The 576716-nt window shown below is 39.5% G+C and overlaps 2 protein-coding genes and 1 pseudogene across 6 annotated transcripts; 2 read left to right on the top strand and 1 right to left on the bottom strand.

Moving 5' to 3' along the window:
* The first annotated feature begins 121949 nt into the window (after positions 1-121949).
* INPP4B (inositol polyphosphate-4-phosphatase type II B) lies at positions 121950-436339 on the top strand. Of its 3 annotated transcripts, none has more exons than XM_060778904.2 (27): positions 121950-122230; positions 182732-182936; positions 186908-186972; positions 253321-253405; positions 261492-261716; positions 262976-263020; positions 283292-283410; positions 287167-287283; positions 326686-326739; positions 328565-328644; positions 337931-338042; positions 340382-340454; positions 347479-347626; positions 353640-353770; positions 357388-357492; positions 358931-359039; positions 369670-369847; positions 371100-371312; positions 382746-382890; positions 393695-393867; positions 395070-395193; positions 397600-397717; positions 401680-401820; positions 402632-402729; positions 404852-404964; positions 414402-414556; positions 436015-436339. In XM_060778904.2, exons 2-27 carry the CDS (start codon positions 182813-182815, stop codon positions 436145-436147), a joined length of 3183 nt encoding a protein of 1060 aa, XP_060634887.2. In that variant the 5' UTR covers positions 121950-122230; positions 182732-182812; the 3' UTR covers positions 436148-436339. The 3 variants fall into 3 exon arrangements, with proteins under 3 accessions (XP_060634887.2, XP_067324785.1, XP_060634886.2); XM_067468684.1 differs by lacking the exon at positions 436015-436339 and adding an exon at positions 434341-435972; XM_060778903.2 differs by lacking the exons at positions 182732-182936; positions 436015-436339 and adding an exon at positions 434341-435972 and having other exon boundaries at positions 121951-122230.
* LOC137097220 (U2 spliceosomal RNA) lies at positions 161858-161966 on the top strand (annotated as a pseudogene).
* Positions 436340-508767: 72428 nt separating the features above from the next.
* Positions 508768-549957, bottom strand: IL15 (interleukin 15). 3 transcript variants are annotated; one of them, XM_067468683.1, is made up of 8 exons: positions 549745-549957; positions 547879-548031; positions 536474-536533; positions 519630-519729; positions 517194-517284; positions 514326-514358; positions 512281-512427; positions 508768-509600 (listed from the first exon to the last, which is right to left on the bottom strand). In XM_067468683.1, exons 4-8 carry the CDS (start codon positions 519680-519682, stop codon positions 509487-509489), a joined length of 438 nt encoding a protein of 145 aa, XP_067324784.1. In that variant the 5' UTR covers positions 519683-519729; positions 536474-536533; positions 547879-548031; positions 549745-549957; the 3' UTR covers positions 508768-509486. The 3 variants fall into 3 exon arrangements, with proteins under 3 accessions (XP_067324784.1, XP_060634889.2, XP_060634890.2); XM_060778906.2 differs by lacking the exon at positions 547879-548031 and having other exon boundaries at positions 549741-549957; XM_060778907.2 differs by lacking the exon at positions 547879-548031.
* Positions 549958-576716: the final 26759 nt, after the last annotated feature.

Here is a 576716-nt window from a genome sequence, read left to right as displayed (position 1 = left end):
AAAGAGTGTCACTGTGTCATAGACATTGTTCCATCCACAAGTGCAGAGCTATTTACTAGTACACACCACAGGAAAAACTTCGGTATACTGAGAAGCTTGTAACTGTGGACACATCTGTATGAGGAGTTAAATAAAATATGCCAGGCTTATTTTGTGGCTGAAATCTGGTGTTTGTTGTGAGTAGGGGCAGATAAGTCAAAATACAGAGGTTTCTGGGTTGCTGTCAGTTTTTTTGGGCTGCATGGCCATGTTCCAGAAGCGTTCTCTCCTGATGTTTTGCCCACATCTATGGCAGACATTCTCAGAGGTTGGGAGTCTGTTGGAAACTAGGAAAATGGGGATTATATATCTGTGGAATGTCCACGGTGAGAGAAAGAACTCTTGTCTGTTTGAGGCAAGTGTGAATGTTTGCAATTGGCTAGCTTGATTAGCATTAAATAGCCTTGCAGGATCAAAGTCTGGCTGTTATATATCTGTTCCACAGATATATAAACCCTACTTGCCTAGTTTCCAACAGGCTTCCCAACTTCTGAGGATGCCTGCCATAGTTGTGGGTGAAACATCAGGAGAGAATGCTTCTGGAACATGCCATACAGCCCGGAAAACTCACAGCAACCCAGTGATTCTGGCCATGTATATAGGACAAGTGTTCCCCAGTGTAAACTGGACTTGATGAAGGTTCTTTTAGGGGCAGAATGGAACTCCTCCATTAACCACTTCTACTTCATATTAGGTTAGTTCAAGCTACATTTCCTCATAAATGGTGCTGTTGTCAGTATTTCAGTAAAGCAGATGCTCAAAGGAGAGAAAACACTGCCAAGCTTATAGAATGCTGCATTGAACAGAACAGAACAAAAACAGAGTTTTAATATTGTTATATCTCAGCTTCTGTCATTCTTCTATAATAATGCCTCTCTAGCAAGTACACATTCCTAAATACTATCTACAGGCAAATATGTTGTTTTCTGACAATAAAGTAAACATTCTTATGTTCGGTATGTGGACTTTTAGCCTATAGCTATGTGATACAAACCAGTATCATATTCACTTGTTAGTTTCCATGTGAACAATTTTAACTTAAAATTTGCAACTACGTGGTTGGCTCATATATGTACAGGAGCTGTCCAGAAATTTCAAGCAACAAGTTCTACAGTCCCAGAATAATGGCTATCTTGGATGCAGTTTCTGGGAGTTGTCGTCCAAAACATTTTGAAGATGCCAAGTTGCCTACCTCTTCCATACCAAGATTTCATCAACTTGAGATTCACTAAGCTGAATACAGCTGGGCACCCTTGTATCCTGACTTGCCAGATGCTTAGAAACATATATGTATTTAGTCTTGGATCACTGAACTCATAGTAGGTTGCCAAAATTGATATTAGTCAGGCTGTTATTGGCTTTCTGGATTTGAAGACATACAAGCCAAGCCTCTTTATAATGATCTTTTGAATGTTGTGCAATAGGGTGATTTAGAATGGCTAAATCGTGTAATAGATGCCCCATTACACGATTCTACTTGCAGACCTCTTCTAGGTATGTCAGGATGCATTTAGAGAATTGTGTTTAGCTGTAGATGCCACATTTTTAGAAGGGCATTGACAAAATAGAGCAGGTGCAGAGAAGAGCAACCAGAATAGCAATGGAAATTGGAAGAAGCTGAGAGAAATCCATTAAGATTTTTTTGTGCATTTTTCTCCATTAACATCCTTCCCTGAGTCACCCAACTTTCAGAACTGGGGTGATTGATGACCAAAAAATGGGCCTTGCCACAGGACAATTTTACCCTTAAGAAAAGTGAGACAACTGCTTCAAGCATCTGGCTCTTGGAAATGCAAATGACATATGTCTTGGAGGACAGAGTTTTGTCTGTTTTGTAGTATATCCTACATATTGTAAATGGAGAACAATTTCAGCAAGTTACACTGGTTGGATGGAAGATTTTCTACCTTTCAAGGATATAGGTAGCTCAACTACCATTCTCTAGAAAAAAAGAGATGGGGAACTTGTGGGCTTCTTGGATATGTGCCACTTCAGCTACAGTGTTTTCTCACTTATCGCGGAGGTTCTGTTCCAGGGCCACCCGCAATAAATGAAAATCTGCGAAATAGGAATGCTATATTATTTAAAATATTTATACATTATTTTATATATTTTATATATTATTTTCTTACCCGCACTTCCTTACCCGCCTCCCAGCCCATCCCGAAAGCACCTGCCTGCCTCCCTGGCCTCTGCAGACCCTGGCAGAGCCTCCGGAGTCACGCAGGCAGCAGCAGGCCAGGGAGGCAGGCCTTCCCTTCTGTGCCTCAGGCTACTACACTTCTGGGGCCCCTGGCCTCCACTGGATGTAAATATTTTATATTTTATATTAATATTTTCAAAAACCCACAAAACAGAGAGTCTGCATAAAACGAACCGCGAAGTAGCAAGGGAACACTGTATTCTGCTCACTCAGGGATTCTGATATCAGTGGAGTGACATTATAAGTGTGAGGGAATATGCTTTGCACAAGGTAAAGAGGCTGACTGGTGTAGCTCAGAAGCAGAGCAGGTACTGATCCATATTCTTGGCTGAAATTCAGGACAATGGCTAGCAATTCTGCAGGTAAAGTCAGAGGCAAATTACACCAGCACTGGCCTGAATTTTTTTTCTGGGAGTTCCTTACTCGCAAATGCTCCAAGTGGTTTTCTTGAAGTGTATGACTGCCTAGTTTTTTCCTGCAGTTGTTGCCTTGTCCTAGGTTATGAGGGTCCAAAGATTAAAGATCTGCATGTGGAAGGGTTCCCCTCCAGAACCCACTTCATGGGTAATGATACCCAGGATTTAGTGAACAGTGTAGGATTCAAAAGGAACTGCCGTACATGAGAAGAGCCAGGAACTGGGACTGACTACTTTTTGAAGCTGCTACTGCTTTGACAACACATTCTCCCAAAGGTCCCTCTTAATGGCATCACACAAAACCTCTAGGAATTCTGGGCATCACATGAGACTGTTAATTATGTTGATCCTCTGGTGTACTGATCATGGATATAATTGATAACTTATGATGACTTAATAGGATCATTGCCTCTTCTTGCTCATCCACATGAGATTTAAAGAAACCATTAGGCACACCTATAAACATTTCACATCTCACTATGAAGCTCTTTGAGGAAAATGAAGGGCTAGGCAGTCTGATGTCAATGCCAAGGAAGACATTGCCATAGAAGTCTGTTTGTAAGCATTTTGACAACCAAACAGTGATTAGCAACAATGAGCATGAATACATCAAAGAGAAATCAGCCAGACTAACTTTCCTAACCAAACAAAGACTTTACGTTCAAATTTTGTTACGGGAAGAACAGACTAGTGATTAAATTTAGGAAAATTATTTGACTTTAAAAAGAATGAAGAGACCAACAATGCCCAATAGGAATGTTGTTCCTTAATTTCTTTCCTTGAAAATCAGTGACAAAACTTTTGTCATATGGAAAAGCAGTATGTAAATTGTATATTGGACCACATTAATCTTCCACTGAAATGTAACCATTAGTGGTTTAGAGAGATACAATTTTATAATGCATGCTACAATTGCATTACAAAAAATCTAAGTAGGAAACACTTTAGTCAATAGTAGCATTTTGTTTTTACTAATTATGGCAGTAAACCAAAATGAATGAACTCATATCAGATTTTCGGATATAAGAGCCTGACAGGCATTTCTTTGATGTAATTTATATACGGCCACATTATTCATAAATGAAACTGTTTATGTATATTTCATATTCAGAAATGCTAAGTCCTGCAATACAAGCCTAAGAATGTTTACTCAGAAGTAATTTTGGCTGAGGCTGAAGAGTTTAGGGTTGTAGCCTTAATTTAGATCTCAAGATCTACCACCAGCTTATCCTGCATTTATCTAGCAAAGCAGATTTGGAAGTCAACCATAGAGTGTGCTCTATGAATAAGCAGCCTGGAGTCAAGCTGTGCAAAAGCCAATCACAGGAAGGCATTACTCACTTTCATTGTTTTTAACCAAGAGAAGATGGGATTGTAGGATGACCCAACTTTATACTCTTATAATTGCTTGTATGAATTATACATTTTTGAATTCTGAGAGTGGGCATAATGCTGATTTTTTTTAAAAAAAAATAATGCTAATGAGATTAAGATTTCAATAATTTATAACACAGACCTGACTGTCTCCACTTTAATCTGCTGAAACTAAATAGTTTCATCTTAATTAAGTACTATTGTTACAGAGATGACCTAGTTGCTCTAAATGGCAGGTGAGGATAAGTGCCTGGTGTGCTCAGCTACTTTGAATTCAAGATCAAGGAGACATACTGAGTGAAGGCAGCAGAAACAGAGGTTTATTCAACTGACCAGATGGATGTCAGAACAGCTGAACCACTCAAAAGAACTGACATAACCTATACAGAAAAGCACAGCACATTTTATATAGTTTGACAGCAATTCAAACCTCCTGTTCCCTCCCCTGGATGGTCAGGAGATGTGCCTCTTAGGATCTGCCTTCTCATTGGACAAGGCTCTCTCCTGACATCACAGACAGAGGAAGAGAGAACAGCTCAGCTGGGATTTGTGGGGTTCAAAATTAAAGGACTCTTGCTGTGCCCCCTTTTGAGCAGTGCAGGCTCTATGGGTACATGGCACTTATGGACTTTGGATGCTTGATATAATCCCTTCACAAAAAGTGAGGCTTGGGAAACTGGAAAGTCAATCAAGTGGGTAAACAAGGTCTGTGATGAGTCCGGAAGAATCTCTGTTCTTTCCCACGACAGGTATGTAATCCAAATTCACATAAGCACTACATAATATAAGTAATGATATTTGGTCCACTGTAGGGGCTCAGCTGCAGAAACAGAATGGCAACATATTGGAGCTGGCAGTTTGATTCTGCAAAGTTCCACAACAGTGAAGAAGTCAGGCAGGGGAAAAAAGGAAAGAGACAGTCCCAGTGGACCCAGTGGAGAAAAAGAGATGAGTCTGTTTTGTTAATTTTTTTTTAAAAAAAATATGCTTTCATATTTATATACTTGTATGTGTAGGTTTTCTTAGGGTGACAGGATTAAGAGAATTTCATCTTTTATTTTTTTATTTATCTTGAAGCTGAGAGGGTGGGGTTCATGAGATGACGGAAAGGTCAGTCCTGAGGTGTTGGAGTCACAGCCTAATCTTGGCTCCAGGGCTTTCCTCAGAATCACAAAAGAAGAGTTCATTAAATTAAGGTGTTATGGCTTCCTGTGAAGGGTGTGGACAGGGTTTCCCACCAAACGGAGGACAAAACTTAACATCTGAGGTGGATTTTATATAATTAATTATGTAATTAATTATATAACATGATTAATATTTCCAGTTAATATGGGTTAAATGGGGGTTTTGCTTTGGGGAGACATGACTTTGGCTAGGGAACCTCTGGAAAGAAAGAGTCAAGACTCAATAACCATGGAAACTAAATATCTAGAAAAATGACGTTTTTATTGCATTGCACCTGGTCTGGGGCAGGCCCATAGCCAAGATTTTGATTCAAGGGGGATTGGGGCTGAGTCTGAGTGAAAGAGGGTCTAACCTAGCAAACCTTTTGTATAATTACCCCAATACCCCCATGCATATGGGATATATTGAGCATGGTGATCAGATAATGATATGAATAAACATAACAGTTTAAATAATGTACCAGTAAGGCCTACTCACGAACCACCGTGAGAATTTGGGGGGGGGGGAAGCCCCCCCCCCGGCTACATGCCTGGTCTGGGGAGATATAATGAAATATAAAAAAGTGGGGGGCAGTTTTTGATAACACTGTGAATGAATAGGATGCTGTCATAGAAACATCATGAAAAGCTGCCTTACAAAAAGTTACATTTTGGGGCCATTTAGCGCAATAATATTTATATTAACTGGCAATAGTTCTTCATTTGATTCTCCTGATACGTAACCTGTACTCAGAACAAGAGGCTACCATCAGAACAGAACATGGAGAAATGGAATGGTTAGGAAAGACTCATTTTCTAATCCTATTTAACTTTAATACTGAAATTATCATACACAACGCAAATTGAAACTTGCAGGGAGATGGTATGAAAATTGGAGGAAGCAACATCAACTGTTTAAGACCTGCAAATGGCACCAGATTGCAAGCAAAAAATTGCAAAGACTTGGAAAGAAAATCAAAGGAGAAAGTGCAAAAGCAGGTTTTTAGCTGAACATCAAGAAAACAAAAATAATGACCATAGATGATTTACATAATTTTAAAATAGGCAACAAAGACATTGAAACAGTTTAAGATCTTACTTACTTTAGCTCTGCCATTAATCAGAATTGAGACTGCAGAGATACTGGGGACTGAACCGGGGAACTTCTCTATTAAAAGCAAAATGTGCTTCAGCAGTGAATTGTAATCCTTCTCTGTTTGATATACAGTAGAATCTCACTTATCCAACATAAACAGGCCAGCAGAATGTTGGATAAACAAAAATGTGGGATAATAAGGAGGGATTAAGGAAAAGCCTATTAAATGTCAAATTATGTTATGAATACTTTGTGATTTTATAAATTAAGCACCAAAGCATAATATTTTACAACAAATCCACAGAAAAAGTAGTTCAATACACAGTAATATTATGTAGTAATTACTGTATTTATGAATTTAGCACCAAAACAGACAAGGGTTCTTTTTTTCTCTCACTCATTTAGCGCAATAATATTTATATATATCATTTGGATAAGCGAAGGTTGGATAAGAGAGAATCTACTGTATATAAAAGTGCACGTATATGTAATGGTTTCCTCAACATCCACAAGTCATGGCAGATACACAGTGAAGCAGAGAAAGGTAATACAAGTATATCAGAAATGTAGATGGAAATTGATAACAGAAAATATATTTAAATAAAACTCAGACCATTCGGCTCTGAAGCAAATGGCTCAAGGTCAACTCAGACCAATCTAGACAGGATGATGTAGGTTTCTACCCAACAACCTCTGGATAGAGTCAGACTGCCCACTCCTGAGCAGATATTATGAGGAAAAATCTGGAAAGTAAGGTTAGAATTTTTTAAATATAAAGAATAAATGTATTTTAATAAAACTAACATAGATTATAGCATAGGTATTGCATTATTTTTTCCCCACATATTCACTATTTGGTTCAATACATTTTGTCATCTGTGTGACAAGTTTTTTTATGCCTGTGTCATAGAAGTCTCCCTCCACCTTTTCTTGCGAATTCGTCACTTTGTTTTCACCTTCTCGTCATTGGAAAAGTGTTTTCCACCCAGGTGTTTCTTCAATTTTGTGAACAGATGATAGTCACTGGGTGTGAGAGGAACATCCCAATCAAATGAAGTCAACAACTCTTGTGTTGCATGAGCGGTGTGCAGCTACACATTGTTATGAAGGAGACAAACAGAAGGGAAATGGAATGAGGATGCTAATCTCTAACCTTCACCACATCAGTCGATGAGCTGGCACTGCTTGTTCACTTCCTCTGGCTTCCCACTACACTGAAGTAATACCAACTTACCCTGCAAAAATTCCCCAAGAGAGCTACGTGCCTTATAACTTTACTTTCCAGATAACTCTCATACTTCATTCTCAGTGACCCATATTTTTCTTTGGAAAAATATCTAATGGTTGCCTGTTGTAAGCTGCCCTGAGTCTCTCTTCGGGGGTGAGAAGGACGGGATATAAATGCTCGAAATAAATCAATAAATAAAATAAACTGTATCAAATGCACAGTCCTTAATGCAGAGTGGCCATTTAAAAAAATATTTTTTAGAATATGGGGTTATGTATATAAGTACATTCATTAGCTTTATAGTACAATTTCTTAATGGACACATTTACACTGTTAAATACAGGTGGTGGCAGATCCTGTTCTTTTCCTTCCTGGACCTCATTGCTCAACTGCTATGTGGGATGGAGATGTAAGGCTCATTTTAGCATGTGAAGTACAGCAACAGGATGCTGAAAGAACAGGCAGGAAATGTAACTTATAACACCACATCTGTAGTGTTAAATGTAAATGTACACCCACATCCTGGAAGAGGTATTCTGTTGGACTACACCTTCCAGAATCTTCCAGCCAGTATGTGGTCTTGCTGCCTGACAGATTATGGATCCTGCAGTTTAAAATAAACAAACACTGATGTTTCCAAGTTCTGGTTAAAACCAATAATCATTGGCTTGGGTGGTATTAAAAAAATAAATAACCCTCTTTCTTTCCCTTCCTCTGCCCTTCTCACCTTGTCCTTCTGAACACAGACCTGGGAATTGCCCTCTGTCCAAATGTCCCCTTCAAATCTATATTTGATTGTTGTAAGTTACGTGCCCTATTAATTATTTGTGAAGGATACTGCAAGACTCTGTTTATTCAAAGAGTGGGTTCACCAGGGGGACATTGCTCTTAAAGTATGATGAGGACTTTTTTTAAAAAAAGAAAGAAAATAAAGAAAGGCATTTGCAAAAGCAGAATGAAGAAATGACAATGTGGGATTCTGAATACAGTTCTATTTGGACAGATCAGTATCTTTGTCTTTCCAGGCCACAGAATGCACCAAGCTGACTTTTGACAGAGCTGACAACTGCACCAGAGGTGACTGGGCAGTTCCTTAGAGTTCAGAACCTTTTAAGAATCTAGCAGCACTTGACGTGGCCCTCTCATATGCCCCTGGGTTCTAACATCCTCAGCAGCTGAATTGGGTCACAAGAAGCCATTGTTTTGACATTGTTGCAATATATGTTGGGAATGTCAAAATGGCAGATGGTTCACAAATACAGATTAGAGTTGTGTTGCTATTACCAGTGATAGTATAGCCATCTGCTAAGTACATTAAGTGGATTTGTTGTTGTCATTCAGGTCATTTCCAACATATGGCAACCCTAACACAAGATTTTCCAAGACTGAAAATGTGTAACTCAGTCAGGCTCACCAGTGGGAAATTGAACTCTGGTCTTCACAGTGTGATCAAACTACTATGCGACATTGGGTCTCTTCACAGGATAAGCTCTGCCAATATGTGAGATATGTGGTCTGTCCCAAAAGCAATGAAAATGATTTTAAAAACTTTTAAAATTAATAGACATGCAATTACAGTATATGACCTTCAACGTCGGTTCCTTGTAATCAAATATAGTAATTCCAGTGTTGCTACCATTCTTCATGTCAGTGGAGGAAGGGTTCACTTGAGATGTTGTTCAAAGCCATTGTCACAACTGCCTGGACGTTTTTCAACTGTCCCCAAATGATGACCTTTGAGGTGGGTTTTCAGCTTGGGGAAAGAAATTGCACAGAGTCAAATCAAGGCTGTACAGTGGGTGAGAAGGATAAAGAACAGCCTTCTCATGAACAACCAAATTGTTCTCAGGTTTTCAAGTTGTAGGACACTGCTCCACTCCTCTGAGTTTTTCCCCACGACAAGACACAGAAACTACTACACACTTTGCTTACATATAAACTGTTCTGAATTGAGGAAGATCAAACTGTATGCACTGGTTTTCCTTCCACCTGCCTTTTCCTTCCACGTTTCCTGGTCCTTCTGCACTGTGGAAAATTATGATTGTTATTATTATTATTATTATCATCATCATCATCATTATTATTCTCATTACTTTTGGGACAGACCACATACATATATTGAGTAATATTTTGTTCTTTGTTCTGTTGCTCAGCAAATCCAGGACAGAAAAGAAGTAGAAATCTCAAACACTCAGGTAGCTAGTCCAACTCTGGCTCTGATCACCATGCATGCGATACTCCTCTAGCCACCTCTCATCACAATTAGAGGAACAGATATGAAGTTCTCTCTTTGGATATCAAGCAATTTTCCTGCCCTTTCAGTGAACAAAGTCCTTGGGATTTTAATCCAACCATTTGCAATTAGTATTGAAACAATCAAATTATCTTCGCATTTTGCTTGTCAGTTTGGTTTTCTGTGGCTTCTCAAGTGTGAGTCAAAGCATCTTCCCAAAGTTAAGAGGACAGTTAAAGGGGCTGAAACAAAGCAGTCACATAGCCTCAGAGTAGTTCTATGCTTTGATGATTTATAGTGAATTATTGATAGAATGCTGTAGGCGACACACAGGATTGTATTTAGTAAGAAGGATGTGCCAAGGCAGTTACAGGTCTTTGCTGTCCCAAAGGAAGAAAGTAAGAGGACAGCACAATGTACCAAAGCTCAATGCAGAAATGATGGAACAATAACAAGATATCATTCGAAGAGACAAAGTAGTCTTAGGGAAGAAATATGGGTATCACCATGCTCTTTGGAGAAAGGAAAAAATGTTATATTTTTCCTTTGAGGTTCATTGTCTTTTATGATGCTGATATTGAAGATGATGGCATTCTTGCTTGCAATGCAAGCCTTATAATGTAATATTATGTATGTTATTTGAAAGTAAGTCCCACTGCATGCATATGGATTTCCTGCCCAGGAGAAGGTTTGGGAGGATGGCAACAGTGGTAATACATGCTTGGTCCATGCCAATGTGGCAGTGAATCCATGACAAAATAGCAAACATCTTTGGGGTATGATTTCATCATTCTGAAAAATGCCTGGATTGGGTTCACTGTTTCACTAACATGGAGCCCACCGGATTCCACTGGATGGCAGCATAAGATGGACATTTTGCTATTTATTTTGTTTATATTCCACCTTTCTCACAGGACTGACACGCATGCCATCTTAGTTACATAGAAAAATGCAATTGAATAAAATGAATACACTTGTTTTAAAAAACATGCCTTTTTCAAATAGAGGAATAGATAGCACCCAGTGGGTAAAAGTTATTGCCACAGCTAACAAAATCCATTTCTAAAGTCCGCCTTTGCCTGTCAGCAGAAAGACAAGAGAGGGGGAACCAGTCTAGCTTGCTATAACAAGGAGTTCCAAAACCTGGGAAAAGTCACCAAGAATGTCCACTCCCCTATGCTCACCAGACATGCATCAGAAGATGGTAGGACTTTGAGAAGAGTTTCCCCAATTCTTAAAGCCTTGTATAGGAGAGTGCAGTTCCCATTATTCCATTACAACTCAAGACCCATCATACACAATCCAGATTATCTGCTTGGAACTGGATTATATGGTAGCGTAGAATCATATAACCCAGTTCAAAGCAGATAACGTGGATTACCTGCTGTGATAATTTGGATTTTATGGAAGTGTAGAAGGGGTCTCAGTAGCACACTTTAGAACAAGGAAGTGCAGGGTTTGGTCCCCAATGCCATGATTTCTCCAGACTCTCCGGACTAGCCTTTCTTCCACTCTAAGGGTTTGGATTCCCGCTTCAGAACAGAAACTCACCTTTTCAATATGTTGCATTTTTCCACTGTTCTACCCTATTCAACATTAAGATATTGATTTCTTGCTACTTCCAGGTTTGCTTTGTTTTTGTTTTCATCTTGGCAATCCATGTGATTCCCAACATCAGTAGTACACTCACCTCCATAACTGCAACAGATGCCCACCCTTGTTTTACAGGCATATCAAAATGTAGTGATTTCAGCTAGGACCATGGATAGAAAGATCCATCCCAGTGAGCTTTTGCTAAACAGATCAGCCAGGACAGAGTCCAGGCACTCTAGGCAGAAGGCAAAGCTACAGAGGTGTATTACACTTTGGCCAAATAGGATGCAAATACAAAAAATACACTTCAAAGATACAAGTAAAAAACTCTCCAAAAATACATGACAACTTAAACAGTTCTAACAGCTATTCAAACTTGCCACTCCCTCCCTTGATTGGCTGAAAAGAGAGGCAGGCTAGGATCTGTGCTGGGATTGGCTGGGGGTATCTTTGATGTCACAGCCTGCAGGAGGAGATTTCCATGGCAGGAAGAAAGACAGGGGACAGTTATTCAGTTTAATGAGCCAGTCCATTGCAGAAACACCCTTTGGGAGCGTACAATCCAGAAGGAAATGGTGACATGGATATGTTGATGAATCTCTCTCTGTCCAGTTCCATGTGAAACAAAGGGTGCAAGACCCAAATGACAAAGGTGATGATTCTGAAAAATCAAAGGCTTTGCTGCCCCTATAGATAGTTAATTAATTCATTTTCGCTGAGCCCCCTCTTTCACAAGAGCAGCAGACTCTCAGCCTCAAGTTAAATTAATAAACATCCCAAGCCCATCTTGGTGACAAAGAGAGCCATCTTTCTGCACACACACACACATGGTTTTGATATTCATCTGTCTTGGAAAATAGCTGGAGGGACCCTGGCTATAAGCCTTGTTCCCAAAGGATTGTGCTAACTGAGGGCATGGAAAGCTAGCTGCCTTATAGATACATTTTAATAGATTCATTTGATACAGCAGTGGTTCTCAACCTGCGGGTCCCCAGGTTTTGGCCTACAACTCCTAGATATCCCAGCAAGTTTACCAGCTGTTAGGATTTCTAGGACTTGACTGCCAAAACATCTGGGGACCCACATGTTGAGAACCACTGTGATACAGTTAATACATTTAAGAATTGACACAATACATAAAAGATACAAGTTACACATAAAATTGCAAGTTTATACATTTATTGAAGGGTTAGATTTGATAGAGTCTATAGGGTAGCACTGTTGCTAGGTCCATCCTGGAACCTCTAGCTGTTTTGACATTTCACAGTTTTGGAGACATGGAAAATGTTTGGAAAATAAAGAAAAGTCATATATCTTGCTTGGAGTCTCTTGGTGATCTACAAATATTTGGGGTAGGGTGGGTGGGGGATGCTGTGGTTCGACATCAAAAACAGTAAATCCCTGGACGATGTCAGAATAACACTATAGCTTTTCAAATCTAATTGGAATAAAATCAGCTCATTTGAAATCAGATAGAGGTGAGTTCTACAGATGCTATGGACTGCTAAAAAGAAAGATGAATGAACAACCTGTTCAGTTATGTCGTAGACAAAGAAATATTCATTCAGATGAGAAGGTAGACTTTGAGGTGTGTTTGTGGTAGTTAGAGTCTTCCTCTTATAATCCATAGTTTAACCATAATCTTTAACTTTTCAGGCATTGCCACCTGTAAGTCTGTGCAGAAACTATACATTTAACATAAAAGTTTAAATGGAATGCTACTCAGTCTGCATGTATTTTGAACATAAGAAGGCAGAACGAAGCAGCAACTGCAAGGGGCTAACCTCTCATTCACAATGATTACTAGTTGTTTCTGTTTGTACTGTGAGGTCAAACTGGCAATATAGGCAAGTAGGCTGACTTTAAATTTATTCTTTGATTCCTATTTCCTGTGACATCAGTTAAATAACATGTCAAGGGAAATTACATACTAGGAACCAAATCCTGCTTTTCTTCATCACACCAATAAAGCTACTGAGGTATATTCTGATCCACTATGCAACTGTGTAAGAAAAATAGCCCAGAGGTTTATTCTAGGTTAATCTTTTGGGGATAATTCTGGCTTCACTGCAGTTCTGGTAGTAACAAAACAAAACACTAAAGAAAAGCTAAGCTATAAATCTCATTGTGCTCATCTAGGATTATTGGAAAAAACAGGTCTTCTGCCAAAAGCAAGAAAAATAGCGTCCTCATATTGGGTTTTCTATCTCAGTAACATTAAATATTCTTACATATATGTATGTACATATTTATTAAATAAATTGCTCCGAACTCAAGAATGGAAAATGGAATGTTGGAGGATAGGAGAAGAGATTTAAAGATGGGCTCAAAGCCAACCTTAAAAACTGTGGCATAGACACTGAGAACTCAGAAGCCCTAGCCTTTGAGCGCTCCAGCTGGAGGTTAGCTGTGACCATTAGTGATATAGAATTTGAAGAGGCATGAATGGAGGGTAAAAGAGAGAAGCATGCCAAGGGGCCGCCTTCCACTTGGAAACCGATGCCCTCACTGTGAGAGGACATGCAGGTCAAGAATAGGGCTCCAGAGTCACCTACGTACCCACCACCAGGACACCTAACTTGGAGGACAATCTTACTCGGACAACGAGGGATCGCCTAAGTAAGTAAAGTAAGTAAGTTAAATAACTATACAGAAGAGTCTCACTTATCCAACCTTCACTCATCCAAGTTGTCTGTTATCCAACACAGTCTGCCTCCCACCCGGATCCACAGCTGTGTCACTACATTGCGATGTTTTGGTGTTAAATTCATAAATACAGTAATTACTACATAACGTTACCGTGTATTGAACTGCTTTTTCTGTCTACTTGTTGTAAAACATGATATGTTGGTGCTTAATTTGTAAAAATCATAACGTAATTTGACGTTTAATAGGCTTTTCCTTAATCCTTCCTTATTATCCAACATTTTCACTTATCCAACATTCTGCTGGTTTATGTTGGATAAGCGAGACTCTACTGTATACCCACCTTTCAAAGTATACTTTCTCTAGGTGTCTTATAGTTAACAAAACTACCCCTTAAATATCAATTTCTCATGCAGTTTAGTTCAAGTTGGTGAGCAAGCCAAAAGAACAAGGAAATAGAAACTGAGTCCAAGTCTGAACAGTATTATATGGGTACAGGTGGTTCTTCCATTAGCCTGGGGCTAGTCATAGTACTATGGTTCCAGTTTACATTCCATCATTCTATCCTATGGAATTTTGGAACTTGTAGTTCACATAGGGGCATTTAGAATTATCTGCTTTGAATTGGAATATATGGCAGTGTGGACTCAGATAACCCAGTTCAAAGCAGATATTCTGGGATTTTCTGCCTTGTTATTCTGGGTTATATTATTATGTGGAAGGGCCCTAAGACCCCTACTACACAGTCATATAATCCAGATTGTCAAAGCAGATAATCCACATTATCTGCTTTGAATTGGATTATTTGAGTCTACATTGACATATAATCCAATTCAAAACAGATAATCTGGATTTTATATGGCAGTGTAGAAGGGGCCCGATTGTCAATCTGAGGGTCTTTCTAAACATCAATACTCTTCTGCGGTCTGTGCAATCACCAGTTGGGTCTCAAACTGGTTCCAGGACTTCCTATGTAATTTTATTCACTGTGAAACTACTTTCTTCAATACCAGTTTGAAATTGGCTTAAGAAGTCAGTGTAGATGTTCTTGAATTAGTATCCCAGCAGTTTTAGCCAGCATAGGCAATGATGATGAAAATTGTCTGTTTAAGAATGGATAGATCAGTGGAGATGCATCCCACTATTTTCCTGTATCTGGAAGCTCTATATCAGTGCTTCTCAACCTGGGGGTCGGGACCCCTGGGGGGGTCACGAGGGGGTTTCAGAGGGGTCGCCAAAGACCATCAGAAAACACAGTATTTTCTATTAGTCATGGGGGTTCTGTGTGGGAAGTTTGGTCCAATTCTCTTGTTGGTGGGGTTCAGAATGCTTTCATTGTAGGTGAACTATAAATCCCAGCAACTACAAATCCCAAATGTCAAAGTCTATTTTCCCCAAACTCCACCAGTGTTCACATTTGGACCTATTGAGTATCCGTGTCAAGTTTGGTCCAAATCCATCATTGTTTGAGTCCAGAGGGCTCTCTGGATGTAGGTGAAGTAGGTGAACTACAACTTCTAAATGCAAGTTCAATGGCCATCAAACCCTTCCAGGATTTTCTGTTGGTCATTGGAGTTCTGTGTGTGAAGTTTGGTTCAATTCCATCATTGGCGGAGTTCAGAATGCTCTTTGCTTGTCAGTTAACTATAAATCCCAGCTACTACAACTCCCAAATGACAAAATCAATCCCCCCCCCCAACCCCACCAGTAGTCAGATGTGGGTGTATTGGGTATTTGTGCCCAATTTGGTCCAGTGAATGAAATACATCCTGCAGATGAAATATTTATATTATGATTCATAACAGTAGCAAAGTTATCATTATGAAGTAGCTATGAAAATAATGTTATGGTTGGCAGTCACCACAACATGATGAACTGTGTTAAGGGGTCACGACATTAGAAAGTTTGAAAACCACTGCTCTATATGAATGACACTGGACTTGACTGAAAAGGCATGCAGGCTGAGGGGTCTGATGCATGTTTTACTACGGCAGCTGTGACTTCTGTGTTTGTAGGTTACCCAGCTCTTTCAAATATTCCATAAGGAGTTATTAGGGAAAGCGTAGATTGTACTCACAGAAGAACAAAGTTCTTGGAATGAGTTCTGCTACTGGGATGTCATTTTCTGGGGTTCCTGCCAGAATATACTAATCCTTCTTCAGATCCTGCTGCAGCATGCCCTACATTCAGTGGATTCATGTGGGGGTGGGATTGTCATACAGTTCTCTACTCTTCCACCTTGTGCATGTTGGTCTGCAATGTACTTGCAATGTACAGACACATTAAAATGTGTAAATAAGGGGGCAGGGTAGAACCTGTCCTTTTGCCCTGTAGACACAAAAGGCTCTTGGGAGTTTCTGAAGGTAAAAAGGTCAAACTGTGTGTCTTGAACACCAAGCGTCTTCTTTCCAGCCCGAAGACATAGCCTCCAAGTGTTCCGATTTGGCAGAGACAGTTCCAATTAAGACATATTGCTGCTATGAATCCAAGCAAGAAAAACAGCAAAAAATAGTGGTAGAATTTCAGTTTTTCTCATAGACAGCAAAGATCACACAACCAACATAGCTAAGAAAGAGAGAAAAAAAAATCATAGCAGGAATGAGACAACACTAAAGAAAGCAGATAATGTGAATTCAAAGCAGATAATGTGAATTATCTGCTTTGATAATCTGGATTATATGGCAGTGTAAGAAGGGGCCTGAGAAGGTGAGAAAAGGTAAAGTTGGGAAAAGAAAAACAGGATTACCTCAAGCCTTCTCTTTACCTTGCCTTCGTTGTTGATCTGTGCCTTCAGCCATTTGCAACTAAAGGCAACCCTAAAATGAACCCATTACAAGGTTTTATTGGCAAGTTTTGTTCTACAACGTTGATGCACCAATTTCCAGTGTTCAAACAACTATAGTCTGACTCTGTCCTTCCCTTCTGAAGTGGGATTATATACCCTTTCCACTCTGACAGCCAGGAAAGGCTTTTGATAAATTGCTACACAGATCCTGGAGGACAGGCCTTCATTCTATTACACTTCAAGATAAAAAGGAGATCCTCCAACTCCAGTCTTGTTTACTCTCCCTCTTTTAGAGCCAGTTGTGGTCTTTTATTGCCTTTTTGCTCCCCAACACCTTCTTGGGTTTCAATTAGACCAGGGAGATGGCAACTGGCAATGTGGTGTTTCTGGTGAAGCAATAATAGCATTGAATCTTTAGCCCGTTTTAAGGTATTGCCTTCTCACTTGTTACATGTTGGCAGTCTTTTTTTTCTGCATACATGACAACCGTGTGGTGGAGTTGTTGATACATGTTTTTTAAAAAACAAAAACAATTTAGCATGTATAATGGAGTTTACTAATATAATGGAGTTTGCTCCAGACACTCAAATAGCCAAAATCTGTCCAGTACTATTCATGATCACTTAGAAACCTAGCAGGTCCAGAACTGTTGGCCATCTTTATATTCATTGCGGGAAGATCAAGAGGACAAATGGCTGCTGCATGTGGATAGAGATTCTCTATATATCAGATTTTCTTCTGGTCTTTTACTGTGATAAACTATGAAACATCTGAATACTGCAAGCCCAGGTGGCCTTGCCTGTAAAGAACTGTACAATATTAATAGCACAAAATAAGAATAATGCAATCCATGTTTACTTCATGGCACTTCTTTCCAGGTAACTATGCATGGGATTGCATGTTTTGTTTTATAATGAAATATTTTGTTTTCAAATGATATTTGTCACCGTTTTATGATCTCTTGATTTTGCTGACCATTAGTAGCAACTGTTTTATAACAGAAGTTAGATACGTTGAAGAAATAGCCAAGCATTTCTTCTGTTCAGTCACCCAGTTTTATAAAGAAACAACAGAGTTTGCTGGCTCATTTGTCTATTTATTACTACTCTAGGTGTCACAAAAATAATTGCAGATTTGATAAATGTGAATTTAATGATGTGTGGGAATGAATGGAAGAATGGAAGGATGTATTGACTGAGTTAATAATTTTGGAAACGCCAGTAAAAAACCAAGGCCTGCAATGACTAACTACCTGCTTGCTGGACTGTAATTAAAAGTTACTAATGACAGCGGAAAAGGTAAACTTTGATAAGAACAATTGTTGTGACAATTGTTCTTTTAAGTTAAGGAACTGTTTGCAACATTCCTTATGTTAAGAAGGAAGTCAACACAAGCCTTGTGTTTGTCAATACCAATCAAGAAGAGTCAACATCTGGCTAGGAAACTAAGATGGAACCAGGATGGAAGATGTCTATCATTCATTTACAACTTTGGGACTACATCAGCAGAATATTCCTATCAAAGACTCAATCTAATAATGCTCAAATTGTGACAGACCTGAGGAGTCTGGTCCACTCTGCTCCATTGGAAGGACAGAGATAGTGTATTCGGAGAGTGTCAGATATGCTATGGGAAAGCATGATTCTGTACATTTTGGGCTTCTTTCTCAAGGGAAGAAGAAGAAGTGCGCTTTGGAGTATTGGATTTTGTGCAGGGAGTCAGGTTCTGCTCCTATGGAAAACAGAGACCTGGACCTTGACATTGTGCTTAGGAAAAGGATGCAGCTGGCCATTATGGAAGTTATGAACTATGCGTTGGCAGGCTGCAGAAAAGCAGGGTCTGGCCTAACAGGTGCTTCTCCAAAGAGGGAGAAAAGGATATGGTAATATTTGGGTGCATGAGGATGAATGGTGAATGGTGTGAATAGTGATTGAAAATTCTCCTTTGTTTGTTTGTTAGCCATGTAATTGTAAATCCAATGTAGTTGCATAGCATCTATGTCTGTGTGTCTAAATGTTATTCTGTAATCTGATGTGCCCTCTCATACTGGATAATAAAAAGAACCTATGCTTTAAATTTATTGAAAATTTATTCATGACAAATTGGTGTCAGAAGTGGGATATTTTTTCCAATGTGGGAAAGTTATTTATAACATAGGTGGCAAAATATTCTATAAAATTATAACTTTGGGGAACTCTGTAGTCCTACATCGCTTTGGGTCCAACTTATCTTTGAGACTGTATCTCTTTCAATGAACTGATGGGCTCTGAGATCTGCCAGAGAGGCGCTCCTCTCGATCCCACCACCGTCCCAAGTACATGGCTTTTAAAATGGGCCTTGACCTTGAATAGTATGCAATGGCTACATGTGAGAACTAATTGTTCACTCTGGCACTTCAGCTCGTTAACTGAAGACAGCCAAGTTTTATTCTCAGGCACTACTGCATTTTATACATTTTAAAATTTTATTATGTGATGTTATGTGCGGTTGATGTGTTTGCGGAGGTAATTTTAAGTTGTTATTGTTTTTATGCTTATGTATTGTTTATTTTTATGTGTGGCACTCTGGAGTGCTTTTGTGAACCATCCTGAGCCCCTTTGGGGAGATGGTGGTGGGGTAAATAAAGTTTATTATTATTAAGTTTATTATTAGACTGTCAAAATAGTTACATGTATTCTTGATATAAAAGCACACATAACTATAAGATATAAAACTCGGATTCCTCCCTATAAAGGAAATAAGCTGGAATAGGTTGCATAATATGAGTCAGGAGGGTACAGTGTCCTCACAGTGATAGATTTAATATTTCAATAAATTGATACTGGAGGATGAAAGAGAATTCCCTCTCAGAAAATAAATGTGAACCAAGGTACAGCAATATTTGATTGAATCTATCATTGCTAACAGATGATGCTTGCATTGCTACTGTATACTAAGAAAAACATGACTTTACAAAAGAAAGCTTTCAGAATGGTTTCATTTGAATTTTATTTGCTATAGAAATATTTACATTTGGTATGTAAATGTTTATAATAAATTCAAACACTGTAGAATAGGGAAATAGATATAGATATATAGTATAACAATAAACTACTGAACATGCTTGTCTGTGATTTCAGTACAGTTTCTAATTTGGCAGTTTCAGTGCAAATGTAAACAGAGATGGTTCTTCATATCCATGGATTTTGCATACACATATCATCATAATCATCACTATGTCTATGTTTATGTTTATTTATACCCTGCTTTTCTCTCCAACAAGAAGACTTGAAGCTGTCTTTCACTACAGTTTAAAATCTACAAATCTACAAATCTACAAACACTAAAACAGAATTAGATACAAATGGTATTTAAAAATTCACTGAAAATCCATACATTGATTCTACTACCCATGGCTTGAAAATATACCACCCCAAAAATTCCAAAAAAGCAAATATTAATTTTACCATTTTATGCAAGGGTCACCATTTTACAATACCTGGTTGTATAAAGGGACTTGTACATATATGGATTTGCTATCCACAGTGAATCTTGGAACAAACTATGCACGCTTCTTAGAACTGCTGCTATTAATATGACCTTTTAAATATTATTTGTGTTCTAAGTTTCCCTATGTATGAGTAAATGTTTACTGTTCCTTTATTTATTTATTTTTATTTACTATATTTGTATCCCGACTTTCTCACCCTGGAGGGGACTCAAGGCAGCCTTACAACAGGCAGCATTTTGATGCCATACTTACATTTATTAAATAAACAATTACAATTAAAACCTAACAATTAAAACATCAATTATTAAAACATCACTTAAAATAATGCCATCCAAAACATAATCTATGGCCATTCCATTTGTCAATCACATTGATTCGTGGACACTTATTACACTGCTCCAATTTCTTGTCAAAAGCTTGGTCCCAAAGCCACGTCTTAATTTTTTTTCCCTGAAGGTCAGGAGAGAAGAGGCTGTTTTGATGTTGTTGGGGAAGAAGTTCCACAGTAGCGCCTCCACAGACAATCTTAATCTCCAAGATGGTTCATAAAGGGAGATATATTCAGACAGGTAAGCTGAGCCAGAACCATTTAGGATTTTATAGGCTAAAGCCAGCACTTTGAAATGTGCTTGGTAGTAGACTGGCAGCCAGTAGAGTTGTTGTAACAGCAGTGTTGTGTGCTCCCTGTACCCCACGCCAGTGAGCAATCTGGCTGCCACCCATTGGACCACTTGAAGTTTCTGAACAGTCTTCAAAGGCAACCCCATGTAGAGTGTATTGCAGTAGTCTATTCGGGATGTAACCATAGCATGGACTAATGCAGTGGTTCTCAACCTTTGGTCCCCCAGGTGTTTTGAACTTCAACTCCCAGAAGTCCTAGCCAGCTTACCAGCTGTTAAGAATTATGGGAGTTGAAGTCCAAAACACCGAGAGGGCCAAAGATTGAGAACCACTGCTAATGGTTGTGTAGAATTCCTGTTTCAGTGTTGCTTGTTACCTAGTTGTATAGCAGGTAACACCTGCTGAAATTCTCTCTTCTACATAATCCTTAAAGGAACAAGAGCACTCTGTAGTTTTCACTCAGGCAACTCAAGTTGCTCCTTCATCAAGGGTGGGCAACTGTGGAATGGTAGGGGCCACATTAGCCTTATATCTTCTTTTCAGAAAACAGCCTCTGTATGAAAGGTTGTCAGAAGATAGTTGTCTAATGAAAATTATTTCTGTTTGAAAGATTCCCAGTCTATGCTTGATTTAAAGAAAAAGAATCCCAAGAAGGAAAGGCAGCCATAGTCTTGAAGTTGCAAGTGGGCAATAGACGGAGAAAGTTCACAAGTTCTCCATCTAGTAAGACGTATTGCCTCTTTCCTTGAATTATAATGATTATGTCTAAATTTGCACACAGAATCATAGAGCTGGAAGGGGCCTTATCAGGCCATCAGGTCCAACTCCCTGCTCATTTGCAGGACCCCCAACTACAGCATCCCCAGCAAGTTGACTTAAATCTGCATATGCAAATTTTATGCAAACTTACATCTTACTTTTGGGGTAACATAAAAATGGCCACTTTACCTATGCTTTGTGTATATGAAGTCCCTTGAGAACATGATAGAAGCATTTGTTCTGGCAAAATGAGACAATCTTGTGGCTTCTCAAGCCAATGACAGAACTACCAGTTATATTTGGTGTATGAAACCTGGGCTGCACACTGTCTTCATCCTGCAGTTACACTATAATTTATAGTGTATTTGTTTATTATTACACAATCTATACATTTTAATTTACAAAATCACCAAACTTGATATGTTATTTAATGAAACCAAAGTAAAAACTACAGTAAGATTTTGGACCAGATCCACCAACTATTTCAGATGCTTTCCTAGCAAACATTTTGTATTGATCACAAAAGCTCATTTTAATCACAAATGATATGTAGATGTAGGTTGACATAATAAAGATTTTGGTGCCAATTCAGGGATGATTGGCAAACTTTGTCTTCATATTGTGTGGCTCCACTTCATTTTGCATGGAAATAAGTTGGAAACAAATTTGAATTATTTATTTTGTGTTATTTTGAGAATTTCTCTACATTGTTTTCATTTTTTTAAAATCTTAAAGCAGTTCAAAACACAAATATGTATAATTAAACAGTAGCTGAATGGCTGCAATTATTGAATGAGGAAAAGTAGAAAATCCATAAACCTATATGTTAGAAACATGGGTTAACTGGTAGAATTAATGATTAGGAAAATGAAAAGAAAATGTTTGGCTAAACTGTAGACATGTGCATTTGGAGAAAACTGTGACCCATTCCATGTTCTAGCTTTCGTTGGGGACCCCGATCTGCTTTTTGTAAGCCTCCCGAAATTGGGAGGGTTGTTTTCATTTCTTTTGTTTTGGGGCCTGAAAATCGGACCATTATTGGGGGGGGGGGGGGTCCATCCACTGGCTCCCTTTCCCAGTGTGCATTCTTCTTACCTGGCACCTACTGTTTCTACTATAGAGTAAGATGTGCTCGGCTGAAGGCACTGGCAGGCACACATTCTTTCTGGGCCTTCCTGCCTGCCTTGGGAAGAGAGTGCGTGTGTGGTGGGGCATGCAGGCAGGCCCAGAAAGCACGCACACTTGCCAGTGCCCGCAACTGAGCACCTCTTACTCTAGAATAAGAGGCAGTCAACTGCAGGTGTGCTCTGGGCCAGCCTGCACACCCCACCACACATGCCCCACCACACCCTCTGAGAGGTGTGTGTGGTGGGGTGTGAAGGCAGGCCCAGAGCGCATCTGCAGCTGAGTTCCAGGTATGCCTGCCTGCATGCCTCACCACACATGCATTCTCTTTCCAAGGCAAGGAGGGAAGTTCCGATACACATGTCAAGCAGATTTTCATTTGGGCAGGGGGCTTCCTATTTCGTGCTTCCGAATAAATGGAAGACACAAAAGAAATGGTAGAAATGGTAGAAACAAATTTCACGCACATGTCTAGGAAACAGAAAGATCTTCCGATGATGGTGGGAACACTTAGCCCTGGAATTTCAGTACAGAGGCCATTCCACATGGTGGGAACCTTAATAAAGGAAGCCCTCTTTCTTGCCACAACAAAAGGCTGCAGGAGGCACTGTTGGGAATCAGCCGGTGTTTGAGCCTGAATCAGTGATTGTGTTTTCCCCTCCTAATGTTTCTGGGTCTGATTTGGCTAGTGAGCCTGATGTGATCAACGAGGATGATGTGCAAAATGGAGACACTTTGAACAATAATGTTACTGCAGACACTGATCAAGAAGGGTCAGGGGAAAGGCTAAGTTCTCATGAGAAAGTTTCTGTCAGAGCAAGGGAAGAAAGTTTACTCCCTTCTCCAGGCTCGAGTTTGCAAGATAGCTTGATACCTGGTGGAGTTAATGAAGAGATAGATAAGATCAGTCACCGTCTGGAAATCAGCCAGAACTGTCAAGAGGCCCAATGTTTATGCAGGTCAGAAAGAATTCAGCAGTTAAGGCCAAAAACTGGGGGGGAGTAGAAACCAGTTTTTGGGACTTAAATTGGGCCTTTAGAGAATCTTCTTCAGATCAGGCACCGTTTGGAATCAAGTTCAAGTTTCCTGGAAATTCCTGTTCCAAGTGGCCTCATCTCTAAGGTTATATCTAGCTTTTCAAATGGATTAGCAGTAGCTAGTCTAATGTATTGTCGAGGGCTTTCATGGCTGGAATCACTAGGTTCTTGTAGGTTTTTTCGGGCTATAGGGCCATGTTCTAGAGGCATTTCTCCTGACATTTCGCCTGCATCTATGGCAAGATGCAGGCAAAACGTCAGGAGAAATGCCTCTAGAACATGGCCCTATAGCCCGAAAAAACCTACAAGAACCTAGTAGCTAGTCTGTTCATCGTTTTCTTTTGAAGGCTTTTGGTTATTCACTGCATTTGGATTATTTCTGCAATCTTTTTGGACATGGTTATTTCTATGTTTCGACACTGCTTATATTGCTGCTCTATTTGGCTTTTTTACTTTTGGAATTCTACCCATTTTATAATCATCTCTTTTATTGACTCCAGTTATTCAATAAAAAGGACTCTTCCTACATCCAAGGTGTGATTAATGATTAGAGGGCTCTGTTCCTGCTCTAGGGTGCAACAGGCACTTATAATAAGCTAAACTTGCCTACAGAGCACCAAAGTGGTCTGTAAGACAAAAGCATGGCCCTATGTTGTACAGGGCCTAATATTAGGTTGGAATGTTGTACATCCAGAAGAAAGACCAGGGTTCAGCCATGGAAACACCATTGGGCTATACAACCTGAATACATAATCAGAGCACTCTTGAAATATGGCCTTCCAACAAGAACTGTCTGCCAAATTGGAACAGTTGGAGGATATGCTGTACATTTAAAACTGACCTCCTGCTTGATCACCTTCATAGAGTGACAGAGAACAGGAAAGTCAGACACCATTGTGTGATTTCACTTTTAGGTTATAGTCATAAGTGTTTCGTAGTTAGGGCGGCAGACCTAATTGACAGGAAGTATGTGTAATATTGGTAAAGGGAAGAAGAACAGACAGGCAAGAGCTCTCCAAATACTTAAAGTTGAAGAATGCTTGGCAAATGCACAAAACACATACATCCTTCCAGAATTGCTAAATTGTTCTGTCTCTGATAGCGATGGAAGAAGCATGGTTAGCGATGAGAAAAGCTTTTTGAAATTGAAAACAGTAAAATTATATCGTACTCTTGAATGGGTCACAAGAAGTCGAACAGATGAGATTCTTAAGCACAGCCGAAAGTTGTCTTTTGTTACATGACAAATTGCTTTGCAGCAGCAGATATGATTCTGATGCCCTATTTTCTTAAAATATGTGATTAGTTTTATGATCATTTGACTCAATTTTATCACTTTCCCTAAGGAGAATGGTAATAAATTTTCAGCATGGTTCTTTCAGAGTTGAACAATGGGGCTAGATAATGGAGTAATGTCAAGACAGAATAATTTTAGGTTTGTATATGTACAAGCAAAACAGCCTTCCTCTTTTGCCATAAAATGTCACCATGAGCCTTTTAACTCAATATTGATTTTTAAGAGAAATTAAATGCGATTCTAATGGTATCCTTACCGTCAGCTATTTCAGAGATAACTTGCCCTTGGACACAGGGTGAGATGTATATAAGAATTTAAGGGAGGAGGATTCATGTGACAGGTTTGTTTGCTTGCTTTGTGGCTGGACTGTCTTTTTCTAATAGTATGACATTATTTCAGGATTCTGACTTGGGCTCTACCTATCCACAATAAATCTCCATCCACAGACCTGCCTAGAAGCAACTCTGCACTACTGTTAAGTGATGTCCACTGGAACTGCAGGAACAGAAGGTCTAGTCACCACCGGCAAAATTGTCACTGGAGGTGAAGCCAAATATATCTGGTTTGAGAGGTCAAAAACCTTGTTTACTCCATTATTAGTTAGGAGGCGTATTGGGAATTAGGTAGGTAGTGTGCAATTTGCATAGGTGTTCTGTTCTCCACAAGTTTGGATAGGGCAAGCTTCCACCTAAGTCTCCTTTTGTGTTGTGAAATCTAAATATTCAGGGTTCAAACAAAATGTGAGCTTGAGAATAAGTCAAACAAGTTTTTAAAAGAGCAGATATAACTTAAAAGTAATCTTTAATATAGGAACGGAGAAGGTAGGACCTCCAAATGCTGAATACTTACTATTTCCATTGTCCCTCACATTTGGTTGGAATAGCTGTGGCCTGATGGAAATTAGGTGTCTAAAAGTATCTAAAAGGGCACAGGTTCCTCCACCCTGCTGTAAACTCATCATCTTGTTGTTCATTTACATAACTATTTTACCCATATGATTCCCATATAAATCCAATAACCCTCAGAAATCCTAAAACCTATGAATTAAGGTGACCACTGATACCCCAAAACACTTCAGAACATTGAATACCTGGAGAAAATATCACAAAATTCTCTTTGATCTATTATTTTTCTTGACTGGACATTTTTTCTGATTACCAGGAAATCTGTTACTGGACATTGGAAAATGGGATATCATGGATATAATGATATTATCCAGTATAGTTAAATGAAACTAGATGATGTGCAGTGCTGTTGAAGACATTGTTAACATGTCCACCAGGAGAATAAATATGTATGCAGGCAGAAAAAGTACCTATAGTATGGCATCAATGACCAGTTAATTCTTGCTTTAGTAGAGGAAAAAGACGCATATTTGGACTGCATAGGTCATCATGGATTCTCTGCATCCATAGGCTACAGACATATCCTTATACCATATTTCACTAAATCTAGGGCAATGTTGAATGTAAGGTGCATTTTTGAAGCTTCGGTTTCAGGGAAAAAAAAGTGTTTGAATATTTTTTAGATTTTCCTCTGCATGAGTCTGTTTTACTAAGTCTATGGACCCATGGGGGGGGGGGGGGCGCAGTGGAAGCGGGAAGTGGAAATAGGTGCTTAGGTCAGCCAAATGGTAAACAGCCATCTGGAGTAGGAAAATGACAAAATAATGAAGGCTGGCATTTGGAGCTGAGTCCCTTAATAATCATCATCATAATCAGGGGCGGCCCTAGATAATTTTCAATGGTAAGCAAACATTATTTTGGCGCCCCCCCCCCCCCAAAAAAACCCCCCAATCACTGAAAAATAAAAGGTAGAAGGTAGAGGTGAATAAAGAGTTACCTTACAAACCAGAAGTTTACTTACAACATTATGTTCATGTAGTTACATTACATAGAATTAAAAAATGCAAATATTTTATTAAACTTGGCAACAATTTTAAGTTTTTGTTGTTATTTTTGGTCTACAAGTACTACACAAAGGTTTCACAGACAATACAAGATCTTTGCATCACGACAATTCCGCTGAGACAACTGAAGACAGAACAGCCCTTAATACATACATACATATACATACACATACATACAAACATACATGCACACACACATACATATATTATTTTATTTGGAATTGCAAATGGCAATGCATTCCATCACACACACCCTTAAATAAATATTGTGTGTTTCTTTTCTGCAAGGACTTCTTCTGGAATGCATGGCAATTCCAAAGAAAATAAAATATATTTGGACCATGACAAGTAAGTCCACTGTGACGACTAACGACAGAATAACCTTATCTATATAAATAAAAATATAATGTTCATTTGTGGGATTAACATAACTCCAAAGCCCCTGGACGAATTAGCACCAAATCTGGCAGCAAAACACATACTAATCCAATCTATGTCTGTCAAACAAAAAAAAATCTTTAAAAATGAAGGGGAAATAACTTTTAAACCCACCCACCCACCCCCCACGCAAATACCTTACAGAGCATGCACAAAAGGCCCCTCCCCAACGCAGCAGAAGACTGACGCACCAACCATTGTGAGGGAAGAGAAGCCTAGCCATGGAATCCCTTTCCAAGCAGGAAGTCAGGGTCCTCTTTCTTTTGGGGAGGAGAGGGACTGAGGAAAGGAAAGAGGGAAGGAAGGAGAGATGGAGAGTGTGGAGTCTTGGCGAGGCAAGCCCTGGCAGCAGCTGGAGCCAAGTGGTCCCCTGGCAACCCTCCCCCCAAAACCAGATGGGAGGGATGGGAGAGGAAAGTAATGGAAAAGAAAGGGAAGGAACAAGGAAAGAAAGGAGGAACTGGTGAAGGGATAAAGAATCAGAGAGCCCTAGAATTGGGAGAGACCTGGTGGGCCATCCAGACCAACCCCATTCTGTCAAGAAGCAGGAAAATCACAAAGCACCCCAGAGAGATGGCCACCCAGTCTGTTTCAAAAAGGTTTTTTTAAAGTGTTTCGGTCAGCATGACTATCACTGAAAAGCCTTGCAGCGTCAAACCCTGGCTGCTTCTCATTACTTTATTTTCCATACCACCACACTACCCCAGAGTGCTGCTATTATTATTATTATTATTGAGAGTCTAAATGGCCCTCTATCAGGAGTGTTTTGATTGTGCTTTTCCCTTATGCCAGAAGGAGGTTGGACAGGATGGACCTTGGAGGTCTCCCTACTCTATTATTCTATTACTATTATTAATAATAGTATTATTATTAAGCAGAGTCTCTATGGCCATCTGTAAGGAGTGCTTGGATTGTGTTTTTCCCTTATGGCAGAAAGAGGTTGAACTGGATGGCCCTTGGAGGTCTCTTGCAACACTTTTTTTTATCGTGTCAGGAGCAACTTGAGAAACTGCAAGTCGCTTCTGGTGTGAGAGAATTGGCCGTCTGCAAGGATGTTGCCCAGGGGACACTCGGATGAATTTATATTTTTATCATCCTTGTGGGAGGCTTCTCTCATGTCCCCACATGAGGAGCTGGAGCTGATAGAGGGAGCTCATCTGCCTCTCCTATTACTGTAGGATCCTATTACTGTGAATTCCTCCCAAAACCCTCCAGTGTTTTCTGCTGGTCATGGAGGTTCTGTTTGCCAAGTTTGGTTCAGATCTGTCATTCATGGGAGTCTTAGTGGTCTGTGGAAGTCTGAGCTGAATTAGTTGAAGGCACTCCAAATCCCATCAGCTTCATTAGCATTCAATGGCCTTGCAGACAAGAGTCAATGAAGGCCAGCTAATACCTCTCAACAAATCATTCCCCTGGGCAGGAAGCAGCCAGGCTTTGAAGCTGCAAGGTTATTTGCTGCATCAGAAGCAAACCAAGGGTAAATTTGTAATGTATATAGAAAACACAAACTTTAAAAACTTGATATTCAGGTGCAAGGTCATTCAGTGCTAATCAAGGTGGCCAATGGCAACATTCACACTTGCCTCAAGCAGGCAAGAGCTCTTCTTCTCACCCTGGACATAATTCCACAGGGATATATATATATATATATATAAACCCCACTTGCCTAGTTTCCAACAGACGTCCCAACCTCTGAGGATGCCTGCCATTTATAATAGATAACTATCTAATAAATATAAATAATTCATGATCAAAATAATAACATAATAAATAATAATTGTAAATATAATAATAAAGATAATAAAACATAATAATAATAGTAATAATTCCAAATCTGAGAATGCAATGGGGACGAGGCAGTTTCCAACAGACCACCCAACCTCTGTGGATGCCTGCCATTGATGTGGGCAAAACATCAGAATGCTGCTAGGATATGGCCAGGCAGCCTGGAAATCTCAAAGCAACCCAATAATTATAAAACTACTAATAATTTATAATATGATAGATAATAACCTAATAAATATAAATAATTTATAATGAAAATAATAACCTAATAAACAGTAATAATTAGTGAATATAAATATAATAATAAATATAATAAATTATAATAAATAAATAAATAATTTGTGATCAAAATAATAATGGAATAAATAGTAATAATTGATCAAGACAGTTTTACACAGTGTATTTTAATATTGAGACAAATGTTGATTTCATGTCCCAGTATTGAAAGTTTGCCGTATATATGTTGTGCTCCGCCCTGAGTCCCCTGAGTCGGGGTGAGAAGGGCGGAATGTAAATATGTCAAAATAAATAAATAAATAAATGGTAAATATAATAACAAATATAATATAATAATAAAATATATAATTATAATAATAAATCCAAAGCCAAGAATTCAATGGAGGCGAGGGAGCAGCAGCCTTAGTTCTTCCTTGGCCGGCTTCCAATTGAGGCCTAATCATAATACATAATATAATATAAATAGCTTATATTAATTATAAATAATTTCCCAATCAGGTCTAATAATAAATATATTAATATAAATAATTTCTCAATCAGGCCAGGCAGGAAGATAGAATTACTATTACATTAGTATGCATTATTATTGTTGTTGTTATAAGACTCAGGCAGTAGGAAGGGAGCCCCAAAGATCATCTAATCCATGAACAAACATTTTCTCATGATTCTGAAATCCATCAACCATGAAACTGAATTAAACTTGGCATACAGAACGCCCATGATCAAGAAAAAAATGTTGGGAAGGTTTGGGGAAAATAGACCTTGACATTTGGGTGTTGCTGGGCTGTATAATTCCTCCGCCATTAAAAATAATTCCAAACTGCAACAATCACTGAATTGAACTAAACTTGGCATATAGAACTTACATGCCAAGTGTGAGAGCCAGGAGACCCAAACACTGACACAGGCCTGGGCCCTGCAGGGAGCCTGCTTCTCGGTTTGCGCCACCTCCAAGCGCAGCGGACGGCGAGAGCCACGTGACCCAGGCTCCCAGGCAGTTCCTGGCCATGCAAGGAGCCCGTCGCCTCGGCTCGCGCCATCCCCAAGCACAGCGGGCGAGAGAGGAGGAGGCGGCGACAGAGGAGGAGGAAGGCCCAGCCCAGGCTTTTCTGTAGCCTTGCTCTGCTTCTCCCTTGTCCCATGTGCAGCCTCTCTCGCCCTGCGCGCGCCTTCCTCGGTGGCAGAGGCAATAAAGGTGCACGAGGGAGAAGAGAAAGGTGAGCGCCTTTCCCTCCTCCCATGCCCCGTGCGTGCCTTTACTGCCACACGGGGCATGGGAGGAGGGAAAGGTGCGCACCTTTCTCTGCTCCCTCGTGCGCCTTTCCTGCCTCTCTGCCGCCGAGGAGGGTGCGCGCAGGGCGAGAGAGGAAGGGTAGAGACGCGCGCCTTTCCCTTTCCCTTCGCCCCCTGTGCGGCTTTTATGCCTCCTCCCGTCGCTGCCTCCGCCACGGCGGCTGCCTATGGGACGAGGGAGGCCCAATTGGAGGGGCATCTACCCAGGCGCCTCAAGACTAAATGCGCCCCTGGGCAAAACAAACTGTTCCGCAAAGGCTTACCTGGCGTAACGCATGAACCGCCCCTGATCATAATCATCATCATCTTTATTTGTACCCTGCCACCATCTCCCCAAAGGGACTCGGGGCAGCTCACAGAAACACTCCAAGTGCCACATGTAGACAAAAATACATAACTACAAATTCCCCTCCCTCCCTTCTTTCAGAGGTAAGACAGTTTTAATGAAAACCTCAAACCAGCAAATCTAAGACACCATCAAATCTAAGGCATATCTCATTTTTGCAACCCCTTAAATGGGAAAAAGTGCATCTTAGAGTTGATGAAATATGGTATGTATCTAGAGCCCTTTTCTTCTTATCACTCATGCCAGTGATTGGGCCAAGGGATGCAAATTGTTTAGCCTTACCTGGGGATCTTTATAATTCTGAAGTCAGCTGATGCTGATTGAAGCCCAGTCCAGTGCAACTGACATAAAGATTTACAGACATGATTTCTACTGATTCCTGGAGGAAATGACTTCACCCGCCCACCCTCTCTAGATGGCTGGCTTTGATTGAGCCCCTCCCTGCCTGGCCTCCTACTTCTAGCCTGCAGTCTGACTCTCAAGTTCCTGAATCTACCCTTGGACTGAAAGTCAGGAGCTTCCAGAGGCAGAATAAATATGTTAATAAACAGCATGAATCTCTATGTATGCAGTACTTGCTGGCAAGCAGGAAAATCTCCTTCAGTGATCAGAGCCAAGTGGGTCCTGAGAGCAGGGCTCCCCATGGTTTTTAACAAAGACTTGCATTTCATTTTTAATACTTTATTGGACCGGTATTCTCTGCGCACTTCTACTCTAATTTTACAAGGCTAGGAATCAACAACACCCCTATTAATGACAAGGGGAAAATCCAATTATGCAGATACCAGCATACAAATTAAGAAAAATGCAAAAAAGACAAAAAATCAGCAATCTTTTTGTGCTGATTTTGATACAACATTGTTGCTACCCAGCAAATTGGATACATTGACTCCAGTTTATTTGTTTGCATATGAGAGACTTGTTCTTATTATTGCACCTGAGTGAACACTGGGATAAGATGCTAGCGAAAGTAGGCTCGATAGGTTTGCACTCCCCCTGAAGACACAGGTCCGCAGCTTGTGGGGTCCTCCTGGATTCAACGCTGACGCTTGATGCTCAGGTGTTGGCGGTGGCCGGGAGATCCTTAGCACAACTAAAACTCGTGTGCCAGCTTGAGAAGTCTGACCTGGCATTGGTGATCCATGCCTTAGTTACCTCTAGATTGGACTATTGCAACACACTCTATGCGGGGCTGCCCTTGAAGACAGCCCAGAAACTTCAATTGTTCCAGCGTTCAGCTGCCAGACTTCTAACTGGAGCGAATTACAGGGAGCGGTCTACTCCCTGTTTAAGGAGCTCCATTGGCTGCTGTCCCAATTCAAGGGGCAGGTTATCACCTACAAAGACCTGAACGGTTTGGGACCCACCTACCTTCATGACCTCATTTCTGTCTATGCACCTGCCCCATCCCTTCGATCATCGGGAGAGGCCCTCCTTTCACTCCCACCACTGTCGCAAATGCGACTTGTGGGGATGAGGGAGAGGGCCTTCTCTGTGGTGGCCCCTAGACTTTGGAACTCGCCCACTTTGGCAACCTTCAGAAGGAGCCTAAAAACTTGGGTGTTCTGATGTGCCTTTGAGGATTGAACAACAAGTCCCTTACATAATGTCTTTCGATGCACTTTAGTTCACCCTTTTGTGAATTAAATCCCATTATTTGTCCCCTCCAAACTTCCCATGAGATACATTACCCTACTTGTCCATCTCACCCAGGGTTTTAAAATCCTATCTGTTGTATTTGGCCCTGCCCACTTGGTTCAATGTTTTGTTATTTTGTTTATACTCTGTGTTTATTTTGTATTATCTTTTTATTGATTTATTTTAATGTATTTATTTGATGTATTATCTTTGATCTATTGTTGTAGTTTTTGTAATTTGTTGGGCTTGGCCTCATGTTAGCCACCCTGAGTCCCCTTGGGGAGATGGAGGTGGGGTATAATAATAATAATAATAATTATAATTATTATTATTATTATTATTATTATTATTATTATTATTATTAAGTTGCCATAGACCTTTGCTATGGACCTCACTCCAAATGTGTACTATGCTATCTTCATAGATTTGGCAATCTCTGAATATATTTTAGCATCCACACTCAGTTATATGGCCCATCATTTGCTTGCCTGACACACCTGGACTGCTTCCTTAAAGCTCTTCCATATGGTATACTGGAACTGTGCCTTTCTATGCATGCTGCTATCACAGAGGGGATTTAACACATAAACTCTTGATGAAGCTATGATGTGCTAAGGGTATGATTCATGCACAATGGATCTTGATTTTGGGCAAAACATTTGGATGAAATTTATTTGAGGTCATTCCCAACTTTATGATTGTATAATTCTGATCACACTGAATACATAACAATGAAAATTATGGGCCAAGCTTTTGTGGTGCATCTATGATGAAAGGAACCTAACATTCATTGTATGGTTGTGTGTTGTTAATAAGTACAGTGTTTGTATTTAGGATGCTTTTCCTTCCTAGTTTCTACTCTCTAGTTTTGTACCTTGCTGAAAATTGTCAGTTACACTCTCAAATAATCCTATGGCATACAATGAAACCCAACTCTTCAAACATCGCAAGGGCTGGTGCCAGATTTGATGAATTCAGGCTAACTGGTTGAATGCATGAGAATTGTGAAGTGTGCATTAATGTGGTATAAAGTGAAAGCCTGCCTCAATGTCTAGCTCTCTGTAAAGAAATCACAACCTTACAACTAAGCTAAACATTTTTTCCCCATTCTCATTCAGTGTGGTGGAAAATAAAGGCTCTGAGGTGGTGATATTAAAAGGAGACACTGTCTTATGTAGTATTTGCTGGGTGCACCATTATCTTACTTAGTAGGTGTCCAAAGTTGGCGTGGGTGTCCTGTCTTTTATTGCATAACAAGTCTTCCTGGTTTTCCACTTTTCAAATAATATAAAGTGCAAATTGCCATGAAATCAAACTTCTACCACACTGCTCTTCATATCAAGAAGGGCAGACAGGCTGGGAGTTTACAGAGTAATTTAAATATTTATTTATTTATTTATGACATTTATATCCCACCCTTCTCACCCTGAAGGAGACTCAGAGTGGCTTACAAGTTATATGTACATAGGTAAAGGTAAAGGTAGTCCCCTGACATTAAGTCCAGTCATGTCTGACTCTGGGGTGTGGTGCTCATCTCCATTTCTAAGCCGAAGAGCCAGCGTTGTCCGTAGACACCTCCAAGGTCATGTGGCCGGCATGACTGCATGGAGCGCCGTTACCTTCCCACCGGAGCGGTACCTATTGATCTACTCACATTTGCATGTTTTCGAACTGCTAGGTTGGCAGAAGCTGGGGCTGACAGCGGAAGCTCACGCCGCTCCCCAGAATCGAACCTGCGACCTTTCGATCAACAAGCTCAGTAGCTCAGTGCTTTAACCCACTGTGCCACCAGGGGATTATATGTACATACAATATGTTATATTGTTGGCATAGCACAATATTAGTGTTACATATTACTATATGTAATATGTAATACTACATATATACTGCAATATTATTAGTAATATTCCATGTAATATAAAATATATAACTATTATATTATTATATTGTATTATTATTACTGTTATATTGTATTAAAATATTATGATCAATATTATATGTTCATATAACATATTATAATTGTTAGCATAGCACAATATTAGTATTATATATAACTATATTGTACTATACCACTATACTGTAATATTATTAGTAATATTACATGTAAAATATAATAACTAATAATTATATTGTATTATTTTAGTAGTATTATATTATATTACATTAAAATATTATTATCAATATTATATGTATCTACAAGATATTATATTATTAGCACAGCACAATATTAACATTATATATTACTATATTGTTGCTGGGGGGAGGGGCTCCCAACTAATGACCCTATACGTATAACATGACACCACATGAACCTGGTGGCGCAACAGGTTAAACTGCTGAGCTGTTGAACGTGCTAACTGAAAGATTGGCAGTTTGAATCTGAGGAGTGGGGTGAGCTCCTGCTGTTAGCCCCAGCTTCTGCCAACCTAGCAGTTCAAAAACATGCAAATGTGAGTAGATCAATAGGTACCACTTCAGCGAGAAGGTAACGGTGTTCCATGCAGTCATGCTGACCACATGACCTTGGCGGTGTCTACGAAGAACGCCAGCTCTTTGGTGTAGAAATGGAGATGAACACCACCCCCCAGAGTTAGACACAACTAGACTTAATGTCAGGGGAAATCTTTTCCTTTACTGACATTACATTTGGGTGGCTTATAATGATAAAGAAAGCTCAAAAACAATGCTGCCAGAAATTTTAAAGCATCCAGAGCACGAGGCACAAAAAACCCCAGAGGCTTCTTTTAGAGGGGAAGAACTTAGGATATTGGGGAAAAGATAGATATTAGCACAGCAGTAAACTATACTATCATCAGTTTGTTTGTTATCCCTTTAGGTCATGAAGCTTGTTTTCTAACAGACTACTGTTAGTCTGACATTTTATAGGCAGCTGGAGTCAAAAATGTAGAAGGGACATAATTAGCTTGCTTCTTATTCCATGCTAATTTTAGTTTTGCTCCAGTGTGATTCCACATGACATCACTAAGTACAGTCAAGCCACTTTCTGATTTCTGCTGCTCAGTATGGGAACACAATCAGCCTCAGGATTCTCACAGCAGAACAAGCCAGTGAACCAACATGTTACGCGAATGCTAAATAATTGACAGCTGATGAAAGGGGATGTACTGGGAGCTTTCTTGTATAGGTTGACATGAGTGCTTGTGTTGCTTTTATAAGCTGCAGATAAAGTTGTCAGGCACTGTGTTGATCTTTGACCCTTAATGCTTGTTCACACAGGAAGCGGTAAAGGCATGTACAAGGCACAAGCAGGAGCCTCCCAGCCCCAGGGCTCTTCTATGCTCACTGGCAAATGCTGTTAACTTTTAGAATTTCAATTCTACTGGAAAGGAGTGTCACACGAATCCACTGTATTTGCCTTTATACATCCAAACCTAGTTCACACGATCGACAGCTAAGGCAAAAAATGTTTCCTCTCTCCACTACTCTCTAGGTATTAAATAAATCTAACATCCCAATATGTGTTATCCTTGACACTATAGCAGAGACCCAGGCCCGTAGCCAGGATTTTGATTCGGGGGGGGGGGGGGGTGAGTTTGGTTCGGGGGGGGGGGCTGAGTCTGAATGAAAGAGGGTCTACCCTAGCAAACCTTTTGTATCGTTACCCCAATACCCCCATGCATATGGGATATATTGAGCATGGTGATCAGATCATGATATGAATAAATATAACAGTTTAAATAATGTACCAGTAAGGTCTTCTCGCGGACCACCATGAGAATTTGGGGGGGGGGGGGGACAGACGACTGAAGCCCCTCAAGCCCCCCCCCCATCTACATGCCTGCAGAGACCATATTACTATTAAGCAAGGTAAGATGTCTTTCTTGGGCAGTGAGTTTAATGTAACCTCCCTGCTCCCACAACAATCCCTGCTGTTTTGGCTCCAAATGCCCTCATCCAAGGGGTCCTCGGGTCAAGAAATTAAGACAGTGTTTCTCAACCTGGGGGTCAGGAACCCTGGGGGGCAGTTGCGAGGGGGTGTCAGAGGGGTTGCCAAAGACCATCAGAAAACACAGTATTTTCTGGTGGTCATGAGAGTTCTGTATGGGAAGTTTGGCCCAATTCTCTCATTCATGGAGTTCAGAATGCTATTTGGTTGTAGGTGAGCTATAAATCCCAGCAACTACAACTTCCAAATGTCAAGGTCTATTTCCCCCAAATTTCACCAATGTTCAGTTTTGGGCATATTGAGTTTTCGTGCCAAGTTTGGTCCAGATCCATCATTGTTTGGGTCCACAGTGCTCTCTGGATGTAGATGAACTACAACTCCAAAACTCAAGGTCAATTACCCCAGACCCTTTCAGTATTTTCTGTTAGGTCATGGGAGTTCTGTGTGCCAAGTTTGGTTCAGTGCCATCATTGGTGGAGTTCAGAATGCTCTTTGATTGTAGGCTAACTATAAATCCCAGCAACTACAACTCCCAAATAACAAAATCAATCCCCCCAACCCCACCACTATTCAAATTTGGGTGTATCAGGTATTTGTGCCAAATTTGGTCCAGTCCAGTGAATAAAATACATCCTGCATATCACAGATTTACATGATGATTCATAACAGTAGAAAAATTACAGTTATGAAGTAGCAACAAAAGTAATATTATGAGTCGTCCTAAAGGGCTGAGAATGGCGGTTAATAAATGCATCAAATAAATAAATAAATAAATAAATATTATGGTTGAGGGTCACCACAACATGAGGAACTGTATTGAGGAGTTACAACATTAGGAAGATTGAGAAACACCCGTCTAAGAGTTTAACTCTGATAAAGACAATCTCCAGATCACCTGGACAAGCATATTGGCTCAACATGGCACTAGACCAGTGGTTCCCAACCTTTTTTGACCAGGGACCACTTGACCAGGGACCACTTTGACCAGGGACCACTCTCCAACATTAGTACCAAAGGGGTTACGAATCAGATTTTGGTCAACTTTAGATTTAGATTGGTTGTTTGGAGTGCTGATTCAGAAAATTGGATAGACCACATCAGCTCTAGTTTCTGATACAGAATATATGCCATCCAGTAGTCACCATCTGCTTGCCCACAGAAAACCATATTTAATAAATCTTGTCACTATAAGAGGCTTTTGCGAGACTAGTTGCTCTTGTTGCAACGGTGTAGTAACAGTTGAGGCCGCGAACCATATTTTAGTTCTTGCGGATCACTGGTCAAGTGGTCCCTGGTCAAAAAAGGAACCACTGCACTAGACTGTGAGTGGTGGCAATAGTAGAGTTTGGGCTAAAACTGCATGCCAGTTTTGCATATGTATCATTCAGTTTTGTGATTCTTAAGGAAGTGCAGTAGACTTCCCTACAGCAAAATCCACTGTAATTTAACAATCTATAGATTCCAGGATTCCATAACCTAAAGCTATGGCAAGTAAAGTGGAATCAAATGGCTATGACTGCGCAGGATATATATGTTCCGAAAACCCCACAATTACTTTTTTCCTACCTGGAAGTAAAAAATAAAATGACAATAAATGCATTATTACTGACCTTTCCCCAAACAGTTGCTTGACTGAATGGAAGGGCTTTTCCAACAATCAGCCTCTTGGATGATAAAATAACTTTCTCGCTCTGGGGTGATAAAATAACATGCTTGAAGTACTTTTCAGCTTGATGGGGCTGGAAGCAATGGGGTGATAAGAAGGAGGGGTTGATGTTCTGCCTCGGGTAGCAAAGTGTCAGACCTGGGCTCTTAAAGGAAAATGTCAAAAAAGGAGACTTGGCACCAGGGAGGATCCCCCACTACTACCTTTTGCAAAGCTTTCTCATCCTGTGAATGTCTAAAAGCAGTAAACAGATTAATTTTCTCTGTGGATGCCTTCTAGACCCCATGCTAACCAATCGAGTGCATTTTCTTTTCTTATGCATTTCCCACAGTTAATACTTCACTAGGCTGAGCTTAAGCAGACGATTTGGCACCTGTCTAACATATATAACCTTGGACATCATTTCTCCATTATTTTTTAGTTAAAAAATGCAAACAGCAACATTGTATAGAATCTGGATCCGGGCAAAATACAATTAAGTTTGAAAATTACTTAATTTTTTGAAAAACGATTGAAAATAGATGTTATAAAAACATAAAAGCATTTCCACTTCCTTGTTTCTATGTGATGTTCATTGGAAGAGATAGCTAGCACCTCTCACTTCTGCAGGAGTCCACCGTATACCATGCAGCTGTGGACAAGTCTACATAGGGACCACCAAATGCAGCATTGCCCAAACACGAATCAAGGAACATGAAAGGCACTGCAGACTACTTCAACCAGAGAAGTCAGCCATAGCAAAGCACCTGATGAACCAATCTGGCCACAGCATATTATTTGAGAACACAGAAATGCTGGACTACTCTAACAAGTACCATGTCAGGCTACACAGAGAAGCTACTAAATTCCACAAGCATGTGGACAATTTCAACAAAAAGGAGAAAACAATGAAAATGAACAAAATCTGGCTACCAGCATTTAAAACTCTAAAATCATAACAATAAAAAAAGAACAACACTCAAAAACTGGGGAACTCCAGACAAGAAACAATCAGGGCCAGTTAATCACCTCTAAACAAAGGATTCCCCCAGGCAGTAAGAAGCCAGACCTTGAAACTGCCAGGCCATTAAATGCTAATCAAGTTGACCAATTGAAATATTCACACCTATCTTCAACAGACAAAGAGTTTGTTCTCCCACCCTGGACACTCCACTGAAATATAAACCCCATTTTCCTAGTTTCCAACAGAGTTCACAACCTCTGAGGATGCCTGCCATAGATGCAGGCAAAACGTCAGGAAAAATGCTTCTGACTATACAGTCCAAAAAAACTTCCAACAACTCTTAGCTATCATCCTTTGGCAGCTATAGATTTCCCAGATGTAGGCTTGGGATTCAGAAGGATGGCCCTGGAAGCAAGTGGTATTGTCCTCTAAATTAAAACCTTTTGGGTTCAAGGTATCAGGTCTGTAAATCTAAACTTTTTTTTCCTTTCTGAAGCACAGCTGGATCAAGGATGTTTTCTACTGGAAATAAAGCCATGCAGTAAAGACTTTTAGCAACAGATTTTTCCAACTATTTTGTAGTGATTGCTGACCTGTGGTTGCTTAATCTTATGCACAGATTGGTAGTGTTTTCCCCACACATTACATATTGCATTTAAAGAGCTAACAGCTAATAATATATATGTCATAGGTAGAATTGGAAGTCATATTTTGTTTAATGTGATAGCTTTTGCCTGTGCTTCTGCTTGTAGAAGTTGCTATTTTATGCAGAGAATTACAAACTATGCCTTCGCATGTCCACACACAAACACATATTCATTTCATAGCACTTGGGTGATTTGTAATTCCATTCAGGAAGAACACTGAAGAGGCCCAAAGAGCACAGATATCTTGTTGAATAGCTAATTTCACTGCTGGAATTGAGGTCAAGTCATTGCAGAAATGGAACAAGTTTAAGGGCGTGTCTACATGGAATGGAAAAACCGCACACACCTCAGAGATGCTGCAATCCTGACATACAATATTCTTGATAAATTACTTGCAATCTAATTCTTTGGGTATAAATCTGGTTTAGTTAACCTTGCCTTTTACCTCATTGCTTTAGAGAAGATCCAAATTTATGGCATGTGACCAAACTAGGTTCAATAGGAGGAATGGGTTCAAATTGGAGGAAGAGAGATACCACGTTAGAAAGAACTTCCAGAGCTGTTCAATAATGGAACTCGCCAGCTTGTAGTGTGGTGGGACTCCTTCTTTGGAGGTTTTTAAACAGAGGCCGAATAGCTATTGATTGTGCTTTTTTGGACTGGATGGCCCTTGTGGTCTCTTTTAACTATGATTCTATGTTCTATGACTCCAGGCAGCATTGCTGTGCTGTTGAAGGGACATATTAGCGCTGGGCAGAACTGGTTGGTGTGAGGTGAGCCTTCTCACCAAGAAGTGGAGATGTTGACAGTCTGGAATGTGTCCAGAGGAGGGTGAATAAAATGATCAAGGGTCTGGAGAACAAACCCTATGATGAGCAGCTTAAAGAGCTGGGCATATTTAGTCTGCAAAAGAGAAGTCTGAGGGGAGACATGATGGCCATGTATAAATATGTGAGGGGAAGTCATATGGAAAAGGGAGCAAGCTTGTTTTCTGCTGCCATGGAGACTAGGACATGGAACAATGGCTTCAAACTACAGGAAAAGAGATTCCACCTGAACATTAGGAAGAACTTCCTCATTGTGAGAGCTGTTCAGCAGTGGAACTCTATGTCCTGGAGTGTGGTGGAGGCTCTTTCTTTGGAGGCTTTTAAACGGAGGCTGGATGGCCATCTGTCAGGGGTGCTTTGAATGTGATTTTCTTGTTTTTTGGCAGGGAGTTGGACTGGATGGTCCATGAGGTCTCTTCCAACTCTATGATTCTATGACTATAGGTGGTCCTTTCCCAAGGTTTTTAAAAAAGTTTTTAAGAAGGTGCATGTGTGTGGATATACTTCCCTATTAGTATGTGAATAAGGTCACTGCAGATTCACTGCAGTCTGGGGAAATGCAATGCCAAAGAGCATTTTTGGTGTATCAGTGTAGACAAGCCCTAAGAGATAATTAATAAAGCACTTTCTAATGCTAATTACTTCAAGGCATTGCTAAGGGAAACAGGATACTTTAGCTAATGCCTGCAGCCTAGGGTGAAGGAGCTTGCAGACCTGTAGCCAGAAAGTGTAAATATTTACTTGAAGGCAATCACGGCTGTGTTCCTTGTTTGATCTCTCCCGGCTTTTAACACTCATTCACTTCATTTGCAAAGAGCCTCCTCTCTTACTGAGGCACTTCACTTAAACATTTCCCAGGCTGAGTGTAAATGGAAACCTTGGTTCTTGGAGGCAAATGGGCATGCCTATGCCCAAAGACAATCAATTTCGCAGATCCAGGCTGGTTCTGATCTGCAGCAAACTCTTAACTTTGGAAGCAAAGGCTGTATAACTTGTGTTTTCCTTTTTCCTCCCAGATAGTAATCCATACAAGAGATACTGTATGTGTAGTGTGTTTAGTTCCTTACTATGTATGGATGCCCATACTAGCTTTAACTGGAAATTCAAAAGTTGGATCTTCCTTTATGGGTTATAAATTCCCAAATCAGCAAAGCCATGCAACTGCTTTGAAGATTTTGAAGTAGCACAATACCGTATATACTCATGTATAAGTTAGATCTCATGTATAAGTTGAATGCAGGTTTTTGGGTCAAATTATGGGATTTGATATGACCCATGGGTTATTCTAAGGAGACCTCAGTCAGACAGATGGAAAGCTATTTAACCTCAGCAGACTGAAAGCCCAAACCAAGGTCACAACAATATCTGTTCTAAAACTTCAATATGCTGATGACAATATAGTCTGTGCGCATTTAGAAGAAGACCTACAGGCTACTCTAAACACCCTTGCAGAAGCATACAAGAAGCTCGGCTTGTCACTGAACATCGAGAAAACCAAAGTGCTTTTCCAGCCGTCACCAGCCAATCCCACTGCAATGCCAAAAATACAGCTCAATGGTGTAACATTAGAAAATGTCGACCATTTCTGATACCTTAGTAGCCACTTCTCCACAAGTCAACATTGACACTGCAATACAACACTGCCTAAGCTCTGCAAGTGCAGTATTTTTCCGAATGAAGCAGAGTTTGGGGACCAAGTCATCTGTAGAGATACCAAGGTGCTTGTTTATAACACTATTGTCCTCCCAACCATCCTATATGCCTGTGAAACATGGACTGTCTACAGATGTCACACTCAATTCCTACAGATGTCACACTTTTTCAGAGGCAGCACTGAAAATTTCCATCAGTGCTGCCTCTGAAAAATCCATCAAATCACTTGGGAAGACAGGCGGACAAATGTCAGCATGCTGGAAGAAGAAAAGACCACCAGCATTGAAGCAATGCTGCTGCGCCATCAACTCTGGTGGACTAGCCACATTGTCTGAATACCTGATCACCATCTCCCAAAGCAGTTACTCTCTTCCCGACTCAAGAATGGGACAGGAAAGGAGATTTAAAGATGGGCTTTAAGCCAAACTTAAAACTGTGGCATAGACACCGAGAATTGGGAAGCCCTGGCCCTTGAGCACTCTAACTGGAGGTCAGCTGTGACCAGCAGTTCTGCAAAATTCGAAGAGGCATGAATGGAGGGCGAAAGAGAGAAATGTGCCAAGAGGAAGGTGCATCAAGCCAACCCTGACCGGGACCGCCTTTCATCTGGAAACTGATGTTCTCACTGCGGGAGAACATGCAGATCTAGAATAGGGCTCCATAGCCACCTACGAACCCACTGCCAAGACACCAGACTTGGAGGACCATCATCCTTGGGCTACGAGGGATCACTTGAGTAAGTAAGTCTAAGGAGAGGGGAAAGCTCTAGTGATGCCGAATGGAGCCAGTGGCCCAGCAGCCCACTCACTCAGACATTCAAAAAGACCAGAAGTGGTGCCATAGCAGAGAGATTAGTGGCTCAGTGCTTTTTAAGGTTGTCCTAGGGTGGAATAAGATTTTGCCTTTTGCCAGAGAAGAAAACAGTTCATTTTCTTTTTCAAGAAAGAGTTAGGTACAATACTCATATTGACCCATGAATAAGTCAAACTGGGCTCTGGGGGTTGATTTTCTTTCTAAAATTTCTAGACTTATCTATGAGTACATAGTTTCCAAGAGAAGAAATAATTAGGAAACAGCTATGTCTGGAGGAGAAAGTACAGGAACAGCAAAAATAAAAAGGGCATTCTTAAGTAGTGATTTATAACTCAAAAGTATAAATTTCATGGCAGATGTTTCATCAGGTTAGGAGCTACTCCTGCAAAGTTTTCTTTCTGGATCTCCCTCACCTGACACAACACAGATTTTAGGCAGAAAATATTATGCACAATATATATTTTCTACAAGGCGTGCTAATATAAAGGCACTTATACAGATTTGTCTAAACAAAAATGTGGTTATTCTCTCTTCTCTTTCATTTGCATCCCTTTCATCATTGAACACGTTCAAAAGTTATGTAAATATCTTTGCAAATGTTGAGGGCCACAGATCCTTCCTTTCCAGATGGCACAGATGCCATGCAGATAATGTAGTCTGGCATCATGAGAATCACTCCGCTTTGGAAGAGAGAAAATTCCAAGGTGGAGTTTGCAGCCATCTCTATTCTCAACTTATCATCTACCATCTTTAAGGATAGTGCTTTCAGTTGTCTATCTATCCATATTTAAAAATAAATTGTGCTGCTGTTCTTCTCTTTCCTCATTTTAATTGATTTAACAACAGCAGCAGCAGCAGCAGCAACAACAACAACAACAACAAAGATGGAAAAATCCGGGAGTGAACATGGGAGGGTTACAAATGGATGGTGATACCACCTGGAACACCCATAAAATGGTATAGACAGAAGGACTAAGCCTTTTCTGGAAACACCATTTGTTCCATATGCCAATTAAAGTATAGTTCAGTACCATCCTGCAGCTGTTTTTGGCTAATTCTCTCAGGCAAAGCTCTTGCTGATTTCCTATGTTTGTTTGTGCAGAATTCTTCTCATTTAACTACCTAGAGGCTACTTTAAAATCTAATACTTATAGGTATAATTAAAAGATATTTAGATGTTTAATTGTCAAATTTTTTGGTTTCCACTAAACTCTTGACCTTGCTACTGAAGAAATAAGAAAACTGGAGAATTTAAATTGTGAATAACCAATGTTGTTCTCGCAATTCCCAATGGAACCATTATTCTAGTGAACTTTCCAGTTACTTTGTGACAAAACCTCCCCCCCCCCCCTTTGACTATTCTTCAGTCACCTAAGGTTTCTTCTTTTCTTCTTTCCCAAGGGAAAGCTGAAGTACTTCAAAACATTATTATAGAATCCATTTCCAGTATTTTAGATATTGCTGAGGGTCATCTTATACTGGCTGCTTTAGCTAAGTGGCATTTTCTACCAGACAATGCATCCTCTGTAGAAAAGCACAAACAATGATTACAACCACTGTGGCATAGGACACAAATTGATGCATTAGGATGTTTAGGAAGAAGACACACCAAACAGGAACCTGCAGATAGATAGAGAACAAGGCTTGTGTTAGACAAGATAAATGATCCTGTTGAGATTTTGATTGAGCCCCAACTCCAAATCAGCAGTATCCTTCACTTGAGTCTTCTGTCTACTCTAAAAGACCCCTCTTCACATTGTATTATCAACTGATGACAGCTTCCAGTAGAAGAAAACATAATGGAATATATGAGTGGTTGGGAGTAATTTCATACATTTCTATGCAATCTAATGGGAACAAGCTAGTAATTACCATGTGTGGATGACAGCTGGTGATGTAATCATATAGAACAGCCCTATATCATAGCTTATAGCGCATTAAAGCCAAGAAAAATGCCCAGTACTTTGTTGCAATATAATTTAATAATGGTAATTTATCTTAAATTGCAACTCACATACAAATTGATGAGTTTAAGTGAAGGACATTTGAATGCTAGCTAGCCTCTTAGTGATTAAAAAAAAACCCACCCAGTTAAGAATACCCTTCTCCGCTTGTGTACTGTCATTAATGCATCAAGTCCCAGTAATGAAATATGTTCAATGGAAGGGGAGGGAAAAGTTTATTTGTTACTTCTTAGTGTCGTATGCATTCAAAAATATTTCGCAAAGGAAATTAAAAAAAAAATTGAAAGGTAAAAATACTATAAGGCATAGCCTGACTGAGATATGTGTTGCTATGTTTAATAATGTATAATAATGCAGCAGGGAGGACTCAGGCACAAAGTTATAAGAAATTTAGAAATTCAATAAAACTTTTAAAGCAGATTATCTAAAATAGCTTTGGTGTTATCATTCATCATGAGGGGTGGCATGACAATTATCCAAAAGGTTCCCATGGCATTCAAGTGCAGCCTTAACACCATAGTTAAAGGACTGTTCTGAGAAAGGCCGCATAGTTCATTAGTTAAAAGTGTTGGACTTGGAAGCAGAGACTCAGGATCAAATTTGATCTCAAAACTGATAGTGTGACCTTGAATCACCCACTACCCTTCAGCAGTAAGGTAAAGGTTTTCCCTTGACATTAAGTCTAGTTGTGTCTGACTCTGGAGGGTGGTTTTCATCTCTATTTCTAAGCTGAACAGCCAGTGATGTCCATAGACTCCTCCAAGTTCATGCGGCCAGCATGAGTACATGGAGTACTGTTACCTTCCTGCTGGACCGGTACGTATAGATCTACTTACATTTGCATGTTTTCAAACTGTAAGGTTGGCAGAAGCTGGGGCTAACATTAGGAGCTCACCCTGTTCCCCGGATTTGAACCACTGATTTTTTGGTCAGCCTGTTCAGCAGTTTAGCAGTTTAACCCGCTGCGCCACCGGGGGCGCCACTCTTCGGCAATGCATGCCTCATTTTAGCTTTTGCTTTCAGGATTTGAAGTGTGTTGAAGACTGTTTGGAAATTTCAAATTGTCTAATGAGAGGCAGCCAGGTTAATAACTGGGGAAGAATACAACTTCCATGTTACATCAGCTCCACTGGCTGCCAGTTTGCTACTGGGCACAATTCAAAGTGCTGGCTTTGGCCTATAAAGCCCTAAACAGCCCCGGCCCAGTTTACCTGTCTGAACGCATCTCCCTTTACAAACCACCACGAAGATCTTCTGGAAAGGCCTGCTCTCAGTCCCTCCACTGTCACAGGCATGTTTGGCAGGGACAAGAGAGAGGGCCTTCTCAGTGATTGCCCCCACAGCTATGGAACTCCCTTCCTGGCAATATTAGATCAGCCTTCTCCCTCCTGTCCTTCAGAAGGATGGTGAAGACTTGACTGTGGGACCAAATCTTTGGGGCAGTGAAATGAGGCAATAATAGAATGGTGTCCTGAGATGGTTTTTAAGCAACTGATTTTAAAGTGGATATAAGTTATTTTAATGCCTGTGTATTTTTATGGTTCTATGTCCTGGCATTGAAAGTTTGCTGTATATATGTTGTGCTCTGCCCTGAGTCCCCTGCGGGGTGAAAAGGGCAGAATATACATGTTTCATATTATTATTATTATTATTATTATTATTATTACTACTAGACCTGGTAATGGCTCACGAATGGAACACTGAAGAAGGAGACAGAAGGCCTGATTCTTGTAGCCCAAGAGCAAGCGATCAGAATAAATGCAATTAAGGCCAGGATTGAAAAATCAGCTGATGACCCAAAATGCAGACTGTGCAAGGAAGCTGATGAAACCATGGATCATATCCTCAGCTGGTGCAAGAAAATCCCACATACGGACTACAAACAAAGGCACAATTCTGTGGCCCAAATGATTCATTGGAACTTAGGTCACAAGTACCACCTGCCAGCAGTAAAGAATTAGTGGGATCATAAACCTGCAAAGGTAGTGGAAAATGAACACGCAAAAATACCGTGGGACTTTCAAATCCAGACTGACAAAGTTTTGGAACAAAATACACCAGACATCATGATTGTGGAAAAGAAAAAAGTTTGGATTATTGATGTTGCCATACCAAGTGACAGTTGCATTGAGGAAAAACAACAGGAAAAACTCAGCTGTTATCAGGACCTCAAAATCGAATTACAAAGGCTCTGGCATAAACCAGTGCAGGTGGTCCCAGTGGTTACTGGCACACTGGGTGCCATGCCAAAAGATATCAGCCGGCATTTGGAAACAATAAACATTGACAAAATCACAATCTGTCAATTGCAAAAGGCCACCTTGCTTGGATCTGCACACATCATTTGAAAATACATCACACAGTCCTAGAGGATTGGGAAGTGTTCGACTTAAGATTTTGTGATACAAAATCCAGCATATATATCTCATTTGCTGTAACATACTGTGTTTTTGTGTCATAATAATAATAATAATAATAATAATAGGCAGAGTCCCTTCTCTTCCTTTTCCTTGATGCCTTCTCCACTGCTCTTCTGTCATTCTCTGGTCCTCCATCTTCTGCCCCCCGGTCCCCACATTTTCAAGCCACAGCTTCTAATTTGCATGCATGCCATACACATGAAAAATGGGAGCAGCTTCTCTTCTCCCTTGCTTTTTGGGCATTCTGACACCCCTTCTGGGTGAGCAGGGTCTCTATCTGACTAATGCTGTCTATTCAGAGCTCAGAGCTGGCAGGATCAGGACTAGATTTAGTAAAAGTATTGTGTCAGACAGGCAGTTTGAAGATGGAGACAGCAATGGCGCTTCTCACACCCCAGGCAGTGAAATAGCTTGAGTTGCTGCTATCCATCAATGTTTTTGCCCCCTTTCTTAAGTTTTTAAAATCCCACAAGACTTTGTTGCAATATACTAAGATGGCTACCTTCCCAGAAAGCACAAAATCTGCTTTTTTGTGAGAGAAAGAACATGCTTTGCAAAACAAATAACAGTCATATGTAGAAGATCTACTGTTCCCTTTAAAACCAATCTCCTGTATTTTTGTTCAGTTGTTATTGAAAAATTGACCTCCCCTGCTGATTAAACACAATTGAGCAGAGATGAACTAAATATGAATTTATTTTATTTCCCTCTTTCTCCAACTTTGCAATTCCAAAATGCCAGTCCGCCTCAACGGTGGAAAAGTCAGTCCAGCTATATTTCCTCCTGTGTATGGAATCCACTTTTATAAAATTATATAAACCATATTAAAAATAGAATCAAATGAAAGCAAACCCTTAAAGTGTAACTGGAACATCAGACAGCAAATGTATACATCTGTCTTGCTTAATCTTGTGCCTTGGGACAGGAAACGTTCTAAGCTGGCTAATGTATGCAAGACTGGAGCCCAAGCGTCATTGATGGAATTTCTACTGTGTTTATGCAAACCAAAACTCTTTCCCATTGACACACTACATCCAAGAGTATTGGAGGAACTAGCAAAAGCCATTTCATAACCACCGGCAATAATATTTGAGAATTCTTGGATAAAAGAATTTCCAGCAGACTGGAGGAGGGCGAATGCTGTTCCTACCTTCACGAAGGGAAAAAAGAGCACCTATAAAGTCCTAAACAACTCCGGCCCAGTTTACCTGTCCGAACGTATTCTCCCCTATGAACCATCTAGATTGTTAAGATCGTCTGGAGGGGGCCTGCTCTCGGTCCCACCGACCTCCCAGGCGCGTCTGGTGGGGACGAGGGACAGGGCCTTCTCGGTGGTGGCCCCTCGGCTCTGGAACTCTCTCCCATTGGAGATCAGAACTGCCCCTTCTATCTTGACGTTCAGAAAACAGGTGAAAACTTGGCTCTGGAAATTGGCATTTGACGAGTGAGTCAATACTCTGGGATATGGATGGATGATGACGAATGACGAACAACGATTTTATTGTGACGACTGACCATTGTAATTATTTGACTGCATTGTGCTATTTTAATGTTTTAGTTTAATATGTAATATGATGTTTTTAAATGACTGTTTGTGATATTACTGTTGGAAACCGGCCTGAGTCCTTCGACAGAGGTGAGAAGACCGGTATACAAAACTGCTAAATAAACAATTACTATCCAGTCAGCCTGACATCAGTACCAAGGAAGATTCTGGAACAGATAATTAAGGAGACAGTTTGCAATCACTTAGAAAAGAATGCTGTGATCACGACAAGTCAACATGGATTTCTCAAAAATAAGTCATGCCAGATTAATCTTATCTTTTTTCAATAGAGTTACAAGCTTGGTAGATTCAGGGAATGCTGTGGATGTAGCATATCTTGATTTCAGTAAGACCTTTGACAAGGTCCCCCATGACCTTCTGGCAAAGAAACTAGTCAAATGTGGGTTAGGTGGATCTGTAATTGGTTAAGTGACTGAACCCAAAGAGTGCTCACCAATAGTTCCTCTTCATCCTAGAAAGAAGTGACTAGTGGAGTGCCGCAGGGTTTGGTCCTGAGCCCAGTACTGTTAAACATCTTCATTAAAAGTTTAGAGGGCATGCTTATCAAGTTTACAAATGACACCAAATTAGGAGGAATAGCTAATATTCCAGAGGACAGGATCAGAATTCAAAATGATTTAACAGATTAGAGAGCTGGGCCAAAACTATCAAAATGAATTTCCCTTAGGACAAATGTAATGTTCTACACTTAGGTAGAAAAAATGAAATGCAAGATAAAGAATGGGCAATGCCAGGCTGGACAACAGTACATGTGAAAAAGATCTTGGCCTCTTCGTAGACAACAATTAAACCTCCCTACCCACATGATTTGCTCTGTTTTCCTTCTGTGGGTTAGAGTACAATAGGAGATGGGAAGGATTCCTAATACAAACAAATCTAAAAATCTTGTGTGTGTATGTGTTTACTAAGTATAAGACTCATTTGTCTTAATAGAACTGTTTCAGTAAACAGCTCAAGGGGCTATGCTATATACACAAGATGAATAATGTGGACAATAACCTTTTAATGCTTTATTATATGAAAATATTTTCCATAAAACCTGAGAAATACAGCAGTTTATCTTTTGTCTCCCAATAAATACAAATCTACAAATCCACTATCTGCTATCTCCTCTTGTCTTCTTCAAATTCCTCATTTTCTCACATGTGGCTCAGCTTCCAAAGAGATAGCAAAAAACCAAAATGGAACTTACATTTTCCTTGAAACTGAGGAATGATGAATAATATTGCCATGTCAAATCTGTTGCAGAAAAAACAACTGAGACCATGGCATCATAAATATTACTCACTTTTTCATGGGATTACAGCATTTTATATTCTCCCCCTAGTTACTTTGTTCTGTTATTTTTCTCTCCTTATTCACTGCCATCAGTTCGCTTAGTTCCTTTCTACATAGTGCTCTCAAGTAGCTCTGTAAAAATGGATCTCACCCCTCTGCAAACAGACTAGACTTGCTCCTTAAATTGCAACATTTATTCAGGGAATTGAGGGAGCTGCTTTGTGATTTATGTCTTTTTGTAGGTGTGAGTCTTCACTCATTGGCTTAATTCTTGAAGGTATTTGAAAGTGCATTTATCATAAAAGAATAGAACATTTGCCTCATATTTCCCTTTCAAAAGGCTAAAAACATATATTAAAAATGGGTTGTGAGTTTTCCAAGCTACATGGCCATGTTCCAGAAGCATTCTCTCCTGCCATTTCACCTGCATCTATGGTAGGCATCCTCAGAGGTTGTGAGGTCTGTTGGAAACTACGCAAGTGGGGTTTATATATCTGTGGAGTGTCCAGGGTGGGTGGGAGAAAGAACTCTTGTCTGTTTGAGGCAAGTGTGAATGTTGCAAACTTGATTAGCATTTAATGGGTTGCAGTTTCAAGGGCTGACTTGAATAGCTGGCCCTGATTGTTTCTTGTCTGTCATTCCCGTTTTTGAGTGTTGTTCTTTATCTACTGTTCTGATTTTAGAGTTTAGAGTTAATACTGGTAGCCAGATTTTGTTCATTTTCATGGTTTCTTCCTTTCTGTTGAAATTGTCCATATGCTTGTGGATTTCAATGGCTTCTCTGTGTAGTCTGTGACATAGTGGTTGTTACAGTGGTCCAGCATTTCTCAGATAATATGCTGTGTCCAGATTGGTTCATCAAGTGCTCATCATAGCAATGGCTGACTTCTCTGGTTGAAGTAGTCTGCAGTGCCTTTCATGTTCCTTGATTTGTGTTCGGGCAATGCTGCGTTTGGTGGTCCCTATGTAGACTTGTCCACAACTGCATGGTATAGGGTAGGCTCCTGTAGAGGATAAAATATTAATGGTGAAATCTGATTCCTATCAATGCCCCAGAGGGGCACTGATTAGAGCATTTAAAAACTGGATAAAACCAGAAAGCCAGATAATATGACAGCCTTACATTTACCATGACTTTTCACAAAGCAACAGCTATCTGAGTAGAGGAGTTAGATACAGGAGAGACTGTTTTAGTACTGATATCTTAAATTGCTGATTCTTTATAGAAACAAGTATGGTTTCTCTAGAACTGGTAAATGCCAGCCAATATTTCATTTTCAAAACTCAGAAAACACTGGTGGTGGGAGTTGGGGTGTTGTGAGTTGCAGTCCAAAATCATCTAGAAGGATGCTCTTTGGCACCTTCAGTGCTATTTCAAGACAGCAATGCTATTTTGACTTCTTTTTTCTTTTCATAGGGAACAAATACCATCTTTTTGATTTAAAGACACACTTTTAGGAATTCCAAGTAATATGCTGGTTTCTTTCTTTGTTGCCTCTCATATTATATTAGTTTTGCCTGTTTCCTCTTGTACTATTGGTTATTCATATTTTAATTTATTAATAATATAATTCATAATATATTAATATAATACTTCATTTTTTATGAAATAAAATGAATATTTATAATAACCTCCCATCTCTGTTGTTTTGTTGTTTAAATTAAAAGCATAACACCAATACAGACATTTACTGGGCCTACAATAAAGACATGCAAATGGTTCTTTCTACCAGAGGATTACACAATGTTGTCAAATTGTCAGTGGTATTCACTATTCTTCTTGGGGAGCAAAATTTTCAAAAAGTGTTCTGTAATATTTGAAGTTGAAATTTAGACCACAATTAAAATTTTGAAAATTTTGCTCCCCAAGAAGAATAGTGAATACCACTAACAATGTTTGTGCAACTGACTGGACTGTTTGAAAAAATGAAAAACTATGTTAAATAGGATTCAGTTTATGCTGGCTAAATCCAGTTGCTTGTCCCAACAGCAAAGGACACTCCTGAATCGGTTCCTGAATAGAATAAACCCATTGACTCAATTGCCAATACTTATATGCTATCTATCTGTTCAGTAGGTATATTCTTGATGGAATTGGCAATTAGATTAGTTTTTAAAATGTAATAATGTATTCTCACCCACACAGGTACAAACTGCTAAAATGTGTCTAGTATGGGGGGGGTGGGGGAATGTATAAAATACAATGGAGAATTGTCACCAGATTCCGCCCTTCCAGACATATGAAAAACAAACCTAATCAAGAAAGGTTTATAGCAATGGTAGCTGGAGGCCTGCATGTTAATGGAGTGGTAAATCCAACTGGGATTTTAGTTCCAACTTTAAAAGAGATATTGACGCTAGGATTATTATCTCTGGGCTGGGATGATAATACCTTGAACTGGATTTAGTTTTTCTAGTCTGGCAGCACTGATTTAGGGCTAGTATTATATATTACTTGCACAAGATATGATTCTACCAGTGCAAGACCAATACTTGCACTGGTAAGAAGATAATGGGGTGCATAAGAACAGAAAGTGGTGAATCTTAATCGTTGTTTGCCTAGCATCAGTTTATGCTCCTGCCAAATACTTTAAGAAGTTATCAGAGTTCAAAATACAACAATAATAACTCCCGTGAAAAAGTCCAAACTTATGTAAGAGACATAGGCATTAAAACGGCAAACATATTCTTCTGCAGTAATTTTCTGAAATTCAATGCATCTATAAGAGGAATATTTATGTTGATCTGATTCACTGGATGACACCAATGTTTGCAAATTTGGGGAACCCAGTTGACCAGTTTGGTGAATCTCATAAACTTTAGTTAGACACAAATTGGCAGCTGTAAAGCTGAGACTTTTCAAACTTCAGCAAAATGTCTGGGTGATTGGACAATGCTTGTATAAGCAAACATCCTTTTCCTTTTTCCTGCCATTTAAATTGATTGCTCTGTGTCCTAGGACATCATTCCATAAGGGTAGAAAAGCATCATATTACTATGGTGTTTAATTCCATTGCATCAAAAAAAAAAAAAAAGCAAATATATCATTTATCAGTACCCATTACATGGTGTTGTTTCTTGCCTTTTCTCCCCAAATGATCCATTATCAGATTTATCACACGAGTGAGTGCTCTTAAGGCAGACCCAATTTCTCCCCATGGGCTCTTTTTCTTTCCCTTTAAATGCCACTACTCCCAAGGAGATACGTAGGAGGCTTGGTTCTCAAGGTAGACCCAATTTCTCCCCATGGGCTCTTCTGCTACCCCTCTCAATGGGTTTTTTTAATGGATTGCTAACTCTAGTTTTTAAACATGGAAAAGTTAAGTCAGAAAAAAGTGCAATTTCAAAAGGTTAGAATCGAGCGAAAGCAAAGCAGCAATCTCCTGAAGTAGTCAAATTTCTACTAAATGCATTTAATTGCTAGGATCAACTGGCTGCATTTTGAGAGGTTACTGGGGCATCACTGCTTTGTAGGACACTGCCCATAGGAACACCCATTTCCCCACATCATCTAATCGATTCAATGGAGATGAATCTGACTGATCCTGTAGTAGCTCAGCAGTCACAACAGCCAGGGGCAAATGTGTTTGCTGATGATTTGGATTCAGAAGGGATTGTGGGCTTTCCCAGGATTCAAAGTGATACAGGCCAAGGGAATCAAATTGTTTCAGATAGCAATGCAGACCAAGAGAATGTAGGGCTGATGGGCTCCAAGGTCAGTCACAGGAGTCAGAAGCAATGTTCTTAGATAAGGAGTTATGTGAAGATGAATTAACAGAAAGTTCTCATGAGAAAACACTTGGTGGTACGGGGCTGAGGAAGGATCTTCAGTTGCAGGTTAGGGCAGAGAGCAAGCTCTGTAGATCAACATGGTTGTATGGGAAACAGATAGAGAAGGTCTGTGGGAGATGCCATGATTTCATATCTCTTTATTAGCAGCCAATTGTTTACCCTACTTCAGTTCAGGCAACGTTGGTGTTCGAGAAAGAACCTAGGCCTGAGTTCCTGTGACAAGTCAAGCCCTGTTCTTGGATTTAAGTATCTTTGAAGGTTTTTGTAATATTGTTTCATGATTCTTGCTCAAGTTTTCTAGGAGTTCTGTTGCTTATGGATTTATGCTACATTTGAGACTTTTTGCTATTCCTGGACTGTGTGATCCTGAGATTTTCATGAGACATTTTAGTTCCTCTGTGGCTATCACCTGCTACTGAACCTGCTTTGGATTATTCCTCTCCTTTCTTTTTTACTGCTCTTTCTCATATATTTTTGTTTGTTTTTACAATAAATGGTTTGCTTATATTTGGACTCCTGTGTGGTGCTGTGGTCATAGGTGGCTCCTGGCCTAGGGTGCAACAGATCACATCCCATGTGGGCTTTTTTTTTTTTTTTTTTACAATTTTCTCATCTTTTAAAGCAATTCCTGAGCTTAGAAGGTGGTTTCTCCACATCTCCTCTCCCCCTCTTTCTTCACACTTTTAAAACAGTTGACTAACTAAGCATCATGGACAACAGAACGGAGTCTCCCTGCATCATGTGGTGGGGTCTGTTGTGCTTCATTTCCTTAATGTTTTACAATTTATTTATTTATTTCCAACAATTCTACCCTGCCCTTCTCAACCTCCAAGGGGGAACTCAGAGCGGCTTGCACTGGCAACAATTCAACACCGCAATGTACAAACAGATATAACAATATAACAGCAATTTAAAAAATCAAAATATTATCATCAACCCAAATTGTCAATTCCAGTCCAGTTCAACATTCAAAATGCTGTCATGCCTGCTGTCCAAAGGCCTGGTTCCAGAACCAAGATTTCAGTTTCTTCCTGAAAGAAAGGAGGGATGAAGCCGACAAGTGTTTAGAAATAGGGAGGGGGGGGGGGGGTCTGCGTGAGATAATGTCCCTAGTTTCCAGGGCTGCAGAAACCAAACTCACCCTCCTTCTCCCCTGTGACATCTATTCAAATATTTAAACATCGCTCTCATGCACCTCTCAACATTCTGAGCTGCTCCTCACAGGGCTTTGCTTCCAAATCTTTTGATCATTTTGATCACCTTTCTCTGAACATGCTCCAGCTTGTCAATATCCCTCTTGAATTGTGGTGCCCAGAACTGGATACCTTATTCCATGCAAGGTCTCACCTGTTGGATAGTTTTCTTGCCTTTAAATACTTTACAGTGTTCCCTCACTTATTGTAGGGGTTCTGTTCCAGGACCACCCGTGATAAGTAAAAATCCATGAAGTAGGGATGCCATATTAATTTTAATATTTATACATTATTTTTATATATTTTATATTTTTATATATTATTTTTTTACCTGCACTCCCAGCCCATCCCAAGGGCACCTGCCTGCCTCTCTGGCCTCTGCAGAGCCTCTGGAGCAGTGGTTCTCAACCTGGGGTCCCCAGATGTTTTTGGCCTAGAACTCCCTGAAATCCCAGCCAGTTTACCAGCTGTCAGGATTTCTGGGAGTTGAAGGCCAAAAACATATGGGGATCCCAGGTTGAGAACCACTGCTCTGGAGCCACACAGGCAGCAGCAGGTCAGGGAGACAGGCCTTCCCCACTGTGCCTCAGGCCGCCACACTTCCGGGGTCCCTGTCCTCTCTGGCTTCCACTGGATGTAAATATTTAATATTTAATATTTTTATTAATGTTTTCAAAAACCCACAAAACAGCAAGTCTACTAAAAGCGAACCGCGAAGTAGTGAGGGAACACTGTATTAATCTTCGGGCCATGCAGCAGAAGTTAGTGCTGATAATCTTAGTAACTCTGGAGTATAAACATTAAACAAACAGCAGACATTGTCTTCCTTCCAACCAGGAAGGATTTTTATTTTTACAGTTCCGCAATCCAAAATATACACAGTTTGAACAGTAGACACACAATTCTCCTCCTTCTTCTTATAGTATTCTCTGTCACTGTAATATTTGATTCACAAGTTCACAGAATCACACCAAAATCTGTTCTATAGGGAAGTCCACATTTTGTGGTTGCTTAATTTATATTCCCTTTTACCAAGCACCAGCTGCATTACATCAGCCACACTGCAGCCTATTCTTTATTGCTTACAGGCTCATTCATTTACTCAGAACTTATATATGCTTAGGCACTCCTGACTTTACAGTTAACCACAAATCTGCCAGATACTTTACCAAATTCTAACATTACCAAAAGCACTATAGAGTGGGACTATGACCTTCCATGATTTAGACACTATACTTTGATTGATGCAGTCTAAAATTGCCATTATAGCTTCTACATGACATTTGTAATTCATTTATTTCTCCAATAATGAATGCCTGGTTATGTTACGTTATGATTGTAATGTTACATTTTTATCATGTCAGAAGTGACTTGAGAATATACTGCAAGTTGGTTCTTTTGTAAGTGAATTGGCCGTCTGCAAGGATGTTACCCAGGGGACACCCAGATGTGTTACCATCCTGTGGGAGGCTTCCCTCACATTCCTGCATGGGAAGCTGGGGCTGAGAGATGGGAGCTTACCCCGTCTCACAGATTTCAACCACCGACCTTCAGGATTTCAGGTCAGCAGTTAAGCTGACGCAAGGGTTTAACCAATTGTGCTACCGAGGCTCCCAATGTTACATTAATTAGGATTAAGTTCACAATAGTATACTTTAATTCACTGGATCTCAACCTGTGGGCTGCAAGAACAAAAATCCAGTCTGCAGACCTCCTTCCTCTTTATTTATTTAATTTATTTTATTTCTGTTCCTTTCCACACAGCTCACCAGCCCCACTTCTTTTGGTATGAATTTTGGAGAGTGGCCCTTGGTCAAAGTGGTTCCTGCTCAATTAGTCCCTGGTCAAAGTAGCCTCTGTTCAAATGGGCCCTGGTCAAAAAATGCTTGGGAACCACTCAGGCATGTAGCGGGGGGGGGGGGGGGGGGGGGGGAAGGGGCTTGAGGGGCTTCAGCCCCCCCCCCCCCGAAATTCTCATGGTGGTTTGTGAAAAGGCCTTACTGGTGCATTATTTCAACTGTTATGTTTATTCATATCATGATCTGATCACCATACTCAATATATCCCATATGCATGGGGGTATTGGGGTAACGATACAAAAGGTTTGCTAGGCTAGACCCACTTTCACTCAGACTCAGCCCCCCCGAAACTCAGCCACCCTGAAACCCCCCCTGAAAAATATCCCCCCCCCCCGAAACGAAATCCTGGCTACCACTGCTTTAGTTACTGTTATAATTATAGGGGTTTGGTCTTGCCAAAGGTGGAGGAAGAAACTTACAATTTTCAATTATTGTTTTATGTTATGCCTCACACTCTGTGGAAAATGTTGAGATGGCGATGAAATAGAAAAAAAAATAAGAATATGTTGTTCATCACCAGTTAGTAGCCTAAAAAATCAAATTTATTTATAATTAACAAAAGTAACAATTTTAAGTCACCTTTCAGAAACGTATAAATGAAGAGTTCTTTAAAAAGCACAATTATAATAGTTACCCAAGAGGATCTTCCTTGGAAACTATAATTGTAACTAAATCCTTTAAATACAGAATATTTTTTAAATGTAACTTGTCAAATTCTGCCAGGGTAGCATTACAAAAGACAATATATTTCCATTGTTCTTCAAAAATCTCTGTGCTAACCAAATGAATCCCTCTGACACACTTAGAACTGGCATATTTTAGAGCAGACTTTTGTCTGTTTAAACTGCTTGCCTTTTTATTGTTTTCCAGTTTCAGCTGTTTCCCCTCCTCAAAACTCTAATTTACATTTTACGAATTAGAATTTTTCTGCAAACACCAAGAAGATGGATAATCTTGTTATGATATTTAATAACTCTAAGACATTAGGGAGTAACAAATGCTTTTAAAATAAAGTGTTAAAAGCAAATAAAGTTTAGACTGGAAAATGTGATTTTTGTGAAACAAGACATCTGCAGCACTGTGATATGCATATTATTGTGTCATTCCCCAGGAAAAAGCAGAATTACATTCCTTTTGCCAAGTTCAGATGCATGAACAGGTTTTTATCTATGTTGCTCAAAAGAGCTTCAGCAAATATTTTCGTTAAAAATAAAAAATGCTGAAGGATATCTGAGGTGTTAAAGGCTGCCATCAGATCCGAAGATTGCCTGATAAAAGGATAAATGAGATAGCTTGTAATGGGATTTAAAACTCCAAGGAAGTTTTTTTTAGATGCTCTCCTTCTTTCAGCTATGTAAAATTAACCTCTGGAAATAAGTTTTCCCTTTAATATATCAGCTAAATCGTGGATTCTTAGAAACAAAATCCTGAATATTCCATCTCTGAACTGTTTTGTTGTTTATTCATTCAGTCACTTCTGACTTTTCGTGACTTCATGCTCAAGCCAGTCTCTTCAAGGATACCACCCATCCACCCATATTGTCCTTGCTCAGCCCCTCTTCTCTTCTTCTTCTTCTTCTTCTTCTTCTTCTTCTTCTTCTTCTTTTTCTCAGCATTTATATTCCACCCTTCTCACCCTGCAGGGGACTCAGGATGGATCACAATGCACATATACATGACAAACATTCAATGCCATAGACACACAACATATATAGACAGAGACACAGAGGCTATTTAACCTTCCAGCTTCATGAGGGAATGCTTTTTTAATTCCAGCTACCACTTGTGACACTGAAGGAATACTTCCTCATTCTTTCTGCATGCTGCTGGAGAGTTTTATGGCATCGTAAATTAGTTAAATTAGCCTCCCCGCATAAATGGTACCTAAATTTCCTACTTGATAGATGCAACTGTCTTTTGGGCTGCAAAGGTTGACAACAGGCTAGACAAATGGCTGGAAGCTCACTCCAACCCAGGCTGGCTTCGAACTCATGACCTCTCAGTCAGTAGTGATTTTAATGCAGCTGACTCCCAACCTGCTGCACCTCAACCTGGTCCACAGTATCATTCTCTTCTCCAAGCTTTCCTGTCTTCTCATGATGTGGCCAAAGTACTTCATCTTTGCCTCTAACATTCTTCCCTCCAGTGAGCAGTCAGGCTTTATTTCCTAGAGTATGGACTGGTTTGATCTTCTTGCAGTCCAAGGCACTCTCAAAATTTTCCTCCAACACCACAGTTCAAAAACTTCTATCTTCCTTCACACAGCTTTCCTGATGGTGCAGCTCTCACATACAATGTTTGCTAGGGGGATCCGTTTTAACTATGCAGATCTTTGTTGCCAGTGTGATGTATCTATTTTCAACTATTTCACTGAGATTGGTCATTGCTCTGAACTGTGGCTGTTCAAATTCAAACCTGAGATTAAATGCATTGTTTACTCTTCGTCTTCTGCCACCCACTGCACACACAGAAGTATGATCAGGAACAGTTTTCCCCACCCAGTACCTGTGACATGTTTTGGATAACAAATTCCTTGAGCCCCAGGTTGGTCAGGGATGATAGAAGCTGGAGAACACAAAGTTGGCGAAGGTCCATCTGGGCATCCTGTGAAGGAACAAAATAAGAAATGATACTGAAATGGGAAACCACCAAGGGTTTCCATAAAAAGTATATTATGTGTCATTGCATTGTCATTTCAACATTGTCCTTTCTCCAAACTATCATTCAGTCTTTATTGTAGGTGTGTGTGTGTGGGGGGGGGGGGGGGGGGGGATGTCCTTTGAGTTGTACTTCCAGAAAAAAATGTCCTGAAGTGTGGCTACCTGTCAGCAACTGAGATAGAAGTCCTTAGAGACTCATTAAATGGAGGGATTTTATTAGTTCCTGTGTCACCATGTTTTCCAGAATCTATTCGTTCTCTTCAGTTTCTAGTCATTATTTCTTCATTGTTAATAATAATAATAATAATAATAATAATAATAATAAATTGTCCTATGGATGAATGTGACAGGTTTAATTTATCATGGTGTATATCCTATTCTTAGATATTTCCAACTTGGGTATATCAATCAAATCGAAGGGATTTATCTTTGTGTTGATCCGTTATTTAATCTTTGATTTAGTTAGTCAACTCTTGTTAGGAATTGTTATACTCCAGACCTGGAAACACCTATGACCACGGCACCGCACAAGAGTCCAAGAAAACAAACAGTGTATTGTAAAGCACATAATAAGCATAACAAAAAGCAGGAATAAGAAAGGTAAATATATAATCCAAATATGTTTAGCAACAGGTGATAACCAAGCAATTACCAAAATATCTCATAAAGTTCAAGAGGTGATAAAGCCAGGAACAGCAAGAAATCACAGGTACAGGATAAGTCCACAAGCAAGAAGGTATAACTAGTAAAACATGAACAGGGTTACATGAAAAGAAAAAGGGAAAACTTCCAGGATATTAAAATCCAAAACCAAGGCTTGACTTGAACCAATAACAAAAGAACTCAAGTTTAGTTTCTCAGTCTAACGCAGCATTGCCTGAACTGCCCTAGTAGTTACTTTTCTAGCACAACAGAGATTTTATTGTATCCAAAGGCCAGACTGATCAGTATTGCAGATCTGGCAAGCAGACAAAAATATTGGTATTAATGTGTGTGAGAGAGACAGAAAAACTGAGAGAGCGTGAGAAAGAATTTTGTGTACTGTCATCTGTTTCTGTGTAAAATAGAAAAGGCCATCTTTACTGGATTCAGAAATTACCCCAGTTCTTGCTTTCACTTCTCTTTCTCTAAGCAGTCTTCCATGAACATGCAGTTTTCCAGTTTCTGAAAACAATCAATAGTTCTCTATTCACTTTAAGCAAAAGACACTTGGTGAAAAGCCCTGCTTTCCGCTATATGGGCAGGCAGGTTCAGACGGAGTCAGGAGCACATGCCAGCACAAAAGAAACAGCTTTGGAGTCCTTAAAAGAAAAAAAACATTGTGAGGAACCAAATTGCAAAGATGCTCCCTCCCCTACAAAAAAACCCAACAAAAACAAACCCCTGTCCTCTGTGCTTGAAAACTGGCTCCTTCATATAGGATAATGTTGAGTGCTAGGTGTTCACAGTTCTAGATTTTTTTTCTGCTTAGAGTCACTCAGCAAAGCTTGTCTAAATGTAAAGAATGAAGTTTGTGAAATTTTTCATCTTACATCAGCTCATAATCTGGCTGAACGCTCCACCGGTTTTCATGGGGATGGGGGATTGAAATCTCTTCTCAGCTATATGAGTGTTAGAGATGATTTTGCAGACTGAAGGAACACAGTAATCATGATGGATTGAATTGGAACGTTCTTAGGAAGAGAGTTACTTTGATGTCAAGATTTTCATGCAGAAGAACTACTGAAATCAGTAGAATTAATCAGGTGCCAGCTTTAAATCCTTCTCATGAAGAGTCTTTGGCTTGCCAGATGAGGTTATACAAGCATGTACTCCTCCCTGTTATTCCAGATATGATGGGTGAGGGAATTGAAATGCATCACAAGTGGAGGTGCAGAGATGAAGTAGATGAAAAGCAGGGCAAGTCCATGGTATTTTGCTGTCTGACGCAGGGGCAGTGTATGGCTCTACCACCTGCCTTCTAATTCCATGGTGCTCAGGGTGCTATTGTTTTCTGGCACTGTAGGCAGGAAATACCACAAGCATCCTTCTTCAACTCTGACATTAAAAGGACAACTAAGAACACAGCTAAGCAGCAGCACATCCTACTCATTTAGGATACCAGAATCTTCTGTCTGAGAAGATTCAACTCTGTCAACTCTGCCTAATGTCCCTGTTGTGGACAAAATTTGGAAAGGCAATGTGGTCATTCCCTGCAACCTCATCTCTGATGTCTATAGGTTTCTTCTTTCTTGACAAAGACAATAAACTGGAACAGGAAGACTATAAGTGAATATAACTGATAATTTGCTTACTACATAATAAATATGGGCCTACTTGCATCTTTCTGAATTGTATTCCAATGTCTATGACAAGAGTTTGGAGCAGGTACTTTTTTTCTTCCATCATCAAATTTTTTTCCATCACCATGTACTGTTGTTGGAAATAGCAATCTTCCAAGCAAATATATGTAATTGTTAACCCTCATTCTATGTGTATGCTGATTTGCCAGTTTGGCTTACTTCTTTGGTGTGGGAGGAGTTATAGACATGATTGTACTGAGCATGTGCAGACTCAAGACTTCATTTTATGTTCAATGTACTCATGGACTTCAATGTTATAAGTCTGCCGGAGGTTTGGCACAGCTGGTAAATCATCAGCAACTACAAGATCTATCAACTGAAAGGTTGCAAGTTAAAAGTCCTGGGTTGGTGTGAGCAGCCAACCATCAGCCCTGCTCACTGTACCTAACCAGTACAAAAACAGCTTTAGCTGTAATTAGAGAAATTAGGTACCACTAAAAGTGGGGAAGGTGTTTTACAATGCCATAAAGAAAAAGAAGATCAGAAAATGATGGAATGAGGAAGTCCTGGTGGCTCTTTGTCATAGAGCAGGGGTCCTCAAACTAAGGCCCGGGAGCCGGATGCAGCCCTCCAAGGTCTTTTACCCGGCCCTCGCTCAGGGTCAACCTAAGTCTGAAATGACTTGTAAGCACACAACAACAACAACAACAATCCTATCTCATCAGCCAAAAGCAGCCCCACACTTCCCACTGAAATACTAATAAGTTTATATTTGCTAAAATTGTTCTTCATTTTAATTATTGTATTGTTTTTAAGTGGCTTTGCACCACAAATAAGATATGTGCAGTGTGCATAGGAATTAATTCATTTTTTCCAAATTATAATCCGGCCTTCCAACAGTTTGAGGGACTGTGATCTGGCCCTCTGTTTAAAAAGTTTGAGGACCCCTGTTTGAGGATGAGGATGGAGCGACAGCACCCACTGTGGAATCGAGCCCAACCATCCATGGCATCGAAACAACACCTCTTTCTGTGCTGTCTGTCTGTGCATGGTCTATACAAATGGCATTGAATGTTTCCCGTGTATGTGTACTTGTGATCTGCCCTGAGTCCCCTTCAGGGTGAGAAGGGCAAAATACAAATAAAGTGTTGTTGTTGTTGTTGCTACTGTTGTTGTTGCTGTTGCTGCTGCTGCTGTTGTTATCTTTGGAGGTGGATGTGTCTGCTTACCACTTCATTGGAGGTGGATGTGTGCTTATGGACTTAAGTGAGTACAGAAATGCTTAAAGACATTTAAAGACTATGTGTCTGTATGGTGAATATGAACCAACAAGTTTGTTGGTAAATCTGATATATTATTTTTCTAAGAAGACTACTTTGTTTTGTCTCTTGAGTACATGTTTTAACTAAGAGGTTTTCTTTTAAGACAGTGTATATCTTTTGGGCAACAGCAATTACAACTGCAAATTCTACTTCAAACAACCGTCCTTTGCTAACCAAGTATATTTTTGTAGTGGCCTGTCTTTATCCTTGACTGTTTAAAGACATGGTTCTTCAGTTTAACAGCTGAGCTTCCTTTGTGCTATTACATTTATACTTTATGAATATCACTTGTCTTAAGGGTTGCCTTCTAACAAGGTCATATTTTTCTTGACTAGAGGTTTTCAGGTGGTGTCCATGTTTATGAAGATTCACATTTGTCAAATAGATGTGACATCATTATTACCTTTTCAGTAAGTTTATGGTGCATTGGAATTTCCAATAGCTGTGGCTATGCTTGCTGAGTCTTTCTGGAAACGGTAGTCCAGAAAAGTAATTTTTCCAAGCTCTGACTCTGATTGTGAGTCCCTGCTGTTACAGACTCTTCTCTGTCTTGTAGAGCTGATCCTTTCACCCATCACCCCATGAATTGCTGCACTACTTTGTTTATGACAATAAGCAATTTACCAGTCCTAGAAAGCAACTTCAGTTACAAAATAGGCACTTTACAATGTATATAGTCCACTCTCCTCATGCTATCTTCTCAAAAATGACCTGATAACAAGTCTACGTGCTTTCTCTTGTCCATGGTTGCATTCCGTCTGCTGGTGCTGCTAGAATTTCAGTAATTAGTTGCATTCATGTCAACTTCATTGCGGGTCAGTGCTGTAGCCCCTGGGATGTTGACTTGAAACTGCTAATCCAAGATGTATTCTCAAAACACCAAAGGCTCGACTGTAGTTGCTTTTTGCAGCATTCCTCAAGCATAAGATTCTTGCTCTGAAAATCACAGCAATTCCTCTTGCTTATGCATCCTGGGATGAACTCACACATCCATTATTCAGTTTTGCTTCAACTGTTATTGTTTTACTCCCTGAAACAGCTTCTTGGAAAGAAAAGTTGAAGTTACAAAACTGTTGTATGATATTGGACAAGGTAACCCTGTTGAGTGACTTGAAAGCCTTGATGGAAGAAATGGCTGGTGTTCTGAATGTGCTGCTGTGCGTTTTGTTTCCAATAAATAATTATCATACTGTGTTTCCTAAAAAAGAAAAACACTGACATTGAAAAATGATTTTTTAAAAATAATAATAAAAATACTTGATTGTTCTGGATGTTTCAATTACTAAGCAAGGGTGAGGCCTGAGCTAAGTAGATATCAGAGCTTGAAAGAGTTATAGTTGCCAACTTGCTCTTTGAGGAATCTTTTGAATTTCCCCCCTCTATTTATGCTCTATTTACATAGTTATTAATAAAACATAGAACACAATTCTAGCATTTTCATACTACTTTAACTTCCTTGGCTGCATCCTATGGAATGTTGGAATTTGTAGTGGGTTCAGGTAGAGCTCTCCTGACAGAGAAGTCTGAATTCTGCACAAAACTCCAAGTTCCCAAGATTCCATGTGAAGCAGCCAGACAGTAAAGTGGTCTGAAAGTGCTATAATTGTGTGGTGTGAAAGATACATTTGCTAGGAAAACTCTTTCAGCTCAGCAGAAATATACGAGGGTTGAATGATAAGTAATGCATCCACCTTCGTTACTTGAGTTTGGATGGGAATATTTTAATAAATCAAACACAGAAATAATCCTTAGAACGTGCTCTTTAATTACCACTATTCACTTTTCCGCATAATCACCAGACAATTGGATACATTTCTGCCAACAATTAACAACTTTTCTGAAGCATTCATGGAAGAAGTTGACACTTTGTTTCTGCAACTTGTTGTGCACAGATCTTGCAATAGCCAAGCAAAGCAATAATGTGACCCACACATTCTTGTGAAATGCCGATTATGCTTGAAATTTCTCTCTGAGTGATACGACAATCGTCCTGAATCAATCTGTCAACCTTTTGCTTCTGAAACTTGGTGGTTGCTGTCACAGGACGTCGAACTTTGTTTGTCACGCAAGTTAGATGTTCCCACCTCAACATCTTTAAACTTACTCGCCCAACGACGCACAGTACTCACATCAACACAATCACCATAAACAGCTTGCATTCTCTGATGAATCTCCTTTGGGCTGACACCTGCTGTCAATGACTGCACGTTGCATTGACTGACCGTCTGCATAGGGTTCCATACTTTGCACTTTAACAACACAACCATTCAATGCTAAGGCTTACTGCCAAAATGGAACAGTAGAGGAGAGTCTACTGAAGAAGCCAGTACCTGCCGCATACCAGTACTACCATCTGTTGAGGAGTTACAAAGGGTTTCATTCAACCCTCATAGTTAGCATGCAACACTGACAAAAGAGTTTGGAAAGATTACACACAAACCCCAGAATCTCGAAACCAGACTGACTTGGGTTTTGTTGGCTTGGGCTTTGAGGAATTTCAGTCCAATAAAATAAACATTCCCAAATAACAGATGGAACAACAAAATGATAGAATTATAGAATCTGAAAGGAATGCAACATCATGTAGTCCTAATGTTGACCACTACTAAATCCACTGGCATGGGATCCCTGGCAGGTAGCCATCCACTTTCTCCTTAAACACTTCTAATGAAAGAGTACTTTTTGTGGTATCCATGTTACTGGTATGTTGTTCACTTCACTTCTGAAAACAGTGAAGCATTTTAAGGCTGCAGTGCCTCTTTTGTTTTCAGGCAATACTGTTAATGGACATGATGCAGAGTTGATGTGGTTAGGGTTTTACAGTATTTGTTTGGAATTCAAAGCCATAACTGCGTTAGCTGGAATATCAGTAGGCAAAGGGAGCTTGTAGCTCCTTTGAGACTACCTGAGAGAAAGAAGTTTGTACCATAAACTTTTGTAGACTTAGTCTACTTTGTTGGATGCATGAATTGCCTAGAAACAGACCTTTATGAGCAGACTGTATGTGTGAATAGCCACAGAAACACAACCCTTGTGGGTATTGTGATGTTTACTTTTAGTGATGGTTACTGGGGGCACAAAGGCAGGAGGAAAGATGTTACCTAAAGCCAAAATGAATGTTAGAGGGGATTAGTGCAATGTAGGGGGAAGCTGACTGGGAAACAGAAAGGAATTGAGATAAACTAGTCGAGAGAACTGGGGTATTATTAAGTAGTGTTATGATACATGTATGTGCTAAGAAACCATTGTCTCTGTTCAGTTCATTGTTGATGGACTAGTATTTGTGAATATATTCCACAAATAGTATTTGAATTTATCTAGAAATAGATCTTCAAATGTTCTTCAGGTAAAAGCACACCTGAACCATGCAGAGAGTCAACAACTGCTCATCCACTTAGGGATGATCATAGAATTCGAAGTCAGGTCTCTCTGTCTCCCCTTTGGCATAATTAAATGTATTGCCTCTTCTTTATACTTACACATGCACACTCATAAATACAGATTTAGAACATGTTGTAGTGGGAAGGGTGAAGGCCTGCTTTTCTTCCCTTTCAGCATTTTCTAGTCATTCAAGAAAAAATGGTTTAACAATTAGCTCCCATGGAAACACTTTATTAGGCGAACATCACTCTTTTGTCAAGTTAATGAAGTATTTCAAAGCAACCCATAACTGATACACAATTCAAAGAAATCAGAAACATTTTTTTAAAAGACTGAGTGGCTGTTTTCTATATAAAACTCAATTCTGGAGACTGAAATATAGAAGGAGATGAAAGATAATTTTATCCTCATAGAAATGACAGCAGCAACAACAGCAATTATAGATTTTTATTTGTTACATGCCTCTCCTCGTGGCTCAACGCCAGTGACAACATGGTTAAAACACATAGATAAAATATGATACTATTAAAATGCACTTCTTAAAATATACAGAACAAGGATTGACAACAATACTAATAAAATACAGAGTGAAAATTCAGAATTTGAAACAGAGTGGATAGGCCTGTCAAAACAAATAGGCCCTTAATTGTATCTTGAATTCTGACAGTTCATTTAGCTGTTGGAGCTCATCCAGCAGGTCATTTCACAGTTGTGGGGTGGCTGATAAAAAGGTCCTCTGGGTGACAGTTGTCAGTTGGGTTCTGGCTGGCTGGAGTAAATGTCTCCCAAAGGTCCTCAGTGTTAGGGGTGGAGTATATGGGAGAAGATGATCCTGTAGGTGACATGGAACCAAACTATGTAGGGCTTTAAGGTGAAAACCAAAAATTCGTACTCTGCCAGGATACTAATTAGCAACTAGTGGAGTGTCTTTAGTATGGGTGTAATGTGCTCAGTCCTGGATATTCTCATGACCAATCTGGCTGTCATGTTTTTAACTAACTGGAGTTTCTAAACTTGGTACAGAGGAAGCCCAATGTACAGCACATTGAACAATAAAAATTCCCTCCCCGAGAGAAGCATTAATAATTTATTGTATTTGGGATAAAATTGCATCTCCTCCCTGGATGACCAACCAAGAGGGACAAGGATCAAGAAAACAGGTTGTCCTCCTTACCATTCCCAGCAGCTTGTCCACATCCATAGCAGTCTCCAATTGAAATTGATCCAGAATAATCCCACTCGCAGAATGACTGGACACCTTGTTGCAAACCTCTGCTCCAATGACAGCATCTAAGTTGGCTCTTATGCAAGAGATTTTATCTGCAAAGTGGTTGTTAAAAGCATCACAGTTTGCTACCCAATGTTCTAGCAATGAGTTCGGAGAGGAGAACATCTGGGTTAAGCCTCTCACCACTTTGAATAGTTCAGCTGGATGTGAATCTGCAGATGCAATGTGTGCAGAGAAGAAAGCTTTCTTTGCTGCGTGTATTGTCACTTTATAGGAGTGAAAGTGCCCGCTATATCATAAAAAGTCAGGTTTTCAGCCATATGTCATCCTTCCCATTCATTTCCCTGAGCATCTCCTTATACCAGGAAGCCTGTTTTGTCATGGGTCGGAGAGGATGTGTGGGAGCAATCGTGGTAATAGCTCTGGTTAGATTTTGATGCCACTTATTGACCAGAGATTCAACAGGATTGTGGGTGGTACCAGCTTTAGAACCCACTAAGGCTTTTTGGAATCTCAAGGAATCCATTAGCCTTCAAGGATGGATCATTTTAATAGCTCCTCTACCCCTGCAGGGGTAGGTTGTAGCTGTGATACTAGCCCTGACCAGAAAGTGATCTGTCCATGACAACTCAGAGGTATTGATAACCTCCACCCACAGATACATATGTTCTGAGCTGAAAATCACATCAAGGGTATGACCTGCCAAATGAGGTACAATCTGCATACACATCAATATGAAACCATGCAGTGTGCATGCACATCAGCATACAATGTGCATCCATGTGCAACTCTGCTTCTTCGACCTTAAACTAAATATGGCTCATCCATATAAAAAAACATGCAATTGGAAACTCCATTTGCTTTCTCAAGAAGGACACATAAAGCTTGAGATAGTTAAAGTGTGCTAATATGTATGTATAAAATAGATCATCTCTTTATGTCACATAATGCAACCTTTTTATTCTCTTCTATTGCTGTGGATAAAATGAAGGTCATTTAGAAGTAGAATTATTCTACAGTATATAATCAGCCATACTCCGTAATCTATATCAACAACACTATATTGATCAGTTTTTGTACCTCTCTGGATGCTCTCCAACTGAGTTCTAATCTGCCATGGCCAACCTTTGTTGCTTCAACTACAGCTATTTTTAAAAGTTTTAAGACACACAGGTCATTGAAACATAGAACAGCAATAATAGGTATGGGGTGCAATGTTGTTTTTAGATCCTAACACCCATATTGTCTTAGATACTAACACACAGGAGGCTACTTTTACTTTTTCTAAGATCAGCTTCAGATATTTTTACTTCCTGGGGAGCAGCAGCAAATGGTAACTGTCTTACCCATACACACACAAACTGTAATAAAAGTACATCCAAGGCTCTTTGATTTACCCAAGGGCCATCAAGTTATTTTGGCGCTGAGGCAGAAAAATCAGTGACTCTGTACTTGTTTCCTCATTGTCAAACCTCAAGTGCCCTTTGAGTTCACAAAATCTCTCCTGGCTCATTGCTCCTCTGAAGTGGCAGCACTATGAGAGTAGATACCACAATTCCTCCAGGGCTTTATGTTTATGCCAGAAGCAGTAGTTCAATGTATGTCTTCAGTGCAGTGATGCCCACTTTGGAAGCATTTTCTCCTGCTCTGTGCCCTGAATACACAATATTACCTCTCTATTTGTTTCACAGATTATATGGTTAAAGCAGCACCGGTCTGCAGCTGTGGTCAGCCCTAACAAATAGAGCAGAAGTGTCAAACTCATTTTCACTGAGGGCCACAACAGCCTTATGGTTGCCTTCAAAGAGCTGATTGTAATTGTAAGACTGTATAAATGTAATTACAGTGTGCTGCCCTGACACTGAAAGCCTCGTGAACCACATAGCAGGCTGGATTTGGCCTGCGAGCCTTCTGTTTGATACATGTGCAATAGAGGGAACACTGTTGGTGCAGGTACACTATGGTAAAGAGTCCGTTAAGGGCACCAGCCTGTTGTCTCATAGTAATTGCATTATGGAAGCAAATGGGAACATATTAATGACATTCCAGTTTGAAATCACTATCACACTGGTCTGTAATTGTGCTTTTGTGTTCCACTCTTTGCTTCTTGTCTGCTCTATCAGTCCTCTCTTTTGATATCCTGCCTCTTATCTCCCCTACTCACTACTCCCTTTCCATAGGCTTTACAAAATGGGTCTTTCCTCCTGAAAATGTGTGTGTGTGTGTGTAAAGGTAAAGGTTTCCCCTGACATTAAGTCCAGTCATATCCGACTCTGGGAGTGCTGCTCATCTCCATTTCTAGGCCAAAAAGCCAGTGTTGTTCGTAGACACCTTCAAGGTCATGTGGCCAGCCTGACTGTATGGAGTGCTGTTACCTTTCTGAAGAAGTGGTACCTATTGGTCTACTCACACTTGCATGTTTTTGAACTGTTAGGTTGGCAGAAACTGAGCCTAATAGTGGGAGCTCACCCCAATCCCCGGATTTGAACTGCCAACCTTTCGACCAGCAAGTTCAGAGGTTCAGTGTTTTAACCCGCTTTGTCACCAGAGAGCCTGTGTATGTGTATATGTGTACACACAAACACGTGTGCGCGCGCACACACACACACATCAGCATCAGAAAAATGGACATATGTATCTTTCTATCTCTTTTCTCTATTTGAATACATATTGCTTTTTTGGAGGCAACAACTCTGCTGGTGATTGAGAGAGAGCAAGGTAGGAGAGCAATTGGTCTAAAGAGAGAATGTGCTGGATTAAGAGAGATTGGGAGAGAACCGAAATTGGAACTAACCTTGCCAGGCCTCCATCTTCCTTACTTAGGGCTCACTCTACCATATGTAAAACAAATGTGAGCCTGCTTAGAAGTAGCACGGGGGAGAGGGGAGTGAGGGGAAGAAGAGGAGAATCATGTCCACTCACTCAAAAAGAAATACCAGGAGCCATTGGTAGATTTTTCCTGTCAATGAGAAGATATGTGCTATGAATTATTTAAATGCAAAGCAGCAACAGGAGAGACACAATGACATGGGATAAGTACCAGCTACAGGCACTGTTATCCTGCTTCAATTGCAATTTCCCAATCTTGTGTGTTAGTCCTAAAAAAGTATTCTAGCACAGTCTCTTCATATGACTCTTTCTTTCATCTTGGTCCTTCCTAAATGATGCCCGTTGCTTCTTTATGGTGAAAACTATATTTGGATATATGCAGCAGGTCTGTGCCTTTCGTGACAATAAGTATTTCCAGCTAGTCCTAAACACTTGGTGTCTTTCCAACTCAAGGTCTTTTGCCCATTGGACAACTATGCTCAGAGGAACCATCTCCTTTTTGTGTATCTGGAGGCACATTTTGGAGATTGCTCTTCAATTTGGCTTCGATCTGCTGCACTGAGAGGAAGTTACCTTCATATTCTGATCATTTTTCAGCAGGCAGTGTCTTCATCTTCAGATGTATAGTCACTCTTTTTTTTTAAAAAAAAAAACTGTTTCAAAGATTTCTCTGAAGTACAAATTTTAGTTTTATGGCACTTCCAGGCTGCAGAACTGGAACTACAAAACTAGCTATGACCAAGTGTATTAAGTTGTTACCTTCCTTCATCCCTAGCCCACAGGATGGCAACTATAACTTAGCCCAAAGGTAACTTGATGAAAGAAGGCACATCACCAGAGGTTTTTTTTTGTTTGTTTGTTTTTGTCGTGTCAGGAGCAACCGCTCCTGTTGTGAGAGAATTGGCCGTCTGCAAGGACGTTGCCCAGGGGATGCCTGGATGATTTTTGATGTTTTATCATCCTTATGGGAGGCTTCTCTCATGTCCCCACATGAGGAGCTGGAGCTAATAGAGGGAGCTCATCCGCCTCTCCCCGGACTCGAACCTGCGACCTGTCAGTCTTTCAGTCCTGCCGGCACAGTGCTTTAACCCACTACGCCACCGGGGGCTCCTTACCAGAGGTTGGTGATGTGCAGCATCAGCCACATATGTTGCAGCCACATATGTTGGGTCAAGTAAGGTCTACTCCTCTTTTAAAAATCTTTTCTCCCATCATTCTCCCTGCTACTGAACCTAACATTGCTCCTTAGCACTTGAGCCTTTTCTCCCTTGCTTGCTTCTTTTCCTCTTTGCTCTACTTCAGAATACTATGCTGCTATTGGACATCTTCTGGCTACATGTGCATTACATACTGTAGGTGAGGTATTTAGAATTCTCAGTGTGGGAGTTTGAGTGCTTCATCAAAGATGTTGTCAGTCATGGTAGTGCAGGTATTGGCAAACCCAGGCCCGGGGCCCAGGTGTGACCCCTTGGGCTTTTTTCTCAGGATTTCCTCTCTCACACCATCCTATTCTCCCTTTCCTTCTCCCTTTCCTTCCATCATCCTCCCTTCCCTCCCTTAATTCCCTACCTCTCTTTCTCCATCATTTCCTCCCTTCCACCCTTTTGTCCTTCCTTCCCTCTTTCCTCCCTCCTTTCCTCTCTCTAGCCCCTTCCACACAGCTGAATAAAATCCCACATTATCTGCTTTGAACTGGAATATATGGCAGTGTGGACTCAGATAACCTAGTTCAAAGCAGATATTGTGGGATTTTCTGCCTAGATATTCTGGGGTATTTGGCTATGCGGAAGGGCCCTCTCTTTCCTCCCTCTGTTCCCTTCCACCCTTACATCTTTCTTTTCCTCCCTTCCTCCCTTCCTTCCTTCTCTCCTCCTGGGGGGTATTTAGCTGGGAGAAGGCAGAGAGGGAACACGAGAACCATGTTTCAAGATTTAAAAGAGTGTCCCATTGAGGAGGAGGGGAGAAACTAACTTTCTGCTGCCCTAGAGACCAGGGCACAAGAAAGCAATGGTTTCAAATGGCAGGGAAAGGGGTTCAAATGAAAAGATTAGGAAGAACTTCCTGGGAGTAAGAGCTGTTGGAGAGTGGCATAGGTTGCCTGGGAGTGTGGTGGGGTCTCCTTCTCTGGAGGCTTTTCTGCAGAGGCTGTTCATCGGGAGTGCTTTGATTGTGCCTTCTTGCATGACAGGGAGTTGGACTGGATAGACCACGGGGGTCTCTTCCATCTCTAGGATTCTAGGATTATATATCAGGAGTAGGCAATACTGGGTCTAGTAAATATACTTTTTCTCTCCCGTCCACCATCTAATCCTGACCAAGGCCAACCCCTTTGGGATCCAAACGTTTCCCGTCTTTTCTTCACTTTCTGCCTCCAAAAGAGAAGAGGAGGGGGAGGAAAGGGCAGGGAGGGGACTTGGGGAGAACCCCCTTCCTCCTGGTCCACCCACCCTGCTTTGGCTCACCATGCGGCCCCCAAGTTAGAAAGTTTGCCCATGCATGTGGTAGTGGAATCATAATCTTATAAGTCTTTTGTGTGAAAGGGCCTTCAGTCTAGGTAAGGAAGAGACAGATTTTGCAAGATAGAGGACCACACATCAGCTAATCCTAATGTCTCTTAGCATTATTGCTCCTACGTGGGCCTTTAAAAAATCTTTGATTATATTCACATCCAGTGCTGCCTAGCCTGGTTAAAAATTCTGGATAACATGAAAACAATTTTAGTTTTGGTTTTTTTATGGACTGGAATGGCTGCCCTCCCTTTTTTAATGAGTAGGTACAAGTTACTCATTGAAACTTGTGGTGTATTTTACCCTCATAATATAAAATTTAATTCCCCATAATGAATCACTTTGAAGATTTCCTTAGCCACATTTTTCATCTTGAAACTGAAGAAGAGATTTTCTTTCTTTTTATTCTGAGAACAAAACCAGTCTCTCAGACAGACAGCATTCACAGAATTAGCTGCTGATGCATAAGGCTCTTATGTAAATCAGGACGAGAACTCAGGATTGTGCTTAGATTCAAAATAAACCTATGGCCTTTGAATTTCATGCAACTGGAGCAAAAAAAAAAAAGAGAGAGAGAGCGCGTTATCTTAAGTGTATAAATATTAAAAAGATTCAAGCAAAATAAATGTAGTGGAACATTTGTTAAATAAAAAGCAGTCATGGAAATCAGAGCCATCTCTTACTTTGTTAAGACACATACAGCCAACCTACATCTAGAGCTGAGCTTTAAGTGTGTGTCTTTAAAATAAAGGTCAGCAGCAGTGCATAGAAATGGCTCATCTTATTGTGTCTCCTTAAAAGTGGCTTTGCAGACTGTCCTTAATTGGAGTGAAAGTAAAATACTGTAGAATGCAATGCCATCTCAGACTGCTTGTCTTACACATTCTCCCTTCTTGTTGTCAGCATTTGTTTTTAGACACTGGAGTAGATGGAACTCTTGAAAGAAAGGAGAACTGATAAGGCCCTAAAGACAACTAGAGTGTGAAGTGGGAACTGTGATATATATCACAAAACAGCAAGAAGCAGACAGAAAGGCTCACCTTAACACACAACATTAAACTATTGTTGAACTTGGAGAAGTTTTTGTTTCAACTACGGCTTTCCAATCCAAACGGCATCGAGGGGCACTGGTGCTTCTTGTCCAAAAAGTTTCTGAATAAGCATGCAAAGGGAAATGTTAGCCAATTTTGGAATCTAGAGCAGGGATAGAGCTCAAAGGTGGCAAAAAAGAGAGCTGTTAGATCAGTGTTTCTCAACCTGGGGTCAGGTCATGAGGGGGTTTCAGAGGTGTCACCAAAGACCATGAGAAAACATATTTCTGATGGTCTTAGGAACCCCTTTGGCAGAAAAGGCTGAAGATTTTTCCACTTGTCCTTCTCTTCCTTTTTGGAAACAGACAGTGAATCCTCCCACCAAAAGCCCTCTTCCACTGTGGTTGGCAGGTGCACTCTCCCCTAAATCACTGTCAATTCTTCTCAAATCCCTCCAGTATTTTCTGTTGGTCATGGGGGTTCTGTGTGGGAAGTTTGGGCCAATTCTATCACTGATGGAGTTCAAAGGGCTCTCTGGTTGTAGGTGAATTATAAATCCCAACAACTACAACTTCCAAATGTCAAGTTTATGTTCCCGAAACTCCACCAGTGTTCACATTTAGGCATATTGGGTATTTGTTCCAAGTTTGGTCCAGATCCATCATTGTTTGAGTCCATGGTGTTCTCTGAATGTACGAGTGCTCTCTGGATGTAGGTGAACTACAACTCCCAAGACTCAAAGGTCAATGCTCACCAAACCCTTCCAGTATTTTCTGTTGGTCATGGGAGCTCTGTGTGCCAAGATTAGTTCAATTCCATCGTTGGTGTAGTTCAGAATGTTCTTTGATTGTAGGCTAACTATAAATCCCAGCAACTACAAGTCCCTAATGACAAAATCAGTCCCGTCCCCCCCCCCCCCCCAATAGTGTTCAAATTTTGGCATATCAGGTATTTGTGCCATATTTGGCCCAGTGAATGAGAACACATCCTGCATATCAGATATTTACATTAGAATCCATAACAGTAGGACAATTACAGTTATGAAGTAGCAACAGAAATAATGGTTGGGGGTCACCACAATACATGAGGAACTGTATTAAGGGGTTGCGGCATTAGGAAGGTTGAGAACCATTGTGTTAAATCCTTCCCTTCCAAAAGGAGAAGAATAGCACTCTACATTATCATTCTTCAAGCCTTTATGGTCCTGGAGGACAGCCTGGCAGCCCATGATGGTTTTATTGGTTTTAATGATGTATTTTTCATATTCCTATATTTAATTCTATTTAAATGTTTATATCTTTTAAAATAATAATAATAATAATCCATTTTATTTGTTACCTGCCTCTCCTAAAATCTCGAGGCAGAGTACAACAGAGTCAAACAAATCAACATAAAGCACATACAACAAAATATATAACCGTATTCACTCGAGTATAGCATGCCTCAGAGCTAGCATTCCACACCCTGTACTGAAATTGATCCCCCATTCACAGCAAGACTGTTCAGTACATACAGTACTAAAAGCATAACCATTTCCCAAACAAGGAAAACAGATGTGTCAGCAGGATTTCCAAATCTGGCCAGTTGCTATGAAACTATAACTTTACAGATATATGGAGTTTTAAATAGAAAAAAAATAGACAAAAGTTGTCAAAACTATCAGGGTTTAAGATTATATAAATAGGAGTTACTGGCTTTGAACACTTCCTAATGCTCACCACTCCATCCTACTGACCTCAGCATTTAAAAGATAAGTAAATCCGAATTGCTTTTTCCAGAACAAATGTCTGGTGGTAATCAAATATCAATTCAGAAAAGAGGGTTGTGAAAAATCTTTGAGGAAAAAAAGCTTTGAGAAGTAATTATATGTTTGGCACAAATTGGAACGCTTTTATCTTTCACCATTTATTTTCTGCAGAGTGAAAGTTTAAAGAAAACAACACTTCAGTTTCAGATTCAGAAAAGATTTTAAGCTTTCTCAGCTGCTAGACTCTAGAATTAATTATTAATAGCAGCATTGTTTGCTGACCCTGATTTTCAGCAGTCTGTGAAAGAAGATGTGTAGTTAGTTACTGTAGTCCTGTTGACACTTATAGGGTAGAACAGTGGTTCTCAAGTGAGCTTCACGGAGCCCTTGGCCCCCTTGCTGCCCAGATCCTTTACCCCTTCCAAAACCGTATTTCCTTCTCACCACTCAGGGGGTACTTTGACTTTGCTTTTCCTGTATGGCGGAAAAGGGTTGGACTGGATGGCCTCTGGGGTTTCTGCTATTGTTACTACTACTACTACTACTACTACTACTAAGGCTGGGCAGCCATCAGTTGGGAGTGCTTTGATTGCGCTTTTCCTGCATGGTAAAAATGGGTTGGACTGGATGGCCTCTGGGGTTTCTATTATTATTATTATTATTATTATTATTATTACTGTTACAAAGGCTGGGTGGCCATCTGTTGGGATTGCTATGATTAATGTATTGTCAAAGGCTTTCATGGCTGGAATCACTGGGTTGTTGTAGGTTTTTCAGGCTGTATGGCCATGTTCTAGAAGAATGCTTCTAGAACATAGCCATACAGCCCGAAAAACCTACAACAACCCAGTGGTATGATTGCGCATAACAAAAAGGAGTTGGACTGGATGACCTCTGAGGTGTCTGATTATTATTATTATTATTATTATTATTATTATTATTATTATTATTATTATTACAACAAATGGCCATCTGTTAGGAGTGCTTTCACTGTGCTTTTCCTGCATGGCAGAAAGAGGTTGTACTAAATGGCCTTTGGAGTTATTATTATTATTATTATTATTATTATTATTATTATTATTATTACAAGGGATGAATAGGCATCTGTTGGAGGTGCTTTGACTGTACTTTTCCTGCATGGCAAAAGAAAGTTGCAATGGATGATCCTGGGGTCTTCCACTGAAATACTGTTTATGTTCCTCAAAAGTTTGCCCATGCCTGATATATATACATTATATAATATATAATATAATATAAAAACATTTCTTGGGACTCCATGAGATACTTTTGCTTCAAAGAGGGCTTCAAGGCTGGAAAAAACTTGAGAACCCCTGGGTTAGAGCATAGGTGCACAGGATTGGATAGGATAGTCTTAGGAAGAATCATTTCAAATGGCATGGTATGGCATGATGTAGATATTCTGAATAATTCTCAGTGCTGTCAATTAATCATTGCTTTCAGCATCTGGAGAGAGGACCTTAAAGCCAGGCTGGTGTTGAGGTGTAATTCTGACTATGTTACACTCACAGTGCTATGATCCTAGATTTGTAATCTACTTGGGCAGTTCTACATCTCTCTCATCCCTGGAAAAAGATAAATATAGTCAATTACTTCTCTTACAGCTATGAAATGACAGATCCTTTAACATTTCACCTGTGAAAACCAGGACATATGTGGACAGCAACATCAGAGTGTGGTCAGGATAACAAAAGTTAATATTTAGGAAGACTACAAGCTAGTAGAGACTGCAGCAGTTTGCTTTTGACAAAGGGAAAGGCAGAATTCTTCTCTCCTTCCTGCCTTGCTGTGTTAATTTGAGGCAAGCTCCTTTTTCCACTTTGAAGTCATTTTGCAGTATTTGAAGTAAGCCAAAGAGAATCAGAGAAAGTGGCAAGAGGAGGGAGAAACGGGAGCGTTCTAAAAGCAGTTTAAGAAATGGGATGATGTTATTTCACCTACTTCTAATCCACCTCCAGTATTGCTCCAGTTAATGGAGCATAGCTCTATAATACAGGATATGTAGAATAGATATGTATTTGAAAACTCAAGAGCTGCTAAGTAGAGATAGTCAAAATAGTAGCTTAGTGTCTAGATCCTCTACCTCTCTATTCTGCTTTGGTCAGACCACACCAGGAATACTGGAGATGTTGACAAGCTGGAATGTGTCCAGAAGAGGGTGACTAAAATGATCAAGGGTCTGGAGAACAAGCCCTATGAGGAGCGGCTTAAAGAGCTGGGCATGTTTAGCCTGCAGAAGAGAAAGCTGAGAGGGGACATGATGAGGGCTGTTGATCAAGATGTGAGGGGAAGTCATAGGGAGGAGGGAGCAAGCTTGTTTTCTGCTGCCATGGGGACTAGGTCACGGAACAATGGCTTCAAATTACAGGAAAGGAGATTCCACCTGAACATGAGGAAGAACTTCCTGTGAGAGCTGTTCAGCAGTGGAATTCTCTGCTCCTGAGTGTGGTGGAGGCTCCATCTTTGGAAGCTTTTAAGCAGAGGCTGGATGGCCATCTGTCTGAGGGGAGGGGGGATTGAATGCAATTTTCCTGCTTCTTGGCAGGGGGTTGGACTGGATGGTCCACGAAGTCTCTTCCAACTCTATGATTCTATGAATATAATTTGCATTCCTCCCTATGTCCATGTACCTTTGCCTCATAAGATCAGGAGTTTTGGTTCCTCTTATTTTCAATTACAGTTTACCAGAATTTTGGAAAGTATGAATGTGAGAGAAATTAAAACTGATGGTTTCCTCATTCCTAGTTTCCTCAAGAAATGGCAGTATTTTTCAGGCTTGAATTCTTAACTTTAGAAAGCCATGACATGTATCAGTTACCCACACAGCTATATTCATTGGTGATGGTGTGGTTTTTGTGATTCTGACAACCTACGGTTCACCATATGTACTGACTGAGGTGATGACATGGTGTTACTCAATCATCGGTGTGTTCTGACTTATGTTTTCCATGCCTGAGCAATATGGGGACATTTTTTAAAGCAAATAGTGCTCAATTCGCTTGTGTCGATAGTGTTACCACTGAAGTGTCTGCTTCTAATGTTTTGTTGACCTCTTGCTTAAATTAGCATCATTTGAACTGTTGCTTGTTTTGTTGAAAATTCATACAATTCTGACAATGTTTGCCAAGGACCTGCAATGATATGGCTTTATACTCATGGAGTTATGTTGCGATGGTGTGTTACTCAATTGCAACTTTGCACAACTGAGTGAAATTCATGATTGCAGTGTGCAGTGCACATCTCTGATACATAGTGATACCACATGCACAACTTTGTTTCAGTTGCTTTCATATGCACATGAGGCAAAATTGTCCAGCCACTTGAAAAGGAGAATTTATGCATGCATACGTCACTACAAGGATGCTAGTCTTTAATTTATTTTCTTGTATCAAAAAAATCTCAGTGTCTGCCCTACAACAACAACAAAAAAATACGTAACAGTTCAAAATAATTTTTAAAAGTCTTGAAATTCAACTGATTAAAAATAATTTAATAATATGTGCACTTAAATATCAGCCAGGCCATGATTTCTAGCTCTTGAAAACTTTGGTAGTCATCTCCAATTTGTGTTGAACAGAATACAACCATGGCAGCAATCAGGCTGCTAGACATTACATTGTTTTGGATCTCATTTTTGGGAAAAGGTGGGCTATAAATCAAATAAATAATTAAATAAATATACCAATATTTTGATTGTGTTAGCAAGTGCTCCCATCATTGCTTCTGTGAGCATACGTTAATTTGAAGCACAGATTGTAAAATTCTATAATGTTATTTATTAATTATATATTAGTCGTTATTGTTGACATAATAAAAATCATGCATACTTCATGTTTCGCTAGTCCACACGCTGTCTTGCCAGAGAAAGAAAGTATGCCACGCAAATGATCAATAAAGAACAAGAAGTTTACTCTTTCTAATGCAGAGCAACATATTTACAATCATGAGATCAGTTGTATTGACTCACACAGTGTCCTTTGAGAGAGATATAAATGGTATTTCAGTGTCCATGTGGAAAATCTCCTTCCAGCAGCTTATGAACCAAGAATAGTCTCTCTCTCTCTGCAAGCACCTGCACAGCTCAAGCCTGAAATAGGAAACTATTGCCAAAACTCCCAGGCTCAGCTAGCCGTCCAGGTCTGGCCCAACAAATCAACTTTGTGCTTTGTATTTTACAGTTAACACACTCACTAACTGATTTCTTACAGGCTCTAACAATTATAACACACACTCATTTGCTTAATTGTATTTTTTTAAAAAATACTTCAAAGCAACCAAATGGCTAAGTTCCAGAACGCATACACTGGTTGAGTAGGATCATCTTACCAAACAATATAAACAAATCAAACAGGAAAGTGGAATTTCATGTGGAATTTCTTTCAACAGAATGTTACCCTTTCAATTTTCCATGCTAGCTCTACTTTCAAGTTGATATGCCTAGAGAGCAATATCCATTAAATGAGGCTATTGGGAGACAATCTATAAAGGTCACAAGTTTCCATTGTCTCCAGTGCAGTAATAGGTAGTTCCAACATCAAAGAACGGTATGGAATCTGGTGACATGTACAATATCTGTACCGTTAAAAAGGTTGAAAGGTATGACCTTTTTGGCCAATTTTCTTATCTCTATAAGTATGCGGAAAAGTGTGGCTTGTAATTGCTTAACAGTCATATTTTCCAATTTACTTCTTGACTCTATGACTGGGAAGTGAAGAGGCTGTTTTTGCCTGCCCACCTGCCTCTCTATCTATCTATTGATCGATCGATCTATCGCTCTGTCTTATATTACAACTACATTAGAAGGAGTAGGCATATTTCACAAAAAACAACAAAGAATCCCAAGGCACTTTAAGAAAAGGGTTGGGATCCTTAGGGTGGATTCAGACAAGCCTTTATTCCAGGAGAATCTGAGTTTTAAAAACACAGATTTTCCTGGGGGCCTGTCCACATCTATCCCAGAAAATGCACGCTTTCTGGGGTGAGTGTCCAGATGCTCTCGTGGGACTTGCTTGCAAGAACATCTGGAGGCCCTACCTCCCTCCCCTGAAGCCCCCAGACACCAGAAAAGTAAAATTAACTTATGTAAATATGACATGCCAGGAGAGCAGGGCGGGGGGATTTTCCTCCTCCCTCCCCCACCCGCTCTCCTGGTGCGTCATTTCTACGCGTGGGGAGAGCTGTTCCAAAAGTGTACTGGAGGCCTGGTAAGTTTATTTCACTTTTCAAAAGGGTTTGGGGACTTTGGGGGAGGGGTGAGTATCTGCAGTCCAGACACCGGAAATAGTGGATTTATCCTATGCTTTCCAAGAAGGCGCAAAATAAATCAACTCTATAATTAATTCGCTACAAACCAAGGTTTTCCTGGTTTGTAGCAAATTAATTCGGGACTGTCCATAATGTTGTCTAGACAGCCCCTTCTTTATTGTGGGAGGTACCCGCAATAAAGAATGAAAAAAGGAAGTGCTCCCAGGAAGGCTGCTTTCTTAACTCTGTTGCTGACACCAGGTTCCCTTAAAGGAAAAAAGTAAAGGCTCCCAGGAACAGAAAGTGAAGTTCCACATTGCTGCCAATGGGCCAGATCTAGCCGTATTTTTTTTTACTACAGACCAAAAACAGCTATCCAACTACCCGCTCATTTTTGGGAGTCATGCAAAAATGGATATTGGGGTATACCGGCATCTGGTCAGGAGAAACCAAAATGCACAAGCCTAGTCTCTATAGTGCTTTATAATGAAGTGTTTGCATGTCTTCACCATATTCTTTGATTTCCGCCTCTGATGACATTAGAATCCTAGCAAAACTATCCTTCTGCAGAAGAAGGGGTCATTTCTCACTCAGGCACTGACACCAATCTCATGTTTCAACCACACTTTTTGTTCTGTTGTTATTTTTGTTGTTGTTGTTATCATTATTATTATTATTATTATTATTATTATTATTATTATGTTTATTTATACCCCACTTTTTCTCTCCACAAGAAGACTCAAAGCGGCTTACGTTAAAAGCATCTCAATACAATTTAAGATATACAAATACACAAACATCAAAACAGAATTAAATATCAATGATATCTAAAAATTCGCAGTGAATATGTAACACAGTTCTGGAACACACAAGTGTCCTGATGGCAAAATGAAATAGGTCAGTTGGGACACATTTTGTCCCAACTTTTCTTTGTCCATCAGAATAAAATGTGTACACGGCAAGAAACCGAAATTTAGAGATGTTGTTTAAAACTCTCAAGGTGACAATGTCCTAAAATGTTGTTGGAAAACTAGACTTACTGGGTAGGTATAGTTACAAGTAATTTTCCAATAAAACATGGCTCTGTGGCTATAAAATGCCCCATCTGGTAGGATGAAGGTAGGGATTCTTGTCACAGGTTTCGCCAATTACTATAAAATGCCTTTCAATTGATCAATAACTGGGATATTAGCATTCTGAGTGGGAATATTTTAAAAGGATAGTGGGCGCCTGTCCAAGAAATCCAAGTTGCAATAATAATAGATGAGTGGTAGAAGAAACTTGCCCTTTCAAGAGGTAAGCTGCAGAGGTCTGCTTGAGAATTTCTTCCTTGATTGTAGGTGACAAATAAGAACACGCCAGAACAAGTGACACAGAAAAGTGCTGCCCCAATTTGAGCTGTTGAGGCAATAATTTGTTGTCTGTCAGACTCATGAGGCTTAACTAATCCTTTGTGAACTATATCAACTAGGATATCCTTTTTCTTCAAATCTCTTTTCCAGCTGATTAGCTTGCAACAAAAAAATAAAATAAAAGTATTTTTGGAGTCAGGTAAGAACTGTGGAAGCTTTAATAAACTGACTTGCTAGCAATTCCTTCTGTCAGGTTTGCTAGTGATGAGTTCTATAATTCAGGATGTTGTTTCTTGTCAGTTTCATTTTGCAGTGAAAAGGAACAATTGTTTCTCACTTCCAGAATTTCCCTCCTTGTCTTTCTAAACAGACATGCCAAACCCAAATCTAGTGCTAAACGTATCATCATGAAAGTTTTAGTTTCAATAGTGGCCTGGATAGTGATGGTTGTACTTTGTTGATTTCCTCGAACACAATGTCTTCATTGAGAATTTCACAAACAAGTACAGCACTTTGAGGAGATAATTTATTTATTATTTCCCAGATTTGTACCCCGTCCTTCTCATCCCTGGAGGGGGACTCAGGGCAGCTTTACAACAGGCAACCATTAGATGCCAAACAAATACATTAAAATACACAGTTACAGTTAAAACAGAAATTAAAAACAGTTATAAACATTCCATTTTTAAAAGTTCCACCAGTTTAGAATCAAAGTCCAAGGTCAGTTCATTGCCTGTCACATAAAATCACTCTCTTCCTAGTTGCTACATCTACTACCCAAATGCTTTATCCCACAGCCAGGTTTTAAGTTTTTTACAAAAGGCCAAGAGGGAAGGGGCAGACTTGATTTCATTGGAGAGGGAGTTCCACAGCCAAGGAGCCACTACTGAGAAGGCCCTGTCTCTCATCCCCATCAGTCGCACTTGCGAAGATGGTGGGACTGAGAGCAGGGCCTCCCTGGATGATCTTACTGTCCTTGATAGTTTGTAGAGGGAGATATGTTCGGGCAGGTAAACTGGGCTGGAACTGTTTAGGGCTTTATAGGCTAAAGCCAGGACTTTGAATTGTGCTTGGTAGCAGACTGGTAGCCACTGGAGCTGGTGTAATGGGGGAGAGGAGGTTGTATGTTCCCTATACTTCTCTCCGGTGAGCAACCTGGCTGCCGTCCATTGGACTAACTGAAGCTTCCAAGCAGTCTTCAGAGACAATCACACATAGAGCGTGTTGCAGTAATCTATTTGGGATGTAACAAGAGCATGGACTACCGTGGCCAAGTCAGACTTCCTAAGGTATGGGCGCAGCTGGCGCACAAGTTTTAATTGTGCAAAAGCTCCCCTAGCCACTGCTGAGACCTGGGTTTCCAAACTCAGTGATGAATCTAGGATCACTCTCTAGCTGCGAACCTGTGTCTTTAGGGGGAGTGTAACCCTATGCCCTGTTTGGCCTTACGACTAACCAGGAGTACCTCTGTCTTATCTGGATTCAGTTTCAATTTGTTAGCCCTCATCCAGACTGTTATAGCTGCCAAGCACCAGTTCAGGACCTGAACAGCCTCCTTAGTAGCAGGTGGGAAGGAATGATAAGTAGAGTTAAGCACTAAGCCGTACATTTCATTCAAATTTCTATATAATTTTAATAGTTTTAAAGAAAGGTAAAAACAAACAGTGGTCAGATTGCTGTCGTCTCCAGTGAGTCAGTGTTGCAGTGCTTCATTTTGCCTGTCTAATTTGGAAAGGAGAGGTACACGAATTTACTTTTCACCACAACTGCCTAGCAACACTGAGATTGGGATGTTACATTAAAGTCTGTTCATCACGGCATGGACTGTAATCATATGCAAAGCTTTTGCTCCACAGAGTCCAATCAAAATAATTATTCTAATGTATAAAACATAGGGGCAAATTTTCATTTTCATGCTTGGTAGATTACACATGAAATTCCTATTTAGGAATATATGCAGATATTTGCCACTATTATGACTGAGTATGAGGGCAGCATTTCACATTTCTTGTGTTTAATCAAGCTTTTTATTAACACTACTAACATCTTCAACCACGATTGCCCGTTTGAGGACTGTCTATAACATCTTATTAAATGGCATCTCGTGGTAGTAATGATGTCATTTATTGCAAAGCCATCTGTAGATTAACCTAGCTAAGTAAGTCCCTTTTTGAAGGTGATTATGTTATATAAGAAGATTAGAAGAAAAAGATTAGGCTGCAACCCATCAATAAATTATCACAAAGTCTTAAGTTTGGTCTGGTTCACACTACTACACACACACAATTACCACTGATCAAACACTACAGTTACCACTTCTGTGTCACCTGTCAGAGCTTGGGGAAAGATATTTTTGGAATACAATTTGTAGAATTTATAATCAACAATTTTTTGGGGGCTGTATGGCCATGTTCTAGAGCAGTGGTTCTCAACCTGGGGTCCCCAGATGTTTTTGGCCTTCAACTCCCAGAACTCCTAACAGCTGGTAAACTGGGTGGGATTTCTGGGAGTTGTAGGCCAAAAACATCTGGGGACCCCAGGTGAGAACCACTGTTCTAGAGGCAGGCGAAACGTCAGGAGAGAATGCCTCTAGAACAGTGGTTCTCAACCTGTGGGCCCCCAGGTGTTTAGGCCTATAACTCCCAGAAATCCCAGCCAATTTACCAGCTGTTAGGATTTCTGTGAATTGGAGACCAAAAACATCTGGGGGCCCCAGGTTGAGAACCACTGCTCTAGAACATGGCCATAAAGCCCGAAAAAACCTACAACAACCAAGTAAAAAAAACATTTTTGTCAAAAATTGTTATAATTCCCTAAAATTCAGTAGATGTATGAATATTTCTAAAAGTTGGACCGAAAGATCCCCTGTTATCTTATGTCACTGTATAGGAAAATTCAAGGAGATAGCTCTTATAGTTTTATATATGAAAATTCCCCAAAAATCTGTGAATAAGTTAAACGTTTTGAAACTTGATGGGCTAACTGTGGTAAATGTGTCCTATCATTGTGGCATGTTTTACCCCAATCGCTGTAAAAATGAGGGAGAAAGGAGCCCCTGAAATTTCTCCAATTATATTAAATATGTGCAATTACTATAATCAAAAAGTAACAAAATTATTCTCGTTACAGTAATGAAATTTTCACTAACGGTACTTTAGAAACAAAACGCCAGTGCTTCCTAATTTTGAATTTTTTAAAAATCTATCGCACATGCCTACATCTTCTTTTCTTGCTCCAAGATGGAAGGAGAACATTTCAGCTGCTGCTGGGCTTAGGCATGATGAAACTGTGTCTGCCTTTTCTTCTCTCCATCCAAAGCCAGGGCAGTTGCAGTTGGGAAAAACTGAAGGCCATCCCTCTGCTTCTAGACATGATTGAGTTGTGCCTGCCTCATTTTTTTTCTCCAACTGAGGACACAGCAGTGGCTGTTGGGATGGAGGAAGTGCCATTCATATGTTTCTGGGCCTAGAATGATGCCACTGAGTAAAATCAAGAGAGTTTCTTCATTTATGTACAGGAGCTCAGAAGTGTACTTAGATTCAGGCTAGCAGCATGAGGGTGGTGAGCATAGCTGCAGCAGCTCACACATCACAGCGGCATAGCAGACAGCTCTTAATTCCATCTTTCCTTTGAATAATTAGGCTGTTTCTGAGCACGCTGGTCCTTTTCAACCATGCAAAGGAGAGGGCTCTTTATTTTCTGAAGCCAATTATTTTAGGGTTTTGTTTTATTCCCAATAGCAACTATTGTGTGTGTGTGTGTTTGCGCGTGTGTGCTTTTGGAAGAGAATGAATTGAATTAATCATAAATCTCTTATGTTTATAATAAGCCAATATACTCTTTCTGCCATCAGACCATTTATGTGATTTTTTTTTTTTTAAAGTGGCAGGATGCTTAAAAGAGACTGAATATTCTGAATTCTTGGCATCTGGTCAGAATCTATATTGAATTTAGAAATCCAAGTTTGGTATAAACATATTGCTAATACCATAGAATTATAGAATCTAGAGTTGGAAGAGACCTCATGGGCCATCCAGTCCAACCCCCTGCCAAGAAGCAGGAAAATTGCATTCAAAGCACCCCCGACAGCCTCTGTTTAAAAGCTTCCAAAGGAGGAGCCTCTACCACACTCTGGTGCAGAGAGTTTCACTGCTCAACAGCTCTCACAGTTAGGAAGTTCTTCCTAATATTTAGATAGAATCTCTTTTCTTGTAGTTTGAAGCTATTGTTCCGCATCCTAGTCTCCAAGGCAGCAGAAAACAAGTTCGCTCCCTCCTCCCTATGACTTCCTCTCACATTTTTATACATGGCTATCATGTCTCCTCTCAACCTTCTCTTCTTCAGGCTAAATATGCCCAGCTCTTTAAGCCGCTCCTCATAGGGCTTGTTCTCCAGACCCTTGATCATTTTGGTTGCCCTCCTCTGGACACATTCCAGCTTGTCAATATCTCTCTTCAGTTGTAGTGCCCAGAACTGGACACAACATTCCAGGTGTGGTCTAACCAAGGCAGAATAGAGGGGTACCCAATCCTATTCAATTTTATTTCAAAGTACAGTCTACTGAGTTTGATAAGTTTACTATGAGGTAAATGTGCAAAGAATGCAAGCTTTGATGTACTTCATGTCAGATTAGTCCATAATTCTGCTTAATATTACTTTCCACTATGCTATATTTGTACATTGCTATACATGACCCACACAGTTCTCTTGCTTAATTACTTCTTTGTGAGAAAAAAACCTTCTAATATATCTTCATAGAGGTATTGCGTGCTAAGCAGAATTAATGAAATCAGGTTAGACCCCAGGGTGCTAACTTTGTATAAATATTATCAAGTACTACATTAATTATCCAAATCTGGATGTTTGTTATCTCCTTTAGTCTGCCATGCACCTGTGAATTAACTGTAAATAATTAAAATTCACCCACACATTCACCTCTTTTTTGGTAAACGATGTGACATGATTAATACTTTTAATATTTGTGTTTCACATAAAATGATAAATACTTGCACTCTGGCCAGTGTCGCTCACGTCTGTTTTATGCCACCTATGTGTTCATAGTTCCTGTGGCTAATTTGTCTTTTGGTAACTAATTCTATGGTACAACAATTTTACTTACAGCTCTTTGTACTTTTGCTAGGCTTATTCTTGGAAGGCAGACATTTAGACTGCCATCAGGGTCATGATCTAAAGTCTTTCTAGTGTAGCGGAACTTGCAATGTATTGGCAGAGTCTTCATTGTCCTGGGAATGGCTTCAACATTATGATAAGATGGCAAAGTAGGACTTTCTGGAAGAATTCAAGAGAAATAATAAGAAAAAAATTATTCAAATGGGAATCTTTTAGACTTTTATATGTACATCAGAGCCCCCAGTGGAGCAGTAGGTTAAAGTGCTGAGTTGCTGAACTTGCTGACCGAAAGGTTGCAGGTTCGAATCCAAGAAGTCGTGTGAGCTCTCGTTGTTAGCTCCAGCTTCTGCCAACCTAGCAGTTCAAAAACATGCAAATGTGAGTTGATCAATAGGTACTGCCCCAGTGGGAAGGTAATGGCGCTCCATGCAGTCATGCCGGCCTCATAACCTTGGAGGTGTCTATGGAAAATGTCAGCTCTTCGACCTAGAAATGGAGATGAGCACCAACCCCCAGAGTCGGACTTGATGTAAACCTTTACCTATATACATCAGATTATAATTTTGGATTTCATTACATGCAGCAAATTTGGTGTTTTTGCACATTTAAGAAACAGCAACTGACAGAGCCCATCACATGACACAAGCTCGTACAGTGGGTTCCAGGTATTTTGTTGTTTCTAAAGTGGAAGTTTTTTCCCCCCTACACTGCCTAAGTCAATTCATAATAGACTTATTTTTCAATTCCCTATCTAGAGACGTGTAAAAAATCTCCAATTTACCATGTGATGGGAATTCCCCCTTGCCTGCTTGTAAAGATAATGATGTCATCATCATGGAGGGGGGAGCTTAGATGGACAACATTAATCCCTTTCTTCTACCATTATTGTTTTGGGACTAAGGAGGAAGGAACAGTAATTTACATCTTTTTTAAATCTAAAATAAATAGACTTACATTTTGAATTTAGAACTATTGTAATATCAAAAGAAAACCAGAGAGGAGACAGTGGGATCAAAAATATGTCTCCTTTGTGATGGGAAGGTGAACAGACAATTAGAAAAGAAAATAGAAAGACAGAAACCATGTGATGGGGGTAGGAAAATCATCCATTTAATTTCAAAACAAGGCCTAGTGAAGCTTAAGGGAAAAACAATGATCCAAAATGCTTTATTTACCTCATGGGATGAAGTCCTTTATTTCTTGCTACACTTAAATAGTCACATTTGAGAATGACTATTGTTAAACTTTGTATCTGTTATAAAAGTAAATTGTCGTAACTAAATCTCTGTCTTGGCTCAAGTTTTGTACCTTGAGAGGAAAAAGGCAATTCATTCTGTGGTCTTGAGACAACAGCAGCTAAGGCAGGGGTCATAAATCAACAAAGCTTAATGACTGTAAATGGCTTTTTTCAGAAGCATGGTCAAGCCATTTCAGGTTTTGGACTTAAGCACGGTGCAACCGGTTCAAGAGACCAAGAAACAAGCAGGTCATCAGGCGGTCTGAGAAGCAAGTCACACAAGTCATGAACAATTCAACAGGTATGCTAACCAGAAAGTATAGAATTGCTTTCAGCATGAAATATGACCAAGACTGCCCTGTGTTTTGGTAAGAAGCTCCATTGACCACCTCTATTTTGCTGACTTTATGCCTCCAACAGGGAAAGTTGCAGGACTCTCATCAGCCTCAAGATTCTGAGTTCTGGCTCATGATAATCTCCTGACCATAAACTATCCATAACTCCCTCACTATTTACAGCCACAATGTATTGGGGAATTACAAATATCTCCTTGTCTCTTGATCCTGCCACCAACATCCATTAATTGAGTGGAGGGAGGATTGCTGCACAAACACATCTGTATGTATTTTGGTCTTAAAGAGGGACTGGGATTTAAGATTCTGATGCCTAACATGAGTATAATTGTTATGTCAGTAGGCACCCCTGGAGAAAGGAGAAAAAGTTTACATTGTTGTGAGGAGGTGCCAAGTTAGCTGGAATAATGGTTTGATATTGAGAGTGCTACAGGATTCAACCAGAGGACCTTATATTTCAAGCATGGACAAACTTTGGCCTTCCAGGTGTTTTGGACCTCAACTCCCACAATTCCTAACAGCTGGTAAGATGGCTGGGATTTCTGGGAACTGAAGTCCAAAACACCTCGAAGGCTGAACTTTGTCCAGACCTGATATATATAGTCCTCCATATTATAATCTCCTTTGCAACCAACACCTTATCTGAATGCTGCCACAGCAACACACAGCTGCTACAGCAATTGCAATTGAGGAAGGGAGGAAGGAAAATCCCCCTCCTGCTCGTTGGCAGTTTAGGTGATTGCAGATGTAGTTTTTATCACATCATTCTACCTCTTTCACAGATTTTTATGAGGGCTCCAGACAACAATGCCATCCATTCACTACTTTCTCTTGTTTTTCTATCAGATCTTTCATTTTTCCCTTAACATGGGCAGACTGTTAAAGATAAAAAGATGGAATAGCTTCATGGTACACTGTAATGTTGAGGGTCCTCTATGTGCAAACATTTCCAAAATGTTCTGTTTTTCCTAGAACAAGATGGAAAACCTGATTTGTTTTTAAGAGACGGCAAGGCAGGGATATTCTTCTCCTTTGTTTCGCCAAGGGAAACAACTCCATCTGTGGAACTATCATAGTGGATACTACATTTGATAAAGGTATGGTGTTCTTCAGATGTTTATATGGGTAATGTAGGCATGTACAAAGCAATTATCAGGGATGGGACATGGACACTAAATCCCACTGGTTCATCAATGAACCAGTCTTTATTTTCCTTTTTAATTAGATTGGCATGTCAGTATTCTAGTTTCATTACAGATAATTGCATCCATAGCATTCATGACACCAACAGGTGAAACAAACATGGTTCTTCACCCCAATCTCTTTAGACAGATGACCCTTCCACACAACACTATATACCAGAATATCAAGGCAAAAAATCCTGCAAAAACTCCTGCAAAAAATCCTGCTTATAACTGGGTTATCTGGGGGTGCTTCCAGGCAGCCCTTTATCTCAGGACCATCCACATTTAAAAAACTTGGATGTTCCTGGGAGGCTGTTCACACCCACCCCAGAAAGTGCGCGCTTTCTGGGGTGGGTGTCCAGATGTTGTACTGGGACTTTCCAGTACAACATCAAGACACTGTAACCCCCACCCCAAAAGCCCTAAAACCCCATTTTAAAGTAATGAAAACTTACCCAGCCTCCATTACAGTCTTGAAGGAGCTCTTCCAGCCCCTAGTAATGATGCGCCAGGAGAGCGGAGGGTGGGGGAAGCAATCCCCCCCCCCCCCGGCTCCTGGCATGTAATTTCTACATGCCGGGAGAGCTCCTTCCAGACTGTAATGGAGGCCGGGTAAATTTTCATTATTTTTAAAAGGGGGTTGGGAGTTTTTTTTTGGGGGGGGGGTGTTCCACAGTTTTCTGGACTAATTTAGTCCAGAAAACTGTGGGAATTGTGTCTGGACTGCAGCCTAGACACCGGAAGTAGTGGGCTTATCCCGCACCTTCCAATAAACACACTATCTAATTAATTCAGGTTGTCCAGAACGTTATTTGAACAGCCCCCCTTTTATTGTGAAAGTTTTCACAGTAAAAGGGCTGTCTAGATCTGACCTGTGTCCACAAGTAGATAATGTGACATTTTCCGCCTTGATATTCTGGGATATAGGACTGTGTAGAAGGACCCCGAGGGATTGAAGGTCATTTGTCTTTGATCAGTTGTTCTGTTTTTGTGTGGGATCCTTTTATCATTAGTGGTTCTCAATCTGTGGGTCCCCAGATGTTTTGGCCTTCAACTCCTGGTAAACTAGCTGGTAACCTAGCTTGGATTTCTGGGAGTTATAGGCCAAAACACCTGGGGAACCACAGGTTGAGAACCACTGACTTAGGTGTTCTTAATTATTGGATTCTCTGACTATTTCTATGGGAGAATGAGAAGGCACGCCATTAATCACTGCTATTTATTGCAGACAAACATAGATATTCGTGTGTGTGTGAACATACATTCCCCATAGGGAGAACATGTCAATATCTGGGCACATTATTTTTATTATACTGCATTGCTGTAAGGCATCAAACATTCCTTACATTCCAGTATATCTCAGTTAAGATGTTGCTCTTTCAAGAGGACTGAACTCTTGACCGTGTCTCTTCAAAGACCGTGTCTCTATCACCGTGTCTCTTCAAAGGATTCTCTATAGTTGAAATGCATAAACCGTACACTCTTAAACAATGTAGCTCAGACATATTTCCATCAAAGAAGTTATTATGTTGAGGGATTACACATCTCTAAATAGGCACCTGTGAAAACACAGGCATCCAAGGGTTTGAAACTCTTGGGCATTGCTTTATCTAGCAGCATCCATTATTATATCTCACAGAAAAGGCAATATATTTATTTAATATATCTTAGTTATTGCTAAGTATGATCTCTCTTCATCAGCATGTCTTGAAATGATACAGTCCTCCATTGTGCATGTGGCAGGGCTCAGACAGCATTGTAATAAGAGGTCTGTGGTTTGCTCACCCGCATGTTGTGGACTCAGTATTGGACTTAAAAAATAGGCAAGAGCAACTGCATTGTCTGTAGCTTTAAACAATTCTTCCTCAGGGCATTGTGGGCAAGCATATAGATGCGGAGTTGTTTGTTCTGCTCCATAGTCAAACAAGGTGGAGGATTCTTCTGGGCAGTGCCACTAGGCCAAGCAAACTTTTTGATATTTGAAAGAAAAATATGACCAAAAAGGAACAAGAGAGACAATACAGGTAGTTGTGAAAGTTGTGACTAGATTCAGTAATCACACTGCTTAAAATGGCTGAAAATTCTGTTCCAAAACCAGAATAGTCTACTTTTCAAAAAAATTTAATCTTTAATTGTGAAAATTTACTTCAAGCATTAATGCTTTAGGTAACAAAACATCTTACAGTGCAAGAGTTGTTTTTATGCACAGACACAAGTAAGATCTTGTGAGTGATTCAGAGAAATCAACCTTAATTTGGATGTGACTGTCACTGCCAATGAAACCTTGACACTAGCAATCTTGTTATAGCTGGAAAAATGGAAATGCAAATCAACAGATGGATATATAGAAATTAGAAAATTTTTAAAAGGTATTTTGTAATTGAATAAAGATATTCAACCGAAGCTGTTTCTACAAACATTAACATTTGCATTCTACAAATGAATTCTGGCATCAACAAAGATTACATTGATAGTCCCTTCTGAAATCCATATCAGATCTTTTCCCCTATGTTAGGAATATTTAAAACCATTGTAATCAGAAGGGAAAGGCTGCTGCTTATAGGGCAAACTTCAAAATCCTCAAACCTATCAGCAAAACAATCAAGGACACATATCCATATATATCAGCTGGTTTCAGCTACCAAGATGAAGCTAAAATCCTCATATTTATTTTGCTACCGAGAGATTGAAAACTAGATTTAAAGATAGTCTTAGTAAACTGAAACCCAAATTGTCATTCCCACATTAATCTTCTGAATTACCAGAGAAAGAGGAAGATATTTCATATTCTTCAATCTCTGTCAAACCAGCTAATACCTTTTTGTCTTAATCTTACATCAAAAACTGTCCAGAATGATAATCAAATTGGGACAGCAATGATATGGCACTCCAAATAGCCATAGTGAAGTACTGTGAATACATAGAAATAATATATAAATTATTGTCAAAGGCTTTCATGGCTGGAATCGCTGGGTTGCTGTGAATTTCTGGGCTGTATGGCCATGTTCCAGAAGCATGCTCTCCTGATGTTTCACCTGCATTTATGGCAGGCATCCTCAGAAGTTGTGAGGTCACAACCTCTGAGGATGCCTGCAATAGATGCAGGTGAAACGTCAGGAGAGAATGCTTCTGGAACATGGCCATACAGCCTGGAAAACTCACAACAACCCAATATATAATTTTGCAATTATTAGGAGAAAGATTCTTTCAAGACATGCATATTGGCAATAACAGAGGGAGGGAGGGAGGGAAAGAGACAAACACAGAGAGAGGTTAGATTATATTTGAATTTCAAACCTGTTGACAATGGAACAACTGCAGACCTGTTTTTAACATTTGGGGGGAGGGGGATGATGGCAGTAAGCAAACTTTAAAATAAAGTAATACAACTTTAATCAAATTTAAAACATAGTTCTCGAAAGGAAAACGTATCCAGCTTTTCCTACACCAACACAGATGGTAAACACATGGAATAAATGTTGCTATATGCTGTATTTGTTATTCTTGGATTCCTCCCAACCCCAATAAAATCCAGTACAGATCTCTCTCTCTCTTTCTCTCTCTCTCTCTCTCTCTCTCTCTCACACACACACACACACACACACACACACACACTCCAAAGGCTGTATGGCTCTATATTAATAGTTCATGTGTGTCCCCCAGCCATTTCTCTTCTTTGCTCTTTGGAGGACAGGTGTAAAACAGAATTCCTTGCACTTTCATTAAGATGTTCAAAACTCTTTTTGTTTTAAATAAAGAAGACTGGGGATCAGTGAAAACATACAGAAGGGACCAGCATTCTGAGGAGAGATATTGCCGAATTTCATGGGAAGCGAATTATGATTGCAGCTTTTTACAGTAACTAAAAACTATTTGGATCTGAAGGTGACAAGAAGATGTACCAATGGCTAACAAGTGAGGCTCTTGTTAGCGATCGATGTTGCTTCTTTGTTACAACCTGCAAAAGGCTATTGCTTCACAGACAGGCCACTGGTTTTATATGCCTCCAATCACCCTACATGGCTTCTCTCCCAGAAATCCATGAGCTGTAGCTGGGTTACCCAGCTTCCCATTTCAAAGTCTGTTTTGAAAGAGAAATGTGTTCACACTCTTCCTAGAAGCAGTGTGAATGACAACTGATCACTTTTCTTGAGGGGGCACATCCCACAATCAGCAGCACAAGGAAAGCCTTCTTCCCATGAACACGCCCACTGCTTGGGTCTTTACAAGTGACAGTATTTACCAGATGTTTTCTCCTGAAGTTTTAACATACAAATTTATAACCAGAAGAAGGTTGCTATTCCTGGTGGCAACCCTGCTTTTGCAGCTTTCTACTGGATGGGCACAGTCACTAGCTGCTACAACAGCATTTCTCAACCTGGGGGTTGGGACCCTTGAGGGGTCATGAGAGGGAGTGATAGAGGGGTCTTCAAAGACTACCAGAAAACACAGTATTTTCTGTTGGTCTTGGGAGTTTTGTGTGGGAAGTTTGGCCCAATTCTATTGTTGGTGGAGTTCAGAATGCTCTTTGACTGTAGGTGAACTATAAATCCCAGCAGCTACAACTCCCAAATATCAAGGTCTATTTTCCACAAACTCCACCAGTGCTCATATTTGGGCATATGGAGTATTCATGCCAACTTTGGCCCAGATCCATCATTATTTGAGTACACCGTGCTCTCTGAATGTAGGTGAATTACAACTCCAATATTCAAGGTCAAAGCCCACCAAACCCTTCCAGTATTTTCTGTTGCTCATGGGGGTTCTGTGTGGGAAGTATGGCCCAATTCTAAGACTGGTGGAGTTAGGAATGCTCTTTGATTGTAGGTGAACTATAAATCCCAGCAACTACAACTCCCACATCATAAAATCAATTCTCTCCCAACCCCACTAGTATTCAAATTTGGGCTTATCAGATATTTGTGCCAATATGTCCAGTGAATGAAAAGTTATTTATTATTTATTTACAGTATTTATATACTGCTTTTCTCACCCCTATATCAGATATTTAAATTACAATTCATAACAGTAGCAAAATGACAGTTATGCAGTAGAACGGGGATGCTTTTTTGGTTGAGGTCACCACAACCTGAGAAACTTTGGTTGAGGTCACCACAACATGAGAAACTATTCTCTAAAGAATGATACAAACTTTTTTTTTCATTCTTTGCTGTGGTGTAGGATTATTTTTAATCATTTGTTCATAATCTCCAGAATTAAAATGCTACTTTCCTTTATCCTGTTTTCTCTCTATCTTATTTAAGAATATTTTATGTGATACCTTTTCTATGAAATCTGGCTCCCTATAGTTAGAGTCATCTATCAAAAAAACAATTTCTTAGTGATTTAAATTATTTCCATTTTTTAAAACAATCTTAACACTAGAAGATACTGGGATCAAGTTTGGATTCCAGAAATCATTATTACACTGAGCAGCTCATGACTTCACAGTCTATTGGTATGCTAGATGTGCCTATAACTAGACGACATTACTTTTCAGGCAAAACCGAAATTGACTATCTTTTGAAACAGGCAAATTACTTGGCCCAAAAGGGAATAAACTACAGAATGCTGCAGAATGTTAACTATACCAGAATTGTCAGAAATATGGCAACAATGAGTAAGATATTTAAAGGCTGGCCTGTAACATTGTTTTGTGACTTAAAATTCTTGATTTTAAGAAGAACAATGTTAAGACAAATGTTAGACAACAAGTTATTTGTTTACTACTAGTAATATTTCCCCCTTTTCTTTCTTATGATACATTGATGGTTAAGAGTGTTGATAATATAATGTGTTGAGTGATAATACCCTGGGGTAGAATCAGGAAGTTTTCTCCAAAATATGATATGTTGTCCGTCCGTCCCTGTCCCCCCCTCTATATTTATGCTCTGTTTGTTTTGAGTGACATCATAACTCAAAAACCGCTGAACGAATGGCCACCAAATTTGGCCACAAGACACCTACTAACCCAAGAAGTGACCATCACTCAAAAAAGATGATTTCGTCATTTGGGAGTTGTAGTTGCTGGGGTTTATATTTAACCTACAATCAAAGAGCATTCTGAATTCCACTGATGATGGAATTGAACCAAACTTGGTACACAGAACTCCCATGAACAATAGAAAACACTAGAACAATTTGGTGGACATTGATCTTCAGTTTTGGAGTTGTAGTTCACCTACATCCAGAGAGCACTGTGGACTTAAACAATGAAGGATCTAGACCAAACTTGTAATGAATACTCCATATGCCCAAATATGAACACAGTTAGAGTTTGGAGAAAATAGACCTTGACATTTGGGAGTTGTTGTTACTGGGATTTATAGTTCATCCACAATCAAAGAGCATTCTGAACGCCACCAACGATAGAATTGGGCCAAACTTCCCACACTGAACCCCCAAGACCAACAAAAAATACTGTGTTTTCAATGGTCTTTGGTGACCCTTCTGACACCCCCTAGTGACACCCCCCCCCCCCCGAGGTCTCGACCCCCAGGATGAGAAATGCTGCCTTAGGGCCATCCAGTGCAACTCCCTTCACCAGGGCAAGAAAACATAATCAAGAAGGACAATTATATGTTGTATGTTCCAGAGTAGGCAAACCAGACAATCTCTACATCAACACTGACAAAGAAACAACAAGAAATACTGTTTACCCACAAGCATAAAGAAATTCCATATATTAGAAACCAACACTTTCTCATTACTTTATTTTCCAGATCACCAGACTGAGCCACAGCGACGTGTGGCAGGGAATGGCTAGTTATTACTAAAAATATTACATTTACAAATGTTAGAAAACTACTTTCTATGAAGGAGGCAGTATCTGAAAGTTTGAAGATAATTGTAATTTAGTAATAGTGGGCATGACACAGCTTTTCGTAGTTTTACATATCACTTGTGTGTTCTATTTTGTCTTTTCCTTGAATATTTTTTTAAACGGAATGCTGCTACTATCCGTCCTTTTTGACTCATGCTGATAGATCTTTGAGAAGCAATTAACTGGAAATGAGTTAAACATTGCACATACTATCAATTTTACCAACATTTTCTAAAGTTCTAGGGACTTGCAAAGACTGTTTATAAAAAGGGAAATGTCAGTAAATTTTGCAACATCCTTTGTGGATGGATTCAAAGTTTTCTTATAAATATATGTATAGATTTTATATATGTGGCTTCCCAACAGTTATTATTATTATTATGATTTATTTATATAGCACCATTAAGTATACATGAAGTCTTACGATAAAACAAGCAAAACTCATAGCGTCTACAAAGACACATACAATGGGAAGGTAGAAGAACAAATTACAAAACTATACAATACAATCACAAAATAAATCATGAAGATAAAATGCAAATAAAAAACACAAGTATCATGCAAAACAAATTGATAATACATGCAATTAAAATATACAAAACTACAGAGTATCAAATTGAAATCTCAAAAGTTTTTTGGAAATTAAAAAAAAAGAGGTTTTAAAATAGCAAGGGAAGCAACAGTCTGCAAATGCCCAAGATGACAGTTCCAAGAATATGGAGCAGTGAGTGAGAAAAGACAAACAAATTATAGAAATTTTTGCTTGTTTAGTCCCAAAACTTAACTGCTGTAGAAGGGCTCCATCCCGCACTATATATACTAAACTAAAGACAGTCCGGAGCAGTGGTTCCCAATCCTTTTTTGATCAGAGACCACTTTGAACAGGGACCACTTTGACCAGGGACTATCCTCCAATATTAGTACCAAAAGGGCTACGAATCAATTTCTGGTCAACTTTAGATTTGGTTTGGTTATTTGGGGTGCTGAGTCAGATAATTGCATTGGATAGACCACATCCGCTCTAGTTTCTAATACAGAACATATGCCATCTAGTAGTCGCCATCTGCTCACTCACAGAAAACCACATTTAATAATCTAGAGCTGATGTGGTAGTAGTAATATTTTGTGGGAAGTTAGCTTTTTCCCTCCCGACATCCCAGTTGCCTCGGCATTATAGGAGGGTTTTGCAAGACCAGTCGCTCTTGCTGCCTCAGTAAGGCAGTCTGTAGTCAGAGAACTACAGGGAAAGGCTGGTTCTACTATGTTGAGAATCAAGAAGGTTTAGGCTTTTAGCCTGTGAGGTTTAGATAGGTCAAGTTGACTTATTTAGATTAGTAGTTAGTGTATGGGGGGAAAAAGGAGAGAAAGCCAGTAAACACCTTTACTGCAACAGAAATAACATAGGGAAAGAATAAGCTAGTACCTGAAGTGATTTGTTAAGGAAAGAAACACATTTGGAAGGAAAATAACTTTAAAACCTGTTTAGTGGAAGGAATAGTCCTCTCAAGAGTTGTTTTATGAAATGTTATCAATGTAACCTCTAAAGAAATGTGCCTCTAAGAGTTAAGAAACATTGAAACCATCAAGCTTCTATAATTCGATAAACTTGTTACAGTTTCTCTTAAAGCCAAGTCTCTGTTTCAAATACTTTCAAGACAAGCTGCGCTACACATTGAAGAAAGACCAACAAAGTATTACAAGCTATTAGATGTGTTATCAATTTTGTAAATCCATTACAACTAGCAGGAGACCCTGATAAATCGGTGACGTCCCTACTACTGCTTCTGGTGTCATCCTTACAAAGTGGTGACGTCTTTACGAAGTGATGGCTTTGTTACAGGCCCTTTCAACTCTTTGATTCTATGAATCTAGTCACTAGCTTTGGCCTTGCCCACAACAAGCTTATGTGCCCCAAATAATTATCCCTAAAGAAATATGACAGAAAAATACATGGCTCCTATATTTGCTGAAAATTAATGCTTGGCTATCTTTAGAATTAAATGGAAATTGTATATTATGGAATATATGTCCAAATGAGAAGTATAATTTGGGAGCTCTTAACCACAAGCTGTTTGGTTCAAATTGCCATCACTTAATATTGATAAGTAAATCAATTATTTGTTCAGAAAATTCAATGCCTGCAAACTAAGTTTAGATTCATTGGTTTAATGGTCATTTATGTTTGCAATTACTTGCTAAGAACGCTTTCATTTAATAATCTTTAAAGGTCTTTTCAATCTAGAATAAATAAACACAAACTTTTTTAGAAATGCACACCAGCATGCCAACAGAGTTGATAAATTGCATTTAGTTAGTTCAATATTTATATCTGTCTCTATATCTCAAGATCCCAGGGTGACAAACAAATAATAATACAGAAAGTGACTAAGCTAAGCAGTTGTTGAATAACTGCCAAAGACAAAATGACCTTTGGTACTGTGCTTTGGCAGCTGTGTTTGTCTGGAACCTTTTCATAACCTTAAAATTTAAAGGAAGGAGTTGTAAATCTATCACTTCCTCTCTTTGAAATATAGGTGAGGAAATCCATATAGCATTTACTTTTCTGCTTATCTGTTCGAACATTCATGAATAAGTTATATAACAAGGGTTACAATACACTTTTTGTCTAATCCAAATTGTCCAAGTACATTTTGCTTTCTATTTGACCACTTTCTGATTTATATACTTGTGGTCTTATTTGATGATTACCATGTCTATTCTGGAGTCTTTGGTAACTTGAAAGATTCTGGGCCCAATTACAAATTATGTGGGACATCTCTAACAACCCGTCAATGTGTCATGAAATACAGTAAATTTATTACATACTGTTGTCAAGGCTTGCAGAATTCAATAAAGAAGTGCCTGATTTATAAAGGGCACAGGTCCTCTTTTCAAAACCACAGATGGAATGTTTGTGAGGGCAAAGGAGACACATAATGTGTTAGGATAAAAACAAATTTCATGCATACTTAAATGTTTTGGTTGTCTTGCGAATCCTATACACTGTCATACACTATGTATTTCACACAGAATAAAATATTATTTTATTCAGTTCTTGTGGGTTTTTTCGGGCTATATGGCCATGTTCTAGAGGCATTTCTCCTGACGTTTCGCCTGCATCTATGGCAAGCTTCCTCAGAGGGTGAGGTCTGCTGGAGCTGGGAAAAAAGGGGGTTTATATATCTGTGGAATGACCAGGGTGAGACAAAAGGCTTTTGTAAGTTGGGCTAGGTGTGAATCTTTTCAACTGACCACCTTGATTAGCATACAATGGGCTGACTGTGCCTGGAGCAAACTCTTCTTAAAAGGTGATTAGATGTCCCTGCCTGTTTTTCTCTCTGCTGTTTTAATTTTAGAATTTTTTAATACTGGTACTTTTTAATACTTAAAACAGCAGAGAGAAAAACAGGCAGGGACATCTAATCACCTTTCAAGAAGAGTTTGCTCCAGGCACAGTCAGCCCATTGTATGCTAATCAAGGTGGTCAGTTGAAAAGATTCACACCTAGCCCAACTTACAAAAGCCTTTTGTCTCACCCTGGTCATTCCACAGATATATAAACCCCCTTTTTCCCAGCTCCAGCAGACCTCACCCTCTGAGGAAGCTTGCCATAGATGCAGGCGAAACGTCAGGAGAAATGCCTCTAGAACATGGCCATATAGCCCGAAAAAACCCACAAGAACTGAGTGATTCCGGCCATGAAAGCCTTCGACAATATATTATTTTATTTATTTACAGTATTTCTATTTCACCCTTCTCACCCCCGAAGGGGACTAGGGGAAGATCACAGAATACATACATGGCAAACATTCAATGGCATTAAACAGACAGGACAGACAACCAATAAAGGGATTTCCCCCCAACTTTGGTGTCCTGGAGGTTGTGCTCGATTCTGGCCACGGGTGGGTGGGTGGGGGACTATCGCTCCATCCTCTATGACAAAGAACGATTACAAACTTCTTCTTTCCTTTGATCGCCGTATTTTTCTGGTATTTCCTTTATGGTGCCATAAAATACCTTCCCACTTAAACAGTGCCGAATTTCTCTAATCACTGCTCACAGCTGTTTTCGAATTGCTTAGGTGGACAGTCAGCTGGGCTGAAGGTCGGGTGCTCACTTCGACCTGGGCTTCGAACTGGCAGCCTTTTGATTGGTAGGATCTATTGCTGCTGGTGATTAATCAGCTGTGCAAAAGCCCGGAATGTAAGAGACCAGAGTTTGAATCCCTAGTGAGATATGGTAGAAATTAGGCAACCTGTGAGTCCCCAGATGTTTTGGCCTTCAACTCTCAGAAATCTTAACAGCTGGTAAACTGGTTGGGATTTCTGGTGTTGTATGTCAAAAAACCTGGGGACCCACAGGCTGAAACCACTGCCTTAGATGAAGGCAATAGTAAACCTCCCTCTGTATAAATCTTGTCAAGAAAAGCCTATGATGATGTTCCCATAAAGTGGATTCCATTTGAAAGCGCATAGCAACAACAACAGAACCTTCATTGAACACAGTCCCCATATGTGCATGGCATGCCAGGGACAATGGGTTCTTCCATACAGCCCTATATCCCAGAATATCAAGGCAGAAAATCCCACATTATCTGAATGTCCAGATAATCCAGTTCAAAGCTGATATTGTGGGATTTTTTGCCTTGATATTCTGGGATACAGAGCTGTGTTGAAGGGCCCTATGATAGTTAAGACATGCAAGTTCATCTCTTGCTGCAACTTTTATCCAGAGTTTAGAAAAAAATATATATTGAGATGCAGCTTCCAAAATGGCTAGCTGGGTGACTGCTGGCTATCCCAGCTGGGGAATTCTTGGACCTGTACTCCAAAAACCCTCAACCTGTCCCAGTTCTGCTCCCATCAACAATGTAACCAAGCTCAGTTGTGCTTTAGCTTCAGCAAAGTGACTTCTCAGTCACTCCCATGTTGAAGGAAACTGTAGGTCATTTGACATTTTATCCAACACTGTGCTGAAAACTCATCTATTGCCTTTATGTTTTGCAATTTTGCTCCTTGGAATTCAAATCCCATTGCTGCATTCTTATGCAGTTTTATATATAACACTTAAACTGTTGGAAAACTGGCAACGCTTATCTGTGTAACACTCAACAGGACAGGAAGTGGTTGCAAATAACACATACCCAATGCAGATATTTGCCACTTGCCCTTTGAGCTTCTGTACTTTTTTGCTTCTGTAATTTCCTTTGGTATCATAAGCTAATAATAAAGCATTAATTAGAAACACTATATTGCCTAAGAAACTGCAAAAATGGCAATATAAAAGGTCTGAGTGTTGAACAAATGAACACCAAATATTATTTGCTAAAATAATGGTATGGCCTCGTTGGCTAGTCAGTATTAAAGCAATCCATTTTGAATAACTTGGCTTTATTAGGAATTAATTCGAATTTAATTTCTTCTTCAGGAGTCATGTATTGCACACTGAATAGCATTGTATTCATCTAGTGATTTTCCCATGATTGCAAAGAAACATGGCTCTGTTTATTATGGTGTGTGCTACGTAAAGTTGGATTATCCCTGCCACGTGTGATTTCACTTCAGGATACAAGATCACAGTGTGCTTTCCTTATGCCCTGAAATATGGAGATAATATTATAACATTACTGCTCTTGCTTTGACATAGTCCTTCTGAATTGCAGAAGAAACTGGGAGCTAGATCCCATAACTCATCACTTAAACATTCCACTGGAGTTCACAGGGATTAATTTCATGAGTATGGAGCAAGGCCTTCAGGAGTTCCTTTTAGGATTTGCTTGCTCTAAGAAAGACTCTGTGAGGGAAGACTATAAGGAGAGACAGAGGATGATTGCCAATAAGGAGAAGAGAAAATGAAGATGGTGATCAAGCCACTATGTTGGTAGTGGAAGAGAGAAGAGAAAAGTAGTGGGAGATAGACGAATGTTGGCAGTTTTGAGGTTCATCTGAAACAGTGGTTCAGCAAATAGCATTCAGTTAGTAGAATACTAGTCTGTTTCAAACTTGCCTCCAGATTTTATTTTTGAGGGGAAGTGATAGGTTAGCTATCTTCAGTGCCTCTCTAAACCAATACTCCTTCAATCACTTACTGATCCTTAGGATCATTAAATGCTGGCCTCCCTCTTAGCCTCATCCCCCCTTTCTTTCTGTTTGAAATGAAATGTATTAGCTTTTGTTCTATGTTGTGGTTAGAGTTTGGTAGGACCCCAAAAGAAGACTAGTTTTTCTCCACAACCCACTAAATTGGACAACATCTGGCCTTCCAGATGCTATTGAATTTTACCTTCAAGTGCAGCCAGCTTGGACAATGGCTAGAGATGTTAAAAATTGTTAAGGTCACTGATTACTCATTCTTGCTTCAAAATAATATATCTCAGTTATCTTGTCCAGTACTACTAATTTTGTATCAGTGATTTAAAATATTTCAAATAGCTTCCTGAAGTCTGTGAGAAGGCACAAGTCTTAAGTGTCTTAGTGTTACCTGGGATCATAAGATGATGATGATAATAATAACTTTATTTTTATACCCCACCTCCTCTCCAAAGGGACTCGGGGCAGCTTACATGGGGCCAGGCCCTACAGAACAAAGCATAACGTATTAAAATGCATATCAACAAAATAATAACAAAAAGCAATATAACAAAATAAAAACAACAACATTAAGCAGTATATAAAATAAATATCAGAACCAACAACCAATAGAAAAGTTCAGTGTCTTGTCGTGGGTGGGCGGACTGGTGCCACAACATTAGAAGATAGAGCAGGTGAGTAAAATGCAAATATCATGTAGCAGGATAAGAACCATGGTCAAGTCAGATTTCTCAAGGTATAGTTACAGCTGGCGCACAAGTTTTAACTGTGTGAAAGCCCTCCCAGCCACTGCCAACACCTGAACATCAAGTGTCAGCACTGAGTCAAGGAGGACCCCTAGATTGTGGACCTGTGTCTTCGGAGGGAGTGTAACCCCGTTGAGCACAGATTGCCACCCTATACCATGATTGTTCAAATGACTGACCTGGAGGACATCTGTCTTGTCAGGATTTAGCTTCAGCTTGTTGGCCCTCATCCAGCCCATCACAGCAGCCAGGCACTAGTCCAGGATCTGAGGGGATTAGGTGGAAAGAAGTAATAGAGTTGTGTGTCATCTGAATAGAGATGGCACCAAACTCCAAAACTCTGGATGACCTTGCCCAACAGTTTCATGTAGATGTTAAAAAGCATGGGGGAAAGAACAGAACCTTATGGAACCCCACAGGTCAAAGGCCAGGGATCCAAGCAGGTGTCCCCCAACTTCACCAACTGGGTGTGGCCCTCCAGGAAGGAGTGGAGCCACTGCAAAGCAGTGCCTCCAAGACCCATTCCAGACAGCTGCCCCAGAAGTGTACCATGATTGATGGTATCAAAAGCCGCTGAGATATCTAGGAGAACCAACAAGAACACACTCTCCTTGTTGAGTTCTCTGTGGTCATCCACCAAGGCAACCAAAGCCATCTTGGTACCATGACCAGGCTTGAACCCAGGCTGTGATGAGTCCAGATAATCGGTTTCATCCAAGAACCCCTGGAGCTGGGAAGCAATCACTCGCTTCAGAACCTTGCCCAAAAAAGGAAAATGTGAAATTGGCCGATAGTTGTTCAATATTGAAGAATCAAGGGATGCCATTTTCAGGACTGGTCTTCCTATTGCCTGTTTTAGAATTAGGCTTTTATCATACTGGAGCACCACTGTCAACTTTTCAAAAAACTTTCTTCCTACTTCTTGGAAGCAAACAGAAACTGGTTTGTTGCAGTTAACCTTTAGGAATTACCTTTACTCTTCTGGGTTTGATTTTGACAACTATTTTCCATTCTATTTTTAACTCTTGTAAACTGCTGTTATGAAGTTAATTCTTATAGTGGTCCAGAACTGTTTTAAAATTAAATTGATTCATGGACATGTTTCCTGTTTGAACTGTACATTGTGCTCCCATTTCTCACCGCTACTTGCCTTTGGTTTGGATCTTAGCCCCTTACCTTCATGTCTACTTTGCCCCCACTATTTTAGCTTGACTGCTTGGCTCTGACCCAGCATGGTGATCGGCTATTGACTTTGGACCCTGCTTTATGATTGCCTTTTCTTCAAACCAGCCTACTGCATTTTAAAGGCATTTTATAGAGGCATTTACAGTCTTAATCTGACTGAATATTGGAAGGAAGGAAGCACAGAGGTACCCAATCAGCAATAAAATCTTTGAAATTGTTTGGATATGTTTCCTATTATTGCTGTAATATCAAAGTTTCCAGTAATAACACAACAGCTTATGTTACATTTTTACCAAAAGATACTAGTGCAATATAATGGCATGACTGAAATTTGTAGTTTTATCACCCACTAAATCAGATTGTCATAAAAAAGTGCAACAAGAGACCACAGATTTCACAAAGGACTACATGTCTGGATAATGCAGTAAGGAATATGTGTCAAACTCAAGGCCCACAGGCCGAATCCAGCCTGCCATGTCATTTCATGTGGTCCTCCTCCAAATGCTTGACTACAACTCATCATTAGACATCATGACGAGAGCTGATGGGCGTTGTGATACTGTAACATCTGTAACATCTGAAACTTTGAATGCTGCCGTTTCTTCTGTTTAGTCATGATAAAAGGTAAATGTAAAGGTTTGACATTAAGTCTAGCCGTTTCTGACTCTCGGGGATGGTGCTCATTTCCATTTCATAGACACCTCCAAGATCATGTGGCCAGCATGACTGCATGAAGTGCAATTACCTTTCCGTCAAAGGGGGATGTATTGATCTACTCACATTTGCATGTTTTTGAACTGCTAGGTTGGCAGAAGCAGGGGCTAACAGTGGGAGCTCACCCTGCTCCCCGGATTCAAACTGTCAACCTTTTGGTCAGCAAGTTCAGCACCTCAGCAGTCAGAGGCAGCCCTAGGCAATTTTCAACGGTAAGCAAACAGTATTTTGGCGCACCTCCCCCCCCCCAACCAATCATTGATATATATTTTCTGTTCATCATGGGAGTTCTGTGTGCCATCTTTGGTTCAATTCCATCATTGGTGGAGTTCAGAATGCTCTTTGATTGTAGGTGAACTATATATCCCAGTAACTACAACTTGCATATGTCAAGGCAGGCCCGTAGCCAGGATTTCGTTTCGGGGGGGGGGGGGGGCTAAAAAAATTTCAGGGGGGGTTTCGGGGGGGGCTGAGTTTTGGGGGGGGGCTGAGTCTGAGTGAAAGAGGGTCTAGCCTAGCAAACCTTTTGTATGATTACCCAAATACCCCCATGCATATGGGATATATTGAGTATGGTGATCAGATCATGATATGAATAAACATAACAGTTTAAATAATGCACCAGTAAGGCCTTTTCGCGAACCACCATGAGAATTTCGGGGGGGGGGGGGCTGAAGCCCCCCAAGCCCCCCCCCCCCCCCCCCCCGGCTACATGCCTGTGTCAAGGTCTATTTTCCCCCAAGAGCGCCTCAAGAGCGCCCCTGGGCAAAATCAACTATACTGCAAATACTTACTTTGCGTAATGGGTTGAGCCGCCCCTGTCAGCAGTTTAACCCACTGTGCCACCGAGGGCTCCTTACTAGTGATAGTGTGTTTTGAATTAAGATACAAGATTGTAGCTATGATGTCTGACTGTAAAATGTCCTTTAACCTTTCTCCATTCTCAGAACCACAAGTGCAGTTGGGTTGCAATTTCCATTATCCCCAGCCTGCATGGCAGATAATCAAAAGTGATGGGAGTTGTTCAATAATATCTGGGGACCCAAATCAGGTGAGATCTAATAAGGATCAACCACTGTGACATAGATTGTGTGATGGCACGCCCGAGCCTTTGGGGAAAACTATATTGTCTGGCTTTACTCGGAGGCTATCTGATACCTTCTGTTAAGATTAAGACCCTTAGCAGACAGAGGCACTTTGAGGCAAGTTGAAAAGATAACCAAATGAGTTTACTGAAACAGAATGGATAAAGGGTTAACTCCACCTGGGACTATAATGTGAACAATACATTACAAAAGGAGAACTTGCTGGTTGCAGGCATTTTTCTGGGTTCTCTGAAAGTCTCTTTTGCCTCTGGTGTCAAAGATATGGTTATGAACTTTCTTAATCTTCTGTCCCATGAAGCTTGGCTGGCCAAAAGCTTATTTTTGTTCATTGGACCGTTGGTATAAAGTTCTGCTAAATGCAGCAGCATGAGAAAGTGCTACGAATGCCTGTTTGGACTGCTAGGCCTAAGACTCCAGACAATATCAAGCCCTCTAAGGCTCTATTACAGAAAGAAGGAGGATTCCAGATAAAGAGCTCTGGGGAAATGGAATAAACCAACTGAGGCAGGCCTCTGAGGGGTGTTTTAAGCTCCACCCAAAAAGCTAATACAGAGGAAAGTCTCTACACTATTGGGAAGGCCTATAAACGGGGGAACTGAAGCAGAGGAGAAGGCAGCAAAGCCAAGGCTTCACAGGCAGACAGACAGACAGACAGATGGCACACTGTATCCATAGATTCTCTGTCCATTAATTTAGCTGCTCTTTGGGGGAAACCCTAAGACTGTTTTGGCTCTTGGTGAAAATGAGTTTGTTACCCCTGCAGTAAAGTGTTCTTAAAAGCTTCTCTGCAGTTTGCTTTGCCCCCTCTCCTATCTCCATCTCCTGTGCTGAATTAGAGTGCAAATTACTTTCTTTTTGCAGAAAAAGGAGAATAATTTATTAACTATGATGCAGAGCATCTTCCCCCCCCAAGTATTTGTAGTTCGCCAAGGGCCGGACAATGGATTCTGCTGCTTCCTGACCCAGCACACATAACTGGGTTCCTGTTTCCTCTCTGTGAATTCTCTGGCTTGTGCACTGGACCCTGGCCCCTGATCAGGGAAATGTAGTTCTCCAAAGGACATTGCCCCACTCTCCACCATTTGCGGATTCCTTGCGGACCTTTCTGCCCTCCCTGATTGACTTGATGCCCTATTATCATGAACTTCCTCCACGAACTCAAAAGCCAAGCCGCTTGGGAAGCATGGCCCCCGCCTGTGGGTGCATGCCCTTGTTGCAAAGGATCATACCTCAGGAACTCTGCTGATTGCCTTTATTAATTGCTGTGGGTTTTCTAATAAACTTTATTGGGATGGGGATCTTTCCTATGAAATCTATGAGCTTATGAAGGTTTATGAAGAATGTATATGAAATATATGACATGAAATGAGATGTACCCTCACCCTCTTTCCCTACTCTTTCCCTTTGAACTTTACCCTACTAAAGAATGTGACCTGAGGGTACTGCCAAAGGAGGAAATCCCATTTCCTCCAAAGTAAATCCATATTTGCATCTGCATGGCTGCAGTTGCTCTTATCTTGAAAGATCCATTTTCAGAGCAGACAATGGACTTTTCAGATAAGTCAACAGAAGTTCCGGTAGAAAGATGATTAACTCAACCCATGGTATTTGTGTACGCTCCTTTGTGACTAAGGACCCCCTTTGTCCACAAGGTTGAGATCCAGATACCACCCATAGCCCTTCCTTTATGCCTATACACATCTGCTATCAGAACTCAGGAAATCCCTTTGTTTCCCCTGTCTGCCACCCTGCCGGGCCAGCAGCAAAGGCTTTCAGTCAGCTGGCAAGATGCCTCCTGGGCATCCTGCCCCCTCTGAGCTGTCTAGCCATGTCCCGCCTCCGGACTGCTGATTGGACCATCTTCGGAGGCGCTAGGGAGGCTCCGATTGGCCCCCTGGAGGCAGCAGCGCCCGCTGGTTGGCTGAGAGGCGGGACATGCGGCCAAGCCTCCTCCTAGCTGTTCCAGGGCCAGCCAATCAGGGCAAAGCCAGCTGAAGGAAGGCGGGCGGAAGTTTCAAACTGGGTTTCCTTTGTTCTGTCTGTATAAATATGCCAAAAATCACTGTAATGTTATGCTTATAGTGGAAATATCCCTGTAACGCATCCTTTTCAGCTGAATCGCAGAAATAAACGCTTCGGTCACTGGATACCTCTTCAGCCTCTGGTGGGATTAATTCTTAATATTTTGCGCTTTGGATTGGCGTTCGCTGGCTGCCCACCAAGGTTAAGGACCCCATTCGCGGTCTTCCGGGACCTCCCTCGCTGGGAGGACCCTCCAAAAGAGCTCGATATCAACTATAGGTTTTGATAATAGGTTTGGTTAAGCTGAAGATGAATATGAAAAATACTTATAGTTGAAGGAGTTATTTTACATATTTTATTTCGGAAGTCATTATAACTTAAGAGTCTAAAACAGCTAATTTTGTTTGGTAAGCAGTCCATGGACTATGACATAATGAGTGACAATTATTACCTATATTTCATATTAAGAACAAAACCATCACTGTTAACACAGAAAACTAGAATTGGGGAGCATAATTCTTAGAGACATGCCTGTTTGCTATATTTGGAATATGTCTTTCTCCCCAGTAAAGCGCCTACAGAATCCATCTGGGTCAACCGAGCACAGCACTTCTTGGAGCTTCAAGAAGAGAAGGGGAAACACTTGCAGGCAGACTGGTCTTGAAAGTCTCTGCATAGATGACGCCTTCTTTCTTTCTGCTCTATATTCAGTATATTCAGTTAATGTTTTCACAGTTAACCTGATTGTTTACATTAAGCCAGGCATTTTCCCCTGCCCTTTTGAATACATTGTTCGTAAGGAATGGGACAAGTCTGCACAATGAATTCATGTTTGGAAGTAGCTGAACTGAGTGGGATCTAGCAAACTACAGTCCTCCCCCCTCCCCCCCCCAATATAACAGGTAGAGCAACTTTGTTATCATTGTTGCACTGATTTAATCAAAACATATGCAGCACCGTACAAATCCATGGCAAGGTCTCATAAGCAGCTAGCACTCCTTCTAAGGTCCCGTACAAACTGCTAAATAATGCGGTGTCATAATGCAGTTTAACTGCATTGAACTGCATTATATGGCAGTGTAGATGTAACCTTAGACGGCCAAAGCAGAAATACTCATTTTTAAGTCCTTTCCGTGGTCAAAGAATTTTATTGGCAGAAGGACACTATCTCATTTACCAGTAATGAATTGTTGTGGGAAACTAGATTATTTTTGGCTCCTTCTAAACTGCAATATAATCCAGATTATAAAAATAGGTAATCCACATTATCTGATTTGAACTGCATTATCTGAGTCTACACTGCCATATAATCCAGATTATCAAAGTAGAAAATCTACATGATTTGCTTTGAACTGGATTATCTGAGTCTACACTGCCATATAATCCAGTTCAAATTAGATAATCTGGATTTTATATGGCAGTGTAGAAGGGTCCTAGATCTCACTTTTCCAAAACATGATAGGATCTGTACTTCACGAGAGCGAATATGTATGCAGTTAGAATGGTTTTCCCAAATGAATGGGGCAATGTTTTTGAAAAGGTCAATAGAATAGCACTGCATTGAATTCCACTTTGAGAGAAAGGTAGGATATCATATAAATAAACAAATAAATGAGCATACCATGGCAATGGCAAAACACCTAAGCCCCCCAGTGCTCGCATTGACTACAGAACACAATATTGTTCTCCATTTCCCCATTTTGTTTAGTTAAGTTAACAAAAACATTTAAACCAAACATCAGTATTTGTTGTCCATTAAATTGCTTGCTTTGTTTAATTTAGGGTTTTAAGGATAATCTTCACATAGGAAAAATTAATTATGAGATCAAATCATATATAGAATTCTAATCCTACAAGTGATTAAAGGAATTTTGAAGATCTCAATAACTATCTATCTGTTTTTATTGCATACTTTCTTTCAATTATGCTTATAATTATACATACATAACATTAACAGAAAGAGAGAGTAGTTCCTTTGATCCTTTTTTAAAAATCACATATTAATACAGTAGTACAGATGGCTAGTCAGGCCATTTCCACACAGCTGTATACAATCCACATTGAACTGGATTATATGGCAGTGTGGACTCAGATAACCCAGTTCAAAGCAGGTATTGTGGATTCTCTTCCTTGATATTCTGGGTTTTTTTAATCATGTCAGAAGATACTTGAGAAACTGCAAATAACTTCTGGTGTGAGAGAATTGGCTGTCTGCAGGGACGTTGCCCAGGGGACGCCCAGATGTGCTATCATCCTGTGGGAGGCTTCTTTCATGTCCCCACATGGGAAGCTGGCGCTGACAGATGGGAGCTCACCCTGACTCACATATTCGGACCGCGGACCTTCAGGTCAGCAGTTCAACCGACACAAGGGTTTAACCCATTGCACCACTGCGGCTCCATATATTCTGGGTAATATGGCTGAGTTGGGACTTACTTGGAGATAGGAAATATGTAGAGCCTTGAGTGCATTCCACTGGATTTTATAGTACTTGGTTTTGAAGAAGCACATATTTCCATCAGTGAGGGTGGGGATAATGCAGCCTTTGGGTTTTGGGCTCTTTCTACACTGCCAGATAGAATCCAGATTATCTGCTTTGAACCGAATTATATGGCAGTGTAGGCTCATATAATCAAGTTCAAAGCAGATAATGTTAATCATCTGCTTTGATAATCTGGATGATATGGCAGTGTAGAAAGGGACTACAATCATCTAGTTTACCACAACATCGCGCCAATCCATTATTTGTAAATGAGATAGTGTCCTTCTGCCAGTAAAATGAGGAAAGCCATACTTTGACCACAGAAAGGACTTAAAAATGAATATTTCTGCTTTGGCGATCTAAGGTCCCATCTGCACTGCCATATAATGTAGTTCTATGCCATTCAACTGCATTATGACACTCAATTATTTAGCAGTTTATATGGGACCTTAGAAGGAGTGTTAACTGCTTATGAGACTTTGCCATGGATTTTTATGGTGCTGCATATGTTTTGATGAAATAAGTGTTCACATCAGTGCAACAGTGATAACAAAGTTGCTCTACCTGTTATGTTAGAAAAAATTGTAGTTTTTTCTGCCAGATCCCACTCAGTTCAGCTACTTCTAGACATGAATTCGTTGCACAGACTTGTGCCATTCCTTATGAACAATACAGTGTTCCCTCACTTATTGCGGGTGTTACATTCCAAAACCACGTGTGAAAAGTTAAAATCCGCGATGTAGGGACGCTATATATATATCTCGCATTCTGAGGGTGAGGCAGAAGTGAGAGATTTAAAGGCACTGTACACCTTTTTTTGCTAGCTATAAGGAATGGGCTATAAGGCTGTGATTTGCATACTGCTTTGTATCTCCTCTCTCTCTCTTTTTATGATTGGCTGTCTCTCTCCTGAGAGGGAGGGCGAAACCCTCTTCCACACTCCATCGTTGTCAGGAGGCAAAAGCCTGCAAAACAACGAGTCTGTGAAAAGCGAACCACGAAGTAGTGAGGGAACATTGTAGTGAGGGGAAAGGGCAGCTCCGGCTCCCCATGTGGGGACACGAGAGAAGCCTCCCACAAGGATGGTAAAACATCAAAACATCCAGGCGCCACCTGGGCAATGTCCTTACAGACGACCAATTCTCTCACACCAGAAGCGACTTACAGTTTCTCAAGTCGCTCCTGACACACACAAAAAAACATGAAATTTAACAGCAGAGGCTTTACCATTCTATGTTCTAAGTTACTGCTAAAGGCTAAAGGAAAAAGGAAAAAGTTGGAAGCCCACAGCTGGCAAAATTGTTGGAGAGGATAAAGCTGACTTTTGACATTGTGTGGCTTAAACTCAGCTGAAAGGCATTCCTTTGCACTGTGTGTGTGTGCATGTGTACTCCATTTCAACAGTTTTTAAGACCTCTCCTTTAACCTTCACCCATCACAATGACAGACATTTCTCTAGTTATATATTAACTACTGTCAACTGCATGAAGCAGATAAGCAGCCAGTTTAATTATCCATTCTAATAACTTCCCCAACTGTCAATATCCCATATTGAAACCTAGTTCATGATGCTGTAAGCAGTAATTTGGTGAAATTATAGTTGTAGCAAGGATAAAGAAGATTTCAGAGAAGGCAAGGCTGAAGTTCCCAGCCATACACGAGGCACACCCAAATCTTAAGAGAGTCATAGAGGATGCATCTCACAGAATTACGTACCACTAGCTGCTCCTCCCAGGGCCAGCTTGAAATGCAGTGTGAGTGTTGAACTACAACTTTGGAGAGTATCTAATCACACAAACTCAGCTACAGAAAATTCTGTGATAAGTGGGCCACTATGCCGGGAAATGACTTGAAGGTACACAACAATGAAGTGTCCTGCAATCAATTAAGGCAAAGTATATAATGCCCAAAGTTGCTCACATCATTCAGGTACATGAGGCAGAAAATCCCACAAGTATTGGGAGTATTGGGAAAATCCCACAATACTTTACCTAGTATTGAAAACATAATAGGAAAAGATTAAATAATTTATGATTTGCTGATTTCAGGTGACACGTCTAAAATCTGCTATTTGATATGGTTGCCTCACTTGGCCAAATAGCAGGACTATCTCTGTTACTTCTCTGTCCCATCTCTTTTTCTTACTATTCAGATACTTTTTTCTCACTCCATGAAATATATAGATCATGTTATCCCACAGATGTTGTTGAACTGCAGTTTCCAGTATTTCTCATAATTGGTTATGCTGTTAGACTGTCTGATGAACCATACTCACTGGGTGTGCTGGGGATAAAATGTAAAGCCCTAAACATCTTGGGACTTGTTGTAGTGCCTCTCCTTATATTGTCTGCCAGAGGATTGAGCTGGAGGGTCTCTGCTCTGTGAGCATTGAATTGGAGTAATAGGTTGTGTGAGGAAGTTGCAAAAGACTCTCCCCTTAGGGCTGGTTTGATGTAGATTCCACATAAATGTAAGCACCAAATTAGATCACAGCTTTTTATTAGAGATTAATAATAATAATAATAATAATAATAATAATAATAATAATATAACAACAACAACAACAATTTATTTGTATTCTGCCCTATCTCACTGAAGGGACTCAGGGTCAATTCCAGCATTTACAGACACCAAGGCAAACATTCAGTGCCTAGAAACAACGACACACAGATACACAGATAAAGGTAAAGGCTTTCCCTTTCATCTCTGGCTCCAGAAGTGGTGCTCATTTCCATTTCTAAGCCTGCATTGTCTCTAGACATCTCCTAGGTCATGTGGCTGGCATGTTTACCTTCCTGCCGAAGCAGTATCTATTGATCTACTCACATTTGCATGTTTTCCAATTGCTAGATTGGCAGAAGCTGGGCCTAACAGTGGGAGTTCACCGCATCCCATGGATTCGCACTGCCAACTTTCTGATCAAGTTCAGCAGTTCAGCAGTTTAACGTGTTGTGCCACCATGGCCTCTTTTGTACATTATTTAAATTGTTAAATAATTTTAACATGTTTTAGAATGTATATTATTTTTACTGGTGTGTGTGTATTTATATAAGATCAACTCTATTGTACGATTCTTTGGAACTCTTTGGATATAGAGTGGGATATAAAATATTTAATTGCCATCCTCTGTAAAGCTACAAACAGTCTCATCCTTGCCCATACCATTGGGAGTTGGAAGAACTCCTGCTTTTCTACTTTGAGGATTCAGTGCTCAAGGTGTCACTTCTTTCAAGTAGAGTTCCTTGCTTGTTCTTTTCCCTTTTGGCAATGTCAGGATTTAAAAATTTAGAGTAGGGTTGCCTAGAGTGCTTTAAACACTTCTGAGCTTATCCCAGATTTCATACAACTTCTTTGTTCTGTGCAGATATCAAAACCAGAGCATGGAAACATTACTTTTTTGGACTACAGCTCTGAGAGTCTGACAGCTAACATGTCTACGACATCATAATTAAACTTTAATTGCTTTGCTTGCATCCTATAAAAGTTTGTGACTTGCATTTTGAACCGTGGTCCAATGTCTAGAAGGTCAAACATCCCCCCACCACTAATGGGTATACAGTGTGTGGTATATGTAACATGATAAACATATTAATTCCCTGTCCTCTTCTTTTGAAATAAAGCAGTATTTTGCAGAAACATCTATTGCTTGAGAACAGTATAAAACATTGAAACTAAAGACCACTTTGCATATTACAAAAAGTTTCCATATAACAAGCCCCATTTTTTCACAGTGACACGTTTGCATGGAGAGCCCTGCCACATGCACAATGAAGGACCTTCTTATAGCAACACCAGAGGCAGTCCAAGTGGCCAGCTTCTGGTCATAGGACATTTAATATAATGCCAAGTTTTCAAACTTTGGGGGGGGGGGGGCTGTTTGTTTTTTAAATACATTACAATTGTATCCTTGGTTTGCTCCTGATATGATAAATAAATAAAGGAGAGCCACAGTACAGCAAATAGGATACTCCCCCCCCCCCGCCAGTATCTGTTTTCTGTGGTGTAATGTAAAATAAACCATGTGCAGTTCATATTTTATCAGTCCACGCACTGTTTTACTAGAGAAAGAAAATATGCCAAACAGGTGAACAGTAAAGAACAAATAGTTTACTCTTCATAATTCAGAACAGCACATGTACAATGTGATCAGTTGCATCAACTCACATAATGTCCTTTTTATGAGAGATTTAAAATTGTCTTTCTTTGTCCATGTGGGTAAACTCCTTCAGCAGCTCATGAAGTGAGAGCACACTCCAAACTTTGTCTCTCTCTGCTTCTCTCGCTTTCTCACTGCTGAATACCTGCTTAGCTCAAGCCTGAACAAAAATGTATCACTATTCAAAAGTCCCAGGCTCAGCCATCTCCCTGGGTATTGCCCGACCAATCAGTTTCGTGCATCTTATTTTACAGTTGACACACACACACATACACTGATTCCTTGCATGCTCCAGCATGTTCTCCATAATAATAGGGCTTTCGCTGCACAAACAGCAGCTGTTGTGAGAACAGGCATAACATTTGTGAAAGCTGCAAGTTTTTCTCTGTAGAAGGAACAGTGTGCACTAGCAATGTTTCACTATGGGAGTGCCTCTCCAAGAAATGTCCAAGAAGTATGGTATTGATACAAGCCCACCTTAAAGTAATGCTGACTACCATAGGAAAAAAAATTACATCTGTAATAATCCTCAGTGGAATATTTCCTTTTGGAAATTTTGGTCTGGCAACATCTCCTACAAGATCATTAAATTCTGGAAACATTAGTCAGTCCCTCGGTGCAGATTCATATGTGCAGAGCATGTGTTTGAGGTATTTTTGTTTCCAAGGCAGCACACTGAGAACCTTTGCTCATTTGCTGTACACAATCTTACCTCAAGGAAAATTTTCTGTGACAGGGCTTACCAACTGGTAGACAGGGTGAGGTGGATCCCCCGGGCAGCAAAATGTACGTGTCACAAGAGGGTGCTGTTATTTTATAAAACAGGTTGAGTACTCCTTATCTGAAATGCTTGAGAGCAGAAATGCTTTTCTGGATTTTATTTTAGAATACGTATAAGCATATAAGGAGGGCTCTTGAAGATGGGACCCAAGTCTAAACATGAAAATCCTTTAGGCTTTATATACACCTTAGGCAAAGCCTGAAAGTAATTTCATACAATAATTTAAATAATGTTGTGCTTGCAACAGAATTTGTGTACACTGAAGCATTAGAAGTAAAGGCGTCATTATCTCAACCACTCGTGGGCAATTTTGGCTTTTATAATACTTCAAATGTTGGGATTCTGGAAAAAGGATTCTGTGTATCAAAATATCACACAGATCAGTGTTTCTCAACCTTCCTAATGCCATGACCATTTAGTACAGTTCCTCATGTTGCGGTGACCTCCAACAATAAAATTATTTTCTTTGCTACTTATTAACTGCAATTTTGCTCCTGTTATGAATTGTAATGTAAATATCTGTTATGCAGGGTGCATTTTAATCTACTGAACAAATTTGGCACAAATACCCAATACTGCCAAATTTGAATACTGGTGGGGTTGGTTGGGTTGATTTTGCCATCTGGGATTTGTAGTTGCTGGGATTTATAGTTCACCTACAATCAAAGAGCATTCTGAACTCCCCCAATGATGGAATTGAACCAAACTTAGCACACAGAACTCCCATGAAGGGTTTGGTGGGCACTGACCTTGCGTTTGAGAGTTGTAGTTCACCTATATCCAGAGAGCACTGTGGAATCAAACAATGATGGATTTGGACCAAACTTGGCACGAATACTCAATATGCCCAAATGTGAACACTGGTGGAATTTGGGGGGAAATAGACATTGACATTTGGGAGTTCCAGTTGCTGGGATTTATAATTCACCTACAATCAAAGAACATTCTGAACCCAACCAATGGTTCCCACACAGACCCCTCATGACCAACAGAAAATACTGTGTTTTCTGATGGTCTTTGGTGACCCTGCCGACACCCCCTCGTGACCCCCTAGGGGTCCTGTCCCCCAGGTTGAGAAACACTGAAATAGATGTTCACCTTCACTCAGATAAGATGTCCTAATGGCTGCCACATTGTACAGCTTTAAAGGGGGGTTGGACAGATTCAAGGAGGATGCTTAGGTTGGTGATGAGAAATCTAGCAAGTAATATGATAACCATTATTACAAGAAATGAGCCCTGCCACATGCTCTACACCAGAGGCACTCCAAGTGGCCAGCTTCTGGTCAAAGGACATTTAGTATAATGCCAAGTTCTTTTAAAACTTTGTGTTTTTAAATACATTATAACTGTACCCTCAATTTGCTTCTGACACGATTCTAACATAGATTCCTTCTAAACTTTTGTAAGAATGCTGCAATTGAATAGTGGAATAGATTACCAAAGAGGATGGAAAATTACTTCATTGGGGGTTTTTAAACAGTTTGGATGACCATCTTTCCGGATAGCAGGGGGTGGGTTAGATGACTATTCTGATTCCAACTCTATTTTTTATCATTGCCAGGCATTACCTGCAAACATCCCAGGCAAAATAGGGGGTGTGAATATGAGGACTTTGCGGCACTTAGGCACTTTTTCTGAATTTTTATATGGTTATCTATGGAAACATAGATAACATAGATAGGCTCAACCTTTAATCTGACCCAAGTTTTCTTCTGAGGTTTTCTTAAAATATAAGGATTGACTGTGATTTATAAACAACAGGCCTTTCCAATGGTCTTTTACTAATGGGTAAGGCATCTATGAAGGAACTCGACAAGGTCTTGAAGTTAGGATTGTTAGTGCCCACTGTAATTTCCTATTTTTATGTATGGTCGTGTTATCAAGAAATCGGACCCCCCTCCCAAATTATGAAATGTATAAAATCATATGAAATTGTAACTGTGGGCTGCACTTTTTGTTTTTCCTTAACTCTTGCTATGAATTCTCCTTTGGAATATTGTCCAGATGCACCCAGGACCCCTGCCTCAGCCCCCATCATCTCTTTACAATGAGCTGGGAGATGGAGGGGAAATTACTTGATGCATGTACGTCTCAAAAAAGGGAAATGCTAAAGAATGCTCAAACTTTCGTACAGTGGCACTTATTTCACATGCCAGTATAGTAATGCTCAAGGTCCTGCAAGGAAGACTCCAGCAATACATGGAGAGAGAGTTGCCAGATGTACAAGCTGGGTTTAGAAAAGGCAGAGGAACGAGAGACCAAATTGCCAATATCCGCTGGATAATGGAGAAAGGCAGGGAGTTTCAGGAAAACATCTCTTTCTGCTTCATTGACTATTCTAAAGCCTTTGACTGTGTGGATCATAATAAATTGTGGCAAGTTCTTGGTGGGATGGGCATACTAAGCCATCTTGTCTCTCTCCTGAGGAATCTGTATAAGGACCAAGTAGCAACAGTAAGAACTGACCACGGAACAACAGACTGGTTCAAGATTGGGAAAGGCGTATGGCAGGGTTGTATACTCTCACCCAACCTATTCATCTTGTATGCAGAACACATCATGCGATGTGCGGGACCTGATGAATTCAAGGCTGGAGTTAAAATTGCTAGAAGAAACATTGACAACCTTAGATATGCAGATGATACCACTTTGATGACCAAAAGCGAGGAGGAGCTGAGGGGCCTTCTTATCAAGGTGAAAGAAGAAAGCGCAAAAGATGGGTTACAGTTAAACATTTTTTAAAAAAAACAAGATGATGGCAACCAGACTGATGGATAACTGGCAAACAGAGAGAGAAAACGTGGATTCAGTGACAGACTTTGTATTTCTAAGTGCAAAGATTACTGCAGATGCAGATTGCAGTCAGGGAAGACATTTTCTTCTTGGGAGGAGAGCAATGACCAATCTCAACAAAATAGTGAAGAGTAGAGACATCACACTGGCATAGTTAAAACAGTGGTATTCCCCATAGTAACCTATGGATGTGAGAGCTGGAGCACAAGGAAAACTGAGCAAAGGAAGATAGATGCTTTTGAACTGTGGTGTTGGAGGAAAATTCTGTGAGTGCCTCGGACTGTGAGAAGATCCAACCAGTCCATACATCAGGAAATAAAACTCGACTGCTCATTGGAAGGAAGGATAGTAGAGGCAAAAATGAAGTACTTTGGCTACATCATGAGAAAACAGGAAAGCTTAGAAAAGACAATGATGCTAAGAAAAATGGAAAGAAAAAGGAAGAGAGGCCGACGAAGAGCAAAATGGATGGGTGGTATCCTGGCTTGACTCTGAAGGAACTGTGGTGGTGATGGCCAACAGGAAGCTCTGGCATGAGCTGGTCCAGGAGGTCACGAAGAGTCAGAAATGACTGAACAAATAAACAATGACAATGTATGTCATTGCTCCCATTAAGAAATCTCTTGCTTTCATTGAGAAATCTCATCTCCAATTGACAAGTTTCCTGCTTTCATTGAGAAAAATAAAACTATCTCTGCACAGGACCCATGCCTCAGGTCGGTGATCCACAAGAACTAAAATATGGTCCGTGGCCTCACCATTACTACACTGTTGACTCGAAATCACGCAGCAACAAGAGTGACTGGTCTCACGAAACCCTCTTATAGTACTGAGGTAACGGGGATGTCCAGAGGTGAGAGGCTGACTTCCCATGAAAGATTACTACTACCACATCAGCTCTAGATTATTAAATATGGTTTTCTGTGGGCAAGCAGATGGTAACTACTGGATGGCAAATGTTCTGTATCAGAAACTAGCGCTGATGTCATCTACCTAACAGTTTTCTGAATCAGCACTCCAGATAACCAAACCAAATCTAAAGTTGACCAAAAACTGATTTGTAACCCTTTTGGTACTAATGTTAAAGACTGTCCCTGGTCAAGTGGTCTCTGGTCAAAGGGTTTCCTGGTCCAGTGGTGCCTGGTCAAAGTGGTCCCTGGTGAATAGATCCCGGTGAACTGATCCCTGGACAAGTGGCCCTTGGTCAAACTGCTCCCAGGTCAAGTGGTCCCTGATCAAAGTGATCCCTGGTCAAAGTGGTCCCTGGTGAATTGGCCCTGGTGAAGTGATCCCTGGTCGTGGCCCCTGGTCAAAGTGGCCCCTGGTCAAAGTGGTCCCTGGTCAAGTGATTCCTGGTCAAAGTGGTCCCTATACAAGTGGTCCCTGGTCAAAGTAGTCCCTGGTGAATTGGTCCCGGTGAAGTGATCCCTGGTCAAGTGGCCCCTGGTCAAAGTGATCCCTGGTCAAGTGATTCCTGGTCAAAGTGATCCCTGGTCAAAGTGATCCCTGGTCAAAGTGGTCCCTGGTGAAGTGGTTCCTAGTCAAAGTGGTCCCTATTCAAGTGGACCCTGGTCAAAGTGGTTCCTGGTGAAGTGATCCCTAGTCAAAGTGGTCCCTGGTCAAAAAGAAAAAGGCTGGGAACCACTATTCTAGAGGGATAGAAGACTCACTCAAGGAAGCGACAGCATTGAGTCTGTAAGACTTGTAAGGTCTACATAGGGAGACGTGGAGGTCTCTCTTTCATTCTCAATTCAAAGTTGGATTGATGGCAGTCAACAATCGTTAGCGTTTTCTCCAGCATAGCTTTCCAAAGGAGGGGGAAAAAACTCTCAAGGACCCAACCTCTCGTGAGTCCAGCAGCAGGGACTTTGCTATTCCTCCTCGGCCTGTGGTATGTCTGCCTTTGCAAGGGAGATGGTCTCCCCGCCCCCAGCCCCCCGGGAGGCGGACTGCACGCGGCGCTTCCTGCCCTGCCTGAGTGTGTGTGTGTGTGTGTTTATGTTTGTCTCTGCGCGTGCCTCGCCTGGCCATTGTGGGTCACCTCTGAGTGGTGCGAGCGAGCGAGGGGCGGGGAGGCGAGGCAGCGCGCGGGGCTCCTGGAGCGCGTGCGCCCTTTGACTCGCGCTGTCGCTCCGGGAGTGCGCGCGCTTTCCTTTTCCTCCTCCTCCTGCTGCTGCTTCTGCTGCTGCGCTCGGGAGCCTCCCGGGATCTGCGGTGACATTGTCAGAAGTAGCGGGAGGGGAGGGGGGGCGAGGAGGCGGGGACTGGGCGCGGAGGGAACGCGCCTGCCTCTTTCCCCGGCGCCCCGCTGCCTTGGGGCGAGGCGAGGCGAGGCGGGCCACTTGTCCCCGCGCGGAGGGGCGAAGGACGGGCTGGCGAAGGCGCCTCGCCTCAGCTGCGCCTCTTTCCCCTCCAGAAGCGGCGGACTATAAATAGCCCCGGAGAGCGCGAGGCAGCGGCGGCGGCGGCGGAGTCATTGCGGGGTCCAGCCACCGGGAAGGCAGCACTCTTCTTCCTCTTCCTCCAAGCAAGCCAAAGGCAGCCAGGTGAGGACGCGCCCCAAACCTTTTCCGGGTCTTGCCTGCTTCCTGGAGTTTCTGGGAAGGAAGCAGGAGGCAGAGAAGGAAGCAAAGGCGCGAGGGGGTGTTGTTGTTGTTGTTGCTCCTGCTGCGCTCCTCGCCGCCGCCTGAAGCTCAAGCCAGCTCCTCTTTTCCTCCTCTTCTCTCTTCACCGCTTCTCTTTCAAGTTTTCCCCCTGTTGCAACTCGGCGGGAAGAGGCAGGCATTGCGGCAGGTGCGACTTCGGCGGAGGCTTGGCTGGAAGGTGCGGGGTCCTCCATTTGCCGCACTCTGCAATGGGACGGGGGAGCTCCTGGCGTCCTTAATTCGGACCTCGGTGTTGTTTGTGTTCCCCTTCTTCCCTGCGCTGTGCCTGGCCAAAGGGTTGGGGTTGTTTTCTCTAGATTGGTGGGGAGGGAGGCGGTGGGAAAAGGGAAGGAAAGGAGGCAATCCCGGGGCGCGCCTTTCCCTTCCTCCCTTCCTTTCCGAGGGACCCCTCTCCTTGCAGGGTCCCCCCTTTCTGCTCCAGAGAGGTTTCTCTGCGCCTGGATTGCGGCGGATGGCAGGCGCCTGCCCTTGCTGGCTTTCCTCCTGCGGACGCTTTGGCAGAGACTAGCGCAAACCAGGCAGGATTACTGGGTGGCTGTGAGTTTTCCGGGCTGTCTGGCCGTGTTCCAGAGGTATTTCTCCTGCCGTTTTGCCCACATCTATGGCAGGCATCCTCAGAGGTTGAGGGGTCTGTTAGAAACTAGGCAAGTGCCAGAAGCATTCTCTCCCGACATTTCGCCCACATCTATGGCAGGCATCCTCAGAGGTTGAGGGGTCTGTTAGAAACTAGGCAAGTGCCAGAAGCATTCTCTCCTGATATTTCGCCCACATCTATGGCAGGCATCCTCAGAGGTTGAGGGGTCTGTTGAAAACTAGACAAGTGCCAGAAGCATTCTCTTCTGACGTTTTGCCCACATCTGTGACAGGCATCCTCAGAGGTTAAGGGATCTGTTAGAAACTAGGCAAGTGCCAGAAGCATTTTCTCCTGAGGTTTTACCCACATCTGTGGCAGGCATCCTCAGAAGTTGAGGGGTCTGTTAGAAACTAGGCAAGTACCAGAAGCATTTTCTCCTGACGTTTCGCCCACATCTATGGCAGGCATCCACAGAGGTTGAGGGGGTCTGTTAAAAACTAGGCAAGTGCCAGAAACATTCTCTCTTGACTTATCATCCACATCTATAGCACACATCCTCAGAGGTCGTGAGGTCTACTGGAAACTAGGAAGTGAGATTTATATATCTGTGGAATGTCCAGGGTGGGAGAAAGAACTCTTGTCTGTTGGAGGCAAGTGTGAATGTTGCATTTAGCCACCTTGATTAGCATTGAATGGCCTTGCAGCTTCAAAGATTGGCTGTTTCCTGCAAGGGAGAATCCTTTGTTGGGGGTGTTAGCTGGCCCTGATCATTTCCTGTCTGCAATTCCATTGTTTTCTGAGCATTGTTCTTTATTTACTGTCCAGTTTTTAGAGTTTTTGTAATACTGGTAGCCAGATTTTGTTCATTTTCATGGTTTCCTCCTTTCTGCTGAAATTGTCCACATGCTTCCAGACATGAAACAGTCAGGGCCAGCTAACACCTCCCAACAAAAGAGTCTGCGAGGAAGAATTCAGCCAAGCCTTGAAGCTGCAAGACTTTTCAATGCTGATCAACACTTCCTCCTGCGGATGCCTAAGCAGAGACTAGCGCAAACCAGGCGGGATTACTGGGTTGCTGTGAGTTTTCCAGGCTGCCTGGCTATTGAAAAGTAGGCAAGTGGGGTTTATATATCTTTGGAAGCACCAGGATAGGAGAAATCCACAAGCATGTGGACAGTTTGAACAGAAAGGAGGAAACCATGAAAATGACCAAAATCTGGCAACCAGTATTTAAAAACTCTAAAGCTGTATGGCCATGTTCTAGAAGCATTCTCTCCTGACTTTTCACCTACATCTATGGCAGGCATCCTCAGAGGTTGTGAGGTATGTTGGAAGGTGTTAGCTGGGCTTGATTGACTCTTGAATCTGGGTTGCTGTGAGTTTTCTGGGCAGTATGGCCATGTTCCAGAAGCGTTCTCTCCTTACGTTTTACCTGCATCTATGGCAGGCATCCTTGATTTTTGATTCATTCACACGTGCCCCAAATGGACAAGAGTTCTTTCTCCCACCCTGGACATTCCACAAATATATTACTACTACTTGCCTAGTTTCCTACAGACCCCTCAACCTCTGAGGCTGCAGGTGATATATCAAGAGAGAATGCTTCTGGAACGTGGTCATACAATCCAGAAAACTCACAGCAACCCAGTGATTCTCACCATGAAAGCCTTTGGTAATACATACAACCCTAAGATTATAGTTTGATTCCAGACATGAATCTTTCAGGGCCAGCTAACACCTTCCAACAAAGGATTCCCCCAAACAGCACCCAGCCAGTCTTTGAAGCTGCAAGACCATTAAATGAGGATGCCTGCCATAGATGTGGGAAAAACATCAAGAGAGAATGCTTCTCAAACATGGCCATACAGCCCAGAAAACTCACAGCAACCCAAACAAACCAACCTCTCAACCAGTCCCAAAGACAAGAATTTGATGCTGATTATTCCTTACTCTTCCTTCTTGCGGAACGTCTTAGAGTCCTGTTTAGTTCTTTGGAGAAGCACAGCAGGTTTTCCCCAAAACACCTACTAGACTTTACCTGGCATGCCCCTGACTGTCTGTGACATCTTGAATGAATGTGAACGTTGTGATCTGAAGCAGTGGTCTGTTGGAAAAGTAAGTTGGGGAGATGGCATTTGCTGTACCCAAATAAGGGAGCTCCACATTTCCCGTTAAGTAGGTTACAATGATGGTGCATTTAACAGATGCTTTCAAATGCCATCAAAGCTCACATGCATTGTCTGGAGCACGCACATAGTAGGAGATAATTTTGTGAGCGCTTTTGGGGGGAAAGCTGTTATGTGTCATTCCGTATGTCGCAACCCTTTTGTAAGTTTCCTTCTTTGGAAAAAAAAAGCATGCATATTTGTTCATGATACAGCTAAAGATGCAAACTAAGGTCTGACTCAATGTAGATTGCTATGCAGTATATTAAACGTGCTGTTAATGAGCTTGGTATTCATAGAATTTTGACAGTACATATGGAAATAGTGATTTTTTTGTGTTGTCAAAGGCTTTCATGGCCAGATTCATTGGGTTGCCATGAGTTTTCCAGACTCTATGGCCATGTTCCAGGAGCATTCTGTCCTGACGTTTCACCCACATCTATGACAGGCATCCTCAGAGGTTGTGAGGTCTGTTGGAAGCTAGGCAAACGAGGTTTATATATCTGTGGAATAATGTCTAGACTGGGAGAAAGAACTCTTGTCTGTTGCAGGCAAGTGTGAATGCTGCAATTAATCACCTTGATTAGCATTGAAAAGCATTGCAGCTTCAAGGCCTGGCTGATTCCTGACTGTGGGAATCTTTTGTTGGGAGGTGTTAGCTGGCGCTGATTGTTTCATGTCTGGAAGCATGTGGACAATTTCAACTGAAAGGAGGAAACCATGAAAATGAACAAAATCTGGCTACTAGTATTACAAAAACTCTAAAATCAGAACAGTAAATAAAGAACAATGCTTAGAAAACAGGGGAGTTCCAGACAGAAAATGATCAGGGCCAGCTAACACATCCCAACAAAGGATTCCCCAGGCAGGAATCAGCCAGGCCTTGAAGCTGCAAGGCTTTTTAATGCTAATCAAGGTGATTAATAACAGCATTCATACTTGCCTCCAACAGACAAAAGTTCCTTCCTTCACCCTGGACCTTCCACGGATATATAAACCTCCGTTGTCTAGTTCCCAATGTACCTCACAACCTCTGAGGATGCCTGCCATAGATGTGGGCGAAACGTCAGGAGAGAATATGGCCATACAGCCCGGAAACTTTACAGCAACCCAGTGATTTGTGTGTGTGTGCCTTCATGTGAATCTTGTCTCTAAATTGTCATAAGGAAAGGAAAAATTCCCCAGTCATATTGAGCTAATGTTCTTAATCTTGGTGACAGCCAGTGGGAGGGATCACAAATGTGTCTTTCTCCCCCCCCCATTAATTAGTAAAGGGAACAAATTGTTAATGGGAATTAATTGTTAGAAAGAACAAGGGTGGAAACAAAACCCATTTCAGGATTTTCCTGAATTTGTTCGGTTACACTTAATTGAGCTTCCTTCACATAGGAGGTTATATAATGGATTTCTTATAGGTATATTTGTTTGCAAGCATGGGAGGCCAAATCAGTACAGCTAGATGAAAACAAATGTGTGTAGGATTGGAGCCAATGTCATCTTGCACTGAATTCCAGAGTGGAGGGATTACTCACAGTGCATCAAATTAAGCATGCATGGAAGTCTTTATAGGATTGGGGTTTTTACATTATAGATGAGCTTCTGCGCTCGCTTCTGGAATCCAAGGAAGCACATGTGATTTATGCATAGGGTTCCTGCTATAATATGGTTAGTCATTATCTAGATACAAGAATTCTCCTTGTGCATTAGCCCTGTGGGAAGATGTTGCAATATCGGCGAGAGAAGAAAGCAGGATTTCTTGGTTCAGAATGTGCGGTGATGGTTGATGTCTCTGAGCAGAACTGTACTCATTAGTACAGTTCTATAAGAGCAGTTTAATCTAGAGGTAGGTAACTGGATATATTTGGAGGTTCACAGTAATGATGGTTATCCAGTTCATCATCAAACTTGTCTCTGCAACCATAAAGACTCTTAAGAGAAAGTGGTGAGTGAGTGAGGGGAGTTAAGATTCTTAAGATCGTTTGCATGAACTAGACCTTATGAATATGTGTACATATTTATTTATTTAGTTATTGTGTCAGAAGCGAATTGAGAATACACTTATAATGTATTTTAAAACATAAACAACTTGACATTATAATAATTGTCCTTTGACCAGAAGCAGGCCACTTGGAGTGCCTCTAGTGTCACTTGTCCATTGTGCATGTGGCAGGGCTCAGACTGCATTGTAGTAGGTGGTCTGTAGTTTGCTCTTCCCCGCACTTGCATGTCGTGGACTCCATTTTGTAACCCCATTTTTAAAGATTGGCTTTGCATCTTGTGGTGCCAGAGCACAGTCTGTTCAGAACCTTCCAAGTCACCCAGTCTTCTCCGTGCCCAGGAGGGAGTTTCTCATCTGGTATCGGCCACTGATTGAGGTTTTGAGTTTTAACCTGCCACCTTTGGACTCTTGCTTGCTGCGGCATTTCTGCAAGCATCTCTGTAGACCTTAGAAAGCTATTTCTTGATTTAAGACTTTGGTGAGCTGGCTGATATCTGGACAGAGTATGAACCAGAGATGTCACTGCCTTGGTCCTTTCATTACTGGCTGCTACTTCCTGATGGATGTCACGTGGTGCGATACCGGCTAAACAGTATAGTTTCTCTAGAGCCAATATTATGGTTAGAATGTGGGGCTCAAGGGTGATCAAGGTTCAAGCCCTCACCATGCCATAAAATTCACTGGATGACTGCAGGTCAATGCTCTTCTTTAACCAGACCTACTTTACAGAATTGTTGTAAAACTAGCATAGCTAACAAGGTAGCCATGTAGACCTCCTTGATCTTATTTGACAAAAAGTGGGATATAATGCTTTCCATCCACTCCAGAATGGGCTATTTCTATATTATACGCTATTGCAGAGTTTAGTTTGTTCTAGAGATAGATTTTGGACTGCTTGAAGGAATATTCCATTACATTTTTTTTTACTTCTAGCCTTTAGCGTAGGGTGCTTTTGAAAAGTGCTCTATGATAGGTTATGCAGTTTGGCTCAGAGTTGCCTGTTCCTGACTGTGAAACATTTTACAAAAAAATCCAAATCTGAAATCCTGATAATTGGATATAGATTTTTAATGTTTTATATTGCATGGATTGCGGGGGAGGTCATGTCTATATATTTCTATCAATTGACAACTTACATTTTTTCTTATGTCAGTATGGAAAGACTTTAAATTACTTATTTTGCCACTGCATATGCAGAAGCGTGTTGAGCCGTATTTTATCTGCATATAAAACCCACTTCCATCATATTACCTTAAGTAAATTTAGTGTAGACCAGAGGAGCTAGCACATCAGTGGCTTAGGAATGGTTTTGCTATTGTTTCTTGCAACTTCCAACAAGGAGAACAGAAATATGTGACGTGCTTTAGATCAGTGGTTCTCAACCTGTGGTCCCCAGATATTTTGGCCTTCAACTCTCAGAAATCCCAACAGCTGGTAAACTGACTGGGATTTCTGGGAGTTGTAAACCAAAACACCTGGGGACCCACAGATTGGGAACCACTGCTTTAGATGGAGTACTTACATTAGACAGAAGATTTTTCTATCAAATATACACTTGTGCCTGTTAATAAATCTCTTGACCCTTCCAGCCAGTAGCATGTTTGTTGTTTCCAGATCCAAGTGTCACCAAGGGAATACATCAAATAGAAGTTTTAACTATAGCGTTGTTGGTCTTGTACAATCTCCTTTGAGAAAACAACCATTATCCAGTCCTTGCTAAATAACCCAAGTGTCACAGAAAATAAGAGATACAACATACTCTTTTAAGTGTCAAGTTCTTTTGAGGAACTTCTTAATGTCTTCTTTTATGTTGGAGGACAAATATGGGCATTTACTAGGCTGACAGGATCGTTGAAATGCCACCCCTCACTCCTAGCACATAACTGGTATTGGCTGTCCAGGTCTTGGAAGTGGTAGAAGGATGTATGCTTCACTTTCCCCATCACACAGACCTAGGATTTATCAGGTCACTTTAATGTTTTATTTTTGGATTTGTTTCAAAATAAATAATTTGTCATGCATGCTCACACTAGATAAGCACAGCACTTAGATGGTTTCACATTGTTGCCCCATAACAGAATACCTCCTGTCTTTGGTGGGTGGTAGATTGTCAATATGTAAGAATTCTTTCAATTTCCCAGATTTAACATTTTATAATATTAAATGTTCCAATATGGTATATATGCATCTAATCACATATATTGTGGGTCTGCTTGTCCAACCAGCAGCCCTAGCTTCCACTGCTTCCGGGCATTCAGACTCTGTGTTCGTTGGTGGTCACAGTAGTAGGGATAATAATTTCAGTGAAAAGAAATATCTTTATCGACATTTATTGCACAGTAAGTATTCCCTTTCTTCTCAAATACAGGGAGCTACGTTTGAAATTCTAAGATTTGTTTTCTCATTGAAGAATGGCAGGCCTAATGATAAAATGGTTCAGAAGAAGAGTAGCTGTTCACAAATACAGGAGGCACAGCTATTTCTGCCTTCTCCTGTTCTTCTGTAGCATTAACAGTGCATTATTAGAACCATACAAGCTGGTTCTCTAGTTAATCTTCTGTTTGCTTATGGAAAGCCTTTTTGTTCTGCAGAATATGACCTCTGTATCTGCAGGGAATACATTATGGAACATACTGTAGAAACAGAAAACTGGATACTGGCAAATCCTATTGAAATGAAATGAAGTTAACATAGAGTTGCACTAGAGGACCCAGAAAATTCCTAGAGTGTTGTTGTTGTTTGTATCCTACTTATCTCCCAGCACTAGGACCATCTCGCAATCTTTAAAACTATACCATTTAACAGCCTATAAAATATTAAAATATAGCTAAATATTCTAAGTATTAAAACAAGTGAAAAAAATATTTAAAACAATTCCTAATACCATACAGCACACAATGGTCACTTCTTAAAAAGTTTCTTCCTTAAAAGCTTTAAAACGCTTTATCTGCATATAAAACCCACTTCCATCATATTGCCTTAAGTAAATTTAGTGTAGACCTGGAAGACAACAAGGATGGAGCTGTTCTGGGGTCTCTCAGAAGGGAGTTCTAGAGTCAAGGGGCAGCCACCAAGAAGACTCTCTTGTGTGTCCCCAACAACTATATTTGCGATGCTGGTGGGACTAACAGAAGGGCCCCTCTTAAGGATCTCAGGGCCTGAACAGGTTTGTTCAAAGAGATGTGATCTGTCAAATATCTTGGATCTGAGCTATATAGTGTTTTATAGGTCATGACTAGCACTTTGAATAGTGCCTGCAAACAAACTGGCAGGCAGTAGAGCTGTTGCAACAAGGGAGTTGCATGCTTCCTGTAGCCAACCCCAGTTACCAATCTGGCCAACATATTTAGTAAGATGCAAATAGGTGAAACCTTAGGTTGTTGTCCCACAGGTACGTAGGTTGTAATGAATCTGGTCACAGACTCTAGGTCTTTGATTTAGGCCAATCAAGGTGTTAAGCAGAGTGAGCTATCTGCACTGAAACAACAGGATGTTTGGGATGGGAGTCAGCACAAGCAGTTGCTTTATCTACTAAGTACAATTCAAAGTGCTGACTTTATCCTATAAAGCCATAAATGGCTACGGCCCAGCTTACCTGTCCAAACATATCTCCTTCTATGAACTATTGCAGAGGTTAAGATCTTCTGGGGAGGCCCTCCTCTCAGTCCCACCCCCTTCGCAGACACGGTTGGTGAGGACGAGAGACAGGGCCTTCTCAGTGGTGACCCCTTGACTGTGGAACCCTCTCCCCAGTGATAGTAGATCAGTCCCCTCCCTCTTGGTCTTCAGAAAGAAAGTGAAAACATGGTTTTGCAACCAAGCCTTCAGAAAATAATTATCATGCAATAAATTGATATGGAATATGTGCAATGACTACTGGAATGGCCCCGGATTACGATTGTGGATGGCATGGTTTTAATAGTTGAAGTAATGTTTAAATGTTTTAATCTGTGATTTTAATTTAAATGTTCATTTTAATTGTATGTTGTTTTTTATGGCATTTAATTGTTGCCTATATATAAAGCCACCCTGCATCCCCTTAGGGGTGGGAAGGGCAGGATACAAATATGGTAAACAAACAAACAAACAAACAAATAATCTGTTTCTGATCTCCTGCTTTTTCTCCTGTTGTCAGGACTATGTATTCCTAGTCCTATCCTAGGCAGCTGATCCATGTATTCCTAGTCCTATCCTAGGCAGCTGATCCAGCCTTCTACCTTATGTATGGTGGTATTCTGTCATTGGTGTTAAATATTCAGTGGTTGGTCCAGTTGGTTTTTGTAAATGGAATGAGGGGGTACTAATGTATCATCTTCCATTGGACATTAAATGTTTTGGGCTCACCATAAATATGAAAGGGGTTCTGTCATGGAGATCTAGTGCAGATTGCCAATGTAGGAATTTCTGAATGTCATCAGAGGTTTTAAATTCAAGAGCTGAGGCAAGAATTATGTGGCCCTCCAGATATTATATGACTGCATGTACCTGCAGATGTATTCTGCATGGGAATTGGACCTGTAGTTCAGAACAGGTACTATACAATTCCCACATACAGGTTGTGGCACCTATAAATTTTTCTGTAGATTCATTTCAGGTATAGGCAGATAATCTTTCTGCAGTCATCAGATTCAGCCAGAGAGGAAGATGCTGATGCTGGCAAGGGAAATGCAGAGTAGTGTAGATCTAGGAGACTGAGTTATGATGTCATATATTCAGATTATTTCTTCTCCCCGAACTGGATAGAACATCTACAGAAGCTGCACAATTTCTACCTGTAGGCTGCATTAGAATAGACAGTCTTAGTGAATGACATTGGAATACAATAGCACTGGTTGGAGTCTAGACTCAGGTTTGGAGGAAGAACAAATCTGAGGGCCTAGTTTTGGGGAGCTGCTGTATGTTCCAGCCTTAGTGTTGACCTTCACATTTCCATTACAACCCAGTTGGCTCTTATTAGAAACCCTGACTGATGAGAATCTTTGAAATTCAAGACTTATTCTATACTAAAATTGCACGTGGTTCTTTTGCGTAGAAGATAGCATTTTCTGTGGAGTAATAGTATTTCCTACTGTCTCTCGCACAGAAACATCTGTAACTGAGTACTAATTTTGTGCTAAATTCACATGGGTGATTTACACAGAAAACAGCATTTTCTCCTCAGGAAATAACCACATATGAATTTTGTGCAGTTTAAGTCTTGAACTGTGAACAAACTTTGAAAGAATTCTACTTTTTGAAGAGTTTCTTGCAGTGCAAAGAAAATGGCTAAAATTGTTATTGCTTCCTTTGAGCGGAAACTTAGTGAAGAATTATTGGTTATTGAGGGCTGGGGAAGAATGCAAATGTAGATTAACCTGAGCATCAGTTCATCAGGACTTTATAATTAGTTGCTCTGGTTCTAGATTATCGTTGTTGTTGCCGCCACTGCTTCTTCTGTTGCTGTTTTTGTTGTTGTGTACCTTCAAGGCATTTCTAACCTAAGCCACAATCTATTGCAGGGGTTTTTTGGCAAGATTCCCCCCCCCCCCCCCCAGAAGTTTGCCATTGCCTTCTGTTGAAGACGAAAGTGTGTGACCTGCCCAAAGTCACTCAATGGGTTTTATGGCCAAGCAAGAATTCAAACTCTCTCCTCCAGAACTGTAGTCTAGTACTCAAACTAGGATACTACACTGGAATTCTACTATGTCAGAAATCCAATTGAATTGTTGCAGATCCATCTTCAACATTCAGTTCTTGAAAATCCATTAAATTAATATACTGTTACCAGGTTGTCACTTTCCCCAAAACTGTTCATCAGATTCTCCTTATGGTTTCTATTTTTTGTTTACATGATGCAACTTTATTGCCTGCCATTCTGGGTAATGGACTGATATATTTCTACAAGCAAGCTTTGTAGATTTAAGAGTTCTGCCTTTTGGACAGCTCTTAATCGATCTTGCAGGTTAAGCATCCAGGCATTTTATTGGCTTGTGGACTGCTGTACCTGCCTCTCTCCTCAAAACAGAAAGAACTAATATGATCAGTTCACATTCATCTCTTGTCATGAATTGTGTCTTGCTTATTGGTGGGATCTCTTTACTTTGTAGCACCAGTATACTGTAAAGCAATAATAAATTAAAGTTCAAGCCTGAGTTTGTGGTTAATGTCTGTTGTTGTTCATTCGTTCAGTCATTTCCGACTCTTTGTGACCTCATGGACCAGCCCACGCCAGAGCTCCCTATCAGCTGTCATCACCCACAGCTCCTTCAAGGTCAATCCAGTCACTTCAAGGATCCCATCCATCCAGCTTGCCCTTGGTCGGCCCCTCTTCATTTTTCCTTCCATTTTCCCTCCAATGAGCAGTCAGACTTTATTTCCTGAAGTATGGACTGGTTGTATCTTCTGGCGGTCCAAGGCACTCCCAGAACTTTCCTCCAACACCATAGTTCAAAACCATCTCTCTTCCTTCGCTCAGCCTTCCCTAATGTCTACTCTTCTCATATTTCCCAGCTTTCCAGACTTAATTAAATCTTTTTGTTTGGACAGGATTTTTCTAGTTTTGTGTTCTCTGTCCTATCTGGGATTTTCTGTTATCCTGGGGTTTTATTTGTTTTCATTACATTTTTTTGCATCATTTGTTAAAAATTTCAGTCATCTCCCATTGATCCTAAAGACAGGTGGAATGTAAGCCCGAATACATAAAATCTGAAATATATGTGAAGTTACCTATGTAACAAATTCAAGCAGTTCATCTTGTTTCTTCTTTCTTACAAGCACAGTCCTAGGAATAAACATTTGCTGTTGCTGCTATGGCATTTTAAAAGAATAGTAATACAGAATGTGATTATTAGGCTTCAAGAAATCTCCAGAAGATTAAATAAGAAGGAAAACATATGGGAGCCTTATTAAAAACACACACAACTCTCTGCATTCTGAATTTTCTCAGCTTCCTTCCTTTCTCTTATTTGATAAGGCAGCATGACAGATTAATAGTTTAACAAGAAGTGAAATAACTTATAATTTAGAAAGAATCAAGTTGTGAATAATACATGTCTCCGTTTTTAAACATACCTGTTATTTAATAATATTTTGAATGCAGTGCATTAGCTGCTTTCCATTGTAGGCAGTTTTGTTGTCAGTAATCCCCTTTATGAATATTTGGTGAATGAAATAAAAAATAGATTAGAACTGGTATCTCATAATCCTGTATCTAATCCTGATAGTGAAGTAATTCAAATGGTCTTCATGTTAAATAATTAAAAAGAGATAGTTAGAACAAAGTGTCTGGTGCTGTGATGTGCAATCTAAAAGTCAAGTGTTGGTCTGCTTACAATAAAACTGCACACTAGATGGTAGTATATAGTGCTGAGAACCTTATGTAAAGGAAAATGTTGTTTAGGTATGTTTATTACAGGTAATTACAATAAAAAATATTAATGCACTTGCATTCTCCCTGTTATTCAAGGACTGAGGTATATCTGCAGGGTGCAGTTGTATGTGTAATGTGACAGGTCCATGAATACTGTCTGATAAACTAATGTCACATAAGGGAAAGAAGTATCTCTGTAAATGAATGAAATGATCAGAGCCTGGACAGTGTTTCTCACGTGAGAGACATGTTGGGTAAGAAAGAATTTGAGTAATATGTACAAATATAATAAACCCCTAAACTTCATGATATTAAACAGTAATGCTTTTGTGTTCAAAAGCTATTATAGTGGGCAGTGTGGAGATGCAAGCTATGAAGTGCCAAGGGCTTTTATTTTCCTAGTCTTTAGCTGCATAAGTAACACAGCTTCAGGCTTTCAGGTTTGATCATTGTGGGCTGTTGTTGACCAGGTAATTGCTCTGTGTGTACTTCCCAGTGCCACCTTCCCATCTAAACATAAAGAATCATGGAGTTGGTCATAGTTCCATTTCCCTGACCATCAGTCAGCTGCAAGAGTGAATCTAGGATCATAGTGGTTTCTCCTAGAACACAAATGGAAAGAAACAGCACGTTTATGCTGAGGTCGAAAGACCGCTTCTCCTTTCACCCATTCTCAAGGGTGCCTATGATGTGCACAGGCAAACTCATGCAATAGAGAGACAGTGCTGCTCATGGCAACCTTTCAGCTGTTGTTACACAGCTGTGGAGAAGGAAGCTACTGTTCCAGAGGAGGCACCGTGATTGCCCTTAATGCTTCCAGTAAGTATGTGGGTGGAGACTTTTACTCCACCAGTGTAATCTAACATATGGCCATTTTATATAAGGCAGACCTTCCACAGCCTGTGACCAGCCAGGTATTTTGGACTTCAGATCACAGAATTCCTGACCATTGGACAAGCTAGCTAGGGCTTCTGAGATTTGAAGGCTCAAACACCTGGAGGGCTATAGGTTGTGCAGACCTGCTATAAAGGGGACCATTTTACTATGCCACTGCCATATAATGGGACTTGGGCATCCATGGCATTTGGTATTCGGGATGGAGGGGTGGTCCTAGAATCAAATCACAGTGGACACCAAGAGCCCATTGCACCTAGCAATTGTAAACAAATTCTTTGTTAGTTATGAGCAATGTATTGTCTCTGTATTGTCTCTATAGGGCCCCCTGGTGGCACAGTGGGTTAAACCGCTGAGCAGATGAACTTTTTATTGTTAAATTTGGATAATGTTTTAAATGGATTTTATTGTTTTAATTGTATTTTATTGGTATATGTGGACTGCATCATTGGATGCTTATGTAAGGCCACCCTGAGTCCCCTTGTGGGGAGAAGGGCGGGATAGAAATATATGTAATAATAAATAAATAAACAAACTTGCTGACCTAAAGGTTGGTGGTTTTAAACTGGGGAGCGGGGTAAGCTCCGACTGTTAGCCCCTCGTTCTGCCAATCTAGCAGCTTGAAAACATGCAAATGTCAGTAGATCAATAGGTACTACTTCTGCGGGAAAGTAATGGCACTCCATGCAAACATGCCGGCCACATGGCCTTGGAGGCGTCTATGGACAATGCCGGCTCTTTGGCTTAGAAATGGAGATGAACACCACCCCCCAGAGTAAGACATGACTAGACTTAATGTCATGGGAAATACTTACCTTTTTACTTATTGCCTCTATATTGATATTGAATATAGTGGTGTTCAGATCAGATGACCATCTTGGAAATCTATCTGGTTGTTAGTTTTTATGGGGCTGCTGAATGTTCAGGCAAAGCTAACAAACTGTAGTAGTTGTCTAGTTTTTATTCTGAGTAGTTTTGTAGCACTGGATGCTTCTAATGCCAATAGATGACCACCATGGTACAGATCCATGTATCCAGCATTGTTTGTGTTGGCCTGAATAAAATATTAGCCTCTTTCTCTCCCCCTATTCTCCAAATGTAAGAAAAGCAACACAGATTAAGTTTTTTGCAAGCACTGTTGTGTTTTCAAATTGGAATTACTTAAATAAATTTGTTTTTGTATTTACAAATAAATTACATTAGGAAACTACAGCAATTCATTATAAATGTTTAATTCAGCATTGGTTCAACATGTTTAACAGCTCGCTAATGAGGTGTCATGGAGCTACTCATGAATATTTATTAAGGTTTGTGAAAACAAAAGAACAAATTACTGGACTGTTTGGAAACAGGAAAAACAATGCTTGCTCATTTTTTAAATATGATAAAATCACCTCCAACATAATCAATTTTGGCACATTATGTTAGAATGACATAGTTGGGCATCTCGCCTCAAGCAGTGTTCTGGTTTTTCTTTCTCTACTGTCTTCTACAGTTAATCAAAACAACATTGGGCAGGTAAAAATCAAAGAGAATTTCATTTCATCTTGATCATGTACATCCTCTGTAATATGAAGATCATTATAGGATTGTGGTAGGGGTTTCCCACCATGGCGCAAGGTAAATTTCAGGAGCATCTAGACTCATTAAAAAGACCAGGAAGTTTCAGATTCTGTTTCTGTTCCTTTCAGTTTTATTTTGACAATCCATACACAGTTTGGTTATTCCAGAATATTTTCTGTCAGGTCCCAGTACAAACAAAGATATCTTAAACCGGTTTCCTGTGTCAGTTTATGTTTGCACAGTGTGAAATTGGAAGAAAATTAACAAAATCAGAGATTTTTCATTCCATCTGTATGCACCCTTAAAGTACATACAAATGGACTGAAAAACAACAATGCCCAAACAAATTTTGTTCTGTAATTAAACCAGATCTTTTACTTAAATTTTGAAGAAAGGTAAGATGTGGTTGAGGTGGCTGAAGTTTCTGTTCTGAATTGTTTATTATTAGGTCATCAGTTGTGTTTAGTGCTGCTACAAGGGCCTCAAATGGAAATATGGTCACCCATATTCTGTTGTAGATCAACAATGGCAGCTTGTATTGGCCAATAAAATCAAATAAAAATTTATCAATAAATGCTTTTGTTATAAAAGACGTTTGATACTTGAATGGATTTATTGCCTTCATGTGTACATTTGGTGGGAATACAGGATAACGTTTTCTCCAAGGATGCTCCTGATATTGGTGCTCTCTTCCTAGGGGAGCTAGAATTGCTGTTTCTTTACTATTCCAACAAGTTGTTAGAAAGTAATTAAGTAAGTAAGTAAGCAAGCAAGCAAAACTTATATTTCACAGGAAACTCCCAAAAAGGTGGAGTTACATTCTGAGATTAATTATAAGTTCATGGGAAGGGAATGTATAGTGTAAAACATAATAATTAGGGACATTAGGGGTTGGAAGTGGCAAAAGCAATGGCTCAGGATTAGTCACTTTAAAAATCTTCTTGTGTTTGTATTAGCTGTGTATTGTTGTTTTTTTTTTTAAAAAAAGAACTCTTTGTGACGGACATTTGCTTATGCCTGTGTATTGTGACCTTCAGTAACTCAATTTTCTTGCCATATTTTGGCATAAGAACATAATCCAATCTGGAAGAAAAAATGTGTGTGTGTCTGTGTGTAAGCAAGTGAGAGATATAGGCTGAAAATTCTAATATAATGATGGCTTGCCACTTATGCCATTGGCAACGGGAACCTCAGGGATATTGCTGGCTTGCATCTGAATGCCATTTGTTTGGCACCAGATAATTTACTTGAGTCATAAAGAGATGAATCTAGCTGCAAGCAGTTTTATAATACTCTGGATATGTTTGGCCCTGAGCTGCTGCTATAAGTACTGTGAATGGGAAATAGGTTGGCTAGTGAACCATTTCAAGGGAGTAGTGATATGTGCCAGAAGGAGAAACATTGAGGCCTCCATTTGCCCTTCACTGTTTTCTTCCAATTTCTCATTAATACACGTTACTCTAAACCCCTTAGCACTGGGCAGTGTTTCCATCTGGCACGAGGTAGAGGAAGAAGGGGAAGTGTCCCTTTCCCTCATCCATCTAAAGTACTGTCCATCCTGAATCATTCTCTATCAAGACAAAAAGGAGATGGATCACACCAGATTCTTTTGTCCTCATCTGTTTTATTTAAGCACAATCCTTTCAGAAACCACATGAAAGTATTTCTTGGGCGAATGTAGCATGAAGGTGGCATTTCTATTTGAAGACTATTACCACAAAAAGTGTTGTTTCTGTCTCATTGACTTCTGGGGAATCTGGAACAGATGTGAGGGTTGTGTGGCCTTCAAAATGTTATTGAACATTATTGAGCACTGTTGACTATGCTAGGTAGAGTTGATGAAATTTGCAGTGCAATGGTATCTCATGGTCACATGTTCCCTACTTCTGTCTGAGATCCTAGGTGTAGATATCATTCCATATAAGGTCGCCTGAACTTAAGGAGAAGTGTTTCTCTCTAACCCATTGCCTTCATGTGTACATTTGGTGGGAATACAGGAGAAGGTCTTCTCCAAGAGAAGGTGTGGTGGAGGGTCCTTCTTTAGAAGCTTTTAAACAGAGGCTGGATGGTCATCTGTCAGGGGTGATTTAAATGCAGTATTCCTGTTTCTTGGCAGGGGGTTGGATGGCCCATGAGGTTTCTTCCAACCCTTTGATTCTATGATTCAAGGCTGCTCCTGATATTGGTGCTCCCCTCCTAGGGGAGCTAGAATTGTTGTTATATTCCAACAAGTTGTTAGAAAGTAAGTAAGTAAGTGAAACTTTATTTCTATCCCATCCTATCTCCCCGTGGGGACTCAGGGCGGTTCAAACATAAAAGGCAAACATTCAATGCCATAAAATACAAAAGTAGTCTAAACAATTCAAATATACAGTACAGAATATTTGACAAAAACTTATCACATAAAAGCAATAAGGACAAGTTATACAATACTAATAAAAACAAAGTTAAAACAGCTTAAAAGCCAAAGTAAATTGTTTTACAAGAAAATAACTTTTAATGATTCTGAGCTTCTTTTATTCTTTGTTTCAAAGTAACTTATAATAAAAACTATAGAAGTTTTTAACCTAATAAATCTGGTATTTAGTGTCTTTTGTAAGTCACCCTGAATCCTGGCCTGGGGAAAAGGTAAACTGATGAATGGATGGATGACTCAGCTATTAGAAGCAGAGGTTCTTCTCTCTTTTACAAAAGGCAAATGTCTCAACAAATCATTGGAAAGGAAAAGAGACAAAAGAGAGAATATTCATAATTGTTGGAGATGTACTATATGCACAGAAGGTTGAACTTCCTAATTAGGACAAGGCATTTTTATGTAATTCTTCTCCATAGTTAGTTCAGTTTGATTCAGGTTTTTCTTTGGACAGTGGAAAAGTTATCAGATTCAGATCACACAGGAAGGCAGAAGTCTCCAAGGAGGCTTTTCTCTCAGGTTGTTTTGGAAAAGATGATTGACAAGGTTGCAAAGACTCTGGAGAGCTCCCTCACTAAACAGGACTGTGCCTTTTCCTCAAGCAGTTCACAAATATATGCTTTCAATCTCTGAACCAGAGGCAACTGTGTCTTTGAAGAATTGAACAACTTGCATCCAATTTTCTTACTTTGCAAAGTTTTTCCTGGTTGTTTTTAATTTTTCGTGGGTTTACTTTACTAAATGGACCATTCCAGGTGTAGCTTCCATAGCTAGGGGCATTATAGATACATGGCTCTACTAGTGAGGGCCAGACTCATGAAATGTATTTGCCATTAGAAACTGTATTTTCATTTTCATGAAAGCAATGTGGCTGAATGTGAAAAGAAAATATGCAATACACATCAGGAGCTGGACTTCTGAAAGATTGGTTCCAAAGGATTTTATGAACACATACACACATCTGTGTATGTGTTTTTTTAAAACTAGCTCTACTACATTGGACTGAACTTTTGTCTTGATGCAGGAGAGTTTGCATAGATCCGGTTGACGATAGGCAGAAGGTCTTAAAAGAGCTGACAGCAGTATCATATTAATCAGAATATGTATATTTGCGGTCTCTGGCCCAGTCCTGTTCTTTTGTCAACTACTTTCCCAGGGGTTTGAAGTGCTACAGAAACATGAAAAGTATTTCTAAAGCAGTGGTTCTCAACCTATGGACCCCCAGGTGTTTTCAACTCCCAAAAATCCTAATAGCTGGTAAACTGACTGCAATCTCTGGGAGTTGTAAGCCAAAACACCCAGGGACCCATAGATTGAGAACCACTGTTCTAAAGGAAGAAAATAGTAGGGCAACAGAATTTAGTCTGTAAGTATTTAGTATTCTGGCTCTACTTTGTTCCCATCTATGAAGTTGCGTTGTTCATTGCTGAGATCTGATCTATTTAGCTTCAATTTGTACCCATTACTTTTCACTAACTTTGCTTGCTGAAAACACTTCATTTCCCACAGAATAGTGCTTTTGTTGGCTTCCTAGAAATGTTGCACTCAGCGACGATGAAATAGCTGACTAGGCTGCCAACTCTGTTCTCGTTTGACATGTATATGTCCCATCTTATGATTTTACCTTGCCTTCAAACTGAGACTGATGACACAAGGTCAAGAACTATAGGGTATGGTTTGTTTGTTTGTTTACTATATTTATATACTGCTTTTCTCACCCCTGGGGGGGCAGGCGGGACTCAAGGCCGTTTACAACATACTAATGGCAAAAATTCAATGCCAACATACATGTAAAAAGAAAAAAAAATCAAATAACTAAACACTAACAAATAACTATAAATTAAAATAATTAAAACCATTGTTGTTGGATAGTTTTTTCTAGAGCAGGCATGGGCAAACTTTGGCATTGGCAAACAGTTCCTAACAGCTATTAAGTTGACTGGGATTTCTGGAAGTTGGAGTCCAAAACACATGAAGTGCAAAGGTTTGCCCATGCCTGTTCTAGAGCATAGGTAGGAAATTATTTTTGCTTGCCTGAGGATTAGTATGTTGTTAGCGTCTTCTTAAGTAATCTTGCATTACTCTTGTGAATGTTAAAACTAATATTCTAGTATTCACATTTTCTAACTAGTGGGAGTTGTATGTAAAACTCTTCACTTTAGATATAAGTGTCAAGGTACAGCAGCTAGAACCAGGAGGTCACTGAATAGCTTTGTGGTCTTTTCTAATTGGCACACATCAGTATTTCTTGTTGCTCGTATTAAACCACTGGAGAGCAGGAATCATCGGAAATCGACAGAAACTTACCCAGAAAATTACCAATAGGTCCTGACTTACCTACTAATTTATCCTCTGCTCACATTATATATGCCATGTAGTTCTAGTTTTAACTCTGGATGATGCCTTAACTACTGTATCTTGCATGTTTGTAATAAAGGCTTCATGGTCCCCAAACTCTTAAGACTTTGGGAACTGGTGATAGCTGGCTATTGCAAGAAGCAAGTTTCATGTACAACCTAAACAGAAATGTAAAGGCATTCTTGGATTTCAGTTCCCAACATCTCCATCCTGCATGGCTCATGGTTTGAATACTGGGGAGCTGTAGGTCCCCAAATTTGTATGGCATTGGTTTGGGAAAGGTGCATTAAGAATAACAGTGTTCAACCAACCATGGAGGAAGCCATTGACTGAATGAGACCCCAGATATGCAGCACTTGAATAGTATTGTTCTTCTGTTTGACTGTTTGTCTTCTGCTATTATATTCCAGTTTTGTATGACACCGTCTGATTATTCAGGCAGGGCAAAATAATCAGCTTGAAATTTTCCCTCCAGCTTTCCACCTGCATACTATTTCATAACCTACAACCAAAGAAGCTAACCTGAATACATTTGCACTCATAAAACTATAAATAGGGCATTTTCTTTCTTGCAGGTTGCTCTTTGCAATAGTCTTTAAAAATGTATATGCATGGAAAATGTATTATTCAGCAGATTAGGGTTACCTTCTTATTAGTTTTCCTAACTCTTCTTCACCTCTAAGGAAATCTTGAATTTAAAAGGCATACCTTTTAGTATAATACATTTTGATCACTTCCATTCTCTATTGTTTTGTATTTCCTTGTTCCAGCCTCAATTTGTTGCAGTAGATGAACAAACAATCCCTTTTTCTAAACATCCACATAGCCTTGGTCATATAGCTACTGTGATTTTAAAACTGTTTGAAGGCAAAAATTACTACAAGTGTACACACTGACAATGGGTATTTATGGTAGTGGTATAAAAATGTTATGCATTCTGTTGCATAGGTTTCAAATTGCTATTAAATTAGATATTACTTGTTCTAATTCATTTATCTTCATTAGCTTTTAGACTAGATTTTATTTATTATTTATCTGAAACATTTAAATTTGGACTCAAGGTGGAGCACAATATATACATGGCAAGCATTCCATGCCGGAACATAAAATAACTTAAAATCCACTCAAACACTAAAATCAGATTATATCTACTTCAGAAATCAATTGTTTAAAACTATCTCAAAACACCATGCCAGCTCTGGTCAGCAAAGTGGTTTTCCTGTTATTTTCTTGGTCACACAGCCAGGTTTTTACCATCTTTTTGAAGGACAAGAGGGAGAGGGGTAATCTAATTTCACCAGAAGGGAGTTCCATAGCTGGGAGACAATAAGTGAGAAGGCCCTATCTCTCGTTCCTGCCAAACACCCCTGTGACGGTGGCGGAACTGAGAGCAGGGCCTCCACAGAAGATCTTAGTCTTCATGGTGGTTCATAAAGGGAAATGCGTTCACCCAGGTAAACTGGGCCAAGGCCGTTTAGGGCTTTATAGGCCAAAGCCAGGACTTTGAATTGTGCCAATGGAGCTGATGTAACATGGGAGTTGTGTGCTCCCTGTATGCCACTCCAGTTATTAACCTGGCTGCCTCTTGTTGGACTATTTGAAGTTTACAAACAGTATTCAAAGGCAACCCTACATAGAGCTCGTTGGAGTAGTCTATCCTGGATGAAACGAGAGCATGGACCACTGTGGCCAAGTCTGACTTCCCAAGGTACGGGCACAGCTGACACACAAGTTTTAATTGTGCAAAAGCTCCCCTAGCCACCGCCACATCCCGAGGTTCCAGGCTCAGCAATGAGTCCAGGAGGACTCCCAAGCTGAAAACCTACGCCTTCAAGGGGAGTGTAACCCCATCCAGCTCAGGTTGCAACCCTATACCCTGTTCGGCCTTGTGACTGACTAGGAAGACCTCTGTCTTGTTATCTCTGTACAACTTTAAAGTACTGTAAAGTTGTTCTTTCTTGTTTTTTGTTCCTAAAAGATTTTTAAAATAATAATAGTTGAAAAATGTTAAGAGTGACAGAACCTAATGAAGCCTCAAAAATCTAAAGCGTAGAGAGACTTCCTGAAATTTAGTCCACTACTCTGGATTAGAATACACAGCATTTAGATGCAATCAACCCCAGTAATCACTTTGTGAGTACTTGTAAAAATTATCATATGAAGCATTTGAGTGACATCTAAGGCACTTGAGAAGTGGCGAGAGAACTGCACTGTGATGTCAGTATCACTGCTCCCTATTTATGCCTGTTAATATTACAAAATCCATTATGCTTCACAGTCTGAACTAAAAAATTGATATATACCATAGCACCAAAAGTTGTTTTGGACTACAGCTTTCAGAATCTCTCAGTCGGCACAGGCAATTCTAGTAAAAATATTTTTTTAAAAACTTTCTAAACTCTAGATGATAAAGGATTGGATTTCCGGTCAGTTCTGGAATGAGAGCCACTGTTGTCTTAGACAATAGTGTATAGATGTATTATACTTAACACTATTGACTTGTTAACAAATATGTTGTGTCAATGTACAAAAAGGGGAGTATGCTAAGTCAGCCCCCTTTCTGTCTAATTTACACTCTCACTATGTTTCCATTTCCATTAGCACTTTCTATGTGATTGAACCCCTCCCCCGCCCCCCATGATTTCTCTCTTTGCACGGAAAGCTCTTTTCTTCAGATGTCACTCTCCTTGTAAGAAGATTGATAGAACTGGGGACAGGAGAAATGGTAGTGGGATGTTTCTCCTTTTGCCTGCCAATTTAATGCAGGTGAGTCTTGCCTCTTGTGTAGAACAGCCAGCTGCATTATTAATGGCTATTGATTTGAGAGAGGTCCCCATGAGCTGGAGTGGTTCTCTGTACATGATATGTAAGTTCACCATTACTGCTTTTCATAAAGATTACAGTAATTGGCCTTTAACAGAATACTGAGCAGTATGTCCTGACATATTTAGTTGCAGCATGCACCATTCTAATGTTAGAAAGTGAGATTCTCAGCCGCATCAGTTGTATGCTGGATTCTATTGGTGCATTGTTGTTTCAGTCCAGTCTATATGCATTTTATGCTGGAAAAAGAAGATTTGATGTTCTAGTGTTTTCCTTTATAATTGTTTTTGGGTATGGATTTTCATAATGTTGTGCTAAATATTTTTAATTGTATTTTATGACTGTTGTGGCATCAAATTGCTGCCAATTTGTAAGCTGCCTTGAGTTGCCTTTGGGCTGAGAAAGGCGGGATAGAAATACCATAAATAAATAAATAAATATAACAGTCATTTTAGCTTCCGGTTGATGGGCCGGATTTCTTGAAGCATTGATCTTTATCTGGATCATTCTAGCAGTAGAATGGGAGGAAACTTTAGAGTTGGAAGGGATCTCAATGGTCACCTAGTTCTCTGCCACATTCAGTTGTTCTGGGATCCACAGCTAAGTCATCCCCTAAAGATGACCAACTAGTCTTTGCTTTAAAATGTCAGTGGAGAAAGCTACCTTCTTAGCTAGTCCATTCCACAGTTAAATAGCTGTAACTCAGCATTAGGTTGGGTTTCAGTTGAGAAAAACTTATAATATCACAAAGGACTACCACCTTACCTTCTTCATAGGAAACCTGCTACAAAACAGGAGCTTTTTTGTTGAGTTCCAGGGCCAGAGAAGCAGATGGCGAAAACAGAAGAACAGCCTGCCTCAGGGGAGCATGATCACTCCATCAATGTTTAACATCTACACAAATGTCCAGTCACTGCCAGAAGGGACAGAAAGTTTCATCTATGCTGATGATCACACCATCACCAGTCAAGCAGCGGGCTTTGAATGGTTAAACAGAAAGAAGCATTACGCTGATTGCATCCAGTTCCACATTAGCTTTGCTGCATCCACTTCTCTATCACCCACCATCTCACTTACTCCCACTGCACTCATTTCAATCAGTTCTCCAAAATGCTTTCATCTCTAAAGATCATGAAGGGCATTAAGCCCAGAGAGGTTATTTTAACAACAGGAAGTGAGCAAAGTCACTTATTGTTTACTTTCTACTTTAAAAAATCCTTTATTAGACTAAATTGACCTCCCAAACATGACGGAAATGCTCCTCCACACTTAAAAGGACATTTTAGACAAAAGAGTTTTGGATGATTTAGCATTATTTTGTACCTGAAAACCTCCAAATGGGATTCCACACACCCTTTTGCAAAAATATTGTGACATTGGAGGTCCTGTCTGGGGGCACATATGGGTCACATTTTGTCCACCTCTCCTCTACTATTTAGTAAAAAATGTCCTAAACATCCTTTATTAAATGTTGATACATTGTTTCAGCCCTATTATTTGTCGCAACACAAGATAGGCTTTCTCCATCTTTTATATCACAGATGCCCAGTTATTTAAAAATGGCTATTATATCATTTCTCCTTGTTAGTTCTTTAGGGGAATCATAACTAATCCTCCCAGTTGTTACTTATAAGACATCATTTCCATACCCCTTTTCAGTTTTATTATCCTCCTCTGGGTACATTCCAGAAAATATTCCATATTTCCCTTGATTTGGACATTTACGTTGCCATAGACTAGAACTGGATTAGAGTTGTCTATATCCAATGTACATGTATTTATGTTGAGCCACATGCCCTCTATCCTCTAGTTGTGCATATTTATTTCTTCACTTCTCTGTTGTTTCTCTTCCTTTCTTCTTTTCTTTGTTTCCATGTAGACAGCCAACATAGATCCATATTTTTATCCCAGCTAAAATTTTTAAAGAAAAGTTTGCCCAGTATCCCAATCCATTACGTTTATCTTTAATTGTGATTCTGTTTTCTGATATATTAGCTACTAACACCGGATGTGATTATAGTTTTAAGGCTTAAAAACTGTGTTGAAGTCAATTTAACTAGCTCTTAATCTAATGATGGCTTTCAGATGTTGCTGACTACAGTTCTCACCAGCCTGTGACAACATAATTGGAACTAGAATCATAGAATCAAAGAGTTGGAAGAGACCTCATGGGCCATTGAGTACAACCCCCTGCCAAGAAGCAGGAATATTGCATTCAAATCACCCCTATAGTCTAACATAATCTGGGGGAAACCAGAGTTGGGAAGACCTATAGAAAACTAGTGAATTGAATGCTTCTGGTAAAATACCTCATATTTCCTCAGTAAAACCTGTCTATTAAAACTGTGCCTGCTTAGTTTGGGGCAAGTCAGAGCTCAGAAAGGAGTCAGGAATCCACTTTTCTTCTTTTTCCCCTTACTTTCTTTTAGCACCTCTGCTTGCCTCCTATCAGTCACTGATCATGTAGCTGAAGCAGCCCTTGCTAGAGAATAAAAAACAGATCTATCTGCTGAATCAATATATAGAGCAAAATGAAGAAACTTGAGAGAGCATGTGTTTGCTGAGTTAGGCATCTGACCTAGGTAATCCAGTGGAGGTGGAGGCAAGACAGAATCTCAAGATCATAATTGCTATTGCTGTTGTGCAGAACTCTTTTTCTCTCTTCTTCATCCTGCTGAGAAAGGAGCGCTCACATCCACCATTTCAAACAGCAGTAGTTGGTTTTTCTCTGTTAACATCAGCAGAAATCCATTTCACTTCTCTCTTGTTCCTATTCCTAGTTTCTTTCCCCTGCTGCCATGCTGACAATAAAATGTGTTTGTCCTATATTCCCTTGCATCAAATAAGGGGGTGCATTTACTCCAAAAAAGCGTTCCCTACCAGTTGTACTAGCCCAAGTGGTAGACAGTAAAATCTTTTCCAGAGTTGTTCGTGTTTGCTTTGAGAGTCCAGGGAAAGTACATTTAACTATGATTTGGTCAAGGACAAAATTCTAAAGTGCAAAAGATTCATTCAGTGGTAAGGTGTGCATCTTTATTTGACTTTTTAAAACCCGCTTTGGCATGGGTTTATTTGTTTATTTATTTACAGTACTTATATTCCTCCCTTCTCACTCCGAAAGGGAATCAGGGCAGATCACAGAACAAATCTACGGCAAACATTCAATGCCAATTATACAATGACAAGACAGATATCAGATAGAAGTATATATAGGCTTTTTGTCATAATTTGGCATCTTTTGAAGGCTGTGCTCAGTTCCAGCCACAGGGGGTGCTGTCACTCCATCTCTTTGCCAAAGAGCTTTCTTTGTTCGTAAACTTTCCTCTGAAATGCCGTACCTAAAATACCTCCCCATTTAATGCAGTTCCTATTCATCTACTCACATTGCTTTTTTCAATCCACTAGGTGGGTGGAGAGTTGGGCTGAAGGTCAGGAACTCACCCTGACTTGGCTTCGAACTGTCAGCCTTTCAATTGGCAAGATTAACCTGCTGAGCTAAAGCCAGCCCTGGAAGCACCCACAAAAGCTTTTACCTTGTATTTTGAACTCACATCTATTCTTACTTAAGATATTTTTGTCTATTGCATCTGTCAGTTCTTCCCTCTTGCCATAGTTTGGATTGTTTCTTCTGTTACACATTTATTTATTCATTCTACATCACCATTTTTTGTCTGAATTGTGCTGCATCTCTCTTCCCTTTCAGCTATTTGAACAGCATCTAAAATTGTCTCTTGAACCATGGGCCTGTCCTTTCTGCCTCTCCATCTCCTTTCCTCTTATTTTTGTTTACTACCTGTGGCAAAGCAGCAGGCCAAAGTTTGTTCTTGTAAATTTAATTGTATAGTATTTGGTCTTTTAGATGTATGATGACAGTGGTGATAGTGGTGATGCCATCTAAGACAAGGAAAAGAATCAAAGAATAGACAAGTTATAAAACATCAAATTGAGTTTCAGCATATTTGGAAAAAGAACATAATTGTAGTTATTCTGAGAGCAATTTCAAATGGGGTGACAAGAATGAGTGAAACCACCAAAGATAGGATTACAATTCCGTAATTATAAGAAATGACCCTACTTGGAACATCTCACATTATTCAATGATGCCTCACAGATTCTTAGGGCCTGTCCAGACATTACCTTTATCCCAGGAGCTTCTTCAGCAAACAGGAGGGTGGCCAGATGCCATTCCCTGTAAACATGGAAGCAATTGCTACAAAAGGCAAAAAATGCGAGATTTCCAAGTGCGGAAATATTGCGATTTTGAGCCAAATATCCACATCTTTGAATGTCTATATGTCCCTGCAATAAAAAATCACAGGATTTTTAATTTAGGTTTGTTCCCGGGTTTTAGATGTTTGATCCTGATTCATCAGTTCCTAAAAAGAAGGTGACACTTAAGTAGAAGGTGAAAACTTTGTTTGTGTGCCAGAAACTTCATGAAGCATCTGGAGGGCACAGTTTCTCTGGCCAGGACAAAGAATTGAACTTTTACAGTGATTCGATGCAGTAATTCTCCACATATCTGCCTCTTGAGGGTTTAAAAAATGCCAAAGTTTCCAGTGGAAGTCCCACAGTGGCCATTTTGGGAGCTTCTACATCTTGCAACAAGTCTGGACAACATTGTCAAGTCTGGACAACGGAGGCAGAAATCCCAGGACTAACAGGTCTTTGTGTGGACCTCTTCTGAAGTTCCAGGATTTTTAGTCCCTGTTTAAAACTTGTGATGTAGTGCTGTGTGGAACCTCCCTTAGATACTGTTTGGATCATCCATAGTAGAAAACTCAGTAATAATAATAAATAATTTAACAATCAAATAAAACAGCAAAAGTGCCAATATGGGTGTGTGTTTGTAGGTAGCTTTCCTTGGTTTTATATCTGAGAACAAAGCTTTGTTTTTTTGTCCCAGGTTTCTAAACCTCCAAATCTCCTTAGAAACTGGGATATAACTTTTGGTTTCCCCCTGGCAACTGCGTTTCATGGTGATTAGAAACCTGCATAGATGTGTTTGTAGATGTTTGATTCCTCTAGGGCTGTGTGCCAGATGTGGAATTTTTTGCCTAAAGACATCAAATCCAATATCAAGGCTCTTTGCTAGTTTTCATATAAAGGATTAAACAGGAATGGTTACTAAGCATGAAGAAAAACAGTTTGTGCCAAGAAATGAAAAAAGGTAAAACATGGTAAGAGTGTTGGTAGATTTTAACACATAGACAGTATAAGAGTCTGGGTTTCTTTGTTTTTAATCAATCTTTTAAAAAAATCGCCTCTAATATTTCATTATGTATATAAATATGACGTCAGCCCTTTGTCTTGTTGAAAGTAGAGAAAGTCTGCTTCTGTATAATGCAATACTTCAGTATAATTTGTACAATGCCTACAACGCCTAAGAGCAGGAAAGGAGAGAAAATGAATGAAGAGAAATGGGGAAAAGCTCCAAGGAACATAATTAGCTATTTAAATGGATTATATACAGTCTCCCCCAGCTTTCTAAGTTTCCAAGACTACATGTACTGGGTTATGCTGGCTGGAGGATTATGGGGGCTGCAGTCTGAAGGTCAACAGGTTGTGGGAGACAGTTTTAAATTATCTAAATGTATTTTAATTTGCATAGTTTGTATCAATGTTAAGATTTACACAAATGATCAGTCACTGCCAGAAGGGACAGAGAGTTTAATCTATGCTGGTGATCGTGCCATCACTGCCCAATCAGAGAGTTTTGAAGTGGTTGAACAGAAGCTCTTCAAAGCTTTAGGCGCTCTTACTGCTTATTACAGGGAAAACCAGCTGATTCCTAATCAATCTAAAACTTAGATGTGTGCTTTTCATCTGAAGAACAGACAAGCATCCCAAGTTCTGAGGACTAGCTGGGAAGAAATCCCACTGGAGCATTGCAGCACACCCAAATACCTGGGAGTTGCCCTGGACCATACTCTGACCTACAAGGAGCACTGCTTGAACATCAAGCAAAAAGTGGGTGCTAGAAACAATATCATACGAAAGCTGACCAGTACAACCTGGGATGACAACCAGATACAGTGAAGACACCTGTCCTTGCACTTTGGTACTCTGTTACTGAGTACACATGCCCAGTGTGGAATACATCTCACCACGGTAAAACAGTGGATGTGGCTTTTAATGAGACATGCCGCATTATCACAGAATGTCTACACCACACTGGAGAAATTATACTGTTTAGCCGGTATTGCACCATCTGACATCTATCGGGAAGGAGCAGCCAATAATGAAAGGACCAAGGCAGTGACATCTCCAGCCCATCCCCTGTTTGGATATCGGCTGGCACGCCAATGCCTTAAATCAAGAAATAGTTTTCTAAGATCTACAGAGATACTCACAGGAACATCTCAGCAAGTGAGAGTCCAAAAGTGGCAGGCTAAAACCTGGAATCTCAAGCCATGGCTGATACTGAATGAGAGACTCCCCCCTGGGCACACAGAAGACTGGGTGACTTGAAAGGTTCTCTGGTACCACGAGATGCAGAGTCAATCTTAAGAAATGGGGTCACAAAGTGGAATCCACGACATGCGAGTGTGGAAAAGAGCAAACCACAGACTACCTACAACACAGTCTGAGCCCTGCCACATGCACAATGGAGGACTTTCTTACAGGAACACCAGAGGCACGCCAAGTGGCCAGCTACTGGTCAAAGGACATTTCGTGTAATGCCAAGTTTTTAAACTTTGTGTTTTTTAAAAATACATTACAACTGTACTCTTGGTTTGTTTCTGATACAATTAATAAAATTAGTTTGCACAGTGTAAACACAATAAATGAAAAAAGAGAGAAGGGAACGAAGGGAAGGCTTCACAAAAACATAGGCTATGCAACAGTTTATTGATGTTTTGTTGCAGCTGTATCTTCTGTCTGTTCTTTATGTTTCATTGTATCCCCAGTGGCTCTATTTATATTGAAAAGCAAAGGTTTACAAAGTTGCTCAGTCCTTCCATGTTTCTTGGTTGCAAGGCCCACTGAGTTTAATCAATAAGCCTTGTTCCTAGACTTAAGATTGTACAGGCCTTTTAGTTACCTCTGTGCCTCCAGGTTAATGCCATAAACAGGATAAATTATTCACTACTGAATGTAGCAGAATGCAGACTAAACAAAAAGTGTAAAACTTGTTTGTTTCTAGTGACCTCCAGAGGGAAAACTACCGGTACGTTAATTTGTAAGTACCCAGTGGAGCTCCCCCCCTACCCCAAAGCATATTTGTTGTATTGGTGGAAATAGGAAAAGCCAAAAGGTCAGATTTGATCCAGAGGTGCCATAGATTAAATTTGGCCTTCAGTTTGGTGGTCCTTTGTTAGCATGATATGAATGAAACCCAAGTCATTCTTGGGCTTCTCTTCCTTTTCCCTCTTTTTTCAATTCTGGGTAGAGATGGCACAGCAAACAGTGGTTATGGAAAAGTGAAAACAGAGGAAAAGCTTGAAGAGTTTTCACTCTGTTTTTTATTTATTTATTTATTATTTAAAGCATTTATATTTCTCCCTTCTCACCCCTTAGGGGATTCTGGGTCCAGCACAACATATAAACAGCAAACATTCAGTGCTGAAACATATTAGATAATACACATTTAAATCACTTATTTGGCTGTGTCTTGTTCATGTTGTCTGTCTGATTAATGGCTGTTAGTTTAAACAGATCTTGAAATTAACAAGTAACATTTTGTTGGTGATGATTATGCCTGTTCATGTACCTTCTTATTGAATCTAGTTTATGGCAACTGCATGATAAGCTTTCTTGGCAAGGTTTATTGAGAAGAGGCTTGCTGTTGCCCACCTCTTGGGCTGAGACACTGTGACTTGCCCAAAGTCACCCAGTGTGTTTCCATGGCTAAGAGAAAATAAAAACTAATGTCATTACTAGTGTGGTGCAGGGTTTGACACCATCAGAGGAGGTGATACCAAAATGACTGTTTATAACATTTCTGAGCAGTGTTTCATCAGACATTTATTAATTTTTTAATAAAAATATTTATGAAGTTAGATATAACCACAAAAATATTCCTCATCAGCTCAGTGTACTTGTAAAGTATCAACATATCTACAAGGCTTGAACCTTCACACATGTTCCAGTCAGAGCTGCCATTATTACCCAATTACGATATTACTTTGAATAACATGGTTTCATCTGTACCTGTAATAATAATAATATTTATTTATTTATTTACATCCCACTTTTTTCCCAGATTGGGACTCAAAGTGGCGAACAACATGTAAACATGACGTTGCATAACGTAAAAATAAACATAACCATCAGAACAAAATATATCTGATAAAAATGATAAAACCCACAACACACATAGTACAAAACTAGCAAAAATACAATTTAAACATTTAATAGATTAAAAGCCCCAACTTATGTCCATTCCTTTAGGCTGTTGTAAGGTCCATTACCAGAGGTCCACTATAATTCATACATTGTGCACATTAATCTGGTGTTTGCAATACTACCCTTCACCTTCAGGGAAGGCCTGTTTCCATAGGAAAGCTTTAACTTGGTTCCTAAATGTTAGCAAGGAGGGAGCTATTCTAACCTCTTTAGGAAGGGAGTTCCAGAGCCGCAGGGCAACCACCGAAAAGGCATTCTCTCTCATTTCCACCAATCACACTTGAGACTTGTGAAGGCATAATCTTTAAGAGATCATAACCTTTTGGAAAACCAGGAATCTCCATAGCCTTTTGGAAGCATGCCCCTTTTGGAGATTAATTGGCATTCACACTATTTGGAATAATCATAACCTTTTGGAAAGTATGATCTTTCTGAGAAGAGTTAAATACTCATTTGAATCTTCTCCTTAGTGGTAAATATCCACTAGCATTCATGCAAGGCAAATTAGACTTCTTAGTTGTTAGGCTGATATACCTGGTACTTTCTGTGAATTGTTAGCAACAAAGATATGCCAATGCATAAAATATATAGCAGATCTTCAGAAGTGTTATTTCAGTTGCTCAAAAACATCTACTCTCTCATATAATACATTGCTTTTAAATCAGGCTCTCAAGAAACCTGAAATAAGTAGTCTTCATTAAAAGTAGCAACATCGATTTACTTACAAACTTCATGTATTCAGCGTACAAATATATTTCTTATTTGTTGACAGTTTAAACAATCTGTTCTCTAAAGCATTCTGTTTGTCTTAATTGTTTAGAAATGGATTGAAGTTAACTGGATCTCTTTCTTTTGTGACTTAATGGTTCTCTCAAGGAAAAGAAAAAAATGCATTTATATAAGGAGACCTTTAAGCCAAAGTGATGCTGGACTTGAACTATGTCTGAGGCCCAATCCACACAGGTGTGTAAAATCCACATTGAACTGGATTATATGGCAGTGTGGACTCCGATAATCTAGTTCAAAGCAGATATTGTGGATTATCTGCCTTGATATTCTGGGTTATATGGCTGTGTGGAAGGGCTCTGAGGTTATTATGTACTCATAAAATCTGTACACTCCCTTCACCTTTGTAACCAATGTAAAGCATTACAGGATAGTCACAAAATCTTAATAGAACTGAGCTGGCATTCACCATTTACTGGAATAATGTATTTTTGAATAGCTAAAAAAGAAGGACACCTTATTCACCAACTGTCATTTTTACTGGTCTCTCAATGAAAAAAGGGTATGAATCTCAAGAAAGAAAGCAGTTTCCTGTTTAAAACCAAACCATGCAGCTTATTTGCACCCAATGTATCATGAAGCAAAGAGAGTAAGAGAGAATACACTGAGAAAAAATTGCAAAAGGTTCATAACATTTTTCATGATTGCACATACTGTCGCTTCTTCATTTGAGGATCATACTTAACTTTCAGCTTAAAGCAATTTCAATTTTAATTTGATTTTGCATGTGTTACATACCTCACAAGGGTATAGCAAAGCTTAATTATTGTCTGAAACTGCTATGGGAACCTTGGAAAAAGGTTATGTGTGCAGTAAGTAAGTATTGGGTTTTTAAAAGTTAATTGTGCATTTGCTTAATTGTGCAGTCAAATGCTTTTTTAAAAACCCATACTTTTTCATTACAGAGATAGGTTCTTCTCAGAGATATTCCTATTTAAAGTTCCAAACTATGTCAATCTTTATGCCATTACCTGGGAAGCTATTCATAAAGAAGGGGATGCCTCAAAGGTGTGTTTAAAATGTCAGTCGGTACATTCAAGACATTAGAAGCAAGTTGTTTTGCAGCGGCTGCATCACAAGAGACACATCTGGTTGATCACCCTGAAGATAAATAGAAGTAGGGAAGCATGACTGGTAATCAAACTCATCAAGGCAGTGGTGAGCAATTTTATTTCATTTCTTTTAAGTTTTTTAAACAGCCAGACCCTAAAAGGTTTGTATGATTTTTTTTAAAAAAAATGAAACTAAATTTTATAAAGCAACCCCTGAAAAGCTGTATCACCTAATAAAAGCATATTAAATGTGCTGACCTGCTAGATAGGCCAACAGCAGTGAATGAACTATTTTGTGTATGAAACAAAGGCAAGAAAATTGCATTTTTGGACTGGCCAAGGAATTCTCGGGGCTATAGTTTTAAAAGATGCTCCCCAAATCTTATCCTTGCACTTTACTACTGCTCTGTACCCAAAGTAATAATTTTTCATTTTATACTGCTCACCATCCCTAATGTTGTTATTTGACTTACACACTTTACCCACCAGCCCTGTCCTTATAATTGAGTTGCAACAATTTTGCACCAAGCGGCAGTAAGGGGCCCCGGTGGTGGAAAGGAGGAAGAGGAAGGTAAAGAGGGAAAGGAGGGAAGAAGAGCCATCTTCCTTGTCGCCGCCCTCTTGCTGCGGAGGCGGCACGGGGCCCAGGCATGAACGAGGAGGAAGAAGAGGAAGGTAAAGAGGGCGAGGGGGCAACTCTTATTCCCTCCTTGCTACAGTGTTCCCTTGCTACGTAAAATGTTTATATATGTGTATATATAAAACCACGAAACGAGTCTGTGATAAGTGAACCACAAAGTAGCAAGAAAACACTCTGTGTGTGTGTGTGTGTGTGTGTGAGTGAATGATAAGAAACATGGAATAAAAGCAACATCACACTGCTTGGGAATAGCAAGGGGTAGAGGAGGACAATATGCCCACTCATGACACATGACTGTTGGAATATTAGAACTGATGCGGAAGGAATAAATTACACCAAAGGCAGTTTTGAAACAGCAGTGATATTAGGAATCATTTATGGTTTTTCCATCAATGAAAAGCTACATTCCACTAATGATTGAAATGCAAAGTAGTAATTGGAGAGACAGGACATCATGCGAAAAGCACCAACCAAGGACAGCATTATCCTGTTGTAATTGTGATATAACTGCCTCGTATGATGACGCCCTATGAGGAGCTTTCAATTTATAGTTTCCATACTTTGGTGTACATGACTTTATAAATGTTGTAACTCCATGTCATAAAACAAAGGAGTGTGGATCCTAGAACATATTTTTTATTACAGATGGGAAAGGGCTGATTCATCATTTTTTGAAATGTATATATATGCCTCTTGAAGCTCTCCAAGTCACTCTTCTGATGTGTAAGCACTTGGGTACATGACATGAAAAATTCTGTGGGGCATCATCGTGGATGTTTGCACTGTGTGTATTCAAGGTTCTGCTACTGCTTGGAGCAATAAAGAGGTCAAAAGCAGTAATAATATTTCATCACTTGTTATAAAGTACTGGGAGTCTTCCATCAAATCCAAAGATTGCATTAACTTTTTCAGGTTCAAAAGAACAAATATTACGAAACATGGAGTAATTGTGGCTTTCCCTTCCTTCCTTCCTTCCTTCCTTCCTTCCTTCCTTCCTTCCTTCCTTCCTTCCTTCCTTCCTTCCTTCTGTAAAACTGTAGCTATCCGATATTCTTTGCAATTATGAAAAGACAGTGTTAAGTGCAATTTAGAGAAATTTTGTTTCTAAAATATAAATTCATCAGTTGGTACAGCAGCAAGTTGTTTTGTTGTTATTCTGCTTTTTGGGGTTTTTTATTTTCTTAGTTTCTCACAAATGGTATCATTTGATTTACAGTTATGTTTGCTGTGGGATAGTTTGGGTTGTTTTCAGTAAGATCATATTGGATGGCCACACCATACCCCAGTTGTCATTTACTTTTAATTCAGAACACCCCATGCCCTCTCTAGAACTACAAAGGCTTTTTCAACTCGTGACCACTTTGTACCCAAGTATTTTTTTGCAACTCAAAATATATAAAGGATGGAGGGGGTAAAGGGAGAGAGACATACATGAATGGGAAAGAAGGATAACTGGGGAGATGCACATGAGAGAGAGAAGGGAAGGGGATCCAAAAATACAGTAATGATTACCCTTTTTGGGGTCTCAACCCACAGTTTAAGGATCTGTGCCCTGGAGCACATAGGGGTAGCTTAGCTATATCTCCCTCCAGATTTTTAACCCTAGAGCCACGTTTTCCCCCAAGCAGGAAGAGAATGAGAAGACATATCATTCAGAAACAACCTTCCTGGTGGTGGAAGCTGGCTGATTTCTCCCTTTTGTATACATTTTAGAGTGTATGTGCATGTATATATTTATTTAGGGTGTATGTGCTTGTATATATTTAGCTTGGAAAGAAAAAACAATTCTCCCAAACCTTTTCTGAGAATGGGAACCCTTAGTACTTTAAAAAAAAGTTAATGTTTAAAATTTTATACTTTCTCACAACACTAATTAAACTTCAGTCCCCATATGCCAAATATATTGAAAACAATATCTATTATTATTATTATTATTATTATTATTATTATTACTATTATTATGTTTATTTATACCCAACTTTTTCTCTCCACAGTAGACTCATATATGTAGTACTTGACAGAATTTAGAATTTCAAGAGCATTCACTCAAAACAATAATGAGGTATTTTCAATTACAAGGAAATTAAATACACCAAAAGGTTAGGAAGAATTTCCTGATGTTAGAGATGCTTGAATAGACTATCTTGAAGTGTGATGGTGTCTCCTTTTTTGGAGATATTTAAATATGGGCCCTTCCAGGCAGGGCCCATATTCTAGACCCTGTCAGACTTTTACCACGGGTAAAAGAGGATCAATTTGTGACAAAGTATGAAAACCCTGCTTTGTCCTGAATTATTTAGATACCCCATTAGATCCAGGCCTTCCAGAAAGGCCCGGTTCTAATGTGGTCTGTTCCCACAGCCCAGTTTGCTCCTTCGGACTCCATGAGCCTGGGGAAGCAAAGAGGGTAGCCAACCCCTTCCCAAATCCCCCCCAAAGCCCTGAAAACAACAAGAAACTTGCTGGGCTGCCATGTTGCTTCCCTGGAGGCCCTCTAGAACCCACCAATGACACACCAATCACTCTTGCCCCCAGGAGGCCTTCAGAGAGGCATTATGGTGGCATGGTAAGTTTTTATTCATTTTAAGGATTTTTTGGGGGGAGGGGGGTTGGGGAGGTTCCATTCCAGCATGGTAGTAACCACACTGGATTGGGGACAGTGCCTGGGAAAGCCTGCTTCTTTTGGGCACTTGTGGGGATTTAACCCGCTCCGAATGCTGGTTTTAGTCAAGTCTGGAAGCCCCCCCCCCCCAGAAACAATAGCTATCTCTTAGGAATGCTTTAATGGTGAGAGATGGATTGAGTGGTACTTGTAATTCCTTCCAGCTCCATGTCTTGTATTTATTCACAGATTGAAAAGTATATCATGTTAACTTTATGCCTTGTGCTGATTTTCCCCCCCAGTAGTCAAAAGTAGTTGAACTGAAAGATGTGACTGGGAACAGAAATTCAAGAAACGCTGCTTAATGTTTTTTAAATGTTTAAATTCACATAAAACCAAAGCTTTACAAGGGAATTATTATTTTTTATTAGAGCACATAAAATACAAGGCGTGACAGCACATTCTTCTTGGACATTTTAAAATTGTCATTGGAGGCCCATGTAGCTATTGTGTCACAGAATACTTTTAAGAAATGTGACTTCTTCGGGATGGTAGTGGCACGTCTTCCATTATCCATGCTCTGGTGAGATCCAGGATTGGTCACTATAGTGTTCTATAAAGGCATCTGCTTTTGAAAGATTGCTTAGAAACTACTGTTAGCTCAGTAGCTGCCAGACTGCTTTCTGGCTCTGGATCTTAGGATAATGTGCCAGAACTTTAAAATAAGAAGAAAAAAGAACTGAAAACTTCAAAAAAACAAAACAAAAACAAAAACCAGAAGATTTTAAGTATGGCCCCTATCAACGCACATTTTGATACCCAGATGTTTAGTGCAACTGGAAAGTAGTCCCCAATTTAGTTTGCATTGTATCCATTCACTGTGTTGTTGTTGTTGTTTATTCATTCAGTCGCTTCCGACTCTTCGTGACCATTCCACACCAGCCCACACCAGAGCTGCCCACAGCGGAGCTGTCTGTCAGCCGTCGCTACTCCCAGCTCCTTCAGAGTCGAGCCAATCACTTCAAGGATACCATCCATTTATCTTGCCCTTGGTCGGCCCCTCTTCCTTTTTCCTTCCATTTTCCCCAGCATCATTGTCTTCCCTAAGCTTTCCTGTCTTCTCATGATGTGTCCAAAGTACTTCAACTTTGCCTCTAATATCCTTCACTCCAATGAGCAGTCGGGCTTTATTTCCTGAACTATGGACTACTTGGATCTTCTCGCGATCCAAGGCACTCATTGTATTAAAATCTATTTTTGAGAACCTAACTTTTCAGAACTGGTAATTTTCTGTGAAAAACTTTTCTGTGGAAAACAGATCACATGTTGCTATCTGCAATAGCTTAATATAATTTGGATTACAATTTCCAGCTAGTTGTTACTTTCCCCAAAATATATATTAAAACTTTCATTCAGATGTTGTATTCCCAAGAATGCTAGATACTAGAAGCACATTTGCTATGGCTTACTTGTGAAACTAGTACAGTATAATCAGATAAGGAGCTTCCTATTATGTTTAACAAATTCTTGACTATTAAAATTCTGCTCAATGGAATATATTTGGAAGTCAACGTGTGCCAGCCTAACCACATTTGGGAGAGCCTTAGGCCAACTGGAGCCCAATAGAGATCTGATTAATTTGCCCGCCAAATTAATTAATGCATGCATTTGTTTATTTCTAACAGGTGCTCTCTCAGTCTGTTGTGCTAATTTCTTTTAAAAAGAAGCTTCAGCCCCAGTGCACTATTCCCTTGGTGCTAGAAAACAGTAAATAAGCATCTTAATTATTGTATTATGGGTGGCTGTGTCTTGTAATCCCAAAAGCTAGTGTTCGTCCATAGTAGTGTTCAGACAGTTCTCTTGGTACATTTTTTTCTTGAGATTTCACTTGGCTTGCCTAAATGTGATCTTATGTTCCCTTCCCACAACTGTGTGTTTGTTTGTGTGCTCATTTCAATTATATTTGAATGAGAGGTCCCTTACCATTCCTTGCATTTTGTGTGTATAATATTGTGTATTCTGTTTGTCCTTCCACCAGTGTTGCCTGATTTCCAATCTATGTTACTGTGTTTATGCATGTCATTTTGGAAAAAAATGTGGTCTAAAGCAGTGTTTCTCAACCTTCCTAATGCCGTGACCCCTTAATACAGTTCCTCATGTTGTGGTGACTCTTAACCATAATATTATTTTGTTGCTTCTTCATAACTGTAATTTTGCTATTGTTCTGAATTGTAATGTAAATATCTGATATGCGGGGTGTATTTTCATTCACTGGATCAAATTTGGCACAAATACTCAATTTGCCCAAATTTGAATACTGGTGGGGTGGGTTGATTTTGTCATTTGGGAGTTGTAGTTGATAGGATTTATAGTTCACCTACAATCAGTGAGCATTCTGAACTCCACCAACGATGGAATAGAACCAAACATGGCACACAGAACTCCCTTGACCAACAGAAAATAGTGGAACGGTTTGGTGGGCAATGACCTTGAGTTTTGGATTTGTAGTTCACCTACATCCAGAGAGCACTGTGGACTCAAACAATGATGGATCTGGACCAAACTTGGCATGAGTACTCAATATGCCCAATGCAAACACTGATGGAGTTTGGGAAAAATAGACTTTGTCCTGTGGGAGTTGTAGTTGCTGGGATGTATAGTTCACCTACAATCAAAGAGCATTCTGAACCCCATCAATGATAGAATTGAGTCAGACTTCCCACACAGAACCCCCATGTCCAACAGAAAATACAGGTTGATAAACGCTGGTTTAAAGCCACTTTTTTTTTGCTGACTTAATGTTACTTTCTTGTACTCTCTTCTCCCCTATTTCACTTTGTACAACAAATAGGAATATAAATATTTGTAGACTTTGTTACCACAGACAAAAATGAACGCTTGTATGTTTTCCTCATTGCTGTGAGAGAGTTGTGACTGTGAAATTTTTTGAAGACAATTTACAGTTCAGGCTTTATTCTGTGCCAAAAATACATATAGTGTTTTTGAACAAAACATTATGTACAAATGTGTTACCCATTGCCTAGATAGTGCAGTTGTTTGTATTTAAACACACACACACACAAATGCATTTTCAGTTCAAAATAAGTGCCAAACTGCAAAGATTCTTTCTTGTCTAAGATTCTCTTTATCATGGTTTGTCGACACTAAGAAACCCATTTTTTATTTTTACTATTTGCAAATATTTCCATCCCTGGCCCCTCATTACTGGCTCTGGGAATTGCCACCCGTATGGACTGGCCACTTTGGATCCTGCATAAGGAAAAAGACAAAACTATAAATATAAACAACAACAACAACAACAATAGCTATTTTAATTATAATATGTTTGTGGTAGTACAGAGAGGACTGTGAGGGCACCCTCCTAGTCCCACTGCTGGAAATAGATCCATTAGCAGAATTTGTGAGACAATGGCCAATGAATTGTGATGACCCAAGTTCTTCTGCAACCTGAAGATGGAGGAGAGATAGCACTGAAGCCCCCATAATTATTGTGGCCTCTTCTTTACTCTGTTGTTAGAGAAGCTATTTTTAAATGATCATGCAAATTTTTGTTGAAATGAGGCCAAAATGTGCATGTATAATTTTTTGATTTTATGCATGCTGTGCTAGGGTAGCGGGAAAACAGCAGCTATGTTTTAAAACAGTTCCAAAACAGTTGTCCTTTATTGATTGATGGCATCTGCGGAAATAAAGTCTTTCCTTTAGTTAAGTGGCATACAAACTACACAAATCTGTAGGCACATTATTGCAAATTATAGGAAAGAACAAATTTGTTGGAAATTACAAACTTTCAAATTGAGTGGTATGACTAGGGTTGGTGTCACCCAGTGCAGTAATCCAGGTAGTATAGCTTGGGTTGTTGCACTAAACCTGCAATATTGTACTAAAATATGAAAAAGTGATAAAATTGGTGACTATTAAAAGCTTCTTGGCCTTTTGGCTAAGATCAAGTGTAGTATCTGATGACTTAAAAACCACCATCAACTAAAACAATAATATGTGCTTGTAGTGCAAGCAGATAAAACCATAAGATTTGAAATGTTCTCGTAACTGAGTAATAATAATGACAGCTATGACCAGAGGTCAAGCACCCTAGAAGGTTCAAAATATAAATTATCAAACTTCCAACTTACAAATAACACATAGTTAAGAAGGCCGGGGGGTGGGGGGGAGAAGGGTGTGACAACTGAAAGTTAGGGACATCAACCCCTAGGAAGGGAAAATCACCCCTGTGAGGGTTATCATGGGGAAAAGGAGTCTCCACTGAAGCTTTCTCACCAATCCTTGCTTCCATAACAAGCCTAATTTTTCAAAATCCAATCATCACAAGGACAAAAAGTGAGGTGAAATCTTCTGGAAAGGGGCATAGACAGCAAATAAACACCGCAGGGGTGTTAACCTTTCCCTATGCTATCCAAAATTTATATATGTGTTTTTGTGTGAGTGGCTGGAGTTACACTTAAAACTGTACCTGTTTAGACTTATATACAAATTCCATTTAAGAACAAACCTACATAATCTAACTTGTTCATAACTTGGAGACTGCCTGTACATGTAAGTGAAAGTTGGGCTTACAAAAATATATTTTTGGCTATTTGTTTAAAAAATGTGCTAAAGCACTACACAAAACTTTGATAGTCATTTTGATGTCACCCCTCCTTCCAATGGTGGCACCTTTTGCTGTTTGCACCTACCACATTTTTGCGAATTGCAGGGTTTGGTGCTAAAGTCAAGAAATCCCACATATAGTATCCATGACACACAGCACCCTCCGGCATATGCAAGGGTGAGTTACACTTTTTCTTGTTTGGATTGAAGAATGCTAACAAGAGCCTTGCTTGGCCTGGTGCCCATCAAATTTCTTGGATGACAGCACCCATTATCTTGAGTCATTATAGACATTACAATTATGGCAGACTAGAACTGTAGTTGAAAATATTTGAAGGTGAAAGTTTGCAGAAGCTGCTAACAATTAATTTCCAAAAGGATATGCAGGCCATCTCCAAGTTATGAACAAGATCGGTTCTCTAGGTTTATTTTTAAGTTGATTTTTTTTGTAAGTTGGAACTTGTACATTTTAAGTATAACTCCAGCCAAAAATATATATGTTTTAGTTTTGGGTAGTATAGGGAAGAGTTAACATCCCTGTAACATTTATTTTTCTGCCTGTGCCCCTGTTTGGAAGATTTCATCTCACTTTCGGTCCCTGTGATAATTGGATTTTGTCTATAATGAGGAAGCCTAGATACCCTGAAGGGACCAGATCCTATATGATCTTGGAAACTGAGCAGGGTCAACCCTAGCTAGTACAGATGAGGGGGGCACCAAGGAGTACTAGGTGCTCAAGGAGATATCCGCAATGCAGAATTATAATAGTTCAACACCACTTTGACTGTTGTGGCACCATTCTTTGGAATTCTATGATTTGTCATTTGTTTTGGCACAAGACTTCTCTGACAGTGAATGATAAATATCTCATGAAACTACAAATTCCAGAATTCGATAGTATTCCATAATCATGGTGGTTAATGTGTGGATACAGCTTACAATATATTTTAGAGGAAAGCAATGGCAAACTATTCCTGACTATCCTTTGCCTAGGAAACACCTATGAAATTTATAGGATCACCATTATTTGAGAGGTGATCTCTAGGCATGCATGCAAGTGCACAGGCACGCACACACACACACTTATATTTAGAAAAAATATTATAGTAGTTTGAACTCAAGGCAAAACATCTTGACAAGAAGATAATCTCAGAGGTTAACAGAGTATTGGTCTTTTTGTTTTGTTCAGATCTCTTTTTAAAGCTGAAACTCTTTTGTGGTCTCTTAACTCTGTTGCCAATGAACAAAAATGCCATTTTTCCTCCCACTAACAGGTTTTAAAAAAATCTTAGCTGTCAAATTCAAACATGTTTCCACAATTAAAGAGTCAGTCTTGAGATTCAAATCTATTTAGTGGCTCTTGTTTCACCTTGACTTCTTTCTTTTCTTCTTCCATCTGCTCCATTTCATTGGGATATTCTTTTTCTTCCTCTGTCCCTGTGGTAAGCCTAGCATCCCCTCACAGTCAGTGGTGTGTGTAAAAGAAGTGTTATTTAGCCTGACTGGTTTCTCCCCTGCTTTCCAGAAAGAGTGCTTTCACCCTCCGCACTGATTGCTGGCATGCTACAGAAATGTAGACTGGAGCGACAGGGGAGCTTTCTTGCAAAACAACACGTTCAGGAAATTTAGTCACTGTTAACCCTGTGTTGTGTCAAATGGAACAACTGAGCTGGGAGTTAGGCAGCTGGCAGCATTAAGTGCAGTTACTGAATGTGTATTCAGTACAGAAAGAAATAGCTCCTTAAAAGTATGATGGGCCAGTGGGAGGGATGAAAAATATGTGGCCCTTCAGTTGGCTTGTGACTCCCACCATTGGCTTTGTGGACATCTTAATATCTGGTTCATTCCAACCCTGGCCTAAGAGGTGGGGTGGGGGGTGGGGAGAGCTAACAGTGCAGGATCTGGTCGTATTAGTAGGACCAAAGGACTAAAAACAATGTATTCATGGTCTAGTCACAGTGCATAGTTGTTTGTCTAGGTATAGTTCTCCAGGTGATACTGCACTGCAATTCTGAGCATTTTTCACCATTGATTGTCCTGCCTAGGACTACTGGGAGCAACAGTCTAGCAATTTCTGGAGGTTAAAAAACTCCAATCATAGTATAGTTGGAATAGGCCACTATGCTAGTGAAACATGGCCACAAAGTGTCTGCAGCATTTTGAAATATCTTTTTAAAACTATCAATTCATGAGGTACAAAACATTGTATGCATGTTCATGCCTTCTGTTGATGATGTATGTCTCCTCTCAACTATCTAATGATATTGCATCTACTCTTAATACTTTTTTCTTCCATACTGCTCTATCTTTTAAATATTTATTCTATTAAGTTTCCCTGCACCCATACTGCTGTCATTTTGGCTTTGGATTTCAACTTTCAGCTCTCCCAGGCTTTCAAAGGTTTTATTTAAAATATACTCTTTCCTTACTCTGAACTGTGATTTTTAGCAGTTATATAGTGATGGTACTTTTTGCATCTGCTTACACTGTGTTGGTCAATATCTTGGTTTAATTTTGTTTTTTTTCTTTTGCATGTATTGCAGTTATGGTGTTTTCAACTTGTTTACAACATTTTTAAAAATATTTGGCATTCACAATGTATTAAGAAATATCGTTATAGAGAACAGAATGGGAGATAGAATAAAAACCAATAGGAAATTCCTGTGCTGCAATGTATGTCCTTGTCAACCTGTACTGCTTTTGCACAAAACCTGGAGAAATAACTAGAACCCATTATTTGGAATCCTAGGGTAAAGTTACATTTGACATGATTATTTTGACTTTTCCCTTGCTTCCTATGCAATTTGAAGAAAGGACTTATCTTGAGGAGAGAAGGCTTTTAAACTCTCTTCCTACAACTTGTTTTTCTCCGGAAAATTGCACATGCCCCAGTAATTTTTACCTCTCTTTAGGAAAAAACATGTACAATTGTGAATACCTTGAAACAGAATGATAGAACCATGTACAGCACTTTTTTTTTTTTTTTTTTGCTTTGAGGGATCTGTTGAGAGGGATGTACGTGTCCTCATACTTTTGGAAATCATTTCACAGTATGCAGGGAGAAGTGGCAGTATTCCAGCAAGAAGTCTAGTTAAACGTAAAGAACATTAAAATGCTCATTATTTTCACTGTACTGCATCACAGTAGGAAGGGATAAGATACCTGTGAATCAGACTGACCTTTACATATTCTTATATAGCTTTGACTTTGAGATATTTATTTCTAGAGTGGGTCTTATTATGGATAATCACATTTCAGAAATAATAAGGAGCCACTGAGGTTTCTTTAGCCCCAAGGCTTTCAAAAATAATTTGGTCTAGGAATAAAGACGTATATTTGAGACATGTTTTTTTAATTGATGCCATCTGAAAATAAAGGTTTATAAGAAGGAGCAAGAGGGGATGTTTGCGAAGTGAGTTGGCACTTAACATTGACCTTGGTTGTGTTAAAGAAATGAAGACTCATACATTAGGAATGCAGAAAACCTAGTTGTTATCATTTATAGTCAATATTTATTACAAAGGTAATTATCCACATTTATTGCTAAAGTACTCACATAATATTATAAAATCTTTCATGGTGATTCTTTCTGTACTTCTGATGTCTCTTCATTACTTCAAGTTAATGAAAACTCATACAGTATGGAACAGAATAAGGAATGTGTTTTTTTCAAGCACAACAAAACAGGACAGCATTTTCATACAGCATTAGGACTTTCTGTTGTATGTTGGAAAGAGGTAAGACCTGCAAAGAAACCTTCACCATTCTTTCTGCTTCAGAAGAGTGGTGCTGTTTAGCTAATATAGTGAGATGCACAGGATAGAGAGAGGGTACCTTGTTATTCGCTTGGAGACTACCTTGGAGGTATCATTTCCCATACGGAACTGCTTGTTCAAGGAGGATGCAGTCCTATTGAGACAATATTGCCAGCATGAATCCAGGGTATGGCAGTATATGTACTTTTTGCGCACTTGCATGCACAGGTATCAGGTGTCAACTGACCCCCTTTTCAAACAGTCCTCCATTGACCAGCAGTGACCCCGTGGTGTGAAGTCATGGGGCTGATCTGACTTCACACTAAGCTACATGGTCACTGTTGATGTGCCCTTAATTTTATCAATGTGGATACACCATACATTTGCCGAAGGGTGCATCTACACTATAGAATGAATTCAGTGTGACACCATTTTAACTGTCATGGCACAGTGCTATGGAATCCTGTGAGTTGTAGTTTGGAGAGGCACTCTTTGGCAGAGAAGTTAACACTACAGCTCCATATCATTGAGCCATGGCAGTTAAATTGGTATAAAAGTATATAATTCTACAGTGCAGATGCACCTTGAGAATTCTAATTGGCATTTGCTTTATTATTTCACTTCTTCGGGCTTCCAAAGCCCAGATAAGCAAGGAAGGTGCCCATTCTCTTCCCAAAAATCCAAAAACGCCCTTAAAATAAGAGAAAACTTACCAGACTACCATTAGGCCTCCAGAGAGGCATCATTTAGGCCCAGTAAGTGTTCTTTTAATATTTAGGTTTGGGAGGGGGGGGGAGTTGGGTGGCCCCATGTCATCTCAGAAGTTACTGGGAGGGCATGGGAACATTCAAATGGGAAAGTCCAGTTTGCCAGGCGGGGACAGAAATGCGTGCCAAAGCAAGTTCTTCAAACCCATTTTGGTGTGCATTTCTGTAATATCTGGAAGCACCCTTAGTTAAGAATCACTTCTGTATGTTAAATAGATATGTGTGTTTTGTATAATATTAACAAGTTTGTATTTGTAAAAAATTTTGCTAACATGCTCCAATTTTTCTTTCCCCCCTCCCAGCTCACCACTCCCCTTTTTATGCTCCCTTCTCGTGATAAGGATTCCTTGTTAAATTGAGACTTTCATTGCCTGTTAACATTGTATCTTTTATTGCAGCAATGCAGTTAAAATGATTTATTACTCTCCCTTAATATAATGATGCAGAGACACTTTTTCAGATTTATTTGCTTGCTGGTTGCATCCTCAAGAGTGAGTATCATTTTAATTAGAAAGCAGGTAGGTAGATACAGTATTCTGAAGTTTGCATAGTTTAGTTATAGCTATTTCAGGTTCTCAGTATAGTTTAAAAATGGCACTTGGATACCTAGTTATGGATTTTTGTTTCCTCCCTTCTTTCTCAGGTAAGGCATCTAAGAGATGTGGAACTAGTATTTTGGAATATGTCACATTATTTTGAAGTCAGCTTATTTTCAGTTTGCTTCCCCCCACCCCACCCCAGGTTTCTTGATTTCTTAGATCTTGTGGTTATACAGTGACATAATTTTAGACTTTAGTCTGGGTCTTTGGGTGTTCCTTTTTTGTTATAAAAGTCCTTTTATGTATTACTTTGCTGAATCTGACATATGATAGGCCAGTTATATTGCACTTGACGCCTTAGTTACAGATTTCATCCTGATCTGATTGCACTTTACTTAGCAAGCATACCCGTAAGTCAGGTGTGGAAAGCTGTACTGCTTATCAGAGGGTGCTTTTGTCAGTTGAGGATAGCATGAGTACAATCGGCAAGAATTACCATCTGTATTAAAGTACAAACTCATGAAAGACCAAAACAGAAAGAGATTGCACAATGCAAAACATGAAAATGTTTGTTTTATTGTTGATTGGTTGAAATCAAACTATTTATTAATAGTTTGAGTCTGCCTTGAGTCTCTAATTCCAAAATTGTTCACATGGGTGGCTGAAATGGAAACCTTTTGTTTCTGATGGTTGAAACTTTGTTTCATGCACAGAATTATTAAAAACATGTTATGTAAAGTTATTGTATCAAGTGTATATGGAATATAAATGAATGTTGTGTTTAGACCTGAGTCCTATCTCCAAGATACAGCATTAAGTATATATGTATAAATATAGGTATTTCAAAATCCGAACTCCAAAACACATCTAGTCTCAACCATTTTGGGTAAGGATTACCCAACCTGTATTTAAACATTAAAATAACAGGGTTGTTGTAGGTTTTTTGGGTTATATAGCCATGTTCTAGAGGCATTCTCTCCTGACATTTCGCCTGCATCTATGGCAAGCATCCTCAGAGGTAGTGAGATCCTCACTACCTCTGAAGATGCTTGCCATAGATGCAGGCGAAACGTCAGGAGAGAATTCCTGTAGAACATGGCCATATAGCCCAAAAAACTCTACAACAACCCAGTGATTCCAGCCATGAATGCCTTCGACAATACATTAAAATAACAGTTTAATCCTGAGTTCTACTTATGCCACACCTGGACTTTTTGGACGACATCAACTACCTAGATCAGTCACAGTCTGGTTTCAGGCCTGGTCACGGCACCGAGACAGCCTTGGTCACCTTGGTGGATGACCTCCGTAGAGAGCTGGACAGGGGGAGTGTGACTCTGTTGGTTCTCTTGGACAAGGCAAGGTTCTCTTGGACAAGGCAAAGAGACTTCCAACAACAATAACAGGAGCACTTGTCTTACTTTCTAGGACAGCTGGAAATGAAACTTTTTAGTGTCTTCAGATGATTGCAGAGTGTAACCATTCCAAAAGGCCCTAGCTTTAGGTGTTTCTTTTATTACTGTTGATATAAATGCTCTCTTCTCTCCACTAAAATTTATAGCAGCTCCTCTGTTGCAAGGGCAAAAATAAAAACAAATCCCCATATTCCCACCACCACATCCCAAAGCTATTTGTCTTAAGAATCAAAGTATACCTCACAGCAAATATGCTACTCTTGAAATCCTATAAACGGTAGGTGTACATTTCTCTTTCTCCTGCAAAGGAGTTATTTTCAGAAGATGCAATTAAAGCAGAAACACAGTTGAGGGACAGGTACTTGGCCATTTCCCTGTCCACAGTTACACAGCTCTTCATCACCACTTTATAAAGAAGGCTTCTTGAACAAAAGAAGAAAAATGTAATGTTGGGATGCTGCTATATACAATTGCTACTGTTACTGGTGTTGTCGTTAACTTTATTTACATCATGTTTTCCCCAAAAATACTCAAAACAGATACACTGGCCTTCTGGGCACATCTGGATGTTCCCATTTCAGATGTTGTTGGTTTTTTTAAAAAAAAGCTTTGTTTTATTCATAGAATCTTTCATTTACTACAGCACTGATAACAGGTTTGAGTAGACAGGGACCTAGAAGCTTGGACTTGGGGAATATTGTTCAAAGCAGAGATGAATGGCTTTTACTTTCCCACAATGCCTCTGGATAATGCTAGATGCAGCCACATAGTGAAGTTTAAGAGCAATGTGCCGTAAGTAGAAAATAAAATGGTCTACAGAGCAGTCAGGACTGGGCCCTGGCAAGTTGCCGGGGTACTTATGGTTCTTCAAGTATACCAGGAGCTAATCCAAGCCCAGGTGTATTTACTTTTCTGTCAAACTAAAATACTCATAGGAGATATACTCTGAGGAAAGCTGAAGAATTTGCAGTATTCCAGCCCCTGTCCATGATAATCCTCTGTTCTAAAAAGGCTTCATGTGCAGGTTTGTTCCCTGTCTACCCTGCCTACTCTGATAGTACATTTGTTGAACAATGTTTGCCTTTCTATACAAGCTTCCTGTGGCCATACACTTCAGCAAAACCTGGCTTTGAAAAGCTGCCTCTTGAAATTATAAAAGAAGCATTATCCAGCCCAGTCAGGAGAACTTTATGGAACATAATAACTACTTTGTTTCCTGCTCCCAAAATTTAGGATACGAGGGGATGCTATGTTGCCCTCCCTGGAACTGGTTGTTGCATTAGAAGTCAAGCAACATTCAACTACTCAATTGTTCTACACCTATTTTATGTAAACTTGCCCATTTGAAAATTACAATAAAAATTATAATTAAAAAAAAGTCAAGCAACATTCCCAAGACATTTATTATTATTATTATTATTATTATTATTATTATTATTACTTTATTTGTACCCCGCTAGCATCTCCCGAAGGATTCGATGCAGCTTACACAGGCCGAAGCCTCAGAACACAATACAACAATACAATACATAAAGCAAATTAAAAACAGTTAAGCAAAGTAAACAATAAACAGTAACAATACAACGAGACACTATTAAAACTGGGCCGGCCATAGTAGTGGGTACAGGACTAAAAGTGCTGATGTGGCGGGAGGAATGTAGGATTATAAAATAAGTGCAGTGTGCGGTGTGCAGTGATCTTGGTTCTACTAAAGTGCTTCTAGGACTTAGTATTGGAGGTTCCTAATCTGGAAAGGCACATCGGAACAGCCAGGTTTTCAAATTCTTTCTGAAGACTGCCAATGTAGGGGCCTGTCTGAGATCTTTTGGGAGGGCGTTCCAAAGTCGGGGGGCCACCACAGAAAAGGCCCTGTCTCGCGTCCCCACCAAGCCCGCTTGCGACACGGGCGGGATCACGAGCAGGGCCTCTTCAGATGACCGAAGTGCACGTGTGGGTTCGTAGACGGAGATGCGGTCACGCAGGTAGGGTGGTCCCAAACCGTTCAGGGCTTTGTAGGTAAGCACCTGCACCTTGAATTGGGCTCGGAAAATAAACGGCAGCCAGTGGAGCTCCTTAAACAGGAGGGTTGACCTCTCTCTGTAATGAGCCCCGGTTAACATCCTGGCTGCTGCCCATTGGACCAGTTGGAATTTCCGAGCCGTTTTCAAGGGCAGCCCTACGTAGAACGCACTGCAGTAATCCAATCTAGAGGTGACCAAGGCATGGACCACCCCGGCCAGATCAGCCTTCGCGAGGTACGGTCGCAGCTGGCACACAAGTCTCAGTTGTGCAAAAGCCCTCCCGGACACCACCGACGCCTGAGCCTCAAGCGTAAGCGATGAATCCAAGAGGACTCCCAAACTGCGGACCTGTGGCTTCAGGGGGAGTGTAACCTTGTCCAACACAGGTTGCCACCCTATACCCCAATCCGGTTTACGATCGACCAGGAGGACCTCTGTCTTGTCGGGATTGATCTTCAGCTTGCTCCTCCTCATCCAGATAGACACAGCGGCCAGGCATTCGTCCAGCACCCGAGAGGCCTCCTTGGAATTGGGTGGAAATGAGTAATAGAGTTGTGTGTCATCTGCATAGAGGTAGCACCTAACTCCAAAACTCCGGATGACCTCTCCCAGCGGTTTCATGTAGATGTTAAAGAGCATGGGAGACAGAATAGAGCCTTGCGGGATCCCACAGGTCAAGGGCCAGGGGTCCGAGCAGGCGTCTCCCAGCTTCACCAACTGGGATCGACCCTCCAGGAAGGACCGAAGCCATGACAGAACCGTGCCCCCAAGACCCATCCCAGAGAGACGACCCAGAAGGACACCATGATCGATGGTATCGAAAGCCACTGAGCCACTGGGCAGCTTTTTTCAATCTTTTTACCATGGAGGACATCTTGACATAATTTTCAGGTCTCAGGGAAATCCCTACATAAAATTAGTTTTATATACAACTCAAAAAATATTTGTTCCACAGAACCCTAAAAATTTCTAAGGCACACATCTCTAATGAAAGGTCTGTGGGCTAAATCTGCCCCACCATGCTATTTTAATGTGCCCCTCAAGGCATGCAAAGCCAGGGCAACATAGTTATATTTTATTTATTTATTTATTGGCAGCACCTTTATCCTGCCTTTCTCAGCTCAAAGGCGACTCAGGGCGGTGTGCAGATTGGCAACAATTAGATGCCACAACATACATACATATCAGTTAAAAACATTAAATATCACATAATAACAAATCCATATAAAACCATTAAAACTATAATCATCAATGTCTTCCAGTTCAACTTCTTATCCATTGACATCATTTCAGCCATTCTGCATTCGTTATTTCATCGTTCTGTGTTTATCTGTTACACTGCGTTTCCAAAAGCTTGTTCAAAGAGCCAGATTTTTACTCTTTTCCAAAAGGTCAGGAGGAAGGGGGCCAATCTACTATACCCAGGAAGGGAGTTCCACAACTGAGGGGCCACCACTGAGAAGGCCATTATTACTTCCCACAACCTGAATACTATACTTCTTTTGATGCAGGCCAAATCCCGTTGGATGTTTTAGCTGCTGCATCACACTTGTTGGCTCGTGTTCAGTTTGTTGTCCACAAGGACTCCAAGATCTTTCTCACATGGACTGATAGTCTTACGATTATAAGTGGCCGTTTTAAGGCAACCATAAGGCTGATATGGCCTTTGGTGAAAATGGGTTTAACACCTCTGCTCTAAGAAAAACTTCATGTTTCTTACTTACGTACTTAGGTGATCCCTCGTAGTCCGAGGATGATGGTCCACCAAGTGTAGTGTCTTGGTGATAGATCCGTAGGTGGCTATGGAGTCCTATTCTTGATCCTCATATTTTTCCGCAGTGAGGACATTGGTTTCCAGGTGGAAGGCGGTCCTGGTCAAGGATGGCTTAATGCACCTTCTTCTTGGAACCTTTCTCTGCCCTCCATTCATGCCTCTTTGAATTCTGCAGCACTGCTGGTCACAGCTGACTTCGAGTTACAGCGCTCAGCTTTCCAGTTCTTTGTGTCCATGCCACAGTTTTAAGGTTGGCTTTAAGCTCATCTTTAAATCTCTAAGACAAGCTTCATGTTCCAGATAACCCTGGTTAAGAAACCCTGACCTGGATCCCTTCCACACAAGGCATAAAATCCCACAATATCTGAATTGAACTCATTTATCTGAGTACACACTCCCATATATTCAAGTTCAAGGCAGATAATGTGGGATTTTATTCAGTCATTTGGAAGCACTCTAGAGTGAGACCGGATAATATTGAAGTGTTAGATATAGGGAATTTCCATTGGAGACCTTAGCTGTAGAAAATTGGTTTTGGGAAAAGACTTTATCACAGTGATCTATTTTTTTTAAAAAGAAATACCCTTCATTATGGGCATTTTCCCAGTAATTTCCTGAAACTGCTGCCTCATCACTGTTCAAAGCTACACTGTTTCTAGATTAATACCGTGGCTCTTATTTAAGAAGAAAAATTGCAACCAGAGCACCATGAAAATCCATAATTTTGCATAAGATTGCTGTTACCTCACAGGATTCTTTTCCCTTGGAGCGAATGCTCTGACTGTTTGTCAGAGCATTAGCTGCTTCACCCACAAAAGAACACATTAGTAAAATTGTCTTCAAGAACAGCATGAGTCATTTTACTCATTCAGACTAAAGGCAGAGCAAGTCTAAAATAGAAACTTTGCTCTATGCTAATAATCCTTTTTGTAAATTTCATGCAAGAGAAATTAAATCAATGTGAGGCATATGGAAAGAGCAAGAGCTATGGCTGATAAACATCCTTCTTGTCCTCCTTTCTCCCTGCACTGCCCTTCTTCCCTACACCCTGCGACACCATTGTTACTTCAGATGCTCTTGCAGTTCTATTTTTAGCTTTCTTTTTATTTATTTGGACAACTAAATTAAAAATGACAAGCAGATGGAATATACACAGGAGGGATGCAAGAGTGAGAGAACAGCATGTAATGTTCATCAGACAGGTAAAAGGGCTATTAATGCCACTTTTAACAAAAAGATGTACAAAAATAGAGGATTAATAAAGCAGTGCTGATGTCAGATACATAGCTTTTGACATTCTGTTAACAGTTCAGGTAAGGGTTGTTATGCTTTACTTGGAAGCTTCCTTCTATAACTGGTTTATAAAGTAGTAACTGGAAGTCTTGTGTCATTATTATTATTCAAAGTATCCTTGATTGATTCCTATTTTTGCATGTTGCGATTTGGATTCCATAGGTGTTAGTAGTTGACTGGTTTCTGGCAACTTAACTCAGGGTTAATGAAAGGTATCTCAAATAAAAGGTTATTCTCAAATGTAAAACTTTCAAAATCAAGAACATAGAACTTTAAATTGAAGAAAATCTTAGTTTTGGTTATCTTATTTGAACCTGCTGGAAATTCCATAACCCAATGGAAAAAAGTGCACCATAACCTTATTTAAAAAGTTTAAAATGATGTCACATCCATTTGGCAAATGTGAATTTCCTTGAATATGTGAAGACCACTTTTTGAAAACCACTAGTCAAGGAAAGCATAACCTTGTTAGAAGCCAACCCTTTGAACAAATGATATTCACAAGCATTAATGTAATGGCACACAGGTAACTCAGCTATAAAACTGAAGAACCATGTCTTTAAACTTCCAAGGATAAAGACATGCCACTTCAAAAAAAAATATTTGGTTAGCAGAAGATGGTTGTTTCTTTGAAGTTGGTGTCTGCAGTTGCCCCAAAAGATATACACTCCCTTGAAATCTCTTAGTTAAAAAAATGCACTCAGGGATAAGAACAAAGTCTTCTTTGAAAAAATAACATATCTTGTTTACTCGTAAACAACTTTTATCAGTTCATCATATAGACACATTTCTTATTAGAGTTCAGTTAGATAAGATGTAGTTTCTTCTGTGTTGAGTACATAGAGTATGATACTTAATTGTCCATAGTCTTTAAGTATAGCTGTACTCACTGAAGTCCGTAAGTCATACTTCTCTATTAAAGTCTAAACAGCATCAACTTCCACTGAGTTCTGATGTCAACTGAATACAAAATGGAGTCCTGTGTCTGAAGCTCCTCCCACACCAAAGAAGTACAGTCAATCTGGCAAACCAAAATGTGCATATAATAGAGTTTAACAATTATACACATTTCCAAACAGTTAGTGAAGGCTTGGAAGGTTGCTATTTCCAACAGAACCTAATTTGGATTCTGGTTGGATCTCTTAAAAGATGTCAATTAAGAAATCTAGATATTAATTCTTGCTATTTAGATAGATCCTAATGGATATGTAAAGTGCAGGATATCCAGTATTGTAAATTACGATAGATGTCTAATATTGTATGTATGATTTTCTATTTAAAACAATTCAATATGCAACTGAAAATAGTTTTCCTCACTGACGTACACACATATAAACATATATTTTGCGAAACCGGTGTTTTAGAAATGCAGATACTATAAAAGATTCAGTATTTTAGCATTTCTTTTCTCCTGCATGGCTTAGCTGAAAAGCACTACAGAGCATTGTCGGGACATTAACAATTACAACCATACCACTTTGAAGAAAGGAATGATATTCCCTGCAGTCTCTGCTGCCAGGTTGGCTTTGCATACAATATCTTGTCAATTATAATTTTGTCTAATGTGCTCATGCTGAGATAACTCTATGGGATAATCCTAATTTGAAAATTGTTAAAAATGTTTTTGGTGAAAGAAATGGATTGACTGTGGGATTTATTTTATCATTGGTTGATTGGCCCAGATAAGATCCCCCCCCCCCCCCATTTTCAACATATCTTGTTATCAAATGAACTGTGGCAATATGGACAATTACAACACATTTTGCGGTGTTTTCCCTATATACTTCCCTATATATTCGTGTATAACTCAATAAATTTTATTTTGAAATCCAACCCAAAAATCCTGGGTTGACTAATCATAGAATCATAGAATCAAAGAATCAAAGAGTTGGAAGAGACCTCATGGGCCATCCAGTCCAACCCCCTGCCAAGAAGCAGGAATATTGCATTCAAATCACCCCTGACAGATGGCCATCCAGCCTCTGTTTAAAAGCTTCCAAAGAAGGAGCCTCCACAACACTCCGGGGCAGAGAGTTCCACTGCTGAACGGCTCTCACAGTCAGGAAGTTCTTCCTCATGTTCAGATGGAATCTCCTCTCTTGTAGTTTGAAGCCATTGTTCCGCGTCCTAGTCTCCAGGGAAGCAGAAAACAAGCTTGCTCCCTCCTCCCTGTGGCTTCCTCTCACATATTTATACATGGCTATCATATCCCCTCTCAGCCTTCTCTTATTCAGGCTAAACATGCCCAGCTCATTAAGCCGCTCCTCATAGGGCTTGTTCTCCAGACCTTTTATCATTTTAGTCGCTCTTCTCTGGACACATTCCAGCTTGTCAATATCTCTCTTGAATTGTGGTGCCCAGAACTGGACACAATATTCCAGATGTGGTCTAACCAAAACAGAATAGAGAGGTAGCATTATTTCCCTAGATCTAGGTACTATGCTCCTATTGATGCAGGCCAAAATCCCATTGGCTTTTTTTGCCGCCACATCACATTGTTGGCTCATGTTTAACTTGTTGTCCACGGGGACTCCAAGATCCATGGATCACTGTGAGTGTTGTACTCTTATATAAACAAGGAACAATTCTCTTCTCTTTGTAGAACAGCAAAGCGTGAAAGTTTAGGTTATCCTGAAAGAACCTAAAATAAGCACCAGCAGCTTCTAGTCTCTCTGCTTCTAGCTTTTTTGAATGCCTGGGTATCTTTATTGGCTTCCTTTGGAATCTAATCCTTCTTTCCTTCCTCACTCCTTCCCAAAATGAAAATGGGATTTAAAAAGAGATTGAAAATCAGAACCTAGTTGCCAATAGGCTGAGGCTAGGGAATGGAGTATTTCTGCAAAATAAGGAACACAGAGAAGAAGCTAGCTGTGATTACTATTCTTTATTTACATGTTCAGTTTTATTTGTTCCTTGAATGAGAAGGTGGTTTACTACTAATCAGAACAATGACAAACACATTGAAAAATTATAAACATAATGCAACACCTCACCAATAGAAGAAACTGCAGAAATACTCACTCCCATCTGCAGCAAGATCAGTTGCCAAAGGTTTTACTAAACAAAAAGATCTTTAAGAGCCAGTGGAAATATGGAGAGAACCACACTAAGATGTCTTCATTTGTGCATTCATGACTACCAAGAAAACCTTATTCATATATAGTCTTAGGATCTCTTCATACAGGGCATTTTTGCACCACTTTGCTGCTTTTATTTGCGGCAAGGATGGGGCCTGCCATGCACCATCATATGATGCATGGCAGGCCCCATCCACATTCCTACCAAAGTGGAGGAGTGATGCCAAAAGGTGTTTCTTCTCCATTATGGGGAGGAAAGTGTGGTTTGGGTAGCTCCAGCGGAGCTAACTGCACTTTCCTCCCTTTTTTGCTGTGTGATGGCAGAAAGGGTTGGCAGGGCAACATGCTTTCTGCTCTTTCTGCCATCTGATGTGGGGAGAGAAAGGGTGCCAAATCATCCTCTTCTATTCCCTCTGTGTGATGAGGAAAGGAGGGAGGGTGCACAGGGTGTCACAAGCATGTCTTCCCTTTCATTGTCGACGTACCAGCAAAGAGCCATGGAAGAGGTCCTAAGTGACCTCCATACTATTTCTTAGGGAACATGATTGAAGTGGCACTTTCCCATTCATGTTTTTCTTCGGAATCTCTCACAGGCATCTGGGAAGCCTTTGTGGGAACATAATTCCAGATCCAGGCTATTAGTCTGACCGAGTGCTCCTCTTCTTAGGTTCTTCAGAGATTTAAAATTGTCCCCCGTCTTCTCCAGTCCAGTCATTCAGTCAAATTGCAAAGAAAAAAATATATTCTGATTCACAGGAATGCCTTATTTTAGAAAAAGGTCCCATTATTGACATTTTTGTGTTTAGTAGACTATAGCAGATTAATAGAGGGATAAGATTCATGACTGCAAATCTCTAGCGCATATTAAATTATGAAGGATGCATCTAGAATATGATGAGGATAAGGGCTCTGTTTCTGTGTGACATTTTTCACTAGTTTGAACATCTCACCTCCTGACAATGCTGATGTTATTACTCTGTGTCTGCTCAGGAGTAAATGATCCTGCAGCAAATTTCAAGAAAGCAAAGTGCTTCTCAGAGTTTTCATTGGGTTTTTTTTTTTACATTTAAGGTTTAACTACCTTTCTCCTTAAATGCATTCAAAATAATTAAAGCTTGGTTGCCTTCAGATAACTCATTGACAAATTTTCCTAGCAATTGCAGAAGAGGTAAATTTGGTGGTATTGTAGACTAAATGGTTTCTTGGGAGTCTAGTGTTTTCGTCTCCAAACTTGGGAAGTTGGTCACTCTACTTCAAAGGCTTGCCAATTCCCAGCCCTGTGGCTTCCATGTCAGTATAGTGTTGATTTGCTTTGGGTTTTAATTTGAACTGTAGACAATTGATCTGACATGATTAAATCTATCACCCAAGATTGGTTTAATACCTTGGAAAGTTCATTTACAGCTGAGTTGCAACCCTGTACATTAACCATCTCACTCACATGGAAGCCACTAGCAACCACTTCACCCAAATGAATGGCCTTCTAAGCAAATGACCAATGGCACTTACATAAAATAGCATTTACATTCTTATAACATTGAATATAATCTATATATATAAATCTGTTAGGTTGGTTCAACCGGACAGCAAAACTCCACAACCCCCCAACGAAACTGTACCAAAATTGCCATGCCCATAACACAACCCACAAGGTACAAACATATCAACTCAAAATGAAAAACAACACAACAACACACTCACAAAACGGCAAAACAACAAAACTCAAAAAACCCCAACGAAACTTAACTAAAATCCCCGTGCCCATAACACAACCCACAAGGTACAAACATATCTACTCAAAATGAAAAACAACACAACAACATACTCACAAAACGGCAAAACAACAAAACTCAAAAAACCCCAACGAAACTTAACCAAAATCCCCATGCCCATAACACAACCCACAAGGTACAAACATATCTACTCAAAATGAAAAACAACACAACAACACACTCACAAAACGGCAAAACAACAAAACTCAAAAAACCCCAACAAAACTTAACCAAAATTCCCATGCCCATAACACAACCCACAAGGTACAAACATATCTACTCAAAATGAAAAACAACACAACAACACACTCACAAAACGGCAAAACAACAAAACTCACAAACCCCCCAACGAAACTTAACCAAAATTCCCATGCCCATAACACAACCCATAAGGTACAAACATATCTACTCAAAATGAAAAGCAACACAACAACACACTCACAAAACGGCAAAACAACTGAGCATGCACATTGGTGCCCAGCCGCAAGTTCCCTGGCGCGCGCACACAGTCTTCTGGCCAACGTTCCCTCTGCGGAAGCCATGCCCACTCCAAGCCCTGCCGCGCCGCTTCCCACACACACACACCCCCTGCCGCACGCACACACACAACCCCACGCTCCATCACTCCCCCCGCCGCACACACACAAGCAACCCCACGCTCCATCACTCCCCCCACCGCCACACACACACGCGCAACCCCACTCCCCCCCACTGCCGCACACACACACGGAACCCCATGCTCCATCACTCCCCCCGCCGCCGCACACACACACACAACCCCACGCTCCATCACTCCCCTGCCCCAATCTTACCTCCTTTTACTTCACGCCACCTCCAAACCCCACCCCGCCCCTTCCCACCCTGTCAAAATCCAGGAAAGACAGGAAGGAAGGAAAGAAGGAAGAAAGAGAAAGGGAGATAAAGAAAAAGGGGAAGGAAGGAAAGTTAGAGAAAGAAGAAGAAAAGGAAAGAAAAGGAAAGATGGAAGGAAAGAAAAGAGAGACAGCAGAAGAGAAAGAAAAAGGGGGAAGGAAGGAAAGAGGTAGAGAAGGAAGAAATGAGAGACAGAGGGAGGGAAAGAAAAAGGGAGAAGGAAGGAAGGAGAGAAGGAAAGGAAAAAGGGAATAAAGGAAGGAAAGAGGGAGTGAAGGAAGGGCAAAGATGTAGAGAAAGAGGGAGGGAAGGAAAGAAGGAAAGAGAGAAGGAAGAAAAGAGACCAGAAGAGAAAGAAAAAGGGGGAAGGAAGGAAAGAGATAGAGAAGGAAGAGGAGAAGGAAAGATGAGAGGGAAGGAAGGAAGGGGGGAAAGAAGGAGAGAAAGAGGGAAGGTTGGCCACAGCAACGCGTGGCGGGTAAAGGTTGTTATTTCTATTATTATTATTATTATGCTATTATTCCTATGAGACCCTTTTAGGGGGAATGGGAGAGGTGTCAGGTCCCAGAGGCAATGCATTGCATTATTGTTATTGTTATGATGGTGGTGAAATAAAAGGAAATAAAAAGAGAAAGAAGGAAGCAAACAGGGAGGGAAGAAAGGCAAAGGAAGAAAGGGGGAGGGAATGAAGGAAAGAGAGAAGGATGAAACCAAGTAGTGAAAGGAAAGAAAGAAAGAGGTAGAGAAGGAAGAAAGGAGAGAAAGGGGGAGGAAAAGGGGGAAGGAATAGGTAGGTACCTCTCTTTCATAATAGTCCAGATATCTACCTCAACTTTGATAAGTTTTACTATAGGCCACAGCAACGCGTGGCAGGGCACAGCTAGTCCAGTATAAAGATCATATAAATTAGCAGTAGCAACAGCAAAGCCCTGCAGATCTTCTCAGTATTCCCCAAAAAAGTGTGTTTCCTAGATGTCTAGAGCAATAATATTGGTTGGCCTATTTGGAAGGACATTCCAAAGACAGGCCCTTCTAAGTAGTTGCAGCTTATCTCCTGTAACTTCCCCACCTCACTCTCTGAAGGGAAACAGGTGCTTAAAAGGGTGTAGTGAATTGGGAGATTGGTTTAGGAGAAGACTCTGATTCAGATGACCTGGTCCAAGCCAAATAATTGTGTCTTCTTTCCACTTGGTTTGTAACCATTGAAACATGTTAAGAGCACTACTATTTTGAGTCCCCTCAGGGAGAAGGGCGGAATACAAATAAAGTCTTCTTCTTCATCATCATCGTTGTCTTCTTCTTCTTCGTCTTATTGTTATTATGTTGAAGGACTGAGAATTGTGCAATTTATTGTTGAAGGCTTTCATGGCTGGAATCACTGGGATGCTGTAGGTTTTTCGCGCTATATGGCCATGTTCTATAAGCATTTTCTCCTGACGTTTCGCCTGCATCTATGACAAGCATCCTTGGTGGTTGTGAGGTTACAACCTCTGAGGATGCTTGACATAGATGCAGGCGAAACATCAGGAGAAAATGCTTCTAGAACATGGCCATATAGCCCAAAACACCTAAAACAACCCAATAGTGTAATTCTTTTCACCCTCTATAGGAACTATTAGAATTATACAAGAGTGTAGCTAGTTTAGCAGACTGGTTATGTGTGAAATATTGAACTTCGTTCAGCTTAGGTTTTCCATCTCTCCTTCTTTCTTTCATATTTAGGAAGTACAATTTTAAGAGAAAGAAGAACCCTAGAAGTATTAAATTAATCAGTATAGTCTAATAGACATTTCCCTAGAAGCAAGTCTGAATCTGTTCAGTTGTGCTTATTCCCATGTATGTGACTGTTAGACTGTACCTAAAAACAGTTTGATAGCATTTTAAAAAGTTGATTACAGCATAGGTTTACAAAGTTGATTATTTCTATAAACAGGAACTTACAGAACCGCAGGTGGTGCAAATGACTGTGCAAAAGGCATTTCTCTTTCTCTCACAGAAGGTGCAGGCTCATTTATGTTGGCGCCATCTGTGATGCATCCATACATTACGTAAGAGAAAGAAATGAGCCTCTTTATTTGAATTCTAGTACCATAGGCAGTGAATCTCTGGCAAATTCTAAAGTGCAGGCTATCATCAGGATAGTGTCTATAGGAATGCCTTCACAGAGCTGTGTTGATTTAAAATATTTTCTAGCAGGTTTTATTTCTACCAGTAATATTTTTAGAGAGCCACCTCTAAATAATTATGACAGGGTCAACTGATGACAATATCTCATTGCTGGGAAGTCAGACCTCTTTCCAGAACTGTGGGAATACGGTTGAAGAAGGTTGGCAGATGGTATCAATCAAAAGGTTCAAGGGCTTTGATCCTTGTGAGCCCCGCTCCACTAAACTGCAAGTTGTGGAATTTCTCTTCAGAATTTTATGCAACTTGAATCAATAACTGGATCCATAAAACCTCATAAGATGAATTGACATCAACAGAGGCAGTTCAACCCATTATGCAAACTAAGCATTTGCAGTATAGTTGATTTTGCCCAGGGGCGCTCTTGAGGCGCTCTTTGGGGAAAATAGACCTTGACATATGTGAGTTGTAGTTACTGGGATGTATAGTTCACCTGCAATCAAAGAGCATTCTGAACTCCACCAATGATGGAACTGAACCAAATATGGCACACAGAACTCCCACGACAAACAGAAAATATATATCAGTGATTAGTTGTTGGGGGGGTGCACCAAAATACTGTTTGCTTACCATTGAAAATTACCTAGGACCGCCTCTGGACATCAATATTGTTAGTTGGTTGATAGTCCACAGAAAAAAATCAGAAATAAGATAGCCAGTTGTGACTGTGCACTACTACACTGTCTTTTTTTTTTTGTTTTGTTTTAATGTTGCAGCTGATCTTATTTGGTGACTAGAAGTTGCACACTTACGACCAATTCATTAACATCCCTATTATCATCCACTTCCTCATCTTCATGAACAGCCAGATGCGATACAATGCTAAGGAACTGGCTTCATTGGCTAGAAGTCCATCATCTTGTTTTGACAAGGAAGGAGATCTGAAGATATGCAGAGTGTTCAGGGATGGTAAATTTATAGGTAAAAGTAATTCACATTGGCAGTTGCCTGTGCATGAATATTGGCAGCGATTGTCAGCTTACTGCTTTAGTATTCACAGATTTTCCGGTATAATCTGTTTTCTTCTTTGCTAATGGTTGAGTGCTACTAAACACCTTTCTAAGTAATTGCTTTTCTGCCAGAGCTCTGGTGGATTAGACTCTTGCTGGTGTATAAACACAGATGAAAGTAATATTCTTGCTGTTGAATGCTAACTTGACTAATTTACATTGGGCAATTGGAGAAGTTATCTTTCTACTTCTGTTCTAGGGCCAAACTACTTAAAATGTGGCATGCTTCCTGATTTCAGGACAGAAGCAGGGTTTTGCTGAGGCTGCAAAAATCCTTCATCTCTGGGATCTATGCATGTTTGTTTCTTGTTTTTACAGCCAGTTTTCCTTTTGTTTGATACCTATTTAGCATTGCTAAGGAATGGAGAAAATCAGAATTTTTCATGGAGACAACAAATTATCTGCCATGGAAACTGTTGCTTTGGTAAATTCAGCCAATTTCAATTTATTTGTTTATTTTACACAGTGTATCTTTGTCCTATCACTCATAAGCAAGTGAAAAAAAATCAAAACCCTGAACTACTAAACAATCTTAAGAACATGCCTCTTTTTTTTGAAACTTCAATTGACACTTGAATCCAGTCTATATTGCAGTTTATACATTTTAGAAATTCCATTCACCATTTCAGAAATGGAAGCAAGATCTGTTTGTAAATATCTGGATATTATGCAAAGGATAACTGTGATTTTCCACAACATTTAATATTAATTTTGTTGAAGGCTTTCACACATGGTGTATTGATTGAATTGTGCACATCCTGTCGCTTGCTTAGAATTGCAAGCAAGAGGGTGATGGTTCCTTTAATGAACATGAGATAGAATAACATGTATTTCAAATTGCTTTTAACAACTACACTGTGCAATGTGACATAGTATAATGTTTGTTATATAATGCCTTAGCATTCAGCTATAGTCAAATTTATATGGAAGATCTACTAGAGCTCATGTGTCAAATTCAAGGCCCACAGGTTGAGTCTGGCCACCATGTCATTTTATGTGACCTTCCAGATGCTGGACTACAATTCCTATATTCCGCATCATTAGACATTGTGACTAGAACTGATGGGTTGGAATACAGTAATATCTGGAAGGCTGTAGTTTGTTGTGTTTAGTCATGATAGTGGGGTTTGAATTTTGACACAAAGTTTGCAGATACAATGTATGACTTTAAAATGTCCTTTAACCTTTCCCCAACCTAAGAACCACAAGTTCTGTTGGATTGCAGATTCCATTATCCCCAGACCACATAGCAGTTAATCAAGGGCACTTCCAAACAGCGGCAAAATTCATGTTTTAAAAGCAGGTTTAGAAATCCTGGGACTTGCCAACAGGTCAACACAAAGACCCGTTATTTCCACAATATGCTGATGGGAGTTGTTGTTCAATGACATCTGTGAATGCAAATGCAAACTGGTAGTGTCAAGATGCTGCATCCAAAACTTGGCAAGCAGAGGCAAGGCAGTTCACATTCAACACAGAAGTATCCTTAACAGAATCCAGTCTGAGGATCAAACCACACCAACAGCTCACCAAATCTATGATCCGCAATACAAGGTCCAAGGGTCAAAGTCACCAGCTGAAATATCCAACACAGCTATCACTTTCAGCAATGCCCTGTTCCCCACCCCTTCTTTTATGCTGCCTCTATACACACCTACTGCTGGTCTTTTCTCTGTTGAGCCAATCTCTTTGACCAGCATAGCTGAATTGTGTCCACTCTCAGCTGTAACCAGGTGGTGAGCTTTAAGTTCTGGCCTTCCTCTGGAAGGGCTTCATCCTACTCAAACTCTGTTGTTAGGTCCAGCTCCTGCACAGCAGTATCATTTTCAGGCATGTCCAGCTGTTCCTCACCCATGGGCTCCGACTAAGCTGCTGAGAGACAAATCCCCCTCCTTTTCATCCTCCTCTTGCTCCATAGTCCTGACAGGTAGATACTAAAGAAAGCAGAACATTTATCTAAAAAGATTATAGTTGACCCTCCATGGATACAAAGGCTATTGAAACCACGATGCTGATGTGTCCTGCAATGAAAATAAGTTTTACACCCCTGCAGTAGAGAGGAGATCCACTCCTTCCCGTAATCAAAGCTTTAACTTCTAGAAAGCAAGTTGAGAAAACTAACATTGTAGAAAGAGGGAACCTATGGCTCTCTGGATGGTGGTGGTGAATTCCCATCATCCCTAACTATTGACCACCTGACTAAGGCTACTGTGAACTGGAGCCCAATAGTTTCTGTAGGGCTAGTGTGGTAGGCTGACAATTCAAACTAGCATATTTTAAAATGGCATCCTCAAAAAGAATATACATATTCATAGAGAGAGAGGTGGGGGGGGGGGGGGAGATTGGCACAATTGTTTACAGGATACAGTGACTGGTAAACTGGAACTATCCTTATCAACAGGATACAGAGTACTGTCATACAGTTAAAGATACTAGTTTTAGACCCTGGACTGGGGAGATCATCTTTGGATGGTACATATCATTTCAGTTAAAAATGTAATAAGTCATCCCTAATGCATTTGGGAGTATTTTGTTTATTTTGTAGAGAGAAGCTCTGTACTTCCTAAATGTTTGCCTCCAGGAAGCATATGAAAATTTGAGAGATTTATTTTATTTACTTATATGAAAGCAGAATATTCTGGATGTGACTTGTGTTTCCACAGAGCTGTAGAATATTTGCAGCCACGAAGCACAGATTTCTGCAAATTACCTTTCCCTCTTGAGAAATTAAATACACTTCATATAGTGCAATTGAGTTTTGTTCGATTAGTGGGCTTTTCTTTCTTCTAAAAAAAATTATACTGAACATAATAATACATGGAAAATCAGTTTTAATAAATCTTGTGTGTGGCATGCTGTGTGTTTTTTTTAACAAACTGTGTTATTACAACAGTAGTCACCCACTTTATCATGCAGTGCACCCCATACCATATTTGCGTTCAAGCTATTTCCGAAGTGGTAAAGATAACCCAACCAGCAGTCAGTATTGCGTGCACGTTTTCTTGTGTGTATTTACAATAGAACTATAATCTGATGCAACAATAAACATTGTCATTTTCCAAGGAAATTTTTGTTTACCTGTTGAAGCTGCATTTGTCTCAAATTTCCCTTTGCAAAATGAAAAGAAAGAAAACCTAGTGGAGTACCTGCATCAAACTCCAATTTTGTCAGTTACAGGATAAACGGTTCCGGCCCAAAATACCTCGCAGACCGCATCTCGGCCTATGAGCCCACGAGGGCCTTGAGATCATCCGGGGAGGCCCTTCTCTCGGTCCCGCCTGCCTCACAGGCACGTCTGGCGGGGACGAGAGAGCGGGCCTTCTCAGTGGTGGCCCCCCGGCTGTGGAACACCCTCCCTGCTGAAGTTAGGCAGGCGCCCTCTTTGATGGCCTTTCGTAGGGGCCTGAAAACATGGCTCTTCGAGCAGGCCTTCAACTGAGTGTATCTTGAACGACTCTGGAATGGACTAGGACTATGAATTTTGACTATGACCCCAGGACTAGACGAGCGGATTTTTAGAATAAGTATATGTTATGTTTGTATTGTCTGGTTTGTGTTGTCTTAACTTATTGTACACTGTTTCTTTCTGTTGTTGTTCACCGCCCCGAGTCGCCCTCGGGCTGAGAGGGGCGGTCAATAAATGCAAATAATAAATAAATAAATAAATAAATAAACCTTCCGGAAAGTTTATCTGGCATTTAGCAGCATGCTATACATCAGCTGCCAAGTGAAGCTGACTTTTCATTAATGATCCCCCACTACCTGGCATCTACCAACTACACTGATTCTGGAAGAACCAGTAGATGAAAGGCAAAGCGTATTACTATTTTATTGTTATTTTGTTTAAGCAATAAATTAATGCTTCTTTTCTTCTGCATGCAGAGCCAAGAGAGACATGGTGTCGTCTGAAAGGAAATTTACTCTTTCTAATGAAAAATAAGACAAAGGTAATTAATTTTATATCATTCTTTTCCCTATGTATTGTGCCTTTCCTTCACATTTAGGGTTTGTTTATTTTTGCTTTGTTGGCATGGTTTTATAGATGCTATTGTTTGAATTAGCCCAAATGTTGTTTTCCATTTGTCTTTATAGCTGTTTTATAAAATGTGAGACATTCTTCAGTAGCATCAGCAATGTTTGATTGGCTGCACCAGAAATGACTTGAGGCCAAATGGTGTCCTAATTTGATGTATAAAAGATGTCAGTTCAGATACTCTGGTAGACTTCTGTTACATAGTTGAAAGGATCTACATTTCAATTTCTATTGTTATTATGTAAAGATGGAATTTCAGCTCTCTGTAAGGCCTTTCTGGGACAGTTTATCCTGAATATGCTGTTTAAAGTATTCCCAACAAGAAAGCAATGGTATATATCAGTTTTCACTTATCAACAAATGTAAAAGAAGGTACATTTTTGGAAATAGTTTTTACTGCACATTTAATTTTAATTTAATTGTGAGTTTGGGAGGGGGTATTTTAAGTGAGAAATCTTATTGGTTGTGTTTGTACATTAAAAGTTTAAATATTCCAGAGTTTGGATAAATTGCCTTTTCAGATTTCAGTTCCCAGAATTTTTCTAGCCAGAAGAGCAACTGGGAGAACTAACTCAGAAATCCTGAGAATTGTAGTTCTAAAATGCCACTTTCCAAATTCTGACACTATTCAGACACATTTGTTTTTTTACAAGATACCCCATTGGGACCTTTGGTGAGTCATATATTCTCAGCCCCAGATTTCCCTTATTGGCCCTATGGTGAGAGATCAGTAAACTTGTTTGAATGAAAGGCTCTAATTACAATTAATTATGTAGATAGTGAGAGTCAGCATGGGGGGATGGTTTGAGGGATAGACTACAACATGAATTCTCCCTCTGGCAAAAAAAACCCAAAACCCCACTGACCTTGGGCAAGTCATATTCCCTTAGCCTTAGGAAGGCAAACACACAAAATAAAAAGAACCGAACCCCAAACCCTCTCTGAATAAATCTTTCCAAGAAAATCCCATGATAGGTTTGCTTTAGGATTGCCATACACTGGAAATGACTTGAAGGCACACAAGAACAGTATAGATCAGTTCTTCCCAACCATTTTTTGACCAGGGACCTTTAGATTCAGAAAATTGCATTGGATAGACCACTCAGAAAGTTGCATTGGATAGACCACATCAGCTCTAGTTTCTGATACAGAACATACACCATCCAGTAATCACCATCTGCTCACCCTCAGAAAACCATATTTAAAAATCTAGAGCTGATGTGGTCTATCCAATGCAATTTTCTTAGTCAGCACCAAAAATAACCAAACCGAATCTTTGATTGGGCTATCCATGGATTCTGAAATTGCTCGTGTTAAAAAAAGAAAAAAAAAGGGGGCTGAACTTGAAAAAAAAAATACAAAACTCAGAATGCGAGACACAAGCAATTGTCCCTACTGGTTTTAACCAACAACGACAACAACAACTTTGGGGGACTTATTGGGGTATTTCAAAGAGCTGCTTTCCCATTACAATTCTTTTGTTTGGCAATGGGAGCTAACAGCAACAGCAGCAGCAGCAACAACTTTGCAGGACTAAACAGGGTTTTTGCAAAGGGCTGTCTTCCCATTACAACTGATGCGTGGCAATGGGAGATAATAATAATAATAACAACAACAACTACTACTGTGGGGGATGAAACAGGGTTTTACAAAGGGCTGCTTTCCCATTACAATTGGTGTGTGGCAATGAGAGCTAACAACAACTTTGGGAGACTCTCCTTCTCTCTCACACTGTCCTCCAAAGATGTCAGGGAAGCTGCAAGAGGGTAAGAGCAACAGCGCTGGCCTATTTCCTTCCTTTATTTTCCTCTCCTCCTCTTTCTCTCCTCCAATGACATCAGGGAGGCCATGAGAGGGCGAGGGCAACTGCCCTCCTTCCTTCCTTCTCTCCCTCTCCTCCTCTCTCTCAATCTCCTCCAACAGAACTGGGGAAGCCACGAGAAGATGAGGGCAATGGCCCTTCCTTCCTTCCTTCCTTCCTTCCTTCCTTCCTTCCTTCCTTCCTTCCTTCCTTCCGGCCTTCCGGCCTTCCGGCCTTCCTTCTCTCACTCTCCTTCTCTCGTTTGCTCTTTTCCAACCGTGCCAGGGAAGCCACGAGAGGACATGGGCGACTGCGATAGCTTCCTTCCTTCCTTCCTTCCTTCTCTCTCTCTCCTCCAATGGTAGCATGCACCCCCGGCCACAGACCTTACTTTAGGTTTTGCAGCCCACCAGTGGGCCACAGCCCACGAGTTGGGAACTATTGATAGAAATAGTCATATTTCCATAAATGCTTCGCACATTTTTACTCATTCCATATATGCTTTGCACATTTTTACTATCTCCTAGGGGAGATGGTTGGCGGGATATAAAAATAAAGTTGCTGCTGCTGCTGCTGTTGTTGTTGTTGTTGTTGTTGTTATGTCTTTCCATATAGCAGTTTTCTTCATGGTATCAAGAAATGCTATTACACAGTAAGTATTTTGAGGTTTTCGATTTTGTCTATATAGCTGGACCTGTGGTTTTCCCCTCATAAAAAACATTCACCTTTGAATATTTGATCTCACAGAAAATCTTATCTCATAACATTTCTATTTCATGTATCTTTAGTTTGAAAAATACATATATATTGTACATATATTTACTTTCCTTCTCCAAACCAACATTTCATATGCAAGAGAAATATGAAGCCTAATTATGGCCTTGGTATGGAGTAATAGTTCCATGGGGCCCATTTTAATCAGGATAAATGGAAGTGCGTATTTGAAAACCTGCTTTTTAGACTTTTATTTATAAAGGGGTTTGTGATCAATAGGCTGCAGTAATTTCTTTAAAGTAATCATTAGTGTCTGTTATAGTATATCTTTCTTAGTTTGCAGCTTAATGATGCAGCAGTGCAAACTGTTCTCATCTATTAGGTCAATTTGTCCCTGCGCATGCATGATACATTTATATTGCTTAAAAACTTCAGACTATTTGTGTAAGAATAAAAAACATGCATTATGAGATTGCTGCAAGTTAATTTGTGTGTTTTATGTAAATTAACTTGTTAAAAAGAGAAAATGAGAAATTATGCTATGTAGATGGCTATAATTTTTCGTTTACATTAGGTAATGTTGAATTCTGTTTCACTTGGCATTCAGATCAGGTTCCCAGTATGCACATGGAGCTGCCAAACGTTGCTTTAACCAACAACCATTAAAATTGCACTCTCTGAAAGCGAGTTTTGTGTGACATATTCAGGCTGCTGTGAATTTATATGGTAAAATGTTAAGCCTCCTAGAATTATGAAATTTGACTGAAACTGTATTGGAAAGCTCTTGGCTTTGCAAACATGAAGGTGAATGTTATAGTATACTTAATGATCAGGTATATTTCGTAAAAGCCCCCAGTGGTGCAGTGAGTTAAACTGCTGAGCTGCTGAACATGCTGACCAAAAAGTTGGCAGTTTGAATTTGAGGAGTGGGGTGAGCTTCCACTGTTAGCCCCAGCTTCTGTCAACCTAGCAGTTAAAAAAAAGCAAATGTGAGTAGAACAATAGGTACCACTTCAGCAGAAAGGTAATGGTGCTCCATGCAGTTATGCTGGACTTGGAGGCATCTACAGACAACATCAGCTCTTTGGCTTAGAAATGGACAGAAACTGACACGACTAGACTTAATATCAGGGGAAAACTTTTACCTTTACTATATTTAATTAAAACAAGAGGCAATGTAGCACTCTATCACTTCTTGTGTAAGAGATTGTCTTTCTGTAAAACAGTGGTTACTTTAGGTTGTAGAAATGCTTGTAGCAAGGTGAATGATGAATGGAAATGTCTGCATTGCCGGTAATCTCAGGCTTCTGGCAGAGTTTGTAAAAGCTTAACATAAACTACAGCATATATCACAAGTTTTAATGTACTATTAGCAGTTGACAGAAAAGCATAGAAGTAAAATAGTTGATTGGTTTGTAGATCAATAACTACAGATTATGTGCAGGAGAAAAATGTGAGTATAATGCTTTATTTTAAGTGTCATGCCATGATTTGCTTAGTAGTCATCAATAGAGTTGTGAAATTGTTATGCAGGCTTTCATGGTATGTCAAGGAAAAAGTGCCGCCTGAATTTCACAGGCGATACTCTTTCTGCAGTTAAGCCTAGGTGCATCATACCTTCAGGTTCCACCCACTGAAATTCTCTCTTCTATGAAGCTATTAAAGGTACAGGGGCCCTTTTTCATTTGCCACCCTAATATGCTTATCTAAGAAACTATGGCTCCATCTACACTGCCATATAAGGCAGTTTGAAATTGCCTTATACAGTCAGTGTAGACTCATATAATGCAGTTTAACTGTATTCAACTGCATTGTATGGGTCTATACTGACTGTATTAGTCAGTTTAACTGCATTATACAGCTATGTAGATGGATCTTATCATGGTGCACAGTGGATGAAGTTGAGGTACAAACTCTTTAGCTAAGAGGGAAGAAAGGAGCTGATGTAACTCCATACCATTTTTAAAGGCTTGATAATACCTCAGTTAAGTTAGTGTCTAAAGTGAAATGGGGTAGTGTTGGTTTGTCTAAGAACTTTGAAATATAATTGAGAAAACATTACATCAAACATAGGCCATCAAAGAATACACTACATTCCTTAATATTTATTTATTTATTTATTTATTTATTATTTCAAACATTTGTGCCTTCTCAGCCCCTGAGGGGGACTCAGGACGGCTTACATTGGCAACAATTTGATACCATCACATACAAAACACAGTATAACATGATATCACACATTAAGTAAAAACATTAGGTTAAACGTCCATTTAAAACATTATTATCAGCCATATAGCCATATTCAAGTCCAATTCAGAGTCCAAAGTCTTAATCCAGAGCCTGTCCATTGTCAGTTCACGTAAACATTGCAATTGCTATTGAGACTGCTACCTGAATGCCTGGTCCCAGCACCATGACTTGAGCTTCTTCCTAAAGGAACGGAGGGATGGAGCTGACCTAACTTCACTGGGGAGCTTGTTCCACAAATGGGGGCCACCACCGAGAAGGCCCTGTCTCTTGTCCCCACAAAATACATTTGCGATAAAGGCGTGATCGAGAGCAGGGCCTCTCCGGATGATCTTAGACTCCGAGGCAGGACATGGAGAGAGATATGTTCGGACAAGTAAGCTGGGCCGGAACAATATAGGACTTTATAGGCCAAGACCATTACTTTTAATTGTGCTCGGAAGTGGACCTGCAGCCTGTGGAGCTGACGCAACGGGTGTGTGTGTGGGGGGGGGGGTATGTTCCCTTTATGTTGCTCTAGTTAGTAATCTGGCTGCCGCCCATTGGACTATTTGGAGTTTCCAGTCTTCAAAGGCAACCCCACGTGGAGTGCATTGCAGTAATCTATTCTGGATGAAACAAGGGCGTGGCCACCATGGTCCATGCCCTTGTTACATCCAGAATAGACTGCTGCAACTATCCCATTCTAATACAGTTAACTTCTCAGTGGAACCAAAAGGGAGAGTATATATAATCCAAGCCAGTTAGTCAGTTGGTATTTTAGCTGGTATCTCAGAGGAGGAAACTTTTTCTGAGCTGCTCACTCCTGAAAATGTGTAAAAGCCATTGCTCATTTGAAAACATTACTTGCATATAATTAGATTGATAGCTATGAAGCTAGTGTTGTCTAATGGAACTGTCGTACGTACGTGATCCATTAAGTAATTTTGAGTGTCAGACTTTGGCCTACAGCATAAGGTTGCATTTGCCAAGGGGAGGGCACTGATAATTGCATCCCTCTTCATAGTTTTCTCTGTGCCGTAATGTTGACAAGTACTTACTGCATGGACACTCTCAATCTGTAGTGAGTTTCTAGGCTCACCTCCATATAGTTCAATAGCTTTTATGAGAGGACACACAGATTCTGTGTTGGAAAAGCATAAATTCTGGAGTGGAAGCATCATGTGATAGAGCATTGAAGCAGCAAATTGCATGTATAAACTTTCAAACCTCTCTCCCTTTCTCTCTGTGTGTGTTGGCCTTGCATTCCAATTTGTCAAACGCTTGAAGACCTCTCTTTTGGAAAGATCATGATATGAGTAGCGAAAGAGGATTTGGCTGTGCTTCTTTTAAAATCTCAATTTTTAAATGAGTTCAGTTCTAGTGCCATCACATTTTTAGAAATCCCTAGACTTGAAGAGCCTCTGTGCTCATAGCTAATCTGTAAGGAGCTGCCTTGCTGTGCCTTGGACCTTGATAGTTTATTGTACGCTCCTTTATAGCATTGTAAAAACTTTTGAACTGTGCAAGCCAGTCTCATTTCAGACAGACGTATAATATGCTTTACCAGAAGGAAGCACTTCCTGCAGGTGGAGTGGCATTCCCGATGCAGAAGCTAAGCTGTGGCACTGAAGGGTGTTACACAGATTATTTTCTCAGAACTTTGAAGTGCAAATGCCCACTTTGACCTGAGTAGCCAGCAGATGCTGCACTGCAGAGGATGCTTTGAAAGGCATTCAGATTGCAAGTCCCTGAAAAGAAGCCCAAATAGCAAATTAATTTAACCTGTTTCAGTTCAAAAACCTGCTGTTCTCCAGAGATTTAAAGAGCATCAGAAAAACATGACTCTTTCTGTCATTACTCCAGTCAGAGAGGCCTCTTGCCTGTCTTCTCTCTGCCATTTAGTTACTAAAGAAGCTCCTGCAAGGGATAGCCCTCTTAAGAGACCATTCTATTGCTGGCAAATGTTCACAGAATGTTGTGGGAGAGTTGATTTTTACACTTGTTTTTGCATTGTGGCTTGTCCTGTGCTCTCTACTTACTTGTTGCCCCAAGTAATAGCAGAAATGAGATTCCACTATTCTGTATGGGAAATAAGATGTTTGTTTTTCTGGTTTATTTTAATTTTTTTGTTTTGCTGTCTGCATAAGGAAGTAAATTATCTTGGGCTTGCTAAGTAGACCTGACACAGAAAGGTGTGTTAAATAAGGGCCAATGTATTACTGGAATGTAAACGTAAGACACTTCCTGTGATGGCCTGCGGAGCCTTTGGGAAAACTATATTGTCTGGCTTTACTTGGGAGCTATCTGATACCTTCTGTTAAGATTAAAACCCATAGCAGACAGAGGCACTTTAGGCAAGGTGAAAAGATAACCAAAATGAGTTTACTGAAATAAGATAAATAAAGGGCTAACTCCACCCAGGACTATCATAAGGTAACTTAAAACAATATATTACAAAAGGAGAATTTGCTGGTTGCAATCATCTTTCTGGAATCTTTTGCCTCTTCTGCCAAGCGATGGTTTTAAACTGTCTTAATCTTCTTTCCTGTGAAGCTTAGGCTGGTTATAAGCGTCTGTTGTCTTTGGACTGGTAGAATAAAACTGCTAAATGCAGCAGGTGCTAAGAATGCTTGTTTGAATTGCTTGGACCTAGGATTACCAGACAATCCCAAGACTAAGTCACAGTAGCTCTGCTGTAGAAATAAGGGAGGAGTCAAGCAAGAGAGCTCTATACAGGGAAATGGAATAAACCAACAAAGATCGGCCTCTGGGAGGATTTTAAGCTCCACCCAAAATCTAATGCAAAGGAAATTATCTACACTATTGGGAAGGCCTATAAACAGGGGGAACTGAAGCAAAGGAGAGAAACTTTACCAGGCCAATTAGATTTGATGCAGATGACCAAGATGGTTTTAAACAGTGTATTTTAATATTGAGATAAAAGTTTTTAATGTTTGTGCATATAATGAATTCTTGTTCCGGCATTGAATGTTTGCCATATATATGCTGTGCTCCACCTTTAGTCCACTTTGGGATGAGAATGGTGGAATATAAATGTTTTAAATATAAAAAAAGGCAGAGCCAAAACTTCATACTTCCATACAAGTCCTATGACTCTATGTGACAGTAAGCCTCCAGGTGAGCCTCAAGGATAGACTCCTTCCCCATTCCCTGGGTCCAAGGACCTAAAAATATGGTTCCAGAGCCAAAGATGGTGAAGTCTTCTTCTGGATTTTTTTAAGCAGAGTCTTGATTGCCATCTGTCAGGGGTACTTTGTGTGTTCTTGCATAGCTGGTGGTTGGATTGCATGGCCTTTTTGGTTTCTTCCAACTTCATGATGAAAAGAGTGACAGTGTATATACTGAAGTCATATCCCCCCCCCCCCCACTACCTACCATGGATACAGGACAAGCATCTGCTTCATCCCTTTCCCCCACCAAGCCAGCCGACATGGCTTTCACTCCTTTTAACAAGTTTCTCAGTAGTAACATGTTGCCCAGAGATGGTGGCATTTCAGAGATAAATGCAACTGTCCCTGTAGAGCTTAGGCTGAGAGTATCAAACTCATTTTCACCAAGGGTTACATCAGCCATGATTGTCTTCAAAGGGCCATTTGCAATAGTAAGACAGTATAAATGTTGCTATGTTGCCCTGGCATTGAAAGCCTTGTGGGTCACATAAAACGGTGTGGCAGGCTGGATTCGGCCTATGAGCCTTGTGTTTGACATGTGTGGCTTAGGCCATTGGAAAACTATGATAGAATATGGGGGAAAGTATAACACCACTCCCATCAGGGGCATGCAAAATCAAGATGACCTACGAGCTCATGCAGCTCTTGTAGAGTGACTCTCCTTCGATTTGTCATTTGTGATATGTCAACATTGTTAAATGATACCATTCTGTATACCTAAGCAAGAAAGGTAAGTGGACAGTGCACTGAACTCCCCCCCCCCTAAAAAAAACAGAACATGAAGCCAAACACCCCATAGGTATGCCTTACTTGTGTAGAAGCCACCATCCAGTGAGAAGCCCAGTCCAATTTAATGTATTAATCCAAGAGTTCTGCTTCTAAGCCACAGTGTGTGATAATCTCTTTCCCAGTGATCCTCCTGCTATCTAGCAATCAATTCCAGATGCTTAACTGATTTTGAATTACCATAAACAAAAAGGGAGAATGCAGAAAATCTGCAAAGAAATACCAAAGCCAGTATTATGAATGTCTGAAACTTCCTAAAAGTCATGTACCACACACCTAGCATCTCCCCCCCTCCCGCCCCCAAACACCAGCCCCTTTAGTGCCATTCACCATGTTGGTACAGTTATGTGTTCTAAGTGAACAGTTTTCCAATAGAACAGTTACTTCAGAACCTTCCATTTTTTTATTTCCTGTAGAACAGTCTTTTCCTATCTGGAGTTCCCAGATAGGAAAAGATGTGTAAGAGTGCAACTATCATCATCCCAAGACACAATGGCTGCTGCCTGAGGAAAATAGTATATTATCTATAAGACATATCCCTATACCTGGTTGGGAAATGTTCTTCTACTGCTGCAGAATTGCAAAGTTGCTATCATACTTATCCTTGTACATGGGAAGAATATCCATTGTGTTGTATGTGGAGGTGTGCCCATGTATGCAAAGTTGTGGGTTTTTTTTCTGTGTCAGGAGTGACTTGAGAAACTGAAAGTTGCTTCTGGTGTGAGAGAATTGGCCATCTGCAAGGACGTTGCCCAGGGGACGCCCGCAGGGCCGTAGCCAGAAACATTTTTTTGGGAGGGTTGAAAATTTCAGGGGGGGGGGGTTGAAACCTGCCTCTTAGCTCACACTGAAGCAAAGAGCACAGCAGGGGCAGAGCAGCCTTCAGTAGCCTGTAGCTCTGCCCCTGTCAACCACATCCACCAAGTCTGGCCTCCTTAATGAGAGCATTCAACACCCCTCCCCCCCCCAACTTGGTTGCTTCGCTACATCAGCTATTGCTGCAAGTAATGACAATTGAATAAATTGTCAATATTTGCTTGAGATAGTGCTTGCACTTCTGGAGGGACTCTTAATTTTTTGCATCTCATAGACTTAGCATGGGGATTTGGTTAACCACTTAAAATTCATGAGTAAACCAGGTTTTTTTTAACCTGAAAAATTTGGGGGGGGGGGGGTTGAACCCCTAAACCCCCTCGCTACAGGCCTGGACACCCGGATGATTTGATGTTTTTATCATCCTTGTGGGAGGCTTCTCTCATGAGGAGCTGGAGTTGATAGAGGGAGCTCATCCGCCTCTCTCTGGATTCGAACCTGTGACCTGTCGGTCTTTAGTCCTGCCGGTACAGGGGTTTAACCCACTGTGCCACCGGGTGCTCCATGCAAAGTTGTGTGAAAATGACCTTAGTATGTGTTTTGCAGCATTTTGATATCTGTGAGCATCAATATGTAGTGGCATCCAAATACATTACTTTGCTGCTGTAATTGCAAGTGTTGTATTTTTGGATGTGATGGTAAACACCTTACACAAATTATTGCTGAAAAAGAAAAATGTCAGACTTGCAGCAGCCCTTGCGATTGGAGGTTTCAGTTATTTCATAATGAAAGTTGACACTAGAGGGCAGCAGTAAATGGTTTAGTAGTTGAAGACCCTTCTGGTTTTGGTGTTGGCTTTTAGGAATATTAAGGCATTTTGCTAACAATTGTATTTGAGAAGGCTGAAGTAGTCAAAAGCAGAAGGGAAAAGGGTTGAGTATTTAGAGAAATATCTGCTGAGTAATAGGACTTCTTTACACCTTGTGAGGTACAATGAGCTAATAATTACAAAAAAGAAAGTAAGATGCTTGCAATGTGTTGATTACAGTGAGCTAGATTTACCTGTAAGATGGCTCACTTTTGAATAAGTTCTTGTGTTCACAGTATCCTTTATCCTTTTTTTACATGATGAATTGTAGTATGCAATGACTTATGGGCAATTTTAGAGAGAGTAATACTGCCATACATGCCAAAGAAATTCCAGGAAAAGTCAGATGGGTCACTTAAAAATATCGGTTTCTGTACTGTTTTGGATTTATGTTTCATATTCCTACCTTTTTATATCATAGTACTTCATTCTGCCTTTCATCTTTCTACTGCCTCCTCAGAATGTTTCCCTTGCTTCCATTATTTACTTCTATCAACAATCTATACCTTCTGCCCTTCTAATGCCCTTGTTTTTGCTGCTGTTGTTGAAAGAACATCTTTGCCTGCTCTAACAACTTACTCACTTTCCTGATCACTAGATACTCACAGATCCACATGCTCAGTACCACTACTGTTTCCACATCCATAACTATAATAGATTGGGGTTGGATTCCATTGTACTCCTCAAAAAAGGCCCTTCAGAATAATCTTATTACTTCTTTCTTGTTTTCTCTACTTTTTCCCAAATGTATTAAAAACTTTATAAAAAAATCCTTTGTAACCTTTTAAGGCAATTGCCAGACAGCATCGACATTGTGTTGTTTTGTGTGAGTTCAAATCATTTCTGACCTTAAGGCAAAAACCTATCATGGGGTTTTCTTGGCAATGTTTTTTCATAAGGTGTTTGCCTTTGTCTTCCTCTGAGGCAGAAAGGGGACTTGCCCAAGGTCACCCAGTAGGTTTCCAGGACTGGACAGGGTTTCAAAGACAGGTTTCCAGAGTCATAGTCCAATGCTCAAATTACTACACCACCACTTGTAAACAAACATGGATTCAGTGTCTGCAATGCAATATCAATGGGAGCAAGTAGTGGTTCAGAAGACCATGGTTTTCAGTCTACCTGAGCAGATTCTAGCCTATCATGAGACAAATCCATCCTGTGTTGGTGTGTGCAAGTTGCTACCGCAGCAGACTGACCCATTTTTAAAAAGTATTAGATTCAATCCAGTCCCATACAACACTGAACTAGGGGATAGCAACCACACATATCTAAGGGATTGTTTCTCCTTGGTTTCAACCTATCACAAGGACCTCTGACATGGAAAAGCGGAGTTCCTGCTGCTTCTGATATACCCATAGAATCTTTGATTGTGTGCTAGATCACTACATATGGGAGTGGAAGGATTGAGAGGGAGAAACAATCCCTTAAATATGTGTGGTTGCTATCCCCTAGTTCAGTAAGATTTTTATTATTAGCCCCTGAATTGTCAATGGGTATCTTTGAAGTGGAAGTTTGTGTAACTTAAATATGTTTGCGTGTGTTTGTGTGTGAGAGAAATTATCAGTTACTAGTATTAACATGAGACCAATTTGAACAATGCCAGAATGTAAGTAGTGATTAAAATAAGAGAGGCTGGCAGCAGTGCTGTAAACTATGTTGGTAAAACGGATGGAACTGTTCTCTCTAGTATAAAATTTAATTTTTCTCTAAAGAATGTTGTCGAGTTCTTTGTTCAAAATCTCCAGATACTCTTATTTTTGTCAGTTCTTAAATTATGGGGTGCAGTAATGTGAAGCAAATATTCTCATGCTTATGAAATATTTACAGCTGTTTTCATCTCTGTCTCTTAGCTGTAAGTAAATAAGCACTGCTACAATAAAATATTTCTGTTTGTCGGATGGGTAAAGCAACATAGTGGGCAAGAAACATTTTCCCCCCAGATCAAGTTCTAAAGACTGGTTTATAGCTGTCCTTATAAAATAGAATGTTATAAACCTGGCATTCTTATGAATTTCAGAGTAGGACACACTTTAGTGTGTATTTTAAAGCTTGATTTGGTGATGTACTGGTGATAATCAGTTTCTTGAAGAAACATAATGTAGTATAATGCTATAGGTCACAGAGGAATTTAGTCAATAGGGCAGGTGAAACTGCCAAAATGCCAGGTGGCTATGGGCAGTTCCAGACAGTGGTAAAGTCTGTGTCGACCTGAGTTTTAAAAACCTGGGTCAGAGCTGACTGTAGTCCACACACCAGCCTGGAAAATGTGTGCTTTTGGGGCTGGGTGTCTAAATGCCCTCCTGGAACCTTCTGGGAGGATAGTGAGACACTCAGACTCCCCTCTTCAACCCCTTAAAAATAAAAGAACTTACTGAGCCACCATTAGCATGGTTCCTGAGCTCTCCTGACGTTTAGGAATGACGCATCAGAAGAAGGGGGGCCCAGGAGCGATGTTACTCCTCCCACTTTCTCCTGGCGCATCATTCTTACATGCCAGAAGCACTCAGGCACCATTCTAATGGTGGCTGGGCAAGTGCTTTTTATTTTTAAAATGTTTTTCTGGGTGGTTTGGGGATGGTTTTACAACTCTCACTGATATTCCAAAATCATGGAGGCTGGAAAATGTGAGAGGGCTGTGTGGACAGCCCCCTCAGAAGTCCCAGGACTTTTGAGGGGACAGTCCAGACTCTGCCATAGCAGGAAAGATGTGGGTCTTTCAAAAAGACCCACACCTTTCCTGCTAACAAATTACCTCAGCATAAAACGGTTTTCCTGCTTTTGCCGAATGCAGTTGTGTTTACCTGAGGTGTCATCTGTATGCCCCAAGTAAATATCCGGGAGGGCGTGAATTTTGTCCTCTGTCTGGATGGGCCTTTTGATACAGGTTTTCTGGATCTATCTACCATTGTATCTCTTCAGGATGCATTATGCTTCCCTATTTATGCCATCTTCTCAGGAATTTATTGTTGAAAAACCATTACCACATAGTGCACCAATTAGTGATGATAAAAGAGATTTCTTTTCTTTGTAGAGATTTAACAAGTAGCGTGTTAATTCTGTTCAGTTGTATCTGAAAACCATAGTCCCTTGCTACAAAACGGATTCTGCCTGACTCTCATGCTCCCATCTCTTCTCTCTTTTGTGTGTCAGGAAACCGATCAGAAGCTCTACGTCTTCTTTTAAACAAATTGCTTTCCTGTGGTGGCCACTGGGAACTGTGCCTAGTTTAAACAGTGGTTAGTGAGAACAATCTTGGATTTGAAATCAATTAAATTGTTTAAAGCTGAAACAGAAGGCCTGTGCAGGTTCATTTGCTTAGCTAGGAACTGTGTTTCCCTAAGTCACCGGAGCAGGTGCTAGAGACAGGTTTTCCTGTCATTGGAGAAAAGAAGTGCAAATATACAGTATTTGCATAGTAATGAAGGCATTCAGGTTTAAGTAAATATTTATTATGTATTCCCTGCCACATCATTCTGCCACCTCTTCAGGGTACCTAATAGATTTATACAGTTTTATCATAAAGTTACTTGATAAGAAACTGAAACTATTTTACAGTATACACTGGTCCCTTGATGTTTGCTGGGATTTGGTTCCAGGGGCCCCATTGATACCAAAATCTGTGAATGCTCATTCCCATTATGTACAGTGGAATAGTAAAATGGTGTCCCCAGTATAAAATTGTAAAATCTGAGTATTTTATTTCCAAGCCATGGATGGTTGAATATATGGATGCAGAATCTGTGGATACAAAAGGCCAATATAATATTTCAGCTAGGTTATTATTGTTCCATGCAAATCTGTTTGCAGATTCTTGAAACAAATCTGTCTAAACAAAAGTTTTTTTGGTCTATTAATAATAATAATAATAATAATAATAATAATTTGAAACACAACAAGATGAGTCTACAGGAGACAAGATCACTCTGCTGGCTGTTGTATTGGATCACATGTCAGACACTTCCCAAGTGTCTAGGACTGTGTGATGTATCAGCAAATAATGCATACAGATCCCAGTAAGGTGGCCTTTTGCAGCTGGCAGATGGTAATTTTGTCAGTTTTGATTGTGTTTAAGTGCAGTCCAAGGTCTTTAGGCACTGCACCCAGTGTGTCGATCACCACTGAGACCACCTTTACTGGCTTGTGCCAGAGTCTTTGCAGTTCGATCTTTAAATCCTCATATTGTGTCAGCTTTTCCAGTTGTTTCTCTTCAATCCTGCTATCACTCGGGATTACAACATCGACGATCCATACTTTGTTTTTTAACACGATTGTAAGGTCAGGAGTATTGTGCTCCAAAACTCTGTCAGTCTAAATTCGGAAGTCCCAGAGTAGTTTGACATGTTCATTTTTCAGGCTTATTATTATTATTATTATTATTATTTCTATTACTATTACTATCTCTGTCATCATTACCATTACCATCATCCTCATTATTCCACCTCTTTCCAGTTCAGGGCCAAAGTTGCTAACAATAGTTAAAATGAACATATGACACAAACACATGAAAATACAGTTTGCTCTGTTATTCTAAATAATTAATAGGAATAATTAATTTGGGGTCAGCAGGACATCACTTCTGCATAATGCATTTGCAATCCTGAATCTAAATCCAAATACAATTCCTAAATCAATCAGCTGCACTAACTCAAATTCAAACTATTTTTGTTATTCAGGTTAACAGTTGTGTGTACAGTGCGACAAAACATTTGATTTTGAATTTAAAATAAATGTTAAAAAGGGTGTAGTTCAGTGTTCAAAGTGAAAATAGGGAGAGGAGGTAGTCATGTGAAATCTCATGATAATAGTAAAAATATCCTCTGCTATATGAAATAATAATTGCACGTTTAAAAAAGAAAGAATGAGTAAAAAGAGATTTGTCTATAATGAGAAAGCTATACTGACTGTTCCTAATCGCATTTCTTAGTATTTAATAGTATTGCTTTAGAACAGGGGTCTGCAGACTGTAGCTCTCTAAGCCTTTGGAGTGCCTCCTTGCAAAAGCAAAGAGACGCTCACTACTTGAAATAGGAAACATCACTTACTGAGCATCTTATAAGGGCAATGCCTCAGTTTACTGGTTTGAGGAGAAATCTCCTGGGCACTAACTTTCTGCATGACCTTGCAGGCTAAAGGTGTTAAAGTGGACAGTTAATTGAAGTGGCTCCAAGAAAGGGAAAATGTCATATTGAGGAGGAGCTGGTTTTAAAGCAAAAACATTTTTTTCTTTATTACATAGAGAGAAACATATAGTAGTAGAAACCCAACAGAACAGTCTTTAATATAAGTTGTTCCTCAAAATAAAATGATAGGCTCTAAAAACTACTCCTGAATAATCTAAGGAGACTACGAGTGAGGCAGCAAAGCTTAAAGGGACTTCATGCATACACAGATTTTCTCATTCAAGATAAGTCCAAATAAGACAGAAGCAGATTCTGGATAAAGAGGACTTTGGAGATTTCTGCTTCTCTAGCTTGGGAAAACTTCCTTTTTCTGTCTGTGCAAATTCCCTGCCTTGCTAGTGAGCTGGAAAGTCTTTGCTTTGCCCCTGTGCCTTTATTTAACTAGTCCCTAACTTGGGGTTGTCACATGGGATGAAAGAAACTCCTCTGGATGGGGCAAAACATGGTCTTAATATTATCCTACAGAAAGTTCAAAATAAAAGGCTCCATCTGCAAGGTCTCCCATTTATTACAAGTAAACAAGATAGGGTCCTTTTACACAAGCCCAATAACCCATGATAGGTAACGGGTTTATGTGAGGTGTCCAAGCAATGCCATGGATAAACTTGGATTAATGAGGAGTAAAGCAGGATTTCCCACTTTGCTTCACATTAATTTGACACCTGGAAAGATTCAGACTTTAAGCTAAATCTCAGGGTCAATTCCCAGACCCATCCCAGTTCTTCAAGCTCCTGGAGCCTCAAGGAGCAGAAGGGCAGCCACCCTCTCCCCCCAGCCCCCCCATCTCACCCCAAAATAATTTACAGAGGGGGTCTGCCAGCAGTGCAGACCCCTCTGCAGAGTATTTCTGATGTATGAAAATGATGCATCAGAAGGTTTGTGTGTGCGGGGGGGGGGGGGGGGGGGGGCGGCGGACGACCTCCTGGCACACCTTTTTTGTGTGTCAAGTGTACTCTACAGAGGGGCTTACATTGCTGGCAAGCTCTTCTGGTAAGTTTTTTTGGAGGGAAATGGAGGGCTGGAGGGGGGCTGGGTGCCTTCCCAGGTCAACCTTTGGTTAACCAGGGATGGCATCTTACCACACCTCAGGGTTTGGGTTGGAGGTGAAGACAGTAACCTAGGAGGAAGTGGGTTGAAATAACCCACTTCCTCCTGGGTTTCTTCTCTGTCTGAAAGGGGCCCTAGTTAATCTCTTAGTTAACTCCTTTCAGCTGGAGGGAGGTGGTTTTACTGGAAAATTCCAGTTTGTACTTTTGAAATTAGCTCCAGGTGCTAACATGGCCAGGGATCCAGGGAATCATTTCCTACCCAACATATTGTTATGCCAAAAATTTGCATGCAGACCATAATTTGTAACTAATCCTTTGATTGCTTCAGCACCTTAACCTTCCTTGCACCTTCTCGCAATAGTTCCTACTTTGCTACTTTTTCTTCCTCAGTCCCTGGCAATTTTCTTGTCTGTCCTTCCAAACACTCCCACCCCTTCTTCCATTCCCTTTTGATTTAATCTCTGCTTTAAATCTTTATTTCTCAACTGTTTGCAGTAGATCCTTGCTTTAAATCAATGCTTCTTGAACTGTGAGTCCAAACCCAAATGGGGTTACCGTAACTGGAAAAATGGGTCATGAAAAATTTGGCAACTTTAAAAAAAATTTAAATGTCATCTGTTAAAGACATTTACATAAACCTATTATCAGCAATCTCTAATGTTTACAATGAACTGTGCAGAAAATACATCAACTGTACTTCAGCCTGTTTCATAAGCCTTGCAAATGCTGATTTATTATCTGTAAATGCTTAGTTTTTATACCTGTGTTAATATACCTATAAACCAGGTTTTTCATAAAAAATTCTCTGGAAGAAAGGGGTCATGACCGGTGAAAGATGTTTAAGAAATCCTACTTTAAATCCTCATTGTTTAATGCCTGTAAACAAAAATCCACCAACACTCCCAATTTTCTTTCTCTAAATACAATAGGTTTTTAAAAGATTGACCTTCAAGTAGTCCCACATACAAGAACATGAGTGTTAGCCCTGCTCCAGTTGCCCACCTCCTCTTTCCAATTATGGTTTATATTAGAATAAGATAAAGTTAGATTTACAGATTCATACAATCTTAATAGCTGAATGTTTTGCAGCTTTGCATTGATTCATAACTTTGCGTTACACATCCTCCATTCCTGCTAGCAAATCATCACCTCTAATGGTACTTTCAGCCAAGATAATTTGACCTATAAACAGGTGTCAAAAACTTTGAGAAGCACATTTTATTACATGGTATAGCTTTGTCCAATTATTTATCAAGTGATTTGTACATTGATAGAGCAAATGGGCCTTTCATGGGATGATCAAAATAAGACAGCCGGGGGGGAGGACACAATAATTTCATCATCAAAGTATATAGTGTTATATAGTACACTCTGCCTCTCACCTGTTAAATCGTGATCTTCCTGCTCTCTTTTGTCCTCCAGAACAAATACCTGAATGACTTTATTGAATTTGTTAAAAAGTGAATGTCTGACATGAAATAGGCAAATGTGAGCAGATGAAGCATTTGGAATGCACTCCCATTTTCTCCTAGATCTCCTGCTGATAGAATAATTAAAAGGTGTGTTGACATGATGAGGATGAATGTGTTTACAAGATTTGTTGGAGGAGGAGAATCTTTTTTGAAAAGAATGTCAATTTTAACCAAATTTCAAAAGATCCATTTGTAAAAGAAGAAAGCAGGTGATTTGAATCAAAGGAATATGTAAGTAGCAGAACCAGTGTGAGGTATGAACTAATTTTCAGTAATGAATCCTCATTATGGCCTGTTTAAAAAGTTCAGAGTTGGTCAATAGTAACATGTAAGGATTACACAGAATAATAGGTAAAAGTTGTGACAAAGCCTGGCTTTCTGTGAACTAGACACATGTTGGTGAAACCTACTTACTTTTTCATGGAGCCTGTTGGTTGCTCCATGAATTTGACATAAGCATGAACTTGAAATCATATTTTACTGTGACCTTGACAAGTGCAGGCATGCATCACATTTATTTATTTATTTATTTATTTGGTACACTTGTATACCGCTAATATCTCAGCCTGTGCGGCGACTCATTGCGGTTTACAACATATTTAAAATACAATATTCACTTTAAAAATATAAAATAGAATATCAAAATACATACATATACATACATAGTATTGGGCCACCAATACAGACCGGAACATCTCATAGTTAAAGTCGTAATCCAATTCGTTATCCTTGATTGCTAGTCCATGGTCAAAACAACATCACATCGGAAATTAGTTGAAAACTTGCTCGAACATCCAAGTTTTCAGTTTTTTCCGAAATGCCATTAGCGAGGTGGCTGATCTTATTTCAGTAGGGAGGGCATTCCAAAGCCGGGGGGGCACCACAGAAAAGGCCCTATCTCTCGTTCCCGCAAGCCGCACTTGTGAAGCAGGCGGGATGGAGAGAAGGGCTTCTCCTGAAGATCTTAGGGTCCTGGTGGGCTGATAGGCCGAGATACGTTCGGATAGGTATGTAGGGCCAGAACCGTTTAGGGCTTTAAAGGTCAGAACCAGCACTTTGAATTGGGCTCGGTAGCTAATCGGTAGCCAGTGGAGCTGGTACAGCAGAGGAGTTGTATGCTCCCTGCGCCCTGCTCCTGTTAATACCATGGCTGCCGCCCGTTGGACTAATTGGAGCTTCCGGGCCGTCTTCAAAGGCAACCCCACGTAGAGAGCGTTGCAGTAGTCAAGGCGGGATGTAACCAGAGCGTGGACTACCGTGGCCAAGTCAGACTTCCCAAGGTACGGTCGCAGTTGGCGCACGAGTCTTAACTGTGCGAATGCTCCCCTGGTCACCGCCGAAACCTGGGGATCCAGGCTCAGCGATGAGTCCAGGATCACACCCAAACTGCGAACCTGTGTCTTCAGGGGGAGTGCGACCCCGTCTAACACAGGCTGTAACCCTATACCCTGTTCGGCCCTGCGACTGACCAGGAGTACCTCTGTCTTGTCTGGATTCAATTTCAATTTGTTCGCCCCCATCCAGACCGTCACAGCGGCCAAGCACCGGTTCAGGACCTCGACAGCCTCCTTAGTAGCAGGTGGGAAGGAGTGACAGAGCTGGACATCATCTGCGTACAGATGACACCGCACCCCGAAACTCCGGATGATCTCGCCCAGCGGCTTCATGTAGATGTTAAACAACATGGGGGACAGTATTGAACCCTGAGGAACCCCACAAAACAAAGGTTGTGGGGTAGAACAGGAGTCCCCCAGTGACACCTTCTGAGACCGACCCTCGAGGAATGACCGGAGCCACTGCAGAACAGTACCTCCGAGACCCATTCCCGCGAGGCGTCCCAGAAGGATACCGTGGTCGACGGTATCGAAGGCCGCTGAGAGGTCGAGTAGCACCAACAGGGACACACTCCCCCTGTCGAGCTCCCGACGCAGATCATCCACTAAGGCGACCAATGCTGTCTCGGTACCATGTCCCGGCCTAAAGCCAGACTGTGCCGGGTCTAGATAATCCGTGTCTACCAAGAAAGCCTGGAGTTGTGAGGCCACCACACGTTCCATGACTTTGCCCAAAAAGGGAAGATTGGAAACAGGCCGATAGTTTACCAATTGAGTGGGGTCCAGTGATGGTTTCTTCAACAGCGGTTTTATCACAGCTTGCTTTAAGCTGGCTGGAAAAATGCCTTCCCGAAGGGAGGCATTAACCACCACCTTAACCCACTCGGCCAATCCCCCTCTGGCCTCCTTTAGAAGCCAGGATGGGCAGGGGTCTAGGATGCATGTGGTAGCTCTCATTCCTCCAAGCACCTTGTCCACATCCTCGGTTTGAACCAATTGAAATGAATCCATCGAAATCGGACAAGCAGATGCTCGTGTTACATCCTCAGAGACTGCCGTTAATGTGGTGTCCAGTCCAGAGCGGATCAAAGCGACTTTGTCTGTAAAGAACCAAGCAAAAGCTTCACAGCGAGCTGCCGGGTCATCAGGGCACCCATCCTGAATGGTGGGTTTTAAAAGGCCTCTGACAACTCGGAACAGTTCAGCCGGACGGTTCTTTGCAGACGCAATAGTGGCTGCAAAGAAAGTTTTCTTTGCGGCTCTTATTGCCGCGGCATATGACCTTAAAAAGGACACAAACCGTGTTCGGTTTGGCTCGCTCGGATCCGAACGCCACACGCTCTCTAGTTCCCTCTTCTTTCGCTTCAACACCGCCAGCTCCTCAGTAAACCAAGGGGCTGGTTTAGTTCGGCTACTTGAGAGGGGACGTTCTGGAGCGATCGTGTCTATTGCCCTGGTCATCTCCCCATTCCAGAGAGCGACCAGGGCATCAACAGGATCACCAACCGAGGTGGCGGGGAAATCCCCAAGAGCCATCAGGAATCCTTTCGGATCCATAAGCCTCCTGGGGCGGACCAATTTAATAGGTCCTCCACCTCTGCGGAGGTTAGGGGGTGCAGTAAGTCTAAAGCTGACCAGGTAGTGGTCGGTCCATGGCAACGGAGAGATGGATAACTCCTCAACACCGCCACCTTCCTCCCATCCCTGACAGAAAACCAAGTCCAATGTATGTCCAGCACTGTGGGTGGGGCCAGATACTTGTTGGGACAGACCCATGGTCGCCATGGTAGACATGAAGTCCTGAGCCGCTCCCGTTAGGGCAGCCTCGGCGTGGACATTGAAGTCCCCCAGCACAAGCAGCCGTTGGGACTCCAATGCCAGGTCCGAGACTACCCCCGCTAGCTCAGGTAGGGAGACTGTAGTGCAGCGAGGTGGACGGTACACTAACAGAATCCCTAATCTGTCCCGGTCACCCACCCTCAGGTGGACGCATTCAAAATTTGTTGACTGCGGGATGGGGGTCCTGGTCAGAGAAATGGAATCTCTATAGACTACTGCAACCCCGCCTCCCCGCCCTCCGGATCTCGGTTGATGCTGCACAGAGAACCCGGGAGGACAAAGCTGGGTCAAGTTTACTCCTCCGGCTTCGTCCAGCCAGGTCTCTGTGATGCACGCCAGATCTGCCCGTTCATCCAGGATTAAATCCTGGATGAAAGTTGTTTTGCCATTGACAGATCTGGCGTTCAACAGCACCACTTTCAATCCTGAGGGACCGCCATCCTGGTTACACCTACTTACCGTATCAGGAGACCGATTTGGGATTACTAATGTTGTTCCACGTTCCCTAGGCCGAATTAAAGGTCTCCTTTTCCCGTATCTCCCCTTCCCCACCACGACTTCTATGGGGACTCCTCGGTTAACGGAAGCCTCTCCCTCCTCCATGACGCATTTGATGCTTATACTAATAAACCAAGGATCTTTACGGTTTACATGCCATGTTACAGTTTCAGTTTGCCATAGCTTTGCCTTCCAAGTGTTCTTCAGTCCTGTTAGGCTATATTCGAGTTCCCTCGTGCTATTCCATTTCTTCTTACCCACATATGCAATTAGCAACCAAATTAACAGATGCCAAAAAGTAGATGGTCGCATGAGTAGTAGTTGTTAAGCACAGTCAGGGCAGGGTTAAGCTGTTGAAATACAGATGGAGACTTATTTCAGCACAGCACAGTAGAACAACAATAAATGCGATGGCTTGAATTAACCCAAGGTGTTAACTAAAGTGCGTCATGGAGGCCTGATTCAACACTCGCTGTATCAATCAAATTAAAGTGCTATAGTTGGCTAAGTGCACAAAAAAGTAGTTTAAAGTGCTAATGGCATAAAGTGCAAGATCACAAACAATTAATAAAATACACGATGTAACCAACTCGGCATGGAATCAAAATTAGTTGGCAACCATCAGGAAACGGTCAGCACAATTAAGATGGTCAACATAGACTACAATAATAATCAATAAAAGCAGAGGTTATTAGCACTGTCAAGAATGATTAGCACACTCAAAAATAAAGAGCAAGGTTAAGAAGATTAAGGTGCTAAGCTCATATGAATTAATAGTCCACTGACTATTAACTAGGTTAAAGTGCTGATAGTATAAATGCTAGTATCCCACAGAATTGGGGACAATGAGATGCCGGAAGATGGCAATAATTAAACCAAACAAGGATGGCCCACACGGTCTTCCGGATTTGGTGGATTGCCCGACGAGATGATAAAAACTCGAGCAATGGCGGCGGATTACTCCCAGAAGGATGGAGGAGCTGGGGCGCTGGAAAACGGCAGATCAGCGAGCCGTCGCGATGAAGAACTCCCTCGAACGCCAGGCCGGACGTCCTTAGCCGTAGGGCCGGAGCCGGAGCCAGAACGCCGGACTGATGACCAGGCGCCGGGTGGATGACAGAAAGGGATGACCGAGTGACTGGCAGAGCCGGGGCCAACGCGTCGGGCCACGGCAGGCAGCAACACACTGGAGACCGGCGTGCCAGGGATCGATGCGCCGGAGGCCCAACCAAGCGCCAACCGAACAGCAGCAACTGGGGCCGCGAAGAGTCGGCGGGGACAGGCGCGCCGAGGACCGCAGCAACAGTTCCACAGTGGAGGCCCTGCAGGACACCAGGCCTGAGGCACTAGCGGCCGAAGGAATCGAGGCCAGGCGCCGGCTGAAAAGGTCGGGGCACCGGGGAAGCAGACGGAAGACGACAATAGGTCCAAGCTAGGCCGCACGGCAGCAGCGCAGCAACACAGCCGCCAGCCAGCAACAACGCAAGCCGCAGCAGCCGCAGCAGCGCAGTTGCAGCTGCGGGCGCCTCACTGCAGACGGGCCGCGGAGCAGGCCGGACCACGTATTAGGCCCCGGCTGCGACAGATGGAGGATCGCGGCCCGCCTCCTCTGGAAGACCAGGCGCGGCCGCGCGGCAGCAGGGACGCCGAGGTCGCGGCAGCTCGGCGCAGCAGGGCTTTTTGTGTTCACAAAAAGCAGCTACACAATAGTTCTCCAGGGAGCAACAACATAGGCCAACATCACGAGTAGAGCCTAGAAAGGCAGGCTGATAGCAAGGTGCAGCTGGGAGACAGAAGTTCTTAAAGCCTCCTTTCCTGGCTTGCTTTCTCACCAGTGTGGGGGAGATGCAGCCAGGACGCTGACCCTCTCCTGTTCTTGCAGGCAGGCTGATAGCAGGGTGTAGCTGGGAGACAGAAGTTCTTAAAGCCTCCTTTCCTGGCTTGCTTTCTCACCAGTGTGGGGGAGATGCAGCCAGGACGCCGACCCTCTCCTGTTCTTGCAGGCAGGCTGATAGCAAGGTGTAGCTGGGAGACAGAAGTTCTTAAAGCCTCCTTTCCTGGCTTGCTTTCTCACCAGTGTGGGGGAGATGCAGCCAGGACGCCGACCCTCTCCTGTTCTTGCAGGCAGGCTGATAGCACATTAACCTATACTCCATTTTTTCTCATTTGCATGTGATGTCTCACCACATAATGTTTGTCCCCTTTTGTCGTCAACCTGTTGGAAATGGTCTGAACGCGGAATAGAAATTTGTTTTTTAAACCTTAACTTGATTCTGAGGCACAGCTTTTCTGTGCAATCCTACATTCTGTATGCATTCCATCAGCTACGATCTCTTCTTGGGGTCGTGTTTGGGGGGACACTCTGCTGACCCCAGGAGTCTTTATGAGGAAAGCAACCATAATTTCTCTTTCAGTGTTTGCTGAGGAAAGACATCCACAAAGACTATTAACTAACTGAAGATTTCCTTTTAGAAAACAAAACACCGAATCTGTGCAATTTCGTTGATTTGCCGGTTTGCATCAAAAGGTAGCAATTGGGGATCTCTAGTACTGTGCAGATGCAAGATCATCCCAAGTCTCATGATATTGGTACTTCAAGATTGCCAGGCTACATGTTATTATTTGTGACCTCATGGACCAGCCCACGCCAGAGCTTTCTGTCAGCCATCACCACCCCCAGCTCCTTCAGAGTTAAGCCAGTCACTTCAAGGATACATCTTGCCTTTGGTCAGGCCCTCTTTCTTTTTCCTTCCATTTTCCCCAGCATCGTCTTCTCCTAGCTTTCCTGTCTTCTCATGATGTGGCCAAAGTACTTCATCTTTGCCTCTAATATCCTTCCCTCCAATGAGCAGTCAGGCTTTATTTCCTGAAGTATGGACTGCTTGGATCGTCTCGCGGTGTGAGGTACTCTCAGAATTTTCCTCCAGCACCACAATTCAAAAGCATACATCTTCCTTCGCTCAGCCTTCCTTATCGTCCAGCTCTCACATCCATAGGTTACTATGGGGAATGCCATTGCTTTCACTATGTCGATCTTGGTTGCCAGTGTGATGTCTCTACTCTTCACTATTTTATTGAAATTGGTCATTGCTCTCCTCCCAAGAGGTAAAAGTCTTCTGATTTCCTGGCTGCAGTCTGCGTCTGCAGTTATCTTTGCACCTAGAAATACAAAGTCTTTCACTGCCTCCCTGTTTTCTCCCTCTATTTGCCAGTTATCAATCAGTCTTGTTGCCATATTGTGTGCCAGATCAAAGGGCATGATTCTAACGTGCTGGATTTTGTTCACTTCATTTTTGTATTTCAGTAAAAAATGTTTTTCAGCTTCACAGTGTTGAATGTCTCGTGTGCTTCAAGTGGAAATAATGCCAATTAAATCTACTCTGGTTCTGATTTTGACACAACAAAATGTAGAAAAGTCAAAGGAGGGGTGATGAATATTCCTGCAAGGCATTGCACATCTCTTTTAAGGAAATCCACACTTGAGAATGCCTGTTGTCTTAACCGCTTTCTGAGCTGTGAAGTCCTGGATTTCACGCTGTGCCCACAGTAGGACACAAAGAGCAGCCTCATTTCAAGAGTTCAAGAAGTGGGCAAGTGCTCTAGTCCAAGGCTGTTAAGAACTTTGAAAATAACAAGTAGCACTTTGAATTAAGGTCATTAGCAAAGAGCTAATATGTGCAGGTAATATTGTATTGGAATTATATGCTTACACCTACCCCTTTAAACCATTTTTTAAAAACTAGATAAAAATTTCCTGCACTGTCTTCAGAGTTAGTATCTACATAAAGCCTATTATAATAGTCTAGGTTATGAAATGACTTCAAAAATATATAAATTGATATTGTCTATCAGCCAGTAACATTCAAGATGTCATATTATACAAACTTTATGATCAAATTTAGAAATAAAAAGGTAATTCGTATAGTAAGGTAATACCCTAGTTTGCTTAATTTGATGTTCTTTCCATGTTGATATTTTCTCTGTATATGATTCAGTTCCTTGAGGTTGAGAATTATTCTTTTAGTTCAGGGTTAATCAGTAATACATTTATTATTTAATATCTGAAATAGCTTTCTACTGCATGAAAATTAATTGTATTACAATACTATTTGATAAGAGGGTGGCAGCAAGCAGCTCAAAATATGTTAAATTGATAGAAATAAGCAGCTGAAGGGAAAACTGTTTTCCAGATCATTTAAACATTTGTTTTCCCCTGTCATAAAATAAATGGAGTAATGTAGCCAATATTTATGCCTCTGAGATTAAATTATGAAACAGTGAAATGTGTATATTGAAGTATCTTTATCTGATTGAAATGCACATTGTACAAAACAATAAAATGCAATCTGGCTCATTCCACTGAATACTGAAGGTATTTCAAGGGTAGATGAAACCGCCTTAATCAGAATTGCTCACTGTCATACAAATACTGATTTAAAGCAAAAACAACAATTGCTAAAAGTTCTGTTATGCAGCAGTTTGCAAACATTTCAGAAGTCTTGTGGGATAGTTTTCAGGACCAATAACATTAGCAATGTGTTCTTGGACTATGTGTATGTCTGTGTACATAAAATGTCTACTTGTTTTTTCAGTAGAATAATTTCTCTGAAACACTTTGGAACATTTGTATATGGGGAAAATGCTGTATGTTTCCTCCTGCAGTTTGGATAAATTTACTGTAACTATTTGTTTTTATTTACAATGACAAAATAGTTAAGGCTTTACATACCTATTATGTACAAGTTTTGGATAGCTTTGCCATACATTTTGAAGTCTTTAAAATCCAAATATCCATCCTCAACATTTTTAAACAGTGGTTCCCAACCTGTGGTCCATGGATCACTAGTGATCCACATGGATGAAAATATGGTTCGTGGCCTCACCATTACAACACTGTTGCCTCAAAACCACGTGGCAATGAGAGTGACTGGTCCCATGAAACCTTCTTATAGTGCCGAGGCAACGGGGATGTCGGGAGGGGAGAGGCTGACCACCCACAAGAGATTACTACAACCACATCAACTCTAGATTATTAAATATGGTTTTCTGTGGGCGAGCAGATGGTTCCTGCTGGATGGCATATGTTCTGTTTCAGAAATTAGAACTGATATGATCTATCCAATGCAATTTTCTAAATCAGCTCCCCAAATAACCAAACCAAATCTAAAGTTAATCAAAAACTGATTTGTAACTGTGTTGGTACTAATATTGGGGAGTGGTCCCTGGTCAAGTGGTCCCTGGTCAAAAAAGGTTGAGAACCACTGTTTTTAAATAACGTGGATTTAAAGCACAAGAGACATAAAATCCTGCTTGAGATTATTTTGTAATATATGTGACACTGAGCACACCTGATTTTCAGAGAATGATAAGGAAAGCCAATTGGACTTCACAAATTTTGTCCTTATAAAATGGCAAAATTAGATTATAATTAAATGTTTTGAGACAATGAATAGTTTTGCTTACCTAGAAGATTCTGTTCTCTGGATCACAATTTTGGTGATCCAGAGAACTTGGAATGTTACTTTTAAGAAGTAGTTTGCTTCTATGGACATTGTAGAAAATAAAATAAAAATACCCCCCTCCCCCCCACACACACACACAAACAATTCCAACTTTTTATAAATGATGAGTAAGAATGGGTTGTTATAATAAGACTGTAATACTAGTATCAAAATGTTACATTCCTTTTTAAAAGTATCAACAGAATATTATTTTTTCCAAAAAGAAGAAAAATATTAAGAATTACAAATGGATTGATTTGGTCAACAATGGATGTGAGGGGCGATCTAACTGTGACATCTGCCACCTTATTGATCGCCAGGGTTGATTCAGCTGATCTGGCTGGCTAGGCGGGTGTCCCCTCCCTCCCTCATCTCTCCATGTACATCCCTCCTGAAGCTGTGCATTAGGTGGAAGAGGATGGTGTCCCAGGTATAGAAGGAGTGTACTGAGGTCTTCAGTCTTGGGTATACGATAGCTGTGCTCCCCTGCTAGAACCTCCAAACAAGCTCAAGGTCCATTTGCAGGAGAACATAGGGTAGTCAAGCTTCCAATTACTAAATACTTTCAAATGGTTGATATGTATTAAATATCATCTTATAGAATGTTAACAAAGGTCATATTAAAGTTGAATATTTAGTCCAGAAAATTGAGGGGTTATTCTAGAGTGTTTGTTTCATTTGTGCTAATAAAGCATTAAACAGTGAGTGGTGGCTCTGCAATATTTATTTCATTATGCAAGCAGAGAGTATTGGATGCAAACAGAATGCAAAGGGATAAACTGGAAGCAAGCAGCAAAAAGCAAAATTGATTATTCTGTGAAATTGCTTGTTCTGCTTCCAGCTTCCCAAAGCCAATATAGAGTTTCCTAGACTACTTTAAGTCAAGGCTACTTCCATCTACTTTTCACACCCTTTTCTCTCCAAATGCAAAGTGCCTCCTTGCAGTTTCACATCTGATCAGAGTGACATTCTGCAGCCTGAGACCAATTCTAGGATATTTATATACTTTTACGTTTAAGCTCTGTTCACCGCTAATTTTCTGAATATAAATGTAGCCATACATCCATTTGTGCAAACGAAGGCAATTTAAATCTGTTTTGTTTTGATTTACTGGGTAAATAAGTTTTAGGATTTGTTGCTGCTGGATAAACTGATTTTATTAACATTTTCAGTTTTAAAAAGTAGGTAGCTTTGTGAAATATAAACACCTGTTGTAGAATTAAAAGTAGGGCAGAAAAAGAGGAAAGGGAATCTTGTGGCATCTGTAAGGCTGATTTATTTTAGTATGAGCTTTAATTATTTTTATCTTAGCTATAGAGATGCTAATGAAGTACAGGTGAAGTACCCTTTATTTGGAATTCTGAAATCCAAAATACTCCAAAATCCAACATTAATCACCTGAAGGGTTATGATACTGGCGTCTTTACTTTTTCAAGGTTCAAGGTATACAAACTTTGTTTCATGTACAAAATTATTTAACATGTTGTCCATAAAACTACCTTCAGGCTTTATGTATAAGGTACATATGAAACAACAATCAATTTCTTGTTTAGATTTGGGTCTCATCTCAACATACCTCTTTGTGTACATATATGCAAATACAGATATTTCAAAATCTGAAAAAAAAAATCTAAAATATTTCTGGTCCCAAGAATTTCATAGAAGAAACATTCAAGCTGTACAGTATTAAAGACTCAGGTCGAAATGGACAAGTTACAGAGTTGTGCGGATATAATGATGTAACTCAGCATCTGAAGTGCTGGGTTATGGTCTGTAGAATGCATGCTAACATAAATCAACCTTAAAGATAGTACTATACTAGCTGTCCTCTTTCTTTCTTTCCTTACTTTTTATGCTACTTTTCCTTTTTGTTTTGTAAATTGTTGTACTATCTTTATAACTTTTAAATAATACAATTGTGCTCATTTCTACTGAGAAGCAAGCCCTACTCAGTTTAATGAGACTTATGCCCCTACTACACGGCCATAGTTGTCAGTTTAATCCTGACAAGACAGAGGTCCTCCTGGTCAGTCGCAAGGCTGAACAGGGTATAGGGTTACATCATGTGCTGGATAGAGTTAAACTTCTCCTCAAGGTGCAGGTTCACAGCTTGGGAGTCCTCCTGGACTCATTGTTGAGCCTGGAACCTCAGGTTGCAGCAGTGGCTAGGGGGCCTTTTGCACAATTAAAACTTGTGTGCCAGTTGCACCTGTACCTTGGGAAGTCAGACGTGGCCATGGAGGACCATACTCTCATTACATCCAGGATAAACTACTATAACACACTCTACATGGGGTTGCCTTTGAACATGGTTTGAAAGTTTCAAATAGTCCAATGAGAGGCAGCCAAGTTAATAACTGGGGTGACATACAGGGAGCACACAACTCCCATGTTACGTCAGCTCCACTAGCTGCCTGTTTGCTACTGGGCACAATTCAAAGTGCTGACTTTGGCCTATAAAGCCCTAAATGGCCCCGGCCCAGTTTGCTTGTTTGAATGCATCTCCCTTTACGAACCACTGTGGAAATGAAGATCTTCTGGGGAGGCCCTGCTTGATGGCGGAGGACCATCGCTTCAATGGTGGTGGTATTTACTTCTTCCAGTACGCTGACATTTGTCCACTTGCCTACCCAAGAGATTTGCAGGATTTTCCAGAGACAGCGCAGATGGAATCATTCCAGGAGTAGCATGTGATGTCTGTAGACAGTCCATGTCTCACAGGCACATAGCAGGGTTGGGAGCACCTTGGTATCCCTACGGATGTCCCGGTCCTCAAACACTGCTTCATTCAGAAAGCTCAGGTGATGTTGTATTTCAGTGTCAATATTGACTTTTGTGGAGAGGTGGCTGCCAAGGTAGTGGAAATGATCAAAATTTTCTAATGTTACAACAGTTCTGTTACACTGTGGTTTATAATGAGCATCTGCATGGCACTTTCCTAGATTTACACCTTGTTTCTGATTCTTACAAATCAGTTCCTCTCAAAGACTGCCAGAGACCCAGCAGCACAAGAGCTCGGTCCTCCTTTATAACATTTACAGAGCAATCCTCTGCAGATTTATCTTGCATACTCATCTTTGCAAGTTCCACTCAGTTCTTATGGGTTTATTCCCAAATGTCCATTGAAATCTCAGCCCTTTTGTTTCATTAAAGTAAACTTTATTGCAGGCACTACAGAAAGAAAAAGTCACACACAAATTAAAAGAACTGTAAGTCTTACCATATTTTGACATCTTTGGCATTGCTGAGCTCCAGTCAATCACTGTCAGCTAAGTAATCAGTCACAGAGCAAAACATATGACAAGCTCTCCAAACAGAAGCCTTTACTGACAAGAAATTATCTAGCAAGGCAGTGGTTTTAAAATGTATCGATCTAAACATGTCCCCCTCTACCATTTGAAAAATCAAAGCTGTTGTAAAAGTATTCTCACATTAATTACTTTCGCTCTTGAAGTGACAAGAAGCCACCAAGGGCAGGCGGGATCAGTGCTGGGAATGAGCACATTGCTTTTGGAATATGAATCTCATTTTGTCTTTAATCTCAGATATAGCATAGTACTCATCCAGCTAATGAGAATTTATAAGTTCTAGCATTTTGACACAAAACAAACTGAAAAAAATGCATTTGCATATATCATATATATTCCACAGAATCTTTTCCGGTCAAAGCCTCCCCAAGGATGTCTGCAAGATAAAATAGTAAAACAATAAAAGATAAAATGTACTATTAAATAAAACATCAACATAAAACATTCAAAATAACCACAAAGTAAGAACTGACAATCTATACAATAATTATTGAATTCATTCATTTCACATTGGACTGCAAGAGTCCAATCTTTAAGGTCTACTAGTCTTAAAGGCCCACTTGTCTTTTGAAGCTCCACAGTGATGGTGAGACCACAGAGAAGACCTTTTAGTTCATGCTCGCTCATTTGATAAATTTTGCTAAGCAGATATGTGGGATTTGTGGCTAAATATGGTGAGCTTTATGGCTCGATTGGATCCATATGTAATGACATTTCAGAGAATTCCTTTTAGAATCAGTGATAGTTTGTCATAGCTAACCTAAGATATGGCTAACCATTGGAGTTCTGATTGGCTAACATAAGTCCTGTCGATATCAGTAGGTTTACTCTAAAATGCCTAATGGCTGAATTTATTTATTTATTTATTTGCTCTTGTTGTATTCTGCCTTTCTCTACCCCGAAGGGGACTCAAGGCGGCTTTACACATGGCAACTATTCAATGCCTTTGGACATCAAACAGTTAGAATACACTTAAGTTAAAAAAAATTAAAATTAAATGCACATTAAAACAAATAAAACAATGCATTCACTATTAAAATCACGCCATCCTTAATCATAATCTGGGACCGTTTCAAAAATCAATTGCACATATTTTGAGACTATTGTTGCACAATAGATTAATCTCTAAAGATTTGCCCCCAGAGCCATGTTTTCACTTTCCTTCTGAAGGCCAGGAGGGAGGGAGCTGCAATGTCACTGGGGAGTAAGTTCCACAGGTGAGGAGCCACCACTGAGAAGGCCCTGTCTCTTGTTCCCACCAGATGCGCCTGCGACAGAGGCAGGATAGAGAGCAGGGCCTCCCCAGACAATTTTAATCCCCGTGATGGTTCATAGGAGGAGATACGTTCGGACATGAGAAACCTAACTTAAGGCTTTGAAACGTGCATAGCAGCTCCATTCTTTTCACAAAATATATTTAGTTTAACCTGTTTAAACTGTACTTACTAAATTCACTTGATGTTGCTTGTTTAATGCTGTTCTGTAGAGTTGATGGTAGTGCAATATATTACAGTTTTTTGTTTTTGCTTTTCATCTGTTCTGTTTAATAACTTCCTAAAGGAACAAATGCTGCCAGTCATTATATGTACAACAACGTAAGTTATTAGAATTTTTGGAGCTATATCATATCACTTTTTGACATGCTGAAGTACCTTCATGCAAGTAGTTGTATGAAGAGTAATTCAACTAAATACATAAACACTCTAGTGCTTAGAAAGATGAATTGTGGTAATAAATTGATGTGTTTGGATTGGCATATGCAAGGATGTTTTCAGAGATGGACATGGAAATCCACAAAGAAACCCTGCACACCAAACTGAAATGGAGATAAATGTATATATGAGATATTCAATGTTGTAGGCATTTTAGTGTCCAATGTATGTATTTAAATTAATGCCGTTCACACAATTGGGATTTTATAGCTTTTGATGGGTAGAACAAATGATTGATGTTCAACTCTTTGTTGTGGCAGTGAGTCAACATAATGACAGAAAGGTGCTATTTCTTCATTTCGTTATACCCAGTTTTATTCCTTAACTAGCTTGGATACATGGCGTTGCCCGAATAATTTGAAAAAGTCACTTTTTGTATTTTACAAAATGCATAATGTTGTGGGCGAACTTCAACTCACATCATGTCAGGTTAACCCCCTGAAACTCCATCAGTACTTAGTATGTCATGTTGGGCAAGTTTTCTGTAGATGCAGCATTGGCAGGATCCCCTGACTGTAGGGTAAACTACAACTCCCACCATGGACAGTCAGTCCCATCAAACTTCTACAGTATGTTCAATTGGTCATGGTGGCTCTGTGTACCAAGTTTTGTCCTTTTTTTTGTTGGTAGTGGTCACAGAGTTTCTGGGAGTAGGTAAACTACAACTCCCAGAAATGAAGGTCAGTTCTCTTCAAAGCCCTCCACTATATTCAGTTGGTCATGGGAATTCTGTGTGCCAAGTTTGATTCAGGTACCTCATTGGTAGGAGTCACCATTTCTCTGGTTGTAGGAGAACTACAACTCTCAAAACTCAAGGTCAGTCCCTCCCAAACCCCTCCACTAATCAAATGTGAGCATATCAAGTATGCATGACAAGTTTGGTCCAGATCCATTGGCTTTTGGGTTCGCAGTGCTCTCTGGGTGTAGGTGAACTACAACTCCCCCAAATGAAGGTGAATTTTCCCCAAAGAGCTCTAGTATGTTTTGATGGTCATGAGTGTTCTGTGTGCCAAGTTTGGTCCAATTCCCATTTTGGTGGGATTCAGACTGCTCTTGGATTGCAGGGGAACTATAAATCCCAGTACCTACAACTCCCCCGAAAACTCACCAGTATTCCCATGTGAACATATCAGGTATGTGTGCTAAGTTTGGACCAGATCCATCGTTGTTTGGGTTCACAGTGCTCTCTGGATGTAGGTGAACTGCAACTCCTATAAATCCCTCCAAAGACCTCCAGTATGTTTTGTTGGTCATGAGGGTTCTGTGTGCCAAATTAGTTCCTGGTCCTTCGTAGGTGGGGTTCAGAATGCTCTTTGATTGCAGGTGAATTATAAATCCCAGTATCTACAATGGCTATAAATCAAGGCGAATTCCCCCCCCCCCCCCAAAAAAAACCCCTCTCCAGTCTTTCTCTTTGGTCATGGGGGTTCGGTGTGCCAAATGTTGTCCAGGTCCATTGTCAGTGGGGGTCACAGTGCTCTGACTTGATGCAAGGTGAACTACAATTTCCATCCTGTTGAATCAGTTCCTCAAACCCCTCCAGTCTGTTCAGTTGCTGATCAATTCCACTGTGTTTGCTATGTGCCATAGGAAAGGGTTAAGGAAAAGATAATGGGTGGGGTCATGCAAATTCCACACAAGGAACCCTGGGATGCCTGTCAAATCTAGGATGAAATTCTCCCCTAACAAAAGCATTCCTTGGACCGTAGTGTTTGGGGAGGACATTGGCAGCGTTTGGGCTACATGTTCATGGCTCTCACTGTAACCTGCAATGTCAGTTGAGGGAGTGCTTTTGGAGGCTTCTCAGCACTTGGAACTATAATCTGTTTGTGGAGGCAGGAGGCTGCCTGCATAAGTGGACACCTCCACCACATACACATTTTTCACTTTTATTATGTGTATAGATGTGTATAGATTACATTTGCATGTTGTCTTTCAAGCAGCTCTTAGTGTCATACCTAGTTGTCCTATTCTTTTTTGCTTTCATTTCCAACAGCCTAATGCAGGGGTCCTCAAACTAAGGCCCTCCAAGGTAATTTACCCATCTCTCGCTCAGGGTCAACCTAACTCTGAAATGACTTGAAAGCAAACAACAACAACAACAACAACAACTATCCTATCTCATTATCCAAAAGCAGGCCCACACTTCCCATTGAAATACTGATACGTTTATATTTGTTAAAATTGTTCTTCATTTTACTTATTGTATTGTTTTTCAGTGTTTTTTGCACTACCAGTAAGATATGTGCAGTGTGCATAGGAATTAATTCATGGTGTTTTTTTTAAAAAAATTATAATCTGGACCTCCAACAGTTTGAGGGACTGTGACCCGGGCCTCTGTCCAAAAAGTTTGAGGACCCCTGGCCTAATGGGATAGCTGTGGCTGAGAGAGATTGACTGGTCTGTGATCACCCAAAGATTCATGTAGGATTAACATACACCATTCTTTGGACAAGTGTGTTCTCTTTTTTGGAATTGAAATTTCTGTCTAGGTGGATTGTTAGAATGCTTGGGTTTTCTGTCAAGGTCCAGAAACGTATGATTAGACTAGACATTATCAGGAGGAGAAGCACAGCGTGTATCTGAAAGAAACCAACTTCAAATTACAGTACTTGGTTTCATCTGTACAGATAAGGAGTTCCATATATCAACGGTAAGCATGCAACCTTCCAGATGTTGTTGAACTGCTATTCCCAGATAGTAAGAGCAGTAGGACAGAATGCTGGGATTTGCAATAGACCTTCTCGAGGGTAATATGACTCCTATCCATGATAGCAACACTGTCCATTCTGCATCTGGCCTGAGTATTAATATCTTGCTTTTTGTGCAATACATAAGGTGGTAGTGATTAGCATTCATTTCCTCCATGACAGCTTTGGGTGTTTATCTTGTCCCTGATTTTTGGTAAGGTTTTCCTCTCAGGCAAACTGACAACTTTCTCAATTTCCACAGAAGCTGTCCAGCAAACAAGTTTTTTGCTGACACTATAATTTCCCAAGAAGCTAGAATTATTACATGCATTTAATAAGAGCAGTTACTGCTAGTTGCTTTTAGTACAGAATCCTGCATTTAATTATATGTAGATGTCTTTCAACTTCTACTAAAAGCCTCAAAAAGTCACATATTTCTGCCACCTTTTCTGTGCTCCCTCCTTTTAATATTGCTCTTGTAGTTGTTTAGTAGAATTATATCACTAACAAACAATCCGTAGTTTATACACATTGCTTTTTATCTTTGGAAAATGAATAACTGTTTTATCACTTTGGGAGTAAGGTAATACTTAAATATATGAGAAGAACCCACAACTTGCCATTTGATCTTAATTCTCTCTGGAATAACCCTGTGAATTCTTGCAGCTTTCTTTCCAATATGTTTTGTTCTCTAGAGCCTTTTTGTCATTTTCATATCTCTCTGTGGAATGCTTTCCAGGTTGTCAACTTCCTCCTTGAACTTTGGTGCTCATTCAATGAAGCACTCCAGAAGAGATCTTACTAGTACATTTTGGAGTGATGCTATTCTTTCTGAGCCATGGAAAAATTGTTCTTCTTAATGCAATTTAAAATGGCCTTGGCCTCTTGTTTCACAGTGTCTTATTTGTTAACCCTTTGTTATTTTGTCAATGCATTCAGTGAGGCCATAGTCCATTTGCTTATCAAGGATTGTTTTATCTGTTTTTAGTTTTACTTAAATGTTAATTTAAGATGTTATTTTATAGTGTATGAGACATTGAATGTCTGCTTGGGAAGAGAGGGCAGGTTAAAATAATAATAATAATAATAATAATAATAACAACAACAACAACAACAACAACAATTTAATATGTGTGTGGTAATGCTTTTCTCTGGGCATCTTTGAACATAATATTAAATGAATGAAAGTATCATTAATGAGATTATAATTCTTGCCTTTTATTATGTCAGTGGTTCTCAACCTGTGGGTCTCCAGATGTTTCGGCATTCAACTCCCTAAACTGGCTGAGATTTCTGGGAGTTGGAGGCCAAAATACCTGGGCACCCACAGGTGGAGAGCAACTGTTCTATGTGAAAGAAGTAAACTTTTGAATTGGGGGTGGTGGTTATCTAATTAATTTTGAGCGTTTAGGAATAAATGTTTTTAATTTCTTACATTAGTGTTCTTTCAATAAGTCAGAGGTAAAAGAAATTGCTGTGGGTTCCCAGGTGTTTTGGCCTACAACTCCCAGAAATCCCATCCAGTTTACTATCTGTTAGTATTTCTGGGAGTTGAAGGCCAAAACATCTGGGGACACACATGTTGAGAACCACTGTATTAGAGACTATTTAAGACCTGCTATAGCCCCACAGATCTCACAGTAAGAGCCAATGTTATTTTCCCACTGTAGGAATATCCTACAGTGCAATGTGTAAATCCTAATTAGTAGCTGTTTAGTGAGGACAAAAATGATAGGTGCTGCACTGAAGACCCACACCATTCACCTCTCAGGAGGAAAATCTCATTGGTTTACAAGCTATTATAACACCTTCCTGCTAAAATACAATTCTACAGAGACAAGATACTAACTCTAGTGCAGTGGTTCTCAACCTATGGGTCACCAGGTGTTTTGGCCTACAACTCCCAGAAATCCCAGTTTGCAAGCTGTTAGGATTTCTGGAAATTGAAAGCCAAAACATCTGGGGACACACATGTTGAGAACCACTGTATTAGAGACTATTTAAGACCTGCTATAGCCCCACAGATCTATGGCAGGTCTTAAATAGTGGTGGAATGAGCATTATGGCTCATTCCAAAGCATGATTGCTTCAGCCACATTTCCAACAGAGACACTCCTTGTGGGCATTTACAGAGCTGGAACATAAAAATGAACTTCCACTTCCACCAGATATTATACACTAGATCAATGTTTCTCAACCTTTGGGTCCCCAGATGTTTTGGCTTTCAATTTCCAGAAATCCTAACAGCTTGCAAACTGGGATTTCTGGGAGTTGTAGGCCAAAACACCTGGTGACCCATAGGTTGAGAACCACTGCACTAGAGTTAGTATCTTGTCTCTGTAGAATTGTATTTTAGCAGGAAGGTGTTATAATAGCTTGTAAACCAATGAGATTTTCCTCCTGAGAGGTGAATGGTGTTGGTCTTCAGTGCAGCACCTATCATTTTTGTCCTCACTAAACAGCTTCTAATTAGGATTTACACATTGCACTGTAGGATATTCCTACAGTGGGAAAATAACCTTGGCTCTTACTGTGAGATGGTCATTATCTGTAGTGGTCTTCCTTACTGGTGTCAAAGATACTTAGGCCTCTTCCACACAGCTGAATAAAATCCCACATTTTCTGCTTTGAACTGAAATATATGGCAGTGTGGACTCATATATCGCAGTTGAAAGCAGATATTGTGAGATCTTCTTCCTTGATATTCTGGGTTATATGGCTGTGTGGAAGGGCCCTTTGTCTTCCTCAAAAGAAGGAGAGAAACCACACTTCTGTTTCTAGTCTTGGCTTTACCTTCCTCCGAAGTGGGTCACTCTCTTCCATGGTTCTAAATACATAAAATTTACATTTGATATATTAATGGTTTTCTTTGTTTTAATGCTCATGGCATTGAATTTTGCCATCTTTGTTTTTGGAAGCCGTCCTAAGTCACTTTGGGGAGAGAGGGCAGGTTAAAAATAAAGTTTTAGTGTTGTTGTTGTTGTTGTTATTATTTGTTTCCAATTGGTTCAGCTTCTTTGCATTTCCCACTGTCTTTTTCGTTCATTCACAAGAATGGGGAATCAATGCATCATCCTTCCATAGAGGAGCAAACAAACTGTTTTCCAATTGATCAGGATCCTGCCAGTCAGAGTAGGTGGAAGGGATAACCTGTACATAATGTTAGCTGCATAATATTGAGAGAACTGTCTCATGGTAAGAACCAGTGAATCTTTTTTAAGGGCATCTTTATATAACAAAGTTACTTTTTATATAAGTGCATATAATAAGGAAATACCTTTAAAGTTTAAAAATACACTTGTTTGATTGCTCTCTTTATATGTGTGTAAAGTATCTTCACATATCTTTAGATACAGAAAGATAAAAATGGATATAAATAGCTATAAAATCACTGGTCTGAATCTAATTCCTAGTTTCAGCTATTGTAGACCCACTGATTGGAGTGAAGCTTATCTGAATGTTGAGTTACTGTTCAACAGTTGGCTCTGTGAGTTTGCCCTAGACACAACTAAAAATTGATGTAGCTCTGAATCTTAATATACTGTGTGAATATAAACCTTTCAATATGGAGGTGTAATTATTACTTAAAGAATTTCAGAAATGGAATTCTGAAATAGAAAAAGATGGGGATAAAATCTCGGCTAGAGAATATCAGTACACAGTGACTATTAAGTGCTGAGGATATTAAACCTACCTTTTCTTAAATAATCTTGAAGTGAAACTCTATTGGTACTTTTTTTTGGTGTGCTTCATGGATAAAAAGGAGCTAACTTTGAATATACAGAACTGGCATAACTATATGCCTGTCTTCATGTTGCTATGTCAAAGGGTTTTCTTAGATGAGAAATACTCAAGAGTTGTTTTTGCTAGTTCCTTCTTCTGAAATATAGCAGTGTCCCATTGGTAGCCACCCATCCAAGTACTAACCAGAGCTGACTCTTGTTAGCTTCTAGGATCAGATAGGATCTAGTGCCTTTAGGGTAACTAATCCCTCTCCATTGATGTCAGTTAGGAAGGGGGATTTAAAAAAGCAAGGATCAGCCAGTCAAAAAACCCTGACAAAGTCCTCATTTCCACCTGCTATTTTGAGCAAACAGAGCTGGAGATGAGAAGGCCACATCTTCATTCCTCTCTGTAACCACCCATTGCAGTCCTACACAGGCTGTCATCTATTTTTACACTCAAGGACTTTAGTTGGGCCACCTTTCCAACAGCTGATTTTAAAGGTTTTTTGGGATTTAATTTTTAAAATAATTGCTAAGTACAAAAAGTTTGTGTCTTTCTCAGATGGAATGCCAGATGGGTGTGAATGTATGTAAATTGTGGGCTGTCACTTTTAAAAAAATAATTTGGAATCAAAGGCCAGGAAAGATGAGGCTTTGTACTCCAATTAAGAAGATGCCCCAAATTCTGAATATGTACATAATTTGCTCTAGTTAAACATTTGTGCTAAAAGGGAGATTTGCTGACTTTGATCACCTAAGAATCCTTTTATCTAGCATCCTCTTTTATTACATCCAAATGCATTTGCTGCTATTTTTATGTTAACACATGTATCTGTTTTATCAGTCTGAGTGGGGGGGGGGGGGGGGCAGACAATACTGAATAGCAGTTAATAAAACTGAATTATCTCAGATGAGTATTTCTACTTGAAATGAAGAGCTGAGATGGCTGAAGGTCCAAGAGCAGGTTCTTACTAAACGGCCATGAAACACTTTGCATAAATGAAGCTATTTTTTGAATGAGGATTGCTGCACATTTATAAATACCTTACAGCTAATCTCATTACTCTTCAGAGAGGAATGAATTACTACAGTGCTGCAGAGAATAAACAAAATACATCAGGAGAATCTGAGTGATAAAAACATATAATATGGTATACTTATTTGTTCTGTGAAACTTGTCATGGACCTCTGTTGGGAAGGTTCACTAAACTTTTAGACTTTTTTTGTGTCAGGAGCAACTTGAGAAATTGCAAACCGCTTCTGGTGTGAGAGAATTGGCCGCCTGCAAGGATGTTGCCCAGGGGACACCCAGATGGTTTTTTAAAATATATTTTTACCCTACTTGTGGAATCCATCCTGAAGTCATTTAGTCCAGAATGGTAACTGTGATGTCTTATGACCTCATCACATGGCGCTATGATGTTTCAGGATGGAGCCTGCCAGAGCCCATCAGATGACACAGAGGTAGTTCTGGTAGGACTCCATCCTGGCTCCGTCCTGCAAGCATCATAGAATGGAGCCCCGAGAACAAGGCCAGCTACCCATGTTCTCATTACCTAAACTGGGGACAGCGGAGGGAGAAACCTGGTAGCAATGTTTTCCCCCGTGCAATGGGAAAGGGGTAATGTGAGAAATGTGGGACATTTAACACTGGTTTTGCCCACTGCCCAGTGGATTCCCTCGCTATCCCCCTGGCTTAAAGACCTCAATGTGATGAGGTCCCTAGACTAAAAATTGAAACTACCATATACAGTACAGTCATAGCACTTTGATAACATTTTAATTGTCATGACTGTAACCTAAGGAATTCTTAGATTTGTAGTTTGGTGAAGAACTTGCTGAAGACCTGAAATGCCATACTTTTGGAAAATGTGTGCTGTAAGTATCTAGCAGATAATTCTAAGTGCCTTGCCAAACTTAAAACTGGAGGGTTGTTTGAGATGGAACTGTGACCCTAAAATGCCACAGTTAAAAAGTAGATAGCATGTCAATCATGAAGACATTTATAGATTGTGAGGCGATTCATTTATCCTTAGCAAGTGCCATTTATCCGGTGTTTGGTGGATAGATGTAGACTATCTAGGATGAAATTCCTGATATCTTGTGATCCATTCTTTAGGAGGGATGTTGGTAAAGCGTGAGGGTATGAATATTTCTTATTCTATGTTTTACATTGTGTTTGAGAGACAGAGAGGAAGATGACGCTAGAGTCTTTTCACTGCAGATAAATGAAGGCCCTGTCAAAGCCAGGATTACCTGAAGGATGCAGCTGATTGTTCCACAATTGGTTTTTGCTTACAATAACAAGCTGAGCTGTGCTGTTTTGCAGCAATTCTAGTTCTGTTTACTCCGAGAAAACTTGGTTCTTGTGTTCTCATTTAAAAGACAGCTGTTAAAGTTTGATTTCACATGAGGTAGTTGAGTACAAGATTAAATCATTTGGAGGCAATAGCACAGAGTCTGACAGGTATGAATCTCTTATATTTCTAGATAACTTCAAGTCCACAATAAAATTATATTACATCAGTGACCTTGCTGATTCGGACAACACAGGCAGTTCATAAGATATCAATCTACCAGTAATTTCCCAGTCTGGTCATAGCTTCACATTTCTATCAAATGCTTATATTAAGAAAAATAGTGGATGTGTGCTTGGATTTCTATGTTCTTTTTTGAAAAATATATTTTTGAAGTGACTTTAGACTAATAATTTAATATCTACTACCAAAGTTCCAGAGTTATCTCAAATTTTATATATCCTATCAAATCTAAAGGCAACACAAATAGGTGTATTTCATATGCCTTTTGACAGTGATCAAGATTTGCAACACAAAGAAAAAATGTGTCCCACCCACACCTTCTCGTGAATTTTTAAACTGAAATACCTAATTTGCAGTTTTGTTTGTGGAATGCTAGATTGTCTTGACCATAAAATGGATGATAGTAGTTATTATTTATTATTTTATGGCTGACATACTGAACTTGCCATTTCTCCTTTGATTACACATGATTTTTGTTCCTATGTTATAAATGTAACTCCTTAATGTGTTATATCATAAAAATATAGAAAAAAATCATTAATGTTTTTGTGAAACATTCTACAGCTCGTTTTGCTATAATTTTTTCAATGAATATCTCATAATCTCAACCCATTCCGCATAGTTTGTGGCAGGCACAAAAACGACGGTTCTGGAGTATAACAACTGCTTTCATAGTAAGTACAGCAATATTAAACAGTAAATAATGCTTTCAAACCAGGGAAAGGATATTTTTCAAATTTTGTTGCATAGTTATCACTCAACATGAATTTTAAGCTGAAATGATTTGTCAAGTGAATTTCAGAATTGTAGCACAGGATTTGCTCACTTTCTCTTTCCTAGTTTTTTGAGGGCTAAGGGTGACAGTTTTTTTGTTTATGTTTTAAAATGGTTTTCTTTCAAATACATACCTTGTTTGTCATCTGACCTATTGTTTTTAATGCTATAGATGGATCAGAAAAGCACCTATGTGTTTGCCATCTGTTGTTGTTTTGAGGGTTCATAATTTAATGCCAGAATGGTTAGAGGTCCAGGATGTAGTGTGGAATTTTCTTTAAAACATTTCCAGTTAATTCCTAAAGCCTCCAATGTTCTTTGTATAGCAGCACCAATTATGCACTAGCCACCCAAATTCTGCTGCTTCTCAACCAAGAGAAAGAGGGAATGAAGGGTGGAAAGAACGAAGGAAGGAAAGCCATCACTGCTCATAAATACTTCCTCTAGCATTGAATCATTTAGAATAAATGTCACTTACAGAGATGGAAAGAATAGTCACAGTTGTTCATTTCTAGGTGGAAAATGGGTTTTCTGACTTTTGGGAAACCCTGTTTGGAGGACTCCAGATTGGGAAAAGGAATAGTGAATATCCCAGATGACATGAATAGAATACAAAATGACATTGCTATAAGCTGGGCCAAAATGAACAAAATGACTTTCAGCCAAGATAAATGTAAGATCCTACATTTAGGCAGAAAAAATGAAATGCACAAATATAGGATGGAAGATACTTGATTGAAAGCAATACAGGCAGTCCCCGAGTTACTACAAACATCTGACTTACAAATGACTCATAGTTAAGAATGGGGATGACGCAACAGGAAGTGAAAGAAATCTATGCCTCGGAAGGGAAATTCACTCCTGAAAGGGTTATCATGGGAAAAAGGTATCTCAATGGAAGCTTTGTCACCAATACTTGTTTTCACAACAAGCTAATGTTTTTGAAATCCAATTATTACAGGGACAGAAAGTGAGGTGAAATTTTCTGATTGGGCCAAGAAAAATCTAATGGACAGGTAGATAGATAGATAGATAGATAGATAGATAGATAGATAGATAGATATGGCTGGAGTTACACTTAAAAATGTACCTGTTCTGACTTAGAAACAAATTCAACTTAAGAATAAACCTACAGAACCTATCTTGTTCATAACTTGGGGACTGCCTGAACATGCAAAAGGCTCTAGGGGTCTTAGGACACCACAAGCTAAACATGAATCAATAGTGCGATGCAGCAGCCAAAATACCCGATGAAATTCTGAGCTGTGCCAACAGGAGTATTTATTTCCAGGTTGAAAAGTGTACAGATCGAGGGAAGTAGTTGTGTCATTCTGTTATGCTTCAATCAAACCTCACCTGGAATATTGTGTCCACTTCTGGGCACCATAGTTCAAAGAGGGTATTGACAAACTGGAACATGTCCAATACAAATGGTCTAGAAACCAAGCTTTTTGAGGAATGTGTGCTTACCTTGGAGAAAAGAATACTGAGAGGTGAGGTGATAGCCATTTTTAAAGGGATGTCATGTAAAAAGCAGAATAAGCTTGTTTTCTGATGTTATATAAACTAAAACGTCAGCCAGTGGATTCAAACTGCAAGAAAATAAATTCTACCTAATGATTAGAAACACTTTTTTCCCCCACGAGAGCTGTCCAGTTGAGGAATACACTGCCAAGAGAGTGGCCGCCTTTCCATCTTCAGCTATCTTTAGTAGTGTATCCCTATATGGCAGGGTGTTGGATTAGATGACCTTTATGGTCCTTCTAGCTCTAGGATTCTATTATTCTAATGATACTGCAACAGTGAGACCTTTGTGCAGTTTCCTTTGCCCATTATTTCAATATAACAAAATTTTGCAGATAAATTATTCTGTAGAGAAATGCATGTGGCTTTTTAGTGCAGAAAATCTATTCGCACAAAAATGCTATAGACATTTCTCTACAGAATAATTCCTTCATGCTACTGCAAGACATTCAAATACTGGGAGCATACTGAAGAGAAGTATTAATTACTCTTGTGCAGTGAGAGGAAATTCAAAAATTATTCATCCTTACATGCTGAAATGAAATAGTTACACCCCTAGTCCCTTAATAGTTTCCATTTTTTCATTTTGTGAATTGACCATGTTTTTAATTCCATGTTTTCATGTTTAATGATGTTGTGTTTTATGATTTAATTGATAATTGTATGTTATTATCATTATGTCATTATTATGTTATTATTGTTACATTAGGTTTCTGTATGTGAGGCATTAAATTTTGCCATAATTGTGTTGGAAATTGCTTTGAGTCCCCCGCTGGGGTGAGAAAAGCGGTAAACAAATGAAGTGAATAAATAAATGTCCCTCAAATAGATTTTTTTTGTTTTTTTTTTTTATCGTGTCAGGAGCGACTTGAGAAACTGCAAGTCGCTTCTGGTATGAGAGAATTGGCCATCTGCAAGGACGTTGCCCAGGGGACGCTGGATGATTTGATGTTTTTATCATCCGTGTGGGAGGCTTCTCTCATGTCCCCCCATGAGGAGCTGGAGCTGATAGAGGGAGCTCATCCGCCTCTCCCCGGATTTGAACCTGCGACCTGTCAGACTTCAGTCCTGCTGGCACAGGGGTTTAACTCACTGCGTCACCGGGGGCTCCCCTCAAATAGATGGAACCCCAGAAATGAAAATAAGTCAACCTTGGTTGAGAGATAATGGGCCAGTGGAATAAGCTTTCTTATCCTTTCAAACTCTTTTAAAATATAGTGCAACAAAGATAGGTGGTCTTAAAGTAAATTGTAGGTTCAGTAGTAGCAAAGAACTTCTAAAACTGGCAAGCCTTTTCTTGAGATGTCAGAGTGATGTCTTCCAAATTTGCTAGGAGACACTGCTCATAACATAAAAATGGAAGAACACACATTGTAACTTGCTCTGTTTGTAACAGTATGGGTATTAATTATGGGATTGGCAATGGGGCAGATTGAGCATGTCACCACAGGGTAATTAATATATGAATATTCTCCACATTTGAGTCAACAAGGTGTATGATTGGGAAGGCAATGTAACTCATTAGGGTGGTAGGTCATGGGCACTAATTCAGGATATTGCAGGATAATGCTGGCAAGTTACATATTAGACTTTCATTTGTAATTTAAAACTTATTTTAAATCTGATTTTCCATAGATGCATAAATCCTACAAAATACTTTAGAGGACGGAAACTGATTATTTGTGCTAAAATGTTATTGGGATTCGTAGCTTTCCTGACAGAGAGCTATAATTATAGTTACCTGCGCCATTACTAATAAATTCTCCCAAATGACTTCTGCACTATGAATCTGGATTTATGCAGATGCATTTAAGAAATAAGGATATTGCTACTGGTCTTATAAATAGAATATTGATCTTCATTTGTTTTTGGTCCATGAGCTTTCCCCCCGCAGTTAGGTAAAATGAAGAGAGATTAAATCATGCCTCTGTGACTGCACTCTTGTTTTGACATATGAGCAGGAGACAGCTGGTTTTGATTTATTACGTCTTTCCTGTATAAAAATATACAAGAGCAGGGAAAATAAATTTTGCAATTCTAATTCTGGAAATATATTGCTGTGCAGGACTTTTTAATCCAAACCAATCCTCCACATATAAACTTTAAATTTAAATCTCTTTTACTTAGAATAATCCACTAATGTTGACCAAACGTTACTGCTTGATCTTGGAGCTTTCACAAGTTAATAAAAAAAATTATATTCTGCCCCTAAACATAGTTGCCACCTAATGAGGTACACTGGTTATATTATTACTTTCCTTTCAGATGTATTATATTTACTGCCGTAAGTAAAATAAGTAATTTATATTTATTATAATTTGTAAGTTTTTAAAGATTCAGAACATAATCAGAGCTTGGAAAATTCACACTTTTTAGCCGCTTTGAGTCCCCTTTGAGGGAGATAAAGTGGGGTATAAATACATATAATAATAATACATACACACATACATACATACATACCCCAGAATCTTCCTGCTAGAATGGTCAGTGGTCGTGTTATTGGGTGGGGGATTTTAGGAATTGCTCTCCAAAAAGTAACTGTTCTCAGCATTCCCTGCATAATATAATGATGAGAAGTCATATTTTGGCACTGCCCAAAATATGAGGGTAGGTCAAACAGTAATGCCTCCATTGCTCTAACCTTTATTTCTTTCACAGCTACTGGACTGTGTATGCATGATATGATAGAGAGAACCTTACTCTACTGATATAGTCTTCTTTTTCCAATTGACTGATTAGAACCATGAATCTGAAGCTAAAAGAAAGAGTCATCATTGGAATTTCTAGCAAAAGAAGGTTGTGTACCTAAGGAACTCCATAATGGTTTGAAGAATGTTTATGATTTGGCCCCTTCTGACTTTTACCTGTTTGGATCTCTGAAAGACAACCTATGTGGTTTCAGAATAAGTGACTTGAATGACATTAAAACAGCTTTAAAATCATGGGTCATGAAGCAAACCCTGAATTTTTCCAAAATGGTTTTGATACCTGGGTTCAATGATGGCACAAATGTGTCCAAATTGATGGTGATTATGTTGAATGATAGTTTTGAGTAGAGAACTGTTCAGGCTATGGTCTGTAACAACTTTTGCTGTTATATATTCATTCATAAGGTTTTAATGACAGAGGAGGCAAAACTTTTTGACCCACCCTTGTAGATGCATGTCTTGACATACACATGCATAGGTAACAGCTTGATAACCATATTACTTCTATAAATAATTTTTATTAAATGCATTTCAATATTTACAATGATAAAAACTTGGGGGAAGTGTGTCTTGGGGTAAAAGGGTGAAGGGATGGGATAGAGACTAGGGGCCAAGTGGGAGAAGGGAAATATACTAAAGAAAAAAGAATAACGGAAGAGAAAACAAAAACACAACAAAAAAGAAAAAGAAAAAAGAAACAAACACAGAAATGTAAGGTCGATGGGGTGGGATAGACATAGGGTCAAAAAGGATGGGATCAGTGTTGAAAATATTGGGGGGGATTTGTTGTTGACTTCCGAATCTCCATATTAAACATCATAATAATTTTTATATATTTGCTGACTAGGGGAGAAAAACTACTTTCTCAATTGAACTGTATTGAGTTTTGTACACTGTAAATGTGCATTATTTCTCAAATGGAAATGCTTCTGTAATGCAGACATATAGATTCCACACAACAAATTAGCAATGCTTCAAGACACTGTGAAGAGTTTGTTGCCAACCACTTCTGCCAAATACACTTGGCTTCTTCATGAAGGTTTCATTAAAATAAATAAATAAAACCCAGTTGTGCTGTTATGCCTCCTGACATTCCTTTGCAGTCTTGTATTGTTGGATACTGCATTATTCCAAGTATAAGTCTGCAGGCTGCAGAGTATTTGTCTATGGTATGATACATGTAAAATTGGGCAGAAGAGAGGCAACTATTTATTTGTCTGTTATTATTTGATAACCCAATAACTCGAATGACCTAGATACTGAAATTAGATAGTTTTTGATATTAATTTCTCTGTATTGAAACCAGCATTGAAGATGGATGGGATATACATTTATGTTCATTAATATTTTTATTCAAGAATATATTTATCTGCTAGAAAATCATGTCAGTGTCTTGAGAGAGAAACCCCCAGCTTTAAAGCATTGCCTATACACAAGCTTTAACTGTTGGACATTTCTAAAACGAACTCCACAGAAATAGTAATGAGGGGCTCATTTTAAGAACTCTCTCTAATTTGGTTATGGCACTTCTTCTCATAGAAAATAGAGAAATCAGTTAATGGCTGCTCTGTTCTAGATATACAATAGAGTCTCGCTTATTCAACCTTCATTCATTCAACATTCTGTATTATCCAACACAGTTTGCCTCCCACCTGGATCCACAGTTGTTTCGATACATAGCTATGTTTTGGAGCTAAATGTGTAAATACAATAATTACTATATAACATTGCCATGTATTGAACTGCTTTTTCTGTCGATTTGTTGTAAAACATGATGTTTTGCTGCTTAATTCATAAAATCATATTGTAATTTCACATTTAATAGGCATTTTCTTAATCCCTCCTTATTGTCCAACATTTTCTCTTATCCAACATTCTGCAACCCATTTATGTTGGATAAATGAGACTCTACTGTATATATTATTTAAAAATGCAATGTGATATTCATAGCATTGCTTTCATAAACTGTCATGAATAAAAAGGCAAAAAATAGAACTGCATGCAAAATAATTGATCCATTCTAAATTTTTCAAGTAAGAGAATATTAGTGGAGGAGTAGTGGATAATGTTTGTCTTAGATATTTCAGTTGATAAAGAAATATGCTATTAGGATGTGATAGAGCACTGTTACCTGTTTCTCATTTCTTGAGCATAGGGAGCATAGGCTTGAGTTACCATTGAGTAACTATCTCTGAAATGTTTCCCAAGGTACAAGGAGCTACTATCCACCAATGGTATCAGTTTTCTTAGCAGATAATACCTAACTGGACTTTGGTCAATGAATGAGAACGGTTCTGAAAAGTTGTCTAGTTCACCTTCCTTTTCAAGCAGAAAATTCAGGGTTTGTAGTATTTACAATAGATGTACACTAAAACCACTGATTGACAAAAAACTGACCTAGTAACCATGCTTTGTAGTATTTTATGACTGAGATAACTCCAGTACCAATTGCCTTCTCATTAATGTCACTCAAAAATGCACAATGGAGTGTGGAGGAGTGAGATAGACAAGATGGGAGCAGTTATTTGTCATTTCTGAAGATACTGAATAACCCTGGTCTCAGGATTAGTCACTTCTCTCCAGAGGAAGCCATTAGTGAGGAACCTCTTGCTTTGGTTGATCAATCAATTACAAATCCACCTAACAATAGCACAATTTAGTCCAGAGTTCACCACCTTATCTGCAAGAATATCATGGGGAACCTTTTCAAAAGTCTTACTTGAAATCAAGATATATTCACTTAATTTGCTTAGCATGTAACTCTATCAAAATGAGTTATGATTAATTTGGCATGATTTTAAGTAGTCCATTCTGGCTCTTAGCAATCACGGCATTTCTTTCAAGGTAGTGAAAGACTGACTTTTATTATCTCTTCTAGACTCTTTTTGGTATTGACATTGAACTAATCAGTTGGTAGTTGCTTGGGTGTTCGTTTTTGCCCATTTTGAAGATGGGGACAGCATTTACCTCCATCTAACCTGCCCTTTAACAGGCAGGTGTGTATAGGTTGAATGCTCCTTAAATTTATATAGCAATATCTTGCATTGAACTAAGATTTTTAGAGGACAGGGATGTATTTTGCCATACTAGCAGAAATGGGCAAAACAGGGTGAAAGGGAATCAAGGGAATCAATAAACAGTACATAGAGGTCTTGATTGAGTTCAAAGAACCAACTTCATTGGTTGGCTCAATGCATTGCAGTGGAGCAGAGGCATTATCTATCTAACCTGTCTGCCAATTTAAAAACTGCTCACGTCAACCTTTCTGTTGAGGAAAATCATATGATGACAATCAATGGGAGTCGCTGCATGTTCCCCAATTTGTGCAGGCTAATAGAGAGGTGGTTACCCTTCATCTTCCCCATGAAACATCTGTACCTCAAGATTCATTGAAGTTTGTGTGTCATAGTATTGTCATTGGACTCCACTTCTATGATTTTTGAAGGCCTCACCAGCTCCCCAGAGATGGCTAAATGGGCATAACTGTTCTATTTTTTTATTTACAGTATTTATATTCCTCTCTCTTCACCCTGAAGAGGGGACTCAAGGCAGATCACAGAACATACATATGCAGCAAACATTCAATGCCGGTATCTTGGAAGGAGTTGTGCTCGATTCTGGCCGTGTGTGTGTGTGTGTGAGTGCTGTCGCTCCATGTCCCTGCTAAAGAGCTAGTTTGTAGCTTCCTCCTTTGGATTGAATCACTGGCTGCTTTCTGGGCACCTGAGAATACATCCCCCAATTTTTTTAAATGAGCGGTACCTATTTATCTAATCACATTTTTTGCTTTCGAACCGCTAGGTGGGCGGAAGCTTGGCTAACCATGAAAACTATTTGCTTGACTATCTAAGGCAAACAATTGGTATAATAAAGCATACTGGGTACAAGTTAACTAGCAAAGAAAGTGGGATGATGGTCACATTGGGAGTCAAGCGTTTCTGGACTTTTGGACCAGTTCTTAAACACGCTTCTGGAATGAGTTTTGTATATTCAGACTGGACTGGAAGGTACCTAGTCCTGATCTTTTTTTTATATACTGGTTCTAAACCACTTCATTGGATGTGCTGCAATATCAGATTCCCAGATTAATTTAGAGTTTACACCTTATTTTATTTTAATTAATATTTAATGTTTATTTTACTTAAGTGATATTTGTCTTTATTGTTCTAATGTAGCACAAATCCTATGTAAAATCATACTACATATTTTTGACATTAATATTGAAATCTGAACTATATAAAGAAAGCAAACCCTGACCTGGCTTCGAACTGGCAGCCTTTCGACTCACAAGATTGTCTACAGCTGGTGTTTAACCTGCTGTGCTAAAGCCAGTTGAGCAATTGTTGCCCCCAGATCTTGCAGAAAGCTTCCCACAGGCACTCTAAAAGATTGTATGACTCCTCAAATGCTCCATTTTCCTCTGCAGTGTGGGGAGGTATGCTTTCCATATAGAGTGATAGCCATGTTGAGGTTAGCACTGCATGCTATCTGCTGGCGGCTTTTTCATTCCTGCGCCTCGCATGCAGCAAGCAAAACAGACCCTGGCTAAATTTGTTTTTGGGTGTAGTACAAGTCAGAAGCATATAGTAGTGTCCTTTCTAATTGCCGCAATTTGACGGTGCATCCTGATTAATATAGTAAATAAATAAAAATACTTTGTTGTTCTGCTTTTCAGCTACTTTAAAAATGTCTGTTTGTCCCTTCTTCCACTTCCCTCCTTTGTCTTTGTCTTACTTCAGTTGTTTAAAACTGAGTTTAAAGTGCAAAAGTAGTTTTCATGCAAGTAGTAAAGAGAGAGGAAAAGGAGCTCAGGACTTTGCCCTGCCCTGCCCTGTAGACTCAAGTAAAAGCAAAAGGATGCAGCCTGACCTAGCTTTTATGTTAATCTCCATGAATAATTTGCCATCTTGACCACACTCTGATTTCACTTGGTCACATGTCTCCCAGTTTAGCACAGCTGGTAAATCACCTGCAGTTATAAGATCTACCAACCAAAAGGTTGCCAGTTTGAAGCCCTGGGTCAGCATGAGCTCCCAACTGTCAGCCCAGCTTACTGTTTAGCTAAGCAGTTGGAAAACAGCTTGAGCTGTAACTAGAGAAATTAGGAACAGCTAAAACAAGCGGGGGAGGTATTTTACGGCACCATAAAGAAAAAAAATTAGAAAATGCCCAGAGACCAAAAGGAAGGAGGAAGTCCAGATGGCTCTTCGTCATACAAGTTGGAGCGATAGCACCCCCCTGTGACCGTATTTGAGCACAACCTCCAAGGTGGCAAAAAGCTGGATGTCAACTCAGCATACCTCCTTTCTGTTCTGTCTGTCTTTGTTCTGTCTATCCAAAACAGCATTGAATGTTTGCCTTGTATGTGTCTTGTAATCCGCCCTAAGTACCCTAGGGGAAGTAGGGTGGAATATCAATAAAGTGCTGTTGTTGTTGTTGTTATCTGTGAAACATTTGCATGTATGTAGTTGCAAAAATGTCTTTGGTCTACTTTTCCTTTTACATAGGCTTTGACCAAGAAATATAAATCTAACCTGCATTGTTAGTAACATCCCTCAAGCAGTTTTTCTTAGGGCAGTGTCAGTTTGTTGGAAAAGTGGATGCGTTCTTGTAAATGCTGAAGGTTTTGTTTGTTTGTTTTTTTAAAAAGATGCACACATTTTCATTCATTACTAAGCATGTTTCATTTTTAAAGTGTCCATGAAAAAAATATTACATAGAAATAATGCAGTGTTTTAAAAGCTTCAGCGGTACAAACATTTTTAGAAGACAGTTCTAAAGGGAGGTTATGGTAGGGAATTCCAGTTCTGAAACTAAGGAAATAGAATTTTAATTCAATGCTGGAGAGATGCACTGTAATAAATCAAGTTCCAACTGCTATTTTAAAATAAAATTTCTTTTGTGCTGTGAAAAAGAAATGTACAGAAAAATGTCCTCTGTCATGACCTACTGAAAAAAAATATATTGTTGAAAGCCTTTTTTGTTCCAGTGCTTAAATGGATGAGACCATGACTGATGGACATTTACCAGAATTGCATCCATCTTCTTGGAACATAGTTCATTTCCATTAATTACTACTGAATCATTTCTAAACATTTTAAATGACATTCTCTACTATATGACTGACACTTTATCAATAGAAATTAAATGTACACCAAGGAATACAATTGAAACATTCAAGAGTGATATGACTTAATGTAATATTCCGAGTTACAGATCTCTCATCTTTTCAGATTTAAAACAAACTTGTAATGCCGGATTGCCACATTAAAGTTTTGCTATTTCAAGGTTGCTTGTTTACAATTTATTTTATTTATCATGTCAGAAGCAAATTGGGGGTACAGTTGTAATGTATTTTAAAACACAAACAAAGTTAAAAACTTGGCATTATACGAAATGTTCTTTGACCTGTAGCTGGCCACTTGAAGTGCCTCTGGTGTTGCTATAAGAAGGTCCATTGTGCATGTGGTGGGGATCAGATTGCATTGTAATAGGTGGGTCTGTAGTTTGCTCTTCTCCACACTCGCATGTCGTGGACTTCATTTGCTAGCCCCATTTCTTAAGATCGGCTCTATATCTCATGGTGCCAAAGTGTAGCCTGTTCAGCGCCTTCCAAGTTGCCCAGTCTTCTGTGTGCCCAGGAGGGAGTCTCTCATCCAGTATCAGCTATGGATTGAGGTTCTGGGTTTTAGCCTGCCACTTTTGAACTCTTGCTAAGGTGTTCCTGCAAGTATCTCTTTAGATTTAGAAAGCTATTTCTTGATTTAAGGTGTTGGCATGCTGTCTGATATCTGAACAGAGGATGTGCCAGAGATGTCACTGCCTTGGTCCTTTCATTACAGGCTGCTACTTCCCGATGGATGTCAGATGGTTCAATACAAGCTAAACAGTATAATTTCTTCAGTGGTAGGGGACATAGACATCCTGTCATAATGTGGCATGTCTCATTAAGAGCCACATCCACTGTTTTAACGGGGTGCGATATGTTCCACACTAGGCATGCGTATTCAGCAGCAGAGCAGCAAAGCGCAAGGGCAGATGTCTTCACTGTGTCTGGTTGTGATCCCCAAGTTGTGCCAGTCAGCTTTCGTATGATATTATTTTTAGCATCCACTTTTTGCTTGATAGTCAAGCAGTGCTTCTTGTAAGTCAGATCATGGTCCAGGGTAACTCCCAGGTATTTGGATGTGCTGCAATGCTCCATTGGGATTTCTTCCCAAGTAATCCTCGGAGCTTGAGATACTTGTCTGTTTTTAAGGTGAAAAGCACAGGTCTGCATTTTAGATGGACTAGGAATCAGCTGGTTTTTCCTGTAAATAGACAGTAAGAGCACCTAAAGCTTTGGAGAACATCTGTTCAACCATTTCAAAGTTAGCTTGTTTAAAATGAAAGCTGTTCTTTAAAGATCTCCTCTTTTCTTCATTAACATGTTTTTTTCTCTCTGTGTGTATAGCAGGGGTCCTCAAAGTTTTTAAACAGAGGGCCAGGTCACAGTTCCTCAAACTGTTGGGGGGAAAAAACATGAATGAATTCCTATGCACACTGCACATATCTTATTTGTAGTGCAAATAACACTTAAAAACAATGCAATAATTAAAATGAAGAACATTTTTAACAAATATAAACTTAATAGTATTTCAATGGGAAGTGAGGGCCTCCTTTTCGCTGATGAGATAGGGTTGTTGTTGTTGTTGTTGTTGTTGTTGTGTGCTTTCAAGTTGTTTCTGACTTAGGTTGACCCTGAGCGAGGGCTGGGTAAATCACCTTGGAGGGCCACAACTGGCCCTCGGGCCTGAGTTTAAGGACCCCTGGTGTATAGTATTCTCATCTCCCATCTGGGCATGTGGGGAGGGAAAGTCTTGCAATGGCAAATGTGGGAAAACTAAGGTAAACACTCAGTAACTAACTTCCCACTGCACTGCTGAGTCATGTCGGGAATATCAGTGGATGGCAGCAACTAAATGATCTTCAGAAGCCCCATCTTAAATTTGAGAGCTGGGGAAAGGACTATGACAGAGACACTTTTTAAAAACCCGCTTGGTTGCCAAATTACCTCTTCCTTGCTAGCAAGAAAAGAGTTTCTAACAAGTATAAATAGCAACAAAACAGAAAGAAGATGATGTATTTTACTTCATCTACCAAAATGACTAATATTAAAGAATGTAAGATTGCTGGCAATTAAGTTATTTTTCTCAGGCAGTTAATAGAGTGGGATAATGGCTGATGTTTATAATTGTTCTCAAGGTTGAGCTGATAATTGACTAGAATGGTTTGGAAATGGCAACTAAATAAATTAAACCCCAATGTATTAAAGAAATACAATGTAAAATAATGACAAAATGGTATCGAACCCCACATCAAATGGCCCATATTATGAAAAACGCGTCAAATTGTGCTGGCATCAATGTGGCGGAATTGGAAGCTTTATCCATATGTGGTGGGATTGCGAAAAAAAATCCATGAAGGAGGTGGAGGCAATATTAGGGATAAAAATAGAATTGAACAACAAACAATCTTTTACTCAGAAAATAGAAGGTAAAACTGGAAATAAAGGATGGGGCAAAATTGTAAAATACATAGAAACAACATAAGCAATGGTAGCCTTAGGATGGAAAGAGCAAAGAAAATGAGAACTTAAAAAATGGTATGCGTATTTTTCACATTATATGCTTAAAGGAGAATTAAATATACGAATGGACATCCTAAGGAGAACTGGGAGTCAAAATGGAAAGGGCTTATAACCAGAGCAAAGGGGAAAGGAAAATATAAGGAATTGAATTAGACAATCTTCATGATCGAACAAATAAAATAACACAAAAGCAGAGATACAACTGTTCCTGAAGGGAGGGGGAGGGTGGAAGAGGTAAGGGGAGAAATTGTATATGTATATGTTTATTTATTTATTTATTTATTTGTTGTTTACAGTATTTATAAAGCGCTTTTCTCACCCCTTGGGGGAGTGAAAGCGGTTTACAAAACATAATGCCAAGATTCAATGCCTTACATACATAAACCAAGTCATAAATCAAACAACATATGACTAAGCATAAAATACAATAGGACAAATTCACCATAAGATAATAGGACATTTAAACACAAAGTATAAAAATTAAAAACACCTAATAAAAACATTAAAATCACATGAAGTTACAGATAAGCAAAGAATTTTAAAGGATAAGAAAACAGGAATCACCAGAATGTTATGAGAATATATGGGAAAAAGTGTTTACTTCAGAACTCCAACTTGAAACTAAGATAAATTGTTTTCTTGGCAGTGGGCTGAGGATACTGTCAAGCAGTAGCCAAAATTGTGATATACAGAATTTCCTAGTGGACCCAGCCCTTTCAGATACTTTGTAGTCAAGAAGCACTAAAACCTATGTTCTTGTTTAATGAGATCCCTAGTTTATAATCTCATTAATGCTATCCCAGACTTGCAAATTGGATGGTAATTTATATTAGGACACTAGAAAGCCCTAGTCATTCATATTCACAAATTGCTTATGCTTGTTCTGAAACATGCTTGTTCTTCCTGCTGACCTGAACTTCATTCAGATCATAGCATACAGATTTCCCTAAGAACTTAGTAATCATTTCCACCTTTGGATGTTTTATTGTTTTTGCCCTAGATTTTGAGCTTCTCTTTACAATTCCTCTATATGAATGGTTTTGTATTGGGCTTATTTTTGAGCATGAGGTGTATCAGATCGTCTCAATACAGCAACTCTGCATGGTTGTTTCCTTGCTTCTTGACACTCCTGACACATGAAAGAGCAATGCAGTCATACAAAATGCATTATTACTATATTTCTTTGTGTTGCATAGTTTTGAGTCACTTACAATGCATGGGAATTCTAAGACAACCCTATCATGGATATTTTCTTGGCAGGATTTTTTCAGAGGGGCTTGGCATTGCCTTCCTATGAGGCTCAGAAAATGCAACTTGAAGCAGGTTTCAGTGGCCAGGTGGGGATTCAGACTCTGGTCTTCCAGAGTCATAGTCCATTATTCCAACCACTATGCCACACTGACTGTCTCAATATTAAATGAAATGGTTTCAAATTCTATTATTTAATTATGTTGTAACTTTCTTTGCATATGAAAGGGTTCATATGATCCTTTTCATGTAATATTTTCAAGCGCTCATTGAGGTTTCCTTCTTGTAATCTTCATAACAGTCTTATACATTGATTCATTGTTCCCTCAACATACGTATGAAGATAGCAAAGCTCACTTGATGTTGGGAGAGACTATTCCAAACATCCCTACAATTACTGTACTCAAGATCTTTAGTATCAATAGATCACTACCAGAAAAAAATCATGCAAGGCTCATTCTCACATTTGTATTATTTAATGTATTCAGTGCATTAAATACACTTAGCATACATTAAAAAATTGTTAATATACATTTAAACAGTTTGCCATTTCAAGTCGTCTTCGAAATTAATCCATTGTCCTCTGTTAAAAACAATCTTACCATTAAAACAGTCTATTCTTCAAATGCTTGATCCCATAAACAGGATTTGTGCATCTTCTGGAAGGTCGTAAGGGAGGGGACAGATCTGATCTCATTATGGAAGGAGTTCCACAGCCAAGGGACTGCCACCAGGAAGACCCTGTCTCTCGTTCCCACCCAGCATGACTGCGATGGTGGTGGGACTGAGAGCAGAGCCTCTCCAGACAATCTTAAGGCCCTTGGGGGTTCGTAGAGGGAGATACTGTACATTTGGACAAGTAAGCTGGGCTGGAACAATCGTATCTTAAGTCTTATCAAAAAAGGAAGCATTTCCTTCTCTGAGTGCAGTGGTGAAAGGTGAGAGCTTAGTCTATCCTGGAAGATGCACTGACCCCCTACTTTGTCATGGTATTGTTTCTGTTCTCTTTTAATGAATGGATGCGGAAATGATAGCAGCTATGAGCAGCTGGCCCTCAGAGGCAGCATTGGTGCTTTTTTCTTTACATGGCATAACCTTTGATTTATCCAGGGGTTATCTCAAAATCCATAATTTGAGATTTTGACTTATACAGGATGTATAGATACTGTGAATGCCTGGGCAATGGCAGACAGGGATCACTAGCTCCCTGAATTAGTGCTAGTGTTTTCTTCTCTGTGTAGAATGACCCTCAACTTATCCACAGGTTATACCAAAATCCCAAATCCATGCTTGAGATACTTGTATGTGAGCATATACAGCACATTCCAGACTTCTCAAACATATTAGTCTCAGATAGAGTCCATCCTTGATCATTTTCATGCAAAATATGACATCAAATGAAGCCAAGTGCCTAATAAATCCTTCCTCGGTCAAGTGCAGTAAAGTTTTTCTCTATTTGTCCATTTTTCAGGCCAGTTGGTAGATTCTCCGCTTGGCTGCTGTAGTTTAGCAAGAGGCATGAACTTAAACAGGGACTCTTCTATAATATTACTACTCTTCTTTTTGTGGAAGCACATTTTATATGCTGTTCCCCAATGAATTCTTTCTTTCTCCTCTATCTTATTCAGTTACCACTTTTAAATCACCCATCAACTGGAGTTCTCCAAGTGATGTACAGTCTATTGAAATCTGAAATATAGCAATACAAAACCAAATAATGTTGTGTTCCCAGTTTTTCACTGGTTTGCATGTGTCTTTGTAATTGATTTTTGATAACCTCCTGTGCCGTTCCTCCTATGGCAAAGCATAAAATCAATACTTTTTTCTTTAGGGATGCCACTACATGATATTTTCACAATTTCTTCTATATTTGTACTTTTAAATAAAAAGGATATAGTCAGTCCCCAAGTTACAAACAAGATAGGTTCTGTAAATTTGTTCTTAAGTTGAATTTGTAAGTTGAGTCAGAACAGGTACATTTTAAAAGTGTAATTCCAGCCATATGAGAAAGCTTCAAGGGAGACACCTTTTCCCCATGATAACACTTCCAGAAGTGACTTTCCCTTCCGAGGGGGTAGATGTCTCTCACTTCCTGTTGTCTCACACCTTAACTATGAGTCATTTGTCAGTTGGATGTTTGTAACTTGGGACTGCCTGTATTAGCATTCTCAGGCCCCTTCCACAGAGCTGAATAAAATCCCACATTCTCTGCTTTGAATTGGAATATATGGCTGTGTGAACCCAGTTCAAAGGAGATATTGTATGACTTTTTGCCTTGATATTTTAGGTTATATGGCTGTGTGGAAAAGCCCTCTAAAACGTGCCTTTCCTCATCTCAATAGAACTTTTTTCCTTCACACAAATAGAAAAAATGCTCAATTTGCTTGAGTCTCAAACCTAACAAATGTGTGAAGGAAGACTCAATATTTTGTTAACAAATTAAGTTATATAATTTATCATTTTGATTGCAGTTGTCATGTAGGAGAGCAGGCTTAAGCAAGTGTTAGGGAAACACTAAAAATGAGCATTCTGCTATATATATTTTTTAAAAATGTAACACATGTCCCAGATCTGTGCCAAACAGCTGCTGGCTCATGAGTCTTTTATAATATTTTCTGGTGTCTGTATGAGATCATAATACACTTGTGAGGCTATAAAGTTATCTAAAGCATGAGATTATATTACAAGTGTGTATAACCTTGGAGCCAGTAGTTGTAATGTTTATACCTACCTCCCTTCTGTGGTCAGTTTGATAATTTATGCTTCTGAGGCATGCTAACATATGTGACTGTTAAATAGCTACAAATAAATGCAACAATTGTATTTTAAAACTCATCTGCCAAGGGAGGAAATCGAGTAAGTATTTCTACCTTTAATGTTGGCTAATAAAAGTAAATCAGGATGCCACCAAATGATTTATGTGTAAGAGAGATGTTTGTTTATCTTTCTGAAGCTGTGGTCTGTTATAAGGATGCACTAAAGCCTTCATCTGAACAAGCACTGACAGCTGGAGCTACTCCTAATGTTGTGTCCTCTTAAAGTTTTAGCTGTTTTATTTTTGTCTGAAGTATTAGGATGATAGCTACAAGTGATGGGAGAAGGCATCTTGGGAGATGCCTTAGCATTCCTCGTCTCCAATTCTCTTTGATCCAGGTATCACATTGGCAGGGAATATTCTGTCTTTTTAAAATTTCATTAACTAATCTACCTGCCAAATTACATTCTTAAAACTACATTTTATTGACATTTGCCAGTTCAAAACTTGTGGACACACTGAGGCTGCCTGATTTTTAGCTATGCAAAAATCAAAGTACAAATTAGACAGTAGTCCTTTAAATAAGGAATTGCTAATCTAATCACCAAATCAAGTGAACAGTCACCAAAATGGAAACCTAATTGCAAATTGTGAAAAATGTAATTGAAATCAGAGATTGATTTCATTAAAAACTTGTTACTTGGACTCCATGGGTGCTATTACCATGTAAAATACAAAATCCATAATGAAATAATTGGAAATAAGCTTTTTTTCTGATTTTTTTCAAGCCGGAGAGTGGGAAATGTTGAGTTGAATTTCATTTGTTCATTCTCGTACGTGTGGTGCTTGTGCACCACCCTCTTATGTAAAACTTCTTTAAGTATCTTGCAATTTTGTAAAAAGTGTGGGGGTTTGGTATAAACCAATTTTAATACAAAATAAGACATAAATGGTAAAATTAAACTTAATGTAGGTTAGTAGCAGAAAATAAGTGACAGCACCCAGGGCTGTAGCCAGAAAAAAATTTCGGGAGGGGTTCAAATTTTGGGGGGTGTGTGTGAAAATTTCGCAGGGGGGAGGGTGAAACCTGCCTCCTAGCTCACACTGAAGCAAAGAGCACGGGAGGGGGCAGAGCAGTCTTCAATAGCCTGCAGCTCCACCCCTGTCAACCACCTCCACCAAGTCTGGCCTCCTTAATGAGAGCATTCAACACCTCCCCCCCCCCCCAACTTGGTTGCTTCGCTACATTGGCTATTGCTTCAAGTAATTACAGTGTGAATAAATTGTCAATATTTGCTTGAGATAGTGCTTGCAGTTCTGGAGGGACTCTTAATTTTTTGCATCTCATAGACTTAGCATGAGGATTTGGTTAACCAGTTAAAATTCATGAATAAACCAGTTTTTTTTAAAAAAAATCTGAAATGTTTTGGGGGGGGGGGTTGAACCCCTAAAACCACCCCCTCGCTACAGGCCTGACAGCACCATCACAGTTTAAACACGGATTCTAAAACTGAGAGGTTCAGATGATGTGAAAATACTTGTGTGAACAACCCCACCTCTCCAAAACTACCACTTGCATCCAAGATGGCAGGTCAGGGCCCATCTATACTGCCTAAAATCTAGTTTTACAATGTAAATTAACAGCATTGAATTTAATTATATGGCAATAGACTCCTATAAAGGGCCCACTGGTGGTGCAGTGGGTTAAATCGCTGAGCTGTTAAACTTGCTGATGGAAAGGTCGGCGGTTCGAATCCAGGGAGCAGGGTGAGCTCTCGCTGTTAGCCCCAGCTTCTGCCAACCTAGCAATTCAAAAACATGCAAATGTGAGTAGATCAATAGGTACCGCTTCTGTGGGAAGGTAACGGCACTCCATGTAGTCATGCTGGCCACATGACCTTGGAGGTGTCTATGGACAACACCAGTTCTTCTGCTTAGAAATGGAGATGAGCACCACCCCACAGAATCAGACACGACTAGACTTAATGTCAGGGGAAACCTTTACCTAGATTCCTATAATTCAGTACAATCCTGTTTGAACTGCATTATATGACTATTCTGACCATTATAATGCAGTTCAAACTGGATTATATGGCAGTGTAGAAAAAGCTCCCAACCCTCAAAGTACATCCTCTGCATTTCTTAGTTCATTAAGTCGACCTCTGGTTTTTTTATTGGGTAGCTGATGGATGTTTGTGTCCACTTCTTGCAACCCCATGAATTTCATAGGGGTTTCTTAGACAATGAATACTCAGGTGGTTTTTCCAGGTCCTTCATCTGAAACATAGCGTATAGCACCTCTGCTAAACAGGACTCAGTCTGTTTAGCTTCCAAGATCAGACATAATCTGATGCCTTTTATTTTATCATAGAAGGTATGTCTTTCAAGTAACATGTTCCCAAGCTGTTTAGGATAGAGCTGGAGAATCTCTCTGAGCCCGAGATCTGGATCAGTTGGGTCACTTTCCAAAAATGGATGGCTCCGAAGGCTCATGGATTCTACAGCTAGTAACAGTGTTCCAGGAGTCTTTTAAAACTTAGCATAGGATTTAAAAATACAGATGCTGAGAAAGACTGTGTTCTGAAATCTGTCCATTTTTTGTGACCAAAAAAATACCCACTGTGTATTAGGAGTTTAAAGCAATTGGCACAGCAAATTGCAGGGCCCTTTCCCAGTTTCGGGCTCATTAAGCGCCCCCCCCCCCCCAAAAATCAGGTCTACCCCATTAGAATAGGCTTAATGGAGAATGCCCATACTGGTGTATTTCTCAGCTATATCAATCATTATTCAGCTAGGCACTGAAGGGAGGAGAATGGGAATGGTGCAGTCATTTTGTATAAATCTCCTCTAGTCCCTTCTGATTCTTGAAATCTGGCTGTCCATTTTGCATACATTCGCTTACAATATTTTACTGTTATTTGAGTGAGCAGTATTCTTTCCCTGTCTTGCAAACTCGATTGAATTGCTGGCTATTATTTCTTTTTAAAAGTTTTTGCTGATATTGCCAATAAAGTGTCAGTTATTTGCTGTCTGTTGTGAAATGTCCAGACTCCTGGAAAGAGAAGATTATCTCATTTCAGCAAGGTAATAGAAAAGTGATCAGACAGTACTGAATCTTCAGATTGCTGTAACTATGGTTATATGAAATTGATTTCAACAGACTGCCTGGAGCTAAAAACTCACTGTACTTGCAGTTTACTATGACTCACACATTTTTTTCCAATGCTAAATATGCTAACCATATCTTCAAACAGTGTTGTTGTTGTTTGTAAAAAAATCCTTGACATATTATTATATTTATTTATATCCCACTTTACCTCCCCAAAGGAGATTCAAAGCTTTTCATAAAATATATTTTGTGATATAACAATATCAATATTCATATTTCATATCATCCTGATATTTGAGAGAGCTTGTTATTGTCTTGGTGATAAATCTATTTCTAACTTTAAAATAATAGATGGTGGGGAGTTGTTGTTGTGTACCTTGAGGTCATTTCCGACTTATGGCGACCCTAAAGCAAACTGTTTCTTGGCATGATTTGTTAGGAGGGGTTTTTCTCTTCTGCTGAGGCAGAGAGTATGTAATTTGCCTAATGTCACTCACCGGACTTCCATGGCTGAGCAAGGATTGGAATCCTGGTCTCCCAGTGTCCTCAATTAACACTCAAACCACTACATCTCTTGTAGTGGTGGAAATTTATCAGTTTATAATATTATACAGTATTATTAGGGCACAACAATCTAATGGTATGAGAAGCTCAGTTCATGTTGCATGTTTAAATAAATAAATAAATAAATAGGGAATAAATGCACCGCTGGCGCAATGGGTTAAACCGCTGAGCTGCTAAACTTGTTGACTGAAAGGTTGCAGGTTCGAATCCGGGGAGCGGCATGATCTTCCGCTGTCAGCCCCAGCTTCTGTCAACCTAGCAGTTTGAAAACATGCAAATGTGAGTAGATCAATAGGTACTGCTCCGGTGGGAAGGTAATGATGCTCCATGCAGTCATAATAACCAAAATGAGGAGTTGTACTTTGAGAGCAGTAATGGCATGAATACTATTGGTATTCCTCATCTGAGAAGACTCATTGTTTTAAAAGGGCTACTCTAGTTAGGATTAACAATAACAGACCATTGAATTAGATCAATAGTAATGGATATTAATTTACCTAATTTTATTTGTGAAAGAAATGGATACTATTTTGTTTATTTTTTATTTAAAATGTAGCTGCTGGCTTTGCATTAGATTACTAATAATTACTTACGTATGATGGATTTCCAAGTGTAGTGTCTTGGCAGTGGATGCATAGGTGACTGTGGAGCCCTATTCCTAATCCACATGTTCTTCTACAGAGAAGAAATCGGTTTCCAGGTGAAAAGTGGTCCCGGTCAGGGTTGGCTTGATGCACCTTTCTCTTGGCACATTTCTCCCTTTTGTCCTCCACTTGTGCCTCTTCAAATTCCGCAGGACTGCTGGTCACAGCTGACCTCCAGATTATTGAGATTAGCAGTAATATAACACATTTAATATGTGTTGTTGTGTCAAGAGAGTACACTAGTGTTAGGAATGTACCTACTGGATTTAATCCTGCTTCTGCCTAATACATTGCCAGAAAACATGAGCTGTTTGCTTGTACAGATGGATTTTGTCTAAAGATAGTTTGCCTAGGGAGTGACATATTGACCAGAAAATCCAGTTTTATCTCAAATGGCTTCGATTTCGAATCCTGTCCATCTTGCAAAACCAAGAAGCTATTTGCATGTTTAATTGGGTAGACTTGTTTCTTTCAGCAAGGAGCTTTAAGCATTCCTTATAGTTCCCTAAATGAGGTAACGTTTTGTGTGCCTGTTTAAAAGTGAAAGGCACGTGGTTAGATGCCTGGGGTGATTCATTAAATCAACTCTACTCTTTGGCTCCACTGGCAGTGTGTATTTGTTTCCCTGGTGTATAAATTAGTGCCATTTCCAAGTGGTTAGATACATACAGTTCTTCTAAAACAGCTTTTTTGCAAAATACATAGAAATGTCTATGTGCATGTATTTAAAATTTTAGAAATGGGTTCCTTGCTGTATAGAAAGTATTGCTCAAGTGTTATGAGAAAAATATTGAGGAATCTCACTGTAGTTGTAAGATATATACGCATTTAAAACAGCTCTGGATAGAGTTTCTCCACAATGACTTCAAAACCCATTTTTAAGGTCTCTTGAGGGAACTTTCCTTTTTCACTTCAGAACATTTTTATGTGACACATCAGGGCAAGTAAACAAGAATATATACGCATATAAAAGAAGAATACTGACATTTTGGTTCTCTTTGGCTATTTTCAATGCTCCTACTAACTTTTCCATTCTTTATGATGGAAAGTGTATATTAAGGTTCTAAGAAGGTAGTTTGAAATTACTCCAGGGCCACAGCAATGTGAATGCTAAAGTAACTGGCTAGTACAAAATGTCTTGGAAAGGACTTCCTTGTTTGCTGAGTGACTAAAAGTACTGTATATTCCAACTGCAAATGTCCCTTCATTTTGGAAGTTTATCTTGCTTTTTTTCAAATCCAGGAGTCAGTACAATGTATAAAAGCATTAAAAGACCCAGCCAAATAAAACATAGACAGTAAAATTCCATTTATATGGTGGCTTAAACTGTAGCTCCAAAATATAACGAAATAATAAGCCCATATACTGCTTAGGAAACATGTTCTGACTTCTAGCCTTTGGAGACACTTTAGGGAGCAAATAGGTATCTTCTTGTCTTATTAGGCTCATATACAGCTGACTCAAAAAGTGCTGTCTTAGGTACTCAATATCTATCTTGGATAGAATTGTTGAAGTTGATGATGCATGATGCGGCTAGGTCCACCATACACCAATAAATTGTGAGCTTTTCCCCTTCCTCCTTTCCTTCCTTCCATGTGTATTTTTGTTTGGAGTAATCTCACCCTGTCCACACAATTCTTCAGTTTATATCATTTAGCATTTAGTGTGATCTAATAAGCCCCCTTCCCACTGCATTTCAGTTCTTTTAAGAATCTAAATCCTAAGGCATATTGATTTGTCTCCAACTGAGATTTTTTTTTGTTTTGATGTGATAACCATTTTAATGTAGATGTTCTAAAATATGATTAACTAGTTAAGAAAGTTGTCATGAAAAATAGCTTACCAGATTAACTGTTAGTACATACGAAAGTAATTGATTGCTTGACCTGAAGAATTTCGTAGTATACTGATTTTCTTATATTTGTTCTGCAGCTTAATAGTGAAGAGAAACAGATGCCTCACAACTGCAAATAGTTCAAAACAACTTTTGAAAAAAACTTTTGACCAGCCAATACCCATGACTTTTTGCTAAAGGCAATGTTTGAACAATTGTCATCATTCAGTTCAAGCTGTAAACAGTCACCTGTGTTTGTGATTTAAAATATTTTTTCAAACTTATGACAGATTCTGTAATACAGAGAAAGTTTCATATTTAGTAAAGCCTAACTGAAGCAGAAAGTTAATGAAATTCAGAACAATCTGATGGTTGTGAATGTTTCACTGTGGTGAAGATTGTTCTTTTGACATAATGGTTGGGAAAGCTATTTCACTTTTAAATAATATTTGAGGTAGAGGGGCACTTAACAGTGACTTTGAGTGTATAAAGGTTCTTCTGTTCCACTTGTCCCTTTTCAAGAGAAAAGATCCTGTGTGTAGGAGATGCTGCAGTATTTATAATACTATTTACTAATAGTCTTGTTGCTGTTGCTGTGTGCCTTCAAGTTGATTCCAACATGGCAGATGTATTGAGCAGAGATTTTCCTTTGTTTTCCTCTAAGGTGGAGAACGTGTGACTTTCCCAAAGTGATCTGTTGGAGTCCCATAGCCAGGTGGAGATTCAGAACCTAGTTTCATAGAGTCCTAATCAACCTAGTCAACTACTGCTCCACATTGGGTCTACTCTAATATATATCTCTGTACTAGAGAGCCCGTGTAGTGTAGTGATTTGGATATTGGATTAGGATGCCAGTGTTCAAATCCTCATTCAGCCATGGAAACCCATTGGGTGACTTTGGACAAGTCACAATCTTTCAGCATTAGAGGAAACACCTTTTGGTAAACCCCTTCTGAATAAATATTGCCAAGGAAACCCCTAAGGTTCGCCTTGGAGGCTATCAGAAGTCAGAAACTACTTGAAGGTACACACACCAAAATTAATAATATTACAGGATCAAGTTACTTGAAGCAGTAAAACAGATTGTTCAATGAGAGTTATTTGATTTAGGCGTTTTGATATGTTTGTTCTATCTTGTTGTGGAATAACATGAATGTACAGATCAAGTTGGGAAGCCCATATTTTAAATAACATTAAAATTATTTGTTTTTGTTTTTGCACAGAATTGTGAAGCCTCTGAATTAGTGATCCTGGAGCGGTGCTGTATTGTGGAATTCAAGAATAAAGCAGATGTTGCAGTAGTGCTCAGTAAGTAACAAACAACACAAGGCTTTTATGATGCAATCCAGTTTATTTCTACTCAGAAATAAATTCTGTGGACTGTATTAAGCTTCTTATGCTCAGGTAAAAGAGTATAGGACTTACTATACTGTCCTCCCACTCCTTGATATCACTTGGTCATAATATTTATCATTTCTTTAAATGTTTAGGCATAATAAAGTCTACTGTTTAGCAGAATAACAATGGTTAAAATCACGTGGTATGTATAATAGTCCAATGTTCCAGAATTAAAGACCATGCCAGACCTGTTTCATTAAACAGAGTTGTATTTCCTTAAACTGTGCATCTGGAAAACTAAGAACCAACTCCCTATGTATTATAATCAATTTGACCTGCCAGCAGGAGTATTTTGTATATCATAGCAACTTTGTCCTTAACTAGGAACAAAATATTAAGATACTGTTATTATGATATTAAGGCATGTCTGAGCAAACAAGGCTTCCAATGTTCTGTGCTCTCCTCTCCTTTTTTAGAGCTTGGAATGATAACTTTTTCTGGAGACTACAAGCTCTCGAAATACCAGGAAGCATAGTTGGTTGTAATGCTGAGGGAGGGAGGATGCTGGGAGTTGTAGTCCAAAACAGTAAACTACAAAGCTTTGTGAATATGGAAGTGTTACAAGTGGAAAATGATATTGTTTGAATAAGCAGCTTTATCTAGTAGCACCCAGAATATTCATAGCTATTTACAGCATGGAATTTTATTTCATACTGGCCTCTTCTTGCCACTGACTTTGCTGTCTACTGTTAATTCATTGTTTTAGCAATTTCTTGGAATTCTAAAAGTCTGGTGGAATACGAATGAGTTACTGGGTTGTTGTAGGTTTTTCGGGCTGTATGGCCATGTTCTAGAAGCATTCTCTCCTGATGTTTCGCCTTCATCTATGCCAGGCATCCTCAGATGTTGTGAGGTCTCACAACCTCTGAGGATGCCTGCCATAGGTGCAGGTTAAACATCAGGGGAGAATGCTTCTAGAACATGGAAATACAGCTCAAAAAAACCTACAACAACCCAGTGATTCCGACCGTGAAAGCCTTCGACAATATAGAAATGAGTTAATTTGAGCAAGAATTGAAATTGACTGTTAATTGAATTCTCTATGTATGGTTGAAAATTTGACATTCAAAGGATCATTAACCCTGCATCATCAGTAAGCAAGAGATCATTTCATCAGTATTAATTTGAAACATGAATTCAGTATTCAGTTGGCTTTGTGAATTAAGAGCCTGTGATGTCTGTATTAGGCATATCATGCAGACACAATTTATGTATCAAAGCTTCCACTCTGCTTTTGTTATAGCATATGGTTGTTAGAACTATTGTGTTTTATATTTCAGACTAGCAGAGGTTCATTGATATTCTCGAGCATTTTCTACTGCTGTGATAGCAGTTCAGAATTATTGTGTTACCAAATGTACTTTGTAAAATGCACCAAATAGTTTCATTGTTTGCCAACATTTGTCACTTAGAGTGCTTCCAGACAGCACAAAAATGCGGGTTTTAAATAGAAGACAAAAAATCCTGGGACCTGAGTGCAGGTCCACACAGAGATCTGTCAGTTCTGGGATTGGGTCCCCAGCCGTCCTCACAGATGGAGGGTGAATGGGGAACATCCGGAGGAAGGTTTTCTTTTTGTTTGTTTTTTAAATCACTGTTATGTTCTGGACTGTATATGCATACATGCAAATATCTAAATATAAATATAAGCAGGTTCACAAGTGTGTGTATGAGGTTCAGCACATAACAGAGATTTGTTTTGTTTTTTAAAACTTCTTTGGGATTTCTCTTACCCCAATTGTTTATTTAAGCTCTGTTTAATATTATAAAGTTTAAAATAAAGAGTTCCAGAGAGTTCTGTATGCTCTCCATTCATACTTTCTTTAAATCAGCAGTGTGACCATTTCACAGCCTGATCAGCCGGTCAGCTGTTTGGGGCTTTTAAAAATGGACATATTATTTGAGCAATCTCTACAAGGGGGAAGGAAGGAAATCACGTGTTTTTGTTTTTGCAAGTCTAGGGAAATACAGTGATGCAAATATGTAAATTTTATGGCCAGAATTTGGATAAAAGGGGACCCTTTTACCCTCGGTTGTTTGTATGTTGCAGGGAATCGGCACAGATTTACCGCTAGTGTCATGTAGCCACCCCCCCCCTTTTGACCTGATAACTTCCATGTTTCAGGTGCTATGTAGATGGGCCCTTAGAAGTAAAGCTCTAAAAACATTTTTTAGAATATTTGAGTGATCCTATGAAATACGTCTAAAGACTGACAAAAGGCCAAAAAAGACTTAAGAAGATTTTTACATGCACAAAGAAGATTGAGATGGTTCTGGTATTATATAGTTGATGACATCAATACAGCATGAGACAAAGCTAGAACTAAAATCCTGGGTGAAACTCACTGGCCAAATTTTACGGCATTCATAAATTAAAGTACCACAGGTGCATGCCAGTACAGGTGTGTGTCCACTACAAGAGTTATTTCAAAAGTTATTTCAAAGCTTCAAAAATCTCTGGAAGTAACACCCACTATAGCATGAGGAGCTGCTGCTGGAATAGTACTTGAAGAAATTCCCATTTACCTTATTAAGAGCAACATATGTATCTTCAATCCAAGATTCTCATCTACAACCCATATACACATGAAACAGATCAGTTATTGTGGCCAGTTATACTTGGAAAGTTGCCAGTGGATCTATATACTCAGTCTACTTATGAGCCCCCAGTAACGTAGTGGGTTAAACCCTTGTGCTGGCAGGACTGATGACTTGAAGGTTGGGTTGCTGACCTGAAGGTTGCCGGTTCGAATCTAACCCAGAGAGAGCGCGGATGAGCTCCCTCTATCAGCTCCATGTGGGGACATGAGAGAAGCCTCCCACAAGGAGGGTAAAAATATCAAAAAACATCCAGGCATCCCCTTGGCAATGTCCTTGCAGACAGTCAATTCTCTCACAACAGAAGCGACTTGCAGTTTTTCAAGTCACTCCTGACATGAAAAAAAGTCTAGAAAAAATCAATCCCCGAAAACTGAGTTGACTTATGAATGGATCAGTATGAGTACTATACTTCAACTCTTATTTGAAAAGCCCATTTGATATATCCAAAGGCATTCACCTGGCTAATTATATTTTTGAGGCAAACAAAACATAATGGTTTTGAAGTTGGTATATTAATATCGGCTTGTATTAATGCTGGTTTGTTATTGGATCTGATCCTTCTATCTTGGCTTAGTCCTAGTTTGTTTCAGTGTACCATTGCAATCGGTAAGGGAATAGGAGAATTTGCAGATGGATGAGTTGTCAACTACTGCAACGTTATTTCGTGTAGCAGCTGAATATTTACAGAACAGTCATGGGAATCACAGTGTAGTACCATTACATTAGAAGCTCTGCAGAGCATATAAAGGTGTGTGTGTTGATAAATTGCTTCCCAGTTCTGTGGAGAACTGAAATCTGTAGCATTTTCACTGAAGTGAAATATACCTTGTTTTGAACACATCCTGATAAACAATGAAGATATAGGAGCTGGCTGTTAAGTAAGAGTACAGATATGAGTGCAAGATTCTATTCATTTGTATCTGAAAATTAGATCTTTTCTTATTTTCTTATTCAACATCCCCTCCTCATATTTTCTTATATCTTTATACTTTTAGAAAAATAATGAAACAAAACACATTTTCAAGTACATGCTTTCTTATATTTAGCTGTGTAACTCAGTTTTAGTCTGCTTTCCCCTGCAGTTTTACAGTGTCTTGAATCTAGCACATTTCTAAGTTTTATTGAATCAACCACCTTCTCTTTCAAATTATTATTGGGGAGCGGGCATTAATTAGCCAGCTAAAGTTTTAGGAATGACAGGGACCATGAAACACCATATTGTAACAAGTGATGTTTGAACATCTGACTTTAATTTGTATACTGTGCTTATTTTATTGACTTCCTGTTGACAGTAAAAGCAAGCTTAGCAAATACTGCATTAACTACATGGTGTAAGGAGAAAAACATTATTTGTGTGTATTGTCGAAGGCTTTCATGGCTGGAATCACTAGGCTCTTGTGGGTTTTTTCAGGCTATAGGGCCATGTTTTAGAGGCATTTCTCCTGACGTTTCGCCTGCAATAAGTGCAATAAGTGCTTGCCATAAGTGCAGGCAAAACATCAGGAGAAATGCCTCTAGAACATGGCCCTATAGCCCGAAAAAACCCACAAGAATCTATTATTTGTGTGCTTTCAATAGGAGAAAGTGTTCCCATAGTCAGACGAACATCAAACAACAAAATTATATGATTATATTTTTATTTCAATCAGACCAGGCATGGATCCTAAGTCCTAAGTCTTTACTCCGAAGAAATAATGAGGTTATGCAGCTTGAATTTAGCATGCTTTTCTCAGATGAGGATCTAGTAAGTTCCAGTGGCATCTGTATGTGAGTGTGTGTTTTCAATAAAGGTGTGTTTTCAATAGGTCTAGACATGAGCGTCAGGAAAAATACAGGTGAAGTGGACACACAAGGAAACCATTTGTTTGAAGAAAAAAGTGTTTTATTTAAGTTTTTGAGTTTTCTATTATTGTTTATTCGATCAGTTGCTTTTGACTTTTCATGACCTCATGGACCAGGCCGTGCCAGAGCTCCCTGTTGGCTGTCACCACCCCCAGCTCCTTCAGAGTTAAGCCAGTCACTTCAAGGATACCATCCATTCATCTTGCACTTGGTCGGCCCCTCTTCCTTTTTCCTTCCATTTTCTCCAGCATCATTGTCTTCTCTAAGCTTTCCTGTCTTCTCATGACGTGGCCAAAGTACTTCAACTTTCCCTCTACTATCCTTCCCTCCAATGAGCAGTCAGGCTTTATTTCCTGAAGTATGGACTGCTTGGATCTTCTCGTGGTTCAAGGCACTTTCAGAATTTTCCTCCAGCACCACAGTTCAAGAGCATCTCTCTTCCTTCGCTCAGCCTTCCCTATGGTCCAGCTCTCACATCCGTAGGTTACTATGGGGAATACCATTGCTTTGACTATGCGGATCTTCATTGCCAGTGTGATGTCTCTATTCTTCACTATTTTATCGCGATTGATCATTGCTCTCCTCCCAAGAAGTAAACATATTCTGATTTCCTGGCTGCATTCTGCATCTGCAGTAATCTTTGCACCTAGAAATACAAAGTCTGTCACTGCCTTCACGTTTTCTCCCTCTATTGCCAGTAATCAATCAGTATTGTTGCCATAATCTTGGTTTTTTAATGTTTGTTTGTTTATTTATTTATTTATTTATTTACAGTATTTATATTCCACCCTTCTCACCCCACAGGGGACTCAGGGCAGATTACAATGTACACATATATGGCAAACATTCAATGCCAAGACACACAACACAGACAAGACAGTCAGAGGATATTTAACTTTTTCTGGCCGCCAGGGGAGCTGTTGCTTTCATCGTCCATCTGCGACACTGATGAAGTACTTCTGCATTTCCCGCATGTTTTTTTGCTGGAGTGCATTGCTGGAGTCTTTTTATGGCCTCATAAATTTTGTTAAATTAGCCTCCCCACACATAGGGGGTACCTAAATTTCCTTCTTGACAAATGCAACTGTCTTTTGGGTTGCAAAGGTCAACAACAAGCTACACAATTGGTTGGACGCTCACTCCGACCCAGGCTGGCTTCGAACTCATGACCAATTGGTCAGAAGTAATCTTAATGCAGCTGACACTCAGCCAGCTGTGCCACAATCCCGGTGTTTAACTGCATGTTTAACTGAAACCCAGCTTTTGCACTTTCTTCTTTCATCTTGGTTAGAAGGATCCTTGGCTCCTCCTGGCTTTCGGCCATCAAAGTGGTATCATCTGCATTTCTAAGGTTGTTAATGTTTCTTCCAGCAATTTTAACTCTAGCCTTGGATTCGTCAAGCCCCGCACATTGCATGATGTGTTCTGCATACACATCATGCAATGTTGTATGCCTTTCCCAATCTTGAACCAGTCTGTTGTTCCATGGCTTTTCTTTACAGACTCTAAAATTAAGTTAGTAATTTTAAGATTTATCTACCATTTCTGATTCAAAGCTTTCAGCTGCTCAATATACCTTTAAATATTCCATTCCACAGGGGACACTATTGCTGGTGGTTCTCCATTTTTGCATTTAAGGTGGGTATTTTAAAATGGAAACATCAAGCCCCAGGGACAATAGCTATAGTGGTGTCCATAAGTAATAAGCTTTCCTTCCATCCTCTGGTTCCAGGGAGTATGAATGAGTTGTTGGGAAGGAATTACTGTATAGATAGCTCATAGAAAGATATAGATAGCTCAGCTGCAAAACCAGATAGCCACAAATTGGATACCTTTGGATACATAGTTAAGTTTGCTGGTGTCTTCTGTTAAAGCAGCATTGATTTCTTTGTTACTTCTTGCTTACTTTGTGTCCGATCATTTATACTGTGTTAAATGTCATGCTGAATTTGCAACTAAATGAAACTGTCAATATGGCAGAATTTTAAGTACTCAGAAGAAGCCATTTTCTTTGTGAATACCAATCAGATGAGTGAATCTCCTAGGGAACCCAAGAATTCGTTCATTCTTACTTATATTCTCTCACACACACATGGAGAAGAAGACCAAGAAATAAACACTTAGGGCACTTCCAGACAGCAATTAATTTCAGGCAAAAACGAGTTAAAGTAATCTGTTTTAACCTGCTTTGCTGTCATCACGCCCACTCAAAAACAACAGGTTTTCCCTGTTGCCCCCATGCCCCCCTGGTAACTTCCACTGACCCCCCCCCCCAAGCCCTTAAAATGGGAAGAAATTTACTAGGTTCCATTAGGCCTCTCCTGCAGGTTTCCTGGTGCATAGAATTGACACGCCAGGAGACGGGGTGGGGGGTCAGGAGTGATTTGCCTTCCTCTCCCCTTCCTGGCATGTCATTTTTATGCAGCAGGAGGCCTGTCAGAGAGGCCCTGGTAAGATCCTTCTTATTTATGAGCTTTGGGGGGAGGGATTTGGTTGCCCTTTTTGCTTCTCTGGGCTCATGGAGCCTGAAAAGTGAATTGAGCTGTGGGGACTGACCCTTCGGTAGTCCCATGTCTACCCAAGGGTCAGTTCCCACAGGGCCCATTCAGGAAGGCCTGGGTCTAATGGATATCTATTTAATTTGGGATAAAGCATGTTTACCTGCTTTGTCCTGAATTAATTTTCTTTTACCTGAGGCATTGTTTGGATGCCTCAGGTAAAAGTCTGACAGTTCCCGCATTTTGGGCCCTGTTTGGAAGGGCCCTTTGTTTCAGAACAGCTCTGAAGCAGACTCATTGATAGAACTCAATTCAGAATATTCTCTGTACATATTGTTGGTTCACCAAGAGCTGTGTCATTCTAAATTATTGCCAGATAATGATGAACAGTATTCTGGCAAGAATCGAGTGCATGGAGTCCAGTTGTAATGAAACAAACAATGAAATGCTTTGATCTAATGAGTTGCATTGCTCCATTTGACAGAGTTCTGCCTGTCAACACTGCTACTTCAGATTAGTACTCACTTTAGTTGCTTTGAAGGAACTTTCTGATCTGCCAAATAAGCAGTAAAAATGAGTATTCACTATTTCAGTTTAATGATACTGCCACCTAGTTTTTGAGCTACATTAATTGCTCTAGGATTTATTATTATTATTATTATTCTGACAAATTTTGAGAATTATAGAGTTTTTTTTAAAAAAAGTAAGCTTTTTAGAAGGGCACTGACTGTTCATATTTTATTAAGTGTACTTGAAAATTGTTTTAATTATTGCTTTTTATTGTATGTTTTAATTCTTTTTAAATGTTGGTAGTTGAATTCCTATTTTAATGCTGATCTTTTACTCTTTCTGAATGTATCATATTTTAGTTGTCAGCAGCAGAAGTGCAGTTAGAACATTTGAGTTGCACTGAATACAGAGCAACAACAGTTTAGCTTCTTATTATTTGTATGATATTCTGTATTGCTGCCAACATCCTTCTCATTACAATAATCATAAATACATCTATTAATGTCTGGCTTAATGCCTATTTGTCCATTTTGTTTTGAATGCAGAGTTTCAAAGTGGAGAACCAGATATTTACCTTGAAGCTCCATCGAGGTCTGATTGTGAATCTTGGGCTGTGGCACTTGGAGAGGCAAATTCTGAAGGTCTGTGTAATAAAATCCAGCAGCTCCAGACACTAATCATGGAAATCAAGGAAGAGAAAACAGCAGACGAAGTACAGCAGTTTCTTCCATCAGCACAGGCAGAGAGACTTGCAGATCCTAAGCTTGCAGGTAAGCATGCTGTTTGTTACATTTTTAATCATGCAAATCTATTGGAAGGAGTAGGAAGCCATTATGTCTCTAATACCTTGATTTGGGCAGATTAGATATCCAGTAGGGATCATCCTGTAGTTTGTGAAGTTAATGCAGTACTGAGAATGTGTTTGCATGAATTCTTTACACCTGACTCATAAGCCATACAGTAGAGTATCGCTTATCCAACCTTCGCTCATCCAACGTTCTGTAGCCTGCTTCCCGCCCGGATCCACAGCTGTTTACATTGCAATGTTTGGTGCTAAATTTGTAAATACAGTAATTAGTACACAACATTACCATGTATTGAATTGCTTTTTCTGTTGATTTGTTGTAAAACATGATGTTTTGGTGCTTAATGAGTCAAATCATAACGTAATTTGACATTTAATAGGCTTTTCCTTAATCCCTCCTTATTATCCAACATTTGCTGGCTTATCTAACATTCTGCTGGCCTGTTTATGTTGGATAAGCAAGACTCTACTGTACTTCCAGTGGAAAAGTGCATACATTTGACTAGCTGGTACAGGTACCTTACTTCCCTGAAAATAAGACAGAGTCTTATATTACTTTTTGCTCTAAAGATGTGTTAGGGCTTATTTTCAGGGAATATCTTGTTTTTCCAAATTGACTTTAAGTAGGGCTTTTTTTGAGCATCCTCAAAAATCCTGAAAAATCATGCTAGGGCTTATTTTTGGGATAGGTCTTATTTTTAGGGATCCAGGGTATTATTAGTGTTTCTATTTGTTTTAAAATATTTAGAGATATTTCCATTAACTTATATTGATTTTTTGTATAATATGTTACAAACCTTTATCTATTACTTTGATCCATATCCTACCTTCCCTCCAGTGAGTGCTAGAAAATATAGATAGCTCCCCTCATTGCCCTAAAAAGTAACATTAAATTTAGGAAGTGAAAATGACTAGTAGAAGTAAGGGAGAGCTAATTGCCTCGACCAGTTCCATCTGCCTGTCACAAGAACAAGACAGTGCTTCACTTCATTTGTCTAACTTTTAACAAAAGAATACGACCTTCGTTACTCTCGCCTGCACCTTTCCACCCTAATGGTAATGGCTAGCATCAGGGCAATGGACTTGGAACATAGCTCAAATTCTCTTTTGACAAGTTAGTACCAATGTTCCAGTGATACATTTAGTATAAAAATGCTAATCACATTCTGAAATTTATGAAAGAGTGCTGTGCATTTATTGACCAAGTTCTCTTTTTACCAACAGATCTTAAGAAGACTCTCTGTGAACCAAAGTTTGAATTCAGTCTTGGTAAGACAGAGCATTCCATTTTATTTAAACTAACATGTTTGTGTGTTTTAAAAACCATTAGGACTTTCTTTTTAAGAAATACAGTGGATGTATCTCAGAACAGTATTCTGTGAAGTAGCCGTGTAAAAAGTGGTCTCATTTCTTTATTAGAATTAGTTGAGGTTATATCTATTGGGGAACCGGTTCCAGACTTTAATTAATACAATGCAGACTTGATACTGGAGGAATTGTGGATTCTGACCTCTAGAATATTGCTGGCTCTGTAAAAAATAGGACCTTCAATTTTGAAATAATTAATATATGCACATAAGAATTATTTAAAGGTAAGATTTTAATTTCAAGGTACAGCGGCTTCTTAAGTGCTACCTTTTGAAACCAAATGTCTCTCTGAGAAAGTGTATCTTATTAATTGGTACATGCCATTCTTTCATTCAGGTGCATGTAACATTGTTAAAAATGTTCAATCAGTTAAACATACTAATTAGTTGAACATGTACTCATAGCTTCAGATAAGCATAGGTTTAAAGACATACAACCACTCGTGTTTCATTGAACTGACTTCCACAGCTTTCAGAATATCTCGATATTTTCAGAGTTTGGAAAGGAATGTTTGTTTGGTTTGGTTTATAGTTTCCATCACTCCCCAGTCAGTATGGTCAGTACCAAGTTTGGTGGAAAAGTTTATTAAACTGCAAAAACTTTGGCTTTGCAGGGGGGACACCCTACTATAGCATATTTTGCTTTAGACTCTCAATGATTGAATGTCTTTTAGAGTTTCCACGAATTTAAAATTGTTTATGGGCACATAAACAAAGTTTCCGGAGCAAAAATACTGCTTTTAAAGTAAGGACTACACAATTAAACAAGAAATAATACTTGCAAACTAGGAACATGTTTTCTTTATTCTTATTATTATTCGGAGGCAGAATGGCCATCTGTCAGGGTGCTTTGATTGAAGGTAATGGTGGAACTTATTCTCAAAAGGGCATTTTGGCTCCTCCCACAAATAGCGTAACTGTATCATTTTAAAAGCTGAGAGTGATGAATACCATCACATGACAGAATTGGCTATTTTGCCCATCTCTATCTGGATAATTGGCAGTAAAAAGTCACTTGCCAACCATCTTAGAAAGCATCTGAAAGGATAACCCTTTACAACCTTTTTAAATGCTAATATATCTCTACCCTACACTTGAAGCCTACGTCATGTGATGAACACAGTAGGCTGCCAATTCTTGAGTGGCTCAGTAGTATTTAATGTATGTGATGAAGTGGAAAGTGATTTTGGAAAATGTAGTCCAAAAATAATATTTCTAAATTCTGATTATTTCAGGCAATTTATTTTCTGATGCTTTATTATTTGGTTTTTTATGTGTTTCCTTGATGGATTTCCCTCCCACTTTTTGATTCAGAGATAACTTACACAAAATTAATATAATTCTTGCAATTTCTGGCCTGTCTGATAGACAGTTGTGCTCTCGAGTGGTATCTTCTTCATCCCAACCCAGTATAGGTTCCCATTAAATTAGATCTGATTTCCCTTTACCATGGGATAGTCTGTATTTTGGTGGTCTTTTCACTGGCCAACAGCAGTGAGACAACAAGTTAACAGATATAACAGCTCTGCACTTAATAGTGATTTTTGTTTTCTAAGGGATACTGTGATGTCTCGGCCTGTTTATTTCTCAGTTGGACTGTTCCATTTTACCAAGTTTAGGGGAGAGCTTAGGTTCCCCCTAGAGGCCGAGTTCAGTTGGTGCAGCCCATTCTGACTCAGAGCCAGAATGGGCTGGTTATAGAACTTCATTTCCCATTCTTTGTTAGTCATAGCTTATAGATAGTTACCAGATAGTGTCTGGTCTGGCCTAGCAATTTGAACAGGCCATCCTAATCACGTATTTGCCAAAGCTTATAGATAGATAGTACATATACATAGAATAGTTATAGCCGTATTTGCCTTATAGATAGTTTATAGTTATACATCCTCCTATAGTTAATAGTTGTATTTGCCATAGAATAGATAGTATTTGCCCTAAAGTTTATAATACATATTTGCCCTATATATAGAGAGTTTATAGATAGATAGTTTGTATTTGCCCTATAGATAGATAGTTATAGATAGATAGTTTAGATAGTACTTACCCCAGAGTTTATAGAGTATTTACCTCATAGAAATTATAGTTGTTTTTTTACCTCAGATTCACACCTTTGTACATTGTTGTTATTCACCTTGATTATTTAGTAAACATTGTTAAACTTAATCTTGTTTATAGAGTTTTATTTTGGGGGAATTATAGTATTTAGGGCATACCGATGGTCACTGGGAAAATAGCCAGACACATTTAGGTTTCTCATTAGATCTTCCTGGTGTGCCATCACAGTGATTAGGATCCTGATCGGCTTGTAGCCGTTTCAGATTGCTTATAGAAAGTTATAAGAGAGAGCCCACTCCCTGCAAAGGGGGTGTGAGAGAAGAAAAGGCACTGTTTTCATAGTGATAAGGAGCCTGATCGGCCTTGTAGCCGATTCGGATCGCTTATAGAAAGAAAAGAGAGAGCCCTCTCCCTCAGGGTGTGTGTGAGAGAAAAAGGCACTGTTTCCACTTTTCCATTGGAAAGTGTATCAATGTTATAGGAATACTTGGGTGAAGTGTTGCTAAATTGAATACTTTTATAGTAAGGAGAGTTAGGGGCAGCTTTTAAAGTAAAAAAGCTGCCTGCCTTCCTTTTTAAAAGATATTGGAGGCTTGTTTCCTGTCAGAGAGTGAAAAGGGCAAGGCTAGCATCTGCTATTTGTCTTAAGGGGGCATTTGGCGCCAAAAGGGGTTCTTTACAGTTTGGCAGCCATTTTGTGTTCATCTTTTAAGCCTACTATAGTAACATCAGAACTGTGACAGCCTTATTGTCCCCTCAATAAGAAGCGGCAGCCATTTTGCCTTCACCAATATACATAGAGTTCTATGGGTTTGTGCTTATAGTTTAGAAAGAGCGGGAAAAGGTGTTTTGGGGCCTGTTTTTGCATTTTTCTGAGGAAAAGGAGTTACAATACTCTTAAACCTATTCCAGTAAATTGTTGTTTTGCTGTTATAGCATAGGTGGTGACAGTAGGCTGTGTGAACATTTTGCCTCACACTCAGTTCTCTTCACCCACATAGAGTTGTTGCCTCGGCAACCAGCAAACAACAAAAATGGATGGGCTTTCTGATGGAAGTGCAGACAGGCATGTACACATTTCCCGTTCACATAGGGTTAGGCACCCCACAGAGAAGGCCCTACAGCTGTTGCTGGAAAGGGAAAGTCTTTTAATTGTGAAGGCAGAAAGTGCTTGGAAACGCCTGCAGTATGGCATGAACACCTTGTTAGCCTCCAGAGACCCTGAGGTAATAGCAGTGCACAAAGAAGAGCTCCAGGATAGTTTTTTACTCTGGAAAACTAGTATAGAAAGGCAACAACAAGTCCTTACAAACATCAATGATGATGATGCCCAAGCAAGACTGCAAGCATTGTCATTGGACTATCAAAGTAAAGAAAGAAAGTTTAATGCCGTGCTTGAAGCTGCACAGTTTCGGCTTCAGGGATTTCAGCTGAGGGAGGCTTACTCTTTATCCCCTCCTAGAAGCCCCAAGTCCAGCAAGGGTTTCTACCCTCAGCATCCCTTAAGTGTCAAAAGTTCTGTCACATACAGATCACATAGATCAAATTCCAGTAGTACATCATCTTCCCACAGTAAGATTTCTTCTGTGGCAGCTCAACATTTCAAAGAAGTTGAGAGTATGAAGCTCAAGGTGCAAATATTGCAGGCAGAAGCTGAATCGGCTATGGCTGTGAAAGAGCTAGACTTCTCTCAACTACAAGCTAAGCAGGCCATACAGCAAGCTGAAATGGAAGCCCAGCTATCAGCTTTACAAAGCAAAAGAAATATAACTGAAAAGGCCAAGGAAGCGGCCAAGCTTGCTGTTAGGGCAAGAATTCTTGCCAAAGCTTTTCAGGATGAATTGATTCCTGAAAATGTTAGGCTGCTGCCTCAGGAGGACATCGAATCAAAGATGTCATTTCTTCTCCTGTCTGACAAAGATGTCACCACCAAAAAGCTAAGCCCTATTTATACCAACACAGTAGAGGATCTGCCTAATGCTGAGGGGGAAAGATCTGCATCTCAGCTTAACCATCAGCCATCAGCAGCTGTCTTTCACGAAGATGAGAGTCCTGTCAAAGTGCAGAAATCTACAGCGGGGAGCCAGTCCTTTATGCTCCCCACCTGTTCCCCTGTTCCTGCCAACTGGTCCCTCCCTGACCCCAAACCTGAGAAAGAAGTTAAAGTGGAGTTTTTGGACAATGCACCTTGTGTCCAGAATTCCTTCCCCAGCCAAACCATAGCCTCAGGTGATTCTCCTTTGGGTCAGGGTGAAGGCACAGGGAGGGAAAAAGCAGTCTTTTCTGCGCCAAATCAAATGTTTTCCATGCCATCTGTGGCCTGGAACCCCTCCTTCTTCAAAAGCCCCAAGAGAGACTTAAAAGATAAGGGAGTTCAAAAGTTTTCAGACCAGCCAGAAGACTTCCACCTTTGGAAGACAACCTTTAAAAGGGCTATAAAAGATTTACAGTTATCTGCTGATGAGGAGCTTACTTTGCTCATTTCTTGGCTGGGTCCTACTTCTGCGCCACAAGTTCAGAGAGTCTATGCCGCTCATGTATCAGACCCTGAAAGGGCGCTAGATTCCGCCTGGTCACGACTGCAAGAGAGATATGGGGCTTCCTCTGAAATAGAGACTTCGCTCCTAAATAGACTTCATAGTTTTCCAGTTCTTAAACTCAAGGACTGTAAGCAACTATGGGATTTAAGCGACCTGTTAGTGGAGTTAGAATCTGCCATGGCCAACCCACAGCTCCCTGGGTTGGCATGTCTAAACCAATACATCACTCAGAGGCAAATTCTGCAAAAGCTCCCCTTCCAATTTCAAGAAGCATGGGGAAAAGAAGTCTTCACTTATAAGGAGCAGAATATGCAAAAATACCCATCTTTTGCACACCTTGTTGCATTTGTAAACAGAGCTGCAAGAGAAAGAAATGATCCTCAAACAGGATTTCCCACTCTTTACCAAGGCCCTCGACAGGAAAGGTCTTTTGAAACTCAGAAGAACCTTCCAGATGGTGCCAAAAGGTCTGCCTTTTCTGTTAAGTCCACAGAAGTTATTGAGTGTGGACCAGAGACTAAAGGAATTCTTTGCCCGCTACATAAAAGGCCCCATAGTCTCGCAGACTGCACTGAGTTTGCTAAAAGGCCTTACGATGAAAGAGTTGCCATAGTGGAAAAGGCAAAGGTCTGCTTTAGGTGTTGCAGTTCCCAAAGACATTTTGCAAGGGACTGCAAGTCTACGGTAAAATGTACGGAGTGCAATAGTGCAAAACATTGCACTGCCATGCACAATTTCAAAGCCAGGGGTAAAGCAGTCAACTCTAAAGAGGAAGAGTCGGGTTCTGCAACCAAGCCTGATCCTAGTCTTCACAAGGAAGAAAATAAGACCGCTGTAGCTTGCACCAAGCTATGTCAGGGCTCCCATCAGCAACGTACCTGCCACCCGATTTGTTTGGCTGAGGTTTTCCCTCAAGGAAAGCCTCAACTTAAGAAGAGACTTTATGTTGCCCTCGATTCCCAGAGCGATGCATCTTTAGCTACCCCTAGTTTCTTTGATATGTTCAACATCAAAGCCAAAACTATAGAGTACGTAATGTCCACCTGCACTGGCCAACATAAGCTACAGGGAAGAGTTACATCAGGCTTCACCATCTCCCCGTGTGGTAGCAAGACAAGTTTCAAGTTGCCTGCATTGCTTGAGTGTTCCACCATACCAAGGAACAAAGGTCAAATAGTCACCAAATCAGTGGTTGAGAGTCATCCTCATTTGAAGAGACTTAAAAGTCAGATCCCTGACTTAGACTTAGAGGCTGACATAGCTCTCCTTTTAGGTTCAGACTGTCCGGATTTATTTCAAATCCTAGAACAAATAAAAGGCCCTCCAGGAGCTCCTATCGCCCAGAAGCTTCCGTTAGGGTGGATAGTCATAGGGCCAGTCTGCAAGGACAAAATGTGCCCTCCAGCCATATCCAAGCTAGTGGGCTACAGCAAATCTTCCAAGTCATGCCCTACACAATTGCAAAGCTGTTTAAGCCAGATCAGTGTTTGCTGTTCAAGTTCGATAATTGACAACTCGTCAATTTTTGAATCCGCTTGTAGGGACGTTGACTTAAGCTTCTCCAAAGAAGAACAAAGATTTATGGACATTCCAAACAAAGAAGCAGTGCCACCCCACAAGAAGGCATTGCTCAAAAAGTCAGCTTGCCAGGATTTCATTCGTTTGGGGCCGAACACTGCGTGTGAGACCAGCAATAGGCCAGATGGCAACAAGAGCATTTCCTGTGCTGAGCCAAGTCGGTGGATTCATGTCGCCGCTGAGGAGAGACCAGCAGACATCATTTCCCAAGGGGCGTCTGCTCGGAGGTTGCTGCGTTCCAGCTGGCTGTCGGGTTCCGGATGCCTTGCAGACCCAGGTTCTCCAAAGGACAACACACCATTGACCTTTCCGGAGCTTTCTGAGTCAACTCCAGAGAAGAAAGGTTGGACAGCACTCCCACGAGGACGTCAGGGTAAGAGACATTGCTTTAAAGGACTAAAGTGCTTCCTGGAACTTTTGGCCTATGGGTGTCACCCAAGAAGAAGGCCTCAGTGTGGATGACCATATCAGGAAGACTCCAATCAAGATGGACTCCAACTGAAAGACTGATACTCACCAAAGACTTATCACAGACTTGGTGGTTTTATTAAAAGTTTAAAGTTTGTTGTATTTAATTGTATAAAGTGATTTGTTATAGTTTGTATATGCAAATTTGTTCCAAATTTGAGCGGGGAGTGTGATGTCTCGGCCTGTTTATTTCTCAGTTGGACTGTTCCATTTTACCAAGTTTAGGGGAGAGCTTAGGTTCCCCCTAGAGGCCGAGTTCAGTTGGTGCAGCCCATTCTGACTCAGAGCCAGAATGGGCTGGTTATAGAACTTCATTTCCCATTCTTTGTTAGTCATAGCTTATAGATAGTTACCAGATAGTGTCTGGTCTGGCCTAGCAATTTGAACAGGCCATCCTAATCACGTATTTGCCAAAGCTTATAGATAGATAGTACATATACATAGAATAGTTATAGCCGTATTTGCCTTATAGATAGTTTATAGTTATACATCCTCCTATAGTTAATAGTTGTATTTGCCATAGAATAGATAGTATTTGCCCTAAAGTTTATAATACATATTTGCCCTATATATAGAGAGTTTATAGATAGATAGTTTGTATTTGCCCTATAGATAGATAGTTATAGATAGATAGTTTAGATAGTACTTACCCCAGAGTTTATAGAGTATTTACCTCATAGAAATTATAGTTGTTTTTTTACCTCAGATTCACACCTTTGTACATTGTTGTTATTCACCTTGATTATTTAGTAAACATTGTTAAACTTAATCTTGTTTATAGAGTTTTATTTTGGGGGAATTATAGTATTTAGGGCATACCGATGGTCACTGGGAAAATAGCCAGACACATTTAGGTTTCTCATTAGATCTTCCTGGTGTGCCATCACAGATACCATTCTGAAATATTTTTCGATGGTCATAAAAAATAAATTTTTCATTATAAGTCTTAAGATCTCAAGCTTTGAAGTTTTAATATGCATTTCAAGTTCCGTGTTGTTGGTTTGGTATGGAAACAGCACTCCCCCTTTTATGACGTTTGTGTCATATATGTCTATCCTTAGGGTGACGTATATTTTGTTTATTCATTTTAAAGTTAAAATAATTCTGACACCCTATCAATACCTTGCATGAACACACAGTTGGTTGCATGATTTCTGTTTATACATATGGGATTATATACACAATGATTTTATGTGCATTGTTACCCCTGTGTAGAAGGTGAGGCCAGGATCACCACATTGGCTCCACACAAAGGCAAGATCTTTGGTCTTTGGAAGCGTAATCTTAACTAATTAAAGATGGCATGTAGGAGTCCATTGAATTCAACCCTCTGCTACCTGAATCCCCCAAAGTGATTGACAGCAATACCCATCTTGTCCAACTAACATGGTGGTCATGCTCATGGGGATTTTGGGAATTGGCAGATTTGTGAGCATCAGGTTGAGGAATACTGCTCCTGCACAAGAAAAAAAAAATCAACAAATTCTTCAGAAAGAGGCGCATATTTTAAAATGTTAATGGTTTACCTTCAGTACATTATTCTACTGCGGCATGCCATACACAACTTACACAAAGAGTGCATGTGTGGAATTGAATCCCTACATTTCTGCGTTCAGAGAATATATGTGAATGATAAAATGATAGCTTATTTCAATTTCTCTCTTGTTTTTGGAGGCTGACTAGATGCCTTTTATTTCAATGGTGCCCAAAGAGCCAGGGTGGTATAGTGGCTTGAGGACTGGATTCTGGAGATCAGGGTTTGGGACCCTACTTGGCCATGGAAGCTCACTGGGTGACCTTGAGCAAGTCACACTCTCTCAGCCTCTAAGGCCTTCTAAGGGCAATGCCACTCTGAACAATCTTGCCAAGAGAACCCTGTGATAGGTTTACCTTATAGTTTTGGTTTGTGTGTGTCAGGAGCGACTTGAGAAACTGCAGGTCGCTTGTGGTGTGAGAAAATTGGCTGTCTGCAAGGACGTTTCCCAGGGGACACCCTCATGTGTTGATGTTTTACCATCCTTGTGGGAGGCTTCTCTCATGTCCCCACATGGGGAACTGGAGCTGACAGAGGGAGCTTATCCACTCTCTCCACATATTTGAACCTTTGACCTGCCAGTCTTCAGTCCTGCTGACAGAAGGGTTTAACCCATTGTTCCACCGGGAGCTCATTATAATTGCAATAAGATGAAAATGACTTGAAGGCCCAAAACAACAAGTGGCACTCAATTTTCGGTAAATACTCCCGCTTCCTCTAGGACAGCATCCTTTCATGTTAACAGTAACTGGGAAATCAAATCAGCATGAATTCAAAAACAGATGCTGAGACGGAGCATAAAGATGAAACTGGGTTCCTTTTTATGCAATTGTTATTCCTCAGCATAATGAGGTACACAGTTGCTTACGTGCGTTCCCCATACCATTTTCCTTTTGTGCTGAATCAGACCAACATGAGTGACAAAAGCATAGCATATAATTCCCATAATGGAACATGGATGCTTTAAGAGAGTTATGTATAGTGGCCAAAGTGTAAATGTCCTATTGTATTAAACAACTTCCCCACATCCTTTTATCTTCATGTACGTCATCTTTTGTTTATTTCTGAATGATCCCTTTGCTTTTCTGATGAATAATTCTAGCCTGAACTAGTTAGAGAAACCATGGCGAAGAAATAGGTCAGTCTTTATTAAAATAGCTACTGAGGAAGTTTCCTTTTGAATCCAGAAAAATAAAAGACCACTTCTAGTTTGTTTTACTTGCATGTTTTGAACTAAAAACACATTTTCAGGGATTTATTTTGAGTAGCTCTAGTTAAACTGTTCAGTGGAGAGCATGTGGATATCTGAGCTTCAAAAGCTATTTAACAGCTGAAAGGGCCCTGCTGGCATTTAACTGTTCTTCAGAGGCAAGGTTTTATCACTCTTGTTCTGGAGTGATGCGCCAGATAATGGGATTGTATTTGGATTAAAAAAAAATCACACTGGATTTTTTTTTATTAAAGGAGATGAAGGGATGGTATAGCCAACAAAGGAGAAAGAACTGAGTATTTTGAGAGGTAGCCTGAAGAAGCTTGGTGTTTAAATTCTTTATTATACACTGAATTATTTAAGCACAGGTTATTTTCTTAGCATTTTAGCTTGTTATGTCTGGTGTCTAGCTTATTTTGCATATTTTTAATAAGATGTTCTAAATTGGATTTTGGCTTAGCTTGACAACAAGTTCCATTGGATGAACATACCAACCTGCTGATTTGCACCATGGTCTGTGTAATAAGTGTATTAATGGGGTTCTCTAACTCATATTTCAAAGACATCCTTGATTTCAGCTAAAAAATCTACTGAGGAAGTATTTTTATGATCAAGTGCTGATAGGTTTTTTAAAAACCCTTAAACATCCATAATTTACTAAGCATTCCACACGGATTGCTATCTAAAGGGAGAGAGCAAGTATTATCCTTAAGCAGGAATATGTTGGCCTAGCCAATGGTATAGACCTCTTAGTCCAGCCAGTGTGGACACTGTTGCCCTGTCTCTCCCTCTTGTTAGTCCCTTGGAAAGCTTGATGGGGGAGTAAAGTTCAAAGCAAAGAGTGGTGAAATTGCAGTGGGCTTCTCAGCCAAAGCAGTGGAGATAATGCTACTATGTTGGCCATTGATGCTATCCTTTTGACTTGGTTACTCCATGCCTTCACCTCTATGATATCGTCCAAAGGCTTATTATACAAGTCAAATTTCAAAGGCTGACAAGTATTTGTTGGTTAATTTCTGCTATTGATACTTATATTAAAATGCGAACAGTGTGTGGGCTTTAGCAAATACAAATCACATCAAGTACAAAAGGAAACAAAAGCAGAAAAATGAGCCCTGGATTTATGAGTGGATACCTGGATGTTTTCCAGTTTTCAAATGCCTTGTCTGGATTATGGCTGTACCTTCAACATCATAAGGCCTTTATTTGGACCCCCTTCATCATGACTTTTATGCTGCCTTTGCTTGTTGTTTCTTTTAATATGCCATACATTGTCTCTTGTTTGACACTCTTAAAGGCTCACATTTTATCTGATTCTGTACTATGATAGTTCTTTTCCTGTCCAGTATTATTTTAGCTCGAAGACAGCCAGTGTTGTGTAGTAGTTTGAGCATTGGACTACAACACTGGAGACCAGGGTTAAATTTCCCACTCAACCATGGAAACCTATTGTGTGATCTTGATTGATACACTCTCTGCCCCAGAAAATACTATGATGGGATTGCCTTAGGTTTGCCATAAATGAGAAATGACTTGAAGGTAAATGATAACAATCGGGGGGGGGGGGGGGCACACAAAAGGATAACTTTCCTATTCCTTGTACTCAATATTCCTCAGTAACCTCTTGAACCTTTCCATTTTTATTTTTTATTTTTTGCTTTCTGCTGCTGTGTCTGTGCTTTTTGCATTGGGCAAGTGAAATAAATGTATGTTAGAACTGCACACACACCCAATACACATATACATAATCTGTGTTAGTAGCATGTCACTTTAAATGTGTTGGATTTTGGAGGGGGTATACTTGTTTTATTTTTGAGCTTCCTCTTAATATTTCTTCTTAGATGCTCATTGTTGTTATCCCGGACATAATACACAGAACCAAATATCTTCTTTTTCTCCAAATATTGGTTTCCCTACTGTCATTTGAATATACTATGAACATACTTTGAACAGTCTATGAACATACTTTTTTTATTCCTCTTTCTGTCTCCTGTTTGGCTTATTATTATTATTATTATTATTATTATATTTATACCCCGCTTTATCTCCCCCAAAGGGGACTTAAAGTGGCTTGACCTAAATTTTCATTGTTCCTCAGTTCCTCCTTTGGAACTTCGTGAAAAGATGGACTTGTATGTGGCCAAGTCATCTTCTGGATAAGGACCACTACTCTTTTCCCCCTCTGATCTTCCATTGTCCCACCTTTGCTTCAGCCTATTTTTCCACGATTTAGCTGCCAAAATCACACTTCTCTTATTGATGAAATTTCCTAACACCCTTCCTTTTTGCTGTCTTCAGTTGGCTTCCAATTCATGTTAATTATTCTTGCCTCAAAAACCCTCTAGCCTGGACTTTTACTACTAACCTTTCCTCTCTGGTATAACAAATTCATGTCTTGATGACCTGCACTACCTGACCAACATGACAAGGAACTGTCAGAAAACAATCTCCCTCACAAAAAGTTTACTTTCACTTATTTGCTGCCTTCTACATTTGGAACTAAGTAGTGTTGTTACCTATATTTCTTCCTTTAATATATATATATTTAAAAATATCATTTTCTCTTAATGCCTTTTAGTTGCTGTATAATGAAGCTTACGAACATGTAACTGAAGCAATTTCATATTCTCTTACCCCACTCCACTCCCATACTGTTCTGTCTTTTCTTTTGTTGTTTCCCATGTGTCAAATTTAAGATTTAGATATTAGATTGTAACCTCTTTAGGACAAGGACCCTCATTTGCATTTAGATAGCTAATTTGTATCCTACTTTTTTCATAATGAGTTCCAAAAGAAAGTGGCTTGTGAAATTGAAAAATACAACAACTTTCAATAACAACTTTTCTAGTGACTCCTCCTGCTCAGTTGCTAAACCCTGCAAAAACATTGTTCTTAGAACTGTCGTGGTTCTCTCCCCAGCTCTGTGGTGCTATTAAGCATATGTGAAAGCATAATTATTTTTATAATTCTCCCAGTTGTTCTTGCTACACAGTCTACTGTTTGTGCCCTCTGTAACATTTGATCGTTTTTAATCATTGCATCATATGCTGTATCTTTTCTTTCATTAACTAATTGTCATCTCCAAGGCAGTAGAGCTTTCTGCACAGTATAGCACCATGATCCCATTTCTCACAGGATGGATCTACACTGCCCTATATCCCAGGATCTGATCCCAGATTATCTACTTATCCCAGATTATCTGGCAGTGTAGACTGATATCATCCAATTCAAAGCAGGTAATCTGAGATAAGATCCTGGGATATAGGGCAGTGTAGATCCAGCCACAGAGAGATGATGCCACTATTAAGTATATGAATTTTTAAATTCATTTTATAACCTTTGTTTTTAGACAATTGCCCATAAAATGAAGTTGAACCAAAGGAAGACAAATTGTCTGGGCAGCTAATTTTATTTATTTATTTATTTATTTACATTATTTATATCCCGCCCATATCAGCCCGGAGGTGACTCAGGGCAGTCTACATATCAGCACAATTCGATGCCATCAATACATACATTCAAAAAGCAAAAACAATTAAGTGCATTTAGACAAAAAAAGGCAATGCAATAACAATTTAAAAAGAGCTATATCCTCTCATTCCAATCCTCATCCGTTTCATTGTCTTGGCCATTCCTGGGTCATTCTCCATCTCAAGCTTGACTATTTATTCTGGGGTTCCGAATGCTTGCTCGAAGAGCCAGGTTTTTACTCTCTTCCAAAAAGTCAGGAGGGAGGGGGCTGATCTCATATCCCTAGGCAGGGAGTTCCACAGCCGAGGGGCCACCACAGAGAAGGCCCTGTCCCTCGTTCCCGCCAAGCGTGCTTGCAAAGCAGAAGGGATCGAGAGCAGGGCCTCCTCAGATGATCTTAACTTCCTGGTAGGTTCGTAGGAAGAGATGCGTTCAGATAGGTAGGCTGGGCCAGAACTGTTTATGGCTTTATAGGCTAAAGCCAGCACTTGGAATTGAGCCCGGTAGCAAATTGGCAGCCAGTGGAGCTGATGCAGCAGGGGAGTTGTGTGCTCCCTGAGCGCCGCTCCTGTTAGCAACCTGGCTGCCACATGCTGGACCATTTGAAGCTTCCGGGCCGTCTTCAAAGGCAACCCCACGTAGAACGCATTGCAGTAATCTATGCAGGATGTAACCAGAGCGTGGACTACTGTGGCCAAGTCAGACTTCCCAAGGTACGGGCTTTCCTTGACACGTGGATTCCTTGCAACTTGACTCATGTTGTTCATAGAATATGACTTCAGTTCTTTAACATACCTGCGTTATGCTGTGTTATTGTTTTTTATATAACAAAATAATTTTGACAGATGAAGTTACTCCTATATAGCTGTCTCTCCCTGTGGGGTATACTAGACCTTTGGAGATACAACTAAAAGAAAAATAAAAGCACACTGACCGCTAACGATCATTACAAAATCCTAGCATTTTTGTGTCAAGTAGTGGTAACCGCAGTCCACCCTGCTGCAAATCTAACATGCTCTATACAGGTCAGGCCTTGAGATTGATTCAGGCATTGCAGCCAATGGAGAATATGGCAGCTAGATCACTTTTGGGATCATCATGCCATTTTGGGTTCTAGCTGCCAAAACAAGATTCTAACATAATATTTTTGATTGTATGTATTTGTTCTCTTCTTGTGATTTTAAGGTTGTGAGATTACATCCTGATAACTTTAAGACTGTATTTCTGCAACATGCTGTTACATTGACTAACTATGTAAAAAGTTTGGAAAATTCATTTAGTACATAATATGGCAGCCTAATTGATTACTAGTGCATCTAGGAGTGACTATATTACATCAATATTAAAACCATTCCACCAGCTGTCAGTTTCTGGGCACACTATAGAGTGTTGGTTATTGTCTTTAAAGCCCTATATGGTTTGAGTCCAGGTCACCTACATGATCACCATCTCCCATGTAATCCACCCCATACACTTAGGTCTTCTGGTGTACAGGGACTTCAGAACCAGAGCCAATTCAGTTTTGTGGTTTGAATGATGTGCTGTTGCTCTGGAGATCAGGGTTCAGTTTCCTCCTAGGTCATGGAAACCCACTGGGTGACCATGGGCCCTAGAAAATGCCTTTGCCTTAGGTTCACCATCAATTGGCAATAACTTGAAAACATACTCATATAATAAAAAACAAAAGCTGCTATTATAAGCATTTGTGAGTGGATGTGGAAAGAACACAAACTAACATTTCCTGGCAGTTGTTGAGAACCTCTGCTGCTGAAGTTCTTAATTCTTTCTACCAGTCTGGAAGGACCCCCTGCTGCAACTACTTACTCCTTGTTGAAAGCCACATTTGACTATTATGGGATCCTTATAAAGAGTGAATTGGGACATGGAAGACCACAGGGAATGCTTGAAGAGCATTTGGAGAAAATTGCCATTTCTTTTCCTTATACAGCAGAAATTAGTGTTGCTCTTGAGCACAAGGAGAAGCATCTCTAACTCGAAAACATGCTTTTTAAATCCAAGCAAATTTATTATTGATGATTTAGCTGCATAGTATATTTTGTGTTTATTCCAGAAAATAAATTTCTTAAGGAGGAGTGAGATCAAAATATGTGCCTATATAGAAATAAATCATTTTAGGCATGGTCAGTGTTTTGCTTTGAACAAATAAGTGTTCCTTGACCTTTAAAGAGACTGAAACAGAATGTGACATTCCATACAGGTTGCTGGTTTTGGAAGCCTTTTTGGAGTGTGACATTCAGAGCTCACATAAGCCATTGATTTGGTGGAAGATGATCAGTGTTTTGACAGCTTTTATCAGCCTGTGTTAGAGGTTTTTTTTCCTTCCCTCTGACATTCTAGGTCAATTAATGAGATGGCAGCTTCTATCTTCATTACCTCCCAAGCACGAAGAATGACTGAAACAGCAAAGGAATGAAAATGCTACAATATTAAGAATTTAAATATTTGCGTTGTCTGAGAAAGTTTACTATATTTGTGTTTCATATTATTCATTGTTAATTTTCAGCTTTTTGAGAATTTTGTCAGTCTAGGGTTGGGTGACCGCCCATGATTAATGGATGGTTACTTAAAATTGTGCAGGTTAAGGATTATTTTCTTTATTGTAGGAGAGGAAATCATGCATTCTGTGGGCTGCATACACACACATGCATTTATATAGGGTATATACACACACCATTGTTCTGCCTTTAGACTCTTCCCAGACAACCCATGATTTTAAAAGGGACCATAACTGGAGAACTGCACATGTATCCACAATGCTTCTATAAACTGAGCCCCCCAATAGAGAAACAATTTTGGAAAAACAGGAAGTGACCCTCTTATCATATCTAGATTCATTAGAGGTGACTGAAAAAGTCCACTTTCAGACGCCTTCCCCAGAGACATGGTTTCACAAAATTGATTTTTCCCCTGTCTGAAATGTTTTCAGATTCATTTCATATTAGTAAATTAGTATGAGTGTGGATGGTAAAGGCTACAAACAACAAGGAGTACTGAGTATCTTCATCAATCTTCCTTTTGTTTTTCATTTGGGAACCATCTGTTTGAACGTGCTTGACATATTGCAGACAAGTGGTGAGATCACTGCTGGAAACTGTTCCAGGCAAGACCTGCTGCAAATGCACAAGTTCTCTACTTGTCTGGGATGTGATAGAGCATTTAAACAAGCAGTCCCTATGGCAGGGCCTTTTCTCATCAGCTCAGCTATGCATCTGAATCTATCTTCAGTTTAGGCAATCGGTTAGCTTCACTTGACTTATTGTGCAGCTTCCTAGAATTCAAACCGTTCCAATTCGTACAATTTTCTGGACTTGGCAGCTTGCACTGAATAATAATCTTACATACAGGATTTCTACTTTGCTCTTTGAAAGCTCTTAACAGTCTCTTTCTTTCAATGGTAGCCCTGCCCTTAAATAAGATAGGGATGGTTATAAGACAATAAGATACTTTTTAGTATAAAAGCAACACTCAGTACAAGGTTATCATGAATAATAGAGGAACTCATCCTGTTTTGGTTATCCTTGGGGTAGTTTTTGGTTTTACTTTTTTATTATTATTTATTTAAAACATTTATATTCTGCCCTTCTCACCCCAAAAGGGGACTCAGGGCGGAGCACAGCATATACACGGCAAACATTCAATGCTGGGACACAAATTTACATACAATACATAAACATTAAAAAACATTTATCAAAATATTAAAATACACCATTTAAAACCGTCCTAGTCATCAACATCAAATCTAATTGGCCTGATCATCTTTCCTATTGCTGCTTTATTGCCCTGTCCCGAAAGCTTGGTCCCACAGCCAAGTTTTTACCATCCTTCTAAAGGACAGGAGGGAGGGGGCCGACCTGATCTCACCAGGAAGGGAGTTCCATAGCCGGAGAGCAATTACTGAGAAGGCCCTGTCTCTCGTCCCCACCAATCGTGCCTGTGACAATGACGGGATGGAAAGCAGGGACTCCCCAGAGGATCTTAATCTCTATGATAGTTCATAGGGGGAGATGCGTTCAGACAGGTAATTTGGGCTGGGTCCGTTTAAGGCTTTATATGCCAAAGCCAGCACTTTGAATTGTGCCCGTAGGCGTAACATGGGAGTTGTATGCTCCCTGTATGCCGCCCCAGTTATTAACCTGGCTGCCTCTCGTTGGACTATTTGAAGCTTCCGAGCAGTCTTCAAAGGCAATGCCACATAGATTGTGTTGCAGTAGTCTATCCTAGATGTAACGAGAGCATGGGCCACCATGGCCAAGTCCATCCAACCTTGATGTTACCCATTAACTCCATGGAGGAAAGAAATATACAATGTGGCTTCCAACTTTTTATACTGACTTATACTGAGTTACTTAAGGCATGGCAATATGGCTTCTTTCTCCCCCCCCCCCCCCCCCACTTGCTTCATCATCAGAATTAAAATATAGCAGTTTGCATGGTTGTTTGTTCTGGGCCTTGATGCATTCATTGCTTTTCCCTTTATGAGTTTGTACCTCTTCGGTTTTTTAAAGTCCCTAACCCTGACAAGGGCACTATTGTAATTCAAGTAATATACACACAAATATTGTCTGATATATGGCCAATAAAAAAGCCGAATGTGTGTTACATTCCCCACTGATTTCACTTGAAAAGGTTTGTCCTTACCTATTCATCAATATGTATTGATCCAAAACGAGTTGGCTTCCTGTCACTTTATGTTTGTGAATTTAGATTGTGTCTGAGCTTGCAGGATTGGGGTGGAAACAGTTTTAATTGCCAAGTCAAGTTAATGTTTATTACTTAGCCAATTTGTTGTGGCAATACAGAGTAATCATATGACAGACAGCAACCACTGACCAAAGTTTTAAACTAGAACCTTAAACAAATATAGATTAATAAAATCTATAGTCACTGATTCTTTACCACTTTCATTCTAGTATTTTATATTTACAGTGCATTGTTTTGTATTTTCTTGAATATTTCCCACATCCTATAAGCTACAGAAGTTTGTATTTTATTTTTTAACGTATATAAAGAACTGGTAACTCAACAGTAAGGAACTACAAAGTGCTACAAAGAAAATAAAACGTTTTCTGAAGTCATGAACTGTATTCATGTAGGTTCATCATTCTCTTATTGGTGTGTATATGTTATCATTCAACTGCTGAGTTTGAACTGAAGGCAAGTGCATTGTTTGCTGAAGTGGCTTCTTGACTCTTCCCCTTGGATAATTCTTTCTTTTTCCTTTGTCCATGAGCTGCTCTTGCCTCCACCAGATGTGTTTCTTTTTGGGTTTGTCCTTTTAAGTAATCTTGTGTAGGCATTTCCCTCCCTCTATGTGTTAAGCACCACATTTATGCCCATTAGCTGCAACTACTCTGTCTTGGAAACACACTGCAGACTGGCAGCCAGTGACTTGCAGACCAGCATCAATCCAAGTACCACCACTTAGACTAGCTTGAGAACTTGTATTTTAGCACATATTATACCAATCGGATAAGCTTGTGATTTGTTTTTTAGGGCTGAAGAAATTGGTCAATTTCATAAGGTAAAGGTGAAGGTTTCCCCTTGACATCAAGTCTAATCATGTTCAACTCCAGGAGGTGGTGCTCATCTCCATTTGTAAGCCAAAGAGCCAGTGTTGTGCGTAGATGCCTCCTAGGCCATGTGGCCAGCATGACTGCATGGAGCGCCATTACTTTCCCGCTGCAGCAGTACCTATTCATCTATTCAAATTTGCATCTTTTCAAACTACTAGGTTGATAGAAGCTAGGACTAATAACAGTAGCTTGCGAATTTGAACCGTCGACCTTACAGTCAGCAAGCAGCTTAGCAGTTTAACCTTCTGTGCCACAGTTTCATATGTACCTTAAACTAGAACTCCAAGACATGTTGAAAATGGAATATCCTTTATAAAACATAGCAACATTGTTGATGATATTATTCATTTACAATTAGCTATTCACACAGTTCTAAGCTCTTTGCAACTTTGCTTTTCACCTCTTTTCAGCCCCTATGTCATTCTGCTAAAGATAGGGAATAAAACAGAAATGGTGGGAAGTCTACCCTTTATTTATATGAAGCCGGTATTTAGTGAAGTTAATGAGAATGTGAGCACAAATAGTTTAAAATGTACATTCCTTGTGCGCTTCAGGAAAGTCAATTAACACTTTTAGAAGTGGCAGAAAATGGCCCACTCTTTTCCAACCCTTGCTTTAAAAGAGATGGCATAATAAGAACCAAAGTTCCCCTATTGATACGACTTCAACATAGAAATTAGGTAAAGTAAAGGTCTTCCCTTAACATTAAGTCTAATCATGTCCGACTCTGGAGGTTGGTGCTCATCTCCATGTTTAAGCCAAAGAGCAGGCATTGTCCATAGACACCTCCAAGGTCATATGGCCAGCATGACAGCATGGAGCGCTGTTACCTTCCCATCGGAGCGGTACCTATTGCTCTAATCACGTTTGCATGTTTTCGAACTGATAGGTTGGCAGAAGCTGGGGCTACAAGCGGGAGGTCACGACACTCCCCACATATGAACCTGCAACTTTTCGATCAGAGATTACATAGAGATTGCATTCATAAATATAACCCTGGCAAAAATGGATTTATACCTGCACTCCTCTTTCATGGATGGAGGGGTGGGGGTGGGAGGGGATAGGAATTGGCAAGACCCTGCCAATTGTTGCAGTTGGTTTTTGCTCCTGATTTTAAAGTGGAAGCTTTAAGCTGTGATTAGCCTTATCAACACATTTTATCATGTCAAACTAAAGCATATAAATCAGCATAGCCAATGGCAGCATTTAATTTGACTTCCTCAAACAGTTAAATGCTATACAGTGTGTTAAATAAATGATGACTTAAGTTGAGGTGCCAGAGATTGATTTCATGGCAATTTATCTGAAGGCTATGATACATCTGCCAGGATGCTGGGCATGTGGCCTGAGATATTAATGGATGTGTGCGCATTCAAAATGTATAGAAAAGGTGTGTGCGCAAGAAGCCTGCATCCATGTGCATATATGTGTATCTTCAGTTATATTCTTATACAAGAACTGAAGAAAGTCCCCCGGCAAGCCTTGCAGGAACTACATAGATGGTTAGTAGAAATGAAAACTCAATTTAGCTTGCAAACATGTGACTGCCTATTTCTCTAAGTTACTTCCAAAAAACTTCCTCTGTTAAATCAGCCAAAGTCTGCAAAGATTTAAATCAGAAACAGAACTCAGTCTGCCCTGTCACAAAGCAATATGTTTGCTGTGATTCGTTTTTACAGAGATTTCCCCCCTTTTCTCCCTCCCTTTCCTGTGCCATTTCCAGGATGTAAAGATCTTGTGGCTCCTACTCGTGATCGAAAACTGAATACTTTTGTGCAGATCACGGTGGTGCATCCAGGGGAGCAGAATTCAACAAGATACGCAAGCACAGAAATTGTGGAGGTGAGTTCCTTCTTTTGTTCCACCAGCATTAGTCACCAAATGCCATTCTTTCTTCCTGTGTTTTTTAAAAGGCTACTATAAAACAAATCAAGAAGTTTTTGGCATTTAACCAGTGTAAACAGCTGCAGTGCTGCTGTCTGCAAAACTTGTGTTTCTGCAAAAGGACATAGAAGAAATTGTTTGGCTTTTGATATTTAAAAGGGAAGCCTTCGGAGGAACTATTGGCTCCCATTTGGCTCAAAACAATCAAGCAAAAATGATAGAAGTGATTTAAAATATGGAATTTTGATGAAGAAAATGTTGGTCCAGAAATAGGTATTCGGTGATCTGAAACACAATGCTTCTCTGTCCATGAAAAATGCATGCTCTTCTTTATACTGATAATATGTATGGGCTTAACTTATTTCAGCAAATGTTACATGCTGTGACTTCACCTAATGGCTTCCTGCTCTGTCTGTTCATCAAAATACTACCTTGAGGAATATGAAGGTGATTCCTTAGTGCAAAAAAGAAAGTTACATGTTATCATCCTGCAAACAAAGTTTTTACAAATATATATTAAGCAAAACAAAATTTTAGATACTCCTGTGAACTTGAAACCATGTCCAGTTTAAATAGGTTGCCTGATGCATCCAGATAATGTTTTTGGCATGATCTGACTGCTAATTTAGGTGTCAAGCTTTGACTCCTAAAACTGTAACTAAAATAGCCTGTAAAATGGGATGGATTAGGACAGAGTACCTGAATGTGTGTTGTGCTGTATTTATTGAAACCAATTATTCAAGGTAAAATCTACAGAAAGGTTTATGGGAATCTGGTAGAAATCAAGAGATCTTGCTTTGCTTTTATTTTAGATTATTTATCTCCCTTTGGGAAGATACCAGTGGCCCCTCAAGTTGTTAATAAGGCAGTGTCTCCACATTTGTAGAGGCTGAGGGTACAAGATCCCTGCAAAAAAAAAAAAAAAAGGGAAAAGCATCAAATATAAATAAAACATTTAATGCTATTTTTTAACCTTTGAGAACACTTTTGTAGGCATTTCTAGGTTCTATAGCAGTGGTTCTCAACCTATGGGTCCCCATGTGTTTTGGGCTACAACTCCCAGAAGTCCCAGCCAGTTTACCAGCTGTTAGGATTTGTGGGACTTGAAAGCCAAAACATCTGGGGACCCACAGATTGAGAACCACTGTTCTATAGCATGTTTCTGTGGTGAACTTGTGCTGGAAATTGACAATAGAATCATGCTGGGATACCTACAAATGCCTAGAGAAGCATTTTGCATCAGTATTTATAGGTCTTCCAGTGTGATTCTGTGGTTGGCTTCCAATGAAATTATATCATAGTATTGCTGTGGAACAGGGGTCCTCAAACTAAGGCCCATGGGCCAGATATGGCCCTCCAAGGTCATTTACCTGGTCCCTGCCCTAAACTTTAGACTTAGGTTTGCCCTAAGTCTGAAATTACTTCAATGCACACAACAACAATCCTAATTAATTTGACTATTTCATAATCCAAAAGTAGGCCCACACTTCCCATTGAAAGATGGGTAAGTTTATGTTGTTGAAAATTGTTCTTCATTTAAAATATTGTTTTGTGTTTCACTGCTTTTGTTTTTGTTTTTTGCATTACAGATAAGATATGTGCAGTGTGTATAGGAATCAGCTCATTTTTTTCCAAACTATAGTTTGCCCCCCAAAAGTAAGGGAACCATGAACTGGCCACCCACTTAAAAAGCTCTGGAGGATCTACAGATGTCTAGAGATAACATGTTTTTTTCACTTGCATGTTTTTTTTTTTTGTTCATATTTAGAGCAGCAATGGAGGAAATAGCATATACAGCAATCTGTGAAATGGAATCTCCAAGTGACTCCTGGGATCTAAAGTTATCATTAGCCAAATGACATCTATACAGCTACAAAATGTGTATAATGATAGAATTGTAATCCACATCTTGTATCCCTTGAGGATATGTTCCTGGACTTTGCTTGGATACACAAAACCAGGATTAAATGAAAGAAAATACCATAGAATTGTTCCTTAGATCTATAAAATGCTTAGAGAGGACATATGTTATCAGATGTGGATAAATGAAACCTTCTAATGATAGGAGGACCATACTGTGTTTTGTATAATGATTAAACAAAATACAGTGAAGCTTAGGATCCAAAAAGAACTTATATATGATAATTTTTAGTACAGAAACTGAACTGTTGACCTAAGGAGGGGGGGGGGGGATACATCTGGAGATACAAAAAAAAATCTCAATTTTAATATTATATTCTGGTTTTTATTTCAAATTCCACAGGAGAGCATACACACCCATTTCTTCCTTGCAGCCACCCTGAGAGGTTTCATACTCTACAATTAAGACACCAAGAAGGAATTTGAAATGAGTCCTTGTTGATATTGGTACAGTTGTGTCTTAAAATGTAACTTGTAACTGGGGCAGAATCTAGACTGCCATATAATCCAGTCTGGAACTGCATTATATAGTTAGTATAGACCCATATAATGCGGTTTGACTACATTGAACACATTATATGGGTCTACACTGGCTATATTTGCTTTGTATTTATTATTTCACTTTTTCCCTGCCAAGGAACTCAAATCAGCTTACAAAAATTGAAACTAATGTCCAACTAAAATCTTATTTTTTTTAAAAAAAAGTTTAAAAGTAAAATACTAAAACAGTTTGAAACCTATTTAAAACAAAACTGACACATAAAAAGCACACCACACCACATTCAAAACACCTTTCAGTACATAATTAAAGCACCAACTTCTTGCCTAAATAAAGAAGTGTTTGCTTGTCAACAGAGGGAGCAGACATAAAACCAATTCGAACTTTTCATGGAAGGGAACACTTTCTGCGCTGGAATACTTTTGCTCCAGACCATCTGTAGCATTTCCTAGTTTTTGTGGTTCTTAAGCAACATCATGCATGCACACATTTTCTATTAGTATTAGAGAAGAAATGCTATGTTATGGAATAAGGAACCTGGTTGAAAAGTTAAATCACGTGTCCATATAATATAAACATACAAGAACATTTCAGCCATGAGTCATTTTTTAGTTAAATTTATACTTCTTTTCCTGTTCTCTAAAATAAATCAAATATTGTTCAGATGTTTGAAGGTAAAGCATCAAATTGTTGTTAAAATATCTCCAGATTGTATTAGGGTCCAAACTTGTGTGTTTAAATTACAACTTTTCTAGTGAGAAGCCACTTTTTTACTGCCATATTGATTGAACAGGAAGATCAAGAGTTCTGCACCTGGATAAAGATACAAAAGTCTCTGTATGAAAGTGAAAGAAGGAAACTTGAACGCTCTGGTCTACAGTTCCCAGGAAACTATTTCTGCCTCTGCTTAGTGCCTCCCATATTTTTAATCCTTTTGCATGAATTATAACATGTGACTAAAGAAAGTACATGCAGATTTCCATGGCTTCAATTATAAATGAATGAATGAATTGCTGTTCTTAATTAGAGGAGCTCTGCTGTATATGACGTCATCATCGCCTGGAGCAGTCTGTGGTCATGAACTCAACTTCTGTATTCTGTGAAACATTTCTCTGCAGTTTGAGAACTACTGCATTTTGTGTTTCTGGTCCTGGCTATCCAGATCTGCCTTTGCTGTGTCAGAAATACTGCATTTGGAAAATCCCAAAGCTATTGTGCAGTTGACCATAATTGAAAGCAACATGGTTCACAGCTGCTACCTTGCTAAATCTGAGTTATGTGCTTGTGCTATGCAGGGAACAAGAGACCCACTGTTTTTGACTGGTGTGACGTTCCCACCGGATTACCCCATCTATGAGGAGACTAAAATAAAACTAACAGTCTATGATGTCAAGGATAAATCTCAAGACACGGTACGTTCCTTGCTCCTTCTTTTGGTAAACCAAGTTTGATCTTTTCATTGGTTGCTTTTGATTCTTTCCATCCTCTTGATCCTTTGGTGTTCTAAGTTCTCTCTCTTCTGCTGGCAGTTTCAGTTGTGCGAGAAAAGAAAGGGTTAAAATTGTGTAGGTTTTTAAAATTAATGATATTTTGGCAGCATATGGAATAGATTACATAGCTATGAAACTTTTTTAGCAATCTGTCATTTATTATAGAATTCTATTGGGTAAGAACTGAACAACATTGAAGTCTGATATCTATGTTTTGACAGAGAGGAGGAATAATAAAATTGTAAAATAAGAATTCCCATATAGAAACTCACATTGTTGATCCCTATCTGTCAGTAGCTTTACAATTACATGTGGGGCGGAGGGAATATAAATTTTATTAAAGAGGATTTTTTAAATGTAAATATTAGAAATATTTAATTAAGAATTGTTTATTAACATATATCCAAATACTATTTTATAATCTGTTCATTTATGTTAGTTGTTAGAGTTTTCTCCTCGAGCCCAAGGTTTGAAGGGGGCAGCAATATGTAATTTTAATTATATTTCTTAGTATTATTATTTCCTAGCTTTGATAATATTCAAACACATGTTTTAAAAAGAGTAGAAAATTGCTAAAGTGTTATGATGGTTAGAGCGTGTTTCACACTTTATACAAAAGGGAAGTTTCTATTATGCAGAAGCAACATTTTGTGTTGCTGTTTCTTTGATAAAACAAAAGGCTTTTTGTTTGAGTTTACTTTTGGATTTTTATCGCTGTAGTACTAGATTTTAAGACTGATTAAGGTCAATTCTATGAATGTTTCATTGTGAAAAGCATCTGTTTCAATTTACCCACAAAGTACTGTTTATATTTAGCATGCTTTGGTTTCAGTGCCTGTAAACTTTAAGTGACTTTAAGTCACTAGAAACAAAGTTAAAATTTATATCAATACAATTATTTTTGTGTAGCTAATACACTTTAAAATATCATTTATAGGTGTAGTATGTGCATCACTTTCTGTCCTTAAGTTTTCAAGTCTGTTTTAAGAATTATTTACCATATAAAAGGGTGTGAATTACAAATCTGAAAACACTTTATTTGGAGTAGTAGCATTGTTATCACAAGTAATGTCCATACAGTCCGGAAAACACACAGCAACCCAGTGATTAAGGCTGTGAAAGCATTCAACAATGTCTTAATAACCTGATTGTGTAGTGAAGCTTTAATTGTGAACTAGCAAGAAAAGCCATGTGTTTAAGGCAGTGGAAGATGTGCTTTTCTGAAAAAATTTGTACTGACATTTCTTTTCACATCCCCAACATTTTCTACATGTATTGCCATAAGCCATTTTAGATACATTCATTTAAAAGTTAAATTCCATCTTCATGTTTTTATTGTAACTCTTGTTTCGATAGCCTTAAACAACTTTGATTTAAAAGCAGTGTTGTAGATCATGATCTCTTGGTGATTTCAGTGATTTAAAGTAGATCAGTAAGAATAGCTGACTGCTTTTCAGCAATAGCATTGTAGGTTGTCCATAGTGTCCATTTACATACACAGTTTGCCTCTGTAAGGTTTGTGATGTGCCATAGGTAATTGTTCTACCCAAGCCACCACCATTGGCACCTCGCTTCTTTTAATTGACATAGGATTTTTAGAAGAAAAAATGGCTAATGCGCTCAGTGGTAGAATATTATGGTTGAATGGCTTTGAAAAAACAAGCTTTTTTTGTTTTTGTCTCTTTCGAAATATTGAGCTGAAACTTCATCTCCAATGACAAGCAAAAATATTCTTGTCAAATACTGAGGTATCTAACATTATGGATGAATGAGTTGCTACCGACAATCTATTATTATCTCTGTTTCACAGTCTACCAGGTGTTATTGGAATTTTGGGCCATGAATGATTTAAATTCTGTCAAAGAATCTAAGAGATATTAAGATATTGTCAGCTTATATGGTATGTTCCAAGTAGTGGCACTTTTTCTAATTGTATTATTATGGCAATTTCTTTAAGATGCATTGTCAATTTGTTCAGGATTGCTTCCAAGACATTTATCACCATTGGAGCCATGGTTGGTTGCTTTTCTTTTATTGCATTGGACAGTTTGACTGTGTACTACAGTTTTGGTAGTGTGTTCAGGGTGGAAACTGGAGGCATGTAAGCAGTCAAAGGTTTGTGATACAGTAGGTCCTTAGGTGCCTGTTGTGCCCAGAAAGTGAAATTGTTCAGCTGATAGTTTTTGGTAGAGTGGAAGTTGCTGAACTTCTGGTGGAATGTCTTGAATGAGTTTGTGAGTCAAAATTAAGGAGATATAAAGTGTATGTCAGATATAAGAGAGGTTTCAGAGTGCTGGAATTAAAGGGCAGAAGAATGGAGAAGGAGTATATACAATTTCAATGCTGTCCCAATATCTAAATGTGTGAACTAAATCAATGTATCTGTGCCTTTGTAGGCAAAAATGTAACAGCTCATGTAATATGACAAGCTTCCATAACTAGGCATGGAAATGAAAAGGAAGGTGGTTTCACCTTCCAGGTCTACAACTAAGATCTCTTCCTGATACATATACTCACATTTCTAGCTATAAGTATGGAAATTGATACTACTTAAGAATCCTTTCTTCTTCATAGTTCTGTGATTCTTTAAGTACAATTACTTTCGAATATACTTCACAGAGCAAAAGGGCAGATTTCTACAGACTAGTGCTTCTTTTCCAGAGATCAGAGGTGTGAGAAAAGGGGCTTTGTGTGGAGATACATCGCAGCTGGAATTCATTAGGGACTTCTAAACTCTGAACTGCCATTCCCTTCTTGCGTTCCCAGAGGCAATTAGTGAAAAGGTGGTAGAAAAGGGGATGGTGAGATGAAGCACAGCCCCTTGACTTTTTGGTCTCTTAGTTACAAGAAAAATAGGTCAGTGCACAAGTTGTTTGCAGAAAATTCTGTAAAGCAGAACAAACAATTCTCTTTATAAGTGTTAATCATTTTGTCATAATCCTAGCAATAGGCTTTCCTCATTTAGTTTTTGGTTAGTTCGCATTAAAAAAGAAACACCAACATGAAGAACTAAGTATTGTGGCAGTGCCCTTTTTTAAATAGGCAGAAGCTCATATTAAGAAACAAGAAAGTAAAGGAAGCATTTTAAAGAAATGTTGAATCCACTCCAAAGGTGTTTTTCATTTTGTTTTTGATTGATCTTTGTGATGCATCATGGACCACCTAATTCCAGGATCTCTTAGATAGCGTGTTTCTTGTTCAACTCTCTGGAACTTGTTTCTTTTTTTGTTGTTACATGCATTTATTGTGAAACCAATATCTTAAATCAAGAAATAGTTTTCTGAGATCTACACAAATTCTCACAGGAACACCTCAGCAAGTGCGAGTTCAAAAGTGGCAGGCTAAAATCTGAAACCTCAACCCATTGCTGATACCAAATGAGAGACACCCCCCCCCCCTTCCTGGGCACATAGAAGATTGGATGACTTGGAAAGCACTGAACAGACTGCGCTCTGGCACCACAAGATGCAGAGCCAACCTTAAGAAATGGGGTCACAAATGGGGAATCCACGACATGCAAGTGTGGAGAAGAGCAAACCACAGACCACCTATTACAATGCAGTCTGAGCCCTGCTACACGCACAATCGAGAACCTTCTTGCATCAACACCAGAGGCACTCCAAGTGGCCAGCTACTGGTCCAAGCACATTTAATAGAATGCCAAGTTTTTAAACTTTGTGGTTTTTAAAAATATATTACAACTGTACTCTTAGTTCGTTCCTGGTACGATAAATAAATAGATTGTAAAACCTATCAAAAAGGATCCCTGTCCCCTCTACTGTTCTTCTTTCTCACTCATATCTCTTCTGTTTCTGCTCGGTATTCCTTATTCCTTTCTTCCTTTTTTTAAATATATAGTTGAGGCTCAAATTGTATTATATTTGCTATGATACAGAGGCTTTGTTCATGGAATCATATGATTGGTTAAGAAGACACACAGTTCAGTTGCTATATTGGATAGCAGCGTGTATGTTGCTATTTTTTACTCTTCTCCTTCTGTGAAAGTCAATTTTCAGCTTTAAACTAACATTTATTAATAAACAATTTATGTATGTAAATACATTTTGTTCTGCATCATGTCATCTTGGCATACATCATACTAATTTTCTGTTCGTTCATTACACTTCTATTTTTTAAGATCTTCATCTAACAAAACAACCAACATATGTAGAAAATCTCTTTTACCATCCTTGAAAAACAACTTGTAGCTTCATATGAGGCTTTAAGAAAGACCTCACGGTATATTGAGAAAACAGAATATTGGCATGCACTGGGCGCTGCTCTTCAGCTGAACAGAAACATAAGACATGATATAAATAAACTATCTTGTGGTTTGAACACACAAGGGGAAGCAGTGAGTTTTGGAGTGATGCATTGAGTCATTCATTGTGTGGAATATTAGAGTTAAAAGCGAACATTTCTGTGTTATGAAAGATTTGTTGGCTAGCCTACTAGAATTGCCTTACATCAACTCATCCCAGGGCCATAAACACTATATTAAAACAATTACTTATGATAACAAAGCCATGTGAAAATACATAGTAGAGATTACAACCCATAGCGGTATTTTAAAAGGTTTTTAAATACATTTCTGGATCATAGGCATATACAAACACTACTAAAATGATGAAGGGTCTGGAGAACAAGCCCAATGAGGAGTGGCTTAAAGAGCTGGGCATGTTTAGCATGCAGAAGACAAGGTTGAGAGGAGACATGATGAGAGCCATGTTTAAATATGTGAGGGGAAGTCGTGGGGAAGACGGAGCAGGCTTGTTTTCTGCTGCCCTGGAGACTAGGACACGGAACAATGGCTTCGAACTACAGGAAAGGAGATTCCACCTGAATATGAAGAAGTATTTCCTATGTGTGAGAGCTATTCAGCAGTGGAACTGTCTGCCCTGAAGTGTGGTGGAGGCTCCTTCTTTGGAGGCTTTTAAACAGAGACTGGATGGCCATCTGTTGAGGGCTCTTTGAATGTGATTTTCCTGCTTCTTGGCAGGGGGGTGGACTGGATGCCCACGAGGTCTCTTCCAGCTCTAAGATTCTATGAAAAAAATTGTGAGGACACTGATTTGACATCTATATGATAGTAGAGTAGGGTTAGGGAGATGGATGTCGCAACAGAAAATGTTTTTCTCTCTCTTTGGAGTAATGCATAGTAACTACTATCAAATATTGAGTCATGTGACATTGTAATTACTGAAAAAGTTGAATTTTCTAGTCGAGATCTAGAAAATAAAATAATGAGAAATTGTTGGTTTCTAATATATGTAATTTCTTTATGCTTGTGGGTAAACAGTATTTCTTGTTGTGTCTTTGTCAGTGTTGATATAGAGATTGTCTGATTTGCCTACTCTGGAACATGCAACATATAATTGTCCATCTTTAGGAGTCCCTTTCAAATCTATGATACTATATCTGTTATATACATATATGTGTGCGTGCGTGCGTGTGTGAATCATATATATCTATCTACATCTATGGCTGGATGGCTCTTTGTCAGGAGAGCTTTGATTATGTTTTCTTGCCCTGGTGAAGGGAGTTGGTCTGGATAGCCTTAAGGCAGCATTTCTCAACCGGGGGGTCAGGACCCCTGGGGGGGGTGTCATGGGGGGGTGTCAGAAGTGTAGCCAAAGACCACCAGAAAACACAGTATTTTCTATTGGTCATGGGGGTTCTGTGTGGGAAGTTTGGTCCAATTCTGTCATCGTTCAGGTTCAGAATGCTCTTTGTAAATACATTTTGTTCTGCATCATGTCATAGGTGATCTATAAATCCCAGCAACTACAACCCCCAAATGTCAAGGTACATCTACTAGTTTTCATATTTGGTCATATTGAGTATTCGTGCCAAGTTTGGTCCAGATCCATCATTGTTTGAGTCCACACTGCTCTCTGGATGTAAGTGAATAGTCACTCCAAAACTCAACTCAATGCCCACCAAACCCTTCCAGTATTTTCTGTGACCATGGGAGTTCTGTGTGCCAAGTTTTGTTCAATTCCGTCAATGGTGGAGTTCAGAATGCTCTTTGATTGTAGGTTAACTATAAATCCCAGCAACTACACCTCCCAAATGACAAAAACAAAATTTTAGTTATTCTCACTCCTTGGGTTAGTAAGTGTCTTGTGGCCAAACTCAAAACAAACATTTATATATATAGGTACTTAGATTCCATAGCGGAAGAACTAGAGATTTATATTTTTTACTTGCTCTGGAAAGCCTGATTTCTCATAACACTGAACTTGGAAAATAGCTGGGAGGAGGGACACGTGTTGCAAGGGGATGACTCAAAATATTTGTCAAGTTATTAGTCTTACAGTTTGTGGTCAGTTGTCAAGTTTATCCTTGTCTGACATTTGCTGACACGTGGCAGTTTTGCTGTGACCCAAGGTTGCCTTTCAGCTTAGTTACAGCTGAGAAACAAAGCAATGTCTTATTTGCAAAACACAAAGGAAAGGGACTTGAACAAAGGAAAGGGACTTGAAGTCCCAATATGCATCTTTAGGGGGAAAATGAGGATAATTAGGTGTTTGTAAAGGTCTGATTACTGTATTCGGTTTACAGTCTCTGGAGGGAATGCTTTGAATGTGATTTTCCTGCTCCTTGGCAGGGGGTTGGACTGGATGGTCCACAAATCTCTTCCAACTATATGATTCTATGATTCTATAGGTAGGTTTAATCTTCCCCAGATTAAATCTACCTATATAATCATTGAGTTGGAAGAGATCTTGTGGGCCATCTGTCAGGGGTACTTTGATTCTGCTTTTCCTGCATGGCAGGGGTTTGGACTAGATGGTCTATGTGGTCTCTTCCAACTCAATGATTCAATGAAAAGTATATGTTGGTAAAATGCTTGAGATCTAGTGTGGTGTAGTGATTTGAGCATTGTGCTTTGACTCCAGAGACTAAGGTTTGAATCCCTGCTTGGCCATTGAAGACTACCAAGGGACTTTGAACAAGTCACACACTCTCATCCTCAGAGGAATGCAAAGGCAACCCCCCCTCGGAACAAATATTGACAAGAAAGCCTCATGATAGGGTCTCAGAAGAAGGGCTAGGACTGGGAGAAAAGTATTACAAGAGAGAAGCGGGAGGAAAGGGCAGGGAGGGGGCTTGGGGATAAACCCTTCCCTCCTGGCCCGCCCACCCCACTCTGGCCCACCATGCAGCCCCCAAGTTTAAAAGTTTGCCCATGCTTGCTCTAATGTGATGAGGTAGTCAGTATGTTTTAAGTTATAAATCTGGTAGCAAAAGGTTCAGTTAGTGAAACCCTTACCCATCTATTTATTTATTTATTTATTTATTTATTAGCAAGTCTTATTAAATACAATGAACATTATTTCTAGCAAAGTGGGTAGAGGATTGCTGTATCTATTTCTTATAATCAGGTGAGGATGAGAAGAAGGGGGATCCAAGAGTTTTAGGGCTTGGAAACTGAGAATTTGCAGGAGTCAGTGTAATGTGTGGCACTGTTTTAATGAGCTTGAATCACCAACTCCCTCAACTACTTTCATTCTTTTCTGAGTCTTTGCTGCAAACATTTCACATCTAATGTGAAAAAGAGACAGATAATAAAATGAAAAGTGCAGATGTCACTTTATTTCAGTGTTAAGAGATTTAAACAGGCGAGTTTAATATAGAGAGCGGAGAGATTGTTAGATACCTGATCTTTTAAACTAGAGATGCCAGTGGGTGAGCTTGGAATTTCTGCCTGCAATATGTATTCTGCCTTTGACCTTTTCAAACCATACTTCTGAAAGGAGGTAGTTGTGCAAAGAAAAGTTCTGCCTGTGTTAAAGTTATTCAGAGCATTTGTGATTAAGATTTTTTTACTTTGATTCATTGACTGCTCTTTGTAGCTATCCACCTATTGCTGCCCATGCAAAGCACTGGCCTATAATGGAAATAAATATGTTATTCCTCACTAACATTCAATACGTTTCCTTATTATTCTTTAACTAACAAAGTGTTTCAAGACAGAGTGAACAATGTATATATTGCCAGGGAGGAGAACGGAGACATGAAGTGCAAATCAGTCACAAAACATATTGTACAGGCTGCAAGATTATATCTCATGCTTTAAGACTGCCTTTCCTAGCCAGACAATTTCCAGACATATTATCTCCAGATAACAATTGTATTATGGACTTTATGTTTTCTTTGGGGGATAAAATGAGATTAAGGGAAGGCAATTTGAAAACAACACTTTTGAAAGACCCTTTTTGAAGAAGCCAATAACCAAAGTACCCTTTGAGGTCAACGGGGAAAACTTTCATGACATTCTCTGACTCCCGGTCACAATTTGTTAAAAAATGATGCAATTTTTGTCTGGTTTTGTCTCTATGGTATGCAGAAATCCATCTCCCAATCCAGAAAACCATATGGAAGTACTTTCACCTCATGCCCACAAGCAGTCCAAAATCTGGTACTATCCCCAAATACTATTGTTTTCCTAGACGGTTGCTAAAATTGCTGCACTCTGTCTTTCTCAGTTTGCCACCAACAAAAAAGGGCTGAACTATGATTAAATCAGGGCATGCAGAGAGTGTGAAGCTTGTTTTAAAATTTTAGTGAGGGTGAATTATACTGGATTTGGGTACTTTAGTAGCAATTTCTGTCATCCCAGCATTATTCCTCAGACAGTCTTGGTGAGGCAAGAGTTGAAGGAGAGAGTTGTGTGCCACATGGATTACTAAGCAAGGTTCAAGTGTGTTGTAACTGTTTCAGCACATGTGTTGAAGAAGTCAACTGGCAGCCTGTTTAGCTTTTGTACATGGAATGAAGGCGAGGGCTGTTATTTTGGCAACAAAATACTTGGGGCAAAATGTTAGATGAGGGAACTTCATCTGCCATAGAACTCATAGTTGTACTGACAATTAGAGTTGTAAAGGATCTAGTGTATTTCAGGAAATAGAAAGAGATGGCAAGTATTTCCAATGCATCTTCCAAGTATGAAGATTGGCCCACATTTTTTCAGGACTGAAATGACGCTCCAAATAAATCCTTTGGCATTAATATAACATTTTGCCAAGGTGGCAAATTCATATAATGATTTCACATTCTATTTATTTTTGCTCAATGATGATGTTTTCATTGGTTTGGGGTAGAGGTGGGAGGGTGGTAGAAATTATGTGTAATTAGTGTATTCCTGAAATATGAACAGGATGCTCATAACATTTTATTAGATACATTAAGTATTCCATTTTAACTACCCCCACAATTAAATTACACATTGGTGCAGTTACATATTATACCATATAGCTTAATTGAAAAACGCTGCTTAATTACATTAATTGGGAAAAACACTACTGCTAACATTATTTTATTTCTCAAGCCCGAAAGTGACTTGTTACTATGGAGAAGGCATCTATTACTAAATATTTAGTCTTTTAAAAAAAGTAATATGATATAAAATTAAGGTTGGTATATTAGATCTTTCCCAGGTCCATTTGCTGAGCCAAATGGGTTTCTGTATGGCATGACGAATGTATTTATTATTTATTTATTTACAGTATTTATATTCTGCCCTTCTCATCCCGCAGGAGACTCAGGGTGGATCACAATGCACATATACATGGCAAACATTTAATGCCATAGACACACAACATATATAGACAGACACACAGAGGCTATTTAACTTTCCAGCTTCATGAGGGTATACTTTTTTGAATTCCAGCCACTGGGGGAGCTGTCGCTTCACTGTCCATTTGTGACACCGATGGAGTACTTCCTCATTCTTTTGCATGCTGCTGGAGATTTTTATGATGTCGTAAATTAGTTAAATTAATCTCCCTGCATAAGTGCTACCTAAATTTCCTACTTGACAAATGCAGCAGTCTTTTGGGCTGCAAAGGTCAACAGCAAGGTAGACAGATGGTCAGGAGCTTACTGCAACCCGGGCTGGCTTCGAACTCATGATTGTAATGCTGACTCCCAACTAGCTGTGCCACAATCCGAATATTACATTTTAATTAATGTCCATGTCCGAAATAAACATTTCATGTAGCTTCAAAGATAAAACTTCCTATTTTCTTGCAGAGTAACTCTGTATTTTCTCATAATACCAAATTTTAAGATTCTTAAAATTCACAAATTCTTTTGTGTTTTTGTGAAGATTGATGAGGTTAACCCAAAATACTGCTTACTTCTCTTTGTGTGTCCTGGCCCTAGGGAAATCCTCCCACAAGACCAAGATGACACTGTGAAGATTACTTGGTATATTTTGTTACCACCAATGCCAAAGGACTGGGAAGTGGCTTATGTGACAGGACTTGAACAGTTTGTTTACCTTACAATATCTCTGCATGACCCAACAGATGCCTAGAAGTCAAAACTTATATTGAATATATTAGCTTAGCTTCATGGAATTTTCACAGATCATGTGCTTTTCAGTAGTGACTTAGCAATTTTGACATACTATAGTACAGGCATGGGCAAACTTTGGCCCTCCGGATGTTTTGGACTTCAAAGTTTGCCCATGCCTGCTATAATAGAATGTACACGGTCATGGCCCAGGGCTCCCATTATTTTTTTATTCTGGTGGGGAACAGAAATGCTTTCTTTCTCTATAAATGCTTCATCACTCTAGAGCATGGCTCCACTTTAAATCTAGATTCTGCCTCCTACTGAATTCTGGGATTTGTAGTTTATTGATGCCCAGGACCTGTTCGGCTGAGTAATTTAAAGACCCCCCTCCCTAAACTACAAGCCCCAGAATTGAACAGGAGGTAGAAACTGGATTTAAAGTGGATCCATGCTCTAGTGCGATGAGGTCCCATATATGTCGAACTTTCCATTTGCCAGCATGGCCTGATATTTTTTCTTGATGCTGCTAGGAGAAGCAAATTGTTTTTATTTCCCTTTTCCACACAAACCTCTCTAAAGTTTGCACTCTTTGTAGGAGGCTGCCTTCTTGAAGCCTTGCATTTTAGAGAGTTGTTGTTTATACCAGATATGATTCAGACTGAGAGTTTCATTGTAAAGGCTGGAGGTATCTTTGATATGGAAAAGGAAGATAGCCTTTTCAGGGTTCATCATAATGTAGAATTAATGCAGTTCAACACCATTTTAGCTTCTATCATACAATGTTCTATCTAATTTCACAAGATCATTAGCCTTCTCTGCCAAAAAATGCTGATGCCTCACCAAACTACAAACCCCAAGTGTCCATAACACTGAAACATGGCCGTTAAGTTGTGTCACACTGCACTAATTCTACAATGTAGATGCACCCTCAAACACTGCTTCTAGAATATGGAATTCTACCTTATAGGAAGCAATATTGGAACCCCATCTGTTCTTTTTCCTCAAGCAGATAAGGACTTCCATATTTAAACTGTTAACTTACTGTTGCAGAAGGGGATGTGATATGCTCTTTTCACTATTTTGTTTCAAATAAGTTGGTTTAAAAAAAAATAATTTTTTGTGTTTCTATTTTAGCTGTGTTTTATTTTAACCAATGCTATAAGCCACCTTGGGTTTCCGATTGAGAGAAAGGTGTGATAAATAAATGCATAACCCATTTTATAGCTTTTTCTGCAATGGCTCTGGTGGGATTTATTAATGTTGATGTTGTTGCTTCGTGTTTGTATTTTTCATCTTTGAACTGCTACTATTTTTATATTTTTATTTTATACATTCCCCTGCATTTAAACCCAGAGGAACTAAGAAGTCATCAATAAATAAAACAGTCAAGTAAAACTAAAAATAATTACAACATTAAAACGGCTTGATTGCAAAAAAAAAACAAAAAACAAAAAATCAACCCCAAACCAAAACAAAAAAAACTGAGCAGTATTCAAACTTTATTAAAATATCAGATATTCTCCTGGTGCAAAAATTATATGGGAAGCAACATCGGGCAAGTACCTTTTATAATGGCGTTGACCAGCATATAAAAGTATTAATTTGAGGGGGTTTTTAAGTCCAATAATTATGCATCTGCTTCGTTGTCTGCTTTTAATAGTGTGTACTAAGCATACTGGAATTATGAATAAAAGCAAAATGATTTGTAATGCTCTCTAACATTTTGTATACTCTCCAACACATCAAAACTGATATATGTAAGGCCAAAGCACTTCAAAATATGATCAAGATAGCAAAAAGATTTAATGGGGTCACACATAATATGGGAGACTTCCCAACAGTTTGCTGTTGCCAATATCTACTGGGAAGGCTTGATTTCAGTGCTTCTTGTCTTCTCTGCTTTTGCCGAGTTAATTGAGTACAAAGTCCTTCTGCAGGCTGAAATCAGTTTGCAGATATTGAAGTAAGATGAAGATAAAAGGGGAAAGTGGGAAGAAGAAAAACTGGCATCTCAGAAAAGGGATGATAGAGGATTAGTTGGGATTGTCCCTGCAAAATTGAGACAGTTGGTTGATATACTTTTGCAGATATGATAAGTAAATGTAGAGGTTTCCCCTGACATTAAGTCTAGTCATGTCCGACTCTTGAGGGATGGTGCTCATCTCCATTTCTAAGCCGAAGAGCCAGCATTTCCATAGATACCTCCAAGGTCATTTGGCCAGCATGACTGCATGCAGCGCCATTACCTTTCTGCAAAAGCGATACCTATTTATCTACTCATATTTGCATGTTTTTGAACTGCTAGGTTGGCAGAAGCTGGGGCTAACAGCGGGAGCCCACCCTGCTCCCAGGATTTGAACCGCCAACCTTTCAGTTAGCAAGTTCAGCAGCTCAGCAGCTTAACCTGCTATATATTTGTTTGTAAATTTCTGTAGTAATCATGTTCTCATATGAAGTCTTAATGTCACTAGAACTCAGGATGAGTTTTCCAAATTCTTCAAGAAATTGGATGCCCAGAAACAGTGAGTGGGTGAAGGGAAGAATGGCTGTTGGGTGATTTTTCTGCAGATCCGCGATATTTGCAAGGATACTCTGTCTTTCTGCTTCCTGATCTTCCAGGTGAGAAGAGACAGGTAGTTGCAAGCAGAATTGTTGTGACAGAGCAAGAAAGAATAGCGGTTAAGTCTTGATCTGTGCAGTGTACTTTGAGGAAGATAAGGTAGTCTCATTATTTTAATGATAGCAAAATCAAGCTTCTAAATTTTTGACAACTTGGGAATGAAAGAAGTAGATTTCTATGTTTAAAAAAATTGTGTGGGAGTTCTTATATCAAAAACAAGATATGGGAGAAAGATAGATAGCCAGGAGGATGCCTGCCATAGATGTGGGTGAAATGTCAGGAGACAATTCTTCTAAAACATGGCCATACAGCCCAGAAAACTCACAGCAACCAGTGATTCCAGCCATGAAAACCTTTGACAACATATTTTTTTCTTTTGTTCTGCATTTGTCTTCCCAAACAACTGTTTCATACCTAGGTCCAAATGGTGATTCTTGGGGACTAATAAAGTAATAGAAGACTGGGAAATTCCATTATAGGAAACTGGGCGTGGAATGTTGTTCCACACTTGATTGCTACTAATGAGGCAAAAAAATCGTTTGGTTTTTGTTTTTGTTTTTTGCTTAGGGCACATTTAAAATCACAAATCAATTCCATGGTGACCGTATGATACACTGAGCTGATTCAGGTTAATGTATGCCAAAGTCATTTAATGTTACCTTGAACCATATTTTAAAAACTCATGGGTTGCTCCAAATTTTCCCCCCAGAATCTGAAGCAGACTGTGAGTTTGGGTCCATTTAAGCAATTCGGCAGGTTCTGATATGGAACTGACCAAAACTGTTTACACAGCTATTCTGTATTCTCCAGGCACTGTCTCCCTCCTGTTCTCAGTGGAGCAGCTGCTATTGGTGCTTGTCTGTTGCTTCAATTTCTGCTCCAAATTTCATCTTTTTTTCTGTTGATGAAGTAAGGGGCAGGGAAGAAAAAGTATATTTCCTTAAAATTTTCCAGACATTGAATATCTGTGATGTATATCACTCCAAAATTATTTTACTAGCTTTCTGTTGTACAGATATGTTGCAAAGGCTATGTCTTTGTGTGATATGTGATGTTATTTTACGTGATGTGTTTAATAATGTTTAATGATTTATCAGGGGAGGGTCCATTTTGATGTTTTATGCTGTTTTTTTATCGATGGCATTGAATTGTTGCCAGCACTGCGAACCACCCTGAATCCCCTTTGGGTTGAGAAAGGTGGTTTACAAATACTGCAAACAGATAAATATGACATTCTGTGCTAAAGTTATTGTGCTGTCGTGCGCTGGGCCTAAAGCAATTGGCTTTTGAACAGGACGTGCTCTTTGTGCCCAGCAGGAAGCCGGGGTGCCTCGGATGAGAGGCCCTATAGGTTTTCCTATACAAAGTCTTTAGAAGCTTAAAAGTTTAACAAAGTTCTTTATTATTGCTTAGGTCTTCAACAAACAATCTTAGATCTTCAACAAATCAAACAAATGCTTCTTAACTTGTCTACAATGGACAGACAACATGCTTGGAGAACTATTTATTTCCTTTACGAGGAAAACCCTTTTTGACCCCTACCTGGGCAATCTGTTTTCTAGGCTTTGCTGGTGTGGGCCCTACTTCCGGCTCCAAATTGCTTCTTGGGTACCTGAGTAGACCTACCAGCCAAGGCTCTGAAGAATTTCCTGCTGGAGTCCTTAGGATTTTCCCCACAAAATTGTAGTTCCGTTTCGCCAACCCCAACAAGGGTTGTGCTGTAAAGCTGTTTCTCTTAACAGCCTTTCTTTAGAGACTGTTCTTAAAGCTATGAGGCTGTAAATTCCCCAGCCAGAGCTTTTGGGACTGTTTTCCCCCGGACCTTTTAAGAAACGAAGCTTCTCTACAGGGAGAAAACTTTCACGTCCTGTAGCTGAGGTTCCAACTGTAAGAATAAACTAAAATGGTTCCCTTTCCTTCCTGAACCTGGAAAAAAAGGGAGGAACTAAAACTTAACAATGATAGACAGGTGGCTAGCCCCATGACTGCAGCCTAGCAGGAACCATCCAACTGCAAAATGCATGGCCAGAACAAGCACATGCAAATGCTCAAAGAACAAAAGGGAGTTTGGAGCTCCTGGTGCAGCCATACCAGCACAGATATGATCAACACATGGAGGCTGTGTTCTGCATCCTAGTCCGAGTGCTCTTCTCTGTTTCGTAGTAACAGTTTTCTTTTCTCCCAGTTTGAGATTTCGGCACATGTTTTTGACTTGTATATTTTCCTTTCCCAAAATTACAGGACCAGCCATATTCATGTAACATTATAAAAAAAAACTCATTGCAAGAACAATATAACTTAAAAATGCATCAAAATTAATAGTCTCTTGAAGTCTGGTTTATGTAATGAAACAATTGGACTAAGTTATATGCACTAACAATACAGTCCATGCTCAGGAACACTCATTTAATTTCAAGCTGCTTGCCTTGTAGATTAATGACAACAGATTTCTAGCGTGGTGTAAATATTCTCTTCTAAAAAGAATAGAAGGCTGATAACACATTGTTGTGGGTTAGCTATTGAATTAAGGCTGGGAAGAATTTCTGCTGTCTCCAAGGAGGAACACTTTTACTACTAAAAGAAGTCTTCACTCTCTCTCTCTCGCTCTCCCCATTGGGTTTATTCTCGTTGTGGGAATAAATGAGCACTAGCAAACCAATTGAGTATTGGATGTTCTTTTCTTGAAGAATGTGAAATATGTAGTTGAAGTAGTTTCCTAGGAGGTTGATGACTTCCCTACCTCATTTTTGGGTAATTGCTATATCTGATGTCTGATTTAGGTTCATTATTTTGTTTAGAGACTAGTCTATTTATTCTACATGAAATCTAATGAATAACCATGTCTGTGGGGATATTCATTACTAGGAAAATTAAATGTGCCGCCCTTTTCTCTTTGGTTTAGCATGAAACAGTGAATTCTAATAGCAAAAGGGAGCATATAGAGCTATGAGTTGTATAAGGCCCGTCGCAAACTAGGTTCCTGCTGGAGGAAAATTGCTAGCATGTCCCTGACGTCACGAGACTCCGCCTCTCGCCCCGCCCCTTTCTCCGCCCCTTTCTCTTTGCGAGCGTGGTTTTTCCTGTGCTAGGGCAGCATTGCCCGCATTTTCTCTCAGTTGGCAGAATTCAACTGAGAGAAAATGCGGGCAATGCTGCCCTAGCAAAGGAAAAACCACGCTCGCAAAGAGAAAGGGGCGGAGAAAGGGGCGGGGAGAGAGGCGCAGGCTCATGACGTCAGGGACTTGCTAGCAAGGTTTTCTCCAGCAGGAACCTAGTTTGCGACGGGCCTTACATTACACTTTGGACTCAGGAAAAGGAAATCTTGAATTTATGTCAAACTTAAAATTTCTACTGTATGAAATTTATAGTCACTGAACTTTCATATTATTTTAACTGAAACTTTATTGTAACGGAAGCCCCCGGTGGTGCAGTGGGTTAAACTGCTGAGCTGCTGAACTTTCTGATTGAAAGGTCGCAGGTTCAAATCTGGGGAGTGGTGTGAGCTCCTGCTGTTAGCCCCAGCTTCTGCCAACTTAGCAGTTCAAAAACATGCAAATGTCAGTAGATCAATAGGTACTGCTCCGGCAGGAAAGTAACTGTGCTCCATGCAGTCTTTGGTTTAAAAATGGAGATGAGCACCAACCCCCAGAGTTGGACACGACTAGATTTAATGTCAAGGGAATATTTTAACGTTTACCTTACTTGTAACCCTCTAACCACTTGGTTCACATCAAAAGTTTCTGAAACGTGAAGTAAACATATATCAACTCTCCATTGTAATCTACTCTGAGTCACATCATACTTACAGTTAGAATCATGTAATAGCGTTTAACAGTTTTTCACATAGTAAATAATAGCAGATGGTTCTAGGTAGCTGGCATTTAATCAGACACACAAAGAGTTGCTAAATGATATTAAATGTCAATGTTTCCTAACAATTTATTTTCACTTTTATATTGTGTTGAAGCACAGTGTTTTTTGTTAGAGACTTTGGCAAATGATTGCCCTATATTTTCTCTCTTGGGATTTGATATAAGATGCATTGTTTCGGTCTCTATTCTGAGATTTGCATGTATTTATGGGGAAAAAATCAGCCAAATAAATATTTAATTTAAAATTCTGTTGAGTAATAGAATGTGTTTTACTCTATTGAATGTGCATGATATTTTTGGTAAAAGTGAATATTATTAAAATAGTTTAAAGGGAAAAATATATTTTCGATGGTCAAGATATAAGTTGCATCAGGTGTCATTTTAAAAGGACAATTCCTTCTGTGTGAAAGTGATAAAATGATGCTTTTTGCAAATAGTATATAGTATATAGTGGCCCATAAATGATGCTTTTTGCAAAATACCATTTGCACCTGAAAGTTTTATATGTATTTCTACTTATTTCAATAATTAATCCCTGCTGTACTCATCAGGATAAGCATGGCACCATTCCCTATTACGCATGATGAGCAATGAGGTTTTAAGGTCTGAATAATCTAAAACACAGTCTCACTACTCTACATTGCTCCATGGACAGGGATGGAGCAATGTTTTCAGAGCCTGTGTGGCATTAGGTTTTTAAGCATATCATCAAGCATCAGGTAAAACAAAAATTCTCCCCATCTGTCTTTCCCACAAGGAAACAAAAGCAACGACAGGGAGGTTTGTTTGGCTATTTTTTGGTGTTTGGGCTTTGAACCATTTTATCAAAATACTCTTTACCCATCTTTGTCTAAGGCAGGTCATTGGGGATAGCTTTACAGTTAGGTGAAAATAACCTTCTTCCAACCAGTAGTGAGTAATCAGGAACCTGGAAAATATCATATTTTTGTTTCACTGAGGAGATCAACCAGTGGCACGTGCACATAAATGTGTGCATGGAACCTAAGACCAAAGAGGAATCTTAATCAGAAGACAAGTGCCACCAAGTAGATGCTGCTCTCAACGAGAGAAATATATCTTCAGCTTTCATAATGGGGCCAATGATTCTTATGCCAAGTTCTTTTGTGTGCATGTGTCCTGCCTTTCTCAAGTCTGAAAGCGACTTGTTGCTATGGAGAAGGCATCTATTACTAAATATTTAGTCTTTTTAAAAAAGTAATATGATATAAAATTAAGGTTGGTATATTAGGTCTTTCCTAGGTCTGTTTGCTGAGCCAAATGGGTTTGTGTATGGCATGACTAATGTATTTATTATTTATTTATTTACAATATTTATATTCCGCCCTTCTCACCCCACGGGAGACTCAGGGTGGATCACAATGCACATATACATGGCAAATTCAATGCCATGGACACACAACATATATAGACAGACACACAAAGATGAGACGGCGCGGATGATTTAGTGTAATTGTATTATTGATAGTTATGTTGATTTTGTTGTGATATTGCCTATTGTAAACTGTTTTTATATGTTGTACACCGCCGTGAGTCGCCCTAGGGCTGAGAACGGCAGTCAACAAATGCAGTAAATAAATAAATAAATAAATAAAGGGCTATTTAACTTTTCAGCTTCATGAGGGTATGCTTTTTTGAATTCTGGCCACCAGGGGAGATGTCACTTCACCATCCACTTGTGACACTGATGGAGTATTTCCTCATTCTTTTGCACGCTGCTGGAGAATTTTATGGTGTCAAAATTTTATGGTGTCACTTAGCCTCCCCGCATAAGAGGTATCTGAATTTCCTACTTGACAGATGCAACTGTCTTTGGGCAGCAAAGGTCGACAGCAAGCTAGACAAATGGTCGTAAGCTTACTCTGACCCAGGCTGGCTTCGAACTCATAACATTTCGGTCAGTAGTGATTTTTAATGCAGCTGACTCCCAACCAGCTGTGCATTGTTGGTGATTATTACAAAATAGGCCTAACTAATACTATATCTCATACTATACCAGCCATGGGCAAACTTCAGCCCTTCAGGAGGGCTGAAGTTTGCTGATGTCTGTACTATACCATACCATAAACACTGTATTGACTTGATATTAATATTGAAATATAGGAGCCCTTGGTGGCGCAATGAGTTAAACCCTTGTGCCAGCAGGACTGAAGACCGACAGGTCAGAGGTTCGAATCTGGGGAGAGCACAATGAACTCCTTTTGTCAACTCCAGCTCCCCATGCGGGGACATGAGAGATGTCTCCCACAAGGATGGTAAAACATCAAAAACATCTGGGTGTCCCCTGGGCAACATCCTTGCAGACAGCCAATTTTCTCACACCAGTTTCTCAAGTTGCTCCTACACGGAAAAAAAATGAAATACAGTAATTAAAAACAAATTAAGACAAAGTCACACTTAATTTAATGTATTAGAGCAACAGCATTGCATTATGCATATTTTCATCGATTTCTTGCCAGCTGCTTGAGAGTTCTGGTTGCTTGAGTTCCAGTTAATTGGGAGTCTACAGCATTATGACTGATGGTACCCAAACACACTAGAATTCATAACCCATTTTTTGCAAATATTTTTTATTGGTAAAACATGGTTAATTTCATATTACACTAGAATCCAAAAATGTAGGAAAGAAAGGGTCTGGGAAAAAGGAAAGAAGAAAGAATTTAAAAAAAATACAAAAATAAGAATGAAGATATGGGGGGAAATAGCCAAACGAAACAAAATAATAAGGGTATATTTTATTTCCGTCTACTCCTTGGTGGTTGTTCTATGTATTCATTGTATTTTAAAGTCCAAGAAACGTACCTTTATCATCTTCACATCCCCTTTCTTTCAGTCTCTGTTTTGTGAACAGCTATTTCCTACAAATATATTTTCTATCTATATTTTGTTTAATTGTTTAAAGTGTCCTTGACTGATTGCCGGTCAGTTTGGGTTTTTTCTTTTGGTAGTCCTTGATTTGGTGTTAGGTATGTAAGTCTGTCTATATTCATTGTTTCCAACATATTGTTATGCCAGTCCTCAATCGGAGGTACTTCTTTTAGCCTCCAATTTATAACCCATTTTAAACCATGTTTTATTATTGGTTTAGTAAGTTTAAGTCCAAATCACTATAGTTCAGGATTTTGACATCATGATAAACTATCCATGCCTGGCTTGTTTATCCACTCAAATAAGAAAAGAGAAGCCAAATATGAGTAACAGGGCTGTCTGCACAAAACTGCAGTCATTCACACTGTAGCTCAGTGAACCATGATTGCAGACTTAAAGTAATGCACAAATGTGGTTAGTGTCATCTTCTTTCCAGAAACGATCTGTGCGGGACCGTCTGCTACGTTTCCCTGGCTTTAACATGCCCTGTCTTGCTGTTTCAGGCTACATTCTATGTTTTATATTAGACAGGTTTTCTTGATTTGTTTGGCAAAGTGGTAAGAGAGAAGTGGTTCATCTTCTGCTGGCAACAAACAGAAAGGGCAAAAAAATACCCACAGGCAGCACTGTTCTTAAAATCACCAAACTAGAGCCTTTAAAAAAATCCCCTCCTTCCTGTTCACTTTGTAAATTAGACATTTTAATTTTAGAGTATATGGCTGTTTTCTTCGGTTGCTATGCAGCAGCAAAACACAACATGAGCAATTTTAAAACCATGGTAGTGATTAATTTGATCATTGCTGCTACATACTGGCTCTGTCACAGAATCATGCTTACATTTTTATTTGTATTTTGTTCCACTTCCCTTGATATTTTCCCAAGAGGCAGATCTGCAGTCTGTATGTGTTAGATACTTTTGTTTTCACTTTCCCTTCATATTAATTTGCCTTATTTAAATGCACAAACATTTCAGAGGAAGTTTGCTTTCACAAATAAGGGGAAACCTTTCAACTTTGTATAGCTGCCAAGAAATCCAGATGTGCAATCCAGGAAATCCTGTCAAATGAGAAGGTCACAGAACCTGTTTGTCTGTTTGTTGATACTAGTTTACTACAGTGATTAGAAAAGTGGAGAAGTTCTTAAGCTCTGGAAACAAATGTTTGCTTTTTTTTATCATTATTCTCTTGTGCTTGCATATTGTCTTCTTCTTCACATTGTTCATTCCATTTTCTGCTCCTTGCTTCTGGGCAAATCACAGTTTTCATTATGTACAGATCAGCAAAGTAGTTTGCTCTCCAACCAGTGAAATAGCAAGATGACACAACTATGTGGGTTAACTATGGGCAACTTTTATTATTTCCAATCAATCTCTATGTTACCAATCAATCTCTGTGTGATCTGCCAGGCAGTTTAAGGGCATGAAGATGAACTTGAACATGAACTTGAATTTGGACTTGAACTTGGTGTGTAATAAAATGAGGCCGTGGCCATCATAGGACAACTCATCCACAAACAATGGTGAGATAACATGGTCCCTGCTTTCCAAGGTGACCGTTTACGGAAACAGGTGAAGAATTAAGTCCCAACTCCAGAGGATATTGAGGCCATAATTCTTCCCACTCAAGGCCGCTCCTGTACACCCTCACCTCGATTTGTTTAATGACAGATGAGAGTTCCCATTCATATCCTGCTCCACAAAAGGATGCCTTAGGTGCACACCGACATGTAACCTATGCCTATTTAGAAACCTACTCATCCAATGGATTAAACAGTGTAGGGTAACTAAGTAAGTAACTTTATTTTTATACCCCACCACCATCTTCCCAAGGAGACTTGGGGTGGCTTACAAAGGGAACAAGCCCAAAAATTACAGATAAAATAAAACACATTAAAACCAATCAAATAAAATAATAAAAACATAAGATGAACCCACCTCCCTCCGAATGTGGGGGAGGATTTCCTACCCAGCCCCATTGGTGACCCTTATAAAGTATACTGTTAGAAGGCAGGCAGGTGGGTCAGTGGGAATGAGATAAAGGGAATGAGATAAAGAGCAGGGAGCGTGCTTATGCTGGCCCCACCCGCAACTACTCTTGTCCAGGACTACTTTCTCTTCACTGGAAGGGAGCAAATGCTGAGGGTGGGAAAGGAATTATATTTGTAATCCAATCCAAAATGTGAAATCTTTAATAATCTCTTTTGGTGTTCAAGTATATACAAACCAGAGATGGTTTACTCAGGTCTAAGAGCAGATAGCAGCACAAAATTTGGACCTCAAAAGCAGAGTTGATTATTTCAAAAAGTTTCAATTGTTTAAATGCAAAATGTTGGATCTCATGATAAAAGGATGAAATTTTAGAAATGTTAGCTAAAAGGATGAAAATGTAAGAAAAGGTGAAATTGGGATAGGATGTCTTTAATTTTCGAGAATATTTTCTGTCATCAAACCTAATGGAAAACAATGACAATCTAGAAATGGAAACAATGTTTGGAACAATAGTTTTTGATGACTACTTCAAAAGTAATGTTTAAAAATAGTATTTCTAACAACTAGTCATACAAAATTAATAGGCTCAAGGTTTCAATAGAATACTGTTATACTATTTTAATTGTTCCTTCATTTCTCTGGCTTGCTAAACCATGCCCTCCAGTATTTCACATATGAGAATACAAATATGCTTGATGCATGCAGTTCTAATGTCAAGTGTCACTGCTTAATCTCATCCACCTACCCAGCTGTATATTCAGGCTAGATCTACACTATCCTATATCCCAGGATCTGATCCCAGATTATCTACTTATCCCAGATTATCTGGAAATGTAGAATCAAGTCACTTCCACACAGCTGTATAAAATCCCACAATAATTGCTTTGAACTGGATTATATGGCAGTATGGACTCAGATAATCCAGTTCAAAGCATATAATGTGGATTATCTGTCTTGATATTCTGGATTATATGGCTGTGTTGAAGGGCCCTCAGACCACTTCTACACTGCCATATAAAATCCAGATTATCTGCTTTGAACTGGATTATCTGGCAGTGTAGACTGTGATAATCCAGTTCAAAGCATATCTGTCTTGATATTCTGGATTATATGGCAGTATAGAAGGGCGCTCTCATAAAACAGTTCAAATAAGATAATCCGGGATCAGAACCTAGGATATAGGGCAGTGTAGATCTAGTCTCAGTTTCAAATTGCTAAAGAGTTCACTTTATTTACTTGCTACATTTGTTTACTCTGTCTTGCTCATCCTTCATGTATTCAAAATCAAAGAAAGTTCATTCCTATGTCAAAAGATTTGTTCAAAAGCCATAATATTCATACAGCTCTATGTAATCATAAGTACAAATATCTTAAAGTTTTTGTCTATTTTTATAAGGAAACTATTACCCAATTCTATTGACATTCATCTAGAGGAAAGCAGTCAGAAATCACAGCAGTAGTACAGCTTTCCCCATTAATTTTAAATGTTGACATAATTTTGCACTTAACAATCAAGCACTTTGCTACTTCTCTGTGTTGCATTTACTTTAATTCAGTGTTTCCAAAACTGTTTTTGGCCATGGAAAACTTCAGAAGATCCCCCAGAACCCTAACTCTGTCCTTAAGCATTGTGAACCCACAATGCCTGAGTGTTTTGTATAATGTAGTAAGCTTGAAAAAGAGAAAACATTTTAAATATAACCATAGATCTTTATTCTGGTACAAGAAAATATTGGATATAACCACAAATGTTTATTTTGGTACAGAAATATTGGATTCACACCTAAAGTCTTCTTTCTAAGCTATTTTCCCAATGGAGGGGTTAGCATTGTGACTGTTGTTTTCACAGGGCTTTCTTTTGGGCATCCTCGGGTCTCAGGTTGGCAGCACACATGTCTTCGTTGATGATGTCCATCAATCTTTTCTTTGATCATTCACATGGCTGTTGTCCTGCAGTTTCCAAATGTAGTGCTGTTTGTGCTACTGATGTTGGTTATCTTCTCATGGCATGGCCATACCACCATAGTCTTGCATCCTACATTATCTTGCTCAGCGTTTCTCAAACTGGGGGTCAGGACTGCTGGGGGGGGGTCACAAGGGGGTGCCAGAGGGGTCACCAAAGACCATCAGAAAACACAATACAGGGTTAGTCAATTGAATGGCTTATTGGCCTATGCATTTTGACTAACCCTGTATTTTCTGTTAGTCATGAGGGTTCCGTGTGGGAAGTTTGGCCCAATTATATCGTTGTTGGAGTTCAGAATGCTCTTTGATTCTAGGTGAACAATAAATCCCAGCCACTACAACTCCCAAATGTCAAGGTCTATTTTCCCCAAACCCCACCAGTGTTCACATTTGGGCACATTTGGACATATTGAGTATTCATGCCAAGTTTGGTCCAGATCTATCATTATTTGAGTCCATAGTGTTCTCTGGATATAGGTGAACTACAACTCCAAACTCAAGGTCAATGCCCATCAAACCCTTCCAGTATTTTCTGTTGGTCATGGGAGTTCTCTCTGCCAAGTTTGGCCCAATTCCATCATTGGTGGAGTTCAGAATGCTCTTTAATTGTAGGTGAACTATAAATTCCAGAAATCCCAAAAGACAGAATCACCCCACAACTCCACGAGTATTCAAGTTTGGGCATATCGGGTATTTGTGCCAAATTTGCTTCAGTGAATGAAAATGCAACATGCATATCAAGTATTTACATTGCAGTTTGTAACCATAGCAAAATTAGTTATGAAGAAGCAATGAAAATAATTTTATGGTTGCGAGCCACCACAAGTTGAGGAACTGTACTAAGAGGTCACGGTATTAGGAAGGTTAAAAACCTACCATCAGACACATATAATAAAAGGAGTGTTTAGGCTGCTTTCGGAACCTAAATTAATTTGGCGGGAAGTGGAAGGAAAATGCTGGCACAGAGATTATGAGGAAATGTTTTTTAGGTCAAAAATAGGCAAGGAAATTAAGGGGTGTAAAAATAACCTGGCTAAAGATGTCATGGAGACATGGGTTAAATTAAAAAATAAGATATTCCCAGGAGTTTCCCCCCTAACTCCAATAGTTTTACTGGAAAATTTTCCAGAAGACCTGAGAATTAAACTTAAACATAAAAAATTAGTGGAGGGGGAAACTGCTCTCTCCTGGAAGGAGTAGACACAAAACTCGAAGGGCAAGTTTAGTAAGTTAGAAGAACAAGGTGCCCTGAATTGGTTTGAGAGACAACAGCTGTATAATTGGAGAAAGGATTGGTTAAGCAAAAATCCCAGATGTAGAGCACTGAATAAATATGAGGAATGGTTAAGTAAGCTCAAAAACCAAGAAATAATGGGGAAAGGATTAATTGGGAAAATATATAATGGACTAATTGGTGAAGAAATAGGGCTGAAGCTGTTAGAAAACGTATGGGAGGGAGACCTAGGGCCTCTGATAGATTTTGATTGGAAAAGGGTCCTGAAGTGGAGAGTGGCTAAGAACCTATCAATAAGATTAAAAGAAAATGTATACAAAGTTATATGGAGATGGTATACTATGCCAGTCAAACAACATCAGATGGATAGCAAGCAAAGTAACCTCTGCTGGAGATGTGGCAAACACAAAGGGACATATTTTCATCTATGGTGGGAATGCCCCCAAGTGAAGAATTTTTGGAAGGATATATTTACCGAAATAAACAACATTATAGGATCAAACATTATGCCGGATGCTAGGTTAGCATTATTAATGGACACCACGAAGCTGAATGTAGAAATAACTAAGAAAGAATTGGTGACTATTTTGCTCACAGTGGGAAGAATTATAATAGCAAAGAACTGGAAAATAATAACCAATCTAACACTGGATGCATGGTACAGGGAAGTTTGGAATGTAGCTTTAAACGATAAACTAACAATGGAAATGAGGGTATTCAGGGGGGAAATTAACAGGTCAGATTTTGAGACATACTGGTCGGTCTTTATTAAATATGTCTTAGAGAGCGAAAATGGAAAACAACAGAATTTGTTTTGGAGGACAAATTTTGGAGATGACATTTGATTAATGGCTGATTTATAAATACATGGTGAAGGAAATTATACTTGTTCAGGCCTTGGTGGTGGGGTTATGTGTTTGTAAAATGTTCACTGTTTTGGGTTTTGTCTATTTTGTAAGTTGTTATTGTATTTAAATAAAATCTTTTTAAAAAAAACCCACTGATCTTGCTGATTGTTTTTATCCCTAGCCTTTGACAGATATCATCATTTGGCGTATGGTCAATAAGTGTCAAGCCACACCTAAAGCGATGAATGAAATTATTTAATTTTTGAACATAAAAAAGTTCTGAAATTGGGCTTTATATCTGACAGCTGATTATGTAAATCCAGATTGGCATCCAGCTTGCTCCTTAATTTGTTTTTGGTGAAAAGTCTGATTCACTTTGATGGGTGGATATGAAGGGGAGCATTGCTTGGATAGCCTTTCTTGCTACGGACAGCTATGCATCTAACAGTTTAGCCCAATAGTGGTACAGGTTAAAAATTTGTTTTTAAACAGTGGTCCATTGAAGTTCAATACATTCTTCATACTCTGGCACAGAAAAGATTTGAAAAAAAATGATTATAAAGATTTTTCGCAGAACCCCCACAGTGCTTTTGTGGAACTCTGGGGTTCCATGGAACACAATTTGGGAACTCCTATTTTAAATTACTGCATTTTTAAAGTGTATTACATTGGTAGAACTTAAAAGAGATCTGCTGATCTTTCCCAAGACATTGCATATGAACATACAGCCAGACATAAAGTTTAGTCTCCTGTTGCAATGTCTAACAAGTAAGTAGTTTGGTGTTTCACATGGAGACAATTCTTTGTAAACACATGCTGAGCAAAGATCAATAAGAATTATTTTTCAAATGGCATCTATTATACACTATGACTTTATCTTTTAAAAAGTAGAGTATTCAAAGTGAATTGACAGATGGTGGTCCTTAGCAACAGTTTACTGAAGCAAGACTGATTTAGATAAAACACAAATGATTGTTATGCTATTGACATATTTAACACATGTAATGCTGTAGATTGCAAGATTAGAAATGTGAATAACGCTTGTGTCTTTTTGAATATCAATTTTTAGCTGACAGAATGGAAAGCTGCCAGGCATATGACTTCAGAGTCATTTTTCTTTCAAGCATAGATTTTGTCAGGGAGTTTAAGGCCAAATGAGATATGTTATTCAGTTGCATGCCTCTTTTCCTGAATGAGTGTATAAATGAAAAGCAGCCATAAACAGCTGCCAGGAGAAACTTTACCCTTTCTGTCATTTCTCTGTTCAAAATACTTCCACTCCCCCATTGCTTTTCTATCCACGGGGATATTAGATAACACCAGAGGCTCCTTTTGCCATTCTTCTCTTCCCAGCTGTTGTCCCTCAAAGCTACTTTTTAAAAAGACAGAATGAAACTAAAACCAGAAAAGCCTTTAATTGTAAGTCATGTTGACTTCTGCCTGTTGGAGCCTGGGGTAAGACCTACACCATAGAATTAATGCAGTTTGACACTATTTTAACTGTTGTGACTCAATGCTATAGAATCATGGGAGTTGTAGTTTTATGCATTCTTTAGCCTTCTCTACCACAGAGCGCTAGTGCCTCAACAAACTACAACTCCTGTTATTCCATCTCATTGAGCCTTAGCAGTTGAAGTGGATTCCATTTTGGTAGGAAATCAAGCAGATTGTATATTAATTGGTCTGTTGAACATGTTAGTGATCATTAACATTCAACAGTGCTTCCTGGAGAGGAAAATGCATTAAAATAAGAGGTAGACTCGAAAATGCTTGGTAGCATTGTGAGGTCCCAGCGCACTAGTAAAAGTCTCAGGGAATTCCAAATCTTTAGAGAGTAAGACAGGTCTCAGTGTGAGAAATGCTTGGGGGAAGGTTTGTTTTTGTTTGAATTCAAAACATGGATGCATTGCATTTCTACCCATTGCTAGCTGGGACAAGTGCTCTTTGGCTCAGCACAAAGTGATTATAGTTGCATTGTTCATTACACCAGAAGGACCAAAGGAGATGGAAGAAGTAGTGGTTATGTGCCCTTGCAACCATCATGTCCATTAGGAGCAAGGCAGGCAGGGATTGAAATAAGAGGTAGACTTGAAAATGCTTGGTAGCATTGTGAGTCCCAGTACACTAGCAAAAGGCTTTGGCAATTCCAAGTCTCCAGAGAGGAAGACAGGTTTCAGTGTGAGGAATGCTGGGGAAAGTTTTGTCTTTGTTTGTGAAATCAAAACAGGGATGCATTGCATTTCTACCCATTGCTAGGTGGGACGAGTGCTCTTTGGCTCAGCACAAAGTCATTTTTAATTGCATTGTTCATTGCACCAGATGGACCAAAGGACATGGAAGAAGTAGTGGTTATGTGCTCTTGCGACCACCACGTCCATTCGGAGCAAGGCAGGCAGTTGTTGTTGTTCATTCATTCAGTTGTCTCCGACTCTTCGTGACCTCATGGACCAGTCCACGCCAGAGCTCCCTGTCTGCCGTCACCACCCCCAGCTCCTTCAAGGTCAGTCCAGTCACTTCAAGGATGCCATCCATCCATCTTGCCCTTGGTCGGCCCCTCTTCCTTTTGCCTTCCACTTTCCCCAGCATAATTGTCTTCTCTAGGCTTTGCTGTCTCCTCATGATGTGGCCAAAGTACTTCAACTTTGTCTCTAGTATCCTTCCCTCCAGTGAGCAGCCGGGCTTTATTTCCTGGAGGATGGACAGGTTGGATCTTCTCGCAGTCCAAGGCACTCTCAGAACTTTCCTCCAACACCACAGATCAAAAGCATTGATCTTCCTTCACTCAGCCTTCCCTAAGGTCCAGCTCTCACATCCGTAGGTTACTACAGGGAATACCATGGCTTTGACTAGGCGGATCTTTGTTGCCAGTCTGATGTCTCTACTCTTTATTATTTTATCGAGACTGGACATTGCTCTCCTCCCAAGAAGTAAGCGTCTTCTGATTTCCTGGCCGGGAGCACCATTATTCCAACTGGAGAAGTTCACATTTGCACAGCCACAAGCAGGGGGAAGCCCCTCGTGGACTGGTGGTTGTTCTTCCAAAATCCAAAGCAGGATCTTGGAAAAATTTACTTATCTGTGGTATAAGTAAAAGCATGCAGGATGCAAACCCTAGAGAGAATGACAGCAATTGTGGGAATTACAGGGTTCATTTTGCTGTCTGACAAACCATTGAAAAAAGTTACGGCTTTCTTTTCACCCGAGTTACCTATTACCTAAAAGGTAATGGTGCTCCATGTAGTCATGCCGGCCACATGACCTTGGAGGTGTCTACGGACAACGCTGGCTCTTTGACTTTGAAATGGAGATGAGCCCAGAGTCGGACACAACTGGACTTCATGTCAGGGGAAAATCTTTACCTTTACTACCTATTACCCACTGAATCAGATTTTGGTTAAGATCAAACTCCATGTAACCAAGTTGCCTCCATACTGATTTCTGCAGTTAGATGACCCAGAAGAAATTCTAGCCGATTTCCTAATCCTTACCTTCACCATCTGTTTGATATCACAAATATCCATCCCAGTGATATCACAAGGAACATGGATGGCATCACAGGGAATCAGACCTAGCAACCTTTATAATTGACCATATGAGAACCTCACAGTAATAGAACAAAAATGGGGGAAATGTTTTTCTCTAACAAGCCATCTTTCTTCAGCAGTATTTGAACTGAAGTACCTGCCAGTGCTAGATAAATGTTTGTTATTGATGTCAGAGATAAAAACCAGGAATATTATATTTAAATATTTTTATCTAGCTCTTCAGCTGAAAATGTTCCCAGAATGGCTGTTCCCAGATCAGCAGCAAACAAATAATGAAACAGCCCTCCCTTCAGACTAACCATTGAAAAGGCACACCAAACAAACAAAAAAGGGGGGTGTAGGGTGAAGGAGAAAAACAGAAAATTTGAAGATTAGATCTAAAAATTCAAGTGTTCTTTATAATGACCATTTTCAGTGGAAACAAAACAGGGAAAAGATGAGCCAAAGATGGCTAGTTGTTCAACAGAAATGAAAGAATTGTCTCTGCTCTCTATCTTTTCTTCTTTTGCAGTCAGATTAAATGAAAGGAAAAGACCCAGCATTTTGGTATTACTGTATATAGTCCTGTATAAATTGCCTTCATGTATAAGCCAAGGACAGGTGTAGGGCCAAAATTATGGATTTTGCTTTGACCTGTGTATGAGTCATGGGTAACGTATAGCATGTAATGATTAAATCTTTCATCCTCCGTTTAAAAGTGTATAGAGGGAACATACTTAGGAAGAGCTAAAGGGTTTACAACAGACATGGGCAAACATTTTTGTCTTAGGGCCATATCGTGGTCCCGGCTGAGAGGGAGGGCAGTCAGGCACATGCTGGATGGGATGGGCCCAAGAGGGAAAGGATCTGGGAGAGGGCAGGGCTAGGAGGGGGGCATGGCAGGACCCAGTCATCCTCAAGTTATCTTCCTCGCATAAGGACAGGACTGCTCACCCCACCCTTATGCCAGGAAGAAAATGAGACCTGCAGCAACTTCCCTGATCACCTCCTCCAATCTTGGGCTGTCCTCTTGGCATTATACTGGGAGGAGGGTGAGACAAGCAATGGCTGACAGCACTTCTGAGGGCTCTTATCCCCTGCATGTCTTCCTCCTCCATCCTTTCTGCTTAAGGATGCAGCAGGCCACTAATCACACAGTCCTTATGCCGGGAGGCGGGCGAGACATGTCGTAGCTGAGAGCACTCCAGAGGGCTCTCAGCTGCTGCATGCCTTTCTCCCCCATACACAAGGATGTGGTGAGCCGCCGCATCCTTATGCCAAGAGGACAGGGAAAATGAGGAGGGCTTGAGCTAAGCACCCAGTGGGTTGCATCTGGGCCCCAGGCCTTAGTTTGTCCATACCTGGTTTACAGTGAAGGTGGGGATTGCATTGCAATATGTCTGCATCTATACAAACACAGATGAAGACAAAGACTGGGAATACAGCATGGGGAAAAGGGGAGAAGAAAAATGAAAAAAGCCTGGTTTGTACCCAGTGCGAAGGCAGTGGCAAAAGGCACTGAGAGAAACTCCCACCCCACTACCCCTCCCTTACTCAAAACATAGAAAGAAAATCAGCTTCTTTTCCTTCCTTGTCTTTTTTGGCCTAAACAAGGTTCAGCAACAACATGGGAGAGCCATGGGGCACTTTTTCATAAGTCTCTGCAGAAAAATAGCAATGGCCATATTTAATAGGAGAGCTCCCATCAAAAATGGCCACCATAGTCTCTCTACAGAGAAACTTATGCTTATGCTGAAAAGGTGAGGAAGGACTAAAGTCTACCTTTCTTTTTCCAATTTGGAGATGGGAGGAGCAATGCAGTGGGAGCCTCTTGTCACTGCCTTTCTTCTAGGTCCTTATTACAACAGTGAGTTGTTTATAAGTCAACCCAGGTTCTGGGGGTGATTTTTTTGTCAATTTATTTCAATGTATGCATGAGTATATATCATAAGTATGTGACTCACCCTCAGACAGAAAATCACACAATTGTATTTCAGGCATACATATTATTGACAAACACTTTACACCAAAAAATGTTATTAATCTGAATGAGACGTCATGTCATAGTGCTGCATGTTGAGTACCAATTGTCAAGTCCTTAATCATAACATCACCTCAAATTGTGATCCTTTGAAAGAACTGTATTGTTTAGCTCTAAGGAGTCATGAAGAGGAAATTATTGTCTGTTGTGTTCCACAAATATTTGCAAACAGAAGTTTGTGCTCAAGGCAGAATCTACAGAAACTTTGTTTCCATCTGTACTGGAAGTTGTATGACTTCTTTCACAAGGGTCAAGTAGACCTTAGAGAGATGTTCTCTTTGCATTTCCTGCATTGTAACAGAGCTGCTTTATGAATCTGCACTGGATGATGTGATTTAATGCATGGTTAAATCCAGGGGAAAAATACAATTTAATCATTAACCTAGTACACATTGCCAAAGCATACAGAACATGTATCCCTTTGAGTCTAACTGTAGCACTAGGCCATCATAATATCCATGGCTATGCAACAGGATAAAAGTTTTATCTCCCTGAAGGTTTCCTTCTGAGTTTCTGTCTGGCAAAGTTCCAAACTTCAGTGTTTGTCCCTGCTGTTGGGCTTTCATGATAGAATGGGATATATTCAACATTTATCCAAAGCCATTTTGTCAGGGAACTCAGAGCTTCCTGGGGGCAGTGTGACAAGTATGGTGATGTTCCAGTATTTCATTGACTTGAACACACATTGTAACTTACACCCTAGATGTGGTGTTCTGTTCTGGATAGGAGAGTGATAATCTGAATGTAAAGGGTTTCTGATTGACATGTTTCTGGTCAGATAGCTTGCCTGCAGGTTCCTCAGATGGTCCATCCCTTGAAGAAGATGAATTTTCAGTTCATGCAGCTAGAGCCCTAGTTGATTTGTGAAATGCAAAAATTATGTGATTGCTGCTAAGTATTTTGAAGAGCCCTCTAAAGAAAGCTCATTTAAATGCTTCATTCTCTATGCAAAGATTAAGCTTCTTCTAATACCATTAATTGTATCCTTTAAGGACCAGAATTATTATGGGATAAGATTTTGCAGAGAGAAGTCCTTGAAAACTTGATGCAATAATAAACCACAAGACCCACTTGTGATTTTTGTTACCACATGCTAACATGGCTATCCCCTGCATTTTATGTGGCTAAAGAACTGGGTTCATAATTTGAGAGTGCTGTTGTGACTGAGGTCAAATATTTTTCAGAAATTATCTCTTACCATTAGCGATGGCTAAAACATCAACATGCTCCTACAAAAAAAAAGTAGGGTGCATCTGGTCACATTTGTTGATGTTTTGATATAATTTCATCAGTATGATGGAAAACATCCTGGAAATTTCCTTTAGTACAAACAACAATTGCTGGATTACTAACTGGAATAAGTCTTCTTTATATATAAAAATGTAATGTTCCTTTGTGGGAGTAACATAAATCAAAAACCACTGGATGAATTGACACCAAATTTGGACACAATACACCTATCAGGCCAACGAGTGACCATCACTCATAAAACCACTGAAAAAAACAGCGGAAGGGACTTCAAAGGCCAAAAAAGCAAAAAGAAGCTTCAGTGCATGCGCAAAAACGACTCCCCTGGCAAACAAATAGCATATCCATACTCTCTTTCAGACTACAGCTCCCAGCATCCCTTAGGCCAGCCCTTTTAGGAGAGGGAGGTGATCCAAATGCACTGCTTCCAAAATGCAAGCTTTCTTCTCCTTGGATTTCTTTGAGAGCATCCAAATCTCTGCATATTTCCAATTTCCTATTCCTGGACTGCAACTCCCAGCAATCCTCCAAATAGATAGATTAGATAGAGATAGATTGGTAGGTAAACAGATCAATCAGGAGGATTGCTGGGATTTGCAGTCCAAAAATAGAGAAGGAAGAAGAGGGAAAAGAGGAAGGGAAAGAAAAGGAGGGAAGGGTAGAGGAAGAGAAGGAAGGAAGCAGAGAAGAAAAGAAAAAAAAGGAAGGAAGGAAGGAAGGAAGGAAGGAAGGAAGGAAGGAAGGAAGGAAGGAAGGAGAGAAAGAAAGGAGGAGAGGAAGAGGAAGGGAAGGTTACAGGTACAGCTAGTCTGCAGTACATTGTGCAACTCTACTGATTACTAGTCCATTTCTGAGCACAATGTAAAGTGCGTGTTTTTACCTTTTAAAGCATAGGTATGTTGGGGGCAATATGCTGTATGCTGAATCTATCCAGAACTCTTTTCCAGAGGCCCCTTAGATTTCTCCAAATTGAAATGTAGAGCTAATAAGGAAACAACCTTCATGTTGATAATGCCAAAATGTTGTTATACAGCTCAAAAGATGTTTACCTGGCACTAAGGCTGATCACATCCTCTTTCATATGAAAGCCTTTTTATTTGCTAAATGCTTTAATAGTTTTTGAAGGCCCTTTAATATTTATGTATGATTCCCTGTTCTTTCTGCCAATGGCGATTTTGATATGGTGATGGATTATGCTGTAGCTCATATTAATTGTTACAGATTGATTTCTTTTTGTCTTGTTTTAGGACCCATAAGTTGATCTATTGCTGGGACGATACATTAATGCACTGCATATATAAATATATAATAATATCCTTTTGATTCATCTCCTCTTTTATGGTACAATATTCTAGTTGGAGATGTGAAACACCCCTTCTGTGAGTGGAAGGCACCCATTGTAGGTAACCACTGTTTACAAGTTTTCAGATGTTAAACTATAAGCAGCAGTGAAGTTCTGCAGACATTGATCTGACTATCAGTGGGTGCCTTTCCCTGATAAAGAGCACATAAATATTGGGGGAATAACATCTGTTTTGTGATCCAAATTGATACTGGCAAGGCTGTGACATAAATTTCAGCATTCGTACTGCAGCTTCTTAATATTCTTCACAAAAAATATGCCAGTTGAAAGCCATATAATTCCCTGTTCCAGCAGAGGACACTCTGGGGAGTCAGTTCAGTTGCAGTTGGCACTTTTGAGTTTGGCGTAAATCCACAGTCTGCTTTTTTGATTCAAAAATCACTTTTAAGAAAGTTGCTTTTATCATTACCGTTTTATGTGTATGTTTGTGGGGAAGTGTGTTGAGTAAATAGAAACTGTATCTTGAGTCAGTTTTCACTGCTCTAAATTGAGAGCTAGTGGACTTAATCCAAAGATGCTTGCAATAGATGATTGCCTGGTGAGGATAAGGCAAGAATAATCATACCAGAACAAGCAACAAATTAATTTATGCTAGTATTAAAAATAGACTACTCTCCTAAAACTGTAAATATTGAAGATGAATGACAAGTCACATGGGGTTATCTAAAACATGTCAGACACAGGAATAAAAAATCAGAACTGTCTGTTTCAGTATGTTGATTTTATCTTTTTTATGGCTTTTGCTTTAAATCTTATCTGCAGTAATAACCCAACAAACTTTTATTTATTTATTTATTTATTTATTTATTTATTTATTAATATTTATAGAGTTTCTCATGAGATAATGACATCTAAGGGGTTTCTGCATAGGTATTTTCTATATATAACATAATTATAACACAGTAATACAACATCATTAAATGTTGCTGAGTAACAAAGGCATTGAGAACTTCCAAGGCCAACACTAGCAGTTGATTTGAAATGACATATCTGACCTTTGAGTATTATGTACTTGTTTTTCTTGCATACATTTTTGGTAGCATACATTATCAAGTGTTTGCATTGAGATATGCAGATGTACTCAACTGAGGATTTCCTTTTTAAATCATCCTTTTTCATCAGAGCCCTACTGTGCTGATTTTTCAGATGAGCCAAGAAATCAAGCTGTTACTGTTGAGAATTCAGGATCAAAAAGAGAAGGCACAGAATTGGAAGGGTGAACTTTTAGGTGACGGCTGTGCTCTTACTTTCTTAGCTTCCCTGAGTGAAGCCACCCCAACTTTTATAGTTTTTTTTCCTATCTTGATAATTTATTTTACACTTCTTTATCTATCCCAGTAAGTGTTTCTGTTTGTTAATAGGAATAGTTTCTTTTTGGCTCTGTGCAAATCTTTGTGCTTCTTTATATCTGGTTTTGATTTGTTTCCCCTGCTGTAGTGGCTAAAGGCTTCTCACTCTTAATTTCCTTAAAAAGGTGAATAGGAATTGAGTTCTTATCTGAAAGTCTACAAAATTGTGACTCCCTAAATCCCTGCTTGTGATCCATGATGTGATGACTTGAGCTAAGACTTCACAGGTAGTCATCAGAGAATTTCCTCCATAAGAAGTGTGGCCATCCTCCATCTTGTTGAGTGTTTGCAATGATTAAAAATAAATTTTCAACTAGGCTTTTGAATTGTCACCTAATGCTGGAAGCATACTGTTTTAATATTGTGTACTGTACTATTTTAAATTAGTTTTACAGTTAGCTTTAAATAATGTATTTAAATTGGGAATTGCATATTATATTATATTATATTATATTATATTATATACTGGCAGGATATAAATGAATGAATGCTCCCTACTTTAACATATAAAAAGTTTTTTTTTACCAAATAGCTATACAGAGGTCATTATAAGCAATGTAATATTGTTGTTGAAGCCTTTAATGGCTGGAATCACTGGGTTGTTGTGAGTTTTTCGGGCTGTATGTCCATGTAGAGAACGCTACTGGAAGATGGCCATAAAGGCCAAAAAACTCACAACAACCCAAAGTAGTAATGACTGAAAATGAAATCATGGAACTGTATTACTGGAAGGCACTAAAGGTTATGTATTCCAATTATTCTCAAGAGTTTTGTCAGGTTTATGTTGTGATTGTCACCCCCAAACCCAAATCAAGAACTATTACACACACACATACACACACACATATATATATATTCATCTACAGAATCAAAATGTTGGATGATGGAGTTCTGATTGAATTCTGTTTCCAAAATTTGGAAAAAGAAGTCCAACCTCCACAACTTCTAGAATCATTCAACAAGCATGGCCATTGCTCATTCTGAATAAGGGATTCTGATGGTTGTAATAAAATAGAAACTTCTGTAAACTCTGGAATTGTTGTGCAACTGCTCCATTAACCAAACAAGTACAAAAACCTGAACATTAACACTTTTATGTGATAATGTTTTATGTGATTATGTTGTTGTTGTTATTTATATTGCACCCTGTCTCCCCAGGGGGACTCAGGACGATTTTCAACAAGTAACAGTAACAATTCAGTGCAGTAATAATAAAGGCATTGCCATAAAAATTAAATAATAACATTACAAAACTTACATTCCACATCTAACCACTGAAATGCAAGACGTAGAATTAAAAACAGTATAAAATTTAAAAGCCAACTCAAGAGTCTTCACGCTGCTGGTCGATCTTAGGAACCAATGTAGAAAATCTCTATATAAAGATTTGGGTATTCCAGTTTCAACTCCAGTCTGCATGAACATTGGTTGATGATGGCTGGAATTGTAGTCCAACAACATATGCTGTCCTTGCTGTCTTTCCACCAGCAAGTGAGAACATTTCTATTCCCGCAGGATATTAGAAATTGACTTCAATAGGCTTTCAGTGGTGTGCTGTCTTGTTGATTGTCATGCTATGTCTTTTTAATAGATGTTAAAATAACTTCTACATGTTTTTATTGATGTATATTTTGCATACATTTGCCACAGTTTATCAAGCCTTAGAAAATATCAAGTAAAGCCTTCCTCAAACAGGGATGACTCAGAATTTTATATCAGTTCATTTAGGATATCACTTATTCCAATAGGTCAGATTTGTCCAGGACTTGGAAAGAGAGAAATAGAGAAATGGATGAATGTGCACATTCCTATCTCTCACTTGAGGCTTTGCAGATATTTTGGTCTGCAGTTTGAATAATTTCTGGCCATTGGCCATGCTAACTGCTACTGACAGAGGTTGTCATCCAAAAGATATTTAGAGGCCTGTATTGGAGAAGGCCAGTAGATCTGGTCTGGTATCCTCTTCCAGAATTTGGCGAACACAGAGTTTCCAGAAGTACACAAGCATGGCATGAAAAGATAATGTATGAGCCGCCAAAATGTTGTTTGATATAGGTGTGTTGTCCCAAGAATTTGCCTCAAATTGCTTCTGCCAAAGAAATACTTAGGCCCCTTCTACACTACCCTGTATCGCAGGATCTGATCCCAGATTATCTAATTTTATCCCAGGTTATCTGGCATTGGAGATTCATATAATCCAGTTTAAATCAGATTATCTGGAATCAGATCCTGGGACATAGGACAGTGTAGAAGGGGGCATAATGTTTGGGGGTTCAGATTGATGTTAGCCTTTCCCAAAGGAAATCTAGTGATATTTTTTGGTAAAGATGGATATCTACTTTCTTTTAGACAAGTGAGATGCCCTTAGCATGGGTGACTTGTGATTTGAATAAGTTTTAGGTCCTTACAAAAAGAGGAATGTGGTATTTATGTTTGATTTCTTCCTACAGAGTGAGATGCTGTAAGGTAACGGTGGTGATATTCACAATTCAGATGTGCTTCTAGGCTTCCCCAAATAGAATTCAGTTTAGTTTATTTGAAAGGATATTTGGCTTTGGTGAAATTGAGTGTCAGCAACTGGCGTGCCTGACATCTCCCAAAAGACTTTGGTAGATGCCTTTCCAAAGGGAATGGCTTGCTTTTGGAGCTCTGACTTTTACTGAATGAAAGCTCTGACTCCAGGAAACTGGTGGGATACAAGGGTTACTTGGCACTGGAAAAGATTGCCATTGGAATATTGGGTTGAAAATTTATTATAATGTTTATTTATACCCAGGGTTTTTTCTCCACAAGGAAACTCAGGAGAGGTTAGGTGCCCATCCATATTATTTGGTCACTTAGCCTTTCCTAAACAAGTTGGGAGATGTTGGAGTTTGGATAGGCTTTTGTCTTTGACCAAAGTAACATTGGGATGTGGGGGGCAGATGGGAATTTAGGTTTAGTTGAAGAAATATTTTAACTTGGCATTTTGGATAGATGTTTCTATGGACAGTCGTCAGCACTAAGCCATGGTACTTGTTCTGTAGCTGTTGAAAGTCTCTGATAAGGATGAGGAATGTATAATATTCTGATGTTTTTGGACTGGAGTTCTCATAAACTTGATTTAGCATTGCCAATTGGCAGGTGTGTGTGGGGGGGGGGGGAGTGATGAGAGTTTGCAGGCAATCATTATCAGACAACAAGTTGACCATTCCTGATCTATGTGGGCACATGTCCTGGATCAGTGCTTCTTAAGCTATCGAAGGTGGGAGACTTTCAGGGATTTTGTAACTATTGTGCCAAGCACTGGTATTATATTTGTGGTGATTAATTAGAACTGTTTCTAGTTTTGTTTTGAAAACTCATGGGCTAGCATGGTCCACGGAAATCATTTGATGTAGCAGTGTCTTAAATCATGGGTGGCTTTTCTGTGACTTTGGAGTTTGTAGCATGAAGTAAAGGACCTTTAGACTGGCTGTTTCATTTGTTGCTGCTGCTATTCATTCATTCATTCATTCACACATGGTGTGCTATTTCCCCAAACTGGTACTTAGGTCGGTTTATAGAAACTACAACCAATACCGATAAAAACAGATACAAGACATAAGTAAAAGCATACAAAAAGTTATTATTAAAAAGTAATTAAACAACATACAGAAATATAACAATCTGAAACAAAATAAAAAATAAAATGATAAAAGTCAGCAAAACAGCTCAATAATTTCAAAGTACATTCAAGTCTTCACTCTTCTCTGCCTATCCTGCATTGTACTTATGCTTACTTAATTTAGTCAACTTTATGAAATTTCCCATCAAAATCCAGTGCATACATTACGCTTTTATAAACTGGTGTGAGTTGTGGTAATACTTTCTCTAATGATTCGCCATTGTTTTGATGGGTGCTGATAATATGATGTCAAATACGTTTTGGGTGATCCAACATGTTACTTCGCAAGCAAAATTGAACTGGAATCTAAACAAGCTTTTAATAAATATTAATACTGTACTATTATTTTAAAATTGATATGTTCAGAATCATTGTTGGATAAAATAGTATGCATATCCCAATACTGTCTTATAAAAAAGAATACATTTTTTTCTAGGTCCGCACCAGTACCTTGGCAGACCAAAAAGAGTCACCAAGGACAGATACTGGGGTAAGTATGTTAAGCTAATTAATAAATATAGATAGCAATTTCTACAACAGAATAGGTTCAGAGTGGCTTTAATAATCTCTCCCTCAATCTCCTCTCTCTGTGTTCCTTCTCCTCCTATGTACCTTCCCATAAACTAAATTTGTTGTCATATGCTTTCCAGTCATTTCCAGTTTATGGTGACCTTAAGACAAATCTGTCATGGGTTTTTATGGACAGATTTGTTTAGGGGTCGTGTGTGTGTGTGGGGGGGGGGGGGCAGTTGTTTTCTTCTGAGATTGAGAGACACTGACTTGCCCAAAGTCACTGGACTCCAGAATTCAGAATCCTAGTCCAGTGCTGAAACCACTAGGCTGTGTTGGTTCTCATAAAACTGAATGCATAACCATTTGTGTGTAGTGAGAGAGAAAATGTGCATTTCTTACCCCTTTGTACAAATCCTACCAATATGAACTTTTGTTAGGTTAGTATGATGGCAAAATGATCAAAATATAATGGGATTCTTTCATGCTGTCTGCTTAGGTCATGTTCAGAAAGTAATGAGTCTGGAAGTATTTGTTATGTTATAGCCATATTTTTTTAGCTTTGCCCTGGCCTCTTGAGATTATTTCAGGAGTCATGTCAGAGACTGCTGTTCCATGAACTTCTTCCTAAGCATCCTCTATTCTAGAATACAGCCTAGCTTGAGAAAATATATAGTCCTTTGAGAGAGTTTGTACAATGGAAAAAAATGGTTTTGTATTATGGGATCTCTGAGGCATGACCCAAAAAAGTAAGTTCTGAAGGGCTCTGTAAGGAATTGGGAAGATGTATAATCCCTCTGAAAAGAATCCATCAAGACAGTTGTTATGTAACACAAGAGGGTGCAGGTAAACTGAATGTGTGGTAAGACTACTATACATTCAGTGGAATTGAGACATATATCTCTCTTTCTGATGGAGTCCAGAGGGAGGTGGAAAAGCTCATTTCTTTCCCAAGAGTCTTGCATCCAAGGAAATAAAAGAATCCTTGGTGTTAAAAGTATCTTTTAAAACTGAAATACTGTTTTGAAACAACAATGAAAAAAGTTCAGGAGGGAGAGGAAAAAAAGTATCTTAAATTTATCATACTGAAAAATCTTCAAAATGATGCTGCCATAAGTACAAATGCAAGCGAAAGCATAGGCCAGTGTTATTGACACAGTTGGATGACTACATTTGCCTGCATCTGCACTGGAATTAAATTAGCTTTTTGTTTTAAAGGAACAAGGAACAAATTTCCCCAAACAATGTGATGAAATGGTAAAATGTAGCATTGTTATTAATATCATGTTCTAAGTGATACATAAAAATAGCTGTGGAAGACAAATATACCTATCCTTGGCAAATAAGGATGGTATTGCCTTCAGGTCTGAGAAATTATTGCAGCAAGAACAACAGTAATAAAATCCTGCCTGTTTAGCATTACTAGCAATGTAGAAGCCAAATAGGAAGAATAAAGCTGAAATTAAAAAAAGAAGAAGCAAAAAAACCCCTTTTATTACAGCTATATCTTTTCTGCACACTATTTTTGTCAAGCTGTCATGTTGATGGTTGTGAATGAAAAAGAAGTTCCTGACTCAATCTAACAAATTATTGATAATAATGTTACTGATCTATGTGAGCATCCTGCAGGAAAATACATTAAGAGTAATTTCCAATATATATTTTTCCTTCTGTCTTGCTATCTGGTGAAGATTTGCTGCTCTGGGCATAAAAAAAGAAACCATTCAAATTTGAGATATGTAATGAAAATGTTCTCCACTTCCCCGATCCAATCTCATCCATCCTCTCATCTCTTTGGTTTCTAGCGAAGCTTCCTGGGATGTGCTACATTTAAAGTAGGCGACTTGGTGAAATCAAAAGAGCAACAACTGACTCTTAGCCTGAGGTAGGTCTCTCTGTGTTAATTGCAAGTCATGTCAGATTAGTGAATCTATAACACTTAATGATTGGCTGTGTTTTGAAATGCCAGAATTGCTACAGGTTCAACAGATACAAGGGTGTGTGCTATAATCAAGTGGTCAATTCATATGCTGCTGTTTTCACAGTGGACAAAATCTCACTGTATATACTTGTGTATAAGTCAAACTCATGTATGAGACAAAGGCATTTTGATATGACCCATGGATTCATTGAGGCTCATTCACAAAGCCCCCAACCACCACCATCATTTCCCCAACCAGGCATTTAAAAAGACCAGAAGTGGCAACATGGTGGAAAGAGTAAAGGGTCAGTGTTTCTTTTAGATTCTCCTGGGATAAACTGAGCTCTTGCCTTTCATCAGTCTGCTCAGAGAAAAGGGATAGTTGCTTTTTTGGATGCAAATTAAGATTCTGTCTTTACACTGAAAAGTTGGCCCATGTGAACAGCAAGGTTGGTTCCATCATAGAGCTGGAAGACACCACAAAAGACATCCATAAAATACAATCAAAGCACTCCTGTCAGATTTCAATCCAGCCTCTGCTTGAAAACAGCCATAGAATGAGACTTTACCACAATCCAAGGCAGCATATCCTACTGCCAGATCTGGTCTGGCTGTTCACACTCCACACCAAAGTGCAGGTCTGGCACATTCCCTTCCTTTTTCTAATACAGGGTAAAATTAGGTTTGCTAGTTTTACTCTGCGCTACAGACTGGAACTTCCTGAACATTTTCTCAATGCCCAGGAGCAACATAGGGTATGGACCGGTGTATACAGGCCCTTGGACATAGAGCACTGGATTCGAATTACAGGAAAGGAAATTGTACATAAACATTAGGAATAGTGAAGTGTACTGCCTCAAAGTGTGGTGGAGTCTTCTTCTCTGAAGGTTTTTAAACAATTGCTGGATGACCATCTTTTGGGAGTGTTTCGATTGTATATGCCTGCATCGCAGGCCCTTTCAGTCTATTCACACTCCATAATTCTATGATTCAATATGAAGCAGGGCATTGTTTACATACTTTTTATGTGATAATATAAGACGGAAGCAATGTGAGCTACGTTTTAGTTAACAGATATATAAAAATTATATGTCCATGGCCTGTCAAACTGTTATGACATTGATGGCAATGGGTTATCTGTGTTTTCTTTCTTTTAACTGCTGCAGTTGTTTCTGCAAAATGCCATCTTGTGAAGCTGTTCTAGGGATTAATGGCTTTCCCAGTGAATGCATCTATTCAAAGGATGAGCCATCTTCCCTCCATTTTGATGAATTTGTCCCAGTTATATGTCTTCAACAGCTCTTCATGGCAGGTTGCTAACTATAGTCGAAATCTGAAGGGGTTAGCGATAAAATCAGGTTCTTTTTCTTGGATTACATCCTTGGTCTTGCCATCCTTGACACATGAGCATTCCCTATCTTATCAGGATGCTTATGGGGTTCAGGTGGCAAGTAGTTTTAACACATCTCTAACATGAATTTACTAAATCTTCAAAAAAAGAGTAGTACAATAACATCAAATGGACCATGTTTTCATTTAGAATATAAACTGGTTTAGTTTCCTTTTAGTTATGGTTTAAACCAGGCAAGGGCAAACTTTCTAACTTGGGGGCCACATGGTGGGCTGGAGAGGGGTGGGGTGGGGTGGGAAGGAGGGATGTTTCCTCAAGCCCACTCCCTGTCCTTTCCTCCCCCTCCTCTTTTCTTTTGTAGGCAGAAAGTGAAGGAAAGACAGAAAACGTTTGGACCCCAAAAGAGTTAGCCGTGGACGGGAGAGAAAAAGTGTATCCATTAGACCCCATATTGCCTACTCCTGATAGAAAATCCTAGAATCCTAGAGTTGGAAGAGACTTCCAAAGGCCATCCAGTCCAACCCCCTGCTATGTAGGGAGCCACAATATAATCACTCCTAATAGACAGCCTCTGCAGAAAAGCCTCAATAGAAGAAGACTCCACCACACTCCCAGGCAGCCAATGCCACTCTCCAGGAAGTTCTGCCTAATCTTTTCAGTCGAGTCTCTTTCCCTGACATTTAAAGCCATTGCTCCCTTGTACCCTGGTCTCTACAGCAGCAGAAAATCAGTTTTCACCTTCCTCCTCAATGAGACATCCTTTGAAATCTTGAAACATGGTTCTCATGTTCCCTCCCTACCATTTCTTCTCCCAGCTAAATGTCCCCCAGGAGGAAAGGAGGAAGGGAAAAAAGAAGAAAGGGAGGGAGGGAGAGAAGTATGGAAGGAAGGAAGGGCGCAAGGGAATAGAAGGAGGGGAGGGAGGGAGGGAGGGAGGGAGAGAAGGATGGAAGGAAGGAGAGAAGGAAGGAGGCAGAAAAGAGGGGAGAATGAAAGAGTGGAAGGGAAGGATGGAAGAGGAAAGAGGGAGAGAAGGAAAGAAGGATAGGATGGTGAGAGAGAGGAGGGCCTGAGAAAAGAGCCCAAGGGGCTGCATTCAGCCTCTGGGCCTGGGTTTACCCATACCTGATTTAAACACATTGACATTTTAAGCCAACCAAGTTGTAATGCTTCCACTAGCGCATATTTACATGAAAGGTACATTGATCCTACTAGATTTTTTAAGATATGCCATACAATTGAAAGTCTGAGAATTCAAAAGGCATTAAATATTAACCACATTTTGCATACTTTTAGGCTCCCCTGGGACAAAGATCTTGCCTTTCACAGTACTACTCAGAGAAGTTGGTTCTTTTTTCCCCCTTCTTTTCTTTTTTTGCTGAGCATTAATACTGTGCCTTAACTCTTATCAGAAAAAGAAGACCATCTGCTTCTCTGAGTTGAGTGTAGAAAAGCTTTTTGAATATCTGGGAAAGAAACTGATGGCTGTTGGCTGGCTCCCTGAAGTGGCACTGGCGCTTTCCACTCTCCACAGAATGACCCTCCACTTATCCATGGATCATATCAAAATCCATCATTTTGTCCCCAAAAACTGTCCTTAACTTATACATGAGGTCTACTTGTACATGAGTATACATGGGCAATCGATGACAAGATTTTTCAAAACATTTGCAGAATGTTTGTGGTTTGAGGCATGTTTCTCTTTCCTTAGCAAACACAACCAATTAATAAAAAGATCAGCATGCCTGTCCTCCTGCAGATCAACTCAATTAGCTCAGTTTAGCTAACATACCGATTGGACCTCCCATCTCTTTCTGATTGTGACTTGCAACAATTAAGCAGATGGATGTCAGCCTTGCTTTAGAAACTAGGCAGGCCTCCAGAAAAGTGGAAGGAAACTTTGGCAAAATGTATATATATTTTTTACAACAGGGTGAACAAAAGGCATTGTAAAATCTGTTGTTTAGTGGCATGTTATTTATCACTGGAATTGTCTCAAAGCACAGGCTCTTCACAGTTTTAATCAGCAAATCTACATGGGAATGGGAGTCTTGTAAAATGATTTTGCCATAAAAATAAAAATCTGGTCTTTTCATCAGGAATTGCAGCTAAAACTAATGTATATATTTTATTAGCTTTGCAAGAGTTTTTTGTGTGCATTATGCAATAGGGAAGAGTAATTCCTGTGGCAGTAGACCATTTGGAAATCCACCATAATTCAGAATTTACATGCAAGTCACCGTCTGTCTGCTCTCAAACTGCTTTCCTCAAGTGAAGAAGGACTATGGGAAACTTCTAGCTGTTCAATCAATAAAATGTACTCTGTGTAGATTTCAGTTTTCAGTCCATCAAAACACTAAAATAAAAGAGGTGTCTCGCATGGTATCTTCAATATATTTTGGCCATGGGGAAAGAGCATAGATTGTGAAACATATTGATTGGTTTCAGTTAGCAGCAACATGTTCTACTGAAACTTGTATCAAACAGGCATTAGTCATTTGTAACGCCTGTCAGAACTTGTGTGCCTGTTTGTAATAACTACAATAGTCTTCAATATCTCAGAGGATGTCTGCTTCAGAGGCCTTTGGTTAATCAGCAATTGGTATTTACACAAGGCAAATTTAAGTAGGTAAAGATGCAATGCAGTTAGTTCTGTATGAAGCTGAACTGCATGGTGGGCCCTGTTAAATATGAACCAGGCAGACCATAGAAGGAAAAGGCTATTGTATTTTCCTACCACTACTTTTGCATCTCTGAAAATCATCAGGCAAAGCAAAATGGGTGGAGAGTGACTCTTTGGGTGCATCCACACTGTATGACAAATACAAATTGACACCACTTTAACAGACATTACTCAGTGCTATGGAATCATGGGAGTCAGAGTTTTACAAGCTATCCAGAGGATGGCGACTAACATCAAGGGTCTGGAGAGCAAACCCTATGAGGAGCGACTTAAAGAGTTGGGCATGTTTAGCCTTCAGAAAAAAAGACTGAGAGATATATGATGAGGGTCGTGCATAAATATGTGAGGGAAGTCATAGGGAGGAGGGAGCAAGTTTGTTTTCTGCTGTCCTGGAGACTAGGACACGGAACCATAGCTTCAGACTACAGGAAAGGAGATTCCACCTGAACATTAGGAAGAGCTTCCTAACTGTAAGAGCTGTTCAGCAGTGGAACTCTGTGCCAGAGTGTGGTGGAGGCTCCTTCTTTGGAGGCCTTTAAACAGAGGCTGGATGGCCATCTGTTGGGGGTGCTTTGAATGTGATTTTCTTGCTTCTTGGCAGGGGGTTGGACTGGATAGCCTACGAGGTCTCTTCCAATTCTATGATTCTATGATTCTGTAAGGTCTTTAGCCTCTCTGCCAAAGAGTTATAGTGCCTTATCAAACTATAACTCCCATGATCCCATAGCATTGAGTCACGGCAGTTAAAGTAGTATCAATCTCCATTAATTCTGCAGCATAGAAACATCCTTTGGAAGGCAATATAGCTTTGTCAGATTTCAGGTTTGCATTCTGTGATACCATAACACTTTGTGATACAAATGGTAGTCCTGGCTAAGAGGGAAGCTGGGACACTAGTATAAAGAGAAATTCAGGCTTGCACTAAGTAAATACGTCTTGAATAAATAATTTAGAGAGTGAACACATTTCAGTTTGCTTTCATCATTCATTTCTTAATGAAATAAAATCAAGTACATCTAGCTTGTTTCTTCTTGAATTAATTTCCTGTTCCTATTCACATAAAGGGCAAATATGCGATTTAACCTGTAATTGCCTGGTGAGTGAATGACAGGTTGCATACAGTTTTATTTCTATTGAAATCCAAAGCAACAGATGGGATTATGCCTGCAACAGCCACAATTCATAGTTTAATAATTGGATATTTAATACAAATAGGTAATGTGCCAGCTTTTCAGTACTTTCATTGAAACATTATAATCTGCAGTTACTAGGTACAGTTTTAAGCATTGCATCTGTTGTGACAACTGGGTTTTTAAAAAGTATATGGGACCTGGCAGTTTGTTTTCTAAGCTTGTTAATGTAGCCTGCGTATCTCATACCAATGGGAAACTAAAGAGATGTTTACAAGTACAGCCATTCATATGAAAGAGAAATGTTCTTAAATAGTTTAAAATAGAATTGGAAAGACAGAATATAGTCTGCAAGACTTGCCGGTTCAAATTCATTGGTAGAATTTGCTCACCAACTTGAAGTTGGGTAAAAGACTAAGAACTCCATAGCTGTCACCTCTTTTCCTTGTAGATATCAATACAGAGTATTATGTTTGCAGGGTATCTTATAGTTTGGGACTTGGAATGATCTTTTCATGTGTTTTAATATGGAATTCCTTATATCTAGCATAGACCACAGTGTTGTAAAATACATTATGGCAAGGCTTTAGGGATGATGTCTGTTATGATACATGAGTTTGCTTTAGAGAGTGAACACACACCTCCAGACAGAAGGAGCCAAACGTATGGCTGGAGGGGAGCACTTGAATCCCCCCGTGAATGACCAGTTGGTTCTGGCTGGCATTCTTGCTAGGTAGAAGAAGGGAGGGGCCTTAGGGAGGTAGCCCCCTCCCCTCTGCATATGGCCTTCCAGCAGCGCAACCCACCCTCCCACCCTTAGTTCAATATGAGTTGCACTGGTTGCACTAGGGCCAGGTAGGAATTTTTCCCTTCTCAGAGAGGAGGGTTTTTCACCTACCCCATATTGAAGCTGACGGGAGTAAGGGTGGGGCTGTGTAAATGCAGCCTTCATTAGAAATAGGAGTTCCTGGCAAGAAGTGGGGGGGGGGGGAGTGATTGGATCGGCGTACACATTGGCATCCCTCCATTCTGGGGTGAAGGGAATTTGGGTTTATCTCTGTAGGCTTATGGCTTAGAGAGTTCCCCAAAATATCTTCCTTAGGGCTTTCCTTGGGGGCGGGGTTTGCCTCTCCCCTATGGGGCTTTATGGTTTGGGGGGAGGTCCCCTCCGACGGCCTTCCAGTAATGACCAGCCGGTATAACAAGCCCTCAATGTGGATTGCCCCTGGGGTCAGGTGTTTCGCCCAGTGGTTGCTTTGGCAGATGGTCCCAGAAAGATACCTGGCCTCACACCGTTACCCATGTTGCAGTGCTCCCCCCACAACTAATCAATTAGTTCACTTATCATTTTCTAATTAGGTCAATAAATGGCCCATTTATTGCTTCACATCTTGTGTCTGGTCTCTTATTTCGCAATGGGGATTCAGTAACTTTCTGCTCTCCTACTCTAAAAGGAGTAGAAACAGACCTTCTTTATTCTTCTTCGTGGCTGTAACATTCTATATTGCATCCTTGAGAACTGAAAAGACAGTCTTCAGCTTCACCCATGAGCCTGCCAGTTCACTAAAATCTTCTGAGATTCTTCTCTGGGTATCTCTGCTGGTTTAGAAACGGAGCATGACTACGAAACATTCAGTTATAAAATTCATTGCTGAATTAGATTCAGGGGGCATCATCTTGATCGTCTGGTAAAACATACACTGTTTTCTCAAAATGTTAATTCCCCCCCCCCCAAAAAAAGTTTTTTGTTCTCATTTACTATTATTTTTCAAAGTTTTAATTTGTATTTATTTTACTCTTGCTAACTGAGGGTTGATATATTAGAGCCTAAATACCCCAAAAGTACCCAACTTAGGACCTAAATAACCTAAAAAGTACCAACTCCCATTAAATTTAGTAGGGTCAGCCATAGTTAGTACTTGGATGGAGCTGCAGGCTGTATTTCAAAGGAAGGGACTGGCAAATTTACTTCTATGTATTCCTTACTATGAAAACCCTATAAAATTAATGGGATGACCATAGGCCAACAGGCAACTTGAAGGCGCATGTACTGTGTCAGATGGAATAGATTTTAGGGATAAACAAAATTGTTTTTTTAATTACACAGAACACGGAATATCTATTCTTAACATTTATTAATAACATGTGTTTAAGACTGCAAGTAGAAACTTGTGGGACATATTTGGTATATTTGCTAGGCTTCAAATTTATTTAAATACCGAGTAAGAATTCTGAAAGCCAATTTTTTTGAGAAATGGGACATACTACAGAAAATGGCTCTGCAGGATATAACTGCAAGCTGCCTGTGCCAAGTTTAAAACAACATCCGTTTGCATTATTTAAATGTACACCGGCATGGTTTCCCTTTATAAATGTATGGTGTGTATTTATAACTTCGGAAAACAAATGGTCCAATAGAAAGTTAAGACATTTTTGTTAAAACAACTCCTGGAGCATGTTACTGTCTTCCCGAAGAAACCTAGTAAGCAAGTGTGTACTGCATATGGAGTGTGCAGATACAGTGGAATTCAGTGCAATTCAGAGACTGGAGGGTGAATTCAGTTTAACTGCACAGTTAAAGCAAGTGTGCCAGATACATCAATTCCTGGAAATGTCGACTCTGGCTACAATGACACATGCCTTGATTACATTCCATTTAGATTAATAAAATGCATACTGTGTCAGGCTGCCTTTGGAAACCATTTGGAAATTTCAGCAGGTACAAAATGCTGCACCTAGACTTCTGACTGGGGCTGTTACAGGAACCATATTAATCCCTCCGTCCTCTCTGTAGAGCCTGGACAGGCTCATATAGGGAAATATGAAGTAGTGCACTCAACCCTGGTTTTCCTAATAAGCATCAATATGTTGCTTATTTAGGAAATTCTTAGCCTCGCTACTTAAGGTCCCACTAATAATGTCACTTTCAGTACCTTTCTTTTGGGAGCCAAATACTTGTTTCTTTGAATTATCATTAGGTGACTGACCACCAATTCTAATTTACAGTAATACAAGACTGTGGAACAGTGCTGATACAGTAAAACAATCCATTTAAAAAGAAAAATAATGATTCTGTGAAAGTAACAAGTGCTAAGGTAAAGGTTTCCCCTTGACATTAAGTCTAGTCAAGTCCAACTATGGGAAGTGGTGGTCATGTCCATTTCTAAGCCGAAGAGCCGGTGTTGTCCATAGTCATCTCCTAAGTCATGTGGCCAACATGACTGCATGGAGTGCTGTTACCTTCCTGCTGAAGCAGTTCCTATTTATCTACTCACATTTGCATGTTTTTGAACTGCTAGGTTGGCAGAAGCTAGGGCTAACAATGGGAGCTCACCCCAATCGGTGGGTCCGAACCACTGATCTTTTGGTCAGCAAGTTCTGCAACACAGCAGTTTCACCTGCTGTGCCACCATGGCCACCTGACAAGTGTTACTCGGGTGTAAAATAAATGCCTCTAAAAACAAAACAAAGCAAAAAAAAAATCTGGAAACACGAGTTTAAAACACCTTTGATACAGACACACCCCCCCCCCCCCCCAATGGGATGTGTGAATGGGAGGAAAACTGTGACATTCTCATGTGTTATTCTTTCTGACTGGGTTTCCCAAGTACCAGGAAAGCAAAGAACACTGAACAGAATAGAATTAACTCTTAGAATAAATGGTTGACGTGGACATTATAGAGGATCACAGCGGCTCAAAATCCATAATGTAGGTGCCACCATTTAGAATGTCTTTCCGTCCCTTCTCCATGTCCAGCTGTTTGCAATAGTTTAGAGGCAAGAAGACTGGCATATGCAGTTTGTTTACCATCCTTTCTTTTCTAAAGTTATTATTGTAGAAAACAGATCATTAAATATGTGTTACTGAATTTAAAGTTATACAAGTGGATTTTGTGTCAGTGTGTCATACTTTAGAAATTGTGCAAAGGTTCAGAATATGTATACAACAGTTGCATTTTTGGAGGTGCCAATTGCAAATTCCATGTACACATTTTCAGACTGAAAGAAGTAACTGATGGTACTGCTACAGAAATGGAAAATAAGCCACTTTCCCCTCTTCCACCTCCCTTGCATATTTTTTTCCAGAAGTTTGGATGGTGGAAAGACATTTGGCACCATAGAAGTCAGCTTTGTGAAGATGGGGGAGACAGAGGACGGGGAGGCAGATCACATCACAACAGATGTGAAGGGACAAAAGGTAAGAAACCTGCCGAGTGCACGAATTAAATTCAGAAGATCACATATGCCCAGTTGCCTGTGCATTAAATTAATCACAATAGACTTTAAAGTTGGATTTTAAAATAAAAAAGGAAACCATCCTCTGGAGAATAAGGTATAATGTGAGTGTTCAACTCTCCAAACTAAAATGTGATTGCAATGCAAGTTTGTTTTGGAGCTTTCTTTGCAAAAGAATTTAGCATTAAGGCACTGATTTCAAAGCTAGTTAAGTATAATGAGCTTAGAACAGTATGAACTGAAGTGCTGCCTTGCTTCCTGCTACCCAGTACAAAAAGTATGTTTTAAATATCACCCTTTTGAAGGAATGGCAATGGATTAGCTGCTGCATAGCCAGCTGACATTATTTATTAATACATTTTAAGATGAATATTCTGTTAGTTTTGTCATGTACATTGTAAAATATAGGTCAGAGCTGTATTTTAATATATGTAGTGCAAGTGGAGGAAAGTTCAGCTAAATTTGTATGGCCTAAATCCAATTCCAAGTCCCAACTAGAGCTGGGTTGAATCAATTGCTAATGATGGATCAGGACTTTTGATTCAGTGGGTCTCCTTTAATTGACATTAGCTATCCGAGTTAGACAACTGTATAAACAACAAAGGAAAGGAAGACCAAAATATGATGGTGAAGAACAAATAGGTTTTGTCAGGATGTTTTCATCTCTTATCTTGTGATGAAGCACTAGGGATAAGTTGAAACAATCTGTTCTGATTCAATATTGACAGTACTGCTTTGTACTCAGAAAAAAGTGTAGGTCCTTTGTTTAATAGTTAATAATTCCTTTACTCTGGAAGGAATTCCCTGAGATGTATGCAAATTTTGACTCAGAAATCAAAACCATAGCTTCACTACTTTCCCCTATGCAGCATTTGTTGTGGGACTCCATAATAAAATGAACCAAATGGAGAGCTCCAAAACGTTACTTTTGGGACTGAAACACCTAGTATCCCTCAGCCAGAAAAACCTTTGAAGTGTTTAATTTAAATCCTGTGCATAGTGGATAATGGGATGTTCTTAAAGAAACTCTCAGTCTCTATGCATGGCTTTTCTAAACTATCTAATGGCTTGTATCCCTTTCTCACGAAGATTATAATCTTTTATTGTCGAAGGCTTTCATGGCCAGAATCACTGGGTTGTTGTAGGTTTTTCGCTCTGTATGGCCATGTTCTAGAAGCATTCTCTCCTGACGCTTTGCCTGCATCTATGGCAGGCATCCTCAGAGATTGTGAGGTCTGTTGGAAACTAGGAAGATTGGGTTCACAACCTCTGAGGATGCCTGACCGAAACATCAGGAGAGAATGCTTCTAGAACATGGCCATACAGCCTGAAAAACCTACAACAACCCATTATTATAATGTCTTCTCTTTTAACCTGATGTTCTTTTGAGGGTTGTCTAATGAGTGATAAAGGGAAGAGTGATAAATAAGGATTTTAGCTAAGTAAATATTTCCAAGAGCAAGAATGAAAGGGATTGGGCCTAAGGGCTTAATTCATTTGGAAAAGAGTACTTTTTGGAAAAGAATACACTAGGAAAGAATATATTGAAACAGTTCTATCAGGAAGAATTTAAAATAGAAATCTTGGAAAGGATTGCAACCCAGTCCTAGGAGACAGATAATTTCAGTTCTTCATGTTTTATTGAATCGAATAGCCTATTTGGTTAAAGTGGCATTTTTATGACAGATTCTGTATCAAAAATATATATCTTTTCTTAGACACTTTGTTGCTATCTTCTTGATTCTCCTGGTTTGGCATGCTGACCTCTTCATCAGTAAAAGCATTATGTCTTTAAAAGGTTTTAAGCAATTTAATATATGAACTGTTTAATTTTGGTGATCATGACTTTGAAGCCCATCAGGCACTTTTCTTGTCAGGGACTTTTCAAAACATGGTTTCTTCAGTGAACTAAAATCATGTGGATATGAAATGGGAATTAACTTTTCAGATGAAGGAAAAAAAGAGAAAGAACAAGAGGGACATTTTGGCAACGTACTAAACCATGGAATTAGATGAAATGATTGTGTCTATTTCCGTTAGCTAAGAGATTATTGAAGTGTTGTTCCGGATAAGCTTGTAAATAAATACAGATTATATTAAGATATTAGTCTATAACTTCATCTGTGATAAATTACTCAGGGAAGTGATCCAATATATTAAAGATATTAGGAGGATGAAATTTTATATGAAAAGTATGTTTGCCTATTTTAATATGAACTTATTTATGACTGTTATGTTTTTAATGATATCTTCTTGTTTATATTAAAATATGTTTAAAACATTTTAACTTTTGTTTTGTAGTGTGCCTTGGTTCATGAGTGTACTTCTCCAGAAAACATCAATAGTAAAGAGAATTTACCTTTATTAAACGCAGGTATGTTTGCTATACCTTAAATGATAAGAGTAATTACATTTTATGTTTATGCTATATGTATCTGGGCCCCCTGGTGGCACAGCAGGTTAAACTTCTGAGCTGCTGAACTTGCTGACCGAAAGGTTTGCGGTTCAGTTCTGGGGAGCGGGGTGAGCTCTCTCTGTTAGGCCCAGCTTCTGCCATCTAGCAGTTTGAAAACATGCAAATAGGTATGGCTTCTGCAGAAAGGTAATGGCACTCCATGCAGTGATGCTGGCCACATGACCTTGGAGGTGTCTATGGACAAAGTCAGCTCTTTGGCTTAGTCATGGATATGAGCACCAAGCCTCAGAGTCAGTCACAACTAGACTTAATGTCAGGAGAAATCTTTACCTTACTATGTGTATCTAATCAGAATGAGGGGTTAAATTATATTCATATGATTTCTGTCAATAAAATGTTTCTAAATTAGTTCTGTCGGTGTCAACCTGAATAATATTTCTACAAATTAAAACCAATCTACAAGAGCTTTGTTCAGTGTGAGACATGATAACTCTGACACAGAAGCTACCAATCTTAAGTCATATTGCCAGGATGATTTACAAAAAAGCATAAAATAATCATTAGAAACAAACATAATAAATTAAAAGACCTCAACAACCCAAAACTTAGAACAACATTCAAAATGGGTATATATTTCAGAAGATAAAATATTGATTGCATCCTACCAAAACAACAATGTAAGACTGGGGCTGGATTTACACTGCCATATAATCCAGATTATCAAAGTAGATAATCGAGATTATCTGCTTTGAACTGGATTATAGGAGTCTAGTGCCATGTAACCCAGTTCAGAACAGACAATCTGAATTTTATATGGCAATGTAGATAGGGCCAAAAAAAAAAAAAAAAGCTGAGATATCTCTAAAGTATCAGTACAGACTGAGTGCAGTTCCAGACAGCAGTTTAATGCAAGTGTAATCGAGTTTTGTTTTGTTTTTTTTGCTTAGAGATCACACGTATTGAAGTGATTTTAGAATACTTCTGCTTGGGAATGTGGGTTTTTTTCCTTTTTGCACAAAAACATGTGGTCTTGAGATTTAAAGGCTACTGTTTTTAAGGACAGAATTTTTTTTTTGCAAAAGTCGTGGGGTTTTTTGTACCAAGGACAACTGTCTTTTGCACAAATTTACATGTTTCTGGGAACAGCTTGTTTTATAAACACAGAGATCACATGGTTCCTGCAACCAACCAAAGCAGAGTGCATCTCGGCACAGAATTATTTCCCAAAACGTTAAGAAATATATGAACACTGGGTGAAAACTGCATAGAAATATTACTTTTCTCTTGCAGTAGAGAATGGCTATGGAGAGTATAGTGAGGATGAGAGATTTATGTCTCGAAGGCTGGATCGACATTGCCCTATATTTCTGGATCTGATCCCAGATTAGCCCTGGTCGGTTAGACACAATAGATAAACACCATCCATCCATCATTGGACAGAATACAATGGCATTGATCTGGTGGTGGCTTCCACTGACAAAATCAAGAGAAGAGGGTCTCTGAGGGCTGCACTTCCCCCACGTTCCTTCTGTTTTGGTTTCAAAGGTTTGTAGTTATCCCAAAAGATTAAAGTGGTAAGGGCAAAAAAAAGAAAAGAATATTTCACTGCACAAGCTTAATGTTGTCTTTGGATCTGTATACTAACCTGATAATTGCATTCTTTGCAATTCTGAGAGTAGAGCAGATAGTTTGGAAAACCTCCCCTGTGAATCACAAAATCTCTATATAGCTAGAAAGCTACTGGCATTCTCCTTGAGTATTCCTCTTCTTATACAGAGCACAAGTCCCAAGTGAATAGTTAATCTCATAGATGCTTATCACTATTCCATTTTTATCTCAAGACATTTGGGGTTTTATATCTTAGTCTTATATCAATTTAGAATCTTTACATTAAATTAAGATCTCTTTCCTAAATGTAACAGTGTAGAAAAGAATAAAAGAGAGAGGATTCTAGAAAGCTTTATAACCAGAAATATGAAGCCCTCTGGGAATTTTGCTCCTTTCCCTAAAACACTGTTGTTTCCCTTACTCCTTTTAAAAAGACAAGTATACCTCATGTTGTTGCAACACCAGTACAAGAACATATTATTCTCATTTCAAAAGTTTGATCTTCTGTATGTATTGGTATTTAAGTATATGCAAACATCCTTAATCATATTTTTGTTAAATGTGCTTCATAGATCAGTGAGTGGATGCATAGCAGAAATGAAGCATTACATCCCACGGAAATGAGTAACGGTGATATAAGTGCTTAGAGCCATTTTTTTTATGTCGTGCTAAAACTAAGACCTTTTTCAGGGATCTGTACAGTATTCATAGGATTTGTACTGCATTGGATGCCCAGTACAATAAAATATTCCCAGAGTCTTTTAAAGGACTGAAATGTTTCAGCAGGAAATCTTTTGCAGATTTTAATTGTGTGTACCTTGCAAAACAAAACAAAAAAAGTGGAAGACATGGAGAACTTGAATTAGATATTAAAATGTAAAATTGAAAATGAAATCAATGCAGAATAAAACATTGTTCAATTCCCCAGGTTCAAGGGTTCAATATAAATTATATGTTGCAATTTGTTTTAGGTATGAGGCTCCATGCATTGAGGGTTTTTTTTTTTGAGTAAAATAATTGGGGTTTTTTTTTTTTTTTGGAAAGGCATGACCTTGTTAGAGATCATAAACTTTTGGAAAACCAGAAATCTCCATAGCCCTTTGGAAGCATGACTTTTTGGAAATTAATGGGCATTCACTACCATTTGGAAAATCATAACCCTTTTGTAAAGTATGGTCTTCCAGAGAAGAGCCAAAAACCCAATCTTTTCTTGGGTGGTGTATATCCACTAGTATTCATGCAAGGCCAATTAGGTTTTTCAACTGTTAGACTGATATACCTAGATATATTTCTGAACTGTTAGGAACAAAGATTATTCCAAAGCACAAAATATATAGCAAATCTTCAGAAGTGCTATTTCAGTTGCCCCAAAAACATCTACTCTCCCTTAAAACATCTGGATTTAAATCATGCTCTCAAGAGAAAAAAAATAAGTAGTCTTCATTAAAAGTTACATAGTTGGTTTACTTAGAAACTTCATGTATTCAGCATACAGGTATATAACTTGTCAATCCAGTCACAGATAGATTTGAAGTAGTTTCTCTGTGCAGATAGCACAAGGCATCTTTCTTGTGATCGAACAGTCCAAAGTCTGAAGCATCTTTACATTCTGAGAGTCTAATGGCGTCTGTACAATCTGAGAGTCTAATGGTGTCTGTCTTCTAAAATAGAGTCTTATGTCTGAATAGATCTGATCACATGGTCTGCAGTCCCTCCCATAACATAGAGCTAAGGAAAACTGTATACCAATATACACATATACAATATAGTAAGCAATCTGAATTATATACGTAACCAGCGTAACTAGTATAGGAGGCTTGTAGAAGGTTGCTATTTCCAATGGTTTTAGGCTTTATAAGAATATGACCCAAATCTAGCTGTTCCCCCCAAGTACAGTCAACCCACTAACATGTGAACTTGATGAAAGTTCAGTGGGTCTGTGTAAGTTATGATGACCATGTTTTTTAGCTATAATAAATTCTTTAAAGCTAAGTCATGGCAATATATTAGAAAATTGCTATAAAACTTTGTTTACACAGTATCTTTTATATGAAAGCAGAAAGTTTCATAAGCAAATTCCTCTGGATTATGACTCCAATAATCCCTGACCATTGAGCAGCTATCAGAGGCCATCAGGTTGCCTTGTTTTGCTCTAAATACTGAATCCTGTCATTATTATTGTTTTTCTTATTCACCTTCTCTCTGAAGCTACTATATCATGACTTTCCTTTTAATCAAAATCTTGATTTACACTGTCATTATATTCAGATTAATAACAACAACAACAACAACAACAACTTTATTTTTGTACCCCACTCCATCTCCCCGAAAGGACTCAAGGCAGCTCACATGATGGCAAGCCCGAGATTCAACATAGCTAAAATATAACAGCAATTCATAAAAACATTTCAACCACATAATACAATACTTAGCGAACATCTAACAACTTTCAGTAGAGTAGAGTTCAGTTCTGAGTTCAGGTGGGTGACGGGTGCAAATCACTTACCAAAGGATAGGGTTGATGGATAACAAGATTAGGACCTGGGGGGTAGGGTAAGGAGAGCACTATGTCTCTAAAAGGGAACAGTGGTAATTTGTAAGATTTTATTATGGATCAGATTGGGAGCCAGAATTATTTGGGGAACTATCTAGTCAAAGGCACAGTGGAACATCCATGTCTTCAATTCATTCCAGAAGGTGAATAAGGTGGGTGCCAGTCTAATTTCCCTGGGGAGAGAGTTCCAGAGCCAGGGGGCCACCACCGAGAAGGCCCTCTCCCTTGTCCCCACCAAACACATTTGTGACAGGGGTGGGAGCGAGAGAAGGGCCTCCCCAGAAGATCTTAGAGATCACATAGATTTGTAGAGGAAGATGCAGTCATGAAGATAAGGCTGTCCCAAACTGTGTAGGGTTTTATAGGTGATAATCTGCACCTTAAATTGAGACCAGAAACTTATCGGCAGCCAGTGGAGCTGTTTGGACAGGGGGGTTGACGGCTCCCTGTAGTTCGCTCCAATTATCATCAAATTAATTAATTAATTGGTTATCCTGTGCCATTTCTTGTTATTAATTTTGTTAGGATTGTGGAGAGGCATTAACAATGACTGCTAGCCAGTATAAATGTGGTTTTTCAAACATTCAGTGGATTAGGTTTGGTTTGGGATCTCTTCTATAATAGCTGTCAGAATCTACATTTCCCTTCTCTGTGGGGAAAAAAATCAGTTCAGCATAGCAATATGGCATTGTTGAAGACTGCATTTGTGACACATGTCTACGGAAAACTGCCCACACCATTAGCAGTATGGCTACCTGAAAATGGTTTGATTGGATGGTCCTGAATTTTCAGATGAGTGTGTGTGTGAATACACTCCAGATTATTATTATTATTGTTGTTATTATTATTATTATTATTATTATTATTATTATTATTATTATTATTATTTCTCCTGTGTGTGTGTATATATGCTTCCAAATAAACATGAACTATTTGTCAGTAAAGGTCTACAGAAAAAATGGTTATTTTTAGTTTGTATTGAAGTGTGTATATTTCAACTGCTGAGGAATCTGAGAAAGTGGAACTGATTTCCTTTTATTAACAATGCAAATTCACAGCTGTCTGATTGCATCAGTCTCAGTATGCTTCCCAGAATTGATTGATTAAGGAGTGTGGTAAATTTGGTCATCCTACACATTAATTCAAGATTACCCTTGCTGCTTCTTGCAATATGTTGATGTGATGGCCTCTAGGCAGCAAAACCTTTCAGTATGAAAGCCTACTGGTTCTACCACCTGTTCATTATCTTTCAGAAGTCTATTACTGTTATATGTTATTATGAAATGTACCAGAAAACATGGGAAACTGAGGTGTTTATTTTCATTTAATGCAGATAAAATCTCTTGAGTCTCATCAGATCAGTTATGCAGAAACATAAAATATAGGAAGTACAATTAAATATATTTATTATTGTGTGCCTTCAAGTCATTTCCGACCTATGATGACCCTAATGTGAACTTGTCTTGTGGTTTTCTTGTCAAAGATCTGCAGCTAGACTGCTGACAGGGGTGGGTTGTTGGGAACATAAAATCCCCATTTTAAAGCAGTTCCATTGGCTGCCGATTTGCCTCCGGGCCCAATTTAAAGTGCAGGTTATTACCTACAAAGCCCTATATGACTATTCACATGGCTGCATCTCTCCCTATGAACCTAGCCGGACTTTAAGATTCGCTGGGGAGGCCCTCCTCTCAATCCCACTTCCCTCTCAAGCAAGGCTAGTGGGGACGAGGGAGAGGGCCTTCTTGATAGTGGCCCCCCAACGCTGGAATGCTCTCCCCAAGGAAATAAGACAGGCACCCACTCTGTTAGTTTTTAGGAAGGAGTTAAATACCTAGCTATTTAAGCAAGCCTTTCATAATGGCAAGGGTATTGTTTAACAATTGGACAGGATTTGAATGACCATGAGAATATTAATCATAACTGCTGGTTAGCTTGATAACAAAAATAGCTGGTTTAGACAGTGATTATCCTTAGACTGTTTTAGAAGCATTATAGTTTTTAACCTGTTATTTATTAATACTCATATTATTATGTCATTTTAATGGTATCAAGTAATAACTATTCTGTATATACTTCTTATTGTTATATTTTTTCTGTATTGATTGACTGTTGTAAACTGCCCTGAGTCCCTTCGGGAAGAGGGGATGGGGTATAAATTATTATTATTATTATTATTATTATTATTATTAAAGATCTGCTCAGAGGAGGTGTGCCACTGCCTTGCTCTGAGGCTTGCCCACGGTTACCTATTGGGTTTTCACGGCCAACAAGGGATTCAAACCCTGGTCCTCAGGCATAATTCAACACTCAAACCACTACACACGGTGGCTCATATTAGGGTCCTTAAAATAAATATTCAAGTGAATCCAGTGTACTCAGCTTTGTTATCACCTGGATTTGCAGTGGGAAAAGGATTTCCATTTTTAATATATGGTCATAATAGTATCAGCTGTTTGTTGAGTATTTGTTTCTCAGCTAAGTTTACTTTTATCTTAGGAATCTATGCCAGTAGTCCTGAGCTTTTAATCTTATTGAAACTGAAGTGATAAATCTAGCATTTACTGTACTAAGTAGAATTTAATTGTCTTCTATTTTGGAAGCACAACCTAAGGGGCTCTGCCTTTAATTTAGTGAAATACAAATAATAAATTAAAGGCTGGGTAAATTTATTTGGGGGCTTTAGCTTTTGGAACGGGAAAACAAAGAAAGAGGGAAATGGCTCACTCGATAATAGTTTGACCAATGAACCACTGAGATAGTTTGTGAACAACAATGCAGGCTTTAATTAAGCAATGCCATCATTCTTTTTCCCTTTTGCAGTGTTAAAAAACCCGATCTGTAAGTTGTATAGATTCCCCACATCTGACAACAAGTGGATGTGTGTACGAGAACAGATGTCTGAGAGCACTCTTTCTTTTCATATCCCCAAGGAACTCATCAGCCTGCACATAAAGGAGGATATGAGGAGGTAAGGGAAACTGTGACAAAATAAAAGTAAGGTCCAACACTGTTTCTATGACATGGATAATAGAAGTCAATTGACACCCCTGAATTTCCTGATAGAAATTCCAAGCTGCTGCTTTCTCAGGTCCCTTCTAAACTGCCATATAAAATCCAGATTATCTGCTTTGATCTGGATTGTATGGCAGTGTAGGCTCATGCAATCCAGTTCAAAGTAGATAATGTGGATTTTCTGCTCTGATAATCTGGATTATATGGCAATGTAAAAGAGGTCTGGATTGTATGGCAGTGTAGATGGTACCTCAGAGATGAGCTGGAAACCAGAAACCGAATCAGGAGTCTCTGGCTATTCAACTCTGCCATACAAACCAGTTTCGATTCTCAGATTATCAGCTTTGAACTGGATTATTTGGCAGTCTAGACCAATATAACCCAGTTTAAATCAGATAATCTGGAATCAAATACTGGATTATATGTCAGTGTATATCCAGCCACAGGGGTGTCAACAAGGTCATGTTGTTAAAAGGGATCGCCTTTTATATTCCTTGATTTTATTTATTTTGTGGTCATTTTTACAATTAAAAAAGCGTTTTATAGCCCTTGATTTGCTTTTATGCATTATATACACCAATGTCCTATCTTTCCTATAATGAATTCAAAATTGGCAAGTAGAGTGAAGTAGACTCCGGCACTACGGTCTGTAATTTCTCCACATTTTGCTAAGGTAACATTAGCAATCCTGATTGCAGTGAATGATTTTTAATATGCCAAACTAATAATTATTTGCACTCTTTTAGCTAAAGTACAAGTGTTGATGGCATGAAGAATAGAGAGGCATAACTCAGCTGTATCCTAGAACAGTCATCCACAGTTATTTATTAGTTGTAACCCTGCTAACTCCAAAGTAATTCTACTGGTTCATTGGGAATTACTTCCAAGCAGATATTCTTAAAATAACAGTTGTAGTTTGTTGGGTTTCATTGTTTCAATGGGTATTTGGATTGAATTGTCTGTTTCCTTTTCTACAAAAACCTTTTCACTCGAAAGACAAGAATGAATAGTAGAGGTTGTATTATTGTTTCCAAGTTATGGTGACCACTCAGGGTCCTCCTACTTTTCCATATAATCCAGAATATCTAGGCAGATAATCCACATCATTTGCTCTAAACTGGATTATTTGATACTACACTGCCATATAATCCAGTTCAAAGCAGATAATCTGGATTTTATGCAGATGTGAAGAAGGGACCTAAGATGACACTATCATGAGATTTTTGTGGCAATACTTTCAGAACTGGTTTGCCCTTGCTTTCTTCTAAAGCAGGCTTTTTCACACTAGAGAAAAAATCCACTTAAAATCTGGTTTCTGCCTCCTGGAGATTTCTGGGGTTTGTCGTTTAGGGAGGAGCCTTTAAAAGCCTCATTAAACTACAAACCCCAGAATTCTGCAAGTGGCAGAAATTGGATTTTAAGTGGATTTTTTTCTCTAGTGTGATGAAGCGGTAATGATTTGCTCAAGGTCACCCAGTGGGTTTCTGTGGCTGATCAGGGATTTGAATCCCAGGTGTGACATAGAAGTAAAGGTAAATGACAGACAGGGAGGGCACTATACCAAGGGATCCGGATACCAAGACCTTGGATATCCCACCTCTGCCTACATCATGAGGAGATGAGGTATTACAGGGTGAGTGAGTAATCAAACCTCACAAACTCAGTGTCTTGTAGTTCATGCTTGGAACACACTATCTCTATCTCTGTGGCACCTTTATTAACATGTGTTTGTTACAGGATACAATCTTTATATGTCTGTGTATATTTCTTCAATGTGTAATCCAAACCTGTAGTCAATATGTAGCTTCCAACTTCTTCTCACAGGTTACATCAGTGTAATCACAGACTGATTTCCAGCCATGTAACTTTAATCCTGTAACTTGACTCAAGACTTTAATGTATATGTTGAAACAAAGAAATGTTTATTTATGGATTTTTTTTTTGCACATGAGCTTTTTTGTTACAAAGTACTTCACTTCAGTTCCACTTGGATGTTATTGCAACTGTCTTCCACTCCTTTGAATTCATAAAATAGTTATTACATAACTTTCAAACAGCTAACTTGTTTCTCCTCAGTTAAGCCACTTTCTTCTCCTTCAAAATATATTTCTCCTCAGCCTCCTGGCTGGCTAGCTTATGCCTTTTAGTCACTCTCTTCCATCAATAGTTTGCCTAAAAACTTATTCCCAAAGGAATCTCTATCTCTCTGTTCTACCTAACTGATAATTTAAACTAATATTAACTTTTTTCTTTACTTCAATATAACAATGGAAGCTACAAACTTAAATACTGATCCTCTTCCCTCTAGCTCCTGGCTAGAGACTCCCTACTTGTTAAAATGTTCCCCTCTATTTTTATCTAGCTCCGCCCCTTTTCTTGCTAGCCACTCTAAAATGGATACATTTCTACTGCAAAGGCTACATATCCATGGTAACCCAATGGCCAATCAGATGTAACCAACTCCTGACTGCCTTTGCCATAATATCAACACTAACAAACATAGACAATAAAACTTTACTATAATTAGCTTTTCTGTTACACCAGGGTCCTTTCACACAGCCATATAACCCAGAATATAAAAGCAGATAACCCACAATATCTGCTTTGAACTGGTTTATCTGAGGGTCTTCCACGCGACCATATAATCCAGAATATCAAGGCAGATAATCCACATTATCTGCTTTGAACTGGATTATCTGAGTCCACACTGTCATATAATCCGGTTCAATATGGATTTTATATAGCTGTGTAAGGGGCCCCAGTCTCCTGAGTTATAGTCCAGCACTCAAACACTGAACCATGTTAGCTTCCATAGTAAAGGTACACTACCATTAAACATTGCTAAAGACACTGTAGTTACAATATATTGGTTATAACAGCTGATAACAAGGCCTTTCCATTTGTAATATATAATTTAATGAATTGCCTTCAGAAAACTACAAAGGAGAAGTCATGAACTTCTAAGTGTACATGGGTGACTTTTTTTTTAATTAAGATGAAAGAAAACTGCAAGCTTTTTTCCATATCAAAGTAACTTTGGAATGAAATGCTTGGTCCATTTAGAGCTAAATCCTCTGTTCTATTTATTCTCTTCCTTTATTCCATAACATCTTTTAATATTTGCTTATGAGACAAGAAATACTGTAGGCATATGTGCTCATCCTAGTCTGCTGGGATATGCCAACCAAGCTGTACGTAAAGCCAAAGATATAAATCTAGAGAAGTTAGCATAGGAGAGGCGTTTTAAGAAGATATTGAGCGCTGTCACCTTCCATCAGAAATATGTAAATGCTTCCCGGCAGAAGTTAATGAGAACAGCATGTAGTTGCATCTGTGTTGAAAGAAGGGTTTAGCTCTCATACAAAGAGGATTTTCACTGTTATATGCAGGATTTAACCACCTGCTCATGATTAAAGATTAACCTCTAAAATGGTTGCTTTCTGAAAAACTTACAAGTTTCACATTAAAACTATTACTTGAAAATTTCATATAAAACTTGTTCATGGGATTCAGTCTAAGACAGATGTGTGGTATTTTAGAATTTACACAGAGAACATAACATTACTTCTAGTACTAAGAAAATCATTATACAGTTTGTTCTGTAGCAACTGTCCATACACTTTATACCTTCTCTAGCAGAGCAAGGATTTGGACTGCACTGTTTAGACTTTGACATTCCCTAGCAACCAGTGTGTCACTTGAATTAGCATTCAAGAATAAAAGTCTCTCAAAGTTTCAGTATGCCCAAGGGCCCATCCAGACAGCCCTTTTAACACAGAGTTCCTGCAATTAAAAGGGGCCCTCCAGATGACATCCCAAAGAAACACCTGGAAAAACCCTGGTTTGTGGCAAATTAATTTGCTAGTGGGTTTATTCCACACCTTCTTGGATAAACCCACTACTTCCACTGTCTGGACTGCTCCCTCAAAAATTCAGAGCTTTTGAGGGGGCAGTCCAAACAGTAGTCGTCAGTTTTCTGAGCTAAATTAGCCTGTAAAACTGCGAGGATACCAACCCCCTCCTCTAAACCTCCCAAAACTCCTTTTGAAAGTGAAATAATGCACCTGGCCTTCCTAGCTCTCCTAGGGTGTAGAAATGATGCTCCAGGAGAGGGGGGACAAGAGTAATTTTCTCCACCCCCCCCCCCCCTTGGCACGTCATTTCAACACTCCAGGAGAACTCTGGCACCACTCTAATGGTTCTTTTACTTTTAAAGGGAGTTTGGGGAGGGGGAATTGAAAGAGCTGCTTATATATATATATATATATATATATATATATATATATATATATATTAGGCCTGGGTAACAACGCAAAAATTTGTTTCTAAAATTGATTTGTATTTGGGGGGTTTTTTGTTTCGATATTTAAAATAATTACAAAATTTTCCTTTTAAAAAGTTCAATATTTACAAAATTTCGTAAATGGTAAAAAATTAACGAATCGATTTCCGAAAGAATAACGAATCGATTCGTTAATGGCGGACGCGACCGCGAAATACGCTAAAAAACCTCCAAAAACTTCTGAAGCTTCCCTCTCCCTCTGTTCTTGACTGTTGGTGTGATATTATATTTTTTTTTCACTAATTAAACCATAAAACTGGCCCAGACATGCGGAACTAATAACGAAACGACCTCGGAACAATAACGAAACGAATACAATAACGAAATACGAAGCATTTACAAAACGTGTTTAAAAATTCGGGTTTTTTTTAATGATTGCTCCAGAATGGTTCGTTATCGTTTTGTAATTGGAAACATTAACGAATTATTAACGAATTACGAATTAACGAAACGAAACCACCCAGGCCTAATATATATATATATATATATATATATATATATATATATTTCATCTTTTGACGAGGGTGACAATACTTTGATGTGGCTTTTTAGGCTATGTTTTATGACATTTCATAAACCACCCTGGCACCATAAAGAAAATGGCTATAAAAATTGAAATATTTTAAATTAATGAATAAACTGGTAATTATTAGCAGGTTGGTGATTGTATACCCAACAGACACATTAAATAGTATCTTGCATCCCATGCAGAAATGTCTAGGCAAATACTGTTGTTGATTGTACTAACAGCTGCCAAGCAATCCCAAATAATCAATCTCTCTGTTTCTCTTCTCACACATTTCCTAAATGTCTTTTGATGTATGTTTTTCCTCTGTGATACGATGTATCTCTTCCGAAATGTGTCACTACTGATATTAATCGAAGTGACCAAGGTTATCTGCATAGCCATCTTGGCTCTATTGTTGAAAAAGATAAGTTACTGGCCCATTAAGTTATTTAGGAATGGGAGATGGATAAGTTCTTTCAGCAGCAATCTCACAATAGTCATAATTTGAGGATAGATTAGAATTAACAGTAGCCAATTCAAGAGCCATCTTTGTCCCCGATCTGGAAAGCTTTCACCAGCTCTTATAGACAAGGTTCAAGCAGGCGCACTACAGAGGGTTCTGTTTCATGTGTTATCAGGTGTGAAAAATACAATAGGACAAAAAGACTCTCTCTGTAGCCATCTTATATTCAGTACTGCGAAATGATGATAGTGTCAGCAGTAAAAAAAAATAAATCCATGTGCTCTTAGACAATACTGACAAATTCTTTTTCCATCATCTTGGCCTCCAAAGGCACAAAAAGGGAACCTTGTAATCTAGTGATGGATTTCCTTTTGAAATCTCAGTGGCTTGGTAGTTTTTTATGACACTGACATTTCCCTTTAACTGATGCAGATGCGAGAGTCAAGATTAACCAGGACATTTATACATTCTGATACGTTGTGTTATGGAAAGAAAAGAACCTTTTTCTTAGACTGATTTTTTAAAATGGGTAGAAGTATTATGTAGACTAATTAAAAAAGATTGTTAGAAGTTACTTAGCTGTAACACTGTTTCTTTTAGTGTTGCCGTTTTTATACAATTGGACTTACGCCATCATTGTTGTTGTTTTCCTTTAGGAATCAGGAACTTAAAGAACTTGGAGAACTTGCTCCACATTGGGACAATATGCGTAATAGTGTCATTACACACTGTGATCAGATGTTGACTTTCTATCAAAATATGCTTGCTGAACTTGGGAAACATACAGGTATGAAAAGGATTCTTGTTTAATAAGTGAAATAATGATTACTTGCATTTTCATTATGCCTACTAGTCTTCCATAGACCAGTTCAGCTGATGTCTAGGAGTAGACCTTGGACATTCACCCCTCACTGCCTTTTTCTGTTCCTCTTGTAATGCAAGAAGAAAAGGATGAGTGAAGTAGGTATTCTATAACTTAATTGCATGCAGGATCTCCTAGGTTCGAGGATTTACACTGAAATAAACAATGGCTCACTCACTCTTTTCTCCAAAATACAACACTCAAAAAACTATGTAGCCGTCACTTTTTGTCTCCTAAATGTCTATCCAAAGTCAATAAAAGCTGATAGTCTTATGACTCTATTGCAGAGGTTTTTTCGCAAAACTAAATGGGTGACATTGCTATGTATAACTCCAAAATTTTGTGACCTGATTTAGTTGTCTGAAAGTCCATTAATATCTGGAATTGGCATTTGTGTGGCCCTATCACCTTGCCAGTTCTCGTATTCATTTTCTGAAAAAGGGAAGTGTCTGCAGTTGCTGCCATCAGCTAATGTTTTTGTTAGAAGAGAAGGTGCGACATTCAAAGATGGCATTTCTGGATGTGTCTGGGAAATGCCCTTTCTTTCTTTTAGACTTAAGCAAAGTTTTTTTTTAATGTTTCAAATTATTCTAAGTGGCTAAATATTATATGGAGTTTGGAGGCATTGCCTTTGAGACTACAACTCCCAGAATCCTCCAACTCGCACAGACACTGCCATATGGCCCTAAAGTTAATTTCAGGAAGATCCCTTCTCATCTATTGCCATGCCAAGGCCACCAGTGTTTGCACAATGCTGCCTGTTTCTAATTGAGATAGCTGATGTCATAAAAATGTTCAATCCAGATTGAGAAGCAAATTCATATCACCCTGTGATATATTACAACTGGACACTTCACTCCATAAATACCATTTTCATTGTCTAAATTTACTGTAGTATCACAAAGTTGCACTTTGATATTTTTGACAATATTATTGTTTCAGAAAGTTACTCTTTTTAGACTTTCTGACATGAGAGAAGTCTCCCTGTAGGTTGGCAACACATCCGGGCATCCCCTGGGCAACATATTCATAGATGGCTGATTATCTCATACCAGAAGCGACTCCTTTTTAAAATGCTTACCCAGAAATCAGACTAGTTCAGAAACAAACAGAAAATTCCTGTTCTTAAATAATGGAAATATTACCTCTTCCTATGCCAAATAGCTGGGGAGCTTATTTGACAGCAAGGCTGTCATCACGTTGCAGCTGCAAATTCATGCCTTTAAGAGAGTAATAACTCAAAACACTATTTTCTGTTTATAATTTTCTATATACTTTTTCTTTAAAAAATTCATAAAATTCTTCCCCTTCCTCTTGAGTCATATCTGTGGCTGTGTGCACTTATTCAACCCAAAATGTGACTACCAGTATCAGAATAAGTTGCCACTTCTGAACTGGTGCGTGATAATTACATATTTCATCATAAATGTTTCACATATGTAATTTGCTTATTTCCACTACTCCTATTTTTACATATTTAGTGGAAGGTTTATGCATATTTATTTCATGTGTGTACATGTACACTTTATTCCCCATCCTTCCTTTGAGTAGCTGACAGTTGCAGTCAGAGAGTCCTCAAGTGGCTTCAGGTCCATGTATTTCTATCCAGAGTGAGATGTATTTGGCTTAAGAATTACCTTATTTTGAAGTTGCCTCATGTGTGATGTAACAAAACTGCAGGTATTCAGTACCAGAAATTATATTTGACCTGACTGAACATGTAGGTCACAAAGTAATTTACATTCCTTTTCTTGATGGGTTTAAAAGCTTAGATTAAGGCTTGTGCCACTGAAGCTGATCATTACAAATTTCAAATTGTTTTCCACAGATTTACTGGACGAATCATTACATTTGTTTTGTTTACTGAATTTTATCCCCTTGGGTTTTTTTAATACACACAACACATATTCAGATATTCAGCTTCATTGCTGACACAGCTGTAACAGACCGATCCTATAGCAAGATGCATAAAATTGGTACAACCACGTATGGACCATTATTCCTCCCAAGATCCCATGTGATCTTGGAAGCTAAGTAGAGTCACTTCTGGTCAGTACTTGGATAAGAAACGGCCAATGGATTTGAGATACTGTAATATGTATTGCAGAAGAAGGAACTGGCAAAATCACCTCTGAGCACTCCTTGCTTAAGAAGACCCTATCAAATTAATGCAAGTCTCAAAAACAAAAGATATCCATTAAGCAACCATCTCCAGTTTTAACCCATTACATTGGTTTGAAACAGTGGTTCCCAACCTGTGGTCTGTGGACCACCAGTGGTCCACAAGAACTAAAATGTGGTCCACGGCCTCACCGTTACTACACCATTGCAATGAGAGCAACCGGTCTAGCAAAACCCTCTTATAGTCCCAAGACTTATTAAATATGATTTTCTGTGGGTGAGCAGATGGCGACTACAGGGTGGCATATGTTCTGTATCAGAAAATAAAGCTGATGTAGTCTAGCCAATGCAGTTTTCTGAATCAGCACCACAAATAATGAAACCAAATCTAAAATTGACCAAAAACTGATACATTATTCTTTTGATATTAATGTTGGAGAGTGGTCCCTGGTCAAATGGTCCCTGGTCAAAAAAAGTTTGCGAATCACTGTTTCAAAATGGTTTCCTGCAGTAAGTTGGAATTTGTTGTAGGGAAAAGTCTTTGCTTATACCAAACTCATAAGGTGCCTTTCTCATAAAATTATTTTTAAATTTAAGGCTCTGTAGTGGTCTTGATGGTCTGTAATGATTTTGGTGGCCCGCAGACCTGCTTTTCTCTTCTCTTCTCTTCTGCTCCCCCCCCCCCCCCACTCTGCTTTTCAGGAAACAGGTAGGCAAGCAACACTAGGTGCAGGGCTAGCCAAAGGCTTTGGTGCTGAGGGGCCAAGTGAGTGGCAAAGCCCTTCGCCAATGTCAGATTGGTGCGGCGGAGCTGGTGTGCTGCCCCTCTGCTGGGCTTCTTGCTGCCCCAGCAGCAGTTGTTACAACCGCCTCCTCCTTTGATGCTTCCCTCCCTTCCTTGCACCTAAGGCTCTTCAATGATTTGAGTCCAAAAGCCAATTTGCATGGCTGCAGTACTAACTCAGCCAAATGAAATGCTCTAGATGTGAGGGAACAAAGCTGCAATGGGGTCAGCCATGCAATATGGTAAGCTTTGCATCTTCCCACACTACCTAAATTGTGCACCGACTCCACTGAGGATTCTAGTCTCATGGAGACTGGTGAATACATTTCTGTTTTAAGTGGTTTGGTGAACAGAATTACACATGCAAAATTACATTATGAAAGGCTAAAAAGCAAGTTTTGAACTGAAAAGGGGGTTGTGATTATTATGCGGTGAAATGCAGTAAGAAGAAATTATTACCTGCTTTTAGGGTACATACTGAGAGAGTCAGCAAGCCACTGTTTTCTTAATTCACAGTAACACAAAAATACGAGTAAATTAAAGTACTGGCAATGTGGTGATATTATTCTGCCATCTTAACTAAGAAAAAAATCATTTTAAATGTTTTCAGGTAATTATTTTTTAAACTGTTTTCCAGGTTCTTCCTTCAAATCAAGTTGTAGTAAAGGAGAAAAAACTCTAGAATTTGTCCCAATCAATCTGCATCTGCAAAGAATGTATGTGCATAGTCCTCGATTAAAAGGTAATCTGATTAGGAATTTGATTCAAGTTATGTTGCGAAACCTTTTTTGCTTCCTGATTGCCATGTGACTGTTTTGCTTTCAAAATGTTAAGAACTAGAATTGGTGTCCAAAAGGGGTGTGTCAATGTAGAGATGGAAAGAAAAAAGGAGGTGTGCAATAGAATAAGATGGGAAGGAGAATGTACTGAATTGTCAATAATATCATGTTAGTAAAGAACTCTTGTTGTTTTTTTACTGCCAACAAAGCAAGAGTAAAATAAGTCAGTTAAATTAGAGAAGGCATTACTTTTTGCTTTTTGCTTTATATCAGCTAAGAAGACTATTGAAATAAAGTTACAATTTCCAATTAGTTCACACCTTAGAGCAGTGGTTCTCAACCTGTGGGTCCCCAGATGTTTTGGCCTTCAACTCCCAGAAATCCTAACAGCTGGTAAACTAACTGGGATTTCTGAGAGTTGTAGGCCAAAACACCTGGGGAGAACCACTCCCTTAGAGCAAGGGTGTCAAACTCACTTTCACAAAGAGCCACCTCACATTTTCGTTGCCTTCAAAGAGGCGTTTGTAATTGTAAGATTTTATAAATGTCACTATGGTGCTCTGGCATTGAAAGCCTCACAGGCCACATAGAATGAAGTGATGGGTCAGATTCAGCCTCAAGTCTTGCATTTGCGACATGTGCCTTAGAGTCCATACTTGACAGTTGATAGATCAGAACACTTTTCCATGAGGGATGTTTTTTCTGTTTGTTGGATGTACATATTCCGGATCAGTCATGGGATGGTTTTTACCTTAGCACCAGCCCCAGTGTGGAGATGGGGACAAGTCTTGTCAGTGCAGTGGTGCTGAACTTGGTTCAGTGTCATCAGATGGCCATTCTCCTATTCTCATTGTAGTGGTGGCTGAAATACCAGAATGAAATGGAGAGGAAAAGGAAGAATCCTCTCCCTTCTCTTAACTGTTTTTGCACCCCAATGAGCATCACTCCAGGTGATGACTGACAGCCATTAACCACATCTCACCAGGAGGTCACCACTACAATGAGAACAGAAAAGGAATAGTAAGTACCGTTCCATGCTATCATATGTCCCCATGCCACCTGGGGAATGTGGCATGACCATCTTGGACACAGTCCAACTGTTTACATGGGCTCGAAGTCAAAGGTTGCTCTAGATTCTTGGGGAAAATTTGCAGTAGCCAATGACTTTTATAAACACAGTTCAAGTTCGTGTTAACCCAAAGCAGCTCTGAGCATTGTATCATCACCATGGAGCTGATTCCACCCTTTGGGAATAAAGACTTGTGTAGATGTGCCTCTAGTTTAGCATTTTGAATTTGGTGACATGTGTTTCCAATAAGGAGCACTGGTATTCATCAACAGTGTTTCCTTAAATCTTCACATAGGTGCTCAAATATCAATATTTGCCTATTCCTATTTCAGATGTTCTTTATGATGTCATCACAGTAGGAGCCCCCGCAGCACATTTTCAGGGATTTAAAAATGGTGGTCTTCAAAAACTATTGAACAAATTTGAAGCAGAGAGACGGAAGTAAGTTTTTCTCAGTAATTCACTATGAAAGTAAGCATATCTCAGTACTCCCTGTTATTTAACAATATCTTATATAAAGAATGTTGACTTGGATGCAATAATATTAGCAGCATGTGTACTTAGATAAACATTTTCAATAAATACACAAGGTATGCAAGTGATATCTTGCATGGATAATGTGTTAAGTCAATTGTTATATGTTGTATGGAACCACTGCTGTTTCTACTGTTTTTACTGTTTGTGAACCGCCGTGAGTCGCCTTCGGGCTTGAGATACAGCGGTATATAAGCAAAGTAAATAAATAAATAATAAATAATATCTACTGCTAAGTATCAATGGAATCACCGGAACACAGATTACATCATTATATCCATTGGGCCACAGAAAAGGGTTGGATGAGAACTTGGAAGATCCAGGCTCAAGTCTTCACTGAGCAATTAAATTCACCGAGCGATCCTGAACCCGTCACTCATCCCTCTCAGCCTAATTTCCAGAGCTATTTGGTGGAGAAGAACATTGTGTATGGTCAAGAAAGGCCATAAATATAAAAGCAGCAATAGAAAAATGAGTAACAATTAAGGATTTAATGTAAAATGTCAACATATAGTTGTACACTTGGATGCAACTATGTCAGTGATGGAACTATATCAAGCATTTTTAATTGAAAATATTTCACATGCAGGAAAGCATAAATGCATCCTGTATAGCACTGCTGTAATGATTTGAATATGCTGATCGATCAAATGACTATGTGAGAAGGGCATCTTGAAACTCAGTATACAAGATATTTCTCACTTTTACAGCAGAAGCTTATGCTCTTCTTGCAAAGAAGCTTATGTAAATAACTGTGCACATAATTTTCATCATTTGATTAAGTTCAAATGGGAGTTCATGTAGGGTTAGATTTTATGAACTGGTCTGTGAAGTAATTAGGATTCAAACTCTCAATGGCCATTACTGTCGCAATCCACATAAGAAATCTTGGATAAGAAATGTTTGTTCATCTACCATTGAACTAAGGTCTTTCAACCAATACGTGAACTGAAACTCCCTTAGAAATTTGCAGTGCACAGATTTGCCCTAAGCTGACCATTGGAACTTTCCATTTTTTAAAGTATACAAAACTGCATAATTGCAAGGAAGGTGCAAAACAGAAATACATATATCAGGAAATATAAATTGTTTCAATTAATCAAATTAGCAAATTTTTGTGTAAAAATTGGATATTTGGCCAAAATACATCCTGTATAGCACTGCTGTAATGATTTGAATATGCTGATCAAAATACAAAAGACTATGTGAGAAGGGCACAGTTGATGATACCATATTGTTTTTGTTGAGTCAATACCTTTTCCCAGTTTTTTGTTGTAAAATTGGGTGCCTTGATTTATATTCAGGTCACCTTATACTCAAGTATTTATTGTAATTAGCTTCTGTTACCAAGTGGCGGTTGCTGATGGTGTAATGAGAACATTGTCATCCATCTATTGGTCTATGTAAAGTTTTTATTAGGATATATTTTCTTCCACATGACTTTGGTCATCGCCAAGTTTCTCTCTGAGGTAGCCAGCATAAGGACTTCCTGTATTACACTCTGGCTGAAACTTTCCCTGTATTTATTCACTCTCATTCATATGCACCTTGTATAGCGCATTGTCCTGCATTTTAATCTGTTTACCAGTTTATTAATCTGTCTGCACTATGTGCACCTTTTACTGGTGAGCTACTTGAATCTTTGGGTGGTAATAAAGTTTTGATCGATTGAGTTAGATAACAGTAGTATGTTTGTTTTGCCATATCAACAAAATTGCACTGGTGATTCAGTAGGGGTCCATTACAAGATCTGAATTGAGTTTATTTTCTAAGTATGGATCCTAACAAAATATTTGTGGTTACTGTATATTATAATAGAATGAGTGCTGATGATCTTGGCTTTTAGAAAAAAAATTAAAATCATGGTTCTGGGACCAAGCCTTCAGACAGTAGATTATGTAGCATTTTAGAGGGACATTGACTGGAACGGCAATTCGACTGATGAGACTGTTTTATTGTTTTAATGCTTGTTGATGTATTGTTTTAATTGTGATTTATATTTAATTGTGGTTTTACTATTGTAATTATTTGTATTGGCATCGTATTGGTGCCCAACGTAAGGCATTGAATCTTGCCATTATTTATGTGTGAACCGCTTTCTCACCAGGGGTGAGAAAGGCACTACATAAATACTGTAAATAAATAAATAAATACTGTTGAAATTACTTATTTTCAAACTTAATCTTAGAGAGACATTACCAAATAGCCATTTAAGCTCAAATGTGTAATGGATAAGAATTCAGAAAACTGCAGGGGATTCATTAACCCAATATCTGTTGACAAAATATAAAAGAATTAGAATTTCAGACACTGAGGAAGTTCTAATGTGTGTAGTCTCATGAACCTGCTTAATGGCACGTACAATCATATACATCTTCAGCCCCCTTGTTTCCTTTATGTCTTTCCCACTGATAAACTGATGTGAGGAAAACTTAGCAAAACCAATGGATTTTTTAAAAAAAAGTTTCATTACTTCTTTCCTCTTCACAAAATTTTCTTCAGAAATAGAGAAGAATAATCTTAACATAGTCATTCTCATGTTAATAGTCTTCCTGAATCGTAGAATGAAACAGAATAATTTCTAAGGCTCTAAATTAAGAAAATTATCTCATCATGGCAGTGATTACTTATTTTTACATGTACACATTTATTGAGCAGCTGAAAGATGCTTTGAGGCCATTTAGCATTTTCCAGAGCCACGTTTTACACTGAGAACTCCTCCCTGAAATCTGGCTAGGAAAAAACAATGTTGCTCTATCAGACAGAATGTAATGTGACTAGTTTAAAAATGGCAGCTGTTCAGTATAAGAAATTTGAAAAAGGAGAGGAGATTACCATCCCAGGTAGTCTGTGGATGAATGAGGAGTAGATCTCTCAAAGAGTTTAGATAAGTACTCTCGTAACAGATGTTCTTTTAAAATATTAAATAAACACAGATGTTATACAGTGAGAAAAACACAATGACAGCAATTGATACTTTGCATCTTTTTTGCCTCTTTTGTGAGTGCCCAGGCATTGCTATGTCTGCAGTTCTCCCTAGAGCAGCGTTTCTCAACCTGGGGGTTGGGACCCCTGGGGGTGGGTTGTGGGGGGATGTCACCAAAGACCATCAGAAAACATACGGAGGTTCTGTGTGGGAAGTTTGTCCAAAGGCATTGAATAGTTCCCTATATGTAAAGCTGCCTTGAGTCCCCTTTGGGGTAGAGAAAAGTGGGATATAAACAGGGTAAATAACTAAATAAACAAGTTTGGTTCAATTCTATCGTTGGTGAGATTCAGAATGCTCTTTGATTGTAGGTGAACTATAAATCCCACCAACTACAACTCCTAAATGTCAAGTCTATTTTCCCCAAACTCCACCATTGTTCACATTTGGGCATACTGAGTATCTGTGCCAAGTTTGGTCCAGATCCATCATTGCTTGAGTCCACAGTGTTCTCTGGATATAGGTGAACTACAACTCCAAAACTCAAGGTCAGTGCCCACCAAACCCTTCAGTATTTTCTGTTGGTTATGGGGGTTCTGTGTGCCAAATTTGATGCAATTCCATCATTGGTGAAGTTCAGAGTGCTCTTTGAGTGTAGGTGAGCAATAAATCCCAGCAACTACAACTCCCAAATGACAAAATCAACCCCCAACCCCACCCAAAACATTATTCAAATTTGGGCATATCCGGTATTTGTGCCAAATTTGGTCCAGTTTATGAAAATACATCATGCATATCAGATGTTTACATTACGATTCATAACAGTAGCAAAATTACAGTTATAGAGTAGCAATGAAAACAATGTTATGTTTGGGGGCTACCACAAAGTGAGAAACTGTATTAAGAGGTTGCAGCATTAGGAAGGTCGACATCACTGCCCTAGAGGAATGGTATGATTCTGTATGTATATATGTTCTAAAAAATAGCCTAAAAATACCAAAGAGTCTAATAATCTCCTTTTTAAACATCTTAAAATTCCAATACTTGAGAAGGTGTGAGTGGATTGCGGATGTTAACTCAACACATCCAGTCTAACTACCATCATGATGTGGGCACTAAGGTGACAACAAGTTGATAAAGGTGACTCCAGATGGACTTCCTTGGTCTAAGAGCTAGGTTCGGGGAACCACACCTGTTTCATCTGGTGCATCGACCGCTACATTGTGGAGTACTGCTCTTTGGCACCTGTTCTGCCATTGAACTGTTTCTACAGTTTGTTTTAATAAGTAGATGGAGGCTGGTGGTTAACTAGTGGGCATTCCGAAATCAGTATACTCTTGTCTAGCCACAGACGGATAATTAGGTAAGATGCTCTGGGAATGGTCAGAGGGGATGTTCAGACCAATTCATGGGTTGGCACAAAAGCAATGAGCAGGCATAATGTGCCTCAGGTTCACAACCTTCCTTTTCCCCTCTGGGTTTCTCTGAACTTTAAAGGAACTACCATTAGTAGTAAATCATATCCCCAAAATACATTGGCTCCTTCAAAAGAGTCATCCCTCCCACTATTACTGACATCAGAAGCAAACAGTTGTTTTTGGTCTCTGTGACTCAAGCAAATAGATATTGTACAGGTGCAGATGACCCAATTTTCTGAGTTCAAATATAACCATGAAGAATAATAGTTATAGGTAAGCAACTTGCCCTCGCAAACGTTTCACATGAATCAGCTAACTCATATTGAACTGAAGGCAGGAGGGTGGGTTATGCTGCCAAAGGCCAAATGCAATGGGGAGGGACTAACCACAGGAATCTTCCTAAAGCCGCACCCCACTACAGACTGGTGTCAATGCCAGTCTTGGAGAATCCTGGCCTTTTCAATGGGGGATTCAAAGGCTCCCCTCCGGCCATATCGTTGGCCCTTCTTTCCAGAAGTGAGTGATTCTCATAGTATATAAATTTGGTTATCCTAAATTGTAGTGTCATAATTCAATTTCTTAAATGCCTGTTTCAGCCATACCATCTGACTCATCAAAAGAGACTTTTTAATCTGCTGTGTATAAAACATTTTGCAAACAGGCCATAGTGCCAGTACTGTACTAATATGGCAAATCGTTAAAGCAAACTGATTTATTTCTCTTAAACATTAAGAAATGCAATTCCTAAGTTAGTTTGTAAAAATGTGTTAAAACCATTCACCTAGTTGTTGGAGATTAATTTAAGAAAGTAATAATAAAATATCAATAAAATAAAGAATTTAAATTTGTAGGTCAATGAATTAATATTAGCAAATTATTTCCAGGCTCTTCAGAAACTTTGCATAATCACTGAAGTTTCCCACATTTCAAAAAAGAGGCACCTGAAATATACAGCTCATTCTCTGCCATTTTGTTCCTTTAAAAAACATGCATAGAGTATCTGCAATAAAAAATAACATGGCAGGTATGAATCAAATTGATTTATATTGTCCTGAGGTTTTGTTGACAGTAGCCTTCAAAATGTACACAAAGAACACACACTAAAATTGTCCAAGCTTGGTCTTAATTTGTTCCACACTGCAAGTACTGTATATAGAATGTTCCATCTTGTAAATTAAAATATTCTTATTTTCAGCTGAAGTGGATGAAAGCCTAGATTATTATTATTTTTAAGACTAGAGTGTAGAGCAACATGTATTTGATGGGCTGTAAGTTAAATTGATGCAGCGTTCCAGTGCTTAAAATGTCCATAAATCATTCTCAGAATACACCAAAGACTTGCATTCTCATTCAAAAGCTAATCAGAGGAGATGTGTTAAAGCAAAAATACACAGGCTTGTCATTATGAGGCTTTAAATGCCCCATTACAAATTCTCAAGGAAACCAAAACCATTCCCGAAGGCATATTACAAAAATAAAGGACAAAGCCAATAGACATAATGTTCAGCATTGAACTTGGGTTCAGGTTCCCTTTCTCTTGTGCCTTAGGAAAGTCACTTGCTGGCAATCTGTTAAATTGGTGATAAATTATTATTTTATAAGTCATAAATTATTATTTTATATCAAAGTTTTCATTCCACAGTAACAAAAATACTATTATCAACATCATTAATTATTCAATGTCTTCATTAAAATATTGATTTAAAATAATATCATTTTACAGTGGATAATTTTGTTATTTTAATAGTAATATAAAATAAAAATACTTTAATTGTTGCTGCGAGATATAATCTGCTCAGTGGTTTAATGAACTGATCCAATTAAACTTTTGATCACTTAATTTCTGAAGGGTTTTGATCAGCAAAGGCAAATTTTTGCCAATGGGACTTGAAAGCATTCTTGTTGATTATTTTCAAATTAATGTTAGTTTTGATTTGTTACTGTAACGTATTGCAGGGTTTGTTTTTGACTTGTTACAGAAAGAAGAAAATGAATCAAAACATCACAAGAGAGTTTCCTTCTTGTAGTGGTCATGTCCAGACTTAAATTTCTAGCTGACCAAAATGTAATTTAGCTTATTCAAGTGAGCATTAGGCAATTGAAAGGCAGTAGGAAGAGTGAAACACTGCATTACATTAAATCAAGGATCGTACTGGTCAGAGTTCTTGGGGGTCTCTTACTCACACGGCCATCATATGTCAAAGTTGAATTGATGACAAATAACAACAGAGCATTGGGACCATTCATTCTCTTTTCTTCTTACCTTTGGAGGTAATTTAACTTCTTTGCTGGTAAATGGAAAATAATTCACATTTTCTCATTTTGGATATAACAAGAATTATAGCTTATATTAGTGAGGAACTACCATTGTTGGCATGGCTAACGAAGAAGAATATAGGTCTATAATTGTATAGTGTAAAAGGACCAATGACAACTGGTGATTGATGTTCTTAAAGGCCCGTGTTCCAAAGCTGTTTCTTCACCATATCACATACTATGTGTCATGCATTTATGTGGGATAGAGAGATAGAAGAGTATTAATGTATTATATGGTATGTAAAACTGGTTGTTTCATGACTTTGGACCTATCCAGACAGACGCATATACTGGGAGCTCTCTTGGTTTTTACCGATGCCTCTGGGAAAAATGCATTAATTCAGAACAAACCAAGTTTTTCTTGGTTTATTCCAAATTAATTAGATACCCCATTAGAGCCAGGCCTTCCTGAAAGGCCAGAATCTAATGGAGTATTGGGCCTGTGGGGACTCACTTCTGGGTAGCCCTGGGACTAACTGAGAGTGAATCCCCATAGCCATATTGCTTCTTTGGGCTTTCAAAAGCCAGAGGAACAGGATAGCACCCACCCCCTTCCCCCAACCCCCCATTTACCCCTAAAAGTTAAGTAAAATGTACCTGGCTGTCATAACTTCCCTCCTCATGGCCTCCTGGTGTGGGGAAATAACATGTCAGAAGACCGGGGGGGGGGGGGGAGAGTTATGGTGGCCAGGTATGTTTTTACTTAACTTTTAGGGTGAAATTCAGGGGGCTCTGAGGTGGCTGCATGCCATTCCAATTTTAATTGGGATGGCATATAGCTGCTCCCTCTCACCCCTGGGAAAGTCCAGGTTGGGGGGGGGGCAGTGGGGACTGAAATTCGCAACAAAGCAGGTTTTATAAACCTGTTTTGGTGCAGACTTTAGTTCTCTCTGGAAGCACCCTTGGTTTTCTGTATAAAGCTCCTCTCAACTCCCAATTCTACAGTATGAAAATACCAAGAACGATTATAAGAAACTTCACCCAATGTCAAGTGATAACTATTTTAACTGATTTACACAGGTCACTCACTAGTGGAATTTACTTCTTAGAATTACAGAATCATATAGTTGAAAGAAACTGCAAGGGCCATTTAGTCCAGCCCTGGCTGGCCATAACATATTAGGAAATCTATACAAGGAAGATTACTCAATATAACAATACATGACTTACTCAAATTGTATTGTGAAGTATGTAGTGTGGAATTTGAACGTTTTGACTTAAACACATTAAATTTAAAATACCCTAGTAAGCAAAACAGTTATTTAAAATTGTGCACGTTTGAGATAAATGGCAGTACTGACATTCTAAAATCCAAAAGGGAGAAAAACTATTTTACCCAGAGGACATAATTATAGACTCTCTGAATATAGTATACTTTAGTCATATGCTGCATATATCAAGAGGATTTTTAAACAATATGAATAAGATTATGTTCAGGAGCTATCACATTATCCTTGCTTTTTCCTGTTATAAATAACTGAGCATTGAACTATTATATTGGTACTCACTCCAGTGAAAACCTTGTCTGTCAGCTTTATTCACAAACCTATTCTTCAATTATTCATTTCTTATATATGTGAAGATTAGCAGCTTAAACTCTTGTTTTCAAAAGTGAGACTAGAAATGCCTTTCACAATGACCTTGAGCACACAAGCCTTGTATCAAACTTCATTGTGTGTGTGTGTGTGTGTGTGTGTGTGTGTGATAATAAGTAAGAGATGATATATTTAAAATACAGGCTTTCAGAACACGTGAATTGCTTTCATGATAACATTAATTGTGCTTTTTAATGCTAAATATTTTCTGGTATGCGGTATCAACAAAGAAGCTTGTAGGCTTAAATGTGAGGGCTACCAGCTTGTAGTGACTGACAGCTCACATATGCTATCAAAATATAGTTGGCCATCACCTTTCGCAGGGGTTAGGGGCACAGAATCCCCATACCACCAGCAGCACCGTCACTTCATCTGTCCCACCAGCCCCTCTTCTTCTCTTCCCTGTTTATTCCTGTTTCCTCGTATAGCAGACTTTTCAATGATTAGTGATTTAACAAGGGAGAATTCAATGAGTTCTGAATGGCAACTACATCAGCATGAGCATCATAGCAGCATTGTATAGATACAGCTGGGTGATGATTAATGCATATATGATTTAAGTGTATGAGAACCAGCCTGGTTGGACTAACATTTCAAAAAATGAGGGTTGGAATATACTGTATGCTATGAAAACCCATTGGGTCATCTTTCTCAAGTCACATTCTTTTTGCAGACCACACACAAATTAGGAATGGAAAAATAAAGCCACACCTTTATTTCATTACAGCTCAATGCGAGGGTTGATTTGAACATGTGTCATCCAGACATCGACCAACCCACCACTGAGCCAATGATCAGTAAAAATTATCTTTAGTAGTAGTACGTTTCATTGATTACCCCAGTGGTCCTCAGACATTTTAAGCAGAGGGCCAGTTCATGGACCCTCAGACAGTTGGGGGCCCGGACTATAGTTTGAAAAAAACACAAACAAATTCATATGCACATTGAACAAAAAACCATGAAAGAACAATACAATATTTTAAAGGAAGAACAATTTTAACCAACATAAATGTACCAGTATTTTAATGGGAAGCATGAGCCTGCTTTTGGCTGATGATAGTTGAGTTATTTAGGTTCATTGTTATGGTGTACCTTCGTTTCAGACTTAGGGCTACCCTCAGTTAATGTTTAGAGTGAGTGCCGTATCACATCTGGCCCACGGGCCTTAGTTTGAAGACCCTTGGAGTAGCCCATTGGCCATATCAAAAACATTTGACAAACATATACCCATACACATACACATACAACCCACAGTACAACGTAAGTTAAAATAAACAAGCTGTTAGCAAGGTCCTGATCCAGATCAAATATCTGCATCACCTCTACAGTTTACCCCCAATCGACTCTAAATATGCAGTTCTTAGTTGTGTTGTTTTAAATAAAAAAGGGCTGTTTAAATGTTATTTTAGCATTCTGACCAGCCAATAAAAAGGTAGTTTAAATATATGGATCCCAGTATGTTTTTTGCCGATAAAATGAAGTTCTAATATATGGATCCCAGTGTGTTTTTTGTATAATATATGGCTCAAGGTATTGATTTCTCTCTTTCTTGTACAAGTCACAACTAAACAGTACATGTGTGATATCTTCTACCTCTGACGCTCCACAGATACAAAATTGTCCATTATATGGAACTTGGTTAAACCTTCCATGTATCCAGCTGTTCAAATCTAGTTCTGGTAAATACTCTCCTTACAGCTAAATGTGAGACTTGACTTGAGTCTGTGCCTTCCAAACATTGACCAACTCGCCATTGAGCCAGTGATCAGAAACAATTGTCTTTAGTGCATTAATCAGAATGTTAACAAATGTGATTAGGCAGATATAAGAAGGCAAAGGACAATAGTGGGATAGAGAGGTGGAGAGGAAATTTATTTATGCCACTCATGGCCACATAAACATCTGTTTTCTTCAACACAGCAATAAAATGATGTCTAAGTGTTTTGTTTGTTTTGTTGTAATAGTAAAACCTACAGTAGTCCATTCAAAAAGCTTCAGGGGGTAATTAGATTCACCGGTGCTGCCTGGAGTGTTCATCAAAGGAAAGGTTACCATCTCTTACCATTTCGGCAAGGTCTATTTTCCAGCCTTTAGCAAGTTGGATTTTGAAATGATGAACATAAATGTGTTATACTGAACTTTAGAATACCTTTTCATATTAATTACAGTGCCAGCGAGAGTCCTTGCATACAGATAATGATTCGCCTTCTAGCCCTTAAACTTGGTTAACATTTGTCTTTATAAAAATATATTCCTTTGTCTCTGCATTTCCCATTCTGCAGTACTGGATACCAATGTATTTACTATTCACCTGAAAACACAGCTAAGGCAAAAGAAGTTCTCAGTAACATCAATCATCTCCAGCCTCTCATATCAAGCCACACAGACCTGCTGCTTAATTCTGCAAGGCAGCACTTGCCAGACAGCTTGAAGAATTCGTTAAAGATGCTTTCAGAAACGGTAAGATTCAAAAATGGTCCCTGCAGTGGCAGCTAGAACTACCAGATCCCCAGCTGCTCCTGCACTCAGCATAAATTACATTTCCTTTGTATGAGGAAATGTTAAATTATTCTGGAGGCTACAAGCTTCAGGATACTGCCACAGGAAAATGACACTGCCTTTCTAATACAATTTTAGGTAGGTGTTGTGATGTGCAAACCTACAACACTTCACTAATGACAGCTATCAACTAAATGCAGGCTTCTTCTGGTCTTCTTTGGAAGATTTTCAGATATTTGTGTAGGTTTTAAACATGGAGAGTAGAACATTTAAGTCAACATATTTTTATTTTTATATGTAAACTGTAAAACTACCAAAATATATTATTATAATTAAGTTTTATTTTTTAAGGAATAATTCTTAGTCTGGTAGCCATTTTTCTGCAAATATATGGTAAAGGACTTTCTTGTAAAATCTCGAGCATCACTTTGTTTGTATACAATAGAACAGTGGAGTGTCTCACAACAAGCTGGATGAATTCTCCAGAAGAGAGACTGCCTTTGGTAGAGTGGTGCTTTTCTTCTTCTGTGGCATGACTCCCCTCCTCCAAGGTGTATAGCTTGCTAGCATGGATGAGCACCCTCTGACAGCTCCAGCTCCCCATGTGGGGACATGAGAGAAGCCTCCCACAAGGATGGTAAAACATCACAACATCTGGTCACCCCCTAGGCAACGTCCTTGCATATGGCCAATTCTCTCACACCAGAAGTGACTTGCAGTTTTTCAAGTTGTTCCTGACATTGAAAAAAAACATGCTAGAGTTTTGAAAACATCCCGATGTGTAAGAAACGCAGCAAATGTTTGTAGCTAAAATGTATAAAATATATTAAATAGAAGCAACAAACATAAAAGTTATGTTTTTTAACAAAGGATTATTTGCATTTTGTAATCCTCTTCTGATACTCAAAAGCAATTAGAATGTAAAGTGAAACATAAAATATAAGAGGTTTTTAACTATGAAAGCAGTCTTCTATCATTCCATTTTGCAAGTTGGAGTGTAATTTATACCCAATTTCTATGCAGATGGAGTGAAAGGTAAACTGCATTCAGTAGACTAATTCCTCGGTATGTTTGTACACAATCCTGCTGTAAAAACATATGATAATGTTTCACCAGTACAAGTTTAGATGTGTTATCTAAACACACTGTATTTTATTCCTTAGTTCTGTACATTTCCTTCATGTTGTTGACTGCACACTCTTTTTCATTCTAGACAGAGTTATTTGTGCATGCATTTAAGGATCAACTGATCAGAAGTGCCCTTCTAGCTCTATATACAGCCCGTCCAGGCTGTGTCCTAAAAAAGCCAACAGTGCCAAGGAGTAATGTTGAAGACAGTGGTGATCAGCCTATTCAGGACCATCCTGTTCAGATCAAGAGACAAGATTCTATACCCCACCATTCAGAATACGATGAAGAGGAGTGGGTAAGTACCTTCAGAATTACATCATTAGCTCTCAGAAATCCTGTGCTACAAGCATGCAATCGCAATTTGTCAATTATTTGTACCTTTCTAGGTTTTTCATTGTTCCCAAGGGCCACTCATGTTAGCCAATTGCAATAACACAAAGAAACAAATTTATTGTACACAGACAGCACATATAGTGAAATGTACATTTATTCGCAGAATAAAATACACTGCAAGGTTTATGCCCCAATAAAAGCAGTAACATTTAGTATGCAATATGAATGTCCTTTTGGGTTTATTTAGGAAGTAAAATATTGGTTGCAAAAAACAAAAATATCATTACAGTTTGTGTGTTTTTCTATTTATTTTCTGCATTAAGATGTCAAAATAAAATCTTTCAAACATAAGTTGACTTCTTTTGGACAAAATTCTGCTTTTCAATGTGTTAAAGCACAAATACATGTTTCCTGTGCATTTTACAGTAAAACATACATTTTGTTTGGGTTTTATTATAAAACTGGCAGAACTATGGTTCTGCATGTAATATTTGAAAAATTTCAAAATATTTTAGAGCTGCTCAAGGTGGGCACATTTATTTGTCCTGTATTAGTGAAGCTATGGCTCAACTGACCTATGCTTTTTCTTTAATCCATTGATGTGGGGAAATTGAACCTTGTCACAATTATAGCTAACACCGGGCAGTTCTCATTTCCATCTGTTTGCATGAAACTGGAAGCAAGGTGGTGACACTTAGCCAGTTGTAAGTGATGAATTAGAACCATTATCCAGGACCAAATTGCTGAAGAACACTGTTTTCTCAACATGGCAGCTTTGCTTCTATTCATTTTTTGTGCTTTCCTTTCTTGAAAACGCTGTTTTGGAGTTACATCTGCTCCAGATGTTCTGCTTTCTACTCTTCCTGCAGCTCTGGAGACCCAATTGCTTTTCCTGTAGGTGTTTCTAGTCATATTTTCACATGATGGCTTCTTATAGAATCCATTTGTAATAGATAGCATTGTCCATAATAACATGTTCCAGGTGGGTGTGTGTTTCTGCAATAATTCCAGTACCATGTAATTTGGCCTGAATACTTTAAAGTATGCACCTGAGATTTATTTGTTTTTAAAATCAATTAATTTTAGTCAGTTCTAATCTGTCTGTAATTTGCAATAACATCTCCACTCATTAGATGGCAGAATTCCCTAATCACCTTTAGGGATAATTCCCCCCCACTTTTCATATGTAAAAATTTAAATCCAAAAGCTGCTTTGAAAGTTGAGAAGTGTGAAATTGAAAGAATAACTTTATCCTGATTTGCATATTGTTCATTTGGGAGATGTGAGTCATTCTGATCTAATTCAAAATGTGGAGAAAACAAAATTGTCAAACATAACTATCGTCACAATCCCTTATGTTCCTGTAGTACTTGTTTCTAAATCCCATATATTCACCTTTGTCTGAATCCTTCCCCCCACTGTAATGCAGTCCTATCTATGTTAACTCAGAAGCACTAAATTAATTGGTTTTACTACTAGGTAATTAAATGTTATATTTCAGCTATATTTATTGCTAATATCCACACTGAAGTTATTCATCTGTATCAAATATCTTAGGGCCCCTCCAGACAGGCCCATATCTTTCTAGGTTTTTTCCAGAGGTGTCCAAACAATGCCTTCAGTAAAAAGGAATTAATTTGGACCAAACCAGGGTTTCCCTGGTTGTTCAAAATTAATTAAATACTTGGTAAGATCCGGATATTAAAGATGGACCGGGGGATGGCATCATGCAATTCTCGGGCCCAATCCACACAGCCATCTCAATTTTTCAGGCTCCTGGAGGCCAAAAGACTGAAAGGGCACCCACCCCCAAACCCCCCAATTTCCTCCTAAAAATGAAATAAAAGTTACCTGGCTGCCATAAATTTGCTCCTCGTGCCCTCCTAGCATGAGGAAATGAGGTGCCAGGAAATTGGGGAAGGCAAGGAGGGATTTTTCTCCCCCCCCCTCCCCCCCCATGTCAATCAGGTACATTTGATCTCATTTTTAGGGGAAAATTAGAGGGGGTTCAGGGTTGCTGCATGTCACACACACACACACACAGCCCAGGGTTTTAAAAACCCGCTTTGGTGCTGATTTTGGCATGTTCTGGATGCTTCGATCTTTTTATCATGCATTTCTTTTTTGCTCACTTTTCTCTTCCACCTGTTATAGGTAAGAAGTAATTACAACAGTAATTTTTCTTGCTGCAGGAACAGGAGGACCAACACAACAAGAAACACTTAGGCAGTATTAACTAAATAGCAGCCCTGGGTGTTTTGGAGCACAACCAACTTCTGCTCATCAGCTAAACTTTTTGGGTTCAAAAGGAGTTGAAGCCCAAAATATTTCTGTGCATGAAGTTGCCAGAGGTCAACTTAAAAGATAAAAAATGGTATCCTTAGCCTTAACATTCACCAACTTTTCACAAAATGTGATCCCTTGTCATGACAATGAACTCACCTAAATTCTCCAACTGATTATTTTACACTCGTCACACCACTCCCCTTGCTATTATCTTTAATTTAATTCCATTTTACCAAACTTATTACTGAATCATGTTTTATTGTGTTTTAATTTATTTTAGTTAAATAGTACAGGAGTTTTAGAGCAGTGATTAGTGTCTATTTGTCTGTTGTATTTTATTGTTTATATGGTCAGTAGACTAATCAATAAAAAGATCTATCTACCTAACATTCACCAAGTTATCTGTGTATCCAGTAATCATCTTTCTTGATTCTATAATTTGCTGATAGACCTGTGCATTGTATGTTTTTGCCCTGTTGCTAGTCTTAATTAGATTAGACCGATTGAAATCCATGGGATTTACATTATGTTTGTCTTTTTTTGCAAATAATTCAGCAAGTCTTCTCTAGTTGGGACAGAAATTTGGATTTAGGCCGAAGTGAGATTTGGTGCATTGAAGGATGTAGTTCTGAGAATGTACCAGTGGCCCGAACGCAAAGAGGAACTGATTCTCTTCTGTTCATGAAAATTTACTGACCTGTTACCTGCAGGCAGTTTTGCTCACCACAGGCAATCTGAGAAATGGCTATTTAAAGTCTGGCTTAATTTCTGTTTCCTCCAATACCTTACAATACAGAGAGCAATCTGGGACACAGCTTGCATTCTGTGAAGCCAGAATATAAGAATTGCCTTGTTCAATCAGACCAAAGATCCCATCTGCTCCAGCAGATCTTTAAAAAAAAAAAAACAGCAGCCAGACGGAGATACCCATCAGTATCTCATAAGCAAGAGATAATATTTGGGGACATGTGGGGGTAAACATTATATTCTTTCTTTCTCCCACCCTGGACTTTCCACAGATATATAAACCCAATTTTCCTAGTTTTCAACAGACCTCACAACCTCTGAGAATGCCTGCCAAAAATCAGGAGAGAATACTTCTAGAACATGGCCATACAACCTGAAAAACCTACAACAACTCAATAATATTCACCCATGTATTTGTATTGAAATGTTGTACATGGCATACAATACCAAAGCAAGATATGTTACATTTATGAAACTCTATCAAAATTAAAGAGAGGCTGGAGTGAAATCCATTTATCAATAGTATAGGTGGACTTTTGCCCTACCTTTCAGGATATGTTTTCTCTTCTTTTGAAAAAGAGCAGGTGGAGAATTAGAGGGAATCTGCCCAGAGTGGGTTCATAATCTGACCAGCACTGCTTTGGAAAATGGGATGGGGTTCTCCTTACAAGTTTTCATAACAGCTCAGGCTCAGATTTGTTCTCTGTGCCATGATGTGCCTAACAAATGTGAGGAGGCACTTGAAGATCAATGCCGATTAAGCTGTTGAGTAAAATGTAATTGCCTATAGTATTCATAGGCAGCACCACAGCAGTGCTAACCTTATAAAGAAAAATATTTTACCTGGTGGGTACAGATTGTCTCTCAATAGTTGCTCCCATTTTCTCATGCCAGCTGTTTCTATCCTTCTAAAGTCTTCCTTCAGGGAGGATAAAAAGCCATGCCATACATAATGCAAGAGTTAGGTAGGCAGAGTGCCATTTGGAAACCACCGCTGTATATTTCTCTCTGGTTGACATGGCTGGGTGTACACTCTGAATAAATAGAAGAGCATGGTGGAATTATAAATCCAGGCTTGACTTGTCCAAATCCAATAATTCTTCATCACAAAATGTTTAATAAAAAGTAAGCAAGCCTTTTGTATTGTGGAGAATAAAAGTGTGGTTTACTGAAGCTGATCTATTACATTGAAGACACGATGACCAAGAGATCATTGTCCTAGTAAACAATTTTCCAATGTTACATCTTTTTATACAAATCTTTCATACAGTTCCTTCCCATGAGACATAAAAATGAGTTGTGTCAGCTATACCCTCTGCAGTGTGGACAGGAGCAAAGAAGATATTCCTTACCTTGGTGTCGTTACCATCAAGTGGTTCCCTTTATGTTCTTACCATATATCAAGGGAACCACTGACCTCATAGGGAAGCTGATGAAGAAACACAACCTACAAACTATCTACAGACTCACTAAGAAAAACCAACAAATGCTACATTCAGCAAAGGACAAGAGGGATCCTTTCTCCTCTGCAGGAGTCTACCGTATACCGTGCAGCTGTGGACAAGTCTACATAGGGACCACCAAATGCAGCATTGCCCAAACAAGAATCAAGAAACATAAAAGGCACTGCAGACTACTTCAACCAGAAAAGTCAGCCACAGCAGAGCACTTGATGAACAAACCTGGACACAGCATATTATTTGAGAATACAGAAATGCTGGATCACTCTCACAACCACCATGTCAGACTGCACAGAGAAACCATTGAAATCCACAAGCATGTGGACAATTTCAACAGAACGGAAGAAACCATGAAAGTGAACATAATCTGGCTACCAGTCTTAAAAAAACTCTAAAGTTATAAATGTAAATAAAGAACAACACTCAAAAACAAGGGAATTCCAGACAAGAAACAATCAGGGTCAACTAATCACCTCCCAACAAAGGATTCCCCCAGGCAATAAGAACTCAGATTTTGAAATTGCTGGGACATTAAATGCTAACCAAGGTGGCCAGTTTATTTCTGAGATCAGTTAGAAATTAGCAGTTCCAGCAAAAGACTCGTTCAGCAATTAGAAGATCCACATAACAGGCTCATTCCTGACATCCTTCAGCCAAAGCATCAATAAGATAGGATTACACTGTTCATTTCCTTTGTGGGGAGAAATGCACACACTGGGTATGTCTTGTGGGGCTACTGTTAAAACTTTATATACATTTACTATTATTGTTTTAAGGATTTTAATTTCATTTGTGAACCATAAAGCAGTGGGAGGAAAGGATGAATCTCATCCTCAAAGGGTTTGAGAAAATATGACAATGAAGCTTAGTCTGTTTCCCAGTGTATCTTAGCAGCTATCAGTTGAAAATGTGAGTAACTCCAGTGATGTTATGGTTTTGAGTAAAAATGACATGGGCCTCAACCCATGTGAGTCCTAAATGCAGAATCAAAAACTATTTGCAAAATAAGCACATGAATTAATGGAAAGAACAGTGCTGGATAATACTAAAGGATGGTATAATCCTATGTTCTGTTCTCACATGGTAAAAAAGATTATTCCACTGGTTATGCCACACACAGACGATGAGCATTGCCACTACGTCCTACTTATGCTTTCCAACAGCTGTAATTGAGAGGCACACTGCATCTGACACTAATGATAATATAGTCTTCCTTAATGTGCCAAATGCCCAATAGCTCCTGTATTCAGTATATTTAATCAAAGTGATAGTTGACTGAGGTAAAATGTTATTTAACATGTTGATTTTCTAAAGAGCTTATTATGAGCCAAAATAGGTATGATATTAAATAAATTTTTGTACTTCACATGCATTTTTAAATGGCCAGTCAATGAAAATGTAAATACAATCAGCCCTCTGTATCCACAGATTTTGCATCCACTGATGCAACCATCCATAATTTGCATTTTAAAAAAAAAATCCAAAAAGCAATGCTTGATTTTGACACAAGGGATACAATTTTACTACATCATTATATGTAGTTGGAGGTGAACATCCATGGAGAGGGGGGCTAGCCCCAAACCCTAGTGGATGAGGCTCTCTGTGGTGATTTTCATGACTGCAGGCAGTAGGAAAGGAAAAACAGCTTGATACAAATTGCTCTTTTCAAACTTCTGATAGCTTTAAGAATATTGTATAATAATTCTGAGGAAGTTGGCAATAATTAAAGCTAGCAAAATATAACAAGACTAATTTAATTGAATCATAATAAAATAAAATAAAATAAAATAAAATAAAATAAAATTTGAGCAAAAAAATATTTAGGTAACTTCCTAAATCATCCTGCCCATAGGCTTTCCTTTGTGGAATTGAAGGAACCTTGCTTTTCATAGTATTAGCACAGGTTGACATGCCCGGGGTGAGAGGGGATGCCTTTTGCATCTCTAGTACTTCACTTTGTGGTGGGCACCTCATTTCATTTATTGAGACAACTAACCCTAAAATTTACCATATTTATATGAATCTAATACACATCTTTTTTGGCTTAATTGCTTTGCCAAAATTGATGTGGACATTTTGGGGTGATTGCCTCTGGAGTATTTAGTAATTCATTGCAGTGTGTCGAGGGGGGGGAGGGTTTCCATGAGATTTGCTTGTGGTTCCCTTTTGCAGCCCTAACTAGATTTGGGGGTTAAAGTCTAGATCCCCGGCATAATGCTCCTAGGATGCATCTACACTGCAGAATTAATGCAGCTTGACACTACTTTTAATTGCTATGGCTCAGTACTATGCAGTCCTGGGAGTTTGTAGTTTGGTGAGGCACCAGCATTTTTGGCAGAGAAGGCTGAATACCTTGTAAACTACTGCCCCCATGATTCCATAGCACTGAATTATAGCAGTGAAAGTGGTGTCAGACTGCATTAATTCCTGTGCAGATTCACCCAAGGACTTTGGAATCACCAAAGATGGAGCTATCCTATACTATAAGAATGTATACTGTCTGATATCACTGAGAATACCATTATTCAGTGTATGGAATCCTAGGATTTATAGTTTGGAGAGGCAGAGAAAGGTAAAGAGCTTGTAGAACTAAAACTTCCAGGATTCTAAAGCATTGAGCCAGTGCAATTAAAGTGGCATCAAGCTGTATTCATCCTATAGTATACATCCTACACCTAAGGAAGCTGAGCCAGGATAAGCAGGAGAGGCTCCTTGAGGGAAGAGTTACCAATTTCTCTGATTTTCTTTTCAATTGCTGGAAGATTTGGTGTCCCAACACTTTGGTTTTTAAACAAGCATCTTTAAGCAGGCAGCAACTGTAATGCACATTTTGGGGGAGGAGGCAGATTTCCAAGAGTGCACTTTTTGGAGCTGCTCATTACATTCACCATCAAATATTTATGTTTGTTTCCGGGTTTTAAAAATTGAGGTGTGCATTACATTAGATGGCACACTAGATTTGAGTAAATATGGTAGTTATCCATCTCATCACACTTTATAAATATTCCAGTATCATCGTCATTCATCCTCATTTGGCACTTCTTGGTTGGATAGAAATGAATGACTGAAAATTCAGTTAGCTCTCTAATCCAGCCATGTGTTTTTACCATATCATAGTGGCATAGTGGGGACTTTGTAAGTTAATTTCTTCATCTACTCAAATGATAGCAGTGAGCAGCAGCTAATTTAAGTTAATTGCAGCATATGGTGAATTTATTACTGCAACATGTGCAACAGTTATCTGATTGTGGCTGAGACTGATATATCACTGTGCAAGTCGTCTGTGCCCAGTAAGTGCTGCAGTGCATCTTTTGCTCCTTTGTCTCTATAAAACATGTTTCCTAACTCCCTTTGCCAATAAGACCTTTTGTTGGGAAACATTTGGTAAACACAATTATTTTAATCTTGACTTGGTTTTGAAACTTTAATGCACTATAGTTCCTTCTACTTTCCCAGCACTTGCACTTCACCATTGGCTCAACGCATGTAAAGGCCTTACTCTCTTCAGAAGAATGCATTTTATGGGGTAATAACATGAAGTGGACTAAAATAAAATTCCTGTTGTTCTTACATTTCATGCTGCAAGCTGTTCAGAAACCTGTGGTATTGGTTGGCTTTATGTAAACATAAACACATTTCCCATGTGTCATCTGTGCTTGCCATTAAACATTACTTTCCATTTGTTATTGAGCACTACCAGGAACAGGACCTTGTGGTCAGTTTTTTAAAGATACAGAGCTATTTGTGTTTTTTTTTTTGTGTGTGTGTGTGTGTACAAAAATGCAACTATTCTTTTTAAAATAATATATGGAAATCCTTTATTCTAAACAAACAACTTCACTATAAAATATTATTGAGTGGATGGCTTAAACTGCATCATGATAAATGATTTAATCTGGAAAAACACATTTGATTTTTTTAATAATCCGCTAATCTCAAAAATCTTGTCAAAAGAAAATAAAACAGGGATCTGCAGGTCATAATGATCATCCCAAAAGCAAGAAAGAGACATTAATGCTCTCTAGTATGGATGTTTTCAGAAACTAAGATGAACTATTACTATCCCCACATCTAGGTAGACATTATCTGGTAGCCATAATACTTGTCAGTCACAATTCATTGAATTTTGTCAATGTCATTGATCTACAATTGAAGACTAAATTTAATTGGCAGAACTTGTGACTATAACATCCCTCCTCGATTTTGACCTCTGTTTTTTTAATTCCTGTTCTCATTTTTAAAGGCACTTCCACACAGCCGTATATTCCAGAATATCAAGGCAGAAAATCCCACATTACCTGAGTGTGGACTCAAAAAACCCAGTTCAAAGCAGATATTGTGGGATTTTCTGCCTTGATATTCTGAGATATTGGGCTGTGTGGAAGGGTCCTGGGATATATGAGTCCACACTGCCATATATTCCAGTTCAAAGCAGATAATGTGGGATTTCCTGCCTTGATCATCTGGGTTGTATGGCTGTATGGAAGGGCCCTTAGTTTGGTGAAATATTATGGAGAAATTGAAAAGCTGGTCATTTTGTGGCATTACTTATAATGATTTTACTCTTACCTGAGAACCAGGGTTTCAAAGGGAAACTGGGGGATTTCTGTGACCATTTAATTATGGGTTACCATAAATTTCCAATACATCCCCTATGTTGTTTAATATTTATATTGGAGGAGGTCATCAGGGATCTTAGAATTGTATGTCACCTGTATATGTCAGCCAGCTCTGTTTCTTAATGTCATCAGAGTTGTGTGAATCTGTAAAGATGCTGGCCTGTTGTCTGGAAACTATAGTGGAGTAGATGAGGATGAGACTGAATCTTGACATAAAGGAAGCTGTAGTTTAGAGGGTTTTAATTCTAAGTTGAGGACCTGGCCTACCTTGGATGTGCTTACTTTTCCCGCAAGGAGCAGGTTTGTAGCTTGTAATTCATACTGGATTTATTCATTTCATTAACATGCTTTTGGCCAGTTGGTTGGCCTAATTGGACAAAGATAAAGCAGCCACAGTAGTTCATGCACTGGTAACTTCCCATATTGGTTGCTGCAGTTATCTCTGGAAGGTTGTCCTTGGGAACAGAAGCTATGGCTAATGAAGAATGAAACAGACACAGTATTAGAGAGAAATCACACCGTGCAAGTTTTAAACCAGGTTATGGCAACCAGTATGCTCCAATCTAAGCTCAAAATGCTGGTGATGGCATTAATACTCTAAACACATTGAGACCTCTAGGCTCAGGATGGCTAGAATAGCTTCCCCCTTTCATCAGCAGGGGATTTTTTTCCCCTATTCCAACAAGTTTGGGGAAGTGATGGCAAAGTGTGCTGTTTTACTGATCTTTTGGCATTTTAATCATTTTGCTTCAAATGGTTTTTAATTATTGATGTTTTAATCACATTTCCATAATATTTTGAGTAGGTGTTTACTTAAATATTTGTATATGTTTATCATCTCTGTTTTAATTGGTTTTGGGGAAAAGTCTGAAAGATAACATCTTATGAAATATTAAGGAACATTTGAGATAGATTTTCCCAAACACTAAGATCTCCCAATGAAGCTTGCTGTTTCCTACCCAGTAGAATAGGCCTTCTTGGCTGTGATGCCCTGGCTATCGGATGCACCTTCTTGGAGTCAACAATTTTGATCTCATTCTGGCACCAAGTTAACACTCATCTGAATTATCATCACTTTCCTTGCTCTGTTATAATATAAGTTTCATTGTTATTAAGGCATTTTAAATTGTGTTTAATTTTTTTTAATTGAAGAAACAATATAAAGTATTTTCCATATATATAAGATAAATTGAAAAAAACAAAAAGCAAAAAAGAAATAGTAATAAAATATGTAGAGCGGAGGGGAAAAGAGGGAAACAAAAAAGAAAAAAAACATATTTACAAAAATATATACATGACTTCCATCTACTTGATGGTGTTGCTTCCAGTGTATCTTACAGTCTTCATTGTATCCCACCTGCAAACCCCTTTCATTATCCATTTGTACCTATAGCTTTTTACATATGTGTATATCTTCTTTCTATCTTCTTTAAATTAGTATTTTAAACTTTTCCTTTTTTTAAGATAGTATTTAAATTGTTTACATTATATTTACATTGATTTAAGATGCTTTATTGACTCTACCCTGTCCTGAGGTCTGTGACAGGAAACAAATTTAAATAATGTGAGCTGAACCCTATCTGTGTGCAATTGGCCCTCTGTATCCATGGGTTCTGCACCCAAAAGTTCATCCAACTACAGCTCACACCATTTCACCGATCCTCTGGCTTTACCCATAACTTGTTTGAGTTATTTGCCATTTTATATTAGAGATGTCATTTGAGTTGTATATGACAGGGTTTGAGCATCCACTGATTTTGATATCCATACGGGGTTGTGGAATCAAACCACCGTAGATATTGAGGACCCACTGTATTTTAAATGTTTTACAAAGTGCATACTGTGGTCTGTGACTGTTTACATCACAATACACATGATAATCTTTAGAGTGCTTCAAATTTTTTTTGGTTTTACTGCAAGTGACTAACATGGCTATACTACAGTGGTTCTCAACCTGTGGGTCCCCAGATGTTTTGGCCTACAACTCCCAGAAATCCCAACCAGTTTACCAGCATTTAGGATTTCTGGGAGTCGTAGGCCAAAACATCTGGGAACCCACAGGTTGAGAACCACACTGCTATACTACTTTCACTTGTGGCAATTCCTAAACTTTTTTTTAGTTGTACTCCTTCAAAATTAGTGGCAAAGATCTTTGATAAAATAAAGCCCTATCTTTGCAATATTTATGCTGTCTTTTTCATTGTGCTACAATATAGTAAGGCTAAATAAATCTACTCCTATGTTTTTTTAAATGTTGAGCACTGATACTGATACTTTTTTCAGGATAGGGTGTGGGCCAACGTGGGAAAAAGTTTAAACTGCATTATTGCAATGGTGGATAGATTGCTTGAAAAAGACTCACCCAGCATCACAAAGGAAAAGGAAAATGACCCTCCACCAGTTGAACATGTGGCATCTCACACAAGTGGTAAGAAACACATTTTTGTATCATTTAAAAGCTGAATTAAAATTGAAGTAAAGAGAGATGAGGATGAAAATGCTGATAGTACAGTTTTGCAGAAATCTGACCTTAAATTTTAGCAGGGTGTTTATCAAATTGCATCTCTGTCACATAGTCAGGAATTGCTTGCTGTGCTCATTTTGTGTGCGCGCGACATGAAAACCTCTTTGAAAGAACAGTGTTCTGCTTTGAAGTTTCTGATACATTTTAATCTGCTCTAGGCTTTCCCTGAAAATAGCATTTACAGGAAGAGTCAAGTGCACACACTTAACTCTTGCCAACCAGGCTTGTTGGGAAACAAAATACCTTCTCAAAATAAATTGCATGCTGCCAAAATAAAAAAAAAACTGTGCAGTTTATGCATACAAAGTTTGACTGAAGTCTACCAGCATGTTTGTAGTTTTCTGCTAGCACTACAGGGCTTTCTCTCTACAGGTCCCTGCACCACCCAAAAATATGCACTAGAAATTCTGCCTTCCACAGTTATTCTAACAAAAGCCTTTCTGACAGCAGAAGAACACAAATCTTGTATTGTGCAAATCTTGGGGTCATTAGTGATTTCAGGAAGCAAACTCCAAGCATGAGTCAGATGAGATGCATGACACAATTATATCATTGTGATTCTACTATAACTGATTAATTTATTTATTTCGTATCAAAAGCATTGCATAAATTAGGATAAAACAGATAAAAATAGATGGAGCACAAGTGGCTAAATACAGGGTTAAGCAGCATAACTTCCTTTTTTAAAATGCGCTCCATTCAGTCAGTTGAAGATGTAGCGGAGCGCTAGTGGTCTCGTTCGATAGGCGGGAGTATAAAGTTTTGTCCTGAAACAGTTCCGTCGCCATCATGCATTGGAACAGTGAGGAGCATGCTTTTGCTGTTGAGGCCTACTTTTTTAGCGGATTTGGAGTGGCCAGCCCGCTCTCCAGATTTGGCCCCTTGTGATTTTTTTCTATGGGGTTTTTTGAAATCCCGTGTTTATGTGAACCGTCCAAGGACCCTACATAACGCCTGCTATGCTGGCAAGAGTCATGACAAATGCCAGAAATCGGTTTACTCAGTGTATGGAGAATGGGGGACGTCACCTACCTAATTTAATCTTCAAAACTACATAAAACAAAACTTGGCCTTGAGGAAAATATTTTTGCTTCTGTCCTTAATTTACTATAGTTCATCAGTCTGTTGATCACGGGCAAATTGTGATTAGTTTTAAATGTTGCACTGAAACTATTAGTATAATTTGCATTTTGGACATAACACTAAACTGTAGCTAATGGAAAATGGGGCAGGGAAAGCATTGAACACCTAACCCAAAGGAGAGAAGTAAAAGAGAAAACACAATATCACAACCATAGTTTACCATTATATCTGCAAGAGGCTGCATAGTCCATACCATTAAATGATTATACTTATACAGCGGAAATGAAATGGAGGCAAAATAACAAATGTCAAAAAATATTTTGATCAATGTGAGGGTAGAGATGGATGCTAGAAGTCCTGTTTGTTGTTGTTCCTGTTTAGCCTTTTCTTGACCTTATACTTTCACTAAAAGCTTTTGTTCATGTCTTAATCCTGACAGAGTAGGCTAGAAATCAATACTGTAAATATATCAGAAATGTAATGATAACAAAGAAGAGCAGAATACCATTGTTCAACTAGGTTAAGTGCCATGTTTGGCTTATGTGCAGATTTGTTTCATAGTATTCACTACTTATTACATCTTTGATTCAAGCCAAACCAGCAGTGGCAGAAATCAATTATTCAGTGTGTGCATGCATACCTAGGCATACATGTGCGCACTGCATACATGATCACTTTCATGCAATACATAAATTCATAGCAAATTTCCTGTGAAATCTGTTTTTTGTGTAGAGTGTAGCCTGGTTTGGAGACTAGTCTCTTTAAAAAAAACCTGGGTGCAATGTGTGTGCATAGTTCTGTCCTGAATGCATGCTTCCTATGACTTCTATGTGTGCCAGAAAAAAAGATGACCAAATGGAGAGGGAATGGGGATGAGATTGGATTGGATTGGAATAGAATCTAAGACTGCTTTTTTAGATCGTTGTAACATATTTGCCAAGAAAATCGATATTCACATGCCAAATACCTTAACTTCTATTTATTTAATATCCTTTTTGGCTACCTAACCGTGCAGTGTTCTCAAAATCGTAAAGAGAACAAAAGAAATAATACAATGTAAAAAGAAAAACTAATACAAAGAGCAATTTCAAATAAAACTAGCAGACTAAAATACAATTCAAGGCCTTTCTGCGTAAAGTACATGTGGGAAGGCCTGGAATGTCCACCCCTAAAGTCAGTACTTTCCATTTTCAAAGCCATCAGATGAAGAGACTTATTCATCACACTAGAGATAAAATCCACTTAAAATCCAGTTTCTGCCTCCTGCAGAATTCTGAAATTTGTAGTTTAGGGAGGAGCCTTTATCAGCTTCATAAAACTACAAACCTCAGAATTCTGCAGGAGGCAGAAACCGGATTTTAAATGGATTTTTTCTCCAGTGTGATAAAGTTGTCACTGGATATATCTAAACTGCTTGACTCATCTCACCTCCTGGCAGTCTTCCTTTGTTTCTGTTGGCTATCCTGGTATTACTACTACTACTTTTTTTTTTGGCTGGTCTCTTCACTGGTCCCATATCCCTTTCTGTGCTCCATGAGTCATCATCAACTGAGCTTTGTGATGGAGAATGAGCATGCCTCCCTCTTCTCCTTTCTGCCTTCCACTAGCCCGTGGCAATACCCCATGGCTCCTTTGCTCCACCTGCCAGTTGCTCCGTGTGCCTTCTCTCCTGCCAGTTGGCTAGTTGCTGATCCCATTGCGGCACAAGTTTTGCCAACATGTGGGGGTGTCAAGGGATGCAGAACCGTTCTTATCCCCAGCTGGAGATTTTCTGGCAGAGGAAGCTGCAGGTTGATCCAGTACCAATATCCTGTGTAGAATTGTCAGGCCTGCCTTGCCCAGTGACAATTCGTGGGCCATCTGTTCTGGCCCCTGGCGCTTGGCAGGAATGATTGTTTCCTTTTAGCCTTTTGCAAATTCTTGCCCTTTGGCACCTTCCCGAAGAATGGAGTCTTACACTGTTGATCAGTTTGGCTTATTATATCGCTCAGCAAATGTCGGACCCAATTAACTTGGGTAGATAACCCAAATTGCAGGATTAGATTAGTTCCTGAAAGGAGATAAAGAGATGGCTAAGTGTTCAGGGGGCAAATTTATTATGATTGATTTCTTTTGCTTATTCATTTGTCAAACACATGTGAACACTCAACAAGGCATGCATCCATTGCCCCACATTTACCCAGATCACTTAATGATAATCTCCCCTTGCTTCCTAGTTATGTTTTGGTTAGACTAAATTTCTTCCTTTCTCTTGTTGCTTATTTTGCTTCTGGCTCTACTGGGATCAATGAAACTGGGAAGGAGAAGCCCTGGTTGTGCCTAAGCCTGCTCTGTGCCTAAAACTCCACTCTGGGCTTGACTACCAGAAAAGATGTGTCCTCATTAGGTCTTCCCCATCTGCTAGTCTTTGGCTACATTGGGAATGCTGGACCTTGTTAGTGATTACAGCCTTCCTGGAGCCCTCAAAGGGACTAGTCAGTATACAGTCCTAAAAAGAGCTCTTGGTTCAGCTCTGTAAAAAACTGATTTGGTCATGTATTGCCTTCAAAATGTTTATAGCCACCTTGAATCCCATTATTGGAAAAATGTGGGCTATAAATGATGACGACGATGATGACGATGATGACTACAGTGATATAGTTGTCATGTTTAAACAATTTTGAGCTATGGTGTTGTAAACAATTTTACATTTATGTGTGTGTGTAAAATTGTATATATACACACACATTTGCTTTGACTCATTTTACTCACTAAGTATTCTGTAATCTGTCCTAAAAGCTGATCCTGGAGTCCTTCTTAAGGCTGAAATTGTTTCCACAGTAACCATCTATGGTGTCATCAACACAACATTATGATTTCACTGCAGAATAAAGATGTTAGAAAGCATACGTTTTGAAGGAAGAAGTATGTTCTAAAGCAGCAGCACACTTTCTGCTTGATATTGAAAATTAATGACAATATTTTTCATATCTGTGAATTTAGAATGCCATTTTCTCCTCTTTGAAGCAATTTTAACACATTTTGTAGATTGTCACACTCAGTAACAATAAAAATTGTTTTAGACACATTGGTCATAAAAAGAACAACAAAAATAATGCTGTGGAATTACTGTTAGCAAGCAATAGCAGTGGTGTCTCTAGGGCTGGAGTCATCTAGTGCGATAACTCAGAGTAGCATTCCTATGGGTCTCCTTCCATATCTCACTATACTACAATATTGTACCCAAAATACTAGAGCCTTCAAATATCTATATCCCTTACCTCTCCTGCATTCTGAGATTTTGCATGTGAACACACATACATGCACACGTGCACACACAGAGTGCCCGGTTCCTTGCTCCCAATGCTAAAGAGTAGGAAGAGATCTGAGTCCATTTAGTGGGATGAAATGTGTCTCTCAGCAGTCAGAATTGCAAATTAAACCCATATTTATCATCACAGATCAAAGAACACAACACAAAAGCATGTGTTTTGGCATACAGTAAGAAAACACACAAGCTGCTGTTGCTGATGGCTTGTTTTAAGAAAAGGGGTATACTGAAGAAGAGGCAGTGAAATGGGGAAACACCATGTAAGTGTGTGGGAAAGAGGATCAGAGACTGGAGGGAATCCAGTCTGAGCACTCACAAGGGAGGGAGCACGTTCATCTGCTATAAAGAAATCCAGCCATAGCTGGGAAGGACAAAGTTCTCCCTCATCAGCCTTCAGTGAACCAAGGGAACAAAGATGGCCATTCAGCATTACGTGGTTGCTGACCCTCCCTCCTTGCCCTCCTCTCTCCCAACCCACATGGTTGGTGCCATCCCATTTAATGATGTCACCTGTTATAGCCTGCACTCTCTGCATAATTGACATTAGCCTTACTTCTTATTTAATTGACAGGTGACAAATTGTGTTTTTGTGTGCATACCTTTGCAGGTGTTGTTGGGAAACCTCTTTAACATCAGGGATACTATTCTAATTTGCCTAGACATTCAATACAATTCAATTGATATTTGAAAATCCCATAGACCGAAGGACCTCAACCCAGAGCTTAGAAAAAAGATATAATCGCTACTACTACTACCACTGCTACCATTATTATGCTGGTTGTGGAGTTCTGGAATCCAAAAAGTGGTTTACGGGCTGTGCTGTTACGCAGCAAGTCCCAGCAATGCTGTGTACTTTCAGGATTGCAAAGTTGTTATTCCATCTGAATTCATCTCCAGTAAAAAAAAATATCATAGCAATTACTGTTGTTTCAGTCAACATAAAGTAAGGTAATAAAAATAATCAACTGCAGAAGAGCCCCTTACTGGTTGGGTCCTGTTGTACTAAATGCTGTGTAAATATTGGAGAAGATATTAATCCATTCAAAATAATTTAGGTAATGGCTCCACTGGAATTACATTCATGAAGTAAATCATTAATTGACTTTATATTGTGTTAGTAAAACTAAGATATGGGTTTTTTATAAAGGTTATTTGCACCTTTAAGAAGAGTCTTAGCTCATAAAGTTCAAAGTGTAACAGCTAATTATTTTGTAATATATTGAAGTTTATTCCAGCTTCTTTCCTTGAGACTGTTCTTACTTGCTTAATTGGTGGATTAAACAATATCTCTTCTTCTATCATTTTCATCCTTTGACCTATTTAATTCCCCAGCTGGTAGCTATTTTGGCATTGTTTACAATGAAGTGAGTAGGAAACAGTAATCAACATGCAGTGAAATTAAATATAGCCCACCAAGTCATTGGTGGACTTTTTTCCTGACCCTTTTTCTTTTATAGAAACTATTAAGCAGGCTCTAATTTGGCATAGATTAACTCACTCTTGGGTGGTTTTAAATGTGTGATATCATAGTGAGGCAATACTTAATATTTATGAAACTGATAGACAGTAAACAGAACTGGATCATCAATGCCTCAGTTGCTGCATTTGCTCTTGGCTCTGGCTGCTCTTTGGTTTGCTTCCTCTTCTTTTCTAGTTTCTTCTCAAACCTTCCACTGTTTATTTTATCATCTATAGCAATGTTTTTCTTGAATAACTGAATCAAATTGCATGAGATTGGGCTATTCGTTTCACTGAAGTCTCAGGCAGAAAATAGCTCCAGATAGGAAACACGTGGTGTTGTCTATTGTACTTTGAGTTTTATTTAAAAATGCTCATTCATTCATTTAATTTCTGTTCCATCAGATCTGAAATTGTTCACATATGTGCACAAAAGAGTTCCAGAATCCATTGTTAAGTAGGCAGCAACATATCAGGCAATTAAAAAAATCCTAATTTAAAATAGAAAATTCTTAACTCACATGGCATTTTAGATAGATCATAGTGAGTAAATGATTATGGCATTGTATAATTCCATTTTAACTGTCATGGCAACATACTGTGGTATCCTGGTATGCATTGTTTGGGGAGGCAGTACAGTTGTTGAACAGATAATTCTCAATATATCTCACTGAAAATCACATCCTAAGAGATCGTAAGGTGTTGCCTTGACAGTTAATATGAAATCATAGCACTAGAACTGCTATGTGGTATGAAAGCATTCCTGGTTTCCACAAAGAGCAGATGATTGTAGTAAATCTCTGTCTCAACTATATCATTTCAAACTCATATTTTTTTTAATTTATCTGCATATTCTCCATCTAGGACAGTGGTTCCCAACCTTTTTTTGACCAGGGACCACTTGACCATGGACTACTTTGACCAGGAACCACTTTGACCATGGACTACTTTGACCAGGGACAACTCTCCAACATTAGTACCAAAAGGGTTATGAATCAAGTTTAGATTCGGTTTGGGGTACTGATTCTGAAAATTGCATTGGATAGATCACATCAGTTCTAGTTTCTGATACAGAACATATACCATGGTCAGTGACAGGGAAGGAATAGCAGGTGGCGTGAAATGAGCAGAAATAAAATAAAGAAAGAGGAAGGAGACTCGCAGACCAGATTTTCATCCTCATGGCCCACTGGTGGTCCATAGCTCACAGTTTAGGAACCACTGATCTAGGAAAACTCGGGTAGTGAACATGGACAATTAAGCATGAAGAGTATATTTCTGGGCTAGCCTTCTTCTTGTGCTAGTTTTTGTTTGTAGTCCAAACCCCTCCATAAAGGAGCATAATATAAAGTAAACTCTCACCTGAAAGCTATAGTTAAGAACTGAGACACAGTTCTTAACCAGTTACCACTTGGTCTGCTGTTTGAGAGAGATAAGACTAAGACTGCACACCATAGGCTATCTTGCTTGAATAATCTTGACCTGTTTGCTTATCTGTCTGCTCTCTGCTTATGACACAGTACGATTTGGATTATTACGGTATATAAATAAGAGTTGAGGGGTCATTGCCCTTGGACTTTTAAATGTTTGAACACTGTGAGATCTTGAGATTATACCAGGAGATTTTAGGAAAGAACACATGCCTTGTGCAAATCTTTTCATTTCTCCTGGACAATTTCCAGAGAAAGCAATTATGCATGCCCTGTATGATGCAGTGATAGTAGTGCATTTGATCTCAAAATATCTCTTTCCACTTTAAATGTTACATGAAATGTTATACCACACTGTAATTTTCCTTAGGATGTCAGTGAATTGGGTGCATGGTACTACATTACTGGTTTTATAATATAACATATATTCATGATTTAGCTGCTGAGGATAGCAGTTGGATAGCACACTAGAGAAAATATTTGGAAGTATTCAAAAATGGTTGAGAAACCTGTATCTCAGGTGTTGGGAAGCCATGATGAGGAGAACTGGATTGATGAGAAGCAATCTGCTTTATGCTACTGATTAAAACTTGTAATTGAATATTCCTTTTTTATTCAGCTGTATTTATTAGCACATCAGTATTATCATTTGGGGGAAAACACTTCACAGCAGCAGTTCTTAACCTTCCTAATGTCGTGACACCTTAATACAGTCCCTCATGTTGTGGTGACCCCCAACCAAAAATATTTTCATTGCTACTTCATAACTGTAATTTTGCTATTGTTATGAATGGTAATGTAAATATCTGATATGTATAATGCATTTTCATTCATTGGGCCAAATTTAGCATAAATACCCGATTTGCCCAAATTTTAATACTGGTTGGAGGGGGATTGATTTTGTCATTTGGGAGTTGTAGTTGCTGGGATTTATAGTTCACTTACAATCAAAGACCATTCTGAATGATAGAATTGAACTAAAGTTGGCATACAGAACTCCCATGACCAACAGAAAATACTGGGAGGGTTTGGTAGGCATTGGCCTTGAGTTGTAGTTCACCTATATCCAAGCAATGATAGATCTGGACCAAACTTGGCACAAATACTCAATATGTCTGAATGTGAATACTGGTGGAGTTTGGGGAAAATAGACCTTGACATTTGGGAGTTGTAGATACTGGGATTTATAGTTCACCTACAATCAAAGAGCATTCTGAACCCCACCGATAGAATTGGGCCAGATCCTCCATGACCAACAGAAAATGCTGTGCTTTCTGATGGTCTTTGCTAACCCCTCTGACACCCTCTCGTGAGCCTCCCCCAGAGGTCCCGACCCTGAGGTTGAGAAATGCTGCTATACAGGGTTTCTTATAAAAGTAGATGGTATCATACTACCTATTTTGAAATCTTAATTAGATGTTGTCACTGACCAACCCATAACATTTGTGGGATTGATAATAATACTCATAACAATAATAGAAATAAAATAGCAGTTTAGTAGCTGATTGCTGTTCTTGCAGTCAAGCTGTAGTGATAGATGATCTGGGAGCAATTCCAAATAAACTAACTGAATTAAATTGCCATCAAAAGGATACAATAGCATCGTTTACAAGTGCTTGGAACATATCACTTTATTCAACAATACTCACTGATTCTTAATTGTTGGTTTGAATACAAATCACTAATGGTCACAAACTCCATATGGTTACATCTGTGAAACCAGTAACAGTGATATAATGAAATAGTGATGGTTGTATCAATGACAGCGAGTTCAGAAAAAGCAATATAACCAGTGGTAACATAAATAATATCATTGGTTTTTCTCCCCCCCCCCCCCCCCCCCCACACACACGCTTTTCCTTATTGTGCTTGTAAATTCATAATGACTTAATGTCAGAAAGGTCCTCCATCTACTGTCGGTACACATAGTTCATTCAAGAGATAATCTACTTGGCTTGATTGAGGAGGACTCTGAGCATTTTCTCTCTGCTGTAGTCACCACTTACTTCAATGAGTTTTCTTCACTTCTCCATGAAATGGTGCTTTCAGGAGACAGCAGATGGAAAGCAACAGAGCAAAAAAGACTAGTTGAAGAAGTTCATGGTGATAGCATAGACAAGAAACTTCATAGCTAAATGACAACACTGGTTATAGGTCCTTTCCCCTTCATCCTGCCCCTATCATGCTCAGTTGTTTTTCTATAGAAACAAAATAGTGGAAGAGAGAAATTTGATAAGAACTAAATGTTTGTTAAGTAACATTAGCACTGTACTTCTTGTTGAACTCTATTAAGGCATAGTAGAGTGGAGAAATTGGCATTTAAAAATATATATTGACATTGGTACCAAAACAACAATATGTTAAAAACTGGCATGTTTCCTAATCAGTGTCGGAACCAAATATGTTACTGTTTTGGCTCAGCTATTTCTCAAGACTATCTGTGACAACTTCTGCTTCATCGTGTCCTTTTGTTGCCAGTAGACATATTGTAGTCCCGAATATACTGGAGCTTTATTTTTAAAAGTTAGTATTTGACTTCATATTAAAGAGATTCACCTGTATAATTTTTAAAACCTTGACTAGAAATGTTGTGCACAGTATTTCAATCATTTGAGAAAACACTTCAGTCATATGGGATGGAGGTTGCTTTTACTTCCTTCTAGTCTGCTCTACCATTCAAATTTGGATATTTTTTCCAAAGGCTTGAAAAAGTTATTGTTGGGGGCTGTTGCTCCCAACTCCTCTAGCGAGTGCAGCTACAATATGTAATTAGAATTAGAGCATCCTTAAATGAGCTGCTGTACTTCACCACACTAGAGAGCCCCCAGTGGTGCAGTGGGTTAAAGCACTGTGCCGACAGGACTGAAGACTGACAGGTTGCAGGTTCAAATCCGGGGAGAGGCGGATGAGCTCCCTCTATTAGCTCCAGCTCATGTGGGGACGTGAGAGAAGCCTCCCACAAGGATGATAAAACATCAAAAATCATCCAGGCGTCCCCTGGGCAACGTCCTTGCAGACGGCCAATTTTCTCACAACAGGAGCGGTTGGTCCTGACACGACAAAAAAAATCACACTAGAGAGAAAAATCCACTTAAAATCCAGTTTCTGTCCCTGCAGAATTCTGGGGTGTGTAGTTTAGTGAGGCTGTTAAAGGACCCCCCTCCTCCCCCGGTAAACTACAAACCCACAAACCCCATAATTGTGCAGGAGGCAGAAACTGGATTTTAAGTGGATTTTTCCTTTAGTGTGATGAGACAAGAAGAGCAAAGTGAGAGAAAATTACATTTGAGTCCTTACAAATAGGCATGTGCCCATTAGATATATGTGTATGACAGTGAGGCTTTCTTCCCTCATTTTCTAACTTAGGTCTAAGATGGACACTTTCTGTACTTCGATCACTATTTTTAATTTTCGTATTTTGTTCCAGGTGACTGGTATGAACAGCTGTATCCACTCACTGTTACATTGAAAGACTGTATTGGAGAGGTGGTGACAAGAGCAAAGCAATCAATGTCTTTTGTTCTGCTTCAGGAACTTGCGTGTAGTTTGCCACAGTGTTTAATGCTGACCCTAAGAAGAGATATTGTCTTCAGTCAAGCTGTAGGTGCTTCTTCCATTTCATAAATTTGAAATGTTTTGAGATTTCACCGAGCAAGCCCATGTTAGTTTCCATAGCCATATAAAAGCATAGTGTGCATTCCAAATAGCAAAGCAGAAAATAACTGTTTTCTGAAGACATCAACTTAGTGGCACAATCATGACCAGTCAAAATACAGAAAGATGGTACTTTTTCCCACTGGTTTTATGCTATGAAATCCTGAGATTTGTAGTGATCCGATATCTCACCAAACTCCAAATCCCAGGATTGTGACTACATAGGGATCATGAATTATAGATTAGTTGTTGATTAATAGCTTTAGTTTACATGTTCATAACTGCAATAGTGAATGCCAGCCTACATCTTTTGCTATGAATAATCACAACAGAGACTCAATGTAACATAGTTATGAAAATGTTGATCTAGAAATCGGTATGTCCAGGTCACATGTTCCAATGAGTGCTTTCTTATTAAAAAGTGTATTTAACTGTGTATCTGTTAAGACATAAATGATTTGAAAATTAGAGAATGGAGAAGTGTTAAGAAAATTGAGATTTTTCTTGGGAAGATTCATTGAAAGAGGGGTTGCCTTTGCCTTCCCCTGGGGCAGAGATTATATGATCAACAGAAAATACAGTGTTTTCTGATGGTCTTTGGTGACCCCTCTGACAACCCCTCACGACTCCCCAGGGGTCCCGACCCACCAAGTTGAGAAACACTGTTTTAATCTGTAATGTTTATTCTCCTTCTATATTATTATTTAGAAAGGAAGGTTTTATATGAGGGATGAGAAAAGTCTGTGGCCTGTGCCATACAGCCCCTTTTTGTAGACCTCTTGAAGATGTCTACCAATCTCCCAAAGCCCCAACCACTCCAATTTTTAAAATGACATGATTTACAGACAGTTTTTGCCCTAAAATCACAGAACCTCATCTACCCCAAATGTCCTTAATTTTTTGCAGACATTTTCAAAATGTCACCATTTTGCATGGTCCTGTGAGGAAATATTGTGGAGGCTGGTGTTCACAGGAATCTGGGTCTTGGTCTGGTCACCCCTGTGTTGATGGATAGTACCTTCCAATATTTATTTAGAAACAGGATTTATTGAAGATTCATTTGTGTCATCTTGTGAACTGATGTTTTTCTCTCCATAAGTCTTGCTAATGCAACTAATATCTCTGTATGGCTTTGGTCATTATTCTAGCTTGCTGGATTGGTCTGTGGATTTATAATCAAATTGCACTCTAGTTTACATGACCCAGGCTTCCTGCAGCAGCTTCATACAGTGGGGTTAATTGTTCAGTATGAAGGACTCCTCAGCACATATAGTAAGTATTGAGTTCATACAGCTGCATTCAAACATTGTGAAAATCTGAAATCATGAGTTTTATTAAATATGTTCTTATTTCAACATCATGAGTCAACAATAATCATTTTAAAGAATTCTAGAGCTGTATCCCTATTTTATTATTTGACGTTTCCTGAATATTTATGTATCGCTTTTGTGCTGTTTTTGCAATTCCAGTTATGTGAAATGGTAAGATCTATTAGTTCAACTTGGGCTGAGTAAACATGTTTAGTATTATGTTATTTTCAGAAGGCCTTTGGAATGTCAAGTAGTTTGTTATTATTGTTGTTTCCCTTGCTGTGTTTTATAGCCTGTACCTTGACTTTATAATGGCTGAGATACAAATAGCTTGTTGTGTGAATAGATGTTGACTCATTGGTTTCTAGCTATTCATCCTTACAGTATGAGCCCTTCTCAGTATAATTTATATCTTCTCGAAAAGTTTTCCATCTCTCAGAAATAGTGTTTTGTACAGTCATTTACAGAAGCCAGTATGCAAGCTGACTTCAGTTTTTGTTTGTACTGAATTAGTAATTTTTTTTAATACAAACTATATTTTTGTTAGTAACATTATAGGTAATTTTATTATCTATAAGCTTCACTGGTAACCCTTTCTGATTATGTTGTTGTTATTGGCCTTCAAGTAATTTCTGACCTATGGAGATACTATCACAAAGTTTTCTTGACAACATTAGTTCAGAAAAGGTTTTCCATTGCTTTTCTTTGAGTCTCAGAGAGTGTGACCTACCCAAAGTCACCCAGTGAGTTTCATTGGTGAGCAGGTATTCGGACCCCGTTCTCCAGAGTCATAAGTTAATGCTTTAACCACTACACTACGTTAGCTCCTTTGCAATCTGTAAACCTATATAAATATCTGATCATTGATATGCAAAATCTTGTCACTTTTCTGTTGCTTGTTCCCCAAAATGTCAGAAAAGTTACATTTACTATCTACTACATAATCTGCTCTTTTATCCTGCTCTTGAGAGAGTACAAGTGAGTACAGGAAACCTAAAACAGACCATGCAGGGCAGGTCACTATAAAATAATGGTTCTCAATCTGTGGGTCCCGAGATGTTTTGGTCTTCAACTCTCAAAAATCCTAACAGCTAGTAAACTGGTTGGGATTTCTGGAAGTTGTAAGACAAAACACTTGGGGACCCACAGGTGCTCTAAAACATAGATTAGAAGGGAAGAGGGCACAAGTTTTGCAATTTACACAGGGAAAGACAAGATTGAAGCATATGGAGCCTTTTTTTTAAAGTGTACAAGGAGCAAAGAATTATAGCCTCACCCACACACCTTGTATTGTGTTTTTGATGACTTCTGAAAAAGGACAGACATAGCTGCATGCAGTGTATTCATGACAACATTTAGGACCTAATCAGACATCTAGGGGGAGAGTGGGGGAGAGCGGGGGAATCGTGGGGCAGCGGAGTTAACTATTGAAGTGTTCCCTACCTTCAGGGTCTATAGTCTCCCTTCTCTCAGTGTTTTCCAGTCTGTCCCCACTTCCTCTTCGGCTCCTCTTGCTTTGTTCTATAAGGAATTGGGTGTACACCTGACTCCTTTGGGCCCCCATGCCACAACATAGTTTCACCAGAAGTAGCTCTGGGGGATGGCATTCCAACAGCGGAGAGGAGACACTTATCTCGCTGCATATGAAGTTTGATTCCGGAAGACCCTATACACTCAATGTTATGATGCAAACCAACAATAAGCACCAATGTATACTTTTTGCAGAAGGCAGGTTGGGAACATATTTGTGATTTTTGCCATGAACATTACACATGGGCACACATTGAAGTTAACAAAATTCACATAACAAGTTGTCCAATTTCTTAGGCACAGGTCTATCACACAGTTCATTGAGTAAAGCAGATTTACTTGACTGAAAATGTTAATCATTTCTCACCACTTTTGCTTCACAATGGAAATAAACAGATATTGCAGTATTGGGGATGCACCAGTGCATATAATATGTTTGCTATCATGGATAAGTAACCCAAACAGGCAACAGAACAGAAAATACTCGCACTGGTTCTTTAAAACAAACAACAGCAAAAATGAAATGAATATGAATGCATTAGAGGTTATATAGTAAAAGCTTTTCATAGACAAAATATTATCACTTGTGCATTAAAATAGTTAGAGACATGTCTGTTGTTTAAGAGTGAAATGATAATAAATGGTTAAACTAATTATGGAGAATGTTGCTCTGTCCTTCAGTGTTCTGGACTTTCTTGTGCAATCACATGATGAAAGTGGATATGATTGCTCAACATTAAATGCTGACACCCAAATTTAGATCATTTTAATTTAAATGCCCTTGTTAGTCATGTTGTTTTCTTGTTTTAGTTTGAAATGCATTTTCTCTTCTGTGTAGGTGAGGAAATTGGAATGCTAGAAGACATGGCTGTGGGAATATCGGATTTGCAAAAAGTTATGTTTAAAATAACAGAAGCCAAATCAGATGACCTTTTGCCTGTTATAACTGGAAGACGGTAAGTATTATCTGTTTTTTGAAACAACAACATAACTTGATGCTGTTCCAGAAAAATCAACGAGAAGCTCATCTGAAGTTTTTCTGTATGCTAAGCTAACTTATGCATGTAACTAAAAATTGCAACAAATAAAAGACAAAATAAATACCCTGGAGAGACTTGTAAAGATAATAGACCTTTCAAAATTTACCAGCACATTTGAGAGGCACAGTTTACTCTGCAATGCAATCATGTTCTTCTGATACTGACTTTGTCACATATCTATTCAATACTAGTCTGTTGTAACCAACTTTTCTGCTTGTGTCTACAAAAAAAACCCTTCACACAGAAATGCAAGCGATCTTTAGTTAAAATATAATTTCTTCAGACAGTGCACACTAGAGGAACATACCATTAACCTGATGGTGTCAATTTTAAAATACTATTTCTTAGGACAGTTATAGCAGTGTGAACTATCAGCCAACGAACTTCTTCACACCCCCAGGGGCTGGCTTGCTTATGCTTTCCCTAAGGAAGCATAAAATGTTGATCTATGAACCCATATCTAAACAATAGCAAAAGTAATTCATAATGAAGTGATTTCAAGGAAGCATAAAATGTTGATCTATGGACCCATATCCAAACAATAACAAAAGTAATTCATAATAAAGTGATTTCAAGGACGGGCCTGTTAAAAATCAATTTCCATAAGAGATGAGCAAATCTTTTAAATCATGGTTTACATGCCATTACTTCCTTTATAAGCCCAAAATATACAGTGGTTTCTCAGTCCATATTTTATATATAGGCCTACAAAATGAACTTTTCTTTTTATAAGATAACAGTGCCAAAAGACATGACTGGAGAATACTTAATTTTTAAAATTCCAGCTTTAGGAACACATTCTGAGACTATATGGGAAATGTCTTTCAAAATATACTATGGGGTTATTTATTTATTTATTTATTTACCATATTTGTATACCGCATTTCCCAGCCTGAAGGTGACTCAAGGCGGTTTATAGTCGGCAACAATTCGATGCCCCAATACCATAAAATACAATTAAAAGCATTTACCGTACAATATAAAAACCATACAGAACCAATAAAAATATCAACAGCGTCTCCTTAGCACTTGACTAGTTAGAATTTGGCAAAAAAATCAGCTTCATGTCTAAAATGTTAATCAATATGAATGGGCCCTGGAAATAAATATCTTAAATATTAGCCATAGTAGACCTGTGACAAAAAAGAGGGCCTAGGTTCCACTAACAGATGTGTTAGTCAAAATAGGATAGTAATAAAATAATTTTAAAATAGTGTAAGATATAGAGTATCATAGTCATGCTACTGGTTCCATATTTAGATATGTTCAACTGACCAACAGAAGATGTGTTTCTATTACTGCCCCTATGGCATCCCCAGTGCTCTCCTAAATGCTACATAGTCAGGCATAGATACCTTCTGAAAGTAAAGTTGTCTCATAGAAGATGTCTTTCTAGCTCTTCGACCTGAGTCCATTTCAGGCATCCCATTTGCACAACCTTAAGTCCTATAGATGTATACAAAAGTGCAGATGTATGCCATTCTGAAAACACTAACAAAGCACTTAGTCTAAGCGGAGTTAGTACAAGCAAGACCAAGACCATACATGGACAGCTGTGGCCTTCCAGATGTGTTTGGTCCACATCTCCCACCAGCCCTAGCCAGACTAGGCCATTATGAGGGATTACATGATCCAAAAGCATTTGAAGAGCCACAGATCTTCACTCTTCATTGACCTATGGTAATGAAGCTGCAATCAAGTACTGGAGTTGATGCTTATATGACAATGGAGACGTTGCACCAGAGAAATTGAACTCCATATTTTGTGCCTCTTGTTTCTAGTCTGAAAATGCTGCATCTGTTTCTGGTAATATCTCACTTTGATGGCAAATTAAAATTAATTTTTTAATTTCATAAAGAAAATACTGTTATTTTTTAGAAATCTTTTCTGTGACAACAGAAAAAATAATTTCTTATGATGTGCATAAAACTATAAACAAAAACTAAAAGTTTCCCTTATTTGTATCAGTAGAACATCAGTGTACTTCACTATGGTTTGATAAATTTTGCATAAAATCAGGAGACTTATAATGGGTCCATAGAAGATGGGGGCTGCACTCTCTTATTAATACCAAATTATGGTTTAGCAATACATAAACAACCACTAAGGCTGGATCTACACTGCCCTATATCTCAGGATCTAATTGCAGATTATCTGCCAATCTGGAAATGTAGACTCATATAATTCACTTCAAAACAGATAATCTGGGATCAGATACTGGGATGTAAGGCACTGTAGATCCAGCCAAAGTGACAGAATTTAAGATCATATGCCTCTTCAGGTCACCTGCAGCAGTTTTGTGATTGACTTCTAGTTTTTCAAAAAGCAGTTTCTGCTGCAGCAAACAGAGTTTTCATCAAACAGTATTTCCCTCACAAAACAGATTTATAACCAGTGAAAGAAAGGGAGTACACAAAATAATCAGTTAATTACTGTGATAACCAAACCAGGTTTCTGTAGATGTCCTTTAAAGCCTGGTGTACAGAATCCTCTCTTAGGTTATAGAAGACTCAAAGAGGTGAAAAGCATATTATGCTGCTCAGCAAGCGAGAGTCCAAAAGTGGCAGGCTCAAACCCAGAACCTCAATCAGTGGCTGATACCAAATGAGAGACTCCCCCCTGGGCACACAGAAAACTGGGCGACTTGGGAGGCGCTGAACAGACTGCACTCTGGCACCACGAGATGCAGAGCCAACCTCAAGAAATGGGGTTACAAAATGGAATCCACAACATGCGAGTGTGAAGAGCAAACCACAGACTACCTGCTGCAATGCAACCTGAGCCCCTCCACATGCACAGTGGAGGACCTCCTTGCAGCAACACCAGAGGCACTCCAAGTGGCCAGCTACTGGTCAAAGGACATTTAATCAACTACCAACCTTGCAAACTCTGTTTTGCCTGTTTGTTAAAAATTTGTTTAAAATGTAATACAATTGTCTGGTTGATACTGACACGATAAAAATAAATGCTGCTTCTCATTTCTGATTTTTTTATTCAGTGAAGAAGTAATTATTGAATAGACAGCCTGTAATTAAATAACTGATCCTGCTTTTATAGCTTTGTATTCTTGAGATAAAAATCAAATTTTAATATATTGGAATTAAAGTGCTTCTATGTATCACTAAGGAAATGTTGATTTCTAGATTCAGCATTACTGTTTCTTTCATTTACATCTTGGAGCTTAGTGACTTAAATACACAAACTTCTATATAAGACAATAATATCGATAGACCTTGAGAGAAAAACACAGGATTTTATGTCTGCATGCTGAAACTCTCTTATAATTTGGAGACCCATAACTGAGCTATGAGTACAATGCCAAATGACCTCTCAACTCTTCCCATTCAATGCATCACGAACAGTTTGAATGTGCTCCATCCTTGTTGCTGAGCTGGTGACAAATGTCACAATAACTACAGGACAATGCCTAGTTCCTCTGACCTTTCTTCCTCAAGGACATTGACAGGCATGATGTATCTTCAAATGGTCAGCCCAAGATAGAGGCAAAGCAACAAAATGTGTTCCTCCCCATTCAGGTCAAGTTGCATAGTAACCAAAGCCAGCCAAGTTATTTTGCTACACAAGGCAGAAAATACCATGAGTCCCTGTTCCTGTCAGTTTTGATTGTGTGTACCTGCATGACAAGAGTTGGGACCGGATAGCCCTTGTTGTCTCTTACAACTGTGATTCTATAATAACAGATTAAACCACTTCATTATTTTCACATAAAATCTGCTTCCAGAGGCAGCTGTTTGATGTGAAAACTTTCTATTACTCATCAGAAGCACAGGTCACAAATGTAATTTTACAAATACATACACATGTAAAAGAACTTAATTTTTACACAGCACAAATTAGTCATGCTTTTGTTTTCCCAGGGGACATTATGTAATAGATATCAAGCTTCCAGAAAAGATGTTTGAGTTGCTACCACAAGAGATTAAAGAGGGCAAACTGCTCCATGTATATCCAATCCTCTTTAATGTTGGAATCAATGAACAGCAAACGCTTGCAGAAAGGTATGTTATATCAGGATTCTGTTTCATTCCCTGTTTGGATATGCTGCCTAAGGAACTCAGGGGTCATTGGATTACCTATGATATCACACCAATACCAGAAGTCAAGGCTTGGATGCTTGTTTTAGCAGCTCAAAGATATCTCCAGTCACAGTTCAGAGTACTGATTATGACTTATGAAGCCATATATGGATTAGATCCCATTTATTTGAAGGACTTTGTTCTCCCAGTTCTGTGTGTTGAGATCTTGAGGAGACATCCTTCTCTACAACTGACATAAAAGCCAGCAGCTGTATGGTGCAGAAAATATCCCTATGCTGGGATATTTACAGCACCAGGTTGAAGGACTTTTTTTAAAAAAAAATCAATTATTTTAATTTGCAATCCTAACACTTTTTGTGCATATTTAGATCTTGTGCATGACTTTTTCATTAATATTATTTGTTATTATAATGCTGGCATCATTTCTTTCTGTTCAATTTTTATTGTACTTTTCAGGATTTCATATTGCTATTGTGGTCATAGAAATATACATTAATGAGCAATCTGGAAATGTAGTAAAACAAAAAAAGTAGAATTACAGTCCTAAATACACAGAGAGCTAGACTCATAGCGTGTTATGTACTTACTTCTGATTAAAACTGTATGGAATTGCTCAGATGATGGCAATAATAATAACAACAACAACAATTAAAGCAATAATCTGCATTTAAAATGAAATCAGAGTTAAGTTCTGTTCCATATATTTAACTATGGTCTGTCTACATCTGTAGAGAAATACATGTATAACTATCTGTGTTTTGTTATTCTTTAGATTTGGGGATACTTCCTTGCAAGAAAATGTTAATCAGGACAATTTGGAATTACTTAAAGAGTATTACAGATTGTTCACAGAAAAAATGCCTCCTGATTGTAAGTATTTAAAAATAATTTCATACATATTGTCTATAAAGACATTTCTCTTCATTAGTGAGTAAAAGCTTCTCATCACAAACCTAATCATTGGTCTATTTGTTTTTGGTTTTTTAGCAAATTGCAAATACTTGCCCCAGCCATTCTCCCAAATCCTTTTCACTTGACCTAAAATTTTCCGCTGGTAATTCAGTGGGAATTGGCTGGAGGCTTAGATGGAATAATATTGAAATGATGTTTTCATAGATGTGCAGTTAGTCTAATTATGGAATTATCTCCTACAGTTTGTCCTCAAGTGTAGTGATTATACTAATTAACATGATTATAGTACTGAATGTCACTGTTTTATCAGACTTGTCCTGGTGAGCCGTATTAGTGGCCTGGGCAATTTGGGTTCTGCTTCAAAGTCCTAGTATTGCATTTCTAATGTAGATGTTACCCAAAGGATTCTTAATCTTCAAAGTTGCTCATTCTTTAGTTAGAGATATTTTGTAAGAGAAAGTACACAGTGTCCTTTTACATGACATGCCTTGTGTCTACCTTCATTGCATGTTGAGATCTTTTAGTTTCTTATCAGATCTTGGAAATAGTGGTCCTGTTCCCTAAGGAATTATTGGAGTTGTAGTCCAAATAATGGCTTTTCCATGCTCTATTTCTTCTTTTTAAAATTCTTCAAACATGAAGTGAGATTGAGCCTGAGAGTTGGTGCTATTGGAGGGTCAGGCTGAGCTTGAGGTCATCTGTTAATCCATATAACTCTCCTGTACTTTGGACCTCACATAGCACAATCTTTAATAGTCTTAATGGTGCCATTAACTGACTGTCACAAAGGTTTAGAGCATTCATTCTGCTGTTGACTTTGGTTCTTCTATACGATTGATTTTCTTTTCAGGACCTTTTTTGTGTGAAGTATGTTCTTGCTTTGAGAGGAAGGTTAGTGATACTGTATTATAACGTCAGTACACTGACACTACCTTTACAAAATAAAAATATTTCCTCTCTTGTCATGCATAAAATTGTATTAGATCCAGAAATAACTCAAAATATATAGACTAATTCATCAGTAATATTTTCAAGCTAGTTTAATAAAAATCAGTTATTCAAGAACCAAGGATTCATTTTCAGTGGGCCTTTAATGGTTACAGGTATGTTGGATTTTTCGGCATCATAAGTATATCCACACAATTTTAAATCATGTTAGGTTAGCAATATACATGTTGACTTCATTTAGTTTTGTTAATACCTCTGCAGAAATATAGCTTAAAACAGTATTGCCTTTTTTTTGGGGGGGGGGGTTGTTTTTTGTTTTGTTTTGTAGATCTTTAGTGCAGTTTTGGGCACAATGATACTATTTTCAGATAGAAGCACATATTTTATTTCTGTTGATTCATTCTGTGTTGTTGGTTTATCAGTACTCTTGCTATTTCTATCTATTATTTTCATTGCTGAGGGTTTTCTTTGTTTTGCAAAAGCTGGTATTTGAGGTTAATTCCATTTTGATTTTTTAATTCGATTTTTCTTTAAATTTGTCTTGGAAGTTTGGTAGACCAGCTAAGAAATTGTTTAGATAGAAAAATAAATAGATATGAATAATTTAATCAATGTAATCAATTGAATGTTTGCCATTTTTGTTACTCATTGGAAACCACCCTGAGTCCCCATGGGAGATATAAACAAAGTATTATTATTATTATTATTATTACTATTACTCATGTTCAAAGAAAGAATGCTGTTATTATTTTCTGCAGTTCCTCTCTCTCTCCCACACACACAGTCTCTCGTTTTATTAGTGCTTTCGTTTTTGTGCAGTTATGCAAAGTACAGCAAGAGGATGAAGTCCTAGATAAATGGAAGAGGCCATTGAATACTTCCTGTTTCAATTTAAACTAAGTACATATGGGGGATGCTATGCACTTCAGAAGACATCCATAGATAGCAGTGCCTGTATTATTAAATCCAAAACCATTTGGTCAATCATTAAGTGATAGTAGGATATTGCTATGTTTGATGAAAATTCTCATGCATTTGAAATGATGCTTTTAGCTGCTGCAGCTTTTCTTTAGTAAGAAAATCCTCAACTCAGCATACAGTTTGTCACTAACGGCTTCCTTCTCCTTTTCAGGCCTACCGCATTTTCAAGAACAGAATGACTTAAAGCGATTACTAGAAAATCTCCATCAAAATATTCATGCTAAAAAGAGAAAGAATGTAGAAATCATGTGGTTGGCTGCAACAGTAAGTAGGCTCATTTCATAGGAATCCCTCTTGTTTTGTTCTGTCTTGTTAACATTAATGCTGAACACTAAAACATTTCAGGCCAATGCTTTCCTCCATGTAAATATTTCTGGACTGCTCTCACCACAGAGACCGCTTAATCTGCAAATACCCATGTTTTATAGAGTCCTAAGAACTTCATTTAAATACCATTTACATTTTCCACCACAACTTTTACATTTTCATCAGAGTATTGTGCTGTTTTTCACAAGCCGCTATTCCAATTTCTCCAATTACATTATCTTTTCAGACCTTAGTTTCCAAAATATCCCAGCTACCATGGAGACTTTCTGTTGTGGCTATGGGATTCTGGTAGTTAGTGGTCTGAATATTGGTTAGTTGCAGCAAAGTAAAAATATAACATAAGTTATTAAATGATAATTCAACAGATAGTGAGAAAATAGCATTGTTTCAGTGGGTCTATGGTAGGGTGGACAAAAAAGATTGGCCAACACATATTTTGTTGCCTCACATGTTAGTCCTGTGTTTGGATATATTTGAAATTCTGATTCCAAAAATGGCAGCAGTTTTCCCCTATCGGCTCTAGTTTTTGAGATACAGAACATATGCCATCTACAAATCTTCATTGTTCACCCATATAAAATAATGATAACCATATCCAAGAAACAAGAATTGCTTGTCAAATGCAATATTTTGAAACAGCATCCCAAATAACCCCAGGAATCAAAACACCAAGGATCTTTTTTGTTGGGCTGTGTAATAGAATTCAGACTTGCATCTGAAAAAGGAACTCTCCCAGGCCTTTGTATTCCAGATGTAGCCAGGGATACAAAGCTTGTCTAATATTAGATAAGTTTTTTTTTGAATAGTTTGCTGCATGTAATGAATATCTCATATCATTTGTTAAATATTTTGCCATTTTGTGAAAGTCATGGGAGTTTTGCACATTTACATTCCAGGCTACCTGTAATTAGAGGAATGTGTAGTAAGGCACATAAGAGAAAACTCTGCATAAAGGGAGATGCCCCTTTGAATTTATTCTCTGGTAAAGAGGTCTACTACCAGAGTAAAATTTGAGTCTGAGAAATAAATAATTTTGGCTCAAAAATAGCTCTAGCTCAGGAAATACCATTTTAAAAAGCTGGGTGTAGTGTGCCTTTTATAAAATGCTGGATCTCAAAATACAGTATGTTAGATACTTTGGACTGGATCAGAATATGAATCATTGCCTTCCATATTGCATCTCCCAGCATTACTCAGCATTGACGGATGGATTTCGCGCGACTTGAAGTTCAACCACTTTGGGAAGGATGTTCAATTAGTACCTTAGAATAGATCTTGTAGATCTTTCTAAGTTTTTAGCTTTGTTGTGTATTATAGTGTGTGAATGAGCAAGATCTTTTAACAATGAACACCATATGGTGTCTTCAATCTGCTTTATAAATTCACATTTAAGGACAGCCAAATATTTAATTATTCATCATGATTCTGCTTTTATTTTTGTAAAATCTGACAAGTCATTGGCACAATGCAAGACATAGTTGCTTGGTTGTTTGTATTCATGAATTTGACACCACAAACACATACAATTATATATTTATGCAGTTAGCATTCCTTAATTGGGTAATTAAGGATGTAGATAATTTTCAGAAAAAGGATCTACAAATCACCTGCGTAAAAGTTAATTACATGAACAAAAATAGGCTCTGTAGATTTATTTTTAAGTTGAATTTTTATGTAAGTCAGAATAGGTATTTTTTAGTATAACTCCATATACATACATACATACATATATATATATATATATATATATATATATAGTAAAGGGGAGTGGTGCTCATCTCCATTTCTAAGCTGAACATCCGGTGTTGTCCATAGACACTTCTAAGGTCATATGGCCAGCATGACTGCATGGAGTGCCATTACCTTCCCAAAGAAGCGGTACCTATTTTTTTAAAAAAAATATTGGTTTTCAGTTGTGAACAAGTTGTGAGGGCTATGTATCTGGCAGTATGTCTTTTTTGTTTGTTTCTTTACTTGTTGATGGAAAACAGAAGCAAAGAACTGGCTGCTGATGTATCCTGCAATGTAAAGTCTCAGGGCACTTCCAGACAGGGGTAAAACCCGGGCCAAAGCACGTTTTAAAAACATGCTTCGGTGTGGATTTTTGTCCACACAAGCTGCCCAAACTCAAGCCCAAAACAACCCTTAAATCAAAAAAACCTTACCCAACCTATTGATCTACTCATGTTTGCATATTTTTGAACTGCTAGGTTGGCAGAAGCTGGGGCTAACCATTGGAGCTCACCCCACTCCCTGGATTTGAACCATCAGCCTTTCGGTCAGCAAGTTCAGCAGCTCAGTGGTTTAACCCACTGTGCCACCAGAGGACCCAGTTATATATATGGAAAACCTCTTCTGAACAAATTTTGCCAAAATAATCCTGTGATAGATTCATTTTAGGGTCACCATAGGTCAGAATCAACTTAAAGCACAGTAGTAAAGCAGTAAAAGAGCAAGGGGGAAATTCACAAATTTAAGGCCTCGTGTCTGCACTGGACCTGAATTGTTGTAGGATTTTCAGGCTATATGGCCCTCTTCTAGAAGCATTCTCTCCTGACATTTCACCTGCATCTATGGCAGGCATCCTCAGAGGTTGTGAGGTCTGTGGAAACTAGGAAAATTGGGTTTATATATCTGTGGAATATCCAGGGTGGGAGAAAGAACTCTTGTCTGTTGGAGGTAGGTGTGAACATTTCAATTGGCCTCCTTGATTAGCATTTGATGGCCTGACAGTTTTTAGGATTGGCTTGTTACTGCCTGGAGGAATCTTTTATTGAGATGTGATTAGCTGTCCCTGATTGTTTCTTGTCTGGAGTTCCCCTATGTTTGAGTGTTGTTCTTTATTTGCTGTTATAATGTTGGACCTGAATATTTCAATTTCAGTGTATGCTGTCTAAATACAAGGAACCTCTGTAATGTTATGACATTGGGCAATTGAGGTGGAGATAGCAAGAATTTAAGCAATGTTGGTGACTGCAGACATCTGGAAATGAATAGGGCGAGCTTCTCATTTTGTCCAAAAAGTGCTTCCTTACTTATTTCTTACACCAGTGATTTAAAATACACATTCAGAACTATGGAAACATTGGGTAAAATAAGATACAGCCAGTCAGTTTATTTTCCAGATTTCCTTCAAATTCTGTGGAATTGGATTGTTTGTACATTGGAACCAATTCAGTGCATTCCACAGCTGCTGGATGGATTGGAGATCTTCCAGACAAATGAAATGTTGTTGGATGTTGTGGTATTTGTGGCCGTAATTCTCACTTTTAAGTAACCAGATGATGTTTCTGCTGCCTTGGAATTGCTAGTAGTTGAGAGCAACATTTTGTTTGAAATTCCCTAATATGTCACAATTCATACTAGGTTTCTAGGGCACTCATCTTACTAGAAGGAAGTGACTGGAAACAGAGACATTCTCCTGCATTACCCATCAACAAACAGCCATCAATACCCAGTAACAAATAAGCAGTTCTATTGTAAGAGCTTTTTGTTTCCTTATACACGTCTGGAAGAGTCTTTTGATATGTTAGAAAAATCTGGCTTACTAAAACTATGATGGCAGCAAAGACTATTGCGCGTTTGATATTTTCAAAAGGTGTAGTTCTAGTGGCTTTCTCCAGCTCTCCAGCCCCCAAATCATTGTTCGCTTGGGAATTGTTATCCACAAGCTGGGTGACAGATTTTCTAGACGAAGCAACGGTTGCTTAGGTACAGACATTTTTCATGCCTTTTTATCCCTTTTTAATAGTAAAATCCAAAGTACATTTTATATCACTTTCCCCCGGTGTGTTGCATCTTCCTTTATCCCTTTTCTGTTCTATTGCCAAAACCTTTGTTCTTCAACATCTGTTCTGTCCAATTGTCGCCTCTTTGAAGTTTTATGTTTTAATTTAGTAAGCTTAATCAGGAATGCTTTAATGATGCTGATTTCAACATATGTTTAAAATGGAAGCATAAACTTCAAAGGATATTAAATATAAGTGATAGTTATTAGAAGAGGTAGACAAAAAAGTAGTTGCATTGCTTTTGGTAGTCACATGTTGTTTGGCATGAATTGTAATATAATTTTTTAAGTATGTGTAGGGTTATGGTGCTTCACTGTCTTTGAATTAGTTTCTGTTTTCTAAGGCCCCATCTACACTGCCATATAGTTCAGTTTGAAACTGCATTATATGGTCAGTGTAGGCTCATATAATGCAGTCAAACTGCATTGTAGGCATGCATATTGCATTGTAGGCTGATATAATGCAGTTTATTGAATCCCCACCGTAAAAAAAAAGAGACCAGACACAAGATGTGGAGAAATAAATGGGCCATTTATTGACCTAATTAGAAACTGCTAATACAGCTAATTGATTAGTTTTAGGGAGAACACTGCAACATGAGTAATGGTGTGAGGCCAGGTATCTTTCAGGGACCACCTGCCAAGCCAACTGCTGGGCGAGACACCTGATCCCAGGGCACTCCTCAGTGATGGTTTGTTGTCCCAGCCAGTCATTACATGGAAGGCCTTCTCTGGAACCCTCCCCACCAGGACCATAAAGCCCCATAGGGGAGAGGCAACCACCCCCCCCCCCCCCCAGGAAAGCCATCAGGAAGATATTTTGGAGAACCCCCTAAGCCATATTATATGGTCAGTGTAGGCTCATATAATGCAGTCAAACTGCATTGTAGGCATGCATTGTAGGATGATATAATGCAGTTTGTTGAATCCCAACCGCGAAATAAAGAGACCAGACACAAGAAGTGGAGAATGATCCCAGGGGCAGTCCACACTGATGGTTTGTTGTCCCAGCCAGTCAATACTGGAAGGCCATCCCTGGGAGCCTCTCCCCTGGGACCATAAGAGAGAGGAAAACCCCCCAAGGAAAGCCATAAGGAAGATATCTTGGAGAACCCTCTAAGCCATATTATATGTAGGCTCATATAATGCAGTTAAACTGCATTGTTGGCTTGCATATTGCATTGTAGGCACTTATAATGCAGTTAAACCGCATTGTGTGAGTCTACATTAATCATATAATGTTGTTTCGAACTGCATTATATAGCAGTGTAGATTGGACCTACGTTGGCTTACATTTGCCATTCTTTGACTCTTACATACCTCCTGATTGGAAGAATAATTCAGTGTTTTGATACATATAACCCTTTACAAAATCATTGTTGCCAATAAAACAAAATAACCCATGCTGATTAAACCAAAGGCCTTTGTAGTTGAGCATCCTTCCCTCCAAATTAGAAAACAAGATGCCACCAAGTAGGAAACCCTATAAGCAGGATATGAGGGCAGTAAACCTCACACAGGGTTCAGGTAGTTTTGTGGAAAAGCATACTCTGAACACGAAGGCAGCATGTAGGCATTATCATTAAAAGTCTTACTCTTTGTGTTTCACCCACGTATGCAATTCCCTTTAAAAGACATCTTAAGCATTTAAAGTCATGTGGTCAACTGTGTGCTGTATGAAGAAGTGTTTTAATTTTGTCTCTCCTGAATCTTCCACAAATCAGCTTCATTGAATGACTGAAATTCTTACCACCATGGTACAGAAGTCAGTGGTACATTTTCTCTGCTAGACATCCCGGTTCCCTCCCTCTGTGTGCAGCTCCCCCCCCCCCCCCCCATGTGGCCTGCATATGTATTTTCCCTACCATTGCTCTACTGTGATGTGAGAGGAAGAAATTCACTGTTCTTGTCCTCCACAACATACACCGTTTGATACATTTCTATCATTTCCGTCTTTCCTCTGCCTTTGTTCTAAAACCTCTTGACTTTATAACCTTTCCTCTTAGAAGAATTGTTCCAGCCTACTGTTATTTTTTGTTGTCTTTTGTTAGACCTTTCTCCAGTTCAAAAACTAATTTTTGCAGAAGTTAATAAGTAGCAACCGTGATTCACTGAGAAGGCTTAAAAATAGGTTAGAGAACTTGGAATTATAGAATCATAGAGTTGGAAAAGACCTCATGGGCCATCCAGTCCAACCCCCTGCCAAGAAGCAGGAAAATTGCATTCAAAGCACCCTGACAGATGGGCATCCAGCCTCTGTTTAAAAGGCTCCAAAGAAGGAACCTCCAGCAAACTCTGAGGCAGAGAGTTCCATTGCTGAACAGCTCTCACAGTCAGGAAGTTCTTCCTCATGTTCAGGTTGAATCTCCTTTACTATAGTTTGAAGCCGTTGTTCTGCATCCTAGTTTCCTTCTTATCATCTATGATTATTTTTATGCTATTTGTGTCCTTTTATGAAAACGTCAATAAAGAATATTTTTTAAAAAAGAAAGAAAACAAAGTTGCTTCCTCCTCCCTATGACTTCCCCTCACATATTTATGCATGGCCCTCATCATGTCTCCTCTCAGTCTTCTCTTTTGCAGGCTAAACATGCCCAGCTTGTTAAGCCACACCTCATAGGACTTGTTTTCCAGACCCTTGATCATTTTAGTTGCCCTCCTCTGGACACATTCCAGCTTGTCAACATCTCCCTTCAATCGTGGTGCCCAGAATTGGACACAGTTTTCCAAGTGTGGTTTGACCAAGGCAGAAAAGAGCATGACTTCCCTGGATCTAGACACTAGACTCCTATTTATGTAGGCCAAAACCCATTGGCTTTTTTAGCCGCTGCATGATATTGTTGGCTCATGTGCATCCTTTAGCCTCCTCACTTTGGTGTCTTCTAGTTGCTCTTCCAGAAGAAGGGTGAGGCTCCAACCTCTAGAAGTGCTCACTGTCATCCTTCACTTTGGAAAGGCAAAGTTCACTGAAGGTTATTGCACTGCATTTCTTTTTATGTGCTGAAATTGCCAAGGGCTCCTGCCTTCTAATTCAGCAGAGAGGCTACTTTGTATGTCTGTTTTTTAAAAAGTTGTGATGTGAACTCTCAGTCACATTATCGTTATTGGCCTAGATGGGTCTAAATGGACTCTGCTTATATTTGGAAGCTATACTTCTAAAGTGCGCGCTACACTGAAAACAGTAATGTTAAGGAGCAAAATGCATGTTTTATGAGGCTGTTGCAGCTTGATATGGATGAAGGGAGGTGATCAGGAGAGCAACCATTGTAAAGTATTGTTCTCAGCACAACAAATTACAATGTGTCAGAATAACATTTTTATTTTTGACTCTAAAAGTGACAATATTTATACATTGTAATTATTTGACACAGCTTTAATTAATAGGGGGTAATTTCCACTGGAACGTTATTCTTGCTTGAAAAAATATGTGTAAAAATACATTTGTTGTGTTTAGCAACACTGTCAAAAAGAAATGGGGCCAACAGAGCTTTCCTTATGAATGGGGTTCCATAGCTTAGCAGCAGTCACTAAGAAAGCTCGTCCATGACCTCACCAAACAATATTGCAGGGGTCATGGACACAAAAGAAGCCCCCCCCCCCAAAAAAAAAGATCAAAACACGTGGAACCATAGAATTAGATGAGACCCTAAGGGCCATCCAGTTCAATCCCTGTATTGCAGGAATACTCAGTCAAAGCATTCCCCACACATCCCCCCAAAAGAAAAGCATCTAGCCTCTGTTTAAAAACCTCCAGAGATGTACTTTTTCAATGCTAGTCTTGAAAACAAGATGATGGTGTGTGTGTGTGTGTGTGTGTGTGCTTGGCCTAATGCAAGACTTTCTTGCTGACCATTAATACTTTCTAACTTTTTCCAAGGAAGGTTAAACTGACCATGACCTGTTGTCCTTAAGGGAATATTTGTTATCAGTCTCAAGTAGAGTGCATCCTAGCCAGTGCAATATGAGCTTGTTGTAGAAAACCAGGAGAGAAATACTCAGAATGTACATGTAAGGCTAAAAATTGTTTCTGGAAATCCATCTGGGAGAGAAAAGAAGACCAATAAAAGAAGAGGACCTATATTTTAATAGTAGAACCCCTTAAACTGCCTCTCATGTGTGAGCAGAAACTATCCTGAAGCAGGAGATTCATACATCCATCCTTCCTAGACAAATGAACATAAAAGACTGCACCCGGTGGCACAGTGGGTTAAACCACTGAGCTGCTGAGTTTGTTGACCGAAAGGTTGCAGGTTCAAATCCGGGAAGTGGCGGGAACTTCTGCTGTCAGCCCGTTTCTGCCAACCTAACAGTTCGAAAACATGCAAATGTGAATAGATCAATAGGTACCACTCCAGCGGGAAGGTAACGGCGCTCCATGTAGTCATGCCAGCCACATGACCTTGGAGGTGTCTATGGACAACGCCAGCTCCTTTGGCTTAGAAATGGAGATAAGCACCAACCCCCAGAGTCGGACACAACTGGACTTAATGCCAGGGGAATACCTTTACTGTAGCTAACTTTTGGAACAAAGCGAAAGTTCAGGCCTGAATAAAGCACGAAGGATCCAATGCACAGATCAAAGAAAGAAACCGAGAGGTAACACAAAAAGGTGGGCACACTCTTTAGAACTGTATGTCACTAATTACTAGTATTGATGCCTCTCCATTTCCAACAGTCTTTCTATCTACAGGCAGACGTATCTTTTTTCAGACAGCAGTAAGCTGGGTTATTATTGAAAGGATCTTCAATTGAATCAATTGTGTTTTCTTTTTATTGATGTGTTCTTAAGTTATGTTTAGTCAGGTACTTAGCAGCTTCATTCTATTTGTTTTCATTTGATTTTGCCACTATTAGCTGACATTAGTGCATCTTTTGGAAGTGAAATAGGGTACTTAGTCAATAAGTTAGTTCAAGATGGCCTTTTCATTATTAAATTCTCATTTACATTCCTGGTACTTTTTTAAAGCATGAAAATTCTCAAGAACAATGTGTAAATTTTTGACACTGCATAATACCCTTTCAGATAAGGATAACTATTTATTTATTTATTTGCAGTATTTATATATCACTTTTCTCACCCCTGGGGGGACTCAAAGCGGCTTACACAAAAATAATGGCACAATTCGATGCCTTACATACATAAACCAAAACTCAAATCAACAACATATAACTAGGCATAAAATCAATAGGACAATTCATCATAAAATATGATAAAAGGACATTTAAAACATGAAATTTCAGAATTAAAACACCTATTGAAAGCATTAAAATCACATGATGCAACTCGTAGCCTGGGCCATTCCAAATGTCAATTGCACATATTCCAAATTTGCTTCTTGTACTGCGTTACTTTACTAGTCAAAAGCTTGGTTCCATAACCATGTCTTTGTTCTTTTTCTAAAGGCCAGGGGGGAGGGTGCAGATCTATTCTAACTGGGGAGAGAGTTTCCAGAGCCAAGGAGCCACCACTGAGAAGGTCCTGTGTCTCATCCCCATCAACCGCACTTGTTTGTGGGACTGAGAGCAGGGCTTTCCCAGAAGAACTTAGCCTCCTTGATTGCTCACTTAATTTCTTTGTGCTTTATAGATTTGTCGCAAGTTAAATGGAATCCGGTTCACCTGCTGTAAAAGCGCCAAAGATAGGACATCAATGTCAGTAACACTGGAACAGTGTTCAATTTTAAGAGATGAACATCAGCTGCACAAAGACTTCTTTATTCGAGCGCTGGACTGTATGAGAAGGTATGTTCCTAATTCCTTGCTTGTGTTTTCCATTTTTCAGATTGCTGTATGTGTTCCAGCATACTTACATCAAAATGATTTTGATGGTGAGGATTGTTCTTTTTAGTTAATTAGCTTTCCATTCTTAACATAATCCCAGGTTCCTATCTCAAGCTTTTAATGTAGCCTTTTCCCTCTAAATACACTAAATTTTGATTGAAATGGTTTTCAAATAGGTAAATAATACTTAATTTTAAAAATCTAATTTGTTTCACTTGGTAGTTTCAATTAGTTTCTTTAATGAAATATGAATTATCAAGCAGTTGAGACAAATGTTAACAGGCATTTTTGTTAAGTAGTCCTGGGGTATTTTTGTAAATAAATAAATATAACTATTTTTGGGTAATTTTGTGAAGATTAAGATGGGATTAATTAAACATGTATAATCAGGAAATACAGTATGTTTTAATTATCTACATTAAATTAAATAACAGTAAAATTGACCTCCCTAATTTATTAATTTCTTTATTCAAAGGAACTGGTTTTATACATACTATTAATTTAGGCAAGTGCTGAAAAGTATTTAAGATTAAAAATAAAGATTGTGTACAGTTGGCGGCTTAGCATTTCTATAATTAAATTTTACACATTGTCATCATTTATAAAGCATCTCACCAGAGATAGCTAACACTATGTTCTTCAAACCACTAGAAAACAGGAATACCCTGTAATGTCATATTACTATCATATCAAAACAAAGAAAGATGTATTTAGGGGGGTTTTAATAATCACAGTTCACAACCATTCCTACTCCGGAATTCTTTTTAATATTAATTAAATAACAACTCAAAAAGAGGGTAGGTACCTGCCTTTCACAGCTCACAATATGTCCTTGAAAATAAGCATGAATTGTGTGTTTTAACAATATGCTGAAAGCTAAAGTAGTAAATCAGGAGAACAGTTTAGTTTAGCTTGCTTCAAAATGACTTGTTGTATCATGCTGCATTTACACTCACATTTCATAAATAACATGATTGCCCATGAACCCTATCATCTCTCCAGCTTTTCAGTCATGGTGGGCAGTGTGTGTATATTAGATTTCACACTTGAATGTGCTTCTACTAATTATAAATTTATTTTCTATATTTAATTGTACTTTCTGTACATGGTCCTACTGCTATGAATTTCTTAATAAGCTTACATTTTGCTTCATAAACATGAAATTATAGCATAGTTTTGAACAAAAAGGATTCCACTTTTGGAACTTTTTATAGTGCAGAATACCCTGTGTTCGAATTGAAAATCAACTGTTAACAGTCCTTGAATCAGCATAATTATGGATTATTCACCCACCCGTACCAACATGGTTTTTTTGGTAAAATTCAGAATATAATAATATAAATATTTATTTCTTGTAACAGATACATCCGTAAGATAACTCTTAATAGGCATGGCTTTTGAAACTCATAATTAGGAGATGATGATCATCAACATAAATACAGCTTTTTAAGTCTGTCTCCTGAAGACTAAACCAAATGTCTCCAGGAATCTCACAAGAAGCTAAAATGAGAGTAGACATTGGCTATTCTTAGACCACAGAATTTACTAATTGAATAGCTAATATGTTTTAGTTACCTAGGATCTAGTTAGCTATCATAACTAGTTATACCATCATGCCTTGGCTCAATCAACCCAACTCAGAACTTGTATTGCCATGAACTTTCCTCCTTTTGCTCCTTCTTCTGTTGACTTTTGCATAACTCTTCCCCAAATCATGTGACATTGCTGTAAATGTCTGTGGAAATGTATCTTCATTTTTGGCAAGAGGAGAGATGTTTAAGAGATAGTTAGAATGGTGTCTGACCAGGAAATATGCTTTGCATCTGACTTAAAATTGTGAGGTTCTTCTTCACAAACATGGATGAAACATTGAGAAAGAAAGAGCTTGATCAACCTCCTAATGGCCTCTTTATTAGTAAATAAAGCTTACTAACTCAAATCTAATTGATAGGCTCAAGTAGAGTAGATGCACTGAATCAGTAGAACTTACATAAACATTGACTTAGCAAGAACATTGACTGAGCTCTGCCAAATGCATAATGGAGGACCTTCTCACAGCGAGACCAGAGGCACTCTAAGTAGCCAGCTTATGCTAAACTTCAAAGGAAATTTAGCATAATGCCCAATTTTTAACTTCGTTTGTGGTTTCTTATGCATTATAACTGTATTCTAAATTCACTTCTGACAATAAATAAAATAAATAAATAGCCAATTTTCCATAGAATTGGTGGATCTACTATAGTTTGAATTAACTACTGAATTAGGCTGCAGTATTCACAGGTCTTTGATGAGTTTTAATAAGTATAGCTTTGAGTTTAAGGGCCAGTATAGTATAGTATAGTATAGTGTTATATGTGTTGGATTAGGACATTGGAAACTTAGTGGGTGCTTGGGCAAGTCACGCTTAGCCTCAGAGGAAGTCAAGGGAAAAATTTGGCCAAGAAAACTCTGTGATAGGTTTACCTTTGGGTCACTATATACATCAGAAATGACTTGAAGGCACACAGCAAAGTATTGAGATTAGACTAGTATTAATTGGGGGGGGGGGGGTATCTTACAAGACATACCCTCTGCATGATTTCTTCAGAAAGTGTTATTTAAAAGAGTAGGCTTGTTTTTGAAAGGGGAGAAACAAGGAAATTGTGAAATTATTATTTTCTGCAGGTTGAGTTCTTGACAACTGATGATAACTTGCCTAAATAGACTGTCAAGGCTTCAGCTCATTCTGTAATGATTTCTTAGGAAGAGATCTCAGCACATGGGCAACTAAGCATTCCAACTTACATCAGGTCTCAACACTGAAAAAACTATTGATTGTAATTGGCATTAAAGCTGTTTCCCATGTTCAAAAATAAATGATAACAGCATGTTATCTATCCTGATAGCTGAACTGCAGAAGTCATTTTTTGCTTGTGAAGCAGGGGAGGACATTATAAACACGGCAATTCCTGCTCTTTCAACACTATGGACTTTTTCCTGTTGTTACTTTGTAGTTCCTAGTTGTGCTTATAATATTGCTTCTTAAAATACGTTGTGAAATGTCATAGGTAAGCTGTGTTGAGCTTGTTATAAGATGTTGGAGTCTGCTAAGAGAGTTAGATAAATTTTCACATTCTTAGAAAAGAGCTCCAGGCATATGGTTTGATTATTTACCTCATATTGCTGCTGGTTTATGTCAGTGATTGAACCAGTCATTCCCAAACTTTGGTCCTGCAGGTATTTTAGACTTCGTTTCCCAAAATTCCTGACTGTTGGCTAAACTGTCTAGATCTTCTGAGTGTAGAAGCCCAAAGCACACAAAGAACAAAATTTTGGGTACTACCTTCCCTACTAGTGGTACTTGAAGTATCACAAACAAGACTTATTCAAGTGTGTTTGTTGTTTGTTGTTTGTTGCTAACTTCTGTTAAATCATGAATGATAGACTTCCAAGTCACTTTATCATCAACCGTTCTGCCCAGGTCTTGCAAATTTAGGGCTGTGACTTACTTGATTGAGCCTGTCCATCTGGAATGTAATCTTCCTCTTTTCCTACTGCCTTTTAATTTACCAAGTATTATTGTCTTTTCTAGCAAGTTGTGTCTTCTCATGATATGACCACCCTGTATATTTATCATAAAGGATGGGCATGTTGATAAATTTAATAATTTTCTATAATATTTAGTGTAGAATTAAATTTTAATTTCCTTCAGTTTTACTAATATGCTTCTAATTTCTAGCTTTAACATGCTTTAAAAAGAAAAAAAAGAAAGTTTCTCGTACCTAGTTAGTCTAAAAACTAGACTCTGGGCCCGCTTCAGTTGTCCATCCCTGCTAATAAATTTTCTTTACTGTAGGCATTTTTCCTAATGCTAACTGTAGAACAGCTTGTATTGCCCTTAAAATGCATACTCTTGGATATTTCTCCGGTTAAATATTGATCACAATATTACCTAAAGACCAATATTGACTATTCCCCTATTTATATACCGTATATTCCGGGGTACAAGACGACTTTCGAACCACCCAAAATCATCTCCAAAATGGAGAGTCGTCTTGTATGCCGGATATCGCGGGGTCCCTTTGCTTTCTGCTTCCTGAAACCTGCTCCAGCAGGTCAGCAGCTGCTCACCTCTCTCACCATCCCCAAAATGGTGCAGCCTGAAGGCGGAGCGAGGAGGGAGGGGGCGAGGAGGAGGAGCGTGAGGCCACATTACCTTGGAGAATGCTGGGCTGTCCCCACCTCACAAGCCTGGTGCTCTCTCTGTCGCCACTGGCTTGGGGCTGCCTCAGCTTTAACCCCGAAGCAGCTTTTGCAAGAGCCGAAGCCAGTAGAGTGCATTACAGTAATCCAGATTGGATGTAACTAAGGCGGCTTGTACCACCATGGTCAGATTTGGCTTCTCAAGGAACGAGCACAGTTGGCGTATGAGTTTTAATTGTGCAAAGGTCTTCCTAGTCACCACCAACACCTGGACCTCCAGGTTCAGCTCAGAGTCCATGAGAGCCCCCAATCAGCAAACCTTTGTCTTCAGGGGTGGTCACAGGCTGGAGCCCTATTTCCTGGTCTTGACTTCTGACAGACCAGGAGTACCTTTGTCTTATCTGGATTAAGTTTCAAAGTGTTTGCCCTTATTCAGTCTGTTACTGATGACAGGCACTGGCTTAGGGTCAGGACATCTTCCATCGCTTTAGCTGGAAAGGAGTAGTAGAATTGGGTGTCATCATATAGGTGGCACCATACTCCAAAGCTCCATATGACCTCTCCCAGAGGTTTCATGTATATGTTAAACAGCATGGGGGGCAAAATGGAACCCCACAAGTCAATGACTGGGGATTTGAACAGGAGTCCCCTAGCACCACCTTGTGGGTATGGTCGTCCAGGAATGACTGGAGCCACTGTAGGGCAGTGCCTCCTAGTCCCATCCCGGCAAGACAACCCAGAAGACTCCTGCAGACCTCCATGGTTTCCTTTTTTTTCTTCTGCTGCTCTCTTCAGCTGGGAGGTGAAGGCTGAGTTGTTCTGGCAGAAGTTATAGAAGATCCAGATCCAATTTGCTGGCCAAGATGGTCCAAAGTTCTTATACTGTAGCCCAGTAGGTTGGTAAAGTAGGAAAGCTGGGTGTAAAAACCCAAACCTTCTGGGCTGTTTCTGCAACCAAGCAAAGCAGACTGTTGTAGGGTTCTATGGTCTCCCTTTTTCTGTTGTTCTCGTCAGCTGGAAGCTGCATAGGCATGTTTTCCTGGTGCTGTTCCATTGGGACTATGGCTTATCCACCAATGAAACAGAATTTTGAACTAGATAGGCTTTTGATGCAATATAGCAGGACTATTTTATGTACTTATAGGACATGAATGGAAAGGAATAAAATTTCTGGTACAAGCAAAACAGCAGCATTGTTCAGAAGTTATGCATCAGCTAAGGGTTAAATCACTATGATGTGGGGAAAGAAGTCATTAATGGACTTTATTCAATATAATAAAATCATATATTACCAAACGTGAAACAACTTCTCCTCTAATTTAGAAAATGTTTAATTGGTTATTCCAATATTACACAGAAATGAACTGTCTCACTGACAAATCCTTCTCACTTCTAATTTCATTTTGTGACCTAACATCCATATTAACTTATCCATCTCATTGACAATAGTTCTTTCCTAAACCAATCTAAAACATACTAGAATGGCAGGTTTTGCAATTTTGCCATTATAAACCTAATTGTAGCTACTCATTTTTTTATCATTATACATCACGTTAGTCTTTACAAAATTATTATACAATAATCAATTCTAATTTAACACAATTGTTGCTTTTAAAAGAGTGGCTATTCCTTCTGAAAAAAAGTTATCATAGGGTCAGTGTCTAAATATTCTGAAAATCAGGATCAATAAAATGGCATTTCAGATATGGAAACCAGTTTTATAAATCCAGATGTGAGAGGCTAGTGTGTTATACTATATTCTCTCTTGTTGCTGGACAGGGTAAATGCCCAGACTAAATCACATATCATGATCTGATAAACACTTTTTTTCAGAAAGGTTTTTTGTTTTATAGCCACCACAATTTACACCAGGCATGGGCAAACTATCTAACTTGGGGACCCCATGGCAGGCCAGAGATGGGTGGGCTGGCCCCCTCCCTGCCCTTTCCTCCCCTTCCTCTTCTCTTTTGGAGGCAGAAAGTGAAAGAAAGACAGGAAATGTTTGGATCCCAAAAGGGTTACCCTTTGTTAGGATGAGATGGTATGTGTGTGTGGGGGGGGGGGGGGGGGGTTATATCCATTAGGTCCAGTATTGCCTCCTCCTGATATATAATCCTAGAATCCTAGAGCTGGAAGAGACCCCCAAGGGTTATCCAGTCCAACCCCCTGCTATGCAGGAAGGCACAATCAAAGCACTCCTCATAATACAGCCTATGTGGAAAAGCCTACAGAGAAAGAGACTCCACCACACTCCCAGTCAGCCTATGCCACTCTCCAGCAGCTCTTACTCATAGGAAGTTCTTCCTAATCTTTTCAATCGAATCTCTTTCCCTGCAATTTGAAACCATTGTTCCCTTGTGCCCTGGTCTGTAGAGCAGCAGAAAGTCAGTCCCCCCCCCCCCCCCCCCCCCCCCGCCCTCCATGGGACCAGTTAAACATCCCCAGGAGGAAAGGAAGAAGGAAAAAGAGGAAAGAAGGAAGAAAGGGAGGAAGAGAAGGAAGAATGGAAGGAAGGGGAAGGGAATAGAGGGAGGGAGGAAAGAGAGAAGGAAGGAAAGAAAAAAGGGAAGGAGGGAAGAAAGAGGGAGGGAGGGATGAAAGGGTAGATGGGAAGGAGGGAGTTAAGGAAGGAAGGGAGTGAAGAAGGAAGGTAAGAGAGAAAGAAGGAAGGATAGGATGGTGTGAGAGAGAAGGGCCTGAGGTACCGCATTTGTGTCTGGGTTTGCCCATACCTGCTTGACACTAATGGCTAAAATAAGAGTATGCTTAATGTTACTGAATCAGTGCAAAAGCGTGGTTATAAATCTTTGACAAGAAGTCTTTACAAGTAGAGTTAGTCTCATTAATTTTATTTTAATATCTTAAAAAACTGAAAATATGCATAATTATAGGTACTGGGTGCTGCTCAATGTGGTGGTCATCTAGTGGAGAGTGGATTTGAACCCTGCTTTCCACAGTCCAACACTCAAAACACTTCCACACATTGGTGCTTTGCAGTTCAATGAGGTCGAGTCTTTTATATTTAACTGTTGCTTTAGCTTGGGGAAAAAATAAATGTATAAAACAGAAAAGTGCAAAAATATCTATCTCATTTTCAATGATAGACTGTCAACTTTTAGAAGCCTCTTCTGAAAACATGCCAGTGTTTGAGCCTGTTTTATCTCTGAAGGATATTAAGGTTGCAGTCTTGAACCCATTGACAGAAGATAAGTCCCAGTTCTATAGAAGTAAGTCCCAGTTCTGTAGAACTTTACTTAAACTAGACAGCTATAGGATTGCTGTGTAAGACATTTTTATTCCAATTCTTTCTTGGTAGCCAGGATACAGAAGGTTATGGAGGAAAACAAATTAATCTCCCGTTTTCCATGCTAAGCATTTGGGTGGGCTATCCATTCAAAGATAAATTTTGCAGTGGTTCCCAAGCACTCTTCCTACTCCAGTGTTCTCGGCAATCACTGAGCAAAAGCTGCCAGAGTGTGCATTCTCAAGCGTATTCTGTTATGGTCTAATTAATGACCCAAATTGAAATTAGGAGAGTTTATTTCCTTACTAGAAACAATGGGGTCATTCATTAACTTGGTACCCTCCTGTTAGCTGTCAGTTCTGAGCATCCTATTGTTCCCAGTTCTTTCCAACACATACCATCTAGAGGACTGGCTCTTTTTATAAATTACTGTGAGGCTGTAAATTGTCCTCCAAGGTGATAAATACTTCACCATTTTATTTATGAGGTTTATTTGTGTGGCTCAGGAGCATGGAGTCAGCTTGCTATTAGTGTCATATAAGAACACAATTTGTACTATAGTAGGACCAATTGTCGTCCACATATAAACTAATACAAAATAGGTCTATTAAACTTGAAACTAAAGGAGAATCTAGTACAGGAAACCTATCCCACTTTGGGGAAATTGGGGTTAAGATGGTGAAAAGGAGATCATACCCTGTCTTTACTCATTGTTTAAAGAATTGCAGTGTAATCATCTTTCAAAATACTGCTAAAGACCCAGGGAAACATTGTGTTTTGTTTTGTTTTTTACTTAACCTTCCCCTAACCTCTTTCTCACCAAGTTTTATGAACTTCAATTTTCATCAACCCAAACCAACAGGATTGTCTAAAACAGTGGTTCTCAACCTGCGGGTCCCTGGATGTTTTGGCCTTCAATTCCCAGAAATCCTAACAGCTGGTAAAAATGGCTGGGATTTCTGGAGACCCACAGGTTGAGAACCACTGGTTTAAAATATCAGAGCACACCAAGTTAGGAAGGTTTTAATTTGTATTCAAGTCATTGATGTCCTGTCCTAGCTCAGATTGCTAACTCAGGCCAGTGGGCCGGATGCAGCCCTTTGAGCTCTTGGCTCTAGCCCAAGCACTCCCAGTCAAATGTGGCTGTGCAGAGCTCTCCTGAGAGTTCTGCACAGCTGTGTGTAAGCTCTCCTCTTCACAGGATGACATGGTGGGCCTCTGTGTCCTCCTGCGAAGAGAAGTACTCTGTGTGCTGCTGTGTGGGGCTCTCCCAAGAACCCTGCACAGCGGTGTGTGATCCCTGCCCCCCACACACACACACACACCAACCAATGACTCCCAGCCTCCCCTCTGGCCCAACTGCCCACCACCGCCCCATGTCAACCCTTGTCCCCCTCCTAGCTAGGCTGCCCTGGTCCTGCCCAACATGTGGCCCCCCTTCTGAACAATTTGCCCATGTCTGGCAAAATACAAAAATGTTTCCTTTCTTCAGGAAGTACTTCTTTCATCTAAATAACATAAGTAAACATTAGTCAAAATAAATGGTTTCTCCCATTTTGAAAGTTGCAGACTGCATAGTAGAACAGTCATGACTTACCTCAGCCTCATGCTTACTTTTGATAAATCCATTCTCATAAGTCCATTTTGATATGTCAGTCCATCCTCACACTAACGAGAAACAATGCATCTCTTTTTAGTAACCTCTGTGGTTTATTATGCAGTATTTATGAAATAACTTTTAATCAGATACAGAGTCAGAAAGTTAAAGGAGCTACCATTTTGAAAAAATTGCTACCATTACTCATTACCACTTTTAAGTAGGTAATTGTTATCGTAATAGTTACAAGTCATTACATTTTAATTTGGGGGAGAATGTAATGATAATGCATTACACCCTCCTCAGAAATCCATCAAGCTTCTAATTGTAAGTAGAATCCCATTGTTTCCCAACTCAAACTATTATTCAGTTGAATACTATAGACATGCAATACAACCTCCCTTGACCATTCCTACAATGCCAATGCTGCTAAAATAACCTCTAGCTAGAAAGAGGACAAAAACAAAAAGGTTATAAAGAGACTTCGTAAATAGAAGATCCATTGTCATAGGTTTTGTTCATTGACATATGCCTGTATTGCATAAAGGATGCAACAGGTGTTTTATCACAGAGAAAAGCTGCTCTTCTGCCATGATCTGATATGCGCACTTCCAAATCATGTCACAATGACTCCCATGAAGCCCTTTATTTCCCAGATGTTTCAGCACATTTATAGCCCCTGTGAGGAAGCAAAGGCATGGCTGAAAAAAAAATAGTTTTTTGTGTATTTGCCTAAATATGTTCTTGTACACAGAAGCAGCTACAGTAGGTTGTTTCTATCCATGTCTTCAGGAAAGTCAAGTAGTGACTGGACAGACACTGTCTAGGGCAGTGGTTCTCAACCTTCCTACTGCCGTGACCCCCAACATAAAATTATTTTTGTTGCTAATACATAACTGTAATTTTTCTTCTGTTATGAATCATGATGTAAATATCTGATATGTGGGATGTATTTTTATTAATTGGACCAACTTTGGCACAAGTACCCGATATGCCCAAATGTGAACACTGGTGGAGTTTGGGGAAAATAGACCTTGACATTTGGGAGTTGTAGATGCTGGGATTTATAGTTCACCTATAATCAAAGAGCATTCTGAACCCCACCAACAATAGAATTGGGCCAGACTTCCCACCCAGAACCCCCATGACCAACAGAAAATCCTGTGTTTTCAATGGTCTTTGGCAACCCCTCTGGCACCCCTTCAGGACCTCCCCAGGGTTCCCGACTCCCAGGTTTTAACTTGGGTATGAAGTGCTGAATACAAAGAACAGGTTCAATTGTGTATGTTATAGATAGTTCCACAAAGTGGTTTTACCTGAACAAGCTGACACTTCCAAATAATTCCGTTATTTCTTCTGACAATAGAAGTCATCCATATTACAACATTTATTCAGTCTGTCTCTGTCATTCAGGGGCTATAAATAGATGATATGTGAATACCAAAGAAAGCACGGGCAGTGAGAACTGCCTTTGTCAATTGGAAACCTTTGCATTTGGTCCCTCTTCTCTCAACTGCTTTGGCAAGACTTACGTGGCCCTATCTCCCTCCCATGCCATGTCACAGAATGATCCTAAAACACTTTTCTTTTCAGCAACTGTTTGCTGAGAGGCATAGAGCCTGCTGGTTAAGAAGGCTTTGATGACTAGTCTTCCATGTCCCCTTCGAATTCATGGAAGTAGTTTGAGAAATCCATGGAACTGAAATTTAGTTTTCAAACACAGAGCCCCAGAGCTTCATTAGGTGTTTGGAAGTGACTAGTGTGGTCCAAAAAAATGCCCATTATACTCCTTTGAGATAAAGCACTGACTTCCAATAGATACTATTCCTAGCTTCAGCATAGGCTCTTCTGCAACCATGCCATTTTTAAATCATGGGTGTGGTCTACAATTTGACATCAGTGGACAGGAATGATAGCATTGCAACCTTTATCAACAAAGAAAAATGAGATGACAAGAAATAATATGGGGGGAGCCATCTGATTTGGCATTAAAGAGAATATATGTATCCCCCTTTATGGAAGGGCCTGTATGAGCACAAGATTACTTAGGTGAGGAGTTGGGATCTCTAGGTGAAGACAAATCCAGTGATTGGGAAAGTGAGTAGAGACTTCTTTTAACAAAAGCAGCAAAATGTTGCAGGGTGGTACTTTAGGATAGTGAGGAGTCAGCTGCTTGGTAGAATAAGTTGGTGAAAAATTATTCATGTAGGTACTGAATAGCCATTGAATGTGGAATTTGCATTTGCCTCCCTTGGTGGATAATAACAGACTTGAAACGTCATTGCCCTTTGCTCCTAAAAATGAGGAATATTTTCCTTTTCCTGCTTTACATTTTACATGTACACCCCTTTCCAATGACTACAAATAGTGCCATCATTTTTCTACATAAAATCTTTTTTCCACAGTACAGTTTTCCTTTGGGAGACTGTACCTGCAAATGTCTCTTATTATTTAAATGAGACGCTCTAATGAAGATGGAGAAGTGTTGGAGTTTATTGTCACTCGGGTATGGATAGCCCTGACAATCCTGAATTTTATCTCACCCTGAAGATGTCTGTCTTTAGAACAACTTGCAAGTATTCTTCAGCCTTGCATTTCCCCCCATTTTGTACTGTGAAGGCTCACTAATGAAACCTTGCATAATACAAAAATAGAAGTCCAAATTCCCAAAGTTTCAGAGCACTATCTTAGATAATGACACAGGCTGGATGCTAATGTTTGTTGGGATATCATTTGAAGCACAGCAGGATTGCTAGAAGATAACCTTCCACCCCTGCATGCATTGATGTGAGGACATGGGCACTTCTCCAAGGTGTCTGGTAGAAGGAAGTGTCCACAGTGATAGTTAATCATAGCCTGCTATGCTGTCTGTATTGTTGAACTTCATGCCTTGAAGACAAAGGGATTGGCTTTTGTTCATCCTTATATTCTCACCTCCTTAATGGTGTTTTGAGAATGGATTGAGCCCAGGGTAGGTGAAATATAATACTGTTCCAGTGAAAATGAGAGAAAATACCTTGTACCTTATGTTTATATTACTGTATAACTTTTCATCTATTGCATCAAATATAATACATTTGCATATTTCATATTCACACTCTCTTCCTTCAAGTGACATTTAAATCCAGAACAAATTGTAGAAATCTTCATATAACTAAATTAGAAAATAAACTTAAATTCAAAAAGAAAAGACAGAAATATTTTTTCAGAATATTACAATAGTAAACAATTATTAGTTGGCTCAAAGCATTTTAGTTTTCAGACAGTAGGCTTACATTGTTTATCAAAAATAGCTTTCCAATTTATTCTTTTCCAAAAGTAGATTGCTACGTGACATGTTTGAGAGAAACATCCAAAATTATCTTCTTTTGGAGTGTTTGCTTTGGTTTTTCATGATCTTTTGAGCTATTGAAAATTAAATTTGCACATTTCTATTTTCACTTTCACCATTATGTATTATACAAAAGCAATTCTGCTAACTTTGTAGTTGCCTATGGAACAAAGGGCTGTCTAAAAACCTTCCAAACACTTTGTGTAGAATTCTAAGGATTGCTGGAGAGACCACACAAATAGGTGTTGTGGTTATAACAGCGATGGAGAGCAAGAAAACAAGTTAGTCACTCAGATGCATTGATCAAAATTTCAACCCCCTTTTCAACATCAGGTTTGCTATTTGCAAAATCACTTTCTTCCTTATGAGCATTGGGACCAGCTCTCAATAATTGTGTGGTCAACCATTGCTTTTAGTAGCAGATAAATAAGAGGAGACAGGCATGTCAATTTCCTTTCTCCACTTTCAGTAATACATTTTCTTCCTTTAAAATCTTTATCCCAACGTCAACATGAAAGACAGGAACAATAAAAACACTTTCTGCTCTTGAGATTTTCATTGCCAAATGATTCAACCTTTCTGTTTGGCCTATTGTAAATGGAGGTAAAGCCTGTCAGTACATCTTGGGGTTTGTTTCGGTCATTCGTAGTATTTTGGCAGCTCATCTGTTTGTTAGCAAGGAAGATGGTAGAAGAAAAAACAAACAAACCAGTATTCACATAACCAGCAGCTCAGCCCTTGAACTGAGAATAGTCAAATCTTGTTTTTCTGTCCTAATGGCCATTCATTTTAATCTAATCTTCTGTTGTTGGAATAACCTGTTTACCCATGGAAACAGTTAAATTATGTCACCTTATTTCAGTGGCCAAGTTGTGTACCTAAATATTTTCCACTGAATTTGTGTTATTGAAGGGAGGAAGGGCTTGGAATAAACATCACTGCTGCTTTTGACAAAAACCTGTTTCCATTTCAGCTTGTAAAATACATATGTGCAGCACTGACAGCACTTTGAAACTGGCCATTTTAGGGCTCTTAAATTATCTGTTGTTGTTTCTTATAGAATTTTTCTGTGCACTTACAGCCTGTTTTTATCCTGTCACTATTTGCACAATCAAACATATTTCCCTGAACTACAAACCCATCAATTTCTGTTGCCTTTTACCCAATATTTCACCTTGCTTCTCCTTGACATCAGAGAAAATGGCACACTCAGAGTAAAACATCACAGTGACATCCCAAAAACCTTTTCCACCATGCTGTCTTCCCTTTCAGATGCTCTAGGTCAGCTACCATGCCTCAGGGGATCAATCCTTCCTTACACATTTCCTCTACACATTTACTGGAGTGCATTCACCCACAAAATCTTTCCAGCAGGCCGATAATCATGCACCTGTGTGCAATACAAAATATAGTTTCCATAATCCTTCTGGCTTCTTACCTGTGTGAGGTCACAGTCATTACAAGCCTTTCTACCATTTGTATTATAATCTTCCACTCGGTCACTTCATTGTTCTGAGATTTCCATGATACCAAGAAGTTGGAAACCAGTGAACCTGGGTCATCCCCTCTTTCCAAGCAGAGATGAAACCCTTGGTAAGATTGCCAACTAAAACTGCAGATAAATCCCCAAGATGTCTGATAAAATTGTGCAGTTTTATCATTCTCTGGAGCAGACCATCCAACTTGTTCTTCTACCTCTCTAGAGCTTAATGATGGACTAAAGGTTAGTCTTTCATTTTCAGCACTATTCACCGTTTTCTGAAGTGCTATATATGCTCTGTTCATCTCTTGGTCACATCTACAATAAAAAATTCTTAGATACTACCAAATGAGGATCTGATTTCGAAGGGACCCAAAAGCATGACTAGAATATGTTTTTTTTATTACTGTTTAAATATGGGCTTTTAAAGTGTCAAGGTAGGGAGGATATGATTTGGAATGAGAATGCAAGAAAAAAATATTTTCATGATGAATATGGACTAGTGTGAGAAAGAAAGTGATATGTGGCTTTGCCAAAATCCACTTTGGGCTTCGATGGGAATAATTTTGAAAATTAGACTAGACTAGACTAGACTAGCACCCACTGTGTCCATCTTCTGCAAAGACCTAAAGACATGGATGTTCTGCTGTGCTTTTGACTAGACGACTCCTCTGATAACTTGGCCCCAGCTAGGATCCTACACTTTACTATTGTTCAGTACTTAAAGTTATAATGTTCTTACATTGCCCCCTAACTTTTCTATTGCCAATTGACTTACACACTTTAGCCATCAAACCTATCCTTACAATTGATTTGCACCAGCTGCTCACCCATGCCCAGAAACTGATCATTATTGCAAGTTTATTGGTTACCAGTTGATATCTGCTTTTATAGTATTTTTACAATGTTGTTTTATTTTATTTATGTTGTTGCTGATGTATTTTAATGTGTTTTATTTTAACTATGTTGATCGGGCTCATCCCCATGTAAGTTGCCCCGAGTCCCCTTGGGGACATGGAGGCAGGGTACAAAAATAAAGTTGTTGTTGTTGTTGTTGTTGTTGTTGTTGTTGTTGTTATCATTGTTATTATATCTGGAGGGCTCAAGGTTGTGGATATGTTCCTAGAAAATAGCTTGTAAAAATTGACACATTTGGGAAGGGTTCATATTTGCATATTTTATGCAGTCAGGTGTTGGTGATGTTGGCCTAGTGACTTACAGAATCAGATCAGTTCTATAGCCTTTTCTAGAACTTGAACTGGCATTCATTCAGATAGAATAGCTTTAGACCAAAAATGGAACATCAAGATTTCCAAAGATAAATCATAGATGAACATTACTTATGAACCAGGCCATTGAATTCATGCAGAGAAGCATAACGGGTAGTGGTTGCAGGATGCTAACATTGTACTCCAATACAATAGGACTTGGGCTTCTTTTTAAAAACTTGGACTTATCTTCAGATACTGAGAAATTTTAATAGATGTACTTGAACACAAGATTCTCACTTTTATAAAAGACATTGCTTTAATTTGTTCCTCTCCTGACCATTGAAACCTGCCTAGTTGTTACTTCAGTTCATGTAACTGCTTCAAAGAAAATAACCAGCACTAACCAGCAGTGCTGAGATTTTAGATGTCTTTGCTATACCTCAAACAATGAGCCAGTTGATTCTTACATGAGCTAGATTACTTGGTATACTTCAGAATTTCTTTTCAAGTACTTTTGCTTTTGCATAAAAATCTTTTCACAATTTTCTGAAGCATTATAAAGATTTTGAATTAAGGTGAGATTAGTATTCCATCAAAGACACTTATTTGTACAAAAGAAACCCTCGTATTGCATCTCATCCTTTGCACAAGCTTAGATATCAGGCTTTGATTTTAATGATATTAGTCTGCAGTGTATATAATAAGCAGCAGTAACCCACTTTTCTTAACTTAATTTTTACTGATTTATAGTGTAAGTTCAAGAACTGATATCATATATGAATACATTTTATTAACTCTGTTTTTCTGTCTATCATGCAATTGGTTGTACTAATATCTATAATTATTAACAGCTTAGGTAACTGCAAAAACTCCAAAATCCAGTTTGTTTGTTTGTTTGTTTGTTTGTTTGTTTGTTTATTATATTTTTATACCCCACCCTTCTCCTTCTGAAGAGGACTCAGGGTGACTTACAAACTACAGCAAAAATTCAATGCCACATCGTGCACATGACAATAAACATACCATATAAAACTATAAAACATATCAAACGGTAATGCAGATTAAAAACATACAAATTGCCGAGTCATCATTTCCCAACTTCTTAGTTTTCCCATTGTTGTTATTCAGACTGCTAGGTTAGAATGAGCTAAAGCCCACCCTCCCTAGCAAGGAGTCACTTGATCCCCCTCCCTCCTTGACACAACCTAAATCCCTGATAGAATATGATCTTATAGGTTGTTATCATAAGGCAGTATAAAGTGCTATTTAGCAAGGATGTAAGGTTAAGGGTACAAGATGACAAGATTTTTAAAGCAGTTAACCATAGAGTGTAGGGGGGATCGATATTTAGATCTTAAATGTACTGGGAGTTAACACTCAATGACCAAATTCTTTTAGAAATCAAAATAATGATGATACAATGAATACGACCCAATCAGAAGAACTTGCTGGAGATGATTTATTTATTTATTTATTTCGAGTATTTTTACCTCGCCCTTCTCAACCCCCTGGGGACTCAGGGTGGCTTCCAGCCGGTAACAATTTGATGCCTTCATGTACACATAATAAATTACAGAACAGAAACAATAGTTATATATAATTAAAAACATTAAGTCAATACAATTAAAATGTACTAAAATATACCAGTCTGGTGGCCATTATCTAGTCGAATTCAATAGTTGGAGACTCATCAAGCTTGTCCATAGTCCATCACCATAGCAATTGTCATCATTGTCATTGTCATAGTCCGCATAGTTACCCAAAAGCCTGGTCCCACGTCCACGTTTTTAACTTCTTTCTAAAGGTGAGGAGGGATGAAGACAGGAGGGATATTCCAGCCTCTTCTGCAGCAGCAGACTCCTCTAGCCCTGCCAGCTGAAAATAGTCTTTGGCAAGCTGTCTTATATATTCATGTATAAGTCTAGAAATTTTGGTCAAAAATATCTACCTAAAAACTGAGAACGGTATAGTATAGTATGTAAGAACTATACTTTAACTCTTATGAAGGGAATCATCCCCTTCTCTGAGTAGAGTGACAGAAGGTGAGAGCTTAATATGCCCTGGAGAAGCCTAAAAGAATCACCAGCCCCCTCTAGTCTCCCCACTGTAGTGCCACTCTCTGGTCTTCCTGAATTCCAAGAAGTGACAATGGCAGTGGCATCCAGATGGAGCTGATCCCCAGAGGCAGAGCTGGCACTTTCCCTTCTCTGCAGAATGACCTTCAATTTATCCATAAGTCAGATTAGAATCCATAATGTTGGCTCCAGAACCTACTTTTATATGAGGCCAATTTATATGTGAGTATATACAGTAGATAACATATCATAAAATACTTAGGATGTAGCAGTGTCAAAACAATACGGTATTGACTTCATTTATCTAATCTTAGCATGGGCAACATTGCCTGGTTTAAAATGTCTGTTGCCTCAAGAGAGCAGCTGACCACAGCAGAGTTGAAAAATATTGTTGCAGGCATTTAATTTCAGTAGTGAAATTAGGCTCAACTACAAGTCCAGTCACTTTGTGATTTGCCTTGAACAGTAGAGTATCTGGAACCGATCCTGTTTGGATGTTGTCTGATTCTTCAAGAACCACCTTTAAAAAATTGTAGCTACCCAGAAAACCCAGACTTGGGGATTTTTTTCAAGAAGGTAGATTATTACTGCACACGATCTTTAAAACTTTAAATTGGCTGTTAAGAGGACCACTTTGTATAGCAAAATTCAGTATGCTGTTTGCATTGTTCATCAGGCAGGTTGCTTCACTAGCAGGTTTAGTGACATTTATTTGGCAGTGGGTTTTGCAAAAACTTGCCATTGTGTGGAGATTAATTGCTGTAATCTTGAATAAATCCCACCAGTATTGAAAACTGCAGTACATTCATTTACTGATACAATTAGATGTCCACTAGAAATCCAGATTCTTGTTGTCAAGAAGCTAAGATTGATGATGTTACAAATATGATTTGCAGAACTATTTGCAATGACCTGATTTCATCACCTACAGTGATGATGTTAATGTGATAGGGTGTATTTCTTTAAGATAACATCAAGCAATACTCTATATTACAGATTAATAAAGAGAGTTATCTTGTTAATTCCATAGTATGTATTAAAAATACAACAAAATGTTATAGCATATCCTTAGCCTCTAACAGGATTTTATTCAGCCATGCCACCTTCCAGGATACTGTGGCTCATTTTATACATCTTGTCAGGGTTTATATGGAAATCTGGCTTGTAATTTGTAGAATCATAGAGTTGGAAGGAACTGCATGGACCATGCTATGCAGGGTTCAGCTGAAGCACTCCAGGGAGTTTGGCAAAGACCTCCAAAGGAGTGTTACTACCCTCTGAGACAGTCTATTCAACTGGCAAAAAGCACTTCCTAATGTTTAGGTGAAATTTCTTTTCTTGTAGCAATGTTATTGTTATCATTTCTTACCCATCTCTCCTCAAGGCTGGGGGGAGGGGGGAACATACAACTATGGCAACATTTTAGATCATAGGAGGAACCATAGTGTAGTGGCAAAGTGTAACAGCATGCAGAAGTTCCCAAGTATCCGTCCTAACAAATCCAGTCTTAAAATGACAAGCTGACATGTATGCAAAACACATCTGCCTGTAACTTTGGATAACATTTGGACAGAAAGAACGAGATCTAATACAATCTGATTACACCCAGTCTTTTTTTTAAAAAAGATTATTTCGAACAGATGCCGGTGTCAAAATCTAAAAGATTATTTTTTTTTCCAATATGTGGTTATCAGTTAAGCACTCATGTCCACTACATCTCATTTGCAAGTAAATAATCATATTTAAGAACTAAACAATTTAAATAACATAACATAAAATTATGCAGGATTGTCTTTAGATTTTTGGGATCTGATACGAAATAACTTCTGGCAGAACACTTTGTTGATGGACTTTGGTGAGCTTATCTGACCAGTAATAGTCTAAATAACATATGATTGATGTTAGCTTCTGTTCTATTTCCCCATAACACCTAGAAGTGATGCTACATCAGGGATATTATAGGACATTAAAGCAAATACTAAAAGAGGAAGGTTCATGTTATGTGTGGGCAGTAGGCTCTGTAAGAATTTTGGGTTAACAGCATTTGCTCCAAGAGTGCCAAGTTCTGACAGTTATGAGCAAGCAACCTTGACTAATAGAGGGAAGTCAAACATTCTTGGAACTTACAATGGCGGCTTCCTAATACAAGAGTTAAGGCTTGTGAGTTGTGTTCTATTGTGGAGACAACAAGCCGCAAGGTCTTCCTCCTCACCATTTCAATGCTGGAGGATGCTCTGAGCTGACTGTTGCATCAGAATCCTCTGTAGATTTGTACTGGCCCTGTTTATTCTTGTTTCCTTTACTGGAAATCATACATTTATCCATTTATTCCACTTCATGGCATTTCAGGCTTTTTTGGCTCCCTTGGGCTGGCGGGTTCCATTAAGAGCTTCTATCCTATGAATGCATCTTTAATGTTCTAAGAAATATCAGGGAGACATTTTGGATGCTTGTTGAAGAATAGCTTTAAACATGTGGAATACTTTTGATTAGGAGGTCAAAGAATCACTGAGCAATAGATATATTATTACTGTGTGGGCATATCTGTTATTAGAATACCTGAGTGTTGCCTTTCTCTCCTATTAAATGCTCTCTTGTTTGTTCCTAACTTCCCCTGTTTAACAGCAGACAAACCCAGGGAGCACTGAATGAGTCGGATGATCCTGAAACAGGCTGTCTAACTGATAACAAGCCAACTTCTCGTCACTTCTATCCTGTCGCCTTGTTGCTTGTCAGCTCACATTTGCTGGTTGTGTGGCTTATTCTAAGTCTTGCTTTATTATTAGCCAAATATCAGTAAAGGTCACTTCTGTTCTTTCCTTTTCTTTTCTATGAACAGCAACAGCTTAAGATTTAAAAATTGTGCTGTATTATTTCTACATTTTGAGACCTGCAAATGTGTCCGTACAAAGCCAATGTCTTGAACTGTAAAGGTTTCCCTCCTGACACAGCCCAGAACTCAAGAAAGCATACTATGCATTGAGTAAATTAATCTGCTTTCTATTTCTAGCAAGTCTTTTTGCACTGTCATTAGCACTTAACAAAAGCCCATTTATAGCAGTGTTTCTCTCATTTTCCCCCCACCAACTTAGGGTCAATTCCCATTCTTTTGGGTGATTTTCAACCACCTCCCTTTGGGGCCATTGGGTAAAATTGTTCTCCAGCCTGTCCCCAACACACATGCACTCAGAGAAGAAAACTACCAAAGTTTATTGTGATTTTTTTTTCTGGCATTGGCATTATTGTAATTGTCACTTGGGGAGAACACAAGAGACAAATGGCTCATGGTAGGAAAATGTGGTGGCCAAATGCACAGCATAAAGGTATTGACACATTGGTGGTTATGGTCAGTCCATAATCATTAAGTATGAAAAAAATGAAACCTTCTTTTGTGCACATAACAATTCAGTCCAAGCTGAGTATTTTAGACAGATCAGTTTGTAAGACTAACTTTCAGTGTGGTGCTTTCATTGTTAGTTGCTGATAGTACACTTCTGTTTGGACAAATAATGCACTCTTCTTCTTTTTTTTAATTTGTTGCAACTAACCCACTTCTGTCAAGCCATTCTATGGCATTCAATAAGTTCTGTTTTGTAACCAAATTAACCTGTTTGTAACTGTTGCTTTGGTTGTCTTTTGCTTTTACAAAACACATCTATATTCTTTTAAGCAAAGCTTTCTTTCTGTCTTGATGCACCATGTTGGCTTTTGTGACTTTTGTACTGTGTATGAACGAAGCATCTCTTCTTTGTAAAGCAGAGAGTTGGATCAAGCTATTGGAAAGCCGTTTTCTCTTCCTTCCTTTGCAATGCTTGACTGTGTTGAAAACCAGACAAAGATGGAAATTCCCATTAGAAATCTATAGCGCCAAACTTAATAAAATGCCTTATTCCTAAAACCTGCACACTTAAGGCTACATGTGAACTTTAAACATGTGCAACAGAAACTAAATGAAACCAATTTGGTGGGGGGGGGGGGGTTAAAAGAATTTTTTAAAAGTAAATATATTTCTAAATGTAGAGTAAAATATATCATAAAGTATTTAATCTTTAATCCAACCACAGTGAAAGAGGAATATATAAAGAAAACCCCACAACCTATTTCTAAGGGCAATAACTGTATTGAGCCTGGCCTTGGATCTAATTTTGTAAGATGTATCATCACTCGTGGAGAATATATTGTAGAGTTGAATCTTTGTTATTTTTACTTCAATTGTTGCTGAAACTCTGCAATGTACAAATAAAACATATTTATTTATTCTTTGTTTCATGAAGTTGTCTTTTTTCCCCTTTTCACCAGAGAAGGATGCCGCATAGAGAATGTACTGAAGAATATCAAATGCAGAAAGTATGCTTTCAACATGATACAGCTGATGGCTTTCCCCAAGTACTACCGACCACCCGAGGGAACATATGGAAAAGCTGACACCTAGGCTTTAGACCAAAATCCAAGCAAACATTTATTTTCAGTGTGCAGAATCACACAGCTACTCATTAGTTGACACAAATCACTTTGTGTATCTCACAAGCTGAGAGCATGTAAAAGGAAAGTACTACCTAGGACCTGTTCTTGTCAGACTGTACTGTCGTTCGAAAGGAAACACCAATAAAGTATGGTAGGCTGAGTGATGTCTAATTTTTCAAATTTAGACTTGTATCTCATAAGTCAACCAGAATTAAAGGTGTGAAAATGGGTGACCATATGCTGAGTTGGTAGGAAATGACTGTGGGCCTGAATTTGTATCTAACACCAACTTCCACATTAGGCTGCACTGGAGTGTGGGGCATAAGATTCATGACAACTTTGGAAAGGGAATGTTGATCTCCTTGACTTTACACTACATATTTGTTATATCGTGTAGCCTTCAGGGCATTTTTTAAAAGTCTAGCTACATATATCATTCACATGTTTTGAAAATGAGATGACAGTTTGGGCTTTCATCCATTATTCCTAGTATCATCTTGCAATTCTCTTGGATTCAGGAACTTGTGTTTTTACCAGCCATACTCTTTGATCTTGAGGAGTAACCCATGTAAGCAACATAAACCAAAGGTAACCACTAAAGTGTATTCTCTGTGTGATGTGGGAGCATCAAGGAGGCAAAGAGATTCTGCTGGTGTTTGTACTGCATTGCATTGTACGTATCTGAATTTGGCTAAAAATAATAACATCATTGAAACTGAAATCTACAAAAGGCCTAACAATGAAACCTGGGCAGGAGATTGAGCTACACTCACTTGAAATGTTGAGAAATTCAATAAAATGTAATAACTTTAATCAAAAATTATCAAAATTGCAAATAATAACTCAGTTATGGCATGTCAAAAGTTGTAGCATATCAACATAAAAACTAATTTCATTTTCTCATTTTCAAATTCAGTGTAAATCTGTGTTTTGTATTTAAAACACAACTTAATGTATGCAGTAGCATAGGAGCTGCAGTGGTGCAGTGGGTTAAACTCTTGTGCTGGTTGAACTGTTGACCTGAGGGTCGGCAGTTCAAATCCATGAGATGGAGTGAGGTCCTATCTCTTAGCCCTAGCTTCCCATGCGGGGAGATGAGAGAAGCCTCCCATGCAATGGTAAAATATCCAGGCATCCTCTGGGCAACATCCTTGCAGATGGCCAATTCTCTCACACCAGAAGCGACTTGCAGTTTCTCAAGTTGCTTCTGACATGAAAAAAAAGTATGCAGTGTATATCATTGTAAGTAGCTTACAATGAACCAAAAACCATTTAAGGTTGGGAAAATGACCTTTGAGTGAAACATTTCCTATAATGCCTTGTTAAAATGTCATCTTGTGGTTAGATTCTAGTCCACCATTTCTGCCAATACTTGTGTGATTGGTCTCATTTAATAAGTTTTATAATATATGCTTGCTCAAAATGAGCATGTGTTTATTAAAAGTGAATCCAGTTTCTTGTCAGTTTAGTACAGCATCTTATTATCTTGAGTAAAAGAATCTGTGGAAAAATATTATTTGCATTATAAAGCATACAAGATGTGTACAAACTACATATAACTTTACTATTATGAATTTATTCAGAGATCATAAAATACAACTATTTTGCATCGCATATCTTTGTATTATGATTAGACATCATATACTGCAACATATAATACAAATTTATGGCTGAAAAACAAGTATGGAAGTCAGCAGCATAATCCTCAAGGAGTTCTTTTCCACAAACACTATTGAAGTGAATGAGGGAAAGAGCTGTATTCTTCATTAATTTCTTTGGGTCATATTATGAAATGCCCCTCTACTTTCCAGTTCATCATACTGAAAATAAAATTAACACATCTTTCCCTCTGTTTTTTTTTTTAAGGAAAGGCTGGATGGCCATCTGTCAGGAGTGCTTTGATTATGTATTTCTGCATTGGTCTAGATGTTCCTTGTGGTATTTTCCAACTCTATCATTCTATGGCTAGATATGGTTAATTCCTATACAATGTTGCTGCTATAAACGCATTAAAATCTGGATTGAAGTTTAAGGTGCAGCTCATGAGACTACTGCAGAAATTTATTGTTTAATATTAAGCTTTATATGAAATTAGGAAATATTCTTTGATCATAAGGAAATAAAAACAAGAGCAGAGGGACACTGTAAAGTGTGTGTCTTAATTTTAGTGCTTTTTCAATGGTGCTCCAGAACAGAATGTTACTAGGTTAGCATGCACAGCTGACAGATGTTTTTAAATTATTTAATACTGTATAGAGTTTTCTGCCTACTTAAGAACCCTGGTGTTTGGGGTGCTCTGCAGCCCCAGTGAATGTGTTTTTATGGTGCTTCTAATGCCATAAGACTTTGCTTGCCCCTTATGTATTATTTCTTTGGTCTTTGAAAAAATGATGCTTGAAGTGCATATTTCCACTTGCCAAAACTATACTTTATACTTTGAACATATTTTAAAGGAGAGGAATGGCACATAAGTGTAGGTCAATTCTTGTAGGGAAACAAATAGGGGGGATCTTTCGACTTTTAAGAAACCTTCTTTTCCTCCTCTTTTATATAATATTATGGTATGCCACCCTTCTTTTTGTTCTACCAGACACTTTCCCCCATTCCTCTTTGCATGCAGATGCATTTTTAGTAGCCACCTTGGAAGACATCCTTAAAATGGGGTGATGGTTATTGTTTCGCTTTGCATGGTCATTTTAAAAGTCCCCAGAAGGACTTGCATTGCTTGAATCCTAATGCATCAACCCATGGGTAAGATCTAGGATCAGGAGGTGTAGCATCCATGTATCATAAAAGTAGAATTCAGAAATGTTTCTCTTCTCTTCCTTGCTCCCAAAAACACTTTTTGGCATCTGCAGACACCCCAAAATTCTAATTTACTAGCTGGTGGTGAGGAGAAGGGTAGCACCCAGGTACATTCCTACATGGACACCAGCAGCAAGACATTCTCTGGACTTCGTAGAACAGTAGTTCTCAACCTGTGGATCCCCAGATGTTTTGACCTACAGCTTCCAACAATCCCGTTAGGATTTCTGGAAGTTGAAAGCCAAAATATCTGGGGACCCACAGGTTGAGAACCACTGTCCTAGAGAGTTTTCTAGAAATCCTGGAAGTCAATATCTCCAGTTATAGGAACACAATGATGTGCTTCCACCCATCCTTCTTCCCACTGACAAGTAAATTGGGTTTTCAGGCAGAGCTTGGTCATTGTAGGAGGTCATTAAAGAATTCAAACCATTGCAGTCACCCAAACAGGTGTATGTTGAATTTAAATCACTAACAGGATGTCAAACCATGTTTGGAACCTATGGCACAGCCAGATATGGAAAATAGGGTGATCCTCTTTGAAGAGGAAAACTAAATGGCCAACCAGGCCTGTGTAAGCTTTCATGCATGGCTGAATTAGTTCTCTGGACTGTGCCTCCATCTACACTGACCATTCAATGCAGTTTCAAACCAGTATTGAAGAAAATGTTATCGTTGTGCAAATTACTTAGGAAATCCTGGAACCATTTCAAGGTTTGTATGGTGATTACATAAACCACAGAGCACTGATGCACATTAAAGACTTTCTTTTGTGCACTTTTTGTGGGAGTTTGTTTCTGGCCATCACAGTTTGAAGCTAGCCTTGAGCTGCATGAAATGGTCAGTGCAGATGGAGCCACAGTCCCTGGAATATCACTACTGCACATGCAAGTGGGCAGCTTACAGCTCTCAGATGTTGTTGGAATGCAACTCTTCATACCTCACAAGTGGTTATCCAACACCATTGCACTTCGCATCCAACAACATTTTTTCCACTCCTCCTTTAATGCATTCATGACTGTTGTGAAACATTGTGGAGAAAATCTGATGAATATGTGCTTTACATAGTTTGTGGAGAAAGCATGAAAATATGTTTTGATAGTTTACTTCTTCTTTAATTGAATTGGACAACCGTTTTTGAACATTCAGCTTTAATGCATGTATAGGGCTTTTTATCATTTTGCCTAATGTTTTAGTAACTGCAAATGTTTCTGTGTATAAGCCATATCCATTGTGCATTTTGTGTGTGGGTTTTTTGTGCATGTATTTTTATTTAAATAAATGTGTCTTATTTTTCATAGTTTTTGCCTTTCTGTGTTTGAATGGTTTCCATCACCATTAAACAAACAGCATGAAAAGGTTAGATCCTGGGAGGAAATATCTTGTGTCACTTGAAGTGACACATCTGAAGCTTCAGAGAATTGTTTTTGGGGGATGCAACGTTCTTGAAGGACTTTGGAGACATAAGTAGGTCAACTTATAAAATGCCCTTTGAAAGGTTTTCATTTATGTTTCCCAAGTTGCATTCCCAAGTTATGTTTCCCAAGTTGCATTCCATTTATACTAGATCACATAAACTGGTGACTCATGTGCAATTTTATGTTAGTGTTAGGGTAAGTATTCTAATATAGATTTGGGCAACATCATTCCATGTGTGTATATTTCTTATTCACCATGATTATTTACATCTAGTAATCATATGTTTATTATTACATGCATGAGGTTATGCTGCCTACCTACTGCATACACTAGTACAGCAGGCAGTTGAATCTTATTTCTGTCCAAAAGATGAGCACTGTCCTCAACCTCACTGAAGCCACAGGCTAGCTTGAGGCAAAGCAAAGAACTTTCTTTTCTCTAAATGTTAATAAACCATTTATCTCATCATACCTCACCACAGGCCAGGTGAGCTGATAAAAACTGATGTTCAACACATCATCTAAAATGTTACAAGTTCTGAAGTCCTGGCTCAAGGAATAAAGGAGGCTGCAGGTTTCCTGTATAGTCTTTTCCTTCATTTCTTCACTGCTCCTGACATCTCAGCATCTTCCTCCTGAGATTGTGGAGTCAGACCCTGAAAGAAAAGAACGTTCATGCTGTCTTGTAAATCTCAATTTTCAGAGGCATGCATCCACATTTTGAGCAGTCAGTGCCATATAATCAAAGCTATTATATATTTTATCTAGAAAGTAGGCATATTAACTCTGTTTTCCTTGTGATATATATATATGGGTACCCAATGGCGCAGCGGATTAAACCACTGAGTTTCTGAACTTGCTGACCAAAAGGTTGGTGGTTTGAATCCAGAGAGCAGGGTGAGCTCCCGCTGTTAGGTCCAACTTCTGCCAACCACATGCAAATGTGAGTAGATCAATAGGTATTGCTTCTGCAGGAAGGTAATGCCACTCCATGCAGTCATGCTGGCCACATGACCTTGGAGGTGTCTACAGACAATGCCAGCTCCCTGGGTTAGAAATGGAGATGAACACCATCCCCCAGAGTCGGACTCAACTAGACTTAATATTAGGGGAAACCTTTATCTTTGCTATATATATAAATATTTTTGAAAAATTATTTTCTGTTTTGAACCAAAAAGATAGTACAAATGCAATTGCAGCCCTATAGTCTGTCTAGTTCACAAAAGTTCAGGCCTCAATAAAGATGTTAAAGGTGTGTGTGCTTTCATATCACCTGTCAATTTATGGTGACTCCATAAAATTTAAAGGACTTTCTTAGGAATACTCAGATGTGGTTTGCCAGTTCCTTTCTCTGAAATTTAGCCTATAGCACTGGGTATTTACTGATTTTCTCCCATCCAAGTATTAACCAAGTCTGATCCTGCTTAGCTTCCATGGTTAGATAGGATTTGATTACTAAAGGTGCCATAGAAGAAAAGTTCTGAACATCTACAATTGTCTCATGCCATTGGTCCACTGTGTTTTTTACCGAGGGTGATAGCAGCTCTCAGAATTTCAAACATGAATCTTAGCCAAAGATGCCAGAGACTGGACTGGGACTATTATTTGTTGTCTGCTGTCTAACTCCTATTTCACTCCTTGTCTCTGACTGTCCTTGTAAATCTCTTTTATACACACATACATAGCTGAACCTATATATTCAGCATCTTGCACAGAACACTCTTTGGTCCCATCATTGTCAATCATTTCCACATAACTTTTCTTCCATCCATCATACCTTAAAAGAGCAGCAGACACAGGACAGGTCAAAACATTCATTTTATCGCGTGTTAAAATAAATATGGGCTCACTGAACCTAGTGCACATTCAAGACTTGGTTGGGTGGTATATAAGCAGTTAATGCCTGAAACAGAGTGAACTCCCATTTTCCTTTGGGTTTTTTCCACTCCCTGCATAATAGTGCTGCTTTGAAGTTGCTTCTTCTACCATATGCAATGTTTCCTGCTGTTGGACACTCAGCAGGTCATCCATGTACTTCAGTGACAGCCTCTTAATGTCTGATGCACGTTCTACAGATCCAAGAGAACACCATTATCTCTGCAAGAGGATCTCCTCCACATCAAGGAAAAATACATACCAGGATCTCCACTTTGCCCTCAGCTACCCCTAAGCTCTCACCACAGGCAATATCCAATGGCAGATATTTACCAAAGTTCTTTCTTCATAGTAGTAGGATGTGCCCACATGGACAAGAGAACTATGGCTACAAATCCAGTGAAAAGTGAATGTCAGTTATTTTGCCAAGGAAAACATTATCTTTATCAGTGAACTTAATCCAAAGAGAAAGAGGGGAGACAGAACAGGTAACTGCTTGGAAGAACCCTTTACAACCCTTATAAAGTACAAATGTGCTAGTTATTTCTACAAAGTGTTCAAATATGATCGCACAAGCAGGCTTTATATCTGCTGTCCCAAGAAACAGCCAAGAGGAACAAGAAGAAGCCTATTACCATAAGCTTGGAATCCAGGTCACAAACTGGCCATAAAAACTATGAATCAATAATGATATGAAGTTGTAGTTGTCATGGTTCCTACATTAGCATGAAACTCACCCAATCTCCACTTACTAAGCAGAAACCACTATGATCAATGGGAGTCTGTTGCCATGTGAAAAGAGCAAAGGGGATTTGTGGCAGGGATCCTGTTTCGACTTAAATGTTTGGAGGCCGCAGAGACTTTGCCACCAACACACTGTATTCTGAGGTAATTTACTGTGAACACTGTCTACCATACAATTTCAAAAGGGATTTCCAGTTCTTGTTGGACCAATGCTTTCAAGTAGGCTGGAATGTGCTGAATTCGCACTCGGGGCTCTGAACATTGAGGAAAATAACAATGGGATTCTTTTAAAATGTTGCTGCCACCATTCTGGAAACTCAGTTTCCCTAACTGCTATGGAACTACTTCACACAGAGGCATTCTTGAGACAGTTGTTGATTAACAAAGAACAACGTTGTTTATTTGTGTAGATTTCAAAAATACAGGCACTTAAGTGTAACTGATGCAAGAATGAGATGAAGCTTATGTTTACTTTAAAAACAGTTCAATGCTTCGTTCCAAAAACAACTCTTCACTCCCTCAGGAAACTAGTAGACTTCCCTCTGGCTAGAATTCTTAAAAACTCCAGACAGTCCTTTCCCTTGGATCTGTCTATACTCTACATCAGCTATTCTTCCTAATAGCTATCTGTAAACTCTAACCACTTTGGTTTCTCTAACTTCTCTTCTATTGACTCTCTCTCTCCCAACTGTCTTCTTCAAAACCCAGAACCTGACTAACTTCTTCAACACAGAGACCCTGACTAAACTGTCAGATTTTAAAATGCACCCTTTCAGGCAATTTTTTTCTGCACTCTAACTAAGCTCCACCCACTTTCTCCCAGCCAATCACAAAGGTTCTCCACATTTCCCTCCAGGCTGCTTCTAAGCTCTGCCTCCTCTAGAAAATGACTACTTTAAGATGGCTGCCTCCATGCACCATCTCACAAAATGGCTGCCGAAACACTGGAGCCTACTTCCTGAGCTTTTCCCTGGCCTAAAAGGTAGGCAATTCATCACACATTCCATCCCCTAAGATCCACAAACTAGTGGCCACGGTATTTGGAGAGGTGTTATCTAAAAAGGCGACTCAACCTCTTCTAAAATCAGAAATGAAATCAGAATACAGGATTGGGGCCAGAGTGATGTTTTCATTTGGCATCAAAATGAAGCTTCTAGGGCAGTGGTTCTCAACCTGTGGGTCCCCAGGTGTTTTGGCCTAAAATTCCTAGTTTACCAGCTGTTAGGATTTCTGGAAGTTGAAGGCCAAAACATCTGGGAACCCACTGGTTGAGAACCACTGCTCTAGCGGATGTCATTCCACAAACAGGGATCCAGGCTGTAAAAATCCTCTTCTAAATCCTTTCACCAGGTGTTATCCTCACTGATGCAAGAAGAGCCTTCCAGAGGACCACCTTTAAAAAAAGGAATTTGACAGTAACATACAAAAACACAAACATTTTAAAATACAGTAAAATTTATGCATTGAAAAACAAGAATATTTTATCTCATGGAGTCACATAGACAATTGCAAGATTACATAATATCATTCATAGTTGTATTCTTTAAAAAGTGTGTTTTGGTATGTCTGTGCTGGTGTAGAATCACAGAATCGTAGAGACTGAAGCAACCACATGGGCCATCTAGTCCAACGGTTGTATCCCTGAGCAGGAACACCTCTGACTTAAACACCACACCAGTATAATAAAAACAGCAGGCGGTTTATTAAAGGATATATGTAAGCAAAGCAATAAAAATGATAGAAACAGTATAGTCCAAAGCAGTATATTCCAAAGGTAACAAATAGTCCATGAACTTCAAGGTACAAAGATAAAAACACAAGATCCAAGGATGCAAAATCCAAAGAAACAAGTCAGCATGAAGATCCAATACCCAGAAATCCACTTGGAAACAAAACCATCATGAAAATTCAGTGATGACCAGACTGAGCTAAAATCCTTTCTCTGTTTCATATAAAACTTTTCCTGTCTCATGAAACGAAAGGAAAACATTCTGCTTGCCTTTACAACTAGATAAGGATTTCTTATCTCTCTTTTCTAGCAGACGGGCTGACCTTTGGCGATCTTGGGAACTTTATCTTAGTTTACAAAAGTCTTACCTTCTAACTTCAATTTCATTAACTTCTGCATCCTCAGAAGACAATTTCTCAGACAAAGGCTGCCATGGGCCCCTTCCAGGAATTTGACCTTGAGAATCTACAGGAGAAGCACTCTGTTCATGAGGAACCTCAAGCCTCTCGGCAAGACTAAAACCAGGCCTTTCAACAAGGCCTGAACTTGACTCAGGCCCAGGAAAACCATCATCTCGATTGACATCAGACACAATCACAGGCTGAACTACAACACCAACCTCCTGCCATGCAGGAGAAGAACAATCAAACTATCCCTGACAGGTGGCCATCCAGCCTTTGTTTAAAAGCCTCCAAAGAAGGAGCTTCCACCACATTCCGAGGTTGTTGGACAGCTCTTACAGTCAGGGAGGTCTTTCTAATATTCAGGAGGAATCGCCTTTCCTGTAATTTGTAGTTCTAGACTCCAGGATAGCAGAAAACAAGCCTGCCCTCCCCCCTTCCTTATGACATCTTTTCAAATATTTATACATGGCTTCTAGCTTGCCAATGACTTTCTTAAAGATAGGCGTATCTACTTTGAGTTCTAGAAAAGCAAAATGTGAATGAATCAACCTTTCCTGTTACCCTGCTGGTGTTCTTAAATGTCTAAAAATTGTGTGTGCAGGCTTTAATTCTTCTCATTAAGATTATGTTACTTTATTACTCGAGATCAGAGCTTGGAGGGGACACATTGCAGGTTTGCTGTAATGAATTACTTCTACAGCTAATAAAGCCACAGTGCTGTTCCTTTAAGAAAGAGATGTGAGATTCACCAATCAGTAATGCAATCTGCCAATTCCTGTGTGAGCAGAAAGAATAATGCAGCAAATTAATTTAGTATACTAGCACTCCGCGTTCTTGATTTTAAAAAATGATAGCTTCAAGTAAAATAAGAAAATATGATACACTCCATTCATATTTTAGATATAGATGAAAAAATTGGTAGCCATGGTAATTTTCATGCCTTTCACTCAGTGGTTCTACTCACAAGATGTTGCTTGATGGAACAGTCTGTGGGCCCTATCAAGCTGAAAATTCAGTTTAGGGATGCTATGCATCATTTTTTTACTTTTACCTTAATGCATTCTGGTCATATTATACTTTTTGAATTATGCTTTCTAAAGGAAATACAAAAATGGTGGGGTAAAAATAATAACAAAAACAATTGGTGGGATCACAAGCACAAAAAAGTGACAGAAAATGAACACGTCAAACTACTCTTGGACTTCTGAATTCAGACAGACAAAGTTTTGGAGCACAATAATCCTGACCTCATAATTGTGTTAAAAACAAAATATGGATCGTTGATGTTTCAATCCCAGGTGACAGCAGGATTGAAGAGAAACAACTGGAAAAGTTGACACGATATGAGGATTTGAAGATCGAACTCCAAAGACTCTGGCACAAGCCAGTAAAGGTGGTCCCAGTGGTGATCGGCACACTGGGTGCAGTGCCTAAAGACCTTGGCTTGCATTTAAATACAATCAGCGCTGACAAAATTATCATCTGCCAGCTGCAAAAGGCCATCTTACTAGGATCTGCATGCATTATTTGCCGATAAATCACACAGTCCTAGACACTTGGGAAGTGTCCAACGTGTGATCCAATACAACAGCCAGCAGAATGATCTTTTTTGCTGTGGACTCATCTGGTTGTGTTTAAAATAACAATAATAATTATTATTATTTATTTATACCCCACCATCATCTCCCATTGGGACTCTGGGCCACTTACAAAACAGCACACAAAGATGCCATACATAAAATACATAATACATAAAATAAAATACATCAACATGAAAACAATAATACATTACATAAACCAGATATAGAAATTGGATAAAACAACCTCTATTAAAAGATCCATGGAATCAAGATAGCAGCCCAGCTGAATGCACAGAATATAAATATAAAGTGCGAAGTGATTGGCAATCCATTCTGGCCCTCATAGCCAAGTGAGTTTTTTGGGCTGCATGGCCATGTTCTGGTAGCATTCTCTTTTGAAAAAGAATGTCCATACAGCCTGAAAAACTCACAGCAACCCAGTGATTCTGGCCATAAAAACCTTCGACAACACATATGTACTAATTGTTATTCAACTAATAAATGTTATTAATTATACCCACAAAAGTAATTGTGTTACCAGTTACTATTAGGGCACTATTAATATGGCACTGTGCCATAGGACACATTTTTTTTCAAGCCAGCTTTCAAGGAGTGTTTTTCAGCTCCCAGGACCTTCCATCCTAAAGACATTGGAAAAATAGGACAGAGTCACCAACCTGTCTCCTGATAGCTGCTAAAATACCTTTGCCTTGGCCATTTTCCTGTGGTTTTTTTAACTCTTACATACATATCTAACAGAACATGAGCCATAGTAATGGGAAAAGAGTAAGGAAGGAGGAAGGAAGGAGCACATCTACTCAGACAATTAAAAACTCTGTGGAATTTTGTAAGAAACACTCCTTGCACATCTTTAAAATACCACAAGAAAGCTAGACAGGAAAACTTTTTAAAAACCCACTAATTTAATGCACTGTTCTTTATCACAGACATTGTTATTTTAGGGTGAAGTTTTTTTTAATTCAGTTTTTTCTTTGCTTTCAATATTTGTGCTCCACACAATTTAAGTAACTGATCTTGAATGATATTTTTAATGCACGATCTAATCCTTCTTGCAAAATTTGGCCTTTAAAAAACATAGTTGCCATAGACTTCTGCCTATTTTTAAAATACAGATATTAAAAAATGCTGTGTATACTGCAGCTCACAGATTATTTTTAAAAATAAGCCAAAATGCAAGGATGCTGTCGTAAACAGTGGGGTCCAGCAGCCCATGCTAGACCTCCGCTTTCTACTGTGGGCATCTGGTGCATTTCTCTACCAATATTGTTTACTGGGAGATCTGGTCTTCAGGGTCCTCAGCCTTGGCCCTAGGGTTAACCCCTTGCTGTATGATTACTGAATAGACCCTTCATACATTAGGTAGAGGAAGTGGACTTTGTGTAATACAGAGCAAATAGAGCTATACTTATATTCTTACACCAATGTTATGCGACTTGCCTAAGCCCATGTGTTAAGTGCTGACATCTTCAGTGGGAATCTACATGCATAGACTTCTCATGCAAGCTCAAAACTTAGGTGATTATGGTTAAAGCTCACTGAAAAGGATATGTGTATTGAAGAGAGCCTCCATGGCATCGTGGTTTGATGCCATGAAGAAAACGAGATACTCAGCCTCTCACTGAACATCAAGAAAACCAAAGTGCTCTTCCAGCAGTCACCAGCCAATCCCTCTGCAATGCCAGAAGTACAGCTTAATGGTGTAACATTAGAAAATGTTGACCATTTATGCTACCTTGGCAGCCACTTCTCCACAAAAATCAACATCGACAATGAAATGCATTACTACCTGAGCTCTGTGAGTGCAGCATTTCTCCAAATAAAGCAGAGAGTGTTTACTACCTGAGCTCTGTGAGTGCAGCATTTCTCCAAATAAAGCAGAGAGGGTTTGAGGATCGGGATATCCATGTTTGTTTATAAAACTATCATCCTCCCAATTCTATTATCTGTCTGCAAAACGTAGACCGTCTACAGATGTCACACTCAACCCGTGGAACAATTCCATCAGCTATGCCTCTGAAAAATCCTGCAAATCTCTTGGGAAGACAGGTGGACGAATGTTGTCATGCTGGAAGAAGCAAAAGCCACCAGCATTGAAGCAATGATCCTCTGCTATCAACTCTGCTGGACTGGCCACATTGTCCAAATGCCCGATCACTGCCTCCCAAAGTAATTACTGTATTCCTAACTCAAGAACAAAAAACAAAATATTGGTGGACAGGAAAAGAGATTTAAAGATGAGCTTAAAGCTAATCGTAAAAACTGAGGCATAGACACTGAGAACTAGGAAACCCTGGCCCTTGAGCACTCTAACTGAAGATCAGTTATGACCAGCAGTGCTGTGGAATTCAAAGAGGAACAAATAGAGGGCAAAAGGGAGAAAGGTGCCAAGAGGAAGTCAATCCATATTCCCAGTTTTTTGTGGTAAAATTAGGTGCCTCAACTTATATTCGGGTTGGCTTATACTTGAGTATATGTGGTACCATATCAACATACAGAAATTATATCTTTGTTTTAAGACTAGTAAGAGAGCATTCTTGTCGGAACCCAAATGCCTTAAAGAGCCAGACACAGGAGTCTGTCCAAAACAGTAGTTTATTAAAGCAAAGTAAACAAGACTCAGAGACACTTGCTTCAGTGCCTCCGGTCAAAACTCAAAGATTGTAGCAATTTCTAGCTTGTAAAACAAACTTAGTCAATAATCCGGATTAAACTGGCAAAACACACCAAAATCACACAGCTTAATGAAAACAAACAAAGAGCCGTGAAGAGAAGCCGTCGTCCAAATGCAGTCCAAGTTCGAAGAAATCCCAGTTGAAGGTTCCAAAGTCCACAAGGCAGCGTCGTCGTCAAAAACAGTCCGAAGTCAAGGAGAGGGAAAATTCACACTTACGAGAATCCAAGCTGGTCGGTACATGAAGCAAGGCAGCAACCTGCAGATCCAAGACCCAAGCCCAACAGGAAAGCGGCAGTGACAAGACCCAAGGCATGAAACTAACACTTTGCCCACTGCAGAATTCTATCATTCCAGTGCCTAGATTTATCTTACAGCTCATCATCCAATGATGAGCTGCCCTCCACCCCATCCTCATCACTCTCAGCTGGCTTAGCTTCTACAGCTCAGCGCCAACACCCATCCCTCCAACTCTTCCACTTCTTGTCTCCCCATGATTTCACAGTATCACCAGATTGCCAATCCCGCCACCAGAAAACCCCGCAAAAGTGTTACTGGACGTTGGTTGAGTACACACATTCTGAACCTCCTGTACTTTGGTCCAATCCAATGATTCCTCTTCATCCCCATCACTCCTAGACCCATCATTTCCAGAAAAACCCATGAAATCCTTCCTCTGTGTGAGCAGTAAGTATGTCCCGGATGTTCTTTCTCTGACGCTCCTCGTCTGATTCCTGCTCTCGGGTAACCCTCTTAGTCCCTCTATTCCCATCTGTATCTCCTTCCTCCTCCTCACTCATTTCACTCTCGGAGAACCCCTCGAAGGACTCTTCATCAGTGGGTGACATAAGTATCTCCTGGTTCCTCTTCCTTTGCTGTTCCTCGTCTAACAACTGAGCGCCTCCTTTCCCTCCTCTACCACTCCTACTACCAGTTGCAGCATTGCCAACAGACTCTACTAAAACACTACTAGTTGGAATATTTTGGAAGTTGTAGTGCAGAGCTTTTCCAAGCTCTACATGCAATACAAATCGCCTATCCACAGTCTTATTACCTGCAACATAAAAGCAATATATTCAAGCCATTTCAAAAATGTGTTAAGAATGAAGACCATTGTAGCAGAAATATTCAATATATCTGCTTCCACCATGGGAAATGATAAGAGTTATCATTTTAGCTAAGTGAAAATCCTAGGCATTTTCTGAAGTTGATGTCCGGCTACAATGATGTGCCTTTAAAAAAAACCACCCCTAAAACAATCTTGCAAAGAACAGCTGGTCCTGAAACACCAATTTGTATGTATATATTCATGGGTATGTTAATGTACACCAGCAGGGAGGATGCACTCCCACACTTTATAGAAACCAACAGGGGGCACCTTACACGCAATACAGCCCTCTTTTGCATTAAACCCAAGTCAAGTCAATTTTTACGGGCTCATAGGCCAGAGCCATGGCACTTAATTCTTTCTGATCTTCATCCTGTTGAAATTCATTTCCTACAGCGCTCCCCTGCAGTTTATTTTTAACAGTTAATTTGTTTGGACATCATTAAAAAGAAAATACTCTCACTTCTACTGGTAATAAGACACTGAGCTGCCTGTCATGCATTCTTTCTCTTTTTACAAAGCAAGGCTTAGAAGCCAGCAGCAAGTTTCAGACATAATGAAATGCTGACCCATACTGGTAACTGGGAAATTTGGGAAAAGGCAAATACCTGGAACTGATTTCCTTATACACCTGTTTCTAGTGCTTTGGGAAATGAACAAAGGTGAAGGAGCAGCACTGGGAGTCAAGAGCTATTGTGGCCAGTAGTCATGCTAGGTGAGGATTCTAAAAGTGAAAATAAAAAAGTAACTTTTCTAAACTATGTAGGTCAACTACTAAAATAATGTTTTGGCTGTCAAGCAGTAGGAAAAGTTATATTAGTTGGCTATTAATTTAATACATATGAATAATGAGGATGATGTAATTAATTGGATGGCATCCTATTAGTGGCATGCCATGCATACTGAAGTATTCAGAATAGAAAAATGTTGCAATTCTAAGTTTTGTTCAGATTTCCACACTCAAATTGTACATCTCAAAAAATAATCTGGTTGTGAAGATCCTAGTTAATAGAAACATAGATCACCAAAAATTAATTCTTATCTTTCAGTTCTGTTAGATCAGTGGTTCCAAACCTGTGGTCCGTGGACCACCAATGGTCCCCAAGAACTAAAATATGGTCTGTGGCCTCACCATTACTACACCGTTGCAACCAGTGACTGGTCTCATGAAACCTTCTTAGGCAATGGGGATATCAGGAGAGGAGAGGCTGACTACCCACGAAAGGCATGGCAACAAGCCTCCTGACTTCTGCTGCTTCTCTTCCTCCTCCCTCCACTCCATGTGATGCTTGGAAGCAGGAGCTCCTTGCTGTCTTCATTTTTAGGTTTGTTTAGGTTATTTGGGGTGCTGATTCAGAGAATTGCATTGGATAGACCACATCACCTCTATTTTATTAAATATGGTTTTCTGTGGGTGAGCAAATGGTGACTACTGGATGGCATATGTTCTGTATCGGAAACTAGAGCTGATGTGGTCTACCCAATTCAATTTTCTGAATCAGCACCCTATGACTGATTTGTAACCCTTTTGGTACTAATGTTGGAGAGTGATCCCTGGTTAAAGTGGTTCCTGGTCAAAAAAAGGTTGGGAACCACTGTCTTGGGGCCCTTCCACACAGCCATATAACCCAGAATATCAAGGCAGAAAATCCCACAATATCTGCTTTGAACTGGGTTATCTGAGTCCACACTGCCATATATTCCAGTTCAAAGCAGATAATGTGGTATTTTATTCAGCTGTGTGGAAGGGGCCTTTTATGATCTTGTCTCTGAATTGGATTATTCTTTGCATTGTATTTACTTTTATTTCCTTCCAATTTATCAGTTCAAAGTAAGTACATAGATTGCTGCCTTACATCAAGTCAGAATATTTGTGCATCTGCTGTGAGTGTTCACTGGATTCCCAAGTGTACATCAGATTATCTTGCCTATACTTTTTTTTTAATTGGAGGCAAGACTGAACTGAAAAACTATTTGCATGCAAAACAAAAACTCCCCTATGAGCTCTGTGTTTATATGGTTTCAAGTTACCTGTTGACTTATTGTGACCACATGAATTTCATAGGGGTGTCTTAGGAAAAGAATAGTCAAAAATGATTTTGCCATTTTTCATCTGAAATATAAGCTACAGTACCTGGTATACATTGATGCTCTCCCATCCAAGTATTAACCAGAGCTGACCTACAGTCCCACTATTTGTCTCCTTAGTTTTATTGATTGGTTGTTCTTTATTTTGAAAGGGAATTTAAAAAGCATATTTTCAAAGGGATTCCCTTTCTGTGTGGCCATTTATGCAAATTTTAACATGCACATCTTTGTCTGCATTTGAATGCATTTGAATAATTTACTCTATTTACTTAAAAGTGATTGTGCACACTTTCGATATCCATTTTAACTATGTATGCTTTTCAAAACTAAGCATTTGTCTAAAATTATTTTACCAGAATGCATTGCAATTCTCTTACACATCAGGTCCCATAGTTCATCTGAGATGATGAAAAAAATATTATTTGCCTAGGAAGCTAAAATCATCATTTTTTACTATTAGCTTTGGTTTAACTCCAGGAAGCTGTTTGGTTTCTTGCTGCCACCTTGCACCCTAGATCACACTGAGAATGAGTGTCTACTAATGGTTGTTTTCTTATCTGTCACAAAGAGCTGCTTATTGTTATTCCTCTCATGCCCACTACCTTTTCTCTCCAAGGATCCTGCCCTTTTGCAAACATTTAATCTTCACAATGCCTCTCTAAAGTGCCATTGTATCATGTTTTAAAGCAATTAAACATCCATGTGACTACTGCTGGACATGCCTAAAAGAGAAAAGAGATTGCACTGAAAAACAAATATCCACAGAGAGCTGAAAATAAAAGAAAATGAACCCGAATTCACATATTGCAGGGTGCCAGGACAGCTTGCACAGCTTTCAGGATTGTTGACAGATTTTTCGCATTTTCATGTGTGTTATCTTGTTCTTAGGAAAGGAAATGTTCATTGGTGTCAATAGGAACTTGCCTTTCAATGCAAAAAGCAAACACAGGATCCAAATTTGGTTCCCCAATGGAGACTCAGGCCCCTTCCACACAGCTGTATAAAATCCCACATTATCAGCTTTGAAGTGGCTTATATGGCAGTGTAGACTCAGATAACCCAGTTCAAAGCAGATATTGTGGATTATCTGCCTTGATATTCTGGGCCCAAAGGATGAAAAAGAAAGAAAGGGAATCCAATTACTTAAGAATGAAAATAATGCAGCTGTTCATTGTGTTAATAATATCATATTATAGCTGTTTGGACCATAGTTTCCACCAAGAAATCTTTGCAAGAAATAAAAGAAACACAAAGACAAAATATCAGTGGTGTTTACCTAAATCTGAATTAGCGTTCCCAGGGCTTAGCCTAGATGAGTCTATGTTCACTGCATATATGGTGCAAAATAGAAGAATGCCTACCATCTTTACAAAAATATGCACACATAGCCCATAGTTCATGCACAGGGGCGGCCCGTCCATTACGCGAAGTAAGCGGTCGCGGAATACTTTTTTTTGCCAGGGGGCGCTGTTCTGCTAGCCGGGCACCGGAGTCTCCTTAGGCCACGCCTCCTCCTGCAGGCCCCATGCGCCCTCAACAGCGTGTAAGAGAGAGAGGCAGGGAAGGGAAGGCAAGAGAGGAGAGAAAGAGCCTAGCTGCAGGCCTCCTTGCACCTGGAGGGCTTCCCTCTCACCTAATGGGCAGGGCCTGCGTTTCTCCATTAGCAGCAGGCTGTGCCTCCCCCCACCCCGGCCCTCCGTGCTTGACTCTCCTACACATGTGTCGAGGCCTCCTGGCGCCATGCGGCTGCCTTCCCTCCCTTCCTGCGTGCATGCTCCCAAGGCCTCTTCTCCCACTCGCTCTTCTTGGGCCCTCCAGCCAGGAAGGGAAGGCAGCCGCAAGGAGCCTGGAGGCCTCGCCACATGTGCAGGAGAAAGAGAGAAGCACGGAGGGTCCTGGGAGAGAGAGAGAGAGAGAGAGAGGATTGAGGGCGGGAGGCACAGCCTTCTAATGGAGAAGCGCAGGCCCCGCCCACTAGGCGAGAGGGAAGCCCTCCCTCCACGTGCTGCCAGGAGGGAGGGAGGCAGCCAGCCAGGCTCTTTCTCTTTCCCTTTCCTTCCCTGCAGCTGAGCCTGGACCCCTCTCAGGGCAGCAAGGAGGCCTCGTCAAAAGGTACTGCAAATGTCATCTTTTGTACATGCCTCCCCCAAACCCCTCTAGTATTTGGTAATGGAAGTCCTATATGCCAAGTTTGGTTCAATTCTATTGTTGGTGGAGCTCAGAATCATAGAATCAAAGAGTTGGAAGAGACCTCATGGGCCATCCAGTCCAACCCCCTGCCAAGAAGCAGGAATATTGCATTCAAATCACCCCTGACAAATGGCCATCCAGCCTCAGAATGTTCTTTGGTGCTTGGTAAACTGCAATTCCCAATGTCAGGGTCTATTTTTCCCAACCCCCTCTCCAGTATTTTCTGTTAGTCATGGAAGTCCTGTATGCCAAGTTTGGTTCAGTTCTATTATTGGTGGAGTTCAGAATGCTCTTTGGTGCTTGGTGAAGCATTCTCACCTGATGTTTCACCCATATCTATGGCAGGCATCCTCAAGAGGCTGTGAGGTCTGTTTGTAACTAGGCAAGTGGGGTTTGTATATCTGTGGAATGTCCAGGGTGGGAAAAAGAACTCATGTCTGCTTGAGGTAAGTGTGAATGTTGCAATTGGTCATCTTGATGAGCATTTAATGGCCTTGCAGCTTCGAAGCCGAGCTAGTTGCTGCCCAGGAATCCTTTGTTGGGAGCGGTTAACTGGCCCTGATTGTTTCATGTCAGGAATTCCCCCCCCCCCCCTTTTTAGTGTTGCTCTTTATTTATTATTCTGATTTTAGAGGGTTATTTTAGAGGGTACTGGTAGCCAGATTTTGTTCCTCTGAGGTTGCCTGCCATAGATGTGGGGAAAATGTCAGGAGAGAATGCTTCTGGAACATGGCCATACAGCCCAGAAAACTCACAGCAACTCAGTGATTCTGGCCATGAAAGCCTTCCACAACACATTATTATGTTTATTTATACCCTGCTTTTTCTCTCCCCACGAAGACTCAAGTTGGCTTAGATTAAAAACATTTCAGTACAGTTTAAAATCCACAAATATGCAAACATTAAAATGGAATTAAATATCATTGGTATTTTAAAAATTCAGTTAAAATCCATAAAAAACATATCCAAAACTAAAAACTGCGGCAGACCCTGACTTGATCTTTAAAACCTTTTAAAGCCTGCATTAGATTACCAAATGCAATGTCCCTTTATACACACTGCTTTATATTAATTTCCCCAGTATTCCTTTATCTGATTTGTCATCAACACACTTAATGGACTGCAAAAATATGATCCTGTGTGATTCCTTTCCATTGCTGGCCGAATAGTTTGGATAATATTTTGACTTTGATATTTTAGCAATTACATTTTGCAGCAGTGTCTTTTGGGTTGCTAACCCTTGTCCTTCCCCTTATCCTTCCATCAGTTCCAGGGCTCAATCCCAACTGCTGTTGGACGAGACACTATGGAGCTCTATATTTATATTTCCACAGTACAAAGTGGCAAAATCAAAGACTGCTTTGGGATTTTTTTAAAAAAATGTTTTCAAACCATGGATGGTTGAAGCAGTGGTTGCAGAACACCAACTGTGTAACACTGTCACTGTACGAGTAAAGCAACAACAAAATGCTCCCCTGCCCTTAGGTGTATAATTTAATTAAAACATGACACAAAGGCAAAGGGATGCCAGTGTGGGAAGGGATGAAGGGCCTGTCCAGACAGGCCCTATATCCCAGGATGTGATTGCAGGTTTTCTGTTTATCCTGGATTATCTGGCAGAGTGGACTCATATGATCCAGTTTAAAGCTGAAAACCTGGGATTTATTTATTTGTCAGAACAACCAGTCAAATTATGTTACATTTCTAACAGAACAAAGCAAAACAAGCAGATTACAAAATTTGTGAGTATGGTAGTTGATTAAATGTCCTTTGATCAGTATCTGGCCACTTGGAGTGCTTCTGGTGTTGCCGCAAGAAGGTCCTCCCTTGTGCATGTGGCAGGGCTCATGGTTCATTGCAGCAGGTGGTCAGTGGTTTGCTCTTCTCCACACTCGCACGTCGAGGATTCCACTTTGCGGCCCCATTTCTGAAGGTTGGCTCTGCATCTCATGGTGCCAGAGCGCAGTCTGTTCAGCGCCTTCCAAGTCGCCCAGTCCTCTGTGTTCCCGGGGGGAGTCTCTCATCTGGTATCAGCCATGGGCTGAGGTGCTGGGTTTGAGCCTGCCACTTTTGGACTCTCGCTTGCTGAGGTGTTCCAGCGAGTGTCTCTGTAGATCTTAGAAAACTATTTCTAGATTTAAGTCGTTGACGTGCTGGCTGATACCCAAACAGGGGATGAGCTGGAGATGTCTCTGCCTTGGTCCTTTCACTATTGGCCGCCACTTCCCGGCGGATGTCAGGTGGCGCAATACCGGATAGACAGTGTAATTTTTCCAGTGGTGTAGGGCGTAAACACCCTGTGATAATGCGGCATAGGGCCTGTCTGGAAGGGCTCCATGGCTTCACATGCCACCTGTTTCTCCAAGGCCAAAGAAGTGGCAGTTGGATGGAAGGAGGGCTCTTCATCTGCTTCTGGGTCAAACACATGCAAGAGCAAACTTCAGCCCTCCAGGTGTTTCGGACTTCAACTCCCACAATACCTAACAGCCGGTCTAGCAGTTTGTAATGTAATACAGGTTGAGTATCCCTGATCCAAAGTGCTTTGAACTAGAAGTGTGTAAATCACTTTGAGTCCTCCTGAGGGTGAGAAAAGCGGTATACAAATACTGTAAATAAATAAATAAAATGTTTGGGATTATGGGATAGCTGTTTACATACACAATGACACATTTCAAAGATAGCACCCAAGATGAAACACAAAAGAGGCATGCACGAGGCCTCTTTTTCCTCGTGCCCGGCAATGCCGCTGCGCATCCCTCTCTCGGCATTAGGAAATGTGCGCCCTGCATCTCCCTCCTTCTCCATGCACTTCCTAATGCTGGGAGAAGGATGCACACTGGCGTTGTTGTCTCCCTTGGCCTGCAAGGAGGAGGAGGAGAGGAGGACAACGTGCGCACTTGTGAGGGAAGGATGGAGGGAGAGCATGCTCCCTGCATGAGGGCTCTTTTTCCGTGCGCCTGGTAATGCCGGCGCGTGTCCCTCTCCCGGAGTTGCAAAGCGTGTGGGGGAAGAGAATGCAAAGCGCATACCCAGGAGCCGATGGAGCACAGGGCCTCTTCTCCTGTGTGAAGAGGGGCAGCATTGCAAGTGCCTCTCCAGGCAGCTGTGCCATCACCCCTCTCAGGGCGGCAAGGAGGTTTCTTCATGAACGGAAGTGACTGAAGGTACTGCAAATCTAAATTATTGTACATGCTCCCCCAAAACCCCTCCAGTATCAGAGTCTATTTTCCCCAAATCCCTTCAGTATTTTGTGTTGGAACTACATCAACACTGACAAAGAAACAACAAGAAATACTATTTACCCACAAGCATTAAGAAATTACATATATTAGAAACCAACTTTCTTATTACTTTCTTTTCAAGATCACTAGACTGGATCACAGCAACGCGTGGCAGGGGATGGCTAGTGTGTGTGTGTGTGTGTGTATGTATGGCTGGCATGGGCCAACTTCAGCCCTCCATGTGTTTTGGACTTCAATTCCCACAATTCCAAACAGCCAGTAGGAAGTCCTAAATACCTGGAGGGCCAAAATTTGTCCATGCCCCCATAGATAGATAGATAGATAGATAGATAGATAGATAGATAGTGATTGGTTTTTTGGGGGGGGGGGCACCAAAATACTGTTTGCTTACCATTGAAAATTACCTAGGGCCGCCTCTGTTCATGCACAAGCTTTCTTGCAAAAAGGCAGGATCTTTGTTCATGCATACAAAATATAGACTTCAGTCTGATCTCAAGTTGAATCACAGAAACAGAAATATCAAAGCAATCCTACTTCCTGTCCCAATTCCAGAAACATGTGATCATCATATGAAAATACCTCAGAGCATTCATCCCATTCACTGACTAAACAAAAATAATATAAAACATATTTCACATTATCTGGCAGTACAGATTCATATAATCCAGTTTAAAGTAGATAATCTGGAATCAGATCCTGGAATACAGGGCAGTGTGGAAGGGCCCAAGAAATACCTGTGATATGTTTGCCTTACAGTCCCCCTAAGTCAGAAATGGCTTGACGGCACGCTACTACTACCAGTACTACAACTACACGTTGAATGATTTAATCATTCAGGAACAACATTACCCACTCAAAATGAAAATACAAACAAGTAAATCACGTACCTTCCAACATTTCACAGAGGAAGACTAATGGCCCTTCCATACAGCCCTATATCCCAGAATATTGAGGCAGAAAATCACACAATATCTGCTTTGTATTGGGTTATCTGAGTCCAAACTGCCATATATTCCAGTTCAGAGCAGATACTCTGACCCCGTTTGGGGGCGGGGTCTCCAGCAAATGTCATGCAACATTGTGTGATGTCTGGCATTGGTTGCCGTTCCCCAGATGGGGTGAACATGTCCCAGGACGATAAAATCGCCCCATTCGATGAGGCTAATTGTGGCCAAGCAACACCCGAATGTGGCGAAGATGACAGAAGATGTTACAGTCATTTCTCCCCTTTCATGGGTTTCAAACTCACAGTTTTGATTATTCATGAGGCCTCATAACATTTTGAAAACCACTGTATTATATCATATACATTCATGAATTTGCAGCCACCGTCAGCTTTTCTCAAAACCTTACATTTCTTGGGGTTTTTTTCCCATACAAAATCATTTTAGGCCAAGAAAATTTGTACTAACTATTAAGTCACCTTGGGAATGTGTTTCCCTAGTTATAGAATTCCCCTAGACTTAGAAGGATGGCCGGCATTTATGCTAGTTTAATGTTGGTGCCAGTTAAGATAATATACCCAGGCTTTGGAGTCTACTGTCTTATTAATCACAACTCGGTTTTTATTTGCTACAAGGATGATCCAGATCCATCATTGTTTGAATCCACAGTGATCTCTGGATGTAGGTGAACTACAATTCCAAAACCAAAGGACACTGCCCACCAAACCCTTCCAGTATTTTCTGTTGGTCATGGGAGAACTGTGTGCCAAGTTTGGTTCAATTCGATCGTTGGTGGAATTCAGAATGTTCTTTGATTGTAGGTGAACTATAAATCTCAGCAACTACAACTCCCAAATGACAAAATCATTTTTTTTGAGTGAAGGACATACATTGGGTTGTTAGGTGTGTTGTGTCCAAATTTAATGTCAATGTGTCAAGTGGTTTTTGAGTTCTGTTAATCCCACAAACGAACATTACATTTTTATTCATATAGATATTTTCTGGATTATTAGCATTGCTTTTATTCTGGTGATTTTTATAATGGTTTAAAGATTCTTATGTGGTTTTCTACTAAATCGTGTTATTAACTACATCCAGAAGTGAAATCTGATCAGTTTGGTTATATTGACTGTAGCTCAAATTAAACAAAACTCATAAAAATGTTATTTTTTGCACAGTATTTTGTTCTGTCTTGTCTCTTTCACTACACTGCTTGATATTCTCTGCGACTTGTCAGAAGAAGAAAGACTACCAGCCAACAACAGCATCAAACTCTTTATTTTATAAAAAGAAAACTTCCTACCCATACATCAATCATACAAATAAAGTACCACGCACACTGCATGAATTTCCATGGCCCCTTGCCATAGAAAAGTTGTTCCCAGCAGCAACTTATATTAAATACTGCTCTTGTGCTATGTAAAATAAAATGCAAATATAAATAGTTTTCTATTTTAGATTTCCCAGAACTCCTTTTCTACCTGAGTTATTACTCTCCTGTCCTACAAAAGATTCAGTATGACTGTCAAACCCACCAGCAATAAATGAGCAATCAACCAAGAACTACTCCTGCACAGCCTTGTCAGACTCAAGGGGACTTGCACGAGATCGGTGCTGAACAGTCTTTCAGAACACTTTGTCACTTTGTGCTATGCTGACCACAGCACATGAGTACCTGGAACTAAGGAAAGAAACCCTAGATAAATGATGGGTATTATTCCCTTGTTGGTTAATTCACTTGAGAAGGATCAAAGACCAGTTCAAGTTCTCCTATTTTTTGCTCATATGAAATGAGCCAAGACTCTCCCATCATTTTTACTCTCTTCCCACTCCAGGCATGCCCCTTTAAAGCAGAATAGGTGAGTAGAAGGTTCATTCTTAGTTTTAATAATGTATGACATCACAACTACACTAATTCACTTTGATGGTGAATTTGCATGATCACAGTGTTGTGTTGCAGCTGCTTGTTTTAGCTTGCTCACTGGTCGGATAGAGCTAGGCACTTTGCCCCATTCTCCAGCACTTTAGAAATGGCTTTATTTAGTGAACTGCATTGCTTACCCAATACTTTTCATTTGAATGTTGTAACCGTCAGAAGCCTTCCAAAGTAAGTTTCATTTTTAGCACAAGCAAGCAAACAAAGACAAAAAGGCTGTCCTTCCTCTTTAAATTAATGGCTTCTCGGCATTAGGAAAGGGAAGCAGAAGGGAGAAAGCAGAGTTTGCTGGAAGAAATACTGAGAAAGCACAGAATTCTGGGAAATGTAGTTTGGAAAGGTGAGGAGTTCTATGCCAGAGAATTCAAAAGCTACATTTCCCAGAATTCTGCTCAGCACCAGAAAGCCCCAATCAGGATAGGGGAGAGATTTGTCTCTTCATAGCAATAGCCACCCAGAGTTCCAATCAATTGTTGAATCTGCAAAGAGGAGGACTGACTGATACTTCAAGTAAGTAAACCTCTGTGCTGGACTGGGAAGAAATCCCTAAATGGAAGTTCTAGTGGTTAATATGAGAGATATTCAATGAGAGCTGTTGTGGCTTTAAAAAAAAACATTTTTGTCAAGACTTTATAGAAATCCCCAAAATCAGTAGATGTATGGATATTTCTGAAAGTTGGGGGAATAGTCCCCTGTTATCTTGTGTCATTGTATAGAAAATTCAATAAGACATCTCTTGTAGTTTTTTAAAAAGAAATATTGTTTATAAAAATTTTGAAAATTCCCCAAAAATCCGTGGATAAGTAAAACATTCTGAAATTTGATGGATTAATAGTGGTAAATGTGTTCTACCAGTTTAGCATGTTTCACCCAATAGCTGTAAAATGGGGGAGAAGGGAGCCCCTGAAGTTTCTCCACTTGCACAAATACTATAACGAAAAAGTAACAAAATTTCATTACTCTCATTATAGTAATGAAATTTTCACTAACAATACTCTAGAAGCACTTTAGAAATGAAATGTGGTGCCTCTTAATTTTGTAGAGCAGTGGTTCTCAGCCTGGGGTCCCCAGATGTTTTTGGCCTACAACTCCCAGAAATCCCAGCCAGTTTACTAGCTGTTAGGATTTCTGGGAGTTGAAGGCCAAAAACATCTGGGGACCCCAGGTTGAGAACCACTGTTGTAGAGTTTTGAAACATTTTTTTCATGAATCACACAGCCCTAGAGGAAAGAGGGGGGAGTAAAATGGCTGTATGTTAGAATGATGCAAAGGTGTCATAAAACAAACAGGAATTTGGCATAAATGCAATGTGCAAACTTTCAATTAGTGTGTATAGTCATACAAATTTTCCTGGCTCAGATAGCTAAAACAATCCATAGGGATTGATAACCAAGAAAGTATGCAGTGCAAGCACAGCATAGATCTTCTGACAACTCATCAATTCATTCACTTATCACAGTTTTTAACATACTATATCTCAACAGCTTATCCAAGCAGATGGGTGTCTCACAATGGATGTTAAACACTTCACTGTTTAACCAGCGTTAAATTTCAGACGTCTGTTAGACATATTCCAAATTTAAATCTCTCTAAAGACTGTTGAAAGTTTAATCTCTGGTAGTAAGCAGAGCAAAATATATTGGGTTTAGTCCTAGTTAAGCTGCAAAGAATGGAGGCTACCTCTGTCTATCCATCTGTCTATATCTGAGAATTATAAATGTCAAACAGGTCAGTAGTGCAGAAATAAGAGCTTCATTGACAAAAAACACTCAAACGAAGAATAAGCATTGCTAATCCTGGGCTTCGGCATTTGGGGGCTGGCTGCATAAATCAAGGCATGAAGGAAAAGGATACTCAAGTATTCAAGTCACAAAAAAGAAGTCCTGCTATATCTGTGAGTGAGAAAGTTTTCCCCTCCTCTTCTTTGAAAATTACAGTGCTTCTCATTCATGCTATATTTAATCTCTCTTCTGCCTTGAAGTGGAACTCCTTATATTAGGGGTGAGTAGAGACTCTTCTCCAGAAACTCCTCTTTCGCTCATTAGAGACTCCCTCAGCTTCTCCTTTTGCACATCACAACACTTTTCCCTCAAGGTAAAAAGAAAGGCAGGTGCAACTCCTTTCAAACAGCAAGGCAAGCTATTTTTGTACATTTGCCTGAAGGGGTCAGTGCGCCAAAGACAAGGCAAGCCTACAGTGCAGTGTCAGCAGTACCATCATAGAGGATTTAGAACAAGAGCTTCAGCTGAAGGCCTGGCAGCAGCAAAGGACCACGTCTGAGAGGGGGCCTAAAAGAGCATTCGCACAAAAGTGAGGTTAAACAGCGGAGTGCTCAGTAGTATGTGTCAGAAAGAAACCCACACAGTCCAAAATGGTCTACATCTCAAAATTCATCTCAACTCCAATAGCAGCCTAAAGGAAGTCTTATCAAGAATTATCAAGGGAAGGAGGGAATGCCAAAGTGACCATAGAATTTTGACTGAAACTTGAGTGAACTCCTGCATCTTGCCTGATTTTGGAGAAGAGGGAAATTGAGGGAAACAGGGAAGAAAATAGAAAATGGGAGAGATGGGATGGAATGGTGTCTAATCAAAAGGGGGCAAAAGTATAATAGCTGGGACCCTGCGCTAGTTGTGCAGCATGGGTCTGAATTAATGAGGGGAAGACGTGGGTGAGATAGCGTAGTGAGACAGCGTAGTGAGTCAGAGACACAGCTGCGGAAGGATAGCAGTGAAGTAATTTCACTCAGGTGCAACTGGATAAGAATGAAGTAATGTAACAGTTATTTAATGTGAAATGATAAACCATGGCTTACAAAGAGCTATTTGAAGGTGTTTGCATAGGATATCCAGATAGCCTACATTGGTGATTGCATTTTGCTGTTTTAACGTTTTAATTGAATATGTTATATGATGTTTTTAATGATTGTTTTGTGATATTATTGTTGGAAACTGGCCCGAGTCCCCCGATAGAGGGGAGAAGACTGGTATACAAAATTGCTAAGTAAGTAAATAAATAAATTAGTATGTTTCGCTGTTTCTTCTCCCCCATTCTGATGAACTATGTTGCCACGACTCTGCCACAGCTGCATCTCTCACTCACTGCGCTGTCTTGTGCACATCTTCCCCTCTTTAATTCAGAAACATGGTGCACAACTAGCGTAGTGTAGGGTCCCAGCTATCATACTTTTGCCCAAAAGGGCATGGCTGCATGGTGGAGATTTTGAACAGCAGCGTTCTTGGAAGTCCTACAAATTAGTTTAATTCAGACAGATGAATCACAGCTGATTCAGTATTATTTTTCTTACAAAGACCTTCATTTTCACCTACCAAGAATCCCTTTTGCACCATGTAGCAAAAGGTCCATCAAGGAGGAATGGGTCTGGAATGCAGGGCTCCCTTTGTCCAGTATTCACAGTTATAAAGCTTTGGACAGAAGATCAGTAGCTCTCCCACCCACATAAAGCCCTCATGCTCAGAGCTGTGGAGTGGCAATCTTTCCCTGGCTGCTTGCAAAGATTCCACTGCCATCATTTACTTGCCTACCTTTTCAGAGTCACGTACTGGTCATGTCTCTCAACACTGATGGGGTGGAGGAAGGATGCAGGGGAGAAGGCGATGTCAATGCCAGCTAACCACAGAGGAGCTTGGGCATTGTAGTCTAGGGGCTCCACTGTAGGTTGTTACTTTAGATATCTCCCTGAACACCAGTCATTTGTTGGGGCTCCATTGCAGGCAGTCTTTGCCACTTCTACTTGGATTGAAGGGTCACCAGAGTAAAAACTAGAGAGAGCCACTGTATCTTTAATGGTTGTTTAGTAAAGGATATTTCATCAACAGCTGTTGCTTGTTATCTAGTTGAGTGAGGGATAACACCTGCTCAAATTCCCTCTTCTCCACAATCAGGCAAGACGCAGAAGCTCATTCAAGTTTCACTTCAGCCACCCTAACCCATTTATTTGTAATCTGTGTTTCCATTTTCACACAAAATGCCTTTTAGGTTATTATTGTTTTGGTGTTGCTGATGTTATATGCCTTCTAATCAATTCTGACTTTTGATGGCCCTCTCGTAGGATTTTGTTGACAAGTCTGGAGCAGTCCTTCAGAACAATTCTGGATTGCTTAGCTTTCATGTTTACGTTCACTATCCTTAGTTGAGGGCCTAGATAGTTACAGTACAGACAAAGTAGATGAGGAGTAATACCAGTAAATAATTCCCTACCTAGATACAAATATATGCACAGCCAGAACAAGTGCAACCAAATGAGCTCCATGTGAATTAATGTATTAAATTGTTAAATTATGGGTTCTTGTGGGTTTTTTTCGGGCTATAGAGCCATGTTCTAGAGGCATTTCTCCTGACGTTTCGCCTGCATCTATGGCAAGCATCCTCAGAGGTGTGAGGTCTGTTGGAATTAGGACAATGGGTTTATATATCTGTGGAATGGCTGGGGTGGGGCAAGGAGTTCTTCCCTGCTGCAGTTAGGTGTGCATGTTTAGCTGATCACCTTCATTAGCATTTGAAGGCCTGCCTGAGCCTGGGAAAATCTGTTGCTGTGAGGTGTTAATCTGTGCCTGGTTTTTTCCTCTCTGTTGTTTAGCTGTTATAATTTTAGAGTTTTTTAATACTGGTAGCCAGTACTCTAAAATTATAACAGCTAAACAACAGAGAGGAAAAAACCAGGCACAGATTAACACCTCACAGCAACAGATTTTCCCAGGCTCAGGCAGGCCTTCAAATGCTAATGAAGGTGATCAGCTAAACATTCACACCTAACTGCAGCAGGGAAGAGCTCCTTGCCCCACCCCAGCCATTCCACAGATATATAAACCCATTGTCCTAATTCCAACAGACCTCACACCTCTGAGGATGCTTGCCATAGATGCAGGCGAAACGTCAGGAGAAATGCCTCTAGAACATGGCTCTATAGCCCGAAAAAACCCACAAGAACCTAGTGATTCCAGCCATGAAAGCCTTCGACAATATGTTAAATTATATTTTATTGTTTTTATTATCAGTTTGTAAGCTTATATTGTTTGAGCCTTTTGTAAGATACCTTGAATCCCAAGTTGGCAGAAATGTAGCTTACAAAATGAATAAATACACAAATAATGTGGCTAGCCTGTTCCTGTTCTAGGATGAGAGACTAAAAAGGCATTCGGGTGGGCAAGTTTCCGTGTCACTTCTTGCCAGTGACTACAGACTTGGTTAATCAAGAGGCAGTAAATAATTTCTTTGTTGTTGTTTATTTGTTCAGTTGCTTCAGACTCTTTGTGACCTCATGGACCAGTCAATGCCATAAACTCCCTGTCAGCCGTGACCACCCCCAGCTCCTTCAAAGTCAAGCCAGTCACTTCAAGGATACCATCCATCCATTTTGTCCTTGGTTGGCCCCTGTTCATTTTTCCTTCCATTTTCCCCAGCATCATTGTTTTCTCCAAGCTTTCCTGTCTTCTCATTATATGGCAAAGTACTTCATTTTTGCCACTAATATCCTTCCCCCCAGTGAGCAGTCAGGCATTATTTTCTGGAGAATTGACTGGTTGGATCTTCTTGTGGTCCAAGGGACTCTCAGAATTTTCCTTCAGCACCACAGTTCAAAAATGTCTGTCTTCCTTCACTCAGCCTTCCTTATGGACATTGAAATCTACAACTCCAGCAGTATTCAGCCTTGAAAGTCTTTCATCTACTTCATCTGACAATGGTGGAGGTACATTTCTTTCCAACTACATTTGTCCTCATAATGAAAAGAAATTGGATATTTTGCCTATGCCAATGTCCCATATTAACATATCAGTGCACAGAATAGTCTGGCCAAATCTACTAATAAATAGGCTTTAAAGTTTATAATATAGTCCCAATGTGTCCAAATAGACTCCCATAATATAACTATGTCCGCACATGTGATAAAGGTGATTTTCCATAACATTGTAGCTTGGAACAGAAGGACAAGACATATTATTTAGAGGCAGTAGACAGGACATTGGTTTCTTCTGATTCTATTAGTAATAACAGACTGCTCCAACACATTGAAACACACTTTTTCAGTCCAAAATGGCAGCCAACTTGTCATCCTCTGACTGTTGTTGGATTGCACATCCCAGCTTCCCTCACCAGTGACTACTATAGTGTTGTTGGGTATTGCAGCTCAGCAACATCTGGTTTGTTCATCAATTTTGTTCATTACTTTTGTTGATTTAATTTAAATTGTTTATTTGTTTAATTGTGGTGTATTGTATTATTCACATTGCTGTATGTCACTCCGAATCCCTTTGGGGAGATGGAGTGGGATATAAATAAAGTATTATTATTATTATTATTATTATTATTATTATTATTATCATATTGCAGGTTCCTATACTAGAAAATGGCTCTGAGATATATATTCTCTACACTAACTGAACTGGCAAACTCTTCTCTTTTTTGCTAAAAGAAAATATCTTCTAATCCCTATTCCCTGAGCACGAGTCTACAGAGTTAACAAAGCCTGATGAAATATTTGAATTTTGAACACCATTACCCCCATTCCTTCACATTCACTGAGCACATGCCTCAGGTGAATACATAGCTGACAAATCAAATGTAACCTGTAGTCAGCCATCAATATTTAATAAATGGCTCAGTCCCTGTCCCTTTGCATCTCCTCTTCAATATCCATTGCATTAAATGAAAATAGTGATATAAGTTATAAATAGAAATTCAGCATCTGTTCCCATCCCCTTGCTGATCATTTACTCAGTAAGATTATAGTACAATCAAAAACTGCTCTATTCTCAAATTCTAGGTATTAACATATATTTATATAAAAGCATATGAAGTAAAGACATCACTAAAGTTAAAGCAGTTAACAATTTATCTTTAGTTTTTCCCTAGGGTTTAGGAGTGTTGTATCAGTTCTACCTCATTCAACGTTTTCTTCTTAAGAAAAGTAGTATCTCTTGTTCATTACCAACTTTGGGTATGTCAGTGCCCTTAGATGGAATCCCAAACTGATGTACATATTAGTGCTAGTGTTCAGAGGACCTTGGCCTCTAGAGCAACATGTGCTCAGTGAATTTCTCAAACTGGAGGTTGGGACCCCAGGGGGGGAGGGGGGTTGCAAGGGGTGTGTAAGAGAGGTCACCAAAGACTATCAGAAAACAGTATTTTCTGTTGGTCATGGGGGTTCTTTGTAGGATGTTTGATCCAATTCTATTGTTGGTGGGGTTCAGAATGCTCTTTGATTGTACCTGTGCTATAAATCCCAGCAACTACAACTCCCAAATGTCAAGGTCTATTTTCCCCAAGCTCCACCAGTGTTCACATTTGGGCATATTGATAATTCATGCCAAGTTTGGTCCAAATCCATCATTGTTTGAGTCCACAGTGCTCTCTGGATGTAGGTGAACTACAACTCCTAAACTCAAGGCCAATGCCTACTAAATCATTGAAGTTCTGTGTGCCAATTCTGGTTCAATTCCATCATTGATGGAGTTCAGAATGCTCTTTGATTGTAAGTTAACTCTAAATCCCAGCAACTACAACTCCAAAATGACAAACTCAATCCCCCCCTCCAATTCCACCAGTATTCAGATTTGGGCATATCGGGTATTTATGCCAAATTTGATCCAGTGAAAATACATCCTGCATATCAGATATTTACATTATGATTCGTAACAGTAGCAAAATGACAGTTATGAAGTAGCAATGAAAATAATGTTGTGGTTGGGGGTCAACACAACATGAGGAACTGTATTAAGGGGTCAAGGCATTAGGAAGGTTGAGAAACACTGCTCTAGAAAGACATATCTTGATGTACATGTGAATTTTAAGATTCTTGATCCCACAGATTCTTTTCAGAATTTTTCTTGATCTTTCATCAAATACAAGTCATAGCATGGTATAATCTATGATTAATTTAGCATACTTGGAAATAGTACCCCACATTAGTAAAGGTATCTGCCACAAACATTCCTATGCCAATGTTAAGATCAAAAGACATGAGACATTAAACATGTCATATGCAGCTAAAGATCACTTTTTTGGTCTCTAAATATTTTCAGGGTTTTATTCCAGGACCCCAAACCTCTGTTCATTTTGATAGGGCTCACTGTTATCCATAGTTTTCTGTTTCCATGATAAATTCAGAAATCTATCCTCTGTAGATACAAGTGTTGTTCAATAAACACAAAGAAATACTAACGCCCAAACCCACTGAATCATGAATATGACACACACAAAATGTGGGCAATTGTGTGATGTAGCTGTTGTTATAAGTGAGAACAGTCCTATGACCTCCTCATATGCCAGGCAGTTCTCCAGAGTCTCCATTTATGAATTTTAGTGCCAGTTTCTGAAGACCCTTCATACTATTTCTTGTGCCGTAGCAACAGAGTCAACATGGTAGTAGCAATTAACAAATGATCTGATTCTGCTGGAGAGAAAGGCATTAAATTTTCTCACATAGTTCCTCACCTTTCCTGCTGCAGAACGGGGGAAGATTTACTTTAACATAAAACAGAAGTGGGCAATAGCAGAGGGGTCAATTCCCACACCTTCCCCATGGTGATACAGTTTGCAGCATGGCCAAAACTCCTGTTTTCCATCAAAGCCCACTCAAAATGAAGACTGGGAGTAATATCATTTCCTCTCACAATTTTGATTAGAATTTTGATAAAATAAAGGTATTTGGGGATGGAGTGTACTAGAGGTTTGGGGTTGCTTTTGCACAGTTAGGACATTTGTGGGGTCTTTGTGCAAATTTCAGTCAGAAATCACCCTGAAATCATGCTCATTTGGTCTTAAATAATGTCTTAAATGATGGGTTCAGGGACTGACATGGAACTAAAGGAGCCAAAAAAGTAGAGTCTGGGAGTCATATGCAGCCTATGGGTTGTAATTTCTCCTTTCTTGCTTTAAAATTAAAAGTGAAAAGATATACAGTAGAGTTTTGCTTATGTAACATTATTTTATTTATTATTTTATTTAGCAGTTTTGTATACCAGTCTTCTCGCCTCCATAGAGGGACTCAGGCCGGTTTCCAACATCAATATTACAGACAATCATTACAAATATCATATTCTAAATCACACGAAAACATTAAAATAGCAAAATACAGTCATATGATTACAATGATCAGTCGTCATCAAAAAATCATTGCTCGTCATCATCCACCCATATCACAGGATCGTGGCTCATTCGTCGAATGCCAATTTCCATAGACAAGTTTTCACCTGTTTTCTGAACATTAATGGACTGGCAGAACATTGGATAAGTGAAAATGTTGAATAATAAGAAAGGATTAAGGCAAAGCCTATTGAACATCAAATTATGTTACGATTTTACAAATTAAGTACCAAAACATCAAGTTTTACAACAAATCAACAGAAAATACAGTTTAACACATGGTAACATTATGTAGTAATTACTGTATTTATTAATTTAGCACCAAAACATCCCAATGTATTGAAACATTGTTTTGGATCAGGGCAGGAGGCAGACTGCATTGGATAATACAGAATGTTGGATGAGCAAAGGTTGGATAAGCGAGACTCTACTGTACCAGTCAATTGAATTAATCATCAAACCACAATAAGGCACAAAAATGAACAATTTTAAAATACACTTGTTGAGATTCAAAATTATATATAAACAGTAATCAGTGCTGGGGACAAGACATCCTCTAGGAGAGTCATATTTAAAACCCACCTTGTTGCTTGCATTGCAGTCACTGCCACCTGAGCTCACATTAGGTTGTGTACATCCTTGCAAACTATTTGCAGGTGACCTTTGTCAATTGACCTTTGGATTTTGTTTCCTCCAGGGAAGTCTTGGTTCTGGCTATTTCTGCAAAGGTAGTACTGGCCTCTTCTTTTCAAGCTCACTTACAATTCGATACACAGAAATGCAATGGGCTGTTGCTCAGTAACCTTCAGAGGCCAGCTAATGGCAGTTGGCTGGGAGCTACCTCTCTTAGCCATAAAGTTCGAGAAAGTAAAGATTTATTGTTCACCATAGTCAGAATGGAATGAAGTTTTAGAACAGCTTCTCAAGTTATTTTATAGTCTAGAAATAATCCTGCAAGACTTGACAAGACTTGCAGCTACAGCGGACAAGTTGATTTGCCAAGGCAAAGAGGGCAAGAAGGTGGTGAATACTGCAACCATTGTTAAAAAATCCTAATATATTGGGGGTTCTGGCACATGCATGGTTCAAGGGTGCTAGAGATTCAATAAACCTCTTGATTATATCTTGGGATTTGTGGCATTTCTGGCATTGGCTACGCAGCCTTTTCCTTCTTAGAGGGTAGCTCATGCCATTAGCACTTATCGTGATTATATATTTTGCTCCCTCTCACTATAGATTTTTCTGTCACCTGGTAATATATAGTTCACACCCAAGATCAGTGTATTATGAGAAACAATTAATTTTCACCAAAACCCTCTTTCCCATTCTTCTTTTTCTCTACCTCACAGTTGCTAATTTTACACCAAGGACCTAATCAGTTCTATGTTGTTTTTCTTCTGCACTTCAAGCAATCATAAAGACTGTAGCTGAAGTTCTCATTAACACTGCAAAAAACTCATCTAGTGAGCAGCTACTAAAAACGCAACACTCACAGAAGTAGACCTCAAACCATAGTAGTGTCATGTGTTCTTCTTTAAAGAGATTTAACTTGCTAATTTCATCCACATAAGTAAGTGGCTCACAATACACCTTACTTTCATAATGATTTTATTGTAACTTGGCAGGTAGTGGAAACGTACAGCAATAAGTAACAAAGTCAAGATTGTGCATACCTTATATGTATATATTATATGTACGGTTTTGAAAGCTGGACATTAAAACAAACTGATAAGAGAATCATATCATTTGAAATGTGGTGTTAGAGGCGAGTTGTGTATACCATGGACTGCCAAAAAGACAAATCAAGACCATCAAGATTATTAAGATCATCTGGAGAGGCCCTGCTCTCGGTCCCACCGGCCTCACAAGCGTGTCTGGTGGGGACGAGGGACAGGGCCTTCTGGTTATGGAGACAGGTGTTCGATGAATGAGACAACACCCTAAGATTTGGATGGAAGATGATGTATAATCGATTTTAGTATGACGACTGACCACTGTAGTTTTAAATATATTTGTTGTTTTAATATGTTATTGTAATATGAACTATGATGTTTTGCCGATTGTATGTGGTTTTTATGGTTGGAAACCGGTCTAAGTCCCTCAAAGAGGTGAGAAGGTCGGTATATAAACCTTTGAAATAAATAAATAAAATAAATAAATGAGTCCTAAAAGCAAATCAAGCCTAAATTATTTCTAGAAGCCAAATGACTAAACTGAGACTGCCACATTTTGGACATATCATGAGAATACACTAGAAAATTCAATAATACTTGGTAGGATAGAATGCAACAGGAAAAGTTGTTATTTATTCAGTTGCTTCAGACTCTTCATGACCTCATGAACCAGCCCATGCCAGAGCTCCCTGTCAGCTGTTACCAGCCCCAGCTCCTTCAAGATCAAGCCAGTCACTTCAAGGATGCCATCCATCTATTTTGCCTTTGGTCAGCCCCTCTTCTTTTTTTCTTCCATTTTCCCCAGCATAACTGTCTTCTCTAAGCTTGCCTGTCTTGTCATTATGTGGCAAAATATTTCATCTTTGCCTCAGGAAAAGAAGACGACTGAATTCCAGATGGATAGATTCAACCAGGCAAGCTACAGCCCTTTATTTGCAAGGCCTGGATAGGACATTTGATGATAGGATTACATGCAGGTTTCCCATTCATAGGGTCGCCACATGTTAAAGCCAATTTGACAGTGATTAACAACAAAGGGGAAGGGAAATATGTGGTATTGTAGTCCTGGGTCTTTTTCAAAACAGGAGCAATGAAATCATCTACTTACAGTTGCCAGATCTCAGGACCTGGCCCTGAGTTTCTAATCAACACAATGTTCTCCAGCTGGTAGAACACCAGCTTGCAACAATTTGCAAGAATTAATTGCAAACACATAGATCTCCAGGGTGATCTATGTATTTGCATCGTTAACTTCCTCCTTTCAAATTCTGCCTAGAAGCAAGCATGCTAGAATAAAAGTTCCTTCTCCCCAAGTAGGTGAGAAGGAATAATCCCTTCATTTCACCCTTATTTGGAAACATCCCCTTAAGCTAACTATTAATTTATAAATACAAAGATATGTTCTCTCTATGTGTATGAATTACAAACTGTGAGTGACTGTTGTTGATACTTTATGTATAATACTTAATGATATCACCAGGAAGTATCCCTAGGCTTCAGGTTTTGATTCAGAAAACTCAGTGACTGCAGTGAACCTGATTTGACAACCTTGAATATGCTGAACAGCTGAGAAATTTTTATAATTCTGGCCAACACTGTAACAATCAAAGCTAGTGTTGGATTATGACTCCCATGAATCCCACCCAATATTGCCTAAGGTGAGGTATGATGGAAGTTATGAAATACTTCCAGGTTGTCAGACACTAGGTTTTAATCAGAGTTGGGGAAATGTGGCCTTTTGTGGAGATATATCTATTAGACTTATGCACAGAACCGTTTTCCTTCGTTTCATCCTTTCTTTCATTACTTTCGGGAGCACATAACAGGAAGCCTCCTTCCAGTACGGAAATCAGCTCGCAATGAAAGCAAGTGGGAGCCGATCGCGGTTCTTCACCTGCTTTTCATGAGCACGGCAGCTCCTTGTCTTGGAGAATGCATGTGTGGTTTACAGGCTCAGGAAAGCGAGCGCACCTGCCTGCAGCCAAGTGCCTCCTCTGAAATTGAATTTGCCTCCTTGCTTTGGAGAGTGCATGTGTGGCAATCCGGCTCAGGAAAGTGAGTGCACCTGCCTGCAGCCGAGTGCCTCCATCTGAAACAGAACTTGCCTCCTTGCCTTGGAGAGAGCATGTGTGACGTGCAAGCCCAGAGAGTTTGAGCACCTGCCTGCAGCCAAGCACCTCCTCTAGAGTAAAAAACAAGACTTGCCTCCTTGCTTTGGAAATAGTGCATGTGTGGCATGCAGACCCAGAAAGCATGTGTGACTGCCTGCAAACGAGCTCCTCTCCTCTAGAGTAGAGAAACAAGAAGCCTCCTTAAAGTGCGCACCTGCCTGCAGCTGAGCATCTCTCCTCTAGAGTAGAAACACTAACAGCTTAAAAGCATAAAATGATTGGAAGGGGAGCCTGGGGAGCCCCTCCCTCATAATAGGTCAATAGAAAATTTATCTTTTGGCACCCCAGAGAGGAAACATACCTGCCCTCCCAATTTTGGGAGGCTCCCAAGAAATGGATTGGGGGCCCCAACCGAACGCCAGGAGATGAAACAGGTCAAGTTTTGCCCCGAATAAACATCCCTAATATCTATGCTGTCTTTGAGGTCATCGATGTGAAAGAAAGGTAAGAGGATGGTGATAACAACAATGGCAGGATGAAAGATCCTTCCATATCTTCTTGGATAACAAAACAGAAACATGTATAAGGAGATACAGCCATAGAAATACAAACACACACACACTTGATTCTGTTTTTACACTGTCTTTAGTTTTCCCTATACATTATTTTCCCCAGGCTCTTTCACTACCATACATTTTCTCTCATTAGTAATGTTCCCCAGAGGAGTGAAGAGTAGAGACATGTAGAGTTAACTGTAGGAGTGTGGAAATCAGGGAAGTACTTTGGGAAAGTCATCTATCAAAATGAGGCACTTCTTCACCTTAGCAGCTGCTGTCTTTACACTGTGGGGCTGTTGAATTGTGATGCCTCATCGTGCCAAAGTTTTTAGTTCAATCCATTTCCTGAGGTTTTACATTTTCAGTATCAGTAACCTTTGTGCTTCAGGGAAGGATTTTTCTATTAGTCTGTTTTTAGCCTTTTAAATCGTAATAACACTATCATAACTATAACACACTTTTTGTTATCTTTTCCAGAATATAATGTTCTGGTCAGTTGTTTACGTTTGTCTCCCTCCTTCTCATTAGTATTTTATTTAGCTGTTGGGTTTAAAACATAAGAGCCAAAAGTAGCTGTTGGGTTATGGCCTAAAGTCCAAGAGCTACACTGAGGAAATTTGAAATATGGACTGCTTACCACTCTAAAAACCCTCAAGTAGTTTGGCTAAGTAAATGATCTCAAGGGTCTGTTGGATTCAGATAAGGGGAGCCCAAATGACTTCTGTTTTTGGCTGCCTTGGAGCAGTTACATACTCTAAGCAAGGCTGCATTTTAAGGATAACACTGATGGAAATGCAAGCAAGAGATAATGGTTGCTTGAGGCCTTCCCCTTAAAAAAGATAATGCAAATGCAGCGTGCAACAGTTTTACTGGCCCAGTTATAATCATCCATCAAAACCCAGTTTTTGCAAGTGTGTGTAGAGTGCAGACACCCTGGTGCCTTTTCAGTGTGCTCCTGGAATAACTCATCAGGAATATTACCTGTCAGTGAGACCAAAGCTTCACAACTTTTCTCCTGAATTTCAGCACTGTGTTATTGTTTTTCCCCTGGAAATTGTAGCAATGACATTTCCAATTACCCTGAATATACTGCTATACTTTAGGGAATATCTTCAGCTGTAGAAGGTTTAAGGTCAAGCACAGTGAACTTCTTCAGGGAACATTAGATATTATGTGACATAAAGACCTTCATTCCCAAAGTCAACTCCTTCACCATCTCTGTTGCACTAAATCAAAATGGTCCTTGAAGTAGCTTGACTACTAGACCAAACCTTGGGAAGTTACTTTTAAACAGATTCAACATAACAACTATGATTAAACATAGTAGAATGATGTTCTTGGACCCAAAGTATCAACCTTGTTATTGTTGTTGTGTACCTTCACATCATTGTGAACATAAGTTCACCCAAAGGAAAACCTTTGGCTACAGGTTTTCAATGAATGTCTCATAAGAGTCTCGACTAAGTCTCAAGAACTGCAAAATTAAACAGGAAATAACAGTTTCAAACCAGGAACAGAGAATCTTTCAAATTTCGTTACATAGTGTAATATGTGGATTCTGGTTTCCCTTATACAACAAAGGACTCTACAACTACAGTTTGGGGAGATTAAACTGCAATATTAATTCATTAACATCCATCATTACAAATTATTGTCATTAACATTAGGACAGAAATTTAACTTCTTGCATTATTGATTATTACTTCAGTAATTAAATCATTATTTGTTAATTAATTGGCACTTACAGAAAATGGCATATTTAGTTGTCACTGATGCACGTATTTTGTTTTGGGTTTCTTTAAAAGTGTTCTTTTTATAGTTACCACCTTATTCATGGACTAAACAACAAAACTCACAACCTAATTGATGACTGAATATGCAGTGGTTTATAGTGCCATGGATCTGTAAATTGCTAAATTCATAAAACCTCATAGCGAGAGGAGATAAATGAGTTAGCTTATAACTAGTTCAGTTTTATTAAATGATTCCAGTGCCAGTGAATGCCACTAACTCGCAAAACAAAACCTTGAGGTCTACTTGGAGAAGGAGATAACTATTTGATACAGGACTCATTAGATTTAACTAGTTAATTCCAAACTTTGCCTATGAACAAGTGAGGAATCTGTTACACTCCTGACACACCTATGTTGTTATTGTAGTTCAATAACATCTGGGGGACATATGTCCCTTAATAACAGCACGGTGTCGTGGTTTGAGTATTCAGGAATGAACACTCACATCATAACTTCCTCAACCCCCACCCCACACACATACACCCTGATATTGTTGAACTTTGACTCCCATAAATCCTGTCCAAAATCCCTGCTGAGCTATGGAGACTCACTGGGTGATCCTGGGCAAGCCACTCTCTCAATAACTTGTGCCAAGGAAAGGGTTATCATAACTTGGAAAGAACATAAATGCCCACAACTTGTTTCTTGCTCATTCTACAGGAAAACATCTGACTCCTAGAGCATTTAAAATATATTTCTCCAACTTGACATCTTCTGGATGCTTACAACTCTCATGGCAAGAGTTGGAGATAAATACAGTCTAAGTGAAAGGATGTTATTTGTTTGTGTGGCGTTAGTCATTTCCTCTTTGAAATAATTGTTCACCTACTTTATTTTAAGCATTCATGCCTTTTGCTGGAATCTGTGGTCTTCCTATAAAAAGAAAACATTTGGGATTTTTATAGCATCTATTATTCTGTCAGCTATTACTGTCAGTTCCGATTACTCTGACATCAGTGTGGATTTGTTCATACACTTTCTCATTTGTGATGCACATTTTTATGTGCATCACATAAAAATTACTGATGTGAATTTTAAATAATCCCAATGTTCCTGAGCATGAATTTGTTCTCTTTCAAATCTGAATTTAAACTAATTTCTTTAGATATTAAATTGCCCCCCTTCATTATGTTGTGATTGTGTTGGGCTTTCAGGGTGTTGTAGCTACAGTTGGATTTCAATGCCAATATTTAGAACACTGAACCCTATCCACCACAGTGATCATTGAATAATGGAATTATAGAATCACATATTTCAAATAACCCCCAAGGGCAACCTAGCCCAACTGCTTTCTACCCACCTTGCAGGAATCTACACTGTTGATTGATGACCCTCCAACCAATGACTTCCAAAGGAGAGTTCATCAATTTCCAAGGCAGTCTGCAATGGTGTCGTGACTGATGTCTGGGTAAGATTACAAAACTCAAAGGCTCAGACTAGGTTTTCCTTTTTAAAACATATGTATGTATGTATGTATGTATGTATGTATGTATTTCTTTATTTGCAGCATTTATAATCTGCCCTTCCTACCCCAAAGAGAACTCAGGGCAGATCACAGAACACTTACATGGCAAACAGTCAATGTCGTTAAACAGATAGAGTTATTATGTTGACATTTTCCCAACTCCGGCATCCATCATATTTCAGGCTATCGGGATGAAAACAGCCACACTTGGAGGGCACATCTTCCACTCTCAGCCCTCCAAGTTTCATAATGTTTAGGTCATCCCCTGATTTTTTAAGGAAATTCTTAAATTTTCTAGAAATTAAATCTCCTTTAAAACAAACCCAAAAAGATATCTCCTGCCAGCCACACCTTGTATTTCTCCAGTTGCAGTTAGGATCAGTAGCAGGGCATTGTAGTCCAAAGGTAATATTTCCATGGTTCTCTGTGTCACACAACAAGCAAACCTTATACTACCTTCCATATAATTAATGTCTGTACAGTATAGCTTTGTTCTCGATGGCACCCAGGATTTCATGTAGAGGTCTTTCACATCTCTTTGCAACACGCATCTAATGATAAATAAAGGCAAGTAAACTGGGTAGTCACTCTAAATCAGTGGGTCTCAACCTGGGGTCCCCTTCAATTCCCAGAAATCCTAACAGCTGGGATTTCTGGTAGTTGTAGGCCAAGAACATCTGGGGATCCCAGGTTGAGAACCACTGCTCTAAATCCTTCTGCCTGCAGAATAGCTGTTCTACCTATGAGCTCACCAAAGATTAATTCTCTGGAATGCCTCAATTTACGAAATACCAGAAGTTTCCACATAGCCTAAAGATTTGGCATTATTGAGAATGGAAGTAGCATCCCTTGACTTCTTTGTAGAGGTCTGTTTTCTCAGTGGAAAGCATATGTATCTTGATACAGAACTGTATGGATTTTTCTTGGCTATCCCTATATAAATGTATACAGTTAAAGCACATGGGGCTTATCATCCATGGCTTTAGATGCTTTCCAAATTTTCTTGCTGCCGTTTAGAAGAATGATAATGTTGTTTTTCTTGGCAATCTTCACATCCTTGTTCTATTGTCTTGCTTCATTGCTTTTATTATATGCTGGTCCATCACAGCTTAGATGAAAGACTTTTCCAAGTGTACTAGCTTTGCAGCATGCTGTGAAAGTATGTCTCTAGTGTTCTTTTGTTGAAATCTAATGGAGAGATTTGGGCACTCATTTTTCCCCTACTGTTTATATTTCTGATGAATAGTTGTTTGCTTTACAAATATGTTTGTTCATTGTGGCTCATTTTAGGAATCACTTTTCCAGAATGTCCAAAACTATGCTTTTGTGATCATGGTAGAGTTTGCCTTTGGATTGAAGAAGTTGGGTAACTACCACAACAAAGGGGAACACTCACAGTGATCACTTATTCTGGAATAACTACTGTGCAGTGATCATTATTCATTCAGATCTGAAATGTCTTGAGAAAGCAGACGAGGCCAAATAGAGACATAATTATACAGAATCATAGTAAGCTTGCCACTGGTTTTACCACTGCATATGAAATTTTATCTTAATAATAATAAGCTACAGAGCAGTCTTATACATATTTACTCAGAAGCAGTAATTTATGCTCAACTAGTGAGACCTTTTAGTAATACAGTCTAAATCCTTGACTGGATGATATAGCTGGTGAAATGAGCAGATCCATCTCATCTTGGTCTTTTTGCAATAATGCCAAATTAAATCATTGTGAAACAAAATTGTCTACTGCAGGAAGATGATTCTGAACTACGTGAGACTAACACATTACCCCCAGCTGCCGGTGCATGACCTCCAGCTTGGATTAAAACAACACAATTTGGGTTCTTTTGATCCTATTGAGCAGGCAAATTGCATTCCTCTCAATGTTGTTTGACTGCATCTCTCATCAACCCTACAAAGCACAATTGGCTTTATGCATTTTGAAGTCCAACAATATGTGGAAAGTTGCATGTTATCCACTCTGTAATAACTATATCTAAAATGATCTCCAACTTTAGGTGCATCTATACCAGCCATGGGCAAACCGGCCCTTCAGGTGTTTTGGAATCCATCTCCCACAATTCCTAACATCCTGGAGGGCTGAGGTTTGTCCATGGCTGATCTGTACTCAGGTCTTTAAGGTGTTTTGGACTTTTGGTGTTTTGAAGTATAGATGCACCAACTTTAAGTGCATCTATACTCTGGTCTTCCAGGTGTTTTGGACTTCAGCTTCCTAAATCCCTGGTTTTGGAAAATCCCTGTCAAGGCAGTTGAAGTTTATGGGAGTTGACACCACTAACTTCAATGGCTCAATCTAACAAATCCTGGGAGCTCTTTGGAGTCTTTGGAAAATAGACTAAAGTAAAACTACAATCTCCACAATTCCATAGCATTGGGCCATGGGGATTAAAATGGTTCAAACTGCATTAAATCTTCAGATGTGCCCTTTATTAGTATAAACATTGCCTAATTTCTCTCCACAGTAGACGTGGCTCTTAAGGAGGCATTATCACAGGATGTCTACATCAATAACCGCTGGAGAAATTATACTGCTTCCTAAGATTTACAGAGATGCTCATAGGAACACCTCAGCAAGCAAGAGTCCAAAAGTGGCAGGCTAAAACCTGTAACTTCAATCAGTGGCCGATACTGGATGAGAAACTCCCTCCTGGACTCACAGAAGGCTGGGTGACTTGGAAGGCACTGAACAGATTGTGCTATGGTATCACGGGCAGAGTCAATCTTAAGAAAAGAGACTATAAAGTGGAGTCCGCAACATGCAAATGTGGAGGAGAGCAGACCACAGATCACTTACTACATTGCAGCCTGAGCCATGCCACATGCCCAGTGGAGGACCTTCTTACAGCCCTACCAGAGGCACTCTCCAAGTGGCCAGCTCCTGGTCAAAGGAAATTTAGTATAATGCCAAGTTTTCAACTTTGTTTGTGGTTTTCCTATACATTATCACTGTATTCTCAATTCGCTTCTGACACAATAAAAAAGCCCAAAATATTAAAATGCAGAAATCCTAGCCAACTTCATTCGTTTAAAAAACCAATATAAGTATGTTATTGTTCACACATGATATAGTATGATGTCTGTACAAGACAAAACTCTTGATCACAGAATAAACTGTAATTGTTTGAGCAAAGATAGCCTTAGGCTAGAAACAGCAAAAGAAGAAAGAAAAGTTTAGAACAAATTCCCAAATCTTGTACATTGATTGAAAATGTCTAACTAGCATTTCAATGCTTGTTTTAATGAAAGTTAATTGCTAAACTTTATCCATTCTGTGTTTTCCCCTTACAGCAGATTCAGTCATGGCCAGTGAGATTATCTGACTAATTTTTTAAAAATCAATTCTGTTAATTGCTCTGCAAATATTATCAGGTATAGTCACAAAGGGATTGTTCCACTTTAGTTATTATGGATTAATAATCTGCTCACTTGTTCTGTCTCTTGGTAGCTATTTTTGCTAGCAGGTGGAGACAAGGATCCCCCCTGAATTTTCCATTCAATACAATGTCTTAAGCTAAGATAGAGGCAACCCTCCATGGAACTGCTTGTTTGAAAAAGAAAATAAATTAGTATAATTTGCTAGTTGAAAAACAAAGAATGGGAAGTTAATGGGCAGTAGAAATTACATTACATAATGGAATTACATTATATTTGTACTAAAACATGTAAAAAAAAAACCTTATGTTGATTATGTTCATGTTGAAAAGGGGATATTTTCATCTTGTCATTTAAATTTACATTACATTTCTAACTATTACTCTTACTGCAATAAAAGTTTTAAAATCCCATTCTTGAGTTTACTCCTTCATGGTTTGAGATTCTGACTGTCTGAAAAAAGTGCAAAAAAGTTGAGCCGAACCTCAACTTAGGAGTGTCCCAACTTATGAGCATTTTGAGTTAAGAGCTGTTGCTTAGCCCAGGATTTGCTTTGACAAAAGAGTGTGTTTTGCGTTAAAAGCTAGCACCAGAGTGAATGCTAGCATGAGAGTACCGGGCTTTAGGGCTTCAAGGGAACAACCTCCATTCCTCATGCCTTGTGATCTTTATTTATTTATTTATTTATTTATTATTTACTGGACTTGTATCCTGCCCTTCTCACTCCAAAGGGGACTCAGGGCAACTCACAACAAAGGCAAAATTTGATGTCACGAGTACATATAAAAATAAAACAATATATACTTTAAATTCACATAATTAAAAGATAGCAACTTAAAACAATTATTTAAAATCACACAATTCAAAGGCAAATTCCACGAGCCATCCTGGTTGTCACTTGCATTATTAATTATTGTACTGAGAGATTATTGTTGCACTGGGAATCGTTGTGCAAAGGCTTGGTCCCACAGCCATGTCTTCACTTGTCAGCTTTGGGAGATTGCCATCTGCTTTGCTCTTGTCTGCTTTAAGGAACTTTGGGTTAGTTGATTTTATGTAGTTTTTATTCCTGTTGTGTTTGGCTTAATGAAGAGAGATAGGGAGGGAGAGCCAGAGAGGGAGGGAGGCTGAAATGAGTACGGTATAAAGAAAATGATGCTTCTGCCTATTCACTTGGTGCTTCCTAGCCACAACTTTCAGCTTCGACCATTTTAAAGTTGATCTTTCTTTTTTTAATTGTTCTACAAGAATGTGCAGGTTTTACCTTGTTGTTACACTGGCCAAAACATATTTTATTGCCCCACGTGCGCTTCCTTGCCACTTTGTACTTCTACCATTTTAAAGCTGATCTTTTTTTAAATTGTTCCATGTGAATGTGAATTTGCACATTATTTATTATTTACAAAGTACATTTTCTTATTTAAAAACACATAACCACAAATGGAGGTGGGGGGCCAGAACAGATTAATAGCATTTCAATGGGGGGTCACTTTGAGATATGAGCATTTTGAGTTAAGACCTCAGTCACGGAAATTAATTAAACTCTTAAGTCAAGTTATCACTGTATTTTGAAAGCTAATTATGTAAGCAACACCTGCAGAAATCCCTCTTCCATTAAGCCAGTGGCTGCCAACCTGTGGTCCATGGACTACCAGTGGTCTGCAAGAACTAAATTATGGTCTGTGGCCTCACTGTTACTATACTGTTGCAACAAAGTGACTGGTCTCACAAAACCCTCTTATAATGACAAGGCTTGTTAAATATGGTTTTCTTTGGGCGAGCAGGTGGTGACAACTGAATGGCATATATTCTGTATCATAAACTAGAGCTGATGTTGTGTATCCAATGCAATTTTTTGAATCAGCACCCCAAATAACCAAACCAAATCTAAAGTTGACCAAAAACTGATTCGTAACCCTTTTGGTACTAATGTTGGAGAGTGGTCCCTGGTCAAAGTGGTCCCTAGTCTAAGTGGTCCCTGGTCAAAAAAGGTTGGGAACCACTGCATTAAACATACAAGAACTGTGTCCTGTATTTCACTTGGCAACAACTCAAAATAGCATATGAAATATGCCAGATAGGGAAGTTATTTTTCAAAGCATTAAAAAGAGAATTATGAGCAATATTAAAATGTTCTACTAGGGGTCATTGGAAACACCCCACATGTCATTCTTCCTATGTGCAATCGCCATCTTAAATTATCTCTCTATGGCTGCATCTATACTGTAGAATTAATGCATTTTGACACCACTTCAAAGCCATGGCTCAATGCTGTGGAATCATTGAAGCTGTAGTTTAATGAGGCACCAGCACTCTTTGGAAGGGATGGCTAAAGACCTGGTATAAGCACAACTCTCCTAATTCCATAGCATTGTGCCATGGCAGTTAAAGCAGTGTTAGGCTGTATTAATTCTACAGTGTAAATGCACCCTATGCAGGAGAAATAGAAGGAACAATTGTTTGAGGACTTGGAGCTCTACTCTGTTTTTATACTGAAAACAACTTCTGGGGCTTTTTAACCTACCTCTGGTTTATGGAGTTTGCTATTTTGCTAAAACAAAAATAAATCCAGGAGCTGACATCTATCAAACCTATGCTACAAAGTTGCTGATTAAACGAAATACGTAGAAAGTAGTAGCTATATAGTGTGATAGTTTTTGCTACTATATGACCCAAAATATTTAATAATTAATCCTTTAGCACTGAAGGAAATATTCTAAATATGTGTTGTGTTACATCAATGATTTCCTTCACCGCAAAGTTGTAAGCCACTATTCCTTTTGAAATAGTAAACTGAAATTTTACTAATTTTTACTAAGCTCAAATGAGATAACCTCAGAATCCAAATATATTCAAGAATGCAAGTTGTTCTGGTATAATAAAAAGTTAATAAAATGTTTCATAACACCCTAATGCTTATGAAATGTCTTTAAGGTTGCAATGTGTCAAGTGTGAATAATGAGGAATTATTTGTAGCAAATTCAATCACTGTATTTTAATTTGACAATAATCATAATAATCATAATAATATAACAACAGCAACAACAATTACTTTCAAAATGAGTGAGCTAGATGTTCCCCTACACCAACATTATTAATGTCAATTAAATTAAAAGGCAAAACTTCTGGAGAGTTTTCTAATAAGAAAATATTATGGTGCCAATATCATATAATTGATATTGACATAAGCCACCAATATATAATGAATTACTGTATTACCTTGTACTATCTTATGATACTGTCTCTGAAGACCAAAAGCTTTCTTAATTAGTGACAGTCATGACTGGGGAGATGTTTCATAGATGGAGGAAAAGACAGACAAAAAACAGTTTGCAGAATAAAGAAAATAAAGTGCTTTATTCTTTTTAGTAACATTTGAGAATAGAGCACAGCAAATACATGCTAAATACAACAAAAGAAATACAAAGTGCAGCTTGGAATATGTTTGATAAAGTCATTATAATCTCAAACTGGATATTTTGATGACAGATTTGAACACATAAATGATGAACAGCTATTACTTGGAGATGGAATGTTATGGATTGAATATATTATTTAGTGCATGAGAAAACATGGAAGTGCATATTTGGGGTGGGAAGAAGTTGACCAGTATCTTATATTAAATGTTTAAGAAAATAGACATAATGGTGTATTTCTCATCTTGAATATACGTCAAAATAATTCTATTATATTTAGACCTAGGCCATTGTAAAAGTCCTAAAGCTATAAAAATCCATTTGACTTTGGTGGGATTGCTCTAATACAGTGGTGCCCAACCTTTTTTTCTTGACCAGGAACCACTTTGTTTTGTTGTTGTTTTTGTTGTTAGCAGGGACCACAAAGTTCAAAAATAAACTGTGTTAATCAAAAAATAAATTTAAATCAATTTTTTAAACATATTTGTTAAACTTAATAGTAACATAAATTAAAAGTACTCTTATAATATAAACAAGATCATTTTAAACAGAAAATTAAATTTGGTATGCTTCAATGTGATTTTTGAGTTTGTATCTTCTTTAAAGTTTGGGTCTAATATTATTGCTCAAAGCTACAGACATGTCCTACTTACTTTCAATCGATTCCTGGACTTGTTTTGAATTACCAGCAAAGCAGAAAACCCTTGTTCACATAAATAAGTCGTGGAGACGAGATTTATTTAATTATTTATTTACTACATTTAAATCCCGCCTTTCTCACCCCAGCAGGGGGACTCAGAATGGTTCACAAAAGGCAGCAATTCGATGCTGTACATATGTATAAATACATAAGTACAATTTTAAAAAATCGAATGCATTAAAACTCAAAAAGCAACAGCAGCATTAAAATCACATTATCCAGAGTAAAATCAAAGGCCATTCCATTAGTCATTTCACAATTCTATATATTCATATTGCACTAGCTTGTTAGGCAAACGTTGGTCCCATAACCAGGATTTAACTTTCTTCCTGAAGGTCAGGAGAGCGGAGGCTGCTCTAATTTCACTGGGGAGAGAATTCCATAGCCCAGGGGCCACACTGAGAAGGCCCTGTCTCTTGTCCCCACCAAACATGCCTGCAAAGAAGGCAGGATCAAGAGCAGGGCCTCTCCACAAGATCTTAACCTTTGTGGTAGATTGTACAGGGAGATACGTTTGGACAGGTAATCTGGGCCAGAACCATTTGGGACTTTATAAGTCAAAGCCAGCACTTTGAATTGTGTTTAGTAGCAGACTGGTAGCCAGTGGTACTGATATAACTGTGGAGTTGTGTGTTCCCTATATGCCTCTCCTGTTAGAAACCTGCTGCCTCCCACTGAACCAGCTTCCGAACATAAGATAGTACAAGGCAATTCCTTCAATTTCAGTATAAAAATTGCTTTTTAACACCAAAACTCCTCAAGAGAATCAGATTCAAATATGTCCTTGCAGTTTCTATCATTTTGACATTCAAACTGATAGAAATCCAGTAAAAGAAAAAATCTTCCTTGATTTCTTCTGCAACCTCTCCAATTTCAATCATCATTAAATAAGTCAAAATTAATATGAATATTGAGGACAGTAAAACTACTGGACTGTTGAATCACTAATCAGCAAAACATAATCACGGACATAGCAATTGGCATTGCTGACTGATGCTGGGTGGCTTTAGTACGACGTGACACGTGATGTCAATCATTTGCCCTCTCCCTAGCCTCCCGCATTTGCCCAACATTCTGCTCACTGGTGCTGCCTGTGTTACAATGGATTCATTAAAATCAATAAAGATTTAATTTTTTTTATATTTCATGGACTGTATTTTAGTTCTTGCGGACCACTGGTTGGGAACCACTACTCTAATACAAAGAAAATGTTGCTACCCCATGAAACTAAACTTTATAATTTGTATTTTGAAAAAAAAAACCCACTTTCAATTGAGGGGAAAAAAAACCCTTACTGAAACTAAGATTATTTCATAAGAAGCTAAGACAATATGAAAAATCTTTAGTACATAGCCATAACAACTTGAAGGTAAAGTATGGAGATTTAAGATTGACCCTAGAAAATCTCAAATACAAGTTGAATGCACTTGAATGTGTATTGAATGTGTATTGAATGTGCCCTACAACATTTTTCTTATGTAATGACAGCCTATGTTTGTGTATTTTCTTTGCTTTGACCTGTGTTGTTTTCTTTTTAGGGGAAACGTATTGCTGTTGGTTTTTCTGCTTAAAATGCCAAGGATAGTCTATGAAGCTTCTAGGTCTTAAGACATTAAAGAACAACGTTGATATATGTTTTGTAATAAATAAAAGAGTTATGTGTAGCAAATTCAACCAAGAGCAAAGAATATGTGCCTAATTATTCCAGGGCCTATAAATATCACACAGAGTGGGCAAGGTAACAAGTCCAGAACTGAATGGATTCTGATTAAGTACAATCCCACTGTCATCAAGTTTCAAATTATTCAGCCTTAGCAGTTTTGCTCCTGTGTTATTTTACTGGCTGAACTTGGCAGCACCTTATTTTGCCTCCACTTTATTCTGCCTGGATAATTGTCATGTTTGACTTTCTTGAAGCTTTTTCTTTTTCAACAGATGGTTACACACCATTGGTTTACAGCAATCAGCAGATTATACTATATACAAAATTTGAAATAATTTCTGTTCCTGGTTTGAAAGTGTTGTTTCCTGTTTAATTGTGCAATACTTACATTGAAAGTAGTTGTTATACTCCAGAATTTCATTTTTGTGGCTGCAAAAAACTATGTTGAATTTACTGAGACTCTATGAGATATTTATTGGAAGCAAAATGTGCTGCAGGATGGCCCATAAAAACAAAGTTTTGCAGTTTAATAAACTTTTTCCATGTTTTATGATAGAACCAATTAGGAAATGACATCTATAATCTAGAGACAAAAATTATGTTACATAGTGTTATTAATCTTTACATTGGAGGCATTCAGTAGGGACTGGATCTACTGCAGCTCGCCTAATATTATTATTAAGTATTAACCATGTGACTGTTGTATTTTAGTTCTGTTATTAGCTCTTAATCATATGGCTTTTGATGTATCTTTAATAATTTGGGGGCTTTTACATGTTTCTGTCTTTATACCGTGATAGATAGATACTGTGACATCTATTAATGTAAATGCCTTGAGGTGTTATTATATAAAAAGGTCCTATTTTGAAAAGTTTTTTTTCAGACTATGATACTGTGTCCTGAGTCTGGGAACAAAAAGTTTAGGTAAAGAAAAGGTAAGATTTGTTTCTGTCCTGTTTTCTTCGAGACCATGAACTGACTTTAGGTCAAGGTAGTGTGCAGTTAAACATTTTTTTAAAACCAAGATGGTGGCAACCAGACTGATTGATAACTGGCAAATAGAGGGAGAAAACGTGGAGATGGTGACAGGCTTTGTATTTCTAAATGTGAAGATTACTGCAGACGTAAACTGCAGCCAGGAAATCAGAAGACATTTACTTCTTAGGGGGAGAGCAATGACCAATCTTGATAAAATAGTGAAGAGTAGAGACATCACACTGGCAATCAAAGTCTGTAGAGTTAAAACAATGGTATTCCCCATAGTAACCTATAGATGTGCGAAGGAAGATAGATGCTTTTGAACTGTGATGTTGGAGGAAAATTCTGAGAGTGCCTTGGACCGCAAGAAGATCAAACCAGTCCTTACTCCAGGAAATAAAGCCCGACTGCTCACTGGAGGGAAGGATATTCAAGGCAAAGCTGAAGTACTTTGGCCACATCATGAGAAGACAGGAAAGCTTGGAGAAGATAATGATGATGGGGAAAATGGAAAGAAAAAGGAAAAGGGGGTGACCAAGGGCAAGGTGTCTGGATGTTATCCTTGAAGTGATTGGCTTGACCTTGAAAGACCTGGGGGTGGCAACGGCCAATAACCATGGGCTGGTCCATGAGGTTATGAAGAGTCAGAAGGGTCAGGAGTGACAGAATGAATAGACAACAAACATGTTAGTGTTAGACAAAGTAGCAAAAGTTATGAGTGAGCAAGGACACACAAGCTGAGAGCAATATGCTTTTGCCTGGCCCTATGAGGGAGGGCAGGATCTCTCTTTTCCTTTCCTTTCCTCTGAGTTACCAATTGAGTGCAAACTGCTTTTGCATTTTGAATTCAGTCTGCAGGAATTAAGGTGAGGGCAGATGATGAAGTGGGGACAGGAGAGAGAATGTGAAATATTTTTAAAGCAGTTAAAATGTGGAAAGACCAATAATTAATTGGCAAGATCCTTGCCAAATCAGATGTGGCTGGATTTGTTTTGTCTGGATGCATCTAACATTATAGAATTAATGCAGTTTGACAGCACTTTAACTGCCATGACCCAGTGCTATGGAACCATGAGAAGTTGTGGTTTTACAAGGTCTTTAGCTGTCTGTGCCAAAAAGTGCCTCACCAAACTACAACTCCCATGATTCCATAGCATTGAGCCATGGCAGTTAATATCAGACAGCATGAATTCCATAGTGTAGAATACACTATAGATGCACACACCCCCCCCCCCATCTCTTACACAGAGTTCCTTTCTCTGTCCCTCCTCTGCATCCTAGGTTGCAGTTTCTGGTGAGACACTATTTATTAGACATTTTGAAGCCTTCTCTAGTAGGAATCATGACAGAAAGTTAACACTTACAAAATGCATTCAGGAGTTGGTTTACAACAGGACTAGGGAACTGCATTCCTCCAGAATCCAGATGATAATGTACAACCAAATCCCATCATTCTTCCACCATTGGCCAGACTAGTTGAATCTAATGGGAACTGGGGCCAACATCTGGATATTCCACAGCCCTGGCTTGTAATATTTAATTTCAAATATCATGAACACTTCAGTGATAAATATTGCGGGCCCATTAAAGCTTTACAGTTTTAAAAAAGCAAGTAGATTAGAATATTATTATTGCTTTAATCCAAACTCAATTTTCTATGACCATCATAAGAAGCAGCATGAAGAACAATAGGACAGGAGATGTCATAATCACCAATAGAAAGTTCTGAAAAGAAGTTGGAAATGAAATCATTCTGGGTTGTGTACAAAGACACTAGGGAAATCAAGCTTTTAGATTAAAGAAAAGAATAATAAAGTTCAGAGGACTGCCTTTGTCCTGCTCAAATCTGTTTCCAGTAGAAATGACTTTTGAAACAGGATTTAGGTCAGTGGATAATTATATATTTAGATAAAATGAAATATTGTCAGATGACGAAATGGCATAATGGGAATATCAAACAGCTCCTATCTTGACAATATTTCTATTTATTCATTTAGAAATAAGCCTAAGATTTTCATGAAAATGTTTGATATATGAAAATCCTCAGCTGCATTACAAACATTACCACCTGGCACTTCTGAGAAATGATCTAATATAACAATAGGTGCTAAAGCAGATCCAGACATTTTTCAACAAGTTCGTGCAGATTTATTTAAGCTCATTGCTTTGCTACATTGGTTCAGTTAGCTAGGACTGTGATTTGGGCAGAATTTCTAAATCAAGAGGAAATTGTTACATCAGCACTTATGTACATTCTGTTTATTCAATGGGTTTCTATGGGTTCTATTGATTAATTGAGACTGAAAAAAAAAGCCTTCGTACCTGAATACTGTGATGCTTACTCCTAAGAAAAAAATATGGTTGCTGAGGGTCTGGGTGTGTAATAGTCAATGCAGTATAGTGGTAGGAGCATTGAAGAGACTTAGGTTGGGTTCCAACATTATGCTCACAGAATAACTATGAAAAAGGGCCATTTAAAGTAACTGTGGATAGTGAGATCCAGACAGCAGATAGCAAAACCTGAACCATGGATATCACGTCCCAATAAGCAGTTACTGGCACCAGCAGCGGGCTAGCCTGTAGGTCCGTTTGCCTGGCAACAAAAGAAGCTAAATGTTACCAATAAAAAAATTCACCAAGTTGAAGAAGAAGCCACCAAGGTAGTTAATACAAATCAGATGAAGTAATCCGCCAAAATAAGTTGAGATGCCATAACATTGAAAAACAGACATTTTTATACAGTGCAGTCCTTTCAAATTCCCACTCTCACCTCAGCTGGAGATGGTTTTGCAGGATTGGCTAGGCCCTGTTGACATTATGAACAGCTGAGGGAGGATTCTCTGCAGAGGTGGGACTGCAGTGCCCGACAACCAATAAGAGAATGTCCCCGCTTCCAGTGCAGATTCCTGCTCTCCAATGGTTGATAGAGACGGGGTGGAGACTTCAGAGAAAGAAGACATAGTTTTATGACTGGATTACAAGATAGAAAATAAGACTTTTGTAAACTGAGACAATGTTCTCAAGATTGGCAAAGGTCAGTCCATCTGTTGGGAAAGAGAGGTAAGAAATCCTTACCAGGCTGTAGGGGCAAATAGAATGTCCTTTTGGTTCATGGGACAGGAAAACCTTTATATGACACAAGGAAATAATTTTAGCCCACTCTCGTCAACGTTGGAGTTTCATGGAGTCTTGTTTCCAAGTGGATTTCTAGTTTCATGTTTCAAGTTCTTCCAGGTTCCTGTTCTGGGCATTGGATTTCCATGCTGTCTTGTTCCTTTGGAGTTTGCATCTTTGGATCTTATGTTTTTACATTTGTATCCTGAAGTTCATGGACTATATAGATTCTTTGGAAAATACTGTTTTGGACTATACTGTTTCTATCATTTTTATTGCTTTGCTTACATATATCCTTCAATAAACTGCTTGTTGATTTGACTATACTGGTGTGGTGTTTAAGAACAGAGGTGTTCCTGATTTGGGATACAACATGAACAAAGGGCAAAATGTCCAACTTTGGATCTTGTTGCCTTTGGTGCAGCCAAGTCTATGGGACCAGTAGAAATAGACTGGCCCCAAGGGTCATGGGTGCTTGAGTACTTTGTTTCTTAAGGGCCGTAGCAAACTAGCCTCCTGCTGGAGCAAACTGTGCTAGCATGGCCCTGACGTCATGAGACTGCGCCTCTCTCTCCGCCCCTTTCTCCCTGCCAGAGTGGTTTTTCCTTTGCTAGGGCTGCATTGCCAGCATACTCTCTCAGTTGGCTGGATTCAACTGGTAGAGCAGTCTCTCTAGCAATAGAGAGAGGATTAAAGATGGATGACTGTGTGAACGACCAGAAAGTTGAGAAAGAAATTATTGAATTATATAGATGTAAGTAAATTACATGACTAATAGATTCCAAATTAAAAATAAAATAGTATGTATGTTGTATAGTTTTCGGCTGGCCCCTCCAAGCTGAAAACTAGCCATGCTTTGATTGTAGGTGAACTATAAATCCCAGTAACTGCAACTCCCAAATGTCATGTTCCCCCCCCCCCCCCAAACTCCATCGTTGGTGGAGTTCAGAATGCTCTTTGATTGTAGGTGAACTATAAATCCCAGAAACTGCAACTCCCAAATGTCATGGTTTTTTCCCCCCAAGACTCCATCGTTGGTGGGGTTCAGAATGCTCTTTGATTGTAGGTGAACTATAAATCCCAGAAACTGCAACTCCCAAATGTCATGGTTTTTTCCCCCCAAGACTCCATCGTTGGTGGGGTTCAGAATGCTCTTTGATTGTAGGTGAACTATAAATCCCAGAAACTGCAACTCCCAAATGTCATGGTTTTTTCCCCCCAAGACTCCATCGTTGGTGGGGTTCAGAATGCTCTTTGATTGTAGGTGAACTATAAATCCCAGAAACTGCAACTCCCAAATGTCATGGTTTTTTTCCCCCAAGACTCCATCGTTGGTGGGGTTCAGAATGCTCTTTGATTGTAGGTGAACTATAAATCCCAGAAACTGCAACTCCCAAATGTCATGGTTTTCCCCCCCCCCCCCAAGACTCCATCGTTGGTGGGGTTCAGAATGCTCTTTGATTGTAGGTGAACTATAAATCCCAGAAACTGCAACTCCCAAATGTCATGGTTTCCCCCCCCCCCAAGACTCCATCGTTGGTGGGGTTCAGAATGCTCTTTGATTGTAGGTGAACTATAAATCCCAGAAACTGCAACTCCCAAATGTCATGGTTTCCCCCCCCCCCCAAGACTCCATCGTTGGTGGGGTTCAGAATGCTCTTTGATTGTAGGTGAACTATAAATCCCAGAAACTGCAACTCCCAAATGTCATGGTTTCCCCCCCCCCCAGATCCATCCCCCCAACTCCATCGTTGGTGGAGTTCAGTATGCTCTTTGATTGTAGGTGAACTATAAATCCTAGCAACTACAACTCCCAAATTACAAAATCAATTACCCCCCACCCACCCACCCAACACACACTGCATAATCCGTTTTATCTTCACAATCGCCCATTCTTTTCTGATCTGACACCATGCCTACTCAAGGAAAGAACACAATGACACGGCTTCGCATGGATCGTAGTTTGCTGCTGCTTCATGCAGAATTGTTTCGCTAGCAAAACTGGCTCATAGCCTCGGGGGAAAAAAGGCGGGGCTTTGGAGCCAGCTCTAGCACAAGCTCGCTCTCGCTTCCTGTAGTTTGCTACGGCTCTTAGATGAAGCCCAGGAAAACAGCTGAAGAGAGTTCCTGGGTCATGATGGGCTGATGAAAGGTCACCAGATTGGTGGCATGGTTCTCCAAAAGATGTTTTATACATAAGGATATAATATATATACACATTGAAAAGGAAAAATAGGGTTTGGTGGATACCGGTGCTCCCACCGAGGGAACCGGATCACCCACAGGGATGGGCTTGGCAAAGGGGTTCAGGGAGACGAGAGGGTGGTTAGTATGGGGGAAAGGGAGATAATAAGCCCCATTCCAGGGGCCGTGGAGGACCACGGGGGCCACAAGGACCATGCGACCCAGATGGCCACCAGGCAAGCTGCAGAAGATGAAAACTGGAGGAAAAGACTTGGGAGATGAAAGGAGATACAAAGAAGTCAAAGTTGAGTGCACATTTAGTTGGGGTTTAGAGATAATATAACTAATGAAAAGTGGAAGCTTGTTTCAAAAAGTATGCTGGGCCCTAGTAGCTTCTGGGCTCCTCCAGGCTTCTGAACGTTCGCAAAATGGGATCTGGAAAAATAAAAGATTCTCGCTGCCTGCAACTTATCCCTGCTGTGGCTCCTGCAAGACAATTTAATAATTTTGACCCGGGGGGAGGGGCAGGGTTTTGTGTTCAATATTAACTATCTATGACTTACATTTATACTTTCCATGTGGGTAATTTCCTTTGTTCTCACTCCCCCTCCACTGTTCTCACAATAATTTCATGAACTTGGTCAGAACAAGAAAGTTTATGATTGGCCATTGAGTTTCATGATCTGAGTCCCACAAAGCCTAATGAAGTAATGTTGTCTCCTTGGGGTAGACAGTCAATCTCTTTCACCCTAATTGACTTCATGGCCTTTAAAAGATTTAGTCCACACTGAGACCCTTTGAAAAATCGTGAAATATAAACAAAATAATGCAGGTGAATTGAACAGGCAAGAGCTGTTGTATACGAACACAAAAAGCTGTATATTTCCCTTGAATTCACCAATAGTCCTATATTTTTACAGAATCTATTAACTTACCTTTGTTAAGAATGCCCTTTAAAATGTGTAGCTGTATTGTCAAACTTCAGAAGTGTTTTACTGTGTGCAAGGCAAAGGTAATGACAAACCAAATTTGAAAAAAAAAAAAACAAGATCTAAGGTTATCTATAGTGTAATGATATATCACTATAATCTGGCCATATCTGACTGTCAGACTTAAAGAATAAGCTTTTGGTGTCATTAAAAGCAATACTGTGAGTTTTGCGTGCCTTTACGTGTCATTTTTGCTGAAGGATTTAGAAAACAATCTGAGAGAGAATTATTATTTTCCTTTGGCATCTAGAAAAGCTAGAATGTTTCAGCATATCTAAAGAATCTGTTTGACTATATTTGACATATTTCAGTTCTTGCCTCTTATCTTCCACAACCAGAAAAGATTCTTAACTGGCTAATAGCTGTGTGGCACCAACTGTAGTACTCATCTTCATAGTCGCTCTTATGGTCAAGGACAAATTCATAGCAAGCCTGGTCCTTACATTAGGCAGAGTGAGGCAGCTGCCTCAAGTAGCAATTACTGAAGGAACAACAGATTAAAAATAGCAATAAATATATGCATGGCACGGTTAAAACACAAGCACCAATTAGAAATACATAATCAATTAATGGAACATAACAACAATTTAAAAGCATACATATTAAAAACAATTCACAATTTTAAAATCTTTTGGATAGGCCCGCCAGATAAAAAAAAATCTTTAATGCTGGTTTAAATGCAGACAGCATATCCAGAGGTCAAATCTCTTCTAGTGAGTAATTCCACAGCTTAGGGGTGGGTGAAGAAAAACATCCTCTGGGTGATAATTGACAACCTTGTGCTGGCTGACTGTGACTGTCCCACAAAAGACCTGTCTGTAAGGGGTGGATTATATGGGAGAAGGCCATCTTGTTGGCAGCCTTGATGCAAACCCTGTAGGGCTTGAAAGTAACAACCAACACTTTGTATCTTGCTTGGAAACTAATTGGCAACCAGCGGAGTGATTTTACTATAGGCATAATATGAACACTCCTAGATACACCTGTAACCAATCTGGATGCCAAGTTTTACACTAATGGAAGTTTCTAAACTAGGTACAGAAGTAGCCTAATGTATAGCACATTGCAATCTTAAAGTTAGCAACGCATGCACTACCACCTTTTAGGCCCTCCAGCTCTTGGAAGGGGCACAGATGGCACAGCAGATAGAGCTAAAAATAAGTCATCCTATCTATCTGGACTGTGATTATGAGTTATAAGTCTAGAAACATTCCCAAGCTGTGAAACCAGTTTCAGAGGAAATATGATCCACCTCCAACTCTATGTTCAGGCCCTTGACCATGAGTACCTCATCCCATTTGGATTCAGTTTTAGTCTGTTTTCCTCATCCAGGCCATTACCTTCTCCAGGCATTAATTCAGTGCAGGAACACTATCCTTAGTTGATACTATTTTTGAGTGTCATTGGCATACTAATTTATGTATTTATCAGTGAGACAAGGGGACAGCTGTAATGTATTTAAAAAACAATAGTTTTAAAAAGTTGGCATTATACTGAATGTGCTTTGACCAGTAGCTGGCCGCTTGGAGTGCCTCTGGTGTTGCTGTAAGAAGTTCATCCATTGTGCATGTGGCAGGGCTCAGCTTACATTGTAACAGATGATCTGTGGTTTGCTCTTCTCCACATTTGCTGTGGACTCTACTTTGTGGCCCCATTTCTTAAAGGTTGGTTCTGCATCTCGTCATGCCAGAGTGCAGTCTGTTCAGTGCCTTCCAAGTCGCTCAGTGTTCTGTGTGCCCAGGAAATCTGTCATTTGGTATCAGCCATGGCTTGAGCTTCTGGGTTTCAGCCTGCCAGTTTTGGACTCCTGCTTGCTAGGTGTTCCTACAATTATCTCTGTAGAACTTAGACAACTATTTCTTGATTTAAGGCATTGGTGTGCTGGCTGATATCTGAACAGGGGATGGAGCAAAGATACTACTGCCTTGGTCCTTCCATTATTGGCTACTACTCCCAGAGGATGTCAGGTGATGCAATACCAGCTAAACAGCATAATTTCTCCAGTGGTGTGGGGCATAGGCATCCTGTGATAATGTGGCATTTCTCATTAAGAGCCGCATCCACTGTTTTAGTGTGGTGAGATGTGTTCGACACTGGGCATGCATACTGAACAGCAGAGTAGCAAAGCACAAGGCCAGATGTATTCGCTGTATCTGGTTGTGATCCCCAGGTTGTGCCAGTCAGATTTCGTATGATACTGTTTCTAGCACCCACTTTTTGCTTGATATTCAAGCAGTGCTTCCTATAAGTCAGAGTACAGTCCAGAGTAACCCCCAGGTATTTGGGTGTGCTGCAATGCTCCAGTGTGATTCCTTCCCAGGTAATCCTCAGGGCTTGAGATACTTGTTTGTTCTTAAGATGAAAAGCACACATCTGTGTTTTAGATGGATTAGGATCAGCTGGTTTTCCCTGTAATAGGCAGCAAGAGCACCTAAAGCTTCGGAAATCTTCTGTTCTAATGGCACCCACCCATGCCTCCAAACAATATCCCCAAACAGTTTCATGTAGATCTTAAATATGAAAAAAATTCAAAAGAAGTGGAATTGTAGCCTGGCTCACAGTCCAGAAATGTGTAATATATAGGAACAAAGGGAGACCACAAATCTTTGTCTTTGCATCTTCTGCAGTCTTCTGGGCTGAAACAGATGTAGCTTCTTCATCTCTGTAAGGTTGGTGTGTATTCTGATATGCAGCAGACATGGTGTTCAAGGACACCCATACTTGCTAAATACAAAACACTATATAACCATTTCCTCTTTGGAAAAGTTGCCAAGTCTACAAACTAGTTATCTTACCATAAATGAAAAATTGATTATGAGAAGACTGACATGTAATAATTTGGCTTCAGGTAGAATTTGGAGGAGCTGAAGTTGTTAAGAATTCATGTTTGTCCTTCAGCCTACTACTGAATGACCGGACCTCTGATTTAATGGGCAAACAACTCAGCTCTCCACGGTGGCCAAGTTTGCTTAATTAGCCATGTTGGGAGCTAAGTACCAAGGAGAGACCATTTGCAACTCAACGCAGTCCATGCCCGCATTCTACAATAATATTACGGAATAAATTCCTCACTTATCTTTCCATTTACAAGGAGATAATATTTTTACAAACTATTAATCCAGGTGTGACCATAAAATGTGAAGTTCTTTATCAGATATTATTAACTATCAAACAGATGTCCCAGTTGCTTAAAATTCAGAGGAGAGACACTTTATGAAGTCATTACAATTCTTTTAGAAATCATTCCTTCCATTTGACAGTGCTCTCTGCCTCGGTGTCCACTGGCACAGCAATCACCTTCACATAAAGTTTGCAGAACAGGGGAAATAATTCAGAGAACTCATTAAAGAAGGCCCTGTCAGGGATATGCAGAATTTAATTGGAGAATATTTTTACACATATGCCCACATAGACACCCAGCGAGAGATTTCCTTTTCCTCTTCCAGTGACTTAAAAGGTTTATGGCTATGATCTTTTATATATTGACCTGGGGAGTAAGTTCAATATACTGAGAGGACATATTTGATTTGCTGTGTGATCAAACTGAGGAACTAGCAAGATATTTTTGCATGATTGGATAGGCTAACAATCTGTGGGCCCTTCCACATAGTGATATAACCCAGAATATCAAGGCAGGAAATCCCACAATATCTGCATTGAGCTGGGCTGTCCTAGGGTCCTTCCACACAGCTATATAACCCAGAATATCAAGGCAGAAAATCCCACATTATCTGCTTTTAACTGGGTTATCTGAGTCCACACTCCGATAATGTGAAATTTTCCACCTTGATATTCTGGGATATAGGGCTGTGTGGAAGGGCCCTGAGTCCACACTGCCATATATTCCACTTCAAAGCAGGAAATGTGGGATTTTATTCAACTGTGTGGAAGGGGCTTGAGGTTCAATTTAGCTCTTCTCTCTTTTTTCTTAGACCTTGTATCTCATTGTTGGATTCACTCACTCAAAGTGTAGTGCTGCCCTTTCTCTTTATGTCCATTTCATAATTTAATAACAGGTCAGTATAGCCTCAGAGGAAAACAAAGGCAAACCCTTGCTGAACACATCTTGCCAAGAAAACGCTGTGATAGAGTCTCCTTAGGGTCACCAAATGCTAGCAATTGCCTGAAGGCAACTCACCAATGGCAAAACACATTTAGGGCTGTGTGGAAGGGCCCTGGGAGTTCTTCTACACAAACAGAAATTGTGAGGTTGCTGAGGTTTTTCTGTACCAGTACATGTGGGGGCTACATGGGAAATACATTCTTAGGGTCTCAGACTGCTGCTGCTCCTGCCACAGGGTCCTGAATCCTTCCATCCAGCTTGGCTGCCCTGGACTACTTGTGAGTAGGAGAAGCCCCAGGCCCTTTCCAACTGGGTGCGACTCAGCAATCCTCCAAGGAGGGAGTGACTATAAAGCTGTGTTGCACCTGCCTTGGCCTAGTCTCAGACTGCTGCTGCTCCTGCCACAGGGTCCTGAATCCTTCCATCCAGCTTGGCTGCCCTGGACTACTTGTGAGTAGGAGAAGCCCCAGGCCCTTTCCAACTGGGTGCGACTCAGCAATCCTCCAAGGAGGGAGTGACTATAAAGCTGTGTTGCACCTGCCTTGGCCTTGTGTTGCCTGCGCAATTTAACCGGATAGAGACCAACTGGGCCGACCGCCACCGTGTCGACCACCTCCGGAGGTCCATCCGCTATCTTACATCAATCGTCTGTTTTACATCTGAATCATAGCACTTGTGCCAACTGTCAATCTCTTGTTTACTGTGTTTACATATTGCCGACATCGAACGTTATAGTTCCATCCTAACTTGCTGCTAATGTGATAATAAGAGCATAGCATAGCACTTTAAAGGCGCCTGCCTCTGTCGCCAACTGTTTTTGCACTTTGTCCCTTCCCCGAGTCCCCCTGCCGCACTTTAGTAGCATTGAGGGCCAAGTTTTGGGCTTGTTGCACTTTAATATCTTGTCGCACTTTAAGTTCCTGCACTTTAAGAACTACCCTTGTAGCCGTGGATTTTGCTACTGTTACTACTGTTGCACTTAAGACTCTAGCACTCTAGGGACCACCCTATTTTGCGGTTGAACGTTTACCATCTGTATTTACCATCTACCGAAGTGTATTGTTCCCATCCATGTGGTCCCCCACCCTCCTATGTATACTGTCTCTGATACTATTGACTGGTGGAAGAAGCAGGGGAGGAAGTGGGCTGGAGCCTGTGAAGAACAATGAGGAAGGGAGGGGGGACAAAGAAGACCAAAGTAATTGGCAAGAAAAAACGCCAACATTTCAAACATCTGATGAAATAGAGATTAAGACCCTGGTCAGGAACTGCGGCATGGAGGAGGGGAGGTGTTCCACTAGCCGAGGGGCCCCCATAGAGGTCGTGGTGGGAAGGAGGAGATGCGGGAAAAGGAGACCTCAAATTCGGCCAAATTCGGACCATTTATCCAAAACATTAACAATTCCAACTCGGTCTCCTAAGGTAAATTGGTGTAACCAGGTGAGCGGACCCTCTGGACTGAAGGTGGTGCTGTTGAACGCCAGATCTGTCAACGGAAAAACGACCTGGATCCAGGACCTAATCCTGGACGAGCGGGCAGATCTGGTGTGCATCACGGAGACCTGGTTGGATGAAGCTGGAGGACCCAGCTTTGTCCTCCGGGCTTCTCCGTGCAGCACCAACCGAGATCCGGAGGGCGGGGAGGCGGGGTCGCAGTGGTCTATAGAGATTCCATCCATCTGACCAGGTGCCCCATCCCGCAGACCGCAAATTTTGAAAGCGTCTACCTGAGGGTGGGTGACCGGGACAGAATAGGGATTCTGTTAGTGTACCGTCCACCTCGCTGCACTACAGTCTCCCTACCTGAGCTAGCGGGGGTGGTCTCGAGCCTGGCGTTGAAGTCTCAACAGCTCCTTGTGCTGGGAGACTTCAACATCCATGCCGAGGCGACCCTCACAGGTGCGGCTCAGGACTTCATGTCTGCCATGGCAACCATGGGGCTGTCCCAACAAATATCTGGCCCCACCCACTGTGCTGGACACATATTGGATTTGGTTTTCTGCCAGGGATGGGAACAGGGTGGCGGTGTGGAGGAGCTGTCCATCTCTCCGTTGCCATGGACCGACCACTTCCTGATCAGATTTAGGCTCACTGCGCCCCCTAACCTCTGCAAAGGTGGAGGACCTATTAAGATGGTCCGCCCCAGGAGGCTGATGGATCCGAATGGATTCCTGACGGCTCTTGGGGATTTTCCCGCCACCTCGGTAGGTGACCATGTCGAAGCCTTGGTGGCTCTCTGGAATGGGGAGATGGCCAGGGCTATTGACATGATTGCTCCGGAACGTCCCCTCTCAAGTAGCCGAGCTAAACCAGCCCCTTGGTTTACTGAGGAGCTGGCAGTGATGAAGCGAAGGAAGAGGGAACTAGAGAGCGTGTGGCGTTCGGATCCGAGCGAGTCAAACCGAGCACGGTTTGTGTCCTTTCTTAGGGCATATGCCGCGGCAATAAAGGCCGCAAAGAAAACTTTCTTTGCGGCCACTATTGCGTCTGCAAAGAACCGTCCAGCGGAGTTGTTTCGGATTGTCAGAGGTCTTTTAACTCCCACCACTGCAGGTGGGAGCCCTGACAATTCGGTCGCGCGCTGTGAAGCATTTGCTCGGTTCTTTGCAGACAAAGTCGCCTTGATCCGTTCTGGGCTGGACGCCGCGTTAGATGCAGACTCCGAGAATGTAACAAGAGCACCTGCTTGTCCTATTTTGATGGATTCTTTTCAGTTTGTGAAACCCGAGGATGTGGACAAGATACTTGGAGGAATGAGGCCCACCACGTCCATCCTAGACCCCTGCCCATCCTGGCTTCTGAGGGAGGCCAGAGGGGGATTGGCTGAGTGGGTAACAGTGGTGGTGAATGCCTCCCTTCGGGAAGGCAAGATTCCAGCGAGCCTAAAACAGGCTATCATAAAGCCGCTGTTGAAGAAGCCATCACTGGACCCCACTAAATTAGACAACTTTCGGCCTGTTTCCAATCTCCCCTTCTTGGGCAAAGTCATGGAAAGCGTGGTGGCCTCACAACTCCAGGTATTCTTGAGAGACACGGATTATCTGGATCCGGCACAGTCTGGTTTCAGACCGGGGCATGGTACCGAGACGGTCTTGGTCACCTTAGTGGATGATCTGCGCCGGGAGCTAGACAGGGGGAGTGTGTCCCTGTTGGTGCTCCTGGACCTCTCAGCGGCCTTCGATACCGTCAACCACGGTATCCTTCTGGGGCGCCTTGCGGAAATGGGTCTTGGGGGCACTGCTCTGCAGTGGCTCCAGTCATTTCTGGAGGGCCGCACCCAGAAGGTGTTATTGGGGGACTCCTGTTCCGCACCACAACCTTTGACTTGTGGGGTGCCACAGGGTTCCATACTGTCCCCCATGCTGTTTAATATCTACATGAAGCCGCTGGGTGAGATCATCCGGAGTTTCGGAGTGCGGTGTCATCTGTACGCAGATGATGTCCAACTCTGTCACTCCTTCCCACCTGCTACTAAGGAGGCTGTCGAGGTCCTGAACCGGTGCCTGGCCGCTGTAACGGTCTGGATGAGGGCGAACAAACTGAAACTAAATCCAGACAAGACAGAGGTACTCCTGGTCAGTCGCAAGGCCGAACGGGGTATAGGGTTACAGCCTGTGCTGGACGGGGTCGCACTCCCCTTGAAGGCGCAAGTTCGCAGCTTGGGTGTGACCCTGGACTCATCGTTGAGCCTGGACCCCCAGGTTTCAGCGGTGACCAGGGGAGCATTTGCACAGCTCAGGCTCGTGTGCCAGCTGCGCCCGTATCTCGGGAAGTCTGACTTGGCCACGGTGGTACACGCTCTTGTCACATCCCGCCTGGACTACTGCAACGCTCTCTATGTGGGGCTGCCCTTGAAGACGGCCCGGAAGCTTCAGCTGGTTCAGCGCGCGGCAGCCATGTTACTAACTGGAGCGGGTGGCAGGGAGCACACAACGCCCTTGTTGTCCCAGCTCCACTGGCTGCCGATTTGCTACCGGACCCAATTCAAGGTGCTGGTTTTGGCCTACAAAGCCCTAAACGGTTCCGGCCCAAAATACCTTTCCGACCGCATCTTGGCCTACGAGCCCACGAGGACCTTGAGATCGTCTGGGGAGGCCCTTCTCTCGGTCCCGCCTGCCTCACAGGCACGGCTGGCGGGGACGAGGGAGAGGGCCTTCTCGGTGGTGGCCCCCCGGCTGTGGAACACTCGCCCTGCACACATCAGACAGGCACCTTCCCTCATGTCCTTTCAAAAAAGCCTTAAGACATGGCTGTTCGAGAGGGCATTTAATTAAGTGCTAAACAATACGGTAATGAGAACTGGAATGGAACAAGGAATATGAGACTGGCTATGATTCCACTAAGAGACGAAGCGGATTTTTAGTGTAGTCTGTAATTGTTGTATAGTTTATATGTTGTTGAAACTGGCTTTTTGTAATTGTCTTTTATGTGTACTGTACACCGCCATGAGTCGCCCTTATGGGCTGAGAATGGCGGTTAATAAGTGCATCAAATAAATAAATAAATAATAAATAGGGCCCTTTCACACACCCCTATATCTCAGAATATCAAGACAGAAAATCCCACAATATCTGCTTTGAACTGGGTTATCTGAGTCTATTTACTGCCTATTACAGGGAAAAATAGACGATTCCTAATCCATCTAAAACACAGACGTGTGCTTGAGAACAGACAAGCATTTCGACCTCTTAGGATTACCTGGGAAGGAATCCCTCTGGAGCATTGCAGCACATCCAAACACCTGGGAGTTACCTGGGCCATTCTGTAACCTACAAGAAGCACTGTTTGAATATCAAGCAAAAAGTGGGTGCTAGAAACAATATCATACAAAAACTGACTGGCACAACCTGGGGATCACAACCAGATACAATGAAGACATCTGCCCTTGCACTTTGCTTCTCTGCTGCTGAGTACACATTCCCAGTGTGGAACACATCTCACCACACTAAAACAGTGGATGTGGCTCATAATGAGACATGCCGCATTATCACAAGATGTCTGCGCCCTACACCGCTGGAAAAATTACACTGTTTGGCCAGTATTGCATCACCTGACATCCTCTGGGAAGTAGCAGCCAAAAGTGAAAGGACCAAAGTAGTGACATCTCTGGCCCATCCTCTGTTCAGATATCATGCACCACGCCAATGCCTTAAATCAAGAAATAGTTTCCTAAGATCTACATAGATACTTGCGGGAACACCTCAGCAAGTGAGAGTTCAAAAGTGGCAGGCTCTAACCCAGAACCTCAATCAGTGGCTGAGACCGGATGAGAAACTCCCTCCTGGGCACACAGAAGACTGGGCAACATGGAAGGCGCTGAACAGACTGCACTCTGGCACCACAAGATGCAGGGCCAACCTTAAGACATGGGCCACACAGTGAAGTCCACGACATGTGAATATGGAGAAGAGCAAGCCACAGACCACCTATTACAATGCAGTATGAGCACTGCCACATGCACAATGAAGGACCTTCTTGCATCAGCACCAGAGGCAGCTACTTGTCAAAGGACATTTAAAACAATGACAAGGTTTTCTTAAAAGCCTGTGTTCCTTTTTAAATGCATTGGAACTGTATCCTTGGTTCACTCTGATACGATAAATAAATAAATTTAGCTAAATTCGCATTGTGCTTTAGCCAACTTTGGTTTAATGGCTCATCAAAGTTTCCCAATGCAGATGGGAAGGGATTGTAGTGTGATAGATTATGTTTCAGCCAGGGATTGTAGTGTGATAGATTATGTTCTGATATCCCCTCACCTTTTGAGCTCAATTTCCTAGTTTATCATTGATGACTTTGCCATAAGTGAACATCTTCTTTTAGTTTTCTTTGTTCTTGTTGACTCTATTTCCAACTTTGAATCTGCAAAATATGAATCATATACATTGTTGAAATGGTGGTCACAACCCAAGGCCATTTTTAAGGCCTTTATAGAACAGCTCTCCATTTCTAATTTAAAATGGGATGTAATCATAGGAAATAACCCAGGAACTGAGATGGGGCTATTTGATAACTTAATTATCCAATTGGCAAACTCTCTTACAAGTAACTCTCAACCCGGTGGAGGTGCAAGAAGTTCAAATAATTCTGGGTTTGATATGGATTGTATTAAATCCAGAATTGTTCAGCAGTCCTCAGATTAGCAGCAACATTGAGAAATCATGCAGAGCTAGGAAGATAAAGTCAAACACAGTGCACAGAGTTCTTGTGCTCCCCTTTCAGAGTTTGTCCCTGAAAGCTGCAATGGTTATTATGTGTTTAAAGAAGCAGGTGAAAAGTTGATATTCCCACAATTGCGCTCACAGCCATTTATAACTGGTTGGCTGTTGGAGGTTGACAACGTTAAGTGAATGCTAAGTGAAAAAGCATCGGGAAACTACATCGAAGGTCTCAAGTTTGCTTCATTCTGTGCTGGATTGTAGCTGTATGGTTGATTGATACTTCTGTGTACATTACCTGACACAACTCAAAGACGTATTGTAGTATATGTGGCAGGATTCCTTGCTTTCTTTCAAGCTCCACATAGGCCGCTATCTCTATAAGCTTTACAATCCATCTGCCTCAAAAAAACTATTTGTATGTTTTTTTATAAAGGTACACTCAGAAGTTATTTAAAAAGGCATTTTCCTTAGGTTATGCTTCTAAGGAGAAGCAATCAAGGAGCAAAACAAGAAAGTTTGTTAGTCAAACCAATTGTAGTCACATAGCCACACTGTCCAAATGCCCGATCACCATCTCCCAAAGCAATCACTATACTCCCAAATCAAGAATGGAAAATGGAATGTTGGTGGACAGGAAAAGTGATTTTAAGATGGGCTTAAAGCTAACCTTAAAAACTGTGGCATAATTACCGAGAACTGGGAAGCCCTGGCACTTGAGTGCTCTAACTGGAGGTCAGCTGTGACCAGCAGTGCTGTGGAAATCAAAGAGGCACGAATGGAGGACGAATGGGATAAATGTGCCAAGAGGAATGCAAGATAACCCTGACTGGGACTGCCTTCCACTGGAAACTGATGTCCTCACTGTGGAAGAACATGCAAATCAAGAATAGGATTCCGCAGTCACCTACATATCCATCACCGAGACACAACACTTGGATGGCCATCATACTTGGACAACGAGGGATCACCTAAGTAAGTCATATAGCAAGTATTGATAGTTTATGATAGATAAACATCATATGGCCAGTCTATGGTTCATGGCAAGTAGACAGAACTACAGGGATTTAGTATCTGATTACATATCTATAGACAAACAGATAAAGATTTCAGTGGTACCAGAATCCCCTGAAGGATTTCCAACATTGCTCATTCACCTATAAAGCACAGAATGGCCATTTGGGATGAGTTTATAATAAGTCAGGAGAGAGGAAGAGAATGTCAACCCTTACAGCACCTGAAAAAGATAATTCACACATAGAAGGATAATTAAGTGTGCGTACGTACCTAACTTCTCAAACCAATTTCATGGTATTAGGTAATAAATAATCCTATATTTTAAAGCAAAGGTTTGATCTGGCTCTGTTTTCATAAAAGGTCTATTTCAGTTTCTTCTGCCTTCCTTTCATATTGAAATCATATTTCTCCAAATTGCTTTGAAAGCATGATAACAAGAGTTTGGGTTGTTATCGATCCAATTCTTCCAGGACCTTATTTCATCAAAGGTGATCAAAGGATTGGTTTTTTTTTTTGTTTAGCTTTTGTCAATCCTGTTTGAATGTGTGTACAATGCTAGATTCTACACAAAGGCTTACTAAATCCTAAGCCATCAGAAAGTCTATAAACAACTATAGATAAGAAAAGGGAAAAATACAATTGGAGAACATAAGAATGTGGGTAATTTTATTTTCTTTAAAAACACATACAATAGATATATTCAGTACAATATTTATTATATTTACAGTGACCTTTTTTCCACAAAAAACCCCTCTGAAATATAGATTTATTTTTTTTACATTGTGTTCAACACGTAGTTCTGCGTACATTTATTTACTTTTTTGTTATGAAAAATTAAGAAATGTGTAATAAATGCTCAATTTTCAAATATATAGCTTGGAATTTTTTCAATTCATTAGTAGCACATTTTTTAAAAAACAAAAATCAATACATAGTATTTTCTTTACCATGAAAGCACTATGAATCTAGGCTAGACAAATGGAATACTACATTTTGCTTTTGACCAAACTTATGTACAAAATACAATAGCCAATGTTTCCTTTCTTCCTCTGCAGAATAGTATTTCACACTTTGCACATATCTGGTAAAAAGCATTGAGAAAAATCCTCATCATTGTTTATACTCATAGCCAGGCATGTAGCCAGGGAGGGGGCTCGAGGGGCTTCAGCCCCCCCCCCCCCCCAAAATTCTCATGGTGGTTCGCGAAAAGGCCTTACTGGTGCATTATTTAAGCTGTTATGTTTATTCATATCATGATCTGATCACCATACTCAATATATCCCATATGCATGGGGGTATTGGGGTAATGATACAAAAGGTTTGCTAGGCTAGACCCTCTTTCACTCAGACTCAGCCCCCCCCCCCCCCCCGAAATGAAATCCTGGCAACGGGCCTGCTCATAGCTCAACATATATGGCTGCAATGCCACTGTAATTTCTGCTAGGAAAGCATGTCATGGTATAGGATGTTAATGTAGACCAAAGAAAGAACACTTCATGCCTCAAATACTTATTGCTCTTGCTCTGTGTGTCTGTGTGTGTATACACAGAGAGAGAGAGAGTGAGAGTGAGAGAGAGAGCTCTTACATACACATAAGTGCAGATGTGTACACATGGCTTTTTTACATGCAAGTCTTTCTCATTCATTACAACTTGAAATATTTTTAATATGCAATTGTGATTCTTATTACTAACACACAAAAGGAATCTTTTATTGAAACCCTTTTCTGCTTCTGTCACACTATATTATTTTCTCTCTGAAAGTTCAATTGTGCTGCTATGCAGATTTTGGGTGGTTAATGGGAATGTGCTTTGGGTGAGATATCCTGCCACTTTCTGGAGTCTTTGTTGCCACAACAATACAATGCTATGGTGTGGTAATGCCCCATTTTCTCTCTCACACACAGGCATACATATGCACACATGCACACCAGTGCTGCTTTAGGATTGGAACGCATAGGACTGGTGGTGGACAGGAAACACAAGAGAGAAGACAGGATTTGGCTTTGACTTTCTACTTGCCCCTTTCCATGTATGGATAATTCCTGAGCTTGCTTTCATAATGCCATAACTGCAAAATATGGGGAGGAATGAGAGGAGAGAGGGAGAGTCCTCCAACAAGAACCTTTAATAGGCACTGGACTCAAGTAGGGGTCGGTTTGCTTGTGTTCCGTCTCTTCATTACTGGAACTTCAGGGATGGAGATAATGTTAGAGTCTAGTGGGAAGTTAGACTGTGTCCATTAAGGTTTTGGTACTAACAGATGCTGAAATTTTCAAATGGTCCATATATTGGCCAAGGAGAGACAGCAGTTGTGATTGTATATCATTTTAATAGACAATGCAATTACAATGGGAGAGAAGGCTCATGTGATAAGGCTCTAAATGCAGGCATTGAGAAAATATATGCAAACACCTTTATAGGGAACCTTGCATATATGGAAGAGACCAAGTGGATTTGGGGCATAAAACCTAGTCCCACACTACTTTACGCAGAGGTCAGAACAATGGGTCCTTTGTAGTGTATGATTCCAGGAATATCTATAGATTCTCAAATTCTCAAGTCCCATTATATACAATGGTGTGGGTAAAATAGTATCCTTTATATAAAACTGCAAAATTATGGTTTGGGTGTGTGTGTATGTATGTATGTATGTATTTTTAAAAATTAAAGAGAAAATTTTGCGGGAATAGGTGTTATCATTAGCAACAACCATAAATTAATTCGCCCATTTTTAATCTTAATTGCTTATTATTATTCTTGTGTGATTATACACTTATGAGAAGGGAAAATAATAGTAATGATCACTGTTCTATGGTGTGGTCTCCCTTGCATAACTTTATACATACTTAGCCATGTAGCAGAGGTGCTACAAGACTAAGTACTGAATTACAAAAGTGTATATAAGAACACTAAAAGAGTGTCCCAATATACATCTAGCGCTTTACCCATGTGTATTGGTACTTCCTAACTAGTATCCCAATTTCCACAGGGAGTGCCTGATATACAATCATCACTCCACTTACCCTTCTATGCAATAATATCATCACAGCCCCCTGTTGAATATGGATATTGCATATCTGCTCAAATTAATTTCTCGCACACTTATACAGACACAAGCCCCATACTGAACTTTACAATTACTGAAAATAGGAAGTGATTAGAAAGAAGCTCAGCAATATTTGCTTCCAATGTTTATTTCTAAATTTATATATACCATTAAAAATAAACAGCCCAATCTTATGCAAGTGTATCCACATGGGATTTATTCCATAGTTCAAATCACTTTCTTATAGAGCCCTATTTCAAATAAAGTGCAACTATTTAAAATTTTGATAGAATACCAAATACACACTTTTCTTCTTCTCCTTGTGTCTGTATATATTTTCTCGTCATACAGCTTGATTGATTTCCCCAGTTATGTCCTATAATTGCATTTTATTATATTGAGTATCGGCTTATGATCCTTTTAATCATCTGGAATCATTATGAACATACTGAATTGGAATATGACTTTAAAATTCAAAAACTATTTTTATGTGACATGCTATTCTTTATCCTTCATATATTTTTGCTCCTTATGTTGGATTCACACCATGTAGCTTCATCAGAAGTTTTCTGTTATTAGAACTTGTTAAAAACTCAGAAGCCCAGATTAAACCAAATTCAAAGAGATGAAATGCAATCTTCAATGATAGTCATGTGCGTCAAGTCAGGGTGAGTCCATGTAGACATGGAATACACTGCCTCATCGTGTGGTGGAGTTTCCATCTCTAGAGGTTTTTAAGCAGAGGCTAAATGCCCATCTGTCAGGAGTGCTTTGATTGGGTGTTCCTGCTTGGTTGCTGATTGCACTGGATGGCCCTTATAGCCCCTTACATCTCCATGATTCTATTATTGTACTTCTGCTCCTGACTTTTATTATTTAGGTTACTTGGGTTGACCACTGTCCAAGAAAAACTCGTATATTTATTTATGCTGTGCTAGTCTCAGTTCTGTTATATAAATGGGCAATCTCTGTAATGCATCCTAAAGACCAAGAAACTGTAAGATTATTCTCAGGTTAGCAAAGCCTTTGCACTCCTTGTTTCATTTTGATCACATTACATTCCTCTAGGAAACAACTGAAATTATTTCCTTCTTGTGATGTGGGGGGAATTACGTACTTTTTCTACTCCTCTTCTCTATGAAATTGCCTTACAATATTCTGAAAATCTTCTATAAATTCTGTGTATTGTTTTTCTTCAAAATTTTCACATTCTTTGCACTGTGATGTTTCTTTCTCCTGTAAATATGAAAGGTTAAAAAAATATCATCGCCCATGTAAAATAATGAAAATGCTGAAAGAGGAAGAGCAACAAAAATATAATTGACAAAGTAATTCCCAATAATGTAATCTTTACTAAAGCTACTATTTAGAATATTTTATTAATAGCTTAATCTTGAGAAGCATTTTTCAGGGAATTATTTTGTGTGTGTTTCAGGAGCAATTTGAGAAACTACAAGATGCTTCTGGTGTGAGTGAATTGGCTGTCTGCAAGGACATTGACCAGGGGACACCCTGATGTTTTGATGTTTTATCATCCTTGTGGGAGGTTTCTCTCATGTCCCGGCATGGGGAGCTGGAGCTGACAGAGGGAGCTCATCCATGCTTTCCCCAGATTCGAACCTCTGACCTGTCGGTCTTCAGTCCTGCTGCACAATGGTTTAGCCAATTGCACCACTGGGGGCTCCAATTCAGGGAACTGATTTAAGGAGCGAACATAAATGTAATGAACTTCCATAAAGTGAATGTGGTGTTTTTTGTTTTTTCAACCATAGTCTAAATCTGTCGATCTTAAGTATTACCATTAGGCCTGTTCTAAAATGGGTTGTAGGTGTCCAGGCTTACCCTTTTGAAGGACTTTTGAGATGGGCTGAAATCTTAAGTTATTGGTTCAGAGTGAGCAGGTTCTCAGCTAACTAACTCTATACCCTAGTACACCTAGGCATTACTTTGCTAGCATTTCGCAGTTTTTAGATCTCTTCTACCTTTTGTAGAAAAGCTAATTTACAGCCAATTCAAAGGATGAAATTCAGTTATTATAGTATTTGTAATGATCTTTCCCTGTAACAATAACAGTGTTCAAAACAGTGGTGAATTTTTTTAAAGAAATAAAAGTAAAATATCTTTTTAAAAAATCAAGATGATATTTTGATAACACCCATGAAGAGTTTCGTGGTTAAAATAATCAATACCATACAATACTTCATTTGTTTATAACAGAAGGCAATAAGAAGAAACCGGCACAGCGCCATTATGCCTAAACCCAGGAGCAGCTGTCTTCTAGGGCACTGATTCTTAAATTGTGGATCCTGATCCCAAATGGGGTCCCCATAGCTCAGTATTGGGATCCCAAAAGTTAGCCAACAGTAAAGGTTTTCTAAACATCATCTAGTTTTTACACAAATCTGTTGTGCAGTATTTACAGTGGACTCTGCAAATAATTATTCAGCTGTACTTCATAAAAAGTAAGATCAGTCTGTTTAGAAAGCCTTGCACATTCAATTTGTTATCAGTAAATGTTTGAATTTTATACCTTTTTAATAAACCTGTACACCTAGCACCATATAAATGTCTCGGGCCAAAAGAGATCCCAAGTGGACAAGTTTAGAAACCCTGCTCTAGGGCACTCATTTATTCATGATAGAATATCTAAACACCCTAAAGGCAACGGATCCTGCCTCATCTTGGAAGGTAAGTGGGGTCAGCCCTGGGTTACTACTTGGATGAGAGACTGCCAACAAGTACTAGGTGCTGTAGGTGATAATGAAGAGGAAGAAACTGGCAAAACCATCTCTGAGTAATTGTTGTCTATGAAAACCGTATGAAATTCATGGAGCCTTAAGTCGACAGGCAAATTGTAGGCACACACATGCAGGCATCCCTATAATACCTCTTTATTTATTCTGGGTTTTGGTCCTCTTACTGCATCATCCAATCTATTTCCGCCAAGATGAAGACTCCTGCTTTTGGAAGAATACTGAGACTAAGCAAGGTCGGCCTAACTTGGCCTTGTACTGTTTTTATACTATACACTAAATGTTTTTAATAGTATTTATGACTGTTTTAATTGTTGTGGCATCAAATTGTTGTCAACTGTGAACCGCCTTGCGTCGCCTCTGGGCTGATAAAGGCGGTATACAAATATGGTAAATAAATAAATAAAAGTAGGTGCTGAGCAATTCCACCTTCTCTCTCGTGCCTGTTACTGTCACAGAGAATAATCATGTTTCTTGGAAAGTTACCACTGATTGGGGGGAAAAAATACTGAAATCATAATCTGTAGTGTAGGATCAAATAAATTATATAGGCCCATTACACAAGAATTTGGGATTTTGTGTAATGGTGTGCTTTCAACATTGGAATGTATTTAATTATGCTTAATATATGTTAATTTTAATCCAATTTATTTTAAAGTTAGTATTGTATGTTTTAAGGCACTATGTAAGTGCCACTTGTAAACTGCCTTGTGTCCCCCTTGGGGTAGAGAAAGGTGGGATATAAAGAAGGTAAATAAATAAATTGAGAGAACTGGATAATGGTACCAAATATAGTGTTGGAAACCACATATATGCACACAGCAGAAGTGGTTTGATTTTTTTTAAGTGGATAAATTCAGAAGCCAAGAAACTCAAGAGACCAAAGAGTGAAACAGATTGATCCAAATTTAGGCTTTGAGATTATAGGGTGGAAAAAAGATAAAGTCACAAGTCAATACAATGTGAGAAACATTGCTACGCAGAGGAACATCTACACATTCTGTGACTACATAGAGATCCCAAATCAGTTCTGCTTTGCCTTTTCTCTGTTGTCTGGAAGAAGCTGCCTCTTCTCAAAGTGCTCTGCAAGACCAAAGGGGCTGTTGCAAGCACCATGCCTGCTTCTATAGCATAACATGTACTTTCCGCTAGATTACACTTACCTGTTTGCCTTCTAAAAATCTTTCAATCGTTCTCAAAACCCGCTGCGTACTGTTGTAAACATTGCTGTCTCCTCCAATGCCAGCTTCATAGTAAAGCACATTCATCTCAAGATAAAAACATCTCACCACGGATATTTTGCAATGACCCTAGAAAGAAAATTTCAATGGGTTTATAATATGAGTGTTTACAGATTCATTCCAAAATGGCATTTCTCGTCCATAGAGAGAGATTCAGAGCAGGATCTGGATAATACAAATTTGTCATTTGGCTCTGTCAACATGTTCATTGATGAGATTGAATAGACAACAGATGCCACCAACAATTTGTTATCACTAATCCACAGTTTTACCTATACCTACAATCTGTGACAATATATGGATAGTGAAAGTAAAGTATAACATGTTGCAGTTTATTGCAAATAAAGTAATTACTGATTTATTTGACAGTTGTAACAAAATTAATTGGTTCACCTGAGGTACGGGGGGGGGGGGGGGGCATTCATTAAAGATTTTCCCTGACCCACTTCCTTTGGAAAGAGCAATGAAATTTGGCACTGTTATTAGGCCTTATTTTAAAAGGCCTAATAACAGTTGCTTAAAAAGATGGGAGAAGTGTGTGCCACGTAGGGACACACACTTCTCCCATCTTTTTAAGCAACTGTAAACACCTCGCTTGTAGAAGTCAACAGGTTGCTCCAAAAGCTATGTTGTGACTTTGGAAATCAGAGTCCCATCATCTGAAAAATGCTTGCCCTTCAAAAATAACTTCATTGTTTGAAAGAGGTGGAAGTCCGATGGTGCAAGGTCAGGTGAATTAAAGGGGTTTTAGACTTTTAAATCCTACAGCTAGGGAGGGCACCCTATCTTATATTTCAGAGGTCTGTGGGGCATAAGGAAGGACCCTGTCCCAAAGTAGGAAAGGCTATCCTTAGTACTTTAAATTGAGCCCAGAAACAAGGCCCCATTTACACTGCCATATAATCTAGATTATCAAAGCAGATAATCTACATTATCTGCTTTGAACTGGATTATATGAATCTACACAGCCATATAATCCAGTTAGAAGATGATAATCTGGATTTTATATGGCAGTGTAGAAGGGGCCTAAATCAGCTGCCATCGCTGTTATACCAGTACATGCTCCCAAAAGGCATCTCTGTTAGTTAATAGCAACTTGGCTGCTTTATTCTGAATTTTAGGGGGTAAGGATATGTAATGTTGGCTGTGACTGTGGTTGGTTGTTTTAATTAGATGTTTAAAATGTCAGTCTGAAAGAGGGAGAGATTAGAATTAGTTGAGAGCAAAATGAGATTTAGTCGGACTCAGGGCAATTAGTATGGTTCAGCTAGGATTATTAATGGGCAGGGAAATAGTAGAGTCATTTAGGATTTAGATGTGTTAAATAACGACATTTTAACTGTGTGTTGTACTTCTGGATCATTTTTTTGTATAATATGCCTGTGTCCCTAGGAATCTAAAACTATTATTATTTAAATTCTCATCCACGGTTTCTGCAGTGGCAAAAGTGGTTGAAGAGTTGTGGTGCCTAGTTGTGGAATTATTGGAAGAAAGGATTTCAGACAGGACATCAAGAAGGCTTTCACAACTAGTAGAACAGTAGGATTGGTGGACAACTCTCACCTAACACAATAAATGGTACTACAGTAGTCTCGCTTATCCAACATAAATGGGCCAACAGAACGTTGGACAAGCAAAAATGTTGGATAATAAGGAAGGATTAAGGAAAAGCCTATTAAACATCAAATTACATTATGATTTTACAAGTTATGCACCAAAATGTCATGTTTTACTACAAACAGACTGAAAAAGCAGTTCAATGCATGGTAACATTATATAGTAATTACGGTATTTGCAAATTCATTACCAAAACATTGCAATGTATTGAAACAGCTGTGGATCTGGGTAGGAGGCAGACTGCGTTGGATAATATAGAAACGAAGGTTGGATAAGCGAAACTCTACTGTATATGAAAGCTGTATATAACCAATTTTATAAAAGATTTAAAATGTATGAAATTTACTTACAAAGTAGCTTGCAGTATATAATGAAGTATCAATCTAAAAAGATAAAGAAATTTCTATATAAGCAACAAAAGAGAGTCAGCTTGTTGTGGTGATTTGAGTGTTGGATTACCACTCTGGAAAACAGGATTAAAACCCGCGTCCAACCTTGGAAACCCATTGGAGAAACTTGGACAAGCCACATTCTCCCAACCTCAGCCGGAGGCAAAGACAACCTTCTCTGACCAAATCTTGCCAAGAAAGCCCCATGACAGGGTTGCCTTAGGGTTGCTATAAGTTAGAAATCACCTGGAGGCGCACAACTATTAATGAATTATACATTTTTGAGATCCATTCTCCCTCCCAGGTGAAACAAAATGCCAAATTAGAAATCACTGGAAAAGGAGACATTGAATCTTTTAATAATATCTAATTCCTGAAAGGTGCTATCTGGTATTTACTTTATTTAGTGATAACATTGACTTCACCAATAGAAGCTGGAAAAGATATAAACACAGGTAGACCTTTAACATACCTGTCCTGCATTCAGCTAAATGAACAATGGTTTTAAGAAAACAGTTCTCTGACGCTTTACTTCAGTGGAAGGACGCATCTCAAAAAATTAAATTAACATTTAAAAATCCAGATGTCATAAAATCAGAGTTGGAAGAGACCTCGTGGGCCATCCAGTCCAACCATGCCAAGAAGCAAGAAAATCACATTCAAAGCACCCCTGACAGCCATCCAGCCTGTGCTTAAAAGCCTTCAAAGAAGGAGCTCCACCACACTCTGGGGCAGAAAGTTCCACTGCTGAACAGCTCTCACAGTAAGGAAGTTTTTTCCTAATGTTCAGGTGGAACCTCCTTTCCTGTAGTTTGAAGGCATTGTTCCATGTCCTGGTCTCCAGGACAGCAGAAAACAAGGTGCTCCCTCCTCCCTATGACTTCTCGCATATTTATACACAGCCATCATGTCTCCTCTCAGCCTTCTCTTCTGCAGGCTAAATTTAAGCCACTCTTCGTAGGCCTTATTCTCCAAACCCTCGATCATTTAGTAGCTGTCCTCTGGACATGTTCCAGATTGTCAACATCTGTCTTCAATTGGACACAATATTCGGGGTATGGTCTGATCAAGGCAGAATAGAGGGGTAGCATGACTCCCCTGGATCCAAACACTAGACTCCTCTTTTTTTTTTTATTAAATTTTCAGTTTATTACAAAGTATCTCAATAGATAAAAGAAGGTAAGTAAAAAAGAGGTAAAGAGGGGTGTAGAGTTAAATACCTAATACAATACAGTATCATAAAAAACTCTTAAGGATGGGGGAAGAAAGGAAGCGGGGTTGGGAGGGGGGGAGTGAGGGGGGATGTAAATGGGGCATGGTAAGGGGGGCTGAAAGGGGTAGGGGAGATAGAAAAAGGGAAGGGGGGGCTTGACTTCCGACTCCATTTACATCGCGTTTTCGGTTTATCTTCTTCTTTATAGACTGTTGTCCTGGGTCTATCCCTTTTAATTCTGTCGTTTTCCTAGTTTCTTTTACTCTCTCATCATTCCTGAAGTTTTAATCAATTCCTAAGTATCTGTTAAGTGGGATCCAGTCCGTCCTCTTTAGAGGGCGGCCATTTGCATCTTTCAGGGCGTATGTTAATCTGTCCATTTCTCTTATCTCTAGGACTTTTTCCCACCATTCCTGTTCTGTGGGGATCTCCTTTGATTTCCACTTTCTCTTCAGATCGTATAAATCTTTCGCCTTTTTAATACTAGACTCCTCTTTATGCAGGCCAAAATCCCATTGGCTTTTTTAGCTGCCACATGACATTGTTGGCTTGTGTTTAACTTGTTGTCCACAAGGACTCCAAGATCTTTTTCACACATATGGCTATTGATCCAGGCATCCCCTATAGTCTGTATCTTTGCATTTCATTTTTTTCTGCCTAAGTGGAATATCTTGCATTTGTCACTATTGAACTTCATGTTGTTAGTTTTGGCCCATCTCTCTAATCTGTTAAGCTCATTTTAAATCCAGTTCCTCCAAATTTGTGTCTTCTAACCCTTCATCATTCTAAGTCATTAATAAAGATGTTAAACAGGACCGGGCCCAGGATGAAACCCTGCGTCACCTCAGAGATGAGATATTCAAGGCGTGAATGCTAGAGTCCATCAACCATGCAGAAAGCATTTCAGAGAAATTGGTTTTCTGAAAAAATTGTTATAAGAAAATTTTCCCCAAGATTCTTTTCTGTTCATCAGGCACATGTAGCCTTCACCCCATAATTACAAAATACTACAATTTAATTTGGAAAGTGCTTGTTATAAACTCTTAAACTAAATAATGAATGCAACTCTCTGCACTTTATTCAGAAGTTCAGTTGTGTTGTACTTATTTGAGGTTTACTCTTAATAAAGCAGGAAAGGACTATGATCCTATTTAAATAATCATGAAATAGGTGGGAAACCTTGTGCTTCCAGATATTTTGCCCCATAAAAAAGAGACATATCTCCAAATACTCAATGGATGATTGCTTTATTTTAGGAAAATCCCATTGTGTTTTGGCTTGTATATACCTCACTGGCTTTCTTCAGGGACAATATGAAATCTAAGTGCAGAAATTTCTGGAGATGAGAATTTCATTTCATTTGCTGCTTTCTTTTCTGTCCGGCAATTGGAATGAGATTCTCAGAGTCTGAAATTCTTGTAGTCAGAGTTTATATTGTCCCTGAAGATGGCCGAATACACATAGGCCGAAATGCATTGGCCATTTTTCAAAATAAAGTGCTATCTATTGAGTATTTGGAGATGGATAATAACACAATTCCCATTACTCTTCTTTGAAGTCACACTGTATTTATATTTTGAGCACCATGTTAGTTCATTTCTAATATGTGACCTTACCTTTGGAGGAGTTTTAATGATCTGTTTTAAATCTTCTAACACTGGTTCCCAATAAGGAAATCGTGTAGTCTGTACTTCTAGGAGATACGAGCTTAGACACAACAAAATAAGAAATCTATTAAAATACTTGGGTGTTATCAGAAACATGGCAATTTATTGCTTAAGATAATTACCCATATTTACTCGAGTATAATGCACCATCGAATCTAATATGCATCTCAATTTTCAAATCCAAACAAAAGTATTTGCTGCTGAATGAAATGTGCAGTGGCAAAAAGTGTGCTCTTTGTAATTTGGCTTTAAAAGGTGCTCATGACTGTTGCTGCCTGCCTAGAATTCCTACATTAAAACCATTGTGTTAGAACACCAAAGCTTTCAGTGATGAAAATAAAACCTTGGGTTGCATCTATGCTGTAGAATGAATCCACTTTCATTGCCTTGGTTCAATGCTATGGAATCCTGGAGGTTGTAGTTTGACACTGTTTTGAGCTTTCTCTGCCAATGAGTGCCACTACAAATCCCAGGATTGCATAGCATTGAACCCTGGCCATTTTATTAGAGACTACATCCCTCAAAGAGGAGTTCCAGGTGCAGCCCCTGAAGCAGCTTCCCCTTTTGTTTTGATTCAGCACTAAGATTATTGTATGATGCAAATCTAATGTGCACCCTATTTTTGGCAAGGTCATTTCACTTTAAAAAGGCGAGTACCAGATTTGAGTAAATATGGTATTAATCATAAAGCATAGAAACGTACACCATTGGACTCATCTTGAAACATGTCATTCCACAGGATATGTTTAACTGTAGTGTTTAATCAGCAATTCTGTGTATTCCTTGTGCAAATTCAAGATGATACTATAGGACATAAACCTGATTTTTATTAACTGCAGGGAAGGACATGTGAACATAATTCAGTCCATGAATGATTCTCATCTACTCTGTGATGGATTTGAGAGATATTCCTCTCTCCCTGGCCCCTTTATCCCAAAATCACTGCATCAAAGAACCATTGGGAACAGAGTGAGGCATTTTTAAAATGTTTTTAATTTTTTGTGGATGTATGCAGATTTTATTGGGATAGTTTATTTGACTTACTATTTGCTCAACTTTTTAAAACTGATGCTGAGAGCCAACATTTATTTATTTATTTATTTATTTACTGTACTTATACCCCGTCATTCTCACCCTCAAAGGGGGACTTAGGGAGGCTTGCAAGCTATGGCAATAATTCAATGCCAGATTAAGACAATAACAATATCAGTAAAACACAATATTATAAAACTGTAATATGTGTATGTGTGTATGTATGTGTGTGTGTGTGTGTGTGTGTGTGTGTACACACCTATCAATTAAAATAGTCTTTCAAATGATTAAAACATATCAAACTTATCAAAAGTGTAGCACCGACTGAGCTTTGTAAACATTGAACCAACTGCTTTGCCATTCTTCCATCATACTTATGGGTCATATTAATCCCCAAAGGCTTGCTTAAATAGCCTCCTGAAGCTTAAGAGTGAGGGGCTGTTCTGATGTCACTGGGGAGAGAGTTCCACAGATGAAGGCCACCAGTGAAAGTCCCTGTCTCTTGTCCCTGCCAACCACACCTGCAAGGCAGAATAGAGGGGTAGCATGAAAGTCCTTGGCTCATATTCCTGTGCAATCCTGTGATTTTCAAGGAAATGTAATTCCATTTGTATTCCAATTGTCATTATCACCACAGAAGAAGGAGGAGGAGGAGGAGGAGGAGGAGGAGGAGGAGGAGGAGGAGGAGGAGGAGGAGGAGGAGGAGGAGGAGAAGAAGAAGAAGAAGAAGAAGAAGAAGAAGAGGAGGAGGAGGAGGAGGAGGAGGAGGAGGAGGAGGAGGAGGAGGAGGAGGAGGAACAACTTTATTTTTCTACCCTGCCTCCATTTCCCCGAAGGGACTCGGGGCGACTTACATGGGGCCCAAGCCCGGCAGAATACAATTAAAATAAAGCAATAACAATTAAAACAGCATAAAACAGCATTGTTCATTATTGGTGCCATTTAATGTATTAATTTAAACTCCACTCACCCATTATACACAATAGCATTCCTCTAAATGGTCATTTAAAGTGGTAAACAAACACCACCAAAGCAATTCCTGCCATTTTGTGAAAATGCAGTAGTCCTCTTCCATTTCAGTTGTACTACTTGTTTTTCTCTGCCGTTTTATTTTTTTTCTTTCAGTTATATAAATATCATCACAACTATAGCTGATTTCCCCTTTTACTGTCCAAATGTGAAGGCAGGAATTGCACTACGATGTCTGAAACATAATATTACATTAAAACAAAGATATTTGGAGGGTTCAGCATAAGACCATAGTGTCTCTTTGCCTCTCTTATTCTACCTGAAGTTGATAAGTTATCCTGCAATGTACAAGTAAGTAAAAACATTATTTGAAGCTATACTTACCAGAGAATTAAGAAGGAAACATTAATGAATGAATTCCAGAAATAATTGCTCATAATGACAAGGATTTGCTATTGAAGGTAAACATTCTCAAGGGTGTTTTCTGAAAGACATAATTCAGGCAAAAAAGATGGTTAATACTACACAAATACATGGCACTAAACAATCCTACTTTTGTTTTACTCACATTTTTCTTAACCATTTAGAAACATGTTTTGTCAATAGTATAACAGAGATAATGTTCTAAACATGTGATTCACTTACTGGTTATGCAACATACACAAAGGAAACTGGGAACCAAATTCCAGCATGCAAACCTGTTTCCCTGCTCTGCTGAAACAATTGCACCGCTGAGGCAATAACACAGAACTTGCTAGTTTAATAAATTACCTATCAAATTCACAAACCTATTCAGGGGTAACTGTGTTGGCTATAAAACAAAATACAAAACCCAGAGAGCACAAAATACCCAATTCAAGGTTTCAAAGCTCCACTGTTTTCTTCATTAAAGATCATACAGGAGAAGAAAAGTGATGATGTTAGAATGGCAGGCCTACATTTTGTATCAGATTTTTTTTTCTGTTGTAGCATGGTTTGGAAGAGTCTCATTTCTGTCAGTGGGATTTGAAGGGATCCCACTAACATCTCTTCAAACCACCTGAGTTACAACAGAAGGAACAGAAGAAGCAAAATGTAGGCTAGTGATAGTGTTACCTTTCTTGGAAGGCAATAAAGTTGATCAATGGTCATTTGCTAGGGCCAAATTGTAAATATGTTGGAGAAACATACAAGAAAACTCACACAACATCCTCTGATAATGCAGAAAGCCAAGTGAAATTGTGTTGGTGGCCTACAGTGAAAGACCAGTGGTCCTTTTGATGTTTTTTTAAACAATAAGAGCCATTTATCAATGGGTATCTTAATGTCAAATCAGGATTTGTTGGAAATAGCAACCTTCTACAAGCCTCCAATACTAATTGTTACTTTTTGTTGTTGGAGGGGCTGCTCACCATGTGATCAGATCTGGACTTGTTCAGACTCAGACTCCATTTTAGAAGTCAGCATGTTTGTATCTGAAGCAGTACAGTACAGTTTAAAAGTTAGTAGAAACAGAAGGCTTTAGAAGACAAAGAACGCTATTAGACCCCCAGAACAGAGAGATGCTTTAGACCAGTGGTTCTCAACCTGGGGTCCCCTGATGTTTTTGGCCTACAACTCCCAGAAATCCTAACAGTTGGTAAACTGGCTGTGATTTCTGGGAGTTGTAAGCCCAAAACATCTGGGGACCCCAGGTTGAGAACCACTGTTTTAGACTTTGGACTGTTAAGATTATAAAAAATATGCCCTGTCTTACCTGCACAGAGAAACTACTTCAAATCCTATCTGTAACTGGATTGATATGTCAAGTACCTATATGCTGAATACATGAAGCGTGTGAGTAAACCAAATATATTACTTTTAAAGAAGACTATTTTTGGTCTCTTGAGAGCATGATTTAAAAGCAAATATATTTAATGGGAGACTGATGAGAACACTTCTGAATTTAATTGGGCAACTGATGAGAACACTTCTGAAACTCTGTGCTCTCTCTCTCTCTCTATATATATATAGTGCATTGACATATCTTTGTTCCTAATAGTTCAAATAGATATATAGGTATATCAGTTTAACAGCTGAGCTGAGAAACCTCATTGCCTTGCATGAATATTAGTGGATATTTACCACTAAGGAGAAGATTGACTCAAGCAAGTTTTAACTCTTCCCAGGATGTTTTTTCCCAAATGGTTGTGAATGCCATTTTCAAAGGGTTATGTGGCCAGTGGTTTTGCAAAAGGTTATGATTTCTAACAAGGCCATGCCTTTCCAAAATGATTTGCTTGAATACAAGGAATGATATGGACCTACCTTATATAGTTGGCCTGAAGATGCCTAGAGGCAAATGGTATCACATAGCTTAAGCAATTTGACAACCTAAGCAGTGATTTTTCCCCCCTATTAGCGTTGTTTAAAGTACAATAGAATTTCCTTTCAAGCATGGGCTTTTACTGGTCAGGTTAAATTATGATTAAATCTCCTACTTAAGCAACATGTGATGGACTGATTCTTTTACTGCATATTAAATTCCATTCACGTGACAAGCATCATTTATGTGGTTGATGAACCAGAGATAGCAGTTCAAATGCCTGGCTTAGAATCTTAGAAAATGACATCTGACTAATTTTACTTGTTGGTGCTTTATGCTCCAAGGCATGGCAAGAAGAAATGAGGACACTCTAATCCCTTCAATATATTGCCCAATTAATTGATGCTGACTAGCTACCAAGTGTGGAATGTCCTTCCACTCGTTGTTCTCTTGGGAAAGATATGGTTATTAATATTTGTGTCCAATATTTATGAAAAATCTTGTGACCGTAAATCTACTACATACTACATCCCTTATGTTTCCCCCAACTGAGAAATTAACGAGTTCAATATACTCTATACAAAAATACAACTGCAATCTCATACATACATACTTCACAATAAACACTATTAAGCATAATCGTGTTTATTTCTGAGTAGACACATATAGGATTGCAATGATAAAATAAACACAAGTACAACACTTCTAGTTTGTTTATTCCTTGTAACCATTTACTGAAATAGTTATTAAATTTTCAGCATCTCTGAACTCATCTTCAAATGGCGCTGTGCTTTCATTTGGGAATGCTGCATCAAATGTAAATGAGTGCACAGAACAGTCCCTCAGGAAGAAAACCAATACAATCAGCAGAGCCTGATGATGAACCATTTCTACAGAAGTTACACTCCTGAAACAAAGTAGTGAGGCGGTTGCCTCAGGAAGCAGATACAGTATGACCCCCATAAATTTCTGGAATAACTGTGAAAACATGGAAAAGTGGATATAATAGTGAAATCAATTGCATCTGGTGAAAACATACCATAGAATTGTGCTGGAGGACTAAAAAATGTCTAGAAAGAATAATTTTTTATAGTAGAGGTCTCTTTCAAATTCTGGTCAAGCAAGACTCATATACTAAGATAGCCTACTGAGTTTCATGTCACAGTGGGGACTGCATCTGGATCTCCCAAGTCCCAATCCTAACCAGATCAGTGGACTAACAGCATGAACTCTTCCCCAAACACTTGTACCATGAGCATGTTGGTGATAAGTTAAAGCTGCGGGTTGAGGTGAGCTTCCACTTCAGCCCTTGCTTCTGCTTACCTAGCAGAAACAGCAATGTGAGTAGATCAATAGGTACCACTTTGGCAGGGAGATAAAAAGGCGCCCCTGAAAAAGTCATGCCAGCAATTCGATCAGGAAGGGGTCCATGGACAACAGGCTCCTTGGCATGGAAAATGGAACAACACCACCTCCTCATGGCCGAGTCGAGCACAGCCTCCAGATCTCAGAAATGAAAAAGACAGAAGCCTTGCCTCTGTCTATGTACTGTCTGTCTTTGTTAATTGTATAATGGCATTGAATGTTTACCATGTCTGTGTTCTGTAATCCTCTCTGAGTCTCCTCTGAGAGATAGAGCTGAATATAAATAAAGTATGTTGTTGTTGTTGTTGTTGTTGTTGTTGTTGTTTATGGGATTTACAACTCTAACCCAGTGGTGAGGAAGCATCATATTACTGCGGTGTTATGTCTCATAGCATTATAAAGGACATCCTTCCATTTCTCATTCCTATTCACATGTTTGTTTGTTTTTTGCCAGTTTTACTGAAATTATCAGTTTTTAGATTTATCCCATGAGCCAGTGTAATCCCCACCCACTCCATTTTTCAAAAAAAAAATCTTGTGGGGAAAGTATATGGGATACTTGACTTCCCCCTCGGATCCCATTGCTCTACAGTAGACTCAAGCAGCTGATCTTACATCAGACTCCACTTGAGGGGAAACCTGACTTTACAAAAATTACCATGCCAGGCTCATGAAGCAGGATTTTTGGGAGAAAAAAGTCAAAAGTCAGAGATTAAAATTGTCTAAGGAGGCCATGCTCTCAGTCCCACCTCCTTTGCAGGTGCGGTTGGTGGGGACAAGGGCATTCCCTTTGGGGTTGAGAAGGATGGGATAAAAATATAGTAAATAAATAAATGTATTGTCGAAGGCTTTTATAAATAAATAAATGCTTGGTAGCAAACTGCCCATAGGAGTGTCCCTTACTCAACGTCACTGAAGCTATTCAACCTGGGCAAATTTGACAGCTCCTATTTCACATGGTTTTCGATGTTTTCTGGACTCAGGAACTGGGATATAACTGGGGAAGACGATGTCTGACCTCTTCTCCCCGCTTCCTTTTTTTGGACTATTTCAGATGTTTCCCTAACAAACTGTGATGGACACTGACGGGAGGATCCCCTGCATTGTGGGAAGGGCTCTGTCATAGATTGTACCCTCAATTAATTATAAGTGTTTAGAAATTGGGGGGGGGGGGGGGCAGTGTGAGATAAAGTCCCTATGGAGAGAAGGAAAAATCAGGGTAGAGGAAACTAGAAAGGGAAAACAGACAATTGTGGGAAAGTTTTATTACCTAAGCTGTTTAATCAATTGGCCCTGGCATTTCCTCAGTTTCTTTCTTTTAGCATTTTCCTTTTATCTTACATTCTGGCCATAGTCAGTAATGACCTCTCTCTTGGCAAAATCAAAGCAGAGCTCTTTCCATTCATATCCTTGCCCAGCATGAACTAGGGTTTTTACCTTTCAATCTTTACAGTAATATGCCTCCAAAGGCACTTTTTAACAAAATCAATAAGCCTTGGAGCACTTTGAGCCTCAAGCTCCCAGGGCTGTGTTATTTAGGAAATTATGTGCCTTGCCTTTCCTGCTTGCCTAAAATAACAAGTGAGCTTTTGGGGTCATCCTGGGCCACCTCTTCATCTACAATAAGTACTATACAACATTCGGGCACAGGAATTGAGGCCATTAGAGAACAATGAAGAGATGGAAGAAAATGGGGAAGGAAAAGGTTAAAACTGGATAAATGTATAGAAGTCTGGGCATGTGAAGGAAAGGGTAAAGCACAATAAGGAAACAGGAGTAACTGAAGCTGAACCCACATCAACAACATAATTCATCCATGCACTGTATTTTTTAGATGCCTGGGGACTTTAATTTTAAAAAAAACACCCCTTTTACTCTCCGTTTTCTAGGAGAAGCTGGCTTTTTTTTTTTTTTTTACCTATGTGCCCTTTTACTAAATAAAAATCAGGCTGAGGCACAATGGCTGGAAGGTGGAACAGGTTAGTAGGTGGTGGTTACCTAGGTCTAGAAAACATGGTATTGCCATGATAAAAAAAAGTTTTGTGCATACTGGAATAACTGAAGGCAAGTAGGGCTTTCGAAAGGGAGGTATCCCTTTCAAAAGTGAAATTCAATGTAAATATGGGTGGGAGACGAATAAAGTTAATGGCAGAAGGGTTGCAAAGGAGTTTTGTGTTGACTTTTAGTTCAGTATTTGTATGTATACAGATAATTGCATAAGCAGAAGTCCCCAAAGCCTTCAGCTAATATTTATCTAAATAAATAAATAACCTGGAATAGTAACGGAGTTATAGTAAACCTCCCCCCCCCCCCCCAAAAAAGTAATTTGGGCTAAAATTTTGAAAAGATCCCAATCTGAAATTAGACATAATTCTTATGTAATATTTCCAGACAGAAGATTGTCTTGAATGGCTATACTATTCAAAATATATTTTGCAGTATGATATTCACTCTACAATTTGTATATGTCTGTCTGTCTGTCTGTCTGTCTGTCTATCTATCTAGTAGGAATGTGGGATCCATTAAAAATATTTCAAAAGTAATTATAAAACTGTGGGGTGCTGGTGTTTCATTTCTAAAGTGTTTCTAAAGTATACTTAGTGAACATTTCATTAATATAATGAGACTAACAAAATTTTGTTACTATTTCGTTACAGTAATGGCACATAATTAAATTACTATATCAAATTACTTCAGGGGCTCTTATCTCCCTCATTTTTAAAGTAATTTGAAACTTGCTACAAAGGTAGAACACATTTACCAATCTTTGCTCATCAAGTTTCAGAATGTTTCACTTACCCACAGATTTTTTGCAAATTTTTGAAGTTTTTTATAAATAACATTTTTTAAAGAGAAAAATCTTTTCCTAGTTAAGTGTTACTTCCTGTTTAATTATGTAGTCTTTACTTTGAAAGTAGTTGTTCTACTCCAGAAGCTTTGCTTTTGTGACAGAAACTTCACTAAATTGGTGGAGACTCAACAAAGCAAAATGTGCTATATATAGGACAGTGTCCCCTGTGCAAAACCAAAGGTTTTGCAGTGTAATAACCTTTTCCCAGGTTTTTATGACAGAGCCAATTACAAAATGATATTTATAATCCAGGAACAGAAATCATAGTGTAGATTATTAACAAATGTACTGGAACTCTGGATGGCTACAGACAGATCTCTTCTTCTAATTGGGGCTTTCTGATGCTAATACATAGTATACTACATACTGGGAAATGTAGTTTAGGGCAGAGCATTTTGAATCCTTTGGCACAGGGCTCCTCTCTTTCCCAAAATGCATTGCTCCCTCTTTTCACCACTCCTAATGCCAAGACTCTATTAATTCCAGGGAGAGGAATGGCAAGGCAGGCAGTAAGGCAAACAAAGCTTAATGGTTTTGCTTCCTTGCACTGAATATGAAACTGACTTTGGGATCCTTCTGAGATTTACAAAACTAAAATAAAAAAAGTATGGGGTAAGTTTCGATTCTGAAATATTTGGTGTGGGCCATGCAAATGCTTCCGTTATGGCTTCCGACTTAAAAAACTTCTGACTCTTCTGATTTTTTTTTATTTTTTTTTTTGCACATGCTTACTATCTATCTATCTGTTGATAAGAAGCAGTTGGAAAACATGGAATGACAGCCAGTGTCAGGGATGCTATGAATCAGCACTGGATTTTATTCCAAACTTTAACATTACTCAAGGTACTGAACCTACTTTGGGAAGAGGGTTCAGCAAATGATCTGAAACCCAAAGCAAATTCACCTCATCATTACTAGATCTGCTGTAGAAGGCGGAGGTATTCCACAAATACACCACTGCACTCCATTAAGACTGGAAAATCACATAATTTTTATTGAAATATTAGGAGAGAAAACTTTTTTCTATATAAAGCACATAGAAATGCCATGATACGGAGTTTAAAAATTTAGAAGGTGTGAAGAGAAGCTCTTCTGACCTGGTTACTTTTGGTACATCCTGAATTCTGATGTTCAGGGGAATGTTATCAATGAGACTAAATAAAGAATAAAGACTGGATAAAGAATGTCTTCTGGGCAGAAGCCTCAAATAGGCAGGCAAGCGGGGGGGGGGGGCATTTACACAAAGGAAGCACACATTTAAGATTTGAAAGATGAAGAAAAATCTTGGCACAGCAGTGAATGCACACGGCTGATACTGTTTTCCCAATGAAAGAAGAAAGATGAGTCAACTGAAATAGCAGACAGACTGATATTAGACATGCTCTGATAATCCTAATTTTTTGGCACATGTTGAAAACACGTCTATTTATTGTAAGCTTTTGGCACTGTAGCACAGTGATCATGCATTTTACTTGTATGACTAATGAGTTATTGTACTTTGCCTTTTCATATTGTTTTATATTGTGTGTTCTATGCTTGTTCTATACTGTTTTGAAACCTTTCGAGACAAGTAGTTGATAAACAGTAAAAAAATAAACATTATTCTGTTGGCGCGACATAGAATCATGCTATACCCAACTCTGGTAGGTCCGCTGTATCAATGGGAACTTGGAAAGCCAACACTTTAATTTAATTTCATTAAGTCTAATCTAGATGAAGGATTTAGACCAATGTTTGATTGGAGAAGCCATGCCACCCACCATGAAGATTTGGTCTTCAATTGCCTCTCCGCTGTCTTTAAAAAAAAAAACTACAGTATTTCCTCATTCCAGGAACTCCCGTGGTAAGTGAAAAACCACAAAGTAGGGAAGCCCCTTCTCCTTTCCTCCTTGCCCTCTTTACCTTCCTCTTCCACTTCCTTGTCGCAGCCTGGGCCTCTTGCCACCACTTGGGCCCTGTGATTGAGGAGCAGACAGAGGTGTTGCGGGGCCCTGGCGACAGCAAGGAGGAGGAAGAGGAAGGTAAAGAGGGTGAGGAAGGAAGAAGAGCTGACCCCTTGCCCTCTTTACCTTCCTCTTCCTCCTCCGCACTGGCAGCAGCGAGAGGCCCCAGCGGCGGTGAGGAAGAGGAAAGTAAAGAGGGTGAGAAGAATAGCCACCCCTCACCCTCTTTACCTTCCTCTTCCTTGTCACTGCTGGGGCCTCTTGCTGTGGAGGTGGCGCAGGGCCCAAGAGGCCCAGGCAGTGATAAGGAGGAGGAGGAAGAGAAATGTAAAGAGGGCGAGGGGGCAGCTCTTCTTCCCTCCTCGCTACAGTGTTCTCTCGCTACATTATATATATATATATATCAAAACAGTGAAGTTGGGCCAGGGGCATTGGGGCTGGAACTAGTCCTTATCAAAGGTCTGATGAAACCACCAGGTCTTCAAGTCCTTCCAAAAAGAGGAGAGTGATGGGACCTGTCTTAGTTCTCTAGGAAGGGCGTTCGAGAGGCCAAGAAAGCCCCCTCCCTTGTCCCTACCAACTGTGCTTGAGACGATGGCGGGAGCAAGAGGAGAGCCTCCCCAGTCAATCTTAGATTTTGCGCTGGTTCATAGAGATGCGTTCATGGAGGATGAAATTGAGCCAAACTTGGCACATAGAACTCTCATGACCAAGAGGAAATATTGGAAGGGTTTGGTGGTCATTGACCTTGAGTTTTGGAGTTGTAGTTCACCTGTATCTAGAGAGCACTGTGGATCTGGACCAAACTTGGCACAAATATGCAATATGCCCACATGTGATTTTGGAGAAAATAGACCTTGGTTTTTGGGAGTTGTAGTTGCTGGGTTTTATAGTTCACCTATAATCAAACAACATTCTGAACCCCACCAATGATAGAATTGGGCCATACTTCCCACATAGAATCTCCATGACTAACAGAAAACACTGTTTTTTCTGATGGTCTTTGGCAATCCCTCTGACACCCCCTCATAACCCCCCAGGAGTCTCGATCCCCACGTTGAGAGACACTGGTCCAGAAGGCAGAAAGAACTAGCCGGGGGAAGGCATGGAGAGCATTTTGCCCATCCCTGTCTCTAGCCCCATCTACTCATGCAGAAGTGTGTCTGTTCTTACCCATGAGATGCTGGTGTGTATGTTTTTCTCTAGTACTCAAAGGTGCCACTGAATAATAAAAGGTTAAGTTTCCCCTCATTATGAACAAATTGCTTTGATTTATCAGGCAATTTAAATGAGAGAATTACAATATTTATGTATCACATAAATGATGCATCATTTTAAAGGACACCCAGAAAAGATTATTCATCTTGAAGGCCTTCTCCCATTTTTTGAAAGTAAATTATCAGTGAGTTGTATCACATTCCCCATTCCAGTCTTCCCTGTCACTTTAGAATGTACAAGGGAATTTTACGATTATTCCTCGCTCCCCAAAAAAGGGATTCAGATTAAAAAATGTGGATGTCGAAGAACAACTGCCTGTGTGATGGATATACACGAATTATCAGAACTCCATAACTATATGTCTCTGTTCCCGTTTAATTAATAACAAATGGTAGCAACAATTATTTTAAGTTACAAGATTGTGTGCCACTTCTCTGCCTTTTCAGTTATGCACAAAGTGAGAATGAAAGAATAGGACAGCTTCAGCAATTCTCAGTATATTGTTAAAAGTCACCCTTGTCAATTGTACTTGGTGGTTTAATCATGCAAGTGCCTCAAACACAATGCATTAGCTGCTAATAGGTAGTCAGCATTCATCTGTCATGGAAGAGACTGCCTGGCTGAACAAGGAACTCAAAGCATGCTGCGGCCTTTTGGGGGGGACATTTAGTCTTATCTTCAGCAAAATGAACAAGAGTTTGAAAAAATGGGGAAGCGGCTAAACAAAGAATGTGCAAATAGTAGCAGGGTACTTAGAAATGGAATATTAATAAATCAGCAAGATCGTCTACAACAGCGTTTCTCAACCTGGGGGACAGGACCCCGGGGGGGGTGGGGTCTTGAGGAGGTCTCAGAGAGGTTGCCAAAGACCACCAGAAAACACAGTATTTTCTGTGGGTCGTGGGGGTTCTCTGTGGGAAGTTTGGCCAAATTCTATCATTGGTGGGGTTCAGAATGCTCTTTGATTGCAGGTAAATCCAAGCAACGACAACTCCCAAATGTTAAGGTCTATATTTCCCAAACTCCACCAGTGTTCACATTTGACTATTCGTGCCAAGTTTGGTTCAGATCCATCATTGTTTGGGTCTACAGTGCTTTAAGACAGTGATTCTCAACCATGGGGTTGGGACCCCTGGTGGAGGGGCCAAGGGGGGTGTCAGAGAGCTCACCAAAGACCATGAGAAAACAGATATTTCTGATGGTCTTAAGAAGCCTTTAGCAGAGAAGGCTGAAGATCTCTCGCCTGTCCTTCTCTTCCTTTTTGGAAACAGATGGCAAAACCTCCCACCAAAAGGCCTCGTCTGCTGTGATTGCCTCAGCTCTCAGCCAAGGGTAGGGCTGATTCTGAGAATCCAAGTGGGAAGGGGGGAACATGTGTTTGGCGCATGGCAGAGTGGTGCGCATGTGTGGCTGAGGGAGAGCATGTGAGGTTGGAGGGAGGCTCATGCCAGCGAGCCTCTTCTAGGCATGGGGATTCTGTATGGGAAGTTTGGCCCAATTCTATCGTTGGTGGGGTTCAGAATGATCTTTAATTGTAGGTGAACAATAAATCCCAGCAACTGCAACTCCCAAATGTCAAGTTCTATTTTCCCCCAAACTCTACCAGTATTCACATTTGGGCATATTGAGTATTTGTGCCAAGTTTGCTCCAGATCTCTCATATCAGATATTTTCATTACAATTCGTAACAGTAGCAAAATTACAATTATGAGGTAGCAACAAAAATAATTTTATGGTTGGAATTGATCACAACATGAGGAATTGTATTAAGAGGTCGCAGCATTAGGAAGGTTGAGAAACACTGTTCTAGAATTAGCTAAGATGCCAGTACATACAATTATTTCTAGGACATAAATTCAACAGCAATCAAGCAAGTGTTAAAGAAATGTGCGCACCAAAACAAAATAACTCTAATGTTCAGCTGATGTAATGCTACTAAAGGACTCTAGCAATTTAGTAACCCCTGAATAAGAACAATAAAGGTAGTTATCCATTTCTAAAATGTTGGATGAGACTAGATGTAACACATGATCAGTGAAGAAGGAGGAATCCAAGGGAAGAAGAGATGAGGGAGGGATGCACACTTTGCAATGTGCTGGTAAAATCAAATAAATAAAAAAAAAGAACTGGAAACTGGGTTGTTTTGAATTTTCTGGGCTGCATCACTATGTTCCAGAAGCATTATCTCCTGACATTTTGCCTGCATCTATGGCAGGCATCCTCAGAGATTGTGAGGTCTGTTGGAAACTAGGAAAATTGGGTTTATATGTCTGTGTAATGTCCAGGGTGGAAGAAAGAACTCTAATCTGTTTGGGGTAGGTGTGAATGTAGCAACTGGCCACCTTGATTAGCATTTAATGGCCTAGACATTTCAAGGTCTGGCTTCTTACTGCCGGGGGGATTCCTTTGTTGGGTGGTGATTAGCTGGCCCTTATTGTTTCTTGTCTGGAATTCCCCTGTTTTTGAGTATTGTTCTTTATTTACTGTTATGATTTTAGAGATTTTTTAAAAATATTGGTAGCCAGATTTTGTTCATTTTCGTGGTTTCATCCTTTCTGTTGAAATTGTCCATGTGCTTGTGAATTGTAGAAACTCTCAACACTTACAAAATATATTCCTCTTCTGATTGAGCTCTTACCTTGTAGCCCATTTTTCCTAGCCTTTATCCAAAAATTCAGGCATTTATTTCTCAAGGCTATAATACTAATACAAACAGGGTATTTTATGGATTTATGCATCAGATTTCTGAAGTACCCTTTGGTGGCCAATTTGAGTGTCATGAAAGGGCAACAAATCTTGGTTATTTCCTTTATTATTACTGCATGATTTTTTTAATGACAGGGAGTGAGAGATGCATTTTCAGTGGGATTTTCTGCCTCAAGTATACAAAAGCTTAGTTGGTCCAGGGCACTGTGGGTGGCTTATATTGAGGGTGCTTCTCAGGCAGCAAAATGTCTCTTTAAGGCTGTAATCATATCCACACTTACGGTTGTCACATGGAGGAAAAAATACCCACCTCATATCTGGTGTTAGCATAACACACGACAATCTTCAGGACTGCAATCTAATTCTGTTCTTTTTCACATCTGAGGCTTAAAATCAAGTTTAAAAGATCTACCCTTAAACCTGCATTTTCTGGCAAACCAGTGTTATTATATATCTGCCTGTGGATCAAGTAGGCATTGTTGTTGAGCCAGGAAGTTGGTGGGTGGCACGGGGAAATGGGAGGTCCGTGATTCTTTGTGCCATTAAACGATTCTCATTTCTGTGTTGCCATAGTGTGATTTGGCTTTATTTTTTGAAGGTGATTTGTGCAGATTACATATCGGTATTAGTGTATATCTGGATCCGGCACAGTCTGGCTTTAGGCCGGGGCATGGTACCGAGACAGCCTTGGTCGCCTTAGTGGATGATCTGCGCCGGGAGCTCGACAGGGGGAGTGTGTCCCTGTTGGTGCTGCTGGACCTCTCAGCGGCCTTCGATACCATCGACCACGGTATCCTTCTGGGACGCCTCGCGGGAATGGGTCTTGGAGGGACTGTTTTACAGTGGCTCCGCTCATTCCTCGAGGGCCAGTCTCAGAAGGTGTTACTGGGAGACTCCTGTTCAACCCCACAACCTTTGTCTTGTGGGGTTCCTCAGGGTTCAATACTGTCTCCCATGTTGTTTAACATCTACATGAAGCTGCTGGGTGAGATCATCCGGAGTTTCGGAGTGCGATGTCATCTGTACGCGGATGATGTCCAACTCTGTCACTCCTTTCCACCTGCTACTAAGGAGGCTGTCGAGGTCCTGAACCGGTGCTTGGCCGCTGTGACGGTCTGGATGGGGGCGAACAAATTGAAATTGAATCCAGACAAGACAGAGGTACTCCTGGTCAGTCGTAAGGCCGAACAGGGTATAGGGTTACAGCCTGTGTTGGATGGGGTCGCACTCCCCCTGAAGACACAGGTTTGCAGTTTGGGTGTGATCCTGGACTCATCGTTGAGCCTGAGACCCCAGGTTTCAGCGGTGACCAGGGGAGCATTCGCACAGTTAAAACTCGTGCGCCAACTGCGCCCGTACCTTGGGAAGTCTGACTTGGCCACGGTAGTCCACACTCTGGTTACATCCCGTTTAGACTACTGCAACGCTCTCTACGTGGGGTTGCCTTTGAAGACGGTCCGGAAGCTCCAATTAGTCCAACGCTCGGCAGCCATGATACTAACTGGAGCGGAGCGCAGGGAGCATACAACTCCTCTGCTGCACCAGCTCCACTGGCTGCCGATCTGCTACCGGGCTCAATTCAAAGTGCTGGCGTTGGCCTTTAAAGCCCTAAACGGTTCTGGCCCAATTTACCTATCCGAACGTATCTCGGCCTATCAGCCCACCAGGACCCTAAGATCTTCTGGGGGGGGGCTGCTCTCTATCCCACCTGCTTCACAGGTGCGGCTGGCGGGGACGAGAGACAGGGCCTTTTCTGTGGTGGCCCCGCGGCTATGGAACGCCCTCCCCATGGAGGTAAGATCAGCCCCCTCATTGATGGTATTCCAGAAAAGACTAAAAACCTGGATGTTCGAGCAGGCGTTCGGTTAACTCAGTGCAATAAGTGTAATGATTGAAGGACTGGCAATTTGGACGACGAAACTGGATCGCGATTTTAGTCAAGAGATGAATTGGATTGTTTATTGATATATGTTTTGTGGATTGTGTTTTTATGTTTTTAAACTGTATACTGTTGTTTGTTATAAGTTGTTGTAAACCGCGTTGAGTCGCCGGCTAGGCTGAGAAACGGCGGTATACAAGTATAGCAAATAAATAAAGAAATAAATATCCAGCGATCAGCATTTAAATACCAACCATTTTTGCTTTGCTTAATAGGCCAGTGTCCTATTGAGGCATACATATAAGATATGGGCACACACACACACATATATACACACACACACATACATGGGGAGGACAGGAGATGGAGTGGCCCAAGCCATTGTCAAGCACAACACATATGATAATCGCAAGACCCCCCCTTCCAACACTGAAGTGAGTTTGCATGGGTGACTGTTGTTGCTGCTCTTATTTATATTCAATATCGATGTTTGTGGAGTTAACATGAACTAAAGCAAGTTTTTTGACCGTATAGACACCTTAGGTGGAAATATGGCTAACTGAGCACCTTTTCATTAAACACAGTTTTGGAATGTACCCTTTAAAACAAAAAAAAAAAACCAACTATGTCCTAAAAGAACAATTATCCTCTCGGTTGTTGTAGGTTTTTCGGGTTGTATGGCCATGTTCTAGAAGCATTCTCTCCAGACATTTCACATGCATCTGTGACAAGCATCCTCAGAGGTTGAGAGGTTATTATCCTCTCTGTTGTGTCTTTCTCTTTGTCTCTGAGGAGGAATGGGAAGAGGAGAAGGCTGAAGAGGAAAGGGCTGGAGATCCTCGACAGATAGTCAGACCTGCTCAAGAGGAAGAAGAGTCATGTTGGTTTTCCTACTTTTCAAGAATGTCAAAGGGAGCAACAAGCAAGGCATAGATCAGCCAGGATTGCTGAAAAGACTCACTGAAATCAGACCACTCCCTAGAGACACATGTGCTGTGGGCTGAGGACTATAAATCGGGAGCAAGGGAAACAGCTGTTGCTGGCAGCAACTGATCCAATTACCTAGCCTTTGTTCCTCTATCTGTTCCGGCAAGAAGCCTAGTCTTTCTAAGTGTTTTTGACTTGGGAAGAAACTATCACAGACTTTATGTTGCTCAGCCAAGAGACTTTTGCCATGTTTTTTTAACTTGCCTTTTGTGAACTTGCTTTTGTGTATTTGGTTTTGCTACTTTAAACCTTGCTGAAGTAATACTTTTTGAGTTCCTTTAAACTTGATGTTAAGGCTATTCTTGGGGCAAAACAGGACACACTCTGCATCAGCCCATGTCTACAACCCAACACTAATTAAAGTGTTAAGTTTCAAGCACTGAAAAATATATAGCCATAAAACAGATATCATGATTTATTATTGTTTTTCCAGAGCTTGAAGTTCATTACCATACTATTCATTTCCTGAAACAGAATCAACAAAAGCTCTTTTTCAAGCATAGCCAGAAATACTGTGCTGCAAGCAAAAATTATAAGGCAATGTAAAACAACACTAAATTACATATGTCAATTTAAATTTGTGATTATTAATTTCCATAATAATGACATTTTGAAGTGTCCAGATGATTGCCAATTGACCCAGTTTTTTTATATAAAAAAACAACCTACAAGAATATAAAAATGGAAGAAATCAAAACAGAACAGTGTGGTTCTATTACAGTTTTTTGCTTGGTGGCTATGACAGTAACTCTGCATATCCGCTTTGAGTCGCCTACGGGCTGAGAAAGGCGGTATACAAATACAGTAAATAAATAAATATCTGTTCTCATTACCCAGTAAGTGAAAAGAGGGAGACCATGTCTACACACAACCAAATATCCAAGTAACTCAGGTTTCAGCTTGGATCAGGAATATCGTAATATTCTGACATTGACGAAAAGTACTTTCAAAGCTTTTGGCTTCTACGTGAAATAAGTAGAGTTTCTCATTGTCAATTGTATTTATTACTACGACTACTTCATTTGCAAACATGAGCATGCGCCTGAGGATTTCTACAGAAGTGGTGGTAACAGGGGAAAAGAAGAAGTTCAAATAGTCTGAATCAGTTCTTGAGCAAACACTGGAAAAAAAAGTGCTTTTAAGTGTGCAAAGTAAGCAGATTCAGATGAGGAAGAAGTTGAAAGAAGCATTTTTGCTTACAAATTGATACTGTTCACTGGAATGTTGTGAGTTCTCCAGGCTGTATGGCCATGTTCCAGAAGCATTCTCTCCTGACATTTCACCTGCATCTTATGGCAGGCATCCTCAAAGGTTGTGAGGTTTCCAACAGACCTCATAACCTCTGAGGATGCCTGCCATTGATGCAGGTGAAATGTCAGAAGAGAATGCTTCTGGAACATGGCCATGCAGCCCAGAAAACTCACAACAACCCAGTGATTACGGCCATGAAAGCCTTCAACAATATAATACTGTTCAATTTTTTCTGATCTCATAGCAATAAATAGTACAGTCCTCCAAACATTCACCCTGGAAGTAAGTCCCATTGAAAGATAACATTCATTTGTGAGTAAAATGCTTTCACGGTAGAATACATGGAAATCTAGTAACATTTAGCAAAACAATGTAACTCTGAACATCTCAAAGGACAACCCACCTGGTCAGTCTGTACACACTGCTATTTTGACTTCATGCATCCTATGGAAATCTGAAATGTTTAGTTTGGGTAGACCTGAAAAGTAGTCTAGCTGAGAATTATAAAGGCCCTTCTATAAACTACTGATGTCAGGATTATAGATTATGGAAATACAGGAAAGAAAGTGGAATAATAGCACTAATTCTGTAGTGTGAATGGACCCTCAACAAATGACAGCCTTTTGAAAAATCCTGTATTTTTGTATGTCATCCCCGAATCCTTTTAAGCGGTGCCAAATGTAATCACTACAACCAGAGTGAACAGAATTATAATAATCAGTTACTTTGGTTTCATTATCTCACCTGACAAGAAATTTGTTTCTTTGTGTCCAAAGGCCAGAGGTTTTCTTCATTAGCTCGTTTCTAGAAGATACAAAAACATTTTTCCTTCTATTAGAAATATTCCAAGAGATGGTGGAGAGACACACTGTACAAGACAAAAACAATAGGGGGTTTGGGTTGCTTTGAGTTTTCCAGGCTGTATGGCCATGTTCCAGAAGCATTCTCTCCTGAAATTTCATCCACATCTATGCCATAGATGTGGGTGAAACATCAGGAGAGAATGCTTCTGGAACATGGCAATACAGCCCAGAAAACTCTCAGCAACCCAGTGATTCTGTCTATGAAAGCCTTCAACAACACAATATATTTATTTATTTATTTATTTATTTATTATTTAAACATATATGCCGCCACTCCCCTGGGGCTTGGAGTGGCGTACAAGAATAGCTAAAATCTAACAAAATTTAAAAGCAGTTTAAAACAATTTAAAAACAACAATATCAAACATTAAAAGCCTGTCGAAACAGGTATGTCTTACATGCCCTGCGGAAAGCTGGTAAGTCCCGCAAGGCACGGATTTCAGGTGGCAGAGTATTCCAGAGTGATGGTGCCACTGCTGTGAAGGCTCTGCGTCTGGTTGCTGTTAGACGCAAGGTCTTGACACTGGGGACTTCCAATAGATCTTGGTCCTCAGAACGGAGGGATCTCTGGGGTTGGTAGGGGGTGAGGCGGTCCCTTAGATACATCGGCCCCAGACCATGCAAGGCCTTAAAGGTGAGTACCATCACTTTGAAAGTGATCCGGTGCTCAATTGGTAACCAATGCAGCTGCAGTAAGATTGGTGTTATGTGGCCTCTCATCGGAATTCCCGCAAGAAGCTGAGCACCTGCATTTTGTACCAACTTGAGCTTCCGGATCACCGACAGAGGAAGGCCAATGTAGAGGGCGTTACAGTAGTCCAGTCTTGAGATGACCGTGGCCTGGATCACCGTAGCTAGATCGTCCCTGGACAGGTAGGGGGCCAGCCGTCTAGCCTGCCGCAGATGAAAGAAGGCAGTTCTGCTAACGGCGGAGACCTGGCCTCCATCGTCAGCAGAGGGTCCAAAAGGACTCCCAGACTCTTTACCAATGATGACGTGCATAGCGCCTCGCCATCCAGGGTAGGCAGCTGGATGTCCCCACTGCCCAGTCGACCCAGCCATAGGATCTCCATCTTTGCTGGATTCACCCTCAACCTGCTGGCACGCAGCCATCCAGTAACGGCCTCGAGGCACTGATGGAAACAATCGGGTACAGAGTCCGGTCGGCCTTCCATCTTCAGCACCAGCTGAGTGTCATCGGCGTACTGATAACACTCAAGCCCAAAACCTCGAACCAGCTGAGCAAGTGGTCGCATATAGATGTTAAATAACAGAGGGGAGAGAATGGCCCCCTGAGGAACCCCACAAGATAGAGGGGAGCTCTCAGAGACCATGAGAGTTTTGTTTTTTGTGTTTGTTTTGTTTTGGTTTTGGTTTTTTTGAAGTAGCTCTGTTTTATAGAGAAACAGTCTTGCAATTTATTTTTACTGCTCTGGAAATAAAGTTAATATAAGAAATAAATCAAAATGAAATGATACATTTATTTACAACGATTATTAAGAGGAAAGAAACAGAACAATTTGGCTAAAAGAAATTGACATAAAATCAACGGAAGTATATCAAAAAGGATGTTTGACTGAATGACATTCAGGCAGCATAAATATGTACATTGTCGAAATTACGAGGAAAGAGTTTCTCATTCTCAGTAGCAGCAGTATTCCCAGCAAGAAATCCACCACTTTTTACCAACCAGTTCCAACATGTACAACTATTCTGTTTTTAACAGACAGCACTAGAAGAGCTGATTTATTAGTTTGTTTAGTTTTTTATGAACTATATTTTAGGCAAGAAGGAACTTTCCTTTTACAGCTACTGTGTTTTGTTGGTTTTGATGCTGTCAGAAGCTTTAAAGTATGCAGAACTTACTCATATTCATTCAAATGTGGATACAGTGGGATCTTGGTATGCTCTGAGGTTCAGTTCCAAGACCCTCCATGAATACCACAATCTGTGGATGTTGAAGTCCCATTATATATGTGTGTGCATAAGGAGCAACTTGAGAAACTGCAAGTCACTTCTGGTGTGAGAGAATTGGCAGTCTGCAAGCACGTTGCCCAGGGGATATTAGTACCAAAAGGGTTACAGATCAGTTTTTGGTCAACAATAGATTTGGTTTGGTTATTTGGGGTGCTGATTCAGAAAATTGCATTGGAGAGACCACATCAGCTCTAGTTTCTGATACAGAACATATGCCATCCAATAGTCACCATCTGCTCACCAAGAGAAAACCGTATTTAATAATCTAGAGGTGATGTAGTCTATCCAAGGGAGCGGGGCTGGTCAGTGACAGGGAAGGAGTGGCAGGTAGCATGAAAGGAGTGGAAATAAAATAAATTAAATAAAATAAAATAAAGAGGAAGGAGGCTCGTGGACCAGATTTTTGTCTTTGCGGCCCAATTGGGGTCTGCGACCCACAGGTTAAGAACCACTGTTCTAGGTGCTCCAGAGGACACTGATGTTAGACTAATGGGCCATGTGTTCTAGCAAGGTGGTTCTTATACAGTGTTCCCTCACTTATCGCATGGGTTCTGTTCCAGGAACCCCCGCAATAAGTGAAAAACCACAATGTAGGGGCACTATACTGTATATGTACAATATAGCTCTGCCTACTCCTCTCTCCCCTTCCTTTCTCTCTCTCTCTTTCTCTCCTCTTTCCCTCTCCCTTCCTCCCTCCCCTTCACCTTGCTGGAGCCATTCTTCTCCCTCCCTCACTGCTTCCCCAATGGCATGGGGCTCTCACCTGGTTGTTCCCTTGCTACTTGTATTTAAAATTAATTTTTTTGAAAAGCCGCAAAACAGCAAGTTCGTGGTTAGCAAACCCGAAGCAGTAAGGGAACACTGTATTCCCATCAGCTTTATCCACAAAACAGCTGTGTTGTCTTGATTACATAGGTCTGTGTTTTATTTTATATTTGTCAACATAAAACATGCCTTTGATATTTTTTGTCAAGGTAAACCATGCTATAGAGAAAGTACACATTTGAACTTAACTCTTAAATGAGTTTTAAAAATGAAAATTAACTGTGGTTTCCAGGAGATCTCTTTGTTATGAATAATCCACAAATTTAAGGCAAATGATCTACTCTACTGTCTCCTTTGCTTGTATCCCAAATAAAATTGCATTTTTGTTCATAAAGTACCTAAGATAAAGAAACGAGGCAAAAATAAGGAGACTTTAAAAAAATTATCTGACACAAAAGAAAGTGAAAGAGAAGTGAGGTGAAGAAATCTGAACACCTATCCAAAATCAGAGAGTAGTGTCTGAAGTTATTCTATGATGTTATCCTGAAATGTGAATTTTGATCCCTTCCCAAGCTGTAAAATATTTTCTTTTGTGCTCATACATCCCTAGAATTATGTTACAACTTTAAACATTCAACAATGAAATCCAACCCATAGTGCTATACCACAGGCAGCTGGTGTGATGGAACTCATTGCATTAGTTCTGGAGATCTCAGAAACTGCAGGGTATGCTCTCTTCTTCACTGCAGGAGAAGGCAGACAAACCATTTCATCAGTGAGGTTGGGATCACCTGCCAAAAGGACATTTTCTTCGCTGCCTAAAGCATTTCATTTCTCACTGTTCTTTAGTATCAGGACAGACACAAAACGAGTGATATTCTGCCTCAGCAATTCTCTTGATACAGTTTTCCACTTATCAACCAGGCAACATGCCTGCCAAATATGTTGTCTCATCCACTAAACTAACTAACAAAATGCAATTTGTTTCATAAAGATCAAGTAGACAGAACATATTGTAAAGAACAAAAATAACTTTCTGGTCTTTCGTCGCACATTTAGTGCAAACCAAAGGGCTCTTTCTAGGAAGTAATATCCTCTTAATTCAGTTGTTCCCAACCTTTTTTTGACCAGGAATCACTTGACCAGGGACTACTCTCCAACATTAGTACCAAAAGGGTTACAAATCATTTTTTTGATCAACATTAGATTAGATTTGTTTATTTGGGGTGCTGAGTCAGAAAACTGCATTGGATAGACCACATCAGCTTGAGTTTCTGATACAGAACATATGTCATCCAATAGTTGCGATCTGCTCACCTGCAGAAAACCATATTTAATAATCTAGAGCTGATATGGTAGTAGTAATTTTTCATGGGTTGTCAGCTTCTCTCCTCCCAACATCCCCGTTGCCTTGGCACTATAAAAGGGTTTTGTGAGACTAGCTGCTCACGTTGCCTCATGGTTTCGAGGCAACAGTGTCGTAATGATGAGGCTGCGGACCATATTTTCATTCTTGGGGACCAGTGGTGGTCTACGGACCACAGGTTGGGAACCACTATCTTAATTAATGAGGATCAGTGATGGAAGATGACTTCTCAACAGATTTCAATTTCAATTTTAAAGGAGCTGTCCAAAATTTGGGTAAGAATAGGGCTCAGCATTCTAGATAATTCCTTTGAAATTATCTTTGTGGGGGTCTATTATAGAGTCCAAAGATGGAATGAGGATTTGGAAGATGACTTTGTGATAGGTTCATAAAATAATTGTGTATTAATAGAGCATTATGTTTCACTAGTCATTGGATTTTTAAACATTCTTCCAGGCCCAAAAGGTTTAAGCTGCCACGCAAAGAACTCATTTATCTTCCTTGTTCTCTTTATTTAAGGAGCATTAATCACTAACAGTCCACAAAAGAAAGCAAATTAAATCTAAGGTTATCAATAATATCAAGGCAGTTCTCAATTGAAAGTACTACTAGTTAATATTTCAGTTGCCACCTTTTGTTAATATTTGTTTTCTACTTGCAATAAAACAGGTGGTTACTATAAGTTAGACTGTATAGTTTAGCATTATGCACTGAAAAATGAAAATTTTCTAATCGATTAAACTGAATCTCCATACAGATACCTATATGGGAGGAAAATAAAACTTCAAGTCTGCAGGCCTCAGACTATGAAATGTTTGTTGTTTTATTTCTGAAGGAATTATCCATGTAATGGTCAGATCAAGCATGATGAAATTGCCAGGAAAGACAATCCCAGGGGTAACTGGCCCAGATTATTTGGCAATGTAAAGGTTTTTTTCATTTAAGATTTAATCTGTCTAGGAACTTTGCTTGTCACTTTATTATCTCTAAGCCTTCACAATTAATACGGCATGTGCATTCCAGATTAAAGAGGCCCCAGGGAAATAAAATTTTGTGAGAAGCACAAGACTCTTCAAAAAAGAAATGTAACACTTCTTAGACACAGTTGGTTTGAGCTCAAGCAATCAGGTAGCAGAAAGAATCGCCTGCTGTGAGGATAATATGGGGAATTTTAACATTTTAACAGCCACCCCTACTGGCATGACTAGAAAAAAATTACCTCATAAAATGAGTTGCCTGAGGCTGTTTTCACTCTTGTAGATGACAGGTGGTGGTTTGGATATCTTCTGCCAAAGGGAACCAGTGGTGGTCTTACAGAACTATTCTACTGAAAAGTAAGCACCCTTAAGTTACATTTAGGCTGCAATCCTTTCCACAAGGGGTTCTCAAACTTTTTCAGCTGTGAAACCCTTTTTGAAGCAAAAGTTTATTGTGGAACCCCAAGATGTGTTTATATATAATATTATATATAATATTATATATCGGGCATGAGAGCAAACTTTCTGATGCATTGCATTTTAAAATTTGACAGCCAAGCCAGGCCAGTGACAGATGGATGGAGAGTGTTTGTGTGAGCTGATTGAAAAGAACATGAACAAATTTGTGGAAAATGGAAATCTCCAGAACCTTTTGGAGATTTTATGATCTTTGGAAAGGGATGACTTTGTTAGAAGTCATAACTTTTTGAAAAATAATGCCATAACCTCTTGGTAAAATCATGACTTGTTAGAGTCTAACATTCATGCAAGGCAAGTAGGTTTCTCAACTGTTAAACTGATGTACCTAGGTATGTCTTTGAACTGTTAGGGACGAAAATATGCCAATGTATAAAACACACATATATTCAGCAGAGTTACAGAAGTGTACTTTTTAGTTGCCCAAAAACATCTATTCTTCCTTAAAATATATCTGTCTTTAAATCATGCTTTCAAGAGAGAAAAATAAGTAGACTTATTTAAAAAATAAAATAGTTGGTTTACTCACAAATTTCATACAGTCAGCATACAGGTACTTTGTTTATCGGTCCAAGTAGGTTACCAGGGCATCTTTTTAGAATCAATAGTCCAAAGCATCACTCTGTTCTGGGAGTCTAATAGAGTCTATGTCTAGTCTGAAAATCCGGTTGAGTCTCCCTAGAGGCCCAAAGGTTGGGAACCACAGCTTTAAGCATACGGTTCCTAGTGAAGTCCAAAACAAACTCTTTCTAAAATGTAGTCGGAGTCCAGAACAAGTTCAGTTCTGATCACATGGTCTGCAGCCCCATCCACAACATCAAGAAACATAAAGGGAAAGCTGCATACCAAAACATACATAAACAATAAAGTAAACAAAACAGAATAATATACAAACAAATTTCTAGTGGAGGCTTGAAGAAAGTTGCTACTGTATTTCCAACACAAATTCCTATGCACACTGCACATACCTTGTTTGTAGTGCAAAAAAAGAATAAAAAAGGAAGAACAATATAACATTTAAAATAAAATGAATAAAATAATAAAAAATTAAAAACCAACAACACTGTTGGTTTACATTGTATGCTTATTTTAATAATAAGATAAAAAAATAAAGTTAACATTATTTCAGTGGAAGACCCCAGAGGCCATCCAGTCCAACCCCCTTCTGTCATGCAGGAAAAGCACAATGAAAGCACCCCCAACAGATGGCAATCCAGCCTTTGTAATAATAATAATAATAATAATAATAATAATAATAATAGCAGCAAAAACCCCATGGGCCATCCAGTTCACCTCCCTTCTGTCATGCAGGAAAAGCAAAATCAGAGCATCCCATGAGCAATAGAAAGAAATAGGGTTTTGGAAGCAAGCAAAGCAAGGGAGAAACCATCAAGTATTGTCATCTTTTCTAATGAGTTGCCGTCCTATAATTTTAACCCTGTGTTTTATATTCACCACATTAAATATGTACATTGTTGTTGCTCTTACATGAAGGATTTTCTAGAAGATAATAATGGAATGGTTTGAAGCTGCCATAGCACATCTTCAACACCTTAAACAAAGCAGAAATTCAATTTAGGTTACTCAAACTTGTGCAGTTATGTTCTCAGGAATTGGCAAAGAGCAGCAAAAATATTTGGGAGCCAGTCATTTGCTAACAGGAGATGCACTATAATTAAACTGTCATCCCTGTTGATAGCTTATTACCAGCAGGTAATAAGATATGTGTATCATTACAAGCCATTATACTGTATTTTATGCTGCAAGAGATTGGGGTATGTTGTCAATGACAGCACAGAGTGATCACTTAGAGATTGTTACCATTATGGACATTATAAATCACAATCTACAGTTTAATAGTTTAACAATTATCTACACTGCCAGTGCTAGAGAATTACTAGCAATGAATGGCTGCTTTTTCCACTGGTAAAGAGTGAACGTTAACAAGCCGTATTGCAAGAAATCCCAAAGGAACTGTAGAAGAGGTGGTTTATACTGTTTTTCTCTAATTCTGCATAACTACGTCTATAAATAAAAACAAACGACGAGAGCATTAAAGTACAATAATAAAACACTTAGAGTGAGCTCACTCAAATCAGTTGATTCCTCAGAGATAGAGGCAAGTGATCACTCCAAGCATGGACCCAAAGGGCCTTGCACAGTCTGTATGCAAATTCAGCTTGAGAAATGTTGCTGCCTGCTCAAATACTGTATCACTCTTCATCTAAAGAAGCCAACCAAACTACAGTGGAACCTCTACTTAAGACCATCCCAACTTAAGAGCATTTTGAGTTAAGAGCTATTGCTGGGTCAGAGTTTTGCTTTGACATATGAGCAGCATTTTGAATTAAGAGCTAGCACCAGAGGGAGGGCTAGCGTGAGATTATAGGGCTTTAGGGCTTCAAGGGAGCAACTTCTGTGCCTTGTGTTCTTGTCCACTTTGGAAGATTGCTGTCTGCTTTCCTCTTGTCCACTCTGAGGAACTTTGGATTAGTGTTGCTTTTATTCCTGGTATGTTTGGCTTCATGAAGAGAGGGAGAGAGAGAGAAAGAGAAAGATAGGAAGGGAGGTTGGAATGAATATGAAGAAAATGATGCTTCTGCCTCTTCATTTTGTGCTTCCTTGCCACAACTTTGTGCTTCTACTATTTTAAAGTTGAGGTTTTTTCTTTATTGTTCCATATGAATGTGCATTTATACATTATTTGTTATTTTTAGAGTACATTTTCTTATTTTAAAATATGTAACAAAAAGGGAGGATTGGGGGGCAGAACGGCTTAATAGCATTTCACTGGGCAAATTCACTTTGAGATAACAGCATTTTGAATTAAAAGCTCAGTCAAGGAACATATTAAATTCTTACAGCCATAGCAAACTAGGATTTTGCGAGAGCAAACTAAGCCAGCATGAGCGATGCTCCGCCTCTTTTTCCGCCTATTTCCCTTTGCTAGGGCAGCGTTGCGAGCATACGCTCGTGCCGCAGCAAACTACAGGAAGCTTGCGCTCGGGCTTGCTCCGAAGCCCCGCCTTCCCCCCCCCCCCCCCGAGGCTGCTCTCTCTCTTGCTAGCGTGCCTGTTTTCCATTGCAGAGGGCAGGGATGCGAGCGTACGCTCACAGTTGAATTCTGCCAACTGCGAGAGTACACTCGCATCGCTTCCCTAGCAAGGGAAAACAGGCACACTAGCAATAGAGAGAGCAGCCTCGGGGGGGGGGGGGGAGGCGGGGCTTCGGAGCGAGCTCCAGCACAAGCTCGCTCTCGCTTCCAGTAGTTTGCTACTGCTCTTAAGTCAAAGTATCACTGTTATAGGGATCTTCCTTTGATGCTAGTGGTAGGATAGGTATTTCCTATGCCCCCAATTTGCTCAAAATGATCTTCAAAAAACAGCCCAAGTGGCTACAAGTTTTGCCAGTGTCTGGAAAGGACAGGGCCACCAGTAGTGGAACTAAGCACTGCAGAACTAGTTTGTTTGGTTTTAAAATTTATCCTACAAGAGTTATGAGCAGTTCCTTGTTTTATATTGGAACTCTGCCAATCAAAACTTAATTCTGCCAAGGAACACAGTTGACTTGTGAAGAAACAAAGTTGTTCATATGAATGAATGCCTTTCTTTTCATGTACACCTGATTTCCAGTAATATTCAAAGTTAGTTTCTCCTTTGTTAACCTGAGTGATTAAAGTTATGCTAATCAGGAAAAAAGTACAGTATAGACTATATTTAAAAATAGGGTGAAGAGTGTTGGAAGAGACCAAATGTTGTATAAATAGCTTGAAAACAGCTGGTATAAAACTGAGTTCTGTCAACATCACAGTCAATCTTAAACTCACAATGAAACTAGACTGTGGAACTAATGCAGTTTGGAACCACTTTAACTGTCAAATGCTGTGGAATGATGGGAGTTGTAGTTTTAACAAGGCGTCTGCCAAAGAGTGCTGGTGTCTCACCAAACTATAACTCCCAGGAGTCCACAGCATTGAGACATGGCAGTTAAAGTGTCCTTCAAGCAGCAGGCTAAAACATTTTTATTCAGGCAGGCTTTTAAAAATGACATAATGTAATTAAGTAATATAATATAATATAAAGTAGTAGTAGTCATAGTAGTAATGATAATAATAATAATGTGTGATCCAATACAACAGCCATCTTGTTTGCTGTGAACTAATTTTGTTGTGTATCAAACAATAAACTGGAAAAGCTGGCATGATATGAAGATTTAAAGATCCAACTGCAAAGCCTGAAAAAGTTAATGAAAATGAACACATCCACAGTCTAGTTTCATTGTGAGTTTAAGGTTGACTGTGAATCAAACTACACTTCTGAATTCAGAGTGATAGAGTTTTGGAACACAAATGAACCTCATGAATGTGGAAAAAAACAAAGTTAGGATCGTCAACATTGCAATCCCAGGCAACACCAGAATTGGTGAGAAGCAACTGGAAAATCTTACACTATATGAGGATTTAAAGACAGAACTGCAAAGACTCTGCCACAAGCCAGTAAAGGTGATCCTGGTGGTGATTGGCACACTAGGTGCAGTGCCTAAAGACCTTGGCCTGCACTTAAACGCAATTGGTGCTTACAAAATTCCCATCAGTCAGCTGCAAAAGGCCACCCTACTGAGATCTGCACGCATTATTCGCCGATACATCACACAGTCCTAGACACTTGGGAAGTGTCCAACGTGTGATCCAATACAACAACCAGCATAGTTATCTTGTTTGCTGTGTACTAATCTTGTTGTGTATCAAATAATAATAATAATAATAATAATAAATTGATATCAAACTTCATTAATTCTACAATGTAGTTCCACCCTCAGACTCTCAAACCTAAATGAATGGAGAGATTGTTTACGATAGTGGATGTGATCTAAAGCTTGATTAGGCATTGTATTGCTTTCTCCTTCGGGGAGAAAGCAATACAATGCCTAAGCAAAGAGGAAGGGGAGAAAAGGATAGCAAAAAAGAGTCCCTGGAGATGTTGTGCTAACACACCACTGTTACGCATTTTACCCTTCCATGAGTGGGGTGGAATCTAGTCTGTAAACTGAAAAGTTTAGCTCCCAATATAAGCTGCTACTGCATTTCCACCACTTTCTTTTACGTGAACGTCATTTTCTCATTAGACAGAACCAAAAGCTGCTGGCTTTTTTGCAATACAACTGCCCAGACAACTTGGTGTTGCCCAAAGCACTATTTGTTCCTCCTTGCTCTGTTTTATTTAACACTCCTAGCTAAGCAAAGGGTAGCAGAAGGAAACAATAAAAAGTCAGTTTTGAAAACACACAGGGCCACCACTCTCCAGTCCGATACAAAGTCTTTGGCATGCAGCTGATGCTAGCACTTGTTCTCAGTTTACACACATAGCAGTCACATAGCAGTCACCACTCTGATCAAATGGATTAAGAGGGACCACGATTTCTCTTGCAAGCTGGACTTGCTCTGAGATCGCCCAGTCTCCTCCCTCATCTATTCTTATAACCATTGACCTCAGACTGTACAATACAAACACACACACACAACACATGCTACTTGCCCCACAATAAAAACAGCAGCTAAATAAATACAAAGTTTGCTCTGGCAGCTTCTCCACAGGAAAAAGAAGCTCTTCTGTTCTATGCATCATTCCACTAAATAACAATTTATTTATGAATCTGCTTTAGTTCATTATCCAGACACGTCAATGATTCATGCATAAATGTAAATCCCATCTCAATGACACTTACCCCTCCCTGCTGCTTCTTGAAATATGTACTGCTAGAAGTGATAGCTCTCCAGAATTAGGTTTCTGTTTTCAACATGATATTCAAGTGTTGGGCTGTGACTCTGGAGATCAGGCTCAAATCCTTGCTCATTGGTAAGTCACACTCTCCCAGCTTCTGAGGAAGGCAAAAATGAGCTCCCTCTGAACAATTTCAGCCAAGAAAACATCATGGCATTTATTTACACTGTAGAATGAGTACGGTTTGAAACCGCTTTGACTGTAATGGCTCACGTGCTGTGGAATCATGGGAGTTGTAGTTTTGCAAGGTCTTTAGTTCTCCCTGCCAAGAAGAGGGCTGGTGTCTCACCTAACTTTAACTCCTAGGACTACATAGCATTGAGACAAGGCAATTAAAGTGATCAAACTGCATTCGTTTTCAGTATAAATATACACAGAATCAATGTGTTGTCGAAATCTTTCATGGCCAGAATCACTGGGTTGCTATGACTTTTCCAGGCTGTATGGCCATGTTCCAGAAGCATTCTCTCCTGACATTTCATCCACATCTGTGGCATGCCAACATCTCCCAACAAAGTGCAATGACCCAGGACTGTTAACAAACAATGACTATGTATTTGTGTGATATGTGATGTTATTCTATGTGATGTGTTTAATAATGTTTAATGTTTCATCAGGGGAGGGTAAATTTTGATGTTTTATACTTTTTTACTTGATGGCATTTAATTGTTGCCAACACTGTGAACCGCCCTGAGTGCCCTTCAGGGTTGAGAAGGGCGGTATACAAATACTGCAAATAAATATAGATAAATAAATAAAGTATTCCCTCAAAAAGGAAGCAACCAGGCTTTGAAGCTGCAAGGCCATTCAATGCTAATCAGGGTGGCCAATTGCAACATTAACACTTGCCTCCAGCAGACTAGAGTTCTTTCTCCCACCCTGGACATTCCACAGATATATAAACCCTACTTGCCTGGTTTCCAACAGACCTCAAACCTCTGAGGATGCCTGCCATAGATGTGGGAGATAATGCTTCGGGAGCATGATCATACAGCCAGGCCATACAGCCTGGAAAACTGACAGCAACCCATACACAGAATCATCTCAGGATCATCATATGTCAGAAAGGAAAGCAAACAAGCACAACCACAGCATGGTAAACACTGCCATTTACGTGCTTACTAAACATTTGATTTGTCAACATGCCTTCTTATGTTTCCAACTACACATTATCAGTTTTCAGGCTGCACTTTTTCTCTGTATCCAAAGGCACACTTTAAAAAAAACCCAAATAAACCATTGCTTCCCTAACCACAACCAGACCTTCAGGTGTTACTGAGAAACCACAAAGTTTGGCACAAGTGGCTTAAGCAGCTTAAGGGGCTGAGGGGGGAAAGGAAAGGGCCTGAGGCCAGGAGTTGAAGTCCAAAACACCTGGAGGGCCAAAGTTTGCCTATGCCTGGTGTAGAACCACAACTCCCATTGTTCCACAGCTGTTAAAGTGGAGTCAAACTGCATTAATTCCACAGTGTAGGAAAGATTTCCCCCCTGCAATCATTTGCTGCAAGGAAATAGAAATAATGACAGGCTGAAAAGCAAGAAGGGGGAAAGATTCCTTTGCCCTGTTGCTTTTCGAGCAGCCAACGCCTCAATATTGCTTAAGTCAATACAAAGTCCTGCAAAGCTTCGGGAAAACACAACAAGAACTGGAAGCAACCTAGGCGCGCAGGGAGGAGAGGCTTTGTGTTGTTTGTCCCCACTTCACCAAGGGGTCCAGCCACCCCGAAGGTTGCCTCCCTTGCCCCCAATGGCTTGTTGTCGTCCCCCCCCCCCCCCTTTCGTTTGTGTGGGATCAAAGAGACTTACGCACTTGCGGCTCAGGCCGGGGTGTTGTGGGCTCTGCTGCTGGGACAACTCCGCCCCACATCTGGAGCTTCAGGCGTCCAAGTCCCAAGGAAACTGACAGAAGAGAGAAGGAAGGAAGGAAAGGGAGGGAACAAGCCAGCCAGCCTCCACTCCCTCCCAGCCAGAGGACACGAAGATACCTTTATTAGGACTTCCATGCAAAGAACACAAATGCCTTGCACTCTTTTCCAAACAAGCTGCATCTACACAGCACTACAGGGGTGCATCTACACACTGTGGAATTAATCAAGTTTGATACCACAGTAGCTGTTGTGGGTCAGTGCTATGCAATCACAGGAGTTGTATGTTTACATGCTCTTTAGCCTTTTTTTGCCAAAGAATGCTGGTGCCTCGCCAAGCTATAACCTTAAGGTTATTGTTTGATTCCAGATAGGAATAAATCAGGGCCAGCTAGCACCTAACAAAGGATTCCCCTGCGAAGCACCCAGCCAGGCTTTGAAGCTGCAAGGCCATTCAAGATGGCCAATTACAACATTCACACTTGCCTCAAACAGACAAGTAATTTGTAAGTTCAAGAATTATTGAAGCTCTGTATGGTCGAAGGCTTTAATGGTAAAATCACTGGGCTGTTGTGAGTTTTTGGGGCTGTATGGCCATGCTCCAGAAGCATTCTCTCCTGACGTTTTGCCTGCTCCTATGGTAAGCATCCTCTTGTCTGTTTGAGGTAGGTGTATCAGTATTTAAAAAAAACTCTAAAATCATAACAATAAATAAAGAACAACACTCAAAAACAGGGGAACTCCGGGCAAGAAACATACAGGGCCAACTAATCACTCCCCAACAAAGGATTCTCTTTTAGGGCAAGAGGAACAACTGCACCTTCTCTCTCTCTCTCTCTCTCTCTCTCTTTTTTTTACATCTATCTCTTTTAAAAAAGAAAAAAATAGGGGGAAGATAGCTCTTCCCGCTACTATCTTCTGCCATACTGTTACATAGATCAAGGATTCCGCATTTCCATGGTTTCATTGATCCATATCTGACAAAATATATCATTTCTAGGCATTATGTAGGTTCTCCTGCATGTCTCTAGCAGACATTCCCAAACTGTGCTCCTTCAAATGTTTTGGATTTCAGCTCCCACAATTCCTAATAGCTGGCTGGGATTTTTGGGACCTGAAGTCCAAAACACCTGGAGTACAGTTTGGAAAACAATGCTCTATGGTATTCATAGATCAGAGGTCAATGGGGCTCGCTATTATCTGGGGCTGCAGTAGCACAGCGGATTAAACCGCTAGTTGCAGGAAAGCTGCTGACCGGAAGTTTAAAAGCCGTGACTGTCAGCTCTAACTTCTGCCTACCTAGCAATTTGAAAGTGTCTGATGTGAGTAGATCAATAGGCGGGAAGGTAAAAGGGCAGCCCATGCAGATATGCAGGCATCTGGCAACAGAATTAGAGAGGTCTATGGACAACAGGCTCCTTGACATGGAAAAATGGAACAAGAGCACCTCCTCATGGCTGAAGTTGAGCATTGCCTCCAGATGCCAGAGATGGAAAAAAGAGGAAGTCCTTTCCCATTGTCTGTGTTGTATGTTGTTGTTCATTGTCGTGTAAAAAGGCATTGAATGTTTGCCTCATATGTGTATTGTAATCCACTCTGAGTCCCTCCGGGGAGATAAAGCGGAATATAAATAAAGTGTATTATTATTATTATTATTATTATTATTATTATTATTATTATTAGAAACACAACAAGATGAGTCCACGGCAGACACTCTGCTGGCTGTTGAATTGGATCACATGTCAGACACTTCCCAAGTGTCTAGGACTGTGTGATTATCAGCGAATAATGTGTGCTGATCCCAGTAATGTTACCTTCTGCAGCTGGCAGATGGTAATTTTGTCAGCGCCGATTGTGTTTAAGTGCAATCCAAGGTCTTTAGGCACTGGACCCAGTGTGCCGATCACCACTGGGACCACCTTGACTGGCAGTTCGATCCTTAAATCCTCATATCGTGTCAGCTTTTCCAATTGTTTCTCTGCAATCCTGCTGTCACCTGGGATTGCGACATCAATGATCCATACTTTGTTTTTTAACATGATTTTGAGGTCAGGAGTATTATGCTCCAAAACTCTGTCTGTCTGAATCTGGAAATCCCAGAGGAGTTTGGCATGTTTATTTTCTGTAACGTTTTCCGGCTTGTGATCCCACCAGTTCTTTGTCACAGGCAGATGGTATTTGTGGCACAAGTTCCAATGAATCATCTGAGCAATGGTGTTATGCCTCTGCTTGTAGTCTGTCTGTGCAATCTTCTTGCAGCTGCTGAGGATATGATCTATTGTTTCATCTGCTTCCTTGCAGAGTCTACATTTGGGATCTGTTGTCGACTTTTCAATTCTGGTTTTGATGGAATTGGTTCTAATGGCTTGTTCTTGGGCTGCCAGAATCAGGCCCTCTAGCTCCTTTTTCAGAGTCCCATATGTGAGCCGCAGCCATGTTTTTTCTTTGTCAATTTGGCTCCCAATTTTTCCCAGGAACTGTCCATGGAGAGCCTTCTTTTGCCAGTTTTCTCTTCTGCTCTGCATTGTGTTTTTTTACGGAATTCCCTCTTTGTCTTTTGTACTTTAAGCAGTTTAAATCCCTCAATGTTGGTTCTTGACTGCCTTTCACATAATCTGCCAGTGCATGCTTCTCTTCTTCTACTGTTTGTTTCACTTGCAGAAGCCCTCTGCCTCCTGCTTTTCTGGCAGGTAAAGTCTGTCGACATCACTACGCGGGTGTAATGTGTAATGGATTGTCATCAGTTTTCTTGTTTTTCTGTACAGATCATCCAGTCTGCTTGTGTCCAGTTCACAATCCCAGCAGTGTATCTAATGATGGGAATGGCCCAGACGTTGATAGCCTTGATCGTATTTCCGCCATTTAATTTGCTCTTCAAAACCTTTCTGATTCTTTGGATATATTATTATTATTATTATTATTATTATTATTATTATTATTATCTGTAGTTTTGTATATATACCTGAGATCCTGAAGCATATCCCCCAGAGATACAGCGCTCATAGTGTATCCCTCCTCCATTTCTATTCATATCATTCTATAAATGTGGGGATTGTTTACAAAAGGTACCAAATCAAAAGAAATGTGCTGAGGGTATGAATTCTTTTGCTATAAAATGCAATTTCCAAGTTCTGTATTGAAGTGATTTCACTTATTTATTTTGATGGGTTTGATCAGTGCATAATATTCTACTCCTAGCCAACAATGTGCTGCCACCTATGGCTGATTTTTTTTTTTTGAGGGACTTGGTATCTTTTGGAACCAAACTCTACAACAATTCTCAAAATTGTGCAGAGTCACTCCAAATCCCCCTGCTTCTTAAATGGTTGAAATGGACATCCATTCCCACCATAGTACAGCCTTCTTGTGTGGTCCAATGGGTTCAAACTACAGGAAAGGTGATTCCACCTGAACATTAGGAAGTGCTTCCTCACTGTGAGAGCTGCTCAACAGTGGAACTCTCTGCCCCAGAGTGTGGTGGAGCCTCCTTCTTTGGAGGCTTTTAAACAGAGGCTGGATGGCTATTGGCTGGAAATGTGATTTTTCTGATTCTTGGCAGGGGGGTTGCCTGGATGGTCTCTTCCAATTCTTTGATTCTATCTACCTGAATATCTATTATTCTATTAACAGTTCCCCAAAATAGCCCCCATTCCAAATGCAGTTTCCCACTCTTTCTTTAAGAATTGCAAACAAACAAATGCATCTCTTAGACTGGAAAAAAAAATCCACATGTCCCCATCCCTGTCCCACCCACATGAGCAAGCTATCCATTAAGGATCTGCTAAAGGGCCTTTCTTTGTGTCCTTTCCTTTCATTTAGATAAATTAAATTGGTGGCTAACAAGATACATGTCTAGGCTTCTCATTAAAAAAAGACATGGAAGTTTAGCTAAGTTTCTAAGTAATGTGTTTTTCAATATTTCGTTTACCTCATTGTGCCAATAATTGTTTCCTAACTGCAGCAGAGGCACTTTCGTGTTATTTTCATTTAAGTATAGGCTTTATTATTTTTTGTCTGTTTTAGATTGTTTTTATTTATGTGCTGCATAGAAAATGTTGGCACATGGAGAAAAGGTAGGAGCCCCTCGTGGCACAGTGGGTTAAATCACTAAGCTGCTGAACTTCCTGACCGCAAGGTCCGCAATTCAAAGCTGGGGACTGGGAGAGCTCCTGCTATTAGCCCCAGCTTCTGCCAACCTAGCAGTTTGAAAACATGCCAATTTGAGTAGATTAATAGGTACCACTCTGGCTGGAAGGTAACGGCACTTCATGCAGTCATGCCGGCCATATGACCTTGGAGGCATCTACAGACAATGCCAGTAATTCAGCTTATAAATGGAGATGAGCACATTTATCTACCTTTACCTATGGATAAGGTGTAGGTAAAGGTTTTCCCTCAAAGTGATTGGCTTGATTCTGAAGGAGCTGGGTTGGTGACAGCCAACAGGGAGCTCTGGCGTGGGCTGGTCCATGAGGTCACAAAGAGTCAGAAGCGACTGAACAAATAAACAAACCAAAGGTTTTCCTCTGACATTAAGTCCAGTCATGTCCAACCCTGGGGGTTGGTGCTCATCTCCATTTCTAAGCTGAAAAGCTGGTGTTGTCCGTAGACACCTCCAAGGTCATGTGGCCAGCATGACTGCATGGAGTGCCGTTACCTTCCTGCCGGAGTGGTACCTATTGATTCTCATCATCAGAAGAGTCAACAAAAAGAGGAAATCAAGGCCAAAGAGACCAGAGGCAGGGAAAGATTGTATTGATTCAGAGTTTTACTCTAGTCAGGACCAGCAAGTGGATTATACCTATATATAATGCTAATATATTCCAAGCCAGGTATCTTTCGGTGTAAAATGCTATATAGGTTGTGCAAAGGAGGTATGACCTGGCATTTATAATGAAAGAGTTGTTTGACTACACTGAGATTTGTCACATTGGTAAAAAGGACAAGGAGACAAAACATAAGATTGAGAACTGGAAAATCAATTTGTAAACTCAATTTCATCTGGCGCCTGAAGGAATGGGAAATGATTCAGGTATCACTGACTCACCCACTCTCCTAGATAGGAAATAAATTCCCTTATGTGGCCTGCCTGCTCTTAAGAGGTTAAAATAGATTTGCTTTTTTTTAAAAAAAATTAGAACAAGACCTTGCATAAACAATTTGTAGAAGTGTTCAGAAGTAATGCAGATGTCAGGCAGTATTATGCTAAGGCACGCCTGCAGTACCACCTGCAATCCTTCTACATTAAATTCACGTTCATTTTCTTAATGATACAGAAATGTGCTTCCTAATTACCTTAGGGACACGTTAATAGCCATCAAAGCCCTACTAACCATCGCTAGGTGCTTATTTATAGTATAAATTATTCTGATGCACCCACCACCCACAAAATAGCCCTCTCTCTAATATGTGCTACTCTCTCTCTCATTTTTAGCGGCCACAGCCTATTTGGCAAGATATAGACAATTACCATCGCTAATGAGCAGCTAAATTACAATTTAGTAATTTAAGTGCAGTGACAAAGTGAATCGTTTACAAATGGCAAACACAAACCTGAATTAAATGCTAACCTGCATTTACCAACAAACTTAATTGTTAAATACCTTCTGCTTGTATTATATTAAAACAAAAAATAAGGCAATGTCACCCAATTTGCAATAATTTAAAGCTAGGTGAACTAACTTGTGAAGTGGGTACACATTTAGGAATTGATTTTTAAATGGTTGTCTCAAAGGAGTGCTTGCATTATTTCCCCTCAGCATCAGCTTTCATTGATAAATCAAAGTAGAACATCATTGAGGAATAATTAAAACACGTATTTCACATCTATAATCAGTCCTCTGTATTCACAGATTCCATATCCACAAATCCAACCATCCACTGCTTGAATTTTTTTTTCATACTAAAAGCAAACCTTGATTTTTCCATTTTGTATAATGGACACCATTTTACTTTGGGCCAAACTATGATAGCTGGGACCCTACGCCTAGGTGGAACCCATATGCTGGTTGCACAACGCGCATCAGAATTAATGAAGGGAAGTTTGCTTGGACTGCTCCCAGCTGCTGGGGCTGCTTTCTTCGAAAGGCGGAAAGTGTGCTGGCAGCCGGGGAAGGTTTTACAAGGCTCTAGTGCAAACAGAGCGACAGGAGCAGGATTCCCCCCCTCCCCTATTCTTGTGCTTTTCCCACCCGCTTTCTGACAGTGGAGGAGCCAGGGCTCCGGGAGGGCAGGACGTGTGAGCCGTAGACCCCTCATCCTCCCTCCCTCCCTCGCAACTGCGTCTCTCACTCACTGCGCTGTCTTGTGCACTTGTTCCCTTCATAAATTCTGACCAGCGATGTGCAACCAGAGTAGGGTCCCAGTTATCATACTTTTGCCTTATTTTGCTGTTGCACATAATGGTCTTTAAGAGATGCTGCATGTTTCAGACATATTCCTCCTCTATATAATATTAAGAGGGACAAACTATTCCCTTTTAATAATATAATATTATTATTGGAGACTATAAAGATGGTAGTGAACACACCAACAACCTTAAAGCTAGACATTAGGTGACCTTTGTACCAAGTGTGGAAACTTCACTTAGTATAAAACATCTAGGGGTGATCTTATTATACCAATATTAAAATCACTTCACTGCTTGCCAATTAGTTTCCAGGTAAGGTACAAAGTATTGTTGTTACTGTTAAAGCCCTACATGGTTTGAATCCAGGTTACTTACATGATCACCTCCTCCTCCTGTATTATCTGTCCTCTGGGAGATACTTGCTTCAAACAGCCAGGAGTAGGTTGGCAACTATCACCCAGGGGACGTTTTCTTCAGCCATCCCTATGAAGACATCTGCCAGATAAGATTCTCCAGCTGAATAAACTGTGAATTTAAAACAGCATTAAAAACTAGTCTCTTCCAGCAGGCCTACCTAAATCATTTTTAAATTATGAATTGTAAAGTTTGGATTCATTTATTAAGTATTGATTTTATATTTTCTTTTATACTGATGTTATATGTTGTATTTTAGTCTGTTATTTCCTTCCTCTATCCATAGGGAAAAGTGGGTATTAAAAATATGATTATTGAACTTAGCTCTCATAACATAGCTCTCATAACATTATCTCAGATGGTATCCTACTCAATGAGCTTTACTCAATAGTATTTTATTTTTTTTGTCGTGTCAGGAGTTGCTCTTGTTGTGAGAGAATTGGCCGTCTGCAAGGACGTTGCCCAGGGGATGCCTGGATGATTTGATGTTGGTCCACAAACCTTCTGCTTTTCTCCATTTCCCTCTTTTATACTCTTTAATGCAAGGTTTCTCAACCTGGGGGTCGGGACCCCTGGGGGGGGGATCTCGAGGGGGTTCCAGAGGGGTCGCCAAAGACCACCAGAAAACACATATTTCTGGATGTCTCAGGAACCCCTTTGGCAGAGAAGGCTGAAGACCTCTCCATCTGTCCTTCCCTCCCATTTTGGAAACAGATGGGAAATTCTCCCACCAAAAGCCCTCCTCCTGCTCTCTGGATGTAGGTGAACTACAACTCCAAAAAATCAAGGTCAATGCTCACCAAACCCTTCCAGTATTTTCTGTTGGTCATGGGAGTTCTGTGTGCCAAGTTTGGTTCAATTCTATTGTTGGTAGAGTTCAGAATGCTCTTTGCTTGTAGGTGAACAATCAATCCCAGCAACTAGAACTCCCAAATGTCAAGGTCTATTTTTCCCAAACTATATCAGTGTTCACATTTGGGCATACTGAATATCCGTGCCAAGTTTGATCCAGATCCATCATTGTGTGAGTTTTGGAGTTGTGTGAGTCCATACAAGTTCAAAACTCAATGTCAATGCCTACCAAACCCTTCCAGTATTTTCTGTTGGTCACAGGAGTTCTGTGAGCCAAGTTTGGTTCAGTTCCATCATTGGTGGAGTTCAGAATGCTCTTTGATTGTAGGCGAACTATAAATCCCAGCAACTACAACTCCCAAATGACAAAAACAATCCCCCATCCCTAACTCCACCAGTATTCAGATTTGGGCATATCGGGTATTTGTGCCAAATTTGGTCCAGTGAATGAAAATACATCCTGCATATCAGATATTTACATTACAATTCATAGCAGTAGCAAAATTGCAGTTATAAAAGCAACAATGAAAATAATTTTATGGTTGGGGATCACAACAACATGTGGAACTGTATTAAGGGGTCGTGGCATTAGGAAGGTTGAGAACCACTGCCTTAATGGTCTTAATAGCATATCCTTCCTTGCTGCATCCAGGCATTTTCTTCTTTAATTGAGCAGAGAAAGGTATTTGAAATAAGGTAAGTTGAGAGTGTCACACTCCAGACTGAATCCTCATTTTCTTCCCTTCCCTTCTACAGGTCTGGTGTTTTTCATCTCTTTGATTGGTTCTTCTCACCTCTCCCTCCTTCTCAAGGTCTCTTTTTACAACAGAAGAAGCAAAGTCAGGTAAATTAAACCCAAACTTCTTGGAGCGGATGAAGAAATGAATTGTAGGTTTGTTCTCTTTCCACAAGGATGGAAGGGGCAGCAGAACTGGAAGAGAGAGATGATTAACTAGGCAGAGCAGCACCAAAAGAAAAGCTTTTTGAGGACACAAGCTTTGGGGAGATAGTGTTCTGCCAGGAGTCCCTGGGAGATCATGAGTAGGTGGGTGCTTGTGTTGTGCTGTGATTTAATATTTTATGGATTTTTTAAGTTCAAACATTAATACATCCTGTAGATGATTAATAGCTGAACATCTTAACTGTGCTCAGAGAAATTGCCAAGGGAATAATATTAGAGTACAAGATTCTTTTAAATAGAAAAACTAGGATGTTGACTTGATTTCTGAGCCAGTCAAAAATAAGCTGCTCCATTTCTTTGACTATTAAATCCTACCTAAAGACAGTTTCATTACCAAATTAATTCTTGTAACCCATAATCCCTATGGATATGTGAGGATGTTGACTTTGTAAGGGGGAGGTGGGCAATGGAAAGAACTATCCCCCTGTACTCTGACATACTATTTCAAGTAATTTGTAAGTTCAAGAATTATTGAAGCTCTTTATGGTCAAAGGCTTTAATGGCCAGAATCCCTGGGCTGCTGTGAGTTTTTTGGGTTGTATGGCCATGTTCCAGAAGCATTCTCTCCTGAATTTCACCTGCATCTATGGTAGGAATCCTCTTGTCTGTTTGAGGTAGGTGTTTTGTTGTTGTTCATTCATTCAGTCGCTTCCAACTCTTTGTGACCTCATGGACCAGCCCATGCCAAAGTTCCCTGTCAGCCATCACCACCCCAGCTCCTTCAAGGTCAAGCCAGTCACGTCAAGGATACCATCCATCCATCTTGCCCTCTTCCTTTTTCCTTCCATTTTCCCCAGCATCATTGTCTTTTCTAAGCTTTCCTGTCTTCTCATGATGTGGCCATGATGTACTTCATCTTTGCCTATAATATCCTTCCTTCCAAAGAGCAGATGGGCTTTATTTCCTGAAGTATGGACTGGTTGGATCTTCTCATGATCAAGAACTCAGAACTTTCATCCAGCACCACAGTTCAAAAGCATCTCTCTTCCTTTACTCAGCCTTCCTTATGGTCCAGCTCTCACATCCATAGGTTACTATGGGGAATAACATTGCTTTAACTATGCGGATCTTTGTTGCCAGTGTGATGTCTCTACTCTTCACTATTTTATCGAGATTGGTCATTGCTCTCCTCCCAAGAAGTAAGCATCTTCTGGTTTCCTGGCTGCAGTCTGCATCTGCAGTAATCTTTGCACCTAGAAATATAAAGTAGGTGCACCAGTATTAAAAAAAACTTTTAAATCATAACAGTAAATAAAGAACAACACTCAAAAACAGGGGAATTCCAGGCAAGAAACAATCAGGGCCAGCTAATCACCCCAACAAAGCATTCCCCCAGGCAGTAAGAAGCCACATCGTGAAACTGCTAGGTTATTAAATTCTAATCAAGGTGGCCATTTGAAACATTCACACCTACCTCAAACAGACAAGAGTTCTTTCTCCCACCCTGGACATTCCACAGATACATAAACCTCATTTTCCTAGTTTCCAACAGACCTCACAGCCTTTGAGGATGCCTGCCATAGATGCAGGCGAAACATCAGGAGAGAATGCTTCTGGAACATACAGCCTGAAAAACTCACAACAACCTATTGGAGCTCTGTTTTGAAACACTGCTCAGAAATTATCTGAACCGTTATGAAATATCCATTCTGTAATCAATTGCACAAATGAGTATCTTCTTAGACAACTTATATATCAGAATACAGGACTTTTATCCTTGGAAGTTTCAGCCTGCTTTCTCTATCTAAAAAAAAGCATTTTCTAAGTACTATAACAAAATGGCAAACTGCCAGACAAAGATTAATTTCCTAAAAATTTAGAGCCAGCAGAGCTCCATCTGTTACCTAGTATGAGGCCCTGAAGAAGTAATCAGCCCCAAACCTACCACTTAGGGTGGGCAATCTATGCCTTAAATTGTAAAGATGTTTTTGGTTTTGCATCTAAGGAGGCTTAATTCCTTTCACTCAAGCTCACTCTTGTTCAGTCATTTGGAATTTGCTTAGTGGCAGTTTTTTAACAGAGTCCTAATAAAGCATATGTGCTACAAAAATAATTAGCCGAGAAGCTTAATAGAACCACTGGGTATCCTGTGAGGAGTAGAAACACATTTCTCATATATATGTATGTTAAGGGAGTCAATTGGCAATTCCCTATAGCATAAACATACATTACAGGTTGCATATACACTTTAAAAATCCTGTAAAACTTGTGTTGGTTGCTCAAATAAATCCATACCACCATATAACATGAGAATATACTCATGAAAGGCTAGGGGCCTGCATTAGTCCCCAGGAGACCTCAAATGCCACAGTCCCAACACACACACACCTCCAAAGTATTTTTGTTGTTCCAAAATGTGCCCAAGCATCTGGGGTGTGGAGCATTTTTGTCATTTTTTTATTTGCCCCACTTCTTGTTTTCAAAGATTATTCCTGGCCCGAAAATGGCTGGGAGAGCAACCAATGGCGAAAATGCATGCCACAACCCTAGAGAGCTTATGGGACATTTTGGACAAATGATTTTTAACCCAGCCTTGGTTGCCACAATTTTCCACCCTGATTACTTTAGCTGAGAAGATCCAGCAAAGATAGATAGAATGAGGATTGTAGCTATCGAAGGGCTCTTTCAAACAGGCCCTCTATCCCAGGATCTTATTCTAGGTATTCTGCTTTAAACTGGATTATATGAGTCCACACTGCCAGATAATCTGGGATAAACAGAAAACCTGCGATCAGATCCTGGGATATAGGGTCTGCCTGGAAGGGTCCAAACTCCGCCAGAGTGAGATGTCTGCAATTTTGAAAGAGGCTGTAGCATAATATCATGAAAAAGACTTCACTTTTTCATGGGTCTTCTTCCTCTTTCACTCTAATGTTATCTGTATATAATACTTCTTAGGCATGTTGACCTATAACATTTGAATTATCAATTTACCTGAACACACAGCTAATATATGGAAATTACTGTATACTTTGCTCTAAGTGAGAAGGTCAAAGAGCAGATTTCATTCTTCCTGCTCTGTTCCAGTCTTGCATTATCAGCTGGCAAAATGTGGCATTATTTTAAGAGTTTTACGTTGTAATGTTCCTAATGATATGATAACCTTAACTGGTTCTTCATATATATTTCAACTTTCACTGTTAATAACAATCTTAATATGCTATTCATTAGGCCGTTAATTATATCTTCATTTAAAAATCCCTACTTCCAATTAGCTTTAATGAGAATATCAGAGCTATTTTTCCATGCTGCCATTTTCTTCGTCTTTTGCACCATGCTTTCCCATTTGAACTGCCTGCTGTTCTATCTTAATTAAATTTCATAACAGCAGTCATAGTTTATAGAGGACTTTTTAACCTCATTTGATGTCAGACCATTTGTACTGCCTTGAAGTAGGCACTGAAAATATCCAAGTTAATCCAATTACCTCAAAAGGCAGCAGATCACACTCGATTCACATAATTTAAGGGAAAGACAAAACTTCTGCAAAAGGTCAAAAGTATTTTATCAAGTACAAATATATGGAAAAGCCTGGAGAAAAAAAGGCATCAAAATGGCTGAAAGTGGCTTCACATTTTGCAGTTAATGTTAAAAACTAGTATAAAAGTAAAGGTAAAGGTTTCCCCTTGACATTAAGTCTAGTTGTGTTCGACTGGGTGGTGGTGCTCATCTCTATTTCTAAATGGAAGAGCCGGTGTTGTCCATAGACACCTCCAAAGTCAATAATAATAATAATAATAATAATAATAATAATAATAATAACTTTATTTGCATTCCACCCCGAGGGGACTCCGGGCGGATTCCAACATAACAATGGCAAACATTAAACACATGATACTGATATAAAATCCCAGAAAAACCCCACATATAAAAATCGTATTAAAACCTAACATCAAATTAAAAACCTAATATCAGTAAATTAAACTTGACATCAATAAATTAAACTAACATAGTCAAACAAAATTCTATAATAACATAGATCTAAACAAAACATCCACACTAGTGTACAACAACTAGCAAGGGTTCACCGAACAGTGTGGGTTGGTTATGTGGTCGTTGGGCTGGTGTGGACCAGGGAAGCCTAAATAATTCTCAACTAGAGGCCCAGCAATGATCTTTCAACCATCTATTCCTCCTCCTCTCCATATGCTAGTGTGCATAAGTAGGTCTTTGGTTGCTTTTTAAAGGAGAGGAGGAAGGAGGTCAGCTTTATTTCTTTAGGGAGGGAGTTCCAGAGGTTGGGGGTGACCACGGAGAAGGCCCTTTTTCTCGTTCCCACCAGCCATGCTTGGGATGGGGGTGGGACCGAGAGCACGGTCTCCTCCAATGATCACAGTGCCCGTTATAGTTCGTAAGAGGAGACGCAATTGGTCAAATAGCAAGTTCAGCAGCTCAGCGGTTTAACCCGCTGCACCATTGGAGACTAAAAAAAAAACTAGAATAGAGAAGGGGAAATGCAAAGTAACTTTAAATAATACCATTTAGGTACAGAGTCATGTTGAAAGTGCCTTAATCTAAAACTAATATTAATACTGCTAATAAACAGAGCTGGTGAGTTGGCAAACAACTGCCATAATAAAAACATCTTCATTTGCAATTATTCACATCTTACAGATATGAATAGTAACCTCAATCTTTTTCAGTTATAAACATAAAATAGGATGTAGAGAATTTATGGCCCTCGTGATGTGTATGTACTCGAAATCCTATGAGCCCTCAAAAGCATAGTCAGCAGTGATAGATGATGGGAACTTCACTCCTGCAGCATGTGGAGGGCCTCACATTTCACACTCTGCTAAAACATGTGTTCAAATTATACTCCCAGATTTTTTTCTTGGATTTACAAGTACTAAAAATAAATGTATCTCAGATAATATAATCACATTCTATGGTGCCTACTTTCGCATGATTGCAAGTTAAAGTGTATTTGAAATTGTTTGGGAGTTAATATGTTTGGGCTTAACTGCCTTTGCAAGAGCCAAGGCTGACATCAAAAAGAAAGCAAAACTGATATGTTATCATAAAATTGCAAACGTTACAATGCTGCTTCATTTACCAAATATCTGAATAAACAATTTGATATTTACACCTGAAAGAATATATTAGATTACAATACAGAATTGGACTAATTTTCATTTCTGAATTACATTGTTACATGTGGAACCATTTTAACCCTTGTGCCCTTTTTGTGTTATATGGCTTCCTTTCAAGCTATTTTGAAGAGGACGACACTAAACAGAAGATTAAACTAGGCCAACTTGCTATGATTTAAATGGAAGAATAGAAATATGTCAATCTGCAATTACAAGGGGTTGTGATACAAGAATGCTTCAGCCAGGAATGCTAATGCTGAATTAAGCTCAAGTGGGTGTTGAATGTTCATCCCATTTATGAGTGAGAATTTCATTCTTTCTGCCAGCAATAATCCTGGTTCATAGCTGACTTTCTAAAAACAAAAAATAGAGATATAAAATGAATATGCCTAGAGAAGTGGTTTCCAACCTGTGGTCCGTGGACCTCCAGTGGTCCCCAAGAAGAACTAAGATGTCATCCGCGGCCTCACCATTATTACACCATTGCAACACGAGAGACTAGTCTTGCAAAACTCTCGAGGCAACAGGGATGGTGGGAGAGGAGAGGTTGACTACCCACGAAAGGCACGACAACAAGCCTCCTGAGTGCTGCTGCTTCTCCTCCTCCTCCCTCCCTCCCCCTGAGCAGAGCCGTTCCATGTGACACCTGGGGTGCCTTAGTGTCTTTGTTTTTCAACCTGTTCCTGGGGCTATTTGGGGTGCTGATTCAGAAAATTGCATTAGATAGACCACATCACCTCTAGATCATTAAATATAGTTTTCCGTGGGTGAGCAGAGGGTGACTACTGGGTGGCATATGTTCAGTATCAGACCACCAGAGGATCATGAGGATGAAAATCTGGTCCGCGAGCCTCCTTCCTCTTTATTTTATTTTATTATTTCTACTCCTTTCCTGGCATATGTTCTGTATCGGAAACTAGAGCTGATGTGGTCTACCCAGTACACTTTTCTGAATCAGCACCCCAAATAACCAAACTGAAACTAAAGTTGACCAAAACCAATTTGTAACCCTTTTGGTACTAATGTTGGAGAGTGGTCCCTAGTCAAAGTAATTCCTGGACAAAGTAGTCCCTGGTCAAGTGGTACCTGGTCAAAAAAAGGTTGGGAACCTCTACCCTCGAGATATGGCAATGGTTTGTTTTTAGCCTTTGGGAATTTAGCAACAAAAATTTTTTAATCTCTCCTGTTTTGATGGCATAAGCCAGGGGTCCTCAAACTTTTTAAACAGGCGGCCAGGTCACAATCCCTCAAAAGAAAAGAAAAAGAATGAATGAATTCCTATGCACACTGCACGTGTCTTATTTGTAGTGCAAAAAACACTTAAAACAATACAATAATTAAAATGAAGAACAATTTTAACAAATATAAACTTATCAGTATTTCAGTGGGAAGTGTGGGCCTGCTTTTGGCTGATCAGATAGGATTGGTGTTGTGTGCTTTCAAGTGGTTTCAGACAGGTTGATCCTGAGTGAGGGCCTGGTAAATGACCTTGGAGGGCCGTATTATTATTATTATTATTATTATTATTAATAAACTTTCTTTGTACCCCGCTAGCATCTCCCGAAGGACTTGATGCGGCTTACAAAGGCCAAGGCCTCAACACACAATACAACAATACAAAACCTAAGGCAAATTAAAAACAATTAAAGCAATATAAACAACAAGCAATAAACAATACACTAAGACCATTAAAACTGGGCTGGGCCAGAGTAATGGGTACAGGATTAAAAGTGCTGATGTGACAGGAGGTATGTAGGATTATAGGGCAAGTGCAGTGTGCAGCAATCTTAGTTTTAATAAAGTGCTTATGGGACTTGGTACTGGAGATTTCCTATTCTGGGAAGGCACATCAGAACAGCCAGGTCTTCAAGTTCTTTCTGAAGACTGCCAGTGTAGGGGCCTGTCTAAGATCTTTGGGGAGGGTGTTCCAGAATCGGGGGGCCACCACAGAAAAGGCCCTGTCCCGTGTCCCCACCAAACATGCCTGCGACGCATGTGGGATCACGAGCAAGGCCTCTCCAGATGACCCAAGTGAACGCGTGGGTTCGTAGACGGAGTTGCGGTCACGCAGGTAGGATGGTCCCAAACCGTTCAGGGCTTTGTAGGTAAGCACCTGCACCTTAAATTGGGCTCGGAAAATAAACGGCAGCCAGTGGAGCTCCTTGAACAGGAGGGTTGACCTCTCTCTGTAAGGGAGGTGACCAAGGCATGGACCACCCCGGCCAGATCAGCCTTCGCGAGGTACGGTCGCAGTTGGCACACGAGTCTTAATTGTGCAAAAGCCCTCCCAGACACCGCTGACGCCTGAGCCTCAAGCGTAAGCGATGAATCCAAGAGGACTCCCAAACTGCGGACCTGCGGCTTCAGGGGGAGTGTAACCCCGTCCAGCACAGGTTGCCACCCTATACCCCGGTCAGGTATGCGGCCCTCGGGCCTTAGTTTGAGGACCCCTGGCATAAGCAATACCTGGAATACCTATAGTAACATATAGTAACATATTTTCCCACAACTGGGCTACTAGAGATGGCAGAAATTAATTTCATAATGACAGACTGCCTATAATTATCATATCTACAGTCAATACAGATACAACCAGGCACTGATATGGAAGCCTCAATTTCTAGGGGAAATGCTTGATAAAATATCAAGTGGCCTGAATTCTTAAATACTTCAAAACAGATACACAGTGGAAATGTGTCAAAGTGGAGAGCGTAATTCAGATACCCAAGAGATCAGGCAGATAATATTGTTTGAACTGAAGATGTAAAACTACAAAGGTGAAGCACCAACAAGAAAACCATGAAAGGAATTCTAAAATGTGAGGCCATTTCAATCATAATAATTACAACATAAGCAAAACTAAAGATTCAGTGTGTTACTTTGTATAATTAGTTTCTGTTTCAATTTATATTTTGTTTTGGATATATTGTGTTTACTATGATTTGTCTCTATATCAGCCAGCATCCATCCATGACTTTTGTATAATTATGGAAAATGTTATTCTCATCTTACTGCTGATGAGGATTGATTGAAATGGCTTCAGATTTCTGGAAAAATGCATCTTATAGCTCTTTACTACAGTCTGTTCAATTCACCATTATATTTTAGCAATTATAAGATTTGTAAACTGTATATAGTTGGCCTTTCTGTTGAAAAGCATAATATGAACTTTAATGTTTATAATGGGCTTCCATATTAAGGTTTAAACTATTGCTATTTAGCTGCCCTTGTTATATGTGATAAAGCTAATGTAAACTAGGCAACTGCTTTTGTTATATTGGTTGTGATTAGCTCTGAGTTTTGTATGTTTTAATTATACTATTTATTATTATATTCACATTTTTGTTCATGTGATTCTTTCCCATTTCTCCACTCTTTCATGTTGGTGCTTTACTTATTTTGAATTATAGAGGGGCTTTTTCGTGTCATGAACGACTTTAGAAACTGCAAGTCACATCTGGAGTGAGAGAATTGACCATCTGCAAGGACATTTCCCAGGGGTTTTACCATTCTTGTGTGAGGCTTCTCTCATGTCCCTGCATGGGAAGCTGGAGCTGACAGAGGGAGCTCATCTGCATTCTCCCCAGATTCGAACCTCTGTCCTGTCAGCCGGCACAATGGTTTAACCCATTGCGCCACCAGGGGCTCCTATTATAGAGGTGAACATAAGACTGTTCAAACTGAGAGACTGGAATACAACCCTCTACATTTGTGTCTTTGGTTTTTGTGAATTTGATTATTCACAGATTTACTTTAAAATGTTCTTTCTAGGAATCTTGACATCCTCCACTACAACACTACAGTCAACTTTCTCTGGTCATGCTAGAGATCTTGCAGAGGTTTCTAGAGAGAAACCTAGGAATGATCAAGGATTTGTAAACCAAGCCCTATGAGAAATGGCTTGGGGAGCTGGGTGTCTAGCTTGGAGAAAAGAAGGCTGAGAGGGGACATGATATCCATGTTTAAATACTTGAAAAGATGTCACATTGAGGATGGGGCAAATTGCTGCTCTGAAAACTAGGGATCTCATCACATGGATGTCCAGAAGCCAGAGGACAGTGGGGGAAACTGTGGGGCAGTGTCCTACTTAATCCTCTTACCATTGTGGGCCGTGGGTTGCCTTCCCACGATGTTTCCTCGCTGTTCCCAGCTTCCGTCCATGCTGTCTCTGGCTTCTTCTATGAGGAGTCAGGCAGTCACCCAAGTCCTCAGGACTCTGTCTGTACCTGCTGCCTGTACTCTGTCGGCATGGAACCCTGCCAGAAGTAGCCATGTCTCATTTGATGGGCTCCAGCAGACTCTGTCCTGGCAATATGCCAGCAGTGTGCAGAGACAGGGAAAACCACCCATTTGATGAGGTTGTAGGAAATGGAGCAATGGATTAAAATTGCAAGGGAAAAGATTCCACTTGAACATTAGGAAGATCTTCCAGATTATAAGAGTTCTTCGGCTGTGGAATATGCTGCCACGGAGTGTGGTGGAATCCCCTCTCTGTAGGTTTTTAAACAGAGGCTGGATGGCCATCTGTCAGGAGTGCTCTGACTCTATGAAGGCATCAAAGCATGGCAAGGGGTTGAAATGGACAACCCCAGTAGTTTATTCCAATTCTATGATTGTATGAGTCTATGAATTTCTAGGTCCTCAAATGCAGAAGTTCACCATAGAGAAATGCTGGAAGATCTACAAACTCCCAGAGGTTCTTTCAGGGTAAAAAATAGCAATATTCAAACTTCTTAACTTTCATGGTGGTCCTGTGTTCTAACCCCAGTGAATGTGAAAGGCTGACTGTGGACAAATTCAAATCACATGCCTGCATACTCTTCCATTCTAGTAATAGCAACCTGATCTGCAATTCCACCTTTCCAAGCTGGTTTTAAAATATTCCAGTAGTTCTCTTCCCATCCCTCTCACTTTTCCTCTTTGTTCTCAGCTCATGTCAGTTGCTGCCATATGATTTCAAAGTGCAGAAGTAGTTTTCACTTAACATTCACTAGGGAAAGGAAAGGAAGGACAGAAGCTTACCCTTCCCCATTTTTGTTGTGTGCCTCCAAGTGGTTTAATGAATAACTTTTGTCATCTTGACCACACTTTGTTGTTGTTCCTCGTCACATCAGTCATTGAATTATGACTCTAGAAATCACAAGAAAACACAAGAAACCTTTGTTTTAAAAAAGGCTCCGTGACTAAAAAAAAGTTTGAGAACCCCTAGTCTATACAGTCTGATCTTAAAGATTTTCACTTGGGGCAAAGTTCACTGGACCTTACCCCAGTCTACATTGTATGACCCTGGGTTTTGTGTGTGTGTGTGTGTGTGTGTGTGTCAGGAGCAACTTGAGAAACTGCAAGTCACTTCTGGTGTGAGAGAATGGGTCGTCTGCAAGGACATTGCCCAGGGGACACCCAGATGTTTTACCATTCTTGTGGGAGGTTTCTCTCATGTCCCCAAAAGGGGAGCTGGAGCTGACAAAGGGATTTCATCTGTGCTCTCCCCGAATTTGAACCTCTGGTTGATCTTTAGTCCTGCCGGCACAAGGGTTTAACCCAGAGGTCCTCAAACTTTTTAAACAGAGGGCCAGGTCACAGTCCCTCAAACTGTTGGAGGACTGGATTAGAATTTGAAAAAAAGCATGAATGAATTTATTTATTTATTATTTATTTACAGTTCTTATATTCCGCCCTTCTCACCCCGCAGGGGACTCAGGGTGGATTACAGTAAACACATATATGGCAAACATTCAATGCCAGTTTGACAAACAACATTTAACAGACAAAGGCTATTTAACTTTTTTTTCTGGCCGCCAGGGGAGCTGCTGCTTTTCATCGTCCATCAACGACACCGATGAAGTTCTTCCGCATTCCACATTCCCCGGAGTCTTCTTTCTTTATGGCCTCATAAATTAGTTAAATTTACCCTCCCACACAAGGTGGTGCCTTATTTTCCTACTTGACAGATGCAACTGTCTTTCGGGTTGCAAAGGTCGACAACGGGCTACACAATGGCTGGACACCCACTCCAGCCCGGGCTGGCTTCGAACTCATGACCTTTTGGTCAGAGTGATCTTAATGCAGCTGACACTCAGCCAGCTGCGCCACAATCCCGGTATAAAAAACACTTTAAACAATGCAATAATTAAAATGGAGAACAATTTTAACAAATATAAACTTACCAGTATTTCAATGGGAAATGTGGGCCTGATTTAGGCTGATGTTGTGTGCTTTCAAGTCATTTCAGACTTAGGTTGACCCTGAGCGAGGGCCGGGTAAATGACCTTGAAAGGCCGTATCCGGCCCCCGGGCCTTAGTTCGAGGACCCCTGGTTTAACCCATTGCACCACTGGGGGCTCCTATGATCCTGGGTAAATCATGCTCTATTAGTTTCAGACGAAGGCTAAGGCAACCCCATCCCCACACTCCTGAACAAACATGACAATCTCTCCATAGGATCACCGTAAGCTGGGCAACTTGAAGGCACACAACAAGAATCACTGAAATAGCACACAGCCAAAATAGAGCAAGCAGAAGAGAGTAAAATCAGAATAGCACACAAGGCTAGCTAAAACCATTAGCAAAGTAGAACCCCTGCTATTTTGCTAATGGTTTTACTTGGCTTTGTGTGCTCCACTGATTTTACTCTTTGTTGCTTACTTTATTTTGGCTATCTGTGGGTTTTGTTTGGTTTTTTTTTTTTTTTTTTAGTAGAAGGTGGGGGAATAGCAATGGTGTAGCCAGTCATGTTTAGTTTAACTCCTACATTTCTCTCTTTATTTCTCTTCACCTCCCTCACCTTCCTTGTGAAAAAAGAAAATGGACTAAAATGGAAGATTTTGCAGGCTAAAGTTAGATAACGCTCGAAATTCTGGCTGTTTATAGGCTGATAATCTAAAAACATAGAAAGGAAAACTTAATCAGGAAGTAAGATAAGGGGATGGTTCTTTTCTTTTTATTGTTGTTGCTTCATAATACATTTTCATCACATTATTTATACTTATTTCAGTTAGGTGCACATATTCATAAACCTTTTGTATAAAGAGCCCAAAAAAACCTACAACAACCCTTTTGTATAAACATTTGTAAATCCTATTAATAATGTTAACACCTCATTATCCATGTTAAAGGAGATCAACATGTAGCCACAGTAATTCAAGTGTTTGTTTAATGCTAAGATTTTACCACAAATGTTATATTGAGCACAAATGTGCTCCCATCCAATTTTTGGGATGTATTCTCAGTTTTCCAAGCTGTGTACCCAATGTATTTTTATGGTTAGAGACTGATAAAATTTCTAATGAGGCCCTTTCTACACTGCCATATAATCCAGTTTCTGATCCCAGATTATCTGCTTTGAAGTGGATTATATGGCAGTGTGTTGTTGTTGTTCATTCGTTCAGGCCTTTCCGACTCTTCGTGACTTTATGGACCAGTCAATGCCAGAGCTCCCTGTCGGTCGTCACCACCCCCATCTCCTTCAAGGTCAATCCAGTCACTTCAAGGATACCATCCATCCATCTTGCCCTTGGTCGGCCCCTCTTCCTTTTTCCTTCCATTTTCCCCAGCATAATTGTCTTCTCTAAGCTTTCCTTTCTTCTCATGATGTGGCCAAAGTACTTCATCTTGGCCTCTACTATTCTTCCCTCCAATAAGCAGTCAGGCTTTATTTCTTGAAGTATGGACTGGTCCATATGGCAGTGTAGATTCATTTAATTCAGTTCAAAGCAGATAAATTTTGACCAGATCCTGGATTATATGGCAGTGTAGATCAACCTGCACCTCAAATTTATTCTTTCTTTCTTTCTTTCTGTCTGTCTGTCTGTCTGTCTGTCTAATACATAAACTCTTTGATTAACATTGTTGCTCATAATAAAGGAGTGACACTTCTGATTCTTACTGATACATTTCAGCCAAGGTGGGAAAAGATAGTCAATAAGGACATGCTAGGTCTAGGATTCTCACAAAATATCATTTTTTCTCAAAATTAAAAAAAAGCTAAAGAAAAAAAACACATCAATGTATCTGGGATACAGAGTTGCAAAATTGTAAGATGCATTTTCTGTTAATTCAGCTTTTAGAAACAGAAGGAAAGTTCTTCCTGCTGATTATCTGATCAATCTAACTATTCCAAAATACAGGAAAGCAATTACAGTATTGAAGGAAAGATATAATAACATATCATAATCTAAGCATCTATGTCCTTGTGAGGAAGAGAAAGTAGAAACTGTGTGGCATGTTTTATTGCATTGTTATTTTTCCCATGACCTTCATCAGCAATAGTAAAATTTACAATGTACAAGCAGTCCCCAAGTTATGAACAAGATAAGTTCTATAGGCTTGTTCTTAAGTTGAATTTGTATGTAAGTCAGAACAGGTTCATTTTAAGTGTAAGTCCAGTCAAGCCCAGTTAGATATCATAGGGAAGGGTTAACACCCCTTGTTTTGTGTTCTGTTTCCCTGTTCAGACAATTTCACCTCACTTTCTGTCCCTGTGATAATTCGATTTTGAAAAAATTGGCTTGTTGTGGAAAGGATTGGTGATACATCTTCAGTTGAATCATCTTTTTCCCATGATAATTCTTTCAGGAATGAATCTCCTGTCCTAAGAGGTAAATTTCTCTTGCTTACTGTTGTCTCACCCCCCCCCCCCCATTCTTAACTATGAGTCATTTGTAAGTCAGATGTTTGTAACTCGGGGACTGCCTGAATATAGGGAAATCTGAAGTATTTTACATTGATTGCTTTTTTGGGATTGCTACAAAGGTCACATTAACAGCTTTTCAGTGTAAAACGCTGTTTTACTATTAAACATATTACATCATATGATGTTTGCTTAAACCACAGTAACACAAAATTTTATATGTAACATTGTTTTGAGTCTATGATTAGTATTGTGTTTTAATTACCTGTATTTGATCTATTCCATTGTGTCCCTTTTTCTCTCTCTACTGGACGGCTGCTGAGATCTGAAAACACTAAAATCAGTTTCTAAACTTCTTGGGAGAACAAAAGGATCTTGACCTGACATCTAAAAGACCATTTTTGCAATATTTTTCATGTTGTGTAGTTTGTTCTTAGGAGCACCCGGTGGTGCAGCAGATTAAACCGCAAGGTCAGCGGTTTGAATCTGGGGCGCAGGGTGAGCTCCCACTGTTAGTCCCAGCTTCTGCCAACCTAGTAGTTTGAAAACATGCAAATCTGAGTAGAACAATAGGTACCACTTGGGCAGGAGTGCAAAGGTGCACCATGCAGTCATGCCGGCCACATGACCTTGGAGGTGTCTACGGACAATGCCAGCTCTTTGAGATGAGCATCACCCCTCAGAGTTGAACATGAACCTTGACCTTTTTGTAGTTTGTTCTTGCTTTTTCTATGCATTGAAATTCTTTTCCATATTCCTCAATGTGTGTAGTTCGATAGAGGGAAATATTTGAAAGAATAATGTCAGGTGTCAGGATAATCCTTGAGAAGAAATGGGGCCAGAATAAGACATGCTCCACACCTTAATTGTTATCCATAAATATGTTGCCTTGGGGCCTGATAAAATATTGCTGTACTTTTAATACATAGCTTGCAGGATTTGGTTTGCTCTTTCCTCCTTTAAATGGAATATCAGTCAGGTTACTTGTGTGCTACTTTGATTGACTGAGCTATAATTTGAGGAGAGCGTGTATATGTGTGTCTCAGAAACCCTAAGAAATGTAGTCTCTTTATCATGTAGACTTTCACAGCTGTTTCACATTAAGTTATTGCTTGCTGTAGGCACAGTTTTTGCTAAGAGGAGCAATCTTTATTTAAGAATCTAAATAATATGCATTGCAATACATTATACTAATTATTAAGATAATGAAAAGGATTTGTTGTTATTTTCCCACGTAGAATATAAAATATGGCTCCAAAGCCAATTTATCATCATTTAGCACCAATTATGTGCCTAAAAATAATAGTTACCAGTCAGTTATACAAACAAGCACAGTGTGTGGTATTTTATGGTACTATCATAGAACAGACTGTAATTACAGAATTGTAGAATGGCTAATCACTGCAAATAACAAAAACATCTGAATAAGATTATAACAAAATTGAAAATTTTCCCTAAATCTTATGGGAAGTTTTAAAGTAACAAACATGTTGGCTAGTGCAGTACAAGGGAATCTTAGCAAAGCTCCAGCTATTTTTCTCTTAAATGTAAAGTGCTCTAGTCTAAACAATTTAGACAAAATATCAACCCCAAAACCTCTGTTGACGTATCCATGGATCAGTGTAAGTATTGTACATTAACTCTTATAAAAAAAACTAATCACTCCTTCTCAGAGTAGTGGCAAAAGTTTAAAACTTAGTCCATCATTGGAGAACCAGAAAGATACACAACTGTATCATTTCTGGCCTTTTTGAATGCCTGAGTGGGAAAACGGCAGTTGTAGCTCGGGACTATTGGCTTCCTGAGGCACCACTAGTTCCTTCTGTCTGTAGAATAACCCTCAATTTATCCATGGGTCATATAAACATCTGTAATATTGGCCCTAAACCTGCCCTTGACTTATACATGAGTATATATGATATATGTAATAATAAGTACATGCAAAGTAAGAGTTGTTTGTGGTGTTTTGCCAAGTTGATGGGCAATAATTGGTCCTGAATCAGTGCTTGGCCGCTGTGTCGGTCTGGATGAGGGCAAACAGATTGAAACTAAATCCAGACAAGACAGAGGTACTCCTGGTCAGTCAAAAGACCAAACAGGGAATAGGGTTACAGCTTGTGTTAGACAGGGTTACGCTCCCCCTGAAGACACAGGTTCGTAGTTTGGGAGTGATCTGGACTCGTCACTGAGCCTGGTCTTGGCGGTAGCCAGGAGAGATTTTGCACAATTAGAACTTGTGCGCCAGCTGCGCCCATTCCTTGAGAAATCTGACTTGGCCACAGTGGACCATGCTCTTGTTACATCCCGAACAGGCTACTGCAATGCACTCTACATGGGGCTGCCTTTGAAGACTGCCTGGAAGCTTCAACTAGTCCAACGGTCGGCAGCCAGGTTGCTCACCAGAGCAACGTACAGGGAATACACAACTCCTTTGTTACGGCAACTCCACTGGCTACCGACCAGCTTCCGAACACAATTTAAAGTGCTGGTTTTAATCTTTAAAGCCCTAAACGGTTCTGGCCCAGACTACCCGTCCGAACATATCTCCTGAAATAAACCATCACAAAGTTTAAGATCTTCAGGAGAAGCCCTGCTCCCTATCCCACCACTATTGCAAACACGATTGATGGGGACAAGAGACAGGGCCTTCTCAGCAGTGGCCCCCCACCTATGGAACACCGTCTCTAGAGATATCAGATTGGCCACCTCCCTCTTGTATTTTAGAAGGAAAATCAAGAGCTGGTTATGGGACCGAGCGTTTGATCAGTGAGCAGCAAGTGGAAGAAGATCACACAACTTATGGCAATGAATTGACCCAGACGGGTTTTTGGATTTCGATTTTAATGGATGTGTCTTAATTAATTGTTTTAATTGTTGTTTTAATTTTTAATATTTTGATTGTACTATGGTTGTTTTTATTATGCTAGCATCATATGATTCTTTTGTTAGGCCGCCCTGAGTCCCCCTTTGGGGGGAGAAGGGCAGGTTATAAATATAGGAAATAAATAAATAAATAAATAAGGCCATCTTAGAATCTGTCCTTGGTGAGACCAGATACCTTGCAGCTGCTTGGCAAGCTGTTTCAGAATCAGGATTGCCACCACAATGAACAATGGAACATCATTCATTCATGATATATTGCCATGTGGGACTGTGCAGGTGACTGCCTCCAGCTGAACTGTAGAGCATCACTCATATGACTATGACTTACAATGCATCAGGGATGGCACATTCATTGCAGCAATGTGGCCAGGAGGTATTCTTGTTTTGGTTGACTGCCAAGTTGCCACCTGATATGTGGTTCCATGTGGTTCCTTGATATGTCATTAACCTTAGTTCCTATTCCTCTTTAGAAATACTGTTTTCCTCTATTGCTCCTTGCTCATGATTGTGCTTCTGAATGAAAGATAATTTTGAGAACACCAGCTGTTTAGGAGGTTTGCTGTTTGGGTACTTGTGTTGGATGTCATTACTTGCAATTTAATATTTATCTTTTGAAGATTGATAGTATATTTCATCACAAAAAAGTGTACTACTTGCTCGTTGTCTCTGTAATGTCTGTTGCTACAATTAATATAAGAGAAACCCACAAGCTGCTAAGAATCCAAAGGCAGTAGAGATGAAACTTATTTCTTCACAAACTTCAGCATAGCTTTGTAGATAAGGACTGCTAAACAAAGGAATCTTTGCTTATTAAATACTATATGTTGTTGTTTATTTGTTCAGTCGCTTCCAACTCTTTGTGACCTCATGGACCAGCTGATGCCAGAGTTCCCTGTACTAGTATACACTAGTATTTAGAGCACCATACATACTTGAGTATAAGCTTATCCGAATATAAGCCGAGCCACTTAATTTTACCACAAAAAACTGGAAAAACATATTGACTTGAGTATAAGCCAAGGGTGGAAAATGCAGCAGCTAAGGGTAAATTTCAGAGTAAAAATAGATATCAATAAAATTACATTAATTCAGGTATTAGTAGGTTAAATATTTTTGAATATTTATATAAATAAAGATAAGACTGTCCAACTCTTATTAAATCATTATTCTAACCTTCTTCAATGTAAATGTGCTTACGTATACTTCCAATAATCACCATAGTTTATTTTAGCTATACATTTTGTGAAAAATGCTGTGTGTATATGAATAAGGAAAAGTGGGAAAGACTTGCACCGAGAGAGGAAGACAGGAAGGTACATGCTGGAGGAGGAGGAGAGGAAGGAGAGCTGGATTGCTGTGCGCAGAGGTGAGGGTCCTGGCAGGAAGGCATGGGACTGAAAGAAGATCTTTTTTAGCCCCCTGCTTTCCTGCCAGGACCTTCACCCAAGTATCAGCCAAGGGGGACTTTTTCATCCTAAAGGGGCTGAAAAACTCAGCTTATACTCAAGTATATACAGTATATACTATAGTAGTATTTATAAATATTTTATAACTAGAGTAAAAGGAGATTTTGTTTAAAGAGACATTTACACCATAGTTTGTATTGCCTATATGGGTAGGGATAATGCTTTAGTTGTATAATGGTCTGATATCCCTCAATTCCTGACCAATAGAATAGCCACAAAACTCTCAGATATTTCTATCTAAAGAGGACACACTTCCAATATGGTTAAATT

Source organism: Anolis sagrei, chromosome 5 (genome assembly GCF_037176765.1).
Source record: "Anolis sagrei isolate rAnoSag1 chromosome 5, rAnoSag1.mat, whole genome shotgun sequence".
NCBI classification, from domain to species: domain Eukaryota; kingdom Metazoa; phylum Chordata; class Lepidosauria; order Squamata; family Dactyloidae; genus Anolis; species Anolis sagrei.
The sequence above is the reverse complement of the archived record's forward strand: the minus strand, read 5'-3'. Positions and strand labels throughout refer to the sequence as shown.

Bases quoted from the DNA above. Each gene is read 5' to 3' on its own strand.
- IL15 (XM_060778906.2), bottom strand. From the start codon at position 519,682: ATGAGCAATTATTTCTGGAATTCATTCATTAATGTTTCCTTCTTAATT. The intron at 517,285-519,629 runs GTAAGTATAGCT...GTTGTGTCTAAG, and splicing joins GTTTCCTTCTTAATTCTCTG to CTCGTATCTCCTAGAAGTAC. The intron at 514,359-517,193 runs GTAAGGTCACAT...TTATCTTTTTAG, and splicing joins TCATTAAAACTCCTCCAAAG to ATTGATACTTCATTATATAC.
- INPP4B (XM_067468684.1), top strand. From the start codon at position 182,813: ATGAACAGCCAGATGCGATACAATGCTAAGGAACTGGCTTCATTGGCT. The intron at 395,194-397,599 runs GTAAGTATTGAG...TCTTCTGTGTAG, and splicing joins AGGACTCCTCAGCACATATA to GTGAGGAAATTGGAATGCTA. The intron at 401,821-402,631 runs GTATGTTATATC...GTTATTCTTTAG, and splicing joins CAGCAAACGCTTGCAGAAAG to ATTTGGGGATACTTCCTTGC.